General features: G+C 39.6%; 2 protein-coding genes and 1 long non-coding RNA gene across 9 annotated transcripts; 2 read left to right on the top strand and 1 right to left on the bottom strand.

Moving 5' to 3' along the window:
* The first annotated feature begins 67,951 nt into the window (after positions 1–67,951).
* On the top strand, positions 67,952–70,063 carry LOC142081331 (uncharacterized). The gene is made up of 4 exons (XR_012673308.1): positions 67,952–68,017; positions 68,514–68,680; positions 68,818–68,998; positions 69,510–70,063. It is a non-coding gene; the product is annotated as an uncharacterized LOC142081331 (long non-coding RNA).
* A 27,749-nt stretch (positions 70,064–97,812) lies between these two features.
* RIMS1 (regulating synaptic membrane exocytosis 1) lies at positions 97,813–446,726 on the bottom strand. 2 transcript variants are annotated; one of them, XM_075145319.1, is made up of 35 exons: positions 446,237–446,434; positions 326,559–326,772; positions 324,931–324,942; positions 295,239–295,292; positions 291,468–291,811; positions 288,311–289,182; positions 255,070–255,137; positions 254,217–254,327; positions 251,986–252,085; positions 247,687–247,810; positions 240,983–241,029; positions 239,721–239,833; positions 238,572–238,702; positions 238,074–238,245; positions 237,788–237,944; positions 236,477–236,548; positions 228,164–228,320; positions 226,993–227,118; positions 222,845–222,907; positions 220,391–220,468; positions 219,930–220,043; positions 219,378–219,467; positions 211,685–211,768; positions 207,215–207,292; positions 204,800–204,871; positions 199,264–199,446; positions 197,841–197,953; positions 182,774–182,886; positions 172,347–172,513; positions 143,114–143,346; positions 109,501–109,642; positions 104,522–104,634; positions 101,608–101,709; positions 100,382–100,521; positions 97,818–100,020 (listed from the first exon to the last, which is right to left on the bottom strand). In XM_075145319.1, the coding sequence occupies exons 1-35, from the start codon at positions 446,398–446,400 to the stop codon at positions 99,802–99,804; spliced, it is 5,142 nt and encodes a 1,713-aa protein (XP_075001420.1). In that variant the 5' UTR covers positions 446,401–446,434; the 3' UTR covers positions 97,818–99,801. The 2 variants fall into 2 exon arrangements, with proteins under 2 accessions (XP_075001419.1, XP_075001420.1); XM_075145318.1 differs by lacking the exons at positions 199,264–199,446; positions 207,215–207,292; positions 211,685–211,768; ... (4 more) ...; positions 295,239–295,292; positions 324,931–324,942 and having other exon boundaries at positions 97,813–100,020; positions 228,164–228,317; positions 326,555–326,772; positions 446,237–446,726.
* A 69,297-nt stretch (positions 446,727–516,023) lies between these two features.
* ASRGL1 (asparaginase and isoaspartyl peptidase 1) lies at positions 516,024–541,208 on the top strand. 6 transcript variants are annotated; one of them, XM_075145316.1, is made up of 7 exons: positions 516,024–516,215; positions 517,378–517,620; positions 522,173–522,315; positions 528,289–528,443; positions 532,606–532,724; positions 534,670–534,780; positions 537,424–541,208. In XM_075145316.1, exons 2-7 carry the CDS (start codon positions 517,434–517,436, stop codon positions 537,657–537,659), a joined length of 951 nt encoding a protein of 316 aa, XP_075001417.1. In that variant the 5' UTR covers positions 516,024–516,215; positions 517,378–517,433; the 3' UTR covers positions 537,660–541,208. The 6 variants fall into 6 exon arrangements, with proteins under 6 accessions (XP_075001417.1, XP_075001414.1, XP_075001418.1 ...); XM_075145313.1 differs by lacking the exon at positions 516,024–516,215 and adding an exon at positions 516,279–516,498; XM_075145315.1 differs by lacking the exon at positions 516,024–516,215 and adding an exon at positions 516,524–516,907.
* Positions 541,209–553,893: the final 12,685 nt, after the last annotated feature.

Raw genomic sequence — 553,893 nt, 5'->3', positions numbered from 1 at the left:
ATAGTAACACATATTCCACTGAATTTGATGGAACTATGAGAATTGCCTGCATATTTGAAGGAGAGGGATTTTAATGATTGAAGGACTTCAATGCATTTGCTCTAGCAGGCAATTATCCTTCATCAAAACTGTTTTCCAGTTAGCGTTAAAAACAACTCCCTGGTAATAGCCACCTTTTATACAGTGATTTAGAAACACAACTAATTGGCAAACTTGGCATCGCTATATTAAGTAAGTAATCTGCTTTATCTTATTAGGTCTGTTATCATACCCGATTTTCAAATTTGATTTGGAGATATGAAGGACATGAAGATCAGCTATAGGACCCACTTGCCCAATTGTGAAAATAAACAACAGAAAAAAGGTCTGTTTTCCCGTGCCATGAAACATCTCATTGAATACATGTCACCTCGCTGATGTAATTGACATTAAACAGCACATTAGGCTACTATAATTACAGGGATCTCGCTGCATCAAAACGTATCTTAATGATTAGTCTTATTATGTAGGCCTTTTTCCATATATTAATTTTCTTATCCATGAGAAACAAAATGAAAAAAATACACCAGTGCTCAAAAGCCAACTTCTGGAAATGCCTGTTAATAAGAAGGAGAGGCAGATATTAATATAATTTCTTCAGACAGTAAAAATGTACTTCAAATTGAAGCCTAGTTCATCCCATACAGTTAAACAAACAAAAAAGTGTTCAACTCTAAACCAGATATTTCTGGGAGAAAATCAAATTAGTCATCTATTGAAAGGTTAATAAAAAGCAGGAAAGACATTTAAACCTTTTTTTGCCAATTCCAGTGGTTTTTCTGCTTTTAATGGGTACTAAGTGAGCAGGTTTTAAAGGGCACAGAAGAAATATCAGCATAGTTTCTTCTATGTCATGAGTGATCTTTCATGACTATTGAATAAAAGAACATGTTCACTCTCACCTAGGTGTGAGATACAGGCAAGACTAAATTACAAGTAAAAGACTGCTCCATTAAAAATGTTCTGAGATCATCTCCAAGTTAGGCCAAAATACAAAAACTCTATCTAATTTCTTACATGAAAATCTAAGACATGGAATAACAGGCTAAGATGAGGGCAACACTATAATTTTTTTCTTAGGCTTCCCTGTTAATCTTCCTGCACATAAAATATTCATTTCCAATATTTTCTCATACTTCCACTGATCTTTTTTCTGCAGCAGTGATGGTAAACTTTGTTAGGTCTGGTGCCAAGTTTATTTTAAAAAGCAGTGCAACTTTCTGTCAGCGATTCCCATCCAAATCCCTGCTGATGCCAAATCTGGCACCAGTTCTCCACAGCTTTTCTACACTGAACAACTACTGAACTCTGAAAATATTTAGATATTAGTGAAAGACGTGTTTATCCACTGCGATGCCACTTCCACTTCTTAAATATCCGTGTCTTTCCCCAAACACACCAACTTGCTGGCGACCACCCTTTCCATCCCCCGACAGAAAAGCACCACTGCCGAGCATAGGGGACCGGAGGCTGTGGGCCGGGCTCCCTGCCTGCACCACCTCTGATTTGGTGGAAACCATAGTTACCTCTTATTTCCAAGCATGGAAGAAAGGAGAGGCTTCTAGAGAAGCCTGTCGTCCTCCTCCCTTCTCCTCCTTTTCTCCTATTTCCATCTCTAGAAAGAAGGCATCTCATTGCTGAGGAACCCGGTCACCCAACTGTGGCTCAATACGTGGATATACTCCCTGCTTTGATCGGGACAGGGGAAATGCAATGGTCTGGGCTTGTTCATGTTAGATTCTGATTGCCAGCCACATCATGCTGGAGGTGGGGGAGGACCTGGCTTGGGACCTGGCTGTGCATCAGGAGTTGGCAGCTGTGTTTTCCCTTCCCTTCTGTAGAAGCAAAGAGGGAAAGCGAAAAGATGTTGTGTCATCTGAGAGAGCCTCTGTGTCATCTCCAGCTGGGAACAGTGTCCTTTGCCTGCTGCCAACGTGCTGAAAACCAGCCCTAGGGATAAAGATTGCAGGAGAGGTAATCTGTGGGCAGCATGTCCTCAGTCAGGCCTTTGGTGAAATAGCTCAGAGGGCAAAGGCAGTTCCCCAAACTCTTCTGTCCACATGGACCGCCCCTGCTCTTTCCAGAGCTGACACTGATGGGAGGGAAGGGCAGAGCGTGAGCCTCTCAGGTCTTCTTGCAGAGAATGGCAACGATTTAGTGAAGAAGTGCAAATGGATGCACTACTGGAAAGAGGCGAGGGGCACAAGTGAGTGAATGCGCAGGTCTGTGCATGACCTGCCACCACCTTGCAGATGTAACGCAGCCTCCACATAGCAATGAGCTGGGGGAGGCTGCCCCTCTCCAGCTTCTGCTTAGAGGTTTGTGTGCCTTTTACTGTGCGCGTGAGGGAATCGGCCACCTGCCTTATGACAGTTGCATCTTGCAGGTGCCTTGCCTGGGGACAGCATCTATCTACAAAACGCATTAGAAAAATGTCAGTTTGGGATCCATCACTCACCTTTTTAAATCACTGAACAATAATCAGCAGTGATTCAAAGGCTGGTTTTGACAGTTTCCTGGAATTATGTAATGCCTTTCTTATCTTATATATATTGTAGATATATATTATAATTTAGTGCATGTACACATTATTATATATATAATGTATGCACACACACATACTAGCACTCTTGTTACAAATACGTACAGCCTTTTTATTTAAAAAGGATGGAGAGTATAATCAAACGTCAGACTCTGAAAAACCCACATGCCAATGGAATGCCGTGTAATCTGCAATCCCTGTTCTGGGGCAGGTGACTTCGAGGGGCTGCCAGGGGAATCTCATGATGTTGAATAAAGCTGATTGTGCAATTGAAGAGTTTCCTTCCTAGGGAGGAAGTTCAATTTGGATTTTGAGTTGCTGACTTGAAGTGCAGAGACTCCAACACACAGAATTTCTGTTGTTGTTCTGATTTCTTTTGCTCCCTAGTTTGCATTGCAAATCTTTTGTTTAGCGTTGATAGCGAGGCTTACTAACAGACATCCCCTGTGGACTAAGCCCACTTGCACGTCAACCCGGTGAGCTGGCTAGCAGATGAAGGCACTGTCTTCTCCAGAAATAGCAGCCAGGTTGAAGCTGACTTTTCCTCCAAGCTTTTTGTGCTTCTCTTGAATCAGCTCCAGCTGCCAGGCTAGCTCTGAATCGGGATGCACAGACTCCCAACCTGAAGACCAAGCAGAAGAGGGCCCCCTCACCTCCTCCAACCAACTCTTTTATTGGTCTCTTTTCTGTTGAGAGGCCACCACCAGTTGGATGTAGCTCCTTCTTCCAGACAGAAGCCTGTGTGAACGTCTTGGGCATCCTCCTGCCCTTGATGCAGGGACAGGACCTCTGCATTCTCACCTCTTATGGCAAAAAATTGCGTGCTGGATTTCTGTTTTCCTTTTCGACCAAGCTAGTATCTGGAATGCATTACTCTAATCCGCAATTTATATTTAAACCTTTCTTTTTAATGGATACTCAGAAAATATCAGATATCAGTTTTCAGCAGCTTAATCACACAATGCATTTTATTGCTTTCCCCTGCACTTTGAATATCTACTTGTTAGAGCTTATTTGTGCTATGACAATTTTCTATTTTTTACATCAAGAAGGTATAGCTTCAGTAATTAATGACTAGGCTGTGGTAGTCTTCATTTATGATGAGTAAGTCCTTACCTCATGGACTGTTTCAATATTTTTAGAATAAAGAAATGTTCAATATGGAAATTTTTCATTCTCCTGAAATGAGCAGCAAAATATCCATCTATTTCAAGAGGTGGGAGCAAAATATCCATCTATTTCAGCTTGACAAAAGAGTACGATATTCTGGTGCTAAGACATAAAAAGATATTTCATGCTAAAATATTTAAAGAGTATGATTACCTAAATCATATCCTGGTGACTTCTTATGAAGGAAAACTAAAATTTTACTAAAAGCAGAAAATTGGGAATCACTATAAGGTGTAGCCTGATATATATTTTTTTGAGTGGTGTGCTGGTTTTGGCTAGGATAGAGTTCATTTTCTTCACAGTAGCTAGTATGGGGCTGTGTTTTGGATTTGTGCTGAAACACTGTTGATAATACAGAGATGTTTTTGTTATTGTGTAAGCAGTGCTTACACAGAGTCAAGGCCTTTGCTGCTTCTCACCTCACCCCACCAGCGAGTAGACTGGAGGTGCACAAGAAGCTGGGAGGGGACACAGCTGGGACAGCTGACCCCAACTGACCAAAGGGATATTCCATACTATATGGCATCATGCTCAGCGTATAAAGCTGGAGTAAGAAAAAGGAAGGGGGGATGTTTGGAGTGATGGCGTTTGTCTTCCCAAGTAACCGTTAGGCGTGATGGAGCCCTGCTTTCCTGGAGATGGCTGAACACCTGCCTGCCGATGGGAAGTAGTGAATGAATTCCTTGTTTTGCTTTGCTTGTGCGCGCAGCTTTTGCTTTCCCTATTAAACTGTCTTTATCTCAACCCACGAGTTTTCTCACTTTTACTCTTCTGATTCTCTGCCCCATTGCACCAGGGGGAGTGAGCAAGCGGCTGTGTGGGGCTTAGTTGCTGGCTGGGGTTAAACCTCGACAGTGGGATGTGTCCCTTCTCTAAAGAAATTATGTCTAGTGCTTGCCAGAGATTCCCTCCAGCTCTCACGGCAGCAAAAATATCAGCTACTAAAAAGGCACCCGCATCAGCAGAAGTGGGATACATTGTAGGATCCATGACAACTCAGCTTTATAGCACGATGACTACAGTAGATTGAGGAATCTAACCTTGCAGTATTTACTGGGTACAGCATGATATAGATGACTTTTTTTTACCTCCCCTGCCCCGTTCTTTGAAGGCATTTAGAAATAAGCTGGTGTTGGGAATATGTTATGGTTTTTTGCTTATACAAAATATATTTTTACAGCTTTTCTAAGTAATAGAAAAGTAATAACATGATCTAAGTGTTTTCAAAATAAACCTATAATGCCTGCTCTGAAGGAAAAAGATTTACCTAAGGAAATTCTGTTTGTGGGTCTTTAAAGTGTCCTCTAGATATTACTACTATATGTCCTATAGCAATTTTCTGTGGGGGTAACAGAGGGTTCCCCTCTTCTGTGTTTGAGGGGAAGTTATAAGACTTTAAAGGTTTTTTTTAAATAATTTTTTGGTGGGGATGGTTTGAATCTAACTCAAAAAGAGAGGTTAATAGAAGCCTTTTAAAATGCAATTCAGTGCTGTTAAAAAAAAAAGGAGAATGATATGACAGATCTTTTAGAAGCCATAAAGAGGAGACCACAGTCTACAAAGACTTGCATTCAAGTGTTTTCACCAAAATATTCTGCTGCTAGGTAAAAAAAAAATCTAAAGGTAAAGCCGGTTCACCACAATTACTTGCTTGTTTTCCACTAAGAAACTCGCCACAAATTAAATTGATAGAAATTGATGTACATGTTTCTTCTCCCAGGAGAAAGTCTGTAGCTTAGTAATGTATTAAATTTAGAGTGTATAGAGTGTTTTTCCTGACCTAGGTGATACTACAGGTCTTTTCATAGAGTGGAATTGCAGATGAACTGGCTGGCAGTTTCATCCTAACATTTAGAAAGGGAAATCTCAGTGTTTAAAGTTATGCTGCCACTAAAAAACCTGAAGTAGGTAATCATCCCTCCTAGGATGAATCTAAAGATTACCTCTTTAGAAGGTAAATGTTGGGTTATCACTCAACACATAGTACTTGTATTGTACCCAGACCAGCAGGTACAATAAATGATCAGAATTTCTATTTATTATTGACCTTAGTTGTTTCTCCTCATACCTGTACACATAGGTACACTGTTTTCAGTAACGCTGAAGATTACTCTGAAAGACATAATTTGGTACTCTCAAGAGTACAGACAGGAGCTGACATAAAGCTGGCCTCACAATATAAATAAATTTCAACTATCCCCAAACATCAGCAACTTAAGTACCTGATTTGTCCCACCAGTAATAGTGGACTGTCCGAATTGCTTATTAAAGAAGAATCTAAAAACACTCTGAATTTGTTCTTATAATCTTGGGAGGAAACTTACTTCAGAAGTTTTTCAACAGAATGTTAATGTTTCTCTTTCGTCTTTGACTGTAACTCTCTGTTCTTGTGCCTTACTCTTCACTCACATCATCCTGTGCTTCTTTCACCTACTTCCAAATATTATCATCTGACAAAAAAAAAAAAAAAATTGAATAAAAGTGACAACACAGTCTCATATCAATGTGATTTTGGGGAAGAATGCTAGATAAATCATTGTCTTCACACTTCAGGTTGCATTGTCAGGACCTCTTGACTTCTCCAACATCAGTTGCAGGGGTGGCAGTGGGTGCTGACTGCCACGCTTTACGGGCAGCCACAGGGAAGGGACTCCAGCTCTGCCAAGGCCAGTGGTTTCGGCTATTCAGCCCACATACGTTTACATGCTCAGCACAAACAGGTCTTACCTTAGCAATGCTGTGAAGGAACCTCTTTCCTACAACTCTCTCCCTTTCCCTGTATGAAGTGCGTCTCACTCTTGGTGCTTTAAGGAAAAAAGCCATCAAAGTCTGACTCTGTGTCTTAGCTGGGATTCAATGTTAGGAGGCCATTCACACCTTTCCAGAAAATAAATGCACAGTGCAGAAAAGACAAGGCAAATGCTTTTCAGAGTTTGTTCTGCTGCATAAATTTCTGCTGAAAAACATCTTTCCATTGCTAACGTGGTGATAACTTGACATTCATGTAATGTGTTGCATATTGAGTAGATGTGGGTGATTTTTAAAAGCGGTTTTCAAGATTCCCCTGGAAAAAAATGAAGCTGTTAGAAATCATTTAGTCTGTTCACTTTCCTTAAGGCATTTGCTATGGAAATAGGAGAAGTTGTTTAGTCCTTTGGGAATGAAAATGTGTTGTTGAGACGTTATCTTTATTCTCTTAGTCATAATTATATCCTTAAAACACATATCTGAGCTCTATCTAGTCAGATAAAGGCTTTGGCTTGTAATACCTAAGATGTAGACATATTTTAGGGCCTTCAACTAGTTAATATGGTTCTGACCCTAACTATTTCCCATTTTAAGAAAGAATGCCAAAAAGTAACCAAAAAGTCCAGATGTGATGCCAACACTTTTATAATTATTTAGGTGCAGAACAGATACCTTAAATTAAAGATTTGTGGGAGCTTCACTGAGCTCTTCCATCCTCTAACAGTTTTTTAAAATTGTGCCAAAATTCAAGTTTCAGTGAAAAGTGTTATTTGAAATTTTAATCTTTGATATGTTTTGACCGGTTAACATACATATCTTGGCAGGTCTAGGTATCCCAGTCCTACAACCTCACTGCACTAGCTAGCATGATTTGTTACCCAAAAAATAATAGCAGGACAGTATTTTTGATCACAAAACTAAATTGAAAGAACATTTGTGCAGGGAGTCTGTTTTTTTTTTTTTTACTAAAGACTTAGAGAACTTTCAGCTTTACAAAAGAAGGATGGATGCTTCATGCTCCACCTATTCTCTCCAAGTTTGCTTGAGGATGTGCATGCTCTCACAGGGGTACATGTCGCAGATCAAACTCAGGCCCCTGGGTCAATCTGTGCATGTTGGTCATGGAGAGTGGGGACTCTGCTCTCGCTCGGCATCCTGAAAACGTGCCTGTGATGGGTCTGTGCACGCCCCACAATTTTTCCACCTCCTGCGCCTGGCACGTGCCCTGTGCTCAGCTCTCGACAGCCCCACGTGAACCCTGTAATTGTGCAAGGGCACTGCTGCATCCACTGCACACCAGCGCAGTCTGTTTAGCATGTGCGGCAGCAAGCACTGCCGCACTGCCCCAGCACTTCTGCCGTCATCATCACCGCATGCCTGGTGCATGCTGCTGTGCCTGCTGGTGAGGTCTCTGCCTTCCTGGAGGTGCTGATGCTTCCCCAGCTCTGCTTCCTGGGGACAGTACTGCTGGTGAGCTGCAGGAGCAGTGTGGGAACCTGTGATGGTTGGGACCAAGAGGGACATGGAGCCTGCAAGGGTCACTCTCTGCCATGGGACCTTGCATGATGGGCTGTGGGTGCAAACCTTTTGTACATCTCCGGCTGTACAGCCCACCTGCCACCCAGCGCATGCATGCCCGTGAAAATCCATTTTGTTTGAAAAGAGGGCAATTGTGCAATGCCTTTGACACACCTCTGGCTGAGGAGTGATTTCTTGTCACCCCAGCACGACATACGAGCTGCATTGCATACTCTTTATGAAAGTTAAAAATAAATGTGTAGTGACATGCGGCGTCAGATAGCATGCCTCCAGCTGCCAGTTTGAATTGAGCCCTGTTGACTATAATGCAAACTTGGCACCTAGCTCACACGTAAACACCTATATTTAGCTACCTAACTTCAGGTGTCTTAATCCCACCTCTTTGGGGTGGGAATTAGTTACCTGAACATAGACATTTAATGCCATTTCAAGGGCCATAGACTTGAAATGCCCTAGGACATTTGAGCCATCTGAGCCATCTGATATCTCAAATTACGTTAGTTGCTTATATTTAGGTATCATTCCCTGTCTCCAGCCCAAAGTCTGAGAAATGAGGGGCACAAATCCTTTCTTGTCTATCTCGCCAGTCTCAGACAAACTGCAGTCTCTTTGAGTTCATCACAAGTTTAAAATAAAGCACATGTGTAAAATCTAAGAGGGATCACAGATACTGAAAAGAATTTGAAAGATGGAGAGATTTAACACACAGTATCAAGAAAACTTTAAGTTTCATTTTTAGGGGTGAGAAAAGACAAAATTCTGATGCAGAATAATGCCTTTGGGGATAAAGAACTTTTACGACTTAAAACAAAAGTTTTGACAAGATCACAATGACAAATACACTAGGGAAGAAATTTATATTAAAGTCATAAATAAGACTCTCTAACTGCTAGAAGTGACAGAAAAGAAAAAGCTGCAACTGTAAGGCTTTATAGTCAGACTAGTTTTCTGTACTTGGGGAATCTAGAATATTTTCAGTGTAAACAAAAAAAAAAAGGATTTAAATTCTGGGAAAAAGAATTCTTGGTGAGCTACGGGACTCAAAATTATACATGAAAAAGGTACTTTAAAAATATCATAGATCTATACACGATATATTGCGTATTTAAAATCATGCTGCAGTTAATTTCTACCTCCCCATCGTTTGAGGTTAATCTTCATTTATGTATACAACTACAGTAATGGTCAAAAAAAAAAAAAAAAAAAAAGAAAGAACAGACCTTTCATAGTTACTAAGAGGGAATACAAACTTATGCCTGAATCCAGGAATGGTACCCAGGCATTACATGTAAGTTCCTACTTCCAGTGGGACAGTGAAAATTATTTTATAGACTAGTGATCAATATATTTACCTAGCTGGGGGAGAGCCTAAATACTGCTGTAGTTTTACTTCTGTATACTTAATATTCATCAAACCTGGCAGCCTTGCATCTTTTTTTCTGGTGGGATGCCCTAATTCACCAGGAACAAGGATTTCATATTCATTCTCTCTCTGAACTGCTGCATATTGACTTCTTCCAGGCAAGTGGAACAAGACCCAGAGGAAATATGAATATTCCCACCCTGCCCTGTGCAGTTGGCTGTGGTGGCCTCAGATGTGAGTCAAATTTCTCTCACAGATCTCCAATGCCAGGGGTAATCACAAAAGTGCTGAACAAGTGAGGGTGATGGCAACTAAGGGGTCTGCATCCATTATCTTTCCTCGCTGCATTTTTTGTGGAGCCCAATCCATCAAGCATTCCCCAGGCAAGCTTGCTTACCCGCAGTGCGCCTCATGCAGAGGTCTAGTGGGGTGGGTTTAAGAAGATGGCGTTCGCTGTTCGGCGCTTTGGGGCAGAGGGCTTCCAGGAACCTGTGATCTCTAATCCAGGTTAAGACAGCAGCTGAACAGCAGTTTTGAGGATCTAAATTGTAGACTCATCTGTAAACCCCTTCGTGATTGCAGTTCCTGGACTCTTTAAAGGAAAAAAATAGATTCTGCATGAAACAGTGGTTTTGTCTAAATGCAAAGTGCCAGATTCACAAGTGGTTTCAGCTGGCCCAGTTCCACTGCATGCAAGAGCATGTCACTTAACCAGCCAACATGTGCACTCAGAAATGTTGGGAGGGGAGAATGTCTCACCCTCTGGTCTTTGCAGTAATTTGTATGGCCGTAATTTTATATGTTTCCAGAGAAGACCATGCCTGTTGTAAATGAGCAAAATCGTTCCACAGAAGATGAAAATAGACAAAATAGTCAATCAAACCTCAGAAGTGCATTGTGCCAAGATGCTGCCCAAAGCTGCAATTAGAGCAAGCAGGATTTTTTTAAATAGGCAGATGTTCAAACAATAATACATCAATAGGAGGCCATGGCAGAACATAATTAGCCACTAACATTGTACCTGTAATTTAGAAGAGTGGCTGATGTATGAAACAGAAACAGTTAATTTCCCAGGGAGATGTGCAGAGAAAATCAAACCCTCTCTAACTGTGAGCAGATCCAGCGCAGGCAGCCATACCAGCGCGTAGGACACGGTGTCTGGGAGCCATCTGTGCCCGGGGCTCCCAGCTGGCACTGCCTACGGCGCAGCCCCACACACAGCCCCGGCCCTCGCGGCACCAACAGCCCCGGACATGCACGTGCCAGGAAGGGCTCTGGCCTGAGGGACCTCGGAGGGCATCGGTGGGTGCTGTAATCGCTGAACATCACTGCCAAGGAAGCTGGGAGGGTGCTTGCAGACCATGAAATTCACAGTGGTAAAGGGTGTCAGGCTGGAAAGCTCTTATTTAGTGGTTAGACTCATGGTAGGAAGGTTTTTCTCTACTAACAGGTGGTGTGGAGAGGTAGAATAGCTCCTGCTTCTCATGTTGTTCGATGCCTGTTTTTCTGCAAAAGCCAGAGGAGGATTTTGGTCCTAGTGAAGGGGTGCTGTATGGGAGCAGTATTCGTGGGTCAGCGTGGGAGAACCGACCTACAAGTGAGCACTCCTCTGAAGAAACACTCCCAGCCTGAAGAGGAAGAGTTGTTTTACTGAGGGCATGAAAAAACACCAATACAAATTAAATACGAATGTCTTTAGAGTAAGAACTGAAGCATATAGTTTGCCTAGAGAAGTTGTGGGTGCCCCATTATTGGACATGTTCAAGGTCACATTGGACGGGGTTTTGAGCAACCAGATCTAGTGAAAGATGTCCCTGCCTATGGCAGGGGGGTTGGACTAGATGATCTTTAAAGGTCCCTTCCATTCTATGACCCAAACCATTCTATGACTCCATATTTCAAATTAGCATGCTTAGCTCTCCATCAAGAAAAGCTTTATGGAGAGGCAAACTGTGTTGCTGAGTGATGGAAATTATATGACTGTCCCTCAGAAGTAGGAGCTGGTTCATATTCTCTGCTAAGACGCTAAGGCAGAGGAGTGGGTCAGAATTGGAGGAGAAAGCAGGCAACAAATATATTCTTTTCCTGTTCATACACTGGGAACATACTTCTTCAACAACATCATTTGGTAGCTCAAAATTTAATTTTATTTTCGTTTTGCTGCATTAGACAAGGAAGTTTATTGAAATATCATTTTTAAGGGACAGTACAAAGAGGCAGCAGATTCCTGTCAATGCTTAAACAGCTAAAAGACTAAAACAATTTCTACTAAAAATCAGCCCTTTCTTTATACTTTCATAGATGTCAGAGTCTGGGGGCTGAAATTACTCATGTTTTGAACTTTCTGAAAGTGATAATTTTAGGAAAGTCTGAGCAATAGTAACTGAAAAAATCAGGAAAGCTAATATTTTTTCCAGTCAGTGCAGTGTAGTACCGTGTTCATTTCACACATTGTGTTACACAAACAATAGTGTAGCTATTGATTTTGCATAATGTCACCTTAACTTTGTCCTCTGCTGTTTCTTATCTTGTCTGTGTCTCCACATGAAGGTGGAAACTTAGAAGAAACAGGTTTCAACACACTAAGAAATAAAAAGAAGTGAAAAAGATTAAACAAAGGCTGACAGCTGAAGCCTGCAGTTTAGAAGGTACGTGGCACTAACCAAATCACATATTAAATGATAAATTTGGATTTAGATGCAAGACAAAACACCTCAAGACTGTTGTGGAGTTCCCAAAAATAACCTTTGGACAAAGCCATTAGATTTTCTCAAGGAAAGGAGCCTACCTGTCCAGAATGACATGCATTAGGAGTGGACACCTAAGCCCAGGAAGACATGCAAAAAGAGTGACCCAGGACAGAAAAGTATACAAGAGCTCAAAATAAAATTCCACAAGGAAACAGCACAAAAAGCTGCGTATCCTTTGCCAAACAGCACTGCCAATGCCAAGCATATGGAAAAAGATACAAAATCTTGCAGGCACACTTCTGTGGTGCGTACACACAGGAGGAACAACGAACGCCACTGTATTGCTAGCTCAAACAAGCCTCGTAGGACAATGATGCGGCAGATGACAAATGGACAGGCAGCCTGAGAGCTAATGGGACACATCACTTGTAACACTCAGAGGAGCAGAAGCCAAAGTGGTGCCAAAAGCAAACATGTTTGCGCCGAGCAACAACCTTATGGACAGAAGAAAACAGACTGCCAAAATCCAATGCTTATAATCAGGGAAGCATCACAGAGCTCAGTGTTGGTGTCCCTCGTGTGCCTTGGGGCAAGGACCCTTGAGCCACGGAAGCCCCTGATGGGTGGCAGCCCAGCCTGATGCGCACCCCCAAGCATGGCCCTCTTGGATCTGGCTTCCCCTGTGCGGGAGGCTCTTGCCCGTGGGGCCTTTTGCTGCTGGGCATCACTGCCCTTCGCCAGGAATGGCCCATTCTGCTCCCTGCTGAGCTCACTCACCAGCCAGCCACGGGCTGCAGCTTCTTGGCTTCACTGCCCATCTCCTCTTGCCTCGGGCTGCTCTCCCCCTGCAACTCGGCAGCTCGCTGAGCAACCGCCCCTTCACCATGCCTTTGCAGCAGATTTTCTAATTCCTTCTCTGGTGTCAACTCTGTGTACATCTGTGTGAAAAAGCAAAAGGAAGGGTGTGGTAGTAATATTTTTTCATTAACTTTTTCCAGGTTTTTCCCCTGTGAGGTGATTACACTCCATTTTACAGAGTACAGAAAAGATGTTCCCTGTAACAGTACTAAGGGAAAAGACCACATTAGAAATGTGCCAAATCCCTTGGTTTCATCCAGCAGATGCATTTGCTGGAGATGGCAGGGGAACCAGCTGTGTCAAACACATTCCAAGGTTATATTCAGAGGAAAAAGAAGTTAACACCTGTGTTCTATGTACTACACTTGAAAAATCCCAGCGGTCTCACAAAACCCCCTAAGTCTGGGGCAAGAAGATAGGGAAGTAGGCTCTTTGCCTCAGAACCATACAGCAATGAGGAGAACCAACAAACGTCCAGGCACACATGATTCAGCGCAGAAAAAGGACCCTTCATTTAGATGTCAACTCCTAAGAAGCTAAATAATCACACTAAAATGGAACATTTTCTGTTACCTAGAAGGGAAAGGAATATTTAGAGAAATGGTAAATACAAGTGATTTCTTCTGTGCTTAATGAACCAGGAGACTGTAGTAAATTGGTATCCCCATAAAGACAAAACACTCATTCTGGCCCTTAAAAAAAGGAAGAGATTAAACAGGTTGATGAGATTTCAGTCATGAGTTGCTATGATGATAAATGCAAAACAAGTTTGTTCACTGATGGCTCTAAGAAAAGCATTGCACAATCCTTTACAATGGTGTGGTCAAAACTTAAAAATCCCAATAGAATAATCATCATAGGAATGAACAAAAACCAAGCTTTCAATAAACTCAAATAAAGAATGTGGCTTTGGTCTCAGTCCATGGGTGAAAAATGTTTCATGTTTTTATTTATGGGAGGCCACTATTAGCTGACACTGACCATAAACCACTTGTTGACAGTGCCAAAAGGGGCCTGGCAAACCATTCTGCTGCCGCTAAGAATAGAGCTTGTTTTTTCAGCTACAGATGTACGATTTGCAAATTGAACACCAAGTGGGGAAAGAATTAGTGGTTGCAGATGCACTCAGAGCATTTTGACAGTGCAATGGAGCTAAGTCAAGAGGTATATTATGCACTGTGAGTCTGATTAAAAGTGTGGTCTGGTCTCAGGTGAAAATGAGGACTATTATTCCTGGCACTATTGTTAGGAACAAGACCCTACAAAAACTAGTCCTGGAGAACCAGTACAGCGTATTCCTAGACCCCATTGTAAGGGAAGGCTTTAAGTACTGCTGAGATTTTATTTGAAAGCTCCAAGATAATGATTGCCAAGCTATTATAGAAAAAAATTGATTCAAAGGATAGGTATAAGGACGATTTACAGAATAAAAAACCTAAGAGTAGGACAAGACTTTAATGTTGACCTAAAAAGAACAATTGCTTTCATTAAGGCCCTTTGGCTTACAAAAATTATGAAGGATGTATGTAGCAAGTCGTCTGAAAGAGCCAATGCTTGTGGTATAGGAAGAGTTGGTCCATTAAGGAATTACAGGCAGAGATTTGTTTACATTATATATATTTGTTTATGATGAGGCTTTTTTAAGAGTTGTTCTGCTTTCCCTGAGATTACAATACTAGACAGTAACCATGCTTAAACAAATGATTATATACATTTATTTTTGTTGAGTATAGTATTCCTGGACTGACTACATCATGCTTTTCAGTAGGCATGAGTTTGCAGTGAAATTTGAATTTAAAAATATAATTAACTAGCTCCAATTACCTCTAGCCTAAGTAGTTGGAATAAGTTAGTGACAAAAATATAATACCTACCTAAAAAGATACTGAGATTGACATGCATCTGTACTTAATACTATTCAGTTAAAGTAAGAATTTCACTAAGGAAGTATAGGACTTTTTTTTTTCCCTGCAGAAAACTGAAACAAGATACCTTCACTGCTATACACTGATATCAGGCATGGAAATTTTTGGAAACAAGAAAAAAAAAAGATTTCATATGGCTTGGAATGCAATTCATTCAAATGGCATTGCAATAGCATTGGGCTAGCAAGAACTAGCTCTATCTTTTTATGAGATGGTTACTCAGGATGGGTAAATATGATAAAGAAACAGATAAAGCACCTCAATTTACCATCAAAAGAATGGCCACAAGTTATCTACTGTGGAGAAGGTGGCTGCAGGCAGGCCACAAATATTGCGGGTTGAGATAGCTGAACAAAAGCACAGCAAAGTCAGAAAGACTGAATGTACCACTGCCTAACAAAACTGGGGTATTGCTGTGGGACAGCCATAGGTCTAGCAAAATTGTAAATCACAGGTAAGTTTTAATGTAGGTGAATGTAAAACACATGGAGAAAAACAACCCTAACTAGACATACTCACTGAAAGGCTCTAAATTAGTTATTACAACTCAGGAAACGGATTGTGGAAGTGTTGTGGATCAGTCTAGGAAGATGTTTGCTTAGTACTTAAAACAAAACATTAAATTTATTAGAAAAGGGAAAGACTCAAAGAAAAGAAAAGAGAAAAGAAAAAATATGATGCTACTCTCTGTCCACATCTTGAGCATTATGTATGGTCCTGTCCTCCCAGCCCATGGACAAATCTAATAGAATAAGGACAGTGGAAGGTGGCAGAGGAAGGTGGCAAGGATGAGTAAGAGTATGAAAAAACTGCTTTATAAGTACATAGATTAGCATTCTTTGCCGCAGAAAAAGATTCCTTAGGTGAATGTTTTAAGAGTGTGTGAAATCATTAACACCATGGAGAACATGAAGAGGGAGTGATTATTCACTAGTTTTACAATACAGGAATAAAGAAATGAATGTAAGCAGCAACTTTAAAGCAAAGAGATGTAGTCAAAAACATAAGTGTTGTGGAATGATTGCTGCAGGACGTTAGGGAATCCAAAAAGATAAATTGGTTCAAATTTACTTCGATAAATGCATGGGTGAAAAGACCATTGAGAACCGTTAAAGACACAGATAAAAACGGTGCCAACTGCCAGGTTGCAGGAAGTTGGGGCAATGAAGGTACAGGAATGGAAGCATGACCTTATGATACCCTTTTCCCACCATCTGTGACAGAGAACACAGACGGGACTATGGACTGTATATACACTTACTTTGGCCTGAGCATAACTCCGCACAGGTCCTGAGTGGTGGTAGTGTCCAGGACCTACACTTTAGAAGATATGGAGAAAACTCCACAAAATCCATTAAGACCCAAAAATCCACAAGCAAGAGGTTTCTGAGAATATTTTAAGGGGGAACGGAAAGAAAGAGCTGTAATGAAAGCAAGCTCCATGCATTTTGTTGTCTGTAAAGAGTTTATTGAAATGCCAGATTCAGAGAGAAAAAAGTCACACAATCACAGAATCACAGAATCACAGACCGTTTGAGGCTGGATGGCACCTCTGGAGATCATCCAGTCCCTGCTGATAGCAAGGTCAGCTCCAGCCCATTTACCGGGTCTGTGTCCAGTTGGGTTTTGAACACCTCCACAGGTGGAGACCTCACAATCTCGCTAGGCAATCTGTACCAGTGCTCGATAACCCTCACAGTAAAGTATTTTTTTCTTATGTTTAAATGGAATTTCCTTTATTTCTTTTTGTGCCCATTGCATCTTGTCCTGTCACTGAATGGAGAACAAGTCTTATGAGGAGCGGCTGAGGGAACTGGGGTTGTTTAGCCTGGAGAAGAGGAGGCTCAGGGGAGTCCTTATCGTGCACTACAACTACTTGAAAGGAGGTTGTAGCGAGGTGGGTGTTGGTCTCTTCTCCAAAGTAACAAGCGATAGGACGAGAGGAAATGGCCTCAAGTTGCGCCAAGGGAGGTTTAGATTGGACATTAGGAAAAATTTCTTTACTGAAAGAGTGGTCAGGCCTTGGAACAGGCTGCCCAGGGAAGTGGTTGAGTCACCATCCCTGGAGGTATTTCAAAGATGAGGCACTTAGGGACATGGTTTAGTGGGCATGGTAGTGTTGGGCTGATGGTTGGACTCGATGATCTTAGAAGTCTTTTCCAACCAATTCTATGATTCTATGAATACCTCTAAGAGTCTGGCTCATCTTTACTCCCTTATATACATTGCTAAGATCCCCCTGAGCCTTCTCTTCTCCAAACTATACAGTCCCAACTCTCTCAGCCTCTCCTCATACGTGTCTCAATCCCTTCGTCGTCTGTGGCCTTTTGCTGGACTTGCTCCAGTATGTCCATGTCTCTGTTGTACAGGAAACCCAGACTTCAATCCAGCACTCTGGATGTGTCTCACCAGAGCTGAGTAGACAGGAAGGATCACATCCCTCAACCTGATGGCAATGCTCCCCACTATGCAGCCCAGGATGGTTTTGGCCTTCCTTGCTGCAAAGGCGCATGTTCAACTTGGTGTCCACCAAGACCCCCAGTGCCTTTTCTGCCAAACTGTTTTCCAACCCATTGGCCCCCAGCATGGAGGTATATCCCCACTGACACATGGGGTTATTCCTCCTCAGGGGCAGGACTTGGCATTTCCCTTTGCTGAACTTCATGATATAACCACTGGCCCTTTTTTCCAGCCTGCCAAGGTCCTTCTGAATGGTGACACTCTCATTTGATGTATCAGCCACTCCTCCCAGTTTTGTATCATCTGCAAACTTGCTGAGAATGTACTCTGCTCCATCGTCCACATCATTAATGAAGATGTTAAACAGTACTGGCCTTTGTATTGACCCCTGGGGTGCATCACTAGTGATGGGCCTCCAGCTGGTCTTTACGCCACAGACAGATCATAACCTTTTCAGCTCAGCACTTCAGCCAGTTTTTTTACTTACTTCACTATCCACCTATCTAATCTATACTTCCTCAGTTTGTCTATGAGGATGTTATGAGAGGTAGTGTCAAAAGCCTCACCAGAGGCAAGATAAACAACATCCACTGCTCTCCCTTCATCCACTGAGCCAGGCACCTCACCACAGCAGGCTGTCAGGTTGGTCAGGAATGATTTCCCCTTCGTAAATTCATGCTGACTGTTCCCAATCACTGTCTTGCCCTGGATGCTTAGATATGATTTCCAGGATTAGTTGCTTCAGGATATTCCATGGGGTCAAGCTGAGACTTGGCAGACCTGTAGTTCCTGAAATCCTCCTTCTTGCCCTTCTTGAAGACAGGAGTGGCATTTGCTTTCATCCAATCCTCAGGAACCTCCCCTGATCACCATGACCTTTCAAAGGTAATCTAGAGTGGCCTCACAATGACCCCAGCCAGCTCCTTCAGCACTCATGGGCGCATCCTATCAGGTCCCATGGACTTTTGCATGTCCAGTTTGTTTAAATACCTCCTAATGTGATCATTCTCCACCATAGGTAAGTCTCCATTGCTCCAGAATTTCCCACTCATCTTAGGAGCCTGGGATACTTGAAGGCTGTTCTTACCACTAAAGACAGAGGGCAAATGTCATTGAATACTTCAGCCTTTTCCATGTCCTCTGTCACCAGGCTACCTGCTCCATTCAGCAGTGGGCCCACATTTTCACTTGTCTTCCTTTTGATGCTGTTGTACCTGCTGAAGCCTTTTTTGTTGCCCCTTATATACCTGTCCAGATTCAAGTCCATGTGGATTTTGGCTTTCCTAACTCTACCCCTCCTCACTCAAATAGCGTATCTCTCTATATTCCTCCAGTGTGACCTGTCCCTGCTTCCCCTTATGTCTACTTCCTTTTTATGTTTCAGATTTGTCAGGAGCTCCTTGTTGATCCATGCAGACCTCCTGCCACCTTTTCTTGACTATCTACATGTGGAGAAGGACCAGTCTCAAGCTTGAAGGAGGTGGATCCTTTAGAACTGACCAGGTCTCCTGGACTCCTCTTCTCTCTAGGACTGTATCCCATGGGATTCTTTAAAGAAGATCCCTGAACAGGCCAAACTCTGCTCTCCTGAAGTCCAGGGTTTTGATCCTGCTCCTTGCCTTGCTCTTTTTTCTCAGGATCCTGAATTTCATCATCTTATGCTGTCATCTTATGGACACAGCACCCAGCCTCTCCTCTGCTACTAGGGCACTGACCCCTTTCTGGAGCTACAGATCTGCAAGTGGGGCTGGAGCCATCCTCCTGATGCCAGAAGTCACCAGCTTCCAGCCTTCACCATCACAGCAGTCTCCATTTCTCAGGCCACTCTGCCTCCTCCTCTGTCGATGCAGCTGGGTGTTCAGGCTCTGGTACCTGTAGGGTTTTGGAGAAGCTCCAGTCAATCTTGTTTGCCATCTCTGATGCTGTGTAGCCTGTGGACCCCCTCCTGCAGCTCCCTCAGTTGGCAGCATGGGCCATCCCCAGCACCCATGTGCTGCAGGCGAGGAGCACATCTAAGCTGGGCCCCTAGTGAGAGGCCTCTGGTGTCTCCACAGCCCCCGGCCGCAGAGCTGCATCCACCCTTAGGAGCTCACTCTGGTCCGAGGTTTCTGATGTGCCAGGGGTAGATGGGCCCGGGGAGCTGGGAACCATGTCCTGCCACACATCACCACCACTGCAGAGGATGCAGATGCTGTTCTGAGCAGAGATGCTGGCCCCCTCTGTGTGTTGTCCTCCAAAACCTGCTGTGTCTGGGAGCAGAAATCAGAGCCAAATCAGAAAACCACCACTTATTTTTAGTTTTGCACTGGACGTGTAAGCACAGCGTCAACTTTTGGCAGTTCTCCTTCCCAGCAGATGTATGAGCTGCACTCTGTCCTCCAAAACAGCTGGAAATGTAATTAAGTCAAGATGCTTGTCCCTGTGTAGACCCTCACAGACTATCAGAGAAGACTCAAGTCCCTTCCATTCTCTTTCTAGAGCATCATAATCTCCTTAAGGTTCACAAGTGTTCATTTCTTTATTTGGAAGAGCACAAGGGCTCAGGACTCCATAAAATTCTCTCAGCTCTCTGTTTAACCACATTCTCGGGTGTTTCAGTTTAGACATACAAAATATATGGTTGCCCTAGATCTTTCTTATTCTGTGCTTCAATTTCCTACTTGTAAAATAAGCATAATACACCTTCAGGCTACCTGGTATTTGAAATTATGAAATTGTGAAAACAAATCATGTAAGTTAACAATTACAGATTTGTTCAGTCTGAGCTATTCCACATAAATGGGTCAATTTCTAATTTAAAAATGTTTTGCAGGAACATTTTTCTTTGTTTTCTAAATCAAAAATTAAAAATACAAGACTATTGTGTGTAATTTCATGTAATGCAAATTCCAATTCCTGCACAAGTCTCACAGTCAATACTATTAGAAACCTGTGACGGAATTAATGATAATGACAAAAACCTCCTTAGGGGGTTAATTTTAAGAGTGTGCTGTAAACAAGGAATGAGATCACATGCTGAACAATTCAGAATAAAAATTTAGTAAGTTGCTACCCTTTAAGTAAGATGCCATCCATCCTTTTCAGTAAATGAGGATGAAATCTTGAGAAAGAAGTAGCATTTGTTCAGGTAATTAGAGACTCTATCATAACACATGCCATATGCATATACATGAGGAATCTAAAACAAAATTGAGGAGGAAACTTTAATTAACTTTCCTAAAGTTAATTAAGGGAAATCTTAAGGGGGTCCTACAAGCAGCCTTCTAGGACCTAAGATGAGGTCAGAATACACAGACAGGCAGGATGAGAGAGAATGAACCTAAATTGCAACAAGAAAGATTCAGATTGCATGGAAAGAGACACTTTTACACTGTGAGGACAGCCCAGCAGCGGAGCAGGTTTCCTGGGGACTGCACATTTTCAGGACCCATCTGGATAAAACCATGAGCAACTTGGTCTGACACCCTAGCTGACCCTGCTTTGAACAGAAGGTTGGACTAGTGACCTCCTGAGGTCTCTTCCTACCTGGATTATCCTATGATTCTGTGAATTTGCTTTTTTCTTCCATTAAACTTCTTGACTTTGTAACCTTATTATTCTTTATGCATCGTATTTATGCATTGTCACAGAAAGCTTGCAAAGGTAGCTATTTATGCTTTCTCCTGTAGCTAAACTGCTTTCAGTGAAAAACCTTCACAAACCAAAGGCCATCTGAAATAAATTGATCACTCTGATTTCTAAGTTCTTGTTTCAGATCCTGCAACTATGGATTGCTGGGGAATGGCTCTTTCCACTGAGGTTTCCAAAGATGTCATATAGTGCTACCAAAATTGATTATTTTATTTCCAGCTCTGCCTTTAAATCTGAATGTGCAACTAACTCTGCTAACTGTGGAGGAAATCAGGACCAGGCCAATTATTGCTTCAGTTTTTTGTTTTTATAAATGTATGTAAATTTAGGATGGTCCAGTGATCTTAAAACATGAGACATCTTATCACAACCCTCCCCTGACCCCATGGCAGGATAGCATACTCTAGCTTCACTAACAGTGAAACGGCTAAAAGAATCAGGGAAAATAAAAGAAGGATACTCCAGAGGATACTTTTGCTTACGGGAGAAGAAAATCCATCATCTCCCCTTTCCTTTTTTTATTGTGCAAGAGACTTCGGGGGCAGGGGGGAGGAGGGGTCAAGACCAGGGTGTTTGCCACTGAATATGAGCTTGGAGACATTTGTAAAGATGACATCTGGGGAGACTTTACTCCCTTTTAACACTAGGGGTAGATTTTTTTCTAGTGAATAATAATTGGTAAAACTAGAATTTCCATCAGTCTGAATTTAAATAACAAATTGAATCCAGCTGTATTGAAAGTTTTTAAGTGGGTTGGTTTGTTTGCTTTAAGAACCAGACACACAAAACCAGAATAAAAGAAAAAGGAATAATATTCCCCAGTCACACAAGGGCTCAAGAACCAGAGCTTTTCAGGATTTTTCAGGAATATGCAGGATACTAGAGATGCAAATTAAGTTCCATTTTCTGCTTGAGGGAACTGAAACCTGCCCTCTTTCCTTCCTGGTGTAAACCAAGCAAACAAGTTGCCCTCACTCACACTCTGCAATATAAAGAATATATATATCCTTTTTCTAATGGAATGTAAGAATATCAACAGGGATTAGAGAGAAAGCTCAACCTAGAGTTGTCCTACCATGCTAGAGAGTAGGGTGCTCTGCGAGGATATGGGGCATGCAGGAGAGGAGAGAATTCAGCCTGTCATAGCTTGGGTGAGAAATCTGATCCCTGAACCTATGGAGAAAAGGCATGAAATTGCCACATCACATTTTATGAAGCTAATGCTTTCTTTCTTTGGCTTTTCTTTCAAATACCTTAATGGTTTTGTTTGTGCCAAATGGGAACATTCTGTGTCAGAACATCTTTTTCTTTGTTCTTGCCAAAATAAGAACTTAAAATTTGGTTGGTGCCAATGACATTTTTATTTCTCATTTCCTGTTTTACAGCAGAACTAAAAAAAAATAAAACAGTCATTCATATAGAGCTCTGCTGCAGGTTTGCAAGGGTTATTCAGTTTAGAGCTGGAGCTAGAGAGCTCCTTCCAGCCCTGGAATAAATAGGCACAGCTCCTGTTGGCTTTAAAGTTTATCCTGGTAACCATCCAGGGCTGTGTTTGAGCCATGGAATAGAAAATAAATGTAACTGAAGAGGAGTTAATAAAAGTTTTAGACACCCATTAAATAATGCACCTTTAATGCTCCAGACACAATAATCCCAGTGTTTCTAAAATTAACGTGGGTTCTTTTTGTCCTTGCCTGACTTGCAGTGTAGTCCTATCTCATATTACTGATAAACCCTGAAAATACAGGGACTGTTCCTTCTGCATGTATCCTTCACAGCTCAGTTCTAAGGATACATGCTGTACCTTGGGCTGTGTCAGGATCTACTGTGCTTCCTTCTCATCTATTCACTCCTTTCAGTGTTTAATGTGCAAGATCCTCTCCTATTGCCATGGGGATAGCCGTTCAGTCAGAAAACTTTATTTCATTGCAGACACTTACACCGTAACATAGGCTCAGGTTCATTCCAGCTTTTACTCCTGGTGAGGATAAAAACAAATCCTTCATTTTAAAATATGCTTTGATTTCCAAGTTGCCCATTTGATTTTGCTTGCTTCCACCAGCATCTAGCGATGATTCTTGGAAAAAATGATCTTTCTTTTTCAGTACCATAAATCTGAAAAAGAAAGATATATTCTTCCTTTTCCACTTTGGTTCTTTTCAGATGTGTACTAGATTTAAACTCTTCAGACCTCCATTGCTACCAGACGTGATCCCTTGCCAGACCAGTCAGACTTACTGTGAAATAAGGTTTCCTGTCGCATTAAGGTACAGCTGTCATCTTAACTCTCAGTGCTGTAAACAAGCAGTTGCTGGCAGCAGATCATAAACAGAACTATAATCTGTGTACCTCAATTTTCCACATGTCTGGCCAGGAAAGGTATCTCTCCATGACATCATTCCATCTCATCCATTTCCCTGTCTCCTCAGTCTTACAACACTTTTATCCTCCTTTTTATTTCTTCTGCATCCACTTCCCTTGCGTCTCCTTGAATCATTTCTCTGTGCCGCTTTGGTTACTGTATGTAGCCCAGCAGTGACTCATGGAAATGCCTGTAGACTCCTCGCCTATTTATTCTACCAGCCATATCCTGTTATTTGTCTGTGTCTCAACTATTCTTGTAACTAGACACTTTCTGCTTGACTTTACAAATGTTGCTTTTCTTGCTTAGGATATTCATTCTTGAACATGCAGCCCCAGTGTTGCTTCGGTGCTTTTCTTGTCTCTAATTTTCCATGCCCTGCTGATCAAAAAAACCCTACCTCTTTGGCAGCTTAGCGGAATGCATCCATCCACCTTCTTACTTCTGCGGTGGAAGCTGAATTGGCCTCTTCTTACATCGACTATGAGTTGTTGGCCCTCTTCTCTTGCTTCAGGGAGCCCAACCCTGGCAGGGGCCAAAGGACTGCCCTTTAACTCTAGTCCCTTTAACCCTAGTCCCACGCTCACAATATGATGACTTCAGTGCACCCTGTCTGTTTGATAGCAGAATGTGTGCAGGGAATGGGGGAAACAGCCTGCAAACAAACAAATAAAAATCCTTAAGAAAAAATTGATTTCCTTGTAAACTGAGAGAACCATCCTTAGCTAAGTCCCAACACTAAGCACGCAGCAAAAAAGAAGAATGAATAAATGGTATGCTTTCTAAGTTGCAAAAAGAAAACTGTTCACTTAAAGAGGGGAAATATGAGTACCAGGATGCATAGTGCCTTTTTTTAATATCTATGTCTGACTATGGACTCCAGCTCTCCAGGCTGAATGGTCTGAAGGGATACCCCCTCCCCACTTCAGGGCCGAGCCTGAGTGTGGGCTGGTCCCCCCGCAGCAGCCTGTGCCTCGGCCTCCCTGCCGGGCAGCCATTTGCTCTCTGCAAAGTGAGCGCTAATTTACAAACACCAGGGACAATAAGGGAGTTTGGATTCAGTCCTGAATCCCAAGCTAACATATAGGTCTAGACTGAAGGTACCCGTCAAACTTAAAGCCTGAAGGCATTGATCTAAATGATTGCAGGCTCATGAGAGGCACTACTGAAAACTACCATTCCAGTAATACAAAATATTGCCACCCACCTCCATTCGTATAAGAACAAATTATTTTTTCACATGCCACCCCAAAGGATGATATACACTTTCACTGCAAATGCCTCACAGATGTACTTAAAGACCAAAAACCTGTACACCTATGTTTAGAATAATGACTATAATAAGGTGAGGAGAGACCAAAAAAAAAAAGAAAAAAGAAAAAAAAGAGCTGTTTAATAGGAATATATGCTTACACACAAAAGGACAGTTAAAAGAATTGGCAGAACTGATCTTTTTTACATGACTTCATCATGGCAACCATTAGTTTTAAGATGTATGTCTTTGACTTTGCATCAGTGGATACTTGCAAACATGCCTGAGAAATCTGGAAAATTCCTTGCAAACAGGCCTGAAAAATCTGGAAAATTACTTGCATAACTAAGGAAAAACAAGCATGCAAATATAGTAAAACTTTATTTCCTTCCAGTAATAATTGAACTGTTTAAAGCCTTAGGCTGGCCTTTTAGCACCACTGATTCAATCCTAACATTTAGACCAGAAGCAGCTTGGTGCAAACCCACGGTTGTCATCCTGTTGTGATGTTCATCATCTGCTGTCTGGCAGTGGAAGTGCGTCAAGCACACGGTTGTGCCCATCTCCCATTCTCTGAAAGCTGGCTGTCAGGGTAGACTTTAGAAAAGTGCATACAAGGGGCAGCGCTGACTGGCTGCAAGGTGTCTGGAGGGCCTTCTGTTGCTATATCCTTGGAAAGTGGAGTAAGGTGAAACATATCTTGAAGGGGACTGTATTCTGCATTTATACACAGACATGCAATACTGCTTGTGATGTCTCTTTGGTATGGGATGATTACCTGCTAGCAGGCTATTCTCTGCAGTTCTGTGGAGGTGGGGAATACTGCTTTTCAGTGAGGGTATGTTGAGACTTATGCTTAGGAACAGGATTCACTTCTTCCTTACTTTTGCATTTTATTCACATTCTGAATTTAAGTCACAGCTCTTCAAAAGATCACAATTGACTTTTCACTGTCTTTGTTATAATATTAACCATTTTTGCCATGAAAAAAAAATTTTGTGCCTAGAAAAAATGCTTCTTTCAGTTGCAGTTAAAACAGACTGCAGACCTTGAAGAGCAATCATCCACTTTCTCCATCACCAGATGCACAAGACAGGGTCCACCAGCCCTTTTTCTCTCTCTTCATTCTGGCCTTCCTGCCCCATCTTGCATTAAGAGCTGATTGCTCTCATGCTCCACTAATATCCCCGAAATACTTACAGGTGAGGTAGCAACATGATTGGTCCAACACTAGTCCACCATTGGATTTTGTTGACCTGTAAGAGATTAATCAGTGCAGAAATCTTCCTAATTGGATACCAGCTTTTTGGGCAATTTAGCCTATGACCTTCCATGTTGGACATGAAAGACACAGAGAGCTGAAACCTTCTCAAGCAGATAAGGGCACTGATTTTCTCGAGTCAAGTCTTTTCCCTCGCGAACAGCACAGTGTTCATAAAGTGAGGACCCTACCTCCATCTCTTAGCTGGAGATTTTCACCACCCCCATTCAAAACACCTCGTTTCATACATTAATTACAGGCAAGCAGTATGATAGAGAAGAAATGCTCTTGCTACTCGGTGGCACAGAGAACAGAAAACATGATTTTAACCAAGGAAAGACTACCAGTGAGGTAGTCCCTTCACTAGCACATGTGAAGAAGTGGGAATTCAATCTCAACAGACCTTCTTCTTCCCCAGAGTTTACTGTTATTCATATGACAACAGCCTGAATCATTTGTGTAGGCTCATGAAGGTTTTCCTTTCTGCATATGCTTTAATCGTTGCTAAATATTTTATTCTCCTGTGTAGTCTGCTCTAACTGCTTCTCTCCTGGGGTACAATGACACAGCTTCTCAACCTGGGAATTTGTGAGTGTCCTGCCTTTCCACTGTGTTTCAGGGATCTGGAAGAACAAAAGTGTTCCTGGTATGTAGCCCCACTAAGCAAGAAGTTGGGAATCACAACAACTAAGGGTTGTTTCACAGAATCACAGAATCACCGAATGGTTGAGGTTAGAAGGGACCTCTGGAGATCATCTTGTCCAACCCCCCTGCTTAAGCAGGCTCACCTAGAGCTGGCTGCCCAGGACCATGTCCATATGGCTTTTGAATATCTCCAAGGAGGGAGACTCCACAACCTCTCTGAGCAACCTGTGCCAGTGCTCAGTGACCCTTACAGTAAAAAGTGTTTCCTGATGTTCAGATAGAGCCTCCTGTACTTCAGTTTGTGCCCATTGCCTCTTGTCCTGTCACTGGGCACCACTCAAAAGAGCCTGGCTCTGTCTTCTTTGTACCTTTCCTTCAGGTATTTGTACACATTGATGAGAACCTGCTCTTCTCTAGGCTAAACAGGCTCAGGTCTCTCAGCCCTTCCTCATAGGAGCAATACTCCAGTCCCTTAATCATTTTAGTGGCCCTTCGGTGGCTCATGTTCTACTTGGTGTCCACCACGACCCCCAGGTCCTTTTCTGCAAAGCTGCTTTCCAGCCAGTTGATCCCCAGCATGTGCATAGGGTTGTTCCTTCACAGTCTCAGGACTTGGCACTTTCCTTTTTTCAACTGTATGAGGTTCCTGTCTGCCCATTTCTCCAGCCTGTCCAGGTCCCTCTGGGTGGCAGCATGACCTGCTGGGGTATCAACCACTCCTCCCAGTTTTGTGTCACCTGAAAACTTGCTAAGGGTACATTCTGCCCTATCATCCAGATCATTAATGAAGATGTTGAACAGGATTGCACCCAGTATTGACCCCTAGGGTACACCACTAGTAACTGGCCTCCAACTAGAATTTGTACCTCTGATCAGCACCCTTTTGGCTGTTCAGCTGATTTCAGACCATCTCACTGTCTGCTCATCTGGCCCATAATTCACCAGCTTCTTTATGAGGATGCTATGGGAGCTGGTGTTGAAAGTCTTCCTGAAGGCAAGGTAGACAATATCCACTGCTCTTCCCTTGTCTACCAAGCAAGTCATTTCATCATAGATGTTTATCAGGTTGGTCAAACGTGACTTTCCCTTTGTGAATCCATGCTGACTACTCCAATCACCCCCTTGCCCTTCATGGGCCTGGAAATGGTTCCCAGCATTAGTTGTGCAGGGGTTGAGATGAGACTGACTGGCCTGTAGTTTTCTGTGACCTCTCTTCTTGTCCTTCTTGAAGATAGGAGTGACATTTGCTTTCCTCCAGTCCTCAGGCAACTCTCCCAGTCACCACAATCATGCAAAGATTATCAGGAGTGACCTTGTAAAGACATCAGCCAGCTCTCTCAGCACTTGTGGGTGCACCCCATCAAGGCCCATAGACTTATCTATGTCCAGTTTGCTAAAGCATTCCCTGACTTGATCCCCCTCAGCCAAGGGCACATCTTCCTCACTTTCCCCTGGTCTTCAGGGCCTGGTATTTCTGAAGACTGGTCTTGCTAGTAAAGACTGAGGTGAAGGCAGCATTCAGTATACCTCAGCCTTTTCCATGACCTGTGTCACCAGGGCCCCTGCCCCTTTCAGTAGCAGGCCCACAGTTTCCCTACTCTTCCTTTTGTCACCTATGTACTTACAGAAGCCTTTCTCTTGCCTTTGACATCCCTTGCCAGATTCCACTCCAGTTGGGCTTTGGCTTTCCTAACCCCATCCCTGCATGCTCAGACAGTGTTTCTGTATTCCTCCTGGGTTACCTTTCCCGGCTTCCACCTTCTGTAGGCTTCCTTTTTGTGCTTGAGTTTTTCCAGGAGCTCCTTGTTCATCCATGCAGGCCTCCTGACATGTTTGTCTGACTTCCTGCTTGTTAGGATGGACTGCTCTTGAGCTTAGAGGTGGTGATCCTCGAATATCAACCGGTTTTCTTAGACTTCTTTTCCCTCCAGGGCCTTATCCCATGGGACTCTTTCAAGCAGATCCCTGAAGTGGCCAAAGTTTGCGCTCCTGAACTCCAAGCTTGTGATTTTGTATTTTGCCCTGTTCCCTTCTCTCAGGATCCTCAACTCCACCATCTCATGGTCACTGCAGTCAAGGCTGCCTTTGACCTTCACATCCCCAATACATCCTTCCTTGTTTGTGAGTATGAGGTCCAGCAGAGCAGCTCTCCTTGTTGGCTCCTCTATCACTTGTGTTCAGATTGATCTCAACCAGTTTTATATGCCCGCAATGGAGATACCTACACCTACGCTAAGAAACCAAGGGCCATTTTATAGTTAATGGAAATAAACAGGAACTTTTGGGATGCGATTCATCCAATCTATTTTAAACTTCTACTTTATGCTGAATTGAACCCCAGTTTAAAGTGCCTAATTATCTCCATCAACTGTAAACAATGCAGAGGGTAACTAACTCACAAGTAGACAACTGTATTTGGTCATATGGGTCCTATCCCCAAAGACTCTTTCTGTCTATGTGTTCATTTTACTTTGTTGAAGATTAAGTGAGTTTTCATTGTTCAAAATTATTTTTATTCTCTGTTGAAACCAGCAAATGCCCTTATATCCTCCCATTTGCCATTTAGATTTGCATAGAAAATAGATAAAACTAAAAAGCAGAAGAGTATCAAAGATGTGTCATAAATTCATGTCCCTCTAATGAGGAACTGGACATCAAAATAAGGACGTGCCATTAACATGAAATCACATGCATCAGATTTCACAGACTTTCACTTTATCTGTAATCAGCTGTTCTGTACACATAGCAAAATTAGCTCTAAATCTTCAACATGAAATGCCTAAGTCATATAATAATTGTATGCATATATAAAATGTATGCATATATGCACATACAAACATCAGTATGAATACGTACTAATACATATCAGTATGATACACACACATAATTATGAAAATGAAGAATTTTTAAAATTATATGTTGTGGTAAACAAAAAAAAAAGTAAAAGTGCCTTTTCTTTTTCTGTTTGGAGGTAGTATGTAGAACAAAAAAAGTTTATGCTAATTTACATTATCCTTCTAAAAATCCATGTCTAGCACTGGAAGAACATATTGACAAAAACAATAACTCACATTTTAAAAGCAAAAAACCATACACGCAAACAAACCCATAAAAAATAGATGATGTATAAAGTCTAGGCAGCACTGGCACATTTTAGTCTATTGAGAAAAGCCATGGAATGCTTTAGAATGGTCATTATGTAAAAAGAAAAAGGAGACTGATAAAGTACATCAGAATACATTAGATGCTTAGGCAAATAAGTGCATTTGGAAAAGATTTTCTAAAATAAAATTCTTCAGTTCTTCACTGAAATTCATGCTGAACACGTTGTACTCATTCACTAGCTAAAACAAGAACTAGGCACAGCAAATGGAAAGCAATGTGTCTGTAGAATGTAACTAACTCCCTCCCCTTGCTGAAAATCAACTGTTTTCTGTCTCACTGGTGCTATTACCAAATAGGTGTCAAGGAGACATACCGAATTATTCCTAAAGGTAAAGCCTAAAGGGAATCTGAATTTTAGAATAGAATCACAGAATGATTGAGACTGGAAGGGACCTCTGGAGGTCATCTGGTCCAACCCCACCTGCTCAAGCAGGGCCACCTAGAGCAGGTTGCCCAGAACAATGAGTTTTGAATATCTCCAAGAAAGGAAACTCCACAACCTGGCTGTGCTACTTCATGTTCTCAGTCTGAGATTATGAGATGAATATAAAAGGTATTTTCAATGATAATCTAATGTGATGCACTTTTAAAGTGTGTTTTTAATAAACCTGAGAAAAGGAAATTAGTAAGTAAAAAGTAGACCATATGACAAAATAAGATATTATAGTCAGCAGCAGAACTAGTATCAGAGCTGTCAGAGAATATTTCTAATAAGAAATGATTCCACGCTTATATGGAATGGTAGAGCAACTAAACAGTACACTTAGGCAGAAGGAGTCACAATGGGTGATAGACTATGAAAGCCCAATGTAACTGCAGGTATATGTCTGGTATATGTCTTTCTTGCAGTCTCTGTATGATGATGGCAGATTTTTTACATACTTCTAGTCATCATTATTGCATAGTAAAGCTGAATCTGATGAGTCTCAAGCACAATCTACGCAGTGGTGTATGCGTGGATCTGCAGAGAGCTTATATCAAAGATTAAATCCCCTAAATATTTGGATAGGTGATTTAGAGATAATTCTGGTGAGTGAGCAACAAGTCCCTGTTGCATTGCACAGTGGGTCTGCCCTCAAGCAGGGCAGGGACTTTGCTGGATCTTGGCACTGCCCACAGCTCCTGCGTTTGCCCCCAGCACAAAGATGTGAGAAGAGAGAGGACCAGTGCATGCGTAAGCCTAGCTCTGCTATGGGGATTTATATCTGGACTAGGAATCACAAAAATCCTGCTGGATCTGCCAGTTTGGATGAGTTTTGAGACCTCCACTCCAGGACAAGGTGTTCTTTTCTTCAGAAGGTTTACACTGTTCCCCACCCTTCATGACTCTGCTGGGTTATTTCAGTAACCCTCTACATCCTGATTTCCAACACTGTTCCTCTCTTGTCCCTTATATGGGTGCACTGGGCATGAGGCCAGTACTGATTTTGTGTACTGGTTTTGAAGATCAGAAACAGTGCTTGGTGGAAGAGTTGGGACTGCTTCCGGCAATTCATTGCCTGCCACTCACTCTTCAAAAAAAATTAGAGAGAGCAGGGTCCCTAAGAGCTGTTTCAGGCCCTGGGTCAAATTGCTTTAGGCTTCTTACACTTCTCAGCAGGTCTGACAGAATCTTATCAGAAGTCCTCTGGGCAGAGAATTGTTGAGATTATAGGTGGCTTTAATATAACAAAATTGAGAAAACATTTTAACATGCAGTTGTTACGTGCCACCAACCTATGCGTTCAACACTTCTCCACTTATATTATCTTCTTCTCCTTAGCTCTAATTGGCATCTGCTGTAATTTTGCTTTTCTTAAGTAACATTCCATTAAAGGAAATTCTTGGAAGCTGTGTACACCTTAATTATCCTGGTGTAATTCTACATTTGATTGTCTTCCATGAAACCAGAAGTGAGCTTGGCCCCATCTGCTTAGGCTACTCATCATTACTGTATTTCATCTCTTCTGTGCAGGTATTTTTATTGTGTTCCTGTAGAATTCATTGGTTTATTGTACTTGACTGTGCAAAGAGCAATGCAGGAACGCAAGAAGAAGATTAGGAGTTTGAAAGAGATGACTTTTCACCAGAAAAAGCGGATCCCAACTAAGAATCACAACTATACTTAACCAGCTAAATACTTTTAGTAATTTAATTCTTGCTAATTCTGGCACAACATATGCTTCTTTTCTCCAAAGTCAACAGGAGTTTTTACCTATGTCTTAAAAAATACTTGTTATGCCCACAAAGGAACAAATATTAAAGAATCCAAGAAAATACTGCTTAATCCCAGTGGGAAAAATGTTTCTCTGTGGTAACTTAGGGAGAAGAGCAAAGCTGTCTTTTTAGGACTCCTGATTCTCCGAGATGATAGGACCTGACGTGCTGCAACTCCTAGCAATGGATAAGGGTAGGCAACAGCCTGCCAGTTTACAGAGGGAAAGATTAATCAACTGCAGTAGCATCTCTCAAGCTTTCCCAGGTAGGACAGGAAACACTGAACCAAGTCAAAAAGAGAACACGGCAGATGTAGGAAACAAAGAGAAATAACAGGTCGCTACCAGGCTGTGTCTCCTTGGGGAGCCTCTGGTATCTAACAGATATTCCTTCAAAAAGCAAAGAAAAAAATGCTCTATTCTAGCTAGTCCCAGCAAAGGTGTTTCTCTCTCCTCTTAATTGCTATTTTTTTAAACTAAGATGCTGTTGCAGAAGCAGCAAGGCTGATTCAGCCCAAAATAGTTCATTAATTCTTCCTTTATCTTGATAGCATCTTGCTCTGTTTAAGGTAAGTAACACAAATGTTCATTTCAGGATCTGCATTGGGTTTCTCATTAAGCGTTCACCTTGGTTTGAAGCTTGGTAACTGATCATCATTGGTCCTTTTTCAGTCCCAGAATACAGAAAATGGCATCCTTGCCCTTCCTTCTGCCCTCCCGCAGCTGAATAACAAAACAGCTGCGGCTGTTAGTTACAGGCTCAGCGTGATGCTCTCTGCCACAAGCTACCTTTTCACTCCAGATCTTTCAAAGCTTTGTAATATTTTCTCAAGGTATTGACGTGCTTGGTATCGGGGACCATCTCTTTGTTCACTTTCTGTACAGCATCTGGCTGATGGGCCCCCCATCCAGGACCAGCTCTCACACGTTTTATAATGGTGCTGTAATAACAACAACTGTAGTTAAGACTAAATGCCACCCAGTCACTGGGTTTGCTGTAACCAAGTCTACAGAGATGTATAATTTCTGTCTTGGAGACTGTCAGGAAAACAAGTTGCTTAGCAGGAATGATTAGGAAATATGTCAGCCTTTCCTAAATAAATAGCCAAGGCTAACTTGCAGGTTCCTTAGTTGCCCAAAGTTACCTGAAACACACAGCAGACACATTTCTTTCTCTTCTTAGAACACGTGTCAGACATTAGCACGGGGAAGTCCGGATTGACAGATTCCACCGGCAATCTAACCACAAACACCTTCAACCTTCGGTACCTTCTCTCTTCTGTAGTCCTAATACCTCTTAGCATTTTCAAAATACTAAGGACCACAGAAAACTGAGAGCAATCAGAGCCTATACATCATGTCCAGTCTCTTAAAAAAATCAGAATTAATTTTCTTTCTGAATGCTATAAAAGGAAACATCAAAACTAGTGCCAAAATAATATAAATATTTCCTGCAGAAATATGTTCAAAATTCAAAGTTTTAATATTAGCATCCACATTAAATTATTTGAAATTTTATGATAGTGGAATGAAATCATAGAATAGTTTGTGTTGGAGGGGACCTTTAAAGGTCATCTAGTCCAACCCCCCTGCCATGGGCAGGGACATCTTATGTGATAGGACCCAGCCAGCACTTTCAAATGGATTTACTTTTCACTGTAGTAACTTCCCAGAAAGATCAAAAGGCTTCTAAACTCAAAAAGACAGGTCTTATTAGGATATAAATACTTCATAAATAGAGAAGCACTCAAAGTGACTGGGTGAGATGGAACAGAAGTAAAAGGGTTTATAAACAAATCTCTCTTACGCCCATTGTACCCTTGCTTTCTGGAGCAGTTTTGGCCAACTCTAAAGCTTTCTGCTTGGGATCATACTGTGCCCCACAGTATGTATCCTCTCAGCTCCCCAGGATGCCTTCCCTCCCACCTCCGTCAATGCTGGCTGCGTGCCTGCCGCCCGCTCCCCCTGCAGCCCCGGAGTGGAGGGTGTCCTGCTTGATGTGGTGCCTCTCCAGCTCCTCTGCTGGCTTCTCTGCAGTGGGCTGTGGGCAGGAGCTGGCCCCACTCCCCTGGCAGGTCACAGCAACCTTCACCCTCTCCTCTACAGGCAGCCAGCGTGCTGATGGAGAGCAAACCAACGCAATGTGCCACCAGGACCCACCCGGAGGTGTTAACGTATACAAAACACCAAGGCTACAAATCTACTTTGCACATCTCCCAGACTCCTGGTCTGATGCCAGCTGAGATCCAAAATTGTTTTTACCACATGTATGGTCATTTTGGATACTGCTTCCAAAATTATTTTTGGCAGAGGGGTGCAGAGGGTGAAGGAGCAGTGTTTGAAAGAAGAAATAATCCTTCCTTTAAGGGGTTAGTTTTGGCCATGAGGATTTATTACTATAAAACATACCTCTGTCATACCCTCTCCAAAAAACTCCACCTCAATTATTCTAGATAATTTTAGGAATAAATAACTGAAAAATTCTTCAGCAGTACCCAGCGAACAGAAAGCTTGGTTGTGTTTGCACTTTTGCTCTCTGCTTCCCTGATCTCGGCAGCTGGGTGTGAAACGTGGCAGCTGAGAGCACAGCGTGGCTCCGCGAGACCCCGGCAGGACCCCGAGAGGAGCAGGAGCACCCGTCCGTCTGCAGGGGTAATACAGGTAATGTTGGCGGGTCTCTAACAAATCAGCTGAGCAAAATTCAATATAAAGTTCAGGTTAGCACACATAGATGGTTCCCTTTGTACCCAGCAGCTATGTACTGTGAGGTGCCCGCGCAGCAGGGACACGGGCAGGCAGGACTGGCGCTGCCTCTGCCTTCTCCTCCCCTGGCCCTGTGCTTCTCTCTGCTCGGCGGCTCAGCTTTAACGCCACTGCCAGCTCCCACTCACATCGCCTGCAGTATTCAGTAGAGCCCATAGACTGAGCTTCCCGGCAGGTCAAAGGATGTGGGTTTGCTTGCTCTCAGGTTGCTAGGAGACCTACAATTTCCCAGCTATAACCTCTCAGGTAAAAGGGGATTACTACTTCAACATTTCAAAAAGAAAAGAGATTTTTTTTTGCTTTTTCCAGGGATCAGGTCTGGTCAGGGGGTGGTGAGCACTCCTACGGTGCCAGACCTTCTGGCAGATGAAATTACAGACTGACCCTGGTCTTGGACCCGGCTAGCGTTTGAGTGGGAACTACCTGCCCAGGCGTCACCTAAGTAGGCATACTCACACCTGCAAATCTGGGCATCAGGGAAAGTCTCGGGACAGAAATGGAAACAATCGTGGAGGTTAGCTACTCCCCACACAAAGCTGCTGCAGCTCAAGTATTTTTTGCACTACAAGTTGAATTTGTGGGCCTAAAGGCTAAATCTTGTTTCAAGCTCCTAGGAGAAAAAGAAAAGGAAAAAGGCATGGGTTTGGATTTCCAGTGACCCCAATGGGCAGGGCAGCAAGCCCAAAAGGACCAGGCTTGGATCCTGCTTAACCTTCTTGGGAGAACAGTCCCTCTGAAATAGAAACTACTCAAGTGTTCAAAATTGGGCATATGCTTATTTTTCTTTCTGAACTAGTGTACAGCAATAGATTAGCTGGAAGGGAAGGAAGAGATTCTTTATACCATATCTTGTTATTGCAAAATGAAGGGAAACAATTTCTGCATCCCAAATTTGATCTGCACATTTCATTTAGTATTTATCTTGAGGATATTTTTATATTAAACTGTTCACATAAATCTTTTTGCCCTGGATTTTCCAAATATTGTTCACATTTGGGATTATACCTTTTCACTGCTTGTTTGATAACCAGTACTTTATCAAATTCTGCTGCACTTATTGCCTAGGTTTTTTTATAGACAGTACACAGTAAGTTTGACACGTAGCTGAAGTTAGTTTATTGTTAATCTGGATGTCTGGTCCTGATCAAGTATCTTTTCTCTTAGAAATGAATATGTGACAGAATGGACATATTTTGATTTCATTGTAGATGTGAACTAGAGAACAAGACTAATTGCAGTTGTAAGCAAGAGTACCTCAATATTTTTTTCTTTGTTAATTAGAAATAAAACATTTGTCTTTCAAGAAAGGCCTATAATATTCATTAAGTTGGGTGTTTTGGAGCTGCAGAACTTTCTAGGTCACCATTTTTAAGATAAAAGATTTTCCATTCCCATTGGCAAAATTACCTGACGATGAACCACAAATATCTTGTTTGGACTAATATTTTTTGAGATCCTAAATCTGACTTCCAAGCTTTGTCATTTGTAAATTCTTCCATACCTACTTTACTGTATTTTGTATTCAACACTTCAAAAGGGAGTTTTGCAACAGTGATCCACTTTTGCTCTGCAAATTCACACCTCCAAGAAAGGGACAACTAGTGTGAGCTGGTTGGCTTTTTGCCCTTTTGTCTTTTCATTACCTGTCTTTTGATTTCTGATTTCCTTTCTTCACATATTCAGTTATGGAAAATTTTCTTGCAGGTTTCCTTTCTGTAAGTTTCTTTTATGAGAAAAGATCAGATTTCTCTCCTTGGGACTACGTGGTATGGTTTTGTTCTGTTTGTTACTTTATGATGACTTTAACAATGCATGCTGATAACTGTTCATGTCAACGATTCACTCCAAGAGAAACAGACCGGTATTTGAGTAATACCAGTGAAAGCCAGAATAAAAAATTAAAGTTAAGCTCTTAAACTTGTGCTTAGGTACCCAAATATGAGTTTTGGCATGATTTTCACAGGCCTGAGATGCCCTGACTGAAAAAGTTTACTCAACACTTTTGGGAGAGAAAGGGACAGAGAGCAGCTCACACCACTGAAAGCACCTACTACACTGTCATTGTCTTACATACCCATATTTGCCTTGGCATCTGGTGGAAAAAATAATAACTGCTATTAAGGACATCAATTCCTTGAAAAAAATTTGAAAAAAAAAAAAATGGAAAATCCTAAACTTTACCTGAACACTTCACCTTACTTGCCCAAAAGCCTGGGAGACAAAAATACTGAATTTTAACACTATGATTAGAAAAACCATAGGATGAAGGACACTTAGTTAACCTTCTGGACAATGTAACTGTGCCTTATTTAAAATCTTTCAGTGTTAATGGTTTGAAACATAAGGTCATAGAGTGTACTTATGGTGGAGAGAGGGAAAGAGGAATAGAAAGTCTCTTTCATATTTATTCTTGAATATGTTCGTTCTCTCCGCCAACTTTTCTGATGCATGGAGAAAACCTGAAAGAGAAGCAAGCAGCTGAAAATGTCTTACTGATCAGGGGCTGACTGTAGTACCAAGCTTTGTATCACCAAACCTAAGAAGTCTGTACCTTCACAGACTTTACAGACCTTTAAAAAGTTTAGGCCATTCCTCTGACACTGGACAAACTCTCGAAACTCTTTTGGTGCTGTCAGCACCCACATACGTAATAGAGCTCTCATTTGTTTACTTTTTCTCCTCACAGAATGAGTTAGTTTGAGAACTGGAAACAGGGTTCATTGCCTTTGTCCCAGACAGACACACATCGGAAATGTAAACTTCAAGCTCCCAAGGATCCAAATATAGATGACTTGGATCCCCCAAAACAACATATCCATGCATGTCCTTTACCTCCTTGCTTTATTATAAGCGCATCATCAGTTGAAAACTGCTATATGTCAAAGACTTTGGAAGGAAATTAACATAAGACCTTTCAGTCAGAACCCGTTATTTAAGCCTGAGATATGAGTGTGAACTGTGTCACGCGTTCCCTCCTTCCAGACAGCTTTTCAAGAACAAAATGAATTTGGATTACATAGAAATCTTTTTGGCACCATTGTTTTTTGCACAGATTAAAGATTCTTTAGAATGCATTCTTTCCATCCCTTCGTGATTATGTGTATGTTGGCCAACATTTTTACACATGGAGTCCTCAGGCTGAATATTTTTAAATATATTTAAGTACTAAACACATGCTCTGACTTTCAGATATGCTGAGCAACTGACCTCACAAATCCTATAGAATCCCAATGTCTTTTTCCCCATAAGTAACTGAATACTAGTAATTAGCTGTAAGAGTGCAGAATTCAGTACAGGCATATTTTCTTTTGAAATTTCCAACTTGGCAGTAGATGGTTACCTTGTGTGTCATCCTGTTACCGTTAAACAGCTCTTCTAGACCAGACAGTATTGAAATAGGTAAGATAAATTTTGTTGAACAGAGCTGAACATCAATCTGCTACGGAGGAGAATATACAGCCAAAACACAATTATATTCGTTTAGGGAATTGAGTGATGTGGCTCAGGTTCAGCAATACCTTGGAAAACACAGAGCAAGAAAGAGACAGTTACAGTGAATTTCATGATTCATCGAAAGAATATACGGTACAATGGTGACCTTTAAAACTGGTGAAAACCCAACAGCCTCATTTAACTTTCTTGTGCTGTTTGCAGACAGCACAAAGAGAAAGCAAAGGTCCTAAGTACTCTGGTCTTTAAATGGTTTTAAGAATATACACGGTAACATGTACGTTCATTTTTAAATGGTGGAGGAACTTTAATCTGTGAGGGAAGTAGGGTTTGGAGTTCAACAAGCTTACATCTTCTTATCATTAACACTTACCATTCCAAGTAGCTTACAGCTGAAGACCCTCGACTTTACATACTTGGCAAACAACCAAACAAAAAAGAAATCCGTATCATTTGTTTTCTCTAACTTTCTCATATCTTAGCTTAACATCTGTCCTTTCAGTCATGAGCTCCTAAGAGCAGGGACCTCTAACACAGCATCGAAGAAATTATGTTAAAAATCTAACAAATCTAAGCCAGCTGAACCTATTGGAAAGATTCTTATTATTGCAAAAAGCTTTGGACTCGTTACTCAATCTTCCAAAAAACAGTATCTTTTTGGAAGTGCCAACTGTTTTTTATAGCCATTAAATATACAAAAGTAACATTTCTCTCCCCGCCCCCCGCCCCCTTATATTCAAAGACTTATACCCTAAGTGATCAGCAGAAGTTTGGAAGCTGACTCTACCAGAGTTCTTGTTCTCTGCACATCCCCAATGCACTCCTTGTCCCTCTGTCCTTCATCCCAGCTTCATCCTCTCACACCTCCAGTTTCTCCCACATATGCTCCCCTCCTCCCAGTACTCCTATATTTATTTGCATATTCCCTCAAGCACTTTCTATCTATTTTGCAAGGACTTTCTATCTACTTTGCAAGTCACATAATTTCCAAAGGGGAAAGGGGCAACATGAACAGTGACTGGCTTGAAAGTACATGCTTTTGACTGCCAGCCAGGAGGCCAAACGCAGAGGATAAGTGTTGAGTTCATTCAGCAAACTTTACCTTAAATGGGCCAGCAATGGGGACCATTCTTCACTAACCACCGACCAGTTTCTATAAAATCTGTAGGAATTTAATATCTTCCAGATATCTAGCTTTCTGTGAGAGCTTACTGGCCAGTGAATTAAGGTCATCTGTAATCCAGAACTCCTCTGGCATCAGTATCTCCTTACTGTGGGATCCAGGCCATTGTATACAGGAGAGAAGACACCCTTTTGACCCTCCTGAGATTTGTTATTCTATTCTATGCTTTGCTTCTCCACTTTGCTGTCCCACCCTGTACTATCCCCTGCTGTATTCTAGTGCAGTGATGGGATTCTTTCTCAAGTTCACTCTATGGTATAACTCATAAATATTACCTTTTTCTGTTTCCCTTTCTATACCATGGGAGAAAATGGGATGTGGCTCAAACCCAAAAGAATATAAAACACATGCAATTAAAAATAGTGGACTACTTGGCGGGGAGGGAGTGGAGCAAAACGGAGTCTGGAGACAGGTACATAGCACCTGGAGTAGAATAAAGTTTATGCTAGATTTAGGTCCCCTAGGGAAATCCATCATTCGTGAGATGGTCTTAAAAGTATTTCATAATTGATGATCAAGCCAAATGCCACCACAGACAAATATTATCCAGAACTTCAAACTCATTCCTGCACAAGTATGTCCGCATAAGTCAAAGATGCTACTCATATGCATGCATTTGCTAGCATACAAGGTGTTAGAAGAATCAAAAGCCATATCATGGAGAATTAATGCACAATAGAGAAGTCTATTGCAATCCACATCTTGTGAGAATCTAAAATATTCAGCTTTAATTTCCCCATTAAGACTTTGTCAACTGGAATAACTTAGTCTTTTAAGATGAAGAGTGTTTAAATTGATGTCTTTAATGGATGTTGAAAAAATGTGCAAGGTTGTTCAAAAATATTAATGCCTGCACAGACATGGACACAATTTTGAAGGACTTTTAAAACATAACAAAACATGAAACAGCTAAAGCAAGAATGGGAGATGTTTTAATTAAGTCTAATCTAAGAGAAATCTGTGTGTTTTCCTTGTTTGCTCATCTTCTTCTCTAACTCTTAAGGGTGAAAAAAAACCCATTAGACTGGAGAGCATGGTGCTGACTCTGGTTTCACTGAACTGGCCTCCTCCATCTTCTCCAGTGTTGTGCTGGAGCTAGCAATTTCTAACTTTTTTTAATTAGTTCTTGTTAGTTTTGTGTTTTGTTTTTTTTTTTTTAAAGTCGCATAGAAAACTTCTAGAAATCTTTTTTTAACAAAAGTCAGGAGTTTCCTCTGGAGACCAATAGTGCAATATTCCAGCAGAAGATATTTTTCATGGAAGAGCAGAGCTCCAGCAGCCGCGAGGGGCCGTGCTGCAGGCTCTGCTAAGCGTGGGGAGACACGCTGTGTGGCCCAAAGGCAGGAAGGAAGGAAAGACGAAACGATGGTTTCTTGGGGCCCTGCCTGGTAGAAACAGGGTTTGCAGCCATCGCAGATGCGCTTGTAGGTGAGGGCAACGGAGGTCCCCCCGTATCGCCGCGTCATCACCCAGGGCAGCCCGGGATGTGGCCCCGCAGCACCAGGGGCTCCTCAAGAAGGGCCCATGGGGCACAGGGGGCCGGACCCCAAGTCCCCGGGCCGGTGGGCACCTGCGGGTGTTTCACAGAGGGCGGTCACCTCACGCACCCACTTCTGTCCAGGTGTTTCGAGACAGAGAAGCGAGGACGCCATAGATCATCTTCCCTGAGGAAGTTAGGGGCTGTGTGTTTCCATAGCGACCGCAGACCTCCGCCGCGGCCTTCCCAGTGCCGCCCACAGTTCCCCTGCAGTTGCCATAACAGCCCCGCACAACAGCATCAACGCTTTTATTGAAGTTCGTCACAGATGCTGCGAAGACATAAACCTGCAGCACTTCCATCACACGTGCTGCCTGGGGAGCACTGGAGGAGACAACGTCCCGCCGAAAAAAGGATGGTGGAGAGATCTAATTGCTCCAAAACCAAATAAAGTTTGATCCGCACGCTCACCACCACGTGCAGGAGCCAGCAAGTGCCACAACTCTTACTGGGAAACATTAATGAAGTGAGGAGGTGGGAAGAAAAGAAGGAGTATGATTAACGGGGTAACATTTCAGACACCTCTGAAACTGGGTTTCGGGACCTGCTACTGCAGCAGAAGCGACGCGTGGACCCAGCATCAAAGCTCTGAGTCAGGGAAGCAGGGAGGAGTTGTGTCTCTCCCAGCTCATGTGCCCTCGGGCAAGTCCAGGCACTTCAGCTGTACAATGAGGATAGCAACAAACAGAGCAACACAGGACACAGGTGACAACGTCTGTGGTAAGTTCAGAAAATGGCAGTCATACAGACCAGCTCATACAGTGACCCTATTTATCCTACCACCAATGCGAATGTCTCAGGAACTCTATCATTTTAGGTAGCACCATAATATTAATACAAATACGGTCAACAGCGATCTTTTACATGAAGCATATTTTACATATATGGATAGTGCATTTCCTTGGTTCTTTTTAAACAGTCCACTTGTTAACATGAACAAAACCAGTGCTTTTCTTCAAGAAGATGTCTCACGCTTGCTCACATTCATCTCAAGTGTCCTTCCCATATGCTTGATCTTTTGCCCATCTGCTGGCTAAGTGACATGGGTATGGGATATTTTCTAGCTAAAGCTTAACAATATAAGTGGGAAAATAAGTTAACTACTATGAGATGTAGCTAGTAAAATATTTGCCTTATTTCACCCTGAAAAGACAAAGACCCGAAACCATGTGCTGCATGCCTGCAGGGCCAGGCATGACGTGCTCCTGCCTCAGCCATCTCTCCCTTTCCTGACATGGGAGCTCTGCACGACCCACAGGGATGTGACTACACACTGTCACATCTGGCAAGCTGGGACAGTGCTCTCCAGCTGCCAGAGGGATACTTATGGAAGCATGACTACCACATCAGTTTTTAAACTTAAGAAGAAAAGGTTTTTCTGCATCTCTTCTCTCTTTCTTCTTTTTACAGCTGTCTCAAACTCCCATTTCTGGTCACTACTACCTCTCCTCAGCTATGACCACCATTTTCCTCTTCGCCTATGTATTTCCCTCCCTTTGACATAAACCCATATTTCATATTAATTTCATATCCAACATTGTTTGCTTCTTTGCCCTTGGTGTTTGTCTGATTCTTGCACTGACCTTCTTCTCATATACTCATCCAATCATTCACATCTGCAAAGTTAAATTATCAAGCCACCTCCTGGCCACCAATGCTCACTTTTTACATTTTCAGACAAGAATTGCTGTGCTTTCTTTCATGCTGATCTTTTTCCCCCATGCTCAGGAAATCTTCCCTAAATTCCCAAAATGCCTACAAAAATTTGAATGTGTTTAGGTTCCTGATGCTGTTTACTAATATCTGCTTGTTTTTTCTGTGGATTTCTCCTCCATTTTTCTCTGGTTTATGCTTGAGCTGCACTTTTTTAGAGGTGGGCAGTCCCTTTTGGCTCTGTATTTGAATATTGTCTGTCATGACTAGGTCCTGATAATGATACCCTGAGAGCTCCACCAATACAAACAGTAAATTAATTTTCTGTTAAAACAAAATCCATGGAACTTCAGCTTTAGCAGGAGTTGAAGGCTCTAATGTGTCTTGTGGGACACTCTAGTTTATACAGTGCATAGTGAGACAGCAAGGCCTTGAAATGGGCCTACGACCCTGCTGAAAGGAGGAACAATCAGATGGTCTTGGAGCTAGTGTAGGAAGAACTGCTACCCAGTTCATGGAAACACAGAGCAGCTGAGATCAGTCAGGACTTCTGGTGATTGTCTAGTCTACCCACCATGCTCAGAGCAGGGTCAGCTACAGCAGGTTGCTCAGAGTCTTGACCCGTCAGGTTTTGAATATCTCCAAGGTTGGAGATGCCACAACTTCTCTGGGCAACCTGCTCCAGTGTTCGGTCACCCTCACAATAAGAACTGCTCCCAAATTAATTATCGTAGAGCTCTAGGCTAACTCCTGCTCAGGCAGCATCTTGATAGTGAGCAGAAGAGCAAAGAGAGAACAAGGACAGGCATTTCACCTCTGAGCTCCTGAACCCAACTGTGCTTTTAGCTCATAACCAGATCCTTTGGGGGAGACTTCTCACACTTTCTCTAGAGAGGGTGAAATCTCAAAACCTTTTAATGCTACTGAGCTGGCCGAGTGCAACAGCCCCAACAGTCCCATATATGCAGTAATTTCCCCCTCGTAAGCTCCAGCAGCACCAGTGATGTGTATGGGCTATCTGCTACTTACGACAAGCTTGAAACAGCTCAATTACCACAGCTGATGCCAAGGCACATCAGCTGAACAGCCATGTAAGGCTCCAGCAAAAGGATCAAGACAGATTCACAATCTAGGTAAGAAAACCTATTCACGAAGGAGCTGGACGTGTAATGGAAGCTTCTCTGGCTATTGAAGAGAGCTGATTTTCTTTAGACTGTTCAGTGACATTTCTCCTCATTGAGGAGTATATTTCTGTGACAAATTTCACAAAATATTTGTCAAAATTTTGGTATAAAACATATTTTATCAGAAAAAGAAGAAAAACAGAAACATAGAGATCTTTCCTCTCCTCTTCCCAATGCCTGCCTACACACACACATTCCGCAGATAAAACATTTTGGGGTTTGAGGTTTTCCCTTTAGACAGTGATTAATTATAGAATATTTTGTCCCAACACTGGCGAGCATTTCTGAACTCTGTTTTTGTTTGAAAACCTTTTCCATTATGTGTGAAGCTGCAGTTTTAAACTCAAAAAGTCCCGTAACAGCGTAAGATACCATAAATCACAGCTTAGGACAAGTATCCCTGTGTTTAAAAATCCCTTTAAAAAAAATACTTATCTTAAATGGTTCATGGTTTTCATTATTTAACTGCTATACCCAGGTACTGTCAATGTATAAAATTAGACTTTAATAAGATGCATTTGGCACTACCTATCTGAGCACTGCTAACAGGGCACATTTTAAAGACAACTGATCATAGTTTTCAAAGAGTGTTTTACTCTTTTCTTTTGAAAAAAAGAAAATAAATTCATTGACTACACAGTCATCCTCTCTTTGTTTTGTATTCCTGTTGGGATTTCATATTGAATAGAAGTCAAGCAGTATGAATTGCATTAGCTGGTGTCAGTGTGATCATTTCACTCAAGCCTAGATATTCTTATCTCATAGAAAAAAAGATAATGAAATGAAGCATGTGTAAACTTTTTCGAGCAGTAGATGAGCTCTCTGTGGATATACTTTTATGGTTCAATTCACACAGAGGAGTGCTTATGTGATAAAGGAGAAGGTTTCTTGCTAGCCTGGGCAATCATGTTAAGTTGTTTTCCTGAGATCTCTAAAGTTTCATAAAGAAAACAGATTGCGGATTTTAGATTCTAAATCACGTCTATCAGCCGTAGGCTTGCACTTTCGCCACTAACTACTCTGCTGACTCATTGGCTGACTCATTCAATGAGTTTCATGTTGTTCAATATTAATTTAGCTTAGGGAGAAGCATGCCATCAAGCATTTGCCATCTTAACACACTCTTTCTCTCAATTTTGAATTGTAGCTAATAACAAAAAACAGAGTTGGGCCAGAATGGGGAAATCCAGCATTTGTTGCCCTGCAAACTTTGATCCTGTCAATGAAAGTCACACACTGGGGCAGGCACGTGGCCAGTCCCAAGAGTACTAGCTGTGAAATACAATGGCTCTGGGTGTTGTAGCTCAGTCTCAGTCCAAGTTGCCACTAGTTACAAAGTTCTACAATGAAGTGAGACATAAAAATGGTGCTGAAACCCTTCCAGTGGCTACACTTTAGACACTTTAAATATTTAATATAAAGTGATGTTCTGAATATTTATGAATAGAATAATAAGTAGATGCTTCCCTGGATGGAACTTGATTTTCCATTTTTTTTAATGCTAATGTATAAACAAATAAAATCTGGGATTATACCAAAGACAACAGCTCAACCCTTTGCTGTTTATATGCTTTATATTAAAGCTTTCCGAAATTCTTACTTCAGAAAGCACACCCAGTGAAAATAGACAAAAATTATTTCAACAAATAGTAGTTTGAACAGATTTGTATCACAGAAGGATGGTCATCTAATAATATTTTTTTAAGATCCCAAGTCAAGATGAAATACTGTTACGTTATTTACACTGCTGCAGCTTTAACCTTCCTTCACCCCAACCTCAGCTGTAAAAGCATCCAAAGACAACAGGAGCAGCATCCTCCCTCTAATTAAATTAGGGCTGGCCAAGACAGAGCTCAAACATTTTTCTCAAAACATAGGCAGGGTTTCAGGCTGGTTATGTTTCTGCCCCTGCTTTTTGACAGTTTCACATCCACAATTTTTTGGGAGTGGGGGAATACGAAAGTGTTTGGAGACTTGCTGTCATCTGACCTTGTTTGCTCATGTACTCAAGGGAGGAAGAAACAGCAATCCACAATGGAGGTGACTGCTCAGATGACACAAGAGGTTGGAAACTATTAAGGCTGATCCATAACCTCAGAGACATTCCTACCATCCCACATCCCAGGGACACCAAGATCCGCTACCCTGTATACAGTAGGTATGAAAAATGGTAATATTTAATTTGAAATTGCTATCACTTAGGCTGACAAGGATTTCTGGGTTCCAGTTTCTCAGATAGTTTCCCTGGCTTTGAGGTAACACATCACACATGCTCCTGAGAAGGGGGATCTACCAATTATCGAGATAAATTAGCTAAAACTGCCACAATCCCATTTCTAGATGCCAGACCATCTCAGGAATAAGCCAGGTAACAAACTGTTCCTTGTCATAGCTGAGGCATATGTAGAAGTACAACCCACAGCGACCCTGAGCCTCTAGAGTGATAAACTCCCTATGGCATTTCGGCACTGAAAGGTTGGATGATGACAAAATTAGGAGGTTTCAGAACTGTAGTTTGGGATTTGAATAGCAACACTCTGCCTAAATCCCTTGTTCAAAGATCACATCCTTCTGAATGGTTCAGATGTCCTTTATATAATATAGGCTAAAACTTTCACTCACGACCATGAATCGTGTTCCTCATTTTCTGGTTGCTTGCTTGAGACCCCAAAGGTATGACATGGAAGTAGGAGAGAGGAGATTAAGTCTATGAGAAATCAGCCTCAAATTTCTCATGATCAGGCACTAAAACCTAGTGGGGACTTCTGGGAATCTGGGTTGATCTTCCTCAGTGGTGGTGGAGCACTCTAGTGACGAAAGCGCAGCAAAGTCCACAAATAATTTAATAGTTTGTCCGCAGTGGAGAAATTCAAAGATGGGCTATAAAATTTAGAGTCAGGAGTGAATAGAAACACAGCACATTCCAGTACAACAATCACCATCTATCGTTGCAGCTTGAATAATGCTGGCTGTGGAGAAGAAGAAAGAATTTCTGTTTATGCAATTGAACTTTCATAATCATGTGCCCAGAGAAGTCAAAATAAGTTTGTACATACTTCATTCTTCTGTTTCCTCCCCTTTGATTGCTTTTACTGAAGCATCTTGTATTTTAGATAAATGTAGTTATACACATAAAAGAAGGCAACCTCCCTGCAGACGCTTAAAACTATGCATGGAGCTGCACATACAAGAAGCAAAAACAGAACTGAGGGAAGGTCCATAGATAGATTAATAGAAACTGAGCAGCTAAGGTCAGCCTCCTACAATGCCACAGACATTGTTTATCCCCTGTGCCTTTATTCTCCTTGAAAATGGCTAAAATATCACTTCCTTACCTCCTGAGAGTCTTCAGGAAGAAGAACAATATACCCAGACACTACTGTAATGAGGCCATCTAAAGGATATATAGATAAGAAAAACATCTGCTGCCTTCTATAACAGCCTTTCCTCTTTTCCCTATCTCTTAGGCAGCAAACTAGGTTGTTTCAGAGGCAGAGATTATTCAGCTTTATTCTAGTGTATGCAGAACTTTCGTCACATTTTGTCTAATCAAAGATTTTATCACTGTATCATAAGCCACACCTGGTTCCTGTATAAGAAAAGCAAAATTTCTGGCAAAGTCTGTTGTCAAGCTTGGAGAACATTTGGCTCAAAATGAGTACCCTTTCCCGCCTAGTCTGCACACACTCACAGTCTACCTGGCTTCTGCATGGCTGTAAGGTAACAGGAGAGGGAGAGAAAATCAGGTCAAGGGTTGTTTTTCCCTCTGCTCCCATTGCCAGAGGCATAGTTCAGTCTGACTTCTAGTTCACTTGCAAGGCTTTTACGTAAAGCTCCACAGAGCTGTGCTGGTAGACTCTCTCTCTTCAATTAATACAGTAGATTCCCTTTATTTATTTGTGTTCCATTTTACAGTAAAAGTCCCTGGTACAATAAAAGGCGCTGTGACACCACGTTTGGGAAAAGGTCTACCAGTCCAAGTCCAGAGGTCAGTAGGAGAATTAGGGTGCCGAACAGCTTCACAAACCTTTAGCAAAATTTTCTTGGGAATTTAGACGTTGTGCTGGGGCCCACGTGAAACAGCTTTTAAGCTTCACTACTGCCAGATACATTTGTAATGTGGTATGAGCTGTAATACTGTGCCACTGTGCTTCTTAATTTCTCAACATTTCTTAACTTTTAAGTAGCGGACTTTGCCAGCTTAATACCATTTTTAACACTGCTTTTTGCTAGTGATTGTATATTCCTATGAATATCAGTATAATGACTTGAACTGAAGAAACAGCAAATTCAAAACAGAAGCTGTCTCAAGTGGAATTGTATTGATACTTAGGAAGGTCATCACCAGGGCTGGAAATTTTTGATCCACCACACAGAGATCTGCCACTTGAGCTGCAAAGAAGGCAATGGAGTAACATCTAGCAGCATTAACTTGTTACTCAGAAAATCAGCTCTAGAAGGGACAGAGGTATACTAGTGTAGAAATCTGTTCACAGGGAATAGGAAGACTTAGGAATCACAGATTATATTCCCCTGGAAGTCAGCATGAACTAGTGAACATGATTTTCCTGACTTTTTTTCATCAGCTTCATTTTTTCTCACCTTTGGCTTCATCCCATGCTCATTCTCTTTTGCTAGCCAGTGTATAGCTTCTCATGCCCATCTCAATATTTTTCTCCAGGAATATGAAGTGGTACAATCAGCTTTATGTAATAATACATCTAATTAACAAATGCTAACAGTATCTCTAATAAAAGCAGCTGATGAATGTTTTATCTCTAATAGCATGCATTCAAATACCATAGACATAATTATGCTAGCCTTTTTATGTAGGGTAAAAAAGGCATTGTCAACTTCACCTAAAAGGTTGTAAGAGACTTTGATTTCTGTCTTCTGACATTTCAGCAGTGGTTTCTGCTTTATGCACTTTCAGGTCTAAGCCCTAAAAGAGTTTGCTCTCCTTTCTGTGTTGTTCTGTGTGATGGCAACTTTTAAAGCCCTGACTAGACAGAAGTCTTTTTCTTATAACAGACAAATTGAATGCTAATTTCTAGTTGCATGAACCTTGGTACTCTCTCTTGATTAAATCTCTTGTAGAGTACAAAACTGTTTTTTAAACATGAAAAACACGCCATTAGCAAAGCTTGTCTTGCTGATATTTTTATCTCCTATATTCTGTGTCATGCTTTGAAGTCTAATGAGGCAAGCCCCTCTGCACTCCTTAGGTAGCAGTGCAGAACAAAGGATTTGAAGCATTCGGTTGCTTCCCTTGCTTGGGAATTAACTTCTTTTTTGCTAGGAAGATGTTAGTTTTAGAATTTTGCAGACCATTGTGCTCATTTCATTCCATGGAAAAGCACATGAAAAAAGATAGGAAACACTGCTGCAACTAATAGCAAAAGTAAAGAGAATTAAACTCTAAAAATCTTAGGCAGCCCTCAATGTAAATGACTCTAAATCTGTATCTCCAGATTTGCTTTTCCAAAAATTAATCATATTCAGATTACATCATTATTCACTATGAGAAGTCAGAATTGGAAATCTTGGAAATATACTTCGGTTTACATGAGCACTATCTATAATTCTTATAAAACTACAAGATATACCATGCCACACAAGAACCACGGGGTTTTTGAGGGGACGAAGAGGAAACTGCCAGACATGTTTGGGCCAAGCAAATCTCTTGCTGGGTCTGCTATTCATGCTACTATAAATGGGTTATATGTAGCCTTTTAAAGAAACTGGGGATGTCGATGCCACTGAACAAAGTATAATTTACTGATATTGTATATCACAGAAGAACATTTTTGTAACCCCAAAAGAAGTCTCAGGAATTTAACATGAACAGACTGAGAAGGGACAATTAGTTAGTGGGCTGTCTAGGCAGCTCTGAAATACTGAAGGCACTTGGCTCCAGCTAAAGCCATCTGGAATATTTCCATTTGTACTCAAATCTTAACTAGAAAGAAATGTCAGAGGGGGTAGGTAGAGTCATATAAAACTTAGGGAGCCATCTGGAAGCTCTAGGAAATGTCTGAAGTCCCAGTTCTTGCAGCTAGGACATGCCAGAAGAATGTAGGTGACAGGTATAGAAAATAGCTAAAAAGGAATGTTTTTGCTAAGTACAAATAAAAAATACATTTTTATGTTTATCTTATTTGCAACTTTTGTCCAAAACAGTCTCTAAAAGCCTGATGTTAAGTCTTGCTAATTATGTCTTTACTTATTTTTTCCACAGAGCCAGGAACAAGATGAATCTGGATGGAATCAGCAAACATGGAGTATGGTAACAAGAGGGAGAATGAGGAAAAGATGGTGCATGCAGGGCTCAGTTGCCCTGTGTATGGCAATGGACATCCTACCCATCCTGCAGTTCAGCAGCCAGACAAGAACTCCAGGAAAGGCAGTGCTCTTCCTGCAAGGAATAAAGCAGAGGTGCAGCCCATCGCTCCTGTGCGCTAGCACTGCCACAGCCCCTTGCAGCATTCCCCTGCTGTAAAGATGTGAAGGGCCAGTTCGTAGTTGAAAGACACAGTTGATGCTGGCAGGGCTGTGCTGTACAAAATGCTGTGGCCGTCCCTAACCTGCAGAGCTGAATCTGAAGTGGAAACGCCATGAAAAATGTCTGGATTGTGGGATTTGTACTGTGTGATGGCTACACATTATCAGGTCAGGAAAGTAGATCCAGACTTTGGAGCAAAGCAAGGGCAGAAGGTTTTTTTGCTAGCTTCTCTTTTCATTCCTCCCACGCAGGCACTGCTGCACTATCATCTACAGATTTAAAGGAGTTTTAACAACTCCTGAAGAGCTGAATAGGATCAAGCTCTCTTCACTCAGATCGCCTTGAGAACTTAGTGTCTGAAGAAAACAAACAAAAAATGCAATTGCTTATCTACTATGGGAAGCTGACACAATATTTCCCTAAACTGGATCTACCTTTACTGGCTTCTGGAGGGACAACATTATAAGAGATTTCCAAAGCTTTTCAGTGGAACATGGGCATTCTGCCATTTATACACAAATGAATAAAACATACTCCAAAACTTAGCAAATACAAACTCCAGGTGGACTGGCCATATTTGCGTCTTTCCCAGCCATGGAGAACAGCCCAGACCCTTTTCAACCTAGGAAGTACAAAGCCCGGAAGGTACCACACTCTGCAACGCTTTGTCTGTACTGAAGGATGCCAAGCACGTCGGTCACACGTGCGTAGGTACAGTCACTATCCAACGCTGTGGGAACAGAACACGTGGCTGCCCCAGGACCAAGTGATGTAAACTCCCTTTGCTGTAGCAAAATTTCTTGTCTAAATTAGCACAGCAAAGGCCCTGTACTCCAGATGGCCTAAACAAGGTGTGGACTTCCCTCCATGCACCGAATTCCAAGCTTGCTAAATGTGGCATCCCGCCATGGGAAGCTCAGTCTCAAAGTGACCCAGCTTCACCTCTGGCTGGTCAGCTACCTCCCAGCCAAAGCTGATCAGGGACTGTAACAGCAGGGGAAGAGAGAAAGTAAGTGTGCATGTTTATAAAATCTCTCCCCACCTCCCTTGCTCAAAAAAGTGTCATCATCCCAATCCTTTAGAGCACAGTTTTATTGTTCAGACAGAGAGCTCACAAACAAATGCCAAAACAAAGCTATTTCCTGGGCCAAAATGACCTAGGGCTATCACCCTCAACCTCAAGCCACTGTAGCTACATTGACAGGGAAGAGATCTGATTTTGCTAAACCCACCTACCCATACTTTAATTTCACTGCCAGTCAGGTTCATGTTTCAGCTCACTGCCAGAAGTCATTGCTCTTGAACAGATATCCAAGGCAAAGAGGAAAACAGGCCTTATCCGCTTCAAGTCTTAGCTCCACAGGCTTTGAGAGCCTGGTACATCAGCCAGTGTTGAGCTTGGGCCTCGCTCAGAAAACAGTTGAACATTTGTCCTCCCCCTGGGAATGTACGTAGCAGGGTGGGTGTGCTTAGCAGCACCTTAAAGGACTGGGTTGATCTCTGGATGTAACATGATATAAAGAAAAATGAAGAACAATGATAGAAACACTCCATGCTCACAGTAGGATAGCGTGCCACACCCCAGTAGAAAAACACAGAAATGTGTGTTCAGAATATCCGTGGGAATGCAATGGGACTGACTGTGATTTTGCCGATGCTGCAGGCCTGCCAAATCTAGCAAGTTGCATCTGGAACCAGTGCCATCGGCAGCTGCCAAATATTGCCAGCCATCTCATTAGCAGCGATCTGCATCTGCCAGTGAGAGAAGCTGCTAGAGTGAGTTATAGCTGCTGAACTGTGAGCTTGCTGAGGGCTAATGGGCACTTAGGAAGGAGAGACACTGCCTTCATGTCCAGTAGAGCCTCTCCACTCCCCTCGAGGTCAGAAGCAAAGATCTGGACTTACCCCCCCCATTTCCTTCCCCTTTTCTTCTTCTCCCACATGCACTACAGATAGCTCCAGTTTGGATTCAAACAATTTTTCCCATGCAGGAAAGACATTAAAAAAATTCGTATCTCAGAATATCCCCCAAAAGAAAACAAAACAAGTGCAGTAACCAAAGCAAAGTTCTAACTCTGAGAAGGAAAACTGGCAGGAGATCTGTGAAACCTGCTAGCAGCTACTCCAGGCTGTCCCTCCTGCTGCAATTTTACACAGAAGGTGCTCAGAAAGCATGGGGGAGGCAGAAAGAAAAGACCCAAGAGTGCCAAAACAAGTAGACAGAGCAGAAACTTAGCTGTTTCAGGTAAACCAACACAGATATTGATCATTTAAACTGCTGCATTGAGATTAACGATAGACAAAATATTTACTGAGGAGTTTCTGATCACCTTTCAAAAGCAAGTGATTTTAGGTGCTGCACAAAAGACAGATCTTGGCCTGAGAAATTTTCAGTCTTGCTCGCCGGGATGTCTAAATAACAAGTATCATTTGCTATTTGTGGTGGTGCAGCACATAGCCACATAGCTCCCCTAGTCATGAACTGAAACCCCACTGTGTTAAGGACTATACAAAGAGGTGGAAATGCTGGGCTCTACTCAGACAGGTGAAGCAGATGGAAAACAGACAGGTGTAGAGAAAACAAACAACTTCTAAGTAAATACTGCTGGCAGAGGTCCCATGATCACAACTGTAGGCTTTTGTAGGCCTTCCTACAAAGATGGATTGCATCAGGAGCCTGAAAGACTCAACATTGCCTCATTGCAGGTGATTTTAAAGAGCTCCTCCAAACATGAGGGCCAGGATGGAGAAGATTACACAAGTTGGTATCTGAAAATTTTAGAAGGTGGCATCTGAAGAAGCCAGTTAGTGGTGGCAACTGGCTTTCAATGTTAGAAGACAGGGAAGGCACAGAGTAATGATAGGGTATGAAGCACATAAATCTGGGGGCAAGCCTCAAACATTGGATGCAGCAGAGAAAGGGGGAGTCTCTGAGCAACCGTGGGTTGCAATTGTAAAGATGTTGCAATAATCAAATAAGACAAAAGGCCTTGAATCAGAGAGTAAGAAAAACTAAATAATTTCATGTAAAGTAAAATATTTTTTAAATAACCCAAGGTTGTAAAGTATAACAGAAATGTCTCTGTTGTATGAATATAAACATTCCTTTTACAATTTTTCTTATATGAATGTTCCTATGGAAGGAAAATTAATCAAATCACTAGCAATTCACATAGCAAACTGCAGTCTGAGGTTCCACCATCACCCTGCTTTCAGTTTGGAAGGAGACAAATGACTTTAGGGTGCCTTTGGAGTGGAAATAGTTATTTCCCAGAGTAGTTCCCAGGTACCAGAGGAAAATCTGATACCCTGAAAAATCAACTTCAAATGTCCCACTTTAAATTAAAGGACTGCCATTCATATGCAGCACTAAAAAGACATAAAATGTGGCTTAGGGCCAGAAGTTATGTTTACTAAAGTACCCCAGGGGAACACACCACTGTGCAGAGTGGTCATGAACTGCTGATGCAACTAGTGCTCCACAAGCATCTGATTGTGAGGGAAGAACTACACTATGGCCTCAATGATGAAGCCAAGGTAGTAATTTCGTTTCTGCCTGCTAAGTAGTATTCAAAAAAGGTACAGTATAAAAAAAGAGCATCTCACTCTGTATTTTCATCCTCTATTAGAGAAGGTGAAGGTTTTTTAATGTTCCTTGGGATTCAAAGATTTTCACAATGTGGTTGTGGGCTGTGAAAATGGAACTGGAAAACAGCTTTGGGATTTCCAGTTACAGCTCTGTGATGGTTAGAGGTGTCCTGAAAGTTGGGACAAGCAGCTGCTGAGCTGGCACGTTGCTCCTGCCACCCACGGAGGCAGCATTAGCATAAGTGCTGAAAGCAGCCTTTAAGTGGCCTCGCCTGGTAGAGGATAGCTGCCAAGGGATATATATTTTGGGACCTTGGTAGTGACTCTTTCATGATGTGCCACTTGTGGATGATATACAGAGCAGTACACAGTCCATCTATTTGGTGAAAATATTAACTGTAGACCTTACTTCTTTGATTCAGTCCTCTTGTGATGTGCGAGGCAGAGCGGCGCGAGGCTGGCTGGCCTGCAAGTAGGGCTGGGTGTTGGCTGAAGAGCAGAGGACAAAGCTTTCACAGCCTCACAGTACCTGTTCAAGTCTGTGGCACCATTCCGGTACCTTCACCTGCCTCGCCAGTTGTCTACCTCCTACACAAGAGGCTGCTGTTTGGAAGGGTTGTAGATTTGCAAGGACATCTGCAAAATGAGAGCAATTCAATGGTGAAGAGGTAGATACAGCAGCCTCAGCCATTGCAACTGCAACAGTGTTTGTCGAAAAGGTTTAAAAGCTTAATCTCACTACAAAATAAGGATAACAGTGCGTATTTCTCAATGGTATTTTACCAAATGCAAGTCTGGACAGGAATGGAAAATGAAGACTAAGTATTGCATTAATAATGATTAAGCCTGATGCTAATCCTGCTTAAATTCCACATCAGCGTAACTTCTGACTTGAAGCTCCTTTGCTTCCTGGGTTTTAATCATCTGTTTTTCTTACCTCTTACTTTGACTTTTATTATGCCCTTCATTATAGAGCCTAGTTTTAATGTATGCTAAGCAGCTGTATCTTTTATTTCTCTATTTATTCAGCAAAATTTTTAGTGATTACTGTGGGGAGAAAAATCATCAGGGTCCACTGAGGATCTTCAGCCAGGGGTTGAATCTGAAGTTTTCTGGCAACATTAAGTGGCTTTCGGTATGAGGTTGAGTCTGAGAAAGAAACAGAATTAGACCTTGACATCAAACTTCCCGTAAAAGACAAATCTCTGTAGGGGAAAGAACTTAGCACTTTAAGCTGGAAAGTTTTAATAAGAATGATACTAATTGATATTCATTGAATTGCTTGCGTTGTAGGAGGGCAGGTGAATGATAGACAAGAAGTGTTGAGGTATTGTTTTCCCTCCTGCCTTACTTGGCAAGGCCTTTTTCACTATGAAGCTGCTTCTCTCCTTGCAAATACAATGATGTCTTCATCATAGATTAGTCATAAGGGAAGAAATAAAATTAGAGTAGAGTATGCCAGCACACCTGAAATAGCAAAGCAATATAAGGGGAAAAAAAACAATAAATGTCAACTGGGTGTTTGCTTTATGATCTAGGGATACTTCGAGGATCTCTGGGTAAAATATTGAGTTTGATTTCTCCACATATAACAACTGCAGCATGCAATTCGTCAATATTTTTAGCAGGGATCTTTAGTTGTATGGGAATTGGGGTATGCCCCTTTTAAAGGAGAGAACAACCTAAGCTCTGGGACTGAGCTCTCACAGGGCCCCCCAGCTCTCCTGTAGAGATTAGACGGGGATACTTCAAAGGCTTTTCCCCTCTAGCTGAGTGGCTGAGTAAGGGTGTTCACTGTGTAGCTGTGCTCGTTGTTATGAAAACAAAGATGTAAGGACTGCCTGCACCACAGTCCAGGCCCCCACGATTGTGAGCTCTTCCATGCACTGATCAGCCTACATTTTAAGAAGTAGTTGTGTTCTCTGCTACAGTCATGAGCTTTCACCATGTTTGAAACAACACTCTTATCAGAGTTAAAAACAGTCTTTCCCACATACAAATATATGGAATCAACAAAAGTATAGCACAAACCAAAGGCTTCCCAACAGCCTGGCTACCTTGCTCCCTCTGAAGGGAACCTTTCAGCCCCTAGAGAAGTTACTTCCAACCCATGATCTGCCAACACCATGTTAATATACAAGATCCTCTGAAGTTGCTCGTATTTATTTAACATTGAGGCAGGGCTTCTGCGGTTCGGGTGTGGGGTATTAGAGAGTGCTACCTGCTTGCTGCTGCCCCCCGGGGACCTAGACTGCTCTAGGGGTCTCTAGAGGATGAAGAGCATCCTGCCAGAGCATCTTGTCTGCACGGCTTTCATCTCTCCAGTGATGAGGGACAGCCTCAGCTCACCATGCTAGGAACTGTGCTCAGCTCTTCTAGAAACCCTGTCACAGCAGAAAAGAAGGGAAATGCTCATACAGTCTCCCAACAAAAAAAGAAAAGAGGTGTTACCATGGGAGAGAGAACCTGGATCAGCCTGCCTAGACCAAGGGGCTCCTGCAGTGTGACCCAGAAAATGTAAATGGACCAGGACTTTGTGATTATTTTGCATCTTCCTTAAAGGAAGAAGGTGAAATCATAATGCTGCAGATTAGGCCATTAAATCCTGTCCATAGCACCAACTGCATTTGTAGTGTGTGTGAAGGAGGTGAAATTTAGAAGTGCATCTTTTATCTGGATGAACTTCATTTGGAATGAGCCAACAAACTTTACCAGAGTTTGTTGCATGAAGCGATGTGTGAGGATTTGTGTGTTTGCGCCCTGGAGCATGGGTAATTCCATTATTTGCCCTCTCTCATTCTTCTTGCCAAAAGAATGTTTTCCTGGATCCAGCAGAGACAGATAGCTTCTATCTATCGGCCTGCTTATTTCAGTTGCTGACGATCTGTGTAACCGATGATTAACTCTTGCATTACCACAGCAGTGCGTCTAGTCTTTTAAGTGAACTGGATCTTTTGCTATCTGATAGTAATGCACCAGTTAGTTACTAATATTTTTTCAGAGGTTATGCCTAAACCAGAAATCTAAACCTGTGATTCAGCAGGAGGCTGGGTCTCAAGGAACCTGAGCATCCTCCATCTGGCCAGCCCTGTGCCTTCCTTCCCCTTCATCATCTTACTTCTCTCCAAGAAGCCCCTTGTCACTAACCTTGTCTCACAGCCTGTCCCGTGCTCCTGCTTGCCTTTCCCTCTACCTTCACTCATTATATCTTGCAGATTTACATGAGGAGACACATTATCCAAAAACTTATTTGACATATAAAGGGATGAGAGCCACAATTATGAAAATCCAATATATTAGTCTGACATATTAATGGTGAAAGACCAGCAATCATTGGCAAAACCCCAAAACTAATCCAGCTGCCCACTGAAGCATGAACAAATGCAGTCTGAATGTCTCCAAAACCACTAAGAACCATTAATTCACCCCACATAAGCTCCGATGCACTTCCTCTGAGTGGGGCAAGGGAAGGCATCTCCATCTTCCATGGAAGCGAACCAGCCCCCCTTGCTGCATCCTAAGCAGGAGCCAGACTCTTGTGCTAGCAACGCCAGCAGGAATTCTGCCATTCATTTCCCCTGCGAAGTCCTGGATTTGATCCCATTTTTCTGGCAACAGATTTTTGAAACAAATATTCAAACCTGAATCTATTTTACCCTGAGGTTCAGGATGGCAAAATCAGTTTCATATATTTGATTAACACCTTGAAAACAATTTCTCTCCTCTTTTGTGGCTTCTTGAAACACATCTACCATACTGCACTAGATTCCACAGAAATAATATTAGACTGCAGTAACACTCCCTTTCTCTTCGTCTACTTTTTACATAATATCATATGACACAAGTTACAGATGTGATGGCCAGACAGTGAGTTATGTGTGACGGGCTAGTCTGTTGCTGGCAGCAAGGAATGTTATATGTTGCATAAGCAACATATGGGGGAGTAAAACACAAATGGGGGAGTAAAGACAGCCTTGTCCAGTCCTGCCTTTTCTCATTCATTTTATATCCATTTTAGGCTTCAGCATTTTTCTTTTTAGCACTTCCCTTGCTTTCTTCATGGATGATACCTGGTTTGCATCAGTAGTTAGCTCTGTAAGACAGCAACTAATTGCCTGAATTACTCTTGAGATACCAGAGTCCAGAAGAGGCTTATAGGCTAACTCAACAGTCCAGTAGGATAATTCAAAGGGAAGGATAAGTCAAAGAGGGGAACAAATACAAGAAACTCTCTTGAGCCTCAGTAACCTGAATGGTGGTGAAGGAGATGAATCCCTGCAGGGTCTCAGACTGAACTGCAACTTTTGAGGACTTTGCGGTCCCTTCATGGGACGTTTTAGTGTTTGGGAGGCAGGGTGTGGAATGGATTAGTTAATTTACACTTTTACTGCAGCTTCAGGACAAAAGCATATGTAATCTTCATGTTGGAAGGGCATACATACCCCAACGGTGTGCCTGGTAGATCCACTGAGAAATAGTTTTAGAACTAGAAACTCCCCATTGGAGAAAGTGTTTGTCGTCCACAGAACCCAAGGCATGACACAGACTCAAAATACATTCTCATTTTATACAAGGAGAAACAGAGACAAGAGATGTTGCATGAGGGACAGTGGCAGGGAGCCTGGCACCCCAGTACGGATTCCCTCTGCCCTCGAGCAGCTGGACCCTCACCAGGAAATCCCAGCGCTGACAGTATCATGTGCTGTCCGGGCTAGATGAACCACCCTGGCCCTGGTGATGCGCATTTCATCTCCGTGAAAGCAAGCACTTGTTAACCTAAACGCATCTCAAAAAAAAAAAAAAGTCCATATAAACATACCCTTATTATCCATCTGTATGAATGACAGTAGGCATATGCTGTATGAATTAACATATTCTTTGCTCTTCTCTCCTGCAAAGTAAATTCTTTATTTCAGATGCTAGTTGTGCTGTCATTTATTATGACCTAGGGTCTTTCCTTAAAATTTTGGCAACTGAACTGTTATAGCAACTGTCTTGCTATAAATAGTTCAATTTTATTAAGACTTACCAACAGAAATGCAATTTCTCTCTCTCTCTCACTGAAGTACACAGACACCCCCTTGCAAAGCAGCACAGGCTTAATTTCCCCACTTAGGGGATTTCTTTTTTCCTTAAATTGCTTACACATTTTATTTCCCTCATATCATTAAAACTCCTTACTGCAGATTTTTTCAGCCAAGTTTATAAAAGCCCCCTTATAGTCTAGAAATATTAACTATATTTTATTCATTACATTTGCATTGTCTATGAGATTTTTCTTTTTTTTTTTTTAAATATTGAATTCATTTGGAAAACTTAACCATTTCTTTGGTTCCTTGTTTGTTTGGCTTCTATCACAAAATATGTCCTCTTATTCCTTACTTGCTTTTTTAAAGAAGATATTCCTGCGTTTCCTTCTGGTATTACTGTCTCCCTAAAATGATTTAAACCAGTACTGTGCTAGCTCAGCTCTCTTACAAATAAAGCTCAGAGCACTCTGCTTCAGGAGAGCCAGTAAGCAAGCACAGGGACTGCAGAGGGGAGCTGTGAGAATGACCAGAGGACCAGAAAACATGATCTCTGAGAAAGGCTGAATGAAGAGATGCTCAGTGTACAGAGAAGGAGTCTGAGGGAACAAGACAGTACTCAAGAAGTTTCAGAGAAATGGAAAAGAGATTTTCTCTGTATGCATACAGCAGAGAAGGCAAGAACGGGTGGGCTTAATTATAGAAAGGAAATTTAGACTGGACATAAGAAGAAAACCCTAATGAGAAACCCTAAAATGAAGCACTGGCAGACATATTACACAAGCCCTGGGAGATGCACTACTGGACACCTTCAAAAACAAATATTGTGGCAAATATCGGTGAGTCACGACTCAAAGTAGGGGCGAGTGATCTTTTGAGATCCTTCTGAGTCCCTTTTTCTATGATTCAGTCTTCTGCCACATCACTAAAAACACACCATGGAATATCACTGCTTATGGTGAAAACCAAGAAGGCAAATTAAGTATAAAAGTTGGATCCCTGCTGCAAAGAGACAGTAAAGCAAGAAAATACCAGCATCAACAGAGTATACTAACTACAAATCTTAATGAGTTGAATCAGGAGTGAATGATTTAAAAAAATAAAAACATACAGTACTATTACTGAGTTGTTAAAAGGGATTTCAAAACTAAAACATGCAGCTAAAACACATTTTATATTAAATTTAGCAAATTAAAATGGAATAATTTATTTTACTCATTGCAAGATAATGTGACATGTACCTTGCAAAGCTAGGGTCGTGCAAAAAAATGGGTCAAGCTAACAGTATCAGGAAAAATCTATCAGATGTACTTATAGAGACAGTTGTATAACGACAAGACAGTGCCCAATTTTATCCCTTTGTATATTAATTTCAATAAAGACCGTCAGTTATACGTCTGACAAGGCAAGGGGGTATTCCTTCTTAGAGGGCAGCAGGTGGGAGACACATGGTGCGCACACAGGGGCTCTGTGACCCCCGCCACCCTGCAGCAGCCCTGCCTTCATTAGTGCCACATAAGGCTTCAGGGCTCCTTTTCTGCATCATATTGGAAAAGTGAAGGCCTGGCCTAAGTTAATAAAAAGCTATGGAATTTAACTTCCCAGACTTTTAAAAACGTTTGTGTCTTAATGGAAAACTATTACCAAAATGACATTGAAGATTTCAATAGTTTGGAACTGAGCCTGCCCAGCATACAAATAAGCAGCTTGCTCTTTTTTTGCCTCTGGGCATTAAACTGATTGCAGATTCAATCTGTGATCTGAAAGCTAGTTTTTTTCTAAGTTCGTAAGCACCAAGATGACAAGTTTTGTCCATCCAGGTCTGTTGACAGCTTTCAGAGCTGTAGACAACTGAAAACTAGGACTCATGTCGTTTCCTATTTACTTGAGCAGGCTCTGGAATCACGTAAGTCTGAACAAAATAGATAGGTTTTACATAAAAACATTTCTTTTTAAGATACCGATGAAGAAACAGACTCTACTTTGTTTTTTTTCTTAGCCATGTTAATCTGGCAGCTATAGCAGGAGGAGCTTGTTTTTGTCACTAAAATGAGATCCAACCGAACCCTTACAGGGAGCACATTACAGATAAAAGCAATTTCACAGTCACTTTTCAGACTAAAATGGCAGTTGAGATGGAAAGACACACATTATGTTAATAGTAAGAGAAAGCTGGAAGAAAAGTGAGAGAGGTTTCAAAAGAATGTTAGTTAAGGAAGGAGAAAGAAACTCCCAGGCAAAGGGAAAAGCAACCATCATTCCTTTTGAAGTGATATAACATAAAGGTACAATAAAAAGGAAGGAAGGAAGGTGGAGCATTATTTTAAGTTGCAATCAAGTGACAAAATGGAGGACATAGGACAGAGGCAGGGCAGTAACTAGCTCACAAGCTCGTGGCCACGATCAGCTGAAGCAGCCCAGGACTCAGAACAGACCCGTGGCCACTGAGCTACAGCCCAAGCCACTCATGGCAGCAAGAGGCCAGGTGCATTTTCCTGCCTAAGTCCTATGTGAGCCTGCAGTATTATGAGAAAACCCACCATATTTCTTAAGACAATTATGGAAGTTCCTAACATTGCAGGCACTTTCAAAAAAATCATTTTAGCCAAATTCCCTAGCTTCGTTTCAGACTGCCTTTGGGTTTTGGGTCCACTGGGAGCTGGAAAAGGAACATGGTGCCCCTCACTAAATTACACTCACGTAACCTCTCTGCTTCTTCTCTAGCAAGGGGATGAAAGGTGCCTTTCAGCCTTGCCACAGCTGTCTCCACCCGATCCTAAACAGTCCTCCTGCAAGGCAGCAAAACGGGCACCAGTTTTCTTACACATGCAAAACTGAAACAGAGTCCAGGCAGAACTAAGCACAGTACCTCTGACCTTAAATGTCCAGTCCCACTACGGATTGTCATTTCTTCCCAATATAGTCAGGCCTTGAACTGTCAACAGAAGAAGATAACCGGGGCATATGTTGTTATGCCAAAAGGGTCAGCATATTACAAATCTTATTTTGCGTTATATAAACCATCAAAAATCAGTGAGAACTCCAGCAAAAAGGTCTCTGTCTAACTTTCCTTTCACAGGGGCATACGGCAAACAAAAGGTAATTGTGCAATGACTGTGGTGGGCTACGGGGACCACGCTGTGCTTCTCGATGGGCCGCCACGGTGGGCACTCAGTTCCTGCTAGCCCGGGAGTCCTTGCTGTACCCAATGGCTGGTAAATAACTCAGGTGAGATCTCTGGTTGGTGTTTATTGTGCAAGACCTTGAAAAACATCAGAAAGACTAATTTGTTAGCACTTTATTAGACATTCTGGTATGTCTTTTCATTAGCTTTTGGAGACTGGAAATACAGCAGAAAATTGGTAAAGGAAGAACAAGAGAAAATGCTGCTATCGACTGCTTCCCTGTAGACTTGTTAGCGAAGCAACGCATTAAAGGTGATACCTGTCTTAAAAATGAACTTTTCCATCGTGCAGCAGTTGTACAAGGTTTTATCGTTCTTCTTTCTGCTACGTCAGGCCCCAGGCTCAGAGAATCATACTCCATGGGAGTGTGCATCGAATGGACTTGGTCGGGAGTTGCCTGACTTCTCTTCCCAGGTAGGGCAGGGGTCTGGGAACAGAGCACAGCAGCACAGCTCTGGCATACAACGTCCGACAGCCTGTGGAGACCTCAAGCCGGGTATCTAAATCCCAGAAGTAGTTCAGGTAAGTAGTCATACTTCTGTGAATCAGAGCAAGAAGGGTCCACTGCAGAAGGTTACAGACCAAGCCTGGGTGAAGAAATATATCTGGATACTGTGGATTTCTACCCCACTTTTAATTATTTTATCTAACTTTATCTCTTCTTTTGCATGAAAACAGTTTATAATATTTATGAAATACCTTGTTCCCTGAAAATTTGGTTTAATTTGAATCAATCTGATTTCCAAATGTGAGTTGATTCTGTTGAGTATTTTTGGCCAAAATGAGGGAAGAAGTCCAAAGAAAAGAAAAAACTATTTTTCCCTTCCTTTAAGACTTCCATCCGGACTTGGGAAACCTGTTTCAAATCCCTCCTATCACCTCCTCCGAAACAGATTGCATGCAGGATAGTCTACAGTAGGAAGTTCATTTCAATATCAACTGATCAACGTGCTTCCAATTTGTATAAAACATTTAATATTGACCAGAGCAGGGACTGGCAGCCGGGCGTCCCCGGAGGCTGGGCCATGACCTGCTGATCAGCTCTCTGGCCAACCGCAGACACAAGTGTTTCCCATTTCCTGTAAAACGGGACCATTTTGGCAGAAGACAGACTCCATAGCATATGGATTACTGGGATGATCCTGCTGGGACACTTCAAATCTCTGTCTCTAATCAGGAAGGATAAGGGTGAAGTTATCTCCCAGGTTACCAGCATGTCCTACAGGCATCAGCCATAAAGCTACCTTATGAAGCTTCTTTGAAACTATTTGCTAAATTTCTGCTGCTCCCAAACTGTCAGTTGTTTATTTTATCAATTTTTTTTTCAAATCTTCTAGCTTAACACCCATCAGCCCCACAAGTTGACTTTGCTGCATGGGGGCTCATATATATAGTTTCCCTGGTGATTAAAAAGCATCTACTGCAGTACAGCGTGAAAGTACAGATTTCAGGTCCTGGGTTAACGCTGACTTTTATTTTCAATGTTTCTTCTCCCTCCTTAAGATCTACAGCTTTTATCTTCTGGACAGAGTAACCTCGGGAAAAAAAAATCACCATTCCCTATCATATTTGTTACTCTACTTTCTACTAAAATTTTAGGGAAAGTCACTGCATGTAAATATTGGTATATACTGTGTGTGGTTTTTCTAGGGGTATGCACAGCATCAGCCTCAAAGTAGCTTTACTGACAGAGTATAAATGAATAATAATCTCCACCTTTTCCCAATTTTCTTTTTCAGATTGTCTTAAGGTTCATCTGCTTCATCTTCTGTCGTGCGGCACCCTGTTTCTGCTCCATCTACTGATCCCTAAATATTTCTTCCTCCTGTGGCAGTCCTTCTGCCCTCTGGCATCAGGTACAAAGGTACTGGGGGGACTCAGCAGTGAAACACCCCTTTAGGCTTACTGATGTGACAGTGTGGGCTCACTGTGACACTGAATGCAGGCATGGGAAAGAGCACGGTGTCCTTGCCTGCGTGTTATTTAGAGGTGCAAAGCTGCCCCTGTAAGCCTTCTGGCATTTTTCCTGGCATCAAGCCAGCAGGCACTCCCCTGCAGCCCCCCAGGGGAGGCTACGCCGGGGCGAGCTGTGGTTGAGGAACCATAAGCGGGAGCAGCCCTTTGACTACCACCACGGGACCTGCTGGGCACGAGGTGGGATGGTAAGGATCAGAGGGACAGAAGAGGGACAGAAGTCCCAGCACTCACCCTCTCACAGTTAAACTGGCCACTGGCTTCTGCCGCTCATGCTTCGCTTTCACCGAAGGAAAAATACACAATATTAAATGAGCCAGAAAATAATGGAGCTGTTCGGTATCTCATTTCCCTATATGTGTTTGTATTTCAGAACTACAGCAGGATCTTACTAATGCCAGCATCGCTTAGGGAGCCGTGCTCAGTTCTGTTGCCTTGTGCTCATCCTTGGCTTTTTGAAAATGCTTTGTACATAAATGCTTTGTACTTAATGCACTTTATAACTTATATCTGCGCTGTGATAAATATTTCCTTCCATTTAAGCCTGGCCTGGGTCTCAGCCGTGTGGATTCTTTTATGCTGTGATCAGAACGCATCCTTTCCTGTGCTTACCTCCGAGATTTCATCAGCAGTTATCAACATCACTCATTTCCTTGGTGGCCCATGTTCCCAGTGTGACATATCATCATGGAGAAAGGCAAATGCTCTGCTAAAATCTTAAGGGTTTATGTAGCATGTTTCCTAATCTAGTTGTTCTTTATGCCATAGATACTTTGACGTACCTATTTTGTTACAATGTTCTTACCCTCATATGCCTACAAGCCACATACATTTTCATTAGTACTATTCCTAACACTGAAATGGGATGTGGCTCACGCAGCTTATTTTTTACAGACTGGAATTTGAGACTTCTGTCTTCCCCCCAAAGGGATACAGTGCTTGGTGGGTAACAGACATATGACATTTGGGTCCATGGTGTATTCAGCCAATTCCTTCAGACAGCCAGGCTGTACTCCACCTGCAATCACTGTATATCCTTTATCTAAAATTTAGGTGATCTTCTATTAATTAATATCCATAATATTGAATTTATATATATACATACCTACCTATAGACACTGTTGGCCACTTACTGCAAATCAGCAAGCTTCATCAGTCCAAATCAAGATCTTAAACACGTGCCCATAAAGGTAAAGAGGAATTTGTTTGGGGGATCCTTGATCCAAGTCCCAGCCACAACAAGAAAAAGAATAACCCAGTTAGCTAATTCACATTTTAAGATAATTGTTGAAGATTTCAAAGCTGCACGAGGAGTAAACTTCTCCTGTGCCAATGGAACTACAGGAAGGTAAGCTGCCTGCATGCTACCTACATGTTATTTGTAAGATAACGGTTTACTGCAGGTTACTATGACTCTGGCTGGCGTCACACCTGGCAAATCTGAGTGTGTTTCAGCAAGTCATCTGGAAGGAGCGGTGTCAGGGGTGAGCCAGTTCTGCAGGACAAAACGCTGCTTCATTCCCAGCCTGATGCCCGTTACCCCGTGCATAGACCCGCTCTCAGTCTCGCCTCAGTCCAGAGGATTGTCACTGAAAGGAGTCTTATGAGGCATCCTGCTGCTTGTATAAATGTTGGTTTGTTTGTTTGCCTTCTGAAATGGAATCCTACTGTCTCTAAATACATCTGATTTTTTTCCAAAGCTATAAATTCAATTATCCAGTAGCATTATCCAGCTGACAACCATCAGAAGGGAAACACTGAGTATATTTTCTGAATGAGAAGCAGAAGTAGATTTACTATTTTTTCATGCTGCAGTATTTTTTTCTCAGATATTTGATGCAGCATGGGAAGAATTTAGCTGATCCTTGCAGAGCCTGGCTTTCCTACCTCCATGTTGCTGATTTGTCATCTCGTCTTCCTCTAACAAGATGTTTAGTGGAAATGAAATGTGGGGGTTTTTAAAGATAGCGATCATTTTTTCATATTAGCCCTACCTTTTGGTCACTTTCTGTATAGGCAGTTGGAAAAAGCATACTGTCAAACATAGAAGACTGTTACTGAGGTAACAGAAGAAAGCTAAGCCATGGATTTCAGTCCTGCATCTGCGAATGACACTGATTTCAGTAGAATTGTCTCAAAGAAATACTCAGCTCTTGATAACAATATTTGCTATGAAAGCCAGATTTTGGAACAACTGAGATATAATTAATCTGTACTATAACGTAAGAACAATCATAAAACATATATTTTAGATTCAGTTTTGTTAATATTTCTTCGCACTTTTCTCTCATGATAGAGCATCTAGTCAAATGCTGTTGAAGAAGAGGAAACCTAGTGGAGAACAGATAAATGAGTGAAGGAGAAAAAAATGGTATAAACACAATAAAAATTCATAAATACAAATCCCTACCTAGCAGACTAGGTAAAAGCTATATTTTTTATGATCATCATCAGACATTCAATTTTATGCTCAGATTTCTCTTATAAGGTAATAGTAAAATCTCTGGTCTCCGTCATACGTTGGCCTTATGCTTCTTTGTGCTCTGTGTTTTTGCAGGTCCCCAGACCTTGCCCAGAGGTAGATGTAGCTGTCAAAGACATCAATCACTTCCAACCTCACAATGAGTCAGCCTCATTAAGTATTTTAAGTATCGCTTTTCTCATGGTGCAAGGCTCATTGATGGTCCTAAGAGATTTTAAAACACCCATGGCCTGTCAATGAGAACCTAGCATCTGTATCCCTTTTTATAAGGGCCTTCTAAATTATTTGGACCTTTCAGGTAGGAGCAAGGTCTAAATATCCTAAAAAATCTGTGCCATTTCTGCTTGTGTCCACATCATCTGCAATGGCAAGATGGAGAAGACCAGATACACAGTCCCATCTCTTTCCCTTTCGGGGACTGAAGCAGGCCCAAGCTGGGAGTCTTACTCTCCATTCTCATATCATGCAAAACAGTCTAGCCTGGGGCTTCTACTTTTAGGGATTTTTTTTCACTAAAAGTCAGATTAGAGAAAAAAAGCAGCTTCTTTTTGAAAAGGGGTAACTGGAAAATGTAGGCAAAAACATCTTTTATGTAATTTTCTTCCTACGCACCATTTTGGCTAAAATATAAAGCAAAAAAATTTCAGAACCTACATTCTGATAGAGGAAAAAAAACCCCACAACAACAGATCTCAGCTCACCTGTTTTTGCAACCTGTGCACAGACAGCATTTAGCATTCAGACCCTCCCAGAAACCCTCAGAGCATTTTCCTCTGGTTCAAGCTAGATCCTGCTTAATTGTTTTTGGCTTAAAACAAAAACAAATTGACAAATAACACCCCTTCACCCTCATAGACAAGCCAACTGCCAAAATAATTATTTTCCCTTCCGTAGACAAGCCTAGCAGCTTGCAGACTTAACGTGGTGGCCACCGAGCAGTGACACTGGTTGGTGAGATGATGGGAGCAGCCATAAAGGCGGCCTGGTTAGAAGGGGAAAATTACTTAACAGAAGAAAATATCTGCTGGAAAAATACTGACAGGGGAAATGCCTGCCAGCCTGGGAACCGCGAGCCTGGGAACCAGGCCTGGGAACCAGAAGCATCCTTGAGAAGCTGGCATCTTTGAAGTACAGCTGGGTACCTAGAAACTGGAGACACCCAGGGATACCATCGATAACTGCAAAAACAAGGAACTGTAACAGCAACTTATTGTCTGAAAAGGTGAAAAATAGTCTGGGAAAAAGGAAAAACATACTGAGAAAGTGTGGATCGGTAGCTGCCATTGGCTGTTCTAACTGCAAGAAGAGGAAAACAGTCTGGGAAAATAAACATTGGTCTGAAAGAACAGAAAACATCATCACGTATTGGCTGCCCCAGGTGAAAACCAGCAACTAACAGCATCTATTGGCTGCTCAAAGTGATGGTGTCCTATGCTCTCTTATGTCTCTGTGGTATAAAAATTACTTATTTTTTATCCAAAATGGAGCTGCTGTCTCTCTGAGAACTTCCTGTGCTGCACGTACTTTTCATTCCCTAAACAGGTTCAATTCTCCACACGAACTTTCCACGAGGTCCACAAGATGTTGGACCCTCACTGGGGATGCCTGGCTGACTCCAGCCTCCGTGATACAGAGCATCTCTAAAGTGAGACGCTCTCTGTTACGTTATTGGTCCCCATTTTGCCCCCTTCTGGGGACGGTTTGGTTTGTCCTCCCACTTTTGGAATGGTTTAGCCCCTTCTGAGATCTGTCGAATTTGCTTACTACTGACATTATATATTCATATAAGTAATCTATCATAAGTATATCTGCTGTTATATTGTCAATAAGTTGCTTCACTAGTGATAACTTCGTAGTAACCTGTAATAGTATACACTTGGTTGTTGCTATAATACTGATGATATTGCTATAGTTGATTGTTGCTATACTATTGATAGCTGCTATACTATTGATTGTTACTATTATTGATTGCTGCCATACTATGAATTACTGATAGTAATTTGTAATAGCTTGAGAGACATATATTCCCTTTATTAATCATAGGTATACTTGCTGTTGGTGATTTTTGTGGTATTTGTGGTAATCTGTAATAAAGCAGAGAAATTTAGAGGATAAAGCCTCCTTGTCCTTGTGCATTACAGAATCCTACAAACCCACAGTCATGATCTCTACACACCCGCAGGCTGGGTAGACCTTCAGGTCATGACATAGGAGGACAAAAGGCAATTTCCCCAAAGAGCTCTGAGCCAGATGAGTGGAAGCGCTTGCGAGGTTGGCATCGATGGTGCGGCAGCACCATGGCCAAGAGGTGAGCTGGGTGAGCTGAGAAGCCAACGTGGAAAGTGGGAGCACAGACAATGGGAGCAACTATAAACAAATTAAAATTAGTTAAAATCTGCAGTATTTCTGCATTCGTGAAATACCTAAGCTTGTTTAATTTTACAGGAAAAGCTTTGGGAAATGGCAATGTGAAGAAGCTGCAACTGGGAAAACTGGTGAGTGCTGCTGGGAAAAGATGGCTGGACTTAGTGCTCTACGCTGCTACATACGTGCATTTCATGGAAGGAAAAAACAGTGATCTCCACTTGGATTTAACTCTCCTTTTGCTTCTCTTACACCACTACAGGTAAGAAAACAATTTATTTACAATGTTGATTTGCTTGTGGTTCTCAAACCTAGTTTTACTGCTCATCTGGTAGTTGTTTATATAGATAGTTGCTAGGGAATAGAAGATGAATTGTCTTCATCTCAGCATGTGAAAAATCAAAAGTCTGCTACCTTGCTGCTGCCTTTGAAGGTCTATAGCAAAGGCAAGTGTAGGAGATGATAGGAGAGAATGAGCTTTAGGGCACCAGACAAGAGCATTGCTATGAGCTGATGGAGATAAGATGATTCTTTCACCGTCCTCCTCCTCCTAGCAAAGGTAAAAAAGTGTTTTAACTAGAGCTGCTTGGAAAGGGGCTTTGTTTTTCCTAAATACAATTTTTATCATTTTAAAGGAAAATCTGAACCTGAAACTTTGACTTTTGCCTGTACCAAAGGTGCCCATATGACTCAAAGGTGTTGCTGCAGAGGGGGTCTCGGCTGTTTGCTCCTGGGGCCAGGCTCTTCCCCCACGCGCTCTCTCTCCTTTGCAGAGACGCCAGACCAGCACACTTGCCACAGTGCATATCAGGAGATATCGTCATCCGGAGGCTTAGTGAGGAGAGCAGAGGTGCGAGACAGCCAAACAGTGACTCCCACAAGCCATTCGCAACAGTGCCAAATAAATTTTTTGCACACATCTGGCCAAAATGTTTTGGCCTTTACTGTTCAGTCTTTAGAGGGAAGAGAAAAAAATATAAATTTTCCACCAAAAGCAAGTGCTGTTTTGTGAAAAGAAAACTCGAAATTTAACTTCAAAACAGTTTTGACAGAGATTTTCTAACCAGTGGTCTGGTAGAATGGAGGGTGCAGAGGCGGATGCTCGCACGAGCAGCATCCCTTCCTGCCCTGGCAGCCAAGGGAAGGTGCATTGGAGGTCCTTGGAAATCCCCCCAGCTCCACAGCACAACTTGTGGGGGCCCGGCCCCCTTTGCTTTGGAGGCCACGCAGCTCTCACAGGGCCCTGCTCGCTGAAGGGCCTCTGCAAAGAAATGAAGGGACCCCTCTTGGTGCCTGAGATCCAGAGAGCTAACCCTAACCCTGCTGGTCAGGGTTTTCTTCCTGAAAAAATGAAATGTTGGCATTCAAACCATTTATTCTCATCTTTCCTGTGTGTTTTCTTTCTTTTTGTGGTTCCCATTCAGCAGCAATATTCTGCTCGCTGCAATTTATGGATAAACTTGCCCTCACTAAGATGGAAACCTCTGCAGCAGGGATATATGCTCATGTTGGTCGTTTTATTGCTTTTCCAGTGTGCACTGCTTGCAAAAACTGTGGCTGCTCAGCATTTTTTTTTCCACTTTAATATCTGCAAGATCTTGGTCTTGTCTTCTCTCTTTCATGTGCATTAACTTGAGAAATAAACAGGCACTGTTTCTTAAATCCAGATAAAAAGGATACATAATAATTACCAGCTGTGTGGCTTCCTGAGGTGGTCCCCCCTGCCATGCTCCCCAATCTAATAAAACTAACTGTGAGCAAGATCTGATTATGACTATCAGCTGACCACCATATTTGTTCATAATGGCCAATAAAATCTCAATATAAAAAATAAAAATGTGATTTTTTTTTTCTTTGTTTAGTATGTGGAGGTAACTTAGAAGGCGCATGTGTATACAAGGCCCCTCGGTACCTGCCTCTGTGCTCACGTAACCATCCAGGTGCCTCCCGCGCACGCACACTGCAAAATCTCAGCGTTGAATTGCCTCCAGAGACAATTTTTGGTGGCCAGACAGCCTCTTCTCATGGTCCTTCCCCAGGCAGGTTTTGAACACTCCTGGTCAAGGGAATACTTCAACTCTCCAATTTTTTTCTTAAATGTTTTTTAAAGGAAGATTGAGCTCCTTCTGTAAGTTTCCTAGGTATCATGTAAAATATAATTTCCTTGACTTTTTTTTTTTGAATTCTGAAACTTACTAAACAACAATACTTAGAACAAGAAAATAGTATCTAATGTGGTACTGCATAGTGTGCATTCAGGCTGAAAGGGAAAAAGGGAAATAATTTGTCACAAAGAAATTCTGCAAAGGAAAGTACTCCTAAAAAAATATTTTTGTGCTAGAGGGACATAAAACAACTCTAAAAAGATTAAAAACAACATATGGTATTTTTCCCCCCCTCCCCCCCAATACTAGGACAACCAAACATGTAATTCAGCTTTTTATGATCTGGCACCAGTGGGTGCCAGTTATCATTGTTCAGTTGCCATCACACAGCTCCTTAACAGATTGCAGTATAGCTACAATTAATTAGGAGGAGAGCTCACTGCTGGCACTGCCGCCCCAGGTCTCCTGGGGAGCGCGTGGTCACTCCCCAACGGGGAGCGCGTGGGTGGCAAAGACCAGCAGGCTCTCCAGGATCCTTGACCCAGATTGTTCCAGAAATTCATTGCGTTCGTTTACCACCATGTAATGACCAAATCTCAGCATCAAGAAAGGTGTGAGACGAGCCTCTGAGTACAGGAGGCAGCCACAAGTGGAGAGCTTGACAAAATACAAGAGCTCACTAAGTATGTTAGCTGTCACCTAAATGCACAGCTAAGAAAGTTCAAGTATCGTGCTGGAGCTACCACCCAGAAGCCATCCCGCTCCTCGCCGGGACAATTCAGCAGCTCTCAACATGAGATCTATAGGCCTTGAGGGAGACCCGACACAGAGCACCAGCATACCTGCGGCTTCGAGGCTGCTGAGCTTCCATCGCCTGTCTGTCCGATAAATCTCATTAAAGGAAGCTAAAAATAGAATAAGATTATTTCTCCATTTGCTTGGACCAGAGAGGGGGAGGGCTGTGCTGGGGAATGGGAGAAGCAGTCCTGTGTACGTGTCTGCAAAGCCAAGGAGGTATGTCCTCTACGATTGTTTTTTATTAAGCTGCGTCTTAGTGAAAAAACTGGTGAACCCTACTTTAATCCCAGGAAAGGCTTTTAGCTTCTGCTGACTTATATTATCAGGGAAAGTATACCTTTTACAGACTACCAATGATTTAAACATTTGTGTATGACGAAGCTAAAGAATTAAAGTCAATTGTCAGAGTATGGAGATTCCTTATAGTGCTGGTGGCAAAGGCTTACAAAATTGCCATGCCTTTTTATTTAATAAATCCCTCTGTTTATGTATTTACACAACAGGAAATGCTGAATACGTGCAATATTTCAATTAGAAAAAAGAAGTTTCCCTTCATTGTTGGTTCTTCTATTATACCTTTTTTCCACATTCATACTGAATGAAGAGTTAGATCTGCATCGCATTTTTAATACCCTGTTCCTATGCCGGTCCTCTGAAGTTTCCAGTGACAGATTTAAAAGGGAAAATACCTACAATACAGCCACAGTCCAAATGATATGCAGTGAGGTACAGTGTTTTCCCTACTCGTAAAACATTAGCTGCTACATATTATACTTCTACTAATTTGGCGTTGCACTTCCTTGTTAGTCTATTCATGTATCTCTTTCAAAAGCCCTGCAAAGCAGGAAAAGGCTATTATCCTTGCCGATCCCGAATGAAGGAGTGAAAGAGGATTATTTAACTCGACTAAAGCTATACAGGGAGTCAAACCGGAATTAGAAAGAAGATCCAAGAGCCGACACCTATAATCCACTGTTCCTACAGTCTTTTTTTCCCCTCAATTCAGGGGATCTTTTCGTTCTCATATTTTCCATTCAGAGGACTATTTTTTTTGCAGTGCTACTTTCATGTTTTTCAAGAAACTTGAGCCAAATTGCAAACAATTCCAGAAAAAAGTAATACACATGGGAGTCGAACTAGAAATTATGAAAGGGGTTCTCTTTATCCAGGTGCATAAATCTTTATGGAGCTTTTTAGCCTGATGCTACCATCTTTTACTGGGAAATGTTGGAAAGTTAAAGACAAGGAAAAAACCCACTATAAATCATAGAAGGATGTAACAGGATTATTCACTGTAATATTGGAGATGTTTCTGGCAAAACATACTTTATAATGTACTTTCTAATGGATGTTGTATTCTTAAAATTAAATAAAATAGCATAACTTAAATTACATTCATTTTGCAATGAGGAAAATGGTAGCTGAATTAAAAAACAGAAATACCATCTAAGTTCCGAGGCAATTACTTACAAATCTCCTAATTCTCATCATTTTGAAAATGCTTATGATTTTCAGATCTAGTGACAGCGGGGTTTTTTTACAAGAGACTTTGAGGCCTCCGCTGCCGTTTTTCTGGGCGCTACAGCCCAGGCTGGTACCACCGCGGGGCAGATGAAATGGCGTAGGAGAGGCTGGACAAGCACAGCCTAAGGATACAGAAGAGCATAAAGGGAAATGTAGGGTCTTTCATAAGTAGTACAGAGTTTTGAAAGTCTTACAGAATACGAACTATTTCCTTTAAAATTATTTTAAATTACTTGTTGTTTACGACATAGCTTGTCAGTCCAGCCAGCTGCCACCCAGGGTGGCCAGACGTGTGCGGCCGTGGCAGCTGAGGTCCACCTGGGGTCCACAGGTCGGGGCAGGGCAGACGTCACCCCTTTGACCTCCCTTTTCACCCACGGCTGTTCCTGCGGAAAGAGAAAAAGAGCTTCTCAATCACACAGAAGCAGGAGCTGGAGAGGGAAGGAAGCCACAAACACCACTGCAGCTGCAGCTCCCCTGGCCTCAGAGGAGACCCAGTCGGGTTTTGGGACCTGCCTCCAGCAAAACCACAGGGAGCATCCCAGGAGAGGAGGGACGTGGTCCCCGGCCTTCACCACAAAGGCTGCACCTTCACACCATGGTGCCAGCCTGACCGTCAACGGCGAGCTGCACCGGTTGGTGGTGGCACCGCACTGGGGGTGCCCATCCGCAGCACGGGGGCTGGGTGGTACCTATCCCCACTGACTCATAATTGTAGTAATCAAACATACAAGCATCACCCATGAAATGCCACTTTGGAACGACCTTTGTGCCTCTGAAGGTTTTACCTATCCCCCGTGACTTCTATGGGCACAAATAGCTATTGAGCATTGAGGCAAATGTAGTGATTAATTACTCAGAATTGCTGCTATGCAGAGTTTCTTTAATATCCTCTTTTTTTTTTTTTTTAACCTTAAGTTTATCTTTTGAACACCAAACACTGCATCCTTTCAATCAAAACACTAATAAGCCTCTTCAAGAGGCTCACTGGTTTGCAAAGCTGCTGCACGTCCCTTCCTAACCTTATTCTTTGGGAAAGGACAGCTCCTGCATTGAAGCAGAAGCCAAATATAGACAGAGCTCAAGTACTATACAGTTTTTTAATATGACTGTCAGAATAGCAACTTTTAATGTTAATGTATTTTTAACAAAATGCTATGATTCAGAAGTTAAATTCCTTGTCCTCCCTTAGAGAGGCTGAGAGTTCAGGCTGGGGTGGGCATCTGGGTAGATAATGAGAGAATTTAGGATTGTGCAAATTGGATTTTTTGAGAATAAGACAACTATATAACCCTTATTCACGGGGCTAGAAAACCCATTTCATCCCAGCTGTCCTTTGCAGGCATTGGCTGATGCAGGGTGGAGGTGACAGCACCCAGAGGAAGGCAAGGTACCACTGATGTATCGGATGTATCAGCTACTGTCAGAGAAAATTGCCATGTTAGATGGCTGGGAGGCAGCGCAGACAGCCGTGGCTATGAACCTGAGATCTACAATATTATCTAATTATTTTTTCACAGAATCTGGAGGAGGGACATTCAGTCGTTTTGCCAGGACTTTATAAACACCTCCTTTTTAAGTACAGTATGAAAGCGCTCAGCTGCACACACCTCTAAGCAACACCTGAAACTCCTCATCACAGCCCTCTGTGATATGGGATCAAAGCATAGCTGGCTCTAATGGCATTTTTAAAAACGTGGTTAAGAAAATGAATTGTGCAAATTCTTTGCCAAGTGATTAATATTAAAGAGGAGCAATCTCAATTACTAGTCAAAAGGGAAGCATGTTCTTAATAAGAGAACATTTGGACCAAAACAAAATGTCAAACATTTTCTGATCAGCTGCATCCTCAGCTTGATGTGCCTCCTACTCTCTCACAAGATCAGCCTCACCTACTGAGCTCGAGAGTGAAATCAGGCCTACAGCTTGGTGGCTTTTTCAAAGGGTGCTGGTGCCATCGGGGAGTTATGGCGCGGTGGTGGGAACAGCCAGCCCACGTGGAGAGCATAGGCACCGTGGGGAGGCGGGAGCCCGAGCTTCGGAGGGACCTGAGGGGTGATGCACCCTTTGGGGTGCATGATGAGACTAGCAACTTCGGAAGAAAAACAAAAGTTGGTGAATACAAGTGAAATGTCATAAGTAACGTACAAGTCTATTTTTCAAAAGGTTTACTCCCCAGGGCCAAAGGTGTTCATTTTCACCCCAGGGAAAAGCGTCAGGGTTCACAAGCCTACAGCAGCTCTGGGCTTCGCTTGCACCCCTCTGTGCCCAAGGTGTCTGGCTCCCTTGAAGCTGTACCGTAAGACTTTATGACCAGTAGGAAAGGTTACCCTAAAGAACAAATGTGAGGCCAAATGAGGCATCTGCATTGACCTATATATTTACAAACTACAGGTTCGACCTCTGCAACTAACATCATATACACATATGACAAGGATTTGAAAAACTATAATTAGGACATGATCAAAGAGGTTTTCTTTAAAATATAACCTTCACCTGCACAAAGTGTTATTGCTGAAGCACTGGGAAGCACGAGGAAGTAGTAGCCTGAAAAAAGATGATTTCTGATAGCTCCAAGCAACAGAAAAGTGAGGCTTATGAAAACAACTGTTTTATAATCAAAATTATAGTAAGTGATAAGGCTCTGTATTCTCTAGTGTGGAAACTAAGAAGCTGTTTTCATACACGGATACTTAGCTTATTAAGTTAACTGAGAAGGTCACAGTGAAGCAGGATGATGTTCCCAAGAAATAAAACCCCAACAGTTTTCCTCATTATTATACCTATATTCCACATAGTGAGTAGGCACCTAGATGCGATTACCACTATATATTAGATTAGCTGTAATTATTTCATTGTAACTGTGTATTCTCCCTGGCCTTTTCTCTCTCCTCTCTTCTTTTCAATTCAGATGCTAAACTGCAAGAGACAGCAGCAGTATTTTGGCCGTTTTACAGCCTGCTGCAGGAAGAGAAAAGCACCTACACCCTAGGTCTGGGACATGGGATCCGGGTCACCCTGGGTCAGATCTTCAAAGGCAAAGGTGGAAAGGTGTTTCTGCAGGACCTTATCTCCCCATGCCTTGTTGGCCTTCTTTTCTGATTTACAGCGGGCACCTCACCTGCAGCTCACCACAGGCAGAAAGAGTTCACAGAGCTGCTAAAATGAAGGAAGGGTCTTGCTAAGCCCCTGCAGCCTCTCTTACCTTCATTTCATGGATCTGAAGTGTTCAATGCTTCATCCTATGTTTCGGAAGAGAAGAGCCCAAACCACAAGCTCAGGACTATTTGGATCTCAAATTTGATTCAGACTTATCTTCTTTTACCAACATCTGTTTTAATCTTTAATGAGGCAAACTGTACCTTAGTGTGCGATTTGGAAGAGAACCAAGAAAAACAGGGTTTTGATTTTCAGTTCATTTAAACACCAGACAGTCAAGAAACATCATCCTTCCAGCTAATTGAAGTCAGACTGCAGGTTGCTGCTAATCTAGGACTAGGAGTTGCGTGCGTATTGTGGCCCTGCATCGCCAATACGCACACGTGCAGAACAGCAGCCACACTGAAATGGAGGGTCATGAGCAAAACAGATAATAAGAATACCACAGTAAAAAAAACAGGAAAAGAAAAATCGCTGAGGTACTAGTGCCAGACTACCGCTAATGGAAACTTTCTCTAGCCAAAGCCTTAAGCATCTTACAAACCACTTTTTGAAGTCAAATTCCAATATGAAGAGCCGGGAGCTTCTAGACTCTGTGTTTAACTGCAAGGGCACGTCTCCACGCTGCTGCAGGAGTGGCTTTGATTAATTCTAGCAGCACCTGAGCTACCTTTATATGAGCTGCCGTGGAGACCAGCAGCAGACCTTCCACAGCAATAAGAAATTTAATGTGAGTTTGTTTACCTATCCAAAACCTGAAGCAACTACTGTGTAAAGACATCCCAAGCTCAGTTAGGGTGACATACTCTCCTCTTTCTAACTGCCTTCAATTGTGTTAAACACATTAGGCTCTTATTTTAAAAAATCTTGGTTTTATTTTCTGCTCAGAGGTTGCCACGGTACTGTGACAATGAAAAGAAATTAGATGTTTCAGTATGATAATTAATGCAATGAGCCCAGTGAATTCATGATGATTGCTGTAAATGTCATTCCTTGGGCCCACAGCTTGTTTTCACCTTGTTTTTACCTTTCTTCTTCTTTTTTTTTTTTTTTTTGTATGCTGATATCAGCACCTTTGGTAAGGATAAATTGAAAAGTTACCATTGTTTAGAAGCACATTGGTTTGCAAGTCAAATAGCTGTTGTAGAGCTGACGAGTCCCTGGGGAACCTTTAACACCAGAAGGATAATTTTAAATTGGAATCTGAGATGACTACGGCCTGGCTGAAGATGAAACAGGGTGGAACCAATATGACCTTATTTTTAGAAAAAGAAAATATCTGAACATAACATTCAGGGCTCACTAATACATATGTGGCAGGAATCCATTAAAAAGTACGAAAGAGAATCTGGATTTGTTGGAATGGACAGGTGAAGACATTCACTGTGATTCAAGGAGAAGCAAACCAAGAGAGAGATGAAACATTAATAATATTTGTGTTGTGGTGAAACGTAAATATTCTGGAGGAGGACTTGGCAGGGGGGTCAGGGAAGGCTCCTCAGGGACTGGGGTCCTTCTAGGCTGTACCACTTTTCTTAGCTGTGCGCTTGGAAGGTACTGTTTAGCCTACAGACAAATTTATAATGCTGTGACATGTTGGTCTCAGTCTGAAAGCACAGAGGACACTGTAATTCTATAAACAGTACTCTTTGCTTCTATTTTTTCTTTCTTTCTTTCTTTCTGGCCACAGTTGCTGCTGCCTCCATTTCCTCTTTGGGTTATTGCTGGCATTAATCTCTCCAGGGAGTTCTACTGCAGAGCACAAACCTACCAACTGCTGCCTTGACGGCAATGTGACAGACATTCGAAGAAATATATAGACATGCACATGTAAAATGATAGAATTTTATAAGTATATTTTACTTACTTAAATAATTTTTAGCCCAATTTGACCTGGTATTCCTGGCCGCTAACACCAGATTAATAATTTTTCAATTCCCTGGGAAAGAAAGGCCAAGAATCGTTTAATTGTAATGGTCTCTTTAAATACAATACATATTCTATTTTACAAGAAACTGTATCTATGGTCTTCCACGGAAACAAAACCAAAACGAGAACCATGCATTGCATGAGAGTATGGCCAGAAAGACAGTTGCAGCCGTTATGATGTCCTTGGCCCAGCGAAGGGTGGCTGTCAGAGGAATGAGGTGGTGTCTCCAGCTTCAGCTGCTGCTGCTTTCCAGCCTCTGCTCTCCCCCTAAGGACGAGAAGTGGGGTGGGAGGGCGAATGCTCCTCATGCCTCGCCTGGGAGCCATGTGGAGAGTTTCTGGTGGGAAGATGGTTGGCAGCAAGGGAAGTTTATGGATCGAGTGTGTGAGCCAACAGAGGAGACGCTGGGTAAGTCTAAAAATGTCCGGGCAAAATATGCAAGCCAAAGTACATACACACAGAAGAGAGAATGCAGGGCAGCGGGTGGATAAACAGTAGAAGAATGAAGTAGCTGCATAAACATTACTGGAAAACTTCAGACTGGTACAGAAGGGCTGTGAGGCCACTTCGATACTTGAAGGCTTCTATATGTGTACTGGGGTCTCAGCTCCCATTTCTGTCACTGAGAATTAGGGGGCAGTTCAACAGGTCACTGACGGCAAACTGAAACGCCCTTGTCATCTGAGCTGACTGCTCCAGTTGCTCTTCCAGAAAGGCAAGGGTCTCATCTGCCAGCCTCTTACCAACGTCTGGGCTACCCTAAGGCTTTTCAAATGGCTTGAGATGCCTGGTACAGGCAACGGAATTAAGCTCTTAATCAGCAGAGTGGTGGAGCATAAGGCTTAGTTCAGGCTGCCTTTGGTATGCAGCTGGGGCTCAGTCAAGTTGGCTACATGTAGGCATCTATGTTATGTTGGTTTAGGCGCTATGGGATATCCCATGTGGCCTCTCATACATCCCACGTTAGATCTGCCAGCCCTGAGCAGCTCCTGGGTGTCTGCGGTGCCCCTGGTGTCTCAAACTACATAGGCATCTGGATTTCATCCCCCATGGCTGGTTAGCTTTAGGCTCCACTGACCTGCCCTCTCTGTTACGCTCAGAGCTTAAAGACCTATAGATATATAGACATTCAACTTCAGGTTTCTCCTTCTTGAGCTGAATAGCATCCCAAATGTTTACCTAACCAGATGCATATGCTGAAGACTCCTTAGAGCTACTCATATCCACCCAAGGGGGAAAAAAAAAAGTTTTATCAAATTTTATCAACAGTTTCAGGAAGATTATATTAGCTGGATTGGATAGGTTTTTGTCTTGAAACATTTCTTGCCAGCAAGCAACCTATGTTAAAAAAAAAAGCAGTAACAATTGAAACTGTAGCAGACCCTATAGCTTTCTCTGCCCCGAGATATCAGAGGGTTCATTTCAAGTATTTGTCAAAGGAGAAATATCGTTTTAAAAAAAAGTATTCGTTATTGCTTTTATTATTTGAGAGGCTGTCTGGAAAATTTCACCAAATTAAACTGGAAACTAAATAGTACAGCAATTTTCAGTGCATTTTCTCAGTTCTTGGAGTGGTTCTAATTATTCCTTCAGAGACAGCTCCTAGGGACCAAAATCTATTGCCTGTGCACAAAATCAGGCAAACACAGACCCAATCTCTAAAAATTTACAACCTGCCTAAAATCTTAATCCAGCAAACCATTTACTCACTCGCTTTACAGTAAGTGTTTAAATAGCTAAAGGCTCTTACAATCATGCTTAACAGATGAGCTGAGTGAATATAAAATATGCTTGTCGCTCTCTGATTTTTGCCAGAATTTCCATAACTTGTATAGGCACAGAGCTCGGGAACACGAGAGCTGAAATTCTAAGCAGTCTTTTTATACATACACACATACATACTCTCTCTGTGTCTCTATGTGTGTATGTGTAGTATACGTATAGATCTGTGTATAAATATGTATACATGTACGTATGTATATCTGATAACAAAGCTTGCACAAATGCTGGGAACCTTAGTCACTGCTGTGAACTGGAAAGGTCACTTGAGCTGTATGAATTCAGAGAATTTGCTCTGGGGAGAGAGTCTGGAAGTGTCAGCCCATGTAGCTGTCCAAGTATGGGAAAATAATTCCAGAATATTTTTTTTAATAGGGATGAGCCTGAACAGCAAACCTAGAGCCAAACCATCCCAAGAGCAGCGGAGCTTGAAACTGAGTTATAAATTGATTTCTTCATAGAGAAACAGTCATCCATCTTCTAGAAAGACAGTCAGGAGGGTCCAGTCATAATACTGGGTAGGAGCCGTCTCTCAGTTTTTCACCCCCAATAAGGTCATTCATTAAAATAGTTGCCAGCACTACGCTATATGCTTCTCTTTTGCATTGCTCTGACTGACTCAGAAGGCTACAGGGATCAGCTGACTGGACCAGTAGGGTTTGAACTCTCATCTGGATGACCCTTCATCCACCTTTCCCACATCAACGTGTGCATGAGTTTTCCTCCATGTTTGATGACTCTTTCAAGTCCTCAGACTTGAAAACAAATTCAGACCAGTTTCACAGGACTGCAGATCAAATCACAGATCTCTGCCTTTTCTGTCAGGGACTTCTGACCACGTTTGACCCAAGTGATGATATTTGTAGAATACGTTAGTGAACCGTGATTACGGGAGCCTCTGCTCACCCATCCTTACCCAACACCAGCTGTATGGCCCCGACGGGGAGGAGAGAGGAGGGAAATACACTGTCACCCTGGGAAGGGGATTGCAGATGTAGGAAGGCTAGGAAAATCCCCTCAATGGCCTGAGGGAGCGCAGGAGGAGGAGCAAGTGAGGGCAGTGCTCTGTGGGGGCACCCTGCCCCTTAACAGTGTCAGCTGAACCCTTTAGCACTGACTGATGTCGGAAGGGGTACTCAGTCTGCAGTTTTTTACTTGACATTTAATGCCCCAGGGCTGTTACCTGCTGAGGAATAACCAGGGTAGTTGTGACATGTGCTTACTCACAAGGCACAAATACGGTAGGCTAAACTCCTTTAAGGAATCTTTGTTCTATTTTCTTCCTGTATTTCGTTTCCAATTCCTCAAGATGCAGTGGTTGCCCCTGGCAACATTCTCGGGATTCTTCCCAAAATTTATGAAGACAAAAGGGCACATTTGAGGACAAGCCAGCTTGGTCATTAAACAAACATTCCCTTTCCATTCAGTGGCAGCATCAGAGCCACAGAGTGTCTTTTGCTTGGGTAGTTCCCTGAGATTACTGTCATTTATTACCAAAGCTACTGGGTCTTGCATCAGAAACCTAACAAGCCCCACTCCCGTAGCACAACACATCTCTTAGCATATCCTGGGACATGCACAGTCCTGCTACTCAGAGAACAAGAAATGCTTCATCAAAATACTTGATGAAATGATCCTCTTTGAAGTTCAAAGTTATCCATTTAAAGAAAAAAAAAATCCACAAAAATATTCTTAATTATTTTTTTAATTCCAGACTAGTTTGAAATCTATTACCACAGACTTCAAAAAAGATTTTAAATGGATAGCAGCTCTACAGCTGCCTTCACAGAAATTTTTATCTAACATTCTTGAGCGGATGACCCACGATTGCATAATAATTTTTGTGGCCCACAAGTAGCCTAACAAAAATAGGAAACCAAAATAGGCACAAAACTTCACAATGAGAAAAAAATAGTGAGAAAGATGAAGAAAAAAAATTCAATAATTATTATAAATAAATCCTTAACTCCATCTGCACAGTATTTAATTACAGCAAAGAGAGAAAATGAAACCCTTCAGACACCAATATTTTCAGGCAATTGACGTATCTTGGCACTAGCGCAGCCATATTACAATGAAATAGAGTACCTAAGTCTGTAAAACCTTGGCTGTAAAAGCAGATTTTCCAGAGGGTGGATGGGTATTGGAGAAGAGAAATATGATTTGCTTACAGGCTGAAGTACACATTAGGCAGGGCTATATGCAAAATATGGCACAGAGGTCAGAAAATATGTCACTGAAATGTAAGCTGCTGAAGAGAAAAATCAGTTGGAGAAAGCAATATGGTAGAGGAGAAGCAATTTGAACCAAGAATCTGTCATTTCAAGTTAACAAGGGGTTAAGTCCTGCTTTAAGTAATTTTTAAAAGAAATTTTACAAACAGTGTTGGCTTGAAAAAAGGCATATACTCACAGTGCCAGTAAACAGACATTCGTACTTGTCAAGAAGGAAATGGAAACTTTCTTAGTAAAAGATATATAGCAGTGGAGCTAATCTTCAGATTTTGACCTCGATATGTTAAGATTAAAGCATATCGTTGTGGCATGGTCATCGTTTAGTCCTTGCTGGCGGTACAATATGTCTTCACTTTCTCGATTTTGCAGTTTATTATCATTTTTATCCCTTTTATTTTAAGAGGGATCTGAGCATTTTTGCAGGACAGCAGGCAAGGGGGTATTTGCAAGATGGATCAGCTTGCCAGAGCCTTTACCAACTTGCCTGCTCAGTGCCTAACCAACCAGAGAGGGATTAATCCATAAATCATTCTGGCCCTAATTTCTTAATAGTTCAGATGGAGATTGATAATTATAATTAGTTGACTACTGAACAGCTGTCATTTAAGTAAATGTAGTTAAATGAATACCCTAAATTTTACTACAAAGAAGGACTATTTTTTCAGCCTCATATTCGAACCACTTAAATTCCATATTCCCAGTTTAGAGCTGACAAAGAAGCAAGAGGGTAAATACTATGCAAAGAAAGGCTGAACTCCAGGAAAATTTAGGGTGAGGTTTCCAAAAGCACTTCCCCATCACCTAACGGGAATGTTACCACTTCTCTGGGAAGAGTGACACTGAGTGTTTCTGAACCCTCAGAGAAGTCCTCCTCGCCCCAGGTGAGCTGTGTCCTGTGAGGTTTGACGGTGGTGCCCTCCACAGTGACGGACGTGGCAGAGCTTGGTTGCCTTCACCGGTGTCGTAAAGAGAGTTAAGCCGCCAAGCCCGGCTGTGGGTAAACCACACTGGCCCAGACTGGCGCATGGGCTGCTTTGCTCTTTGCTAACTGACTCTCCGTGCTGCTGCAGCTACGTCGTGCAGGAGTGCTTCAAACCAGGACTGTGGCTGCCTGGAGCTGGCCTCTGCCTGCTGCCAGGCCGAGGGGACGCTTGGCCTCTGCTCCCAGCGTGTCCCAGCAGAGCAGGCAGCATGGCCGCAGATCCGGCTGGAAAAGACCCGCAGTTCTTTGCTTCGGCTGGGACCCCACGGGCGCGTAGCGCAGCCTCTCGCCGCGCTTCCCGCCTGCAGAACCTGCCCTGTCTCCTCCAGCGCCTAGTATGCTCGCCTCAGCTGAAGTATCAGGTTCATGACAGCGTTTGAACTTGAGCTGCTGACCCAAGTTAAAACGGAACAACCCACTATTCACAGCTCTTTGAAATCAGGTTAGTGAACCTAGATTAAGAAGATATCTTTTTTCCTATCCTAGTAAAGCCATACTCCCAAAGATGCTCTCTCACTTTGTCAGCTTGTTTTGGTGTTGTGGTCTTGCCCAGGCTCTCATGTACTTAACACCAACCTGTTCTTTTTCCACCCAAAAGCAAATGAGCAAGGCCATTTCTGTGCAAACTAAGTACCAAGTGTACATTTGTATGAGATGTTTTAATAACAGCAGCCCTGGAATGTAAAGATAACACGCCCGGCTCTATTTACAGAAGAGGCTGAGGATGTAGCATACATTTACATATCATTATTGTAATACGGAAGAGTAACTTTCCATGCCTCCGAGTGCTTCTCTTGCTTCTAGAAGCTGTGAAGAAGGGACACAGCAAAAGGGGAGTCTGTCAGGGATGAGGATCTGGTGTAAAGGGCATACAAACAGAAGGCAGGATATTACCGAAAACCCAGGGGTGGCCATATGAAAAAGCCTATTTAAAATTACCTCTGCAATTGTAAAAGTTCCACTTGTTGGTATATTATGTTCCTAGTGGAGACGTTGTTATGAAATTAAGGCGAACATGTTACGTTATTCCTGTTGATCATCCTTATGTTTATTCATACACTGTAGGGTAATTTACTCAAATGTTAACTCCCGGAATTTCTCACCATAAGGCAATCGGATATAAGGAGAAAAAGCAATATTAGTCCAGGCCTGGCTGTAAATACCCCCTCACAATCCAAAATAATTCAAATTAAGCACGAAGCAATCTCCTCAGAAAGGCCGTTCTTGCTGGAGAGGGAGACGGGCAGTAACGTGAGCTCTGCTCCTCAGCTGGAAGCCGTTGGGAAGCAAGGGGAGCACGGAGCTGGTCTAAGGCGGGAGGGTCGGCTGGGGGAGTGGTTACTGGGTACTGCCAGCACGGGGGCGGCGGCAGGGCTCTGCGTGGTCTGAAGATACGTCCCTTGCAGTGGCCTGCGGCACCTTACTCTTGTGGAGGAGTCAAATAAAACATTTTAATTATCTCTGTGAGTATCAGGTTGCTTTAAAAGTCACTTGCTGTACACAATGTAAATCTTGTCATTTTGAGGATGCAGAGGTGTTTGCAAGAAGACAGGTGTTCAGGGAGAAGAAAAAAAAACCCACAGCAAGCCAATGGGAACACAAAAGAAGCAAAATCCCTCGCATCAAAATACAGTGAGCTGCTTTGCCTAGGGAAAGGTTAGCTCTGTGTCCTCCAGAAGGGAAGACTAATGCTTGGCTCACAATAAAATAAGGAGAACATTGCAGCCTGTTCAACTGAATAATTAACTATTCAAATTTAAAAATGGTCAAGCATTCGACGGATGCTAAAATGGGAGCCATTCTGAATGCACTTGGATTTCCAGGCATACTGTGTTTATTTGGACTATAGGTTCTTGCAGTCTGAAGCTAAGTTAATAACACTACCTGACTTTTTTCTTCATTTTAACTTCCCGGTTTAATTGGCAATTTGTGTAACACAGCTAAGTCCTTGTAAATCCCAACAGCAACAACCCGTATGTCCTGACTGACTGCTGGTTCTACAGTGACTGGTTGCTCTTTTAAAAAGATGCTGAGGAATGTATAGGCTGTGGGTAAGAGACATTTGGGTAACAAGAACTGACTTATGTCTGCAATTGATCTTACTTATTCATGCAAAGATTGGTGATGTTGCAGGAGGAAATGCCCAAAGGTCTGGCCTCAAGCGCTCGGTGTCAAAGTTAATGGTGTCGAGCTCCAAGAACACCTTAACAGCCAACCCTAATTGCAAATATGTACCTCTTCTGCCAGGTCCCAATAGCAATTACAAGGGAGGGGATTGAGTTCAGTCTTTCTGAGGGCCCTTTTCCAAGAGTTTCCTGGGCTGAAACCTCCCCAGCTCCGCTGGCAGAGGGCTCCTTCGCAGGCCCTGGGAACAAGGACACAAAAGGAGCAGACAGAAGAGGCTCACGACAGCCCTGACCATATTTATGGGCAACAAAACATGGAAAACCCGGCTGGCATGTCAGGACGGTGATCAGCAACTCAGTTCAAAGTATTAGTTATTGAGCCCGGTGAGGTCCGGGAGGCTTAGTCACGCAGCAGCTTAGTCAGCTCTGCATCGCTTCAGCCTGTCCCAGACCCAGAGGGATTAGGTCTCTACGCGGGAAAATTCAGAGCAAAGTCTGACCACCAGCCAGCCTGCGGGACGGTCTCCTCTTGCTGAAAGTTTCAGCCATATTTATTCCCTCACCTGCATGCCCCATCCAGCACCTGGGTGGTGAGGGTCACTCGGGTAAAAGACACAGCTCTAGGCCCATTTTTCCACATAGCCACCCAGTGTAAGCAGCTAAAAACAGAAAACTTCCAATTAAAACAAGAACACAGCATGTGGCATGGTAAGTGAGCCACGCTTACATTTGCCCAAGTGTTCTGTCTTGGGACTGATGAGGACCTCTATTGTATAGAAATGAGTTTCTCTATAAACAGTCTCTGTTCCTCTTGGAAAGGATACCGTAACTTTCCAAATACTGCTACACCTGCTTCCCCAAAAAGTTGATCCCTGTCCACGGGTGTGTCGGCTGTTTCAAAATGGCTGCTGTGGCATAAGCTCACATCTTTCCACAGCCATACAAATTATTAATTGAGTAGCTTATTAAGCTTAAAACAGGATCCAGGGTAATTTAGGGAGTGTGTGAGCTCACTTCGATACACGGGATGTAGCTGCACTGTCGATTGATTGACGTTTTGCGACAAGCCTTTGTTTTTCAAAGGGTACGAATGTGTTTCTGCAAATGCAGTGGAGGGGGATTAGCTCTGAATTCCACCACCGAGGCGCATTTTATCTTTCATCCCTTTCACGCAGTAACGAATGGGAGCTGTCACTATTGCGTAAATTACATTTCTCTCTCTGCTCTTACGTATGTAAATGCCTAATCCCATATGTAAAAGCAGTGGTACACAGTAGGCAAAAATCTTCTTTAGAGACGCGTTGTGGAAGGCTTGGATTACAGCCTGGTAAGAACGTTTAGTAACAGCAGCAGTGTTCCCAAATTCCTTTTTCAGAGTTTGCACAACCAGTAAAAGGAGCTTTAAACTCACACTGAAAATTGATACAATTTGTTTGTTGATATAGTTACCATCATCTGCAGTTGTATAATTTATTATCGCCTACCGCTGCTGGGGATAATAAAGGAGTGAGTGGGTTTTGTGATGTGAGTAAAACATGAGCACAAAATCTCCACTGGAAATACTGAGTCACTTAATAAACATGTAGACCACAAATTCATTGTACATTATTCATTATGCAGGTTACAGATGGGCCTGAAATAGAGGAGCCTGCTTAGGTTTGCGTGCACATCTGCCGGTACACACAGGCTCGAGTGGGGAGGGAGGGTGCCCGGCTCTGGATATCACTTCAGCCCCTCTCCAAAGACAGAGGCCAGAGAGAAAGTTTGGATGCAACAGACTGTATTGCAGCCACCTCCAGGCCTGGCAGCCTGCAGTTTTACAGGTTTTGGCTGATCTCCAACATAAATGTTGTTAAAGACGTCCTTGCAGGAATAGTGATCGGGGGTGTCTGTATTCTTATAAACAGCGGATAAAAGATACGAGATATCACAGCTTCTTTTTGACTCTGGTGCCGACCTCCGGCGCAGCAGCGGCAGCTGGCTGGACCCGTGTAGCCTGGCCTCCTGGCAGCAAAGCAGGCAGGGGCAGGGTCCAAATACGGCCACAGGATGGTTTGTCTTAGTCGTGCAGATGTGCCAGCCTGACACGAGCTGATCAAACGGCTGGTGGGACCCTCACCTGACCCTCAGCTCTGAGGGACCAGTTCTGCCCTGAAGGCAGAGCCTGGGCAGCACAGCAGGAAGGAAAAGCAAGATGCACGTCTTCTCCCTGCAGGAAGCCTGCACAGCCCCACGGTCAGGCCAGAGGTTAGGACTGGTGACTTCGGCATTTATTTTAGACCCCTGGGAGGAGAGAAGCACCTGCAGAGAGAAATGCAGGGGATGTGAGCGCTCTGGTAGTGCACAGCGGCAGGGAGCAGGGACCAGCCGGCCACAGAAGTGGCTCTGGAAGCAGGTCCTGCCCCAGAGCTTAAGCCAGAGGAATAAGGGCAGTGCTTTACCTCAGCCTTCTTCTCACCTGGGGCAAGCACCACAACCTGCCTCTTCAAGGGTGGAAACTTGCTCACCTGCTTGGGGGGGGGGAGAACCCAAACCTTTGAAAATTACATGTAGCTGTGCCAACTGGTGACACCTGTCATAACATGAATAAACTACTAAGATTTTGCATTTGTCATTTAAAGTGCATTTTGTAGGTGAAATACAAGGAAATTGGTGTTCAGTGTAAGCCCAAATGCTAATCCTGCACGTGTTTCGGGGCGGGGGAGGGAGCAGGAGGAATTGTGGGAGATCTATTCTAACCGAGTAAACCCCACCGCTTTCCTCATTTTTTTCAGCAATGGACCACTCTAAGTATTGACTCCCCTGGGGTAAGTAACCACTTGCAGATTTAGCCTCATGGCAGAACTGATAGACATCAGTATAACTCCCCCAGACTGAAGCATTTATTTGCTTTCTCACATTTTTGCTGCTGTATTAAAGAAGGCCCATTATTGACGATTTCCAGGAAAAGCTCTGCAATCACATTTTTCTTCACTGCATAAGCCCTTAGATGTATCTCAATCATTAAACATGTTTCATCAGTCTCTTTTTTTTTTTTTTTTGAACGGCCGTGCAGTGCTGCAGTTCAAATCTCTAGAAAGACTGTAATTTCCTTGGATCATCGTAACTCTGTTGTAACAAAACGGGCAAAATGCTTAACGGCAACCTTAGTACTATTCCTTGTAGACGGTCGTGGTTTGACATTTAGACGAATGCTCACCCAGCGTACAAACACAAGGGCATTCAAGCTCAGGTGGCGAGGCATGGCCATGCGCTCCATCTGCGATGCCTTTGTGCAGTTGTCAAGGTGCCTACAAAATGTCAGTCAAAAAGATAGGACCACCGTCTTACCTAGAAATCACATTACAGGCATTCATATTTTCAGTGCATTTTACACCCTTCCCCACCTCTTGAATCTACTCTTGAACTCTACTCATTTGCAGTTGACAACACATCTATCCAAATTCAATCCTACAGCAGTTTCCTAGGTAACTAGCGCTTTGGCACAGAAACCCTCTACACGGCAGAACAAGCCAAAACACCCGTTAGCATTTCCACTTCTTTTCACTCCTTTTGAAACATGCAAAGATACAAAAAACCACCACAGAAGCATTAAAAAAAAAAAAACAAAACCAAACCAACCAACAAGAAAGCCAATGGCAAGGTATGTTCAGCCGCTCTGTTTAACGTTCATCCAGGAAATTCTGCATCCGCCAAAAATTAGCTCAGATCTGGAGACAAGACCAATCTAAGGTCTGAAACTGTTTTTCAAGGGTTGGACCTCTTCGGGTTATCTTCATAGATCCCAAAGACCTCTCTAGGCTCTGAGTCACACCTGTAGTATGGACAGATATTTCTGACTCACGCCGGGAGCTAATAATTTCAGTCTCTGCTCTCCCAGCCCTCTTACCGTAGCCAGGCTCCCGTGGGGCCTTACAAGGGCTGCAGGGCAAGGACCATTATCTCCAGCCTGTTAGTGGACTTCTGAGGAGGCGCTTCCTCACATTGCCTTGTAACACCGTCCAGTAAATCCTCCCCCTTTCCTCTTCCATTTCTTGGCTGCAGAGCTGAGAGCACTACTGCGGGATCACGCCAGCCCTCATCTCCAGACCCCTGCACGTGGCTGCGGCTCACTTACCAAAGGTTCCTCTATCCATCTCAAGAGAGAGAGACTCGGCAGTCCCCACTGTGGGACTGGTGTCTAGAGGACTCTGGTGGAGGAATGTCAATGAGGGACGGGGCAGAGTGACTCCTGAGCTTGCTCTGGCTGCCTCGCTGGAGGCCAGCAAGCGCAGCTGGTTCAGCGGCACAGTTGTGGTTGCGGCAGCTGTGGTGAGGCAGAATGCATTTCTTCGTTTCACATGCAAGAAAAAAGCAAATTCTTGCCCTCGCCTAATATCCACATGCGGTGCATTCAGGCACTGGAAAAAAAGCCACAGCCTGAAGCCAGGATCATATTAGAAGAGATTGGGCTGCAAAGCTACCCTGACAGCCCTTCCTGGCATTAGCATGCACACACACACACAGAGCTGATCCCTACAAAAAGGTAATTAAGGTGCACACACACACAGAGCTGATCCCTACAAAAAGGTAATTAAGGCGAGGGGAAACCTGGGAGCGGCTGGCATAAAATGCCCTAAAGGGGAGGAGTGGGCTCAGGAATGTGCATCTGAAGGGCTTGGTCCGGTGTCAACTTCTGTGAACAAGTCCTGCTGAATCTTGCTCGCATACCCAGGTGAAGCCAACTCTGCAGGCCTTCGCCAGCCCCGTTCACGAGGAAGTGAGAGGGCTTCACAACTGGAGGCTGTAGCTTGCAGGCAAGGCCCTCCCTTTTCTGCCTGCAATTGTGCTAGGTTGCTGAAGGGCAGCATGTGCGCATCGGACTGGAGCATAGTTCAAAAGAAGTAAACGTTGCCTGCAGCTGTCCTCACTTCAGAGCATGTTATAGCAGGTTAAAGGCTGCTGTGAGCTATGCCAACCACCAATTTGAGAAGCTTTTCTGGCAACCAAGCATTGCCAGGACATAAGGATATGCTAGTCATGTCCCCTGGAACAGTCTTTTCTCCGGGAGCTTGGGGAAAATGACAGGGCACCTTCTGTTGACCTCCTGTGTCTTGCACAGCAGAGGGCCGCTTCGAAAAGCTGGAAATGCAGGGTTAAATTTAGGAATTTTTGTGCTATGACAGGGTGCAGCTGCCCTGCCATGCTAGCTAATTTGAGAACTGGTAGTTTTTACAGTTGCAGACTTTTATGCTAGCAATCTTCCAAAGCACTTTATATCAAGTGAGCACTTCCCTCCTTGCCGTCTGGCAGAACCCCGTTGCTGAAGCGCAGCTGCCACTAGCAGGGGGCAGCGAAGCATGTTGTCCCCTGCTGACCCTCGGAGCTATACCAAGGTAAGCGTCATTCTGGTTGTGCTTTTAGATTCCCAACAGCTGGGTTAGAGTCCTAAACCAGGACTGTGTGTTGTTAGCCCCCCGTGATTTGGGTAGAGAAGCTCTAGCACTGGCCTCAGGGCTCAGCCCTTGCATGGACGCGCTGTCCGACTCTCTGTAGCTGGGCTGTGAGATTCTCCATGCCAGGTCAGCCTGAGCCCAAATCCCAGCAAACTTTAGTTTTACTCTCTGAGGATGTTGGTGAGTTGAAGGCATGAAGACTTTAATCCACTCATTTGGCAATTTAAATGCCACAGTAGCTACACAAAACAGTCCTGTGCAGTTCCCTGCTTCAGTTCCATCATATCACTGAATGTTTTTTTATGGCTCGGGTATCAAATTAGACCTTGCTCCCCCAAATCCAGCCTGCTTTCTTGACTGAGCAAGACCTTTCTTTTTATGCCCTTGTCGGCTGACCTTCCTCAGATAGTGGCTAGATGAGCAGTACCTGAATTATCAAATCATTTTGGCTGTCAGCAGTAATACCTTCTTTTTCCTCCTTAAACAGGTTATCATCAAAGTTTAATAATCCTCCAGCACAAGCTTTCACTGGTCGCAAAAAATTCTCCCGATGGCTCTGACTTGCAGCTTAATATGAAAATAACAAAGGTGTAGTGAGGGTACAGCACAGGCTAAGAATAATAGTAGTACTCAGAAAACAAAATGAGGCTTGTCGCTTAACATTAATCTGTCAGAGCAGCCACTGCAAATAATGCAGGAATGGGGACAAATGTGCTTTTTTAACACTCCTGAGTGGAACTGCATTGATTTGAGTGAGTTCATAATCACTACTGAATCAGAGAAAAGGGTAGGCTGTTAAATATAAGCATTATTTCTTTTTATGCTTTATGAATTCTCCTTCAAAACTTTTGAGTTGTTTTGAGAGCTCTTTGCGACACCAGTAGTCAAGCACAGCCAGCGATCACACACCCCGTCTCACCGCACCCGCAGGTATGCTTCCAACACTTGGAAAAAACACCACAGCTTTTTTTCGTCTCATATAAAAGCGCCTCATAAAGCAGACGCCCGTTTTTCCACATTTCAGCGGAGATCTTTGCGACCCCCGCCTCCGAGGCCGGCAGCCGCGGCAAGCTCCGCTCCCGCTGACAGGCCGGGCAGGCAGCGGGGCGGCTGGGTAACCTGGCGACGGTGTGAAGGGCCAGCCAGGCGGGCCTGAAACTTAGACAGCCCGAGAGCCGGGACGAGCTCGGGAGCTGGGGCGAAGCCGAGCCCGGCCGGGCGCGAAACCGCTGAGGGGCGAGGGCCCGCCCCCGCCAACGGCCGCCCGCCCGCTGCCGGGCTGCCCGCGGCGCGCGGTGCTGAGGCGCCCTCCGGCGGCGGCAGGGGGAGCGGCGGGCGGCGGGGCGGGGCGGCGGCCGGCCGTGAGGCACCGGCGGCCCCGTGAGGCACCGGCGGCCCCGTGTGGCACCGGCGGCCCCGTGAGGTACCGGCGGCCCGGGCGGCGGCGGCCGCCCGCCCTTCCGCGGGGTGGGTCGCTCACCTGAACAACCTATTTGAAAGCTTTTTTCCCCTTTCCCGCTGTTTGCAAGCAGCCTGCAAGCAGCGGGGCGCTTTCCACTAAATAAATGTCCCTAAGCAGATTTATTTCTCTAAATAAATAACATTATTTACTAGAATTGGCTGACCAACGATCGCCCACAGCAGCAGGTCTTCCATCTCACTGCCTCTCAGCCACCCCCGGCACCGTCACGCCAGGCCAGGTGCCGTCCAGTGCCGCAGCCCAGAGCCACGCTCCGTGGCTGCTCTTCTGAAGCGGGCAGCTTTCCGGAAAATGCCAGCTTTTGGTCTTATTTGTTAGTGCGCATGCACGACAAAAATAAAAAATGAGGCTCATCTACAGGCCAGGCAATGTCCTCTTGTCAGGGATGCGGCGCCTCGGCCGGATGGCCGCTGCTGGCTGTCACCTCCGCCGTCGCTGCGCGGACCGCCGCCTCCTCACAGAGAAAACAAGGCTCTGTGCTTTGCGCAGTGGAATTGCTGGCTGGCCTCCTGCTTTGTTGTGGGTTTGTTGTCACTGAAAGAGCCTCGCTGCACTGCGTCAGTCACCTTCTGTCACAAAAGCACTTGGGTTCAGTCTCATTGAAATCGGTGGTGAAAATCCCACATTCTTCAGCGCAGATGAAGCAAATCCCGAGTCCGTAAAAAACGCACGGTGTGCATGAGATATGCAAGTATGGAGGGGCAGGGGGAAATAGCGGTCTTAAACCAGCCACGTACAAATTGAAGAGCAGCCACAGAGAGGTGAGGTATTCAGCAACCCTCGTCTGCTTTCCTCCATTCACTCTCACTCGCTGAAGAAATGTAAATGTTATCAAATCCAACAGGTATTCCCTGGAGACAGCAGATACAGCTCTGAGCTGGTGTCAGGCAAACAAGTGATGGGAGAACAAGGCTAAGATGAGTGCTGGGGGGACATACTGGCCTAAAGAACAAAGGGAGAAGAAGGTTCAGCCCTGAAGAGTGGCTCACTGCCATGGCAACGTATCTCCTTCTCCTCCTTTACATTTTGGGGTTTGTTTAGGGAATATTTGGATGGCATAACAGAAACCTAACAAAGCAGCCCGCATGTATAGCGGAGCTGAAGGATTATGTAGATAGCACAGCAGTGACTTCTGGTGCGGCTGTAATTTAATTCTATTTCAAGCTCTCCAGCAAAAGAAAATCCAGTGGGTTTCTTCCCTCTGTCTTTTCATGCACATGATGAATGAAAAAGGCCTAAGGGTTGGGGCTTTTTGTATTTTAACATGAATGGTTTAGAAATGCTGGTCTTTTCCACCAAGGTTTTTGGAATCAAGTGAGCTGCTGGCAGCACTGGAGCAGAGCAACTGAGAGCTGAGTCCAGGCACCAAACTACACTAAACTTTGCTTCACAGATTGCGAAAGCAATGACCAGGGAAAGGGCAAGAGGAGGGAATCAGCATTTCTTACATTTTCTAGGACAGCAGATACTGTACTTCAGCTGTCTCCCAAATCTTAGGGCCTCTTTCTTACCAGTTAAAAAGAAGCAAAAGAGGTCGACAAGCCACTCTTAAGCTGCTTGTGAAAAGCTTGTTGATGCTCCCTATTCCCAGCAATCACAGCCTTTATGTGCCTTTTGAGACTAGGTACAGGGCAACTCAGAGATTATTTGTGCCATCAACTTACTTTTCCTCTCCTGGTTGACTCCTGGAGAGTCTCCTGTCAGAAAGGAAAACAGTGCATCGTATCTTTTTGACAAGCCCTGCTGCCACCAGGCAGTCTGTTTCCAATACTGAAGTAATGAAGTTTGGCCAAATACTTTGACCCTTCAGGAAAAAATGCACTGCCATCTGTGAGGCTTTAAGAAGCTGGCAACTGCTCTTCTTTCCGGAGCTTTCAGTCAAAAAGACAGGAGCTAAGCAGTTGTGCCTCAAGATTTTTCCTGGGTGCCCCTCTTTTGTCCCCCCAGGTGAAATAGGTGCCATTTCCTTCCCTTCCCTCCTCCCGCTCTGTGCTCCCTGAGCTCTTGCCCTGCCCTCCATTTTTCTGACTCATTGGTTTACCCATCACAGAGCACCCGACTTCTTTACCATCCTAGCAAATGCTTTATGAAGGCTGAGGCAAGGTCCCTCTTCCATAACATAGTTTTTTGAGCTTAAAATTAAATATATCCTTTACATTCCCTTAAAGTTAAGCTCACACTAAATGCACGTGTCAGACCATCTCCGAAGAGAAAAGCGTGGGCAAGCTGTACCTACAAACTGCTCCGTTAGAAAAAGCTGACTCGTTCTCAGCAGCTCCGTAGCATTGGCTGCCAACAGACATTCAGTCCTTCTAACCTGTAGTATGAGAGGGACATCCGGGGACTCGTTCCAAATCCAGAGTCATGTTCTCCATCTGGTTCAGGGATAGCTTCACTCTCAGGCCTTCACAATCATAAGACAGTCTTCCACATGGTTTTGAAGCATTGTTTTTTTATTGTAATTGTCATTATTTTCTTTTGGGTTGCGTGTTCGTTCCTGAGCACTCAAGGGTTGCTCACTTACTCTCAGACTCTCACTCTGGAAGAAACACAGCCCTTCCTAAAACTGGAGGGTGAAGTTCTTGGGCTCTCTCTTGGTTCCTTTTGCTGCAGCTTTAACAAACAGCAGCTCAAGGATAATGCTGCTGCTGGCTTCTAACAGACTTTGCTTAGTAACTAAATATTTAGAAAACATTTCCCTCCTGGCCATCTCTCACCCTCTGCATTACTGAAAATAATAATTGACCTTTTTTGTTCTTACGTGCTAGTATAATACTGCCATGTTTGCACTGTGTGTGGATGCTGTTTCTGCAGTATACAAATACACTTACCAAAACTGGTTTCTTTTTTTTTCAGTATATACTGTAACATTTAATTGAAGTTCTGTTTTACAATATTTGCTGGATTTGCAAATCTTAATTTTTTTGGTTAAATTGTATGACAAGATTTCTTAAAATATTTAGGACTGTCTTACTGACCCTTGTATGAGCTTGTTCTAAATGGGATTATTCTATCATCTTCTATTAGTCCTGTAGCATGTACATGGGCAGTTTTATTCTGTGGAGACCTGCTGTCATGAAACAGCCTAGGCAAGTCAGTCCAGACAACAGGGACTAAAGACAAAGTGGTGGTACTGGAAATGCAGAGGTGACAATGCCGCTGTACTTCCTAGAGAGTATGAGATGGGAACATGAGACATCTTCTCTATGAAAGACTCTTTGCATGGGTGTTGGTATAAACTGAAGGAAACAGCAGTGTCCTGCTTAGGTGTGTGGCTCAGGAATTCCTATTTGGCTGTAGCTGAAATGTAGTGACAAGGTTTAGTACGGAAGATAATTGCTTCCTGATACTTGTCAGTGTAAAAAAGACTTTGGGAGCCAGGACAAGAAGATGGGATCATCTTATGTCATTTCAGTCTCTGAGGACCTCACAACTGCCTTTTCCACATTTATGTTCTGCTCTTTCCATATCTATGCAACGTCTCTGAAATGGGGAATTACACCCATTTTATTCATCAGAAAATCCAAGTGCAGAGACTGATACCTAGGTTCTCAAAGTCACCCAGAAGCATACATCCCACTGATATAAATGAGAAGGAAATGTGAAAAAAGACTCTAAATCTTCACCTAAATGAATTGTCATAGACATAATGAAAATCCATGCAGATGGTGATATTACACAGCCTTTCACTACAGACCCACTTGCTTTACAAAGTGGGCCACTACTGATTGATTGCTTTCTTTTACGTTTGCAGAATTACAGTAGGGTAACATGGGGTGAGCATTTGGGGCTTGAACGAAAAAGCCACATTGCTGTCTTCCATGACTTTCTTAAATTAAGGCAAAGGAAGAGTATGAGTCCCATAATCCTTCTTCCTAGAGTTAAATGGGCTGTGGACAGTAGAGTAGTGACTACCTGGGAGCAGCAAACACCTGACTTCATACAGGACAAGTCACAGGCTGTGAGTAAAATCTTGGAGTATGCAGAACAGCCACTGAAGATCCACTCTAAACTTTTCTTCTATGTATAGCATGTCATATCTGGGCTGAACTCGACTTCTGGGACTGTCGTTTCTTAGTGTGAACATGCAACGAAAAGTGCACCTATCATTTCGCTGGGAATTACGAAGGAAGGAGATCATGAAGCTCTGCTTTGTCCTACCCACTCACAGCGGTTCTGATCTCTCTCTAACACAAAGGTCAAGGCCAAAAGCTTTTTCTCCGCCTGCAAAGAGGGACACTAAATTTGCATTTAAATACAAAATTTAGAACATTTACTCATCATAATGAAAATAACTGTCTAATTATATGACAGGAATTATGAGTTTAGTACCTTTGCTCTTCCCCTGCCTATGACATACAAGGCAGTACTGCATTCTCAGGGGAAAATCAGGAAGGAACTAAAGCTGATTTATCTGTGTATTATAATCCCTGCACTCAGCAATGAGTTTTTAAAAGGCAACAGTCCCTGGGAAATGAGACCAGCACACAACTTATCTGTCCTAGCATCAACTACTCCTTGGTTCCTGAAGTCTTTGCATATGCGATCCAGATTCATCAGAAACACCATAAATGAAATAGTTCAGCGTGTTCTTGTGCTGCCATATTTTCTGTGCTCTAGGGGGGGATCAGAAATGCTAAACTTTATTGCTCAGGATCAGAAAGGAAAAGTAATCCTAGAACTGGACACAATATTCAAGCCATGAGATTTATGAAATTGAGGGCTTTTTGCAACAGTATGACAAATTCTATATTTAAACAGATCACTCCCACCACACAGAAGCAGAAATATAACATGCCTTTTGTTCAGAGATTTACCATGTTTAATTATTCATTTTTTCAATAGCTTAACCATGTATTCAGATAAATAAAGTAATAAACAAAAGTGTTCAAAGTGAGGCAATATTGTCTTTATGTTATCTTTAAAATGTGATCAGGTATCTGTGGGACATGGAAAACTAAAAATCAAACAAAGTACATAATCTTTGCTTCTCTAATAAAATTTAGCGCCAAATTCTGCTCTCAGGTAAATTTCTATAAATTTCTTATGTCCATAAGGGCATTACAATACAAGGGCATATTTCTGGGTTTAAAAAGTGCAAAAGATCGGGAGTTGTTCTCACATCTTAAAGGCTCAGCACACACCAGATGGAGAGCTGGCGCCTGGCTCTAACACATAGCACCCCGCTGACCTGGTGCAAGCAGCAGCACCACTCAACTCCAATAAGCTGATTTGATTTCACCAGATTGTAATTTGTAATTTGTTTTTTGACTTCAGTTTGCCTGCTTCAACGAATGAGAGCACAATTTGGCTCCTTTCTCGGTGAAAAGGAAGCCAACCAAACACGAATTTCACCAGGCCTCAGCTTTTGGCCCCAGATTTCAACATACACTATTACAGCGATCAAAAGAACCATAGAAATTACTTATCATTTTACTGTTCCTTAACACATTTCACACAGTCCTGCAGCGAGCAGAATCACAGATGAACCTCAGAACATACAGAGAGCACAACTACTACACTGGACATGAAAAGGAAATTTTATTAAACATGTTTACATAACATGAGTTGGAAGTTCATTTAAAAGCACAGGGGAGTGTTAAGACAAGTGGTCAAAATAGAAAGATACTATCGAATTATAACTAGTTGGTTTTTGGCCACTAAGACAGAACAGGATCTCGTAGTAGTGCACCAATGCTTGAGTTCTTCCTGCTCAGCAGGTCGAGCAGTAACCAATCTGCGCCCTATGGAAAGATGGGCAGAATAATTCCCACGTGTTGAGTAATAATAAATAGTTCACTTGGTGCAGGCAGTATGTCTATGAATTAAAACCTAGTGTGTACACAGTTTCTACATGTGTTACAGCCCCACAGTAGGAATCTACACCAAAATAGTTATTAGAAGGAATTTGGTCCGTACTACATCACGTTTTCCATAGGGTAAAAAATAAAGTCCATCTATAGACATTTAGCACCAGACTCACAGACCTAGCCTGGCTAAAACCTGCAAAATGTCTATAAGAAAAATGGATGGCTTAGATTTCTTGGTTACTTCAGTATAGTAATTACGAGCAAACTGTACAAGTACATGCAACATACAAGCTGGCCTATGTGGAACTAACATACATTATTAAATAACCTTTTTCATCTCTTTTTACAAAACGTGCATGCAGCTTTGAACAGTTCCAAGTCATGCTGCTCTATTTGTGTGATCACAAAATTGAATGGCCTGTAAAAGGAGGGGAAACATATCAATGCACCTGCAAGAATCTGCAGTTGTTCGCACATTTACAGAATATCACAAGGGATTTCAAGGCCGAGAAGAACTCAAATGAATAAAAAGCAAATTGAAATTTGACTTTTTTTTTCTCCAAAAAGTAAGATATCTTGCGTTAAAAAATCAAGCCTTGTGCTTGCATCAATCTCAAAGAAATGTAAACTAAAATTTGATAAAAACATTAGTAAGTGCAGAATATTTCAACTGGAATTTCCAGTGAAACACTGAACAACTCATACCATGCTCTATCCAGGGCAGACAGGTGTGTCTGAAGCGACACACATCAGAGAAGCCTGGGTACAGCTGAAAGTGTCATATGCTCAATCCATTCCTGGTCAACATTTTGGGAAGTCAAATATACATTTATACACAGAAACGTAAATATTTCCTCTCCATTTCTAGGAGGAAAACTGCATTACCAGTAACATATTCAATGTCAAAATTAAGACTAAAGCTGCTTTATACCAGTCCCCAGCAATAGTTGCAGAATTCTTCAAAATTCTTCCATGCAAAATGTTATAAACATAAAAGTTGTTATATATAATGCAAACATATCTGCTTTTTACAAAGGAAAAGTGGCACTGTGATGATTATTTATTTTTAAGAATATAACTTAGATTGGTCATTTGTTCTGGGTTCCCACATGAGAGACTTGGAAGTACCAGAACAGAGAAACGATTTGAACTCGCTGGAATCGTAACTGGCTGTTGAACGCTTTAACGATGCTTACAGAGATATGCTTCAGCCCTTTTTTGTTTGGTTTAGAGTAAGAAAGGAAGGGTCTCTGTTAGCGTTGTGAGGACTTTTACAAAACTAGCAGAATCACATGGCAAAAAAAATAGTGGAAGTGACAAGTACAGAAAAACTGCTGAAACACCAGGAAGGTAACACTGCTTGAGGGCTCTGTCAAAATGTGAAAAATACAACATTGTTAACAGAGTGAGAGCTTCCAGTTTGGCTCATCTTTGACTTAGTTTGAATCTAAAGGTCCCTCTCTCTATTTTTTTTTTTTTGGATCACTATAAACATCGGTGATAGCCGCTAATAGATTGGCTGTATGTGATATACCTTTGTTCTGTCAATTTAAGCCACCTCTCAACAAACAGACATATTTTTGGGTAACTACTACAAGCAAAAACAGAAGTGATTGTCTCTCTCCAACAGTGTGTTTTGATCATGTGAATATCTGGTTCCAATTGTTTTCCTGGGTGACGTTTTTATTAGACAGCACCTGCTATTATGATCTAATGCAGGGAGGCCCAGTTGAACTTTCCAGAGATGACTGGGAAGCCCTGCGTGTCAGGGGAGTCAAGGTTGGATCCACTAGTGATGAAGGTGGAAATAATTTATACCAGCCTATTACCACACTGGACAGATCCAGTTCCTCCAGAAGGATCTGGGCAACTCCCATGAAGCATTTGTGGTCCATTCGGCCGTAGTCTCCCCAAACTATTACCTGGGAGAAGATAAAGTACAGGTTCAGCATTGTCCCCAAACCCATGCTTGTATGTTCAGTCCTGCTGTATTTCGTTGAAAGTATGGTGTAAGGAAAATGTTATTCTTAAGGGTGAATGATTGCTCCCTCTTGTGGGAAAACCTAATGGCAGGACAGGAGCGAGTCAACAAAAGAGAAATGTTTAATACAGCCAGACATTTCGCAGGTCTGAAACCACAAGCCACAAGGACGTGTTTGCCGGTATTTATAAAATTAAATGCTTTGTGAGTTGGAGTGGGTTTACGCATATCGCTTAAACTTAAGTAAACATGCAAGTGCTTCTCCAAATGATAGCCTAAAATGGGATTAAGAAGCAACTGACCTGAAGGACTTTACCCTGTGGACTTTCATCAAAAACCAGCGTCTGTTGGTACAAAGGATCAAGGGTCTTCCGTGCAATTCTTGTCTTCTTCTTAGCTATACATGCTCCATTTTCCAATAAATACACTTTGACATATGGAGCTGCAAACAGAACATCATGAATTTTATGTTTGGACTTAAAAACTTCTACATTGCATACCTGAGCTGGAGGACAAATGCCTTAAAAGGAAGCTGAGTGGAAAGAAAATGACACACGCTATCTTCGCTGTATAATCTGAATAAAATTATATTTATAAAATAAATGACACAGCCCATAAGAAATCAAATTGATTTTTATAAACCTTGAATTTAATGATCTAAGATGTTACTAATGACAATTCCGTTTCATTCTGTCATTTTAAAAACACTTCCCTTTGCCAGGAATTAACTGTCACTGATAGCTACTCTGGAGTCTCTATGCATGTTTAGGGGTCAGAGATATTTCAAAACAAAAGACTTTGATGTTTCATTGAAAGGAATATTTAAAACTAAGTCACTCAGATAACACAGACATTAATTGCTCTTTCGTTTTCAGCTCCTAAGGAGGTTGTAAAGTACCATTTTGGCAAAATGTTATCTGAAACAACTGTTCCAGTTGTTATGGTAAGCAGTGGCTGTGGTGGAGATTACACATCTCTTCTATTAAAGATTTCTAAAAATAACCAAGACTTCAAAAATGTCCTTATAAAATGACACAATATTAAACCTCATTCATTATACAAATTATTGGCACTAGCATAACCTGCTGTCTTGAAGCACTGTTGCGTACAGAAGACCATGGCACGTGGGTCCGTTAAGCTGTTTGTTCAAAGCACTTTCATCTGTTCTCCATCTCTTGTTTTGATGTGGAATCAACACAAAGGACTTAATCTACATTGACAAACCCCCTCTGAGATATACGACTTGCCTAAGATACGCAGAAATACTTCTGCAAATGTTCCTTCCAGAACGGATGTCGAGTTGCTGAAAATCATTCTTTGAAAGGTGGCATGCAATTGGCAGATGCAAAGTGGTAAGAAGTGGACATTGGTAGCAAGGATATATCCACGCACACATTCCTTGTTGAAAAGCAAACCAAACAAATGCAAATGTAGTGACAGCTAACGAGGAGCTCAAAGAGTCTCCAATCCCCAGTTCATCAGCGTATTTCATATTCTTGTTTTCGGTTCTTTTTTTTTTTTTCCTTACCTGGGGTAGATTTGGAGCCAGGTTTCTGTGTGAGGCCACGGGCTCTAATGACTTCTACTTCTAACTGGCCCTTTTTATCCACCATTCCAATCTGGATGTCACCTGAGAGGAAGAAGAAAGAAGCCCACATTTTAGAGAAGCAGTACAGCCTGGGAGATAGGGTATAAGAGTGAGAAACAGAACAACTAGTTTGCTGCTAGTCTGCTGCATTAGTATGCTTGTCACCTCTCCTCCTGATCCCTTTAATTTCTCCATCCTTAAACCAGGGCTAGAAGATAAATACCTAGGGAGCACGGTGACCTCTCTTGGTGTATGGTTAATACCAGAGCTCAGTATTTCTGATCCATGGAGGCAGGCAAATTTACAGCAACACTATGGTATAACCACCATACCTTTAATTTTGCACTGGTGAATTATCTAGAGACTTCCCACCAAGGACTGTTGCCCCAGTGTGCCAGTCATTGACACGAGCTGCTCTGACAGTAGTCCCACACTCAGAGAGCCTAAAACCCAAACTCATGTTCAGAAATCCCCTCGGCTGGAAGCTTCTGCCTCCAAGCTGAGATGCAAGAGCTGCAGTGCGAGGGCTCCTTGTCTGATGTAGCAGGAAGAAGAACTGCTGGTAGAGGCTAACGTTGAAACCTTCTTCTGTAACCTTCTTCTGTAACCTTCTTCTTCTGTAAGAAGGGTTTAGTCCTTCTTCTGCGGACTGGATCCGCAGCGTAAGGCAGAGACACCAACCAGACGAGGCACACAGTCATAGCACAGCTTCAGAGAATGATGCCCTGCTCCCCAGGAGCTCAAAAGAGGTCTTTTTTCTGCAAAAGTCTCCAACAAGTACAGGGGTGACAATTTTCCTGTTTTTATCAATATTCCACACCCATTTTTGGTGTGAATACAATGACGCAACATGTTAAAATAAGAAGCTGCTTTCATTACTGAACAGAAAAACTGTTTTCTCTGCTTGAGTTCTGACAAATGACATTTCCTGCAGAAAAAGGAAACTGCTTAGTCTGAAACCAAGCACTGTTCTGATCTAGATCAATAAAATGCACGGGAAGTCAACTATGGGCTGATGCTCAATGTGTTAAATCTCTGTGGTTTCATATATCATGGAATCAGCTGGGTAGAAATCTAGCAGGCCACTTAGAACAAAAAATGCACAGTATGACATGGGCATACGTGACGCCTGTGCAAATAAATGAACTATACATATATCCATGAAACACATGAGTATGTATATATTTGACATGCAAACTAATTGTCTAAAAAAAACCACATTCACAAATAGATAGTCCTAAACTATAGAATTTGCGGTCCGGATTTAGAAAGACGGCACTCTGAAATTAACTGGGCATAAGATTTTCACATGCTTGTCTAACAGCATATTAAAGCAGTGTTTATACCCTGGTATTTGAGGTATGACAGAGCAGCAGAGAAGACTTTTTTATCAGTCAAAATTTGCTTGAATAAACAGAGCTCTCTGTTGCACTAAAAATAGTTCACAGGAAAATTTCAACAAGCCTTTTTAAGAGCACATCTCCGTATCGCGTATCCAAAATAAAACATGCGACAGGGAACCAGAAGGGGGAGCGGTAACACAAACATTTTCAAATCGTCACTGAAAGTGAAAGGATACCACATAGAAGGTCTTCTGAAAATTGTTAAAAAGCATGTTTGAATGTTTTTTTGGGGGCCAAAACTTGAGCCTTTAGTAAATAAAGCAGTTCTAAGAAGTGAAAATAAATGTATTACTCGAGTAATCTGCAGAAAAATATTTAGTCAGAAAACAAGATTAAAATAAAGAGACGGAAGAAATCTAGACCCTTATATTCATACCGATAGAGCCACTTAGATTTTTATCGGGCAAATAATCTCACAAATATCTTCTCTTTCAAAATAATAATAAAAAATATGAATTTAACAAGTTTGGTGCCTATTAATGCATTAGTAGCAGTCATTTGGACTTACACAACAATCCTTGCCTTAGTGGGTTCTCAAGAAAGTTTCTGTCTCCTGCTGATGAGTTGGGAGGGGAACACTCTCTTCTGCTATTTTTCTTTCTGTTTCTCTCTCCTTTTTCAGAAGTGGCTCAGTAGCCCTTCCTGAAGCTGATTCTCCCAAGACAGCTGTACTGAAGCATTGGCCATTTATAATTTCCAGCAGGAGAAGTATGGTTAAAGTAGTGGATCAAGGACTCCCCACTTAGCATCTTAAAGCATGTGTAAGAATTGCTTATATATAAGCAACAACAACAAAAAATCAAACCTTTCCGAAGATACTTACGCAGTACTGCACTGTTGCACACCTTACACACTGATACTCTATTCATAACCAAGATACAGCTAATCCTACTATAGGGAAGTACAGACTGGTCTGGAACACGGAGAACACAGATAGCCCCAGGCAGCTGCTATAGAAAAAGATTTTGCCTCTTTCATGACAAACACTGGTTTTATCAGCAACTGATTATTGAGCACTGCAAATGTGGGCAGAAGTTTCACATTCTGTGTTTAGATGAACTAAGCTTGGACAAGTGCAGAGTTTGGCCAGAAACAGTCTGTCACATCCAATATAATCTGTGGCAAGTAAATATAAACTCTGAGCAGCTGAGATTTTGCAGTGAGCTACAATTGGAGAAGCCACAATAACTTTGAGTGGGAAGTGAAGTGCAACCCCTGTCTTCAAATTGCAAATGAGATTAGCAGACACCTCACATATGGAGCAAATACTGTTTCTCACCCCGTTCTGGATGCTAGCATGCTAGGAATTCCAGTGACTGCGTATAGGACCTTCATGTTTACCGTGAAGGAAGCCACTATTTAAAAGTCTTTTTGGTGCTGTAGTGTGGCAGAGTGTGCATTAGTTAATTGGCTTATTATTTATTTAACAGAGGAGAACATAATATTCTTACCCATGGCAGGGGTTGCTAGCGTTTGTCGGCCTACTAACTGTGCAGGTCCAAGTCCATCGAGGAAATCACTAAACTGACTGTCAGCGCCCAGCCGTACTCCAGGAAATATTAAGCTGAAGCAAAATAAAAGCTGGTTAAGCATAAGAACAGGATTAATTGATTTCTATTGTCCTACAGTATTTACGTCAAAAGTACTACTGATACAAGGCAAGCAGCTCAGGATGTGCAACCACAAATTGTTCTGCAGCATCAGGAACGAGCTGTCTCCCATGGACCCCAAGGAAGTATAGTGAAATTCTGCACATGGACCCAAAGTTGTCCATAAAACAGTTCTTGCTAAGGAGTTCTCCAGGAATTCAGTGAAGAGCCTGACAGGTGAATAAACTATGAGTGACCTTGTATGAGAAAACATAAAAAGCCTCATGAAATTTAATAGCCTATCATTCTTCATTCTCGAATGCTTGATTTACCTTGTAATACTGTTTTATATCTATACATACATCCAAACTCCATCCGCATCAGTTAGACTGCAGCTGTTCAATGAAGCAGTAAACTGGCAGGTAGTACTAGTGTTGATTAGAGCTAAACCTAATGCCACTCCCTAGCCAAAATACTCTGGTAGCCACATCTGGATCTATAGTTGGTACCCACCCCTCTTTCAGGACACAAACTGAACTGTAATACGGCACAGAAAATATGGAAACATTCAAGGTCAGGTTGGACAGGGTTCTGAGCAACCTAATCTAGCTGAAGATGTCCCTGCTTATTGCAGGGGGGTTGGACTAGATGACCTTTAAAGGCTCCTTCCAACGCAAACTATTCTATGTTTCTATGATACGTGCTTTTCCAAGCACTTTCAAGCTGCTTTCTTGTATTCCAGAATCTCCACTTTCTTTTTAATAGATATACAGTCTCCAAACAACAACAAAAGAAACAAACAAAAAAAAAAAAAGAGAGAGAAAGAATGATCCATGGTGGAGAGACTCAGCTTTGACTTCCTCATCACAATTAAGAGGAACAGAAAAACAGACTTTGAACCAAGTCTAGCTAGCATCTTACCCAGCAGACCATCCACCACTCTCTATCTGCTTCTCCCTCAAAGGAAATACCCTATTAGGCTGGAGAAAATAATAACAAAACTTCCTAATAAAAACACCTAGTGTGAAAAGCTTTGATTTCCACAGATCAGGCTTATGTGCTCCAGTCATTCAATTCGCACTGAAAACTCTTTGCAAACCCCAGTTAGTTGGATAAAAAAAGCCCATTCCTCTCTTCAAAACTAACTGCTCTTACTATGCCTGCATAAACGTATAGACTGCCTGTAACTAAAGCTGGCCAGAAAATATCAGCACATTAGAAAACTCTGATTTACCAAAAGGTAAGCTTTTCACAGAAGTTTAGTTTTAAGAAATCTTTTTTCAGGGTTTCTTTAGATGGAGGTGGAAAAGAACCTCAAGGTCTCCAGTTCAACCATCAGCCCACCAGTTACAGCATTCACCTAACCTCGAGATGCAGCTTCAAGCCCACCCTTCCTGACAAGACACACAATCTGCTTCTCTCCCCAGTGGCACTGCCCGTTCACTGTTGCCCCTGCTATGAGAAGTTTCTTGCTCATTTCTTTGGCCTTTTTCCCCAAAATGTGTTACATTTTGCTATGGAATGACTAACAAGATTGAAAATGTTCACTTGAGAGCGTTCTCACTTTTCCGACACCTCTAGCCGTACACATAATAATGAAAGTTGTGAAGTACACATTCACCTTAATGTGTATTAATTCTAATTCATTAAACTCCAGTTACGGGTCAAGCAGAAGAACATAACGTGGTGCCTGGGGCACCCACCGTAGGAATCTGCATTCTCAGCTGAGCTACACATCTGACTGGTGAAATGCAGGGTGAGGCATGATACTGTCAATAAACTATGTGATCCTGGAAGTAAAGTCAGTATCATAATGTACACACACCCAAGGAAGGAAAAGTAGCCTTAACATAAACTTAACATAAGCATTTCCTAATTGTCATCATTACCCATCTACAGTAATGTCAAGAGTGAACTGCAGACAAAATACTACGCAAGCAACCAAAGTCAAGCTCTCGCTGATTTTGATGGGAATCTCACAAGAGACAGGAAAAACCTAGCAAACAGCTTTGCTATTCTGAATACAAGGTGCTATCAAAAACTGATTCATGCTCACACTAGAAATACCTTCTGAGGTTAAAGGTGACATTTCTAATGTTCAAAAAAGGTCCAGAAGAAGGAGGGAGAGAGGGAGAAGATTTTAGGATCAGCTGGCACAGTGCATGTACCCCTGATGATGTGATGCGGCCTCCCCTCCACCTCACAGTTGTGTCCAACTCATGTTCTACAAATAAGCCAGTGATGCACATGGGGGAAGTGATTAAACAGTAGAAAATTGTTTTATTGGTCATCTTTCTTACAAGAATCTCTGCATTTAACATTCTTCATTCACTGTGATCTAAACCCAGAGCTGCTGTAAACTAACATTATTCTAGCAAACTCAAGCAAGTTTGCAGAGCACCTGAGGATTTGATCTATAGCTAAATCGCAGAATCATAGAAACACAGAAGACTTCAGAGAAGTTTTCTAAGCCACAAAGTAGAGCACCACACTGAACAGAGCCCTCTGGTATCCCTTTTGCCTATGGCATTGTGTCCTATTTAAGGAATGTTTCTCTTCCTTCATTGCAGCAAGATATATTTAACTGTTTCACCTGAGTTTTGTTATCTGCTTCCTTTGGCCCATTCTCCTGGGCTTCCCTTCAGGGTCACTGTTAGATATCAGGGGTGTTCTCACTTCACTGGCCTCACTGTTTCTCTTGCCAGGGATTGGAATAGGGATGTGGAGATCAGGGGCAGTGTTTAAGGCTAAGGTCAAGAGCGAAGTGGGTTTGGAGTCAGGAAATGAAGTTGAGGTATACTGAGGATCAGAAATCAACCAGAAGAGCTGGTAACTCTATCAAACCAGAAGTCTGTGACAGAAACGTAGTGAAAAGTTAGGGAGCTGGTGCCAAAAGTATGGATCAGAAAAGCAGGACAAATGTGGTCAGATATGAAGAAATTTATTGTATGAGAGTGCTGAGAGAGGTAATGAGACTTGTCAGAGGCAGAACTGGTGCTGGAGCAGCAAGAGATGGGGAACAGGCACAGGAGCTAAGGAGGCAGAAACAAGACGTAAGATGCAGATAGTGTGACTACCAGCTTAAAATAGCTCACTTTACCTTAAAGATGGACCTAGTTCTAAAGGATAATTTTCAAACTAAGTCCCATTATGCACACGCAGCCTGCAATATGGCCCAATAAGAAGCATGCACTCCGTTTACCTCCCAGGCTTGCTCTCTTCACTGCTTTACTCAGAGGCTGATTCTCAAGTTAACAATTTAAAGTTCTACCTTGCAGTTTCTGTCCTCCAGATGCCTGCCGTGACCTCCAGATCCAGACCTTGGCTGCCCCAGCCTTGCCAAATCTGTTTACACACTCTGAGGGTGGAGCAGAGGATTAGGCTGTTCCCCTGAAAAGGTCCTCACTGTCAGTGCTGGGCTCCCACCTCTCCCATACTGCTAACCAGGGAAACAGGCTCCCCCAGCTCCTCCTTAGCAGGGTCCAGTTTATTGGGCCCTTTGTCACCATGGTGAGTGACTGGTGCCTTACAGACTGACACTCCAGCCTACACAGAGGAAGGAGGATGGCAGGATGGCGTGTTGAAAGGGTAAAGGTAATGCTCTATCATAGAATCATACTGGGAAAAATACTGGGATATTTTACTCTTGTCCCTCATTCTTCATCTGATGCTTATCTACTTCGTTTTTGAGTTATTCATGATGGAGCCTGTTTTTCTCACATGGCTCTTGCAATTCTTAGCATTATCATAGAATCATAGAATGGTTTGGGTTGGAAGGGAGCTTAAAGATCATCTAGTCCAAGCCCCCTGCCATGGGCAGGGACATCTTTCACTGGATTAGGTTGCTCAAAGCCCCATCCAACCTGACACTGAACAGTTCCAATGATGGGGCATCCACAACTACTCTGGGCAACCTGTTCTAGTGTCTCACCACCCTCATTGTAAAAAAAAGAGGTGGTGATATCATCTGATGATGGAGAAACTGTACCTTTACACAGCTCCTTGCCACCACCATGGCTGCCCCTGGCTCTTCGTGCCTTATACAATGTGCAGTAGCAATTGTGGTAACATGGTAAGCACATAAAAAGATGAAGCCAAAGAAGTCCCAGTCTCTCATTTTTTCCAGGTCTATAGGGTGGATTTGCCCACCCCCGGTTTCCCCTTTTGTGGGGAGGCATCTTCTAAGAATTCCCTAGTGACCACTGTGCCTTGGCACACATGGTGGAGTCCCACTGAGAGCTGTGAGAAGGCTGGAGTATTCATGCACACTTTTGTGTCAGATCTACCTTTGTTCTCCTTTCCTACATACTGGGTCATTCAGCAGTGAATGAAAACAGCTGCCCCATTCCCCACAGTTGTCTGCCTGATTTCAGCTGATGGGGCAGCTGGACTGGGTTTACAATTCTCAATAAGAGACTTGGACCAACTCCAAACTAAACTTTCTTTGTATATAGTATTACTGAACAGAGTTTCATATCAGAGGGATTTACATACACGATCTGAAGTTTAACTCTGAGTTAATCCAAACATAACTCAAAGAAAAAGCACCTCTATGTTTTGTTTTGAATAACGTAGTCTGAATTTAGTTGTCTTCTGATGAACAAAATGCCTCACTGGATGACAGGGAAAATGTGAATCCCTCAGAAGTCCTCTCTCAGTTTCAATTTTCAAGAAATTTGTGTTATGTGCCTAAAATAGTTCAGTTTTGCAAACGTTTCAAGAGGAAGAATCTGTACACAGAGCTATCCTCTTCAGCCAGAGCTGGGACCTCTGTCCACATCCCAAGTTTTCTTACAAAGACAGGAGACTTCTACATTACTGACGTTTTTAATGCCACTTACTTGCCCTCGGAGCTATAACTATTTATGCTGCCATCAGTGGATTCCCGACTTGGCTGTCGAACCATACGACTTCTCATCTCTGCTGCCATTCCTGTCTCTGTGCTTCTCTGTATCGTGCTCTTTAGCTTCTTGTTGCCAGCCTCTGAAAGCAGAGAAAAAGAAGCAATAGTTAGAAAAACAACTTAGAGCAAAGCCTTTCCTTGCAGTTTTCCCCCAAGTGATCTGACTTGAGCATTACTATTTAATAATACAAAAAGACGATTCTGATCGAAGAAGGAATCTATCTTCTTCAGTTGCAAACTGGTGAAGATTTCTCTTTAAAAGGGCTGCAGCCTAAGGCAAACTTTTAGAAATCAGGTGTTTTATTAATAACCTTTATACAGTCAGAATGTAGACAGGATGACTGTGACAGTGTCTGCTAACCATACACTCGGTCAGGTGTCTCTAGCCACCTTGTTAGTTAGGTTGGGTGACTACAAAAGAAGTTTTCCTCTCACAGGAAAAAGGACGGAAAAAACTCCTTCATGCATTCAAAAGAAAAATGTTAAGTACTAAAATACTTAGTATCAAAAATACAATAATGTGTTTTGACCCAGCAAAATCTTACTTTTCATCACAGAAATTCTTCAGAGTAAACAATGAGCTTTACATAACTTCTCATCTTAGCACTTCCTACGTAGAATTAACTCTTTGGAGAATCCATGTGGAAGATGATGGACTTCACAGAGTCTAGGCTTGCAACTGAACACTAGAGAGTAATGTAAATCTTGTGAAATTGTTTAAAGACTTGATTCATTTGGAAAAGTTTCCATCACACATTCTTTAAAATGCAATTTGAATTCCACCTGGAAGGTTTCGTGTTACCCTTGAGCAAGGAGAGCTTCCAGTCCTTTACAGGGGTGGTTATGGGCTCAAGGCGCAACGGCCGACCTACAATGAATTCTGCTGTCGACTGGCAGAAATTATGCTTCTAAATGATGATACTTGTTCTCAAAGACCTTTAACTGAAATACTTCCACCAAAGTCTCTATGTGATGTAATAGCGTGTGTTGACTTCAAACTCAATGCGCTGTTCGTTTTCATTTAGTTCAGCCTATCATTCAATGGGTAAGTTACTTTCTCTCAGGAAGTAATAGATTTGATAAAGTTTCACATAAGTGCATGCAAAAACATTCTCCTGCATTTTCCCCTTCATTTCAGTACTCCTTCATTTGCTCCCTGCAAAGTCTCTGCTTCCTTTTCACAGTCTGCTCAGGGGAGCGTCTGAAAAAATAAATGTTTCTTCCACCTTCACCTACTGTGGAGACTGAATTGCTCGGAAAAATTTTTCACCTTCCTGTTTCACATAGACACACTTGATGTTTGAAGCTGACAGATCTTGAGCTCTCTTCACATAAAAGCCATGGATTTGGTATCCCCCACACGGCCTGCCTGTTGTTCAGGGTGATTAAACGTGCTGGTGAGAATAGCTGGCCCTTGCTTTTCGGTCTGCAGAGCTGGGGGCGGGCAGGGAGAAATCACACAGGAGAGAGCAGCTCCCCTTCTCCCGGGGTTATCACAGTAACCTCTTTGGAGCTAGCAGACAGACAGAAAACATGGCCAAAGCGAAAAAGAAATAATTCATATATTGGGCTAAGACCGCCAAAGCAAAAGGGGTTGTGGTTTTCCTTTTAAGCCTTCTGGACCAGGGGTTGTTTATTGATGGCCACCCAGAAGCAGAGAAACAAATGCCTCTGAGTGGAAGAAATCAGCTACTTCCACAGATCCTTTACTCTCTTCTGAGACCAACAGCTCTGAGGTTTTGCTGTGGGCCACTGCAACTCATCCAAATTCCCGGTCCTTGGTCAGCTGAAAATGCATTATTCAGTGCTGCTAAATGTGAAGTAGACTAGGCTAGACAAGGTACACCAGGCAGACCAGGCTCCACTCTTAGACAGTACAGGTGGCTGTGGAAAGTATTTGCTGGAACTTCAGTGGCTCTGTATGTAGAAAATACAATGCTACATTTTGGACCTGAGCTTTATCTTTAAAAATAGATGGTGTGTCCAGCATATCAATGCTGAAAAGTAAACTGAGCATCAAAAATGAATCAAGAAGCAGCCCAGGAAGTATAACCCACGCGCAGAGCCCTGTGCCAAAGCAGGATTCTCACATTTTCAGTACCTATGCATTTGCCACCCATGTTGTTTTGTGCCTCTCTCTCTTGCTGGGACCTGCCTCAAAGTGCCTCTGTTTCCATCTCCTCCTACAAAGTGGGTGATATTATGGGGTTTATCCCCTGCCTTCTTTTCTGGAGCTGGCCAGATCAGGCAGCATGACTGGAACGATACAATATGGTAGAGACTGAAATGTGGGCAGCTGAATAGGGTTGCCTGTAAGTAGTCACGGCTCAGAAAATGGGACTGATGAGACACTAAAGGTAGCTACAAGATCATCATGACCTTGGCACAAATTGGGAAAGAGATATTGCTCTGGACCACCTGGACAACACGGTGGGTGCTGCAACAGGGATTACAGCCGGGCTGTTGGGAAAGCATAATGAAGAACATATTCAGAGAAATAATCACTGTAAAAAATATCCATTGACTAAATTACACAAATGAATATTTTAGCTTTGAGCCACAGCAGAGATTGAAAATAGCAAGTGGGTTTTTTTGAAAGAGTAATTTTATATTATCACGGATAACATCCATATTGCTGCTTGAACATACTACTTTGCTCCATAGATTTTAAATGCACAGACCATGAAGAAGGAATCTTCGTGAATAGCCATAAGCAAGTCCACAACCTTGTCTCACTGTGCTGCAAATACCAGATTGTCTTTTTCTGAATACTTTTCAAGTCACTGCTCTCTGTATTATTGTGCTGGATTCCACTTCTTTTTTTTCTCGTCAACATTTTTTTTCAGGTTGAAGATTAAAAAAAATTCTTTTGCCTTCTCTTGTAACTGCTACTAATATCCACAATGTTTCCTGGGAAAACTAGAGTCCTCCTGCATATTTCATTTTATAACCTTAGTCTTAATATTCTGCAGTACAATCAGAAATATAACATAAAAGTAACCCAAGGCAGAAAGGTAAAATACATCAAGAGTTTTAGGGCATAAAGGGAATTGCTTTTGCCCACGACTAAGAACCAAAACACACTTTGCACAGGTTTTAGAAGTTTTAACCTTGGTCAGTTATGCATATCATATTTTTTTCATCCACTTATAGCACAAAACGTAATGAGAACATTTTATCTTGTTGGTGTACTCCTGTAAACTTCTCAGCAAAACCCTGTTCTGCAAGGGAGGGAGGCGGTTAGCATACAGCTGAGTTGGGAACTGCTGTTATTTCTAGAGGTGCCCCGGTAATGTGAAGTCACTCTGGGGTACAACTTCCAGTCCTGCCTTGAGTGCACAATGAAATACAGGATCCAAATAACTACCAGTGTTTCTCCCGCTCTTGATAATGTTTTTTTCAAAATTTCATTTTCATCTTGTATGACTTTTAATCTAGCAGTTCTGCATATATCTTTGGAACCCTGTCTTTATACAAAGAGTACAAGTTCATAAAATATTTAAGTTCAATATCTATGCTATCATTTATCGAGAAGATTTTCTACTCTTGTCTGGGTATCTATTGGAGAATGCTTGGTCCTGCTCCTGATTGTTATTAGTTTGATATATACAATTAAATTTTATAACATGTTACAGTTATTTGCCTGCACTGTGTAAATTACACTATATTCATCGTGCAGACGGAATATAAACTGGCTCTATACTGAATACCATTTAGGGGCAAAATTTACTCCAAAATGGTCTGTACGCTTCTGTCTGCTGTGTCAATTGTGTAAGGCTTTTGTGCAGAAATGCAGATTGATGTGCATAAATTGCATTTAAACACATAGTTTAACAGGTACAAGCTAGAGAAAAAAACTATTACAGAGCAATTGTGATGAACTTTTTTGCAGATTTAATAACTGATGCAAAAGGATCATAAAGCAGCCATCTGCAGCTACAAAAGATACACAGCTTGTAAGCATTTAGCAATTCATCAACAGCCTTGTTGTAGCACCCCTGCTACAACACACTGATGAGTGTGTGCAATGTGCTAGGTCAGTCTACCTGTTATAAATATAGCCTATAGTGATTCCTTTTTAGTCTGACAAGAAACTGGTCACTGATTTTGGTTTTCTCAGACAATAGTAAATTAATGGGGGTCCTGATCTAGGTAATGATGAAGAGCAAAAAGCAAGCTTGTTAGTGTATATACTATCTTACATTTGCACAAAATATCAGTGCAATTATGTGTCCTCAATTTCTGTACTTCCTAATCACCTTCAAGTATAGCAGCCAGGAACAAAACGTTATTGACAAGAGAATTATATTTGTGAGAAAGGGTCAGTGATAGTATCTATAGAATTAAGATGGCCTACTACAGATACCTTAAGGCTAGCTTTACGTTTCTAAAGGCATCCAATTCAGAGAGGACAATGCCAGGAACAAGGCCCAGAATGACGTGTATCCATGACTGCCCTTAGCAAAGTCATGACTGCACATGGCATCACCATCAGCCTGGCTTTTCCTCTGGGCTCCATGTGCTGCCTGGAGGCAATTACTACATTTTGCTCTTGGTTCAGTATAGTAAGTCTGAAATAATGGTAAGAGCTGTGCCATGGCCTGCTGGAGTAAAGCTTTCATCCTGTGATGCCAAGGTGTGTATTACGTGCCACGGGACAAGGCTAGGGGACATACAAGAATATGCAAGGACAGAAGCTTGACGACTTAGTCAATAGGACAGCGTTAGAGACCTCTGTAGGGCAGAAGACAATCCTGACATGGTCTTCTATGAACTGCCTATAGCGAGAGGTGCCTTGAGAGAGTATTGCCCAGAATCACACCTGAGGGCAACTAGTTGATTAGCACCAAAAAAAAGAATCAAATTTACACACTTGCAGCACCTGGGTATGTGGCATGGAAAATTCGTGACTGGTTCAAAAGAATGCTCCAGAGAACACAGCATACACCACTGCTAAATCCACTAATGAAAGGGATTAATAAGAACGGTACAAATACTCAATGTCATCGCATGACTCAAGGGCAAATTATTCACGATATCAAGCATGCTCATGCATCCAAAGAAAGCCTAAAAGGACTACAGCTCCAAGCCAGCTCTGACTGAAACCTGGCAGGACTGTGACCATATTGTCGGTTTGCACACTGACTGTGCGAGACACCAACAAGATTATGCCAGCTGGAATAGTATGGGTCATCCTCGATTCAAAGGACTATAAAAAGAAAAGCCAAAGGGCACATTTCCTTCTGGTCCTTTCTGATGTGTTACTGATATTACAACCTCGAATTTGGCTGCTTGGAGACCTGCTGAGTTACAAGTGCTGCAGCATCCCACTCTCTCTGCATGTAGCACTTTTAAACAACAACAAAATATATTTACACATGAATTGACAAAGTGCCCCTTGGATTATAGTCCTCAAACAGAGAAAGGAAAGAAGAAATAATTCAAACAGCATTTGTTCTTTCACGTGTGTACATCTCTCAGATGAACTCAGCAGTAGATTGATCTCAAGGATTGAAAGCGCACGGTGACTATGGACAGAAGATAAATAGTAAAAAATATGACATCTAAATACAATTTTTCCCTAAACTTTATATCCTGCAACACTCCACTATATTTTCCATTTTGTGTATTCTGCTATACTCTCCTGAATATATAATGCTGTTTATAAAAAGACATCTGAAATATTGCAGTAATGGTCATTTAAATGTTTCCTCCAACCATCACACAATATATTCATAGAAAGGAGAATGCTGTTTATATTCTGTAGTGTTAGATCCCCAGGTTTAAAATCTGAATATGAAACATCATGTACTTTTTCCCATTTCTATTTATTAAAATAATCCACAAACAACATTTATACTATTATAAATAACAAAACCTTCTAGAAAGAATACTCACCTTTTGAGGTGGGATAATTTACCAAGATGTATTTTTTTTTTCAGGAGTTTGGAAAAAACGGTATCTCATAACTATACTTATAAATTCACACATTCAGCTGGTAAACCAATTTCATTCCCAATTGTGCTGGTTTTGGCTGGGAGAGAGTTAATTTTCTTCATAGTAGCTAGTACGGGGCTATGCTTTGGATTTGTGCTGAAAACAGGGTTGATAATATAGAGGTGTTTTTGTTACTGCTGAGCAGTGCTTACACAGAGGCAAGGCCTTTGCTGCTTCTCACCCCACCCCACCAGCGAGTAGGCTGGGGGTGCACAAGAAGTTGGGAGGGGACACAGCTGGGACAGCTGACCCCATCTGACCAAAGGGATATTCCATACCATATGGCATCATGCTCAGCATATAAAGCTGGAGGAAGAAGAAGGAAGGGGGGGACATTCGGAGTGATGGTGTTTGTCTTCCCAAGTAACCATTAGGTGTGATGGAGCCCTGCTTTCCTGGAGATGGCTGAACACCTGCCTGCCGATGGGAAGTAGTGAATGAATTCCTTGTTTTGCTTTGCTTGCGCGTGTAGCTTTTGCTTTCCCTATTAAACTGTCTTTATCTCAGTCCACGAGTTTTCTCACTTTTACTCTTCCGATTCTCTCCCCCATCCTACTGAGGGGGGAGTAAGCAAGCGGCTGGGTGGGGCTTAGTTGCCGGCTGGGCTTAAATCATGACATCAATAAATATTTTCAGATAATACAAAACAGATAGTGCAATTAGTCCATTAACACACATGGTATTTTTTATCTTACATATTTAGAGACAAAGGAACAAAAAGCACCAATCCTAACAAAAGGAGACTTCACTGAAATGCTGTTAACGGTTACATTAATGCTTTGATGACATTTTAGTCAGTGTACTGCAGAATTTCAGCTTTTGACTCTGTTATTCATTGAAAAGCAAACTTGCAAACTCTGACTTTTAACAGTTTGCACTTAGATTTCAAAGGAAAGTAACTTTACTTATCCAACAGCTCCTACTGACTTCTGCGAAGCTGAAGAAGTACTTTGAGAACAAATGACAAAAACTGCTTAAGGTCCATGCTTAAAACAAAAGTAAGCAAGAACTTGAAAATCAGGCCATTATTTACTACCTGACAATGGCCTCAAAACTTTAAGCAACTGCTTTTACAAACGTTGCTTCCTTAAGAAAAGATGGTCTTAGGCATATTTACTGAAAAAAAGTTTAAACAAGCATGTGGTTTTGTACGATTATCCTGATGGATATGATTTTCCCATGTCAGGGAAGAAAACCTGTGTCTAACCAGAACACATGTATCTTAAGGAAAAGCAAGGGTATCTGGTCAGAAGAAGTTCAGTTATGGCTTCTTAAATTACTCTTAAATTACCAAAGATTTTTAAATTAATAGTTTTGTCCACATACTTGCAATGAAGTGAAATGAGCCACTGTCTGTCAGCCAAAATGAGGCAATCAGCGATGATATATGGTAACGAGTTTTTACTGCTGGGATTGCACTAAACACTCTTTATAAACATATGAAATAACAGCATCTTAATTACTCTGTTCACATATATGCAAAGAGCTATATAAAAGCAGAATATTTAAATGAAACTGATAATAGGTATACACGCCTAGTTTTTCAACTCTTAAAGCCTATTTCAGTGAAATTCAATTAGTAACACACCAAAGTCATGTTTCCAACAAATTATTTACTATATAAACAGTTTATAAAATTTCAAGCACTCATTTTCTCATATACTCTTGGCTTTGTTAGACTGGAGGAGAAACTGAGACGGAATGAAATAAGAAGCTCAGAAGAGCTGTTTGCACTTCAACAGTAACATTTTTACAGCAAAACACAGCATTATATTACAACGTTGTTTATAAGAGACAACCCTTATAAGAGCCAACCCTTATAAAAGAACTGACATATGGTATAGAGAGAACATTTGTCCACTGAAAGGGTGCTGGGACACAGCTGCCAGTTAATACAGGAGGGGAAACCAAAATTGTAATGCAGAAGAAAGTAGAAGAGATTCTTCAGAGAAACTAAACCAACATTTTGTTTCTTTAAGAATTTAAACACATTTAAGTAACTGCATGAACTCTTCTTTGGTTATAGGCAGCCATTACAATTTTAGTAAATTTGAGACTGTTTTTTAAACAAGAGACTTCACTTATTACAAATACTTCAGTATTTATTATTAAAACATAAAAGGACAGTATGATTATTAAAAGACAATGTTTTACAAGATGATATCACGAATAAGACAATTTATAAGACATCACTAAAAAACCCCTTACTATGCATCTTCAAAAAATTTCCTGAGAACTATGTGATGTACATAATGGCAACCCAAAGTCTAATTATTTTAATAATTTCCATAAAAACTGTAAATTGAAACACTGTCAAAACCACTGGTGCCAAAGCATCTTCTAGGAAAAAGATATTACATGCCTTTTTGTACAGTTGAAAAGTTTCTGAATAATAACTCTGCCCTAATTTAACAGCACAGCATACTAATCAGGAGACATTACAGCTTCAGAAAGAGTCCTCTCATTTTTCTCACAACAATTAGCATCCTGTTAATTGATCTGAATATTCCGTACCTTTCTGTAGTTTGATTTGTTTGGACTGCAACTTTCAAGCCCTTCAAGTTTTATTTTACCACTACCAGCACCTCCAGGTGAGTATTACATTTCCCTTTAAAAATGTTACTAACCTGCCTTTAGAGATAATTTCTAGTGTATCAGATCAAGGGAGTATCACACTGACACAGGTTTTTCCTTAGTGACTGTAGCATTGCAAAGTTATAACCGCAGACTAACACACACTGCTAAATCAGACTAATACGTAGGCTCATCACACTAACACACAGAAAATACAGGCTTACCTCCGGTTTAAGCAAAATTAAACATGGGCTATGATATAATCCTTAGCAAGCAGCGGCACCTAAAGCAGCTTCACCTTTGTTTAAATATCTCGTGCTGTTTCCGGGTAGAATAAATCTTTAGGGTCCTGGCGTTGCCTCTCCCTCGTTCTCCTGTAACCACTTGGCACCGCAGCACTGTGAGGAATGATCAAGTTGCTTCCCTCACAAGTTCCTTTTACAACTGTGATTACATTACAGGGCCTTGCAGTGAAAACGTACTGAACTACCTGCCAGCTAGCACTTCATAATATATTGCCGAAAGGTTAAAAATTCAGTCAGCAGTGTATTTTCTAGTGATGTGCAAATAGAGAAGAGCACAAAATATTCTTGGCAACCTTGTTCGATGCATTTTTTTTAACGCTGCTGTTCAGAACTGGATGAGGAGAGTCAGATAAACCCAGAAACACATTTCTCTATCCTGGTGATTTTGACTTATTCTGCATGAATTTTGGTACAAAACCACCCGAAAGACGGCAAAGCTGAGAAAGCATCAAATTAGGATGAAATACCAAGTTACAGTTATGCTACAGAAAACTCTTAATGATGTTACTGTCTTAGAGGGACTTGAGCACACCAGAGTTAAAATTTGATTGCCTCCTAAGTGCCCATGTGCATTTTGAGAACAGAACTTCATTCTTGAATTACTCCTTTCATCTCTAAACTTCATTTTGAGGAAACAGACTTTGCCATATGGTTGTCTCCAAGTCAAATTGTTCAGTTTTTCTGATACTCTATTCTGAAAATGTAATATGCTTTCCTCTTGCAATTAGTTAAAAATCAATTAATTTAACACACTTTTTAACAACTTGGCATTCAAGCATTGTAGGGACTGATATGCTTTTTCTCGCTCCCTTTTACAAAGAAAGGAGGTATCCAACCTGACGTACACAGTGAATTAGGATATCAGGTTGATTAAAGATAGAAAGGAGAAAGGAAATTACTCTGCATTTGTCAAGCAAAAAGAAGAAAACTATTTCAAAAAGAGTTATAATGGGAAAAAAATGAAAAACATGCATGCAGTAAATTTCTCTCCAGTGGATCTTCAAGTTATGGTGAAGTTCTGATTATTTAAAGTATTGTAAAATGATTAATGAGAAAAAATGCCACAAATAATATTGTGCATTTCAGCTAATAAACATGTAACAGGACTTACGATTGCAAATACTATATAGGTGACTAACAGATTCAAAATACCATGCAGCAGGGATGCAGTATATCTCATGTCACACCTATGCAGAAATGTCCACCTATTTTCATTGCATAGACACAGATTTCCTACATAGTGCAATGGTTAAAGTAATTTGTATCTTCTTGCTCTGCAGTACGCATTTAGAAATGATGTTCAGAACACCACAGAGAGGGTGGCTTACCGCCTTTTTGAAAAATACGTAGTCGTATGGTATGCAAGTCTCTCGTGATGTATGTTAAAAAAATTTAAAAATCAAAATACAATTAAATGGAAAGAGTTATCTTCCAAAGATCAGTACAATGCCATGGTAGGAATGAAATGCTAATGTCCCTAGCTGTTAATGTGTGCGTATTGCCTTCCTAAGACATGCCTTTAGCATGTGCATGGGAAAGGCCCTGAGACCAGGCTGCCGCCTGCGGTGTCCCTTGTTGAGCAAGCTTCACTTATGTCAAGAGTGCTGAAGTTCCCTCCCACTCAGACTCTTGCTCGAATCCAGCAAACCCAGGGCGAACTCTGCAGAGGTTTAAATAAAAAACCCACAGAGGGAAGGCTTTCACGCCATAGGCTCCCAGAAAGCCTCCACTTCGGTCACAGCCTTTCCTTTTAACGTTCCTCCTCCTAGTCCCAGGAAAAATCATTCCTTATATTTTTTATTTGTATGATCAAAACCCCTTTCCAGGATTATAACTGTTTGACCTGCTCTTCTGGATCTGTAACAGAAAGGCTGACCAAAGGCTTCGCTTGTTCCTCCATCACGGCAGGAAGAACGAATCCGAGCTCATCTGCCTCCTGAAATACTAGCTTCAGACTTTCCACAGAGTAAATTTTTCAGGGCAGCCTCCAAAGTACCACACCCTAAAACAAACTTTCATTTAAACTTTCTATACTCACAAACACAAGTTTACATGTTATTTTTGCAACCTTGTTTGCACTGCTGTACATTGTACCACCATCAATGACCCCACCAAAGTTTCAGCTACAGTAAAATACAGCCATGCTCTTCTTCAGCCAAAGTACCTATGCTAAGGTTTACTTTGCTTTTGAATTTCTTTTTAAATGTGACTATACAAAGTCCCAAGCCAGCTATGTTGCGATGACATACAGACCTGCCTCTCACATTTGAGGTCAGCCCAGGTAACAGCTGCCAGAAGGGAGGCTAAAAACTCAGGAGAGGCTCCTTCTTCTCGTCAGCTAGAGGTCAGATCTGCTTAATGACGGTCCTGGTGCAAAATTTATCTTTTTAATCAGCGTTTTATTCACAGTAGTAGTAAAGACCGGTAAGTAGTGAGTGAGACAGGCGCTGAATGTTTCCGTTTTCAAACAGCCGTTTGTGGCATTGTGTTCGAACTGGTTTACATTAGTTACAGCAGTCAGTATGTAAAAGCACCTACGGACTTGGGTGGTGGATCTGTGCTAGATAAACACTGCATAACTGTAAGATATAATTGTTCCCTTTGTGTTTATATTATTGAAAGTGGACAATTGTACACGAAGACTCAGTTTAGAGACAGATCGTTCAGCCAAACTTCCCAAATGAATAACTCCGCTATGAAATCATAAGGTTTGCATCCAATATCGCTGGTTTATGTCCATTATCATATATGCACTAAGGAAAACTCTACTGACAAGATGTAAAGGTTCAACTGTGCCTCCTACAGACACCAGTACAAAAAATTGCCACAGCATCAGTATTGCTTTGATTACTGGGCAAAGTAGGGAGAGATGTGAGAGCGCAGGATTTTCTGTAACACCTTGCCTTTTGCCATTAGAAATGAATCCAGGTTATTTTTACAGGTTTGTATGGCTGCTCATTTCTCATTCTCCTCAACTCCCCTTTCTGGGTTGCGAACCTTGCTTAGAAAGGCTTTGCCTTTCTCAGAGGCAAAGGAGATGAGACAACAGTCAACAGACACCAGGCAGAAAGGGTACTAATGCAGGAAGAGTTGTTCTGTGTTTTCTCTGGTAAATTATGCTAACTTTTCATTACAAAGCAAGATTTCTTTATTGCGACTGTTCGCTTGAGTAATAAGAGATTTCTTGTATAATTAATCTGTTACAAACATGATAAAAAGGTATAAAAAATATAAGCACAAGGGAGAATTAGCCATATATTATAAATGAATATTTGAGAGCATCTGAATTACAGCCAATATATTTAAGGAGATGGCAAGTGTTTACCAAACTTTAAAGCCCTTTCAAACACAAGGCAGGATGAGATGGAAAAAGAAAATCGAATGGTGCTAATGCTGCCTATCTCCATAGAAAAAAACCAACTCCCCCCCAAACTTCTAGCTATTTCTGAAGTGAAAACGCTTCCAAACTGCTATGCCAACTAAAACACAGGGTTACCCGAATACAGTTTTTACTGCAATGGTGCAGGCGTATTAGTAAGTTCAATGATCGAATGCACTTTTCTTGAAATAATACAATACTTGCAAATGTTGCTCCATGTATGCTAGTAATGGACATTACAGTACAATATGAACCTAATTCCAATACTTCCAAACTATTTAACAGGCCATTTTCCTCTTTCTGCATTATCCAAAAGCAGAGGCTAAGATTTAGCATTAAGTTTTCTTGCTGTTTTGATATAGAGGGCACTGACAAACCTATCACAGATGAAGAGATGACAATCATTTTAAAATAAACTGGAAAACAAAAATTGCATATGAACATCAGCACTGAAGAAAATGAGAAAGGGTAGAAGAAAATCAGACAGCTCAGTATGAAGGCAAACTTTCAAATCCATATCGTAAAAACAAACATAAAAATCTACAATAATCAATCAGCCGGTCTGAACCACAGATTTCAAAATCCAAATTTACTTGCAGATAGCATATAGAAAGATGGTTCCCCAGAGTACACAGTACAAAATTGAAATATAATAAACAAACCTTATTTTCACGTTCCTAGGTTTACTGTTGGTTAAACAGAAACTTGCCTTTTACAGTAATTTTTGTCTCTATCTTAGCATAGAATAACTCAAGCCAAGCAGTACTACATCTTTCCAGGGATTTCAATACATATTGAAATGGATGAAGATCATAAAATACAAAAGTAAAACAAACTTGCCTTTCATAGCAGGATTACACTGTGGTGTTTGAATCTTGCAGAGCTAATGGTTTGAAGGTCAGGTTCTTTGGAACAGATGCACTAATCTCTTATTATCTGTATATTACACAAATTATTTCAGATAGTATTTTTTCTTGGAACTGACAGATAAAGCTCTATTTGCTGCTCAGGATTACTATGATCATTAATGAGAGTGCTGCTTTTAGGGTGTGTTCACACTGTGAGAGGTTAGCTGTTATTGAGTACAGACTGCTATAAAAATAGCAATGGACAGTTAAACAGTAGTCAAAAATAAGACAGGTCAATTCTACGCAGGTAAGACATCGTCAAAATAGGGATTAAACACAATATATGCACAGAAAAGAAGATTGCCATACACAATATGAATCAAAATCACAAAAGGTAAAAACTTAAGATCAAAACACGATCTTGCTCTGTCATTATGAAATACTCTCTAAGGAAACATGCAATTTTGTTATTTTAGCCTCTATAATATATCAGATTTTAAAACTCCATGAGTACAACAGAATCTAACATGATGGAATATTGGAGATAAGCCAAAAAACAATAAAATGTGCATAAACCCTGGCTCATTTATATAAAAATGATATTACTACCCTCCTGAATAAGTAAAGATTGGATGGACATAATAAAACTGCCAAATTGGCAGGTAACTTCTAATAAAATCATAATGAAAAATGACATCAAGAGCATGCAAATATCACAAAAGAAAAAGTTCGGGAAGCTCCTTGATAAATTATATGATATAGCTACTGCCAGAATAAGAACCAATATAGAAGTGACTTTCAATAAGTTTAAGTAACATACATAGTATAAGAACTATTTCAGAGCCTTTAAATAATAGTGATTATATGTTATTAAATACACCATCTTTAGACTACAAAAAATATAAAAATTAGCATGTCAGGTATTAGAAAGAGGAGACTGCAATCACAGACTCCTTTTCAAAAGGAGACTGCAATCACAGGATTTACCCTATCCATCAGTGATGCAGCACTGAAGATATGTAGTGAAGAAATCTCCAGTTTCTTTTGAAGTGAGTTTTGATGTGCATTTCAATGGCAACAGGAGTCAATGTCACCGAAAGATGAATCAAATATAAAAATTATTTTGCTTTGTAATTCCTTCATACAATGTGCCTGATTGCATACAGTTTCCAAAAGAATATATATTCACAATATCTCCTTTTTTCCTTAGCATTAATTACATGTATTTAATTTTCAACAAAAAGAACATATTCCAGAGGAAAATTGAAGGCATTTCTCTCACGTCAAGAACTTCCAATATATAAGCAGAAAAGTTCTTAGAATAATTTATGTTTTCTTCCATTTTTAAGTAAAAGCAATCTTTCTAACCTTGATTGGACCCCATTGTACAGTGGTGGTCTTTCTCTGAAGACTGCATTATGTGTATGCCAAGTTGGGAAAGAGGAAGATGCACAATGAAGAACAAAACTTTTCCAAAGGCCTTAACGTTTCTATACATCTTTCTGTCATGTCCAGAGGAACTTTGGGCTACACAGGCTCATTGACTATATCAAACTAAACATAAAAGCATAGGTAATCTAAAATGAATCCAAAGTGCATGGCCCTATTGAATATTTCCTTTTCCTCTATATCTAGAAGAAGTGTTTTTTGTGTCTTACATACTCATTCACATTTATGTCTTACATACTTATTCACAAAAGCATGCAGAATTTTCACCGAGGTCCAGGTTCATCGTGTAGATCTCCATGGGACTATTCCCTGTGAAACATAGATAGGACCGGACCTCACCCTCATCTGGATACTTAATGCACCATATTTAAATAAAACTTCCAATATGTTTGTAGCGTAACAATATGATATTTCACAGTGAGGAAAATAATGCACTTTAGAAACCAAAGTCAACTTTCCCATAAAATCCTGTTCCAGCACAATGGTGCCCGAAAATCTGAAATAATTACAATTACCTAGGTACTAGGATATGATTTATATAAAATAATATTATGTTTTTAATATAACTCACAGTCCATGAGTTTATAATATGTTCTGTTCTATTCATCCCAACGACAAAATAATAAATAAAGCACCAACCCAGAATCAGGGTGAAATTCTCGTCTGCTTTTCTTCAGAATTACAAAGGGAAAGGAGAACATCTGGTGTACACTTAAGTGATCTCTTATCATGCCATCTTCCTATTCAGCAAGGCAAGTAACCACAGTATTTTCAGGTATTTTGTAAAGATAACTTATGACAGTGATAAGCTATTATTTTGATAGAAAAACCAGCAATCTGAATAAAAAGATCTTGTTACAGAGAGTTCAGCCCTGTGCCATCAAGTAAGATAACAAATGTCACCATGCTATATTCCGAAGTACAAAACATGAGCTGAAAGAATGGTCAACAGGACGTGAGTATAAACACACACATTTTCAAGCCTGTCCACTGATGGATGAATCTATTTGTAATTATTTTAGTTTAGTTAATGAGCTGTTCACATATCTTATGCATTTCTTCACAGTTCAACTGAGTTCACCAGATTAAAAGATTTTAGAGGTCTTCTTACATAAAGTCCTGACTCAGCTTGTGGTCAACGTATCTTTTATAATAGTATCACTAAAATATGTCAAGTAATCAGGTACCACTACTTGCTCATTTAGCTAATTTTATACTGCAGAGAATAATCTATTGTATTAACCTTTAAAGCAAGTCCTTGCTGGTAGAGTATTTAATTGAAATCCCCCAAATAGAAACATTCTTACTAGGACACAAGAAATGAAGCCAAGGATGATCATATGCACGACCGACATTATATCCCAGCAGCACAGAGGTGAGTCCTACTATAACATCATGTAGGAGTCAAACATTATACTGCTTTCAGCCATAGATTCCCATTTCAAGAAAGCTAACACTGTCCTAGTTTGTATTGTAAACATTATTCAACATATCACACATAAGTGATATTTAGACACGCTTTAATGTATGGACATTTAAAGTCCCATGGAATCTTTGCTTAAAACAATACCCCTAACTAAAAATTACACACACGTGCTCACACACATACACGCACACTCTGTGGGCACTCTGGGTTGTTTCTTTTCCAGCACCATTTCAATGAGATTACTATATCTCTTATAATGTGCTCCTAGGTACTTTAAACAGTCGCAAATATTTTTTAATCCGGTAATTATAGCCGTAAGTTTTTAGGAAGTCTTGGCTCTTCTGAAGACTGTGAGATTTTCAGTAGGTCACTTCCAGTCCTGGAGTTTGCTCCTCAATAAAATGGGACAATGGCACTTACCGTTCCTTTGTAAAATGCTTTAAGGTCTATGCCTGCCAACAATGCAAAGAACAAAGAACCATCGCTACTATTAAAGAGGTCTGACATGAACTATAAAAGTCAGAACATAAATTAAGAGCGCATAAAAAATTGCACTACAAAGCGAAGTTCAACAGTACATGTTTACATAGTAGCCATAGCAGTTCTTGCTCCAGTTGGGATTGCAAAATGATTGCTATACTGCTACTGCAACTCTGAACAGGATAGAAAACTTTGGACAACAAACAAACAGAAAAAAACAATCTGTAAAAGATCATCCATTTATTCTACCGAACAGTCTTACCGGGTTACCAAATTCTTAAGCCTTGAAATCAATGGGATTTTTCAGCACCAAGCTCTCAAGAGCAATTGATTTCTTAAAAATAAGCATATCCCACCAACAAAGAGAACTTTTTATGCATAAAGAGAAACGTGTGTTTGTAACGTTGTATGTAACATGCTGACTGGCATGCCTGTGGGAAGAAGGAAGGTCTTTAAGTGAAAAAGGAATGCTGCGATGCAAAGCATCAAGGTTCACTTCTCAAATTTGCGACTTCATTTCATTCACAGTTCTTTTACAAAACACTGATAATCCTACTTCTCTATGGCACATGGCTTCTGTCGTAAGTACTGCCAATATTGTAGTGATGGGTACCACATGAACACAGATAAGGTGAGAAGAAAGTCAGGAGATGTCATATAAGTCACCCTAAACTGACATCATTCAGCCCTCCTTTTGGGACCAATCATTGATCTAACTGGACATCTGATTTGCCTCACTGTTTCTCTTCCTCACTTTTAACTCAACTGAAGTTCATGTTGTCCAAATATTGTTGCTCTTTCAGCAACAGACTATTTGCAATTATATGTGAAAAGTAATATTATACAATAGTAAAAAAGCATAGTATGAGTAAAAGCATTAACATGTAAAAATTATCCCCCCCCGCCCTGAGTAAAACTAAGATAGCATATTTTCTGCTCATTACACTAGCACCAAACACATGGCAGCACTAGATGAATAACAGCACATTGCGGCTTGCTGTGCTCTCCGATTGCCCTTTGAAGACTAAAAACATTATCATATTCCCAGCTTGTAGAAACTGGCAGTGTCACATAACAGAAAAAAGTCAATGTTAATGGCACACTAAAAAGAAGAATATTATTGTGAAAGTACTTACTTTTTCATCACAAACACGGATTATCACAGGACAATGCTATTATTTCGTATTCTGCTTGATTGATGACCATGTATGAAAGGCTAAGATCATGACAGTTGTGCTGAGAGCGCAACTAATTAGAGTTACAATAAAATTACAATTCACTGTGTCATTTCCATCTACACGGTTATTCAATTTTTCATTTGACTGGAAAGATTTATACCAATTAAATAGTGTTAGTTTTGATGATGACATTTGCTTATCAGAAAAGGTAAGATATTTAAGATCATCAGACACAAAACTGCCTTCCTTTATTTCTTCTGATTTGATCGCATTTAAAACAATTAACCAGTGGGCTTCTTAAAGGCTTGTCATGGCAGTACTTTTCTTCTGAGGCTGACAATCTCACTATCCTTTATATAAATATATTAATGGCTCCCTTCATGCAAACAATTAATACAAAAATATAAAACTGACACACACATATATGTAACTCTTGATTAGCATTCACACAGAGACTTAGAAAACTCTGACTTTACATCTGCAAACAAATCCTGCTGCTCTTATGGATGCTGAGCAATCAGCAGAGCAAATGAGAGAAACTGCTTATGAGGTAGAGAATTACTCCATCTCAGTAAGGTCATTATCTGATCTCCTACAAAAATAGCATCAGGAAACTTAAGACAGTCGTTATCAATGAAAAAGCACGCCCTATTTAAAAAGTGGTAATTTCATTCTAAGTGTGCCAAAGGCACTCTTGAGTTTGTAATTTGAACTTTGCTATCATGCACCAAGACGAGGATCAGACCAGGTGCTGTGACACAGTTTGCTTATTGCATGCCAAGCTGCAAGAACAAGAAAGTGTCTGTTTTGCGTAGCTCAGCAGTTGGGTCATTTCTTAAGTAAGACCTCTTCTACCCAGGCAACTCTTGCCCCTCTATGCAAGAGGGGCAACAGGAAACCTTGCAGGATTCAGCTACAGGAGATGAAGGATTGGGGCAGCTGAAGCCCTTGCTACTGCCAGCCTTTGAGGGGGAACCAAGGAAGGGGCTGGGAGCAGAAAGAAAGGGGGCTGCGCACAGGCTAAGTAGGAGTCAGCTGACTGGACTTTACGTGTCTGCAGATGCTGTACCGGAGCTAGTCGTGCCAGACTCCTTTTAGAGCATATAGAGGGAAACAGACATTTTAGGGTGCAGTTCATTTTTACTATCTCAGATATTTACTTGAGGATGGATAAGCCATGCACAGAAGTGTACACTTCTCTCTGCTGGCTAGAAAGAAAGCCTGAAGTGATGAACCGACAGCTACTTTGTGGACACCTACGCTTGCTCAGACTAATCCCACTCTTTGTGATTATGGCTCCTGGTCTGCTTCTTTGAAGAACGGTGCCTCCCTAGTTGTCATTGGCAGGTTCCTGCTCTCTATCCCACAATCCGTCTCCAGCTTCTGAAGTACAGCTCGTACCATACAGGTGTATTGAAAAAGCGTGAGTGAGAGACATGGACACATGGGATTCCTTGAAGAGATAAGTGGGATAAGTGGGAATTAGTGGCTGGAAAATTTGTGCTCAAGTCTTTCTAGATGCAGTCTCAGCTGTTTTTTTTTTTTTTGATCCAGAGCAAGTAAAGCAATGAAAGCAGCTGCCACATGCAACAGAATGGCGCCACGTAAATGAAACAATCCATGACGTCAAATATTAAGTCACCAGCAGTTGCATAGCAAGATTTGTTTCTGGGCCACATGACTAGGACTGGAGAGGGGCTTTTTGCCCTCTTCAGAGTATCCTCCTGCCCAAGTCAGTAAGCTTTAAGTGGTATTGCAGTAGCCTGTTACAATATGGAGGTTGGTTACTGGGAAAAGTCATTCTTCTGAATATTTGGGGAACATGGTCAGATGTTCAAAAACACATGATCCAAAACAAATGCAAGACAATTTAATGGACCTGGGATTTTGGCCACAGGGAAACTTTGGACCAGAAACTACTATGAGGCAGACTGGGAGAGTCTGAACCTTGGAAAAAGTGGAACTTTAGGATGCCATCAAATTTTTTGCCGTTGTTTCCAAGTTGGCCATAAACATGTCTATCCTCTTGAAGCAGAGTATAGGGTAAAGGCCTGTACCCAGGCATGGAGCATAAAAATGTTGCCTGAACAAAAATAAATAAAACTGTATTTGCAACTATGTAAATGCTGTTAAAGTAAAACTGTGAACTGCTACTCAAACCCACCACAGTTTCTACGTCACCTTCTCAGTCACTTTTTCTCCTGGATTCCCCAGGCAATGAGAATAGTTCATCTGTTAAAAGCTAAGTCCTGACCTGGCTCTATAATCCCTGCATAAATATATCAAAGTTGCCTGTTCCAACACATGCTAGAGATGATAGCTCTCTTCTTGCTGATATGAGCCTGTTGCCACAGCTGTAATTTTTTCCACATCAGAGGAGAAATAAATGCAATACAAATGCAACGCAGTTCTGTCACACCCAGCTCTTGGAGTGGTTGTGCCTCACAAGAGAAAGAGTTTGGTTACTAGATTAATTGGATCCTGTGTGTGACCTTTCTTAAGTAACCACTTCACAGTGCTGCAGAGTACCGCTACCTAGGCAGAAGAACCTTCTTAACATGGTATGCTTCTAAGGTAAAGACAACTGACTCCCTCAAAATGTTTTTCTGGTAAATTACTCTTTTCCTATCAATAAATACTAAACTTCAACAGAGTACTTTTAGTATGCAAAAAAACAAGCCAACCCTACTGTGCATATATCCTGGAGTTTGTTTTCAATGTCCCTTGAACATCTTTGGACTCCGGACTGAAGAAAGTAAATGAGTCTTGTCAAAGAAATCCCCCCACCTTGCCCTGACCATGAACTCTAGAAAAGAGCTGCTCAGGCAGGAGAAAAGATGGTTAGTAGGATAATTTTCAAAGGGAGAGTAATGGGTAAAACTGATTTACTTTTATACATAAATCCTAGGTCACATCTATACCTAATTCAGTGTTTCAGTCTGGCCACGTTCTGAGACAGAACACTTTGCACCATCAAATCTAATCAAACGGCAGAGCTATAAATAAAGCCATCAACAGCCATGTGAAAGCAAAACTAATCAAAACAGCAGCCCTGAGATTCCTCCCTGGAAGAACTTTTCAGATATTTTAACCTGCTTTATAAACAGAAAATCCATTTGCATGGACCTGCATTAAGATAACTTGTCAATCTGTCAAGTTCTGTTCTGAGAACAGAGAAATCATTACAAATAAATGGATTCCCAAGACAGTGATTTTTATGCCAAAGACACAAAAGCCACCATTAAAAAAACCCCAATTTTCAATACTGTTTCACACTGATATTTTACAAGCACCATTTAAAATCGAAATAAGTTACCCAGTTAACCCAACCTCCAAAAACAGAAGCTGGGTGTCTGTTTTGGGCAGCCACCTATCTTATCTAGCCACGAAACTTCTGTGCTTCACAAATCACAGAAGCAAAGTAAAGCAGAAAGACAACTGCTTCCTCTAGGCTTGGCATTAACCCCCTTGGATGATTATTGTCTGACTGCACTCAGGAGCTGTAAGCCATGAGGAAACTGGAGAGGAGGCAGCAAGAGTGCTCAAAGGAGAGTAAAGCAGGTTTCTCCTCTGTACCGACAGTGCGAAGAGGCAGTATCTCACATTGCCTTCTCGTACAGACTCCTCTGCCTTGGTTTCTTTCTTCAGTAATATCAAATCTTGCGTTTTTCAGAATCTAGCAGGAATTGGTGGGCAATTCTGACTGGTCAAACTTCCATCACACAGGGAATTTTTGCTGGGATTGTCAGAAATTTAGAGCTTCCCAAAAGAAAAACAGCTCATGTCTAAGATTTCTTGTAAAGCAATGCTTTTGAAGCTATCAGGCACCAGAAGCTGAATTTTTGCAATGAGAAAAATGACTATATGGTAAATGAAATAAACTATATATGAGTGTCTCTCTGTGAGCATCAAAGACTTTTATAAATACTAAGTAATTTCAAAGCAATTCTCAGTTAACTTATGAGGATGAACACACAACAGATCATAAAAAAAAAATATTGTAGTTTACTCTTTCGGTTCTTTGAATGTCTTAAGTCTATTAAATATTTGTAGAATTCAGTCTGAAAATCTAAACAGATTGTCAAATTTTAGTAAATTCCAGCAAGTTTAGGGATGAACCTTCCAACGGAGAACTGAGGATATAGAGGCAACATGAACTGTTTACTGAGGTCTAAGTAAGTAACTACATTGAGGTCTGTACAACAGGAAACGGTAATTCAACTTCAATATTGCACAGTATTTTCATGTCTGTCTTAGAGTAAGTTATACCAAATAACTGATATATATAGCAGCTAATACTGCAACAGAGATCAATACAGATGTAAACAAAGTTAACATTTTACACTATTGGTCCCTTTTGGAAATTATATGACCATCATATTCTAAAATTCGCATGCTTATCAAACTAAAGAAAAGCTGGCACAACATTCAAAATGCTGATGAAACTGTAAACATGTGCCACAGTTGATAAAAATATTTGCACTTTGACAACATGCCAATGACTTAGAGATACAAACATCTCAAACTGCCTGGGCTATTTTCTTTCTTTTGTCTTTCCTTGGCAATTTGAAGAAAATTTTGCAGATGCAACAAACTGGCTAGTAAAATAGAGTGGCTAAAAATCAATGAAGGTTTAATTTAAGCACTTGAAATACCAGTACATGTACAAAGAAAAAGAAAAAGATAGTGTAAAAATAAAAAAAAAACATATTCAAAAATAAACCTATGCTAAATTTTCTGATAATTTCCTTAAAAAGAAATCACACCTAGTATGTTATGATGAAAGTCATTCACATGCATAGAGAGCAGTCATTTCCATGGGATAAACTCATGAGCAGCGTTTATACATCAAGTGCAAGCGGATGCCACTGAAGAGCTGAGCTTTGTTCTGAAAAAGCACAATTCCATTGGGTTCCTCAATCCCTTTTTTCCCTTTTCTTTGTGTATCAGATTGGTTGGCAGGGAGCAAGTTTAGACTAGCAAGTAATATGATGTGCTCATTTTCATCTCTTCTATCTTTGTTCTATTTTAAGACTCGCCAAAGTGGTTATTACTTATGTTAATTTAATTTATATGCCATCTAAAGTATGGAGAGGACTCTGGACAATGAATGTTATACAATCAGAGATCAAATTCTTCTGTCACACAGTTTATATTCGACTGCTGCTCGTTCGCTTCTTGGAAACAAAGTCAACATTGGACTGGCCAATAGCCCTGGTTAGCAGATATGCTGCCAGATTGATGCATGTGGGAACAAGGCCAGTGACCGTCCCCATTTATCATCTGTCCTCTCCTGTCCTGCAATGCTGCTGTTATCTGGGTCTCAGACAGCTGAACCCAGCCTCCCTTCATGATCTGCAAAAAGTACTGGAGGAGGGAGTTGCTTTAGGACTGTACCTCAGGTGTGCTCAGAGAGAAGGTATGCTGTGCAGGGTGGCTGTTGCCCAGACTCTTTCCTATTCATGTACGGAGCTCCTACATGGGGAAACAATGTACCAACATGGCTCTGCAAAGCTGGGTGAAATTTTTCAGCTGAATATTTTTTTCAGAAAAAAAAAAAAGAAAAAAAAAAAAAGGAGATTCAGCAACACCAAAATATTTTGTGAACCACGACCTGCTCTATCTGATGCTGTCAGCATTTTGTTTTAAAATGTCATTCATATTTATTCATATTTAAGGAAATACTCAAGCTGAATTGTGTCCTTTCAAGATGGACATCCTAAGCTGTTAGATTTGAAATCATTTTTCATCCAACTTAATGACTTGTCAAAAAATTTGAAAATTATTTTTTAAAAAATCATATGAACATTTTTTTCAGAATTTTGCTGAGTTCTGCATATTTCATTACTTATGATACGCATTTCAGAGTATCTAAGGGCCATTATCTGTATTGCAGACTTTATTAGTTACATTACAGATACGTATACAGATTTTTATAAATACATTAACATCATCAGCTGCAATAAAAGCATCAATCTTTGTTATTATTATCATCATCATCATCATCATCATTATCATTATTATCCTTATTATCATTGAAAATTCCTTAAAAACACCTGTTGAGCCTCTTTTTTGTCTTAGATTTCGTTTATTGCTTTTCATTTGGATTCTGTTGCTAACAGTACTATTCCTAGCCAAAATAATTACTGAAAAATCCCTCGAAGTTCATCTTCACATTCACATGTAAAAGTGCTAAATAAGATTAAAGTAGTGTCTCTGAATCTAATACTTGTTTGCATTCAGCTAAATGAACTTTTTTTATACTCAGCCAAACAATATCTTATCATCAAATGTATGATTACCACACATTTTATATAAAAAAAACTTTAAGATTTTAAAAAGCCTGTTTTATTTTCTAAAAGATCCAGAATTAAATAATTTTTTGCCCCTAATGGATTTAGAGATATGACACTCATATTTGAAATACCATGCTGGAATCAAAGAAGAATCTCTGCCCATACTTAGATGCAAAGACCCACTTTGTCCTTTACTGTAGCTACACTGAAGCTACAAGCAAACAAGCAAAATATTAAAGGGTGATCTGTAAAAGAAAAGACAGTAAAGAAAATTTCAGTTGTGTGTTTGCGGGGAAGAATTAAAAATAGTTTTAAAACATTTTTGAATTATTGCAAATTCTTCAGTTACATGAGAAAAATAATACCATAAATGGTTTGTAAGAAATACTATAATGTACTGGCCAGAAAATTTCTCCTTCTATGAAATATTTTGAACTGCTCTCTGGAACATTTACTAAAAGTATCTGGAAAAAGGCCATAGTATGAGAATCTGCAAAATTCAACAAAAAATGGTGACATTAACAGAGTCTTGACCAGCCATTTGAGTAGACGATTGACAAGTCAGTTCTGCCCCAAACTTCATCTAGACACTTGGAACAACCCTGTGAAGGAAATACTGCAGATCCAGCTATTTCCATTCTTCCCAGTTTTAAACTAAATAGCCTGAGCTCCCAAATCAGTACTTAAAAATTGAATTAGTTGTTTCATGCTGAACAGGCTATCTCATTCAAACAAAAATCAAAGTTTATGTCAGTTAAGAAAAGGACTGCTTTTGAAAGGAAAAAAAAAGATTTCAGGTCTATCAAAATTAAGCTAGAACATCTGACTCTAAACAAAAGGGCCTTCATTCTTCTGTGAGACAGGAATTCATTCCTGTGCCACAGAATGAGAGTATTTTTACTCTGGATGACTGCAGGTACTCTAAAACTTTCTACAAAATCCCACAAGTTCCAGAAAGCCACAAACTGTGGACCTGAGCAGGCAAGAAGTATACGAAGAGTAATAAAATTCAAATTTAAGGCTGACATTCTCTTACAGATAGGCATTTATGCAGAAAAGTTTAATGTGAAGATAGTAGACTTTTTTCCCCTCTTGATAGTACTTTGGCATTGCTCTGTTTCCTTTTTCTGTCATAATTCTGATATTATTTCAACTCCGTGTTTATACTTGCACAAAGTAAAACTTGTGAAGGCAGTGTGAATCAGATGAAAAAGCAAATAAAAATCCTCTTTAAACAAAGCTCAGTTAAATACAGTCAGAATTATCAGTAGGTCTTTCTATAAAACATTTCATAAAAAAATACAATAGAAACATAACAGTGAAACTACACTTATTACATTTGACATATTTTGAAATTATAGTTCTACAACACATGTATGTCACAGCGTAGCTAAAATCAAGATTATACTTTTGGAAAGGAATAAATTCTCCTAAACCCCAGGCTACTTATGTATTTGAAACAGCCCAAAGTACAGTTATTACTGCAGTAATATCTCTGTTAAAAAATCTAGAGAGAAAGCGCAAATAGAATATTTTTTCTAGAGAGAAAAGCAAATGAATACTTTTGAGTAAAAGTCAACCAACTATGTAACAGGAGACAAAGTCAAAAGTTATATTTCAGGAAAAAGGAAAAGAGCCACATGTAACACTAACTCAACAGAGCGGCAGGACTTTGAAAATACTAGCCCTTATTAGGGAATCTTTTGGAAGATGAGTAACTGGAACTGAATTATGTTTCTATTAAGGGTAGTGAATTCCTCAGTGAGACGGCAACAATAAATAAAAGAGAACACGCTTACATTCACTCAATAGTTTAAAAGAATTAAGTATTACTATAACAAAGAGTTCCTCTTACAAAAATCATCAGATTTTTTTCTTTGTTTTTAATATTCTTCTTCATCCATTTGTTTATTTCTCCCCTCCTGCTGCAGAAACATGTGGCTGCGTGCGGGATCGGTATGAAGCTTTTCCTGGGTTCAGGGGGGTGCTCTTTGCTGCCAGGGTGTCAGGTTTAGAGCCCAGATCCTGTCACCATCCCTAAGGCACCAATACCATCCCTGCTGCTGCACTACAGATGTTTTTTTAGATTGGCTGAAAAGAGAAATCCATCTTAATGTCAGTCTCCCTCCATTCTTCTTTTTGTGCAACCGAGCCATTGTCCTCATAGATCACCACAACTATGCAAAACAAGCTCTAATGGCCTGCTCCGAGAAAAGTAACAACCCGGATAGGAAAGGCTCTCACAGAGGTAATACTGAACAGCCAAACAAGGCTAATGAGTGAGCTGCAGGATGGACCACCACACTTCTGCTAGGCTGCAGAAAGTTACTTTTCAAGTACATGCAGTCTAACGTTAAGGAAAAGATTTGCAAAGTGTGCAGACTTAAGGTAACAAAACGGAGGTATCTGTAGGTAAGGAAGCTCATGTGTAAATGCTAAGCGTTCTTGCAGAGATAAATGCCCAATGCAAGAAAATACTTGGAAATGCTCCTCTACAACACGGTGAACAACAGGTGAATTAGAGTCTTCTGACTTCTTCTGACTTGCAAGATAATTTTCTGAATCTACCATTAGAAAATTTGAGATCTTGTAGCATTTCATCTGGATGAACAGGAGATGGCAATACAAAAGAACAACAGCAGAAAAGAAATCCTATGAAAAGAGCAATGGGATATTATGCTAGATAAGAAACAAAAAAAGAACTGTTTCATCCCTTGCAGGCTAAATGCTTTGAGCGGTTTGAGATATCTCTCTCTCTGTTCTGGCTGTTAGAAACTTTATTGTAATTTCAAGACAAATACAAAATTTATTCATAACTAATTTATATCCGTTTGTCCTTATACCACAGTTTCCGATGGTGTTGCCCTTTAGCTTCAAAAACTCTTCTGCCTTTTTGATGTTTACTCTCATTGCATTCTTACAGAACAATCACATCCCTTTTCAACCTTCATTTTTATAGGCTGAACAAATCAGGCAATAAATCATCAAGACCTTCAAGGTCTTGATTCCAACAACCATCCAGCATTCATTTTCTTGAATGCTGAGTGACCAGTATTCCAGATGAGCTGTCAGCTGTGCCTCATTCAATGATGTTAACATTTTCTTAGCTCTCCAAGGAAACACCTTGCCTGATGCACCCAGGGTAAGCATTTGCCTTTTCCCTGGCCAGATCTTATAGCTTACATTCATCCTGTGATTTTTATTATACCCATGTCTTCCTACTCCTCCTGTTTTTCCTAGATGACAGCTCCTAGATTGCATCTGGAAATCTTCATTAGTCATTCTGAAAAGAATGATCTTGCAATCTGCATTATCACATTTTATCCAAGTTCTATTACTGGTCCTCAAGTTCATCAGTCCTTCCTCTACATCACCTGGAAGTGACATAGTTTCCAAATCAGTATCATCAGCATATTCTAGGAGCATACACACTACATCTCATTAAAATACTAACGAGATCTGCCTGTGGTTTTTGTCTTAGAAACTCAACAAGCAAGCACTCTCTGGCTCTTGTTTTAAGAAAACCAGCTGATGCCTCCCTTCTAACCTGTTTCTTCCTGACATCCAGTATTCCTTACTGTTCTCCATGCTTTCCATCCAGTCTAATAATAATAGATGATTTATTGAAGTCTAGATAAGTCTTTCGAACTTTTGTCTAGCACTCAGCTTTCTTATCAAATAAATGTAATTTTTTAAATAAGCACAATTTCTTTCACTACATTAACAAGAAAACTCTCAGAGGTTATGAGGTAAAAGAAATGTGTTCAAAAATGCATCCTTGTCATTGTTTATAATTGAGACTCACTCAATCAAAATGAAATGGGGGGGGGGGGGGGGGAAAGCCTGACCACTGCAAGAAAAGGTTGTCATGACCCTTGTAAAAAAGTAACAAAATTATGGAAAGAAGCAATGACTTTCTCAAGAAAGACAACAAACAACCTCTCCTTATCCCAAAGGCCTCCACCTTCCAGGATATTTTATTTCTGATTTATTATCTGCTTTATCTGTCCATACTATCTAGACCTGTATGAAATCTCTTGTTGTATCATAAAATTACTACAAGGATGGACAGAAAATTATCCCTGCTAGCATTACCAAACAGTCTGTGAAAATGAAAAACTGAGATTTTTTTTTTCTAGCAGTGTCTACTCTGAAATGATGTAGCTCCAAGCCTGCAAGATTGCTTTACTCTGCTTAATTTCCATGTTTCCCAGGCAGCGTTATTTTTACCACAGCATAGTGGTGCTTGCTAACAGTCACAGTGAACCATCCAGTGAACCACCATATTCTCCAGCACTAGAGGACATTTTGTGTAATGGATGGGGTTGTCTTTTCTAAACGTTTACCTAAACTTCGGTCTTCCAACAAAATCATGAGAGAAAGCCTTCTTAAGATCAGTCTTAGACGATGAAATGTGGGGCAGTCAACCAGATGAAGTAGTGTTCTTAAAGCTAGAGTGAGCACACAAAAGGAGCACAGCTATACTGTGGAGTACAAGATTATCAGGACTTCACTGCTCAGTGACAATTTCCTCACTTAGATGACAGTATCTTTTCTGAAATCGGGAATTTGGAATTTAATTCAAAAGAACATATAGAAAGAAAATTCTTTAATGGGAAAATTACAGGAAATTACAGAAAATATACTGTAGCAGGGAATTCCATGTGAGGACATGTACAATTTTTACATAGGGAAATATGTTATAAGATTCTCACATGGTTTTGCTCAGGTTGCCAGTTACTTCCTGAGTGAAGAAGTCAGACACTGAAAGATTCCTTCCAAGTATCCAGTTCACAGATGCACATAAGTGAACGGAGTCTTTTTTCACTGTTTTCACCTTGTGACAGTACTTGATTTCAGCTTCGCTTCACAGTACATAGCCTCTCTCTGAAATGTTGATGCCTATGGCTTCATTTCAGGTTGTTGATGTCGATTTAGAAAAATGACCTGATACCAGCGTAACGTGAGACGGGACAAGCTTCCCATTCTTCCAGGCTCCTTGGCTCTCCTTCTCTGCATCTCCTCCTCTCTCATCTGTTTTGAGCCAGTAATGGGAACAATATACAATATTCTAGGCAAAGTCCCACCTTTATCTTATATGAGATCACTAATGTTTCTCAAGCAATGCCAATGGAAAACTAGTCAGAATATTGACGTTAATGGTGTTGAGCACCTTGGAAAATAGTAGTCTCAGAGAACTCACATTTGAAAAAAATAAAGCCCGTGTCTCAAAAGGCTCACCAGTCACATCTCTGGTAGTTTTGTTCATGTTTATCTCAAAGCTGATATTTTCAGTCTTTCTATCTGTACTGGTTATGTTTTGGATATCTTAATTAAGTAAACGCTCCCAAATTATTTTGTAATTCCTTTTAAACTCTTATTCTCGATGTTTTTGACAGAAAAGTTGGCCTCCATTAGAAGTGGCTAAAGAATGAAAATCCTCTAAGTCCTTCAACAAAACAAACAAAACCACAACCATCCATCCTATCCATTTGCCTTAAAGAGAAAAATCTGTCTTGCTGACCCAGCAGGCAATTGCCTCAGGCTGAATACATCATAGAGATGTGACACTACCAAATCTCTGATAGCAAGATGGTGAAAATATAGTGTCAGAATGGTTGCAAAGCACTGTTAGCACTTAAAAAGAACAAGAATAATGTGCTCCTACTAGCAGATGATCTTTCTGAACACCTGTCTGCTGACCAGGGCTTAGAAAGCAAAAAGGATAAATCATTTTGCCTTCTTAAGGTACGCCTATGCATGTCCCAGGAGAACTGAGAGGGATCCAGGGATGGGAATACTTCTATTTATCTGAGATTGAGCTTTTCCTTTTCTCCAGAGCTCATCTCACTGGTGATACCCCTACCATTACCTCCATCCACTTTGAAATGCATTATTATGTCTTTATTTATGGTATAAATTCTGTAATAAAATTCTTTTCTCCTACAGCAGCAGGTTTTATCTCTTTCAAAACAAACGCAGAGCCCCAAATCAAAATGCAGTATGATCAATACTGCCCTCAGTCACTCATTGGTCAGAAAACTATCATATAAGAATATCTGTAGGGGAATAGAGTGTTGTATCACAAAATCAAGACAATATATGATGATTTCCTATCATAATCTATTTTCCTATCATTTTCCTATGATTTAAAGTTTACTTAGAAAATCTGTAGTTATATATTTATTTTGTATATATGTATATATTTATTTACAAATATTAGGCTGGCAATGAAAGCTAGAAAAGTTAGATTATAAATAAAATTGTACAGAATATGCCTGGAGCTATTTTCATTCTTCTGTGGTCTTTCTGGGGGTTTTGCTTCTTTTTTTTCCTTTTTCTTTTCTTTTCTTCTTTTTAACCGTGATAGCATAAGCAGAGCTGGATTTTCATTAGGAATACTGCCAGAAGATTACAAGCTTTTTCTGATGAACTATAAAATCTATTCAATTTGTGGCCACAATGAACAAACCATAGTAAGTAAGGATTTTGTTATTTCAATATTAAAAGTATTATGAAATCTTAAACATAATGGAAAGGAAGGTGCAGCAGAAATATATACTTTTCCTTGCAGATTTACATAAAAATGAAAACCGATTCTTTCACTGACAATCTTATAAGGCACATATTCAGAATAAATATTTTCCAACAGCATTGAACAAGGGTGCACAAAATAATGTGATTTCTGGTCCTTCTAAATCTAACATGCAAGTGGATCTGCCCCATATATGCAAAGAGGTCCATGTGTGTATATATAAACATACATGCATGCACAGGCTTACGCACACACACTCCTTTTTCAACTGAAAAGAAAATAAACTCTTAGAAATAATAGCTACCTAGTAGCAGTTTCATACACGCCACTTTTATTTTTATATGATTAAACCTGTGCAGTATGCTAAAAGCAAGAATTACCTACAAAAAGTAGAATTCAGCCCTTATTGACCATTTCTTTAAATGAAAAAAGCAAGATTGAAGTTAATTTTAGTGGTTTTGAGGACAGCAGTAAACTAGAATTTCAGATCTACATGTTCCACGTAGAACGGCAAAGTACGGAACCTCCGATTTTCAAAAAATATCTGACCTTTTGTTTTATTTCTGATCTTCTATTTTGAGTTTTCAGGAACAAATAACTATGTATGTCATGTGTACCTGACTTAAAATCATGCAAATCATAGGAAAAAAAAATTCCACTGACCAATTCAGGAAAAACTATGGAGGTTACATATACATTTCTGTACTTTTTATCCTTCCTTTAAAATACATGCTCTGTGTCATCAGCACACCTTCAGTTACTGAAGATCTGTAGCAGAAGTTCATACCTGGCACCACTTTTTGGAGGCCCATACACCTCCACACAGTTTTAAAAGTTCAGAATGTGGCTATTAGAATGGATTTTCACATAATCAATTTTAAGGACTTAGTTTATATTATATTGTCAAAACAGATTTTTTTTTTAAATTCTCAGTAGTGGAGACATTATGAAGTTACTTAGGCACAACACTTCAAAATGAATTAGACCTTTTTAGATTTCTCCTCCCCTCTTGTACACTACAGGAAGGAAGGAAAGTGAGTCCCTGATTTAGGGCATGAGTATTTAGTTTCCAACAATGGATTTTCTTTGGAAAACCTATCAAGTCTCATGTGTATATTGTTCTAAAAAATGCATTAATTCAACTCATTGATTTCTGACATAATTTAACTAAAAAAAGTAGTGACTGGCAAAACATGACACATTTTATTTGCTCTGCTTATACCACAGATAGTACTGTTTGCCTGAGCCACAGTAAGGCAAAGTAAATATCATTCTCAACTCTGTTTCACAATCATGAATAACACATAATCATACTTTCCATATTTGATTTACTGTTTGAGTTTTATTATAACTTTAGGTGCTCCGCTCCTTGCTAAATTCCTACTGTTTTGAAATTTACACCAAGCAAACTTTGGAGAGCTATAGTATCTTTCTATGAAGAATGGGAATATCTGAGCTTCAAGTAGATAATGCTGAGAAGTGTTTGGAATTCACAGTTTAGATTTTAAGCTATTTACTAACTTCACTGAGAAGAGTGAGTTAGGGCTCATGCAAGGCAAATCATCCTATGTTTGGTAGCACCCTGTGCCTTCCTCTTAGGCATACAGCCCTGGTTCCTGGTCAGAGCGGGACTACTGAGGAAGATAGAGCAAAGATTTGCTCTGTCACAGCAATTCCTATTTCAATGAGATTTAGGAGCTAGAAAGGAATGCCAGATCAAACCACAAAAACATTTTGTAAAATACTTAAAATATTTTGTTCTTTATAGTAAGTGGAGTAAAACAGCAACCTATAATCCTTTCTATAATACAATACCACTTTTTATTACTTTAAGAGCATGTCATTGATTCTGATGCATCTAAAATAACATCTTACTATATACAACTCTCTATATTCTAGTCTAATATTCAGGCAGAGTGCATTTTTGAGCAACACAATATTAATTACAATTCTGGGCTTCAAATACACCTACTACATCTATCATTTTGTCCAACTGCATGATTATATGCTTTCTGGCTTAAAATTCATAAACGAGTAGTGTAGAAAAGTATTACAATCTTTTTGTTAAGGCTGACCAAGCTTTACATTTTGAAAGGATCACTTCTACTGCTCATCTGGCAATAAAAGAAAACCAAGGGAAAAGGGTGAGATATTTGGTGATGTAAATAAACAATATCGTTACTTACCTTAGTTTAGATTACCCTGACTATGTGAGAGGAGTGCTGCAATATGCGTGCATTCTATGCTAGGCTGAAGCTTTTCCTCTTTCTTTTCCTTCTTCTAGTAAGAAATAACCCTTAGGGTCAGGTCCTGCTCCCACTGAAGACAAGAGCAAAAGTCTTCACTGGGGTTCAATACGAGCAGGACAGGGACTTTAAAACATTTTTTTTCCTTTTGTATCTTTCTGTATGAGCTTTTGTTCCTTCAGGCTATGCAGATATGAAGCTTTTAAGATTTCTGAAGTCGCAAGAAAGAGTTGGAAGTCTTATGTTCCTAAAGAAGCATCATGCTGTCGTCTAATTTATCTGAAATCACTGACCCCAATTTGCCAGTGTTGTTTTTAAAGAAAAAATACTGGATTTACTCTTGACTAAGAAATCAGAGGTAGTTTTAAAAAACATATTTTTTCCACTACAGGTACAACCTTTTATCCAAGTTACATAATTGCCATTCATTTGCTCAGATTTCAATTCCCCCATTCGTACTCAACTCTTCTGCTAGAAGAAATTTCCTATACATAAAAAGCTGCTCTTAGCCAAACCATTATCCACTGTTGATACCCACATATGTCTGTTTGCATTTCCTTGCCTACCTGTAAACAAGGCTTCTAAGAGATAAAAACACCTTTCATTGATCAGAACGGAAGGCTGGTAGATATACTAAAAGGCATTTGTATATTGTTTCTTGCAGATGCCTAATGATCAAAGAAAATTAGTATTTCAGAAATTTATTCACATCTGGAAAATCTTCTCTCCTGAGTGGTCTATATCCATATACATGTAACACAGATGCCACAGATGATGAAATAATGGTAAACCATGTTTGGTGAGAGTCCTGCTTCCGAAGAGTGTGTGTCTCACTCACCTGTTTGGCTAAGTTGAGATGTGCTTCTGCTCCTTCGAGACACTATGGCAACCACTTTGGCACTAAGGCTGGAACGCCTTTTCTTCCCACCTGTTCCAACCGTGCCGACAGCCGTGTCAGACTGACTCCCGTCATTGTGCTCCAGCTTATACATCTCTCCGCTCACACTTGTGCTCTTAGTGATTCTCCCTGAAGTCCCCATCCGTCTGCCTTGCATTTTAGGAGTAAATGTACTACAGTTACAAAGTAAAAACAAACATGTTAATTTGTCTGTGTAACAGCATTTCCAAAAGCCTTTTCTTTTAAATTAGTAAATTAATTTTAAGTCTTGATACATTTTCATTTATTTGGCTCACAAATAAAAGGTTAATTTGATGCTCCTCAGAGTATATATTTGCAGTATTATAATTTGTTCTTCACTTCTTCAAGGGAAATAAATAAATAAAATGAACACTTTCCCATGTTTTTCAGGGTGACAGAGAGACACGCAACATTTAAAAGTCATGTGGATCCTTCCTGTCTATATCCCCAGAATACAGAAAGCAATAAAACAGCAATTTTACTACCAAAGAAAATTAATATGGGCCAAGAGAATATACGTAGGTTAATACATGTATCTTATCGGGCACTGTTCACCAAAGCCTTAAGACCTAATAGATATGAAGATATCATCATCTGTATTGTCATACTTTACAGAAAAAGATAATATAATAGGTAGTATTTTTTAGGCCTTCACTCTCACTTCTTTAAAGGTAAATGCAATAAGCACACTATGAAGTCAAGATAATTTTGAGGTAAAACCCCCTAATAACTCACTAGAACTGTCACTGATTGACAGAAAGATGAATCGCTCTGTCAGTTCTGTTTGATTTTCTTTAGCTATTGTATTGCATTTGAATGTTTCTATACGAATCCTTTTTGTGCTCCTGCACACAGAGGCTGGATAAACTATTCAGAAACACGCTCTAGAGAACAATCTCAAATACACAGAGGACATACTAATACACAGTCCTAACACTGCTATGACCAAGCGATGCCTGAGCTCTAATGGCAATACAAAGTGAGCTATCACTCTGAAGAGACCCAGAAATTTAAGCTGTAGCCTGACTCACTTCAGATATAGCTGTTAAATCAGCCTAGTATGTGGGAAATTGCTTGATCTTGTATTGCTGATTAGTAAACCTACTGGCAACATACTAATTTTAGTGATTTTTTTCAGTAATTCTGCATTTTGAAGTAAAATTTTGAATTTATTTGTTGAGGTACAGTCCCTGCTGTCCCTCCCAGCAGGTTCCCTTCCCAGCAGATGTGATGGACTGCTCCTCCCCCCACCACCCTAAAATAAGAAAGAGAGGGGTCAGAGGCGCAGGCTTCTTTATCTCATGGCAAATTTCAGACAGATAGGAAATCTTGCCAGGGAGAAATGAAGGGGTCTGTGGGAGAAGAACTGACATCCTGTGACTTCTATGGATCTGGGCCCTGCTAAAGCTTAAATCAGTCCTTGTCCAAAGACAAATCCAGGAAAGTATAAAATGCTGTATACCTAAATTATGTTTTACTCACAGTTACCAAGATTTACTAATGTGTGACTGTCCTGGTTTCAGCTGGGATAAGTTAATTTTCTTCCTAGTAATTGGTATAGTGTGTGTTTTGGATTTAGTATGAGAATAATGTTGATAACACGCTGATGTTTTAGTTGTTGCTAAGTAGTGTTTACATAAATCAAGGACTTTTCAGCTTCTCATGCTCTACCGACTGAGAAGGCTGGAGATGCACAAGAAGCTCAGAGGGGGTGCAGCCAGGACAGCTGACCCAAACTGGCCAAAGGGATATTCCATACCATATAATGTCATGCTCAGTATATAAACTAGGGGAAGCTGGCTGGGGGGCTGCTGCTCGGGCACTGGCTGGGCATCGGTCTGCAGGTGGTGAGCAATCGCATTGTGCATCACTTGCTTTGTTTATTCTATTATTATTATTGTGGTTGTTGTTGTTATTATTATTATTATTACTATTTTATTTTATTTCAATTATTAAACTGTTCTTATCTAACCCACAAGTTTTCTCACTTTTAGTCTTTCGATTCTAAGGGGGAGTGAGCGAATGGCTGTGTGGTGGTCAGTCACCGGCTGGGGTCAAACCATGACAGTGACCATATGTAAGAGCAGATAAAAATAGACTATTTTTTGAAGAAGAAGCTGGAAAAGTAAAGCTCTTGAACAGACAACACTTAATAGAAAGGTCATTATCAATCTCTGCATAGGCATTTAAGTGTGTTCAGCACTTATGATCTGCTCCTGTTAAGTTCAGATAAAAAACCAGCTACCACCTTCACACAGAACAAGGTGCTGTGATGCACTGAAGTATTCAAGAGCACATTTTAGTGGACCACCTGAGGCACAATGAGCTTAAAATAGGTTCCCTCTTGTTCCCTCCTATCCCACTGTGACTTTCGTGACTGACTTTCAGGTTTGCATTGCAAAAATGGAAGGACATACATGTTTTGATGTTTCTATGTAAAATTCCTTTATATTTTATTGTAGATCTCCCCCAGCACACACTCCCTCACATGTACGTGAGCACACACACATACACAGAGACACATATATATTCAGTCATTCTAGGAAGAATTTTAACTGCACTTCTTGGTCATTTAAAAAAAATCTCACAAAAAGACCATCTCCATAAATGTGCAAGAATCAAGGAAAAGGTTTTGTGTAAGGCAAACTAGTTCTGTTCACTTAAAATAAATATAAAATTGAGAAAAAATGCCCTAAAATATTTCCCATTTTCAAAATAGAGATCCATTTCTTGAGGGAGATAAATATTAATTTCTTGGCTTTAATATAAATCATGTCCCTAATATAGTACAGGTGTTTGCTTCATAGGCTATATATACTGCTGCTTTTTAAAGTTGCAATGATCACTTAATAACAATATTTTTATTGTTGTTCACAGAATGCAATAATCTCAACTTTACAAAATCTCTAACCTAGTAGATTTTGTTTCAAGTAACACAGATTTCTTTCTTTACCTCTCCACAAATACTGTAACATGAAAAAAAATGAATTGGGATTGCCACATAGGAGTCATTATTCTTCAAATAGCAAATTAATTTTAAAAAGCAATGATGAACATCACAAAATTCATGCTGAAACTTCTGCTAAAAATATTTTTCTACAATTTGAGAACATTTAGTGAAGTTTATCTTTCTTAATTGTGGGGCTGGATATTGGTCCATAGCTCTAGCACAGAATTCTGGTTATGGCCAGAGAATCTTGGGAAATATTTTCTCTTTAAGAAGAAGTGATGTTACTAACTTGCACGCTTATCAAGAAAACCTTAAAACTAGAGATCAAATGTACAGAGTGATAATACTGTCTGAATATGCAACCAACCTGCATCATTAGCTCAGAGTGCTGTCACACAATCCCCGTATTCAAACAGAAACTTCGATCCCTAATTCAGTATATCAGGGCTTGCCAACATCATTCCTACATCAGCCCGTTCCCGATGCCGAGTCCCTTCTTCTCCTCTGCTGAGGAAACAAGGCCCCACACTCGTGCCCATAGGGTGCTAGAAGGCACGAGTTGTCTGGTTTGCTTCTCTGGAGGAGGAGACATTTTGCCATTTCAGGCAGAGGGCAGACCAGAAGTACAGTCTGATACTTGGAGGGGGAAGAATCACACAGGCCTCATTTTCAGGGGTTCTACTTTCTACTTTGATTAGACATGGATAATTCCTTTCCACATGGATAATTCCTTTCCACCAGCACTTGGAATTGGATTTCAGTGACTATTTCTGTGATGCTGACGGTGCCCCCTACTTAAAGCTTTCTGCAGTCATTTTGTTCCCATTTCGAGCCATGAAGTTGTCAATTCTGGAACTCTTGAGTTTATGCATCAATACTTTAGTAAGAGAGAGGGAAGAAACTGAAAATACTTCTTTTGAGAGCAACTGTTGACATTTGAGCTATATTGACATGTACTTTGCTGACATACTAATCTATAAATGTATCATTTGCAGCAATAAAGTTTAATGGACTATAAAATCTGCCATGCAATTAAAGAAATAATTGTTTATCCTACTACTGACTTTGCTTTACTTAATTTCAAGTGTTTATGAATATAATAAATACTAATCTTAAAATGTTTTTATGCCAGTCTTCACTTTTTTGTACAACGGAGCTGAAGTACTCTCTCTCACATTATTTAATAAGCGTTTAGGAGACAATGATGTCCATCAACTGAGAAATAAGAATTGATAGTATTGTAACTTTAGGAAAATCCCATTTTTGATTTATTAATTCCCTAATTCAAGGACTACAAATACTTTCTGAATAATAGATAAATTGCTTTTTCAAAGACCCACATAAATTTCAATTTTCATTCTTTGTGACAAGTAGAGGGACCTAGAATATTCACCTTAATAAAAAAAAGACTGAGATATTTGGAATTCAGATTAATCTTGTACTTGTTTTTACCTTGCAAATATCAAGCCCTACTTTCCTAGGAAATATGTTCTAGTGTACTTCTAGTACAAAATAGCTATTAGTTTGCTAGAAACAGGCTTAATGGGATAGGACCAAGGATCAAATCCTACAGTTGTCCAATATTTCCCCTTGTCATAACTAAGCAAACAGATTAAGATTCCTTTGCGTTCATCTAATCCCTGGGCTAGTTTATTATTTGACATTAATTGGAACAGTATCAAAAGAACAGGCATTTAAAATTCAATCTTCTTATACCATCTAATTGAGTACCCTTAGAACACAGTATCTTTCCATTCCATTACTGGCTATCACTTGGAGAAATAGCTCCTAGCTCACACTGTTACTTTCTTCAGTATGGTTAGAGTTTAATTTATGAAGCACATAGAAGCAAAAGACCTGCATGGATTTACATATATCCTTTTGCACTTAACCCTTCTGATAATAACATACCTAAAGTTTTATTTTCCTTTACTGGACTTTCCGGGATTATTGACACATTCATTCAAATGCAGACACAAGTTTTTGCAGGCCTGTGGCTAAAATTGGTAAATTATTAAGTTGTATTGTTGATTCAAATGTAAGTATCATAACACAGTAAATAAATACAGTTTTCAGTAGCAGGATAACTAAGAGTAACATATTTATCAGTATACTCCATTTATTTCTAAATGAACTAGTTAACTACATTTTTATTTAAAATTATGTTACCATCTTTAGCAATTCTTTCAACAACTAGTTCACTAAAAATCTTATGCTATTTCTAATTATTGGCATAACAATATCATCACTGTGTATATTAAGAATAGTTACAGACAATCCATCTGTGCCAATGTTCTACTTCACAGCTATTTAGCATGGAAAAAGAGTCACTTGACTTTTTTTTTTTTTTTTTTTTAATTGAAGTAAACCACTAAAGCCAAAAGCCCTTTGGCCCCAGCAGGAGCACAGCCGCCCCCCGGCCTGGCTCCCCGGCGCTGTCCTTCAGCACCGGGGTCACCCACTACTCCCTTTACCAAGGCAAAACTGTTTACATTTTCCTGCCAAAACTTATGCAGTTGAGATGGATCCTATCTAAAGTGGTATCTGTGCTACACAAGGCAAAATCAAGACTGTATTTACATGTCAGATGTCAGAGTTGTGAAAAAAAGCAGCACTTTCAGTTTTGCAAGCTGCTGCTACCTGGAAGTTGTACTTATATCTGTGGGAACAAAGAATGAACTATTAAGATAAAAAACTTATTCAATGAGTAGTTTGAGTTACAAGCTGCCATAAAAATTAACTCTGAGGTAAATTCTATAAAATGAACACACTACAAGGACATTGTGGATTATACTTGCTTATATTAAACTGTAACATACACAACTATATAGAACGGAAACAAAGCCAATTACATGTATTAAATCATTGTATATCTTTCTACCTACAGATAACTAATACATATATTCAAGATGCATAAAATTATACTGGACAAATTATTTGGATTGAGAAAATTAGTATATAGGTATACACTCAGTATTTCTCAGTAACTACATAAAATACCTGCCAATTGTACATATCACCTGAAAAAGAAAGATAGTAAGATCCAGCAAGCTAGAACAAACTTCGCCCATTAACTCACCTATATAATATGTGGAAGTATATCCTTTTAGGGAAAAAATCTTAAGTGATTAGCCATTGCTAAAATTACAGTATTTCCTTCATTCTCTTAGACTTACTGATGATTTATAAAAAAATACTTTAGGTGTTTATTTTCATGACCGCTCATTTTTACTCCATCCATTTTTCCAATAATGCAAGCCATGAGTAAATAAATAATCCCCTGTATTATTCCTTGCTGTATAGATGATATTTTCATATGAGTTCTTTCCACACAGTTGCAGTAACTTGAATCTTTTGACAGAATCCCTGGCCTTCACCAGCACAAGATAGTAAGGTTCCTTTCTCTTCTGCTGAATGCAGAATCACATACTAATGCATAGCCCCTATGGCACCCTTTTGCAATGAGGTAGCTCATGAATACTAATAACCTCCTAAACATGTAATAGTTGTGGACCAAAGGGAAGATGAGCACTCCTTTATAATGAGGAACATTACATTTCTAAAAATAAACTAAGTCTTATTATTAGTATTATATAATTAATAAATCCAAACTCTGAATTACCTGTCCACAAATTGCTCCGCCAGTCTATATTTACATATGATATATATCATTTTCTGCAAGATTAATTACTGTACAATTTATGGTATTTCATAAATTGATTAAAACATAGTGCTTTACAAACCAAAGGACAAACACATATGCCATATTAAAATTCTCTTTAGTAAGTCAAGAGACATTATTAGACCATAAAGAAGTTAGCTGATTCAATGAAATAATCATTTTGTACAGTCTTTACCAACTGGAAATACATATTGATCTAACATGCACATTGATCATGTATTAAATCCATGAAATGGCTATTAGAATCAGAAAAAAATGTGCTTCTCATGTAAAGTCACCATATTAGAGTCCTATTAGTGTATTAAGATAGTTGAAATACAGTAACTCTTGTAAATTATATCTGTTCTTGACAATATTCCTATATTGTAAAAAAGTGCTACTCAGTGACACAGATACTGCCTCTGGAATGACAAAGCACCAGCCTCATTTGTGTTCAATGTGTAAATTCTCACTGAGGTAAGGGTTGGGGAAGATTTCATTACAGAAGTCTCCTCGGGGAGCTTAATGGGTTAACATCCTATTTTGGAAGATCAGGAAATTTCCATGTTGGAATATAATATCAGAATCTGTATTGTGAAAATGCCTTTCTCAGTAACACACTGACCAGTGAATTGTGCAAGTTTCACAGCTCTGACATTTCTCTATTTTTTAAACTTGTAAAACTAGCATTTCTCCATGAAATGAAAGAATAATAGTTCAGAATCTAAGTCTGAATATTACAAAAGGTGAGCAGATTTTAACTATTGTCGAAGAACATTTCAGCAAGTTAATTTATCTTCTCTGAAACAAGCAGAGCAATCGTCTCTGTATGCAGAAGCCCGTGCGCCTGCCTGTGCATACCCATGGCACTATCAGCCTGACACCAACTAATCACATGAATCATAAAATGAAACCAAAGCGAAAGCAGTTAGGTTACTGCAGGGACGCTGCTCGGGGTTAAGTATTGCTATTAATGCTGATATGGACAGGCTAATGGGAATCAAAGGGCAAACAGCTCAGTTGACCCAAACTTGACTACAAATAGTCATGCATATATTAAGTTCTAGTGTACCAAACATAGCAAGCACGTAAATGTTTTATCTCTTTCAAGAAAATAGGTATTGGGGGGGTGCGTATGACAAACACAAAAATGTGGAGCTTTTTATGCTCACCACTGAATGGAGGAAACTTTCTTCAGTAGCAAGAAAGCTGAATTCACCAGTTTTTCTTTCTTTGTAGAACATTCAGCAATAACATATTATTCTCCCTGTCACAACATGCTGTATTGCTTTTTCCCTTTCAAAGCACGGGGTACTGAAGTACCTGTGATCTGACTGCTCTTCGTGTAAAAAGGCTACATGGTTGATATGAAATAGATTGCTCACTGCTCCTTTACAAAAGTAAATAATAGCAACAGGCAATAGCCACAAAATAGGGAATGAAAGAGGAAAATCTGAAAGGCTAAATGGAACAGTGGAAGGACAAGACTACCAAAGAAAATACAGAAAACGTTCTAAAAAAGATAAACTGAGGTGAAGATAAAGCAAGTGAGAACTACTCTGAGGTCTGAGCCATGGGTAAAACTATTTTCCTACATTTCTTCATTCTAAAAATAACATGTACTGCCTGTTAAAAATGTTACTATAATGTTCTTAAACTAAAAGTTTATGAATGATATTTCATCTTAATCAACTGCAGTAATTAAATGAAAAACCAATCAAAATTACTTTCCAGTCTTTTTCAAATCATTAAGAAAGGCTGCTGGTAACGTGACAGTTTCTTTGAAAGAGGAAGCATAATTAGATAATTAAAAATGCACAAGCAATGCTCCATAGTACATTTTTCATGTACAGATGTTCTGAAGGGATTAAAGACTCCACCTCCCTCCCTCTCTGACAGACATATAAAGCAGTTTATTATGACGGATTTAAAAAAATCATTATCTTTAGATAATGAATAATTAGAACATTAATTACTCTGGCTTCACCTTGGTTTTATACATAAATGACCTCAGAACCAGAAGTTTCCATCTGTAATACACTGTTTGGGGGTAAAAAGGATACATTATATTTTTTAAGCAGCTTAGCTTAACTGTTTTCATATATCTTGCCTCCATGATAATAATTTGGAGTCTATTGCCCTCTATTTCCCCCCCAAAAAGCAAAAGCTGTGACTCAGGTTACATCAGTGTGTTTGTCCTTGACCCAAGAGAGATCACCTAAGAAGCAATACTAATTAATCCGCCATACATGTTCAAAATATTTCTCTCTTCAATGAAACTGAGAAGAGCATTAGTTCATGAAACAGTTTTGGTGTTCGGTTTTGAGCTGCAGTGATTTGGATAATCAGAAACAAAGAAGGATTGCCAATTTAGTTCAAGTATTCCAGTGGATGTTTACACTGTGGAGATTTTAGATGCAAAATGCCAGTCAATTATAATGTTACTGGCTTGCCTGTTAGTTACATCTATTCTTCAAATTTGTCAAACATTAAAAATTTAGGTAGGAATTTTCCATGCCTGGTTTCTGCCCAAGGTTGAATTTCTTCTTTTATTTATTCTAAGTTCCAGCTGAAATACCATGACAGATTGTCCGATCCTTTTGGAGGAATTACAAGGAAAAAAAAATCCATATTGTACTGTTGCATAATAAACAAATAAATAAATTCACTTCGCTTTGCGAAGTGCTTACGTCTGGTGCCTGACTGAAAGATGCCAATGAGGTGATCCTTCTATTCGGCACAAACTGTTTTCTGCTCCCTTGAATATCTGTCAACTCGGTAGAACAATATCTTTAAGTCATAACTCTCATGTTAAGAGACTTCGAAGAGATCAACAGTTAAAATACCCGGAGACTTTCTATTACAAAGTGGCATTGCACTCACTCACAGCTCCTATTGCTAAATGGATTGTACATTTCCTGAAAATTACTATTTCACCTCAAGGCTAGAGGCAGAAAGTCAGTATTTCCCAGGAATTACTTCTCTTGCCTACTCTGGATCTGGGAAAGTTAGCTGGACTGTCCAGGATGCAGGGAGGCTGCATCTTCTCTGTTGGCCATGAGGCCTGGCCCAAGACAAAGTCATCTGACTGGAGTGCAGAAGAGAAGTGAGATGGACAATTATCCCTGGAAGGAAAGATACTGGTTCATGGTGATACTGAAGTAGGAAGAGAAAAAGAAAACTTGGGGAATAAATTCTTTTCATCACTCTTTCTGAAGACAAAATGGTTCCTAAAAATTCCTGAGACCGAACGCAAGCCTTTCCAACATACCATCACCAGTATTTATTATATTATAACCCTCCCATGAGATGGTCAGTTTATCCTTTACAGCACGCACTATCCCCTCGCTTTTGCAGAGAAAGCACACTGCTTTTTCATGTGCCATTCACCCTGTTTTGCATGGTGAACCCAGCAATCATATAAACTGTGCAATCTTTTACTATGTAGCTGGGTTAAACAAACCAGAATGTTAAAGAATCATGTATGGTTTTTGCTCCAAACTTTCCACATGATGAGGGTATTGAATCCACAGCATCAAGCCAGAATAAACTCAACAACAGGCAGCATATGATCACCAATGAAGACACGTTTGAAGTGACTTGTCAATCATGACATAAAAGCTATGGGGCAGAGATTCATTTCCCAGAGCAGTAATTAACTAGCTGAGCCAGAAGACCATCCTTTCTCTTCCTACAATTCTCCCCTCATTCTCTAAACAAGTTCTAGCTTCTGTAACAAAAAGAATTTGAGTTTTAAAGATGACTGACTCTTTGTGTGTACTGTCTTCATTTATCCCCGGAACAGGCCCGTATCATGCACTGATTGAGGCGATTTCCATGGAGAGAAATGTGAGAATAATTAAAACAAAAAGGCCAGGCTTACAGAGGCAGGCTCGGTTCTTGTATTTCCCACCTTTCAGCACTTAGCTTCACACTCTTCATATTCTTTTCATATACATTTTGTGGAAATTTTCTTCAGTAAGTATTCTTTATATTACATAAATTTCAATTTAGTGCTTTATGTCATTAAAAACCTTCACATGTAAGCAGTAGAACTGATTTTAGTAGTATTTTATTCATATATGCAAGCAATAATCCTGCTATTTTTCAGTCACCTTCTCCTGATTTTTAAAAAACATATACATTAATCTAAGACCCATAAAATGTTTTTTTGCTTTCCATTTTAGGCTACATTTTTAATCAGGTGAATTTTTATAAAAAACACATTTTATTCTAATATATCAAGAACTGAGGTGTGAACAGCCATTCCTGGTCATTATCAATTTCAGTGAGTGAAATCCAGTGAATTGCTTAGCCAGCCAAATTCAGCCAATTCAGTGAATTGCTTAGCCAGCCAAACTTTGTTAAAATTGTAGTTTTCTGACTGTCTACATTTGAGTAATTTTTACTAATGAACTTAAACACACCTTCACTATTCTGGCTGAGCTCTTATACTTCAATGTGCTTGAATTTCTCTCCCAACTACTTGTAAGTTATGTTATTTGGAGGCACGGAGACTAACCATAAAATCACAGACTAATGCAAAAGATCACTCTCAAACCAAATTACTATATCTGTCTGCAGCGCTTGTTCAAAAGGAAACAGTCCATATGGTTACTATTCGGTTACTATTCATATCTTCTCTTGATACGAAGACATGAAGCAACACAGGGACCAAAAGCTTCCTGTAAACAAACTAGCTGTGGAGTGAGAAGCCACAGAGCTGCACTTAGTGGCGCTGTGCCCAACCTCACGAGCCCCGAAAGGCAGGGCTCCTGGTCTGGGCATAGCAAGTTGCTGACGTGAGATAATATGCTGGGATAAAGCTGTGGTATATGAATAGCTGTGCATGCACTATGTGATTATATCAATTGAAAAAGGGAATTAAACTGCAAAATATAAACAAATACTTTCAGATATTACGGCAGGGATTATCCAGAAGCAGGGATATGTCCAGCATAGGCAGCATGATGGTACTCCAGTGCCCGAGCTGGCGGAAAAATCCCTTCCTTTTCTTCCCACTGTCTATTTCTATGTGTGTCTCTTATGCTGTGTTATGGTTTGGGTAACCTGTCCTCAGCTATATTCTTTTAGCTTTCTTAAATTCTGACCAGCTCACAATGTGATTGTTTATTGCCAACGTAAGGTCATTTAGATCAGGAAGAATTTTACAAAATTTTACCTAAATGTACACCTAGCAAAAACATATATCTTTTTAACTTAACAGCATTATACTAACAGCCAGAAATAAGAAGAGAGGCTGTTATTGCATATAAATCTATCTACGCATACATACAAACACATACGGAGTATGTCAACCATGCCCCTATACACAAACTGAGAAAGAAGCAGACACACTCCCTACTTCTCAGACAGCTGGGAATACAGATGAGACAACCAAGTCTTAAAGCTGCCCAATGCTGAAAAGGTTTGTAGAGAGGTTTTATCCCTACGGCTTTGCCTAAAAGTCTTGATCAGGCTTTTTGCTGCATAAATACTGCAAGAATGAACACTATTACCAACCTGAAGTTTTAAAAAGATGCTTCTTCATTTCTCAGATCTGATGACAGCTAGAACACAATTGTCCACATCTGTGAAGCTCTTAGTCTTTGCTAACCCTGCTAGGAAATTTGCATTAGCCACAAGTTGCATTTTGCACTGTATTAAAATTGTATTATCTTTCAAGACAATTTGGCTTGACTGTTTGGTCTTACATCCATATTTCTCCATTTTAAATTGTTGTATTTTAAGCAAAGTAGCAGTCAGACCACTGCTACTCCACACAGTTACACTGAAGACTGACAAGTTTTCCATCAGCTTGAACTTCTGGTGTGTGTAAAAATTGAAGAGTAGTATAATCATTTAAAAGACCTTTCTGTTTTGACAAGTATCAGTCACCCCTCTAGGGGGAAGCTGAATAAAGGTATCAGTTTGTTAAGCACACAATATAATCAAACGTCCAGCTTGTAAATAAAAAGATGAACTAGTGTGCTTTTCAAACACAGATTTAAAATGTTACCATTATGTTAATGTTTTCCAGAGCATAATGTTCTAACTAATCATAAAAAATTTACTAATGTTTGTAAAAACACATCACTATCTTGAGTACAGACTTGTTAAAGAGTTTCAAGTGCTATTTATCACGTTCTCCTCTGAAAGTCAAATTATTTTTTGGCTTATAAACTTCCAATTCAGAAAAAAGACAAAAACTAGTGAACCTCATTTTTTAACTCAGATATGAAATTTCTGAGCTTTTAGTTTTGTTTCCTGTGTTCCTTATGCAATCCTTAAAGCTTCCATCACTCGTTCCCCTACTGGCTCACGGTGGTGAATTTCAATCAGAACTGATCCATTGGGAAGGAGTTGAAGATACCAAGGTTTTACAAGTTTTGTGAAGTCTGATAACTAGGCAGATAAGAGCTACATTAAACAAGGTGCCCTGCTGAAGAAAGGCTGTTGTATGATCTCAGTACTTATCTATTCTCTTTCGTCTGCCAGATGGACATTCTGGGTAGGGGAAGATCATGGAGATACAGTGGAGGAGGGAGGTGACTGAAGAGTGGGCTGCTAGGTTGTGACTCTCACTAACCGAGTTGTTCCAAAATGTCTTGTATGCATGATCTTTTCACCGCAATAAATATTAAAGTTGAATTGAGTTTGATTAATTTACTTCTATCAACCCTCCATGTTTTAGTTATTACTTACATATCTTTTGTGAGCACAGCAAACATGTACCAGGGACACACACACATGTACTTACAGATGCAACACACAGTGCAAATGAGCATACTAAATGTGGAAAGCCTACATCAAAAAACCCATTGAATCTAGTACCCACTGTCGATGATCTTGATTTCACCTCATTTTATTCTTGCAGTAGGAGTTTGATTAGCAACTATGGAGAGGGTAAGTTTCATTGATGATTTTAAAGCATCCTGTGCTTTGAAAAATACTGTTTCTTATAGTGCTACCCCATATGCCATTCTCTGCATTATTAATAGTGAGAGGCTCTTTGGATTGAACAAATGCTAACACCAGTCACATAGTAAAATGTTAATTTAAACATCCTATTTTTAAATAAAGACTTTGCACTGGAAAATCCCAAGATGAAAAGGAATCTTCTGAAAACATAGCAGACATATGGCTATGAATCCAATGAAGGCTTTCATTGTTTATTTTTAATAGTAAGACCCATGGAAAGTCTTCAGTCTGTCAGCAACCCTGGCTACATTATGGATGCTCCCATTCTAGCTATGGGAGGGAATTCTCCATTGCAATATCAACTAATTAATCTCACTCAGTATTTAAACACAGACTATAAACCACTGAAGCAACTGCACAATAAATGTTGCTTATTACATTATATAATGTCTCTACTTAGTGACCCTAAATGTCTTGTTTACAGCAGAAACCTTGACTACGAAGAAACAGTCATACACGGGCAAATTATCAGCAATATAATTAGTGTCATAAATATAGAAGTTGTCTTCTGGTTTATAACAGTCTTTTTTTATACCAAACTGGAATTCCATTACTGTTTTAGTCATGCTGTACAAAAGCTAAAGCAGTATAATATCATAGTTCTAATACTGACTTCAACAGCTTGTATTTATAAATTACAAATAAATAATTATTAAAAAATACCAGGGAAATCAAAGCAGATGGTCACCATTGACATGTGCTCAATTAGCTTGTTAATACAAATGCTGAAAGAGTCTAATTCCTGAAGCTAATGGGAATGGAAAAGTGCTTGACAATTCCATGCAAGTGCTCAACACAATGCAGAAGTCCAGCCAGCCAGAATAAAACATACAAACAACTGTTAACATCCTGATTCAGCACAAGTGCTGCCGTGGCCTTGAACCTCTCTTTCCAGCAAAGCATGTGTGGTGCAGCACAAGCTATGTTCTTCACTGAACCTGTGTACAAATCACTAATTACAGCCCTTCACTGGTTGTGGGGAGTGCTCATTCATACTTCATTGAAACCATTTGGTTCTTCTTGCACACGTAGTCTGTATCTCACTATCCTTCCCTTCCCTTTACTGCTGATGGTCACTCATTAATGCTTGTTACTATTGTGCGATAGAAAAAGCTATTAATCATCTCCCCATTTATTCTCCCCTCCCCACGCACATCTAAGCTTGCTGATATAAAGATACGCTTCAAATGCTCAATTCCCTGCAAATTCCCCCCAAATATCCTTCTTAGTACAAACATCAACACAACAAAAGCAAACAGCATGAAAAGAGACCTTCCGACAAAGAATCAGACCACTGCGCTCTGCTGGCTATCCATTGGTGATGTTCACTCTCAATATACAGAGTGACTATTTAAATATTTTGAGATCCCAGTTCACTAGGGAATCCCAGCAATTTGAGCTCTGTAATAGTGCTTCAAACCAAAAGTCCTTTGTTTCCATGAAGAGGAAACTGGCCTCAACACTAGGTCAAACTGGGCTGTTAACTCATAGTGTTTCTGTTTTGATGACTCTCAGAGCCAGATGTCTGGTCTGCCTCTGCAAAACTCTCACCTTCCATACTCTAAATTCTAAGGGCCTGTGAAGTTAAACCAGAAAAAGTGTGTTTTTCTTCTCTATTAGAATCTCTGGGTCACACACAGAGTATGACCCTGGATTTCTGTGGAAGTTAGCTGGGTAAAAGAGAAGACTCAAATTACAGTGAAGTCTCTCTTTTATTGCATTATTTTATTTTTTTGGGCATGAAAAAAATGGTGGAGAGACTGGCCCAATGTTTCCAGGGAAGAATGAAAATCAGCAAAAGATTTCTCTTTAAGGTGAAGCAGTTTAAGGTAATTCTCTCTTCTGTTTAGAAGCAAACAAAATCCCCCCCACCAGTTTAAACTGAAAAAACGGACCACAGGAGGTTCTAGAAACAGAAAGTCATTTAATAAATTTCATCCTGGTGAAACTGTGCATTGTCCCCACTAGCAGGAGACACGTTTAAAGAAGGACCAACAAAAGGAACAAGTAAATTTTTATCTATCTAACTTTAAAGAATTCAGTTCCACTCAATATATTATTAAGTGAGAAACTACATAGGTTAAAAAACTTCGGCCTTTGGAAACCATCTGGTACTAGAGGACTATAATGCAACAGACAATAGTATAATAAAATGCAGTTGCTACACATTGAAGTTAGAAAACAGATATTTAGTTCCTAGGAAGTTGAGAGACTTTATATGCTTACAAACGTTACACAGTTTTTCAGTTACAGCTTACTGAACTGTAACTCAAAACCTAAAAGTTAATCTTGTAGGTTAAAGTGTGAGGCCTGAAATTTGATTCTGACCTATAATAGCTATTAAAATCAGTATGATTTAATTATACAAATTAGAAGGAAGAACCACTTATTTCTGATAATCTTTCTGTTATTTGTATATTTAAGCGCAAAAGAAATACATTATTGCATTATAAATAAATGAATTGCTTTAATCAGTGTAGCTCAGTTCTAGTATCTCATATTTCTTTCTTAGAAAGGAGGGATTCCTGTTTATATAGAAGATAAAGGAGTTCATACTTATGTGAAGTACAGCCTAGTCACCTTAAAAAAAATTTGTACCTGAAAATTACAGGATCTACAAGTTGTCACGAGGAAGAAATACTCAGGTCAAGAAATACTCTTCAGTCCAGCTTAATTTTCAGAGTCATAATTTAAAAAATAAATTGGGAAGTCTTTCATCTTTTTGAACATTAAAAATCATGAAAATGAAAAGAAAGCTTCAGAAAAGAGGACAACTTCAGTATTATCTCATGAAAGCCATGCCAGTTAATATTATGAACAGAAATGAGTATTGTTTCAATGAGCGCCTTTGCACTGGGGCTTTGACAGTTGATTAAAAAAACCATATTGAAGTATGGATTTTGATGATCCACAGTCCAGCTGATAAATTACAACTGTAGCCATCTATAAATTTGCAAGTGCTTAGCTATGCAGGCTTTGAAGCAGACATAATATGGAAAATGAATAGCAAATGAGAACTTAGTCCAAGATTCTTTAGAAATGTGACAACCTGTAATAATCTGGAGTTAAAATTTCCAAAAAGAAAGGCTGATCTGATTCATATGTGAATATATGTGCAGCAGAATTCATAATTTCTGGTACTGCTACAGGTATGTAATTGACTGTGCGGTGCTTTAGGCCTCAGAAATGTGGAACAGACCTTCCACAGTGATGTTTTGAAATGCTGCACGTAACAGAATTTAACCACAAAAGCAAGAAACACCCTTTTGAAAATGCCAATTAAGGACTATATTTTCAACGTGTTGCAGACTGATATTGCCACACTGCTGTTTGTGGAGATCCGTACTCACTGGGATCTAGCCTTTCATATATCGCTAACATCTACTGAGAAAGACACCCAGACGAGCACACTGCTAGAATGCTGTGATCATTAACATCTGATGGCATACAGCTAGGCATGCAGGAGGTATGCAAGTAATAAGATTTTTTTTTTTTAATCTGTTTGGTAGTGCTGCAGCATATATAGTATACAAGATGAATCCACTATGTCTTGTAGTATGACACCCTGAATGTCCTCAAAATCCTAGAATGAGGAACCACCACGCTTCCAAGTGCATGACAATGTCTCCTTTGCCAGACAAGGATCTGAGTTGATAGCATCTTGCACAATTAGAATAATATTTATTTTTATACAGAATACCAGTAGTGAGAGCTATAAAAATCCAGAACATCCAATTTGGCCTAGTATACCCAAACAGATCCCTTTCATGCTAAGCTACAGCACTGCATATTTCACTGCAAATTTATATAGCTCAATCCTTTCTTTATATAACGTGAACTTGCCCTTACACGTTTGTATAATGAAGATGGGATCAAACATATCCAAGGTACAAAAAAATCTGCAATATTCAACACATTTTCAGGATCCTCTCCAGGTTTAGATCATGAGTGTGGCATAGTGAATATCCCACACAAACCCAGCTTGAAACTACCTGTGAATTTGTTTCCATTTTCCAGATGATTTGCTTTTATTGATGAATAAACTGCAGTGTTCTCTATCTGCAATATCTATAATAATAATTAAAAGATTTTACATTTTGTTGTTTTCTATGAGTGAATAATCTTAACTACACCCTGTACACTGTAGCACAAATTCAATATACAGATTTTAATTAATTTTGTAACTAACATGAAATGACTGGGTTTCTTTATTTTAACACAGACCTCAGTCTCATCAACTGAAATGCATGAAAAGCCTTGGTGTATTATGTTTTCCTTGATTGTCATGACGTGAAGTTAAACTTCGCTCATCTGGCTCCGTGGTGTAGTACTGCTGCGTTTCAAGTGAATTAGTGAGCTGACAAGGATGGATGCAGCCCTAGTCTAAACAAAGGGTGGGGGAAGGACTGAACAACTTTATTGCACAGGTCACATCACATACATACATTTATGACGGTAACAGGCAGCACTATTGGGAAGGCTGAGAAGAGGTCAGAAAACCCTTTGGACTCTCTCTACTCCATTCTCCCTCGTCACCATAAACTGTATTAAACTAGCTCCAATGTACTATGTGGGAGGATGGAAAACCAATGGGAGAAAATCTATTATTTCCAATCCAGAGAGTGCTCTCTGGCTACATCTCCTCCTTGAGAGATCTTCTGCAGATCAACGCTGCTGTTTGTCCTCAATGAGATGGCAAACCTCCAGTTACTTCATCTGGCTCCATACTAAAGACATTGAGCGTTTTATGTAAGAGAATAGCATAATAAGCAGCATGAAATGAAACTCTGAAAAGAAAGAGGGATCTATGTGTACAAATATTACTAAATAAGAGGGAGCTAGAAGCACAGAAGAGCAGTCAGTCAGCACTCACCATTTCCCAATGAACTCCAAGCAGAATGTCTCTGGGCAAGTCTAGAAGTGGGGAAGGGAGAGGTCTTATTTGAATCACTGGGAGCCTTTGCCTGGCTTAGAGTTTGCAAGCTCATCACCTTAAGAGCTTGAAGAAGCTAGCTCCACAGTAACTAACAGGACAAAAAAGTACAACAGCATAAGGACAGTGACCCTATCCTGTGCTAGGGAGTCTCCTACATTTACATAAAGCCAGCAGACTCCCCCTCCAGAAGTGTGAGTTTCCAGAACTGTCACAGTAACTAGGAAAGTCCCCAAATGCTTTGAAAATAAAATATTTAAATGGCCTCATTTCTAGCTCCTTAGCTCCTTGCATGAGAGTACCATCAGCAGAAGGAACATTAGGTTATTTTCTCAGAGACTGGCATAGACATAGCAGTGGGTACTTCTAATCCCTGCTGACAAACTGGAAGAATTGTTGGAGTTGGGCAAAAACTGTGGATCCGAAAAGTTAACGTTGCACGATACTCTAGCTGTGTCATCTTCAGTTTCACAGTGACATTCAGACTTTTAGTGCGAATCTTCAGTCATGGTCAAACACAACTTTAATAAGTTCATTCCTTTTAAAAGAAAGAAATGAAGAGCAGATTCATTAATTAGCAGACAGTTCCTTTTCAGTACAAAAAATTAAGGATATTTGGAAACTACAGTTATATCTGAAAGCTAATTTGGATTCATTGGATCTTCCCTCTCAGCAAGTATGGCTAATCAAAACTGCAAGGGGACAGAAGAAAGACCTAAGTTTCTTAGATTTCCTCCTGGTTGAAGTGGCAAGGAGAGCCTGCAGAGGAAAGGCCAGAAGCAAGGTGCTGAAGAGAACACTGTGCCGTGGTCCACACTGGTATCAGCTAGCTCTTCATGCATGCTCAATATCCAAGGAGAAAGGACTCTGAAGGAGATGCAGGGAACTGAGGAAACCATGCAGCTGTAACTATGCCTCCAAGGGCACAGCTCCTGACATGGTTACAGTTTTTGACCATTTTGGCCAACTGCTATTCAACCAGCACAACCAAGTACTGTGGTTATGAAAAAAGCAAATGGACTCTTCCATGTGTTGGTTAGGGCAGAATTAATGACACTGTGGAAGAGACCTCATCTACACTACTGGTCACATGAATTCAAGATTTCATTCAAACTGGAAACTGGCAGAGAAGGGCTGCTAGAATGACCAACAAAATAGAAAGGGTGTAATATGTAACTGAGTAAAACAACAGCTAGTTAAACCATTGAGCTACGATTGCTTGCTATGATACCCCAGGGTACACTGGCACAAGGACAAATGTGAACAATGTGTTTAAACTCCCTCTGAATAAATCTACCCTGTAACTCAAAGAAATTTTCAGAGCATCAAAGAAATTAGATTTGGAAAACATTCTAAAATAAGTGGGTGAGAGCAAAAACAACCAATTAAGTTGAAGAGGGATCCTGAAAATACATTAATGTGATTCAGTTCTTTGTGATAGCAGAGGCTACATTCAGTGACTCCAGAGAGGTCCCTTCCAGTCCCATGTTCTTATATATAGAACAGATGTAGGGATGGCTTACAGACAGCACCTACTACAAAATAGGACTGAATTATGATCAAATGCTTCCATATGTGTCACCTAATAAAGCTGAAGTTTAATCAAACAACATTCCTGAAGATCTGCTTATGTCCAGTCTGTTTAGGTATCTGTTAAAGATAAGCCTGAGGATTGGTCACCACAAGCTCATTTATCAGCTCAAAGTGGTTGATTACTATCTTACCAGGTTGTCACAACAAGCCAGAAGTAAGTTGTATGTTTTAATCCTACTCACATGACACCAAGTAGCATGGCCTATTTTAGAGCTTGATATAAAAAGGATGATTTTAGCACAGGGAGAAGCTTCCTAGTAATATTTACATGTTGCCTCAACAGATAGGAAAACCGATATTCCTTCTCTAAGTGTGATAATGATTTGATAGCAGCAGAGTGGAAGGCAGGAGATAACCTAATCTACCAATGGGTCATTTGCATTTCTGAAGTACATGCATATTAAAGTGTGTGCATGCACACTCAGAGAAGTAAACCAAAAATCGCAGGGTTGAGGAGCAGCCTCCTAAATTGATTAAGAATCAATAGTGTTGTGCATGCATGTGTGTACATGTGTGGAATAAGATCCGAACCTGAAAGAAACTGTAAGAAAACCCTGAGGAAAGGATGGACAATAAAATCTAGTGTGAAAGGATGGACAATAAACTCTAGTGTGCTATGATTACAGAGGATTGCATGAACACAACTTTAGTTGTAAAGTATGCATATGAGTGAGGTAAAGGGTCAGCATCTACAACAGGTCATATGAAAATGGGAGAAAGAATTTGGGAGTTACAGATGAAAAAATTTTTCATTCCTGTCACCTATGTTGTTTCACACTTCTTAACTGTAATCTACTTTGCATTCTATAACAATAAGTATTTTACTTTCATTTAGCTTCAACCCTAATCTGACTTGAATTAGAAGTCATTTCCAGATACAGCATACTCCCCTACCCAATACATTATTCACAAAATCACATAATAGCTGAGGTTGGAGGACACCTTTGGAGACTGTTTAGTCCAACCCTGCTGCTCACTGCAGGGTCAATGAAAGCAGGTTGCTCAGGGCCATATCCAGTTGGGTTTTGGATATCCCCAAGTATTGAGACTGCACTGCACATCCCTGAGCCACCTGTCCTAGTGTTCAATAAATTGTGCAGAAAAAAGGTTTTTCTTATGGTTAAGTGGGATTTCCCTTATTTCAGTTTGTGCCCATTGCCTCTCATCCTTTCACTGAGAAAAATATGGCTCTGTCTTCTTTACTCTGTCTCATCAGGCATTTATGCACATTGATAAGATCACCCTGAGCCTTCTCTTCTCCAGGCTGAACAGTCCCAGCGCTCTCGGCCTCTTCTTGTATGACAGATGCTCCAATCCCTTCATCATCTTCATGGTCCTTTGCTGGACTTGCTCCAGTAACTCCACGTCTCTTGTACTGGGGAGCCCAGAAATGGACTCAACACTCCAGATGTGTCTCACTAGAGTTGTAGAGGGGAAGGATCACGTTCCTCAGCCTGCTGGCAACACTTTTCCTAATGCAGCCCAGGATGGTGTTGGCCTTCTTTGCTGCAAGGGGGCATTGCTGGCTCACGTTCAACTTAGTGTCCACCAGGATCCTAGGGTCTTTCCTGCAAAGCTGCTTTTCTGTTGTGAGCCCTGGCGTGTAATGGTACATGGGGTTATTCCTCCCCAGATGCAGGATTTTGCATTTCCCTTGTTGAACTTCATGATGTTCCTATTGGCCCATTTCTCCATCCTGTCGAGGTCCCTCTGAATAGTGTCACACTTGCCTAGCCTATCAACCATTCATATCAGTTTTTTGTTGCCTGCAAACCTGCTGAGGGCGCACTCTGTCCCATCATCCCAGTCACTAATGAAGACGTTAAAAAGTACTGCCATAATATTGACCCGAGGCGTATAACACTAATGACTTGCGTCCAGCTGGACTTTGTGTCACAGATCACAACCCTCTGAGCCTGGCGTTCAGGGGTTTTCAATCTGCTTCACTGTTCGCTTACCTAGGCTGTACTTCCTCAGTTTGTCTACGAGGATGTTTTGGAAGAGAGTGTTGAAAGCCTTACTAAAGACAAGACAAAGAACGTCTGCTGTTCTCCTCATTCACCAAGTCAGTCAACTAATGAAAGAAGGCTGTCAGGCTGGTCAGGCATGATTTCCCCTTTGTAAATTCATGCTGACTATTCACAACCACCCTCTTGTTCTGTATGTTTGTAAATCGTTTCCAGGATTATTTCTTCCATCACCTTCCCAGGGTTTGAGCTGAGGCTAACAGGCCTATAGTTCCCCAGATTCCCCTTGCTCTTCTTGAAGATAATAGTGACAATTTCTTTCTTCCAGTCTTCAAGAACATCGCCTTGTTGCCATGACATTCCAAAGATTATTGAGTGACCTTGCAATGACATTGGTCAGCACCAGCTCATTTAGTACTCATGGGTGCATCTTGTCAGGTGCCAACGACTTGTATATTTCCAGGTTGTTTAAAAGTTCCCTGATCTGATCATCCTCTGCTGAGTCCTTGCTCCAGACTTTCCCTCTGGTCATCAATGCACTCCAGAAACCTCCTGGATTGCTTGTGCCGGCTCATCCAGCAGATACTAGGATGGCTCAAGCTCCCCATACAAACCAGACCCTGTGAAAGTGAATCTTCTTCCAGTTGTTGAAAGAAGGTTTCATCTACTACTTCTTCCTGATCAGGAAGTCCATAGCAGACACCCACAACGACATGACATTGGTTGGCCCTCTAATCCTGACCCATAAACTCTCCTCTCAGCTGGTTCATCACTCATCTCTAGGCAGAGCTCCCTGCTCTCTCACATAAAGGGCAACACCTCTTCCTTGCCACGCTTTCATGGATCGCAGTACTCCAGACACGTGAGCTATCCCACCATACCTCTGTGATCCTGATGAGATCATAGCTTGCAGCTGCACAACATACCTCTAATTCCTCATCTGTTCCCCATGCACTAGTGCACAGGCCATTCAGAGAGCCACCCAGTTGTATTGATCTCCCAGAAAACGTATAAGACCTTCCCCAAATGCTCTCCTCTCAAGCACCTCCTTATTCATGTGCATACACTCGGGGTGGGCTCCTTCCTGCCCTGTTTTATTGATTATGAGGTCCTGCCTATCTACATCACCCCGCGCCCTTTGCTTGCCAACTCATCAACCACTTCCTCACTTGATCATGTGTTGTCATTTTGCTGCCCCATTCAAAGCTCAAGTGTTCTAGCGCTAAAGTTCTAGTGTACTGAAAGAATAACAGCTACATGCAAATTGTATGTGCTGTTCTGGAAATTGGGAATGAACAGGTTTGTCAGAGAGAACCAAAGAAGTTCTTTTCCTTCAGTACTGAGAACATACCTGAATCCCAAGAAGCATATATAAGTTTGAGATACAAGTAATTCAGTGGCATGGTATAATATGTGAAAGAAATTGGGACTGGTTTAAGTCCACTGTTACAACCTATTATATTATCTCCTTTCTTTGATAGGCCTATTTAAAATATTTTAATTAAACTTAAGCATTCAATTAAGCAATGCATGTAAACAGATGAAAATATGGCACATACATAATTATATTACTGTATAACACACATTTATTAAGATACTAAATATAATTCGTACTAAAGATGTGATGATACTAAATATAGTTCTTACTAGAGATGTGATTTTCAAATTTAAAATGAGGAATAACTGTGATATTCCTAATGCAGGGACAATTTGTTTAAAATCCAGATACATGGAGAGAAATTCACCTTAATAGTTGTTATCTAGTCTCTCATATACTTGGCAGATTTTATTCAATCAGATTTAAGTGAAACTTCTTATGGTAGCCAACCTGCTAAATCCTCCAGAACAGAAACCTCCAGCTCAACTCCATCACGCATGACAGTTCACTCCTTGACTTCACCAAGAAGTTCAGGTATCTTTGATATCTTTGCATAAACAGGCCTCTAATGAAAAATGATGCAATGCCATCAGTAGGCATAATTTTTAATGAAGTGAGCAAACGTCCTTCTTGGTCTGATCAAGGCCATATGGTGCTGGTTAATCACCATGTATTTAACATAGATTCTTATTCATCAATCATTTGCATTAAACCATGAAGAACTTCATTCTGCTTCATTTAGGATGTGAGAAATGTTCCTAAGTCATATACAGTAACATCTGTAGCATACACAGGCACAAAGTATTGCTTGACTGTATTATGAATGCATAAAGACCATGACTAATGAAAGCAAACCTCCATAAAGAATGACTGGTAATCTGACTTCAGTCATGAAATACACACCAACTCCAAATGCTATGGGGCAAGTCAAATTCACAAGTCTGATTCTGATTCAAGCCAAAAGTCCTGGAACACTTTGTTCCCGAAATTCAGGGACCATTTTGTTCCCAGAAAAAAAATTCCTGATATTTGCCTGCACTTCCACTAGAGAGCGTGGCAGTCAACCAGACTTCCCAGTAACGTGAAAGATGTTTGGAATAATTTCATATGCAGGCTAGTTTATTCACGCATAGCTATTTGTTATAACATCCACCTTAAAATGCTAAACAAATTAGAAATGAAGAAGCTATTATATATATTTATATTTAGAACTTGCATCAATCATAATTCCCTCTTGCAGCCTATTGGAAGCATTAATCAACAAAATCTCCAGATTGAAGATTAACTAATGCTATTTTCCATGCATGCTATCTCACAGCTTTCTGACAGGTAATTCAATTACAAATATACTGTAGGAATGAAGTTAGTCTTCTGCCTTAAAAGCTTTAGAAACAGTTTTGTCATTGATTAAAGGAAAGGGAAGATTTGCTTTCATTCTCCCTATGTTACTAACTTCTTCAGCATGCTCAAGTTTCCTATTACTACCAAACTTTAAATTTGGGAGTTTTGACCCAAATAACAGCTAAAGTGTTATCTAGCTATTCAAATAAGATTCACGGTATTTCTGTGTTGTTCTGCATCAACTGGTTTTATCCTTGCTACTCGGATAGTGTTTTATTCTATAAAAGTACATTATGAAAAGCACAATGTAATTCGAATATAATGTAACCGAAGGAGTTACTCATTAAAGTTAAAAATTGCTGAAAAAAACACGAATTGTTACACATTTATAGCTAATACCCATACACTTTAGACCCACAAGACAGAGATGTTCTTCCAGGTTTTAAAATCTTTACTGCTTGAATAAAGAAGTAACTATTTATAAACATAGGATAATATAGAATGCATTGCCTGAAATGATAGAATCTCAAACCTTCAAAATTGACAGAGAAGAGAGATTGATTGATTGATTCTGCCTGGATTTGATGGGAAAAAGACATTAGCTAGCTTTTTTAAGGATCCTTGCTCTATTAGGATTTGGGAGAAAAGGTCAGGAAGCTATTTGTGCTGGTAGAACTGGTGGTGAAGTTGGTGGATATAAACTACACTCACTATGACCTGAAACCTCTGTCCTTCTGACATTTAAAAGTAATGATATTTTCTACAAATTTACAACAAAAGTTTGCTTTCTTAATGACAGCCCTAAAGAAGGCAGTATCTTGTATTTTCATATGTCTAGGAGCTTAATTTATATCCCTTTTCACAGATGCATTAATATGAAGGATGATAGGGTGATATTGACTAACAACATTAACTAAAACTACTGCTGTCTTAAGGTGGCATACTTCATATTCAGAAATTTGACACCACAACTCTTAATATGAATAACTAACCAGTGTTTTTTAGCTCATGTGGAAATGTTAAAGGAGCACAGTTTCACTTCAGGTTACTAATTTGAACCCTGGAGTACTCTCCAGTCACATTTCTCCATTTAATTTAATTAACTCAGCTTGCTGGTAAATAGCCCTAGGATTTGTTTTCCTCTACTCAATAGAATAAGAGACAGAGACACCCTTTCCAGGTGATGCAGACTATGAATCTTGCTTCTGTATTCTGAATTTGTGTATTTTTCTTCTGGATACAAAAAGCACCTAAAGATACTAGTTGAATAACTTAGTTTAGTGAATGGCTAAAACTGGGCCACCTCCTTTGAGTTTCTATATGCTTACTAGGTTCTTCATAGCTCTAATCTCCAGAAGGTATCCGGAGAATAAAAGTAGGTGCATAAAAAAGGCAGTTCAATGAACTTTCTGTCTTTAAACTTAACATTACACTCACACACTTGCCATCACCAGTGGGCTGACACACTTCCAAATGAAGATGATGGTGGATATGTGGTTTCAGTAAGACAGAAGACAGGAAGTTAAAAAATGCTTTTTTCCTTGCCTCTTCTGCTCGACCATCCCATCCCATCCCTTCCTGCTTGATATAAGTTAACATCAGGCTCCTTGGAGGCAAAAGTAAAACCTGAACTTCAAATTACTAATCAAACTTGAACTTCAATTTTCTAATTCCTTGAACTTAAAGAAACATTAGTAATTAAGAGAAAGAATCCGTTTCACTTAATTTTAGATGTCTAAAATTAAAACAACCAATCTAAACAAGTCATGTAGGGTTCCTTCAACAATTAATGCTAGAAAAGGACAATTCACCTGTCTTTGACATCTAACTGAAGATGAGGTGAACCATCCGAGATAACAGGTGTTTCCTTCTTTTTAACGATGACTTAGGGAAGTTAGACAAATAATTTAGCAAAAAACTAATTTTTATGTGAATTCCACTATAGATAGGTAGTTTTTAAGGCTGAAGTTAAACAGCATGACTCTCACTCTGAAAAAAATGTTTATAATACAATCAACCCTTTCCCCAAATTAACTCTTCATTTCCATCTAATAAGTAAGCTGCACAAAGAAATGACTAAAGACTATGTGACAGAGACTACCAGTACAGACACAGGAGGGTAGGAAGCTGACTTCGGCTCAGATCATCAGCAAAATGCCTTCTCCTTTTCTTTTCTCCAACACCCAACTTCCTTTCATTCTGACCTTTCTTGATACCTAATTCCCATGATACAACATTTTTGCAGGTCTCTAAAGACTTTGACCTTTTAAAAGTGATGATAGGCAATCATCCAAAAATAAGTGTGGACAACTAAAAGAAAATTTTGAACAGTGGATGTTAATCTGCTGGATACAATATTTTCCAACATCACATAAAAACTATTTTAAATTTCACTCCACTGCACTTAATGGTTGAAATAGGCTAATTGCAAAGATAGTAAATTAGGCATCTCCCACTTACTTTAACAGGTCTTTCAGGGGAGCAAAACCACTGCCAGCTTAGAAGAAAAATATTGGAAATTATGAGTAATTTACGAATCTATTATTTTGTTCCTCATACTTCTACTGAATGAGCTGCACTGTATATTATTACTATACATTTTGTTCACTATGAAAGTACTACCTGAATTTAGAGAAAATTAAAGCAAGCAAGTATAAAGAGAGCTAAAACCTCTCAAACTATCACTGCATTTATTTTGGCTCAAATAGTAATTCATATCTAGTTTCAAAGGGCTGAAAGTGAGCTCCTCCTCCACATCCCTTAGCAAGTGTACCTGTAATCTGTCTGGGTTTTATCCTGTCTTTGAAACTGCGAATCTACCTTCATCCAAGTTGCTTTCTTTGGTTTAAGTTATTACTAAAAAGGTTTTGTTGGGTAGTGGGAGGAGTCAGCAGATAAGTGGCTTGGAAGAAATACAACAATCATTGAGGAACTATGGAGTAACGCTGAATATTGCATTTTCATCTTCAATACGTGATCGAGAAATTAGATTCAACATCAACATCTCCGAGTCTGAACTCGGAGGTATGGATTCTGTGGACAGTATCAGAAAGGGAAGGCACTTGAATTCTACTTACATCTCACTTTAGGGGTCTAAAGTGAAGCTGAACTGGAGCTCCCATTGCAGACACTTGGTTTTGTACACTACATCAGCTAATCCTGTACCCAAGGTGCTCTGCTACTCATTAGAATGGAAGAGGTTGAACGAGAGCAAGGATTTGACCCTAGGTTTCCGCCTTTCCAGCCTCACATGAGGTTAGTGGTTCTCCCGATTCTGATATCTGTGATCAGACATTCTGAACCCAAGGAACATTTCTGATAAAATCTGTTCAACACAGAGATTTTTATAGGAAAAAAATCCTATTTTGTTCCACCTGTCAAAGATACTGTGACAGGGCCTAGTTGAGAAAATTCAATCTCTAGAAAATACAGGTATTTTGGTATGACTAAAATCCTCTGTAAGAGACAAGCACTGAAAAGCTAGGACATAATGAAATGCAGCATTAAAACACATTAATTGAAATAACTTTAAACACTTGAATAACTTCTGCCATCCAGACTTTTATCAGACTGATTTCCTCCATAGGGATAATTTTTTTTATAGTTCCTAATTCTTCTCGTGTCTTGTAACACTTAAAGTCAAATTTCTGAGAGTTCAGACGTTGTTAGATGTAATCATAGACTACCACGCCAATCCTACAGCCATTATAGCTGGTGGGAGTTTTGTCATCAAGTTAAATGAAGCCAGGAATCAATCTGTGTATCTAGAAAAGCACTAAACCAAGAATAGCTTATTACCAAGGATGAAAGAGATATTCGATTATTGATAATGCAAATGAATTAAACTACTTTTGAACCAGAGATATCAAAAGTACTATACAAATACTTGTTTCAAAGCTAGTAATACATCATATGCATGAAAACAGCAAAATAAAGGCAGGTAGGTAGGGAAATAAATACATAACTTGAAAGAAAGAAAAACAGAGCTTTTATGACAAAAAAATTCTTTAGATGAAAAATCTAGTAGTATTTCTGCTGTAATACCTTATTGGCATATAGATTATACTGATGCATAGCCAGCAATGAGATGATAGTGTGTGTTCAAGTTCCACTTGCCACATGTACATTAATCTGTCATCTCCTCATGGGAAGTTTGCTTTCTGTTTTAGATGCACAATTGCAAAAATATTGTCATATTAGGCTAGCAAAGGAAGACAGTTTATATGTGCATAGACATTTTTCATAAATTTGTATGTTGTGGTAATATAAATTCAATGATTTCTGGTTGTATTTTGGCACTAAATGAAAGAGGGGGTGTGATACAATTGAAGCTGCACTGAGAACTCACCTGATTCTGCCCCGAGGGCGTTCAGATTGCTCTGACATAAAACTTGTGCTGCTGAGGCGTGAGGCACTGCTGGTTCGGGAAATGGCTGACACATCACTGACATCACTATCTGATGATTTGGCAGAGACGTTATCACAACTTCTGTACTGATCTGTTTGTATATTATACTAGAGATCAAGAAAAGAAAGGGTGAGGAGTCTCATCAAAACATAACGCATATATTGAGACAACAAATGACCTAAATATGACAATTCTCTCTGCTTTTAGATCTAACAAAATTGTATGAAATTCAGAGAAACACCTATATTAAATAATGTCTTTATGTCTAGTGAAGAAATCAAACATGGTATTTATGGCCTAAATAAGACACTTGAAAAAAATTATAACATTGGAATTGAAATAGGCTGCTGATTCGAAATAGGTTGCTGGTTCTTTAGTACACTAGAACTATAATAATGAAATATTTATGCAATGGACAGACATCTTCTCAAGCACATGCATACCATCTATTTGGCTACAGACCTTTTTTCAATTTTTCAGACGTTAAAAAATATGCTATGAAATACTTGTACAGAGTTAGTTTGGAACAGGAGAACTGCGTATGAGTCTGAATGAAATGTAATGCTACGTGAAGCTGACATTGGGGATTGATTTCAATACCTAAGTTTTACCAGAAAAGGAAAAAAAGTACATTTTCTACCACAAAGTATCTCTTTGTATCGTGATACTAGAGGACTAGTCAGGCAGAAAGCGAACTCAGCAAAAATAGTATTGTTTTCAAGCAGATCAGTGCCCTAATCTAGTTGCTTTTACATATGCACACGCGTGAGAACTAGCAGAAGATCCAGCAGGAGGAGTATGTGGATGTGGGCAGAAATTATTACCCTTTTGCTAACAGCAGCAGCTTTGATTAAAAGCAACTGTGACACCACACCGCCTATTACATAACGCTTGTATTACTCACATCATCAGTCAGACATATATAAAGGGAACAGGGCTTGTTTAGCCTGGAGAAAAGGAGGCTGAGGGGAGACCTCATCACTCTCTACAACTACCCGAAAGGAGGTTGTAGCGAGGTGGGTGTTGGTCTCTTCTCCCAAGTAAGAAGTGATAGGATGAGAGGAAATGGCCTCAAGTTGCACGGGGGGAGGTTTAGATTGGGTATTAGGAAAAATTTCTTCACCGAAAGGGTTTTCAAGCATTGGAACAGGCTGCCTAGGGCAGTGGTTGAGTCACCATCCCTGGAGGTATTTCAAAGATGTGTTGGTGTGGTGCTTAGGGACATGGTTTAGTGGTGGTCTTGGTAGTGTTAGATTTACAGCTGGACTCGATAATCTTAAAGGTCTTTTCCAACCTAAATCATTCTATGATTCTATGAAAAGGAAGCTTCAATCCTAGCAATGTCACACTTACCTAAATCTTCAGTCACACAGATATGAGGATCAAATCATTGTCAGGTTCACAAAACTAAAACCCACTATCATTAGAGAGCAAAGTACCCTTGGCTGGAAAGCGACTATACCAGCGGTATACTTCCCAGGGCGTATTATGGGAAAACTATTAACGTGGGAACGCTAGGCAGTTTTTGACAAGACACTCTAGGGAGTTCATATTCCAGATCTGTGCTCTACAAAATTGCAAGTCATAAAAGTTTATTTATGAATTACACACAAAGCTGTGACAGTCTGTGAATATCCCCAGCTCAACTAGGCACTGGGTTGCAGGCTGAGTCAGTTGGCAAATGTCATGACTTAACTTTAAAAGCGTGGCAAACATAAGCTTGGGCTTGTACAGATGAATGTATCAGACCTCCTGTCTTCAAGCCAGGTTTATCTTCTATTGCTCCGGTGCCTTTCAGTAACTGTTTGAGGTCTACACAGCACACTTGGAAACCTCTTTGTAAAACATGTAAGATAAGATGAGGAAGTTAACGGGACTAGAGAAGAGGAGGGAATAAAGAGGATACTAAGCACTGACTGTAAATATAGAATCTGTAGGAGAAATGGAGGTTATACAAATCTAGTGTCTCAGGGTGTGCTTCAGGGTTACTCACGGTTCTTGGACGGCGTACGCCAAGATTAAAAACACAAACCAATTTATGAATAAAAACCTGGGGGTTTGACCTGAGGAGGAAACTCTTAGCAATACCCTGTGAGAGGCTTGCACTGGCTGACTGAATGAAAACATCTGTGGGAGAGAAAGCTCTGGTTTACTAAAGGTAAATTTTCAGCTTCAAATACTAAATGAAACTCTGCAGATGATTTCAGAATAGATTGGAGCATGATGACTTTGAGCTCAAATAACATGCCTAAGAGGCATTGACATGGAAGCAGATGCAGCAGAACTCTGATTTAATAAAGCAGGTATCACAGAGGACTCAAGAACTCCAATATTTAAAAATATTTTCAACTACAGCAAGGATTTATTTGGAGATTCTCTTTCCAAGTGTGACTTATCTGAATTTAAATGACCAATGAAGTTAAGGTGAGACTATGCTCATATGTTTATTCAGACCACCTTTTGGCTCGTAGAGTCTTTTTAATAGTTTTTCTGCTTGCCCTCTTTGAGACTGCACAATAAATCTCTCTGAAACACAAATACAAAGCACACTAATTCTTACCAGCTCTGTTTCATAATAATGCAAGATTTACATTTCTTTAGATGACACATTTTTCTTCTAAAGTCTAAAAAAAATTCAAAGCAAGAATAAAAGCCATGAAACCTTTTTACTTACGCTAAACATAAATGTTCAGAGTCTGGAAAACTGAATGGTTAATTTTTTCCAGTTTAAGTCAAACTGTCCCACTTCTGAGCCAGCCTTGATATTTATGCAAAATTCCCACAGAATTCTTAATGAATCCTTTAAGCTTTCCTAAAATGAGGCATCTAAAAATACGAAAAGCATCTGAACACATGGAATGTTCTGGTTTTCCACTGAGCCAAATCGAATTGCAATCTGCAAAAGAAATCATGATCCTATTAAATAATAAAATTTCTATTGATTTCAGTGAAATAGGGATTTTGTCCATATATTTAAACTATATCTAGAAATGATTCCTCTGCAGGTGAGATTTTAAAAATACTTTGTTTAAAATATAACCATGCAGTCTCTCTCAAATACATGGTTTTTTATGCATGGTAACAGAGTGTTTCAAGAAATATCTCCATGTTTTACTTGTATTTGCTGAAGATGATCTGACTTCCCCCCTCTGTTAATATGATGTCTATTTACTTTTCTTCCTCACCAAAAAATCCACATTCTCTTTGTGGCCCTTGGTTTGAGAGTGCATACAGTGAATCTGGAATGGTAGAGGAAGATCCATGTGGTCCCTGACCAAGCATGACGTGCTGCTGGAGAAGGCTGACGCCATCTGAGCTCCCCCATCAAGGGAACCATCAAGGCCAGATGCAGTGAATTCCTTCCTCTTGCTGGAAGCTTTTCTTAAGTGTTAAGGGAACTATAGGCTGCTGGCCTTTGTCCCAAGCCACACCTGAATCTGGCTGTTTGTTTCACACTCAATTAATTATTCAACTGCAGAATAACAAAGTTGAACACAGCGGACTATACATGCCATGTGGGGCAGTGGAAGACCCTCTATTTCACTCGTACTGAATTTGCTCCACCTTTCATGGGCTACCTACATGGGCTGGTAAAGATGGAGAGGAGAGAGAGAGAAAGCATCAAGCATGGTTGTCCAGCTTACTGGTTAGGATACTGGGAGAGAAGTCAGAAGTCCCAGCTTGTGTATCAGTCACTGTTTAGGGACTCAGCGTCATCAAATGGTTGTTTGGTATCAATATGAAACCATTTACTGCCGCAGGGTCTTCAGCCCAGGTATCATCCCCCATAAGTGGGGGCTATGCAGATATCCTCACTCTGTCTTGCTCCCTATAGTCCAGCAGTCTGTACCAAATGAAACTGCTTTGTAAATATCAGACTGGCTTAACAGCCAGTCTTTCATATGTTGGTAAACAGAGAATTGTATGGTGAGATGGGAGATAAAGAAAAAACTGAATTCATCACTTCCACTTGCCTTGGTATTCTAATCACAGAGCTACTGCATAAAACATGCAGTTTCCGTTCCTAAATGAGATTTTCATGGCATGATTGCTTTTACTACCCCTTTATACTGTATGCCAGGGCTGTGATTCCCAAGAAACTGAAAACCCTTCCCTTCACAGAAACAGAAAATAGCACAAAAAGTGGTGACACTGAAAGTTAATGCCGAGTACTGCAGCATTTACATTTTACTCCTTCTTCTTCCGGATTTAGCTCTTCCTTCCTATAGCTGCTGCTTCACCTGAATTCACTGTCCTCTACAGGAGGCATACAACTTTTCCTGCTTATTCCCCACCTGCCCCTTTTCAGTAAAATCTTATAATCAAACAGTCATCTTAGCTAACAGATGAACAAAATGAAAGCAATTTTGAAGTTAACATTTTTCCCCTCAAATATAGACAGAAGTAAATAGTACTCTTCCACAAATCAGTGATCATTAGAAGAAGAACATTTTACTGTTGCAATATACCTGAACTTATCATTCAGAAGAAAAATGTCCTGGGCTAAGTTCCCCTTATTTGGTATCCGCATTAAAGTAATGCCTGCAGGTTTCCAACTGGGCTCAAAGGTAATATGATACAGTCCTGCTCATCCAGAAAACTGTTGTTCTTCGTAACTCTGCATATATTTGTAATAAATTTCCCTGTCATGTTATATTTAAATATTATATAAAAATAATTTTGAAGCTTCAAAATAAAGTGAATTTTCAGTGCAATCACTTCTTTTTCAACTCTACGTCTTACAGAGTTAAAGCTGACGTAACATTTCTATTCTGAGGTGCACTGTTTATCACATTAGGAGAGTTGCTGAAGTTTGCAGCAACTCTGATAGCCATTACTAAACAGCAGGTCTGGTTTCTCAAACATTAATAGCAGCTAGCTTCAAATGCCCAAACTATCTGCACTGTCTGCTTCTGCATTACAAAGATAGAATTTTTTCAATATAACTATCTGAAATATAAACAGCTGAAATGTAGTTCTTCCATTCACTTTACCACCTGTGGAGTTGCTGCTTCTTCTATGCCAGCAAAAGGAGAAAAAAGGGGTATGATGAACTGCAGATGTGTTAACGTCAATGGAAGGAGCATAGACGTAAACCAGAAGAGTATTCTTCATGAATACTTCTACAGTTCCTCAATAACTAACAATGTTAGCAATTTTACTGATTATAAGGCACATTTTAGAAGTAATTTAATAGTCCATTGTAATTATATTATCTTCCATATTAATAAGTATTTATATTTCTAGATTTATCTCCCAAAAGCCTGGAGAATACAATCGTTCAGAGCTTTGAAAATCGAAGAAGTGTCCCCTCCATTCACTACAAAAAAAACCTCAGGTGACTAACTTCTGAAAATATGTGCCTCATTAAGTGCTTAAAACGAGGAAAATAAATGAGAAAATTAAATGGGGATTAAATGAGAAATTAAAATGAGGAAAGAGAAATCCAGAGCAGAAACATTGAGGGCTAGATTCATCCAGGGGCTTATGCAAGTCTTGAAATCACAGCTATCTTTTGAGGCATCTTACTCTAATAAGGAATTTTGTCAGGAAACACTGAATCATGCACAAAATACCTTGAGTTTTATGACTGCTCACACATGGTTCATCCAAATGCTGCTGGGGTTCATGGCCCGGCAGTCAGCACCTTCATGCATCCAGGACCCACCTCTGACTCCCACCAGCATCTAGGTCTATGTCTTAGGAGCAGCTCACATGATGGTCCAGAGCCCAGTAAGCAGCAGCAATTCTATGTAACTCTTCCCATAATTGCATCCAACTCAACTATTGTGAACATCACTCAACTTCCTAACAGGCAACAGTAAAAATGAGCAAGTCAAGCCATGGGAAAACTACAGGGAAGCCCACAAGTCGAATGAATGGACTTCACCGAATTTTATGAAATCCTACCAGTACTGGAGTGACTGTCATATCAATATGATATATAATAAATATTTTTTTCTTGAAGGTGGATGAAGGGGGATCAAAAGAAGACACTCATCACATCAATGTCCAAGAGCATTTTCTATACATAGCCCTAAGTGCCTTGCCCAGCATCACATAAAACTTAACATAATCAGTCCCCTATCATCCTGAGTCTCCTTCCTTTTAGACATTAACTACCAAGTTAAATCCACAGAGTGCCACTGAACTAATGCCATGATTACACTTTTATGCTAAATGCTTTCCAATCACATACAGTGTTAACTGAGTTGGTAGTGCATCTAAATATAGAGTCATGTCCTTTTAAGTACGTACTACAGTGCTCTGATCAGTAACTCTCTTGAATAAACAGACCTTCCAAAAAAATGTGTTGCACATTCTCTGGAAAGCCGGAGCAGCTGCAGCATGGTGTTTGTGTTCTGTGTGTGGCATCTGGAATAAAAAACTTAGTGTATTTTGAATTAAGAGCCTAATTAAGATATACTGTCATTTATATCTATGCAAATCCAGAATTATGCTGCCAAAGTGTTTTGATTCTCTCAAACACTGAAACAGCACAAATATGTGCATACTAGTCATTACAGCCTTAGCAATATACAAGAAAGAAGGAAGACAGATGTTTAAAGCTCTTCTTCGAACACTTTTGCCAAATTCACAGAGGGTTTGTTGGGTTTTTTTTTTATTATTTAGCTTTTTAGAATTTAACTGTTTCACATAAATTATGGAGTCTTTCCATTGGAACTGAAGGAAATAAGGATGTGAGCTCTGTGAGGGTCTCAAAACAATTAGAGTGGTACAGCCATCAAGACCTATACAAATGTTGTAGAGCTGACAGTTACCTATTCAAAATCCATTAATGGATATTTAAAACACAGATGTTTAAAAATGTTTACAGAATAACTTGCATGATGCATGCTTGAAAAACTAGTGCTTGCTTACTGAGACTAGAAGATTGAGAAACTGAGTGGGAGAAATTACAAAAATGGGAGAAATTACAAAAATGGAAGAAATACAGCAGAAATGGATTGGAAATTGCAAAGGCCATGTTATGATACCTCTGAAAAAAAGGCTTGTCTCAATATAAGATAAAACATATTTAAATTTAAGGAATTAATTTTGCATACACATAATTAACTGTTGCAAAGGAGATCCAGGCCATACTGAAAGAAAATTTTTGAAAGGTTTAGAGAATTTTATGTGTAATAAAACAAGCATATTTGCAAATGCTAAAATAGTGGAAGAATCAAATCCATGTAAGCTGATTGCTCTGAAAAGCAGAAGGGAATATTTTCTCAATGTGCAGCACAGCATAATTTCTCTAAAAAGTATAAATACTTATTTTCTGAAGCAGTGTGCAAACACTGCTACTTGGGAAAGAAAGAAGCATTTCTGTTAAAGAGGGACAAACTCTGCTTGCAACTGCCATTTCTTTAATAGCTATTTAATATTTCTTTCTCACTATTCCAAAATGTCTATTAGACCACTGAATATTTTTTCTTTTTTATTTAAAGTAAGTCTTGCTCCTGCAGCTTTTAAAGACCTTTCACAGATTTTGGCAGCAGAAATTAGGTATAGTCTGAAGTCCTTACAAGTCTCAGTCATCAGCTTTACTGCACCACCTGATATGACTTACTACATTTTCATTAGAACTGTCTAAATCTTCATCATTTTCTTGACTCTTTCAGCATCTTCTGAGGTTAAAGAAAGACAGTAGCACAAGGTTTGCTTTAGTAACATTTTTAAAGTGATGACTGTCACCATAGTGATATGAAGCAAACAGCTACATCACTGAATATAGTACAGAGTGTTAGAATGTGCCAATATAATTTGTTCTCAGCACTTAAAAATTTATTATAGGTTGGACCATCCTACCTAGGACTACATCAATATCCTGCAGAAAATACAGAAAAAGTCAAAGATTTTTTGATTTAAAGTCCAGTACAAGTCATTAATTCTCCTTACTACTGTTTTAGCGTGGAAAGGAGTCAATGTCTTCCAGAACACCAGGTACCTCAAAAATATTTTTCTAGTAACAATGGACAGAGAATTTGCTTCCTTAAAGTTGTGGTCAAACCTTTTTAAAAAATTCTGAATAAACAATATTTCAACAGAGTTCTTTCTATCCAGCACTCATCAAGCTGTGATTTCAATTTTGATTTCATTTCTACATGTATTTGAAAACTAAAGATGATACTAGAAAACTCTAATTACTAGAGGATAAGGGAAATTGGTAACATTGCAGATTGATGTTTTCCAACAACTATTTCACCATTCATGGGATTTACATTAGCACAATAAGAAAAATATATTGAGGAGCAAAAATAATGCTTATGATAAATATTAAAGAGAGTCAGGATAAAAAAATATGTTTCATAATGAAAAAATAGGAACATTTGAATCCATCTGTAAGCACAGTTAATCCAAATCAGAAAAATGGCCTTTGACTAGGAACAAAGGTTTATGTTTGGTCATCCTGGCCAGATCGCACATTACCTTTCTCTCCTGCAAACTTTGTCAAACGCATTTTTACTATTTTTTTAACACATTAACAGGTTGGGAAGTACCACAGAGACACACTGCATCTCACGCCCGTGTCCTGAGTTGACTTGTTGTAAAGGTAATGGCAAACCCAGTATCAAATGAGCTGTTCTAATTACTATACAAATTCTGGCTTCTGACAGATGCTCTCATTGGAAATTTCCATCCCGATTTTTTTTTTTTTTTAAATAGCACTGATATCCCACAATTTGGCAATTGAGGACCTAAAGCCTTGTTTGTCTTAGTTCTCTTCCCTTTGAGAACTATTTCATCTAAGTTTGTGTTCACAGTGGGGTGGTCTCAAAAAAGAAACATCCTTATTAAAGTTGTCTCCATATTTAACTGTAACAAGATCTTAAACAAATCTTTCAAATCTATTAGATACTACAAGTTAGATGCCCAATTGCCTATTTACCCATTCCTAAGAAAATTTCTAATTTTTTTTCTGCTGAGTACCTCACTTATCTGTTATTTTAACCTGTGCCTCCAGGAACATGCATCAATTCTGTGAAACACAGGGAAGTGACCCTGGAGGGGCAGGGACAGAAAGTCCGGTGCCTGTGCAACGTCAAAAAACTAGGAGCGTTCTGATGTCCACAGCTGTTGAGAGCTTGACAGTGTTTGTTGTTTTCTGTACGGCACTCGTTCACAAATGGAAAGTTCATCTCTTTTAAAACATAGAAATAAAAATACAAGTGTCTAGTTCTTACTGATGTGAAGAAAGTCTCTGAAATGTGGCTCTTGAAGCACGAAAGTCTAAATTAATAAAAGCTGTGATTTGCTTCCAACTACTGTTATTCTGAGACCTTATTTTTAACGCGCACACAGTTGCTATGCGTATGTTTGAATTTTTTACAGAGGACTTCTACATTCATACTGCCATCCTGTGGTCACTCGTTGAAAGCACGTAACTCTCAATGGCCCCGGGAGAAGAGCGTTGCAGGAATGCTTCCCACAAAACTGAGTTTACCGCTGGTTTTGTCCCTGCCCTTTACTTTGCCTACACCAACAGAGTGCTGTATCTCTAAAAGGAAACACAGAATCTAACTAAAATTTTTCCCTCCTGACTTCTGCAAATGTTTCCCCTCCGTTAGATGTCACAAGGCAAAACATCTTTAGCAGAAAGTTCAGCTCCAGCCCCTCACAGCTTGATTTGTAAGTGGCAGTGCAGATGTTGTGAGACGTTTTCAGCAGTTTGCTTAGAAGCCTATACAGTTTTAAACTTACAAGGTTGCGGGATATCATTTTAGCATTATCAAGAAAAAGAAAAAGGTCCCTTATAAAACTTCATTAATGTAACTTCACGTACATGTAATCATCAGAGGAAATCTTTACACTTTTATTAGAAAAAGAGATCAAAGTAATCAGTATGTATTTCAAGAAAGGAAATACTTTATATATCTGTGACATTATTAGGATGCAAAAAAATTATACAAATATGAAAACAGCTGCATCGGACTGGATTTAATTCTGCCTAGCTCTCTACATGTCAGACAACAGCAAGGGCCTAGAGAAGAACAAGAGAGTAGGGCCAACATACAATGATCCTTCCACGCACCACTTTTCCAGCCTCCAGGGAATTGCAGGCCAGGGACTTCCTAAGCTAGAGGTGACATGGCTTTGTTTAACAGCTGTTGAAGGATCTTTCTTCCCTGAATTAGTTTTGAAGTGTTCTGCTTTTTACAGGTTCATTTTAGGTGACATCAAAGACTAAGTCTAATGCACATCAGATGGGGGTAAAAACGATGTTAAAAAGCTATTACTCGAAGACATTTCTGTCAGGCTTTCTAGTACAGTGTTCTTGAGGATTAGATAATATTTTAAATAAACAGGTTTATGCCTTCAATTTTCAAGCCAAAGTATCATTTCAATACTACTGACTTTACCTTGGTATATTGCTCACGCTCATGTTCTTGGCTAGAACCAGACCCTGATGTCTGATTATAACGGTGCACTTTCATTTTCATCTGTCTCGTTCGCTCCTCCACTACTAAGCTTGCTGCAAAAACACACAATGAAAATCAATTAAAAATAGTGGAAACCTTTTGGAAAACCAAACGGTTTAGCAACAATTTTAACTTATTTGCATTTCAACAAAACAAAGAAATGTACAAACATGTAGAACAAGCAGGGTGTAAACACAGAACAAAGGAACACTAATGTCAAGAAATCAACCACTTCTATTGTGAGAGTCTTTACCTGAAAATGGGCAGACATCCCAATTTCCTATACATAACCAAGCTGGTGCAACAGATATGAAAAGAGTGAAAGAATGTAGGTGATAGGCTGAATTATAAACCTGTTAAGTATTCTGGATGCAGGGGACATAAAACCATGATCTTCTAACCATGTATTTGCTTAAATGTAGAAAATATTACAGTGGCATTTCAAGAATTAATGCATTAAACAGGTATTAAAATTTATTTTTAAAGTAATTAACTCCTACTACTATCTTAAAACATAACTGCTTACCATAGCTAAAGATTATTTGAGAGGAATGATTTCTCCATTCAACCAGTCACAGTAAAAAATACAGTAATTTTCTACTAATTTTTTTTTTTTTACAAAAAGTCCTTTAAAAGCACTACTTTGCTCTCTAGTGTTCAATTCTATTTCAAAGAAATTATTTGTTCTTGTATTTTCAATTTCCCTATGACAATGTTTATTTAAATAAAGAAATCTAATCTTAAACTTTCAAGAAGTTGTGGTGCTATAAAAAGCATCTTCTTCAATTTGAACAAGTTATGGCTATTAATATTGGCTGTGACTGCCACAGGAAGATGACCTTGCACTAACGGAAAGAGTGGTGTGAAAGCCTCTGGGCTAAGGCTTCCTTAAAATAAGTTAACCTTTGTGGTAGTGGGTAATTTTCAGAGGGAACTATATATTCTACCATTCTTAAACTTGGTAGCACTGTAAATGCAAAGAAATACCAATAAAACCAATATCTTGAAAACTGGCACTTTTTAACAGTTCTAGAACTAGACCCAAATATTCACCAGTCATTATTCTAAATCACAGGAGTACTCACTATGTTCATTGTGTTTTAACAGGTTATAACATCCCAGAACAACTTCTTTTAGTTGGAATTTTTTGTGTGGTCACAAATTCAAGACTGGCATTTTATTTGGGAAAAACTCCGCAAAATCTTCTGCTTTTGGGTCAACCATGACTTTATATGACTCTCTCCAAAACGATTTGTTTTAAAAGTCAAGATTTTTGTAAACAGCCCCTCCCCAGACGAGTGACAGGAGAGAGACATCAATTTAAAAGCTGCATGAAATCAATCACAAAACACAGAGAATTTTAAATTAGGGGAAAATAAGTAGTCTATCATATTGTTTACAGATCTGTATTGTGAATTAAGAGGTACCAATGTTATCATATCTGGGTTTTACGCTGCTAGTTAACTGTGGGATTCTCTACACATCTACTTTTCGTCTGTGCTTTGCAAGCACAAAGATACAAAAAGAAAGCAGTACACTCCGGGTTGGATATTTTAAACTTGTGCTATTGCACAAATCACGATTGTGCATGCTTGTACTATCCATAACGTGTTTGTGGAAATCATGGAACGTCTGTGTGCTGGTTGCATATGAATAACTATACAAAGACATCACTGTGAAAAAGATGTTGTTTTCATGTCCTCCTTCCACATTCCTTATTTAAAATAGGAAAATTAAATACAGCAAGTATGATTAAAGTTCTGCTATAGCTACAAATTTAAGGCAAGAAATAAAGTTATCGTAATCTTCAATCTCCCACACGCAGAGGGTCTGATCTAGGAAATTCTGCACGTGCAGAATGTCACACTGGGCCCAGCGATTATGCCAGATGACTCGTTATGTCGGTAAATGTGTACCTTAATTGCAATGAGTCCAGTTCCACCATCAGATATGCAGGCACAGCTCCAATTACTTCAATGGAAGTTGTATGGAGGTATCTGAAGGCAAAATTGAGCACTTTAGGTGAAATTTTTAAAGATGGCCTCTTATTTTATGGACAGATATGAAAGGATTAAGATATATCAATTAGTGACTGAAGTCAAAAACTCAGATATCTTAATTCTATCATACATGCATGAAATAGACTGAGGATATAAAATCAGAGGGAAAATTGAGACCCCTTTAAAAATTTAGCCCTGTATGTGTATGGTGCACATATTACAGTTACTCTAAAAAATAACCCTTTCATTGTGTGACTTTCAGGTGCTTCACCCTGTCAACTGTATGTTAAACTAAATAATTTATATGAAAGAATGTTACTCTGTATTACTTACGATACCTGAGAAAGAATATTCTATTATGTAATGAGATGTTATTTCAGTGACTATACGTGAAAACTACTGCAGTTAAGGTTGGGAAATATTCAACCTCAACTCAGTAATGCTTGATTTTTGTTATGTTTAAATCCTTAACCCCATGTTTATGTTCTGTTTTGCATCATTAGATATCATTATAATCCTCTAATGGAGAAATTTAGTTTTGTGCATGGAGTAAAATGTATTTAGCTCACCAATTAGCTGGTAATGTATTTCTAAGCAAGCAACTGTGTGAAACGTAAGTCTGCTCTACTGTGTTCCTTTCAGTTTGTTTACCATGCACATCTGAACATACGTTGTATCTAGCTCAATGCTATGATGGAAAATTTTTTCTGCCTGATAAGTAGCCTGGTATACTCTTTACGTGTTAATCACAAGAAGCAGAAAAAAAATCTAACACAGGAGCAAAAGCACATTAGCAGAAGCTGTAACAACCATAGGTAACACCACCATACGATCTCATTACTTTCTTGGAACACAGCTGGTTACCACAGGTAACGAAAATTTGACGTAAACAATACTTCAAGAACTTAATCTGTCTCTCAGAAAAATATGGTTCTACTTTCTTTTAGGACATCAGTATTTACAGAGTGCTCTTCCTGGAGCTCTTGAGAGGTAGGACTACACAGTAATTTACATACTGAAGCACTGTAATCCCAAGACCTCTAAATTCTACGGAGGCCCTAGAATTCAGAATATGGAGATTTACCACAAGCATCTGAAATTAGTGGTAGAACTACCATCAATATCAGTTGTGCCAACATGTTACTCTCTTTGGTGTCACAAGTCACACCTGAAAGAGCGATCACTCTCATCTCTTCAAGAGCTGCTGATTCAGATGTGAGATCAATCAGTATAAGAAGTAACTGAAAGAAGAGAACTCATTAAGCAGATTGCTTAGATAAAGAGTGCAATTTTAGAGCTAAAGCTTTTACTACAACGCGTTTTCATATGTAAATCATGTGAAGGTTGTACAACAATGATGTACATAAACAATCAAGCCATGCAGGAGAAAAAAGACAGACATACGAATGGAATCAAAATGTTATACTTCAACTCCATTAATATATTTATTATCTGGTCTGACTCTGTAATCCCAAGTGTACTGGGTCTGGCTGGGATGGAGGTAATTTTCTTCACAGCAGCCTGTATGGTGCTGAGTTTTGGACTTGTGACTAAAACAGTGTTGATAACACACCAATGTTTTAGCAACTGCTGAGCAGTGCCTGCATAGCGCCAAGGCCTTCTCTGTTTCTCATGCTGCCCGCCCCCCAGCAAGTAGGCTGGACGTTGGGAGAGGAAACAGCCAGGACAGCTGACCCCAAATGACCAAAGGGATGTTCCGTACCATCTAGCATCATCCTCAGCAATAATATAGGGTGTAGTCTTTCCAAGGTAGCTGTTGCTCAGAGTACTGGGAATGGCATTGGTCATTGGCTGGGCATTGGTCTGCTAGTGGGACATGGTGAGTGATTGCTTTTGTATCACTTGGTGGCGAGTTTGTTTGTTGGTTGGGTTTTTTTCATTTTTTCTCTTCACTTATTAAACTGTTTTTATCTCGGCCCAAGAGATTTACTCACTTTTGCTCTTCCAGTTCTCTCCCCCATCTCACTGTGGAGGGTGGAGTGAGTGAGTGGATGGTCGGTGCTTAATTGCTGGCTTGGGTCAATGCACCATACCAAGCTACCAAGAATTAACTGCCCAATGTGGTCTTCCATCAAACAAACAAAAGTTCCCTTAGCTATTACTCAGTTTATTACTCAACTCACTACTAAGTCCCACCTGGCTCCCACTGTGAATGATATTCAAAGGAAGAATACTTAGTCTACAAAGATTAAGACCACCTCCTATCCCATAGGCTAGCAGGTCCATCAGCTCCCCTGGGTCTCTTCCTCACATGTCATTCAAGAAACATCCTTGTGAAGACTGTGCACCTTGTACTGTAATTCATAACAGATCTTACAGGATTCTAAATGTGCTATATGCTGGAAGTACACCTAACATCTGGATTTCCAATCTTTGCAGAGGTGATCATGGTATTAGTAAACGAACATATGCACATAATGGAATAGTTGTTTTTTTACTCATAAAGTAATTAAAAAACTCACTTGTATTTCTTGTGATAAAAGAAGTTTTGACTAATTTAAAGGCAGTTCTTGGTAGATGTTTCCATTATAAGGAATGTGGTTTTCTTATTTTATTGACAGCCTATAAAATACATGCTCTCCTTCGATTGTCTAAAATTTGCAAATCCGTCATATGTTACTTAAAGGAGGTAGGGAATAAACTAAAGAAAGTAGCTACAGCTCTCTCATTTTCAGCCTGCAACTTACCCTCAGAAGAGGCTAGAATCCAGAATGTGAATCTAGCAATGCACAAAATCTGACTCTAAAATAAATTCAACCTGCACTGGTATCAACAACAGACCAATCCTATGAAAATCAGTGAGAGCTACAAAGTAATTTTGAGGTTTTAAGTCCCCTATTTAAGTTTGAAAGACGTTCTAAACTATATATTATTTGCAAAATTTCTTGAATGGCATGATACTATAAACACCTATCTATTAAGCTCATAGGATAATGTATGAAACATATGTGGGCTCATTTAAATAAGGATTGTACCACATGCAGCAATACTGAACTACCAAGGAACAGTGAAAATGCTGTAGCTGCCTTTCTAGCTCCAGTTTTTAATTCCTGAGCTTACCTGTTTAGATATCCACGTCCTTCACATTACAACAATCAAAGAGACTCTACATTCTGTAGACTTTGGAAAGCTTTGAATCTTGACAATAAATAACATCTAAAAAGAACCCACTCATACTTTTGGAAAAAATGATTAGAATTTTTTTAGCACTGAAACTACCTCCTGTGTAGCAATGTGACCATCTTGGATTCTTGACCATCACCAAATTCCAAGAAAAACCACCTTCACCCAAAATTGAACTGCTGTACATGCTACATATGTATCTCCAGGAAAATGTCACTCTCTCTGAAGTGGAGACTTGTTGCTATCTAACAAATAATAAAGCAAGAAAGGAGAAGCGAAATTTTGGCAAGGTACATGAAAATAAGCCTTTACGCTTACAAAAAGAACAACAAATGCTTAAATGCCATACAAAGATAGGGAGTTTTAGAACATTAAAAAAACCCATGGAAACTGGAAGATACTCAATTCATCTAAGGAAGACTATCATTCAAGGCATACTGTTGGTAAAAAAGATTTAGGGAGAAGTCATGGGAATTATACATAGTTCAGGACATGGTCTTGCAGAAACAGATTTAAGAAATTATTAAAAAGAAGGCAAATATGGCTTGATTGTGGGAAGATTTCTAACAGTAGAAGGCTCTTCAAGTTAGCTTGATACAGGTATAATAATGCCCTGTAGCTATGAAGAAGTTAGATAAAGTCAGATAAATATGTAAACACTAAGACGTATGCTTAGAAGTCAGGTGGTTAAACACAGCAACAATTTTCCATCACTTGCAGTCATTAAGTGAAAATACCTTTCTAAAAGACATTCTTGCTCAAACCCAAGTATGGGCTTAATGCCAAGAACAATTGGTGCCATTACCTGGTCTGTGATCAAAACTGATAACCATATTGGTCTTTTCCAGACTACAGAAAACCTATGGATGCCTTAGCACTGGCTATACCATTTTCTGTGATGTCTGCAACAAACACAGAATTTGCTCTTTAGGCAGTTCATATTTCTGTTCAAGATGGTCAAGACAGAAAGGAGGTGTAGGCAAACAGTACAATTTGGAAATCCTCCAAGTCTTACCTGCACTATTAATTGCTGAAGTAAGCTACAGAACAAGAAGAAATCAGCATAAAAATTTCAGATGGCTGTAATCCTTACCAGCAGATATCACACACCCTTTATGATGCAACCTTTAAGGAAAAAAGTCTAAAAGTCTAAAATGATAGAAAGATCTACTTACACAAGGAAGCTACTGAAAATTAAGTTGAAATCAAAATTTATCTCATAAAAACTATTTTATGGTAACAGTGTTTCTGGGGCACAAACAGCAGGTTCTGGCAGGGCAACAGGGAACTGCACTTATCCCAGAAGCCAACAGAGATATGACCTATTCTTCACTCTCAGTCTTCATACTAAGAAGAAAATTTGAACAATGAGAAACAGCTACAGCTACAATGCAGTCTAGAGGTATGTACACTTAAGCCTTTCTACACTGCAAAAGCCAGGAGCGTCATCTCTCTGTGCTGCTTAGATGCTCTCTGGATAGGAATCAGGGGAAAAAAAAACAGTATCAGGTTTGAGGAAGTGAAACGTGGAAGCTGGAGAAGAAACTACGCAGAACCAATGTCCAGCACAAAGGCAGGGGAATAAAGCAGCGATGTGATTTGGATGGGAGAATCCCCCAGTGCAATGGACAAGGGAAATGAGAGGGCAGGGGAGGGAACTTACACTGGTGTTGGACCAGGATGAAGCGTTTCAGAAATAATACAGAGAGTCTCCAGGTTATTTCTGTTCAGCTTTCAGGATGAGTTTTACAATATGCACACACAAAGTATCCCTGTGGTAGGTTTCATGACTTTAAAAATCCACAGCAAACTTAACTGTGAAATTTGAAAATCACACAAAATTTTGCAATCATGAGCAGATGAATGTTTTGAAATATAAAGTCAGTAACACTGACAAATCAATTTGTTGCTAAGATAAAAAACTTGTTACCACTTCTCTGCATATACGACTTCAAAAAGTACTTATCGGCAACACACAGATAGTGAGGGACATGGGCTCTGAAGCCTGCTCTGCAGCCCTGGTCCCTGTACCTGACTAGAATGTGCTGAGGCTCCTTTAAGCTTGTGTGCATGGGTTTCCTTTCTATAGGAGCTCATACCGCTCTGGGCCTCCTCCCAAATCAGAATTGAGGCACGACCAAAGCACATACTCAGACTGTCAAGCTGGGAAATGAGCTTGGATCCCCCATTACACACAGAAGCATGATGGCCACCTTGAGCTTAATAACTCACTCCAGAAGGAAGATAAGCCAATATAAAAATCTGAACTGGCTGATGCAACACTCGGTTCTTCCTCAAAGAGTTTCAAGGATGATCCAAACAGAAGCTTCTATTTAAAAGAAAACAACAAGAAAACAAACATATACTTCTTAAAATATGAAAAAAGTAAACCATTGGTTTTGGCAGCAATACGCGTCAGCATTTTAGTAACCTGCTGAAGAAGACCTTATCGCAACCCTTCCCATTGATTAAGTGGAACAGATGCTTGATTTCTTTGTTGTAGATTTAACTGGTCAGTGTTGTTCATATCTGCAGTATATGCTTTCCTTCATACCTATGTGTCTTGTTACACAACACCTTGTAACCTGCCCATCCCCATCTTCCATACACCTACTGTCTATTCTTTTTATCTCTTATTCTGCACTGGGGAAAGTCAGAGGTGACAGTGGGCTACTAGTGCAAGTCAGCTCAACTTAAGTTACTCATGGTCCTGCAGAACTGCCCGCACTCCACTTCTCACTCTTCTTTTGCCCAACTCTTTTTTCTGCTCTGGGCTACATCTGCTTTCAGCTCCCTTGAGCTAGAGGAATCTATGTGCATAGAGATCCCACCACCTTCTACACACTCCCAAATCTTGGGCCAGATCCAGTCAAATCTTGTGGAAACAAGCTCTTTTACAAACCTGTTACAAGCATGGTCTAGTTTGTCTGCGTAAAGTCAATTGTTTTAAACAAAGAAACATCCACTGCAGTCCAAATCACAGGGCAAGGTTTGTGAACTTGAAAGAGGCATGAACAACAAACTGGCATGATTGATTTGTATTGTTCTGTTTCAGAGAAATATAAATACTGAAGAAAGCAAAAATGACAGAAATAATTTGTAAAATCAATCATTCAATAGTTAAATACTATTTCTTTTTCGCCTTTTTTTTTTACATTATCATGAAAACATACTCCTGAGTATTGACATGGGTGTTGGAGTTCGTAGCTGGTGGAACAGCTGCTCTATTTTTACCTAAGCAAGTATGAATGCATCAGTGGGATTCACCCTTTCAGAAAGTAAAGAAGTTGTAGGAGATATTCTGATTCTAGTTCAACTCACAACTTGGCTTTGACCCACCAAAGCCTGTATTCAGATCAGAATTTCCCAAGATCTGCAGGACTCAGGACTAAAGGTCAGAAAAGTTTAATATATGCTATTAATGTTTATGCGGCATTGTATTTTGCTGTTAACATTAAAAGGGATTTTTTTTTTTTATTTTTTCTCTCCAAGCTTCATTCTGATTTTGATAACGCCTACTTTCAGCAAAAATTAAAAAAAAAAAAAAAGGACTTCTCTGCAATGTTGCCTCAATAGGGACATGACAGACTACACTTTTCACTTTGTGGAACAGCCTTAGATACCTGTTGTTTGAGCTCACTGATTCACTGGCACGGAGAATTCATAGGAGGTCAAATTCATAGGAGGTGAGCACTGTACGTCTGCCCCCAGACTACAACATGACTAATTTTCTGATTGTCAAGGCCTTGTCATGCAAATAAAACACAGCTCATTCTTCAGAATCTCTCTGTATACGAAGGATAGTTTCTGGCCATCATCGCCTTCAACTATTCCTAAGCCTAGACCTATGAAACATCCTTCACAGATGCCAAGAGCCATGGCTGTATCATTAGAAGCAGACGTCGTGCACAGCTCAAGAAGAGCTTAGGTAAAACCTTAGTCTTTGAGTGAACTTTAACTCAATCGAGCAGCTTCTGAGCCATGTAAAATACCATGATTACTGCTGTTAAATCCAGTATATTGAATTTCAACAGGAAAATTAGAAATCACAAGAGAAACCATTTTCAGATTCTAACGAGGGGCATCAGATAGCATGTAGATATTTGAGAAACAACCTTCTTGCCTGTTAAACACTGTTAACTAAATACTATATACTGACATGGAATATATTGAGGGAAAAGCCGGTATTTACAGTTGCCAAACATTTGTAAAAAATTACATAAATATTTACCTTTTGTGGAAGAGTTAAAAGTCTCTTGCTCTTCAATGAATTAAATGCACGGAATGATGGAAACAGAAAAAGAAATCAGCAAATTTAAAGTTAGATAAAGAAATGTGTTACACGTGACAATGGCATGTACAGTAGGCAGTACTCCAGCATATGTAAAAGTAATGTAGAAAATTAAAATGATAAACCATGACAAATAATAAAGCCTATGACTTTTTCTTTAAAATTAACAGGAACCATGAAGTTACTGAGATCCAGATTGTGGACTCTTTAAATATTCCGCTTGAGCAGTATTGTCATATCCAAATTTATAAATGACATAAAAATCTTAAAATTGCTTTAAGTATCACTCTCACTCCTGAACCACATAGCCCTGTTTTAGATTCTGAAGCCTTTTCTGCAATAATGAGTGTTACAAATTTATTGTCTATTAAGTGAAATCTGTAATACTCAATAACCATTGGACTATTGAAAATCGGTCTTTAAGGAAGACATAAAAGATTATGAGGCTTAAACTCATTTGCAAGAGTTAGCAATGCTGAGAAAAAATACTCTCCAGCGCGAGTAAAGATTCCACAAGCTGCCTCAAAATATGCAGTGCTACCTAATAATTTCAAAATAAAACCAGAAATATGAAGACAAAACAAACAACGCTAAAAGACTAAAATCTAAAATTGAAATGACTTATTCTTTTTCTTTTGCCACTCAACTTTTATACTGATGGATCTGGAAAAAGGTTTTAACTGAAAGGGTTTGATCTTTTACCACTACTCAAGCTATTCCCTCACTGCAATGACATTTCAATGATCAAGTACATATACACAGAATGGTTTTCACTAGCTATTCATTTTTTTTAGGATCTTAAGTTGGTTAAACATAAAAAGATATTTGCAACTCAAATGTATTATTTGACAACACACTGTGTTTCTGTACAACATTCTGATTCTTATTTGTTAAAAGGAAACACTGGACATCAAAACACTTCATTCCTCTATGATTCGACTACCATTAAAGACTTGTACATATATTATAGACATGAACTTTATACAAGTAATCCCCATTCAGTACCAGTAGAGTCTTCAACGTAGCTTTTCCTCATAAAACAGCAGCACACACGCACGCATGCATTTCACCCTGCATACAAGCTATGTACAAAGCTTATGCAGCTTTTTCTAATATGAGCTAAGATACAGCAATACTTAATGCTGGTTGCGCTTTTGCTTTTCTAAAGGTCACATAAGGCCTATTGCCATAAACAGATGCCACTGGAAACACATACAACCACACTAGTTCAGTTATGTTTACAGATGCTCTTTACATGTAATTAGGCTGCTGATCATCACAAACCTTACTCTCATTATAGGACTTCTGAAACATGAAATCACATTGTCGAGGGTATGAAAAAGAAATCATGCTGTGAAGAGCCAAATAGAAGCAGATACAGGGAGAAAGACCTGTTTTGTGTGAATTAGCTCTTAAAGATCATTTCTATACTACAATCATTGCACATTTATCTTGCCGGTTCATAAATTTCAATAGTACATAATATGTTTTTTCTTATTCACTTGCTAGATTTCCTAATATTATCCCTAATATTATCTACTGCAGCTAAAAAGGAGTATAGAAAAATGCTACAGATCTTCAGGCTGTATTCATTTCCTTGATCAATACAATGATTAACCATTATACAAAAGTGTAGAGACCCACCCTCAAATCCTATTCAAGCAATAATTCCTGTGACGTTTGATAGTTGCAATGACAGAGGACGGACTGAGTAAAGATCGCAGAAATATGCTTTATATAAAAGTATCATTTAAAAACCATATAACTACATAACAAAGCTGTTATATAAACAGTTGAAAAACAAAGTCAATGCAGAATCCCCACCCTTCTTAACAATTTGCACAGTTCCACTCAAACATGATGCAAACAAAAAAACCACTGATGCAAATCTCTTACAGCTCGGCACAGGATGATGTGTTGAGAACACAGCATTGTCCTTACCATGGCTTAGAATTTCACTGCTTTAGTCACTGAGCCAAAACATCTTCATATTATTAGGTTCTTTTATAAAATTATCAGTTAAAACAAAGAAATAAAAAACGCTTCTTAAGTAGCGTAAGTTAGGGTAATGACTACTAAATCGTGACTTTTTGAAAACACACACAGACACACCTATACCAGAGTAACTTTCAATATTCAAGCATCTCAAGACTTTTAGTTGCAATAACATCCCAGTGTGTCTTGCACTCTAGGAAATACTGCTGACAAGGTTGCAAAGGAAAGAAATACAACCATGTCTTCCTTCAGTATGACTGGGATGAAAATAAAAATCACATTGCCTAAAAATTACAGACACCTACAATCTTAACTGTAACCACTTTAAAATGTCTGCATGTACTGGAGTTGCTAAAAATATTATTTAGTTAGAACTGTTCCAAGTGAAAATAACTACCTCCCTCCCCCACTCCAAAACTAGGCAAAGCAGCTATCCCCTTTAGAACATAATCACCAAGAAGCCTTTTTTTTTTTTGCTACTGTGCATAATTATGCTGTTCTGAGGTTTTAGTCCTTAAATTGGGCTTTTTCCTCTACAGTTAAGATTTTTTTTCTCTGTTCCTGATCAGTAGTACAAACCCCATTTCTGTAATGGAATAGGGATCACTACTTTGGTCTTCTCTGTAAGAATTACTTCTGTGAGATTTTTATTTAGCAAAATGTGTCTACTAATAAGGACCTTTTAAAACTATCTTATTTTCTCACAAGTTGACTTTTTATGATTCTCAAACTACCGACCAGAACAGTAACTAAGACAACGTCATCTGGCAGAGGCAAGGAAACAACCATTTTTTTAGTTCTAAACTTGACAATGACAAAATGGAATATCCAAGATGCAATGTCAGTCCTAGAAGAAGCCTTATTAGCATGGGTATGATCATTTATACTTGAAAGCTAAAGATTAAAGATTGAGAGTAAAAATCTCACCTAAGATTAAAAGTTAAAATATCACACTGTTTCTTGAGATGAAAGCCACTACCAGTCTCTTGCTCCTTCATTAACTCTCATGTGTTCCATAATGAGAGCTTGAAAGAGTAACAAAATTACTTTACTGGATTCTTCTATGCCTCCTGAATATGCAAACAGCAAATAAAACCCCCACTTTTGATATACAGACATTCAATCTTCTTACAGCAATTACTGTGATTTGTAAAACAGACATAGATTCATTGATGCATATATTTAGATGTGTATTCAACCCTCCTGACACAACAGAATTTATATAGAGTGTAAAGAATTACTTTACCATAAAAATGATACCTTATGGTATATCATACAGAATTTCCTTGAAACACAAGATGTCAATACTGACCACTAAGAAGTAGTTTTATTTATAAATGAAGAAAATGCAAAGAATTTTGAAATGCTCCCTATAACATTTGTATATTGCACTAGATTTTGACATTTTCTCTATCCATGGTGACTGTGAATTTAAATCGTTAAGGACACAATTCAGTTCCAAGTACACTTAATGGAAATCTTTTACAGACCTAAATATGCTTTGGATTCAATCCTACATTAGGGTCAGATCAATTCTAGTCACTCCATCTGACCCTGATACTCATTTGAAAAGGATTGAAGAGGTGAAACTCTTAAAATTTGATACTGTAAATCAGAGCAAACACTATGGTCTTACAGCCTCACTGAATTTAATTTCTTACAGAAGTATAAAGTTTATACATACTATGATATTTATTTCAGAAGATACTGGCAAAACCATTTAAAAATGTTTTATAAAATCTATTCAATTTAATACTTCTCTGCAAATATATTCTCAGCTTGAACAAAAGGAAAATCGGAAAAACTCCCCTTCAAAAGGTCAGGACAGTCACTTAGACAAAACAAAAGTACTATATAGAGAAGGAAATCGCTTTAGCCTTCATTTCCACGTGCTGTAATACAGCCGTATTGACATAGGCGGTATGATATATAACAACAAAGTAAACGATATGTCACATCCTACTTGTACATTTTATAAATAAGACGCAAGCATATCAACCATAAGTGTAAATAAGAGTTCAGTGAAACAGCATTACTTTAAAGATGTTCACGGTATCAACAACTTCCTAAACCTAAAGTAGCTTTAGCCTTCTGCTCAACTTTCATTTTTTCTTTCCTTTTCTGTATACATCCCATCTCTACTCATTTTCATGGAAAGTTCTACATTCATTTCTAATGTCTTTAACAAATGATAAATTATTATTTTATTGTCAACACACCAGTCATCAAGAACAGCAGAAAGATGATAGATGAATATCCAAAGGAAAGTCAACTTAAAATTAAAATAAAAGCTGATCCATTATTATATATTGTACCAAGTTCTGAAATTGCTGAAGAAACATGAAAGAAATTTGAAATTCATTACTTATTACATTTCCAACTTACTAATATGCAGAAATAGAAGATGTAAATGTAGTTTGTAACTAGTTTATAATCCAGACAGTCCTAGATTCACTACAAAACAAAACGAGAGGACTCAAATGTAAATTTTAAAATTAATAAAACTCACTTGTGTTAGTATATTAATCATTCAGAATAAACACATGTATAAAACAAGAATACATTTTTATATGTGTTAATTGAAGGTGTAATATGCCATCACAGCTCAAAGCTATAACATTACTGTAAGCTGATTGCATGTTAATGTAAGCCATCACACAAAAAAAACCCTATGACAATCTATCATGATAAGAAGGTAACGGTCAGCAACATTATCTATTAAAGAAAGCGGTCTGCCAACAGTTCTATAAAATACTACAATATTTCACCATTAGAAGCATTTCTTTAATTTCCATGTAGAAAAAAACCTTGCGGCACATGGCAATCTCAGTTGTTGCTTGTAGTCAATGAGAAAACAGGCTTTTTAAACACAGAAGAAAACCTGAATGTGCAAATAGTATTCATTGTGCCATTTCATTTTACCATAATAATTCATACTCTGTGTGCAGTATGTTGCTAGAAAAGGAAACAGCAATATTCATACTTATTTGATATTAGTATGTAAAAAACATCTTCCACAACCACTAGGTCTACATTGTCTTTTTCAGAAAAGAGCAGCACTCTTTGCCTGATAAGTTTATTCTTAAGAAAGACCTATTGACCTGTGCTTTCACATTTCCCATGATGATTATTTTCATTCTTTAATCACTGAACTATGAACTCCAGAAGAAAAACAGATTTGTGATATTTATTATTAATCTATGTCAACAATGCACAACAATTAATATAAACCACAAAATAAGAAATGAGTAAGACTGTCAGAATGTTGTCAAAATCTTTGCCCCTGATTTATTTAGCTGCATACACACTAGATATGTGTTGGAAACTACCACGACTCTAATAGAAATTTTAAAGTAGACAAACATAAAAGGGTACTAGAAAATTAAGACAATTAAACCATGTGTAATAATCCACCGGTCAATACTGGATTTCCCAGACTACAAATATGCTTTCATTCTTTTCTGTTGATTTATTGGTAGAATTATAGCATTGAACACGTAGTTATGAAAGTAGACTTTAAGTAAAAAAAGGTAAGAAATCAAAGAGTTTGAGCTACCATAAGCTCATTATTTGATACCTTGCTCTATACTGCCACTTCTTACTGGAACTTGTGGTAGCTGTCTTCCCCTGCGACTGCTGAAGGACGTGTCTGCAGGAGGAGACTGTGTGGGACTTCCTTGTTGATGTATTCTGCAAATGAAATGAAGATAAAAGTAAAATAACCCAAATGAAGAGAATTTTTATATTCTGAACTTTAAACACATACTAAGTTGCATATACTAACGATGGGTTTGAATAAGTTTGCATTTGGCGTATGCCATATGCACATACTCAGGTCTGGATACCTAGTAAACTTACAAGGCCTCACATTTAATTTCTCTAACTACCTTCAACTAAGGAGAAATATTTTTCTTTGTTTTGTTGTTTGTTTTTTTTTTAATAAAGTACTAGTCAAAACCCACTGAACGAAAAGCAGTTTTCTAAGAACTATTTATGATTATGACGCACAATTTATGTATTTCTCCTGCACTGGTACAGTGCCACCTCTATATTTTATTAACTTTTGTATTCCCTTTGTGCTGATGCAATAATTGCACAAGGCCACAGAGAACTGGACAGCAAGTATCTATTCCCATGGGATAACGTGTTGTTTTTCCCTGAACTCAAAGAAGTTGAACTTTAACCTTGTTATTGAGGGGGGGAGGGAGTGTGTGTGCGCACGAAGAATGTACAAGATTTTTAATATTCTTACCTAAGTAAATATCCTAAACCCCTCTGGCAGAATTCTAGCTAGCACTATTTCAGAGTACCTTGGCTACTTGATTTCTTATACATAGATACAGCATCTGAGTGTAACACATCAAACACCTTTGGAACGCTGGTAAGTTTGCCTTTAAAGTAAGTAGGGCCACCTCTAATAACTCGGGAAGAAGTTTAAGAAAGTAAAACAAAGATGAGAAGAAGCAGACCGCTGAGAGGGAGAACTTACTATTAAATGCCCTTGCCAGTTACAGTATAGTGGATAAGCACTGTTTATCTACTACACTAAGGTTGCAAGTAGGTAATCTGCAGTTTTAAGTAACACATTTGAGAAAATTCAAAATACTGTTGGCTTTCACACTACATAGATCAACTGACTTTCTCTTAGTCCATAAGATCAGTTAGCTGCATGAACTGCAAGTGATTTCCTGCACAGTGTTTAAGCAAAATACTTTGATAATTTTCATATGGATACAGAACAAAACACAACAATGGAAGGACGAAACACAGTCAATTTTTTACTCTTACATTGCATAACTATTTAAGTTCAACAGCAAGAAGTACCATCTGGATGGTGAAGATAGGCGGCGTAAAGGATATGGAAGTGTAAATACCATGAAGAGAGGATAATCTACAGTGCCAGAATGAGTGAACGCGCCATGTATGCTCAGGAAAGTACAACACCACACTGACACCTGGGAGGCAGAACATGAAAGCTGTGCTGTACACGTAATAGCAACCTTGTCAGAAGTGGAGAAGGTGGCGCCGACCCTCCGGGCGCTAGGTGATGTACAGAGCATAAGGGTCTGATACTAGAGTGCTCACTCGACCTTGAGCGAGCGTGATGTTTTCCCCTAATGACTGGCTGTTCAGTCGTTCGTGGGGTTGGAAGTCCCCTTCTAGAAAGACATGGTAGCAGACCCCTAAAACATCAGGGCCAAAAAGAAACTGTTCAGTTGTTAGCTCCAAACACACCTTCCCATGCCCCCCTCCACCGAAGAACATTGCAAATCCTTGCTGCAGGACCAGGGTTGACATTTCAGATCGAAGTTATTAATTCTGAATGCAAATCCATTTTCAAAATGACGAACTGCAGAACACTCACGACTCCAGATACACATGACCCTAATTGTGTAACTGTTGAACTGCACTGCATATAGCGGACAGTTGGCCAAAAACTCTAGCTGCATCTTAAACACAGCACACAAGCTAACAACACGTATGACATAAGTACTAGCACAGAGTAGACTATGAATACCTAGTCTTACCACAAAGCACTTTTGTTTCTAAAACATACCTTTTATCTTTATTAAAAATATCAACTAGATTTCAATTAATGTCCTAAAAAAGGACAATATGTAAGCACATATATGTAATTCCCTTGGTTTCCTTAGGAGTTTGAAATAAGGAATCTATTTAAGTATCTTCTGCTGTAAGCCCTAAAACAGAAATACAGTTCTGAAGGAACTCTAATGAAAATATATTTAAAATATGCAGTAAAACGATTAATTGTGTTAGCATAATAAAGCGTAATTATTAGTAGTTTAATAATTGCATACACTGCAAGTATAAGATAACCTGAAGCATTTCAAGTTTGGAGAGTGACAAAGTATTCTAACTGTGCCTTTTTACTCTTCCTTGGTTTCCCAACAGTGCAGCATTTTGTAAATGGTACTACTGTATTTGCTGTTATTTCAGAAATTTCAATTTCCTGTGACATCATTTCATTGTGGGTTTTTTGGTTTGGTTTTTGGGTTTGGCTTTTTTTTAAATTTCTGCAGACTTATGAAGTCTCCCTTCACACACCCAGCACAACTTTGCCACAAGATACAGTCAAAATAACCAAGGGACTGTCTAGTTCATATGATTATCATACACTGGAAAGTCATCCTAAAAAAAAAGTATATATGAGGTAACATGCAGATACCTACCAAGGATAACAAACAGCTTTGATTTCAAAGCCATTTCATCAGTAACAGTTTATGTGGAAGTCCAATGCAACAGTCACAATGCAACAAAACCAGGATTCTGTTGCCCTTGCTATATTCTCTCTCTTAAACCCTAATGCTTCTTTAGCTTAACTCCTGGCTTGCCCTGGTGATAACCGTAACATTTTTGCAGAGACCGATTTCCCTGATTCTAAGAGATGCTTACGATAATGAAGATGAGCTGAGTTCTGAAAATGCCTGTTTCTCCATGCTGACTGTAAAAGTAATCCATGCCAACTATGGCATGCAATCACCTTTTAAGTATCTGGTTTATCAGATGTTTAAACATCATAATATCCATAAGGTAAATATGAATCCCATTTTATGCCAGAAGGTGCTTGCTTGCTTTTATTATGAATGAATGCTCCAATCTAACAAAGTCATCATGTTCTCAGTTCTGATTTTTCTCATTTTAGAGGCTAAATATCCTGGAATTTATCTGAGAGCCCAGTGAAGCACTAGGAGAGTCTGTCCTGCCGTTACAGAACAGACACTTTACCTGAGACTCAGAAACTTACCTCGTGCTCTTTCAGTAATACCCTTTTTACAGACCTGTCCCCTTCCACTAGAGAAAGATAGAGGATCTGCTTAACTAAACTGATTAGGCTTAAGATTTGCATTAGCTGGGGTATTACATTGAGATGAATATGTTACTTGGGGTGCAAATGAAGAATAGAGCTAAGAGGGAACTGGAGGAAAACTAGAATGGAGTTAAGGACTTGCTGGCCTAGAAGAAAGATCAGTTGCTGAAAGGAAGTAGTCTGTAAATGGCTGATCAGGAGAATGAGACAAAAAGGAACGAGCATGGGAGATAAAAGCTAGTATATGACTGAGGAAACGAGACAGAAGTGAGGTTAGTATGGAGAGGAGAGGAATTTGGGAGAGAAATGATACCTGGTAAGCAATGAGACTGCAACAAGCATCTACGTGTGTATCTGACTTCCTGATTCCTCACAGAGGAAGGTAATGCTGCAAGCAGTAAACTTATTAATTCAATTGGTGATGGTTTACAGGGGAATCCTACAGGTTCTAGCTCTGCCTGCACACAAAGAAAACCAAATTCCTTTCTCTTCAGACTGATGTCTCAGTGGCATGTACTAAATAAACCATGCTGCCACTTATGGAACTGTAAAGAGAAACTAAGAATAAGAGAACATCGCCAATCCAGCGCACCCCTGGCACAGGGTCCGATGTAAAATATAGCAAGTACAGTTAAAGACTATATATATCATAACATATATGACAGGTAACCTCAAATCTGGCATTTCTGGGGTGAGCAGTTAGGGCTGAAAGAAAACATTTTAGGATTGGGATGAACCAATTTTTACCAGAGTTTTGCTCATTCATACAAGCACAGCAAATGTTTGATTTTCATGTAATCAGTTTTACTCCTTCAGAAGAGTTTACTGAATCCCATTTTGAAGGCTTATCTCATCAAATTATTAAGAGAACTATTAGGCTCTGTAAACTATCCTGAAAAGGTTTGCTTTTTCCCTTTTATGTACATTCCCTAAGCTATCACAATACATAGAGAACTTAATCTTACATAGCATGTTGAAGGGCTTTATAGAGAAGCTGATAGCATGCTGATATCTTATTCCAGTAATCTGCTTAGCTAATAGTAGACAAGATCCGCAAATTGCAAAATGAAGACCAAATCTAAGACAGAAATGGATATTTGAGGAAGAAACAGTCTTGAGTTGTATTTGCCATTTGACAAAACTTTCTGGCACAAGTGCAACATTATAGCTATGATGAAATACTAAACTACAGCACTCAGACTTATTTAGACATTTGTGTTTCACATCTAATAGCAGTGAATCATTGTATGGAAACAGAAACCTACACCATGTGCCACGGAGATGTAAAAAGAAGCAGCACAATTCATGTTTCCCTATGCTCTTGTTGCACTGGGTTCATCACTCTTAAGATCATTAGAAATCAGAGCTGGCTTTTCTCTTCTGGAAAGTAAAAATGTAGCTATGGGGACTTATACTTTTGGTAACTTTGCTTAAGTTCGGGGAAAAAAAAAACCCAGATTTTTAATTTTTTTTTTTTTTTAGTTTTCCTAATCACCTGTGAAAAGTAATTTGACATTGCTTTAAAAAAAAAACAACAAAAAAACCCAACCCCCCCAAAAACACCAAAAAACCCCAACCAAAACCACCCTTCCCTCCCCCCCCCAAACACTATCACTAGGTAGTGACTACAATCATTACTGTAACAATACCAAATTTATCTCAGCACAGCAATGACTGAAGTATCAACTTCCAATCCATTAAATCCCATACAAATTCTGTATCTAGACATTGTAGCAATATTCCACAGTAGCCTCCAGACTCACGCTTTCTCATATACATGAATAAATCCTCAGTCATATGTTATATATATAAAAAAAAAAAAGCAGCTTTGAAATATCCAGGAAAAAAAAAATCTCAAAATTTCAGACCTGGACTGGTCATTTCAAGCAGAGAAACACATTGCCCAAGCCTCAAAAAGGTCTCTCCTTTATAAATTACATGCTTATCCTTAGAGATGGAGCCCATGTGCTACTGATGTATTCAGCATAACACCTCATAATCACAGTCCCTGCCAATCAGTCCCTATATCACCTGCAATATCTGAAATTCTAAGTATTTCAAGATTATGATTTACACCTTCCATATATTGAGATTAGTGTAAAACACTAATTAGTGCAAACAGGATTTATTGAGTTATATGTTTTTGATCCATGCACTGATCTTAACATCTGTAGAAGAAAGATGCCCCCAGTTCACACACTGAAACATCAGGTTTGAAATGTAAATGCATATACAGATACATTGATTTGTCCAACTGCAAGTGTTGTGGGATTTCCTATTTTACTCTGCCAGTGTGTCTCACTCTCTTTGCTCTGCCCTTTTGCCATCAGAATGTCTTATATTTTCTTTTCCTTCCTTTCCTTTCTGTTGCCATACTTTCTAGTTATGTTTTTGTTCCCATTTTTTCCCCTCCCATTTACTTCATATCTCTTTCCCACCTTATCTTCCTTCTCAGTTTCGTGCCAAGCTTTCTAACCATATAGTCTGAATGGTGATCAAGAACTGTGAGCCCCTTGGACCTCCATCTCAGTGGCTCCTCTTACTCTTCAGAAGTTAGAAAAAAACAGGGGAAAAAATAGCTTTAGTGATCTCAATAGCAAAACTGTCCCTGGTTTAAACACAGCAAGGACCTCAGCCATCATTTAGATAATTTCTCTGGTCTAAACTGAAAAAGCAACTGGGCTGTTGTGACAACAGGATCATCAAAACCAAGAAAAATGTAACCATTGCTTTTGGATCAGGAATGATAATCTGGGATTTGAAGCAGTAAAATAAAATAAAAGCTCTGAAGTTTTGCTACATAATGTGCATTTTCATAGAAAATAAAAATGTGCCTGTGTTGTTCATGGAAGTTTTTCAACCCTCACAATGTAAACAGATGTACATTGCTCCTCTGCTAATCAAGATAACATAAATCTGTTTCTGACAAAGGCAGCACCTCACCCCTCCTCACTGCTCTTATTTCAGCTAATACACAGGGTTTAAAACTTAACTAAATGTACTTATGATTTAGTATATACCTTTTTTTTTTCCACTTTTTCTTAAGAATTTGAATATATAACCCTATACTACTGTAGCATGAAAGCTAAAAGTTACAATGATAATACAAGTACAGGAAAATTCATTGAATACAAAGGTTAAAGTTTATATTAACTTTATGTAGTGACAGATTATAAAATTTTCTATACATATTTAAATGTGTAACTTAACATTTTTATATTATAAAGTGAAATTAATTTGATCAGAGACATCTTGCATTATTCATCTGTTAATATATTTTTCTCATCCTCAAAGTTATTGTAAAATAGATGAGATTTTTTGAAAAAAGATCACTGGTAAAGCACAGAAAAGGTTTAGTCCCATACCAAGGAAATATGCAAAGCATTTTTAAATTTCATCCTACAGAGATCAAGATAGTGGCAATGGGTCTCAGATTTTGGCTCATAAAATGTATGGACTGCTAGTCTTTACCATTGAGTTTATCTGCAATGATGGAGAATGCCAGAAAAATTCCATATGTGTGCAACACAGCAAGCAGCGCTAACATAGTAGATACAAAGTAAAAAATACTGTAATTACTTAAATACCAACATAACTTTTGGTACTGTCACAGATTTTCTACTTTAAAAGTTGTATTAGAGGTATATTCCAAACACTGGAATCAGATTGATTATAAGAGATGTTTACTCATCGATCAGCAATCCTACCTTTCTGTTTCAGTTGCGGAGCCTTTCCTAGTTTGTTTTTGGCTGCTATATCTTTCCACTTTTCTGGACTGCCTGTGAAATGACATGTCAGAAAAGAAATAAACAAAGAAGAAAAAGAATACAAAAATATGAAGATTATATATTTATTAATGTATTGTAAAGCTAATAACAGAAATGGTTGACAGATGAAAAAGTGACAACTATCTTCATGAACAGGCTGGTGACTCGAGGTTTAAGACACATGGCCCTGGTTAGGTTTGATTGAGGCTGATAGTCTGAAAGTTATGAGGTACCAAAACAGGGGAGATAACATTAATCCTGACTGAACGGTGCGGCTAGTTCCCACTTCACAGTCCGTATGTGATTAGAAACAATGCCTCCTCAGAGGCCTTTTAGTCCTCTCTTGACAGCATGAAAAACAAATGCAGAGCAGACAGCAGGAAAAAAAATGTTGCAGAAAGGATCAGAAAATACTATTCAAATGTAAACTTTAAAAATTGCTTTTAAATCTAAATTTCAAAAGCAAAACAAATACTGCATCATATCAGATTTAAATAATGCTGTCACTATATTAATAAAAACTTGGCTTCTCAAAAATCTCATTGTATTAAAACTTGTTAAAGTTTTTGAGAAAGTTTAAAACAATTCTATTTTTTTCTAGTCACTATAAACAAGTTAGAAGTTTATTTCATTCCTTCACTCCTTTCCCACATAAATCTTTTATAGAATTCATCTGACATTTGGATAGTGAGGCACTAGTTAACTCTGACAGTCTAAGCATTTACTTTGATAGTAAATAAGAACAATGAACAGTAATACGAGGCAATAAATGTAAGAAGAAAGGTAAAGCATGTTTCACCATTATGACCCAGAACTATAAATATACTATGAAAATCTCTGCAAGTCTTGTGTGTTCCAAAATTTCCATTACTATCCATAGTAATGTAAGCATTTACAAATTAGGATTTACAATTTTTAACCCCTGATAATCATCAATATATATTAGTTTTTTAGAATAAAAAGTACATACAGTATTTCAGAAGAGGTCAAAACCAGAGTGTGATGATTATTCATTGATAGACCAGAAATGTTGACAAACCCTAACTTGCATCTTACACCAGTGCAAGAAACATGTATAGGAACTTGTAATGATATAATCAATGTCATATATTAAGCTATAAAAGAATTACTGTGGGCAAAACAAATAGATAAAAATAATATTTTAAAAAATATATTTTCCCTTTAAACCTTTGTGGTTATAAAGAATAATCCGGTGTCTGAACTGGAAGATACCTAAACAACTGTAACACCAAATTATACCCAAAGAATATAATCACATTGGATTTTCATGATTTGTACCCACTGCAATATTTGATGAGCATTATATTGTGATGCAGTATGCTCCACAACAAAGAAAATACTGCAGCAAAATACAAAATGTTTCTTCCATGAGCAGAGCTTATTACCTGATGCTCTTTGGGTTTTAAAAGAATATACTTTCTTACAAAAAAATAGTATCTCAGATTAAAAATTAAAATCCCCTTTGTCCTCAAACTATTTTCTCCAGATTTATTTTTTGTATATTCTCATTACTTTTAAATTTTTTTCTTTACCAGGACAAATACAAGGTGGATACACAGGGAAACACATATTAAATGGCTGCAGTTTTACTTAAAACCTAAGGTAAGCAAAGTATTTCAAGTTATGGTTATATCCACTGAACGTAGCAGCATTATCACTTGAATTATGTCACCCTCTTCATTTTCTGTTTGGTTGATTATGGGGCTTATTTTCTTCTTACTCCTTATGTCACTTGCTTAGATTGTGACATTACATGCAATGGAGAAAAAGAGCACATAGCGACTATTCTTTGTAGGATGGAAAAGCTGAGAGTAAGACATGCTTTCCTGTGAAAAGTGGCAAAGTAATATATAGCACTAGTGAGCTGAATGTGCTTATTTCTCTGCTCTCTGTGCTGTCCTTGTGAGCAGCACGCATTAGAAATATGTTTAAAATCACAATTTCCTTTCTGTTTCCTTCCTCTTGCTAAGACAATGCTGTATACAATTCCATATAGCTCAACAGCCTACTACAGCACTCGCAGTCCTGGCTCAGCCTGAGCCCACCGTGGGCATTGGCAGGTACATATTTATAGGTAGGCATCCTTTCATGCCCATATACAATGTACAAAGAGTGCACTGGAGATAAGAACACTCATGTCACACTCAAATTTACCTCTTAAATGTATTTTACAGGAGATTAAATATTATCTATGAACAATATATGCATGTATGTACTTCGACATAAAAAGAGAAAAAACCTAAATATGTGAAAGTATTATGCAGAGCATATGAAGAATATACTATAACCAATACCTCATTTACTTGGAACTATGATGTAAGTAAATAAGGATACCTCTGTGCTGCTCCAGGTTTAGCACTTAGGTGGTCTACACTGTCCTGTTTTGGAATGCAAGACTCCAGCGTCCTTGTTCTTCACAAAATTTGGAAACATGGATGTGAATTTGGACAGAATGAGCAGAAACAGAGAGATGGTCACATGCGGTGAAGGTGGAGACATGCAGTCAAATATATAAACCAAAAGCATTAAGGCATTATCTGCTGAGAAAGGCTGTATTTCTCATTTCCCCTTCCGTGGATTTAATCCATACATTTTAAGGAAATGTTAAAATTTTTAGACATAATATCAACAATCTAAGATGCAATAAAGTAAAGAATGAAAGCCACAACAGTATTTTTAAAAACCTTTATACTCTACATGCTGAACAGCAGCACTGTGACTTAGTAGTTGCCATTATCCTTCCTGAGATCTAATCTACAGTATTGTTCATTGGATTAATATATAAACCTTTACACAACATCTTCCCTTAGGAATTTGAAAAATGCATATTTTGTCATTATATTGTGAAATTCTCCTGAAAATGCAAGTAAATTTCATAATTTCATACATTTTGATGAAAACTTCATATTCTCTTGCCAACCTGTCTGCTACAGTAATAATTAACAGTAATTCAATAGCAAAATAGAATAACTGACTCAGGTTTTTTTTTTTAATTCAAATAAAGTTCAGAATATTTCTTAATTTCTGTATTATTTTCATGTCTGCTGAAGCTGTTTAATAACCTCAGAATTTGTTCACAGCTTTCAATTTGGCATAAATATTATTAGCTTGTTGGTTTATTATTAGGTTTTTATGGACTATATGGTAAAAAAACATTTCTTGATAAGGTGTATGAATGTAAGATTTTTTTTCAAATATCAAATTTGGCTTTTAATGAGAAAACTCAGCAGAATTTGCAGTCCACTGATAATCTAGGGTATGTAATAAATTTGCATCTATACTTCCATTATGGCGAGGAAATCCTAAAATTTCTCTTTAAGGTCATAAATCTACCAAATAGCACACCAAATCACTGATCAATAAGGCCTTGTTATGTATATAGACAAGCACTATATATTATTTTATATAGAGACAAGCTATTCACAGTTCATCTTCCAAAGACCCATGTGCCTCAAAATATTTATCACTGTTGAGTGTAAACAAAATCTACACAGAGAAATAGGATAATATTCCTATCAAAATTAAAAATTACTATTCCTAAAGTGACAAAATAACATTTTAATAAAATTCAGTTATAACATTTAAAATTATTTATTACTGGCTTGTACAAGAGACCTCAGTGGTTTGCAGTGAGTCTGTTCGTTTATGTAGCCTTAAAGCCATCAAGAATGTCATGTTCAACACTTCCTGATTTTTCCTGAAGATTTCTGAAAAGCTGGGTCTACATGGTATGTGAGCTGGGAGGTCACAACTACTCTGAAGGCTTGACAGCTCCTCACACTCATTCCTAGCACTTCAATTCATGTCTTGCAAAACTGCCTCCCTGATCAAGTCACATAGTGTTGCCGGAAAGACAGGAAAGGATCATCCAGGCCAAATCAGTCTGCCACTGGCAGTGCACAGCACACCTCAAGTTCTCTTCCTGAAAGTACCAGAAGGGTACTTGCTCTACGGCTGGCTTCAGGATGACTCTTGGACAAGCAGTCTTACAGATGCATGCATGACTGCCAAAAGCTACTTCTCGTAACTGAAAGTATATGGAAATTAATTTTTTAAAAGACTTATTTTATCCAGTCTTGGTTATATGCTGAGATTATATGCAGACCTCTCAAAAAGAACAGTCTGAATAAAATTCCCACCTACCATTAAATGCTCAACGTTCATTCTCCTTTTATCATCACTTACAATTTCACAATTTCGCAGTTCTCCAGTTACCATAGTGTCTTTCACTTTAAACAGACTTTCTAATTCTCACTTCTAATATAAAAACCAAAAAAACTCCCAGCAATGATGCTATCAAATCAAACCCAAAAACTATTCTTCAAAATGTCTTAAAGAAATACATGATACTAAATCTACAGTGTTAATTCTTAACACTGAAATAACATATAACCCATGTCTTCATCTTGTCAAGGTACATCAAGAAGTCACTCTTTCTGATATGGCAAGTAAACGAGTTCCAGAATAACAACAATCTTGTCAAGACCTTTACTATAATTTATGTTATGAATCATTATGAATAAATACAACGTTGCAAAAATGGAATTTAAATGATCAAAATTAGAAATAATGCGTAAGTCATATATTTAAGAAATGTATTCAGGAATAGATCTTCTTGATTGCACCCTATATGCAAATTGGTCCACTTTGTAAGATAAATCTGGAATGTACTCAAATGAAGAGTAAAATGACATCTGTCGAAGTCAATTAATCTGTGAAAATACGATTTGAAAGCGGTGATAAGCAGTTAGTTAGTTACCCCTGCTGATCCACCAGACACTTATTCCCCGACACCCACTGCATCAGTTGTCAAATTGATACAAGCACATCTTAAAAACCCATAAATTATAGAACTGAGTGGTGTTGGCCAACTGCCAAAGCTATCAGAAATAATCAGAATGAATGTAAACTTAAAGAGTATAAAACAAAGGTAAAGCACCTGTGATTCCCTCACTGATACTCTCTCTACACGCAAGATGGGCTATTATTTTGTATTGGGTATGCAATGCAAAGAGCCCAACATTCTCTGAACTTCTCTTAATCTGGGAGAAAGATCCTGGAGCTGGGAGGTTGCAACCAGTCATCAGGATTGGGGTTAGCCTAAACTCCTTCTAGGTTCATCACTGACAGCATCACTGGGATTTGGTGACCAGATTACCTGCAAGACTTCCAAGCACAAGAAAGCACTGATTTCAGTACAAAAATTAGACTGCTGTTTCTCCAACTCAAAATCTTTCCCATAATAGATTCTATATCCTACAGATGCTTTAAGTAATATGTTTGCTAACAAGTATTAGATGATTGCAGTCTTTCTCCGCAAAACTTTGGCTGACATCAAAAGGCTTACAATTCTGCATTGAGGAATGCAGTATTTAGATGAAAACCTCATTTCACTGATATGTGATATGACTATGATTTAATTCTAATCACTTCAATGACAACAAGATTTTATCAAGTCTGATCCACTGAAGTCAAAGACAGTATTTCCATTGACTTGAAAAATGGGAAGCAAAATTACTTAAAAATGCCTAAAAGATACAAAGTACATCTGTAAACTATTAATAGCTGTCCCATCAAAGGGATGTATCAGCAAAATTTCTAGAAATGCAGTATATGTAAGGAGGGATAATTTTAAAATAACGTTTCACAAATTTAATTTTATAATTTATAATGTTGCTTTACTCAAATAAAAAAAGAAATGCTATCCAAACACAATTACACTCTTCCTACCTTGTATTAGTGGAATACATCCAGTATCAAGCAAACATGACAAATTACAGTACTAATGTAAGTAGTGTGGATAGACTTCAGCAGAAGGTAAGCACTAGCACTACAGTAACCGAGTTTTATCCATATACCAGTCTTACAGTTTTAAGTGTAACTTCCTAAGAGTTTACACATGTATGGATTGTTTACATGAACCATCCATATCCTGTCATTTACTGTAACACAAAAAAATCGAAGGGGAAATTTTGAATTTGCATCTCAATAGAAATTATAATGTCTGCTTAAAAAAAACCCAGAACTATCTGGAAACACTCCCCCCCTGCCTCCCGTCCCCATCCCCCCCCCTCCAAAAAAAAAAAAATTACTACTGTCAAAGCCATGGAATACCAAAACTGATTTAAGGAGAAAGTTTATGAGAAGAAAAAACACGAAGGTGCTTCTATTAATCATAGGTGGTATTCAGCATAAAAATTTATTTAAAGCACTGGTGTTTTTAACCAAAACCTACCTTGTTAGGAAAACCTGCTCCATGGAGACCATCCTGATTTAGGACAGAATTTATGAACAGTGCCAATTTTTATATACATCAACTAGCAAGTGTTACCAAGACTTCCAACATATCAGTTTGTGGGGTTTTTTCCCCCTTAGGACAGTTTGTAGAAAAAAGGAAAAAAACCCAATAAAAATAAAAATAAACACCTAGACAAGAACAAGCTCTACAACAAATATTTACCATATTATAAAGCACCACAGTGAAAACACCACCAACATTTACAGAAGCAGGTAAAAACAGACTAAAGAACATTAACACAGATGATGTTCTGTTGCATTAGACATCTTATTTCATGGCTTGTGACCATTTAGGCAAACAGAAAACTTGAAAAGACATTAATTCCCAGGTGCTTTATAACAGTTCAACAAAATGCAGAGATGATATCTAAGCTGCTATTTTATTTTGGGCTTCTGGAGGTTGTAAGTCTCTCTCTACATATATGCATACTTTTAAATTTCAGTATACTCCTCTGAGAGTGCAAGATGCAGTAAGCCACTGTTCAACTGGGAGGAGTTGACTAGTACCTGTCATCCTCCGGAGATGCATGCTGGATATGAATCCTGGGACTAGTAGGTCGTCTCCTCTCTAGGGAGGGGGACCATCTACCCCTGTTTGCCCGTTCAATGAAACAGGAAAAAAATAGGATATTTAGTTTGTGATAAAATTAAATATATGGGATTTGGGACTGGAAAAATACCCCAAAAAGTAATGAAAGTGTGTCATTTAATTATTTTTTCTAGCAGTTTTCTAATTCCCAAGTATACTATTCTTATGGCTGCTTACTGCAGAAACATTACAACTGAAACAAAGAGAATGTATGCCCAAAGATGCAGAATTTATACTAATTCTTTTACATAGTGTACCATTACTTTTTCAAATATTCTCAAATGCTAGACTATCTAAAAGTCTGTCATTCGCATAGAAATCCGTAATTCCAAACTAGAAGAGCTTTTCAAAGACCATATGACGGTCATTTTCTGTCAACTACTGGCTGGTATATTGTTAAGTCCATCTCTCCTAGGTCTTTGCACAAAACATGCATTCTCAGTAAAAATGTAGGACTATGAATTATAAGAAAAATTCTAAGGCATAAGGTGACCCTTTTCTGGAACACAATGAGAGAGTAAAGGTAAATTAATTAGCTACAACAAAGCTACACACATTTGTGTACAAGTACTGAGGTAATTTTTTTTTCATTTAAAAATATATATTGAAAGTGTGTGCAGCCAGCTTCCTTTTCTGTTCATTTCTCTGTATCCCTGCAGCACATGCCAGCAGATTATCTTATATATTAAATTTAACAAAAATGACCCGAATTGTGAAGGCAAACTGGTGTCTTACCTGAGTTTTTTCTTGAAAAAGCTCATTTAATTTAGAATTATATATACTATACTACAGACTGGTGTTGCTTATTTTGTTGGGATGTTATGTGGTTGTAATTGTACAAGTGTATGTATAACAATTTACAAAATCAAAATATACTGATTAATTTACAAACAGCAAAATGTTTAAATAAACTCTGCATGACTATCTAATATTTCACTTTCTGAGGCATCCTTCCAGTCCATGTAATAAGGAAAAGGGTTTGATCTATGGAACATGCAAATAACAAAGGTTTCAAGGAGATTAGCATCATTTGAATAGTTAGGTAGATCTTTCAGAAGTTTCAAGAAGAAATAGGTTGTTAGTAGTTAGTTTCTTTTTCTCTCCAAAGCAAGAGTTAAAGAAAATGTTAATGCATCAATGCACTCAGTCAAAGCCCTTAATATGCTGATATCCACTATAAATATTAAACAGCATTTGATAGAATTAACTAGGTCATGCAGTATGAACTTTGAGAACATGCTCTCTTTCACTGAATTTTGAATGACCGTGAGCCACAGTATAACGCAGACAAACATGCAATAACGTATTCCTCTACATGGTGGAAAAGAACTGGAAACACAATACGTTGCATACCTAATGCAAACAGTTATTTTACTGTACATTATTTTAAATGTAAATGGTGATATTCACATAACTGTTAAAGGCATGCAACATAAACACCTAATACTTCAGACTTACTAAAAAAAAACAGAAAAATCAACATGAAATCAGGACAGGTCTTAATTGGATCAAGAGACAGCTCCAACTTCTCTGTTATCTGTTTATGAGTAGGTAACAGGTAACTGTTCAGCTTTTTATCTTGTTTAGGTGGTAGTGATCAGCTGACAGCAAACATCCTGAAGATCCTTGGAATGTTTTGATTCCTATTCCAGCGAAGCACCTCTGAGCAAATCTAACACAACTGCTGGGCTGGATTTTGCAAATACGCTGACCCTGTTGTACATGAACTAATCGTTGGGCTGTGCTCCTCGATTTACTTGCTCAGATCTCCACTGACTAATCTCTCAGGACCAAAGCATGCAAGCAGTACCAATCCATACAACTGCTCTTATGCTAACTGCTAATACACACAACAATTGCTTGCAACACAAGAAACTTAGAAAGTGAATAAAAACCACACTAAGTATTATTAACATGCTTTCCTGACTTGAGGCTGGAGGTTGCACACAGATTTCTCTGTTCTAAGGAAATGGTAGTCAACTTACAAGGAAAAAGAATCAGAAATTTTGAGTCACAGTGAAGAGGACACTCAAAAAAATCATACTGAAGGAAGTAGTGACAGAAAAAAACATTTTCAATGGCATTAGAGGGTATTTATGGCTATATTATAAACTAACATGTCTTACAGATCATCACAGAAACTTTAACAAGATAATAATTTTCAACAGCTAGGAATAAATAAGAGGGGGGGAAAAAAGGGGGGAAAAAAGAGGGGAAAAAAAAGGCAGGCATGGTGCAACTGTATAGATATATTAGTAGGGGCTGGATCTTTCTGAGTGTCCTAGTGTATACTGTGCCAAAAAGAAATATATAGAATCAAAGAATCGTAGAATTGTATAGGTTGGAAAAGATGCTTAAGATCATCGAGTCCAACCGTTAACCTAGCACTGCCAAGTCCACCACTAAACCATGTCCCTAAGCACCACATCTACACGTCTTTTAAATACCTCCAGGCCCTGGGCAGCCTGTTCCAATGCTTGACAACCCTTCCGGTGAAGAAAGTTTTCCTAATATCCAATCTAAATCTCCCCTGGCACAAATTGAGGCCATTTCCTCTTGTCCTATCGCTTGTTACTTGGCAGAAGAGACCAACACCCACCTCACTACAACCTCCTTTCAGGTAGTTGTAGAGAGCGATAAGGTCTCCCCTGAGCCTCCTCTTCTCCAGACTGAACAGCCCCAGTTCCCTCAGCCGCTCCTCAGAGGACTTGTGCTCTAGACCCTTCACCAGCTTCGTTGCTCTTCTTTGGACACATTCCAGCATCTCAATGTCTTTCCTGTAGTGAGGGGCCCAAAACTGAACACAGTATTCGAGGTGTGGACTCATCAGTGCCAAGTACAGGGGACAATCACTTCCCTAGTGCTGCTGGCCATACTGTTTCTGATACAAGCCAGGATGCTATTGGCCTTCCTGGCCACCTGGGGACACTGCTGGCTCATATTCAGCTGGCTGTCAACCAATACCCCCAGGTCCTTTTCCGCCGGGCAGCTTTCCAGCCACTCTTCCCCAAGCCTGTAGCGTTGCATGGGGTTGTTGTGACCCAAGTGCAGGACCTGGCACTTGGCCTTGTTGAACCTCATACAATTGGCCTCGGCCCATTGATCCAGCCTGTCCAGATCCCTCTGTAGAGCCTTCCTGCCCTCAAGCAGATCAACTCTCCCGCCCAACTTGGTGTCGTCTGCAAACTTACTGAGGATGCACTCGATCCCCTCATCCAGATCATTGATAAAGATATTAAACAGAACTGGTCCCAAAACTGAGCCCTGGGGAACATCACTTGTGACCGGCCACCAACTGGATTTAACTCCATTCACCCCAACTCATTGGGCCCAGCCATCCAGCCAGTTTTTTACCCAGTGAAGAGTACACCCATCCAAGCCATGAGCAGCCAGTTTCTCCAGGAGAATGCTGTGGAAAATGGTGTCAAAGGCTTTACTAAAGTCCAGATAGACAACATCCGTAGCCTTTCCCTTATCCAGTATGTGGGTCACCAGGTCATAGAAGGAGATCAAATTAGTCAAGCAGGACCGGCCTTTCATAAACCCATGCTGACTAGGCCTGATCACCTGCTTGTCCTGTACGTGCCGTGTGATGGCACCCAAAGTGATCTGCTCCACAACCTTCCCCAGCACCGAGGTCAGACTGACAGGCCTGTAGTTCCCTGGATCCTCCTTCCAGTCCTTCTTGTAGATGGGCGTCACATTTGCTAACCTCCAGTCAACTGGGACTTCCCTGGTTAGCCAGGACTGCTGATAAAGGATTGAAAGTGGCTTGGTGAGCACTTCCGCCAGCTCCGTCAGTACCCTCGGGTGGATCCCATCCGGCCCCATAGACTTGTGTGTGTCTAAGGGGTGTAGCGGGTCACTAACCATTTCCCCTTGGATTATGGGGGCTTCTTTCTGCTCCCTGACCCTGTCTTCCAGCTCAGGGGGCTGGGTACTCCGAGAACAATTGGGTTTACTATTAAAGATTGAGGCAAAGAAGGCATTAAGTACCTCAGCCTTTTCCTCATCCTTTGTCACTATGTTTCCCCCTGCATCCAATAAAGGATGGAGATTCTTCTTAGCCCTCCTTTTGTTGCTAATGTATTTATAGAAACAATTTTTATTGTCTTTTATGGCAGTAGCCAGATTAAATTCTAGTTGGGCTTTGGCCCTTCTAATTTTCTCCCTGCATAACCTCACGACATCTTTGTAGTCCTCCTGAGTTGCCTGCCCCTTCTTCCAAAGGTGATAAACTCTCCTTTTTTTCTTGAGTTCCAGCCAAAGCTCTCTGTTCAGCCAGGCCGGTCTTCTTCCCCGCAGACTTGTCTTTTGGTACATGGCAACAGCCCGCTCCTGCACCTTTAAGATTTCTTTCTTGAAGAATGTCCAGCCTTCCTGGACTCCTTTGCCCTTCAGGACTGCCTCCCAAGGGACTCTGCCAGGCTCCTAAACAGGTCAAAGTCTGCCCTCCAGAAGTCCAAGGCAGCAGTTCTGCTGATGCCCCTTTCCTTACCTGAAGGATTACGTTCTGTACCAAACTAGTCCATTTACCAAAAAACTTTGGCAGGCCTCGGTCAGGGCATGGTCGGTTTGCCAGTCAAGTTATTCAGACTTTCCTTGCTCAAATGATGTAGCTTATAGCAGGAGAAAAGAAATGTCTTTTTTTTGTTGTTTTGTTTTAGTGCAACTAACAAGGCATATATCCCAAAATCATATATACTGCTGAAAGTATTTTTCTGCTGGTATATGTGGGTCAAAACAATGACTTTTACTGGCAAAGCAGCATCTTAAAAAACAATAATCACTCCAAATGTTCCAAATGACAAGAATGATGTTATACAGAGTATAAGGATCAAAACCATTTCCGATAAATTGGAAGAGAAATAGGACTCTACTGTCTATCAGTTACACATGGCCAATATCATTTTGTTAAAAAAGGTCAAGTGGACCATTTTAACTCTTGATCCCAAAGGCAATCTAATTTATACCCTCTGAGACAAAAGGTTGGAAGGAATGAGTAGAAAGAATTTTCCATAGATAAGTATACTTACAGTTTTGTTGAAGAAAATATGTAATGCCACATTTAGAAGTCTATCTTTATACTTTTATACTACAAGCCTAAATTTGTAAATAAAATATACAATTCCATTCTGGCAAAGGAAAAAAAAAAAGGAAACATCTTGAAAACAACTAACAATGCCTTCAACATATGTCCCTCAAATATAACGATCATAAAGTGGTGCTGTACAGATTGGATTTCACAAAACCATATAGTGTTTCTCTTCGCTACAAGCAGGACCAACTATACCTTACAGATATTTGTTTAATCTCTTCTTAGGCAGTCTCCCGTAATGAAGTCTAGACAACCTTTTTCATATCTTCTATTACAGTGTTTCACTATACTCACCTTCAAAAAATCTTTCCTACTATTTAAGATGAACCTATCTTACTTTATTTTAAGTCACTTATTCTCACCTTGTCCCCACATATACAAAATGCTTTCTACATAGCTTGAACTTAATTATGTGTTCTTCAAACTAAAGACTCCTCTATCATTACACACAACTGATCACTAACCTCACGCTAAAGTGTAAGCAGATACATTCAAAAGTGGAGAATGAAATCTTCTAAAATTAGCTCCCCCCAAACCAAAAGTTTAATTTGGTATTTCTTATACATTAAATGCAACATCTTCCTCCAAAAAATGGGCTGTATTGGAAAAAAATCTGTGTCTGAAGAAAAAAAAAGTGTGTTGTTAATCCTCTGACAGAGGCACACAGATCTTCTAATTTGCAACAAAACCATCACGGAAATTTTGAACAATAATTTAATAAAAAAGAGCTTTTCTACACCCCCTTGAAGGACCCCAAATCAAAAGCACCTATTAGTCACTATTTAGGACTTCTAAAAGCAACGACATAAAAGTTTCAAGTGATGGACAATTTTTCTGGATCAGGCCCACAGATGATTTGGGGAAACCTTGTGTTTAGCAGAGGGCATTAACACAGACTAAACACTTCTCTTTATGAGGAGGCTCATGAAAAATACTGCCAATTCTGTTCAGTGCCTATTGACAGAGGTTGCTGAAGATGATTTATAAAGACATAATAGACCTAGTTAACATCGGTGACAGGTTTAGTTTTGAGTATAATATTCTAAGTAGGTAGTTTACAATTGCCAGCTTTCGTTTCATTGAATATTTAACTTGATGGGTGGCATCTTGAAATAAAGTACAAAACATATACTGCTTATGTTCATATGTTATTGTATTAAATAGCTGCTTATAGATGAATACAGCTGTATATATATGTACACACTTAGTTATTAATATGATGCTACACTAATTTTTTTAACCATCTAGAATGGTATCCTGTATTTCGTTCTGAGTGGTCTTATTTCTGTCATACTTTTTTTGGATAACCATATATGTTTTATTTATGATATCTTGAGCTCGACCTGAAATATTGTAGATCTATCTGAGATATCTCAGCAAAACATTAGTCACTCCTCTGCATCAAGGGCACAATTTGAGAAGCGAGGTCCAGTCAAGGAGCAGCCAGAAGTGGGGAGAAGGGCAAGGGAAATTACACAAAAGAACCCCCAAGAGAAACCTTATCTCAAAGAGAAAAGTATGTTCTTATTGCCTTTCCTCACAGGTCCTCTCCCATGATAATGAAAGTGATACAACTGTTTTAATAACCGGCTTGACTGACAAAGCAATTTTGCATTATTAACTGCCACACTAGTTAAATATGTATTGCACAGATTAAATTGTAATTCCACCATACTCCCACTCAATGGGAGCCTATTATTGCTTTTAGTGAAGCTAAAATCTAGTCTAAACCGGTATAATTCTTAGCCAGAAACACAGGTGGTGACGAAAAATTCCCTTGTGGAACAATCCCATTTCTCAAACACACCAATAGTATTTGGTTCACCTAAGTTTTTTAACCAAGATATTGTAATATTAAAAATTCAGAAAGCATCCATAAAATGCCTGCACAACGTATGTGACACAACAGTATTTCATTTAAATTGCAAACATGTCTTCTTAAGACTTATGTGAGCCTTAATATAATGTCACAGAGTGAAAAAAAGCTTAATGCAGTGATTTGCCTTGTAATTGCGAAAGCAGATGCAGCAGATTAGATTAAGGAAGCAATGAACTTTGGCTGTTTTGTAGAAAATACGTCACAATACAAACGACAGTTCTGGTTTGAAATACGAGAGTTTTGTCACATAATTTATAAATTTTGTCACCGCCTCATTAGCAGTCCACAGAACAGGCAAGAAATAAACGTAGTACTTTTTAGCAAATGATGATGAAGATTAACAACCAAGTGGTACTTTGTCAAAATACTTAACACTGCAATGCTATTATCAGCATACTGAGGACTTTTGTAAACAATGACATCAGCTTGAACTAAAACAAGGAAAGAAGCCAGAAGTGGTTATAAACTCCAACACACAATTTACATGACATACATGAATATAGGAGCAAAAAATCTACAAATACCAAAGCAGACATGAATGCACAAGAATGTAGAGTACTCATATGAAGAAAAACAAAACTGATAAAGATCACCAGCACAAATGACAAGAAATTCATAAGTTTTTATTTTATACCTTTCTCGTTCTGGTGAATGAAAACTAGTATCTGGTCTCAAGCAGTTGGTACTAGCACTCCTAGCCCTGTCAAGGGAGGGCTGTAGTTCACTAGTGCCAGTGCATTGCATCCAATGGTAGAAGAGAAAGAAAAAGAAAACAAAGAAAGGAATACAATGTTAGATATTAACTCATAAAATAATGCTCTCTTTACAGAAAATGTAGAATCACAATGATTTAATTAAGGAAAACTTAAAAGAGCTGGCTGGATGACAGTGCCAAGATTTGTTTAGAAAATAAAAGCAAACAAAAGACTGCTAGAAATTTTTTGCTACGATAGTTGAAATGTTTAAAACTGAATGAGACAGAACAACATCCACTTGTAAGAAAGTGGAATGAGAAATACCAAACAATAAATTTAAACTCTTATTAACAGCAGTAAATCTTAGGCCAACATAAAAGGATGTGATACACTACATATTATGTGAAATGACTTTACAGTGAAGCTCATTTATTTTGCAAATCCATATGAGATACCAATCAGGAGGGGGGAATTAATCCTCAATTTCTTACCTAACCAGTAGATCATCTTCAAATTTCGGTATTTGTGAATTAAGGCAATCACGAAGGAGTGAAATATCCTGTCTAATCACTGATTTGGTCTTAGCACATGCAGGAAGAGTTGAACTTTGTAAATTAAAATTATTTAAACAAAATGAAAATAAATTTGACATGTAACCAAAATCATATACATAAACAAAAGAATGTAACAAAGAAAAACAAGCAACATATAATTTTAACAGTGAAGAAAACTCTACCTAATACAAAGTGTTTGTTTTTTCTTTCTTTTTTTTTTTTTTTGTAATGTAGGGGTTAATTTAGACAGTTATATGAAGTTATTTTAGGATTATATCCTTTATCTCTCAGTTATAAAAACTGTATGAAGCTTTATTTTTTTTTAATTTGACAAGGCAAGACTATTTATTTTTTTAAAATGAACTAACTACTTAAAGCAGACTCTAAACACTTCTTACCTGTATAGGTTCCAATGAGTACCATTTTCTAGTAAAGGCATCCTGGGTGGTAATGTTTTATAGTGCCTAACAGAATTTCTTGAATGTGGTGGAACAGAAAAGAAAACAGAACAACACAAAAACATGCCAGAAATAAAAAGACAGGTAAAAGTAAGGCAAGACTGACCAGAACGTAAAATAAATGCATAATATTCTACTACCTTTAGTAGCTGTATAATTAGATTTCTCAATATACGTTTTTCTCAACTCAACTACTGTGACAGCTATCTGGGGGACAAATTTTTGTATTTACACTTTTGCTAATACAGCCCATGAACACATGACAGTACTAGTAAAGCTCAGATTTTTTTCCTTGTAATGAAAATAATCTAAATTCCATTTTTAGAGATTTTTAATTAAAATATACAAGCTGTTGTAAAGGATTAGGTTGTTATTAAACTTGCTGTTTATTTCTCTCAGTAATGCCTTATTTAGACCTACAGAGACTTTAACCTCTTCAGTAGCTAAGCATGAAAAGCTTGCTAAAACAGTGATATATAGTATCACAAACTCAATTATAGATGTATTAACATCTGGTATTTTTGAATGTGGAAGTATTTTTGAAGTGATGTATCAACTTCAAAATCTAACAGTAATTAAATGCTATTAATAATAAGCTAATTAAAAAAATTAGGAGATCTACTACATCAGCCAGCACAGCAGCACTCTGAGATGCTATATGACAACTGCCTAATATCATCACTTACAGTACATAAGATTTTAGAACCAGAAATATTTGCTTTATTATCCAGCTCTACCCAATGAACAAGGGAGAAATTTAAAGGCAGACAGTGGCTGCCAAATGGGAATCATGGCCATTTAATGGTTAAGAGTTAATAATCAAGTTCTACCAATTTCCACATACTCTACCAGGATACAGCTGTGGTGCTATTACCAGAAGGACTGGCAGCCTTGTGGATTTTACAGCTTCAAGAACAGTCTGTCCCAATAGGACATTTTGATTCCTATTAAGGCTTGGACCTAGGCACAGCAGATCAACATTACAAACCTGGCTGTGTCACAGATAGATGAAACAACTGTCTGGAAACCCTAGTGTTTGTAAAACCCTGAGGGATTTAACAGAGGAACTTTGACCGTTCTCGTACAGGTTTAGAAATCATCACTGCTGCCATCTCTACCAGAGGTCACTGTGACATTGCAAAGTTGGTATAAAGGAATGGTTGTCCATCAGGTCAATCCTGGCATACTAGCGGATATTACCAATCAAAGTGGGTGTGACCTAAGACATGGACTGTGACCACCCATAGTCTATGGCATAGGTACACATCCTTCCACTGATGCACGGATTTTTTTTTGAAAGGTTTTGTATTTATTATTTTACCTTTATACTATTGTGCCTTGTAACAGAACCCTATCACAGCATCTTCGATGCTGTTTCAAATTCGATGAAAAGAATGAAAGAAACCCAAGGCATATTAAAAAATACCTCCTCTGTAGGGAAAAATCCTACACCAAGTAAATTAATTAGACAACATGGTTTTAGAAGTTTGACAGTTTTAAACATATAGCACTGACATAAAACTCTTAGCAACACCCAGATCCCAAACAGAAAAATGGTTAACAACTTGGTTGAAGTAGTTGAATGGTTAACCACTTCAACTTCAACCTACATTTTTACTGATTCTAACTGGAAGATTTTCTATACAATCTGACATGTATTTTTAACAAGGTTAACAGACGTGGTGAAAAAAAAAAGGGGGGGCGAGGCAGAGTTAGATTTGTTAGATAAAGATATTTCAGTCCCGTTTAGTTTCACAACATTGGGAAGAAGTTGAGACAGGAAGCTCCAAGCTTTGGAACGAGAGATTGATGAAGACTGAAGATGAGCCCAAACTACAAAGTTTATACGTGGATCTAATTTATAGCACAATTTGTAGATGAAAAAACAAGTAATACAAGACTCCTCAAATCTGAGGTTCCCAGGGAGCCCTCATTAATTATTGTTCTTTCCTCTACAAGTGACCAAAATCAGCAAGAGATGAGGTGTCACAACACCTAATTGTTGGCTTGTGCATGGTTGTAATATAAACATAAAAATGCCAATAAAAGAAAACATAAAAATAACTAAAAAGGAATGTTTGAAATTATAACACCACTGTCATGCATTGGGAGATCAGGACTTCTGTAACTAGACAGAAAATCTACCACGAAATACAACTGCAAAATCAGAATATCTTCAGCTGCATTAATCCTTACTACTGAAGTTCACAAACATATATACACATCTCGATCTGAATTAAAATGAACAAAAAAAGAACAACTGACACCTGGATCACAATGTACTAGGAGGTTCTTTACTTACTGGGACTAAATACCGCTATGGAAGAAAGTCGGGCACACAAAGTATAGACAACTAATCAGACGTGTTCATGATTACCGAATTCCTGTATTTACCTGATGGTATGTAGGCACTCTGCACTTCTTCCTCGTTTTGCTCTGGGCAGCATAAGAAGCTCACTGCACAGACAGGATGGGCGGTGAGTGAAACAGATATAATTATGAAGCATTAGATGACATGGGTTATGCCAATGATACGCAAATGAAAACATAAAAAGAAACAAGAAGCTTCCACCCAGATAGATAGTCTGATAACGTTCAAACCCAGACTGCACTTCTCAAAGAATGAGCCAAAAAATCCCTGTGATAACTACATTTTCAACAAATTCCTTTCAGCGTGGCACCTAATTTTGAAGGATTTTCTCCTTTTAAAATTCGGAAGTACTGTTTCAGAGCTCTTCATGACAAAAGCAATCCATAAACCAGCTCCCTTCTCATGAACTAATTAATGAAGAAATACTTTAGAAAAAAAAGAATGATGCTTGTTGTTTGGTTTTTTTTTTCTTCCTAAGCCACAAAAAGACACATGAAAAAACAGAGAGGGTTTGCTACTAATTTACTGAAAATTGGTTTATGGGAAGAGTAACCAGTCACCCTTTCAGGAAAAACAAAAATATATGTTCACTGGAAATATTACGTTTGGAAAAATATAAATTCTGACTCATAGCTCTTGGCAGTATTTTGTAATGCAATCCTAAAGAAACAAAAGAATTGCTAATCAGCCATTAGACTTTTTGTTTCTTATTTTTTCCAATTGAGAAAATCAGCCGTCTATTCTATTTTTCATTTACTGTAACCAAACATATGCTATAGCCGGCAAGATGATAAAATTAATACATATTTATGCCTATGGTAAATATGACTATGATATCAAATATCCCTTGAATTAAACTTGCAGTTTTATGCACTTCAACACAATCAGAAAGACCAAGCTCCAAATCTCCTACTTATCGTAAATATGAAATTAAATCCAAACTTCATGGAAACATGCTATTTTAAAAGAAGCAGGGAATCATATGAAGTACTATGGCGACAAAGAGAGAAAAGATTACAAAATAGATAAAGCAGCAGTTGTTCGATGTGTTTTGTGCTTCATGCCATTATAAAATGACCCATTTAATTGATGCAGTATAGGTAATATTTGTCTAAAATTCTAAACTGGGCAGCTTGAAATAATAGCTTGTGAGTCACGGGTGAGATTTAACTTTGCATCTGGAACAACTAGCCTCATTTTGATGCAACAAAATGTATTAAAGGTGAACTGAATTGTTTTGTTGGTTTTTTTTTTTTAAAGCAAATTTCAATTCATAAATTCAGACAACTGACAGAATTTATATGCAGGTTTCCAAATTACATATGAATATGCATTTTAGGAAAAAAGTTACCATTTTCTTAAAAGTTGCGAGGTAGATGCAAAGTCTGTATTACATCATAGGGTACTTCATTAATATTTTCTCTACCTTTGCTAAGCCAAAGAGTATCTATTTGGCCCATGGCAAACAGTAATATAAAATTCATCCAGAAAAGGGATATAAAATAACAAATCCACCATGAAATCTTCAAGTTAAAAAAACAAAGCAAAAGAATCCATCACAGCAGATTACCGATAATATAAGAAGATACCACAGTTCTATAGTCAATTAAGACTGGTTTGGAGACATTTAAAATAAAGATGATTATTCTAAAACAAGTGTTTTCTAATGTGAGTCTTTTAGTACTCACATTAACAGATTTTATTTAGGAATAAAAGAAACACTAAAAAGAATTATAAGGGGCATGTCCTTGAAAATTGGATGATGATCCTAAATTCAGAGCAAAGTATACTGCTTAGCCACATTTCCTAATAAAAAGCTTTTCCTAACAGATTTATATATATACACACACATACACGTGTGTATATACGTATATAAATATATATAAAAAAGGTAAAGTGGAAAAATCAGTTCAACTGGAAATTTATCACACCAGATGCTTTAGTAAGAGACTATAATAACTATTTTTACAAAGATCTATTCAGAATATTCAATATTAATTTGGGACCAATAACAGATCATTGAGAAAATGATCAAAGATAATCACCAACTGCAATTTCTGCCATGTAACTATCGGGGAATACCTTTCAAACCAATTTTATGTTAGGTATCTACATGAATGTACTTGTTTAGATGAAGAGTTCAGTAAATGAACCTCACATACTACTTATACTACTATTGATACTAATACATAATACTGAATAAAGATTTTTTTAAATCCTTGGATGTGACAGAGAATCTTCCTCAACAAGAGCTGGTTTTGATCTTCCCTATGATGCTGCTCTTACGTACTGAAAGACAGTGAAACCTGCAAGAGTTAAACAGTCTCCACAACTGTAGAAATGTGGGGAAAAGACAAAAAGGAAAACGGGAAAAAGGAGACCACTGCAGACAAGATTATTACTCAAGGAGATTAAGTACATGGACTCATCTTTAAATCCTGCAGATAAGCCACGTACATCCTTCATGTCTGATCTTTAAACTTCTGAAAAGCGTTTTCTGATAATTGAAAAGAACTAAGAATGTGTCTTACTCCTCTGAACAAATCCAGCAGCCCATTCCTGCTGTGGCTCTGGTCTGACGGCTCATCTCCAAGCAAGCCTCAATGGAAGGCCCTGCTCTCCAAGCATAATCTATGCATATATAATCATTTATATCATGGTTTGAAGCTTTACTGGCAGAAAATGTTTTAGACAGTTAACTGTCTATATTTGTTTCTACTAACAAAAGCTACTCTTTAATTGCTCTTTCTCTTCAGATCTGCTGAATAAGTCATCTATTCAATAAATATTTTCAGGAATCTTTTGAATATATTACTACTTATAATAAATAATAAAATGAAACATTTGCAACAAGTGCAAATTACTTGAAATAGCTTAACGATAAATCTGACTACGACATTTAAAAAGCATTTCAATTCACCTCTGAAATTCAGTGCAACAATCCAACTTAGACAATTCTGTACATACTTCTTGCCTAAAATTTTAAAATTTTAAAATGTTTCAAATAAATCATTAATTCCCATATGTATGTTATCACATTAAAAAAGCAAACTAGGCAAGATCATATACAAAACTGAACTAGATTAACTGCAAAAGCCATCCGTTATTCAATTGCTATGTTGCTTCAAAAGTGGACAGAGTTCCAGAGATTTTTATGGTTTATTCCTTACATGTTTTCACATCACTATGAAATGTATGTTTTGTATTGAATTTACTGGACCATTTGGAAAGGTTTTGTCATCCTTACTCATAAAAAAAAGTAACTTACTGCAAAAAAAAAAAAAATCCAAAGACGTTACTATGACAATTGATTGGATATGAATGGTAAAAGTTTGCCATTATAGTTCGGCTATATGATTTTTTTTCAAAGTAAACAAACAACCCATAAACATTGATAATCTATGTGACTGTAATCATTATGTTTCCCAAATACTGAACTGAAATACCTTATTAAAATTTTTTCAGCTATAAACTAAACAGATATTCTTGTTTTCTTCCATTTTATTAGAAGACATTCCTAGGCAGCTGAAAACAATGCCTACTAGGAGAGATCAAGCATTCCCTGAGGAGTGTAGCCACTGCATGTATTCCAGGGAGAGATGTGTATGTGTCATGGATCTAAGATTGGAGATTTTTGCTAATTACAAGCACCGCAACTACCCTTGCTATGCTTGGGTACTGTACCAAGTTCACCAGAATGTTACATAAGATGCTGTGACACTGCATATATAGATGTCCAAAATCTACAAGCACAGGAATGCAAATCATAGCATATGCAACTCCCAACCAGTAGGAAGGCATGCCTGGTATTTCGCTGGCTACCAAAAAAACAGAAAAATTCTGAGTTACAAGAATAGTTAAAGCATACATGTAGATTTATGGTTTTCTAGCAAAAAATCTCTGGACTTCATTCATGAAACGAACAGCAGAATACTCTAGGACAAACACCCAAGAACCATTAATTTAGACACCTGCTATTACTGTCAACCCAGAGCACAGTTTTACCAAAAAAGAGGCATAGATAATTTAACCATGACACTAGATTTGTCAGTTAGGACAATTTCTCTCCCTTCCCCATTACTATCATCATGTTTCTACTGAATACCTGAAAATTAGGCAAACCAACAAAGACATTTCTAAACTTGTTTCCAAGTTCAGGCTGATGATGTACCTTTCTTGATCAGACAAATACTGACTATCCATGTCTCTGGATCTGTAATCAACTGGAGTTCTGGAGGCATCATGGTGTCTAGTTGGAGAACGTGATCTTCTCATTTGATGAATTTCATCTAAACTCCTGAAAGGCAGAAATATGTATGATAATCTTGTTTTCTCAAAAATAACACAGCTTAATGGATTACAGTACAAGTTGATTAAAGGAAGTCTTTAATCATTAAATTGTTAACATATGACTTCTAAAAAAATATCGGTTCCTAAGATTAAAAAAAAACACCTCTAAGTATAGAAAGCAGCCATTCCTACCATATTTTTCTGTGTACACTGATGGATTCAGTAATGGCATTTTCAAAGTCTGTACTTAAAGAATACCTGAGATAACTCAAGAACTGATAATACCTCACATGAAATTAAGTTTTATACATTTGTAGATTCATAGCCAGATTTCTAAAGGGCTGATTTTGGGCTGTCAACTTTTTGCAGGTATCTCCAAGTATTCTTTAAAAAATTCTTTAAAAAATAGGATATGGGAACTTGCAGCAGATTTTATCAATCTCAGACTAAGTGTTATACAAAAGGGGTATGATTTTGTATAAAGGCAGGTAGGCTCTGACCTCCATGACAGTAATTTAAAGCTCTCCTCACATGGAAAAGAATAAGAAGGGCAGATTCTTCCTTTAGTTTAGTAACTGCCATTTACTTCTGTAACGTATTTTTTACTTCTTCCATTAAAAATGTCACATTATAAATACAATTGGTAATTTCAGCTTGCTGTTAATTCAAAATTAGCTCAATTCATAGTTATTATACAATTTGTACATGCCACTATTTATTATCCTACAAATATAATTAAGTGGCTTTATACAAGATTCAGCCACGGACTGAAAAAACATTTCCAAACCTATGTATTAGTTACAGTACACAGATGATGAATCACAGAGAAAATATCAGTAAGAAAAGGTAAGTCTTACAAAGTTATGATTCATCTCATGAGTGCTCTTGAATGATTAATAAAAGCATACATCAAGTTCAAATACTACACTATTAAATTAAGATACAAAAAAAGTTTTTAAATTGTGAAAAATTGCTGAACAAGAGAAAAGTTTATAGTGACAGATTATACAAACTTGAAACTACCCAGTGTTTCACTAACTTGTGGTGCCTACCTCTGTAATGGCACATTTGGTAAACGTGAACGGGTCCTGCCCTGATCGTCGCCACGGTGAGGAGATACAGATCGTGAACGATGATGTGTTGTTCTTTGCTGTTCTGGCACAGTTAGCGTTGTAGATTTACCTTCTCTAGTACTAGACCTATAACCTACTGGCAAGAGGGCAACAAAAAGAAATTAGAGAATAAAAGTCTGGGTTTGGAAAGAATTCAGATGGTTAGTCCTTCCAGGAACACACATATAAACTTACACAACTTTCAAGTTGTCATTCAGCTGTTGTACATCCTGATGTATCATGCATCCAGGATAAATTACAAGCATTACTTTTAAATGTCTACATGTACAGAGACAGAGAAACTGAGATGATTTTCATACCAGAATATGTGGAGGAGAGGACTGAAATAGTTTTCTGACTTGGGGAAGAGTACCCAGAGTAACTTATACTTCAAAATTGTCATACAGGAGCAAATATTTGAAAGCAATCCAAGCAACGTAGGTTTACCTCATCTAACAAATGGAGAAGGCACGCTTGTGTACAGCAACACAGACTCATCCAGGACTGCTCATGTATAAAGCATCCTTCTAACCCTTGTTTCAGTTAAATACAAAGATATTCTCTATTGAACTTGGCCAAAGCCACCTACTTTCAAAAATTACAAGCATTCAGAGTATATTGTATAGAATATTGGTGTTGCATACTCTGCAGAACACTTTTTCTGAATACTATGAATGAGCTGCAAAGTTTCTCGTAGTTCATTTTTACATATGGTTTAAAAAAAAAATCAGCAGAATGTTAGTACATTTTAAAGCGTTGATATTCCTGTGCCTTTTTCCATGTAGCACACTGTTTGCCTTGATACACACTGAATCCCATCCTAAAACAGACAATGAAGCTCAATAAGACAGCTTTCAAAAGGTGCCTGTTATCTTTCCAAAAGAGCCTAAGGAGATTTGGTCAGACTTCAGTTGCTCACTTCTAGACATTTAAATTAGATTACAAGAATCCCTTGACAGGAAAACCCTTAATGAAAGAAAGGGTCATCCCTTGAGTCATCCCTTAATGACTTCACAAATTATTGTTTAGATTCCAAAATAATCATTTTGCTGCTTCTCTGAATTTGTTTAGCACTAAGTTCCTGTAATGTGTTATTTCGTTCAGCTAAAAAAACAGCCTATATCAGAAATCTTCTTTCCATGCAGGAAAAGACTATGCTTTAGTCACTCAATCATCAAGCGGATAAATTAAATAAGTTGCACTTTTTAAGGATCTTGTTATAGAGTTTCAAGTTTGGGGTTTTTTCATATTTGGTATAATTTGTATAATTCTTGTAGTTCTTCTCTGATCTTCTACCAAATTGTTATAGCCCTTTTAAAAGTGTGGCCCATATACAGGGTCTGTATTAGGCTTGGTCATGTATTTAATGACACTTAATAACCTGTTTAGCTGCAAGTCTGAACCCTGATCACAAACATCAAGAAAGCGTTCATGCTTTTTCTCCCAAATTGTGCATCGGTTTACTAACCTATTCTAATGGACATCTAAGTTATCTGAATGCATTATCTGATTATCAGACCCACGAAAAAAACTTTGTTGAAAAAGTGGTAAGTAATCCTAAAATAGTAACGTCTTCCACCATAGAACAGATTATTTTAGTAATACAAAACTGAGAACAGGGACCTACTAGATTATGCATTTTATCATACAAGACTGTTTTCCCTGATTATACAGCTTATAATATCACAGCCTCCAGAACTGTCTCCACACTTCTTTTTATGTAGTACTGAGAAAACTAGCAGAAGTTATCTGAAGATAACAGATGAGCACCAAGGTGCTGTAGTATCCTGCAGTAGCTTCCAGCCTTGCACCAGCAGCAACTTTAGTAAATAAAAAAAGATTGGCTTCAATAATTTCCTGTTGTCTTTAATATTTACCACTACAAATACAATAGGGAAGGCAGGTGTGAAGGACACGAGGTTAACAAAAAGATGATTAGACAGTTTTACTATGGACTTTCTGGTATTGTCAGCTAGAAAACATATGCAGAAAGACCTTTGCAAGTTCTGCTACCATCTTGTCCAACTTTCGTGTTTTATACTTCCTAGTACAGCGGCTGGTGTGAGAACATGGGAAATAACTGTTTTCTTCCATTTGTTGAAGCAGAGAGGTGAGATGAGGTTAATAGATCAGGGAAATGGGAAGCACTATGAGTATTGCTAACTCTTAGAGGGTAGGATTGGGCCCAAAGAAAAGCACTTGTAATAAGAACATATGTAGCTCAGAAACAAACATCAGTGACCATAATGTTGTGTGCATGTGTGCACTCTTCCCAAACATTGAGTTAGACATGTCAAATAAAAATAATGAATATAGTTTCATATTTAAAATGTGACGTTACTCAAGTTTGGGGAGGTTGGGGGCTATCGTTTGAAAAGCAAGAGAAAGACAAGGAGAAAAAACTTTATGTAGGAGCCACATAAACAGCGAATGCTTGCCACTTAATGGGCATTTTTAATAGCAAAGCTGTACTGAGTATTGATTGCAAAATAGACCTGTAAAAGTTGATGTCATGCATGAAAGTATCTACCGAGGTTTATCAACCTTTTAACAAAGAAGGACTCCAATGTTTTGCAGGTTTTGATGCACTGTGATGCTGGAGTACCTTTTCCACTGTAAAAGAAATACGAGGATCTCCCTGATATCAGGACAAGGACTGGGTGCAAATTTTGAGGCAAAAAAGGGACTCCCTCAAACTTCAGTGGAGATTCCCTCATCTCATGTACTAAGGTTGCTGCAGAAAATGTCTGTTTTTTTGTCAGAGGAAGAAAAAAGACTACACATGACAAAAGCTGGATGTGTTCCCTTTCCCAGGATAATTAAATCTAAGCTGTATGTGCTAAAAGAGACTTCATTTTCCAAAAAGCTCATTTTAGATAAAATCCTGTCATCTCTATCAGAAGGAACACTAGTTTACATTTATTCAGCACTAAAATAAAAAAAATCCAAAACGTCTTTGCAAGCTTTAGGCAACTGTACTAAAATACATATACATTAAATATACGTTTCACTTTAAAATATATTTCTAGAGTATCTCTAGTCTGCCTAAAAAAAATACACCTAGGATTATTCTGTACGCTTAAAAATCTGGTATAGAAAGATGATTTTATCCTATATATTCTTCCTAGCCAAGCTATACAGGGAACAATATCTGAAGCTTGTGCATCATGTGTACGCAAAGCTCACAGAACAGACACAGCAGTAACAATTCACATTTATCCTAAGTAATAGCTCAAGTATTGTCAAGTTGGTCAAACCACATCCGTACTTCCATAGTGACCATGACAGTGACAGCAACAGTAACATTTCCTCGTATCCTCAAATACAAAGGCTCTGTGCTCTCCAGAGTGAGCAGAGAAATTTTTTGCATGGACCAGCATGACAGCAGCAATCAAGCTTATGGTAGTTTACGCAAAAGAAGTTTCTCAGTTGCTCATGGGAAACTGTCAGGTGTGACACGAAATGGAAGCTGGATGAATGATGAAAATGGTTCTAGCAAATGTTTGATACCAGAACTTTTTTTTTTTTTAAAAGACAATACAGGCAACGACAAGGTGTTGTGTTGGTGTCACCCTGCTGCTACAGGAGGAAGGTAAGTACAATGCAACCATTTATACAGATTACATATGATAGAAAAATAAATTGTTCTGAAGAGTTACCCATAGCATAAGCAATACAGCTCATTAAAAATACTCTTTGGGATATTGCCAACTATATATCAGCTTTTTTTCTTTTTAATTAAGAAAGTTACTGAAGTTTTGGTTAAAAAGATAGGCCTCAAAACATGTTCGGTTTTTATTAAATCCTTTACTGATCCTTTACTGACACTTCCCATATACTTAGCATTGGTGAGGCCACATCTGGAGTACTGGGCTCCCCAGTACAAGACAGACATGGAGCTACTGGTTTGATACCAGCTTAGGATCACAAAGATAATTAAGAGACTGGAGCATCTCTCATATGAGGAGAGGCCAAGAGATTTAAAATAATATTTTCTTCATGTAAATACATGTGGGCATACCACAAAAACCTGTCAAAAATCAATTCTGTTAAAGCTGAGCTTCAAATTAAAGTTACTTTCAGCTGTTGATATAAACTCCTTTTATGAACAGTTCTATGAGCTAATTTAAAAAAAATATATATATCACTGCAAGATACTAATAATAAATGAGGACAGTACAATTATATGAAAGTTAAGACACATTTGTGATATAACAAGGGGAAAATACTTTTCTTAAAATATTCTTGAAGTTATCAAAGTGCCATTATTTTTGATGTAGCAGTCTACTTCCACCGACAAGCAGTGATTCTTTGCAGCTGCTGAAACATCTAGGAAAATAATTTTCTCTGTTATTACTAAATACTAATACTGCATTTGCCTTAGCAATTGGTAAAACCTCTGAAATTATAGTTTTAACAATTTCCAATTTTAGTTAAATTAGCCAAACTATTTTCATCATTCCTTTTTTAGCTTATGGTGGTGAACAAGTGAACTTTTGTGCTTCTACATTTTGCAGTTATCTGTCTGTATTTTAGAAAATGAGCAATAATCTTTATGAAAATCTCGAGATATTAAGAAGGCAAAATAACTTCCTTCTCTTCTGAATATTTCAAGAAAAAGAATAAATTAACAACTGTAACAATATACCTTTAATAAAGACAGAGCTTATTTATCATATATAAGCACCGCGGTGGGTAACATTGGCAAGTAAGTGGTAAAGGAAGGAAAAGGAGCTTTAAAGGGAAACATTCTCTTTTGCGTCACATGTAAACTCTATTTTGATATTCTTACTTCTGTTGAGAAGAAATATCTTAATCCTAGACTAATGTGGTTGAAGCCAATAGAGGCTATGCCAAAATGGTCTAAGAGTGCACCTGAACTGCATCATCATCCTACATCATGGGGAAATATGGATATTCATCGTTCCCTCCCACACGCATACTTTGCAGGAGAATGTGTGGGAAATGTGGGCTAGAAAAGAGCTGCAGTGCACTCTGGTGAGGTCCATGGTATTGTGGGGCAGGAGAAGGGAAGGGGTAAAGACCCGGCAGCACAACAAGGAACTTGCATGCAACTTAGTTTTAACAGAGGAGACTGTTAGATGGAGAAGATACTGTACTATTCATTCAGCGCAAATGAAGGTAGCAGTCCAAAGTCTTAGAAGATTTAGCAATGTGATAAGTAAGGAAGGATGGACAGGAGGGTAGAAATGCATATCTGAACTTGGGGCCCAGCACATTTGTGAATCTGTGCCTAAGATTCTCGAGCAAGTCAGTAGGCGGTGGGACTGGCAACCTTTTCCAGCTCTCACTGCAAAACACGTTTTCATATGCTGTCTAGGCTGTCACACATTCGTGGCTGACAACTGAAATTTTCTTTGCCCTGTATGCCTAAAGTCTAACCCCCGTTTAAGAATTCAGGTTGCACCTGCAAACAAAACCCCCACACTTATATGTATATCCACTTCACATAGGAATCACAAACAGATTAACTCCACTTACGATTCCCAAACATGTATCCATTAAACTCAAAATAGACAAATTTGTGCTTGGTCAGGTCAGCTGCCAGATTGTTTCTTATTAGGTGGACATCAGAAGGAGTATCCTCACCAGGCCCTTCGAGTTTCAGTTTAGAAACTCTCAGCTCATTGTAAATCCTATTGCTACAGATTAAATCTTGCAATTTTCTACAGTGATCTCTGAGAAAGTTTGGACCCATGCATTCTTCAAAGGCACACCTGAGCATGCACAGTCTCAAGAAATTTCCATAAGAATCAGTTACTCAAGTGCTGACGCAGTGAATAGAGTCCAATGCATTCAGCTTAACGTTTTTTAACGTTTCCTGTCAGATGGAAAATGGTTTTGTATTGGGTTTGCATGGCAAGGTTTTGGTAGCGGGGGGGCTACCAGGGTGGCTTCTGTGGCAAGCTGCTAGAAGCTTCCCCTATGTCCGATAGAGCCAATGCCAGCCAGCTCCAAGACAGAGCTGCTGCTGGCCAAGGCAAGCCCATCAGCAACGGTGGCAGCGCCTCTGGGATAATGTATTTAAGAAGGGGAAAAAAACCTGCTGCACAACAACAGCAGCCAGAGAAGAAAGGAGTGAGAATATGTGAGAGAAACAGCTCTGCAGACACCAAGGTCAGTGAAGAAGGAGGGAGAGGAGGTGCTCCAGGCACCAGAACACAGATTCCCCTGCCACCCATGGTGAAGACCACGGTGAGGCAGGCTGTCCCCCTGCAGCCCATGGAAGTCCACGGTGGAGCAGATATCCACCTGCAGCCTGTGGAGGACCCCATGCCGGAGCAGGTAGATGCCCGAAGGAGGCTGTGACCCTGTGGGAAGCTCATGCTGGAGCAGGCTCCTGGGAGGACCTGTGGACCCATGGAGAGAGAGGAGCCCACGCTGGAGCAGGTTTGCTGGCAGGACTTGTCACCCCATGGGGGACCATGCTGGAGCAGTTTGTTCCTGAGGGACTGTACCCTGTGGAAGGCACCCATGCTTCATGAAAAACTGCAGCCCGTGGGAAGGATTCACGTTGGAGAAGTTCATGGAGAACTGTCTCCTGTGGGAGGGACCACATGCTGGAGCAGGGGAAGAGTGTGAGGAGTCCTCCCTCCGAGGAGGAGGAAGAAGCAGAGACAACGTGTGATGAACTGTCCAAAGCCCGCATTCCTCGTCCCTCTGTGCCTCTCAGGGGGAGGAGGTAGAGAAAATCGGGAGTGAAGTTGAGCCCGGGAAGAAGGGAGGGGTGGGGGGAAAGTGTTTTTAAGATTTGGTTTTATTTCTCATTATCCTACTCTGATTTGATTGGTAATAAATTTAACTAATTTTTCCCCAGGTCGAGTCTGTTTTGCCTGTGACAGTAATTGGTGAGTGATCTCCCTGTTCTTATCTCGACCCACGAGCCTTTCGTTATATTTTCTCTCCCCTGTCCAGCTGATTGATAGAGTGGCTTCGGTGGGCACCTGGCGTCCCACCAAGGTCAACCCAGCACAGGTTTATTTCAAATGGCAAATGGATGCCTTGAAGAACTGGCAGCTGAAAAAAGGCCCCAATTCTTAATATAGTATACTGAAATCTTAAACTTAAGTAAGTCTACACAGATATGCCAAGTATCTACATTGCCAACTAAAAAAATGAAATAATAAACAGGAAAAAAAAAATAGAACCTATGATTTATTTTAATTTTAAATGTTCACTCTCTCAGCTGATGTAAAAATATCAAGCTTAATCACTTCATTAAAGCAAATATCATTACTAGACATACCTGAACACATTTCCCTCTTAGTAACTCAGGTGGTAAGTGTATTAAAGTAAGGAAAGAACCCAACCAACATCAAAGGAAGGACAATTTGGCTCAGTAAACATCAAAATGATATTGCGTTAATAAAATACATGATTTATTTGTATGGTTATATAATGAATAAATAAATTGTCAGATTATTTTAAACACAGATCAAGAAGATAGAGAGCTTTCCAAATCCCACCATGATTTAATTCAGCGATTTTCATCAGGAAGATCCACAGAAAAACTGATTTAGTGCTGGCAATGACATAGTGACTTCAGTTAGTTTGGGACAATTGGGAAACATATTCATTTGACTTGTGGCAACAGTCAAATAGAAGTAGAAAAATGTGGTATCCAAAATGATCCTCAAGATTTTCAGTATGTAAGGAATGTCGAACTAAAAGTCAAAGCACGATAGTCTCTACAAGCATATATTTATGAACATTTACGTAATGATAGTTCATGAAGGCTTATGAAAACTATAAAAGATATAGCCATGCTACATGCATCTTAATCTACAGCCATGCATTCTTAATAAAGTCCATGGGAGACTGCATCATATCTAAGTTTCAAGCAACAAGCAAAATAAAAAAAATGCTTGCAATAAACACTGAAATCTTAATTACTTTTTTAAAATGATTTTTAAAATTTAATTTATATTTTAAATAATGCTCGGAACATTACGCAGTAAACAATTAAACAACTTGAACCATCCAGTGGTTCACATATGAAGAATGATATGTAAAAGAAATATCAATGAATGAATAGTAGAATCTTTTAATTCACCATGATTTATGACAGGTACCATGGAATAATCAGGAAAACTGTTTTTTTCACAATGCACTCTCCGAAACCAGTATCCTCAATATTCCGAAATGTTATAAAGAAAAAAAAGAAACAAACAAGCAAAAAAGAAGAAGAAGAAGAAGAAGAAGAAAGCAGGACCATGCTGTTCACCCACGCACCTGGAGGAACAACTCCAATACCATCATCAACATCATAATCTGAGATGTCACTATCACTGATTGGCCGAGATCCTGCACAACAGTAAGGTAAACAAATACCTGAACATCTGGTCGTGTTATAAAATGTAAAAATATGTTCATTTAACGTACTACTGAAATTAAAAAGATGACTTTAAGTCTAAACAATAGAGGAGGAGAACTAAACTGCAGTGACTGACAGTGACACAAGACAGCTGAGCCAATTTAACATCTTACAGCTGCTGCAGCCTCCTTTCCCCTTCTCCTTCCCTCAAGTCCTCAGTAATCCTCTACTAGGACAGTTTATCTCACTAAATCAGCAAAAAGTTAACACAAATTAAAAAAAAAAAACCAACTTTTGTGCTATTTCAGTGAGTAAGCTGAATCAGCTTGCTGACAGGAAAGGAGAGGTGGCAGCATATGGTGAGAGAGGGGAAGAGGAAACAGCACTGCCAGCTTTTAGAAAAGTTCAAATATCTCATGAAAACTAACCTTTAATTTGCTCACTCTATACATATCCTCGTGCAGCAATTACAGCAGTATCAGATTTTTATAATTAATTCCTGAATGTGCACCAATTTCCTATGTAATGGCTGGAATGAATGACTTCCATGTTTAAGAAAAAACAGAAAAATAGCTTGGAAACGTATTTTAAAATAATCCCCTACGTCCTTCTTATTTCTAAATAAATCTTAAATTAATTTAAATGAACAGAGCAGCTACAATATTAAAATATTTCAATACATTCATTATTTTAATATGCTTCATACAAACCTGAAATCAGACTGATGAAAACAACTGTACCTCCCAAATACACGCATACAATTTCTCTTTGCTGCAAAAGTACAATTCTCATCTGATTGTATAATGAGCATATTGGAGGTTGAGACTAACTTTATGATGAAAAATGTTTTTAAGTCATAAGTCTTTAAGGACTTTCTTTTTTAAAATAAAAAGCTTTTAATTATTAAAAAAAAGTATCCAATAATGATGAACGTCATCTTTCTATTTAAAAGGGAATTTATGCAAACAAATGTTTGAACAATTTTCTTTTGCTAGTGAAAACCAAACCATTTCCAACAGGTTTCACATACTTAAAAGTTATGCGTCACAGGTGGAAGGCTGCCATGTCACAATGTCATAATTTGCATCTCTCTTCTGCCACACATTTTCATTATGTTTAACGACTATTAGATAGTATTTTTATCTTGTATATGGAAGTTAAATACCATTACACGATATCCAGCATTTCTAATTTAAAATTTAAAAGACATGAATGGAATTTGGACCTACTTTGTAATTTTTTGCTAGTACTTTCTGCACCATGAACATGTCTTCTTGGCATGAAAGGTGATGGCTGAGGCAGAGGTAGTGAAGATTCATCATGTGTCTGTAGCTTATACCAATGTGGTTCATCATCTAAAAGTGCTGTCTCCAGCTCTATAAGAATCTAGTAGAAAAATTATCACGTTTTAATTTTAGTTTCAAGGCACACACACACAAACATATATAAAATATATATGCATATGTATTCAAAACCAAACAACGAACTCAGGAGAAATGTGATTGTATGTATCACCTCTCCAAGAAATTCACTCTCTTCTTCTTGTACTCTTGGCTGATCCCATACGGTTATTTCAAGCATTCGTTCTCTAAAATCTCTACGATGTACATGTGAGTAGAGAAAAGTTTGGTTCCATTTTGGCTCTAGACTTTTCTTTACTGTTTTGGTCCTCCTTTTACTCTTATCACTGAAACATAAATATTTGTTGTAAATTGTTTGTAGAGATAAATCACAAAATGCCATCTACTCATCAGCATTCACTGTTTTCATTCTTTCTGATCTGATACTGCCTAAAAGAGAAAAGTATTTGCTGTACAGTGGATCACATTCATCCAAAAGTCCACAAAGTTAGTTTGATACTGACTTGCATGATTCAAGCACAATTTTTTGTTATAATTAATCTAACTATAACAAATTATTAAAAGGAAGTCTTTACTTCACAAGCATTCATTTAAAAGTTGATTCAATACATGGTAAATAATAACATAATTTTCTAAACTGAAAAACTACTACCTTCTGTCTGGAAGAAAATACATTTTTACATAGGGATTCCTGGGGCGTCCATCTACTCTTGGTGGCAAATCTGTTGCTTGCAGAACATTTACTATTAACTGATGTCCCACTTTGTCGTACCACAGTTTAACCTACAAGAATCAAGTTAACAGAAAACATTACTGAAAATGGAGAAAAAACAGAATTTTCAGACTACATCACATTAACCACAATGTAAAAGTAACCATTGTTTTTTCCAAGAGACAATGGATATCTTTTATTTCAAATCCCTTGATATTTAATCGTTAGATGGAAAATATGATGGTATATACCAAAGACTTTTGTATTTACCACAGCTGAATAAAATGGTGGTGCCTGATTATACTCACTGCCTAATCTTGTATCTGTGAGTGCATTTAAACCAGCATATGACTTAGCTCCTCACCTTAAAAGCTACATTCAAATAGGAAACCCTGACTGCAGCTAAACTCGAGGCATAGTTGAAATCTACCTACTCTGATTTGTCACCTTGCAAATGTCCATATGAAAAGTATAATACACAGTTAAATCATTTCTTAAGAGAGTCATAACATCATGAAATTTTTGAGCCTGATGTATACTTAGAAATTAATATGATCAATACAAAAAAAAATGAATGTACCAAAGTCTAAGTACTCTCAGTATATTTAATAAGCACAACTTCAATTAGTATTACAGACAGTTCCAGGATGTAGGTGTATCTAAATTAAAATGCATTACTGAACAGTGTAACTCTTCAGAAATACACAGCTCTTTAAATGCGCCCATAAAGAAGATAAAGTGGTACTATGCTTGTTATCTGCGGATTACTGGGCATGTACAGAAGAGTGACAATTTTCAATGCAGACAGTACAGGATGACAAGTTACAAGGCACTTTTGTGGGCTCCTCTCAACATAAATTCCTGCGCTCCTTGGTGTATTAAGACAACAATTCTTTACCTCTGCTGTGATTACAGTGATGGTTTGTCAGTGTGCACAGGGGGTCTTACAAAACATTTGAAAGATGTTAGTCTTTACCAACAGCAGACATTTCTCTTGACCTCCCAATAGACCTTGGGAATGTGGAGGGCTGAGGGACCAGCACTTGATAGATTTTCATTAACAATTCCAGAAAAACAAAATATGCTCACAGAAAGCTGCCCTGGTAGGACTTGTGGTGCATCCCGTAGGGCTCCAGGGCTGGTTGGAGATATAACAGAAATAGAAGGCCTTTCCATCTTCTGAGATTCAAAAGAACTTGAACCTAAAAATACATGAGAAACAGATGAACTTTTCATCCAAAATTTTGAAGTGAATTTGGATAACTTATGAACTGCTTTTTCTCTGAATTGTATAAAGCTTGTATTTATACACAGTATAACTGGATTAATATACAGAAAGATTTTAAACTGATGTAGATAGCATGGTGAAAAAGACTGTCTGGATACCCTTACCCCAGATTAAACCTGCCATGTTTTGTTTTATTTGAAATAACATATAAAAAAGTGCTCCTCATATAACAGTGACAAACCATACCAAGAACTTTAAATAAAATATTGTCCTCTGACAGAATTACACATCTCCCTTCCAACCCAAACTATTCTATGATTCTACAATCTCAAATCTTTGATGAATAAACCCACATCTGTTGTATGGATTATACTCCTGGTAGCCTCTGAAATTTTAACTCCCAAGGAACTGGCACAGAGGAAGGTATGCAGGACATGCGTCTGGCATGGAGGATGCTCCGGTGCCTGCTGGACACCAGCAGTTCTCCACCAGTAATGAGATGAGCTCGTGACAGGTGTAACAGCACTCGGTGGCCCCACAGAACCCTGCCCCAGGGAAGGTTTCCGGTTGCATCTCAGACAATGCTCAGATGAGAAAGGACTGGGAGCCGTGGCCCTCACACACTCTAGCTGACACTGTTCAAATGGGATAGTTAAAAAGAAAACCATTCTTTTGAAGCATGATACACAAAAAGTTCACCTAACCAACATTTTCTTGTTAAGAGAAAGAAACAAGAACTCTGGACTTACGCTGGGTGGTGCAGGAGATGAAATCCTGACACCACTTGTACCTTTGGCAATCCCTTGTACCTGTTCTCTCTCTTGTGTTAGGGCAAGTAAATGACTGTTTTGGGCCACAGCATGTATACCAGTATGGTACTAACAACACAAGATATAGAAGAAAACAATAAAATCCTGCTAACATTTGAAATCTGTATAGCTTTTAATCAAATCTATATTGTTTTGAATTTAACACGCAAGACCAAAACCCACTGAATTTTGTCATACAAAAACCTCAGACCCAATGCAGTCTCTCAGTGCTCATCTTTCAGAAAATTCATAGCTGAAACGATTGTGCTGGGTATAAGACCATGCTTACTGAAAGGAACGAGGTGTGTACTCACTAGACTCTAACGGGGGGTGAGAAGTCTCGGGAATCCGTGGAATATCACTAAAATGTGAATATACACATAGTAATTAGAAACAACAGAGACAACCTTCTGCTGTAACAAATACGTTTCTGGGACACTTAGAAATATGGATCTGTTTCTGTTCTAATGGGTTACAAGGAAAGAAAGGGGAATTATTTAAAGACATATTTTTCACTAGCATTCATGAAAATTGTACTAATGGAACTACTTTTTTCAAGTTAAGGAACTAGCAGACATAACAATATGAGCACTACAGTGTTAATATTGTGGATGGATTCCACCATATCTTTACAACCAGACAATAAAGTTAGAGAGCTTTTAGGAAGAGAAAGGTGGCAAAAGGTAGTATAGCTACGGATGTTCAACTATTTTTTGGAGGAAAAAAAATCCAAAAAATAAGACATAGATTAACTCACTAGTAATTTTTATACAAACGCCTCAAGGAGTTCACGGAATGAAACTGATGAAAATGTCTTATAATAAAAAGAAAAAGCAAATAAGATTAGCGATGTTAAACAAAAAAATGAATAATGCATTTCTTCACAGGCCAAAAAAAAAAAAAAATCAAACCGTATTACGATCGTGTATGGACATTTTTCGACATACACATACCCAGCACATATACAGGTATAAGCAAAATCAAACTGGTGAAGTCCACACACATCTATCAAAATTTTGCCATCAAAAAATTTAGTCTTCCATCAAAATCTGAATGATGCTAGCTCCTGACTCTCTTCTGTTCTCAGCAATCATTGAAAATACATTGTGAGAGCAAGGAACGACTATTATTGTACAAACGTTAGCAAAGCAGCAGAGCAGGAAAATGGAAACAAAGCTCTACGGTGAATTACATGAAAGTATTTTTGTCTACACAAAATAATCCAAAATTGGAACTACAATAACATTTCTGAAGAACATTTACAAGATTTTAAGTCTAAAGCTGAGCATTTTAAAGGTATTCAGGCCTTTCTCTGTTCAGTGAAACATTATCTTGCTGACTTGAAAGTCAATAAAACTAAGACTTCTGGGTGTATAAAAGTCACTTATATAAAAGAGACACTTAAGTCAGAAAAGCAATATAACAGTGCCCAATCAATTAGTCTTAAATTTGCTTTTCATGTCCTGCAATTTGAACTTCTGGTGCATGTGTTTTAAAAAAGCCTATTTCAGCTCCCAGTTAATGTCTCACATCAGCTTACATCTCATATCACTCCACAAGAATGTGCTTCTCTTTGCTTTGACTTTGTCATTCAAGAGTAATGTGGTTTCCTCAAACTCATGGAAATATAACTGCATTGCTTATTCTTGACATGGCATAGTACTACTTCACAAAAATATAAACAGATTAATGACATGTTGCACAGCAGGGCTGCTGTGCAGACTTCTTCCTCTTAATATTTTCTCCCTTCAATTTCCAAGGCAATTCTCATCAGTCTGAAATATTTACTTAGCATATTCAAACTGATTTTTCTCTTTAATACAACATCAAGCATGCAATGTTTTCTTGTGCTAGAATATGAACACTTTCATCTGCAGTATAGCATTGTTTGTAATAATATCGCATTTAGGATATCTAAACGAGGGCTCATATGTGCAAGGAGTATTTCAACATGGAAAGTGCAACCTGAAGTGTCAAGTTTCATAATTCCTGGGTGGGTGAAAAAATGTTAAAGTTGATAGTATTTTCCTCACTTAGAGCTGTCGATACAGTAGTCCTTGCCAGGTAAAGGTAAATGACAAAAATAATCAGATCTTTAAGATTTTACTTGTCAGACAGGAAAGAACTGAAAGTATAATTTTTTTATGTATTTTTCTAAACTCCTTGTAATTCTTACAAAAAACTGACAGGAACAGTGGAAGCTAGAGCATAAATTTCAACTCCCGACAAAATGCATGGTTTGCAATAGAAATGTTATTTGGCAGCTTTCCCACCCACCCCGTTCATCCCCACTATATTAGAGCTCGTTCACCCTCAGGAAATCTCTAAAATTTTATAGTATAATGGACAGCTTATATTTATATATAAAGTGTATGTACGTGTGTGTGTATTTTTATACATATATATAAAAAATTATTGCTAGGAAATCTTCTCTTCCCTAATATATTTATCTTATTTAAGCACAGCTCCACACAGAACTGCAAGACACAAAAAGCAAAGAAACCAATAAATTAAGTATGCAATACAGTATTGATCACCAAAATCATGGCAGAGTATCCTAACAAGCTCTGTAAAAGTTCTGCTTTCTGCTATTGATTTCAAAATAGACATGAAATAATTCAAAGCTATGCTTCTGTCCATATTTAAACTTCTTACAAATTCAATAATCCACTTTACACAATCATTTCTTAAATATTACATGCCCACAAGAAAATAACTGGTGTTATATATCTAATGACTTTATCAAATGTATGAGTGGTATTTTTTAAAAAACATTGGCATTTTAGTTGAAGAATGAAAATTCTAAAAAGAATCTATAATCTAAAGCTTGTTAGGTAAGAAAATGAGTCTTATCCAGCCTGCTCTTACGGATTGCAGGAAATATTCTAACACTATGATTTAAAAAAAAAGCTCTTCAGAAGAAATAGTAGAAACCTCATGACTTACAATATTCAAAACTAGACTAGTCAAAGCAAATAGTAAAAACAAAGTAAGAAGTAGCACAACCAGTTACTGAAAATAAGAACATTTTGCTCTGCTTTCAGAGCAATGTGAACGTCAGAAAAGTAATGTCAGACACAGAGCTGCTGACATCAAGCTTTGTCTTTCTATCTCTACCCTGAAAGCCAAACGTTTTGTGTGATCTTATGTGATGTTACATATGACTATCTTATGTCTGATCCTTCCACACCTCAATAAATAAATAAATTAAACTAAACTATACCTTAGGGTGAGACTACTCTGTGCAGGTATATGGTTTGTGAGGATCACTATTTTATAAAACACAGGAACAGCTATAATATCTCTGAGGGCTATAGTCAAGAGCTTGATCACTGAAGACAAACCAAATTCAAATGTCGTTGTAACCCACACTTCTTTAGGTTGCTTCTAGGGACAGAAGCATCATCCTCTACAAACACCCTACAGAATTTTCAGAGTTTCTGACTACCTGTCCCCAGTGCTCATCCTCCTATTTCCAAAACCGTTCCTTCCCATCAGAACCTGTAGATCAATCTGCACTTTGCACTATTTACATTACTTGAGCAACTCTCTGGAATTCATTACTGCCTGTTTTATGATGGAGGTTCAACCTCCTTGCAAAGACCTAGTGCACAGTAGCAGTCCCTGCACAGAGGAGCTGAATCACACCAGAGAAACAACAATTTTGGCAATATTATCTGTGGAAATCCAAGCAAAGATAGCTAGCATCTGACAAAGAAAACAGAGACAAATGAAAAAACATTTGTTTTACCTGCACTATCCCATAGAGCTCACCCAAGCACACAAAAGACGGTGAGGTAGTTACCATGCCAGGTTTCTTCTCCAAAAAGCATACTGCCAGAGGATTTTCTATGCTGTCCTATGTTAACTGCCTCTCGCGTTGTATGCATATTCATAGGTAATTCTTCCCCTCGTATTTAGATAGTCAACTCATTAATTCTACTTTTTATAGGTTACTTATCTACCTTTTATTGCAATCATTAGCATCAATTAGTTTCTATGGAGTTTTTAAGGTACTATTGTGGTTATACTGTTTATTGTCCTTACGCCTTCATCTGCTAATAGTGTTACACGTTTCACATTTTTCTCTAATAAACATCCTACAATTATCCATTACTCAAAATTACATTTGCTGGTAGACACAGAAATCCAAATTTACAAGACTGAGCAAATTGTTTAGACATCAATTTTGTAACTGGTAGTCATCTAATTTGTGGGCTTATAGTCTTCCCATTATTCACTTAAAGCCAAACTGTGTCATGTTTGGGCTTTTTAGACCTAATATGCTAGGACTTTTTAAATAGAGACCATTCAAAGTGCTGGTACATTATTTGCATTATTAATACCGAGAGATGAAAACACTTAAATTATGCAGACGAAATATCATTTTTCAGTCTTTCGGGAACCTATTTCCTCACAGGAATTTTAGGTGTAATGGATTACCACTTATTGCTATATCAAGCAGCTTCGATTTTGCTGAGTCAGCACCTAAAGTAGACACAAAACTTTGCTATACTATATTTGTTGGATTAAATAAAATTCCCTGTCATGAATTTGAAACAATCACATAGTCTGGATAACAAGACAAGGAGAAGTTGGGAGGGGGGAAAGTAATCTGTTAATGCAAGCAAACCATTTCCCATTATGTAACACAATTTACATAGATTATACTTATTTAAAAAAAAAAACAAAAAGAAAATCCTGTGCAGTATGTTCTTTTTTGTTAACTAATATCAGGATTTCCTTCACTGTACAGTCTGATATTTTTTGTTCTTTGAAGATGACAGACAGGTAAATCCCACTCTGATACAAAACAACAGGACTTTGACTCGTACTGCTGGAGAAAGGAAGTATCTTTAAATTTCAAAGTTATGTGCTCTAGTCGCTTTGGGATATTTATTTGCTCTTCTCAAAAAAAAAAAAATCAATCAAGACACAACTCTGCAAGTACAGTAGTGTTATAGTATGTAAAAACCTACATGCCAAGACTCCATTTATCTCAAATTAAAAGCACAATCTGATGTGTTCTATTTTTGCTTATGTCTGGAAAAACATATGTAAGGGTCATCCAAAGCAAAACTTTATATTTTATTGGTACTATTTCTGGGTGCACTTTTTTAGTGTAAAATTCACTGCTCAGATTCAGAAACATTCTTTGATTTTGAATGCACTTCACATTCTATGTTTCAGTTCAACAGTTGTGGTATTTTCTCTCGATTTTTCTTCAAGAACATGTCACTGGAATGTGGTCACCTCGTACTTCATTTTTTGAAGCTATTAGATTTATCAAATTCATAAACTAAAAGAATTCATCTCGTTTAATAATGAAGTTATCTTAAAAGCTTAAGGACACAACATTTGCGAATATACTGATAGCAATAAATATATCGAAAGCTCATTATTTAAAATACTAATCTAGCACTTTCCTTTTACATCAGTTGTACAAATCAATTTTCAGGATTTCTTCAATTGACACATGAAGTTCAAGGCAGGTACAGTATCAACATTTTTTTTTCTGCCTATTTAAACATAAAAACTAGACTTTCAAAAATCTCCTTATGGCATTTTATTTTTAATTACAAAGACGTAGGACTGAATTTGCAATTTTCAGTCAGGAACATCTCCTAATTTATACGACTAAAGAATGTAAAATAAGGTTTCTACTCCCCCACAGTCTCCATCTGGATGATAATTTTAGCTTTTAACAACCACTATTACTGCATCAAGCTTTCGTTTTCCATTAGAAGGTCAAACTGATAACTGGAATTAGCAACAAATGTTAATTTTATTTAAGTACTTTTAATAGTGATTGCCATTAAAAAGGCAGAACCCATTTGCAAAATATAGCTACGCTTGCACAGTACAGGCAAAACCAAACATCAAAAGTCGGTGTGAAATAAATGTAGAAGAAGAATGTTTTAGTCAGAAAGAAAATTAATACTGTTTTTTGTTTCTAAAGGGGAAAACTTATATTTGAGACAGATAAAATTTATAATTAGGATGAAATCTAGCAAATTCAAAATGAAATAATCATGCATTTATAAGGGGGAAACCTACAGGATAGAGACTTATAATGGGTGCACATGAACTCTGTCTGGGAAGGTGACAAACTAAAGAGAGATTTAAATCCTTTTAATTTTTTTTTTTTAAACTAGCCAAGAGTCACTTTTTATTGTTAATCATGTGACTCTGTTCTGCAATATAAATGTGAATTTACAACATATGATTCACATTCAATCCTGTAAGACTTAGCTCAAAATGGTCCCAATAGAGTTGTGTTCAGGGAAGGAGTGTAGTATATCACTAAAACAACTGTGACAAATGCAAGGTCAACCCCACTAATCTTATCAATTCGAACAGATTTTATGGTCTTTCTAAGGCTTAACACAAAACCCCAAACTTGGATTTATAATAAGTAAAAATTAAGATTATAAACATAACACGTTAATGCCACTTTTTGACAAAACAAATTACCTTTATAAATATGAAGGCGTTTTTATTTCCACTTTTGATTTTGATGACAGTATCTTTTAAGGCTAAATACAGTCTTTTCAATTAAGAGTTTTGGTTTTCTTTTTTTAGCTCTTTAAAGAAGGCCTGTTTAAAATCCTACTAGCATTGACTTATTAAAATCCTGCAATGCTCAATGTTTGCTGATGCTTCCTCCTACTCGTTAATATTTGTATAAGTTATTCTGATTTAAGGACGCTAAAAGCCTGAAAAACAGATTTTTTTCATGCACAGGTCCACTTGATCCACCAATTTTCCTTTGCCACTTGGCAAAAACCTTGTTAGTACTTAGACCATACAGAAAACATTTATGCTTATGTACATCACTGCAAAGACCCGAGATTGTAAATGGCAGTGAAGAAAATGGAATATACAGAATGTCAATAGAAGAAAGTGAATCATATTCTATTATTAAGAGACAAAAAATAATGAACTCACAAATAGTCCCTTTAAAAGTCCCATTAGTAGATGTAAAAACTGTGCTTAAGAAGCAAGTCTTTAGCCTTACCCAATAGGCCTTGAAACAATAATTTCAACTTGAGGTTCTGATTTTGATTCTAAAATAATGTTGTAAACTTCTTCATTTGTAGCTCCAGGCAAGGGTTTACCATTCCATTCTAGAACTTCATCCCCTTGAATTTAAAGAGAAGTTTATCTCATTTCCATATTCTTTTAGAAAGAAGTGCAACACATTTATGAAATCTCTATAACCAAGTAACATTGCTCGAAATTAATTAAAAAGCCGTGCTGAAACCCAAAAAAGGTTTTTGAGACACTATCAAGGCTCCTTTCTCAGAACACAGGTACAATTTGTACACACAAAACATATTAAAGAAACCACTTGTGTATTTCCAAAATAATGCAGAACCTGTTATTGTGCTATGAAATGAAAGTCTTTTTAAAAGATCCTTTATTCACTAGCAGCAATAAAGTCTGAAAACAGGTTAATCTTCAAAAGTGAAAAATATAAATACCTACTATTAAGCCTTTAAAAATCATGACAATTTATATACTGTACGTTTCGATTTCTCTACAAAAAGGGCAGTCTTCACTGTCTGTGTCAAACGAACCCAAAATAAAAGCAAGGAATGAGTCACTATCTCCTGAGGATGTTAGCGGGGACAGAAAGAAAAACACGATGTGAAAGTTATTTAGATAACTTTCTTTTTTCAGCTTGCCATTTCTGGAATTTAAATAGTATGTACATTGCATTGTACTTTGGCATTATTATAAAAATGTGAAAATTTTGAAGTACAGTTTCTAAAGAAAGATCATTATATACAATTAAACTGCAGGAACCATAAAGTAAGTTTACACTCTCATACTCCATAATATGCAGCAGTCAAAACTTCACAACCACTACCTGATGCCACAAATAACTTTATTGACAATGATTTTATCTTTCTTTATTGACACTGATTTCTTGTTAATCAGATTAAGTCAGGAACAACCCTTCAGCTGCTGTCTTTGCTCCTTTCTGAGGAGATCTAAGCCAAATGATCAAACTTGTGCTTGTTAATAAGCCAAGGAAAACTATCCTAACTGAAGTCCTATCTACCAAAACACATGGCTTCAATTTCTCTTCATGTTCAGCGATTGTCAGTCCTATTTCCCAAACAGCCTATATTTTGGTATTTTAAGAAAGGACTCCACAGAGTATTCCACTGGCTTTCAAAGCAGTTTGGCATTCTTTAAAACATAAGGGCTTGCTAGTGACAGACTTAATAAATAAGTTTAATTTTCTACCATGTTGTTAGCTGAAACAGTTTTAAATATTTCATATATTTATTACATAATCTTATGTCGGGGGGAACAGGAATTAGATATTGCCTAGGAACTTCATTTAAAATTTACACAACTCAGTGAAAACACACTAAGTTTATTCTGTAATTCTGACTGTATTTTAAAGCTAACAACTGTTATAAACTAACATGTTGTTTTTCCCTAAAAAAAAAAAAATAGGTGCAACATGGTTGAGAATCCTGAAGAGGAATGTGCAAGGTGTCTGTATTGCTATTTTAGAGGACTTAAGTAGCTTTTTAAGAGTCACTAGGAAATCAAACAATTAAAAAAAAAGAACTGCCAAGATGATTAAACGTAAGATTATGGTAGTCAGAATGCTAAATTAACAGAAGTGGGTCTAATTATTCTTACTGAAAACCAGATCCAAATGGAGATTTGAGTGAAATGGCACTTCTGCTAGTTCTAACCAGATCACCACCATCCATCTTCTGCTCAGTTTGTCCAGTTCTTGATCTTTTTGACCAGCCAAGCCCTTTTACATTGTCTTTTTCATCTAAGATGCTGTCTGTAAGGCTTACATTCTGATTTCCGCTCTCAGTAACAGGCACGGAAACAGGAAAGCACCATCCAGATACTCAAAACTTGGATATATGCAAAGCCCAACTGAACACGATCCTGTACAACCTGCTCTAGCTGACCCTGCTTAAGCAGTGGGGTTGGACCAGGGATCTCAAGAGGTCCCTACCCACCCCAACCATTCTATGATCCTGTGATACACTGCTACAAATTGAGGTGAGATGAACTCCCTGGTCTTAAGTCCAGAGTTGCCCAGAGTAGTAGCCCAGAGTGGCAAGTTAGTCAGTCAAGAAGCTGTTAGACACCTTACGCTGTAGATATTTAGGATAACCAGAATATCTGCACAAAGCTGGTTGGTAGAACCTACAGGATACCTGCACTCTGATGGAGCCATTTCTGCTGGGGAGGCATATATCCCAGGATATCTAAGATGCCTCTGGAAAGGAATATTAATGCATCTTAATATTCCCCCACTTACTGATGCATAATCAGCAGAGAGAGAAAGTTTTCAGACTTATGCTACAAATCTCTGATTTTTTTTATATTGATTTCTAAAATAGTAATTTGGATTGGGAGATACGTCTGGGAGTCAGCTAGTCCCAACCCCTGCTCAAAGTAGGGCCAACATCAAAGGGTAGACCGGGTTGCTCAAGGATTTAACCAGATGAGATTTGGGTATTTCAAAAGAAGGATACGCAACATCTCCTCTGGGCAATCTTTTCCAAGCCTTAACTATCCTCTCTAGATACAAGAAAAAAGATTTTCACAAACAGGATCTTCCTCATTCCAGCTTGTGTGCTTCTTGTGTGATCAGTGTGCACCTCTGAGAACAGTCCGTCTCTGGATTCTCTACAGCCTCCGATTAGCCAGGTAAAAACAAGAATTAGACCTTCCCATAATCTTTTCTTTGCCAGTCTGAACAAACCCAGTATGCCACCTGCTCTAGACTCCTAATCAACTTTCTGTCCCTCTGCCCAACCTAGTCCAGTTTGTCAGTATCTCTCTTGTACTAGAGGAACCCAAACTGGACACAGTACTCCAGATACAGCCTCATGAGCACTGAATAGAGAGCAACAACCACCTCCCTCAACCTGCTGGTGACAATCCTGCTAATACAGCCCTGTACATGCACGGGTGCTTTGCTGATTCATGTTCAGCTTACTGTCCTCCAGCACCTCCAGACACTCTTCTGCCAAGCTGCTTTCTAGCTGATTGGCTTCTAGTGCTTACTGTTGCACTGCATTATTTTGTTAGTGATGTAAGACTTCATATTTGCCTTTGTTAAAATTTATGAGGTTTGTACAATTACTCAAAGATTTATCAACTAGCCGAATTTTAGAGGTTTTTCATAAAGACGAAAAAGTGTGTTTTCCTAACAGCAAGGACTCATCCATGCCTTTTTTTGTGTTTTAGTGCCATACAATAGGATGAATAGACTTTCATTCACTGAAAACGTGCGCAAAACAATGTATTTTTTCTGTGAAATTATTCTGGCTCTAAAAATATTTTTAGAAATTAAAAATAGCTTTGACTTAAAAAACAACCTAGACCAGACATTAGAAATGTAATATTTCAGCCCAAATAGTTCAAGATTAGGGGAGAGAAACTTATTTTCTGTAATTGTAATCTGCAGGTAAGATCTATAAACAACGATAATAATTGGTGCTACCAACCCCATGTATATTGACTTGGTAAAAAAAAAATTAACAAATGCCAAAACAAAGTAGGATATTTTTAGAGACTCATCATCTTTTCTACTTCTTTATTATTATTTTCTTCATGCAATTATCTTAAATTCATACAAGTTGTCATCGGAGTTTCTGGATTCCTAAGAAGGCTTTGCATAGACTTTGGTTTGCTAAGACAAGACTTGGAAAGTAGTTGCTTAGAGCCATGGTAAAAACATAAATCACTAAGAAGTAATTTTGAAAACCAACTGCTGTGCATAGTTCTCGCTTCATTTAAAAGCTTGAAAAGTGCCAACAGCACTGACACTTATTTGTAAGTGCAGAATATACATCTTACATAAATGAAATATTTTAAGATCATTTTCTCTCCATTTTTATTTGTAACAATTCACATTGAAAGAAGCACTAATAAAGTCCATTGTGTACACAGTGCATCATACCTTAGGTGACACTATAGTGCAAGTAAAGTAACTGTAGTGAGTTTTGTTTGCCACAATGAAACAGTTTTAAAAAATGTTTGCATTGCTTCTATAAAGTGTAACAAGCAGCTCTTGAGCTTGCAAGCAAAAATTTACCAGTGACACTCAGTCCTGACACCAGCACTGATCAGGAGTGTCTTGTATTTTGCTCATACAGCCAAGCAATTGGAGTTAATAATAAATTAGAAATGCAGGCAACTGTGGCATTCCATAATAACTTTACAGTATTGTTCTGGACCAATGTTAATATAAATTACCAGCTGCATTACAAAAAGCCATAATTAAAAGACAATATATTTTATATGCAACTGATTGATTTACCTGCTCTGAGATGCCCCACCACATCAGCCAAGCTACCTTTCTTCACTTTGGTAATGAAGGCACCGAGTCGTCCTAATTCTGTCATTTTTCCTCCAACAACCTGGTTAATCATAAATTTGTGAGCTTCCAAGCCACACACCAGACACCACATCAAGTATAAATATATAGACAGATCAGTTTTCACATTATTTTTAAAATTAAACTTAAAATATGCATAAGCAAATCTATTTTCAATTTGGGCTTTACAGAGGCTTAAAGACAAAGTTAAAGATACAAAAAGGCCAGATCTACTCGAAAAGAAGTAAAGCTGACATAGAACGAATAAAATTGATATTCCTTTTAATGTGTTTGACTAATCAATCTTATGCAGTTTGCTATGTATCTAAATTTGTTGCAGAAAGAACGTTTCTTAATAACCAAGAAAATGTACTTTTTGCAAGTAGATGTCTGTTATGTTCTTAAGTTTACATTGCAAGTGCACATCAAACCAAACATATGAAAATCCCAAAGTGCAATTGGTACAACAATTAAAAACTTAGCAAATACACTATGAAACATGGGCAAACAGTTCACAAGAACATTGCTACTGCTAAACCCCAGGCCCTCTCATCCAAGTACATGACGGGACAAAACAGCTTCTGGCTTTTGTTAAACAGAACTGAAGAAAGCTATTTTTGAAGACGACTGCATGATACAGAGATCAGGAAAATCAGAAAAAAAAGGTGCCCTCAAGAGATTAGATTTTTAATAAAATATAAAACAAGAAAATGAAGTCTTGCTGACTTTCTACTATTCTCTATCTTACTCTCTCCAGTCAGGTTTTTTTGTCAGGAATATCCTGGGAGGAGTTTTATAATAAAATGAAACAGCTGGTTCATTAGGTATTATTTCCCCATGTTGCAATCACAGTAACTAGTAGGAGCTTTAATACAGATATATATCCAAGAAGATGCAGAAGCCTACCTGCCAACAAGGTTGTCACAAGATAATGTGTTAAATTTATCAGCGGGGGCCTTAGTTCACTTCATACAAAAATGAAACTTGAAAAATCAAAGAGAAGCTGTCCAATCTACATTTCCTACTAGGACCAACCTTTTTTCTCACATACTAAAAAAAGATTGCTTGCTGCCAGCAAAAATCAGCCTTGTGCTACAGGCTACTAGACATTTAGTAGAGTGAAGCTGTTCTCATCTTCTGTATTCCCACACCACACTATCCCACTTCAAGGTGGATAAATGGCTCTTACCCAGGACATGCCATTACCAAGTTTACAAGGTTCTTTCCTGATTTAATTCCCACCATGATAAGAAGAACCAACAACCCACATCTCCGTCACATGCGAGGGATTGAACTATCAGACAACTATATGCAAGGACTGGTTTAGTGTCAGTGCCCTTTGAAGTAGACTCAGTCCTAAGTGGATGGGAATGTTTCATATTTTGCATTGTTTCCGTTGTTCTCAGTGGGGAGAGGAAGACACCCACATTAAATTCTCTCACTCAAGTCATCTTTGGAGCTCCATATAGTTAAAAATATACACGGAGAGAGAAATTCTTGAACTGGCACACTGTACTCCCCACCAGCTTCAGAGATAGTGCTCTCTCTCTTTTAAGTGTTCCAGCAATTTAGGGACACGAACCTAAAAGTCCACTACCAATGACTAATTTAGGGATTTAAATCACCTGCACAGTGTTGCCAATATCTTAATTTTGGGGCACCACATTAACTGGAATTACATTTAATATAATTTCTACTATGCCTTACGAATTTTTTTGCAAATTTTTGTGTAAAATGTTTCGTTTCGTTATACAAAATTTCTGTTTCCGAATGGCTGTGTGCATTTTAAACACTGACCTTGTAAACATTTGCATTCGGATGACATTTATGTATGTGGATTATGAGATTAATTACTTCACTGAAAAACAGTAGAACTAGAAAAGGCAGGACTCCATTAACTCATTGTAATGTGCAGTATATGTCTTTCAGACACGAAGCTGAATAAACATAAGCTTTTTAATCAAAATGGTTCAGCTCCTTTGCCACGGATGAGTGGAAGACTGCATAGAAGGATAATTTATCTGTATAAATTTCAAAACTTACTAAAAATGAGGAATATACTTTTGTCAAATGACCATATAACTGACGAGTCCTCTGATTTAATGTGTTAGACCTCTAGGTCTGAGGTCAGTGGACGTTTCTTTCATTTACCACATAAACCACGTAATACTTACTTTTAGCCCCAATAATGCACCCGATTCTTTTGGCATGGTTGTTCTCTTGTTAAGAATAACACGCCCAATTAAGCGATCTCCCTCTTTAGAAGGCTGCCACGTTACTGGATGCTGTTAAAAAAACAAGCAGTGGAATTAAAGAAATGTAACCATCTTCCTGTATTTAGATGTACATTTACAAACCAATAAAATTTCTGGATCATTATGTCATGGTAGACACAAACATCCTTCAGATGTGTTACATATTGGACCTGAGCTTTCTATTATTATATCTGTTGGACTCTGGCTTCATTAAATATTTATGCCCACTGTAAAAAAATCTCAGCACTAAGTCTGCAGGTAGAATTATAAAACAATTCAAAGTTCAATACAATTAAGCATTTAAAACAAACCTTAGGTAATAAAATTAAACCTTTACTTTTAAATTCCATGACCCTGAACAGTGCATTCATAAATTCTGTTCTTTAGAATAATATACATGTTATACAGCTCTACCATATGGGTTCACTATATAATAAAAATCCAAATGATCCTTTCCCACTCCAAGTCAATAGAAAAAGTCACTAATCTCTCCCAGAGCAGTATCACACTCACAGCTGCACAGCTGTGGTGTGCAGTGAAATCCAGTATCATGTCTATAAAAGAATTAAATTGAAGTTAAAATTCAGGCAATTTTACTAGTATACATTTTGATGAAGATTTCTTTCTGATTTCAGTTTCCATGATCCACTAAACCAAATTTTCCTATAATTTGAATAGACTAATTTTTTACAACAAAGCATCTATGCTGAACTGAAATAATCAGCAAACATTTTAATTCATACTTATGAATCTCTTTTTTCCTATTTCTTACCGAACTAATAGGGGATGTCTCCCTGCTGTGCCACGTGGCAGGATCCAGCCAGTAATAATCCAAGTCACCTGGAAAAATATGAATAGAAAGAAATGGGTAATCTTTCAAGCAGAGAAAAATGTATGAATTATTACCTCTGCATGCATGAATTTTAATGTGCTATAGTTTGATGAAGCAAATACAAAACCTGTATTATGATTCAAATTAACTTATATCAACTTGAAAACAATATAGCCTAATAATATAAACCCAAAACCACATAATAATGCAATTATTTGGATCTCTGCTTTTTCACGAATTGCACCTCAGAATCTGTTGTGCACTCCGGCTGTTTTTGACTTTGCCCAGTCATCTTCCAAGAATGGACCCCAATGCATCACATTCACAGCCCTCCTCCTCCCCCCGTCTCCATAACAAACACACAGGACTACAGCTAACGATGACATGAGAGAGAATACTCTACAAAATAGGCACTTAGCTATAATTAAGGACAGAACAGTCAACCACACTCAAGAATCTGCCAAGTAGCTGATCAATACTGTGACAACGGGTACCGTACAGACAGAGAGGCACAGGAGCTGGTAAAGTGTAATACAGCACCAGGCAAAACAGCCACACAAATAGAGCAAACAGTGCCAACAGCAGATATGAGGTTGCAATCTTTCATTTCACTTGGGACAAACTTATATATTATGTACATCAAGAATAAACCCATGAATTACAGTGGTCTGGAAGCCATGAGTCTGGTGGATAGGGTAGGGGTAGGGTTTGGGAGAAAAAGCAGCAGAGTGTAACACCACAGAGGGTATATATGAATTTATGGAAAGCTAAGGAAACCACAGTTTGACTTAATATATTACAGCTGTACAAGGCTGAGTTGGTAGCAAAAAACTACCAATTTCACTGGCAGTTGTCTGTGATAGAGGACTGATGTAACTGTGCACTCCAAGAAGGAAAAGGACGAGGCAGGAATTGCAAGAGGAAGAATATCAGGCAGTGCAATTCAGAGTGCAATTTCCTTTTATAAAGAGGAAGGGTGCAGGTGATATTGGGAAGGACACAGGAGAATGATGCAGGCTAGAACAGATCCAAGAGAAGGATAAATGTGAGACTGATATAGCAGGAACAAGTTTGAAGTATTTCTGTGCTAGCCTAGTTTTAAACAGAGTATACCTGTGAGCTCTGAACCTTGTCATTATGTCACCCCTTTGGGCACTGCCAAGTGTATTAAAAATGCAATAGTGTCGTTAGAAATGAGAACGTCAACTCCTTCTAATGCTCTCTTGCAATAACAGTAGTATATAAAAGCTTGATCTGAAATAACCAAGAGGTATTTTTGAATGTTATCTGAGAAAAAGTAGATGATTCTGTCATTTAGCTTACAATGCCTTTAAACACGAATAAATGCGAACAAATAAAACCCCCACCAAACCAAAATCTAAACTATCACTTCAGAGGTTAGTTTTAGACCCTGAAGGAAATACAGTCACCTCTCACTGAGGTTTATATCCATACCTGCACTCCAGGTATTTTTCACCCTCACTTAGGCAGAGAACCTTAGCTATTTGAAATATGTTAGTGGAACAGTTTAATAATACTGCTTTTTGAATTTACAAGTGATTTTTTTTCAAGTCTTCAAATTACTATGTCCCAGAGTTAGTTTTCATTATCGAACAACTCTTCACATGCTTTTCTAACAACATTCATACAAACTCTTTACCAATCATTTAAAAGCCACCAGGTAAAAAGCCTACTTTATCATTAAAGTCAGATATTTATCACCAATACCCTCTGCACTCTTGACATGCTCTATGTCTTCAGAAAACGTATTTTAATTATTATGCACACTTTAGGCAATACATCTTCACTATCTTATTTTAGAAAACACATCTCTCTAATACTGCTGTTAGGTAACTACTCTTGCTAGCACATGGTCCTCCAATAGAAGCCCAAACAAAGCATGCTTCTAGCAAGAAAATACATTCATTTACATTAAGAGTTTATTATTTTTGACTCTTTTTCTATGAATATTTAGACGCCGATTATGAAATACAAGTTGTACCACTCTTTATAATCCATAAAATCTTTAACAGCCTACCATCTACGTGATCATATGCACAAGCCTATTTTTAAACAGGTTATTATTATCATATGCATAAACACACAAGGCAGTTTGCGGTTGCATTAGCTACTGCAGTTCTTCAATTTTGGAGAGCTTAACTTCACCTTAAAGATCTTTCAGTTTTATTTTTACCATCATTCCTTGCACCTTTATAGACTTCAAAATTGCAGCAAGAACAACAAATTCACGAACTAGACTGCCACCCCAAGCACTGGCAGTAAGATGGGACCTGTGGCACAGAGCTCTTCAGTTTCCAGCAATGGACTCAACAGTAACACCAAAAAGCAGCTCTCTTCTGTGTGAGCTGGCCTGCCACAGGCAAAACACAGCACACTTTGCCTTCACATTTCACAGCTATTTGCTCAGCAACAGAGAAACGTTCAGGCAGGAATAACTATCAGCTCCAGCATGCAGAGGTGTGTGTCCAAGCACTCGAAGACATTTCTGCTCTTGTCCCCATTGCTCCCTGCTCTCCTTTCTTCCTTCCCCAGCTTCAGCTTCTGGGTCCAAGTTTCCTTACGACTCTTCCTCCTGGTTATTGCATACCTGTGACCACCTGATTCATGCATCTAGCAAACTTCCCCACCAAGTTCCTGCTGTAGCAAGATCCTCTCATATGTCTTCTGCCTTGGCTCCTACCTGCTAATCTTCCCTCCTCACCAACTACCTACCCTTTGCCGCCTTTCTTCCCTGTCCATTTTGTTGTCATCCTCCTTCTTCTGTCTCCTTCTGCTTCTGGCTTTGGTGTCCTCTCTTTAGGTTGTGTATTTTAATCCCTCCTTCCCCTCACACCTCTCGATACTAAGCTACATCCTCACAACCCCCTCCTCCCCACACATAAACATTTAGCTTTCTGTCCCTTTCACCCCTCCGGTCTATTCTCCACTTTGATAAATTCCAAGCCACCAGCTACATCCATCACAGCTGGCCACAGCCATGGTCCTTTTGCCCTCTGTTCTCAGAAGCTGAGAGCAGGAACTGCACTGTAAACACAGCTGTACTGATCTGGAGCATAGATGATACGCCGGGAATGCATAAAGGTAACTTTCAAATAACAATTCTTGACTGAAAGCAATAGGTCTACAATTTAGTGAATATTGTAAAAGCTGCAAAAAATGCATGAATTGGGGAGAAAAAAGAAAAGAGTCCACGTTCTTGAAAAATTACTGAATTTTAAAATTCCCATTAAAATTCAGTATGAAATAGACCACTGGCATGCAAACTTTTGGTTGAACTACAACTGTAAAAAGGGTTTTACAATGGAAAGTGCTAGTTAATCCACATTCATAAACACTCATAGAATAGAACATACAAATTAAAACGTAAAGGAACAAAATCCCCAAATGAGCTTAAAAAGTATTTTATGCCAGCAACACTGACACTAGGGTCTTGACATCTGCAGTTAAGTACTCTGTTACAGCTATACTTTTAAAAATAATTTCTCCTTGATCATCCTACGTCATTGTTGCTTCTTTACTTAATACCTACTTATGCCATTCTTGCACTGCCATACCCCAGAACTGACTATTTTTTTAATTACACAAAATAATTTCACTGAACTAGTATTATAGAGAATCAGGAATAGGTAAATAATGTGCAAAAACTTACAGTCTAAGAGCATAGTTTCAGAATTTAAGATTTTCTCAAAAAAACCCTACCAAAATTAAAAACAAAAAAACCCTATACACAGAGTACTCTCTCCGCTGGTAAAAGTCACTAAAAATAACTAGTAAAATAAGACAAATTTAAGACATTATGGAGAGGAAAAAACAACTTTTTTAAGGAGTAAATAATTGATTTACAGGCTTAAACTGCTTTTAAACACTTCTAAACAATGCTTTAAATTTAAAAATAATAAGACCCTATGAAAATATGCATATACTGTACCATTATTTTTGTACATTACTGATATATTTCTAAAACTTAAAAAACATATTTCAACTTAAAGCATATTATTAAAAATGCATTTGCAGTTATAATGCATGCTTTACTTAAGACCAATGGAGTGAAACAAGTATACATGTATAAAACCTTTTTTCCTGAGGGAATAATTCAAATGTTGTATCCTGCCAGCAATGAAATACTTTTCCTATTAACATGCCACTGCTCGATTACTTTACTCTTGGACACGGATATAATCATAAATCTACTTTACAAGACACAAATGTGTTGAGTTTTTTTCCGTGAGAAGTCTTTTGCAGTCTTCGATCAAATTTCAAGATGGGGAGTAAAACTCTAAAAAATTACCGTTGTTTTTATATCCGCAACATGAGTGCCTTCAAATAAAGAGACAGCAAAATTCACACCCCCAAAAAAACATTTTCTCTAAAATACTTCATCTTCAGCAGCACTACCCATACTAAAAGCTAATGCTGGGATACTGCGATTTCGAGTGAAATCCTGCAAAGCTGAGAAGTGCTGGAAATGACGGCCTTGTCTCTCTTGCAAAGTCAAAACAAGAACAAAATATGAGAAAGTCCGTTATCATGTATGATCGGTTGTCCTGATTTCCAAGGAGTCTTGAATACCGGAGATAAAATACCCCAAGATGTTTTCCCAAATCCATCCAGACTGTATTCGGAGACTACTGATATTCAGCAAAGAACGCGGTTCTGGTGTTTTGCTCAAATCCAGATGCACTAGATTTGCAGCAGTTTACTTAAGACAAGAAGCAGACAGTCTAATGATAAGAGTCAGTCAGCCCATGTTAGGCACTTAATTGAGCCTAACATGTAGCTGCTAATTAATAAAGCAGTTCTATCACGTAACTAGGAAACTCAGACAATTATTTTCAGAGGCTGCATCTAAAATTAAGGTGCAAACTGGCTTCCTATATAGTAAGACACATGCAACAGCTTAATTAACACATGCAATAGTCATTTATGTGTTTACCTTTGTAATTTTTAGAGTCAAATACAGCCTGCATTAAACAGACAATAAAGCTCATAAAAGACCAGGAACATCCTCTGTTAGGTCTTCCACAGTTCCCATGGAACTGGATCAGTATCTCATGGAAATGATCAATTGTTTCCCAAGGTAAAAATCAATAGAAGCCACATATCAACCTACAGAAAGTTACAACAACTGTAAACAAACTCCATGTATCAACTTGATTGCCTTCCTCCTTCATATTCTGAGTTTTCATGAGTTAGAAGATCATTCTACATGCTATTGGTAAATGTCTTCAGCACACTGTTATTGCCATCAAAAACATCTGGCTGCTGTTACAGATGTGATAAGTCATATTGTTAAACAAGAAAGTACTTCTATGCCCAGGAAAAAAAAAAGATGCTAATCATTTCATCATGTCTGATAAACAATGTATGTTTAAATCATTATAGTCAAGCTGCTAAGTAACCACATAAAGAGAAAACACGAGTACCCTGGCCTGACAGGCAGCCCTCACATCTAAATGGCAAGCAGAGAATTCAAAAGCTACCTATTGCCAATTTATATAGAAAACTTCACAAAAATGCTCATTATCTCCTTGCTCTCAAATCAACTCACTTCACATGCCTGCAGTTAAGAACTTAAATCCTTGCAGAACGAGGTCTGTGTTTTACCATTTATGCAGTTCAAGGGCAGGCTGGCTCATGCTGTATGTGGGAAGAATGCACCACATGACTGTGAAGTTTAGGTTTTATTTTGTACCGAAAACATATAATCACATTGGATTTGAATTCCCTGCTGGCACATGTCCTAAACACTGAATGCTAAAATACTGTAAGACTCCAAAGTTCAAATAAAGACTAGTACTCCATACAAGTGACAATTTACATATATATAATACTGCTATTTGGAGTACAGACCTGGCATACCTGCCTGTGACCCAAAGCTCCCAAAGCTAGAGCCAGCATCTCAGATCATTCCCTCAATTCAATATTTATTTAAGCATTTTAGCGTAATGATGAGATACAAAATTGCTTTTCCATATCTTAATTAAATTTCTGAGTAACAGAAAATCATTGAAAACGGGTCTGTGGAGCTTTACCAAGCGCTAGGCTTTCAGATCTAGATAACTGACAACCTGGGCTTATCCAGCATACACTGAAAATAAATGTTTATTCCTTACTTTTGTGTTTAGAAGATAAGGACTTTTCATACTCTTTCTCACACAAAATGAACACTTCAGCATTTTATTTTGAAAAAAACCCTTAGTTTAAAAATCTTTTTAAAAGGGGTAGTTACATTGTGAGCACATGCAGGTTGCAATGCTAATTAGTATTTGCAAATCAGAAATGCAGAAATAATTAGGCAAGGAAGTAGTGAACTCATGAAATACTATTTTGATTGTTAAGGACATTAATATTAGACAAATATAGTGAAAAGAAAAATCCGTTTGACTTCTCCCTTAGTTACTATTGCAAAGTGTTTTCTTTACAAGAGTGCAAATTCACAATTATTTTTGATTTTGCAAAGGAATGATTTGTCAGTGGCTGATTACTAAAAATTCTTTCAATATATTCTTTTTATCTGGATGCAAGGTGAATTTTCTGTGGACTGTTTAAAATATAACATTGGTTTCTTATCCAGATATTTATTTAGCAAAGACTTTTTATTTTATTTTATGGATTGTGATTTTTTTTTTTAATGAGGAGTACAGTTTACACATACACTCTTTTATAAGAAAGTATTGCAATTGTGTTAAAGAAGGTTTCTCAAAAGGTATACTTGCAAAAGACCTTTCAACACAAAAACAACTGGACCCATTTGTATATTCACAAGGTGGACTTCCTACCTGAATTCTCTCAGTGTTGTTAGAAGGCTTTATAAATTACTGAAAGCAAAGATTACTAATCTTGCCCATGGAAGCTTGAAGCCAAAAATCACAACATATCCAGTCAAGTAACAAACTGAGGATTTGTGAATGTTTCTAAAACTTTTAATATGGGCACAAGGAACGTAACAAGGAAGCTGTTCTAAGTTTCCTGAATCTCTAGGGAGTCTGCTCATGACACTCCCTGAGCCAACATTATTTAGTTCCTTCACTCAAACACTGAGTGTTGAAGAGTTCATCAACCCTTTCCAGCTAGATGCTTATTTTTGTCTCAGAGACTGTCTCAAATGTTATTCTGAGGATGTGTAAGTCTTATTGTAAGTATGTGAGTCCAAGAATATATATGATCCACAAAGCTCACAAAGGGATGGCCCTCAGAAGTATGTTCTGTAAGGTCTTCAGAAAGTGTGTTTTGAGTGCTAAAGAACCTGGAGAGACTTAGAGATGTAAAATACTAAGTAAGATGCATGAACTTCCATTAATTTGAAAAGTTCCTTTAAAAGTTTTATTAAAAATATTTTGTTGAGGATACCAGAAAAAGCAGTTAGCACTACCAAGAACTTCAAATCAGCAGGCAAACATTTCAATTGGTTTTTGATACTGTGGTATCTAAAGATTTAAGAAAAATTTTGTTGTCTCAGGGCTAGCTCCGAGTGTTGATTTTGCTGACTTTGATTACTCTCTTGAGTAGAAGCTAATTCTGTAGGTGGATGGATGGAGATCTCCTCTTTGAAATTTAGAGCTTCTTTGAAAAAATTTGTTATTGTTATTTAATTCCAACTCAATATTGACACTAACTTGTTTTAACAGTTTTATTTGAGTTCCTGTTTCATATAATTAACACTATTTTAGCTTTGGCATGATCTCTTGAAAATATTTTACACACGGATACATAACTATCTTGTACACTAAAAGCCTGACCAGCTCTTAATAACTTTTCTGCTGTTCCGAAGGAATTCCCAGCACTTCAAGTATGCCATACTGTTCTCCAGCCTAACACAGTTTTTCTTTCCTGTGGTTTTTTTTGGTTTGGTTTGATTGCCTTTTACGGAGAGTGGAAGAAGGTATTTTAAAAAGCCTATGTAGACAAAATAGCTTTCAGCTGTTGTGTGTGTTGGGGTTTTTTTGGTGGTGGTGTTTTGGTTTTTTTTTCCTTCCCTGTGGACATTTAAACCTACTGAGTAGCTGTTAATTGCAAAAGAAGGTAATATTTTCATTTTAGTCTCTTTTGGTATTTTTCCCCTGACAATTCTAAAAAAAGATTCCGTTGAATATTTTTTATCTTAGTATTTGTTGAAGACTGATTTATGAACAAATTATAATTCAAAATCAAAGCTCAAAATAAATTCTCCTCAAACCTCAGGGTGTTTCTACACTGGCAGTAAATAGGAATTTTAACAAGGATAAGCATACCACAAAAAAATGTAAGGCTGTGAAACAGCAGCCCATGCCTTAGAAGTCCCATGGATACAATGTCCAGTAAGATGTTGATTGTCCAACATACACACACAGAGTCAATCATGCAGACCTGCACAATTCACTTGAGAAATAACAAGAAAATCATATTTCATAATCAAAGTTATGAGTTCATTTTCATGAAAACTGGAGGAGATAATTTCAAATATTACAATGAAAAGGAAAGTCTGAGGAGGAAACAAAAAGCTCTTGGTTGTCCTGAGCTTCAGGTCTGTAGAAGGAAATACAGCAGATGAAATTCTCTGGATCGTGATTAAAGAGAAAAGCACTTCAGCAGTACCATGATGGGGACCTACTCCAGAGCACCAAATTAGGAAGATGAGCCTGGTGAGTTTTGGTTTTTTTTGTAAGCATTCATCAGAATGCTCCATTATGCTGCATTTGAAGATAATAAGAGGTTTTAAAGGCTTTCGTTTCTCCAATTCAGAGGGGAATACGGCAGGAAGCACACAGTGAAAGATCACTGACACTAGGAAAGCAACCAGCAAAGGACCTTTGGAGCTCTGCTTCCCACCGGTAGAGAGGAAATAATTAAGAATGTGAAAGTGAATAAACTTTGTGATCTTTAAAAAGGGAAGGAAGCTGAGCAGAAGAAAAACCCAAAACCTTTATATAAAAAACCAAACCAAACCAAAAAACAACAACAACAACAAAACAAACCAAAACACCCTAACCTTAGAGAAAATAAGGAAGCAGCCATGACAGCAAAAGGAGTCCAGTAATCATGGGAGCATCTGAAGAAATAATACCAACATCAGAAGCACAACCAGCCCAATACAGAGGAAGGAGAAATGCAGTCAAAGACTGACCAGCTAAGTCATAAATGATTCATTTTCTAGAAGAAGGTGAACAATCAATGGAAAGTTGCCTATGAGTGAGTAACTTACAGTGATAGAGTACCAGGAAGCATACAAGACAAAATCAGAAACACACAAAATTTAATGCAAACAGCAAAGTATGCAAAAACAATTGAGATCATTCTGCAAATATTTAGTCCCTAGTACTTAGTATCTAGTACCAAGTACTTGCCATTCTAGAATACTATGGAAAGAGTCTTCTATCATTTGGCTCTATCAGCAAGTGATACCAAGGCAGCTAAGTTTTTTTTTTAAAAAAATAAGTTATCCTAAAAATAAACTCAAGTAAAACTCATAGCAACAAGTTAACAATGTCTGTAGCATAAAAATTAGATGTTATGCCAAAGCAGGAAGAGGTCAGACTGTCTAGACTGTATATTATACATGAGGCTAATTCACTTCATCCTGGAGTACTTATAGATCTGTCTGAAGCTATCTCATTGCCAGGAACAATTATTTCTTGAGAATTAGAGGAGTGTGGATGAAGTTTCACAAAACTGGGAAAGGGCAAACACAGCACATATTTTTAAAGGAGAGAGGAGGGGAAGAGGGGCTAAAAATTATAGACCAGTCAGCTTAATTCCTGAAAAAAATGCTAAAACGAAACAAATCACCTTCAAGATAGTAAGTAGAAAAGAGATGAAACCTAAAAATCAAAGTGTCAATAATAAATTAATCCAATTTCGTTGCCTATCACTGCAGTATGATAGGTAACAAACAGCAGATGTCAAATATCTTCAGCTGAGCAGGAGTTTTGTTTATGAGCATGCCATGTTGGAGTCGTATCAGAAAAAGTGTCTAAATAAAACTAGTATAAGGTGAAAAGTTATTTAGGAAAGTATATTCTAAACAGCTAAAATTGGTAACAAAAAACCCCAAAGTATTCATTAAGCAGGGTCTGTCATGTTTGTCTGGGATATAGTAATAGTCAACACTCACATTACTGTTCTAGATAATAAAACAGAAACATTTTAGATTTGTAGGTGACTTGACCCCAAGGAGAAAGGAATGGCCAGTTATAGGAGACTAGGACTGGACTTCAAAGCTGTCCTGACAAACTGGAAAAATGAACTGGAAAAAAGAGGACCCAGTTCAGAGTGGACAAGGAAATGGCTCCACACTCAGGCCAGGACAAACAAGTGTAGAAACAGGGAAAGGAAGTTAACCAGTTAAGGACTAGCTGCGCAGAAAGTGATAAGGTAGATATACTCTATCACAGTAGTAACAGGAGAAGATAGCATGCAAGCCTGGCTGCTGTTCGAAAACCATTACCCTTGCACTTGAGGAGTTAGCAGAGTTGGCTAGAGGCCAGGCTCAGGTGCCTTGCCTACTACTTGCCACCAAATACCTCCACAGGTCAAACTGGTGGAGAACTTAAGGTTTTGTTGTTGTTGTTGTTTGATTTTGCTTTACTCTGCATCATGGTTTGTCTTCTGGGCACCTTTGCATCTAACCAACACCCTGACATGACAGTGACCTTGACGACAGCTCAGTCTCTCAGGTTCTCTCCTTGCAGCATACAGCTAAATTTTCAGAGTGGAATATTTAGCTTAACTGAAGTGTAGTTACGGGAGAGAGATGAGTTAAATTTAATGGCCAGAGAGATATAGATGGTCTGGTTTAATAGTCCTTTAAAACTCTACAGTCTAGTCCACAAAAAAGTCAAACGGTCTCAAGAGAGACCAAAATTGGACGGGGAATGTGGGTCTAGTGTGATTTCAAAATATCTTTTAGTTCTCCCAATTCCATGCTATTCCAAAAGCTGGAGACGTGCTGCCGTATGCCATTGCCCACAGCACAGCCTTGAATCTCCACAAAACAGCTCTGTACTTCTCAATCCCAGCCCTACTTCACCTTCTTTATCTACTTATGCCAAGATGTGCAAGAGGTCTTTGGAAGGCAGTTTACAGCTGTCTACCACAGTGAGTACCCTGAAGAAGTAACAGGGGGTTTACCTTCTTTATGTAGCTATAAACAACTTATTAAGTATGAGAGAGAGTGCAAGGCTTTGATCTCAACCAAAGGTTTTCTCCAGTCTTATCCTTTAAACTCTATGCAGAGCTAAGGTTGACCGTTATTTCTTCCCAACCTTAGCAGCATCTTGTTTTCCTGATATTCCTGCTGCTGTTTCAGTTCCATCTCTGTTCTGATTGCTGCTCAACCCCATTTTCTCCAACGCACCTCTGCAGATTCTGCCCTCAGTATACTCTTATTTTCCTCTAAACTCTGCTAAAACAAATGAATTTCACACATAGATTTCTTACTACATGTTAACAGCTGTAATATTTGAGAGAATAAAACCTCTTTCATGACTTATTCTATCATACAATCTTTAGGATTAATTCTTCTAGTGAAAAAACTCCTTTTCAAAAACGACTTTTACAGACAGTGTTATCAACTACTTAGATATAAGATTTTAAAGATCTTTGTTATTCTCAACACACTGCATAATCCCCAAGGAACTTGTAATTGTCAATCCTTCCTCTCACTTTCCCCTGTGATCCTTTAGCAATTTAGCTGAGGACCTTATTCCAAATACAGATTTCCCCCCCCAAGAGGAGGGCTGATGTCCTTCCCTGATTCAGAAAGTGCAATGCATCAGTATGAGGATGCAGAGATAACACACAAAATAACCCCAACTGTACGTTTATTGTAACCCATAACTGTATATTATGCTAAACAAACATATTCTTATTCTATATACATGGGTTTGATGATTTTTTCCCAAAATAATATGCAAAAATAAAAGTAACAGAATCATATTCCATTCTGAACTTGTTAAAGCCACTAACAATAGCACAATTCAGGGGATCGAGGACACATCAATTGTCTTCTGCCAAAGAGAAATAATACACAGGAATGATCATTTGTTTCCTGAAGTAAATTTCTAAATTCTTTATCCATGACATCTCCAAAATGCAAAATAATCATAAAGCAATCGGAATATTATTACTTTTCAGAAATACATTTACGTTTTGATGTGTGCTTTCAAACTAAAGATTTTTGTTTAAAAACTCATACCACATAGCATCACTAATGCCAGATTATATTTGACACATGAGCTTTCAAAGTATAACTGAAACACAGACTTACAAGCAAAATGATTTCTTATTCCCTGCTTAAGCTGAATATTTGCTACAATTAATTCTTTATATTCAGAGGACACGTCTCCACTCAAACGTACAGTTAAAGAGATCTGTTTAGAAAAAGATATATTTTTAAAAGATATAAAATATAAAAATATATCTAAAACCTCAGCACTATATAGCCACTTGTTTACCTGTCCCTGAATGCAATGTATGGAGCAGAAACTGAAGAAACCCAGCAAACATAGCAGCATCAGCAAGAGAACGGTTAAAAAAGCACAACTGGCATCTAGTAGGTTGCTGAATTCCAGGCTGCAACTGTAGCAAAACCGTAATGCAAGCAAAAATCCACTTCAGTGTGAAGGAGATGATATAAAAGAAGTCCCTAAGGTCCTTGCGTCCTGATTCTAAGCCAAATTATTCTGCAGCGTCAAACATTCAACACCGGTGACACCAAACAGGGCTACAAGAGCTCTTGTCATCAAAACAAATCTCTGCAGTGTAGTGCAAGCATCGATTACTGCATTAGTTCATACACGCTTGCTGCAATGACAAGGAGTTTCAGTCTCCAGAAGGAGTTAATGATTTTAGGAATCCAGAATTAACAATCCTCAGGAAACAAGATGGGGAAAAAAACCTCCTTCCTCTCTGGATAGAACAGGAAAGAAGTTTCTTAGTGTTTAAAGCCAACAGTAGACACAAGCTTAGGTACCTAAGTAATCAATACCACTGCTGCAGTTATTATTTATATTCAGCAGTGCTGCGCTAAACAAGTTTTAATGAACTGCATAAATGAAGCAATTGTGTAGAGCAAATGTGGCTGTTTTAAGTTATGTAAAACTTCCCAAGCTGTAGATTTACTTCTAGCACACTGAAAACACAAAAATTTTACCATTTTTTACAAGTTAATGGGATGATTTAATAATTTTCTTACATAATAGATGTGCGCATGGAAATGTAATTTTATATAAGAAAAATATATTCTAAATAAAAACCCGGAAGTTAACATTTTGTATTCCAAATTACATATTCAAGATAAAAGAGAAAAGCAGAACCTGTATACCAGCATATTTGGGAAAGCCAGATGATTAGAGAATTACAGCTAATAAAAATTGCTAAAGAATTTAATCTAATTTAATCGTATCCAAACTGTACAATAAAACTATTTCTTCGGCAGAGGGAGTCTTCCTCTGTAAAAATATATGTTTCTCTGTAGCATATCTAGATACTGCAGGACTTCAGAAATACAAAAAACCTGCCTGTTTAGAAACTAAAATGCGAGAAAACAAAGCACTATGAACTAACCTATTTAAATTTCCATTCAAAGAGAAGCTTATAAGAGATAAAATATAAATAATTAAGCTAATGAGAGCTTACAGTTCTTTCATCTTTAATAATATATAGATCTATTAGTAATAATGAAAATACAATTTTAATCAAGTTGTTTCCCTGTAATTCTGGATCACATGATTAGAACCAAGGTACTGTACACTGCCTTTCACACGCTATCTCACCTGTCAGTCAACAGCAAAAGCAACGGCTGACAGCCCAGGTCACTGCTGACTTTCAGTATCCCCAGTAGCACAGTATCAGCAGAAAGACAACACAGCTGTCTACATCTGCTTTTCTCACTGACATGTCCTCATTAGAGGAGGACAATGTCCAGGCTTCATATACTCCAAGAAACAGTGATCATCTGGACATCTACTGACCAGGGAACACACACCCAGCTTTCTCCTAAAGCTGGAGAACATTTCTTGCAAAAGGGACTGTCCTGGTTTTGGCTGGGATGGAGTTGATTTTCTTCCTATTAACTGGTATAGTGCTGTGTTTTGGATGTAGTGTGAGAATAATGTTGATGACACGCTGATGTTTTGGTTGTTGCTAGGTATTGTTTACGCTAGTCAAGGACTTTTCATCTTCCCATGCCCTGCCAGATGTGCAGAGGGCTGGGAGGGAGTGTGGCCAGGGCGGCTGGCCCAGCTGGCCAATAGGCTATTCCATACCATATGACGTCATGCTCAGCATATAAGGCTGGGTGAAGAAAAAGGAGGGGGGGACGTTCGGAGTGATGGCGTTTGTCTTCCCAAGTAACCGTTACGCATGATGGAGCCCTGCTTTCCTGGGGACGGCTGAACACCTGCCTGCCGATGGGAAGTGGTGAATGAATTCCTTGTTTTGCTTTGCTTGCGTGCGCGGCTTTTGCTTTCCCTATTAAACTGTCTTTATCTCAACCCACGAGTTTTTCTCACTTTTACCCTTCTGATTCTCTCCCCCATCCCACCCGGCAGGGGGGGTGAGCGAGCGGCTGCATGGTATTTGGCTGCTGCCAGGTTAAACCACGACAGGGACAAAAGACAGACTGTGCCAAGTGCCCAGCACTTCCACAGCACATCCACTCTCCCACTGATGCTTCTGCACTTCTTGAAGGACCTCCTCCTGTTCTGCCAGGGCTGGCATCGAGGGCTTTGCTTCATTTTCAGAACACACCTCACCTGGATCCTGAATGCCCTCCTCCCCTTGCAGCACACACTAAACAAGGCAGGGGATTTTGCCACAACCCAACTCAACATATAAAAAAAATTTACTCCCTACAACCTCAGAACTTTTAAATGAGACTGCACTCTATGGGCCTTGTTTTCGGACTTTTTAAAAATGTTCCTCTCATTCCCATAGCATGCATGTGTTTGTGAAAAATCTAATAAACCGTTCTCCCAAATTTACTTAGAAAGGTTGTTTGTGCCCACAGTGTTGCTGAAGCTCTCACTGTCACTCATTCCCCTACGTGCCAGATATGCATAACCTCTCTCTGCTCCTCCATCGCCGCATCAGGCAGTCCTCAACACCAATTTTAGCCACTGCTCTCCCTAGCCATGAGCCCAAGCCCTGCCTAAGCAGCCCTGTCTAACAGCTTCAGCTTTAGATGGTAGAGGTGTATGCAAGTATTTGACGAAAAGTAAGGGAAGAGAGGAGCAACAGAAGAGTGTTCTGAGGTCAGAAAGGGCACTTTGCAGAAAGGACAGTGCCAGCAATTCCAGTGTGCACTGCACACCCCAAAGGGTGGGTTTCATTCCTCCCAGCCCAAATCAGAGCCTTTCTGGCTGCCCCAAAGGCCCATCTGACAGTTTGAGGATCAAACACTGATAGTTGGTTTATTTACTTTTATATCCATTAGTAGTAGCAAGGCTACTGGAAACTTACTGGAAATCTGGTTACCATTCCGTTGTCCTAGTAAAAATACATAATTAAGTTATAGCAGACTTTCAACCTTTGCTTTGGATAACATTGCCTATGTAATCTCAGGAGGTTTTACCCTTGCAAATTATTTTACTGCCACTATCCTCTGAGGCACACTACGCTGTGTATCTGATTTAGATTTTGACCATCAAATTTTAGCTCCTTCATAATCTTCCTGCTAATAATTGCTCTAGATCTTAATCCATGTATTATACTTTATAAAGTATCAAAGTATCAAAGTTTTTAAAACTTTCTAAGATCATTAGAGAAGAATGAGATTGAACAATCTCACACAGATATCCAACCCTACCAGCTGTCAAGTCTTAAGAGGTCAAATTCCAAGCAATGAACGTACTATTCAGTTTTATACCTGGGTGAAAATGCAGCTTTCCTCTAAACCAAAAGTTTTACACACTTTTTTTGAAAGAAGAAAGCCAGAGAATGGTCCCAAGCTTAATTGAGTAGCACAGAAAGAGCAATTCAAGGAAAAAAACCTATGCTTTAAGGTGGAATTTAATTCAGGAAATGAGAGAAACAACAGAAAAGATCCATGTTACGGTCTCCAGACCTCAAAGCCAAGATACAATGGAGAAGAGATTCTAATATAATTGCAGGAGTCTTAAATACAATATTAGGTATTATGTGACATTTTGTACTGTAGCCCTGTCTGATCCACTTCGAAGGATCCTGGCTACTGTGGGAGATTCACAGTGACTGGGCAAGGCAAACGTCACACCTCTCTTCAAGGAGGACAGGAAGAAGGACCTGGGAAACTACAGACTGGGAAGGCTAACCTGGGTCCCTGAGAAGGTTAAGGAGCAAATCCTTCTGGAAGGCAGTCCTGAGCACATAAAGGCCAAGAAAGTGACTAGGAACCATCAGCATAGCTTTACCAAAGGCAAATAATTCCTGACCAAATCTGCAGCAGATGTTGTTTAACATAACTGTAGCAAGGCTTTCAACGAAGTCTCCCACAATATCCTTCTAGCTGAATTGGAGAGATATGGATTGACAAGGTGGGTGGAAAACTGACATAACCACTTGACTCAAGTGATGGTCAAAGGACTGAAGTTCAACTGGTGGTGAAATGTTAGATATGTAAAAAAGTATCAGAACAAAGATTTATGGGGAAGAATCAAGGCTTTCCTTTGCTCAGCTAGCAGCACTCCAGACCACAAAATGCTCTCCTGGGATCATAGATAAATTGGATGTAGCCTTTGGCTATGCATCCAGAATTAAACTCAATAGATAAAACATACTTGCTTCTGATAGGCTTAAGTGCAGAGTTTGGCTGACACTGAGCTAATAAAAAAACACTTCTGTTTTCTGTGCACTCGTGCAACATAAGTGTGTCTTCTCTTCAGTAAAGTATTGCCCCGTGAAAGGACTGAGTATTTTTCAGATTCCTTGGCAAAATAGTTACACTTTGCAAAGACAATTGTTGACCATTTACCATTTACAATAGAAAGACTTCTATATATAAATATACAAATACATATATCCACAGATACAGAAGTGGTTTTCTTTTCAACAGACTGACATAGCTCGGCCTGTCATTTCTCATAACTACTGAGAAAAATCAGAGGTTAAGAATGGGATGACTGTGGTGAAAAAGACACATAGCTCCTAAAAGGAATGTCTGCCCTCAAACATCCACAAACTTGTTAGAGCTCATCAATGTTCCTTTCCATTCAGGCATGAGCATATTCTTGGCCAGCTGGCAAAAAACAAAAGCACCAAAGCAGAAATGATGTAGTCACATCAACAGAGGGACATGTTGGAGCTAATGAGTTTGGCCTTTTATTTAGCTTGGGCTAAATCAATGTCATGCTGTCGTTACTCCTCAGCTTTTAATTCAAACCTCGATCTGAGCCAATCAATTCAAAGTGGAAGTGAAGTAACTTGGCATCTGTCTGAAAAACACAATGTAAACACACACATAGGGAGCACGCTATGATGTGCCTCCCACTGGCATCCCAGACAAGTGGCTTTACTACGTTGTTCCTAAAGGTCATTTAAGGGAGTTTTACAGAACATCACCCTCCATTTTGCAGCAGACTGGAAGACTGCTGGAAGACAGAAGAGCATTGCTGCATGACCAAATGATAGGAACCCCTTCAAGCACACAGGTATGCAAGAGCCAGTAAAGAAATACCCCGCTACCTATTGCTGCTGTATCCGTTGTTTCCAAGTTCCACTGCCAATTGTTTAGTACTGTGCTGCCACCAATATTCTGTTTCCCCATCCTCCACCCCTGATTGACTTGATTGTTCTTGACTCATCTGAGGAAGATGATAATGACAGCAAAATTGCAAAGAGACAAAAAGAATGCTTACACTAGAAAACCTTCATTGGGCCTTCAATCCCATAGATTTAGTGGCTGAGATCTTTGCTATCCAACCTTCATGATCCAGTAATTTTGCAATGCGTTTATCTTAGTTACTTCATCTATTAAAAAAGCCAGCATCTCCTCAGGTTGATCATTTTGATAATTGGCCTTGACTGAAGAGGAACTACTGACATCAAGAAAGAAAACATCAGTGCTGTACTGTCAAATTTACAGATGACTTCTGGGCTTTCTCTGACATTACAAGATGATGAATTGACCTTTGTATGGAAAGAGATTTTGTCGAGTATTTTTCTTTGTGACAAGGGCAGCACTTAACAAATTAACTTACAATATCTACAAAAGATCTGCTGGATAGCCTTTTTTAGAGCCAAAGGTGGTCTTAACCAAACCCTAATCCAAATAATTTGCTCAGCCATTCGATTGCTAACCAAAGCCAGATGCTTTCAGTGAAATGGTAACTGATATGCAGACACTGACTTTTCAACTTACTGACCAACAGTATCAAAATATTCTTTTTGTTCCCAACTTTAACTATTATTTCTAGTTGTTGTGTTAATGTCTCCATAGAGACAGATTTCTCCCAACTCTCATGCCCTACAGCATGGTGGATGTGGAAGACCCATATTCAAAGTCTCTTCCCTGCCTGACACAAGGTAAACTGGGATGAAGTGGTGGTGTGACAGCACTACCTTTGATAGCCGTGCTCAGGTACAAGCCTGAACTCATAGAAGTAAATTGCTCGAATCTATTCAATGTTACTGGCTGTAGGAAGAGACCTACAGGCATCTAACCTGCACCTGAGTTTTCCTGCCAAAAGAGAAGCCAAGCAAAAAGTATCGTCTGCAAACCTGGGCTACAGCAAAAACAGAAGATTCAACCTACAATGACAGTGTCATTACAGCTTCTTATTTGTCAGCCACATCACATTACCAGAATTCCGTAAAACAATTCTTTTTTTTTCCTTCCAAAACTTCCCCCCCATTACAAAACAAAAGACAATGCATGTTCTGAACTGATTCATGTACGGGCTGTGGTTGAAAGGTTACACAGCCAAGGGTGATAGACATCTACAGGTCACTAGTTCATTCCATTTCTCTAGTTCAGGACACCTTTAACAACTTAATTCACATTCCCTCCTTTTCTTTTCCTTACCGCCTAAATCTGCGTAGACATGATTTAATTTCCAGTTCCTCCTACAAGTCAGATTTCTCCCAGATCCTTTAATTCTAAAAATTTCAGATTTAAATCTAGAAATTAGATCAGCAGTACCATATGTACTGACCATTTCAAAAAGTCAACCTTTATTAAATTGCATTTTCTATTACTTTAAAAATGTTATATACCATCCAAACAAAAAAAATAAAACCACACATTTAAATGCAGGGTTTAATGGTGACCATGTTGTTTGTTTAAGCATTGCCAGAAAATTCCTAATCCTTATAATAATTTTCTAGGTCAAAGTAAGATTAGGTCCACCATAGAACAGAAAACTGATGTCTGACAACACGCCTTAAGTTAACATCATTATTTGTTGTCATAGCTTTTTTTTTTTAAAGGAAAAGAATGCTTATAGATTAGAATTTTAAACGAAACATTTGAAAATAAGTCAAAATGTAAATGGTACATTTGTTTGTTTAAAAAAAAAATAATCTGCTCACTGGCAAAAATTAACATCTTCCTAAGTGTCTCCTTTCAGTGGCTTGTAGGAATAGCCATTCCCTAAGACCTCCTTGGCAGTGAGATTTAAAACTGGGTAACAGGAACAGATTAATCAACTTTTTGTATAACTGATTTCAGAGCAACTTGTCTGTGGGAAAGAGTCTGCAGCAGCACAACTGGATTTATTCCTAAGCGTTCAGTTCATTTCCCATTCCCAGGGGGCTGTTTTGCCCTCCCACTGACAGTCTCTGCTTAAAGACGATGACAAGTCCACTACTGGCAAATCCGTAACACCTGCCCCACAGGAGATAACTGAACCTACCTGGGTATGCTGACAAGGTTCAGTGTGTTACATAAAAATTGGCAGAAACAGCACACACCAGAAAGGTTTGAGAATCTACATCTATTTAAACTTGTATTTGTGAGTTGCTTTTGTGAGGTTCATTTTATCTGTAAGTGCAAGTCACTTTTATACAATATTTTAAGTAAAATCTGAGCCTGTACAGAATACCAAATTACCTGGCATCCCATGTGCTTTGATGTAAACTTACACCAATTTGCTGTGGTAGCTCCAGAACACGACAGGCAAGAACCGGCTTTATATCTCTGAGTGACCCAGGACTTTGGGGAGTTGGAAAAGACTGGCTGTTGACTAGTCCTCAGCTCACGGCATTGATTAGTACCCACTGCCTGAGGAGAGGTTTTTGCTTATCTCACAATTCAGGTGAGAACTGTATAATAAACTGCACACGGGTTAAAGCAAGTCAGCTGCGGAGCGCAGCTTTGGACAGCATGAGCTCCCCGCTCTGCAAAGCCACCTGTCACTCCTACCCACAGGAACCTACACTCACGGGAACCCGGTGCCAAGATTTGCAATTCCCACCTGAGGTGTGGGAGCAGGGCTGAGGCACTCCAAGGACTGTATCCAGCTGCTTCAGAATGGCATTTCTTCTCTTGCGACACCTGCTGATAATCTTTAATGCAGAACAGTCTGACTTTCAAATACTTTACAAAGGCAAAGAAATAAAACAAAAATCTGAAGAATTTTATATCCACGCATAGCTCTATTCTCCTCCGCTAACACCACTCTGGGCTGGTGCCCTACAAGTATACACCATGACACCTGTAGTATTTAAATGCAACAGATGTACTGGAATGCACACATGCCTTCTAATAGCACACACGCATTCTAATTCATATAAACATCTATGTATATATTCACAAGCATGTACAATCCCCAAAAAAATCTTGTCTTACTAATGTTGTGAAACTACAATAAAACAAAGAATATGAAAGCATTCACATACATTAGTGTATCTTTTCTTTCTGCTTCTGAACCTACTTTACTGCAGCATTCCTGAAGCAGATAACACAGTGTGCTCACATTAAACAGGTGTTTCTTATGCATTAGGTCACAGAAAAAATTAGGTTGGAAGGAAATGTGCTTTGGGTAAGTAGGAAGAAAATACGTGACTTCACCAGAAGTATCAGTAAGATTTCTTAAGCACAAACATACAGAGTCATCTGTAAATGTGTATCTCTAAGCTTCCTAAAATTCTTGAAAATCTGGCTCATGATCCTCAAAAAAGAGTACCATTTTCTTGCTACGTTTATTTTTTTCTGAGGATAGGACTCAACTCCTGTAATGAATAACTGCTTCCATAGAGCTATACTTGTCAGTGTAATTTCCATAGTCAGAATATCTTCAGAATACACTGTCTCCGACACCGAACCTACAAGACAATGTAAATCTGCCACGGAAAAATGCACATCGAGATAAGATCTGAAAAAAGTTTTTAAATTCAATTAGGAAGGTGTGCCTGCATTTCCAGACTCTCTCTTTGCTAAGAGAGAAATTGTCTTGCATAAACAAAGTGTGATAGACAAAAATGAGATTTGACTGCTCCATCTAGCGGCTCATTGAGCACAATTTTAATGGTTAAGAACATGTGGCCTAACGGGTTAAAAAGAGCCACGTGTGGTGCTTGCTGCTTCTCTCAGCAACACAGCAAAATAAATTCATAGCACCAAGCTCTTTTAATAGCATAACATAAAAATAATCTTCAAAAATGAAATAAAATTTCATGAAAATTTAATATAGTTAGGTCCATAAAAGTAGGTAAATATTTTTACATTTTTAATTATTAACTTATTTATTCTATTTAGTTAATAAACTTTAATACGAACAGCAAAGTTTTAGAAATTGTTCATTTGAATTTACAGTTGAAGTTACATTCATATTTGAGTTTACATTTCCAGTGAAAAGATATCCTACATTTTTAGCAAAAGAACCAAATTAATAAAGAGCCAACCATTAAAACATATACACTGACTCTTACCTATAAGAAGTAAGTAAGAAGCTCAGGTGTGACTCAGAAAGCCACTTCTAAAACAATCTAGAGCACCACTGATTTTTAGAGGGAAAAAGAAGTGTGTGCCCTCAAGTCTGCCCAAGGCTGTCCCATGGCAATTTTAAAAAATACCGAGAACTTATACCCTTTAGAAAACTGGTATAATAACATGAGCGAGTTGCTTTAAATAGAACATTTTTCCAACCACCATTTTGAGAATAACTAATTAGGATTGAAGTTCATATTGCAGAGGAAAGAATTACCAAATTGAGGACTAGGTTTCAAAAACTGGAACTTTAATTTCTAGAAATTAATATATACAATTAAATCATAAAATACTTGTGAGTTAAAATCAGATAAACATGTGATGTGCTTCATTTCTCCTTGCTACATGACTGAAAACATTTTGACTGAAATTACACGTATGACTGAGAGGTAGTCAAGGAATATAACCATTTTACTTCTTCCTCCACACACATAACTCCCACAACTAACACCAAAGATATATTAAGTTAGGACCCTATGTGCAATCAAAACCTCTATGTAATGAAAATTAAACATATGCTTAAATTCTTTACAGACCTGCGTTTAGAGTTGCAAAATAATCCCACGCTAGCTGTGGCCCAAGTGAAGCATATAATACACATTAAGTTAAACACCCTTTCAGTCAATACCAGCCCACTTTCCCTTCAAAGGCCATATTTGGATTTGGGAAGTTTAGATGAGCCACGCTGCTCCTGCACATTTCTCAGCTTCCTCCATGGACCAAGTTAGACTTGGTCCAATTTGCATACACGGTACAGCAAAGCCACAGGTCACAAAGTAAAGAATGCTGATATTTGCTTTTCTAAAATAGAAAAGGTTGTGTTTACAGACAGGAAGCAAATGTGAAAAGAAAATATTCTAAATAAAATGTATTATTAGAAGTTGCTTCACGGCTGGAAAGAAAGTGTAATAAAATATTCGATACTGAGGGTCTAAAAATATTGCTGTAGGTAGGCATTTACTGCGTAGCATCACAGCATTTCTGAGACTTACGCTCTCTTACAAAATACCTCTAAGGTTGAAAGTGTTTAACAATTAGAAAGCTCTTCATTATACTATTTTTTCAGTCAGTCAAGGGAATGAGCTGAGGGACTCATGTACGAGAGAGCGTCTGACCTTGGTGCTGGGGAATGTTATCGAGCACATCATGAGTGCCATCACATAGCATGTACAGGACAAGCAGGTGAGCAGGCCCAGTCAGCATGGGTTTATGAAAGGCAGGTCCTGCTTGACTAACCTGATCTCCTTCTATGACAAGCTGACCTGCTTAGTGGATGAGGGAAAGGCTGTGGAAGTTGTCTACCTGGACTTTAGTAAAGCCTTTGACACCGTTTCCCACAGCATCTCCTGGAGAAACTGGCTGCTCATGGCTTGGACGGGTGTACTCTTTGCTGGGTAAAAAACTGGCTGGATGGCTGGGCCCAAAGACTTGTGGTGAATGGAGTTAAATCCAGTTGGCGGCCGGTCACAAGCGGTGTTCCCCAGGGCTCAGTTTTGGGATCAGTTCTGTTTAGTATCTTTATCAATGATCTGGATGAGGGGATCGAGTGCATCCTCAGTAAGTTTGCAGATGACACCAGGTTGGGCGGGAGAGTTGATCTGCTTGAGGAAGGCTCTGCAGAGGGATCTGGACAGGCTGGATCGGTAGGCCGAGGCCAATTGTATGAGGTTCAACAAGGCCAAGTGCCAGGTCCTGCACTTGGGTCACAACAACCCCATGCAACGCTACAGGCTTGGGGAAGAGTGGCTGGAAAGCTGCCCAGAGGAAAAGAACCTGGGGGTGCTGGTTGACAGTTGGCTGAACATGAGCCGGCAGTGTGCCCAGGTGGCCAAGAAGGCAATAGCATCCTGGCTTGTATCAGAAACAGTATGGCCAGCAGCACTAGGGAAGTGATTGTCCCTCTGTACTTGGCACTGATGAGTGCACACCTCAAATACTGTGTTCAGTTTTGGGCCCCTCACTACAGGAAAGACATTGAGATGCTGGAATGTGTTCAAAGAAGAGCAACAAAGCTGGTGAAGGGTCTAGAGAACAAGTCCTATGAGGAGCGGCTGAGGGAACTGGGGCTGTTTAGCCTGGAGAAGAGGAGGCTGAGGGGAGACCTTATTGCTCTCTACAACTACCTGAAAGGAGGTTGTAGTGAGGTGGGTGTTGGTCTCTTCTCCCAAGTAACAAGCAATAGGACAAGAGGAAATGGCCTCAAGTTGCTCCAGGGAAGGTTTAATTTGGATATTGGGAAAAATTTCTTCACCGAAAGGGTTGTCAAGCATTGGAACAGGCTGCCCAGGGAAGTGGTTGAGCCACCATCCCTGAAGGTATTTAAAAGACGTGTAGATGTGGTGCTTAGGGACATGGTTTAGTGGTGGACTTTGCAGTGCTAGGTTAACGGTTGGACTTAATGATCTTAAGCATCTTTTCCAACCTAAACGATTCTATAATTCTATGAATCTATATTTTTAAGAAGCTAAACATGTACAAATGCAGAGATTGCAAGTCTTGGAGCACCTCAAAAGTAACTAATTCAACTCTCTTTCTTAACATTTAGAGCAGTTGGGTGTCTGCAGAGGGAGTGAACTTATTAACAGTTAGGCTAGCAGCATGTAGTTCCTAGCTGTCTACTATATGCATTAGCCAACAGATAATGACTGTTGCCTTACATTTTGCATATCCTGCTTGCAGACTTCCTATTCTCACAGCAAACTTATGCAGAAAAGACAAAAACAACTATCAAACTGAAAATAAAACTGTAAAACTCTGCCTTGTCCTTATGTGTTTTCAAGCGGAGGGGCAAGCCAAAACAAAACCCCTGTCTCTACTTGGACCAGAAGAGCAATGTGATCAGTTATCAGAACCGTTATATTAAGGTCTTAAAAACTGGGGGGGGGCAGTAACTAATGAAAAATTGATAGACCAGCAAGGTCCCATGCACACAACCATCAAGCTGTCATATCCTTTAGCGGTGGCTCCATCAGTCAAAAAAAAAAACCCATAAACAAAATTCAAACTGAAAAAATCCCAACCCAAAGGCTGAAAAAGGCTGTAAGATCTGGAAATCTGATCTTTTTATATGAAAGAAATAGCTGCACAAGGTCTTCATAAGCAGTAGCAGTATACATACATGAATCACTTTGTTACCTGATAGGAAAAGCAAGCAGGCAAACAAAAGGGTAATTTAGCTGATTAACAGCAAATTAATATGTAGAGAGAACAGGAATCTAGGCTCAACTGAAACCCTCATGGTAGGCAACTTGCAGTTAGCCACAAGAGAATGCAAGTGTGCCAAGTACTCTTGACAGTAATCTGGAATTCTGCTGGATAACAATAAAGGGAAGAAAAAGGTACCTAATAATAATACGTCCTTGCATTAAATAAGCATACTATTTTATTATCGTCAAGGCAAGTTGGAGTCTCAGTCATGGACCGAAATCTCACCAAGTCAGGCACTGTACAAACACAAAAAGAAACCCCAGACCCCACTGAACTTGCAATTTAAATGCAAGGCAAGAAAACAGGCAGACAAACAAATAAGAAACAATGACTACATTTATACCAGTGTATTAGTGCCAAGTCTTGGATTGTCTTTCTTGCTTTATCGTTAGAGTAATCCCTGGAACAGTTGTGCCCTGGGTCAGTTAGCACTCTCCCATTTATTTCTAGGCAGGAGACAGGCCAAGAATAAATCCTAATAGACAGCTTCCATGCAGCCTTTCCCTTGAGGAATGCAAGAGCTTCATCATATGGAAATGCGCCGTGTTTTGTTACTTGGCCAAAGATGTCAAAGAATGGCTCTTTAATTCACTAGTACAGCAAATATAGTCATGAGACCATATGAGATGTGCACATTTGAAAATATAACTCTTGTCCTTGGTATCGCAGGTGAAATGGAGACAAGAATCAACTTCAGTGATTCCAAAGTGTAGGTGGGGAGTTCTTGATTGTGAAGTTCATATATTGTACAGAAGGAGAAAGAAGAGAGGAAGAAAGCGCTAGAGCAATGCAAAAACACATGAGCAAAGACGGGAAAACAGTTTTCAGGAAGACGTTCGGAATGGACAGGAACAGAATGAAACGATGCGTATTTAGTCAAAGGAAACACAGACATTTCATAATTATTAACCTTCCTTCTGACACAATCAAGTTTTTCCTAGAGGCCATTTATCAGCACACTGATTTTAGAAAGCTCAAATAGGCCAGTCTATCTACTCAAAGTTGTGCTGAAAGAAAGAAACTGGAATAGTTCCGGTGTATTACAGTAATTAAGTGCATTATTATAAGCAAAAAAAGGTATCAAAGGTATCAGAGAAATATTAACACAAAATACTAACCAATAATACTCAGTACCATACGATATAACCCCTGTTTGGACTCAATATGATTTAGGATGATGAGAATGAATACACTGAATCCCTGTAACTAAGAAAAGGAAACAGAATGAACTTTTTCAGAAAATAACAGAATCAGATCCTTGTTTGTTCTTAGTTAACTCTATAATTAACTAAAATTAACTCTGAAACTAATAAAAGTGTATGTATTATTCTATAATAAGCCAATAATTAATTTACCTTTTTCTTTCACAGGCTTTCATTTTTCACCCAAAGGGAGGCAGCTTCCCCATACAGGTGGAAAAAAGCAAAAGGTTTGGATTTCAGTCCCAAGACCTAAACTCATCCTTCAGTACAGTGCACAGACCATCCACAGTTATGTAACTTTACCAAACACAGTTTGGTTCGTCCTTCACAGCTCACCTTTTCCTCTAAGCTCTCAGATCAAAAGAATAACAGTAAATCCTGAGTAGCAGTTCACATAACTTTTATGGTATACCAAAAATATATGCATATACAGAACACTCAACAGTAGGACAGAGTCTGGGGAAAGGGTCATCCTCTGGCTATAACGTGATGCCATGCCATGCTTCAGGCTGGCTGAGTTTTAACTCCAGTTCACTGCACAGCTGCATTTTAAAAAGTGCTCAGCAGCTAAAATTAGGGCAAGTTTTTCAAAAGCTCTCAGCTCCCACTTAGACCCTTAAAAAGTGTTCCATGACCCACAGCTCCCACTGCTCTTCCCGCACCTGCCACCTCCAGTGGTTTCTGTATGGAAAAAAAAATGAATGCTGAATGTTCTTGAGAATTGGTCTTTCATGGAGAAACCTAGAGAAGTCCTGGGTTTCTCTACAGGTTCAAACACTGCACAGCTCCTGAAATTAAAGCTACGCAGTTTGTCAGGTGTTAAGTCTCTTTGAACATATAATCCTAATTCCTCCATGCTTTAGTATCCCCCGTTTTGTAATGACAACGCTTATCTTACTACTGGACAAATTACTATTAGGACAAATTCGTTGCTATTTTATGAATTAGATGTGCAGGGGAAAGGTAAGGGACAAAAAACAATTAATAAAATAATGAACGTGAAAAATCAAGCAACACAGAAGACAGAGCACATTAATAGTAATGAAACATAATGCCTTGCAAACTGCCAGAGATGTAAGAAAGAACTCGATTTAACAGTTTGTGACTTCCTTTTCTTCCATGTCTCTTGATAAGTCAAAATGTACATTTGTTGTTTCCTTTTCAAAAACCAGATTGTTATTACATAAATTTGCACTGGAAATGGCTATCAAATATCATTACTTAAAGGGTGACAAAAAAAGATAAGCTACAGTCAGAAGTACTGTGGATTTAGCCCCAGATTTCCCCACCTTGGCCCAGAGCCTGCCAGAGGAACAGCAGCAGTATTTCTAACACAGAGCAATTTCAATGCAGGCTATGAAGAAATTGATTTTTATTTCCAGGAATCCTCTATTTCAACTGAGTAAGAAATTATGATTACAATTATCCTTAATTTTGCTTATCTGTCCTCAGAGTTGACACGGTTTCTGGCACCGAGCTTCAACAGTATGACTTTTTTCCTACTCATGCTCAGCTTTTTTCATTTGCATATGCATGTATGCACTTTACATAATACCATACACACAAAACAGATTTCTTACTGCCCAACACTAATTTAACAAGCACTTATTTACAACTCCATAAGCACTGTAAATAATTTCAGCTACTCAAAAGCATTGAATATTGACAGCATTGAATAATGTTAGCACTGATCAAAATTCTGAAACTAGAGCCATTTTAGATTCTATTTTCATTAAAATTTGAATCAGATGTAGATCTAAATTGCACAAGGACTAGAAGATAAATTGGAACTAATTTCTAAGAACTAACAATCTTCCTAGCAAAGGTATTTTATTTTACACTAAATTAAATCTCAGTCACGTTTCTAAACAAATTTAGCTCTTTTTAAAACTCTGTGCCCAACTCTCCATGCAAACAGATGTTAAAATATGCTAGCAGATGTTACAGTATAACTTGACTTGCCTACACTCCAGATTTAAAATACCTCAGTGAAAAAGCTTAGCTAAAAACATTTAAAACCAGCCTCCTCTTCTCTATAGCCTTTTCCTGATGTTTTCTTTTGGTCCATTTATACACCCTGCCACACATGTGTGGTTTCTCTCTTAGCCCACAAGCTACCTTCCTTGCCAACAGCGCTACAGCACTTGGAAGAAATCACTGGGGCCGGGATTTAATTTATGCTTTCCTTCCCCTGGGAGCACCCCTAAGCACAAGCGCCCAAAGTGGCACTCGAAACACCAGAGGAAGACAGAGGAAGGGGTCAGATCCTCTCCTCCTGGAGCCGAGCCAGCACCAACACATTCGTCTGCAAACCATAGCGTCCTTTTCTCCTTCTGACCTCCAGGTCCTCTCCTCCTGGTCGCAATCCCCCTGCCTCACACCTGCGCATACACCAAAATCCCAGCAAGATAGGGGCAGGGCCCCCTAACACTTTCTAACCAGAAGGGTAATGTCATAAGAATGAAATGAAATTGGGTCGCTCTGTTCCTCCTGGTACTGTAAGAAAGGCATTATGAATGAAACAATCACATCTTCACTGAAAGTAGCTGGAATGTCATCTCAGGAGGTTTTTTTCGAACAAGACTCCAACTCTATCATGCTCTCCTCACTCCCGATTAAATCCACTAGCAAGTATACAAAGTGAGTTTTACTTAGCTTTTTACCATTTTGCTGACAATATGCGAGTGTTAGGCATATTTTCAAGCCTAAATGGTGTGAACAAAATACACATTTAGGCAAATACGAACAATGCAAAATGTAAAACCATTAGCACATCTATTTACATAAAAGTACATGAGCAGTTTTCAGTACCTCCTCACATTGTTCCAATTTCCAACACTATTTTATCTTCCAGTTTCAAAGACTGAATGACAGAAGTCTAGAATATCTCTTGTATCTATCACGGGATAAAAGAAGTTACATACAACCTCATCTGGACACAAATCTACTAGTTCTACATAAATCATTGATTTTAAATTTTAAAGAAAATTTTTTTTCTCAAACTTACTCCAAATCTAATTTGCATTCTTTATTGGATGGCAGTAGGTAGAAGCTGTTCTCAGTTTTAAAATGAGGTCTGGATTTCATTTGTAATAGTCTGGTTTATGTTATTCCAGCAAGTCTTTGAAGCGAGTATGAATGAAATTTATGCCTTCTTATAGGACTCCTTTTGCCTTGCCAGGACAGTGTTATCACTGGAAACTCAATCCACCTAATGTTCAACTATTACGGATTTCAGAATAAGGAGTCTCCTACAGCCTGTATTAATAATAGGATGAAAATATTATCAGCAATCAGTAATAGCGTCCTGTAAAGAGTGCAGATTTTTTTAAAAAAGACATTTGAGATGACCTTTTTGGACACCTAAACAGTTCTTTCTCTAGATTTACTCCAACATGGAAACAACTCAACATAAATCTTTGGGTCCTCTGCCGAAGGGACAAAATCCCACTGGATTGCAAAAGACATTTATTTTTTGGAAAGAAAATATATCCAGGGCTTGTGAATTATTTTGTTAATAATTTTGAAGAAATACATATTAAATGGTTACAGTACATAGCAGGGGATGTCCTAGCTAAATTAGCTTTCTTTGTATTTAAGAACATCACTTTTAGAAGGTTTTTTGTGCTCAGAAGACAAGGTAATGCAATCCTAAACAGCGTTTCTAGGAAATGCAAATGTTAAAAACTAACTTTTACACAGTATCTACTTTATAAGTCGTTTTTGGCTATTGATTTTCGATACAGTCTTACTCATTCTACCCATACCTTACATTTCTATAGGGTATCATTTTCTTTTAAACATCTCTGTAAGCTGTTTTCCATAGAAAATTTCTATTTTAGCTGTTCAATATAGAATTGGAAATAGTACATCTTTATTACTCAGTTGCTGATTGCTTTATATTGGCACTCACCAAATGTGAACATTAACTTTAAGATCTTGGTGTTTCTTGGTAAGGCTGTTCAAAGTTAAAAATTTTATTTGCTATAATTCTATCTTTCTAGCTCCATTTTTATTACTTTGGCACCAGATTTCTGACTGAGCTGATATTTAGATAAGAGAGGATGGATTCCAGACCCTCCTGGGCTTATAAACTAAAGCACTATAACTAGGGACCTGTGCAGTATCTCTCCCAAATTACAAGCAAAGCACTGAAGGAATGGTGGGTGAAATTCTGTTTGTAATGATGCTGCTAAATTGCAAAGAATGGGATTCTGACCTTGGTTACAATAGGGGCATTTTTAAATTATTTGTATTAATTTTTTAACACTAAACCCTTTTACTGTGGCATTTTTTCTTTTAAAATATTGAGGGATTTCTAAAAGATTTTCTTAGGTAATAAAATTTCCTGCCTTTCTATCTATTCTTATGAAACATAGCAGATTTTTTCAGGTACTGATGAAAATTTAATTCTAGAAGTAATTGGATACTTTACTACCAAAAATGTTTCTGCTTTCTCATTTGTATTCACATTTCCCAGCTCTTTTTCTGTACTATACCCCCAGCTTCAAAGGCTTTCCACTTCTTTTCCCATGACAAGGATTGTAAAAGTCATATCAAGATCGGGCAAAAATAACATTAACAGCTAGATCTCACAGCTATTAAATTAATAAATTTATTTCTGTAATTAATGTGTTGCATACCCATACACACACATATATATACATATATACACATATATATGTGTGTGTCTATAAATTCTGATTAATAACACGGTGCTAGCTTACTGACAAGTAGAGATAAGGTCTCAAGGAATGCTCAACAATGTTAACCAAGTACTGAGTTGGCAGTGGTCAGACAGGTCCCTAACATACTCCTATTTATAATTTTTATTCAAATACAGTGAGGTAGCACTGTGATGCGATACAGACCAAGGCCTCCACTGTCTAAAGGGGGAGCCTAAATATCTGTCTTGGAGGTAACCAAGAACTTGATTCAGTTATCGAGAACATAAGCATTTAGCGACATTTTAAATCCTCTGGGATTCGTAACACTGAAGGTAAAAAATCCAACCCTTAATGGTTAACAACACAACGGGAAATTGGTCAAAAGCTGAGATCAGTGCCATGAGCCTGGAAGCAACCATCGAAAAGTTTTATTTACAAAGGACCATTATAGAGCAAACTATATCAACATATTGATATCAGTATCAATGACTTTCAGCCTGGACTTGACTTTCACATCAATGACCTTCCAGTTTATAATGATACCCCTCACTGAATAAGGGAAATCCTTTCTACTTCATAAGCAACCTCAAATTGATGCACATAAATGAAAGCTAATAACAAAGATGGAAAGGATATGCTGTATTACAGACTGCTACTACCAACAGAGGAAGTCAAGGAAAATTACACAAATCCAAATGTCAGCATAAAACATTGTCACAAAATAAGGGAAAGAGATGTGTTCTCTTAGAAAGACAGAATAGTTGAGACTGGAAGGGACCTCTGTAGGTCCCTAGTTCAAACCCCCTTGCTCAAAAGCAGGGTCAGCTAGAGCGGATTGCTCAGGGCCTTCTCCATTTGGGTTTTTAGCATCTCCAAGCAAGGATGGAGACTGTACAATGTCTCTGTGTGGTATGTTCCAGTGTTTGACAACCCCCACAGTCAAAAAAGTGAGGGGTTTTTTATGTCTAAGTGGAATCTGGATTAAGATTTCAGGGGCATGATCATCATCCCTCCTTAAAAATGAGCAGAAAAGCAAACTTCCATATTTTGAATGGAGAAGTTAGGGCTTAGAAAGTTAAAACAAGCAGCTATTCAGAGGGGATAAGAGAGAAATGTTGTCTCTTTTTATATGTGTACCTGGAGCTTTAGGGGATGTCAGGAGACCACAACATCAGATAAAGACAGACAGACAGGTTAGCATATATGAATCAAAGACATGTCAGGAAACAGTGCCAGGAACTAAAAGGCAATGCAGACAAGCCGTTGGCATTTTGAGTACGAACACCAGCAGAAAACTTTCAAGTTTCACACATAGATAATTAAACTAAAGAGCTAAAAGCTAATTCCAAAGACACAAAAAGCCTTGAGCTCACTGTAGTGTCACTTAAAGACAAATTGGGGTTATAAGACAGTTGGTAGGTTCTACCATAGACTTTTCTGATGATGTTTATTTTATCTGTTCACCATTCATGAATTTGATTAACTTCTTCAGCCAGAAGAAAGGCTTTGTTTAAAAGCACAGAGAGTACTACACTTATTCCTTACTGCTGAGTGTTACCATCAGCAGATGAAGGCAAACTGAAATAACAGATTTTAAACATACTTGTAAGCTTGGGAGCAAATTCATCTAGACAACAAGTTAGGCAATTCTCATTTCTTTCCCATATATCACTCCCCTTGCCCCATATCCTGTCCTTGTTAACAATGAACTCTGGCAGATCCTCGGTATTTTATTAAATGTAGTAAAATTTTGCATATCTTAAGTCTGAGGAGTCAGTAAGATTAGGATGCTTTATAATGGTCTTCTCAGATTGTTACAGAACTCACTTTCCATTTCAATTCATTTACAGAAAATTATTCTGCATACAGACAAAAGGATGAAGCAATGACCAAAGGAGTACAGATACTATCAAGAGAATAAACTGGAACCCTTAAATTCTGTCAGTTCTAGGTGAAAGAGGAAAGAGAATGAGAAAGAAACCCATCAGTTGATGCTACCTGTAACCACCTCATCTAAGAATGCAAAAGGAAACATTGCAAACCAAATGTAAACAGGTATAAGACACTTCTCAGCTGGAAAAAAAAGAAAGGTAAGGGGAAAAACAAAGGTGTATGTTTAAAAAAGAGGCAAAAGATAGAGAAAAATACAGATTTTTTTTTCCCCAAACCATGGCCATGTGCATAATAGACATAAAGGTCCTTACCTTTTTCACTGACACTTTCACTTTCTATCTCCACATCTTCACAGCTAGTATATTCTGGTGTTGATGCCCCTTCTTCCTCTGAGCTACTAACTGACATCTGCCTTTTCTTTCCGCCTCTTTTTGCTCTATGAGGCTTTGGAGGGGATGGCCGCACTGATTCCGACTGGTCAGAGCTAAGGGAATCATTCCTTAGCATGGTCTCCATTTTTTCCCGCTTTGCTTTTCGCATGAGAATAGCAGAGCTAGGATCAAGGCGGCTCTGTTTTTTAAAGGAATCGTGGTTCTTGTATTCTACGTGTTCTATAGGAACTGGACTATGCCTGGGAGTTGGTGGGCTATGATTAGTTAATTGTTTAGAAACAGAAATTCTTACATCACCTGTTCTGTCTATAGAGTACGACCTCTGAGTTTCCACAAGAGATTTTCTGTCCTGAGTTCCCTGTAATTGTGAGCGTTTTCCTAATTTATTCTCAGGTACCTCCGCTTCCTCCATTTCTGTATGTGGCAAAGCTACATCACTGTGTCTTCTCTCGTGCCGTGCTTTAGAAACTTTTGCATGCATGCGCATCTGCTGTTCCTCAGGATGTGGTTTTACAGGATATCTTGCCAGATTGGGGTCACTCCTGTAACGGGTATGATACTCATCTTCCTTCCTTTGTTTTTCATCATCAGGCACTTTGCCTTCCTCAACTTTCTCTGGCAAGTCAGGGTAGTCCTGTGACTTGCCTTTCTCCAGTCTTCTACCTTCATGCCGTTCTTTACGCTCCCTGTCATCTGCTGGTCCTTCTTTTTGAAGTGAGGATTTTGGCACACGCTTACGTTCACTCTTTAAACCTTTGCCATTCTGGTCTGAAACCAATATTGTCTTCTTCCTACAATGAAAAGGAGTACAATAATTTGAGGAATTGAATGCAAAATAAAAAAAATTGTGTACATTGTTATGGTAAATAATTATAAACCAGAATAAGCTATGGCAAAACATATAGAAAGGTACTGGATCCATTAATATGAATTAAATCATATATTAATCCTTCCAGCTACTTTCCAATAGCAAACAACTTCCAGAGTCCACAAAAACATAAATTACGGCTGGTCCAATTAATGTGTAAAATCACAAAGAATATTAACATGGATAAATGCAGATAAGAATAATTTACCCCTGTAAGTAGGAAGACTCAAAGTCGTCTTGGTAGTAACTGCAGCACTATGACAGAGTATTGAAGTATGTTCTCCATTTTTCTGCAGCAGTCATGAGGGTTACAGACTAACCACATATACACAATTCACTTCAAGCACCCTGACAGTATAAATATAAACACCACCAAATGGAGTATCTCCCACAATGACATTACAGAAAGAATTAATATGGATATAAAAAAAATGCAAAAGAGACTATATCCAAAAACAATAATACTTGACCTAGTTTGCTTTATCTTATTAAAACTCTAAAAAGAAGTGCCCATTTCATAAGCACATAAAGAAAAGCAAATTGACTCTTTGAGATAAATTAATGGCATTCCTTTCTCTGGTAATAAAAGAGGATGAAAAATGTAATTTATTTCTCTATACAGCCAAAGCACAAAACAATGAATAATGAAGCCGGCCGGAAAATTATGGTGTCTCCTCTTTCATCTTCTGCTTTGGGAGAATAAGCAAGCCGAAGAATCATAAAATCCCCTTTTACTAGATATTTTTATTTCTCTCATCATTCCAATTGTCCTTTTGTTTACCAGTTCACATATGAATCCATCGATTTTGAAGAAGACTGAACACAGTTATACACCTGCACCAGGACAGTCACTAGGAATTTGTTTTGAATCTTCCCTTCCACAACTGATATGTCTTCAGATTGCATATCACAGATTTTCACAGATGCATCTGACAGGCCAGGCAAAATTAGATATGACCCAAGTTAAGCTCCTGTCTCCTTTTTCTCCATCTCCTGAGTTTTTGGCAATAAATGGGACCTGAGCTTACCACAGATGCTCTCCATTCAGAACCCTTGGACTTCATTTGAAAGTCTCAGTGACAAGTAGAGAACGTTATTATTGTATAATTAATATAACCATCTCACTTTTGGACAGCAAAGCAGAAATAGAAAGCATATTGCTGCCCTAAAATTGTCCTTCAGCTGAGTGATGACTGCTCTGGGGGCCTTTCCAGTGCTGGGGCAAAAAAGTCAGCAGAATCAGGGGAGGGCACCATGTGTTCATGTACATCACACATATACATAACACTAACCTGAGTTTTGGTACAGTTAAACCCAGACAGACCTCACCAACACAGTAAGTTACCGGCCACTGCTCATCATCCATTTTCAACTTCAACAGCTATGAAAAAAAAAATCATCAACCATTCTGGCCAAGGCAGAATCGTCTACGGCAGACTCTTGATTTGTTGCCACAGGCTCCCTCCTCAACTGCTCTGCCATCTAGCAGCCAAAACAACAGCAACTGCTTCATCACATCAGCCTCTCTGGATTTGCTACTCCTCAACCCGTTCATCACAGTGAATTTCAGCTCAGGAATTTACTCATTTACTCACTTAAAATACAAAAGTTTGCTTCCGTTTGGCTTTAATCTTGCATACAACTTGCTCTGAATTCAAGATGATACTATTGCTGATCTTCATGAATGTTTACTTTGCAGGTGTAAATGAGCTTTTTTAACAGTTCCTGTTTTATTATCAAAAATAATACAATAATTGATAAAAGATAACACATAAGGATATCTGACAGAACTCCAGAGGGTGGGGTTTTTGTTCATTTGGACAGGGGTCGGGGGGTGTTGTTTTTTTAAATACTAAATTATTTCATCAAGTTAAAGGTTTGCTCTTTGTTTAATAACTTTAAAACACCTGCCAAATTTAAAGTTTAGAAGTAACCTACAATGCTATATTAAAAGTGTACACCAAAATGCATTGAAGTACATGGAAATATCCCTAAAATTCAATTTTCTTTTTTCCTCATTTCTGCTGCACAGATCAAATCAGACAATGTATTTGCTAGCTAACATTTATCCTTCCCTGGTCAGTAAATCAACTTATTCTTTGTTTTTACACAGTTATAGACACACACAAGGGCCAACTGACAGCCTTGTATAATATTATTGAACTAGCATTTATAATTGTGAGGCTCTATCAAGACAGAAAGCATTACCTTTCTCTTGGAGGTTCACTTCTAGACCTTGATGAAACTTGCTTTTGGTCCAGGCCCATAGCTGGCTGCGACACTTCTGCTCCTTTCCTACGGTCGGACTGCACACTGGAAGAAGAGATTTCCTGTGATGAGGCAGTTGCTGTACTTAAAGGAGTCTGTGATCTCGATCGCTCTTGAAGTCTTGCTTTCTTTTCTCTTGGTGCATCCGAGCTTCCACCAGTTGCCGTATCACTCAGTGCTCCGTCCTGGCTGGGTGAGGGCTGTGGTCCACTTCCAAAAAACCATGCTCCGGATTTCGTTAGGATTTCTTGTTGCTTTCGACATAAATTGCATACCCACATAACCTAGTTGAAGACAACAAGAAGAGTCAGTGCAGCTACCCCTCAGACCCTGAAATGCATGCTCACTATCACAGAGCAGGTATGATCTCTCGCTCTCCTCTAAACTGGTAAGGTTGGTGCTCGTGACAGGACCCAGAACATGCTTCTCCAAGCAGTGACTGCACTGGCTAGAGCCAAGCATCCTACAGGCACATGCTATGCGAGCTTCTCCAAAATGTGCTGTCAATATATGTCAGTTCTACCTGTAGCAATCCCCCCTCAGCCCAGCCCTAGGCTCTCTTCTGAATAAACACCAACAACACGACCAACGCTTGTTGCTGGGGTTGATGCAGTTGTGGGGGTGGGTTGGGTTGTTTTTGCTGGTGTGGACTGCTGCCAGGACAAGCCTACCAGACTGTAAACGGGACTTGTACCTCGGGTGGTTGAGTCCTGCCCAGCTAACTCCCAACCTCCGCCGCCACAGAAAACTGACACGGTATTTCCCTTTAATTAATTTTTCTCATGTAACATAACTCAACATTATCCTGCAAATAAATTCAGCACTTACTGTGCATGGTTTTAGCTACATCCACAAGAACTACTTACCAGAGATGTAAGGTAAGACCTAAAGAAACCTACTAATAGAGAACTAAATGCACCAATGAAAAAAATGCAAAAGTACCGTATTTTGTACTACTTGGAAATGATCATTTACCATCTCTTTGAGTTATGGCTGTAAATAATAAATAAATAAATTAAACATGTGTCCCTGGCAATCACAATTAAGCTATGTACATAAACGGTGCTTCTTAAGATTTTTTTAATTTTTTTTTTTTTTATTTCAGATACACAGATAAATAGGAGCACACACAGTAAAGCGAGACTCTATGTTTCAAGTCTATATATAGTACAAGACAGTCTTATGTACAGGAGTAAATCACCAGAGAAAAATAAAAGGACTCTGAAGTGTGTGAATATTTAAGAAAAATTGAGACAAAGACAAAAGGAGTTTTGAGGCAGAAGAACAAAAAAGGCAAAATGCATGAAGAATATACAAGAGGTAGGAATTTTGTCAGAAATAAAAATAGAGATGAGAGGAAACAAAGCTGACAGCTAATAAGGAAAATGGTACAGAAAATTTTTTAGTTTAATGTGGAAAGAAGTAAAAGAATGGGTAAAATTGTAAAGAGGGTAAGAAGGATGACAAAAGTTGAATGAAAAATATGCTTAAATTATTTTGTGTAAAACCAGGAATGATGCGACAGTCACAAAATTATACAACACTTTTAAAATTAAAAGGAACAGAAAAAACAATCACTTCAGGGAAGAAATTGCAACAGGAGAAAGCTCTGGTACTGAGCTCTCTTATTGTCTGGCCTGGGGAGGAAGTACATTGCTTACATGGTATGATGAAAATTTTAGGCATTTTACATACTTAACATAAATAAACACCCTAGAATAGACTATCTGTTTAGGTCTGAAGACTACATCAGAACTTCCAATATCATTTCTGCACTGTTTGACCAAACCATACCGAGAAGACATCCAACTCTTTTCCCTGCATCTGGATTGTGCCTTTATCAAAACATGACTGTTATATTCCTTCTATTTAAGAAGGATAATAAAATACCTATTAAAATTTTAATTAATTAAAAAAAAACTTAATCAAAAGCTACAGTTATTGCAACAGTGGCACAAACATGTATTATGATAAAAATAGATAACCCTCAGTAGGATAATAGGAACAGCGACTTTGACAAAATAAATGCTAGTCCTTTAACAAAAAAATCCCTTGATTCCAAAATGTCTTTTTTCCTTCATCTAGTATACCTCACAAAACAGAGATTCAGTTTATCAGACTATCTGTTCTAACAGAATAGTTTTTTAGTCTATCTGGTATTATTATTACAGGTATTTAAAAAACCAGCGAGACTAAAAGGAAAAAACCCCACATTTTATAGACTCTGACACAATTGTTAGCTCATTAGACAGCAAGAGTGTCCACACACGTGTCTGTATATAAAATCTATGTCAATGCTATAAACCAAAGTCATTAATGAAAAATATGTCATTGCCTGTATTTTATCAGTGTACAGGGAAAGTTGAAAAACATGTTAATAAAAAAATAAATCAACTAGAGTTTGTTTAAAGGAAGGATAAGGAATACTAAAGTAAAATTTAAATATTCTAATTAAATTACATATGTGTGTATGTATGCAAGCACATTTAAATGCATAAAGATGATAACAGATTCATTTACAATTTAACGTATTTGATCATTTAAAATATATATAAAGTATGTAATAAACTTCAAGAAATTACCATTAATTTACATAATCACCTTTGATATTGTAATTCATTTTATGTAAAACATTATGAGAACCAAACAAATAGGAATAGCTAATGCACAAATAGACACAGAAAAATACAGAATACAGAAAGAAGAAATACTATACATGTAAATACAAAACCATTTTCTTACAGCTGTCTTTAAACGGTGCAATTTGGACACAACACATACCAATCACCACAGATTACACATGTAGGAAATCTGCATTATACTCACATGGAAGCTACACTACCATCCCTGTTTAGGAATCTCTTCAGGACTTAATAAATACTATGTTTGCCTTGAGATATATTCAGTCCAAAAGGAAAAATAATAAAAGCTTTTCTTTAAGAGGGAAAAAAAACCCAAAACTTGAGGTGACAGAACAGTTTCAGTGACAAAACTGTATATTGAAAAACATTTTTAGAGAAGTATGTGGAGCAAGCAATTCAGCAGCATGCAGGAATTATATCCTGATTGAATATACTGGGATGTGGTCCAAACTGATCTAAACTAAAGCAGGTCTGTGTAATAACTTATCTTAACAATCCACAGATGTTAGGCAACCAAACAAATGCTCTGATGAAGGATTACAGTTCTCTAATGTGGCTTCTGGACCTCCACGTGATGCATCAGTAAAATAAAGAGTGTTAGACAATTTTACTCTGGCCTGTCACTTCAAAAATAGTTTCTGTTTACTCTTTTCTGGATGGTGAGCTCTGATGCAGTGCTACAGTAAGTCACCTAAGACATCCAGAGTCTGGTTTTTGTTGTTGGGTTTGTTTCTGGTTTATTGCATCCTTGCATAGGTCAATGCATATCTGCACATGAAGCTATTAAAGAGAACCAGTAAAAGGGTGCTCCTCATTCAAAGGGTTCATATGCATGGCTCTGGAAAGATGTGCATTTTCACAGCATAGCAAAGGGTTCTGGGCTTTACTGCTACGTAACAAAAACAAAGTGGCACATAACAGGACTCAGCGGAGGTGCATCAACAGTTCCCACACAGATTCACGTGGAAACTTTACAGGCTGCGTGAAAACATGCTAGAAGGATACCGTGCTTGCCTTCATGTGGAATATGGGGTATTTCATTCAGAGAAAAAATATTCCTCAAACTTACTCTTACAGGTACTGTTGAATGCGATCCACAATGAGTAGGAACAGTATTCCTGTACTAACACAACATGAAATTCCAACTTGAAAGAGCCCATAGTAAACAATATATACAACTATATACACAGAGAAAAAGAGCATTTTCATTACAAAAATAAGAACACTTCTTCATGATTACATATTTCAAAACTGCATTTTAGAATGCAGAAAAAGGCTTTTTTCAAATTCAAATTTGGAGACTTTCAAACATGCACTGGGAGGCTAAAGTCACATTAGGGGGGACACAAGCTTTATACCAAATTTGTGTGACACATGCTAGGCAAAACTCAGGCTAAGGTTAGAGCAAGTTCCCCAAATCCTTCACCCAAGCCCGGATTCTGAGGAGACTCCATAAGGAGCACACTCCTTCACGCTTCATGAATTTAGAAATGGCAAACCCACAGTTACACTGACTCCCATGCATGCCGCTTCATCTCTGTACAACAAATTAGGTAACAAGTGTGCTAATATAACAGGCCACGAGCTACTCCTTACTTAATCTTCATGCTATCCTAATTACTTCCCTTCTGAAGGGTGTATACACAACATCTTTTCAGTTTATTCCTTTTGTTAATGTTCCTTTAGCCACCTTCATCTACGCACTTCTAGAAGACACTAGTTATTTCAGACAGATCTAATTAGGCAGATCCTCTTCTCTGCCTGAGACACCATTCACTTCAGCAGAGCTCTGCCACCATCCTACAAGTTATCTCTTGAAGTCAGAGGGAAGAAATGTTACCAATTTGCTCTTAGGAAACTATTCATTCACAGAATTAAGTTAGACTATGTATCACTTAATGATTCTGGAATAATATAAAACATGCAGCAAACCATGAAATTAGTATACAGCATTGCATTTTTCTCTTTTGCTATATCCAAATGAATTCTGTAATAAAACCCAAGCTTAAGTGTCATGACGGCTTCACTCCATTAAAATATAAATAAATGAAGCTGAAAATCTACTTGAATCCTTACATTAGTCCAAAATCTAAATAAGTAAACAACTCTACCCTCCCAATGAAAATGTGCTTGTGAATCCAAGCTTTAATTAAACATATTTTTCAAAATTTTACAGACAGCTGAGTTCATCCAATGGCTCCTGGTCACCAAAAGGGAAGATCTTCTCCCCACCTCCCTCCTCTCTTGCTCTTCTTTCTCCCTGTTCGGGTTTGTCCTCTCCCTTCTTTGTTCCCAGCTTCACCATACTGCATGTTCCCTTGTATCCCCTCCCTCGACTGTCAGGTCCTCCCAACAGCCACTTGCATTTAAAAACATATTAGAAATTTATCTGTATTTTTAAGTTGGTTTCTTTTTTTCTCACATCTATTTTTCTCATGGTGGGGTATGATGAGTAGTGAAATCATGTGGCTAGGAACAGAGGCAAATGTGGGGAACAGGATGTTTTCTCTACGGCAGTGGCTCGTTGGCTCCTGTTAAACTACATCTTGAAATGACACCCATACTAGTACATTAAACTTGCACAGAAACATTTTTGAGCACTCATGCCGAATGACATGAAATAACTTGCATCTCTACTAGGATCTCTGCTCGACTTCAAAGCAAGGTGGCTGCATACAAACTGCCTCCCGGAGATAAGCCTCGGAGCACCCCAACTCCCAAACCACCAGGATAAACTGATGAGAAAGTGCTGGTGGGCAGAAGACCAAGAGCGTGCCAAGCAGCCTTCTGCTGTTTTATTACTTAGATACTCTAATGCCTAGGAACAGTCCAGATTAGGTTTAATTTGTTATTAAAAAAAGCAGCCTAGGAGCCTAGGTTCTGCTTTTGCTGTAGCCTCTCCTCTAGACTGAAGGGTTCAAAAGGACAGTACTCTGTCTGTTCTCTACTGTTCTGTCTCCAAGCAGAAAGAGGACCGCTTTGCCCACACTGATGTTCATATGACGTATGGGGCTCAGCCATTTCAGGACTGTGATATAAAGCCATTTTAGCACTCTGTGTTCTTCCATTGCTGTTCAGAGCAGTTTTTCTTCATAACTTAGGTTTTCAGCTTGATATTTTTATCCTGGTTTGGCAAGAAAATGAGGTTTATGCTGACAGCTGATGCGTTTCTTCCCCCTTTTCTCCCCACACCCTCCAATAATGTTTTAACCCACTGGACAAATGCAATAATATTCTGCACAGGCATGGAATTTTTCAAGGGATTATATTCTTAAAAGTTTCATGAAATAGGCAGTTCTATAAAATCCATATAAATATTTCATTAAGTGCAATCTTTTATTGGCATCACAGAATCTACACAGCAATTCAATCACAAGACATGTTCATAGGGAACAAGGCCCCACTGCTCACAGAACTACATGTCACCTTAAAGTCTGTGGTGCCATTTAAATGTTTGACTGAGAGCATCCAGGAGGGATGTTTAAAAGCCCACCTTATCAGAAGTTTCCACTTGCACTAGAGAGCGCACTTCATACTCTTCCTGCTTGCCTTTCATAGTTAACTGAGATGTTAACTTTCCAAATCAGATCATATGTGTACGAATAAGGATGAGAGTAAAATGCTTAAGGTATTTCTGTCTACACAGAAATGCCTATAGGCATGGCAGGTATTTAAGTTTCCATGCAAAGAGAATCCATTCACTCTCGAGGAGACACAACAAAATAAAATTAAATCCTAAGGATAGGCTAGTGCCATTTGAGATAAGTCACCTGGCTGCCACGTGCCACTTAAGAGGGCATAAGCCTGCCACAAGAGTTAGGACACATCTGCCAGCCATATGTATATGTCTTATGTACTGTAGGGCATCAAAAATGGCATCAGATGCCCACTTTTAGGCAACTGAACACACAGTTCACACATTGATCCTAATCTTATTCCTGGTCTAAGTTTCTAAACCCACAATTACAAACTGCCAATAGAAAAATGCAGAAAAGGTGCAGTGGAGCAATGATTCAAGGAGTTAACATCAAAAGGGTTTTTATGCCAGTTTTGTCGACACTGCTGCTAGCAACAGTGTTACTAGTCTTCTTAAGATAAAAATAAAACAAAAAACAACTGACCTTCTTCACATGCCCTTCTGCCAAAATCTCTCACCTACAGCTGCCAATCTTTCAGAAAGCTCCCAACAACTTCCACAAAAATGAAACATTCTCTAGAATAAACCTGCAGCAAACTGAGTGTTGGAAGTGATACATTCAGGCAACTATAAAGTTATCATATGACATAATATCTCTAAAACAGCACACACCCAGGTTCCAGTCACCAATGTACTTCTCTGAGAATGCCTTTGGAGTTCAAGGAAGAAACCAAAATCGCTAGCAGAGAAGTCTTTGTTCTTGTGTAAAAATTCACACTGGCACATTTACAAACAGTAATTTGAAATATGCTCCCCCTGCAAGTTTTTTTTTCTAAATCTACTACACAAGTAAATTAATTAATACACACTACTAAAAACATACTACAAAAATTGTATTGCTTGTCTCAGTTACAGTTGTGACCTCCTAAAACAGGACTATAGCTTGGACAAATCTGTGAAACTTTGCACCTGAACTTCCTTGCAGCTCTGGTTTTAGGTCTACTTCTAACTAAAACGAACCAAATTTACAAACTTACAATTTGGAGGGAGACAGAAGAGACAATCACACCAAGAGAAAGGAGGGGTTAAAAAAATTAAAGAGACTCAGGAAGTATTAATTGTTTGGGCCGATTTGTCTGGGCTTGAGAATTTCATTTTTGGAAAAAAAGCAAACCCTCAAGAAAAGTTTATGGAGCATCAGACAGTACAGGCTTTATTTATCCACAGTTCATCGTGATGAGGCTTAAACCACTTTTTTTGAAACTCAACGATCCCAAATACCCCAATGGTTTGATTCCTCCACAGGCCCTGTATTTAAGCTTACCCCATTTAAATCCATTTTCCATATTGCTACGCTCACTCCCTCCTCACTCATCTTGTCCACTCTACCCAGTGTCACCCTCAGTATTTTCACTTCCTCGGCAGTGGGAGAATTCTAAGCCCCAGCAACAATCACAGCTTCAGAAAGCTCTGCTTTCGTCTCACTCTTTTCTCACAGATCAGTTTCTTTTTCAACTTTATTTCTCTTGCCTGAATTTTCTTCAATTTCTTAATATATTTCTAATAATATAGTAGCCATGAATTGCTAGTCACATTTTCTGTAACATCAATCTCCATTTTTCATAGACTATTAAGCTACACAAGAAATCATTATCTCATAGATCATTTTTGTATATTCTTCTAACCTTCTTAAAAACAAGAAGTTTTGTCTAACTATTTGAACATTTGGCTGTCTTGATGAGCACAGAAGCATCAACTGTACTCCTCTTAATCACTTCATGGTTTCCATAGTTACAGATATACATGGAACATAGAAATAATTTTTTTAAAATGACAGAAGTCTAACAAAATAAGGTAAATGGCATGAAACAGCTTACAGTCAGAACTGATAAAAACAGAGAGAACTCACCAGAAGCTTTCCACTCCATTTATCAACTTATATATTTACAAACTGTAGTAAAAATATACAAATGCTCAGAACAAGACTGTCTTTAATAGTGCATGCATGTGTACATCATCTCAGTGTGAGCTTGCACTATAACACCATTATTTATGTTTCTATACTATTTTCTTACATAAATATTCTTTCATACAAACTGTGTCAAAAAAAATGCAGTAGGAGAGGCAAGAGAGTTTTTTTTAGTATAGAATGGAAAATAATTTATGACAAAAGAAATTGGAAATGTGTAGCTGTAGAGAAGTTGTAAAGAAGATTAGTCAAAATGGAAACACAGTTAAACTGCAGTCGAATTCTTGAAGTAGAAAAAAAAGCTCATAGAAGGAAAAGTGAGTGGGTGAACAGATGGAGGTCATAGGGGACTTGATGGGCACGAACTAAATTCTGATTTTATATTCTCAAACACAAAAAAATTAAAAATAGTGTTATGGACTCTCCATCCTTGGAGACATTCAAAACGCAACGAGACACGGGCCTGGCAACCTGATATACTTGGGCCTGCTCTGAGTAGGGATTCAGACTAGAGGAACTCCAGAGGCCCCTTCAAACCTCAACCATTCTGTGACTCTGTACAGAACAAAGCACTGAGAGATTTAAATATCTTGGCCTTATGGTTCTTCAACTATGTTAAGTATTACTACGCTTGCAATGCTTTACTGCTAGAAGGTCTGCCTGTCTTTTGTCTCACTATCTACATAGGTTTCTGCCCTAAAGCAAAAAGTACATAAAATTTTAAAAGTTCTGAGTTGGAGAGGCACTGTACTGACACAAGGGACTACAGAAAGCCCACAGCATATTGACCTATTTTCTTCCAGGAGCATACAACAATGTATAAACATAGCTACTTCCCTCAGCTATCTGAGAGTTTAAGATTACTGCCACCAATGCTGGTGGAGTGACTGCGTGCTTGAAATCTTCCACTATGAGTAAGTGAGAACCAAGTTGTCTTATATTTATCATATATAAATGATTTCAGAGATTAAGTCTCTCTATACTGTGTTGAAGTAAGGTGTTAACAGCTGATGGTGTTCCCTCTAGATTCGAAAGAGATTGCTTGCCTAAAACCTGTATTTGGGGTTCCCAACCTGTGAAATGCATGTTACTGCTGAGTTACTCAGGAGAACATACTGGCCTTGACAGACACTAGGAGCATGGGATGACCAGGAGGTCTGTTCTGGACGCTTCTGTCTGTAGAGACAATTCAGGGAAAAGAACAACAGGCACAGGAGATGAGCAAAGCTTACAGAGATGGCTTGGATCCATAGGAAGAGACAGTGGAGCTGAGCCTAACAGAGCGCTATGCAGACACGATGCGGAAATCCAGGGGCTGAGGAAGAAGAGGATGATTACTGGCTCTGTAAATAGGGATGGAAGGCAACAGGGGATGGCTGGCAGTTCAGGAGTATTCCCAGTGGGAATGAGCTGAATATAGAGCAGAGTGACAATCACGTTAGGATGAAGATTTTTATAGATGACATAACTACCTGCCCAGGGAATGTAAGGGAGCGTGTGCAGCACACTCGGATCTGTCAGTTCAAACAAATGCCCAAAAACACTCTGGTTGAGAGGAAAGAAAGCGTATTTTTGACATATTGCAGGATAATCTCATTGCAGTGATCTCTGCTGTGCAGCTTGACAGAGGCCTTCTCTGACCACTTTGCTTGATCATCTTTCCACTTGTAGGGAATCGCGCTGGATGACTATCAGCTCTGCCTACCCAGAATTTCCCCCTGTTCCCCACCAACTCCTATGCTAGGAAGTTCTGGCTGATGAGTTTTGCTTAGAGCTCCCACATCCCCAAGTCCACACAACGCCTAGAATAAGGCTGTCAGAGCCTTACAACCAGACTGTGAAATTAAGCATCTAATTTGCAAGTGATTCAGTGAGGGAGAGTGTGGCACCAAAAGTATGCTTCCTCCTGCACCTGGGCAGCCCCGCACACAGGCCGGGCTCACCACCACTGCCAGGGACAGCCAGTGCCCTTGCCACTGTCCTTCTGAGGATGAGAGCAACGATGTGAAATGGTCTCTGATTGATCTGTTACAGATACTTTTTTTATATCACATACAGATACAATACTAAACACAATCTGGATAAATGGAAATGTAAGCTTAAATAAATCTTCCACAATCTGGAAATGTAAGCTTAAATAAATGCAATCATGACAAACCTCTACCAGTATGATCCTTCATGTTTCAACTTTTCTTAAGCAAGCAAGAGCAAACATTCTCAGTGAAAAGAGTAAAATTTATATTATATGATTGCACATTATTTTCATATTATTAATATTTAGTTTTCAGTTTAAAAAAAAAAATCACCATGGTGGAAATACAGCTAGACAGAACTTTTCACGCTTGGGGGATGTTAAGTATCATATGGTACCTACTTATAAATGAGTATTTTGCAACAGTTAGTACTGCCCAGTAAGGGTTTTGACAAAGCACCAAGTAGGATTATGCCCTATACATGTTATACATACTCATGATTCACAATCTATCCCAGACTCACCCTTAAGTTTGTAGCTTTCTTCACACAATTAAAAATACTTAAGCTTGATTTTCTGTTATGCATGTAAATACATGGAATGCTTATAATTACAGAAGGCATATTCTTCCCACTTTGATATCATCACGGCAACTTCTTAACTGTTTATAACAGCTATTTTTAAAACAAACACATGCTTTCTTTGTGCAACATTCTGCCTTACACAGAGCAGCAACCTGCCCTCCATTTCTGAAAAAGCTACCAGACTATCCTGAGAAACCACAACATACCATACAAGTTGGCTCAACATCTTATCTGCAGTTACTCCCTTAGCGAAAGGATGACAAAGTTTTTTGACTTTTTGGGTTTTTTTACATTTCATCTTTGTTGATCCTACCTTCTGAGATGTCCATGGTCCTTTCTCTTAATTCTCCCACCTCTCGCTCCAGGTGCAGAGTCTGAGGCTAAGTTGGTTAAGTCTGTGCTATCTGTGCTATCAAGCTCGAGCACAAAGGAATCTCAGTAAATCTGGGATGGAAGATTTGAGGAAGGGGAAGAGAGAATATCAGTGTTCTACAACAAAGTTGAGTGGACATCTAAGATTTAAAAAAAAAAAAACCAAAACTGGGGAAAACAATGTATTTCTGGTCAGGAAAAGTGTAGATTTTTCGGAGAGGGTGACTGAGAAAGGGATAAACAACTGTGAGTTTGAATATGGAAGATTTAAAAGATAAGGAAAAGGAAAATGGGGCAGGAAAATGCAGTAGGAGTTTCGTGCCAGCATAAGAATATTATACATTTTTTAACTGATCTAAACAGTGCGCTGTTGACAGCCAATTCACAGACCATCCCTGGTATCAGTTTCAGAAGTCTACTGTCCTGAATTTACAATACTGCTGGCAGACCACACAGGGAAAGACGAGAGTTTCAATAAGGTAAGAAGATGTAAAGCAGATGTAATGCAGAATATTACAGTTGGGCAATTCAAACAGTAATGATATTTCATTATCCGATGAAGCTACTGTTACAAAAACAGGTTCAAAAATTGAGATCAGAACTTTGCTAGATGATGAGACAATCATTCTGATCTTCTGCACTTACCTGTATATTCACAGATATCTAATGAGGCTTTGTATTTCCTAAACAAATAAAAGGTATATAGCGCAGTGATGACTTAAGGGTATGGGGAAAGAGGCAACAGTTAAGGATATCCTGCCTCTTTATTATCAGAAATAGAGGGATGCATACTCCATAGTGGTACAAATATAGGGATCATGAGCCCTCAGTCCACATTTATACATTGGTGAAGACTTTTTGTGTTCACATGTACAGTCTGTTGAACAGAAGCAAGCAATCTTTTTAGCCAGGTAACTTATTTGTATGTCACAGGTTTCTGTGTGTATCAGGAGCTAGAAGAAATGTAATGGTCAGCTAGATCCCTCTTAAATGCTCGCTCCCCGGGCACTTGCACCTTATATAGAGGAAAGAGACCCATGTCAGAACTAAGGAGAGAACTTCCTTATTTCCTGCTTGGTAGAAGGTAGCCTTCCATAGCAACAGCTTCCAGAGCTGGTGGGGTCCATCTACTGTTGCCTAAACTTGGATCATCTTTCCTGTATACAGATGTTAGCTGTATTTAATGTTCAGTATTCAGGCGTATTTGAAGTAGCTGAACACTAAATACAACCACAGGGTTTGCAGGAAGCAGGAGCATTTTTGATCATGTGGTACCTCTGGAAAAAAATAACTTTCAGATGCATCAGTCTTTTGCCAGGTCCAAAAAGCTTGACCATCTTTTGAACTGAAAAGATCATTTTGACCAGCCCATCTGATAATCCTTCTATACACACTACCGTTCCTCTCAGTTTTTATTTGATCTCGTGAATCCATCTTTGAACTTCTTTCTTTTTTTAATTCAGATTATGTAATATAGTCACCAGAATCATCCCAGCCAAAGAAATCAACTTTGGTTATTTAAATCCAAAACAGACATAATAGACAAATCAGACAATTCCACCCTCATCCATAGGGGTTTTAAGAAAGGTTTTCTAGAAGGTTTTATTTCAGTAATATCTGTTGTTTCTAGAATGAGGGTTTAATCATTCATTTGTATTTCTCTCTAGTTTATAATTAATTTTAACTCTATACTGAAATAATTTAATCAGGTCAGTAGACTACATATTAATAAGGTTAGCACTGTGCTACTCTGGTTGTCTCTGTAAGTTTTAGATGATTATACTAAAACCAGCGGTTTATCCCAGCTTAAATACGACTGGTTTACTGGAGGTCAGACTCTTCTGGCCCTGTTGTCTTTAATAACTTTCTCTTAACCATTTCAGCTCTATTGTCTCTAGGCAAAAGAATACAGGGTAAGAGGGAAGACTTGTGGGATGAGGTGGCCAAGAAGAAAGAATGTCCAAGAGGACATGGACAAACAGGTAGAAAGGTTCAAAGTAGGGTGAAGAGAAAAGTTAAAGAGGCGACAACAAGTGGAGGAGAAAATCTCAGAGAGAGGCAATAGGGAGAAAGTAGGACAAATACCAGGAATTAAGAGGAAACAAGTGTGCTGGAAAAGCAACAAAATTGGGTTGTCTTGTTGTCACATATCAAAGGTTATTGCATTTGGAACAGAGATGAGGCACGGACAAATAAAACTTACTTCAGAGGAAACTCTACTTCCTTTCCTCAGTTTGGGTTTTTTTCTTTGGGTTTGGGATTTTTTCTTCAGGTTTGGGATTTTTTTTTCAGAAAAGAAAGCAGGCATTTGGGGATTCAGGGTTATCTTTCTCTTTTAAGAAAAATGCTTTTTGGCAACCTTTACATCTCTTCAGGCAAAATCAGCATCAGACATTAACAAGCCTACACACACGTGCACTACGACAAACCACCTAAGAAATGAGCTTACTAGGACTCTCAGTGCACAGCAGAAAACCGTGGCAGATTGAATGCGAGACACTAAAGCTCTAAATGGAAACAAAGCACATCCAGCAGCTTTTGTGATAATCATGCAGCATTGCAATCTTTTATTTGCAAATCCTTTACTTTTTTTTTTTGTCCTGCCTATTTTAAGGAAACAAGTGCCGTTCTGAAGTTTAACGTTCAACCACTAGAAGACACTTTTTTTTTCCCCTGAGCACCAGTGATAAGAGTATTGCTAACGTTATAAGCATTTGCTGCTTGCAGAACTGAAAGGTTTAAGATCTGCACTGAAGGTCATGCTTTGCATAAGTCAGACTATAGTACCAAGTTTTTTGTATGATTTTAATGGCTGTCTTTCAAATTAAATCAAAGCAGAAGTGACTCTTCAGTTTCTAAATCTACATATGTTTACTTATCTTCCATAAGAAATATTACTATATATAGGGATTTAAGCATTTTATTTGAAAGAGTTGCTTAGACTATGACATGTCACTTGGTATGCAAGCACAAGGAGCTTTTCTTTTTGAAACATTTACGGTATTTGCTATACTTAGTCACCCCAAAGAGTTTACAAGACAGAAGCCTAAAAGTTGCTGTATACCACATTAGTCTTGAACACTGCTCTCTTTCCTTGCTCTTTGAAGCACAGGAATCATAAGTTCTTTGCACTTGTTTAATACAATACTGTGTGACATTTAAATTGGAAAAGGAAATTACTGGGCAGCTAAAGTTAGCCATCCAGAAAGCTATTGGACATAAAGAAGGCAAAAAGATTAAGAGAGTACATACCTTTCAGCTATTCAGTAAGATAAACTGCTAAGAAATAGTAATTATGGTTCAAATATATGCTGGGCAGGTTATATACTTAAAAGGACAGAAAAATTAAACCAAGAATAGAAGCAAGGAGGAAACGGTCATTTCTCAGCCAATAAACATTGTAGTAGTTACATTTGTAACATAGATATGGCCAAAAAATAGAGTTCTTAGTTGGCTATGAACAGCTCTAAAATAAAACACTAAAACGCAGATTGCTATCAAACAAATTGAAGGCCTTAACCAAGTGAAAGGGTAGACAGTACAATATGTGAGACAAGTTTTGAGAAAACGGCCAACTTACAAGCAATACAAGGTGCTGTACATGAGGAAGCTCTTCTTGCCGTAATTCAGCACTTCCAAAAAAGTGGCTTTTAAAAGCAAATGTTAAAGCAGTTAAAACCCAAATCCGATCCCTTTGGGGCTAAAATAGAAAGACAGTCATTTTATGTTCATGATAGTTTAGAATTAGCTCTGTGATCATCATTTAACTCATTTTCATCTTTGTATACTTGGTGTATACAAAGTTGCTTTTGCATGATTCTAATTTATTATCAAGGTATAATGTAACAGTGGGATGCTAAATGCAGCATTATCTATTGAATTATTTTTTAATTATGAATTAGCTTATAATGGAAATAAAGCCTGTAAGCAACACTGCCTCAAAACTTGCTATAATATAGTTCCAAAATTTGCAGGTAATCAGAAAAATAATCAAAAGTTGAGAACAAAATGAAAAATGAAAGCAACCTAATAAGGATGTTGACAACCTGTGTGCCACTGACTGTATAAAGGATCTTCTACCTTTAAAAAAGGAGAGAAAATAAAAGAAGGAAAACCTTCCAAAGTAAAGTTTCAAAAATCTACATGCTTTACACTGAAAACAAGCTATTGTTTCATGCATCAAATTGAACTATTAAATCCAGTCAGTTCACTGAAGAGAGCAGTAACTACAGATATTTACGGTTAAAGAAAAGAAAGTAATTAAGCAGAACACGGTGACCTAATCCCATGACAGTCGGAGTGACAAAAAGAAGTGGCTAAGAAAGAAAGAAAGAGAAAATAGTACGAGGACTAACAAGGACAGACCGCGCAAGCCAGCCTCCCTCAGGCTGCATTAGCACCACCAGGGAGATGGTTGAAGATGTGCTGGGTGCAGGTGCCCAGGCGCTGGCAGGGGGCTGCAGGGCGGCCTCTGTGAGGAGAGGCCGGGGCTGCCCCGTGCCGGACACGGCCGGTTCCAGCCGGCTCCAACCGACCCCCCGCAGGGCACGGCTGAGCCCCCCAGCCAAGGTGGTGGTGATTCTGGGACAGCGTGTATAAGAAAGGGCAAAAGCATGACGCAGGCAGTGAGGAGTGAGGAAAAAAGTGTGAGAAACAGCACTGCGAGCACTGAGGTGAGAGAAGGAGGAGGGAAGGAGGTGCTCCAGTCACCCGAGCAGAGAATACCCTGCAGTCTGGGGAGAAGACTGTGCTGGAGCAGGTTTTCCTGACAGGAACTGCGGCCCCTGGAGAATCCACATGGGAACAAATTCTTTTCCTGAAGGACTGCAGCCCACGGAGGACCCCAAGCTGGAGCAGAGGAACAGCATGAGGAAGGAAGGAGCAGCCGAGAGGAGCTGTTATGGACTCACCTCAACCCCCACTCCCCATTCCCCTGCGCCACTTGGCGGGAGGAGGCAGAGCCTGGGATGAAGGGGAGGAGCGGGGAGGTGGTTTAGGTTTTGTCTTTTTTTCTCACCATCTAACTCTATTTTAGTTGGCAATAAATTAAATTAATCTTCCCCAAGTTGAGTCTGTTCTGCCCTTGATGGAAATTGGTGAACCAACTCCCTGGTTTTACGTCAACGCATGAGCTTTTCCATCTTATTTTCTCCCCCTGTCCTGTTGAGGCATCTAGCAGCCAGCCAAGGTCAACCCACCACAGAAGCTTCTCTAAAAAGACCTTCAAAATGAAGAAATGCAGCTGACTGGCATAAATCTTGTCTTTGTGAAACAAACTGCGTAACAATTTTACAAATGACTGGAAGCCCAGCTACAGTCTTTGGAGTCTCTCCCCGTAGTCTTCAGTGGGAGGAAAAAAAAAACCTGGATGCATTTCAGATGCAGCTTGGATGGATTCAACAGCCTCCTTAATCAAACTTAACTCAGTCATTAACTTCCATATCAAGGGACTTATGAAACAAGTTACTTTTCATGTAATTACAGTCGCTGAAGTATTAATTTCTATTTATCATTGGGTCTTGCTAACAGAGCCCCAGATCTGTCAAGCTTTCAGCTCTCTTCCCAATGGGTAACTTGGGAATTTAGGCCAGGGGTCTGGAGAGAACTGTACCTTACAGTTTGCAACAGATGTTGAGATGCCACAAAACTTTTCCTACAGTAACTTTTGATAGTATGTATCTCTGGCATTACAGAAAGAGCATGGTTTCTGAGAAACACATAATATATTAGCTAAGCCTGCCTGAATCTTCTGTAGCTTGAAGCATTAGGCTTGCTCCTTAGTTTTGACTTGGGAGAGATAGCCTGCATGGCTTACAGCACCTCTCTTTTGTATCCCAAATCTGTCAGTCAGCTTCTTTTTACGAAAACAAGCAGTTTCTCCTAAATCAACCAGACCACCTTAGGTTTTCTCAAATCACCACTGTAGCCTCAAGAAGGCTAAAACATTCTAGCCTAAATTAATCTAGTGAAGCTTCCCTTAGCTGACTACTGATCTTTATGAAGCTGAATACTCATAGTCAGTTGAACTATGCCATTCTCATTTCCTGAAGATTGCGTATAGCAAATTTTCAAGAAGAGTTTTTGAGTGTCTAATTGTACGGCCATAGAGTTGAAAAAAGATTTTGGTTTTCATAGGTCTATGAATTATACTCAAGAAATGGAAAAAGAATTTTCTAACACTAATAATTTATATCCTAACTAAAATATTGAAAATTCAACTGTGGGTTAGTACAATTTTCAGTAACATACAACATTTTCTTGTCAATGTTTGTCTTTCTTTAACGTGGGAAAAAAAACAAATTGAACTCTCCATAGCAGAATATATTCACAACTTTCCACTCAACACAGACTGCATAAGACCATAAATACCCGCTTTGAAGAAGGTCAATTTATGTAGGAGACAAAAGGCTAAGAAAAAAATCTGCTGGTGTACGAATTGTCAGATTGCCTGTAGGAGATAGAAGGCGTAGGTTTGCACAGAAGATTCAGATCAAGCGTGTAGACATTAATTTGTGATAAGACTAAATATAGGTTTCTAAATGTGTCTACAGGCCATCACTGGTGTTTCATTTCCTACTGTAACTAATGAAAATCTATAGTAGAATTCAACTGCCTCAACACTGGCATTCAATTCTACCTGCAATACCCTAACATATCCAAAATATGAGTGTGGAGCCGTCATGTATGACATGGGAACCACCTGAGAGCCACCCTGATCTGTGGTAGCTGCTGGAAACTACAGTAAAAGTCTGCAGTATCTTATATGACACTAGGTGCCTGTTTTGGCAAGCAGAGCCCCTAGTCAGTACAGCTGACAAAGACTGAGAGCAGATTCAGCCTAGTTCAGGGCAAGGTGAATCACCCTGAGGCACACTAATCTCCTCCAGTAAGTATCAGGAAAGCATAAACACAGTTCATATACAATGTAGGGGTTTTCATCTGGAACCGATTCCTACTAAGGTAAACGTATTGACTTAATCTCTCTTGGACATCTCATCAGCCTCCTCTTTTATAGTCTATAGAAGTGACCAAGAGGGCAGCTCCTCTAACATGAACAACAGGCTCTCCTAAACACTCACCTGCTGGCTGATCATAAAAACGTATACTTAGGTGTATACAGCAAAGGAGTATAACCTGCAACATAGGATATTTACAGATATGCAAGAGTAAGGTTATATCTATGCTGAAAGCATAGGGGCAAAACCCAGAATAATACAGCAAGTGAATGAAATCTTCCTCCGTTTAATTCCCTACTCCACCTTGTTGCTTTTCCTGCTGCATTGCACTTACATGGTCAAGAAGTTGTCACTGTGGTCTCTTTAACCTACCCACAAAGACAGTCAGGTCAGTCCCTTGAACAGGCAAGAAAGGCAGGTTTCTCTACAGCTAAAAGGACTGATCCAAATGATCCTAAAGGATAAAGCTGTCAGGCTGACAAAGGTCTTGAGAGCAGTTTGCTGGATGGACCTTCAACTGCCCTCTTTCCATTTGTGGAAGCTATTTGGCCAGAGAAAAAGTTATAGAAGAGAAAAATTAACTTCGCCGATGCATGCATAGGTAAGTAATAGAATACATGAATTTTGATCACTTACCACACGTTGCAGAGATGCAAGTTACACTACCATGAATAACATCCCAGCAACGTATAAAGAATTCCTCCAGTCATGACAACACAACCATCATGTACATGCTTATCTATTTAGAGAGTCCCAGCAACATCTGGCCATCTCTACAATTAATCTGTGTTTCTCAGTAATACTCAACTTTTTACAATGTAATATCCCCAATCATTTTCACAAAATTCACCAATACAAAGGTTGGGAGTCTGCTTTTTATGAGCAAGTTAATTACAAATCTAATAAATTATTGAGAAAATAACATTTAATTCCAAAATTGTCTGTTAATCTGTTGCACATAAGTTAGTTGATGGGTGTTTTAGCTGTGTGCTGGTTTCAGCTGGGATAGAGTTAATTTTCTTCATAGTAGCTAGTATGGAGTTATGTTTTGGATTTGTGCTGAAAACAGTGTTGATAATACAGAGAAGTTTTCGTTATTGCTGAGCAGTGCTCACACAGAGTCAAGGCCTTTGCTGCTTCTCACCCCACCCCACCAGCGAGTGGGCTGGGGGTGCACAAGAAGTAGGAAGGGGACATACCTGGTACAGCTGACCCCAACTGACCAAAAGGATATTCTATACCATATGACGTCATGCTCAGCACGTAAAGCTGGGGGAAGAAGAAGGAAGGGGAGGACATTCGGAGTGATGGCGCTTTGTCTTCCCAAGTAACCATTAGGCGTGATGGAGCCCTGCTTTCCTGGAGATGGCTGAACACCTGCCTGCCGATGGGAAGTAGTGAATGAATTCCTTGTTTTGCTTTGCTTGTGCACGCGGCTTTTGCTTTCCCTATTAAACTGTCTTTATCTCAACCCACAAGTTTTCTCACTTTTACTCTTCCAATTCTCTCCCCCATCCCACCGGGGGGGAGTGAGCAAATGGCTGTGTGGTCCTTAGTTGCTGGCTGGCGTTAAACCACGACAAGCTGGAATAATGAAATTGCCCAGTAAGTGATAAACTTCAGCCTAAATAAATTGCAGCTCTTTGGAAATCTCAGTCCGGATTTAAAAAATTATTAGGTTTTATCTGCTCCTTAAGGAAATGCAGATTACATTTTGTGCAGATTTTCACTTCATCTCTTACCAGTCATTAAACAACCAGTAACAGATATTTTATACCATTTTATAATCAGTTTTGGGGAGGGGGTTAATTTATCTCCACAGGAAGGCTGAGTTGCAACTGGGTCCCTATATTAATGGAATTCAAAAAAACCCCATAAAATATTACAGAAACTTTGTCTATAGATTTGCTTACTTGACATACATTGTTCTATCCTGAAACTCACGTATCATATTTAATAAAATCGTGTATCTCAGGTATAGCTATGACAAACTATCCTAAACCCTCACCAATTGCAGCACTGGAGAGATATAGATGGAAGTATCCATCTGTTAAGTAAAATCACAAAATGCTCCAGAATGCAAAAGATATAAAAGAGAGAAAAACATAGATGGAAGTATCTTTTATCTAGGACATCTCATTGCTAAAAATACACTGAATTTTAATCCTGGATGAGGATTAAGGTTATTTATAATAAAAAGAGAAAGAGAGAGCAAAAGAGAGCACAGCTCTAGTCCTCATAATTGCTTTGTTCTCTGGAAATTTTTTCTGCTATTTGTCAGTTTCTCTTAATACTTAATAGGTCATAAATCTTATCAAATCTCTCTTTGCAGAAAGATGTCTTTTTAGTTAAAATCTCTCTGGTTTTGGGGTAACAAAATAGCCCCAGAATTCAGTTTGCTAAATTTAGTTCTATTTAGCATCTCCACATTGTTTTGTAACTACTAAAAACAAAGAATTGTGCCTCAGCGGTGTACATAACCATGGAAATTTTAAATTAATATTATAAGTCATATTTAGTCCAAAACCCTACATATCACGTTAAAAATCCCATCACATGAAAGGATCTTGCATGAATGAGGGCCATAATGACTCAAGCTGAAAGATACAAATAAGAAGAAGAAATAAATTGATCAAGAGAAGAATTTGTTGGGGGCACACTCTGGAGTGTCGAATCCGCCTGTGTTTAAGTGAGTGCACTCTCATGTGCCCGGGAGCTGGCAGCACACAACTGGTTTTGTTGTGACCACAAGGAACAGAGGTAGCCAGAGGCTGAACAAGGAGGTTCAGTTCAGTTACCAAAACCTAAAGTCTTTTACAGAAAGATGGTGCGTGACAAGAAGAAATCTTCCACTTTATTGAATACTTTTAAAGAACTGTTCACAGATACTGCAGTTGGGCACAATTTGAACTGAGGGACAGGCTAGATTGTCTCATAGCAATAAAACCCAAGTATTTCTAGAAAACAGACTACTGCTGGAAAAACTGAAGGTGCATTGCTCAGATAAAAATCACTTCCATCCTGTGCTGCCAACAGGATTAATAGCTCTGACTGAGCTCTTTGTTTGGACATCAGCAGTCAGCTCTGCTGGTGTGCCATATCCCCTCAGGCGTCCCCCTGAGTAACACACTCCTTCAAGCCTCCTGAGCCTGAAGAAAGAGTAGGCATTTCCCTGGAGGTCTCCTGCATGTTTGCTATTCAGTTCTCCCTCAACAACGTTGAGGGAGAAAAAAAAGGACCGAAAGTGTCTCCAGTCTGTAGGGCTAAGCTTTCATTAGAATATCAGCCAGAAGAGATATCAAGGTTCATATCTTCTGGGTGAATTAGATTAAAATTTAGAAGGTTTGAAAGGTATGGTTGCCCAGTATGTCTTTGCAAAGTAATCCCTTCCCTTCAGCTGTGTTCTACGTGCAGCAGTTTTCCATGGCTTCCATGAAACCACTTCTGCACAGTCCCCCACTGGAGTTTTTTCCCATCCCTGTGGCTTTTTCCCATCCCTGTGGCACCTCCACACTTTCTCATTATGCTGAGGCCTCCCTGGGGAATCCTGCCAGCTCCACCCTATGCTCCTGAAGAGCCCCCACCTGGGTGCACTCAGTCTCCTCTTCGATTTACTTAGATTTATTTTTTTTGCATCCCAACTGAAGCTGTGGAGGACAGAACACAAAAACAATCTCCCTTGGTTTGCCAAGAGAGGGCATATTGCATATGTGGCCTTCTATTCATAAATATGTGTGTGAATTTTGGATACATTTATGTGAAGAAATCAAGAAATAGCTCAAACCGATGAATATCTAGGATTCTGACTGCCAGGCGTCTCCTTGATTGACAGGCTACCTCTGACATGAACAAATGCTGGGTAAGTATCCTAGCAATCTGACACAACACAAGTATATACATAACATGCTTGTCAACAGTAATAATGGCACTTTTACTTCATTTCTATTTTCAAAGCATTGCACAACATGAATTCATTTCCAGTGAACAGACTCACCGTACAGAGGCACAGTGGGAAAGTGGGTTATATCCAGACTCGCCCCACTCTCACGCTGGTAGAGCACAATGGCTTCCACATTGTCCTCCACCTAACCTTGTAGATCAATAATTTCAAAAAGCTGTAAATCCATCTAATTAAATTAACTTATTCCCTAACGTTTTGATACAATAAATATGTACAAGCCAGATTTCAGAGAAGCTAGGCGTGGACAAATTAAAGTCACCTATACCATTCAGGATCTCTGGATTAGCCACCTCTTTATTCCAAACTCCTGGTTTTTATACTCCAAGATGACTTCTTTACAAACTGAGATTCAGACTGGAAAGATTAGATGCAGCGCAACTGACACAGCTAAATGTTATATGAAAACACGTTTTAAACTTCCCAATTTTAAAGCTAATATTATGAATATATGTCTTCTACATCTTTTTTATTAACATAGTGTATTTGCTCATTAGTTCTATATTCTACAGCAGAGAGAAAAATAATAGTATGTTTATTATATATGGTACATAGTGGTTTAGAAATCTCTAATGATACCAATCGTTTCTGTACTGCTGACAACTAACACATTATTCCATTACAGAAATGAAGATAATAGAAACATAGTAAATACACAATACCTTGCAAAGAAAATTGTTGGCTTAGTTTGAAATGCAATAGGGCAAACGGTATTCAGAAATAATAATAACTGCAAATTTGATATGGCAATGCAAATGCCAGTGCAGTTTGGGATTTTAAGATAGCGTAAAGGTAATGAACTGTTATTAATAGTAGTGAGATTGGACTTGCCTTGTTATCAAAAGTTAATGATAAATTCAAAGCAATTCATACAATGAATTAAAGGACTTGAAAAAGTAGTACATTGGGGAAAAATAAGACAATTAAATGTGCATAACGTACTGAAAGGACGCAAGAACAGTTCCAAATAAGTATGGTGACCTCGCAGCTGAAAATGCAGCTTGCTATATACTGGTTTGCATGCATTTAAGGTTGATTTTTGCTTCCAGTAAGATTACTGGAAAGATGTGAATGAAGAACTGGAGGAGCCAGAAACAGATTCCTGGGGTGACCATGCTTTGAAAATGATCATCTATACAGACCAATGGTTCAAAACCATCTACACAGATACCCTAACAGCAGCTAACCAACCCTACTCCCCAAAACACTAGGAAGAGATATAAGCCCGAAGTATTTACTGCATAAAACTAAATTATTTATTATAAGTATACACCTTAGTATTTACTGAGACTGTTGATAATGAGTCAGCAATAATAATTCTCAGTATAGGAAAGTCATGGACCTGTTGGAACAGGTCCAGAGGAGGGCCACAAAAATGATCAGAGGGCTGGAACACCTCTCCAATGAGGAAAGGCTCGAGAAGAGAAGACTCCAGGGAGACCTTATTGCAGCCTATCAGTACTTAAAGGAGGCGTATAAGAAAGATGGGGATAAACTTTTTTGTAGGGCTTGTAGCGATAGGACAAGGGATAACAGTTTTAAACTAAAAGAAGGTAGATTTAGACTAGATAGAAGGGAGAAATTTTTTACCATGAGGATGATGAAACACTGGGACAGATTGCCCAGAGAGGTGGTAGATGCCCCATCCCTGGAAACATTCAAGGTCAGGTTGGATGGGGCTCTGAGCAACCTGATCTAGTTGCAGATGTCCCTGCCCACAGCAGGGGGGTTGGACTAGATGACCTTTGAAGGTCCCTTCCAACCCAAACTATACTATGATTCTATGATTTGTTTCTAAAAGGTTCCTGTAACTGAAGAAATCCCCCATTAAAGAAAAAATGCTCTATTTAAAATTAGGATTTTAATCATATGTATCACTGTTATTATAGCTACTTGCAAATCTTTTTGATGGCACATTCACAAGCAAAAGGGTGATCAAATACTATTAATGTATTTCCAATCTATCATAATACATATAAGCAATGAGATGTAGAAAGAAAATTTGATTTCATGCATATGAACACATCATTGTAGCAATTTTTTAAATTGGTTGACTGTTTTGTTGTAATTTTATAAAATTATATACATATTTTGACTAATCAAGAATGATCAGAAATGTGTGTGATTCAAACTGCCTATGCTGTTTCCTTTTACCTTACACGAGATATGCGTACATTATCATATTAAATCTATAAGGTCATACTTGTTCATTTTCAGAACTGCAGTGCACTGAATAGACAGGGATCAGAACCTACTATAAAGTTACAGTTCATAGGATAATGTTGATTATATTAAGGTACATGACACATGAAACAGAAAACAGGCCCTTCTCATGACTTCTTAATATTATGTTTCCTGCTAATACTTACTTTCTTTATCCTCTTGCTTTGTAAAGTGCAATGCATAGAAGAAATCTCAGATTTCAATTGTTAGAACTTATTTCCTTTACTCTTCTTTTCAATATGTATCTGCAGTTGAAACTAATTGACTAAAAATATTTTCCTTTACACAAGATCCTCATCCCACTTCTTTACTTATAGAGATTTAGGGAATAGAGTAACAAATTTTTTACATAAAAGCCAACAAAAATATTGCTATATTGTTGCATTTTCTGAAACTAGAATTTTTTCTCAAATCCCTAATATCATATTTCCCTAGAATTTTCAAATTTTCACGGATCAACAGATGCAAGAGCCCAGTCAACAGTGTTTATTACTCAATAACGTAATAAAAGGATAAAAAGGGCAATACCTGCTGACACACAAGCAATTAGAAATTTAAGAAATAAAAAAATCAAGAAGCTACAAAATTTTATTTTACTCCCAGGATGAGGAATCAAAAATTAAGAATAGACTAAAAAATGCGTTCTCTTAACCCTTTATTACTATGAAATAACACACACTGGGGACAATAGCATCAGCCTGGAAAAAAGTGTTCTTTTGTTCAATTGAAAACACCATATAAAACAGACATTGAAAAATTAAGATAAACTGAAAGTCTTCTCCCAGGAGACATAGTAAATAATATCAGTGTTGTAGAAGAGTTCATACAGAACATAATTATAAGACAACTACCATGCAACACAGTGGAGCAGCCACTATGATCAGGTATTTGTAGCATTTCTGTTTAATGCAATAAAAATGCCGGTAGCTGGTTTTGTGGGGGGTTTCTCTTCTTTAACTGATTAAACTTTTCTTATGTATTCAGCATATGTGATTTTGTTTTAAACAACAATTAAAAAAATCACACAGTCTTGACTCACTGGAAAAAAAAAATTAGTTCTTTCCCATTACTTTTAAAGTAGCCATTTAAGCAGATCTAGCTTATAAGGTGTGGAATGTCAGAACTAAATTTGCTAGTATCTTTTACTGTGAAAGCACACCTTTAAAAGTAAAATAGAGTAACTTATTTTAAAAAGTGCAATAAATACATTTTTAGCAAAGTCAAATCTAAATACTAACGCAATGTGTACTTTTGGACAAAAAGAAAACCAGAAAATTCATTTGGAAAATTCATTTTCCATTCTAACTTTTTAGTGAGACTGACCCAAGTCAGGCAGGAAGATGTTCCTCTCTACATCAGGACTGACAGCACTGTATTCCCACCTGGGAAAGCAAGCTTTAATCACTGTGCAGTTCAACACTGATCTCCCATCTCAGACAATGTCTGAGCCCCTAAGATACACAGCATTGCTGGGAGAATCACTCGAAGGCTCTCCTGTTCCTGCTCTTCAGCTTTATACCACCAGCTTAATTGGACCAAACAGAATGTGACGTTGTTAGTGTTAAAATGATAAAAATACTACACTGAAGGAAACAAAAAGATTAAAGTTAATCTGGTAGCTTTATTTTTTTTCTTCTTTCTCTCTGTTTGAACACTGAGCTGAAGGATTCTGTGAAATTCTGGAATTCATTTGTCCGAAGTTGTAAGTCACAGAATCATTCCCTAGCAGAACTTAAGGAGCTTATAATGTGTGTAGTTACAATGAGGAAACAAGTAACAAAAATGGCATGAAACATCCTTGACTCTTTCATTGTTCACCATGCAAGTCAAAAGATACATGGATATGCCAAGCTGTGAGGAGCAAGTTCCTCTTGGTGGCCCTGCTTGAGCGGGGCGGTTGGATCAGGTGACCTCCAGAGGTTCCCTCCAACCTCAACCATTCTGGGATTCTGTGACTGCTATGGCATACCATATTTTTTTGTCATGATAAATGGGCCATATAAATAATAATTCCTCAACTGATTGAAATACCTTGAATGATTTATAGATTTCAAAGGTCAAAAAGGTGTGTGTGTGTGTGTATATATATATATCTCTATCTCCAATACATGAGATTAGGCAAGAGGAGGTGGAATAAAGCTGTTTTTGAAAAGCCTTATTGACCTTTGAGATCTTATCAATATTCAATTTTTTTTAAACACAAGTTTTTGCAATGGAAAGAATTATTACACTCAAAGGTATTGCTGACATCAACTAAAAAAAAAAAATTCAAAATCATTCCCACATTTTTGAATCAGTTAAATTGAAACAAAGGTACTGAAAATACAGGACTAAAAATAGGATAACATGTCCAGTAGTAACACTGCAGAGGATTAAAAGCTTGGTGGGTTTTTTTATTTAGGCTCCATTATACTACATAGAGTTTCCAATATTGTTTATGTAGGGTCTCCACAGATCACTGTTACTCAGCTTGCATGCTAACAGCAAAAACAGCCATGAAAGATTCAGTAGCCCTGTATCAGAGGTTAAGAAAGGAGGCTGCAGTAGCAATATTTTCTTGGTCATCAACTGTAGAATTGCACGACAAGTAGACAGTTTCGGTGTTTGGCTAACAGGTAAACTAAACCTGGATAAACCAAGGAGCATAACTGAGTAGTTACTGATTTAATGCTGATCTAAAGCTAGAGGGGAAAAAAAAAAACAGCTGTCTACTGAGTCTTCTACAGTCCTACCATTAAAGCTCTGATCTGGTTAACTTCAGAGCATGAGCATCAGCTGCCTGCTTTTTTTCTGTGTGTACAAGAAGTAACCGATCATTTTTGCTAGCTGGACACTGTAAAACAGGTGTTAAAGTCAAACACGTTGTTTCAACAAACTTGGTGAAGATCAAGCTAATTTTAAGGATTTAATCAAAAAATTTTAACACTCTGATTTGTTTGACAGTGAACTAACTTCCCAAAAAGCAGAGGAAAGTGCTCTACATCTCACTTGAGATAGAATTCCTCAGTTTCTTGCTAAACTTCTTGGGTTTTTTTCTTTCTTTTTCTTCTTTTATCTGCTGGAAGCAGCAGTTCTAGGGAGCTATTACTGAAAAGCAGTGCTTCTTTCCTGATGCGTACAAACCCCAAATCTTTTAGGAAACAAATTATGTTGAATGCTACAGAGAGAGAGAGAATTTATATGCTATCACTTTGCAATTTGCTATGTAATTTTACATCCTTCTGATGATTTTTTCTGGTTCTACAGCTGTATTAGTCAGAACTTACATAAATTAGCCTTTTAATGGACAATTTGACATAAGAGTTCTATGAAAAGCATGTAGAAACACTCCTGACAATCCAGACACTTTGTTCTGACAATATTAACAACTTCTGTTAAAACCATTAGTACACAGCTGAATTGCACAGCATATGTGCTCAAGTTGTCAAGGCTTAAATTAGCAAGCCATTATGTAAGCAAATTTTAAGCATAATTTAAAGGAACTACATGACAAACACCCTATAAAAACACCTGACATACAATTAGGGAAATGTTTCCAAGTTTTCTTTCTCTCAGGGTATAAATCACTGACATTATACTAAAATGAAAGTAATTTCAGTGAAAGCCAGAGCAGAAATGTGAATCTCTAGTATTTCAGCACTGATAACCAACATTACTTTCTGCAATCACATATTACTAAGTTCAGTGAGATCAATTCTCCTATATCTATCATGTATTTTACATCCTGATTTCCTCCCTGGCGTTCTTTACGTATGTAAACAAAAAAATGAGTAAGCAAACCGCTCTGTTCTACACAACTGACATTTCTGGAAACCACGGGAAAATGGTGACAAAACTATTTTTCATTATTTGCTCTCAATGCTTTTCACTTGAAATTTGATCAAAACTTGTAATCCTAATGAAATCTGTAGAATGGTAAACCAATTACTAGGATAAATATATGGCTTAATCTGGAACATGGATCTTGCACCTAATTCTGTCATACAAATGTCATACAAATTTCACTTAGTTCAATACACCTACAGCACCTCACAAAATACTTTAATTTTGATTCAAAGAAACTGCATTCGCTCATTCAAGACTACTTTTGTACCCTAAAATGTACCTTCTTTTCTATAAGGAGAAAGAAACAGCCATAAGACTTCATGTATCAGGTGTTTACACAGGAAATGCATCTTTTTTCCTTACCTAACCAAATATTAGAAAGAAGTTTTACAGGAATGATGCAAGGAAAAAAGTAATATTTTCAGGTGTTTTTGCTCTACAAGGCTTTGGTACCACTGGAGGGAAGAACAGAGCAAACAGTGGCAGCCAGGCCGCTGGGAGGACTGAGCCAGGGCTCTGCCTGCTCCTTGCCAAACCATGGAGAAGCGCCAGCCGGACATTTTGCTGGCCTCTCCACTGCCCCAACAACCCCAATAGTTCACATCAGGGGGAAGAGTGAATGGAATGGAGAGAAGTAACTTAAATCCGTTACCATTTTGGCAATTAAAATGCTGGTGCACGGAACAGTGCTAGAAGGATCCAGAGCGAAAGTGTGGACACTCTATAAGGAACTGGTAGCATCTAGAAAACATTGTGCCTATTTAAAAGCAAGTGGTCACTCCCACCAGCTTTTCTCTAAGCACCTACATGACTTCCTTCTGAAATGCTGTCTCATGTAAAATCCTGTACTAATAATATCCTGCTTTCTTTAAAAGTACATACAAATGCTCAGTGAATAGGTTGCCACATTCACATAACATTGTTTCTGAATACCAAGGTAATATGAAGGAAGAAAAAATGTGTACTTTTTCTGTACGTCATACAACTGCCAACTGTTTTCAAATTCAATGATACTATTACTAACATTATTAACACTGAACACTCTCACTGCACAACTACATTTAAGCCTGATTTGAATAACCAAACTAGCTAACAGTCCTCTGACAACACTCCCATTAAATGTGGTCTGCCTGCAACCATATGAAAGAAGAGCAGGCTCAGGTGAGAAGTATGAAGAGCTAACTAATACTCAGAGAACATGGAAGAAGTTAAGGCACATATTTAGGTATGTGTTTTGACATATTAGAATAAGAAACACTGAAAGTTATGTGCCTCATTAGCCACTAGGATGTACCAGTTATTGCCAATTAATTTTTTAAGTGTACTGGAATCATCTCTTGATCCAACCTAGGATGCCTACTGACTCGCACTACAAGGAATCAGTGTTTTGGGATGCCCTTTATTATTTTAAATGAGGAAAGAACATATTAAGGTCTCCTCTATATTTTTGAAAAAGTCCTTAAAATATATTTGGTATTTACTTGGAAAGGTCCAGAACAGCTTCAAAGTATTACATTATCTATACCCCATTTTAAAAATACTTAGCTAGAAGCAACAGTTGCAAGGGATCTGTTAAGGACCTAGGCTACAGCCACAAGCAACCACATCACATAAATCCTTTCCTCAACTTACCAAATTTAACCTTTAAAATATTTCCTTATTATTAGGGTTATTTTTCCTTCCAATAAGTCACATTAAAAAAATTTCCCAAGGCTTTACTCTACTGACTGCAAAAATCTTTTTCCAAGCCAAGAGCATTTATGGCCAAGTTACACCCATTCAGTCTTACGTATTCACCGTCCTCTAGTTTGAAAGTTATCCTTATTGTTTAAAATTATTATAGTTCTAGATATCAATTATATTTGCTCTAGCTTTTGTCCCCTTAATGTCTCTAGTCTCTCATATGAGCAGCTCTCCATTTCTTTGATCATCCTCTGTATGACTTTGTTTGTGCCTATCACCGTTTGTATTTGTCAAAGATGGGTAACACACGGTACACAACATCCCAGGTGAGGTCTCATTAATACTAATTCTCCAACTCTACAGGAAATACCTTGAATCTAGGATAATGCTTGACTTTTCCTGGGCTTGGCACTTTGGTAACTCACACTTCATCATCCTTTCCAACTGATGCACCCCTAACTTGTAGGAACTTGGTGCATGTGCTTTAATATTAATATAATTTATTGTGGTAAAAATTCACGTGGAGAGGACAAGGCTCATATAAACATGTTTAAAAAGTCTTTACTAACATTAAACTCACCAGATAAAGAAGAGTTTGTCCCTATATGTAGATTAATCAGGAATGTTGAGCCACTGAAAATAATTAACAAATAATGTTTTTCTCATGCTGCTCTCTATAAATTATACCAATTGTTCTGCTTATAAAAGATGTTATTTGCTAAGTATGTATTAATATTTTGGAATTAATTCATTCTATATATTCCATTAGCTTTCAGACACAGGCACTGCTAAGGCAATTGTACTTTATAAAAAAGTTTCCCATGTTCTTCACACAATCAGGACTAATTTTTGGATATAAGCAGGTCAAGTGAGGTTCACCTGGATTGCTCTCCAAAACCTAGGTGGTAAATTGTACCTAGGTGGCACTTTCGGCACTTAAGAGTTTTGCTGTTTCTGGCCCTAAAGAAGACTCTGTTGCAAGCGCACTAGCCTTTTAATACACCCCAGTGGATGCATCAATGATGCACTGCTTTAGTAAGAAATCAGTATCAAGCTGGAACTTCTCTCACTGTATCCTAAGTGATTTAGATGAATAGAATAGAAAAGATCTGGAAGCCCTGGATTATTTCAGCACTTTGTTCAAAGTACCACACAGAAAACTGTGGAATGAAGCTGTAGCAAGTTATATTTCATAGCCATTAGAAAAACAACCATGCTGTCAGAACACTCCTGCCTTAGAAAAAAAAACTACTGCAATATGCAGGTGTGATAGAAATCATTTTCTCTGGGTGTTGCACAGTACTAAATTGCAGGTTACAGCTATGCTATGATGTAAGTTGGGGCATACCACCACCCCATGATACAAGTGTAACACCATCACCCACACGTCAAAAACTACATTGGATTGTCATGACTTTCCACTCGTTTCAGCTGAAGTGCCAGTGAAGCTGGCTAATTCCCACTACCTAAGACTCCCAGTTAAAATGTGGAATACCACCTTTTGCAGACCTTCCTGAGAACAGGCGGTAAGTGGACATGCACTGTTCTGCTCAAGTAGTGCCACCCCCTGCTCTGTGCACCGGGCGCAGAGAACAGGGAACTACCCTCACCTATTTCAGATGAGGCACAGGCACCAGGGGTGAATACGCCAGTAGCTGATCCTAAAAGTTTTCAGATTTTTGAAATGGTAACTACGCATTCACAAAGGATTCACTCCATATTGCTCACTATGCTTATGTCCAGTTTTAAGAGGTTACACTTTGCCTATGCATATTATCCCAAATGTAAATCAAAAGCTGATTTCACAAGAATTCCCCGAATTTCTGCTGCAGCCAGAAGTGAAACACAGCAAACCATGTAAATCAATGTAAAATTACAATTAAAATACTAAATTAGATTTCCTGAAGCTGATGGAAGGACCTTGCATGCAAAAAGTTGTGGTGGTGCATTCCTCCCCCCTCTTTTCCTCTGGGCTGCGATACGATCTCAGAACCTTCTGTTAAGCCTTAGCCATTGTGTATGAGTTGGGCAGTTAAGTGTCCCTTGGCCGTACCAAGCGCTCTTGCATGGTTAAGGTGGGGAATGACACTGATCGTACCAGGGACACGAGCTACATGATCAAGGTAGGGAACAGAAACAAGAGATAATTCGTCATCTCTGATAGCTCTGAAGCATTCCCTACCTGGATCATAGCTCAAGTGGAACAATACCACTGTTACCGTGAAACAATACCATAATTACTACCCTGGACCACCTTGGATAGTAGCCAAAATGGAAATTTACTGATGACTAAAGCCAATCATCTTGCAAACCTATAAACAGCAGTACCAAGTGAGACCCTTTGAGCTCTCCTGGAACGCAGCGGGCTGCATCCAGAATCTCCCTCTGAGTGGGACACCTCTCAGAGTTCGCAAACTCGAATTTGCGATACTCGGAAGAACACCGAGACTTGGGCTGAAACACTCCTCGGGGCTCAACCCTTTGCCCGTTGAGAAATGCCAAAGCATTTTACCTGAGTATTTCACAGGACTCGAGGGGAATTTTTAACAGGTATACCTTTATAAATTAGCTACCTCTAGGCCTTTCATTTAGCTTTGGTACCGTATTCATATGCATATATACACATTGATTGATCTAGATCTTTTTGCGCGCTTACCTGTACAGTTACTAACAAGTATAATCTGTAGTTAAGCTGTTTTAGTATTTGTAGTAACTTGACTAATTCTTTGTATAGCTGTCAAATTGATTAATGCTTAAGTATTGTTGGACTCTAAGTTGCTGCTAAACACCCTTAACCCTTTAGTCATAAACCGTTGCCCAGGTCTGAGACTAAGGGTAGATCCAGCCGCACCTAGGCTCCTCTCTGAGAAGGAGTTTAGAAAGCAAGGGGGGTCTACTCTGAACCTCGTGACTCAACGGGAGGGTTTTCTTATCCCTTTTTGTATTAGACACAAACCATTGTCCAAGTCTGAGACTAAGATTGGGTCCAGTCGGATCTTCTCTGAACCTCGTGACTCAACGGGAGGGTCCCCCTTACCCTTTTATCCTCAATCTCTGTACAAATCATTCCAACACAATCCTGATACGATTTTCCCCTGTGTATACTTAATCCATGTAATAAGTAATAGAGTGAACCTTGCCATCAAATTCTGTTAAGTCACGTTTCTATAAATTTCTATTAAAATCACCCTTTGCCAATAGCTTTGCCAGTGATTCTTTACGCGGCCTTAAAACCATTCATTCGTGACAAAAGTCAAATTGTTAACTAAAGACATTTTTATGAAATAAAGCTTTATTGTACTTTATTACCTCCTCTACTTTTTAGCCTATTAATAATTCTCAGTTCTTAATTAATTTCTTTAATTGTCTTAATTTTGTCAATAGTCTTGGGTTTCCTTGCTGGGCTATCTTTGAAGCGTATGTTCAACTAAGGGATGGGCAGGGCCTGGGTGTTAGGATTCCTGTTCTTCCCCCCTCCCCTTTGGATGATTTTAAAATTTCAGTTCAGTTTTTTACATTAATATGTTTCCCAGTTAACTAACAACATTATAATAATAAATGATAAAAAGCATGGATTCTAACCACTTTGTCCTCCTTTGGGAAAGCATCCAAGGAAGCAGAATAAAAAGAGAAAAGAAAAAAAGAAGAGAAAAAGAATAAAATAGGCAAGTATTAATAGACAGATTTCAAAGAAATACACTTCTAATAACTCTCTACAAAGAGATAAAAACATAAAATTTCAAAAAAAAGAAAAAGAGCTTTAAATAAAAAGATGACATTACTGCATATGTAGAAAACATGTTTTCCCACCTTAACCCACAGAAGCATAAACAATATAACAAACAAAAGTCAAGTTATAAATGAATGGACACTTTTCCATTTCTGTGATTTGAAATATATTTCTGTGATTTAAAATATATTCAATTTTCTTCTGAGTAAAGATAAGCTGTATCATATGCACTTTAATTAATAGTATAACGTAACATATCAAAGTAAACTATATTTTCATAGACTTGCTTTAATGACACCACCTGCAGGTGATGCAATGTAATGCATCTATTTATATTAAAATATGAATACATGAAAAATTTTGTCCAATACACCTACATAATTTTTTCAGAATGTGAATTTAATTTAATGGACTCACAAGTACTTCAGAACTACGGAAAAATAAAGATGAAATGCATTTTTTTCTGAGGTTTTTTTTTGGTTTACATGAAATTTCAGAAGCTCTGTTCAGTTGATGTTTAGCTCAAAGAAAGTGAAAAGGCCATACGCTAGTTCTGTTGTGAACATGATTATCTGCTATAAAATTCGTGACCACTTTTAACTGCATTTGTATTGATACAAGGAGCATTGATGCATTTCCCCTACAAATGACTGGCACCTTAAAGCCATATGAGAAAGTTATCTCATCTCATGATAGATAACAAAACCATTCATGCAATAAAAGGATATTTGTAAAATGTTTTATAACACACCACAGTCCTAGATGATCAGCCAAAAATAATCACTGGGTAATGGTCTTCCAAATATAGATCCTACTGCTCATGTACAAGTGAGTAGCCAGTTCCTTGTACGGGACTGACTGAACAGAGGGTATATTCGGATACCCTTCAGTTTTGTTGACAGCTACTGTAGCTAACTGCATGCGGATCAGAGGGAGAAAGACTTATCTGACCTGTCTGAAAGTAGGATACCTCATCCAGATTAAACTATAGTTTTACTTTTTAAAATAAATTTAAAATAAATTGACATAACACTCACTGTGGTAAGAAAAGTGGTTGTTTTTTTTTTAACCAAAAAAATGACTGATTTTATGTAAGAGAAATCTATAAATGTATATGAAGATGTCTATAAAAAAAGAAATCTAAAATGAAATAAGAGTTCAATAAAAATGTATCAATGTGGAGTTGTACCTGAGCAAAAGGGCTTCTTCTTTTATTCTATGAAAAACAAGTATGTTTTCTTCAAGCCATCCTTCAGTAGAACTATACACTATGTATTCTACTTTTTTAATTAACTCTGTGAATCCTAAGTATCTCCACAATCATTAAATACATTATTCATCTTTATAAACACCTCATAACAAAGTGATGAATGAAACACTTAAGTAAAATAAGCATGAAATGCCAAACTTAAGGTGAACAATCTGCAGCGTGACAATGTCAAGGAGGCTTTTTCTTAAGAGTACACATCAGAAAACTTACATTGTTTGATCGCAGAGAGACACGACCTCCACATCGAGCACAAAACTTGGTCCGGCAATAAGAGCATAAATGGCCACAACCATCTGCAAACTTTGTTTTATGACAGATTCCACATGTTGGAGCATCATCCTTGTGCTCTCCCTGGTAACGGCGGGCTTCTTCCCCTATCTTTCTTACTTGCTCTTTATAGCTTTCAAATTGTTGATGCAACCTCCTGCATAGATGAGAAAAAAGTTTATATAGCAAGAATAGGAGGAAATACTACTACTGTGTATTTCTTTCTTTCAGTTTATAACTCTATCTAATATTCTTGGCATGTTGACAATAATAAATGTACCTTATATCAAATACACACTGCCCATGGAAGACTGTATAGGAGAATGTAAAGGAAAAAATAACAGACATATGTACCCCTATTAGGTTTACTTCAAAGCTCAAGAGCAAATCATTTGACTTCACCAGAAATTGATCCAAATACAAAAAGATGGCAAAAAATGCATAGTCTTAAACAGAAGTATCTACAGAATAAAAGCAGAAATATAATTGCCTCAGCAAATTTGCATTGCTTTTTAATCATTATTTATACAGCAGGTGTAATAAAAAAAAATAAATCAATCTTCAGTTACAGTGTCACACTTCTGTTTTCAAAATCTAAATTACTAACGCATGTAACTTAAAGATTTCAACAGGCGCTCTATGATCACACTGGCCCTACAAGAATCTGTGAACAATTTTCTATGTCAAATCTATATATTAACAATCTGTAGTGTTCTCTCTTGGTGGGTGTGAGAGACTACGTAAGGTTTGCTGTCCCTCATTACAGACATTTCTTCCAGCTTAGCTGTAGGGGTATATAGGAGTATTAGCAGGTATACAGACTCCTAAGGTAAAGACAGGTGTTCAAAGAAGTAACACTTCTTCTCCAGCTGCCCCAAATAACGAACAGCCTGCCACTATGCCCACCAGCTGGCTAAGCGTCCTGCTACCCAAAAGACCCAGCTTCTGATCACGAGCACAGGGAAGAGCACTAAGCCCTCTAGCCTTCACTTCTCCTTCAATAAATCAGGAATAATAATAATTATTTAGTGATAAAATCTTTCTTATCATTATGATATTATCTCTGAGGAAAAAGATGTTCTCCTATTGGTCTCTATGAGATTTTGTTGGCAAGGATGAAGTTTCAGAGGGGAGCCAGCTAAAGGTCCAGGCACTTCCAAAAAGGGCAATCCAGCTCCTCTCCTGCTCCTGGCTGCAAGCTCTTACTGCTCCTTAGGCACTGATTTTGACATTCACCAGATCCCTGTCAGTGAGCTAACCCATGGACCTGAACCAACAGAAAATTAATTCTCTTACCAAAAAAAAAAAAAATCGTTTTCCCATCATTTTGCTTCCTGAATCACTCCATTCTGAGCAGGGCACTGGAGACCTGGGAAGAAGGTAGGACATGAGCTCCTGAAGCCAGAAGTGAAAAGGACCAGTGGACAGCAGGATCATCCTTTTTGCAGCAATGAGCAACGAGCTCAGCTCTCATGTGAAACTCACTCTGAAGCTTAATTAAAAGGATGATATTTCAATTCTTTTAACTATCTTCCTATTCATCAAATCATACAAGAAAGAAAAATTTCTGCAGGTGCACCAGGACAGCACTGCAACTTCTGACCTTTATTTTCACGAGCTTGAGCAAAGACCTCAGACGGCCTCAGTGGGAGAGTCCAGTAGGGCACATTTAACAACTCAGTCTTTTCACCATGCTATGTGGAAACTACAGGCTCCTCACCCACATTTTCAGATGTTGCTTCAAATCTACATCTCCATCAATAACATTAAAAAAATCATGAACAGATAAATAGATCATTAATAGAAACAGGGAATCTTGAGTTTAATAAATTATAACGGTAGGTGTGTTGTCTATCGAGGTCTTGATATCATAGAATCATAGAATCATTAAGGTTGGAAAAGACCTCTAAAATCATCCAGTCCAACTGTCAACCCAACACCACCATGCCCTCTAAACCATATCCCTAAGGGCCTCATCTACACGTTTTTTAAATACCTCCAGGGATGGTGACTCAACCACTGCTGTGGGCAGCCTGTTCCAAGGCCTGACCACTCTTTCAGTAAAGAAATTTTTCCTAATGTCCAATCTAAACCTCCCTTGGTGCAACTTGAGGCCATTTCCTCTCATCCTATCGCTTGTTACTTGGCAGAAGAGACCAACACCCACCTCACTACAACCTCCTTTCAGGTAGTTGTAGAGCGCGATGAGGTCTCCCCTCAGCCTCCTCTTCTCCAGACTAAACAACCCCAGTTCCCTCAGCCGCTCCTCATAAGACTTGTGCTCCAGGCCCTTCACCAGCTTCGTTGCCCTCCTCTGGACACGCTCCAGCACCTCCATGTCCTTCTTGTAGTGAGGGGCCCAAAACTGAACACAGGATTCGAGGTGCGGCCTCACCAGTGCTGAGTACAGGGGCACGATCACCTCCCTGCTCCTGCTGGCCACACTATTCCTGATACAGGCCAGGATGCCATCGGCCTTCTTGGCCACCTGGTCATCCTTCATCTCCACCTGCTTTGAGCTACCTAATCGCTTAGCATTGAGACTCACACCATTTAACTAATGTATTTCTAGTGAGACAATTCTGTGTTTCTGTGGGATTTTTTTTTTTTGTGTATGTCTGTGGTGAACTTGTTTTGACTTTTAGGATATAAGTAATCAGTGTTATTTGTATGAAATGCTGTTTTGGTGAAGTGGATATTTTTCCTTTAAGATGATATTCAAGCCTAGAAAATGATCATTCAACCTAACTAAGAGGATTCATGGTAAAATACACATATTCCATTTGGACAGGAATGTCACTGCTCGTAACTACATAAATCAACCAACTCCCACAGTGACCACACAGGCATATTCTAGTGAGGATGCAGTAACAGCAAAAGCTAAGAAGCCAAATAATCTATTCTCCCTCGCTGCAAACATGATACATTATATTTAATGCTTTATGCTAATGAAAAACTTGGCAGAAGTAGCAAACGGGTTTTTTTGTTTTGTTTTTATTTTTTACTAACCTGCTTAAAAAAACTTTGCAGTATTGAATAAGATGAGAAAAGTGGGTCAAAAGAATTAGGCAAAATACTCGAAAACCATAATACTTTTTGCCACATTATTGCATTACACATATGATTTAACTTATCTTACACAGCTGCTCACTTATAATGCATAAAAACAACTGAAGACATTCAGGAATTTGTATAAGAACCAGCTTAAAGAACACAATTAAAAAATTGAGAGGTCTATAGGTAAATTTCTTATTACGTCATATATACTACTAAAAAATGGAACCATGGAAACTAAATTCAGTTCTCCTCCACTACAGCAAGACTTAAAGCTCTGGATCTTTACTAATGGGGAAAGGGAAGATAACAGCAAGCTCTGCACCTCTTCCTGTTCTTTTCCAATTAGACAGTCTACATCCGAATTTTTTTGATCTCGTATGAAGCTTATGAAGTGTATTAACACAATGATGTTTTGCCCTTCTGCGTGCACCAAGAGGCAGATGAACGTACTAGCAACTAAGCAAAACTTAAGTGAGAGGAAATTTCATTTATTTATAAATATGTAGCACTTATTTATAGACTTCTTGTTTTCTGCATCAGTGTAAGACCAGCCTTTTTACCACAAGGGGTTCAAAACCTAGCGCTTATCTTGCATGTCATACTCCGCATTACTGGAGAAATCGTCACATTTTATCTACAGCAGGAATGGAATTGAAGAAAAGGGTTGCAGAATTCACAGAGCAGAAAGAATCTTACCCGGCCCATGGCAGGTCTGGTTCAATTATTTCTTTTGCAAGGTTTGAACCATCTTTCCCACCTTTTTGAGGAATGACAGGATCTCTGTATCTCTGGCTATTCTACAACAGCGGCAGCAAATCCCTCTCAACAGTTTTGCCTTATACAGAAGTATTATTTGCCTTATACAGAAGTATATTAAGTAAATTACTGACGGGCAATTCTGCAAAGCTTTATTCATGTCTTCATGTACTTTTTAATAAGTGTAAGCCTTGGAGGACACTCATGTCATAAGTATCTTACACACCTCAAACTTTTCAGACAGCTCATTGATATCATTAGTAGGTCAGACAAGGGACATTGAGGTAATCTGTAATATTGACTGACCAGAAAGTGGCATATCAAACCACACAGAAGTTATCATTTATGTTGTTGGGTTTTTTTAAGCTGGCTCAAGATGTATATTTATACTGCTACAATCATCTCCACTAAGGAGATATTACAATTACAATCCAAGAATGTAATTTTTGATTAACAGACTATGTTATGGCTTTGTTGCTGATTTACTTTTAAATTCCTATAGTGTATACCTATCTGAAATATCTGCATATATACTGAAGATTAAAAAGTGACAAAATGATGCACTTGCATATGTATGCTCTGTACAGATTTTCAAAAAATGCCAAAGATTTGAGTCACCTTTATGCACAGTTACATTTTAAATGATTTTTAAATGTAGGATGAAACTATTTTTTTTTACTTACTCAAAAATCCAGCAGATGGCACTACAGATTGCCTTTTCACTCTCCCAGTTCAACTCAGATTATTCAAATCTCAGAATCTTTAACATCTGATTTAACATTATAAAAATATTACGCCCTGTCATGAGTTCAAGTTGGTAGAAAAATTGCCACCTTCTAAGAGACACAGCCGTAAGTAACTATCCACCAATGGCTACCGCATATATGAAAAAAGCTCTTAGTAAAATGCAGTACTTTGCCCTGTTCACCGATGCCACGCAAACACATAATCACACAGAGCATAGACTTTTTTTTTCTTTTTTTCATAAAATCAGTGGGACTTTAACCAAGTTCTGTTCTTCAAAAAAAATAGTTCAAGAATGCAAACTCAGATTTGTTTCCACACATTTTCTTCTGCTGTAGGAGATGTACAAAAGAGTAGTAATTCATTGACATGATGGTAGGGTAATGTGTTTGCACAAAACAGCAAGACTTCTAGCACTTCTGGATATTTAATACGCCTAGATCTAAAAACCTGCAGACAAACTTCAAGCGGCTACGTTGAAGCTGTGATCTGAAAACCACTGTTCAGCAGCTCCGTAAAGCTGGAAGTACCTCAGCCTCGCCGGGTGCCCCACTGCCCTGCCAGACTTGGGGGTACCCATCTCACGCAGATGTTCCCAGAGGGAGCAGCACGGCACCTCGCTTTTGCCTCAGCCCCACTAGCACCTTAGCTGGGAAAAGCTGTCAACTTGTCATGGGTTTGGGGAATACACGCTTTAAACAACAAAGTCAAGACAGGCAACCTTAGAAAGATGCTATGGATTGTTTTGCCTGAGTAAAGGGAAACGAGGAGCTTAGGGGGAATCTAGCACGTGTTGACTGGAAGAACAGCTCAAGTTCAGTGAAGAAGTCTAGATACATCTGCTGGTTACTTCATGCATCATCACATCACATATAAATCTGTTATAAAAATTTATACCCTCTGCACAAGTAGGACAAATTAAGGTTGAATAATAAATAACATATCTAACTCTTCCAGCTCCCAAGTGCTTGACGTAGCAATGTTAATGTGTTAGCATATTTGAAGTCCAGGGTATTTTTGAATGTTTGGGGTGTGTTGCTTTTTAGCACGGGTGATACCTGGTTTGGTTGTTTTATAAAGATCAAATAACTGCTAAATGTACTCATATTGCAAAATATTGTACTTCTGAGTGAATTTGGATGTTAGTTAATATTCCTTTGCTCTTGCTATTGCTGTACTTTTTTATTCAGTGTGAATTGTCATTTTAAGAGCAGGGTATAGTATTTGTCTGTAAAAAATGCTCACCGAAGGCAAGCAAGACATAGATCTGTGTAAGTTGTGAAACAGGTAGGAACCCGATTGATCAACTAATCTTTAGAGCAAAAAAAGGCCATGTTTGTGTAAGTGGAAGCATTAATCAAAGGACTGCAAATGGAAGAGTTAACGGCTTCCATATCTTGAGGGTGTTGGGTTTTCTCCTCCACAAACTGGCAGCTTCTAGCCCCTTTGCTGTCACCTACTGTCCGACCTCTTACTTTTCTGTGACTTTACTTACCACCCATTTGACCTTTCTCTATTCACATTTCCTGTAGGTCTCGTCTCTCCTTCCTACACATTTTTAAAATAAATATATCACAATAATTATTATATACGACATCTATTATAGCACGTTCTATATCCTATAATAAAAACAACAAATATTCCTCAAAATCTCAGATTTTACCTGGCCTGAAGGTTTCTTCTTTCTCCCGTGTTCATTCAACGCACAACTATGGATCAACTCTATTATTCTCTCACTTGGTCTTCACCTGCCGCCCATGACATTTTTCACCTCACCAGCAATCACCTGAATCCTGCTGGGCATCAGCCCTTTCTCCTCCACATGCCAAGATCTCTCCTTCCTCCCTGGTTTATTGGTGCAAACTCAAATTTGACCATGCTTGTAACTCATAGGTCTGTTTCTCTACCTAACGTTTGTTGTCTTCTTTATAAACCAAAGTGTTTGGCTTAGATTATCGACTCCCATCATGGGTGACCTGTACATCAAACTCCATAAACTGAAATAGAGATCTCCTTGTATCTCCAGCAAACCTTAACCACCACCTCCGTTCTGCTTGCCACTCAGGACCAATAACTACTCTGCTACACTGGACTCACACCTATTTAGACCTTCACCTCAAAATGCTATACAAGCCTCAGAGATTAATTTTGCAACTAAAAAAAACCCAAACACCAAAGTTTAGCTAATTTCATATCCGTCCAGCTTAAACATTCAGCTATCATCAGCTCATCCCTCAATTCCTTTTCTCACCATCGCAAGCCTGTCCTGCTGATAGTCTAATCACAATCCTGCAACAAATATAATTTTATTTTACCTCCCTTTGTATTCCTCCAATGAGCCCCCTTTTCTACTGCCTAAAACACAAATGGTTTATCTTCACCTTCAAAGACTTTCACAGGCTATTTCCACCTTGCCTATCATTTCTCATTCAGTACTGAGACGATTCTGTTGGAGTTAAACTTTCAAGCAAGAATCTTTATGATTTTCCTCTTGTTGGCCCTGATGTGGGATAATTAGCAACAACACCATCCCATTATCCTCCTTCAAACACTCCTTTGCCTTGATGCCTACAAAGATCCGGACAAAAATTAGGTTACTGGTATGTTAAAACTTTTACTTACCAGGCCAGACAATACAGACTCCCCTGTCTGCTCCTATTATTTTATTATTTGCTTCATACTTACAATGCAGGCTGCCCCTGTGGCAAAGACTGCCTTTTTTTCTTCGTCCGTAAAAACCCTCACTCAGAAGGGTTATAGTCCCTGACAAGTGCTTCCAGGCAATACGGTAATACAAATCCCCAACATGATTCAGAAACTCATGAAGCCGCTTCTTTTATTTCTTTTAATAATTTTATGATTCTAGTCATTTACTTTTTGGTTTCTGACTCTCAGGCAATATACTCATACCTTCCCCACATCCATGAGGGACAAAGTGTTTTTAATGAATGTTGCTATTTTCCTATACACCCATGACGCTAGGAACCAGGAGCAGCATAACCATAAAGCATTTCATTATGAGACTCATGATAAAATTCAGACTTGGCCAAGACAAAGGCTTCACTTATAAACCTCACACAGTAGTTTAGACCCGGCCACCACCACTGGAATTAGAAGTTGTTCACATGTAACAGATACTTTTGCCCTCTATTCAAGTTATCTTAATTCCAGTTCCCTCATATAATCTCTTACCGAGCGCATACTACCTGGCAGCATCCTAACAAGACTGTACAGGCTGAGGCAAAAAAGTCCCACACCTTGCTCAGACAGTCCGCCTCCTCACCACCTCGGAGCAGAGGCACACCAGCAAAGTGGCGTGGACTGCGGCTTTACTCCCGGGGCTCTTACCTGGTGCCTTTTCACCAGCAGCAACAGTCATTGTCAAGCTAACATTTTACTAAGGGCAGGTTTTCTGCAAGCATATAAACGAGCTCATTAAATAACTTGCATAAAATGTCATTTTTCAACTTCCTGGAAGTTTCCTAATGTAGGTTACTGGAAAACTTTATTATCGTATACTTCTACTTGTTTTTTAAAAATAACCACAGCCCACAAGCAGACTTCTCCTTACACAAGTGAAGAACTGTGAGTCAGAAATGTGCAATATCCACAACAAGGAATTTACATTCCAGCTTCCCACAGTTCCTCCGAAATGACCGTTACCCTTTCTGAGGTATAAAAGAGAAACCAGATAACTAAGCAAACAACAGATAACAGTACTAAAAAAGGCATAGCTGAGGAATTCAGAAAGAAACCGTGTATATCTTGTATTAAAAAGCACTTACACGCTGAGATATATTTAGTACTGAAGGAATCAATGCCTTCTGCGGAAAAAATAATTCATGATTATCCATTCTTTGTTTAAAAACATACATTCTTATGTCACGGCTTTTATGAAAAATGCAAATAATTTAAATCAACTGTTTTTTTCTTTTTTTTTTAATTCTGAGTTCATGAAAATATGAAAACCGATACCATTGCTAAAAAGATGTTCCATTCTCCTCACGTGACTATTTCCACTACCTTAAGTAAGAGTACAGCTCCTATGCTTTAAGGTAACTGTGTGCAGAAAAGCTTATGTTCCAAAAGTTAAAGTCTTATTTTTCATTAAAAGTGTCAGTAGCAGGAGGGGTTTCGCGGTTTTTTTGGAGTGAAAATTGTTACATTTCAACAGTGAAGAATTATTTGGAATTTGAAGGTTTTAACATGCCAAAAAAATTGAAATAAGACTGAGAGGGGAGGGAGACAACACCTTTCCACCCAGTACTGCTCCGTCCCAAGTACACCTCAGGACCTAGAGCCCTTGCACTTTTGGGAACCTCTGTGCCCCCTTACTCGGCCTTTTTAAGGAGGTATAAGCCCTTCCACCCAATTGCTGTTATGAGCTGGGATCTGGAAACACATCCTTCTAGGGCAGGGCATGAGCCTTATTCATGATGCCCCAGCTGGCTTGCACAAAAACAAGGAGGAAGACCTCCAGGTCACAACACAAGCATAGAAAACACTGAAAGGGCAACACAAATCCAGAGTATAAGAAAAACAGATGAAAGATATGATCCATCCCTCCCAGGTGGAGAGGGAACTGTAAGTGATGGAGATTAGAGCAGGATGGAAGAGTCTCCAGCTGACTGTCTTAGAGAACGAGAGCCTTGTCAGAAGAGGTCACAGCAACAGAAGTCCAGCATTTTAGACCAGCCATGATAACAGGTTTCACATAAAGCCCCTCGAGTAAGCTTGTGATGTAAGCACAAGCAAAAGAGTTAGTATTAATGACTTTGAAAATGTTAATGAGTTAAAAGAATAGAAATAGGATGGTGAGTGGGAAATAGTGGCAAGGAGCTATCCACTCCCCTATCTTCCACAGACAGGAAAAGGATATAGCTCCACTAATCTAACAGGTTTTTAGTATTATCCAAGTAAAATTTGTAATTACATTGACCACAAATAATTACACTGACCACAAATAATTGCACTGCCCAAATTCAGTAACACAAGGTTTAATAAAATATGAAGTCTCATCAGGTGAGTGAGCTTGCACAATAGTTCCACACCAAAATAATATTCATAAACATTTGTCCCTAAGCCCATTGGAAACAGCTGTTTTAAAAACTGCAAGCCACAACCATAATCCTCAATGGTTTCTCCACTCACATCTGAACATCAAATTCAACAAAACTTTCTTTTTCGAAAACAAGGAAATGACAAGTTGTGGTAACACACGCATTATCTTTGGTCTCCTGGAACAGAGTCCAGCATGCTTCTAACATGCAGACTGCCTCTGTGCTGTAGGGCAGCAACTGACTCGGTACCCCACTGCAGAAACCACACTGTATTTGCTAAATGTGCAACCTTCTAACTTCTTTTAGCATCCTATTTTAACTATAGCATCTGCCCTTCCAGCTGTTGCTTGAACTTCACTTACTCATCATCAGTCCCACGGGTTAGACTCCTCTCTCATCCCACCACTGCCAGCTTCCCAGGCGAGCGGACTCCTGTGCCCTAATACAGTCAATTCAGTGTTTTGCTAGAATATAAAGGTACATGAAGTGGTATCATGCAGTGAGGAGACATGTCTACCCACTTGCCTTATACTTTTACACTTCCCTGAGCAGCCCCAATAGGCCACTGTTGGTTCTCCAGCCTTAATGAGACCTAAGGAAGAGGGATGGAGCTGAACACTTTCAACACCACCAGAAAACTGGGAAAACAATCATGGGAGTCAAAGAATTTTAAAAAAAAGATTAAAAAGAGAGGGAGCTAGAGGGGGGTAAGAGAAAAAGCATCAACTGTAAGAACAGTTAATCGCAGAGGACACCAAGCAGAGCACCTTGAAGACCTCCACAGAGTCAGCAGACTACTCAAATAGTATTCTGTCCGGAGACATGTAGGATGTTGGAGGCCCCAAAGTCACCAGGATCCTCTCTGTCAGGCTTCCTCTTCCCAATGCTGTACACGGACAGTTTGGCCACAGCCAGTAGAAGAGTGATGAGAACACCCCACAATGTGTCAATGCCTTGTCCGTTGGTCTTAACCAGTATGGGCATTTTTATACACCTGTTACCTCTGTGGACAACCTCCCCAATATCAGTCATCTCACATAACCATCACAGCTCTGCTGCACTTTCACGTTTAATTTCTTCACCACTCAGCTCTCCTAACACAGAGGGCGCAGCAGGAGAGCAGCTGGTTTGCTCTGAAGAGTTGTCACCAGCTCCAAGTGACAGAGTTCAAAAAGTTTCATGAGTTCATACACATAGTGTTGTTAGCAGCCTGAATTTACCAAATGCAACCACTTAAAAAGTTATGGAAATATCACTATGTTACAGCCCCTCTCTTACTGAATCGTTAAAACAAGCATTCAGGGTCAAGCATTATCTACCTAATAAACACAGGACCTATAAACATATTCAGCTTTTTAGAGATTGCTCTAACTACTCATGCATCAAAACTGCAGAAGTAAATGAATGTATTATTTTACTTGCAGCATTCACGCAACAGCAGTTGCAGGAAAACCAGCCATAATGACCGAGCAACAGCAACACCCATGCAACCACGCAGTGAACCAGTCCAGGAAACCGAATGGGGTTAGACACGAACGAAGGAAAAAAATATCTGAGCCTACACAGTTGCATGAATGCTTATGGATTAAAAAAAAAAAAAGGCAGCAGAATCAGAAGCTGAGAAAGAGGGTGATAAAACCATTTACTGCAGCAGAAGTGCTAGCTTGAGCTGCAAGAGCAACTGCACTGTCAAAACCAAGCATTTTAAGAAATAAAGTCTGAGCATTTTTCAAGGTGCAAACTTAATATTGTTTGTATGTGACTTTAACTGGGATATGTGGCTCTTGGAAAAAAAGGCTTTTCTTACTGAAAATCAAAATAACAAGATTTGCCACAGTTTGTTTTAAAAGTGAATTTCAGTTCTCTAAAATTTGTCAGATCAACAGTTTCCATAAGATCCACTGTAAAAAGAGACCTGAGAAATTTTCTCCTACCTGCTGCCTGCCTGCATTATCAAACCACAACAGGGAGACCATCTTCCAGCATCTCTGCAATTCACAACACCCTTACAATTTATCCCTTGCTAAACTGGGAAGTGAGATTAAGAGTCCCCCCTTCTTCCCCCAGCTATTTTAGAGACAAACATCTATTCAACCAATAAATGAGATACATAAAAAAAATATTAAATAAGTTTTATGCAAGGCTTACTTAAAACTATGAAACCAGGTCTTACTCGGACATCAAGAGAAGAATGATAAAAATATTAAAGGCAATTAACTAAGGTTAATTTGCCTTTTTTCTTTCAGTGAAATGTTTTCATTCTCTGTGTTTTCTTTATATAGCGTAACAGATGAACTGTTTTAGTACAGGTGTATGGCAGAAAGCAAAGATCCCAGAGACACCCAGCCATGCTAGTACCATTTGCGAGATTACAGGGCATGTCCTTTTACATTACTGCATTTGCACTACAAGTAATTTTCATACATGGTTCCTCATTTAAAAAACAAGCCATAAATATGTTAGGCACAAGCTCCTTTTATAAAACCTTCTTAAAAAGACTGCTGGAAAGTTACTTAAAGAAAGTTTCATCAAGATGCAGAAGGAACTAATTACTGTCTTCCCCAGCCAAATCAACAGCTCTGGATTTTCTCAGAGCAACATGAAACAACACCGTTCGTAAAGTGTGCTTCAACATGCTTGAGAAGCTCGAGCACTGATTAGCAGGTGAGGAGGCAACGACCTCTAATGCAGAGAACGAGTACCAAATCACTCCGCGAATTTTTTGTTGCTGATACTGAGTCCCACTGAACCAACAACTGTAAAAAAGTGGGGAAAGAATAACTGGAAGTACCAATGCAATATAACCAGTTTAAAAATAGGTATTAAAACTATGCTATCTAATCCTGGGTGTGTTTTAGCTTTTTTTCTTTATTGTTGCTTTCCTAGCTAATAAGCAAGAAGTTTCCATCTCTAGTTTTATAACAGGCCAAAAAAAGTGGGATATTTCAGGTACTGGATCATGTTTTTTCCTTATCAACTGATTAAGTAATGTCTTTATTTTCCTCATTTACTTAAATATTACTGAATCTAACCCAGCACCACACTCTGTTCCACATGTTGTATAAAAGACACACAAAACGTGTCTCCTGAATGAGCTGACCTGTGTCAGCTCGTGATGGCATAACAATGCTTTAATGCCACTACTTCACTGAAAGAACCACAAAATGATCCTTGGAGCAGCAGTCTCTGAGCCCCATAGGAAATTTCTCCAGTAAAATACTATTTTGTGAAGTGGCTCTGCCAGCAAATGTCCCTTAAAATACGTTAAATCAATGAGTAAAGAATAACTTGATTTATTTTCTCTTCAAAAACATCAGCTTCATTTCATTATGGAATACAAATATCATTTATTTAAGCTAAACTTCAACAAAATCATATTTTTGTGAACAAGCAAAACCTAATCTGTTTTCAGAGTGAAGCGAAAGAGAATTAAATGGTGTTCTCTTCAATTTATTGAATTAATTTATCGAATCACATAATACGCTGCCATGGGCATGTTTTTTCCTAAGAATGGTCATCACATCGTAACCAACCAGCCATAACATGGAGAATAACTGAAAGCCATGTAAAACAAAGTGCAAAAAGCCTGAAAGGGGCAGGGAGTGGGGGAGTGTTACAGTAGAAAAGCTCAATTCAAGGATTGGAGAGGAGAAAAAGAAGATTAATGAAAATCTTGAGGAAGAGTTTTTAAAAGTAAGGCACAAATTTGCACCTACACAAAACCACAAACACAGGCACCAGTATTTAGCACTCTTATTCTGAATACAGAACCACTAACCACTAGACATATTAATGATGCAGTGCATGAGAGAAAAAATAAGAGAGAAGCCCATTTATCCAACTGAACAATATTAATTAGTAGCATCGCTAAGTTCAGCTGGATGAACCACATAACCCAGGCAGAATTTGTCCTGATCAACCAAGCTACCTACAACAGAGACAATCCAAGCCAGCGGAGAGCAGACAACCGCCCATCAGATGGGACCACCCAAAGCCTTAAGAGATCGGCTACCGTTTACAGGCAGTTGGTCCTGTATGGACTTGCACTTTTAAGCTGTTAAGTCAGTTTGGAAACCCCATGCACAGCAATACCCTGGGAAGCTGGCAGAAGATGACCACAGAATTATATGGCTTCGCTATGGGTACACAATTGTGAATTGCTATTCTTTGTCCCCATCAAGAAGCCATAGGAAACGGCGGCTTATGAGCATCTCTTCTAAAATTTAAGCTTATGAACACCTGGCAAGTCAAGATTTTTGCATCTTAAAATACTACCGAATGAAAAATTCATCATGTCTAATACCTCAAATGCTGCCGCAGTCTCCTCTACCTCTAATTCAGTGATACAATCATTCTTCATACTACCTGTTCCCCTGCCCCCCAAATTTAATTACGTTGTGACAGTTGGTGAAGTTATTTTTTTGGTGTCAATACGTCGAGAGATTGAAATGCTGGATTAAAATGGCAGCAGCCATCACTAATGCCAACACTTGCAAATCATAATCTATTTTATCTGTCAAACCAGTTTCAAAAACAGTTACTTAGTGCAACCCTAGTAAAGTTGCAATTAGCAACCAGGGCAAGAACAGACCCTGCTATACTCTGAGAATATTGTTTTTGTTACAATCACGCAGTGGGAAAAGATGCGTAAAGACATTATGGTCTGCTACTAACAGTGCAATGCACACAAGCCAAAAAAAAAAAGAAAAAATCCCCAGTGCTGCAGTATATCCCTTCAGTCAGCTGGCACCTGTTAAAAAGTTTGGAAAGTTGAGAGGTGTGGGTACTGGTTCAACAAAACAGGAAATTACTTTGGAGCAATGTTTATTAAAACAGCTTTCTGAAACAGTCTTTCTCACACATGCATTTGAAAAAAAAAAATCTGAGTATTTTTGGCATCCAATGTGTTAAACAGATGATAGGTATCAGATGGCAATAGAGGGTGAGCAGCAAAAATATGACAAAGCACAGTGGTCTGTAAACAGAGCAAAGCTACCGAAATTCTAACTACCATATGGTGGTAACAAACAGGACACGTGCAAAACAGGAAAAGATCTCACAGCGAGGGGTGTGATAGGAGCCAGCAAGATGCAGAGCTGAAAAAAATTACAATAGGACTGCAAGCACAACAGTGATAACATTTCAAATTAATTATATTCAGCTGAGGCTTAGTGTGTACAGTATGTCTTCTACCTAAAAATAATTTAACAGCCTCGCTGAGAGCATCTCTAATTTATCATCCTGTTCACCTTCCTTTATAATTTCCATATTACAAGGAACAAAAAAGGCTCACACATCTATTTTAAATATACCATCAAAGTGCATGATTAAGCTTGTCTCCAGCATTATTTAATTCTCTTCATTCTTCTGGATGCCAAACTAAACACAAATTAAAAGCATATGGCATTTTAGTGAATTAGAAAATTAGAAAAGGAGAACATTAACTGGTTTTATTTTATGCTCTAAGCACGGCACATGGTAAAATTAAAAATTTCAAGGCTTTTTATATTTGTGATTTATTTTATTTCCTTCTTTTAATGTACTCTGTACTGAAGTTAAATGTTCTCAAGAATACTGTTGGTGAAAGAAAACCCATAGCATGCTCTCTACATTTTTATTACCTATTTTTTCCCCAAAATATCATTGTTCATAACTGTTTTAAGAAAATTGTCTTGAGCTTGAAATTATTCTCAGTAGAAGAATGAAGCCTCTTCTGTGGTAAGCATCCGTGCTTCTTGATGCTCACTGAAATTGTACAAGCTAAGAATTAAATCAGTGTTAACAAAGAATTTTTCTGCAAAACTCTCTTATCTGATGAAGTTCTTGAGTAGAAAGTATGAGCCCACAATCAGTATATATTATTTTTCCTTTGATCTAAACCTCCACAAGGCCTATAGAAAACCATGACATCCAATTTCAGGTTCTCTTCTCCTTTCCTTCCTGTTTTCTATCAACAGTTTGATTAATTCCCAAGCTTACTATTTATGCCCAAACTCTTCCAAAAAGACATTCCCATACAGAAATTTAGTCCACACAGTTCAGTACTGCTAATATATCAAAATACGGATTTTATTCCTGTAATAACGCATACTGGAAAATTGTCACACGGACAACACAGCAGAAGGACACAAGAGGGATGCTTCAGTAACCACGTGCTCACCAGTTAATCACATCTAGCAGACCCACTGGGGTTCTCTCCTGAGGAGCCATACTAGTCATAGGTATGACTTTAAGAGAAGGAAAGCTTCTGCCAACACATTTCCCATTTAGGTCCTGACAGAAAACCCCTAGGGCTCGTTTTAAACCAATAATACCTTAAACAACAGGAGTGAGTGTCCTTTGGGAAACACTGCACAAAGTCTACTAACCTGTTTTATGATTCTGCCTGCTACTCTGAAACACCCATAAATTTGGCAGAGAGACGTTTCTCCAAAGATTCTCCTTCGTTAATATTTTTCTACTATTCTACAGTGGTTCTCACAACAGCTCATTAAACAACGTGCACTCACAGAGCTTCAGGCTCCCTGATCATTTTTGACCGCCAGAGGAGTCCACAGGCTGGTGAACCATCACGTGCAATAAGGTCAGCCCTCCCGAAAATTTGGTCCAGTGCCACAAAAGGCTCCAGGTACAAATCTGACACTCCAGTGTAGCTGTGTCCATATAAAAAGCACTGATAATTTTTCAAATCAGTATTTGTTCCAGAATACTTGGATCTAACCATAGCATTAGTCTCCAACCTATTATTCTCTAGCAGAAAAAGGTATTTCATTCCCCTTGGCTAGCCCTTTAGAGACCCAAAAGCTGTAAGCATTTAGTTCCTGTCATAGTTCAGTATTTGCTTAACCCAAAAATGGATTTCCAGATGGAGCTAGATGTAAAGGAAGAATATCATTCTTCTACATCAGGATTTCTTATTGCTTGAGCCTGCAGCCTCTGCTCATCTCAGTAGAGTTGTTGTGTTTTTCATGATCACTGACTTGTGCTTCTGCCAAATTCACAGATTTTTCACAACCACACGGAACAGTCGTAGAACAGGACCACTATTTTGTAGTCTTGTTCTGCGCTATGTTTTTTAAAAGGCACTCCCTCCCTTTACTTGGGGTACATGATGTAAAATCCAAAGCTGTGTGTCAAGAGTGCTTAAGTGACATTTTTATCCAGCACATCGTACAATATTCTCTAAAAGCTGAACAGAAAGACGAAGAGTGAAGCTGTATGGGTACCTAGAGTGCGATCCTTCAAAACAGAAGATGACCGTTTCTTATCAGCTCTCTCCACCCAAGTGGAACAACTAAAAATTTCTTTCCTTCAGCTATAATCCGAACAGCCACCAGTGCATTTCTGAAGTAGAAGTGAAAATCTGGAGGCTTCAAGAAAATTTCTGGAGCTGGCTAACAGTACAAATACTGACACTTTTTCTATGTTTCAAAGAAAATCACCTACCAAGCCATCTGTGCATTGCACCACGCCTTGGTCTAAAGCCAGAACAGCAAAGAGGTGAGCTGGGCCCAGAACACTGACATCATCCAACCGTGTCACTGATGTGGCCTCATATCTGCCAGCTTCCCAAAAAGGAGGAAGCTAGGTACAATTTGCCAGACAAATTTGTCATGTTGAATGATGGCGCACAACAAATCTGGCTTGCTTGGTGAAAGGTAGTACTTTTCCTACCTGAAAACAGACACGGAATAAGTATCTCTGGGTAGCAGCAACTCTCACCTTTTCTTCCTCTCAATAAATTGCCAAGATTATCAAAATAATATCCTGGTATGTCCAATATGATGTGTACATTCAAAAAACAGGAGAGAGAAAACATCCTGCTAGGATTGCACTAGTGTGAAATGCTGTCTCTAACTCCACTTCAGGAGGACTTGACTTAGGATGTGGTACATTGAAGGACAGACAGGATTTTTTTACTTCTGTGATGAGGATTGAGATGTAGGAGATTTTTTTTGGGTGCTAGATTAGCTACCTGTGCTCACTGCCGTTGCTACTGTAGTTTATTTATGTCACAGGTCATTAGAAGACCAAAATATATGTGAGGAAGATTGGAAGGAAGCAGAGTGTTAGGAACTCAAACGATGGTGTCCCTAGATGAGAAATTTGAACCAAAATCCACTAGATATCCTATTTTATGTCATTTTGTTAGGTCAAGTCACCTAGGGGATAATTTGGTGTTTCATATAGATTCTTCAGCAAAACTATTACACTGTTTGAAGACTGGAAAGATTACTATTTTAGCTTGGAAGAGTGTGGAAGCATGGCTTTACACACTTTGTATCAGTACCTAGTTGATTACCAGGGAGTTATGATTGGTGGTATGTACGACTAATGAGTGAGAAAGAGTGGACTGATTGCAACCATTATATTGAAAATATTATCAGCACATACAATGAAATATATTAAAGGAGTAAGTCTAGCTAAGTTGTCTTTACTACACCATAAAAATGTCAATCAGTTCCTTCAGGAAACCTGCTCCTGACTTACGAAGATGTACAATATAAGCCCGTTAACATCCTTGCAACATGTTGAGATCAAAAACTTCAGTTCTAGGTTTGAAAATGGCCCCTTCTGTCTTTCCTTGGGGGAGGGAGGAGGGGGAAGACAATAAAAAGAAAAGAAAAAGCAAATTATCTAAGTCCTGGAGTTCAGGAAGTGTGTAACATTGTGTTGATGGGATCTGAAGCTGTATAATGTATTAACTTTAAGATAAGAAGCAAGTCTTGTTTGGAAACTACTGAGAGAAGATCAGCACCTCCTAGGTGAACCACCCGCACCATTAAAAATGCATGCCCTGCTCCCAAGGACAGTCACTTCAACTCCCATCCCTCAGTGCTTATTCTGCCTTTCAACACTAGATTAAAAAGCTTTTAGTGGTGGATACTGTGTGTGTATGAAAGTGTCTACATGCTATAACCAAGTCACCTCTTGATCTCCTGTGTGATAAACTAAGCAGATTGAGATCTCTAAATCCTCCAGTGCAAAGTAGTTTCTCCAGCATCTGAAACATTATTGTAGCTCTTAACTGAACCTTTTGCGACCTTTCAACAAGCTTTAAAAACATAATGTCCTAAGAATTGTGTCCTTCCTTTACTCATTTTCCAAATGCTGTATTACAAATGCCAAGGATGAACATCAGGCTTAATGGCCCAACAGCTTCTTTGGTCACCTGAGTGCCTCTTTTGAATACTGGCTCTACGTCAGGAGTCTCCTAAATTCACAGAATTTTCCTGATTTCCCAAATCTAACAAAGAAAAAAAAAAGCATCAGTCAACCAGAGACTTCTGCAGCCAAGTCTTTCAGTCTTCTTCTGCACAAGTAACTAACGCCTACTTCTTTTTAAATATTTATCCAAAGCAGGTGTTGTCTCAAGTTTTCTTTGGTTACTATCAAAGTGGGAAATGACTTCTTGTCCTCATAGGATGCAAATACACTTCTCCATTTTTTCCCATGTGCAAACAGAAATACTTAGCTAATGCTCTTTGTACATATTAGCAGTGCTAGTATGTCCATCAGAAAATGGGCCAGCATCTTCCTTAGGGTATCTTCTGTCTAAAATTCATTTCCTGAACAACCTCTTACTGCCTGCAGATCTGGATTTTTTCCTCATTTCTTTGGTATCCCTTACCAACTCTCTGTACTTCATAGCTTATCATTTTAAACAGTTTGTATCTGGGTTTATAAGGAGTAAAGACAGATGAGTAAAGGCAACTGGAGCTGTATCATTCCCATGTTACTCAGGTAGATTAGCCAGTTAAAATATCACCTTCCCTGGAAGATTTTCCATATTAAACTTGACAGGATACTGTTGAATGTAAGCAAATGAAAGTTTCAAAGTATTATATTAGTCTTTTCATCTCTGAAAAATACTAAAAATATCGCCCTGTTTTCTTCTTCGTAGGGTCTACAAAGAATTACTTAAAATCTTTCCTGCAGTTCTTAGTAAGCATGTTTGAAATTTTTTAGAGTACAAAAATTAACTTGCATTTTTATGACACCCGGGATTTACAGATGAAGAGTCCTACATGAGTATTTAATATTAAACACAATGAAAAATGGCAATCAATTTCTTAAGGAAAAAAAATAATTAATTCTCATGGCCATTCAGATGTATGCTTTTCATTTGATCATTTGTACTACTGAAAACTTTTCAAATTCATAGAAAATAGCTTCCTGTCATGAAAAAAAAAAATCAGCTGTCCCTCCTTTAAGAAAGAAGGCTCTCACTATTCTAACATAACTATTCTTCACCCCTCCTGTCAAAAACTGTAGCTAATGTGAATCAGAGTAGAATTTAAAAAACTAAGCCTTATCTTGCTTTCACAAAAAAAAAAAAAAGGTCAATTAATTGCAGCAAAATGCATCTGAGTGTTGTATCCTTATTTTCTTCTACTAATGTCCCTTAGCTAAATCCCAAAGTCTTCAGTCAGGGGAAATTCCTTAGAAACAATTCTGAATTCCCTTCTTCACTCTGCTTCCTATTTTTAGCTTTCAGATGTTGGCAGGTAGGAAAGTTGACTGCTTGCAAATCCTGAATTTCAGCAGAGCTCCTTTGATTTCCTTCTTCGAGGATGCAACAGACAATTAGTATGTCCCCGCTGTCAGAAAAGTTTCTTAATTAAGTTCATGAAAAGGCTTTTGAATTCTTGACTGAAGTGGAACACTCTTGTTTATTGTTCGTGGTGTCATCGCTGCCAACGCTATGAATAGCTCTCCCACTTCTCCTTGTGCGTGCTCTTCAGCAGCAGTGAGGCATCGTGGCTGCCGTCCTCTTGTCGACACTGCTATCGCGACTGGCATCACCGACAAACTCTCCACACGCCTTGCAGAGCTCACCCTGCCTCTGTTGGCATTCTCCACTGGTTCTGACCCTTCATCTTAAATCACAAATATTCAACTCCTACAAATTCCAACATGTTAGCATAAAAAAAAAAAAAATCCTGAGTAACTGCTGTTCCATTCGTCTCGTCATCTTCTGTGACCTGAAACGACCATTACAAAAAGCATCTAAAAAGCCTAATTCAGAAAATGGATATTTCTTTGAGCTGAAATTCTGACCTTTTTTTATACATTTTTAGAGCCAAAAAGTAATGTAGCATTCTGTGATTTTTTCAAATAGAAAGTGAATCTCAGTTTTAACCTTCAAGTATTTATTCTGATTTCACTTAGATAGGTGTTTAGCTCTGGCAAGGATATGATTTGCATTTTATTTGTAAGGAGAGCAAAGACGGATTCACACAACAAGAGACATTTAGAGCGACAAGAGTTGAGAGACAAAAGATAAAATTTCCAGCTTAAATCTTTGCAGGTGCTGAAAACAAAAAGGGAATAGGAGATGACAATACAAATGTCGCTCTAGGAAAAAAGCAAAAAATTTAAAGTACAATTTCGGACAACTTTTGTCACGTATTCATTTTTAGTACTTGCAGAATCTTGCAAATATACTGATCTACTGTTTAATTTTCTTCTTCTCTATTTGAAAAATATTAAATGCATTAGCAGGCTTCCACTATGGCAAGCCAATATTGCTCTAGTTTACTTCCTTCCTTATTCATTAGCTGAAATGATTAAGTCAAGAGGATTAATAAGTAAGAAATTTTCTATTTCTAGATCTGACAGTGCAGCAGTCTATAATGAATTACATCCTTCAGAGACACAGTCATTTAAAACGTTTTTTTTGAGAGTGGCGGCTGTATAAACAAACAAAATAATACCTGCTTAATTCTGCACCTTAAAACCGTGAGCCCCATACGCACAGATGTTCCCAAATAAGATGTCCCAAAGAGCATCTCAAATAGGTGCACTAGATGCCCACAGTCAGGCAACTGAATCCTGGCCCTAGTTACAGTCAATGGAGTCTATAGTGTGATTACCTCATACTAAAGGTGAAATCTGCTTTTGATTGCCTGAATTAGCTCCCTATTTGCTCTACATTTCCGTCTTTTTTTTTTATTTGAGAGAATAAACAGTTGTTCATTCTGTAAATAGAATTGCAAAATTATAAAATAATATTAATTCATTTGGTAATCGGGTTTCTCAATTAGACCCAGATACTCTAGAATAAAATTTCTTTAAGGGGTGCCTCTAACACATTAATCCACTTCTAATAATTAGCCTTTTGGGCCCAGTTACTTTCAATTGAAGCCAATGGAAATTTTGCTATTGACTTAAGAAGAAACAGGTATTTCATTGGTGGTCTCACCTAATGGAGGTTTGGCTCCTAGGCAACTGTAAAGTATTACTTCTTCCTTAATGGCGCATCATTTAAAAAGGGCAGCATAAGTAAGCTTTTAAATTGCGTGGACTCTCATTTTCACTTGCAGAGCAGGAGTAGGACCATATCTGTTGATACTTCCTCTACAATACTTAACACATAAATAGGTAACTAAATTTTGAATACTTTTGCAGTAGAATGACACAACTTAGAAAATTCTAATGAAGAGTCTAAGAAAGAGCTCAGGTGCCTAGATGATTCAAGATAATCTCTGTCTCCATCTCTACTGCCCCCAGTTCGGACTGGTGCTTTCTTGGGTTCCTTTGAACTTCAGAGCATGCAGAGGTTGCTGAACAGTTTGTAGGGCTAGGAGAAGAGATGCTCCAAAAGTTGGCTCAATCACACCATGTGTTTAATTACTTCAACATGGTATCGCATAAAGGGGAAGAAACTGGCGGGCTGCTTGTTTGTAAGATAAAAGATAAGCTTTTATAATATGTGGAGTAGATAATCGTCTGACTGGAACTGAGAAAGATTTCCAGAGCTCATTTCAGTAATGACCTTAACTGGACTCCACTGACAAAGCAACTTCTTTGGTGTTATTACCCAAAACTTAGAAACCTATTTTAAAAACACCAAGGGAAGTCCTACCCAATATGAAGTTACTTCTGTTCTGCAAATGAAAATAAGAGTCTAGGCAATAAAACTGATCTTCTCTTGTTGAATTCAAATGAAAGGATGTGGGGAATGAAAGAAACGTTGATGTTTTCAAGAAACCCAAATTCCATGGCCCAAAGCCACTGATAAAGTGCTCAACTCCCCATGTTAATAGCAGAACTCCCATCCTCACTTTGGAAAATACGAGGATGAAAAAGCTGATTTACTAAAACTCGCTTTTGTAAGCTAGAAAAAATACTATACTATATTAAAGGTAAGCCAAGTCTCCATATAAAACCAGGACAGGTATAGAATAGTTCATTCTACGTGTCAGTTACATATAAAGGGAAGTCCAGTAAGCATGTATTTAGGCCTTTTCACATGGAATGAAAGCAATCAAGATACCGATTACTTCAAAGACCTTAAAACGGTTAAAAAAGAAGCTAAATATTTAGCTGAAAAGAATGCTCTGCAGACATGATAATGTTTAAATATTTAATTTATTAATTTGGACTTGGGTTTGTCTTGGCTCTGCCTGAGCTGATTTAGTTTTTGCTCTGAAAGCAGTTGTCTAGCAGGCAAAGTAACTATTGTTGTTTTGTTCAGCTTTAATTTATAGTAGTAAGAAGCAGCTATCCTGTGTGGATTAAACTGCCTATGTGGTGTGGGAGAGTGCAGACCCGGGATGATACCAGAGGTCCCAGACTGTACACAGGAGCGACAGTTGTCAATCAGCGGTCTCTGCAGGAGTGCAACCTGATGATTCAGGAAAAAACAGCAATAAAGACAACAAAGAGGATGGAAAAACAGAGTAATTGGGGACCAATGAAAAAACAATTGAGCAAGACTGAGTTAAAAAAAAAAAACATACAAAAATAACCCATGCTGACCAAAACACCTAGGATGAGAGAGCATCAGCAGCATGCTTCCACCCAGCAAACAGGGGGGAGAAACCCCCCTCAGGAGCATCAGCTCCTCCTAGGGTAGACCTCAAGGTGCTGACAGTTTGTCATAACCTCCCTGCACCCATTCTGCTCAGGAAAAACCAAAGCTGCCAAGGGTAGGACCCTGCGGAACACTGGAAGGGCAAGCATAGCATCAGAGAAAAGAAGCATGTTTTTGTGGGGTTTTTTCTGTGTAACAATATTACCTTGTGTATTAATTTGGACTATACCTACGTATTATTATAACAGGATTAGTGATTTGAAGTATTAGGTTATTAAAACATTAATTGGACTAACAATACATTCTTAGTTCCATATATATGGTGTGTTCCTTTTCACCTGTAAGATTTGGAGTATAGCATTACATATGCTTCCTACATATCCTTCCTCAAATACAGAACTGATGGCAATTCTAGCATTTTAACTGGTATGAGAGAGACAAGGCAGAAGCCCATTATGCCATTTTAGAAAGTCACAGGAGGAAGAAAACAAATACCCCTCTCATGCACATACACACACACAAAGAAGAAAAAAAGGAAAACCCACACAACTAGAGGATGTCTCCAGTTTCAGCCCTGATGGACAATATTATGGAAGTGCCTTCAGGGAGAGATCTCCTCTTTTGAAAGGGAAAAGCATGGCAAGATGTTTAGACACTTAAATTGTGTCAGCACTTTTTAAAAAATCTTTTCTACACTTCAGAAAAGAAGAACCACAGTAATAACATTCGTGCAACTGTAACCCGATCACAGTCTCTGTTATCAAATTTGTACTATTTTTCTGAAATAACCTGAATTCACATTTATAAGCCACAAAACCACACTCAATCTAAATATGATCTTTCTGGTTATGCTTTAATAACAATCATATGTCATGTCATCCTTTAAATTGAAAGGAATAAACCTTTTGATAGTAACTTTTAATAATAAAGGAGTGTCCTTTATCCATGTTGAAATAATTCTTCAGTCTAATGTGTTTAATACATTGAGTTAACAAAATGAAAAGATCTCTGCCGCTTTCAACTTTATGAATTCCGTGTGCTTACACTGTCTTTTAGGATGTTGCATGTGAAAATTTTATGCAACGTATGTACAGAACACATTCCACGCACTTAATCATATAAATGAGTAAAACCATTCTGATCAGATATGGCTATATTTGTACGAACCAGACAATTACACAGTCCCCTCTTGGTATAAATGCTTTACTGTTCCCTCATTTGAGGTCTCACATATATGTACATCCTCAATAACAGAAATGCTTTGCAGATGAGCAAATTCTCTTTTTGGGATACCAGAAAAGTAGCAATAAGTCAAGATGTAAAAACTAACAAAATACCTGATTCAGATGAGAAGGAAGACAGGGATCTCACGAATTCCTGACCTACAAAACCCAAGTATTTTCTTCTTCAAGATCTTTTGTCCTATTAATTTTCACTATGGTAGCGTGTGCTGAGGATTTAAAATTACAATAGTTTCCTCACGTTCACATAGGATCTAGAGCCAAGACCAAGAATGCCACTTGGCATTGGTCTTACCAATACTCTTAACTATTGCTCCAGCACAACTAGATCAAGCCATCCACAGCCTAGCAAACAGCTACCATATTTGTTCTGAACAATACAGCTAAGCATATTAAAAGCTGGAGGTGAAGAGGTGGCAGGTCTGTTCACAGTCAAGGGGAGGATGGTAAGAACAGCAGGTTTTTACCTTGCTGCTGAGTCACACACAACACTCGTTGTGTCTTGTAGATACAAGAAGAACAAGAAGTACCTACAAGACTAACTGTTGCACTGGATGGAGGAGGAGGGCAAAAGGTGGACACAAGAGAGTTGATGAGTGAGATTTTATTCCCTAAAACTTAGTTTGCAGTGAAAATGTTTTACTAATTTAAAGGCAAAAAAGACTGACCCAAATAGAAATGTATGTAGGAGACTCTTCTAGGATGAGGCAAGAAGCTGCACGTGATCGGCTAGATGGAGTTTAAAGGCAGGTAACTCTTGCAGCAGAGTGGAACAGAATTATGCAATGAGGCAAGGTGCCAAGACTTAGAAATGTAAGGAGGGACAAAAAAAAAAGACATTGGTATAGAAATTGCTTTTCTTGCCTCCAGTATTACGCACAGTATTAATGCCCCATAGAAAAAAAGCCAAGTAACTTCTTCCTTGTTTAATAAAACAACATTGGTAACAGTCTTTGAAAAGTTTTGATTTTTCTCTTCCATCTGCATATCACTATTACCACAATCTACATGATTATTTTAGATAATCATATATCACACTACACAGAGTTCATAACCATACTAGCAGAAATGTGTAACAAATCTAAATTAAAAATCAAAGTAAGCTGTGGACATCATCTTCAGGGTTTCCTACTTAGCTATCCTTTCTTTTTATATGCTGCATTAATCAATTAAAGGCAATTCTATCTGCCATTTCTATGAAGTCACTAATTTTCTTTTGATTTTTTAGATAATGTGTTACTTCTTTCTACTTGGAGACTTTCTACTTGGAGACTGACTGACGTGTCTTAGATTTTTTCAACTAAATATGATGGGATTGCATTTCTTCTATTATACAAGAATATACAAACCTAAAAATGCCTACCTTCCTTTAAAGTTAATTAAAAGAGGAAAGTATCAGACAGACTGGATCATCTTCTGAAATTCTCTTCTCCATTCATTACATGAGGAATTAGGTGGAAAGATATATATATATATGGACATAGGTGGAATTCCAAGAATAGGTGCCTAAAATTTTGGTGAAGCAATGGCTACTTAGTAAAAGCTGAACTAAGGAATCTGAACACCTTATTGCTCCTGACTGCATGTTTCTTACGCATGCATTCATTTTCTCTTTTTGAGGGTCTTGCTGTTTTCCTCAGTCTTTTATTTCTCATCTTCATACTGCCCAGAATCATACAGACGTACAGGATCAGATCTACAGGATCAGGCAAATCCTCTCCCTCTGCCACTCTCTACCTCCTTTTAATATGGAACTTAAAATTAACAAAACTTTAAAAGAGCAACATTTGGATTTTGTTCATCCTCTAACAGTGCTTTTTAACATATTCTTCGTTAATTTAGCTCTCCTTAATATTATTGCCTAAAATTGTAACTTCAAAACAGATCTTTGATACTTTTTCTTGCTCCTCTTCATTGTAAATATTCACAGAGGACCTTTTCGCCTATTTAATACTGTCTAGTGTCTGGTGTGTAATATTTTTAAAGCAACTGAAATTCAGTTTTGAACACACTGCAGGATTGCAATGTTACAAGTTACTACCAAGTAACATAAGATCAGGAACCAAGAAGATGCCATCACCCTCACAAAGTCCATATCCTGAGAGAACCTGTAGTTGACAACTTATGATTTACTACAGTACAGAAAATCACTGTGGCAAGTGTCTCTGAGGAAGAGGATAAGAACATTAAAAGGAAGGAAGATGAGACTAGGTTGCTTGAACATAACAGGTGGAATGAGGGACATGCATTTTATTCAAATCCTTTCTTCAAATTCTGTTGTGCCACAATGCCTGTAAGTTATCTGACAAAGTTGATGGCGTAAATTTTGAGATCAGCATCTATTATGCTAACCAGGAGATTCACACTCTTTCCTTGCATGCCACTGTCTGTCTGTTTAGACTACAAACTCTGTCAGACAATGTCTCTTCTGTGGCATTCTTTGTGTACAGTTCCAATGAGGATGCCACCCCAGGCCTACAGCTCCTAGATGCTAGAGGAATCCAAGTGACAATAAGAACAGAAATGTTCTCACAGACATTCCTCACAGAGGAAAATATAATCTTCAGCCAAGCACAACTCACCAGGAAATCTCAGTTTCCCAGTTCTATTCTTCTGTTCATGAAGGTAAAATACTAGAGGTTGTCCACAAGTCTCTTTTGCTGCAGAATCTTCCAAAGAAGTACAAAATAAAGACATTTCTATGATTGCTAAAGAATATCACAATTACTCCCTTATTTAAGATTTTCTTTCATTCTTATTACACCACAATAGAGTCCGCAATGGCTTCCCACCACGAGTTAATATTGGGAAAGGTATGAGGGAACAAACCCACACCTTCTACCATGAAAACTTAGCATGTCACCTCTAACATGTTCCCTCAGTTCCACTCTGGGATTTGAAATGTACTCCCATGCACTTCTCTTTGACAGATTAATGCACTGAATATAGCAGCTCATTAAAACATTTTTAAATAAAGTGCAGTTTGGGGATTTCTAATGTGAACATGATTTCTAGAATTACCTCAACACAGAATTTCTCCGTTGCAGTATTTCCCCAGACATCATTGCAACTACAGAAAAGCAAAGCACCAAAGCACACTTTCCATTTTAATTTGTAACTGCTCAGCACCATAAAGTTGCTTTGGGAGGGTTGGGGGTGAATAATGTGTTTGATGCACGTATTCAAAGAAATCCTGACTATAAGCAAATTAAACCAACAGTCTGTATTAATGGACAGAATAGCAGCAGTAAATGATGAGTTGAATGCCCCTGTCGCTGCACAACACAGAACGAAGAAATGGAAGATGCAGGGAAGATGGCTCAGCAGTGATGTGCAGAGCCATTCCCCATGTTATCGGCTGCCGCCTCTACCCTTTTGCACAACCACAGTTATCAGTGCTAAGCCTTCCTGACCAAAAGGCCAAAAAGATACAGTTTTAAACAGAGAAAGGACAGTCTGTGAACAACCACCCGTCATCTCTCATCCATCGGTGGGAGAAACACTGATTTCCTTCAACTTTTCCATACCAGAGAAAGGGATAGTGTGGGAGACACTCGCAAAGAGAAGGGAAAGGTGGACTACGTGAGAGTGTGGAGGAGCAGGGAAGTCACGTTCCTGGCTATTCTGTGCCTGCCACAAAGCTTGCTTCCAGCAGGCAATGATTTAGAGAGTCTGCAGAAGTTAAATCCCACCTAATAAGAGCAGATATATAGTTAGGTAACTACAATGCAACCACTCTTTTAGATTCATTTTGCCAAAACTGAATCTTTATATCCAAAAAATTCCCCATACATGAACAGGAAAAGTAAAAGTCCCTGGAGGTACTTCCCCACGCTCACCAGCGGGCAGGCTTGCTTGACACATTTAATAACTACAGGTTATTCATACATCTGTAGGTAAGAATAAAATAAAGGTGATGCATTCATGGCTTTGGAAAATTAACTGCCTGGCAGAAGAGGTCCAGGACCAACATTTGCTCTAATTATTCCTCCTGTCAGCAGGAAAAAAATGACTGCAGTATCTCCAGTTGAAAGTCTAGGGCCTCTCCCCCTCTCATGCCCTCCTTATTTAAACTCCCCTTCCACTCACCTGCTCCCCCTCCTTCTTTGTTCTATTTTCCACCTTCATTACCACCTCCTCCTCACCTCTCACATTCTCCCTTTTGTCTCCCTCTCACTTTCTCCCCCCCTTTTCTACTCCTCATCCCACACACCCTCCTCTCTTAGCTTCACTATGTGAGAAGTTAAGAGGAAAAAAAGAAAGAGAAAAGGCAGAAGGATTTACGGAGGTGGAGAACTACAAATAAAGAGGCTGAGACAAAAAAAGAAAGATGTGCTAAGCCATCCTATTTGTGTCAGTGAAAGCGAGGATATGAACCCAGAGCCCCCGATCCAGCAGACAGATGCTAACTGGTAGGAAGCAATTCTGCCAGCAGGGACACCATTTAAGAATTCAATCAATAGCAAATCTCTGGTGAAAACAAATAAGCATGCAATATTCAAACGCAGATTAAAAACCATTAAAATCACACTGGGTTTTAGTGGCAGAGTCGGAATTAGAAACTGTAGTACAAATGGAGCAACTCCTTACTCAGAACAGTTTCAAATACAAAAATGGCTGCACAAACAGACATCTTCCCCCCAAAACTACCTACAGCTGCCTATTTCTGTGCAGACCTCCACATGCACAACATCTACTTATTCAGACAAATTATCTGGGAAGCATATTTTTTAATATTGAGATTTTTACTGACGATATCCGTAATTACCAACCCCATTTATTCACAGACATTCTCCCCCCAGTATTGACAAAGTATGTGTCGGAGTTTGCGGCAGGGATCCTCCTGAGTTGCTAAGCCTGCCCAGCTTTCTCTGTTTCATGGCTACAGAATCAATCAGGCAGTATAGAGAGTGGTTTTTAATTAGATCATATCAGGATTATAATTAGCGCTGTGTAGGAGCAGAGTTAAGGTAACAGCAAAATGCAGAACAATTCTATCCTGCCTGGCACGGCTAGTGCCAGCAGTAAAATAGCGAGTAAGTGTCTGATTATTTTCTGCTTGCCACACGTGCTTTCATTTCCCGCACAAGCCAGTGGAAGTGGCTCCAGGAGGAAGAAGCGGAGAGTGTCACCTCAGTCCCACAGCCCCAGAGCTAACAGGGTGCAAAGGTGGCCCGGTCACTCCCACTCGGGGTCTGAGCACGCCTGGCGGTACGGACTTCCAGGAGCAACAGCGGACCTGCTGCGCGGTGCACAAGCAACATACCGATCCGACATCGGGGAAAACACCTACTTGGCTGCAGGCACCTTTCCTCTGAGCTCCTGGAAGGGAGTCCAAGCTGTTGGAAGCAGGTTAGGCAGCACACCCTCTGCCTCCCTCTCCCGCTGTGAGCATAGCCAACAGCCGAACAGAAACACGCTGAGCCTCCCCCTGTTTGTAGCTATTCCCTCGGGACAGCCGCAGAGTCAGCCTGAACACTGGGCCTGCACAACCATCACCACATCACGAGGTGTAAGAACATGTACGGCAAACGTCACTTGTTCCTCTGCCACAGCAGAAGACGGGTGTTGTGGAAACGAAGCTGTGCTGAGACAAGCGGCAATCATGACAGAGGTACCAGCTTAGCATAGTCTGCAGACTTTCGTCCTTGCAGCTCTGGAAGAGTGGGAGGTTGTCCCTTCTGCAGTCCTCTTGAGACATTTCCCTTGAAATCTGCTGCAGAGCCTCAGCCATCTGCCCCCTCTCTTTGTATACATGTCATGACGAGAGAAAGTAGAATGAAGTTCACCGTTATCACATTTATCTCAACAAATGGCTGTCTGAGCTTCCATATCTATTTTAACAAAAATAACTAAATACCAACAACTAAGGGCTCACAAGGCAGTCGGTATGATTTAAAGCTCCATGAGTGCTGTAAGCAAGGTGAGCTGGAGTACAGCCACATTTCACAGAGTAACAAAACCACATAGGCTGGAACGGATCTCCGGACTTCATCTAGTCCAACACCCTGCTCAGAGCAGCATGGTTTTCGAAGATGCTGCCCAGGAGCAGCAGGAGCACCTCTGCAAAGCAAGGGGAGCAGCCACTGAGCATGATAACCAGGCAGGCAGAGGCAGCAGCCTCACTGACAAGCCAGTCAGTCCCAGAGTACCAAACGTGGAGAGCAGAACAGGTATGGTGATGGTAGCCAAGCTCAGCCAAGAGTCCAGTGACTGACAAGCATGTCTGTAGTAATGAGGGAAGTCCCATCAAACAGCATTGTCCCCCACCATCAATTCCTGAGGGAGACCACTAGTAGCCAGTTGCCAATTCCATTTTGGATGCTGATCACCAACCTTGGAATGCAGCAATCCAACCAACACTTATCAATCCCCAATTTGTCTACCAGGATACTACTGAAGAATTTTTTTGGTGAACTTGCTGAAGTCCATTTCAAGCAACATTCACTGCACTTCTCTTGTTTACAGAGCCAGTCATTTGTAGAAGACAATTAGGTTGGTGAGGCATGATTTGTCATTGGTAATGCCACGCTAGCTGTTCTCAATCACCTTCTTGCCTTTCATGTGCTCAGAAATGGATTCCAGAAGAATTTGCTCCATCATCTTCCCAGGTGCTGTGGAGAGACCAACAACCCTGTAGGTGTTTCTCTTCTTCAAGATGGGTGGAACATTTGTATGTTTCCAGTCATCAGGGATCTCTCCTGATTGCCATGACCTTTCAAAAATGATAAAAGCAGTCTTTTTACATCTTCAGGCTTCCTCCACAACCTTAGATGCATCTCTACCAAGATTTCTAGGAACCATTGCAAAAATTTCCTTAGATGCTTTCTAAAATATGTTCTATATCTAACAAAATTTCAGATCAAGCCCATATGTTGCACAGATTGTATTTGACCTGGGGTCCTGCAACTGACATTTTCACATGCCATTAGAGTCTTTAAAATACTACTGATAAAACTGGCATATAGATTAACATTTGATCTACCAACAGCGTTTGAAAAGCCCACTTGGACCAAGGAAAAGGATTCTTCCTCATCTAAACAAGACCCCGTTCAGTTTGATAAATTACATTTGTTGTCAAACAAGTTTTCCCCAATGCCAAAGCTATCCCTGCGAAGTTGGTTAAGCTGGCTTCAAAAATATTTTCTGTTACTGCATAGCAGAAAGTCATGTTCCGGTGGCTCAGGTCTGTGTGTGCAGAATGTTCTTCACCCATACATGCACCTTCTGGCTTACTTAGCCGCTTGCAGTGAACATCTTTTGCATATTCAGGGAAAATGCTCCATGCCTGGTCTCTCCACTGTGATCAAGTTCCTGTGTACTTTCACATAATGGAATTTCAGTAAGATACGGTAACTTTGTCAGATAATCAGTTAATTCCATTCTCTGCCATAATTTTTTTCCATTTTAATGCAGCTAGGATATAGGCATTCTCTCTGTCCTGTGGGGAATTGGCTGCAGTTTTCTGCTTCTGCTCTGCCTTCACTACAAAGGGAATTACATCAGACTGGCAGCAACAGTCTCATGGCTTATTAGTACTTCCTTTGCTGATCTTTGAAAGGTTGTACCCTGAGAGGAAGCATTTAGCAGCTAGGATATGAGCCAAAGAAACACAATACTTGAAGAGAGCTCTCTCTTTCCCAAACTATGAAATATTTTTACTAGACTGACTAAAGGCATTATACACCCTATAACATAATTTTTAAGAAATCAAAAGTTGTCAAAAAGCTCAGAGAATAATCAGGAGATTGCTCCCCAAAATCCATTTCCTGAAGATACCTCTAAAATCTCTGTCATTTCCCTACATCCCATTTTCCCCCACATCTCCCTCCTGAATCTGAACCGTGGACTGAATCTTAAAAATGAATAACCAAGAAACATACAACATCCATGTTTTGTGCCAAGCTTCCCACTTAGTTTTCTTTTCAGCAGATATTCATGTTTTACATAAACGAACCAAAACACAGCTCCGGTAACGTGACTGTGATTATTATGCACGGCATCTTTTCTTCCCTTATCCACTATTGTCAAAATACTTAGCAAAAAATTAAATCATACTACCTGATTTTTACAATTTCAATCAACTGTATAATTACACACATTATTTGATAATCATATTACTTTTATTTAGGTTAAAACTCAGATGGAATTGATTCTTTATTGTCTTCTGATCCCACTTCCTGAGACTTGTCAGGAGGGAGAAATGAAAAGGAAGAGGCAGAAACCTTGCAGCTGTCTTCTGGACAGAAGTCCTGGAGAAATGGGGCTGGGGGGACAGTTCTCCTGCTATTTCTTTCACACCTCCTTGCCTGAGCACCAGGCACCATCACTGCACCAGGAGAGCTGGGGTTTGGGTCGCTGCAACAGCTCCTCCTGCACTAGGACTTGGTTGATTCGTAATCAGTTGCTGAGACACACTTAAGGGGCTTCTTCAGAGTGACATTTCCTCTTCACTACAGCATGCAAGAATTTCAAGGAAAGCATCTTTCCCTGAGGTGTTTTGGGAAGACACAAACTGAGTACCCTTGGACATCTGGCAGATGCAGATGTTCAACTAAAAAGAAACGTCAGACAGGTACGGATCAACCAAAGAGCCAAAAGGTTTTAAGTTGGGACTGCTGAAAACACCTGACTTGATCACCCATAGTGAAAAAGGCTGGAGAATCATCTGGGCAGTGCCTGCACCGTCGCTGGGACAGCAGTAGTAAAAAATCCAAGCTAACACAGAAATGCCATGATATGTGTTACAGATAACAAATATAAGGCTTAAAGCCTATGTTTTTTCACTAGGCTAAGTAGCTGCTACCCAAATAAAAGGAGTAGATATCAGATACACCCTGAAGATATTCCTTCAGATTATTCACTGATACTATCATGTCATATAAAAGCCAGTGTCAAAAAACACTGATTTAAAGCGGTAGTTGATCAAAACCATCCTGCTAACTTTGAACCGTCTCTGTACGCTGTCATGTGTGCAGTCATATTGAAAAGCTGAAAGACTGAAGTCCTGTGATGTAAACTTTATACCTATTTTGGTTAATACAGAAACCTTTAAGCATTTAATTAGAAAATAAACTTAGCAGGATGTTTCACAACTTGGAAATGTTCTGACTTCCAATGTTCTCTAACAAACAACTTCTCAGCACTCTGCTGTAAATTGGGCCCTCTGCTAAATAGCATCAGTAAAATGGCAGCTCCTGTGGAGGGAATTAAAAGTAAAGAAACAATCCCTTTTCAGTTTTAAAAACCTTATCCAGAAAATTCACACTTTAATTTTACAAATACATCCTAGAAAGATCAGAACTTTAGTGGTGCTTTAAGTGACACTGCTAATGCAAAGCTCTGTGATCCTTAGTCTTATATTTAGACCATTCTCTGGGACTGGTCTTAAACACAGAAACCAAAGAAAAGGGAAACCATTTTCGGATTCATGTGAGAGAAACCCACAGTAACACTGACTTTGCGATTTTTTGACTGAAACTGTAAGTGTGATTTGAGTTCTGCCATGAGGAGAAAAAATTAAAAAAAAAAAAAGGCAGCAGCTGAGATTTTACCAAAATGAGCATTCAGCCTCCAGAGCTCAGCTCTGATGACAACGGATACGCTCCACAGCAGTATCAGCAAGATGGATCATTTAGACGACAAGCACAATCCTTATTTATACAGCCCATTAACTAGCTATATATACACACACACACGCAGAGAAACACATGGAAACTTTCTGTCGGCTAAGGAAGTATTATACAATGAACTTGGGGAGCGAAAGTGTCTCACATGAAGTTGCAGGAAGAGTCCTTAAAAAGCATTTTGAAATGAATGTCAGCACATCTTATATTACAGATCATTTTTTATAGCTAATGATTTTTACTTCCTCCAAAATCTAGTTTAAAGAAATTTGCCTAATAGAAGCTACTTTTAAATCACAACACACAATTCTATTTTCACAGGCACAGGGCATTTCAGAAGTCACCGCGAAGGAAGAGTCAGCAGCTTCGCTCGCTGCAGGCTAGCGGGAGAACACCTCCTCGTAGTCAACCTGGAGAAATCCCAGCACCGGCCACGTCAGGGCTGCCTGCGCCCCAGCCCCAGGAGAGCCCCCGGGCTGCAGCACAGCAGGAGATGCCCTCCTTACGCCTCCGGCTGACCATCCGCTCCGAGGAGATGCGGGCTCCGTGCCCCAGCCCTGGGCTACGCTGCCCTTACGTCGTGCCACCGGCTCAGAGCTGCCTCGCGACAACGCTCTCCCTTACCGTCGCAGAGACAACACCCGCTGCCACCAGCTAATCAAACAGCTTTATATTAATCCATAATTGATTAATTTCTTAAAAAGAAACTTTCAAAACATCAAACCGTCTTTCCCAGTCATTAATTCAACCTTCTGAATATTTAATATCTCCAGACACTTCTACTTGTGCATACTCATTTTAAGAGCACTTCATCACAGCACTGATGCTACTTGTACACATCCACCACTTCTCAATTTCATTGTGTGTGTAAACAGAACTGGATCTACAAAAGTATGCATAGGTTTAGTGGGCATGGTGGTGTTGGGTTGATGGTTGGACTCGATGATCTTAGAGGTCTTTCTAACCTTAATGATTCTATGATTCTATGATAGAGCAAAAATACATAAATAGAAATGCCTAGAGTTTTATGTTACAACACTACACAAACTGTACTGGAAAGACGTGCAGTCACATTTATTAATAATGGTGAAACTTAAAAAACAAAAATATATCTGATTCTATACACAGAATAGCTACGCCTACTTACATAAGTTTGCCACTTACTTCTGGCAAACAGAACCTTTTATTATTTATAAAACACAAGTAACTCCTCTTTTGTCTGAAAAGAAACAAAAATTTCCCTTGTGTGAACATCTTATTTTGACAAAACTACCTCAAGATTTTTTAACTCACAGCATTATCTCCTGCTTTCAAACACCAAACATCTACATTATTAATTCTATCCAGAATTATTTATGTGGGATGATAGGTCAAAAAGCAGGCTGGAAAACAACAGCTTCTTTTGGATTTTATTTTCCAAGTATTATACAATTCATAACTTTCTGAAGACTGACTAGTCAATACCGTAGACACAGCCAAACTACCAACATCACCTCCTGCATCACCTTCCTCGTTTGTAAACCAAATTCCTGAGGAGCACAGCATCATCCATCCACTTCCACTCCCCATCCACTTACAGCTCTAGACTTATTATTTGTTGATGGGCTAGAGATGGGGATCGTGCTACTACCTGGATCAACGACCTGCAGAAATGTGATGCACTGTTTTCTTGGTAATCAAGGAATGACATAGTAAAAAGGACACCCCGCTGAATTCACCTGCTAGCTTTTCTTCCAAGTCATCAGTTCAATTGCTTGCAACTGCTGTCCCAACTTCAATCATCTAACTTAAGGCTCAATGAGTAAGAAGAAGAGCAGATCTAATGAACGTGTCCCACAGTGGCTGCTTTTTAAAATACTTCTTAGAAGTCTAATTTTAAAAGCAGGATGGGAAGAGATGAAAAAATGACAGAGAAGCAGTGGCAAGAAGTGGGGAACTAATTTATGTATTTTTCCCCTGTAAAATGAGTGCTATGAGACCTGCAGTGCTTCCAAAAATACAAGTGATGCTAGTGGAAATAAATATTACACCACTTATGTTCTGCTTTTCTCAAGCATCTTCTCTCTGAAGGCATCAAAATATTTTCAGCAATAATACCGGCTAAAAGCGAAGTGTTCCACTCATTTTTCACTTTTCTCAACTCTGTCCAGAAGAATTTAGCGCCCTACTATAGGTGGCAAAGTGCATCAACTGCACTGATGATGAGAAAATATATGATGATGAGATAAACTGGCGATGAGAAAATACAAGTGGATGCCAACATGGCACTAGATCACACAAGACTTACACATTTTTTTTAAGAGACTAACTCTCCTCAAGGATTTAAATATTTTCCTGTTAACAAAGATCTACATCGGCTCACTAACAAAACCCTGTGGAACCTAGAAAAATATTCATAACATCAGTACACTCATGATAACACAGTTTGGCAATCTGTCACATCTAAAAGCAAGAAAAATAAAAGGAAAAATCTAATTTGAAGATAACATCAATACACAGCTCTTCACATATGCATATGTATGATCAATTATTAAGAGCATTTTTAAAGAAAAAGTGCACTGAACTTAAATGTGGTTTCTCTGGGAAAAGCAACATTACTCTTTACTCTTTATCCAGGTAACTTCATGTATTAAAGAGTTAAACACCAGCTTCTTACTATTGAGATTGTTACAAACAGAAAACTGTAAAAAGAGACAGGCTTACAGACTTAATTTTTTTTTTTTTTTTTAAATATAAAAGGCCAATTTTCTCACCTCATTAGGGCAGTCTCTCCCCAGGGAAGATCAGCATGTTCCAGCACCCAAGTGGAAGGGAACACTGTAGTGCAAATGAACGTCTAAAAAATAACTTGTTGTGAATGACTCTATTATTTTTGCAGGTATTAAGTACACCTAGATCACACATTCAAAGCTGACTAATCTTTGTCAACTGAGATAAATCAGGCAACTTTGCCACTATTTTTTTAATTCTTTTTTCAAAACATAACAGCCTTCCATAACACTTTCTAAACGTTTGGAGTGGCAAAATTTTTTCAGAAAGTGTCTCCAGTGAGGAACAGCAATCACATAACTGGCACATAGTTGAGCAGTTTTCAACATGATTCCCTCACAGACAGAGATGCCAGATGCATGTTTCTAGTTCTTTCCCACATTTTATACAACTACTGCCATGGAATTCCTCCATTAATTCTCTCTTTGATTTTCAGTTGTGCTATTTCTTCCCTATCACGTCTTCTGCTACGCTTTTCCACTTTCTATTTAATTTTTCCACTTTCCTTCCCACCTATTTTTTTTAAACCATGATTTTCTTAAGATTCCCTGCCTATTCTTAGTAGAGCTGCAGGATATACCTACTCCTAGAAAAGCATTGCAAAGTCTGAGAGGAACCTTGCATAAAATTACATACACCGATGTTATGCAAATACAAACATCCCACAGCTCTAACTTGCTACATCTCCCCTAAGCCTACTAACTAGCCTAACGTATCCGTCTCCCTCGTGTATTCTGCTAATAAATTCCACTAATTTCATTTCCCCTTCTTCTAAGTCCATTTGTCTTTCAAGTCACTGTGTCCCAGGCTCACTTTCTTCGCTTTTCCCTCCATCACCCCAAAGATACCTTCCTTCACTCCTGCCAGGCCTCCCGTCACAGAGTGGGAAAAGAGTCAAGACCAGGAAGGCAAAAGGCACTGAGCAAGAAGGGCAGGAGAGAGCCACAACTGGCCCAAGCAGTTTATTACAGTAATTTTGTTTACCTGTTTAGAATCAAAAAGCATGTTAAAACAATAAATGAATAAAACCTAGAAACTCCAGTCAAAACCCAAAAGCCAAGCAAGTCTGATTCCATAAGAAGAGAAGAAATTGTCTGTCAAAGGCAAGTTGATGCTTAGGTCCAGAGAAAGGGGGGCTGCACCGGCAGTTGCAAGAAACCCCAGGACAGAGAAAATGCAAGCAAGAACAGGTAAAAGACTTCAGGAGTGGGTGGGAAGAAAGAAAGTCAGCTTCAAAGCTTCCATTTTACCAAATGGGAAATCTTTAATTGCTTACAGAGATAAAATCTCCAATATTTCCCTTTCATTCTCTGTTACTTCCCGACCTCTTGAACGTATAGCTTCAATAGTATGTGTAATAAGTCTGGTTCACAGAATGATAGAATTATTTAGGGGCATCTTGAGATTATCTTGTGCAACCTTGCTGCTCAAGCAGAGTCAGCTAAAGCAGGTTTCCCAGGACCATGTTGACTCTGGTTTTGAAGACCTCCAAGGATGAAGACTCTACCATCTCCCTGGGCAACCTGTTTCAGTTTGACCACCCTCACAGTAAAAAAGTGTTTTCTCGTGTTCAGATGGAGTTTCACTGTTTTTAATTTGTGTCCATTGCCTCTTGTCCTGTGACTGGGCACCACTGAGAAGAGACTGGCTCCATCAACTTCAATCCCCATCATCAGGTACTTATACACATTGATAAGATCCCCTCTAAGCCTTCACTTCTCCAACCTGAACAGTCTACGCTCTTTTCATTACAGATGCCCCAGTCCCTTCACCATCTTTATGGTTTTTCACTGGACTCTCTCCAGTGTGTCCATATGTCTCTTGTACTGGGGAGCCCAGAAACTAGACACAGGACTCCAAATGTGGCCTCACCAGTGCTGAGTAGAGGCAAAGGATCGCATCCCTCAACCTACTGATGCTTCATCCTAATGCTCGAGGATGCTGTTGGCCTTCTTTGCTTTCACAGTGCATTGCTAGCTCATGTCCAACTTGTTGTCCACAGGACCTCCAGGCCCTCTTCTGCAAAGCTGCTTTCTATATGCTCTGTCCCTAGCCTGTACCGGTGCCTGTTAGTTATTCCTCCCCACATGCAGGACTTGCATATCCCTTTGTTGAACTTCATGAAATTTCTGTCTTCCCAGTTCTCCAGCCTGTCCAGGTCCTTCTGAATGGGAGCACACCCATGTCATTTATCAGCCGTTCCTCTCAGTTTTGTGTCATCTGTGAACTTGCTGAGGGTTCACTCTGTCCCACAGTCCAACTCATTAATGAAGAGGTTAAACAGTACTGGACCCAGTATTGACCCTTGGGGTACACCACTAGTAACTTGCCTCCAACTGGACTTTGTGCCACTGATCACCATCCTCTGGGCCCCATCATTCAGCCTGTTTTTAATCCACCTCACTGTCCATTTATCTAACCCACACCTTGTCAGCTTGCCTATGAGGATGTTATGGGAGACAGTGTCAAAAGCCTTACTGAAATCAAGGTAAACAATACCCACTGCTCTCCCCTTATCCACCAAGCTAGTCACCCCATCGTAGAAAGCTATGAAATTGGTTAAGTGTTTGTAAATTCTTGGTGACTATTCACGATCACCTTCCTGTCCTTCATGTGTTTGGAAATCATTTCCAGGATTAATTGCTCCATAACCTTTGGAGGTGAGGCTGACTGGCCTGTAGTTCCCTGGATCTTCCTTCTTGCCATTCTCAAATACAGGAGTGGCATTTGCTTTCTTCCAGTCTTCAGGAGCCTCTCCCAACTGCCAAAATCTTTCAAGGATAATTGATAGTAGTCTTGCAATGAAATCAACCAGCTCCCTCAGCACTTGTGAGTGCATCCCATCAGGTCCCACGGACTTATGTATGTCCAATTCTGAGAAATATATTTATTTGGAGCTTTTTATTTTGTTTTTAAGTCATTTCAACACTACAATTCCTCCTGACAGGATCTTTGAATTTGTTGGTTAAGGAGAATCGGAAGCATCCAGAAAGGAAATTAGAAATTACCATTCACCTCCAACTCTGAAGAATTCATGGAGCATTAAAGTCGCATGCAGCAACTACGTTATGTGGCTAGATGTGTATCACAGTATGAAGTTCATTTCAGTGCACTAAAAGACAGCACTGAACACAACATGCAACAGTAACTACCTGGGATGGACTTACAAAAAATACCATAAGGTTAACTGCTCGCTAGCTTTGCTGAATAAGTTATCCAAAAATAATCCAAATATCATTCACATTGAGTGCCCGTCTACTAGAAAATTGACAATACTGGACTGCCGAGGCTGACAGGCAACACTTACTAACACTGACACTCAGTTTTCCATACTGCACTTTGCAATGCAACTGCATAATAGGCTGGCATTTTCTTTATAAAACAGCCCAAAAGACTGAACTCCGCACTACGCTGCAGCAGGAAGTACGCTGATGTACAACAAAAAACAAAGGAGGGCTGCGCACAGCTATAATGCTCTTGCCATGTGTCCCTGAATGCATAAACTTTGAGTTCGTCCTTCCAGTCGACTGCTGAAATTGGTAGAACTGAGGGCCAGCTTTGGCACGTCTGTAACCACCACTATCCAGGACAAACCACCTATGCAGGACAAACCACCTCCATCCAGGACAAAAAATTAATTCCTTCAGTTTGGGTAGACTAAAAAAGCCTCTCCTTGAAATCACGAGAAAGGGCATCATTCTGGGCTTTTCCAATTAAACTCTTAATTCTTTATTACCAGACAGTTAACAAGCGAGAAACAGTTTATGCTTTATAAGAGACACATGCCATTGTTTGAAGATCTGATGGGTGATTTGAACAGCACAGAGCAGATTGGGTCAACAACTTCCACCGAGAGCACACTGTGTTACTTATCACCACTTCCCTCATTTGCAAGGATGATGCCTCTTGACTCAGTCCCAACTTTAGCACCACCTGTTTTTCTCAAAATGGTTTTTAATTCATTAAAAAGATGTGCTTCATTATCATAATGAAATAAATAGCCCATCTGATGTATTGTATGAATAATTTTTTCCACATTCATATTCTTAATTTTAGGTTAGCAGTTTGGGATATTACTTCAAATTTTTTTGCACATATATATATTTCTAAATACAAATGTTATCAATAAGAAAGAAATCCTCAAAGGGTGTTACATCCTTCTCAGTGAAGCACAATTAAATCTACTCAACTAGACAGACATGATTTAGTAAGTACATTCCATAAGCTACTGATTTTGAAATTATGCTGTAATACAAAGGAACCAATTTCCACATTAATTTGTATTAATGCAACGCCTTAAGATCAAGAATTCTCCTCATCCTGTTCTTGCCTACTGTGAAACTATGGCCTGAATTCCAGAAAAATCTCACACTTGAAAGGCAAAGCCCACAGAAAACTCCTATAATGTTGCAAAGAACAGCTTTCACTCCAGAAGAACAGATGTTTTCTGCCATTCTCTCTGGATCCACGCTATTTATCTGAACACTTTAGCTCAGGAAACCTTCTAGAAGTTGTCCGTTGCTAAAATTTGTGTTTTGTTCAGAAGCAATTCAAAGAACTTCAGAGTTCTGTAACATGCCTTTCTACAGAAAAAAAAAAATGTAAAGAAAAATAAAAATCATTGTCCCATAAAAAAAGGAATTTAGACGAGTTTGGTGAACAGCCAGCACTTTGGTTACTACATTGCTCACAAGTATCTTTCGTCTCTTTGAAACCTTCTAAAAGATAACCAAGCCTATCATAAGTACACACTTGACTGAAAACCCAAGAGGTATATTCCCCCACCACTGTAGATCACATGCTTGATCCTCATCTCAGAGGTGACCCTGTACTAAGTCCTATTACAAAAATCTTTGTCCCACGGCCATTTTATTTGCATATCCTGTATAATACAAAAACAATCCTCTGAATAAATTATGCCTGTTCGTGATTCATCAAGCTCTTTATCATAGACACGGTTTTCTGCACCACCGGACAGAATGGCTCCTACAGGGGGTGAAGCCAGCCAAAAGAGAAGCAACTCGACCATAAACAACAAGATTAATTAAAACCACTAACCTATGAAAGAAAAGAAGGCAGCAATAACTATATGCTGCAAATTACCTAAGCTGTATTTGTCCATCTATTCAGGAAGGAAGGCACCTACAGAGTCTTACCTAGCTCTGTGATGACAGTGACTCTTTGAAATGGTATCTGGATAAATTTCACCAATTATATTTAAGAAGCTTTAAAATCATTAACACATCAAAAATGTATGACTTCTCAGCTTTTCCATGGCAAGCTGTGTTACATAAACATTCACCTGCTTTCTCTCCAAATCGCACTATATTTTTAAAGCTATTATGAATTCTTATTTTATCCTACTTCTGTTTTTGATGGCTCGCAACAGATGGTAGAATTATTTAGTTTGTTTTCAGTTTACTGTGTACACCTACCTTATACATGTTTAACCCAGAAAGGATGCAAGTGAAGAACAGGAGGCCACCCCACTGCAGCGCCCTGACTCCTTCCCTGGGGCAGGAGGAGAGACTGCTTCGCTCCCCAGAGCTCCTCGGCACCTGCAACTCCTGCCATGGACCGGCAGAAAGGGAGGGCCTTTGGGAAGAAACCTCAACTTGAAAAGCTGCCAGGGTGACTGAAAAGGCAAGCTACTGCCGGACTGGAAGGAAGAGCACTGCTCTGGAGACCAGAGGAAACTGCATGGAGTTTGCGTGACTCAGGAAAACTCTGAAGTTGGACCAATTCCTCCTTTTCAAGAGGTTCATTAATGAAATTCGCCTAGCAGACCAGATTTTCCCCTAGTTAAACAGCTGTCTTGTTTTAGATTATCTGAGTGTGCTACTGGGAGGTTTCTGCTATCACCTAGTTTGTTCAGCTTGAAGAAGGAAGTAGGGTGCCTCCACCTAAAGACTCAGCTCTGAGTTGAGTCGACTGGTGGAGGTTCTCTACTTCTAAAGATCTTTTCAATAGCTCTTGAGACGAGAGAGAAAGAAGCAGGTGAAAGAGCTACATAAATACAGGAGCTATCAATGCTAATATCCAGGAGTAAGTCTCTTAAAGCTCTATGGTTTGGGGGATTAAGTTCTTCTGAAATAAATTTGTTTTCTAAAAACAAGGAAATACTCACCTACAGTCTCTCAACAGTTAATGGTGAAAAAAAGAAGATACAAAGGATTATCGTTCAACTTACTACAGACGTTTTTCTCGGTATACATGCCTTCCAAAATACCTTTTGACAGCACTAACTAGAAAAAAGTTCAGATGACAAGGAAAGGTAGATGAGAAGAATCTCACCCCAAACCACCTGCAGAGTTAAGATTTAGATGCTGAGTTTTCCTTGCATTGCCTGTCATGTTATGCTAGAAGCAGAAACAGAGATCTATCTATACATGTGGTTTCAGAAGTGCTAAGTGCTTTATTCACTGTAACATCAAAAAGATGAAAGCTCCTAAGGGCAGTTAAGGTCCCCCTAAAATATGCTTGGTTCATCTAATAAAAACTATGACAGTAACAGTGAAAGCAAAAAAATTTTGCATTATTAAAGCATTTATCTTAAAAAGAAACTAACATCTGAAGCCAAAACTTATCTTTGTACTATGTTCCAAGTTCTGCCAGTCAGGAGGTCTGGTAGGAGGCCTGGAATTACAGCAATAGGACTTACCATAATGCAGACCCTAAGAAAAGGCCATTAAAGTAGCCGCTCTGAGTACAAGTACCATTAATGACTTCAGACTGGCAAGCAGCCCGACACAGAGACGATCACTTCCCATGCCAACGGTATTACTTGCTGTCAACGCCACTGGTAATGGTGGTGTCTGTCATTTTTGCCACTGTTGACTGTGACATCCAGTCAACAGTAAAGTAGTTTACGAACTTCTGGCCGAGTGTGAAGCTGGTTGAGTAAAATGATTATGCAGTATGTGAATTCAAAGTATAATACTTATTTAACATGGTTGTAAGAGATACTAATGGAAGTTCCCAAGAAACAAAGCATTCATTATACATTATAATGAAGCATTACAATTATGAGGATGTCAAAACATCTACACAGAACTATAACATCTTAAATACCATTATCCTGATGATATAAAAACTGAAAACTGAATCAAAATAAAAATCCAGGAAATTATTTTGATAAATTCATGACGAATTCCTCGTTTAAGAGGACAGAAACCTATGAAATGTAACACATACAGACATGCCCTGATTTGGATTTCATTTTTCTGCTGAATTAAATTTCAGAGAATTACAGGATAATCGAGCTTAGGGTCCCTAGTTCAACCCCACCCCGCTCAAGCAGGGTCAGCTACAGCAAGTTGCCTGGGGCCATGTCCAGTCAGGACTTGAATATCTCCAAGGTTGGAGACTCCACGAACTCCACGTGGCATGAACTTAACAGGCATTTAGTCTGACTGGCTGTATTCATCTGAGAGGCTTTTTCATTCTTCGGTAGCTGAGCCATCAAACTGTCCTCAAAAAAACATGCCGCATACACCATGCGGTTACCAACAAGGGAGAGAAACGCTGCTCAGCGCTGCGCAGCCCGCAGCGCGCTGGAAAGCTGGCACGTCCTCACTTCGCACAGACAGGGAGGTGGGAAAGCGGCCCAGGAAAAAATTATCTTTCACCGCTTTTCTATTTTGTCATTACTGCTGCATTGAAAATAGGTTTTGCATTCAGCATCTTTTTCATGTTTTTAACTTAAACAGCAACAAAAAAATCCTGCTCTAACCACAATCTTCTGCCACCAGAATCAACCCATGAGGTTCAAAATGACCTACATCAAAAAAAAGCTACCAAAGCTTGTCGTTTGTATTGCCACACGCTATGCTTAAGGCTTAAAAAAAAATCCTTTGACTTACGGCAGTGCAAAATAAATCCAAATTATTTTACGATAATTTCTCAAGATGCACATAGCTTAAAAAGGCAATTAAATTTACCTGAAATATATATTCTAATGGGAGAGAGAAGTATATTATCAGACCAAGTAATTTTATTAAAAATTTCAGCAGCTGTAAAGAGCTTAAATTACTCCTTTCAAGATTTATCAAGGTGTTCAAAGGCAAGACAAAGACTCAGGTAGACCATATACTACAAGATAATTATAGATAATTTAACGTACTGAGAAATCCAAAAGAAAGGATGGAAGGAAGGAAGGAAGGACTGACTATTCAAATGGTCATTGCTATTGCATTTCTACTGCTATTCACTATTGCAAATAGCTCTTATTTCAGTCAACAGAACTCAATATGGTTTATTTAAATGAAAAAAAAGAACAATCTCCATTTTATTGATAAGGGTGCTACAGTCCACAGGAATAAAAATAACTCTGTGTGTATGGCTGGCCAATTAAAGAATGAAGACCAGGCCAAAAGCCTGATACCGTATCAGGAAATGGGAGAGTGCCCTATGTACAGACACCATTAATGGGAGTTCTCTTCCTCTCTTCTGAGATGCTGCGGCTTGCTTCACTGGAAGACCACAGCAGACAAAAGCAAGCACAACATAAAATCAGATAGCATGTACAGCGCAGTTATGTGAAGTTGTGTGGATTTCTGAAGAACACGACAATTAGTTTAAACTTCATATGGCATTGGTAGCCAAAGCACTAAGCTGATCTTGAATGCCACATGACCTGATAAATTGTCAGATAAAATAACTGGCTTAGGGTAGGTTGCTGGTTTTTGCTGCTGAAACACTCCCCACTTCTTGCAAAAAGCTATGCCAATGACTTAAGAGGAATATTACTTTCAGATTAAATTTTAATTATGTAATTTTAAATACTTTACTTTTCTGAATATTTATATGGTATGGTATTATGAAATATGTCTATTACAGTATACCACTCTGAAGTGCATAAGCAAAAGAGTGAGGTACAGATCAATAGGCTGCTACTGCAACTTACCTTTTCTTAAAGTGATAACAGGCAAAAGCCAGAAATTCTCAAAGCATTTATTCCAAACACTGACAGTCTCTAACAAAATAGATTAATTAACAGCTCAAAAGGTATACTTTTTAACAATGCATGATTGGAAATAGCTTTGGCTTAAGGCTATGCCAAATTCAAAACCAACAGAAACTACTCTGTTCTGTGTAGCAGTGTTTATCATCTAGTGAAGAAGCTAGCATGAAAATAAAAAGTTTACAGGATCAGAGTATAAGAGAGTAAAATAAAGGAAAATCTTGCTTCTTGCTTTCCTATGCCTTAGAGTACCTACAGAACCCCACTCTCTAGGACATCATTAAAATCTGCTGGTTGAGATCTCGGATTGATTTGATTATGAGTATGGAGTGTACCTCTCTAAAAGAAAAATGGATGGTGTAATTTCTCACTCTGTAATCTCTAAAAAGGACATTGTTCTCTACTTCTTTTTAGCCAACCCCCCACATGCTGGATGCCATTGCTGCACATCTCCCCATCTGGGCAGAAGCCCCAAAGCAGCTGCAGAGTTATTTCTAGCAACTCCTGTTGAGAAACATCAGTATAAGGAAAAGGGTGACAAAACGACTGCTCCCCCTCAACTCCAGAATACCCGGTTCCCAAATCAAAGAGGTGAATGGCACGCTCCCATACGCTTTGAATTGCAGCCTATGCTAGGAAACAGCATTAAAGAAAGGAAAGGGCTGCCGATATTTAATCTACATCACCTTCCTCTACTAGCTTGTGGTAACACAGGCAAATGCCGACAGGAGTTCCACCTGGTTCCTCTTAGCTGGAAGACAGGAATCAATCCAGGATTACCGAAGTAGGAAAAATCACAGACATGCCAGAACGAAACCTCCAGAATCCAAACCGAAAACTTCCATACAAAGAGAAAGCAGAAATCTCCCACTTTAAATCACAATATGTAATGTAATGTAATCATTCATCCTCAAGAGGTAGTCAAGCAATATTTTGATTCTTGCCTTTCAGCTGTTCTGAACAACTTAATTATCATCCTTTGCTAAAATGGATGCAGGAATGATGCAGGTTTTATTCTCCAGCCATGTTTTATGGTGCGTTTGGTTGTTGGAGTGAATACTCCAATTCAATAAAGCAAGCTGAACTAAACATAGCTTGAGCTTTTTGCTTGTACAATGATTTTATGAGATTTCTCAACAACAACATAGAAATGCAGGAGGACATATTGCAAAGACATGTTGGAAGCAAAATTACTGACATTTGCAAGCCTTATATAGCAAACACCTCCTTCATCTTACTTCTTTTTCAGATCGGCTTTCTTGCTTCTGCACTAGTCCTATGCTTGTACGGTACACGTATGGGGAACACACTAAGAGGAAATACTTTGAAAGCACAGAATTTGATTTAATAACTAATGAAATTTATTAAATGATTACTTCATTACAGAGCATTTCCCCTTCCTATACGAAGGCTGGATTTACTTATAATTTAAAGCACAGATTCAGATCTTGTTTCCAAAACAGTATTTATACATTAATGGGCATATTTAGTTTCACTGATTTATTTTACTGATTCATTTTCACTTTTGCTTTATTTTATCATGTGATTCAAAGTAACAGCGTGTTACAGCCTTCATCTTTCCTGTCTGACTTTTCCAAAGTTTAGATTAATAAATGTATTTATAATAACTATTTACACTGCCACATTGGAATTACATTTAACATCCTCCATGCAACAGTACATATGACATATCCACTTTGCCTCTGTAAAATACTGATTTCCTAGTACCTCCATGCGCAAAGACAGAATTTTAGGAAATTAATTTTTCAACCACCTACTGTTTACTCAGGATGCTCATAAAAGGCATACCAAGTTACAAAACCAATGGGGTAAAAATAGACATAATTGTTTAAATTATTATTTGCCCTTCCAATGCTTTATACTCATGATAGATGATAAATCACTTATACTTTGTGACTGAATTCAATTAACACATCTATAAATAAACTAGAATTACTAATTAGTTTTTTGGTTTAAATGCTAGCAATATGGAGGCAGGGGTCTAAACTAAAACTATATTTTAAAGTTGCATGTGCATTTAACACTGAGATGCAAAATTTTAAAGTGTGCTTACTTACCCAGAACAGTTAATCAATGAGTCGTTTCTGTGATACTGGTCACACGCTGATAAAATATTGCCTGATGTTTTTAATGCAATACAAATGCTAATCTTCTACAGATTTTTATATTTTTTTCTTAAACATCGGCTCCTTTCTTTACCACAGGGTGGTGGTAAAGTGGTTTAACGCTTTTGAACTGCTTTCTCCCCCAAATAATGTAAACCTTCAAATCAAATAATAGTTATCTTGCGCTCCAAAGAGATAATTGTGGCTTATAAAAATACTTTTGTACATATTTTAGCTCTTTTGTCCACAGAGGACCGGAATATTTTGTTGATTGATTGCATCAGTATTTTGATGAAGTAATATATGTTTCCAGCATAGATGTATAACAGGCTGTGATTTTTATCAGAACCAAAGAAATTCTCCATCAGATTAATATCTGTAGGTTTTGATATAAAAGATCTTGTTAAATAGGCTCCCAGAACGGTCAATTTGCTCATTTAATTGACTCAGTATTCTTTCCTACTTTTTTTAATTGGGTGAGTAGTTAGAATATAGATAATGAAGTATAAGGATAAAATTACATGCTGTGTAAATTCTGCTACAAAAATTATGTTAAAACAGTTCAGAACGAAGCACATTTCAATTATATAATAAAAAAAAATACATTTCAGTGACATTGCAAGTCTCCCTTTAACTGTGCCTACCATGAAAAAACAATGGAATAATGGTTAAATTTACAAGTAACTTATTACGTTATGGATTGAAATGCACAGTCAGGGCACCCAGAATAGCATTAACTCTGCCCATTGAAGACAACAGGTGACAATCATATGATTAAGTCATGTTTTGTATTCGTAGTCTAAGAAAAAAATTAACTGGATTTTTTTTTTTAAAAAAAGCATTTCTCCTGGCTTCTATCACAACATGGCAAACTCATTGAAATATCGCCCTGAAACCTCAAGGTCCAAGTTAAAAAAACAATTTAAAAATATCAAATTACATCAAGACATGGCAGAAAGGTGGTGATAAAGGCAACCTAAAAAAATCCCCAAGAAACTAAGAAGAGCAATTACTGAAGCATTCTCTCCCATTCTACTACCTAGGCAGATCTCTTGACCTTCTCAGATAATAGGAAGAAAATATTGTGGTCCTAGGAAACATTATCAGATGCAGACACTATCAAACACACAGAACACCATCTAATCTACTTTACTGCCCTGGAAATTAAGAAGGAGAGGTCATCTTTCCTCCGCTGGAGAAGCAGTAAAGTCACACCTGAGTGAATTTTTCTGTACTACAAATCACTCCATCAAGCCAGGCTGCCTCTGCTCGTTCACTGAAGGCAACACCTCCTCCTGCAGGAAAGATTCATGGAGGAATCTTCTCGAACAGCCTTCCTGACAGAAGTACATGTACTGGGAGTATTTTAGCATTCCTCTGAGCTCGAGCTCTGTTACTGTATGATGTTTTCCAACGTCACCTTTCTAAAGGACGTGTACTCCTGGCCATGGTAAGTCCTGTCAGATGTACCTCCCTAGACAGCTTACTTCATCAAGGACCTGGGGGTACACAAATGTAAAACCAAAATGTGGTCTAAGGCTTCATAGCTAACCTCAATCATTTCTTCTGCCTGACTTCGAAATAGTTTGGATTGTGAGCATTCCATTTCTTCTTTGGTTGAAATTTAAAAACAAAAAAAATCCCTGAAGATCAGATCATATTCACAAACAGATTTGCTTGGCAGAAAAATCCAAAATTCTTTCATAAAAAATTTAAGGAAAGATTTGAGAGTAGCCCTACCCAGCATACCATTTTTTTTTCTCTTTCTCTCTTGTATATAACTCCCCTATGAACTAAGCAACTTGTTTCTCCCAAAAATAAGAATTAAAAAAACCACAAATTGCTATCACTATTTCTATTTTTAAATCTAAGCAAAATGCCATGATAATAAGTGCCTTGTAAGCACACAGAGAGAAGATTACAGAAGAACACCATAGCATATCCCAACACAGCTTCGATCCCAGATAACCCCAAACAAATGGTCTGCTTATCTGTTTAGGTCCTCACTTTGTGCAGATCTCTCTGGCATCTGAAGGCTGTTGCTAATCCATCAGCTCTAAAACCTTCACAGTAACAGACCTGACCACCAGCGAGATGTTTTCACTCAAGAGAGTTCACTCCTAGACCCAAGGTACATTTAAGAGTGCTTTCTAGTTCAGAATTCAAATGAGTTCTGTCTGAACATATGTGTGATGTGAAAACATGGTTGCTACTAAAATTAAAAGATTGAGAAGTCCTCTACACATCATGGCTCAAATACCACAAAACTTCATTTGAATACTCCTACAATTAAAAAAAAAGATATATTTCCCAACCTTCTGGTGTTAACTATTTCTTCTGGTAAAATTTTGTATTTTAAGTTGTTTTCCCTTTCTGCGAACAAGTGTTGGCAGACTGTTCCAAGCCTGTCACTTCACTGTAGCTTATCTTTTTGTTTCATTGATCTTCTAAATCAGCAAATTCCTGCACTTTAAATACTAACAGAAATGTAGTTTTGGGTGCTAGCGTACTAAGACTTAAAAATATTCACAATAGCATGAGTATTTTATGTGAAATGTTTTCTCTCATTTGTGCCTCCCCAGCTACTCCAACTGATGGACGGGAATTTTCTGTGCGCTTACTGAGTGCTGCTGTCCCCCTGGTCTTGAAGGTCTGCTTCATGTACATGGACAACTTGCATACATTTAAAAAGCAACAGTTACCTCAGAAGATCATCACCATCACCTGCAGCAAAGTTTCAACGTCTTAAAAAGCAAAACAATTTAAACCCCAGTAACAAGACATTTTAACATATCACCATTGTTTTAAGACAGAACTGTCTGACCAACTGCAAGCAGTTTTCTCCCTTGAAGCAGTTTTGAAATCATGTCTAGAAGGGTCACTAATTCCACAGGTATCCAAGCTGAAAAAACAAGAGAAAAATAAATTGCTTATAAGCCAGTTCCTCTTCTTTTAGACCATAGCATAAGGTTAGTATTGTTCCTATTTGATTTTCTTTCAGCATGACAAACTTTTAATCAGACAACTGCGTCCTGGCTTTTTTTTTTTTGCTAATCGTCAAGATAAACTATCTTTTCCCGCTGTCATATGGCCAAAAAAATTACTCCAGGAAATAAATTATTTTCTGAATCTGGGAGGTGCAGAAGCACTTCCACCATAAGCAATGTTCACAGAGCTTCACAAAAGTCTACCGTGAAAGACAATCAAGCTGCTTAGAGAGGGAGGCTTCTAGTGCATGAAGGATGTAAATAAGAAGCCAGGCTTTAATTTCTGATGGCAACCCTGAAGAAACTACACCTGATGCGTGGTCTGTTCCTTTCTGCAGAAATTTCCAACTTCATACTTTTATGAAGCAAATATTACAGAAAGTATAGGAGATTTGCTAGCTGCCCCTACATCGCACTGTAGATGCCATACACCAGATCAGGGATGGAAAATATTAAATCCCTGTAGGGAAGTCCACAGAAGGGCTTCCTCAGAATTACGATCCTTCATCCTCAACACAGGAGGAAGCTCTCCAGAAAGCTTGGAAGCAGCTTTCCATTCTCCTGTCTAGATTCCTCACAATCACAGAGCGTTTGACTGTACAGTTCCCAAAATCATGGTGTTTTTGCAGTAGGGTCTTTCTTCAGGCTTTTTGCTATACTGTAAATCAACAGATATATCTACTTAGTACAGAGAAATAACGCATGTGTGGATCAGTGCATCTCAGACACAGCCTGGGTGTCCAGACTGGTCCCTAGTCTGTTCTCTAGAATCCAGCGAGTCCAAACATGGCAGATTTGAGAGCACTCTTACTCTGGAAAACAAAGATCAAAGTTAGCCTGGCATCTGCCAGTTGGACACATGTGACCCTCTCAAGGGTACGGTTGTCTATAGCAAGAGAAAACGCAAACCTACAGTTCAGAGATGCTTGACTGCTCTTTCCACCTTCCAGTGCCACAGCCAAGACCTTCACACGCCACTCTCTCCACACAACCCAGACTCAAAGAGTCATTAGCTACCACGAAGGAACTTGGAAGTTACCCTCCACTGAGGCATGGCCAGGAGCATTCCTCCTGAGGCTCCCACCAAAGCATGACCTAGTCTGTCCTCCAGAGGAACGTTACAATGGGCAAGAAGAGGAACGCAAACCACTCCCTCTACCCTGGCCTGATTGAAAAAGAAAAAAATACCAGCTAGAATTAACAAAGATGGAAACTGGGAAGAAAAAAGAGCAGTTGAGGACATTTTCCCAGTCATCTTGGTGGAATACGATCTTCCCCATCCATGTCTCTGTTTTGCTCTGGCAGAGCAGCAGCCCTCTGGACTCCTCCGCCTTGGAGCCATCTATCAACTCCAGCTCCTGATGGGGCCGAGAGCCCTAAGTGTATCATTGGCAGTGCCCTCCCTTCGTTTGCCTGGAGGACTTCTTAGGTCATCTGCTCATTTCCCACCAGCTGATGCAACATACGAGGCTAGGCTTTGGGCTGCCTTTGGGACAGGTCTTGAGCACTAGAGCCTGAGCAAAAAGAATAAAAAAAGAAGCATGGGGGACTGAAGCATGAGTGATGGAAATGGCTGCCAGACCATGGAAAGCAGAGCAGCTGATATCCCAACTGGAATGATGCAGAAGCCTGATTCCCACCAACCTTAACTGTGGAGTATTAATTCATTATTATTTGTCCTTTTTGAACCTTTATTCTTCCTTTTTTTGTTGTTGTTTGTACTAGTAACGTAATACTCTTCCTTTTGATTTTTTTGTACCAATGACTTAATACTGAATAAATTTATCCTGGGAAAAAAGTGAAGTAAAATAAAAGAGGAAAGCAACAAGGTATAGAAATGGGGATACCCTCAAACCTAGAAAGAGGAATTGGATTGAAAAGGTATGCAGGATACAGCAAGTAGTGTTCTTCCTTAAGGTCTTGCATACTCCAAACATTTACCTTCAATCAGGAAAAAAAAAATTAAAAGTTTATTATATAGGAGAACTAAAAACCAAATCTCTCCTTCACCCCACAGGCAGCGAGATGGAGATAAACGTGACAGGAGAAGAAGTGATTTGGGCATAGACTCCATGGATAAACTTAATAATTTAAGAGCAAGAGAAAACCACCATTGTTTGTTGCAATACCATATTTTGGTGCATTTAGAAGAGATACATTTAGAAATCTGTCTGGATGGAAGATGCTCTTATTGTCCCAAGAAAGAGCTAGAACAAAAGGTTTGTTTTAAAAATGTGCTAACAAGCTACCGAATTCTGAGTGGGTCGGTAACTGGCTGTTCAGGAAAATGTCTTTGGTTGTGAGGTATCACGTTTTATCTGAACTCCAGGGTAACCTCAACTGTTCAAAATTTATCCTGGCCTTAAGTTTTACATCTCAGTATAGTCAGGTTCATTTTCTTAGAAGCCATTAGAAATAAAAGGCTCTAGGATATGGGCCCTTTTCTAAGAGGATTTGTTGTATGAATTGGTGACTGAGATCTCCAAAGTTGAAGAGCTGTCAAAAACAAGAGGATACTGCAATCACTTTACTTTCATTTAACTCATTAAATCAACAATCATAGGGAGCAAAAACACATTAAGGACTCTTTTTTATTATTTATTTTTATTATTTTATATGCATTATATTTTATAGAAATACATATCTAATATATATATTTGTATAAATTATATATATAAAATTTATAAATATTATATATATTTATACACACACACACACACACACGTATATAAAACGATATTTTATGTCCCAGAGGCTGGGATCAAAGCTACACTAGGTTTTTACCCAGCAGCAGTTTGCCATTGCAGACATCACTGAAGCAACATCATTAATGCTAAAGTAACAAGTCCCATGTTTGTTACTTGGATGTTTTTGTTCTCAGTGATGATAGCCATAAATGTTTTGGGCAACCCTACCTATAACTAAAGCAGAGGTTTTCCCCTCCTCATCTCCCTGTGGAGGAGCAATGGCTTCGCTTTTCTATCTACAAAATCCCATGCAGAAATACGGATGCTTGCCGCAAACAACACGCGAGGTATGACCACCAAGCCCAAGTGCCTCAGATGGCCAGAGCAGGCACGGCAAGTCGCATCAGGTAATTTCATTGCATACGTACGGTGCTCACGTGCGCACTCTGCTGCAGACTCTCCACTGACTTCACAGTAAGTGTGAAACGTCCCTACCCTGTAAGTGGACATCTGGCTGATTACTAACACGCAGGGTCATTTGTCCGGGATTTCCAGGCGTCTAACAAAAGAATACCAAGGCATCCAGCAGTCCAGCCAGAAGAGCAGCAACCCCACGGACATCCCAGTGAAAAATGCCAATCTCTTCCTTCCCCATCTCACCCCCAACCTGGATGAAGCTTTTTAATATTACACCTAAGCAGTCGACTGAAAAAAATGATGGTTTCTGTTCAGTAGGAAGGCTACAACGAGGGGGGAAAAAAGGTGGATTTTGGTTTAAACCTTTTCACATCAAAGAAGGTTGTGCCAACAGAGCACACAGCTGCCATAAGGAAACTTCTGGTAATGCAGGATTTAAACCAATGGGTTACATTTAAAATTCTTCAGATCTGGAAGAGTATAAGTATTTTCAGAAGCACAAGGTCCCATATTTATAGATGATTTATGCTGCTAGGAATCTAAAGCAAACATGATTTTCTCCAAAACTTGAAAATATTTCATCTATAAATTGTTAGAAAAATTATATAATAAATGCATTTAAACTGATTACTCCTTTCCCCTTCCCTAACACACACACAGTTTAGAATTAAAATGTGGCCATTTCTAATCATGACACTGAATTGAACATTGTTTTTGCAGATTTTTCACAGACTGTTAGAGTCACACTTCCTAATCAAGAACCGTAGCTCCATGTTTCCTATGGTTCAAGGAGTTAAAAAACACACGCACTTCCACTCACACAGTATCTGGCTTCATTCTTCCTACCCCCTTTCCTTTACATTCTCTTTCCATTTTCTCATATGTCCCCCTGGGCCTTTCAAATACATTTTTTCCTGCATCTAAATCAGCTTTTCTTTTGGTTATTCATTTTTTTTCTGTCGTGAAGAACTATTGAGACTGCAATATTTGCCACAACAAGCCTAGTCTTCAACATCGACTTACAGGGCAGAACAGACATTTTTGTACTTGATGTTTATCAAAGTTCTCTCGGATCAGACAGTATTATCATCTTCCCTTCCATCACCCAACAGGACTGTGGCTTACGCTTATGTCACTCACACTAAGAAGAAAGCCAGGCTGCCACTCTCCAGCCCTGTACATTGGCAGAAAAACAGATACAGTTTTCCCAAAACCCACACACTACTGAAAGAATAAGCTCTAAGCTCATCAGAACTTACTAGAATAGTAAATCTAAACAGAAGGAACTTCAAAAGAATGCAAGATTTAGTCTGCCTGACACTACTTCATACGAACTCAAAATGGAGAAGGTGCTTATGGGGTGCATGCAGGGTCAGGCTCTAATTTCTGTATATCAAGGAGGGCAACATCTGCCCTTTCCTTCCTCTGAACCATCGGAGAGGGCTGGGTGCTAGAAGCAGGCTAGGGAACGCTGCCGTGGCACAGACAGTGCTGCTCTCCACCAGCAAATTCAGGCACTGTCTTGCCTCTGTGTCAGAAATTCCTTCCCATCTCCAGTTCTGCTGAGACCAGGCGCTCTTATGGCCTCTGTGCTTGAATTACGTCTTCAAAACATGGGAGTACAACAATTCTGCGGTATCTTCCAGGATCAACCAGATGATCCTTTCAGGCTCTCCAAATGAAAAAGAAGCAGCTAGTTAGCTTACTGCAAAAGGCTCCAATACCCTTCCTCATAAAACCACGCAGGGAGATACTAGTTGTCTCAAACTCTACCTGCCCTACTGCAACACAAGCAGAAGGGGTCAGTTTTCCAGGAATAATGGATCCTGAGCCAGACTCCACAGCAGCTCAACAGAATAGGCTAAGAGCCCTTACTGTGGAGGGCTTCCTTATGGTTCTCCTGAAGGCATCTCGACACACTTTTCCTGGAAGTCCCCATTACACCCATACAAGACAGAACTACAAGGAGAAGTGTGCTTAAATATGTACTGTCTTCACACTAAAACAGGTCCTTTGGGAATGATTTTCAAAAGTGTTCAGGCTTGAAGGGAAATTTTTGAGTGGGCTGATAAAGTCTCATTAGGCACATGAGAGATTTCAGTAAAGAGTCTTCCTGCATTTTTAAGTCGTTAAACAATGTCCAGCCTGTTGTCGTTGTATCTAGGCTACAAGCAAAGACGGAACACACAGCTACCTAAAAAGATGGAAAAGATAAATAATTTGGATTAGAAAATAAACTTCACTACTCTGTGTCTTTTCCTTACAGAGAGAGACTTGACTCCTGTAACTTTACTTATCCACATCTGAGCCAGTCACCCTAGGTTTCTTTCACAGCCAGGAGAAACAGGTACATCTAGGAACACCTCATTTGTTTTATATATACACTTTAGACTAAGTCATAGGCACTGTAGATACAGATGTGCCTGTTTCTTTCAATTAACTAGTAATTTTGTCATAATCAACTATGCTAGAAGAAGCTAGTGATGCCGCAGATGTTTATATGTAGCCTGATGCATCCTATTTTAGTTGTCTGGATGGCAGAGGAGTACTCGTCAGTCAGCCAGTACTACCAGCTCTTTTCCATTTTCTTTTGCTGTCACAGAAGCAAGCAGAAAACCAGAGGAGGGAGGAGCAACAGGTGTAAGAAGCAGCACTGGGAGAAGACATTGGCTAGAACGTGAATTGCCAGTAAAGATAAAACTGGAGAAATGTTTCTGCAGGTACATCACTCATTCATGCAACCGCCGTGGCACTTATGTCACAGAGGTATTTGTATGTTGTTTGGTTTTTTAAATGCTCCAAGACAAAGAATCAAATATGGGACTATGATTTTTCTGATCAATTAAACTATTTCTGTATATAGTTGTTAACACCGGAGTGTAAAAAACAACATACAAACACAAGAAATACTCTACCAGGTCGGACCAATGGTCCATCCAGTCCTATATTTTGGCTCTCATAAAAGATGGTAGAAGAGGCTACACAGGGAGAGCACACGAGCTGGACCGCTTTGTGTAGCCCTTTCCCCTCATTCTCCACAAGCATCCACTGCTGTTGTTTGCAACATAAGATGGGCCCCCAACAAAATTGAGAGGATATTAGGTATATCTGAAATGTCACTGAAAGCTGTAGCCTGTTACATGGGGAAGCTGCCAAGTTAAAAATAGAAACTGCCATTCTGACTACAGCTGTGAGATGCATTTCACTGATGGACTGGCTTTTATCTGTTTTATATTTTATTTAAAAGGATTAATCCCCTAAAAAAAACCCTAACATTGTAAAATGTTACCTATTTCAGAACACCAAAACCTGCAGTGCTGACTGCAGAGAGAAATTAAAAGCAACCCAGTATATTGCAATACATGTTCTCATCAGTAGTAGGTCAGCAGAAAGCACTGTGATGAATCTGCTGCTGCTGCTTTTCTAGTTTCTGACTGTGGTAGTAAAAGGGATAGTTAAAAACCTGAAAAGGTATATTTAACAGCTGCTCTTCATGGATGCTCTGTTACTAAAGTGGAACTAGTCTGCATGGGTTTGAGTCTGCTTTCAAGGCATCATATTCCCCTATATAATGTTTAGAGCTGTATATAGATAGCTGTGTATACAGTGTAACCAAATAAATCATACCACTCATCTCTAATCTCAGCTGCTCTCCAGTAATAGACAAGGACTTCAAGCCAGCCTCCAAAAATCACTCAGCTGAATGGCCTTAAAATAAACAGATAATACATTACTTGAAACTTCTGAAAGATGAAATATCACTAAGGTAGAAAGCAAGTTCAATACATTTGATTTCTTCCTTCTGTTGTGAAATGTGTCTTCAAAAGGAAGAGAGATGGTATTTGTACAGCACTTGATTTTTCAAAATGCAAGGAACCAAGTACACTCATTCAACACCCACGTAACTTATGAACAGATATTTTTTAGGCACCTGTAAATCAGTTCACTTGCATACAGTCAATTAACTGCATATGTACGTATGGATAAGACAGGCTTCAAACCTCATACATGCTGCTGCACTTGAGCACCTGGTCATTTGTCCATCTCAAAAGAGAAATCAGTCTTCAGCAGGAAAGGGTATTTATTGGTACACGAGACTCTGCTGGTCCAACTCCAGAAGAAAAAGCAACACACCTGGGAAAGTTGTACCTCCAGACCAATCTCGCGTGCACTAATCTCTCAGCAGGTCACACACAATATTCTTTCTTTAAGTACGTATTTTTCTTTGATATACATATATTACACTTGTTAATACTAATGAGAGCACTGAGAAACTCTTGAGAACAAAGGGAAACCAGCGCCCCAAGGGGTACGTGCTCGCTCCTGGTGAAAGCAGTGACTGCAATAGTTTGAGCTGCCTGAACTACAACATGAAACCTCCTGAAAAGGAGATGAAGCATACGTGCACTTTCATTGGAACATTGCCACAGTGAAGTGCTTATATATATTTTAATCAGAGCTTCTGAAAAAGCTTCAAAGAGCCTACAGTGTACAATTTTAATTAGCTATTTGTTAGAGAGAGACCAGGGTCGCTTTGAAATTCTGCCATCTGATAAGGAACAAGCACATTCAGTCCGAGGTGGTATGTAAACCATACACACACAGTGCTCCAGACCTTCATTTAAAATGAGATCTTCTAGCCCAGCATTACTTTCTTCCAGGCTGGGCTTAGAGCGGGATCAGACCCAGGAGTCCACCTGCAAACAGGTCAAACACAGGGAAGTCAAGGTTGATTATTCCACTTCTCAATGGACAGTTCTGGTTCTGTAAGGGGATAGTGTTTTGTATTTAACATCCTAAGCCCTGACTTAACAACAAAGAACCTGACATTTTCAAGTGAAGTCCTTCAATTTAAATGCAGTGGACATAAACCCGGCCTTAAAAACATGTCCCAGCCAGTACTAGACCAGCCTGCAGTGACAGCTCTGTAGCTTTCGGAGAAGCAGTAAACTGCATAGGCTAAACTAGAAGAGATGGAACAGCTGATGCAATGGCATTTACTCACACACAGTTTCGAATAAATCAGATTTGCAGATTAAAAATTGAAGTCTTTCAACCTGCTGTAACTTCCTCACTTTGGACACAAAGATGAAATAAAATCTTGTCGAGACCATCTATTAGATTGGCAGTCATTGCAATGAGGGGAAAAAATATAGATGCAACAATTTTAAGAGCGAGAACACACAGGGTGGTTTGCTGCTTCTGACACTCTCTCTTCTTGAAACTGAACTTTCACCGTCATTTATGCCTTAAAAGTATGCAGTCCAAGAATATATTCCCTACTCACCTCAAAATTTCCCTTTTATCAGTGGATCAAGACCCATTAATTTCCTAAAACTGCTTGTTTTAAAGGCAAAAGACATACTTCAGATGGTATCACAAACTAGAGGGCACTCCTTGAAAGTGATTTATTGCCTTTAACTGAACACAGAACTGTTAGATCTCCACGTTCACAAACTGTGGTGGGCTTGAGGAGAAAAGAATTAAAACATTTTACTTTATTCTAAGCAACTCCTTTTAATTAGATGCATTTAGCACACATCTCATTACATTCATCACGCCATATTTGAGCAGCTTCTCGAATCACTTGTGATTGCACAAATGTGTCTTCTGCAAGAGCCTGAAAGGCGGCTGCTGCTGCTGCTGCTGCTGCTGGCTCCACCTCTCAGCTCTGCAGTTTTTATGAATGACTAGCAATCACTGACAATGAATGACTGCCAACTGCCCACTCAACCCTTTCTACTCTTCCCTGCACGTACATACTAGAGAAGCAAACAAGCTCCGTGACTGCAAATGAGCCTTCAGTACACTTTCCAATGTATGGCATTCATCTTTCAAAACAGGAACTAAATGTTCTTCCGGATACTTAGAGTATAGAAATTAAATATTAAAAGCTTATGCAACATCCTTTTTCTTTTTTTTCACCCAGATAACTTTTTAGGCATTTAATCAAAGTGAAATTGTCTTTTTCTGAATGCTTCACCGCTTCAGCAACAAACAGGAAAACTGGAATTAAAGAGCCCTCACCTACTTCCAGCAAACTGAGATTTATCTGGAGCCAAAACATAAAATCTGTCAGTTGTTTTGCATTACTATATTGGTAATGTTTCAACAGAAAAGATACTTTCTATCCAGAAGGCAGTTACTTCTATACCACTAATTTCTTAATTTAATGGATACATGAAAACAATCAGTACTATTTTGCTTGTTTATTACAATGAGAATGGCCTATAAAGAACATTAAATGCCACAGTAGTTACCATCATAGCCCGATCAATCTAAATTTGTGACTGTAAGCAGAGGGTAAAAAACCCACGTAGGAGAAACATTTGTGTTACAGATTAGCTACTAAGGCCAAATGTAAATCAAGAAGCAGCTCGCTGCATGCTCTGACATTACTCTGTTTTAACAGAAAATAAAATAAAAAGCAAGGTATGCTCTATTGCATACTGCTTAAGATGCCTTTTCAGTTCTGGCAACCCTGCAGCCCAGTATTGCCACCGCCAGGAACAAGCCACAGGCTTTGCACCGAGTTTGCAAGGCGTCAGGAGCAAGGCTTGTGAGCCCTGCTTTGTCTGAACTTCCCTCCGCCTGCCTTCAGCTTTGTTTCACTTGGTTTAGCTGGAACAGCAAATAACAGAGCTTTGTATCTCCTGTTATCTAGAAGGGAAAACGGAGAATGAACCTGAACAGCTTGCCATTAGGACATTCAGAAATATGAAAATGGCACGAATACAGGAGTGCCTCCACTGAGCATTATTCAATCCGGAAAAATATACAGGATCTAGAATAGAAGCACAGAAAAAGTTGTCAGATGAGGCAGTGTCCAATGTCTTCTGCATGCCTTAAGCTCGATTCAGCTAAAACAATGAGTGATTGAATCTGAGCACAATAAATTACCATCTAGAATACAACTCATCGTTTTGAGTATATGTAAACAATGGAAAACGAGATACTTTCAGAAGCAGCTGATACTGAAGCTTAATCTCATGTCCTAATGCCTAACAAGTTTCAAGAATAGACTTGAAGATGTAATATAACACACTGGAAACTTACACACCATGTTTCAGCTAAATTTTTACAATTTTATAATATTTATTGCTAAATAATGATCATGAATAACACAGGTAAAGGCTGGGGAGGGGAGGGGGAGGGACAGGCGACCTCAAGGGATCTTGTCAGTATCTTTAAAATATCAGCAAATTTAAGTCATTTAGTGCACTAATAAGTATTTTTTATGTAAATGTGTTGATAACCAGACAATCATACATGGGTTGCAAATCCCATTCTCCATACACTTTCTCTAATTGAACGGGGCTAAATGAAGCTCCTATTCATGCTCTGCTCATCTGAACATGAATTAAAAAAAGTAAGTAGCAACGTATATAGTGACAGTATTTCAACATCTTTATCTTCATGTCAAGGGCTTGACTTCAGCTGAGACCCATGAAATCATCACAAAATGTATCAAAAGGTCTTAGTGAACTCCTCCTCAGGTGCTATGGCCTAAAGCAAACTGTTTCCCCTTCTCCAATTCCCAGCAAATACCGATACGCACAGGACATGTAAAGTGGTGTGAAATGGGTGATGGAGCCAACATTTCCTTTGCGTCCTGAGAAACAGTACTAAAACAAACCCTTAGCAGCAATTTATTTTGTTGTGGGTTTGGTTTTTTATTTTGGGGTTTTTTTTTTTAAGCCTTCTTGCAAAACAAGTAAAAATACAGGGACAAAGAAACAGAATAATTGTCTCTCTACTTAAGGAAGATCAAAAGGCTTAAGGAATAGCAGTTATGGAGGCCTGAAGATGAGCACATTCATACCCAATCAGCTTGTTTTCCATCTCCAGCAGTATTAGATAGTCTTACAAAAGATGATCACCTCTTACTATGAATTTTGCCATCATTTTTGCTTCTGACACAACAAAACCCAACATTTTCAACACAAGAACAGTATTACTCAGTTTTGCAGCTCTCATGGTCATCCTCCAGCCTGAGGCAAGTCTGATGATCCCCAGCTGACACAGGTTTTTCACTCACTAACCCACAGAAAGGAGCAAACAAAAGGACAGGGGATGAAACCAGCCCAAGCTGCTATCTGAAACAGCCAACGTGTCCCCAGATTTGTTTACATTTGTAGTTGCTCCCCTGGATGTTTTGCATTTTCAGTACAGTCAACATGATTGCTTAATACATTCACACTAGTGCTATTCATAGCAAGAAAATCTCAGTAATTCCACTTTTTCTTTTGATCTATTTTTGCAGGTGTTCTGATGCTGACATGATTAGGCTAAGAGCATACTTCTTTGTCTGAAAGTAATTCTGAGGCAAGAACAAAAAACCTTTATCGCTGCAAGATCTGAAATACCATCAGTCTTAGGGACGTAATTATGGATTTTTTCTAAGCTATTTAAGATTCTTATGACAGATCATGACTAAACAGTACTAACCATTCTTTCACATCCAATTCAAACAACTTTTGTTGTATCATCATGGAGAAAGCCAACACGTTAGACATCGTAACATATTCAGAAAGACAGACAGTTATGTTCACATAGCACAAAATCAGCTCTTCAATTATTCTTGATTACATCTATGCTGCCCAGCTGGAAATAGCTGAGAGCTGCATTTAGACTTCAGTAGGGGACATTTATTGTATAAATTATTTGCAAACTGTCAAATACCAGCATTATGTTTACCTAGAATACATGTATCACCCTTACTCCATGTCTTCTCTTAATAGACGTGTAATAATTCAGCTGTTTGAAGGGTTGTCTCCAAATAGGACAGCTACATTGATATTTTGAAAGCTGTTTTTTCCACTTCTCATGCCCTATTCTCTACATAAATGACGTAAATGGAAGTCACTTATTAAATCCTTGAGAGAGATGCGTTCAACATGAATTGAAGGAAGGGATATGGTCATGAATATGGTGACAATTAACATTTCAGACCTTGCTGGTTCTGGACTAAAATAGGATCTGAAGCATTGGGGAGGCGGAGAAAAGCAGATACACTGGGTGGGTTGGGTTTTTTTTTTTTCCTTTTTCTCCATTGAAATCCAAGTATTGCTTGTTTAAAAAACCCTATATATTAGTTGTCAATAGTGAACCACTTTTGTGGCCTCTATATCTGTCTGTGAAGACATACTCATTCTGTACTTAATCCATACTTGCATACTCCTACACACACACAGGATCACAGGATCTTTGAAGTTGGAAGGGATCTCTGGAGACGATCTAGTCCAACGTACTGCTCAAAGCTGGATCAGCTCTGACGTCAGATCAGGTTGCTCGGGGCTTTATCCAGTCGGTCTTGAAACCTCTAAGGATGAAGACTACACAACCTCTCCGGGTAACTGCTTACTGCTTGACTGTCCTTATGGTGAAAAAGCTTTTCCTTATATCCACTATGAATTTCTCATTTCAGTTTATGTCCAGTATCTCTCATCCTCCTACCAACACAATGCTTGGAATAGCCTGGCTCCATCTTCTAAATAAACTCCTCATAGGTACTAGAAGGCCGCTAATAGGTCCCCCCAAAGCCATCTCTTCTCCAGGCTGAACAAGCCCAGGTCCCTCAGCCTCTCCCACGGCAAGTGCTCCAGATGCCTGACCACGTTGGTGGCTTCTGCTGAACTTGCTCCAGTTCACCAGTATCTTTCCTGTACTGTGGGGTCCAAAACCAGATGCAATATTCTAGATGATGCCTAATGAGTGCTTGAGTAGAGGAGGATAATCTCTTCCCTTGATCTCCCAGCTGCTGGGTGCTGTTGGCCTTCTTTCCTGACAAGGCACTCTGCTGGCTTATATTCAGCTTGCTGTCTACTAGGATGCCCAAGTCCTCTTCTGCTGAACTGCCCCCAGTTAGTCAGTTCCCAGCCCACACTGTTACATTCCTTCCCAGATGCTGGAGTTTGCAGTTGCCCTACTGAATTTCATAGGGTTCTTGTCAACCCATTCCTCCAGTTTATCGGGGTCACTCTGGATGGCAGCCCTGTCCTCAAGCCTATCTGCTCTCCCAGTATGGCATCATCTGCAAACTTGACCAGAGTGCATTCTGTTGCCTTTTCCAGGTCACTGATAAAAACGTTAAATGGTAGAGGTCCCTGTGGCACTCCACTGGGTGCCACTGGCACCCAGGCAGAGCATGAACAATTAGTCGCTACCCTCTGAGCCTAAATATCCAACCACATTTTTACCCACCTTGTTGCTAACCCATCCAGACAGTAAGGTCCTAATTTGGACATGAGAGTACAGTGGGAGACGTATAGCAATTCCTGTTAAAGCCAAGGTCAATGACACACACTGCTCTCTCATCCACAACGCTAGTCATTTCATCATAGCAAGCAACCAGGTTGGTCAGGCATGATTTACCCTCAATAAATTCATGCTGACTGTTTCAATCACCAGTTTGCCCAGAAACATATTCCAAAAGGACTCACTCCATGATTTTCCCAGGGACTGAAGTAAGGCTTCCTGGCTTGTAGTTCTCCAAGTTTAAATTTTGGGCTTTTTTGAAGATGGGTACAACATTTGCCTTTCTCCAGTCAACAAAGAACCCACCTGATCTCCAGACCTTTTGAAGATGATAAGAGAGCAACCTTGCAAGGACATCTGTTGACAGAAGTCATAAGCCTCCAGCCTTCATCAACACAGGAGTCTCCACTTACTTATATCACAACCATCCACAGACTCTGGCTGCCCCATTTAGCACAGTCAAGGGATTCAGACTCTCATCTCTGCAGGGTCTCTGTGAAAACTGCATCAATCCCTTTTCCATCTTCCTCAGCAGACTGATACCATATAGTCTGCTCGTCTCCTCCCGCAGCTGCATAACTTGGCCCATCCAGCACACACCTCCAGCAGGCATGGCCACCACCTCCAACTGCCCCAGCCTCAACAAGGCACTGGGCACTGTCTGCAGTCTGGCACCTGGAAAGCAGCATTCCTCCCAGACCTCTGCCGCGCCAGGGGTAGCTGCTCCAGCTGCAGCTGGGGACCAGGCTCTGTGGTGCATTACTGTAACTGATGAGTCCCACACTGCTTTCAGCGGGTTTATGGTCCCCTTTTTGCAAACTGTAGCTTCTAAGAAGTGCACCCTGGTTCCCACACTCTGGCAGTTACACAGCTGTATCCCCAGCACTAGCTGAACATGTGCTTGATCCACCCTAACCAGGGGTTGACCTTTCCCAGCAGCAACCTGGATCTGACTGTGCCATAAAAAGTCCCCAAAGATCCAGAAACCAAACCACAAACTGCAAATGCCATCCGCAAGCAGCAGCCAGAGCCGAGACCCTGGCACATGCCAAGCTGTGGTCCTCAGGGACCACCCGATGGGCAGACAGAGGCCTGGCACACACACCAGCATGCTCCCGGGGGACACTCGCCTGCTCCCTGCACCACCACCTTGACTTGAGGTGCCACCGAAACTCCCCAGCTCCTCTGCCCTCCCCTCTGCGGGACCACCATCCCACCCAAACGCCTCCAGCCCGCAGAGCTCCTGCACGGCGACACCTGCCAGCGATGGGTGCCTGGGCTGACCCAGCCGACCCGCAGGAAGCCGTCGGTCATAGGCTGTGGGCTGACATTGCCTTTACTAACAAGGAAAACTCATGAGACCATCCTTCTTCCCAGAGATGAGGAGGAGACGTAAATCCCCGCTGCCCCAGAGTGCGACTTTTGGCCACGTGCTGCACGAGGAAGAGCTCCTTCACCGCAGCAGCAGCCATGGAGGAACAGTGGTTCACAGACAACACATTTCAAGCGGTACATTTTTTTAAACTAGCTGACAAGACTCCTCATCTGAGAGATTTTATGAACATTACAGGGTTTCCTTTTCATTTTTCAGCAATATTTCAATTTAGAGCCCAAATCAGACTGCAATATATTGAAGAACAAGAAACCAGAGTGGCCATTCTGTCCAGTTCCCCAAAGTTCATGGATACTCATTTCTTTGCTTTTAGCAGATCAGAATGGGCCTCCAGGTGCAGAACCAGTATTGAAGGTCTGGGACGAGAAATAAGACTGCCATGAAATGAAAGGGCATTAACTAAGGCCAGACATAAACTTCTGACGTCATATAGTTACGAACAGGTATGACGCTGGGTAAGGAAGGAAGCAGAGGAAAACTTGCTCTCATGCAAGTCTTTGGGCAGAATATTTAGGCCCATCATTCATGTTAACAGCATGTCAGATATGGTGGTGACAGACACACAGTAATACCAGGGTACAAGTGCTACAACATGCAATGTTTGTACCGTGTAACCATGGGTATAAATGTTTTATGAGCTCCAGCAGGGCCTAAAGAACATATTGCAGATTGGGTGGAAAAGAAAATAACGCTTAAGGAAGGGGAAAGCGGGTCTTGAGCACTAAGGTCCTTAATCACCCAGCATGTGGAAAACACCACCAAAACAATTCCCGATCATACGCTCATGACTGATTAACCAGGAGCCAGGGAGGGGGAAACACAAAGACTCACCCCTAAGTATTCCTTACACCTGTCTTTATGCAAAGTCAGCAGCAGGGGCATTTTAGATATGTAACTGAAACTAGCTCTAAAAAGAAGACAATTACACAGAAATGGAGCTCATACAGAGACCTCCTAAACACACCCCAGCCCCTTGCCCAGCATCCACCCAAGGCCAAGAGATTTCCCAAGAAATGCACACAACTCTGCCAGCTCTTGAGGTTGCTTTCGTTGACGTTTGCAGGCTCTCGTTCCCAGAATGACAGTCTCTCTCCAGTAGTTTACTAGCACACATTGCTCGTTTCACTGAGGCCATATTTTGCCCCTGAAAAATTTAATACAAGCTAGCTGACTTCTCCGAAAATTTAATTTCTCTCTATTGAAACCAGCCACACAATACTAGACCACGTAAGCTTCACATCGGCAGCCAACACCATCCTGACCTGCGTGAGGTGGGGTCACTGCCAGCAGGTCAAGGGAGGTGACCCTTCCTCTCTGCTCAGCACTGGTGAGACACACCCGGAGTGCTAGGTCCAGCTCTGGGCGCCCCAGTACAAGAGAGACATGGCTGTCTCTGGAGCAGGTTCAGCGAAGGACCACAAAGACAACGGAGGGTCTGGAGTGTCTGTTACACAAGGGATGCCAAGAGAGCTGGGACTGTTCAGCCTGCAGAAGAGAAGGCTCAGGAGGGACCTCGTCAATGTGTATAAATACCTGATGGAAGGGTGCAAAGAAGACGGAGCCAGGCTCATCTCTGTGGTATCCAGTGAATGGACAAGAGCCAATTGTCACAAACTGAAATACAGGAAATTCCTTTTAAACACAAGAAAAAGCTTTTCTTTTATTGTGAGGCTGATTGAACATAGGTTCCCCACAGAGGTTGTGGAGTCTCCATCCTTGAAGGTACTCAAAATCTGGCTGCACATGGCCGTGCGCAACCTGCTTTAACTGACCCTGCTTGAGCAGGGGAGTTAGATTAGACGATCTCCAGAGGTTCCTTCCCATCTTAACTATGCTGTGAGTCTGTGTGCACCGTGGTGCCTTGTAGGTATGCATTCCGCAATAGTTTGCACTGCACTAAGATTTTTCTTTTTATTTTTAATGTATATGCTTCATTATTGCTTATAGAATCAGGCTAGAACTACAGCAGTATAGTACAATAAGTTCAAAACTGTGTTCATTCAGGAACTGTTCCAGAAGTTGAACATGGCTGTACCTTTAGATAGTGCAGAAAACTCATGTTTCACTAGTACTTCTTCAGTGGGCATGCCCCAATTGCTTATACTTATGAAAATATAACTAGGAAGTCCCAGAACACCACCACCAAAGTTTCCTCCTCGTTTGGCAATGTACTTACTGTAACACTCATCATAGCCTCTACACTGAGCTCCTATGGGGAAAGGCGGGAAAAGGGGTCAAATCCCTCACTACCAGCTAATTGCACACTTACACCAGTTCTGCATCCATGAGCTTGGTGTGTCCCAGGGGAACAGGTCAGGAGACTAGCTTGCTGCCACGGTTGATAAAAGCACATGTTGCACCCAAACAATAAACTGTCCCGTACATTATTTTCTAGTAAATGGTGGGATAACTCGTCTGTGCTTTCTTGGTGGCAACAGAAACTGGAGAAAGCAGAGTACGGTCCAGTAGCATCTGAGCTGAGCTAGCCTGCATCCAGAAGATTGGTTACGGTAGCAGCTGCTAACCTGCATTAATTCAAACTTTTGCCTATACTACCTGAAAATTCAATCAAGAGGGAGTTAAAAGCACTATCATTTTAAAGACAAAAGGGCTGTGTATTGTTAGGACCCAAATTATGGCAACATAATGGACTTAACTCCACAGTGATGAGTCCTGTTGAAGACCCTCTCCTCCACATGTAGTGGGTGCTCAATAGCATCTCAACCTAAACAAGGTCTAAGCGTGCCCAACTAAGCGTGTCTGAAAATGGGTAATAAATCAAAGCTTCTACATGACTGACAAATAGGTTTTCAGGTCTATCAAAAATACCAGTGTCCTCCTTGCTGCTGACAGCAACTTCATGCATTGGTAGCAGAAGGCGGAAACAAATACATATAATTGATGGTTTTCAATAAATATCATTGTGACAAATTGTCAAAGGTAGAACCAACTTAGTTTTTGAAAGCTATTTGACAAATAAAAAAGACTAACAACTTCCTTTTAATGAAATCCAAATTTAGCTTTAATAATTAGAATTTTTATAAAAAGGAAATTGTCTTCCAAAGCGAAGATTGGCACTAGTTCATGTTGTCAAATTTGACAGCATGAAATCACAGAACAAATGACGGGATTCTGCAGCTGCTAAATACTGTCAAATACACTTTACAAGTTTTATTCTTATAAATTCATTAATACGAGGCCCTGTTTTTGCAAGGAAGTGCCTCTCTTCCCAACGTACAATTTGGACAAAAATAGTTCTAAAAGATTCCTCACTGCTGTTAAGATGGCTTGCTCTTCTTTCAACATTTAAAAGCCCTGGTCTGCACACAATGCCGTACCAGAGCCCTACGGAGTTGGCAAGAGTTTGAAAACAGCTAGAACAGTGTAGGAGCAAGTTCCTACAGCTGTTCTCCGTGAGGGACTGTACAACCGCATGCACCGACAGCCAAGGTACAAGCTAACCCAGCTGAGTTTTGTCGTGGTTTAATCTGGCAGGCAGCCAAATACCACGCAGCCGCTCGCTCACTCCCCCCGCCCCCCCAGTGGGACGGGGAGAGAATCGGAAGGGTGAGAGTGAGAAAAACTCATGGGTTGAGATAAAGACAGTTTAATAGAACAAAAGAGGGAAAATAATAATAATAATAATAATGATAGAATATACAAAATGAGTGATGCACAATGCAATTGCTCACCACCCGCGCTGACCGAACCAAGTAGCGATCGGTACTTCCTGGATCACGCCTACCCTTCATATACTGAGCATGACGTCACATGGTATGGAATACCCCATTAGCCAGCTGGGCTGGCTGTCCTGATTATGTTCCCTCCCATCTTGTGTACCTAGCTCAGTCAGTAGGCACGGGAGCTGTCCTTGGACTAGAAGGGCACTTAGCAACAACTGAAAACATCAGTGTGTTATCAACATTCTCCTCGTATTAAATCCAAAACACAGCACTAGGAAGAAATTTAACCCTATCCCAGCCGAAAGTAGGACAAGTTTGTAGCGAAGCAGATGAGTGCAACCACAATCCACTAAGGCAGCTCAGCAGCCGACTGTGACCTTCTGCCGGCAGTGAGCAGCTAGGGAGAAGTAATGTTTTAAACTACTACTCCAGCTACATGTATTGGATTTCATTTTTCTATGTATAAAGGAAAAATATAAAGTAAATTTTTGTAACAAATATTGTTTGTGTGGAGTCACATAAGTCTGATGCAGGTTGTCTTCCCTTGGGAGACAGTCCTGAAGGGCAAAGGGGTCCAGGAAGGCTGGACGTTCTTCAAGAAGGAAGTGTCAAAGGCGCAGGAGCGGGCTGTCCCCATGTGCCGCAAGAAGAACGGGCGGGGAAGGCGACCGGCCTGGCTGAACGGGGAGCTCTGGCTGGGACTCAGGAGAAAAAGGAGAGTTTATCACTTGTGGAAGAAGGGGCAGGCAACTCAAGAAGAGTACAGGGATCTCGTCAGGTCGTGCAGAGAGGAAATTAGAAAGGCAAAAGCCCGGCTAGAACTCAACCTGGCCACTGTCGTGAGAGACAACAAAAAATGCTTTTACAAGTATATTAATGACAAAAGGAGAGCCAAGGAGAATCTCCATCCTCTATTGGATGCGGGGGGGAACATTGCCACCAAGGATGAGGATAAGGCTGAGGTACTCAATGCCTTCTTTGCCTCAGTCTTTAGTAGTCAGAGTGGTTATCCTCAGGGTACTCAGCCCCCTGAGCAGGAAGACAAGGACGATGAGCAGGATAAACCCCCCATAATTCAAGAGGAAGAAGTTAATGACCTGCTACGCCACCTGGACATTCACAAGTCTATGGGGCCGGATGGGATCCACCCGAGGGTACTGAGGGAGCTGGCGGAGGAGCTTCCCAAGCCGCTCTCCATCATTTACCAGCAGTCCTGGTTAAATGGGGAGGTCCCGGACGACTGGAGGCTCGCCAATGTGACGCCGATCTATAAGAAGGGCCAGAAGGAGGATCCGGGGAACTACAGGCCGGTCAGCCTGACCTCGGTGCCGGGGAAGATCATGGAGCGGTTGGTTTTGAGGGTGCTCACGAGCCATGTCCGGGACAACCAGGGGATCAGGCCCAGCCAGCACGGGTTCATGGAAGGCAGGTCCTGCTTGACCAACCTGATCTCCTTCTATGACCAGGTGACCCGCCTAGTGGATGAGGGAAAGGCTGTGGATGTGGTCTACCTGGACTTCAGTAAAGCTTTTGACACTGTCTCCCACAGCATTCTCCTAGAGAAGCTGGCGGCTCACGGCCTAGACAGGTACACTCTTCGCTGGGTAAAAAACTGGCTGGACGGCCAAGCCCAGAGAGTTGTGGTGAAGGGAGTTAAATCCAGTTGGCGGCCGGTCACGAGCGGTGTTCCCCAGGGCTCAGTACTGGGGCCGGTCCTGTTCAATATCTTTATCAACGATCTGGACGAGGGGATCGAGTGCTCCCTCAGTAAGTTTGCAGACGACACCAAGTTGGGTGGGAGTGTTGGTCTGCTGGAGGGTGGGAAGGCTCTGCAGAGGGACCTGGACAGGCTGGATCGATGGGCCGAGGCCAACTGTATGAGGTTCAACAAGGCCAAGTGCCGGGTCCTGCACTTGGGTCACAACAACCCCAGGCAACGCTACAGGCTTGGGGAAGAGTGGCTGGAAAGCTGCCCGGAGGTAAAGGACCTGGGGGTGCTGGTTGACAGCCGGCTGAACATGAGCCGGCAGTATGCCCAGGTGGCCAAGAAGGCCAACGGCATCCTGGCCTGTATCAGAAATAGTGTGGCCAGCAGGAGCAGGGAGGTGATCGTGCCCCTGTACTCGGCACTGGTGAGGCCGCACCTCGAATCCTGTGTTCAGTTTTGGGCCCCTCACTACAAGAAGGACATTCAGGTGCTGGAGCGTGTCCAGAGAAGGGCAACGAAGCTGGTGAAGGGCCTGGAGCACAAGTCTTATGAGGAGCGGCTGAGGGAACTGGGGTTGTTTAGCCTGGAGAAGAGGAGGCTGAGGGGAGACCTCATCGCGCTCTACAACTACCTGAAAGGAGGTTGTAGCGAGGTGGGTGTTGGTCTCTTCTGCCAAGTAACAAGCGATAGGATGAGAGGAAACGGTCTCAAGTTGCGCCAGGGGAGGTTTAGATTGGACATTAGGAAAAATTTCTTTACTGAAAGAGTGATCAGGCCTTGGAACAGGCTGCCCAGGGAAGTGGTTGAGTCCCCATCCCTGGAAGTATTTAAAAGACGTGTAGATGAGGCGCTTAGGGACATGGTGTAGTGGGCATGGTGTGTTGGGTTGATGGTTGGACTCGATGATCTTAGAGGTCTTTTCCAACCTTAATGATTCTATGATTCTATGATTCTATGAAAAAAGTGCTGTAGCTAGGCTAGCTTGGCTAGACACCCAAGTTAGCACATATTTTCAAAAACGTAATGAAAACCCAAAATATTATTAATATATAAATTAGGTACAAATCCTTTGACTAATTATACTACACATAAATTATATTTAATATTAGAATGGCAAAAAAGTGTTATATGAATTAAAGAAAACCTTAAAGTTCCTTTTCATTGTTGTTAGAGAACTGAAATCAATCTGACAATAAAAATAAAACCACTCTGAGAAAAGCATATGCTAACAAAACTTATTATTGAACTATTGAACTATTTTTTTGCTGCATGTTCCATCTGGTCTGTTGAAAACCATTTACAACTGAATGTTTGAAAAGTCAAAAATGTAATCACATTCAAGGCAGCTATGGTGAACTTGAGTGGTGTTCTTGCCATTTTTTATAACAACCCATGTCAGTTGGACACAGTAAAGAAACAAGTCCTGCTCCTTACAGTCATTCTGTTCAAAACTGTCTTAGATAATTCACTTGCCTTGATGAGGACTGCAGACACAACACACTTTTTTGCAGACCTCATCACAGCAGTTTACTTCAGCATTTACTGACTATATTCATTTCTGCCTCCAGACATCATTGTGGATAATATGACTGCTCCTAGTTTCTTTCAAGGAAAAAACACCGATGTTGCTTTAGGTCAGTTAACATTGGAAATGACTGCAATCACCCAGGTCCTACCAGTGCTCCTCTGCTCCCAAGCTCTAGCAGGATTCTCACAGCAGACGTGCCTCCCTCTATCTCACTGGCAAGGCAACGCAATCTGGTGTCCTGAAAACACCTTGGACAAGTCACGCTTACACGCTGTAAAACTGTGGTCACAGCAACAGAGCGGGTAAAACGCTATTTCCATATAGCTTAGACATTGAGAATTCATCTGTGACACTAATACAGAATGCATGACATTCTTGTGGAGATAAAAAAAATGAGAAAACATAAAATGTAGATGAACAAGCGTTTAAATTAAAAACTCGAGTTTAATGCTTTAAACAGAATTCAGAGATAGCGAATAGAAGAAATCTTACTTAAAAATCACTTAAAATCAAGGAAGGTTTCTTGGTCTCTGCCAGGTAAGAACCTGAGCAGGAACACAGATTCAGTTCCAAAGGAAGGTGGTTTTTTTTATTATTTTATCACTAATAGAAAACTACTTTCTTCTTTAGAAAGCACTTGCGTATCATTATCACTGTGTTGTATTTATTTTTATCTGGATCAAGATATCTGTTACTTTTATAAAATCATCTTTTCCTATGAAAGATGAGCATGTCTGTTTTCTGTTTGTGATCATGCTTGCTTTCTGACTTCTGCATATTGAAAGCATGGATTATTTATTACTACTTCAAGTCATCTCCTCTCCTAGAAGCACAATTAAAGTTATGTTGGGCATATACTATCTATACACTTTTTACTTGTATTTGGTTAAGTTGCTGCATCTATTCTTATAATATTTCTAATGCTGTCTTATATTAAGACCTATTAATTAAAATTAAATGGCAGCTCTACAGTACTTTTTGGAGCTCCAAAATACTCCAGTTACTGGAGAAAACACTTCATTAGCACTTTATCATTCAGCCTCACAAAGAGCTTTGCAGGAAATCAATGCTTTGTCTACACTACACTTACTGGGAACTAGAGCTATAGAGACAAGAAAAATATTTTCAAGGTCACCCAGTAGGATACTGGAGAGTCTTCTGAATTCCTGTCACAGACTCGTTAGTAGGAGGCACTGGTTACTTTGAGTATTTATTGATAGTTCATGTGTCTCTTCATTGTAACATCACATCCAACTCTAGGCAGTCTTTGCCAGCTCTGTATCCATGGTCCTGACTGAAAATGCAAATGTTCTCCTAAGGGTTATTTTTATTTTTTCCTTAAGTGTTCATCAACACAGATTTTGGAGCAAGATCTCCTCCTGTGCTATAGCTCTCTACTCCACAGGAGAGGCATCCAGGAACTGGTCCCAGGTTCTTGATCCTGAGAAAGGAGACTTTGCTCTGACACGTAACTGCTGCTGAGCAGCTCCGTGTTGCATCACTGACACAAGGAGGGGGATTCACCTTGCCTCCCTCCACACACCTACAAAAAAGAAAATGATACCTCTATCTGAGCTACTCACTCTATGCTCCTTTTGTAGTCAGTGTAGAGAAACAGGGACCTTAGGATGAGAAGAATAGCACCCCACAAGTACCCATTCCTCTCCAATGATTATCAAGGAGAATTTAGGATGACTAACTCATATGAAGATTTCAGATACAGACATACACTTGTATTTGTTAAGCTGAATCCCATCGATGGTTTCTAAGTGATCACATACTAGCACAGGTTTGGATTTGGATCTGGCGTACATTACATACCTGGAATATTTGCAGCCAGAATTGCTTTTTTTATGGTGTCTGAACAGCCAGAGGAATGTTGTGTACACACCAGAGAGCCTGATCTTTAACGTTACATGCGGTAACAGTGATCAGCTACTCCTCTCAGCTCCATGAGGTTTAAGTAAGAGAACCAGCATTGCGCCAGCCTGAAAGACAGTCCCCCTTTGACACTTCACATCAAGTGAAGTTCAAGGATCAAGTTTCAAACATGTCACTTGGCTTTTACAGCCCTTGATCAGGATTTGAACCTCCTCTCAATCTCTCTGGGAATTACATATCCCTGGATTAAATCATCTCTTAGACAGAAAGTTTTAGACCTTCCCTCCAACACTGTGAGAGGAAGCCTGATCAACAAACAGCTCCCAGGGTGACCATCAGTAGTTCTGCTATGGATTCAGGTGGGAGAAAGACTGAGAAAAGCAAAAACTCTCATTTCAGTGGTTTTTCACTGGTATCGTAGATGCTCAATGGTTCCCCCCTTCCATGCTGCCTAAAGCGAACCAAATCTGCATTTTTCCAAACTGGCACCTTCTGCCTTGGGGCAGTGAAGACACATACTTGTCATGTCTCCCCAGCCACCAGGCTCACAGGCTGACCACCTTGGATGGAGGTGAGGAAGAAGGTGCCCATTAACAGGACACCCCAGCACAGCAGCGAGGAACTGAAAGCCCATCGGTTAGAAACGCCCAGAGATGGTGTGGAAGCAGAGCTGGCACCCCTGGGGAAGGGAGCACCTTTCCCACCTTCCAGCAGGGACTGTGGAGGATGCGGTCCCGTACCCCACTCGGGGAACACGCCCGTGTGTAAGAGAGGGGAGGAGAAGTACAACCGTATTTTCTCCCCTGCTTACTTGCTCCTAACCCTCTCAACGCACACACCGAGTCCTCTTTGACCTCTGCCGCTCCTCCTGTTCCTGTCAGACAGAAGCACAAGTTGCCTTTAGCTTCCGCAGCCTATTTTTAAAATCAGTACTGCTTTCTGATTTTTTCAGGTCAAGCCAAGCTGCCCACGAGTCTGTTGATGCTCCATATGCTGCTGAAAGCTGGCGAGGAAGAAGGGCAAGTGAACACTGGCAGAGATCAAGCAGGAGGAGTTGGTATTTCAGTGCCATCCCGTGTGGCTAAAGATGGAAGTCATTCCCAGTCAGCTCTTCCCTGGAGGAAAGTTTCTTCTTTTAAAGATCTTTACACGTACATCCCTAGTGAATACATCGCATACTAAATGTAAATGCTGGACACTGGAGGACTATGCCATGTTTTCCACATACAAAATACACAACTCCATTCAGTGAAAATGATAAATACGTAGAACACTGGAGTCCACCTCCATTTTATTCTTCATGTGTACGTGGCGTGAGGGAGGGGATGTATGGATTCCTAATGTTGTGAACTGAAGTCACTGCTGCTGTCACTAGTTGGTTAGATCTGAAAAGGAAAAGGCTGTTTTTTCAGTTGGCTGCAATTGAAATCTCATGAGAACAGCTGCTGTCATTTGAGTTGAGGCCAAGATGGCAAAATTTGAGAAAAACAACTGATCTTGTGAATTTCCCACCACTTGGAATTGAAATGTAGAGACGCCAGCATTAGACATTTTGTAAGTATAGAGTCCTGATTCAGGCAGGAAAATGAACCTACTGAAGCACCTATCCAGTCATCACCTGTGTCATCCTCTCACCCACACCTCATCTCCAGGGTCTTTAAAGGTCCAGGATCTCCAGAAAGCGCCATGATTCAAAATGGTGGCCAACAACCAGGTCCAAGATCTCCAGAAAGCTCCATGATTCAAAACGATGGCCAACAACCAGGTCCAGGACCTCCAGAAAGCTCCATGGTTGCAAACGGTGGCCAACAACCACCATTGATTGTTGGCCACCATTTCCAACCATGGAGCTTTCTAGAGATCACGAGGAATCTTGCACTTAAAAAAGAAAACCTCACTTGGCAGGAGCTAGCTTCTCATAGATCAGCTGAAAAAAGGACTTTAAATCTCACAAGATATATACACCATCACTGCCTTCTGCTTCAAGTACACATCTTCAGGCCTGCCTTTTCTAATACAAGCATACAGAAATACACTTAAAATTAACTCTAGTAAAATAAATTACTGTCCTACGTACCCACCTTTCTAAGGCTGACGATAAAGCGCACAGGACAGATGTTAATTGTGCCACTTAATGCATGACTGGGTGGATGCTGTGGTAATGTAGGTGGTTTAAAATTGAATATAATACCAACCTACAGCTGCAGAAGTAACTGAACTCTGCCATTGCTTTAACAGCAGATTTGTTATTTGTGGGGACTTACTCATATAACAGAAAGATCCTTTTAAAATGACCTCATACCTAAAAAGTATTAACCAAGCATTCAAAGCACTACTGAAGAATCATAAGACCAAGTTTTAAGACCTAATACTTGGTAATGCTAAAAAACAAAGATTATATTTGACACATCTGAAGAACTCTGCATACTGGCTTGAATGTATTCCTCTATTTTTGCTCTTTGCAAACTCTCACCAAAATATCAAAACTCTCTTTTAAAACCTTTCGTTATTGAAAATTATTCACATTGAAAGGTCTGCAAGTAATTTTCACTTCAAACAAAGCTTTCAAAATACTAATTATCTCAAATTTGAGTTATGTGGATGATTAGCATGCATGATATACTTCTGCTCCCTCACTGAATGAATGTAAATCTGTAAGGCAGGGCTGCAGTGTGAACAATTGTGATAAATTCATGTTAAATGTTTGTATCAAATATTTGTAGCTATTTCTTTAAATATGCGGTCTGCCCAAAGAATCCTGTTAGTAAAGGTACATGGAAAGCAAAAATGAAACATTTATAAATACAGTGAAAATTTAATTTGGTTTTAAATGACAATAAAAACGTGTTGAAGATGTTTCTGTCTTCTTCTAGTTCTCAGGGCACTCAGCAGATGTTCAGTGAAGAAATGCATTTGAAATAGGAAGGAATGTAACACTTTTTCAGTATTCCAAGTGGAAAACTGCAAAAGAGTTATGAGCCACATAGATATTCCTTCTCCTGTAAATGCTATCCTACATTCTGCACCTACAGATGCTAACATTGACTTTAAAGGAATATTTACCTTAGAAGTTAAAAGCAGCCATAAGATTCTGCATTTGGAATACAGGCAGCATTCTGTGGGCAATACTGTGCCCACATCAAAATTTAAGTGATTTAAACGATGACTTCAAGTTCTTTCTTCATTATAACTTTGTGCACTTGCAGAAAATGCCAAAAGACCATGATTTGAACACAACCTGTCAAGAAACTTAGTTTTACATCCTATGGACTAGATGGCAATAGCAGACTATAACTAAATTTTAAATTTGAAATCATATTATACCATGAAAACTTACTTCAGAACTGTCCAACTGTGTCTGAAACCCAATAATTTCTGACACAGTGGTAGGTAAAACCTTATTTCCTTTCATTAGAGTTAAGTCATTAATATTTCTGTGATAACTACAGTACATCAAAACTGAGCACATTAATCTGATCAGTCTCCTGACATGCTTTTAACTTTTCAATTGCTTTCTTAAAAAACTGGCTCATGTAAATTGCATTATAAGAGTGTATGTGTATTTTGGTTTTATTGTTTATATCACTGAATTCAAAATAACAAGAGGATATCTAGGTTTAAAGTATCAATATAAGAAAGTATTTTCAAAATCAGCAGCAATTAATGAGATTAATTAGGCGTGAAAATCACCCTGAAATATTTTCTTAAAGGAGACTATTTTTAGTAAAAAGTTATGATATTTGACGCTATGATTGGTTTGGTGGGGTTTTTTGCATTTGTTGTCCAAATGTCAAGTGACTTTCTGTCAAGTAATTTTACACACAGTTCTGCAGTGAGCACTGCTGTGAATAACAGTCTGTCTTTCAGACAAAGTATCCTCAAGTAAGAGCTGAAACTTAAGAGATTTAGATAGTGTCTAAAATTTGAGGGAGGCTCTGTCTTCAATTTGTGTGGTCAAAGTTCCACTGAAATCAGCTGGAGCTTTTGGTAGACATGGCAAGCAGGACAGATCATGTAACATGTACTTGAGGTTTAAATACTCTTTTGCTCATTTTATCACAATTGCAGCTGTGGAGAAAAAGTGGAGAAAAATCCACAGAAAACTGTATCAATTTCTTTTTTTCTAGACTGATTAGAAATACGTCATTTACATGGTTTGGTTCAGTGGCCTGTATCATAACCCATCAATACTAACTGCATTGGTAATGAATAACATTCACAATCTTTTCATTTAACTCAATGTTCTGTAGAAATAGATTCTTCAAATGAATACATGAAACTGCTTTAAAAATATTTAGAAATAATTTTGAATTCAATATTATTCATTACCACATAAACTAAGCTGATACTCCCCTTTTTCTCCTGATGGTACTGACATACTCATAGCCATTAGCCTATCATCTTACAAAGTCTCTGCAGAATGATGGTTTCGTAAGTTTTATGAAATATGCAGCCAGGAAAAGATATGTCAATCCAATTATATATTTTTATTGTTGCTAACAAAGTCAGTAAGTTTACTATTTTAGGGTTTTTGTTTTCTTTTTTAATTGGACTGAAATAAAGTGAGGGCAAAGCAAGGAGGTTCACTGAAGAACTAAGTTACTACATCTTAACACATATTTACGTTATTTATTTGTAAATAACCTGGTGGCCACAGGGTTTTCTATTCATTATTTAAGAAGCCAAAAGCATGTTGCCTCTGCACTGCACATGAAAACAAAGGCTGGAATTTCATTGCAGTCACTGGCTTTTAACACTTGCCAAGCACAGGTCAGTGCACAGAAACTGGCCCTTATCAAGCAGTTCAATGGTTGCTACCAGTAGGAAATCCAAAGCTCTACCTTCAGACAGTTTGCTCAAGGCTTTGGACCCACACCCAGACCAACATCACAACCGCGAAGCTCACCAGAAGCACTTCGCTTATGCTTCTTACAAAGCGAGGAAGGCCTCATGTACAGCACCATCCTTCGTTCAGGACACCGAAATGAAGAACAGAGGACTGAAAAGTGAACAGGGAAGCAGCTGGAGTTCAATGTAATTGAGCTGATTCTTTCTTTCATATTGACTCCTGTAAGTCACTTCACAACTTCAGAGTTTTAAAACTCAGGATTACTGACAGCAGCGAGGGCCAGCATGCATGACATGCTGAGATATCAGTCTACATGCAGTTGAGGTTGGCTTGCAGGGTTTACGTGACCTAATGGATGGGGTATGCTCTTGTAAATACAAAAGCAAAACAGAAAGGCAGACTGATTTTTCCCTCCTTACTTGATTATGAAAAAAAAAACCTAGTAATATTTTTAATGCACAAAAGTAAATGAAATAGGAGCTTCCCAACCACTTAAAAAGAACTCCCCAGCTATACTTTCGACTCAATAAGTGCATACTAATTAGCAGGTAAAATAACAGCAAATTTGTTATTTCAGTGTTAGTAAATATTTGGATTTTATTGTCATTTGAATCACAGGTCAAAATTATTATCTATTTAATCCTATTTCCCAGCAGTGAAGCAAAATGGATAGGCTTATTTATAAAATTTTCTTTTAATGTAACTAAGGAATCAGGGTACCCGATTATAGTCTTTTTAAAAGGAACAGGTTTTCAAACAGTGCCAACCTTGAAAATCCTCTAAGGTGTTTCATCTAACAACTGTCATATTTCAATGGTAGTTTTTAAAATCAAGGCCACCATGCTTAATAGGCACAATTTTTTCAATATTGATGAACAACTATAATATTCTGGTCTGGAAAGTGCTGAAGGAATGCGAGGAAATATTAAAACCAATTATCTTGAACAGATATTGCAAGTTCGTGGTGAAGTGAACCACATGAAAATTAAACCTGCCATGCTAAAAACAGGCATGTTTCAACGGAGAACAAACACAGTAACATCATATTTAAAATAGCTAATGGTAAACAGCAAAATCAGGTAACATACAATGTTACCATGCTATTGAACTGCATTTACAGTAGGTAAATGACAGTTACACTTAAAAAGATCAGCAAAGGATGATTCATCCTAACTTATGTCCTGCTTCAACTCATTTTAAATTCTAAACCAGTGTTTTTCAACTCACTGATTAATGACATACTAGTATGGCAAGGGAGTTTCAAACACTTAGCTGATAAAGAGATGCACAGTTAGGTTAAGACGCTACAAAACTTTTTAACACTATGCGTCTTCTAATTTTAAGTAAACACACATTTTGTCCTTACACCTAACTCCCACTTACCAGATTTTCTATACTGAGAGGGGTGCTATTGGCTGCACAGAATTCAGCAAAAACCAGCATCTAAAAAACAGTCACAGTCGGCAGAAACTGGCATATTCTTAAGTACGGGTTTGCAAAACGACAACGGGAACTTCCCGGCTAGTGAAGCTGTATGACTATGGGACAAACCTCCTTGCTGACTCTGCACTTGCAAAAGCATTCAGATTTTGTACAAGTCTCATTTGCTGTGCAGAGAACATTTGTGTTTCAGAGAATATGGAAAAAAACTTCTTCCGCACAGTTTATTCGTGCTGACGTACCTTTTATTACCACCCCTCCTCTGTTTGTGGAGCTCAAAGACAATGAGCGCTTGAAAGGAGAAAGAACACAACTCCATACAACTCGTTCTCCTAAGATAGATGACATCAAACACACAGGACAAACTTCTGCCAGCTTTAGGAGCTACTAAAGGAAGCAAAAGCTTCTCCAAACAGAAGCCAAAAAACCCCAAAAAGGTCAAAATGTGACAAATCTTATTGGTCATACAACTTTAGCCAGAGCCATGGATACCCGGGATGCGGGGTGCTCTAGGTGTCATACAGTCACGAAAGCACAGCCCCTGAAAGCCAATTATCCAGGCACAGGGCACGCCACAACACACAGACACTGACAGATGGGAGAGCAGAAGGAAAGAATGAGTCAATATTGGTCCGAGTGTCAAAAGAGCTGGCACATGAAGTCCCGGGTATAGCTGCAGGCCCATCGGAGGACAGTCGCATACATGAGAAAGAGCAAAATTGTAATCATTTTTAGAAGGGTGATTAAAGCACTCATTCATCTGGGCATACAATGTTTTATTCTGATCTACACGGTACATATGGCTTTAGCCAGGCCTCGGTAGTATGCTTTTGAAGGAAACAACTATCAAAGATGGAGGTAAATTTAAGAAAATTGAGAAGAAAGAAGACTTTAAGAAAATATAGGTCACATCAGACCAGTGGCAAAAGCCTCCTTTGATGAATTAACTGATTTTTCTGAACAAAGGGAAACGTAGTTGATCTAAATTTCAATAAAGCATTTGATACAGAGTCAAATGGGAAATCATTGGTAAAACTGGAGAAAGTTTCTTCAGCAACCACGCTGAAGAAAAGGCAGGAAAACATATATCTGAGAGGGGTACTACCAGCCGAAAGGAGGATGACTAATCAAGTTTCACAGAACTGGGATTAGGATTGCCTGTATTTATCATTTATCTCAATAGTCTTTGCACAAGAAATGTAATTGTGATGAAGTTTTCTTGTGATACAAATTCGGGAGGCAAGGTCAATTAAGAGAAAGATTGAACTGTACACAAAGTCAAATGATCTGGAGTAACGCAGTAAGATTACATTCAGTAGTACAAAATGTAATGTCAGGCAGCTACAGATCAATAACATCTATTACAAGCTAAGAGTTCATTACCTGGAAATGAGTGAGGAAAGAGAGAGAGACCAACCAGCCCAAGTCTGCTCGTTCATCACAGCATGGCTGTGAGCAACGAATGCAATTCCAAAATATGGTAAATATAGTGCATTTCTGATAGAGATGGGAGAACTCTACCATTGTACAAACTTCTCCCAAAACCTCACCTGTACTGAGAAAAGCTGTGGATAACCCAGTGAAAGTCTCATGATGTTCATTTTTTGTAATACTGTTACAGAAACAGGCAGCCAAGGATGGCCTACAAAACCATACTGGACCTCTTGTTAAAGCATTTTGGCAATGTTGTATTCATATGTTATATACGTATTAAATAATTCATATGTTATATACGTATTAAAGTTCCACCTAAAGGCCTTCTAAACCCTCATTAATGCAAGGTGTACTAAACAAAGACAGGAAATTAATTAATGAGAGAGCAGGTAACAGTGGCCTGTGATGTTTTACTGTATAAGTGGTACAGGAAGGTTCCCCTCACTTTATTAGGTCCACATGCCAATACCAAGTAACAATTAGTAATTAGCAACAATTACTTTTGGTCAGTCCTTAAGAATTCAAGGATTTATGGACTTTAAAAATGTTATGAAAAAATATATCAGGTAAATGTGTAAGGGCAGAATATAAAACTGGAATGAAGAGAAATGAAAGGCACCACTGGAATGACCAGAAGAAAAGAGGAGTGAACTTCCCCACCTCCCAGAGAGCCTCCTCAACTGCAGCGACTATTTCAGTCTAGCTCAGATGATGAATCTGTCTGTAAGTTGCGTATCTTGGTAGCCACCCACTGACAATTCTTGAATTTTAAGAATAAATTATGGCTCTGGCCAACCTCCTTCTCCCTCTATTTGTAGGAAGAAGGGAGAGAGAAAAATCTCCTGGAACATTCTGCTGGAGAAAAAGGCCACCAGGATGAGCTGGGAATGGAGCCCACCTGAGCAAAGGAGACCCAAAGGGCTCATTCAGTCATCCAAACAAATCTTGGAAGAATGTAACACTGTCTTCTTTAACAACAAATGCACAGAGGAAAAGAGCTGAACAATAAGCAATGCATATACACTAGCTAGAAAATAAATTCAGCCTGGAATTTATAATATCTAATTATCAGGCTAGATCTGAGGATTGATCTTTTCTAGCTGGCATCTGGAGGCCTTGTGACAGAGGAATCCTTCTGCAGAGATTTGAATAGATACATGTATGCGTACAAAAAGCATCACTCCTCCTAACACATCTGAAAATACCAAGTCCTCCTCTGCAGCTGAATACTGGAAAATGTAATTTTTAACCAGTTTCTAAAAGCATCCTGTGAATATCGAAAATAAAAGTTACGGAGCTACAGAATGGGCAGCCTTTTACATTTGACTCTTCCGTAAGTACATAAGCAGCCATAAGTACACTGGGAACATCACTGAACTCACCAAATATTTAGATTGAGCTTTTCAAGTCAGGTAATAAACACTGCACAGAAGATCTGAATCAGGCCATTGCATGCAAGAGGAGGAGGACAGACAGAGCATGGGAAACACCCAGAGAATTACATGGTTACTCAATATAGATATAAATATTATCCTTCTGATTCAGATGTGTGATCATCTTTTCATTGCTGGTCCTCTGAAGTGCAAACACACATAAAATCATGAGGAGATATTTTTATCAGTTATCTGAATTATTTGGTACCATCATGATACCTGAATTATAAGGGAAGCTGCTACCAAGAGCCATTTTATCACATAAAAGCAGTATTCTGAAGTAGCTATAATCCAAATTATGACCCATCAATATATAAAAGTAGGAATTCTACCCAGGAATCATTATTTGACAAGTATCTTTAAACACAAAAATGAAATTTATTTGTGTATGTGTGCGTGTATACACGCGTATATGGTTTTCCTTCAAATAAAGATTTGAAAGACCAGCAAGTAATCCAACTGCTATACAGGGGGAGCTAATCTAGGAAGATATTGCCACATAAAAAAGTCTTTCCTCAAAGTAGCACAGACAGAAGCAGGCAGCATCCACATTAACCACCTGATGTTTAGCACACCGGTTCTCACCTGGAAGAGCCACACCAGCTTTCCAGGCACCGGAGGAACTCCAGCCCTGCTTTTGTAGGCAGTTGTTGGCACATCGGTTTGAGCCACTTGACTCTGCAAGCTAGCACACGGCTTCCCAAGGCAGCTGCTCTAGATCTGCCTGCCGTTGTCTGAAAGGTAAGGTAGAAAGCCAAAAAGAGCCTGCTGCTCACTGGTGATGATTCTGCCGAAATCACTTGCGCACAAAGCACTGACCAGTGCTGAGAAAACACTACCAGCTGGGAGAAATTCAGCGCTGTAGCCGGTTCTCAGCTACCTCCACTGTTTCACTAATGTAACCTAGAGCATGGTGTCGAACTGATCTCGCCAGATCAAAAGCCAGTGGAGGCACCACTTTAACTGAACTCCACCGCTTCACTCAGAAAGGTATGTTAGGTACCTCAAACTTACATTTCATAATGGTTTCATGACACAGCCACTGCTTTTTTCTGAGGGCTTTTTTCTTCTTCTTCTTTTTTGCCAGGGAGAAGATGGCAATGTTGGTTTTGTCTGGAAGTAGGAGGCTGTTGAATCCAGTGGTTGTCCAACATTCTGTGTCGCTGTCAGGCTACAGTCAGGCCACATCTTATTTTCCATTGACTTGAACCTTCCACATCTGGCTTCAGAACTGCCCAGTTTCAAAAGGACCAACAGAGCCATGTGCCTCCTACATCTAGTGTGACCGGGCAGGAAAAGACCTTCTGGGAATTAGGGTCTGTGATCTGTGAATTTGAGAGAGAAGAATCTAGATGCATTGCTTCTGATACACCACGGTTTCATTTGTGCATAAAAATGATTCACACAGCTACCCAGAATACATCTCCAGGGTCTGGATCTTGAGTAGGTTCTAGCTCTGAGCAGAAGGAGCTGTGACCCTCATGTCATGTTACCCCATTTCAGGGTGTCTACGTACACTGATTCCGTAAGAAACTGGTGTGCTGGAATTTACTTGCTGGATCATGCTCCTCAGGCCAGGTGACTAGAGTTAGGGGCTGCAAAAGCTCCATTTCTACCAAAAGCCATCTTTCTGGACATACTCCAGCTACAAATCTAAGCCAAACAAGTTTATTCCTCCTTTTTAAGCTCAGACAGAAATTCCCCAGTTTCATTTGTTTCAATGAACCATGCATATCTGTGCACATACAAAACAGAAGACGAAAAGAAACTGTAAATGCTATGTTATTTGTCTTGATTCATTGGCCACTTCGTTTTAATATTGTTCACCTCTTCGTGGGAAGATGGTATATATCTCACTGGCATTTTCAGCTGAGGGGACCCCGCACAGATGTTTAGTAGCACCAGCACCACTGCGAACATAACGTACTGAAGAAGCAAACACGGGAAGACAGATTTCCTTTCTGCAAGTAGTGATGCAAGGTCTTCATATATTCACTTACTGCAGACTCCTCAGGCTGATTTGAGACACGGAGAATTTGAGGGAGACATATTATTTGGTTTACACACAGAGTGAAGAAGACTACCTCTGATGTAGCACGAAGAGCTCGTAGCTCCCTAGACTATGCAGTCATCACATCTATTTTTCAGGGTGCAGAATGCTGCCATCGCATCGCAGTTGTTACCCCAGCCTCCTTTACTAGCCAAACGGGCACCTTCAGGCTATGAGTCATTTCATCTTAGCATAAAGGTAAAAAAAAAAAGGTTCTTCAAGGGTGTGATTCATCTGTCCTGTTTCTCTCCATTCCCCACACAGGGAGCCTTGGGTGACTAACTCAGATGTAGACGTCTACATTTTGCCATATGAATCCCACTCACAGTCTGTAATTTCCCCAGCATATCATGCAAGAGCATGAGATTTCAAAACTGAAGAAGGGAGGTAACGGAGACAATTTCCCTATCCTCCCCCTACCTGTGCCAAGTTAATTATATATGTTGCTTTTATATTGTATGTGGTCGCTACAGAGATCTGACAACATACCTTGAGTTGTAAGACTATCAAAATATTTTCCAAGTACTACTTTTTTCTGATACTCAAGTTGAAAGTTATTACAAAGCCAAGAAGAAGCTCACAATGAATATCACACTTTCAGAGAAGGAAGGAGTTAGATGAAACGATAATTCAATTGACTAGATGAAAATTGGTTCAAGGGGAAGAAATCAGCATGTCACAAGGCCTGGGCATCTCAGAGGACAAGCTAGATTCAGGCAACCTGAAAAGAAAAAGGGGGTTGATTTGTATTCTCACAAACAACCAGAGCTGATCAAATTTTCCTAAATTGATTAATAAAAACAAACGAAGAAGCAGGGGTCCCTGTAACTGCTCTGAATATTAATTTGAAAACTGTAGTGTCCAGATGACCCTCAGGATTGGTAAGGCTGAATTTTCAGTAGTTCTGGAAAGCATTGGGTGGGATTTTTAATCTTCCCTGGAGGCGGCAGCAAAGGGGAAAGAAAAAGCAGAACGACTCTTTCCTTCACCGAGAGAGACCCAGAGATGGGAGGAAGAAATAGCACGAGGTGATGTGTGAGGAAAAGAAGGAGCATGAAGCAGTCCAGTGGAAGTTGGGAATCAGCAGATTTTTTATTTACAGTGGGGAAAAGAAATTTCTAATCCTGCTACCCAGAACGTGGTCACTCTGGAAGTAGAGGCAGGGGCCACTCAAACAGCTTCAGCTACGAGAAATTAAATTTCACTCCTCCTCATTTGCCTCTTCCGACTTTGATGCTTTTCTCTTGTAACTTCCACTTTTCTGAGCATAAGCACAACTACTTGCTTTTCTGAAATATGTACTGTTGTTGCTCAGTCTAGTGTACAAAGTCAACCCAGCTGACGGACACTGAACATACTACTTTCACAGAGGGAGAAAATCCAAATAAAGCAGTGCTGCGCACAGAAATCTTTGAAGTACTTAAAAGCAAAGACAAATCTCAGGATCCCAAGCAATGGGATGTCTTCCTCAATAACCTGCAAGCTTCTATTTGAGGAAAGGTGTCAGATGAAAGGAGAGATGCCTGTTAATGAGTATTTTCAGTGTTCTCCTGAGAAGAGGCAGACAATGAAATTACAGTTTATGACTTTGCGAAAACTGCTGTCACAAAGAGTTAATGATATTACCACACTGTATTAGATATTAGTACATTACCTACAAATACACTTTACAGAAGTACTGGACCACCACTACAGTCCACTTACACAAATCCTGCCTGGAATCTCCAGAAGATAATACACCTCCGCTTTTCTTTCAAGACATTGATTTGAGCTGCTATAGATTTTTTTTTAAGTTTTGTCATTAATCTTACAAGAATTTCCAGAGACATTTCCATACTTGTTAACATACTTGTCTTTTAAAAGTGAAGCACGAGGAAATTTCCATCTTTAGAGGATTTTCTTTCTTCACAACCAAGAGCAACGTATTCCTTCTATTAAAATACTTTGCAGACTCATTTTCTTCCAGTACGCATCTAATGCATTTAGGTCCCAAACCTGTAATGAGCACAGATGCAGGGGTCTGCCCACACACAGCAGGAAAAGGGCCATAATTCTGACTCATCTGGTAATTTATGCTTCTATACTGGTGTTACAATAATGTTAATATTGCATGAAAATATTTCTATAACACTTATAATATTTGTCAAAAAATAGTGTTCAGAGATTGTCAAATTGCCACCATGATTCTTACATGATCAGAACATCTCATCCTCCAGTAGGCTGCACTGGTGAGGGCACATCAGAACTCAGCACATGAGCTTTGGTATTTCCACTGTTCGCAGTGACCTGAGCCACCGAGAGAGCTTGGGGGGGCAAGGAGAGAATATGCTGGCAAATGAAAATATCCAACTCAGTTGTTGTGAAAGCCTCCAAATTCTGTGGTGTAAAACGTCTCGCCTGCTGCCAACCATATACTTACCAGCAGATCTTTATTAAGGGCTAACACTGCTGTCTCTCGTTAAAGCCTATGTTCATCTCATGTTCCTGTCTCTCTTCAACAAATGAAGATAACCAAGTGTAAAACAAGTAAAAAAAGTGTAAAACAAGTAAAAAAATTTAAATTTACACTGGCTTATGTGTAGTAATCACTGTACAGGACAGGTCTAATGTAGATGCAGGATACGTCACATCTACAATAAACATATGGGAGTTTTATATTTTTATATATATATACTTCATCTCAGCTAGGGCAGATTCAAAATTTGAGACCAGAATTGAAACTTTTTGGATAGTATTCCTAAAATCTTATTTAATCAATGAATTTGGTTAAAGAAAAAAATGCTCCCCCCTTTTTTTTCTTTTTAAAAATTGTCGCATACATCCTTGACGAAATATAAAATATAGATAGATTTAAAATTTTGACTTGGATGCACAGAGCCAATTTTATGCATGTTTTGCCACAGTTTGACTTCCTTTTGTTCAGAAAAAGCTATTTTGCCCTTCCATGCTTGTATTTCAAGTATCTTTATTCTTTTGTCATTAACTATACCAGGGGTTACATTACAGAAATGTAGCTCCTAAACTTTCAGTAAGCAGTGATGGAATTTGCTAGGATGCATTTTGTTTTCTTCAATGCCAAGAAGACATGAAAAGAAGATTCTCAGATTTAAAAAAAAACGCAGGATGGTTTGAAATAAAACTGTTGCTCTGAATGACTGAGATGAGTTTTTTAAAAGAAACTCTAACATACTCAAATGACTACATAAAAAGTTTAAACAGAGGTAAGTATGAAAGACATGATTGTGTGTGTGAATGCATGCACGTGGCACAGTGGGAAATTGTGTACTTATGTACATATGTAGGCTACTGCATGAAACAAGCTTATGTTTGGAAACAGAGTAACCTACACAGATGCAATTTCTAAGTTCTTGAGATCTCTTCTTGGAAAGGTCAGATCATTCAACTCTTTGAGTTCCTTTCCAAGTTTTGCTATTATGGATTAATGCCACTCAAGCCCTCATCCAAACAAAAACATCTGGTGCTTGTTGTATTTCTTATTAAATGATTAAAAATCTGCTCTGATTCATTCCTTCCTGCATGAATTAAAAAAAAAAACACTACACCACTTCCTATCTCTACCTGACTTGTGGCCTTTGGATGTGTGAACATAAGCATTGTGATTACACTTCCAGAGTCCGTATTCCTGCGGAGCTGTGGTGCGAGGAGGGACGGGGGGAAAGGTACCTACAGGCTCATCATTCTTAAGCTAGAGGATGAGAAGTGGCGGCTGGAGTTGATTAGTTCTTCAATCATTCAAAGTCATTACTGCATTAAATTAAGATTGCCTGAAGGCACATGGAGCAATTTACCTTGCACAAAATAAAGGAATTAACAAAATTGCACGTGAAGAAACCATTACCTGATCCCTAGTTTCAATACTTCACACTTCCTTAGCACCTTTCATGCAAAGATCTCAAAGCATTCGGGGGCCAAAATCTTCTAAAGATGAGTCCCAACTTTGCCTGCTCAGAGGTTACCACTTGCACAGATTTGTGTCTACCTCACACTGAAGGTATCTGCGATGCTTTTTGAGGTCCAGTCCAAGGCTGCATTCACGACAAACATCTGAAGTCTGAAAAGAGCAGACCTGCAGGCACAGGTTCATGCACAGCTGGAAGGCACACTTGGAGGCACACTGGACCCAAAATGTACAAGCAGGTCATTCAGGTCACCACATCTCCTGGTACACTTGCATAGGTCTTATGGCACTGGACAGGAAAAGCACTTGAGAGCACATTCTCTGCAGATGGCTGCGTTTGAGACCACTCTTTTGGAAAGGGCAGATACACCCACCCATTATGCTTCTTTCATCCACAAACACACACCTTTGGATTATTCTATCGCTTCTCATTTCCTGCAAAGAAGTTTGTCCTTTCCCTTTCACAGAATACTGTAAGAAGATCCAGTTTAAAATTAAGAAAATAAATAAATAAGAAAGACAAAGCACATTTGCTAGGATGGTATGCCCACTAGAGAATCAAAACAGCAGTCTCCACCACTACGTGACACATTATGGGGCTGCAGAAATGTAAAGGGATTGTAAAAGCCATGGTCCCATGAAGAGAAGCATTCCTCCAAGGAGTGAAGGCAGGGAACTGCGGGCAGAGGATTTAATTTTGCACACATTTACCTACTGATGTTTCATTTCCAACACACAGCTCCCTTGCTAAGAGGTGAAATCCTCAGGGCATGGCACTGCAGAAGACTCAGGGTGGTGGCTGAGGACAAATCTCTGTAGGTCTGCCTGTCCACACCATATCTGTAGGGTTGATTGCAATGTCTGAAGCTGCCCAGAACTGCACAGGTACAATGTTGATGTAGTTTTATTAATTCTCTTCTCTTGTATATGCAAACTCTCTTCTGTGCATCACGGAATCTCATCCAATGCCCTAATTTCACACACATTTCTGAACAGGTTTATAACACATACACTGGTGTATACACATGCAAATACACGTACATATACACATTATATAAAACACATTTAAACATAAATTGCCAGTAAGGAGTGGTCAAGTCCCTCGCCTGTGATGTGATATATCTTGCCTCAAAAACCTTTTTTTGGATTCAAATTTGCATTCTTCATGAAAGAGTCTTAGCCGTCAGGATCCAGAGTATTTGGATATATCTCTCCCACAGCTGATACAGCTGATATAAAAATACTGAACTACTTACTAACTCAGTGTATTTGAAATTACCAAATTGTCTTCACAGCTCACTAGTTAAGACATAATGCTTAGGAATCTCACTGGATAGGAGCCACTTCCTAATCCAATGAATATTTTTGAAAACGCAGAATTATTTTGAGGTTTTGTTCTTTGGCTTTTGTTGTGGGTTTGTTTTGGGTTTTTTTCCAGAGGGGAAAATGAGGGAGAATTTTCTGATTAAGCACAATTTTAAAAGATACCATTTTTGGTCACTGTACAACCCAATATTTGTTTTTTACTTTGGGGCTACATCTCAAAAATAGTAATCAGCACACTCACAGCAGTACTGACCAGAGAGTGTGTCTTACTCCTTTTAGTCTACATGGACTACATAACACAGTAGGGCAAACGTTCAGAAGCGTTCAGCTTTCTTTCAGGCACCAACACAAATTTCCTGATTTCACAAGGATCTGGCCTGCTGGATGACCACTACTGGATGGCACTAAGTTCTTGAAAAAATGAAGTCAAGAAAAGGATAGCCATACCTATGTGTTTGCAAAGCACCGCAGTCTTTATGCTTTTTAGCTCTCACCTGCAATTTAGCACAATGATAGCTGCATCAAAGCTAAAGCAAATGGTTAGATACCAGAATACCATACCAGTAGCAGCAGAGGCATTCAATACATTCAACATTCCAAATCTTACAGAAACATTGCATATGCACAGAAGTCAAAGGGAATAGTGCCTATTGATTTCAGTGGGGCAAGGATTTCACCATGAGTCTCCACAGAGAGTATCACACTAAACACACCACACTCTTCATATTTGTCGTGATATATTACAAGGTAAACTTCCACCATTTATTCAAGATTAGATTTTTCAGAGAAAGGAAATACAGTTAATAAATGAAATCCAACCGAACGTCCTTTAAAGCAAGCCTAAACAAATATCACCTCTTATTAATGTGCTGTGTTTCTTTCCTTCCACAACACCATGTTCCATGAGCTCTTGAGTAATTTTAGTCTCCACCAATTTTCATTGAAGTGGAAGACTCAAGGATCTCCATATAGCTTGCTAAGCACATCAGAAGGATAAGCTTAACCTTTCAGCTCTGTCTGCAGTCCATTCCTACATCACTGCAAACTTAGCTGCAGTACGGTGATATTTTAACTTAAGATAAAACTCTATGAAACATCTTGATTTGAAAATAACTGACATTTAATTGTAGGTATTTTTAGTCATTTGTGAATTCCCAAAGTTACACTAATACAGTTGACCACTCACAATGTTTGAGTGGATTCCTTTGGAAAGTTTTAGTGAAAACTCTTCTCTTGCTTGGTTGAATACATAGTGCATAAGAACTGACCACTTCTTAGCAGCTACTGACGGGGGCGATATGTCGTTATATGTACACCAGAGCATACAGGTATTGCGGAGATGGCTTAAATCATTACTATTTACATCATCTTCACTTGTGAAGAGAACACTTCCTTCCTAAGGAAAGAGAGCTAGGTTCTGATGAACCAAATCGTAAATAAATGATCCTACAGAAAACTTACTTGCCTAAATGATTCCAATGACTCACTTGTACGCAGGGAACGTGGGGACATCACTGCTTCCATCTTGTAAGCAAGACACTCATCAACAACACCACCAGAGACAGTGCCCTCCTCAAAATTTGCTGCCTCAAATTCCTTCCTCATGCAATACCTTTGCAGTGGTTACTCCCTAATTCTTGCAGCTTACTATAAATAAGATTGCATTCCCTACTGTTATATTGACTTACTAGCTATGGAGAAGCAGTACACCCTATGCTGACAAGTTTCACCTTAGGTTCCCCCTTCGCCTTAACATAAGACACAGTCTTCAGTTTAAATAACAAAAAGTAAAAAGTAAAAAAGCAAGGATTTAGTTGAGAAGATCAAAAACTACACAATTCACAACAGTTTTTGTTTTCTCTGTAACTTCTAACTAACTTGAATATAACTATGCAGGTGTTTGCCTAGGTGTTTAGCCCTCCTTAGAACTCCAACATGTATCCTGGCTGCTAAAGCAATAGCACAGGAGTTCACAGCAACATGTCATTAAGTGTCTTCAGCGCAATCGGCATTTTGAAAGACACAACTCTCCGTATCCTAACTATATTCCTTGGGAGGTAGGTCTGGGAACTGAATGCAGTCACTTCCGATCACCCAGTCTGGGACCGTCTACCTTAGAGACTTCAAGGATCTTTCCTTCCCAGGTCATGCCTAATCGATCATTGTATGTAAGGTCTACATAAATACACAACATTATTTCTAGAACTGTGTATTGGGGCACTCTTCATCTACTTCCCCCCTCAGTCAATGTCAACAGACATTGTTGGGACTAATTCCACTAAACTATTAAAAAACACATTATTTACAGGCATACTGTGTTCATTTTGTGTAAAATTCAGGATTGAAAAACACAGTCCAACTTCAAAGTTATAAGAGCAGATTTTAAAAAGCTCAGACCACCCTAGAGAATGGGAATATTCAGCTATATCCAACCTCTCCTTTATGGCAAGGAATATAAAGTGATTGAGAGAAACTGCAGCCGTTGAGCCTTAACTGTCAATTCCCCAGCAGTGAAAAAGTTCATGAGTCTGTTACCAGCCATAGGTTACTCTAAGATACGTTCCCAAAGAAAAAAAGGCATTTTGGGTCCTGTTCTGAGCACAGCTTGATCTAAACAAATCTGACATGTTACCCTGGCATGACTTTTCAAAACTATTTCTAAGTTTTTTGGTTCTTATCTTCATTAAAGATTGGCCTACAAATTCCACGTTTGTTTCACTAGAAAGGGTCTATTTTGGGGAATAAAAGACACAGCTGTTTCATTTGCACGCAGTTAAACAGAAGGATGCATGCTATTAAAATGGGTACGGTGTTACATGAGCAGCTACTTGCCTTGGCCAAAGGTGGGGTGTGAATGGAGTAAGGATGGGAGTCTCACGAACAACAGTTTTCTCGGTCTCTAACGGACTGTTCCTCAGAGGACCTGGGACTACATGAACAAAAGCAGAAATTGTCAGGACCTGAGGTGTGCTGAGGTCTTGGAGAAGAGAGGACATGAAGTTGGAAGTGAAGAGAAGTGAATGGGGAGGAACGAGAGCACAGAGCCGACGTGGAACAGAAGATGAGGTTAGAGGACAGACGGGAAGCAGGAATGTGGCATGGCTTATATCTGTGCCAGAAACCACTAACAATACGATGCTGCTAGCTATAAAATCATACATATGTATATTTTATATATGATACATTATATATACACACACATACACTCAGAAAAAAGCTTTATAAGACAGTTAAACAATTCATAGATAAAGTTTTCCCCATCTCTCTGTTCCCTCAGCCGTGTGTTACCAAGATATATTACTGAAGCCAACTTCCACCTCAAACATGTTCACCTGAAACCAGCGGCAGCAAGTGCCCTCCTTGCTGTGCCTTTGGGACTTAAAGAAACCAGACACTCCTATGCATATTTGGTATGCCAGCCTATAGGAAAATTTGGTGCTGAATTAGAAAGCAGGGGGAATTTCTGAAAAAGCAGCACACTAAAATATAGAGCAAATTGTGAAGGACTTTCAGAAGACTCCATCTAGCACTTCTTCAAATGCTATATTTTTATATAAATCTTCAACTTAAAATAGCCCAATGTAAGGAAAAAAAAAAAATCTGGACAGGAGCTATTAAAAGGCCTAAACTGTTCCCATTCCCATTCCTCATCCCCTCATTACCATATCAACCAGTCTTATCTCTGCTTCTTACGCTTGTAAAAATGTATGCAAACAGTAATGGAACAAGTGACTAGGAGATTACAAAATCCAATTTTCCTGCTCCTAGTACAAATTTCCAATTCGCCAAAACACCCACCTATGCTAGCTTACTTACTGCAGGAAACCCCACGTTAGCTGCTACAAAACATATTTAAAATTACAAACTTGCACCTCCAAACACACTTAGACAAACATACACCACCATATACCATTTCAAGACTAAGATATCAATAATTACAATCAGACGGTTCTGCTCTATCACCACACTGTGATTTAAAAGAAATAAATAAAGTGAAATAAATTTCTAGTATTATCTAATATTTCGGATATTATATTTCTACTGAAATCTCTGCACTTACTAAGCCATCAACACATCAACGTATACCCAATGCTTCATTTTCACTGCAGAATAAAACGAGGGAAAAGGAAAGTGTGCGTGGCATAAATCGACACTGGAGGCAATAATGAAGGACTAAAGGCAATGAGAACTCACTGGGTCCTGTGAAAGTCCATTGCCAGAGTCGCAAACTGGTATCTTTCTCACAGCTGAAATATTTCGCCTAAGAAACGCTTCTCTTACTCTTTCATGCATTTTTCTCTTCTTCTGGGCATTAATTTCTCTGGGCATTGCCAAATAACCCCTTCCAAAAGATGACACAGTTCCGGGGCTCATTACAGGAGCTCTGAGCTCAAGTTTTTTAACGTTTGAAATGAGACAGTCACAAGCTGCCGTTATTGTCAAAACACCATCAGTATAAATATATACATCAGTATATATATACACACACAGACATTCTCAGCAGAGTGCAACTTCATCTAAGTTTGTTAATCAGCAGCATGCCCTTCCCCCTTCAGGTTAAACAGGAAAATAAATGAAGAAAATCCCTTGGTATGTGCAGACCATGCACGTGGTATATTAAGATTATCACTGGCTAAGAGGAAAGAATTTTTGCAGGAGCCACTTGTTAAACTACTGAAAGCATATTACTCATTTGGGCCTGTGGCCTCTTAAAACAGCCACTGATTTTCCAGTAGCATCCTGTACTTCAGGGCACAGAAGAGTGGCACTGCTGCACTTGGAAAGAAAATTCTATTTTGGAGTTTGTACTTTATTATACACTAAACCAAGGTTTATGGTGTCTAATTAAGGGCCAAATAAGGTCTAGAAAGCAGTGAAACTTTTCATTCTAATATAATTTGAATTCTACATTAGCAAGAATATAATTTAAATACATCTTTACATTAAGTAGCAAGGCCCACAGAAAAAGAACGTTAAAAAAATCAGAAGAACCCTTTGAAGAACTATTTTAGTTTTCCTTTATAAGCAGACAAGAAAGATTTTCATATTAAATGCCTCATGAAGAAGTATGGCCTTGGTTTCAAGCTTTTAATGAACTAAAACAATAGAGAAAATTAACAGAAGATGTACATAGAATTTTTTAAATCTCTTTTGTTAAAGTTGGAGCTGCATTTATTCTTAGTGTTATCTGCAGATCCTATTCTGGCTAAAAAGAAGAGATTAAAATCTCTGTATATTGATTACATTTGTTTATATAAAAGTCTGACGAAAAGGGTTTGTAATAACTCCCTTCGACATTTTTTCAATGTTTTAAAAATTAAATGATATCCAAAAAAATATAAAAACACGTGCTTAGAGAGAGAATTTTGGAAGGGAGACTGGAATAAAGGACTCCTGTATCAGAAGAACTATACTATGTATTGCTAGCCTGGGCTGCTATGTGTTAGCAAACGCTATTTCAATGTTATTTGCATATGTGCTTTAAGGTCCTCAATACATTTTCCTAGCTGCAGGGTTTTTTTATCTTTTTTTCACTGAGGTTAGCAGTACAGCCATTTATTAGAGAACGGCCACCTTGACCAGCATGGAGAACAGCTTTTCTGACGTGGTTTTTCTGAAGGCAGAACCCCCAAAGGCAAATTCATGATCATTCAACCAGCACAAGAGGGATTTCCATTCAAAAAATCAGCGGGTATTTCCACTTTTTCTTAACAATTGGGACTTGAGTGACATTATAAATATGACTTAGTGGAAAATAAAACATTGTGGCATACAGTACTAAGCTTGCATAATTATTTAAGAAACAAAAACTTACCTTTAGAGCAATACATAGTCTGAGCCTGCCTTGTTTAAACAATGCAAAGATGGCCAAAGAGTAATACATGGGTTAACAGTTCTGATATTAGGTCATTGTTTGCCTCCATCTTTTGTAATAAAATAAGACCAATGATGTTTGAACATCCTATTCACTCCCATTTTCTCATGGAGTGCATTTTTATGCAAATAGAGTTTTGTAAAACATGCTCCCTGCTCATGCAGTGAACAATGTTCCCTGTCATCAAACACCAAAGCATGAAATTTCAACACACGAAGAAATGCTGGTCATTAAGTGTTTCAAATCCGTACGCAGTCACGAATAACTTCACAACGTGCAGGGAGCACACACATCAAATCCACACAACTGGATCTGTGCCTCTTTATCAAAACAGCATTTGGATACGCCACCGAGCTGCATGGCCAGCTTTGGACAGACAAAGCAAGGGGAGCGATTCAAGGGTGTTCTCAGCAATACGTTTTGGTAAATGACAAAGTTGTGCCTATGTAGAAGATGCATTACCTAACTGAGTTAACGGCATGAAATGTCCAAGTTTAAAAGCAGCAAACACGAACCTTTCTCATGAGCACAGGGTTGAACTTGCTGTCAAACTACCGTTGTAGAAGAGTAATTCCTTGTACTGTGTACCCTATATAATAAATTTATACCTTCCTTTGCCAAAATTATTTGTATTCATATCTGATTCTTGGGAAATTATCACCTGGAACAAAGGATGAGGCTTCGTTACCCAGGAGGCAGCAGTCCTTATAAAAGAACTCCAAACATAGTTCCAATTTTGGTACAGAGAGTGAAGTCAGACCCAACTGCAGACATCAACAAAGCCAAATCCTGTCCCAAACAGGCAGCATAACGTTGCTTATTTGGATCTATAATTATTGCTTTGCCTTGCGGCACTGCGCCCTGAGACATCCACTGAGACCACGGATTCTCGGGGGCAATGCCTGGAGACTATCCGAACACACAGGAAAGGAGTGTCACCAAGATGAGAAACTATCTGAAGAAAGAAGATGGACAACTGAAGGGAAGAGAAAAGCATTATCTCAATTTAACAAATGCAGACCTTGAGGCAGACTCCAACTCCTCCAGAGTGGCAGCTCACAAAGGTTAATTGTATCTCAAGCCTCTGTCCAATAACTTAACATCCAGACTGATTCTTTCTTAAAGTGAAATCAAGAAGTACGAATCTCAGAGTAGCACTAGCAGAACAATGACAAATTTTCTGGATGACAATGACTGATAATTGCTCCTGACACTTGTTACAGGCTACCAGAAGCTACAGTTATACTCAGCATCGCGGCAGCGCAGTGCACCTTTGAAAAAAATCAGATACTCTGATTGTGCTTTCTGGCAAACAAGCAGCTGAATTAGCAAATTTCCATCACAGTTAGCACTTCTGGCAAATCCCTACCTTCAAAGTTCAACCAAAAGCACCAAAGACTTGGGAAATGAATCATTAAATCGTCTTAAAGTGACCCCTCCAGAACTTCTAGATCCCAGCACACGCTCTGGGTATTGCTTATCAGTTGTGGTTAGACAACTCAATATCAAGGGCTGGTACCTTCCAGGTATTTCACATTAATTTAAAAGAAGGGGAAAAAAATTATGTTTTGGAAGAACAGTATCATTAATCACCCTGCTTTTGCGATGGATGACCACTAAGATATGTGGGTGTGTATCACAGCATCACTCTCATACCCTGACTTCTTGAAACTCCGAATTTCAAAATTAGCAGACACACGTTGGTACAGAAGCAAGATATCACTGATAAACCAAGTAGCTGATGTCAAAATTTTGCTTCTACCAGAGTGCTTATTCTGTAATTTTGGGGAAGAAATACAAAACTGTCAGTCCCAAGCTACAACATATCTCAGATATGAAATACCCATCTCTATCCTTAGTACAACCCCCAGGATATCCTAGCTCCCTCAAACTTCTTCCCCAGCAGATCTACTTACTCGTGTCTCTTTCTCCCCCACACCTTCTCTTTTTTTTTTTTTTTTTGGCTAATGAATATCACACATTCAAGAGGCGGGATTTTTTTTTGGGGAGGGAGGGGCAGGCTGCTGCCTCTTCGTATGCACACTTGTAGCCAGCATCAGTCTGTGAACAATAACATTTGCTTGTGTAGCTATTAAGGCATGAATACATGTATTGCAGTTTCAGATTTCATTGTGCATTCCTGATCAAGCACACTGGGGCAGACACAAGTTCCATATTAAAGCCCACATCCTTCTATCCTTAAGGCCATCCAAAACAGCCAAAAACTTAGGTTTAGTGCAAGATTGTCTGCTGCAGTCACCCCTCCCAAATGTAGCACTGGTACACTCCTTTGCCTCTTTTATATCCATCTCCTGGCTGCCAGGATACAGGATGACACTACTGCTTATCTGTTTCTCATCACAGTTTGGAAAACTCATTTACTTTCTCCAACATCTAGAAAAGAAAGAGCTCGACCAGCCCAGGAGAGTCAAGGTTTAGTTCTGTGTTAACCACAGTATTATATTGTGTGACAATCTCTAATTGTGAAAATAAGGTTCATACTGTAGCCAAATGGAGTCTTCTACATTGAGAAAAAAGGGCAAGAAAGGAAATGTTCCTCCTTCCCTTTCTAGCTGTTTCAGAGGACGTAGAATCAGATGGTGCAGGATCAAGGCAGAGACTTCTATGTCACCTCTGTAGGATTTAGATGATGTTTCCTCTCTCCCCTCCTTTTCCATTGTGGCTCTGAGGAAAATGCAGAGGAACAGCCAAATGTTCCAGGTGGTGGGATCAGCGCTAGAAGCGGCCAAGCAGGCCCTTGGTACCAAAGAGCACAGGGAGTAAAATAAGACTTCCTACCACCATGTTTGCTCATCGCAAATGACACTATGCAGCCTATGAGATTATGCACCTCTGTGGCTTATCTGAAGTACTGGAGCAAACGTTTCTAATGCTGTCTCCCCTACTACTATATATAATATGCATATGCACAGCCACACACACACCCCTACCAGGGAGATCTCCACACTCTGCCTGGGGACTGAAAAGTTATCCCTACCCACCAGAGTGTGGTACTGGGGAAAAACTACAGAAAAGTACCAGGAAAATTTCCCAGCCAAGAGCAGCTGCTGATTCAGCAAAGCAGGGACCTTTACCCATTCAGCGCACTTTCTACAGTTTTCATTAAGGTCTCTGCTGTACAGCCATCTCTTTGCCCCAGTTGTTCTCCTTTCTTCTCGCCTGCTCAGTCTTTTAGCTGTACTTGCACCCTTGCCTCAGTCTTCAACATCCTTTGCTCCTTTTTCTTTCCATTCAGCTGATTCCTTTTAGCGCCATTCTTCACCCACCCAAAAAGCAGAGATGCCACCTTTAATTAAAAACAAAAACACACAAACACACACCATTCCCTCAGGCACCGAGCCTGCACAGATTAATATGTACATGCACAGAACTTCCAATATGTCAGGCTGGAGATGACAAGGCTGGACAGACGCAGGGGACGTGGCACCCTGCCTATAAACCTTGAGACTAACACAACATTTAGTGCTGCCTTACAGCTGATCTACTTGTGCTCTTTACACCTCTTTTGCCTGCTTACGCTGTTAAGAAGGTAAACTCCTGGTGCGGGGCCTTTCCACAACCCTCTATCATACAGCTCCTGTGACAGCTTCCTAACCAGACGAAGCACTCTTCTTATGAGTAATAAGATTAAAGCAAATTCCAAATATTCAAAACTACAAAGGCCCCAAAATTCTGAGACTGAGTTAACACGGCAAATTGTTTTGAAAAATAATAATGTGGATTACTACTATCAGGTTTAGGTACTCTAAGATGCGGCTGGGCTGGGTTTTCAAGTCCTCTGCTACAAACAAGGAGGAGACCTAACCACCCTCTTGTTAAACCAGACCAGACCTCTTACATGGATCTATGTTTCAATAAGAACGTTAGGGGCAGCCAAAGAGTAGTCAGGTAATACTATAAAATGCTGATTTTCTGGGAACGTTGATTTCAAATGCACCAAGGTGTCCAGTTCCTTCTTCAGTCAAGCTACCCTGTGTTTCCGGATGCTCTCGCTGCACCATCCGAGCCACAACCATTGCTGGGATCCGGGCAAGCAGCTCTGCCAAGCCCCAAGCATCTGAACTAATGACTCAGACCCCTCTCTTCACAGTCATGAGGCTGGCTCACACGCTGAGCATTTCTGAACCTTTGTATTTTCTACTTGCCTTCTAATTTATTTCTTTTCACACTGAAAATAAATGTTCACCTCCTCCTGATTTGTGTGCTTAACCATCTCCAGTTCAAACCCAAAGTGAAACAGACACATAAATACACAAGTCCCAGGTCTGCAACCAAAGGATCCATCACTTCTCATTACCAATTCTCAGTGTGCCAAAGTGCTATTTTACGCTTGTTCTGTACTAGACGAATAGGCAGCTGCATCACTCACAGCCTACTTCCAGGCTCCCATCCCAGCTAATTCCAGCCTTCCCCTCACATCTCCCTCCTGTCATATATTCCTCCTCTGTCTGATCCCCACAGACCCGCCTATATGCCCCCCGAGTCCAACTTTTTGTGCCTTAAGGGACGCATTTTTCTTACAGTTTCCCACTCACTTGCCGTGTACTTTCCCCTTTCCTGCTGTCCCTCACAAGGCCATAGCCTGCACTCTCATCTTCTCTCCTCATTTTTCCTCTCCCACAGCAACTAAGCAACCATAGTTTTTCTAGTGAATAGCCTTGCCAGCACAATGCAAAATGCCTACTATTTTGCAGTCTTTTCTCATTAATCTGTGGTTACCTTGTGAGGACATTTAAAACACCTTAGCTAGCACAAGACTCAGAACTAACACACTAAAATAAAATAAGGATTGTATCAAACAAAGTATCTCAGTTTCACTGATGGCAGTTTAATGATAGTTCACATACAAAAGGTACTGCTTCTCACGTGGAGGGAAACATGCTCTTACCTCAAGAGCCATAATATCATTTGAGAAATGAGAGATCCCCGAAGGAAAGATAGCGATCTCCAAAATCCCGCAGGAGGAACCTGGAGAAAGTGGCAGGCTGTTGCACAAGTCTGAAAACGCAATCAGACCTGTCAACTGAGCTGAAGCTTTTGCCATTGCTTCTGTGTCCAGCAATGAAACCCGGACGGTCCAGGGACTGCTTCCAGCTGAGGAAATACCCACCCATGATGGGGGGACCCGAGAGAGGTCCATGCCAGTCAGCTACAGAAACCACCGCCTGCTCCTGAGCCCCCTCCTGCCCTGCTGCCCACTGCTGCAAAACCTGGTTTAAAATAGGAACCAGCTTCCCACCCTTTCCTCCCCCTTCCTTGAAGACAAGGAGGGGTACCACTGGCCATCTAAACACTTGTCTTTAGACAACGAAATCCCCTCCTGGGAGACACACGCACGGCTTCTGTGCTGTCACCACACCTCTGGGGACGGCGCAGACATACCCTCAGCCACAACCGGACAGTGCTTCCTACCTCCGAACGCCGACCGTAGTTCGTCCTCTTAGCAACGTTTTATGAAGGGAGCATGACATTTGCACTGAACAACACTGCAATTTCTTTACAGTTTTGCAGGAAGCACACCTTAAACAGAAATGCAATTTAGTATTTATCGAATGGCTCTTTAACTCAGCTTGATTTGTCTAGGATTTTATTTTATCAAGAGCATAATTATAATGCCTGGAATGAGGAAAAAGAAAAAAACTGCACATGTTCCTAAAATATTACAGATTGAACTCTGATGTACTAGATATACTACATATACTAGGTAAGATATATAGGTAATATACATCGGTGTAGCCATGATGATTTAAACATCTGGAAGGTAAGTAAAGTTGAAAGCCTTAATGAAAAATATATTATGAGATAAAGACACATGCACCTTTATAACTTGGTTTAGAATTCAACTGGGAAGGACTACAGTATTACAGGGCATAATTTGAACTGTCTTCCAGTGAACAGACAGTAGTAGTACTTTTCAGGTTTACAAAATGTAACAAAACATATTTTGGGAACTAATAAAAAACGGGAGGCTGACAGCCCTGGGATGCAGCTCTCTGAAGGACAAACATCTTGGTATCAAATAAGAAGGGCACAACTTCACAGTACAAAAAACTGCAGACTGCTAGATTCAGACAAACTATGGTAGCACAGCAAAAAAAGCTTTCCCGTACTCCCACTGGCCACAGCTTTAGCCTGGAGGAAAAACTACTTTTCCTTTTCCTTCAGGGAAAACGCTTTTAATTTTCTTGTTCATTCAGTTCTTGGCCTCTGACAAAGGAGTCAAAAGGGTGGCAGTTGCCAAAGTCACTTATTGATTTTCTTGGTTTATTTATGAATGCCAGACATGCAAGGGCCTGTCTTCAAAATTTAACACCTGGTATTTTACACCATTAAGTAAATTGCCAGGAAGATCAGTTCCTTTCCACCTCTGCAATTTTCACATAACGAGCCAGAAAGTTCATCAAACTTTGGTTCTCATAGAAAGCTCTCAAATTTAGGGGCCCTCCGCTAAAGCTGTACGTGGAAGTCCCCTGTCCTCTCTACTTCAAGGCAGCTTTCTTCTGTGGTCTCAGTTGACCTCCATTCTTCTACCAGTACATGGGAAGGAAAGCTCTGCTTTAAGCTGAAATACATGCAATAGGAAGCAGAGGGAAAAGTGAAAAGGCACAGCATGAGATCAACAGGACAGTCTTCAAGGGTAATCCCATGTGCCACATGTTGCAGTAATCCAACGGAACGTGACAGAAATCATGAATCACTCTGACAAGGGCTTGATTTCAGAAAAATACGGCAAACACTTAAATGCAGGCAGGGAAAAAAGCATACTTGACCATAAATTCTGCAAGGAGAGAGCTGAAAGCTTTGCCAAACTGCAAACCCTGTAAAAAGTAAGAGGACAAACCCCCTTAATAGCAGGAAGCACTACTGTTGCTGCTGTTCTCCTCAAGATTCTTCCCTCATATTGTTAACTTCATTAATTTTACTTTACCTCAAGGTAGCCTCGGCTTTTTTACTTTTGATCGCATATCGGATAAATACCAGGAAAGAAAGAATCAGATCACCTTGGCTGGATGAAAGAGAAAGCATTGTCTCATCTGCCGCGTAACTAGAACTCCCCAGCCCCTTTTCCACATGGACCATTTAAACCTGTTCAGACAGGGACAAGCTTAGAACTTGAAACATCCCCACTAGAAAAAGGGATGTTACAGGTGAACAAAACTGTAAATTCACTGCTGATTCCCTGAACTGGTCAGTCCAGTCCAAACAGTTCCTGGTGAAAGTTATTTTACGGTGAGTGCCATAATTGTTTGAAAGAGACTTTTTAAGAGAGGATGTTTTGCTTTAAGTTAATGTAGTTTTATAAAAAAAATTGCAAAATAAATTATGAAGAGATTTTGCTTATAAATGTGAGAGCTTTTAAATTTAAAAACTACAATCAATATCGAATCATCTAAAAACACAAAATACAAAAATCATAATATGTTAGTGAGGTTCTATATTCTTAGAATAGATTTCTCATTAAAAAATCAATATCTAATTTTGCTCTGAAATATAAGAAAAATGTACTCATTTTTCATTTAATCTCAAAGGAATTTACACACTTTTTACATATACACTATCAGAATCAATTCACATAATGTCACAGTCTCCACCTCTGAGTGAATACAGTTCCTATCTATGAGTATATTGGAAAACAGCTTTTTGGAGAAAACAAAGGAAAACAAAATACACAATTAAGACTGCAGGAAATTAGACTGCAGGTATACACAACACAAAGTAATTTAAAAAAATACAGATACACTTTTAAGCAGTGATAAATGGGGGGTTTTTTTCCCAGAAATGTAGGTAGCTATGTCCTGGTTTCATTTTTACTTACAGGGACGAATCCCATCTAAACAGACTCAACAACAGTTAAGTCTTGCTACAGTTAACAGATGTGCTTCCACTGACACTTGTTCCAAGGCAGAGATTCACCGAAGTTAATCAAACTCAGCACAGGCACAGCACCACAGCAATGCAATGGTTTGCTGGGCCATGGCAGCAACTTGTTCAGCTGTGTCACCTGTCCCCATGACATGACTGCAGGCAAAGTTGTTCCCAATTTTCAGCTCCTGATCAAATTTCACCAATGCACTCTGCATATTTCAGGCGATGCTAAGCAACATAATGTTGCAATTGAAGTCCGTAAAACAACTTGTACATTTTTCCGTACAGCCTGGTTCCATATTCTTAGGCACGAGCACACATACACATACAAAATCTCTTCTAATTCTCATCCATAAAGTGCAAACCCATTACCCTGATACTTTGCAGGTGGTATCCAGGGCCAAAATCAATAAAGTTAAACTAGGATGATATAGAGTTCTCATAAATTCTGTCCTTTCTTCTCAACTACCTAGCCTCACGCACCATGCACTCCATCAACCAGCTGCCTTCCTGTTCTACATCTATAGGTAAAAACACATAGCTGGCAGAACATTAAACGGTATAGCTGAAGTTTCTCATGCAATGTCAAAATTTTTGCAGTAAAGAACAGTACCAAGGAGACTTATCACTTAAAGTAACTAAAATACTCGTAGATTGTTCATGTCCTTTTACCACTCAAGCTTTCACATTATGTTTTCATCTACATCTGTGCAATTTCATTTAATCAGTACAAAATTTAGCCTCCTGATGTCAAATGTCAAAATGATTCTAAAGTTAATACTGCAAATATGCAAAAGTGCAATGACTTTATTTTGAAATAACTTCATGTGAAAGGCTAATTAAAAACCTAGAAAATAATGAATATAAATGAGAAACGACTGCTTTCTTAGTATATGCAAGTGCTAAAGAAATTGTGCAAAGAAAAGCTGCTATGTCTGGTTTTGCGTAGGTCTTGACGCTTTTTTCAAGACCAATGGAATCATCAAAAGAAAACAGCTATACTAACAAATAATCACTCAAAACACAACTAAACATATTCAATCATCCGGTTCCAAAATGGCCTTTTGTTACATAAACTGCTTTATTGTCATTTCTCTCAAAAGTCTTATTACTAATCATTTGATCTGTAGGATACTTCCACATGAATACTTCCACATCTGTAGAATACTTCCACATACTGATGCAAATAGCCCCTAGTTAAATCTTTGGATTGTTTGTATAGTATAGGACTGTAGGTTTGCTAAATATCTGGAAAGAGAATGATGTATCAATATAAATATTACAAAATCCTAGTTTATTGATATGATTTTGAAGCCTTCAAAGCCTTTGAAGCTATTCAAAGACTTTAGAATTAATATATATTTTACAAAAATGTAGACAAAATCTTCATGAGCAGTGGCTACGAAATTTGTAATGCTTGCTAGGCTCATAGGCCAAACTAGGTTTGTAAGAAAATGTAGTATCTTTTATTAGACCTGCTAGTATAAGATGTAGACAGACTTTTGAGTACATAATTTCTTTGTTTGATCAATTCAGAGTATTGGTAACCAAGAGAAATACTTGAGAAGACGCTTCACACTTAGGTCATCCAAGCATGTGAAGACTTCCATTAGCCATTCTCAGAACAAACAGAGCGCTCTGTTTCTTGCTAGAAGAGTAGTAGACTTTTTCTCTGCAATATACTAGTACTTACACTAAAATAGCATAGTTGGGCTGTGTTGTATTCATGAGCAATGTCCTAATAAATTTCACATAATGAAGTTTAAAAAAATAACTCTCAGTTAAGGACCTTAAAGTAAATAACTGTATTTTGATGCAAGGCATTTAAACTACTGTTCTAACTAGAACTTGGTGTTTATCTAAAGCCCAAAATATAGAGAAAATTATTTATTCCTCAAAATTTGAAACAGTTAATTTGCTAGATCCACCACTGTCATCATCTAGGTTCACCCCAATCAAAAAGCAACTCTCAGGGCATACACTGATCCTCAGTGATTCCAAGAGGGCTTAACATAGGAAAGACAGACCAAAAAATTAGGAGATTTCAAACATTACCCATTTTTATTACAGATGCGTGAAAAAAACCAAACACAGACAGGCACGCTCCCCTATCTTCAATAGTATTAACAATGCTTATCATAAGCAAAGTGCACAAAGTCCTGACACTGAAAATAAGACACACCTGATGTGTACAAACTCAGAAATGAGTGCCAAAATAGATGTTCAATCTAGAACTGTCTGGAAATAGCTATTCATCGTGCCGTGTCTCTTCATGCCTCTGAAGTGGCAAGTGTGTGAATGCTTTTGTGTCTTTATTCTGCAAATTGCAATGAGCTTTTCTTGCCTCCGTAACAGTGCCAGAAAATACATTTGGAATATGGCTTTCTTGTTTAAAAGTCTCTCTGGACATAAGTATCTGATATGCAAACAAATTTTGAGGATGATTACTTCAGTTATAAATACAAAAAATTACAATGCTATCCTATTGCGTTGTGCAAATTGTCTTACCTAAGTAACTATTAAAGCAAATTGAGAGTAGTATTCTTTTCCGCTGTTTGTTGTGAAAACCAAAAATAACTCTGACTAACATTTACTGCCCAGATTTCAAAACTAGGCAACACCATAAACATTGCAAAATATTTTACCATATCTGTGAAGTATAAAAGAAGGGATAAAACAATTGTAACTCTTGACAGATGCAGAGATCTGATAAGCTATCTGCATCCTTACAGATCCAATATATGGATCTGACTGGGGTAAATCACACAGCCCTGATCAGGTGTAAATCATTCCAGTAATTGTAAATTATATGCAAGTATTTCCAAAAAGCAGATTGAAACCACTCTGTGTTTGTAACTGATTACATAAGATTTTCTTATATGTTTTATCATCATTGGGAATTAGAGTCAAACTGTAGGCACTCAAGCTTTTTCCCCCAAAACGTAATTGCATGCCAGCGTCTATTAATTAGAACTGGTAGGCCCAGGGGAGAAGAAAAATGCAGCGGGCACCAGTGGGTAGAGTGAAGGAGAAGGTAAAATTGGCTGGAAATTATAACTGGCGCTAACTATTGGCAACCAAAAATAAAATTTCAATTTTGACATTTTCCACCTTCAATAACACCTGCATCCCAACAAGCCTGAATACAAGGGCAGCAGTATTTTTAAATAGCCTTTTCTTAAGGTATTAAGTTCGAGTCTTAAAATGCTTAGTAACCGCCTGATGAAGGAAGCACGCTACATCTTTGTTAGTTGCTTTCCTGTATCCAAGGATGCAAAAAAATCTTCACGAGTCTTCAGAAATAAAAGGGCATTGACAAGACTGAAAATTTCAAATCTCTCTTAATGTTGTTCTCCCGCTGCTATTTTCCAGAAAAACAACCAACGGGAGGGTTCCCTCCCCCTCTAGAGAAGAGGTCTCTTCTGCATAATTCCTTTTAAGATCTGGGCTTATAACAACTCTGTACTCTGAGAAGTTCCTGCCCAGAGATCATGTTCTTTCACCCACTCTTTGTCTTCAGCCTTCTGCAGGGCACAGATCATGCCCATGAATTTGTAGACACACAGACTTCTGAGTCAGAAAGTGTTAGTGCAGTGATGTCATACAAAGCCTGGCATGAAGCTTTGGAGGCTTCTTGTATCAAGTGGAGAACCACGTAGGAAGACGCACGCACAAAAATAACGCCCTGTGCATTTCAGTAAAACCACTGAAACTGGGGCCAGAAAAGAACTCTGGACAAAAGTCTGCACTTCAGACCTTCTGAAATTTCAACATATGCTGATCTGAAGCCCATGTCTAGAACATGGTAGGGATGTTTATTCCTGCCTGTCATCCCCTATCACCTCCCGCTCTTCTATAGCTTTTGAGGAAATTCCTACAAATCTGCTATTGTCTGCTGACAGTCTCCTGCTCCTGCCTTGGTGGTGAGATGGCCCCCCAATAGAACAGTCAATGACTGCCTCATAATTCCCTTACCGCATGACTGTGTGCAGTTGTGAATACATTTTGGCTGTATATAGTAGTCAAACTACATACTATATACTATATACAGAATACTCAGTCCACCTTCCTGCTTAAAAATCACTATAAATTCTCTGAAATTCCCTGAAAGTCATGAAAACCCTCCTTGCAATTCTGAGGTCACCACGGTTGTCTCCTTTGATCAGGGCATCTTTCTGGCCACATCTGCCCTCTGAGAGTGGTGAAAACTTGAAGCCTCAAATGCCTTTAAATTCTTTCTGATGTTTCCATTGGCCAAAAGGCAACAATAGTTTCTGCACTGTTCAATTCTGTCTCTCCCTCCCTGAGTGAGGGCCTTGGACAGTAAAGAGAAAGGGGCTGGAAGCAGCGACCACAAGCAATCCTCCCGCTGAATGATTCAGACTGATCTGAGAACATATTAGATACTGGTCTCCCCCTTCAGCTTTAAAGCAAAGGGACATGCCAAGTCCTGCATGAGGAGAGGAATAATCCCATGCACCGGCACATGCTGGGTGCCAACCAGCTGGAAAGAAGCTCTGCAGAAAAGCAACTGAGGATTCCTGGTCAACACCAAGTTGAGCTTGAGCCAGCAATGTGCCCTTGCAGCATTCTGGGCTGCACTGGAAAAGCATTGCTACCAGATCAAGAGACGTGATCTTTCCTCTCTGCCTCAGCACTGGTGAAGCCACATCCGGATGCTATGTCCAGTTCTGGGCTCCTCAGTACTGGAAAGACAAGGACATACTGGAGCAAGTGCAGCAAAAAGCCACAAAGTCTGTTAAGGGACTGGAGCACATCACACAAGGAAAGTCTGAGAGAATGGGCACTGTTCAGCCTGGAGAAGAGAAGGCTCAGGGGGATCTTAACAATGTGTATAGATCTTCAGTGGGGAGGAGTAAAGAAGACAGAGCCAAACTCTTCTCAGAGGTGCCCAGTGACAGGATCAGAGGCAATCGACACAAACCGAAACACAGGAGGTGCCACCAGGAAACACTTTTTACTGTGAGGATGGCTGAACACTAGAAAAGGTTGTCCAGAGAGGTTGTAGAGTCTTTATCCTTGGAGATATTCAAAAGCCATCTGCACATGGTCCTGGGCCAGTTCTAGGTGGCCCTGCTCTGAGTAGGGGCTTGGACTAGACAACCTCCAGGCTCCTGCCCACAACCGCAACCTGAACCACAACCATTATGTGATTCTGTGAAAATGCAGTCCTCCAGGAATAAAACTGTTTCACCACAGATTTGTAAACTCAAGTGTCAGGATCAGAGTTGGCACTGCCAGGAAGAGGCACAAGGCAATATTCGAACAGTCTGTCTGGGTGATTCTAGGCGCTTAAACTACCCATGCACACAGTAAGCAACCTGCGCTCTGCTCCCTGCTCCATCACAGAGCCTGAAACATGGTGGTTCCAAACCCCTTCAAATAAAAAGGAAGAAATAAACCTTTCAAGCAGCATAGGTGAGGGCATCCTCCATTCCTCCTGGTCCACTGCACAGAAAGTGAGATTCATGGGACCACAGAAAGAATAAGCAAGAGGGAGTCTGACTCAGAGGAGGAGAGTCTTGGTATTGTTTATCCATTTTATCCTTCAATTCCTTAGTGCCAAATGCAAACCATTTCTCAGAACTCTTGATTCCTCTTTTGTCTTCTCAGTGGGATTAAAGATAGGCTTAAATCCTTCATCCTAAAGATAGGATGACATCCTCATGGTGGCCCCTTGACTCTTGCTTTTATTTCTGCAAAGTGGCCCAGTTTCAACAGAAGGGATGAAGAATGATCCTACCTCTCCCTTCCCTACTGTTTATGGAAGGGCAATTATCGTCAGGGGATTTATAGCATTCAGGCTAAGAAGGTCTTAGAATCCTACTTCCTTATTTTGCCCATAAGTAGTATACAAAATAAGAGTGGCAGCAGCTGCCACTGTGTTTTGAGCAGTATTCAATGTTTTCTGACAATGTTAGGTGTGGTCCCAGTGTTAGAAATGGAAAGGGAAACAAATTTTCTCCAGGAAACTGGTTAAGAGCACATGCCTCCTGGCCAATCTGTTAATCTTCAGAGTTGAGCAGCTAGCTGGAAGCTTCCAGGTGCACACAGGAAACTAAATAGGGGTTATCTTGCGATCTCTGAAACAGAGATTCTCACCAAATGCAAGTGACTTCAGGATTTGGCAGCCTTGAAAAGTGAGCAGCTCCAATACCCCTGTTGATTCTGGAGATCTGAATTCTACTAAAATCAAGTGTGTGCACCACACTATGTGGTCAAAATAGGGTGTTAGGATCAATTTCTCCGTAATTATTAACTGCCAGTCCCATGGCAAATTTTGATATAACTTTCTTAAATTCTGGGAAGGTTTCAAGTACCTGCTAGCCTCTCTACTGAACCTACTCAGTTAGAGTTACAAAACTACAAAGAACCTCCTATGTCTCTGAGTTTTCTACTATTGCCACTCTACTATTGCCACTATCTTAGCAAACAATCTCTTTCACAGTCTTGTTAAATCCCATCAGAAGGGTAGTAAGAGCTTTTGTCCCCACTTAAATTTGCTCCAGAAAATGACTGCCATGGTAACTAGGAACCTTATTCTAATTTCTGGCCAAAATTTGTCTAAGGCTGATTTATAGCTGTTCACCCTTTGATAAGCTACTGTTCCACCAGGGGTGGAGAAAAGTGCTTTGGCTGTCCCAATGCATGGTCCTGTGAGAGCTGGGCTGTGAGAGTCTTCCACAGAACAGAACTGGAACTCAACTAGCTGTGTTCATAGCTGCCGTGGTTTGCATTTAGTACTTAACTAATCCAATGAGCTAAGGCACACAATTGCACATAAGCAAACTTCAGCTTAAGTACATACATATATATAGTTCTGTGATTTCTCTGATTGAAATTCGCTGTATATTAACTGGGGTTGTTTCACTTCAAGGCATCTTATACCCACAAACAATATAGTTGTCTCAGGGTATCTAGTGTTTGAATGTACACTTCAAACCTTTAAACTATTTTTCCTTTAAAATGGTGTCTGTCTCCCCCGTTTTTGCAAATGATGGTTTGTTTCTCTCTTCAGCCTCCTTGAAAACTTTCCCTCTCACACTTCCTCACAATTTGTTAGTCACATCAAAGTCACCTGAGGGCAACATCTGGACTTCAGGCTAGACACACCAGCCGCTCAACACGAACCTCTTCCCTTTCAGCTACAGGAGTATCTACCATGCAAAACAGGAAAAATGCCTCCAATCTGAATTAGTCTGCAGAGCAGGCCATGGCACATTCTACTACCGTCCTACGCAAACATTTATTCAGACAGGAGCAGCAGAAGCTTGGGTCTGTAAGGCCAAGCTCCAATTAAAAGAGTTGCTAGAGACTACAGTCTTCAGAGATACCCGCAAAATCTGGCACAGTCCGTGTGAAACGGGGAAACAAGAGTGGATGAGAGTTGAGTCTACCACGGTGTGCTGGTTTTGGCTGGGATAGAGTTAATTTTCTAGCTAGTTTGGGGCTATGTTTTGGATTTGCAGCGTGGATAATACAGAGATGTTTTCGTTATTGCTGAGCAGTGCTTACACAGAGTCAAGGCCTTTGCTGCTTCTCACACCACCCCACCAGCGAGTAGGCTGGGGGTGCACAAGAAGTAGGGAGGCGACGCAGCTGGGACAGCTGACCCCAACTGATCAAAGGGATATCCCATACCATATGACGTCGTGCTCAGCATATAAAGCTGGGGGAAGAAGAAAGAAGGGGGGGGACTTTTGGGGCGATGGCGTTTGTCTTCCCAAGTAACCGTTAGGTGTGATGGAGCCCCGCTTTCCTGGAGATGGCTGAACACCTGCCTGCCGATGGGAAGTAGGGAATGAATTCCTAGTTTTGCTTTGCTTGTGCGCGCGGCTTTTTCTTTACCTATTAAACTGTCTTTATCTCAACCCACGAGTTTTCTCACTTTTACTCTTCCGATTCTCTCCCTCATCCCACCAGGTGGGAGTGAGCCAGCAGCTGTGTGGGGCTTAGTAGCCGGCTGGGCTTAAACCACGACACTCCTTTTTGGCACCCAATATGGGGTTCGAGATAACGACAGGTTTGATTGGAATGTGCTAGATCAAATTTATAGCTGTTATTGCTGTTTAGCTATTAATCAGCAGGCTTCTGTGCTTGCCATGGGGCTTGCTTGCCTTCCTGTAGTGCTCGTTAGTGGCTGCTTTTTGCTTTCGCTGCTTGCTGTACTGCTGTACTGCTGATCATCTTACTGTGCTGTGCCCGGGAACATTTTGATAACAGCAATGGCGATGCGCCTGGGCTGGCGGATGGCCAGGGCATCGCTGCTGTTTCTGTGCTGCTGTGCTGGACAGGCTGGAACTCCAGTGTGAACTCAAGTCGAAGGGACTGTGACCTGTGGATGAGTCCACGCGGGAGCAGGACACCCCGAAGCATCTGTGGCCATGAATAAGCCCATGCCAGAGCAGGTACATCTCGAAGCATATGTGGCTGTGGTTAGGCCTACGCCTCTGAAGGGATTGTGGCCCAAGGATAAGTCCATGCTGGAGAAGGTACACTTCAAAGCATCTGTGGCTGTGGGTAAGTCCATGCTGCAGCAGGTACACCTTGAAGCATCAGTGGCTGTGCATGAGGTCATGCTGGAGTACCTCAAAGCATGTGGCCATGGATAAGCCTACGACAGAGCAAGTACACCCCTGAAGGGACTGCAGCCATGGGTAAGGCCATGTTGGAGCAGGTTTACTTCTGAAGGGACTGTGGCTGTGGGTAAGGCCACGCCGGAGCAGGTATATCTCTGGAGGCATTGTGGCCCATGGAGAAGGCCACCCTGGAACAGGTGCACCTCAAAGCGACTGTGGCTGTGGATAAGTCTATGCCGCAGCAGCTATACCCCTGGAGAGACTGTGGCTCATAGATAAGGCTCCACCTGGAGCAGGTACAACCCTAAGTGACAGCAGTCTGTGGATAAGTCCAAGCCAGAGCAGGGGCAAGGGAGGAGTTCATTGCAATGTTCAACCCGATGGTCTGGTCCAAAGGGACCAGGGGTGGAGACTGTAATGGAAATACCTTTAAATTGTTGTAACCCATGATTTGAGTTGCATGTTATGGGAATTACTATAGCAGGAACCACCTGAACCAATGGAGGACAAGCCTTACGAGAAGCAGTGCAAGTGCAGCAGTGACCCAACGAGAGCTGGCTTTGGTGCCCAGTAACTCCACACAACACACCACTTCTGTCCTGAGTGACCACCATAACAGATGGAGCCCAAAGTCATGGACTAAATGAACTCAATGGACATTTTGTGGACATTTTAAAGACATTTTATAGGGGTGGTCCATAGACTAAGGGAATGATATCTGTGTATTGTATCAAAGGATGGGAAGGGGGGTGGCGGTTAATGAGAATGTATAGGATAGTGTAGGACCTGAGCATGATGTAAACGGTATGGAATAAGGGGTGGAGAATGTGCTGGTTTTGGCTGGGATAGAGTTGATTTTCTTCACAGTAGCTAGTATGGGGCTACGTTTTGGATTTGTGCTGCAAACAGTGTTGATAATGCAGACATGTTTTTGTTACTGCTGAGCAGTGCTTACACAGAGTCAAGGCCTTTGCTGCTTCCCACACCACCCCACCAGCGAGTAGGCTGGGGGTGCACAAGAAGTTGGGAGGGGACACAGCCAGGACAGCTGACCCCAACTGACCAAAGGGATATTCCATGCCATATGATGTCATGCTCAGCATATAAAGCTGGGGGAAGAAGAAGGAAGGGGAGGACGTTCGGAGTGATGGCGCTTTGTCTTCCCAAGTAACTGTTATACGTGATGGAGCCCTGCTTTCCTGGAGATGGCTGAACACCTGCCTGCCAATGGGAAATAGTGAGTGAATTCCTCATTTTGCTTTGCTTGCGTGCACGGCTTTTGCTTTACCTATTAAACTGTCTTTATCTCAACCCACGAGTTTTCTCACTTTTGCTCTTCCAATTCCCTCCCCCATCCTACTGAGGGGGGAGTGAGCGAGTGGCTGGGTAGTGCTTAGTAGCCGGCTGGGGTTAAACCACAACACATGGTGAAGCTCCACCTACTCAACAGACTGCTCTCCATGCTTCTGTCAAAGGTGTGGCAGGCAGGAAGGTGAAGCCCTCCCAACCACAGATGAACAAAAAGGCAAAGCTCTGAAGCCCCGACACAAGATCATTCAGCTTGGAGGGAGGAGGACCTGCTTCCTACTCCCAGACCTCTCAGTATTTTAAACTTCTCTGACTCATTTAAAAAAGGCTACATTAACAGCCCTGGGTAACCAGAAGCATGCAGCATGAGAGCAAGACAGCTCCTCTGCAAGGAGAGCTCTTCCTATTGCGCTTGACATTGAGTTAGGCTCCTGGGCTCCTTCTCTGTACAGGGAGCCAAACTGTTTCCACTAAGTTATAATATAATGGCACTTGTCTAGGACACAATTTCTTCAAGCTGGTAAGTGTACTGGGCTTAGGTAACCACTTCCTAACCACCAGGCTATTACACCTAGGGTAGCTGGAAGCAGTAACACTTGCCTGTCCCCTACATGTTAGGAAAGCGGCCATCGCTGTGCCAATAGCACTTTGAGTTCAACACTGAGTATCAATACGCATTATAGAGATACTGTATTAGCGTCAGGTCTTTCAGAGGACTTAAGCATATGACTACGTAGTTTGTGACTCCCAAACAGGCTTAGGTATAAGGCAGACAGCAAGCAATTCAGCAGCCAAGGCACTCATGCTCTGGTCCTGTATGGGCTGGACACACAGGAACACCCAGCTTCTCAGGTGCACCATTATGGAAAAATTTCGTGAACTGCACTCAAAGTGCCTCAGTTTCTACTTAGTGCCAGGTAAGCATGAAAATGCTTATGTGGATTTGAGTCTTCAGTGCCATACACCAGAGTGGGACTGCACTTCGTCACACAAAGGCATGGATATGCTTTCAGGAGTACCTAGTGACACTGTCCATATTACAGCAGGAATGCAAAACCCATCTTTGGATGTAAAGGCAATTTCAAGGCAATCAGCTAACGTTAAAGTGTTCCTCATGCCTGTTCATAAAAAAAGCAAAAGGAGGAACCTTCACAAAAGCCCTAACTCCTCAACACATTGCTCCAAGGTATTCAACAGGTCATAGGATAGCAGAACGTTCCACAAACACCACACACAGCGGTTTGAAATCTGATATTGGAAGGGTGAGGGGAGGACGAGGTCTCTGCCACTGACCAGGTATACCTAGAAAAAGAAAGTCATACTGGCCAGTACAAGCTGCATGCCTTTATCCTAAGAGTGTGACAAGCTCCGTAAGCCCCAGACTGCTGAAGGAAACTCAGTGGGCCAACGAACTAACAGATAGGGCGAGTTCCTGGAAAGAGACAAGCAGGTGGTTTCAAACCGAAGCATGCATTTCTGCTTTTCTCCGGAGCAAGCAGAGGAAGCATTACATTGTCCATAGTCCCGCTCCCAGTAACAGCGCCCTGCTCCCAGGCTGGCACGCTGCAGTACGTGCTGATGTCAGCATGGACTGGCAGAGAGGTTTTAGACGAAGGCTTTTAGCTCAGAATCAGAAACAGGGCTCAGGAAGACAGAGAGGTACAGACCCGGAGGAGAGAGACACAGCCTCTTTACCGATGACCCTAATCTCTTTCACTTCTCCTGAAACCCATATAGTCTACTCACAGAAACACCTCAAATTCCCTTGGATCCACAATTTTATGATCATCATGTGAAGAATACAGTAGTATAACCAATAATTCTTCCTTGAGTTTTCTGCCATGAGGAATGCTGGAAAGGAAAATTACAAGTAGTGTTTTAAAAATTCTTATTGCTATCGGGACATCCAGAACAGGAGAGAAATGCTGCACCCTTTTTATCCCTTACGATTCATGAGACAGCATGCATCCAGCCTCTGATCGGCCCAGGATTGAAGGTAGCCTAGTTTGCAACACAGATCAGCTTCACTTCCAGGGGACGTTACAGATTTGCACGTGGGTGTTACAGACAGAAACACTTCTCCGCCGGGTGGTTTTAAGTGAAAACTGGTGGCTGTTTTGCTGAGACATTTGGATAATCAGAAAAACTTTTACTGAAGATAATAGGAAGGGATGGTGACGATATATGACTTTTATAATATAGCTGTGCCATCTGGATAACACCATTGTATATTTGTAACAAACCTCTACAAAATTATGGAAGTAAATTCTTGACTCAAAATCCAATCTTACTCTCTTGAAAGATGTGTCTAACTCTTGACCCTAAAAGGAAGTAAGTGCTCAGCATACAGAAAAGGCAAACGATCTCAGAAAATCTAGTGGCTCGCTGTAAGAGTCGAATCATAATCCATATGACAACTATTTACTGTGACTTAATTTTTGAAAACCAGCGATATAGCTAAAGTAAGTATACAGGTTTGTAAGTTTCCCAATGTATTTTCTAATAGAAAATAGGCTCTTTATTTAAAGAAAAAAATGTATTTAAAATCACAATTTCTCAGACCAATGGAGAGCCTAGACTGTTATTTTCATTATTTGAAGAACTGTTGTAAGGAAATACTAACTTTGGGTATCACAAACCTTTGAAGATAATACAAAGTAATTTCAAGTTGAATTCACAAAGCACAATTTTTGACCTCTTCTAAAAATTGTACAGTGTCCAAAATTCACTTAGTAAAACTGCTGAAAATTCCCATAATCTCACAGAAAAGGAAGTATCAATCTAGAATTCAGAAATGCCAATCCAAAAGAAGAGCAGAAGAAAAAAAATGGGGGAAAAAAAAGGAGGAAGATTTATCCTCTACCCCATGTTAACAAGAACAGGGCTGAGAAATTACCATCTCTACCAACAAAAGTTCATTCTTGCAGTGACTGTAAGATTTATAGTATTGCTCTACAACATCACCACAGAACCAGTAATCTTCTTCACGGAATAAAAGCTAAATATTTATAGGGAAGTAGCTGTGCTGGAGGACAAGGAATGGGAGAAGGATAAATGTAGTTCAGAGCCTTTGAGCTACTCCTTTTTTAATTTTCTTCTGCTAAATAGAAACTGAAGAGGGATCCTTCACTTACGTTTCCCCACATTGACTAATACGATTCATTTTCACAAAACATTTCTCGTTTCAACCAGCCCACCTCCAAGACTAGCCACACCCCAAGCATAATAACGAACAGCAACAGCAAACTGAACTCTTCGTCTTGGACCGAGATCCAAACACCACGCTCCCAACGTGAGACCCTCTCCTCGGCAATACGCAACGCTAGCAGCTGGGCCTCAGTACTCGCCGTTGCAATCACCTCCAGCAGCCCCTGTAAAAATTCAGAGCCAGGCACCAATGGGAAGGGACAGAGACGGCAATATATGAAATGCTGTGCTAGCTTCACCACGCACAGCGCGCGGGGCCAAAGTCGGGAGCCTGCGGGGGTTTGGTCTCTCCATCGGTCAGAGAAAGCCACGGGGAAGAGCTGGCAGCCGCATTGTTCAAGTGGGTATTTCCACTGCTGCCAAAAGAAATACCCAGCTCACGTCACACCTTCAGAGCATCCCTTCCAAGCACAGGTGTGTGCAACCAGAAGGCAGTGAGGTAAGGATACACCTCCCGTAGCAGGGAGGGTCCGGGTAACGTCAGAGGTTTGCACGTATTCCAGTCACCTCTCCTACCGTTTCCCCCCCAGAGCGAACAGGCCTGACGGGTAGTCAGAAGAGGAGAAACCCTGATTCTCCTCCACAGGCCACAGCTTCAATCTGTTTATTCTCATCACTTGCAGCAGGCAATTTGGTAACGTTACGTTTGAAGCCTCCTATTGACGGAGGAGGCTAGAAAATGTGGTCACATGCGCCGTTTGGCAAGGATGTGGGGAGGATGAGAGAGAAAAGGTTCACAAGAGGCTGTGGGGACCCGGTTTCCAAACATGGCACCTACCCACACCCCGCGCTCCCCGCAACCCTCCCCGTGCCGCCGGCAGCGGGATAAACCCGCTCCCCCTCCGTCCCGCCAGCACGCACGCACGCTTCCCCTCTGTAACGAGCAGTGCGACTAATTGCATTTATTTCCTAATTACGGACGTCTTGCTGTCCCCACAGCGAGCCGCCTCCCAGCCGCTGCCCTCCCGGGAGCAGGCGACGAGCGGGCCGGGGGCGGCGGTTGGGGGCGCGGCGCGCGGGGCGGCGGTTGGGGCGGGGAGGGGAGGACAGGGCGGCGGTTGGGGGCAGCCGCCTCAGCCCCGCGGCGAGCGGCAGCGGAGGCCGAGCCAGGCGGGGGCAGCACGGCGGCCGCGGAGGCTCCCGCAGGCAGGGAAACCCCACCCAGCGGCCCCTCCTGAGAGAGGCGGGGTTTTGGGGACCCCAAAGGAATCCCACCTCACCCCTCACCCCCATGTCGGGGTTTCCGCCCGCCCCTTCGCCCGCCCTCTGCCGCTGGCTCCCTCGGGGCGGGGAGGGCCGCCGTCCCGCTCCGTCCCGCCGTGCCGGGCTCCCCCGGCAGCTCTGCCTCAGGAGGAGCTGCCCAGGGTGGGGGAGGACGGCCGGGGAGGAGGAAGTTATGGGTCGGGAGCGGGACCGGAGCTCCGCAGCGCCAGCCCCGGTGAGGGGTCCCTGCGGGGCGGCCCGCCGAGCAGGGCGAAGCCGGCTGGCCCCGGGCACCGGCCGGCTCCCGCTGTGGCAGCGCCCGCTCCCGCCCGCCGGCGATCAGAGCGTGAATGAGTGCCTGAATGAATGAATGACTGCCGTCTGCTTACTTGAGCATGGCCTCTTCTTTCTCCTCCTCTTCTTTCTGCCGGTCCATCACTGCCATGATAATGTTCCTCTCCTCCTCTGTCAGGTGGCTCAGGTCGGGCAGCTCCTGCATCGGGGGGGGCACCGTGGGCGGGCGAGGGCCGCGGGGCCCCACCGAAGAAGACATTTTCTTTCCGCCTCTCCCTTACACCTTCTACCTTTGCACGGCAAACCAAGCCAGCCTCTCCTCCGCCCCCTTCACAGTGTAGTCCTCCGAGCAGCAGCAGCCGGCAGCTCTCTGGCAGCAGCGGAGGAGGCGGAGACCCAGCCTTTCATGGTTGCTTGCATCCACCCCGGCCCGGCTGCTGCTGCTTGCTCCCTTTGTTTCCGCGGCTTCAGGGAGCTCGGGGGCTGCCGTGCCGCCGCCCGCAGCCCATCCTCCCGGCGGTGGGCGTGCGGGGCGGGGGTGCCGTGGCGCGGAGGGCTCCTGATCGCCGCTGGCGGGCTGCGTGCGGGGGGGGGGGGGGGGGGCGGTGCGCGCCGCGGGCCGGCCGGGAAGGGCGGGTGCTGCCGCCGCCGCCGAAATGCTCCGCCGCTGCGAGCCTGGCGCTGTGAGGAGGGAGGGGGAGTTGGGTGCCGGTGAGGCGGAGTCCGAGGCGCGCCGCCGCTGCCTCACGGGCGGCCGCGCTGCCTGCCCCTGCCCATGCCCATGCCCATGCCGGGGACCCGGGCCGGCCGCGCCTCTCCCCGCCGCTCCCCTCGCTCGTCCCGCGGCCGCACAGTCACGGCGTTGGTTCCGGCACTGCCGTCCTCCTAACGTCCTCCTCGAGGTTTCCGCACCGCAGGTCGGGGCCAGGAGCTCGCCCGAGTCCCCGCCAGGTCTGCCGTCTCGCCCTAGGCAGGGGCCACCGGTGGGAAGCGGGCAGCGGCTGGGGAGCCGTGCGGCGGGCTTGCTGCGGGCTGGCTTGAGGCGCCGGGGAAGCCCTGGGCTCCCGGTGCTGTCGCCGCTCCCTCGGGCGTGAGCCGTGCTCGGCCCTCGGCCCTGGGGCTTCAGGTCCAGCTGCAGCCCCCTTGCCTTAAGCCAGCACTGTCACCGCTCGACCGTCCCTCCTTTGGGGTCCCATGCTTCAGCACTTTCTTCATATGCCTCTTACACCCAGTAAGCGGTACCCATGCCATGGTATCCCCACAATTCCCACGAGGGTGGTGAGTGCTCTTAACTCTCCTCACCTATCAGACCCATTCTTTTCACTGCTGTGACCCACCAAAACTGGCCACGAAATATGCCACGGTGCTGACTGTTCAACTGAGGGGGTATTGCACAATGAAACAAAACCACTTCCAGAGATAGCTTCCCTATCAATTTCTGATCTACCAGCTCTGAGCAACTTGATTTTGGGGAGCTGGTAATGAACACAACAGCCTTTTTCTACAGGAGATCATCTGCATGTAATCCACTGGCCAGAAACTCATGCCTACAGCTCTGAAAGGTCCCTTGCCCAAACGCGTGCCTATCAGTGAATGAAATCATTCAGGCTACTTAAAAATGCAAAGCTGAAATATAGAGAAAACTGCACTTTCAAATAAAATGTGAACTACCGCTAACACACGCTGACACTTAAGACCTCTCAGTCACGCTTCTGCCGAGGTCACAGCATGGAAACAGCTCTGGTTTCTAGAGAGATCGTCTGATGGGCACGAACCAAAGGAAAAAAATCTATGCTGGCAGTGTTCAATGCTTCTTGCTGCCAAACTTGCCGGGTTTGGAATAGGGAGAGGGACCAGCTTTCAGCCAGCCACACTAATACCTCTCACGCAAATTCTGAGAGCTATGAACCTTCATGACCCTTTGAATTTGAGAGGAATTACTGTGGCCATCTGCTTGTGTCCCCCCAAGAGATTTTCTGCAGGACACAATCTGATAACACAAATTAAAGAGAAAAAAATAATAAGCACTACTGTGACCACCAGAACTTTCGAGTGGTAATGTCCAAGTTCAGCTCAGAAAGTGAAGTCTCTCAACTCTTCCAGCACATGAAGGAAACTGAAACTTGAATGACCGACAGATGGCTCAGAAGAGATTAAAGTGGTGTTAATAAGCAAAGCACTATGAAGGGCTGGTAAATATCATGTCACACTCAGTTAAAGACACAGACCCTCCACTAACTCGTGTGGTGATTTGTCCCAGGCCCTGGCCACGTTATTACTGCTAGATGTAATCCTCCTAGCTAAGTACTAACAAATCAGTAAAATCACTTCCCGCCATCTGCGACCAGCAGGGAAGAGAGCCTTCATGTTACAGGCTGATGCTAAAGAATTTATCCATTCATTACCAACAGGCAAAAGTATGGCAACCACCTCAAAACTGAAGAAAGCATGATTGAAAAGAATAAGACAATGAGAAGAAGGTGAGATACTACCAACTAAAACATGACATGACATTACTGGAATGGTAACACAAGACACGACGATTATGTTGTTATAGGTATCCGTAGATAGTCCACACTCCTTCAGATAATTTAGGCCTGCACATGCCATATAAAAGATGTAGCGCAAGTAACTGCAACAACGAATTCACTGGAGCAGTGGCCCTAGTGTTGAAGAGTCACTGCTTTAAGGCCAACCTAAACAAAATATTAAAGGTCTAAGATCACAAGACCCAAGAATCTCCATGATAATTTTATGAAGAAAATATTATATTAATTACTGATATATACACAGTCATATATGTCTGTTCTGTATTATTTTGTTAATTACTGTATGCTAGATCAAGCACATGAATTCTTACCGCTGTGTGTGAAATACAAAATGAATACAAAGAGTATGAGGGGACTTTATATAGTTTCTTATAACTTAAAAGGGAAAGCTGAAAGCCTTTGCAGAGTAATGGTTAAAAAAAATGATGGAAGTTGGAGTGTGGACTTGCACCAAGCCAATATTGTGAATAAAACTGTGTTACTGGAAAGCCCAGAATCATAGAATCATTTAGATTGGAAGGGACCTCTGGAGGTCATCAAGTCCAGCCTCCCTGTTCAAGCAGGGTCAGCTAGAGCAGGTTGCCCAGGTCCATGTCCAGATGGCTTTTGAGTATCTCCAAGGATAGAGACTCCACACCCCCTCTGGGCAACCGGTGCCGGTGCTCAGTCACCCTCACAGTAAAACTGTTTCCTCATGTTCAGATGAGTGCCTCTGGGTTTTAGCTCTTTGCCTCTGGTCCCCTCACTGGGCACCACTGAAAAGAGCCTGACTCAGTCTTCCTTACACCTTTGCATCAGATATTTATCTGAGCCTTCTCTTTCTAGGCTAAACAGTCCCAGCTCTCAGCCTTTCAGAATTTCATTGCCTGGTTAGTAAGAATGCCCCCTGCTTAGTAACATCCAAAGTCTTGTCACTGACAGGCATCCTATTAACTCCATTTCTCGGAAGTCCTATCTAGGGAAGACTGCTGTGAAATCTAGACATGGAATATCAATATAGCTATTGTAACGTATGAGGTAAATTACTTTCTTAAACTTGAGAAGCCAATCACTATAATGGTGTCTGTGATCTTTTCTTCTCAGTTCATAATTACAAGTATCCACATATGCCCCACGCATGACAGATGCTTATTTCCTTATGGTTCTAGACCTTCCTTCAATCTTAGGAACTTTCCTTCTCCCCAATATCTTCCTTTCAGATTATCCAAAGGGCATGGTCTAAATTTCTCAATTCCACTAATACTCCCTAGGCTCTTTTCGTTAGCCTAGCTGGGAGCAGTCATGATTGTCTGTTTTCTTGCTTGAGGCAAACTGAAAGAAGAAACTGGAAATAAACAATTCAGAGGGTTTTCCTGTAGGTCCCTTCCCTAGAAGAGTGGTGCTCTTCCTCAGACTCATGGGAGACTGGGGATAGTGAAAGCTGTGGAGGAGTTTTCAGTCTGCGGAGGTTTGCTGTTTGAGGGACAGCCATGAAGGATGAAATACCATGTAGCATAAAGGGCTCGAAGTAATTTCTCGCAATAGGTTAGTAAAAGTAGGACACTGTGACTTCCCTCTCACTCAAAAAGAAGTTGAAGGAATTTAAAAACTTCAAAGACAAACCAAATTCACAGTAAAATCTCTTGTATTAACATATCGTGATTTTCAAGAGCAGTTTTTGTTTGGGCGTCTGACTCACGATTTTCATTTCTTTAAGTTTGGTGGTACTGCAGTATTTAAGAGAGAGAGAAGAAGGTCACAGCTAGCTCTAGCATGAGAAGAAATGGAGAGAGTCTTTTTCAAGGCAGATAAAAAACACTGGCACAAAGGGAGTTTGTTTCAGGTAGGGATTTCAGGGCCTGTTCTGAACAAGATTTGTTATTATGTATAATTTTATAATGACTGCCTACATCCTGCAGTGATTAGTGTCTTTAAAATGCTCTCAGAGAGAACTCTTGGTCTTCTTTTAAATATATTTAAAAAAAAAGAAAGAAAAAAACAAACAAACAACAAAGTAGCAGTTCCATCGGCAGCAAACCTTATGGAGCCTCGGTTTGGATGACAGCTTTGGATTCGCTTGTGTCAAATAGTGCAGCTGAGTTCACACTTCCACCTGTTCTTCAGTGGGTGCACAAATCTGAGTCTCCTCTGTATGGCTGCTGATTTTCATAAAACCTGCAGGAGCTCAATGTTTTTAGACCTCTCCCGTTTTGTCAGGCTTATGTGAAATTGGTCAAGAGATTCAAATGTTATTGCTGGAGAACTGACAGAAAAACAGGGTGATTGCATAGATTGGTTTCCTTAAAAAAATAGACTAGAAACCCTGCCCCACCCCCATATGTCTCTAATTATTCCCTTTGCTCTTCTCAGTTCCCTCCTGTTTAGCTGTGTATTTCTGGCATGGCAGTTTCCAGAAAATCATCCCATCCTTCAGGTGCAGCTTGCCAAAAATGCATAAACAGGAACTGTCACCTTCCTCCTCCATGACATGATGCTTCTGTACGTGCAGCTCCAAATCATACACCCTTTTAGGTGCAATAGTGCATTTGCAAACTCCTATCTGATTTGAATCTGTTATGAGCTCATTCTTATTTCAGTCTGACTACTTTCCAAATGTGTTCATTAATAATTATTTTTTAACCAGAAATACTAACAAGGTTTTAAGTACAAGATAATTTTCCAAAGTACTGAGATCAGTTTCCATTTTTTCTCCTTTAACTAGAAAAAAGTGCAAAAATGATGGAACTGACACCACCCCCCACCCCAAAAAGTCATCATCTACTTTTTGTTTATCTTCTGGACCTATTGTCTAAAGCTGATAGTGCAGGCAGATTCAACCCCATTCAGTTCAGGGGAACCCTGCATAAGGGTTCCCACTGCACAGAAATACCCTAAGTTTGTAATATCTTTTTACATCTGTCAGAAAGGCTGAGAAGTGTTATGGCTCAGACAGAAGAAACTGAAGCCCAATACTCTTAGTCAGCAATCTGGCAGTTGGAAAAGCAATGATTCAGTTCAAGCATTGGAGTTACAACATTTTCTATAATTATGGACCATATCTTTTTGGAATAAGAATTTTATTGTTGCTCCAGTGGTTTTGCTGAACGGTTCTAATATAATTAGTAAAGTAGCCTATAGATATAATGAATATATACTTTGCATTATAACATATAAAGCTTTTTTTAAAATCTATTTGCTGCCAATTGAAGTATCTTACCATTATTTTTGCTCCAGAAGAAAATCTTCAATAAAGTCTTGAATGTTTTACACTATGACTGCAGCAGAGAGTGCAGTAAAGGTAAGACCTAAATGATCTAAATCACCAAATGAACAAAGTGCTTAGTACACTGAGGTCTAATGCTGTCCATGTAGCCAGAAGCCCTCCAACAGCTGCCAGCAGCCCAGAAATACTCTTGTCAAGAGAATGCAAGAAACTCCTGCTGTTTTATCAAGCCTAATTGGCAGTAAACACCTGATTCCCCAGACAGGCTGTAAAGAAGCAGCAGGTAAGAGGACTGCAGTGAGGGGGGGAAGGTGTCATTCTCCAGAACTGTTCCTGCGATGGAGGATGTGCTGTGGCAAGTTCTGTCTTACGATCTGTTGCAACCTATATAATCTTATGCATCTCTATTCATAAATTGCAAGATGATACTTTCAAAGTCAGTATCATTACTAAAACAGGCACAAGAGTTTTGTGTTGGACTTAATAAGTAGCGAGGCAAGTGTGTAGGAGAAAATACCTTTAATTCTCAAATGGATATAATCAGAAAAGATGAACAAACTTTCAGGCACACAAGCTCTTTTAGGTTCAAAAAGAAACAGCAAAATTCAAGCTAAGCACCGCCTGGGAACAGTTGCTTTGAACTTAACTTTATTATTCGAATCGGCTAGACAACCTGAGAGAAAAGGGTGCTTGAAAGATGTGGAATAGAGAGGATATTTGTAAAAGGAGTGATACGTTTGTGGAAAAGAAGGAAACAGAAGGAAAGACAGACAGAAAGATAATTATTACCTATGAAAGAGGAAGATGTCAGATGAGATGTGAGAACAACCAGATGTCATAAAACCAATATGTGTACTGAGTTAATGACTTTAAACAAAATGTAGTTTCATCAAAATGAAAGCATTCGTCAGAAATGTGTCAGCATCTACTGCATTGTTTAACTGAAGAAAAATTAAAACATTTTGTTTCTGTGGTGTAGAATTTCTTCATTTTGATGTTTTGATTCATTTTGTTTGAGCTTCATATTATACTAAATTACTGAAAGAGCAACCACTGATGAAAAAATGTGACATATATATTGTATTTAAGAAGTTAAATACTTCAGTATAGGAGGCACAATTGTATTAAAGAGAAGGCATGAAAAATGAAGCTGTGATAATCCCAAACCAGCATTTTGGGGAATATTTGTTTTGCGAATAATTTGGATTTTTGCTGTTCAAATTTAATACCCTGAAATAAAGAAAAAATAATCACATAGGAGATAATTCAGTTCTCAGCCAGCTGTATCATTTTTATAATTGGGGAAGCTGAGGCACAGATTGAGTAAGTGACATTACCCAAGTCATCAAGTAAGTCACTGGAGAAAATAGTAAAGGGTCACATCCAGTTCCTGTGGTCTGACTATTCATCTGCCTCCCACATCTTAGGGTGCTCTTACAATCAAGCTGAATAATCTAAGTGGTTACTTTCCTTAGTCTTCCCTTAGTTGCTGTACTCTGAGTCACAACAAAGATTCAATGCTTGTAGTCCACCACAATACAGACTAAAACAGGTGAGCTTAAACAGGTGATTTAAAGTACTTGTTTCAATATGGATCTAGAAACCAGCTGTTTCTTTTTCTCTTTCACAATGTTATTTTTGTTACCAAAAAGATGCAACATAATATTCTTATTTATGCATTAAATATCTCTCTTTTATATATACAATCTTCTCTATTTGTTCTGAGTCTTTAGGTACACATATACTTTTTATATGCATAAGGAAGTACCAAACTGTAAAGAGGGAGAAAATTCAGAACTGTGGCACCTAAATCAGTGTGTTCCAGTCAAAAGCTGTACCCTGAATAATCTTGTTTGAATGTTCTAACAATACAACTGTTTATATGAAGTTCCATGTTTCTTAAATGGAAAAAACTTATGAAGAAGTTTGAAGTAAATAACTCACGAATGCCTGGAGATTATGTTCCTAAAATTACTTCCCAGTGACCTCCAGGAGTCGTTCTTACTTTGTTGCCAAAGAATTATATTCTCAGATTATTTTGCAAATCACCTTTAAAAGCTGAAATGCTGAAAGGAAAGATGAAATTCTACCGAGGTTTTTTACCCTTCTCAGGATGTATGAGATTATGAACTGAACTCCTAAAGGAGAGGTCTGTGGTCTCAGGTCAATACCTGAGATTCAACTTGAAAAGGGATATCTATGTAAGTGTTGTTTTGTGTTAAAAATAGAATCAGAATTATATCTGTTGAAACACTTTTTGTGGTCAAGGCATAATTAGAGAGGAGAAGATTTTTACAAGTACAAGAATGTCTTCAGTTACAGTCAATATTGTTGCCCTCTGGGCTAAAGACAAAATCAAAGAGCCAGAATAGAAGATTATCAGGATGAGGAAAATGGAGTAGAATTAATGAATTTGCAATGAAGGTGGAAGCATTTGGGCTCAGCAGAGTAGTAGAGAAACAGAAGATGGAGCTCAGATGTCGATATTAGTGGAGTGAGAGTAGCAGGCTTCAGGGTCAAAACACGACAGCATAAGCTCTGCTGCAGTCCTGAAAGCAAAGGAATTGGATCAAAACTACTGATGACATGATTGAACAACTATCAATTACAGCTGTTTTTCTTCCTTCTTTTTTCCTGATGGAAGAAAGATAGCCAGTGGGATGCTCTAATACTAGTGTACAAAATAGAAAGGGATGAAAAAAGTATACCGTGTTACTGCTACAATAGAATTACATATTTAGTTAGAGCTTGGGATCAAACTGAATTAACAAACTAACCACCTTAACAAGTAGCACAGGAGCTGGATTGAAATGCCAGACCCAAAGAGGAAGACTATAGAATGGGGTCAATACTACCAGCCTCCCAACCAGGAGCTGAGACAGGCTGAGTTAAGCTGTAAGAAGTCAGAGGGTTGGTAAGGACAGAAAGTATTGGGTCACTTCAGTTACCTCCATGAAGAGGGAAACTTCATAAGGGTCATAAACCGTAGACGAAATTGTCAATGATTCTTTCATGGATCAGCTGGCTAGCAACCCCACAAAAGGAAACGCAGCCCTTGACAAGATAATGACAAAAATCTGTTTCAAAATTTCCTCTGGAAGCACAACTCTGTAACAATAATCGTTACTCAGATCCAGCATCCATGACACAAAAAAAGCAAAAGGCCAAAAACTTCACCAGTTATGCCATCAATTGGGGAACAGAGAATTGTTACAGGTGGTGTAGAGTCTGAAAGACACCAGAGTGGAAGCACAACAATGTTGTGTACTGTGTATTAGGAGAGACTTGGAAACTGGCAAAAGGAAGATGGAATGGCTAATCCGGGTTTTTAAAATTAAGAAAACATAATTTAAAAATCTGAAATTGTATTCAAACAAAATTTAAAGGATAATAAAATTGGGTAGATGAAATATGAAAATATAATCAAGCAGACCAAAAAAGAATCAGAGGAGTAGCTTCCTAAAGGAACTAAAATTAGTTCTAAGTTCTTCTCTTAGGACATTAGGAGCAAAGTATCTGGCAAACATTTTGTAGCACTTCCTTAACTGGAGCAGAAAAGGAGCAGTCCGAGAGGACAAGACCATTGCAGAGAAGCTAAATAGATTATTGGCTTACAGGTTCATTATAGAAAAGATGGGAGATTACAACACAAGCATCCTTTTTTAAGGGTAACTCAATAAACCATCTGTCTGAAAATTGAAGCAACTTTGGAAAGGATTATGATTCAAAGAAATAGAATGAAAAGTAACAAATACAAATCACCAGGGCCAAGTGGTATTCACCGAAAAACTTAAAGAGGAAACAGGTGAATTACTCATGGTAATGTGTATTCACACCTGATGATGACTATGATCTTGGAAAGAGAAAATATGGTTCTGCCTTGTAAACCTCTTGGAGTTCTCTAAAGTGTGGTTCTGTGTGATCCTGTTGATATAGTTTACTGGGATTTCCAAAAGACGTTGACAATATCCTTCAAGAAAGGATACTGAACAGCCATGGGAGAAGAGGGAAAATCCTGTCTTAAATGCATAGAATGTGATAATTTAGGTTTGAATGGACTTCCGGAGGTCATATAGTCCAACCTCTTGCTCAAAGTAATGCCAGCTTACACCTTAGATAAGGTGGCTCGGGGTCGTGAACAGTCAAGCTTTGAATATCCTGAAGGATAGAAATCCCACAAGCTCTTTGGTTGTCTTGATGCAGTGTGAAGACAGTCTTTCTTATTTCTAATCACAATTTCCCTTGCAGCAACTCACATCCGTTGCCTCTTCTCCCTTCATTGTGAACCTATGAGAAAAGTTTACCTCTGTGTTCTTTATAATCTCATCTTAAAAAGCCAAACAAAGCAATTAGATTTGCTTTTAGCCTTTTCTTTAAGCTGAACAAACAAAGCTAGAAGTAAAACACAATAGGAACTAATAGTTAAAATTCTCAGTAAAGGAAGAGGAGTTTGACAGAATTCTGTGCTGGGACCCCCATGCTTTAGCATAGTCACAAATGACCTGGAAAAGGGGATAAGCGGTGAGATTTCAAAGTTTTCTGATGATACAGTTATCAATGTAATAAGGACAAGGGTTGAGTGTACAATTGCTGGAAGATCTTATGAGGCTTCATGACAAAGCAATAAAATGGCTTCCTGACAGAGCAATAAAACATTTTGTGAAATGCTGTGGTGAAAAACAATCTTAGCTTCATATATCAAATATGGACTCAAATATCACAGGACTGTGACCTGACCGTTACCGCTCAGAAGTGAGAGAGACTTTGGGGTTAAGATAAATAGTTCCAAGAAAGCACCATTTCAGTGCTCAGCAGCAGTCAAAAAATAAATCAAATGCTAGTAACTATCAGGAAAGGAGTAAAGAACAAGACAGAAAACACAGTTATATCTCTGGATAAATGCACGTTTCTTATACGTTTAATACTATCTGCAGTTCTGGTCTCATTTAAGAAAGGATGTATTAGAGCTTAAAAGAGATTCAGAGAAGGACACATTTGATGATCAAATAGTACAGAATGGCTTCTGTACAATGAATGATTCGGTGGGCTTGGATTCTGCAAAAAAAGGATGATCTGTGGGGATGTAATGAAGATCTACAAAATCATAAGTAGTGTGACTGAAGTGGATAGAGATCAACTATTCACTGTCCCTTCCAGGGACATTACGAGTCATCAAATAAAGCTTGTGATGATGGTTCCTCACACGTCGGGTACCAGACCTGTGGAAATCCTTGCAAAAGACACTGTGAATGGAAGAAATTTATATAAGCTCAGGAGGAGAAGTACTTGGAAGAATGATTCATGAAGATTATTGCTAAATAAACAAAATATAAAAGACTCAGGAAATCCTGTAAGCTTAAACAGTATGAAGCTGGAAGAGTATTAGAGGAAACAACCATATATACTTACATGGGTCTTATTCTTCCCTAAATGTCAACTTATAATCACTGTTAGATACAGAACATTGGCTAGAGGGACCTTTGTTTGGAATCAGTATGGCAGTTCTTATGTTCTTACTACTTGGCTTTTTTCTTTTTTTTTTTTTTTAAATAATCATCCTCAAAATTAGCCCCACATTTCAGAGGCTACGCAGTTGCCCAGCCTGTCTTGCTCCATTCCAATATTAGCTGAGATGCAGCCTAGAGTCTAGCCCATTTTATTGCTGTCCAAAATGAAGAAATACATATTTTATCACAACAAAACAACTTTTACTCCGACCACAGAGTAAAACAAAACCAATTGATGTGTTTTCTAAGCACAGCCTGCTCCTGTATACGCTAGGAACAAAGTGATGTTCAATATCTCATTAAATGCAATGCTTAATATGTCTTCTGCATTGACAGAACAGAAACAAAACCTTTTTTAGATTGGAGATAGATGAGATTTCCTTATTTAAAAAAGCTCAAGCCAGTCCTGTAAAGGATGTTTGTTAAATTTTTGATAGTGACCTGACTCAAGCCAGATGCTCTGAAGAAAACCCCAGAGAAATCTACCAGCTGCTGCTGGTAGAAACTAACAAAATGGATGTCAGACTAAATAGCTCCTTATACTTTGCAATGGAAGAGGGTTAAAAGGCATATATAGATCTTTGTCCTTTAACTGGTGGTGCTATAGCACATAGGTAGGCTGATGAGAGACTTACATTAGAGAAAAGCTTTGGTCAGCAAGGAGGCAGACTATACAAGTTTCATTTCTTTGGAAAGGATTGTTGCCGGCCTTCTCACCTTGTGTTAAGGAATCTATATTTTTTCCACTTTGATTTAAAAACCCACATTGTTTTCAATCTAGTGGCTGTACCACAAAGGAAAAATCAAGAAACCAGAAGTCAAAGCTATTAGACTTCAAAATAAAACAACTTCTTTCTGAGGGCCAGAGATAGTTGTCAAAACAAAGGTAAATCCATTTGTGTTGTGAGAGTTGACAGGATCAGCTGTCCTCGGAGAATTCTTCCGAGACTCAGAGGCATCGCAAACCAGAAAAGCGTTGGTGATAATGGAGAGAGGCCCAAGGAAATCACAGAGATTATACTAAATCTATCTCAGTATTAATAACCACCCACCACCATAGCTTAATTTATGTAGCTGTTCTGGAGCAAACCTGTAGAAGAGATGTAATGTATGGGTGTGGTGCATTGTAGCTTACAGCCTTATGGATGTACACTATCCTGGCTTAGGTTATAATTCACATTATTAAATGTATTTGCCTTTCAGGGAAGGGCAGGCATGGTATCTGCTGCAACTTTATCAGTTTAACTATAAGGGTTTCTTTGAAACAAGTTTTTCATTCTATAGTACTGCATCCTAGCAAGGGGAGTTCTCTGCTTAGGAGTCTCTGTAGAGGCAACAGCTCCTATAGAGGTGCTGCTGCTGAAAAGAGCATCCCCAGAGACGCAGCACATCAGCTGAATGTCTTCAGGCACAGTAATGATTTAGCTCACATGGTTCTTGCACAGCCTTGTGTCCTCAGAGCACCCTGCTAAGTCTTCTGATCTCCTGCAGGGTGATGATGGCCAAATCCTGGAAGCACAGGTTCAACCTGAAGTTCTGCGAGAGCTCTTACCCAAGGAGTTGCAAGTGGCAATTTGCAGATCAGTAGCTTGGTGGATTTCTGGCATAGTTTCCTCAGAGCCATGGTGCTGGAATTGCAGGGATAGAGTCCCTTCATGTCACCCTTGGAAGAAGCATGCTGGCAGGCAGCCATGGTAGCAAGCTGCTTTCTGGGCACTCTGTCTCCAGCTGATGCACTGGCTTGCAGCTGGTGGGCCAAGTCATTCTTGGCCTAGATAGGTCTGCTTTGTTAGGGATAGTGGCACAAACCCTGGAGAGTTCAACATTAATGGCAGTCCCTGCCCTGCAACAGCTGCACTAGAAGCCAAAGAAAGGATGAATACTATATTGCTGAACTAAGGTATAGTAAAGACCTCTGTCTAGACTTCCTAGTGCTTTTTCCTCAGAGGTCAGAAACATGCTTCATTCTGACTCTTCTCTCTGTTGGCACTCTTTGAAGTGAAATACCCCTGGCATGCATCCCATCAGGCTCAGAGATCCTATTATTTTGTTTAGACCCTTACTTATGTCTTGTGTCCTTTTTTTCAGACCTCAGAAGCTTACTTTACCTGAAGCTTAAGACTGACTTTGAGCACTGAGCATTGCCATTGAACCAAGGCTGGTGCCACATCTCCCATGAACCATTCAGAAGTTAATTGCTTCCCTGAAGAGTGTGCCATTTTAAGCATGAAGCCAGAGGGAACAGCTGGGTACCAGCAGAGGGAACATATCAAGAAACAGTGCTCAGTATCTGTCAGCTTGAGCTGTGATAGTCTCAGCCAAGGGCTGCTGCCAGGCAAAGGAGAGTGTAAGGAGACACTTAAAAGGAGTTAATGAGGTAGCTTTGTGGCTATTTACAGAGTTTTCCCTTGGTGTGAAGGGCAGGAGGGAAGAGAGACCAAAGGTAGTGTTTTGTTTTGTTAGGTTTTTTTAAATTTAACAGATAGAAAGTGGAAACTGGCAAATTGATTGAATAGAAAAAATGAAAGGCTGAGTCCTAACACTGCTATTTGGAAGACGTAGCCTGGTATCTTTTGATGGAAGGCCAAGTGAAATGAGACATTACTGTTATGCCCCAAAATATTAAAAGGATCAATTTGCAATATTTTGTTTCCCAGGAAATCTTCCTGTATCTGAAAATTTCACGTAAGATAGGATATCAAGACAGCAGCTAAGAAGCCTCAGAGCTTGCTTTTAGCCCTTATTCTGTCAGATGGCATTCACAGAGCCTATGACCAGTGAACTGAGTGACCTAATGCAAAGATTTCCTCCCTTCCAAATATATCTGTTAGTAATAAGATATAAGTAGGGCTTATATACCTAAAAGTACCTATCTGTGAATCTGTTCATTGGACGTTCTTAAACAAAGATGTCTTCCAAACTGTGAGTAAACAGATTGGAGGTACCAAAGATGAGGTCCTTCATCAGTCTGGATATTTTAAACTAGTTGAATAATCAGCCTCCATGTTTTCAAAACACAGCTCCTATCTTATAAAATGTTTAAAATGCAGAAGTGTTGCTATTTTGGTTTTGCAGGCTTACACTTACCTGGAGATTGGGTAGAATCAGAGTGGAGGAGAGAGAAAATCACTGGATTGGGATGCGTGTAAAAGATCAGAACCGCACTCATGCACAGTCTGTCAGTCAAACATGATACTCAGTGAGGAGAAGCAGAGCTTCCTTTGCCAAGCCTCTTGTCTTTCATTGAAGTATTGGAGTATCAGACTTGCAAGTGTATGAGAAGAGGAGAAAAGATTGTAAGTCAGTATAAGGGGACAAAGTGTCTAGTGTGACTGAACAGAAGGATGAGAAAGAGGTAGGGATGGAACAAAATACCTAAAGAGAGTAATTAACATGTAACCATTTCTCATAGGTTTTCTGTCTTGCCTATTTTAAGTGGTTTTGACAAGTGTTAAGGGTGATAATTATCAGTCCCTTTAGTATCTTAAGTACAGAGAATCACAGAAAAACAGGTGAGAAGAGGCTTCAGGAGGTCACCTGGTCCATCCTCCCACCCAAAGTAGGATCAATTATTCATTTATGATCAATCATCATTGCTAGTAGACATTTTCCTATCTTGTTCCTCAGGACAGCTAAACTATTCCAGAGACTGGCTATCTTTACTCTCAGAAAGCTACTTCTAATGTCAAAATTAAGTCTGCTGCAATTTTAGCCCATTTTTTCCTGATTTGTACACAGGGGATGTTCTTATCCTCTTTGCAGCAGCCTTTAACGCATTTGAAGGTTGCTATCACATCTTTTCTCAGCATTCTTTTCTGCAGTGTTCCCATCCTGGCAATTTCAGACTTCCAAACGATAATCAAACTTTCAGAATGAAAATAGCTTTCTCGACTCCTTTCTTCTTTACTTCCTAAAAGTGTGTAAATTTTATTCTTAATGCTATCAAGAGAGAATTGGCTACACAATTCTTTAGAGTCACCTGAAAGAAAGGAACACAAAAGTCATGGGCAAATGAAACACCCTACAACAACTGTACCTGTCCAGTTTCTCCACATTACTTAGAACATAGCTTCAGTATCCTAATGTCATGATGGCATTTAAGCATACTTTGGTTTTGAGAAGTGGGTTCAGATTATGATTTTAGGTCCTTTGTATTACAGTCTGATCTGTATTGGTGGAACTAAGATGAATCTAATAGGATCTTATGGAGATGTAATGATTTATCTGTATGGTCCATTTCAGAGGCTTTAGGTGTGCTGATTTGCAACTGAAGTGGCTCCACTGAATTAAGTATCATTTAAACATAATGTTACAAGAATTATTATTATAACAAATTGTTATAACTTATTGTTTAACTGTTAACTACAAAAATAATGCATAAATAATTTCTTATACATAAAACAAGGAATTCTTTACAAAACAAGTGGTAGAATCATGCCTTAGAGTAACACATAAGCAAAAAACTAGACAGTTATGAATTTCACTCAAAACTAGGAAAGACTAGCATTCTGATGAAAGGTTTATTTCTTATTATGATTACAAATGCAGCTTATTAGACCAGGAGCCTGTCCTGCTGCTGAAGGTTACTGCTGTGCTGTAGCACTATAAATGCAAGGGTCAGCAATTGCTAGGCCATTCAATCTCTCTCCTCCATTTATACCCTTGAAAGGGAAAAAGAAAAAAGGTAGACAGAGATTCTGTTTCTATTCTTGTTAAAGTTAACGCAACAGGATCCGACAGGCTGTAGGTGTTGCTAGGAAAGTACTGCACAAGCTGGTCTGCCTCTTTTACTGTACTAGCTCTCTGCCTTCTACCAGCTGAGAATGCCATGGAAACAGAGGTTGGGAAGCAAAAGCTGGTCAGGTTGGGGATCGGGGATTTAATGTTTTTTAGTACCTGTATCAAAGGAGACTTTCTTTGGAATGGCAGTGTGAAACATCCTGCCCCATTTCTAGTGATCTCTACGGCAGTGACAGCATTCCCACTGGACAAAGACAAAACAGCGTGACAAGGTCGGCGCAGGAGCTGTTTGACTTGGTATCTCCTAAGCGGTATGTAAAAACTTAAAGTAATTAGAAAGGTGAGGCATGTGAATGCAAAAATATCTTTAAATGTAAGCAAATAAACTCAGTTTACCTTACTCAAAAGTGGAAGTTAATGAATAGTGTGAATTAGCAAGGGTGAACAGAGACAATGAAAAAAGATGAAAAAAAATCTGGTTTTAATAGTGTTAGTTATATTTTAATAACGATTTTTCTAATATGTTAGCAAATATCTTGAAAATAGCATTTGTCTTTCTAGTTGTCATGCTGTTATCATTTATTGTCTATGTCAATAAAAGCCTGATCTTAACTGTTGCAAATAAAGGAACTTATCACAGCAGTATCTCAGTCCAGTTCAAAGGCCTATCATCTGTAGGTCTGTAGCTCACAGTGGAGTTACCATGATTCAAGCATTTCTCCTTATCAGGTACTACCAATATGCACAGTTTTAACCTTCAGTGAATGTGGGGCAACACATCTTGTTTTAGTTTGCAGGGAAGAATAATCAAAGTAAATGGAAATGCTTTTGAAATTGCTGGCATGGGCTCCAAAGAACTTAGTCAGTGATTTCAATGGAATTAACCTCCCATTGGCCTATAAATCCAGATCTTCAAACATGTACACAGTTGCTGTAGAGTTGCTACAGCTCAGCTGACATCCACTAACCCGTTAAGTGTTAGGAACTGCATGTGTGAGCTTACATTATATGTCAAACAGCTCTGTAACTTGCTACTATGGAGCCCTCCAAACATTAACCAGATCCTAGTAACATCTTATTTAGAAGCAAAACAAAACAAAAAAACCAGGAAGACCTAACAACATGAGAAGAATTAAAACTAAACCCCTGCATTACAACAAACTGCTGTCAGGGCAGATTGCATGCCTGATTTTGTACCAATTTAAACTTGCACAGATTGGCAAGGTTTTGTTGTGCCTGACATTATCTTGACCTAGCAAAACTACTGTCATTCATGCTTCAATATTAAATGAAAGTGTAAAGATAGCCATTATCACTGAAATTGTTCAGTAGTATTTATACATAAACATGCCATTAGTGACCAAGCAGAATACATTTAATTACAATAGTTGTGACAAAAATAATTATCCAAAACTACTTAGCTGGTCTTGTGTTTTAAGGATTTATCCATTTCCAGCCAATGAATAGTTTGTTTTAAGCATCTATCAGTGTCCTGAAATAGGCTGTTGATAAACAAGAAGACTTTCACCAGGTGATCCTTGGAGTTGCTTGCAGAGATCCAAGAACATAGATCTGAGACGTGTGAACAGTCCCATTTATAGCATAAGAATTATTTTAGATGATCAACAGTGCTAATCCAATTAGAACAGATTAGCTGCCTAAACTGAGGCACGTAGTGCCATTTGCAGACTGTGTAGATGCTGCAGACACTTGCATGGGCTTGACAGGACCCCAAGCAGAATATCCTGTGACATCTAATTGACATTAGATTAATTTGTTTATATATCTGAATTCTGCTCTAACTGTTATATTGTCAACCTTCCCACTGCTTGTGAAAGATAGAAGATGGAAGTTCACATCACTAGTCTCAGCACAAGCTCATGACTGGCACCTCTGTTTGGTATTGTAAGATCGTACCTGGAAGAGAACGCCTGTTTAGTTTGCCCAACGTATTTTTGTTCATTCTGACCTACTAAGCCAAAAGATCCAAAGAGTATAACTAAGTGTGAAGTGTATCTGACCAGCATCATAAGCTTTGTCTGCATCAATAAGTTAGAGTACCATAGAATGGACATAGTCATTGGAGGTCAATCATCTCTGCTTTTTAGTTTGCAGCAAGGTTTTCTCCTACACCAGCTATCACTTCTGCCAAACAATTCCCTTTCTTGGTGCAAGACAGCACAAGCCAGCCAGTTCCTACAAAGAACTTAAATAAGCTCATACTGTTTTGGAGGCTAAAAGTGTTTAAGAAGTATGGACTGGGCCAAACTGCTCTGGCTGGCCTCAGGCTCCCAATACCTTTCCCTGTTTAGCCTATTGGTACGGAGTAGGCATAGCTAAAGAGACCCTTACGACATCTTGTCTTCCCAATATACAGCTCCTAACTGCACAAGCCAGTTTGATCTGAAAAGACCCAAGAGGCTTTTTCCAGTCTTGAAATGGCACCATTTCTTTCTCTGCTGGAGGATATGTCCTGGTTCAGGAAGACCTTCCGTGTTTCCAGTTTCATATTTTTCACTGTGAAAGCAAGAAGTAAGAGCAAAATTAAGACTCAGATACCTTCTCTACCCAGTCTTAACTTGGTCTTCAGCACTTAGAGATACAGCTATTGTGCCTGCTCTTTAATTTGGACAACACGTTGAATGTTCGCCAAAGGGGACCTGAAAAAGGAGTGCAACCTGCTTTGTGCAGTCTCTTGCTTTGGCATTTCAGGTGGGAAAAATTTGGCTTGTGGATAGGATTTGACAGACTACCAGTATCTTTCTTCTGTGTATCTCAGTGTGAATGCTGAGTCATTTTGAGAGTATGCTGCATACTGAAGAATTAAACCTCAACCACTTAAAGGTTGGATTAAGACATTTTGGTGGTTTAGATCTCTAACTCAGAAGAAAATTAAAGCTTCCTGAACTGCAACCTCCCTTGAAAAGAAAAGAAGTTAAAGATGTCAATAGCTAACTATAACACCTGTTTATACAGCCAAAGACTAGAAAGCTCAGAGATTAAGTGATTGCCGTGAAAATTGGGACCCCACGGCAAAATTGTGAACAGACTAAAAATCTTGATTCCCAGACCTCTGCTTTAGTTAGTAAACTATATGCTATGTCAAGGAGCACCAAGAATAGGGCCACTTTGTGAGAGAAGATGAGGAGCTGACTACAATGCAGGTAGGTAGGAGGAATGACCACACTGACAAGGGCACAGTCCCACAGTATCCAAGCAAGACAAACACAGCAAGGTTGGCGAGAGTAACAGGCTCAGCCAACAGTCCAGTGATCAGACATATGCAAAGTGACATGTTAGGTTCGAAGTCAATCCAGAAGTCCAGTCAGCGAGTCAGGATCATCAACAAATAGAGCTGGATACAGACCTACCTACAGTGTAGCTCAGGCAAGGACTAGGGCTGGGCCTGAGCTTAAATGGTGCTCTTGGGCCAGAGGTGGAGGATGCATAGGCAGAGGTCCTGGAAGTTCTCAAGGCAATCAAAGCCAATTGGGGCACTCAGGGCATACTCACTATACACTATATTTCCTCTTCCTAATGTCTATCAAGAGGAATCTTAAGCACTGCTATTGTTACTTTTCTTGAGGCGGTATCATCTTTCATTAAATGTATGGACTGCTTTGTTTTTACAACATTTCAAGAGCTTCCTTAATAGTTTTTTGTAATTATTTGCAATTTTAATTAATGTGATGCTATAGTTATCCTTCTTACAATATAAGTAGCAGCAAAACAAATCTTTTGACAAGGTCACCCCCCAGACCAAAAGCACGTGCATTCCCTGAAAGACAAAGTGCATTGGGAGAAACAATAGAAGAAACCTATGAATGCTGGTGGCTCCTGAAAGAGATCTTCACTACAAAATTTTCTAACATTAGTGTTGGACAATTCTGTGACAGTGCCTGCACATTGCAATGAGGTTTTTAGAAAAGCAAGAGCTGTAGGTTATCTTGCTTGTGATCATAACTGGTGCTGGATTTGAATAAGTGCATCTGAATAACCAAACACCAGCAGCTGTGTTAGAAAAAAGAAAAGCTAATCTGATAGGTTCTGTCAGAGAGTGAGAGTCAGGGACAACGTAGCATTTTGCCTCTTCACGTGAGACCATTTCACACAGACTGCTCTTTTTTCGGTCTTCTGATGTGCCAGCTGAAAGGGGTGAGGTTGTGACCTCTTCATTTTACTAGCAGAGCTGATTGACAGCAAAGGGCACACGAACACCTACAAAGGCCCACCCTGTACTGTCTTCTGACATTCAGAGCCTTTTGTTAGATTTTCAAATCTTTTCTATGATTCCCACTTGTTCTTAGAGATTAGTCTGTAAAGCACATTTACAGTGAGGTAATGAAAATTACTAGGGGGGCACATGCTTCTTTAAAAGTGAAAATAACTGAAATTGCTTACAGTGAAGACAACTGCCATAGCAAGTATTGGGTTAAGAAGTAGTAGCGTTAGCCTTTAAAGACTTCCTCATCTAAATTATCAAAAGCGACTGTTGATGTAGGTGTTTTACCATAAAGTATTCAAACAGAGATGCCTCAAAAGGGTTTAAATTTCACAGTGATTGAAAACTTGCTATTTGGAAATCAGATTCCACAAGTTATTTTGAGTTAAGCATACAAAGCAAATGACTTCCTGAAATTTTAGGCCAAGTTTTAAATGTACAGTGCATCACAAAAAATACAGTTCATTGTTGCAAAGGATTATTTAGAGATCTGATGGAACTCGGAGCTATATGAACATGTGAATTTCTAAGCATACAATACCAAGTTATTTCTGGTCAGGAAAATATTCCTTACCATATTATCACAACTTTATGGGTATTGCAGATAAGTTCTATGCCTTTCTATGAAGTTTATGAGACAAAATATCAGAGCCTCCATATTGTTTGCTTTATTAGTCACTCTTTTTTGATCTTTGTTCCAGTAAAGTATAATTGTTGTCCTAATGAGTTTCAGATAAGCAAATGTATAGCAAGATAATAATCCACTTTGAAAGTTTTGTTTTATTTAGGTAAACCATCCCTCCTCATATTTTCTCCTGACAGCTAAAACGCATTCTTTTAGCCCACTAAGAATGCAATTAAATATAGATGAAATAATAAGATGCTGATATCGATTAAGAAGAGCTAGGTAATTTTAGAGTTTAGTCTTTGGTTATAGTATTACCAGAAACCAAATCATTCTTTGGTATAGCAGCACATATGGCACATAATATCACCCACTGTTCTGAGGCGCCCTGTTAGACAACCATATGTGCTGACAAAAGTCTCTGGTTTTTCAGGGGCTTATTCAAGATTGACTGGCTGCTTTTTCTCAAAATGTCCTTGATTTACTGCTTTACATCTAAATTAGAACTTTTAAACTGTAAATATTCATGCTCAGTTTCAAAATGCTACAGCATGTATAATTTTGGCCTGAAATACCGAGCTTCATTTCTACCAGACAAAAACATGCAACTCCATGACACTCAGGAGCTATGAAGAAAGGTTTATACTCTGATATTGACATCTAAGCATTATTAACTTTCTTGCCTAAACCTTTTTCCCACTTTACTCCCTACCAGTACACACCTCCAGATGTGACTTTCTTCATGGTTGTAGCACTACAGTCCTCATTTCACCTCTTATCTTTTAGTATCCAGTTTATGTACACACTCTGTGAGTTCTCTGTGGTTTGAAGAGTGGGAACATCCCATAGGAAATGTATGTAAATAGCAGCAGTTATGGGACAACAAACAATGAATCTTTTGTGAGTCAGCTTTGGCTGCTCTGAATAATACAGCGTAGAAGATAGCTCATCACAATAAAAAGGATATTGTAGGATATTTGCTTAAATGAGAAGTTAAAGCATGGGAATACATACTGAAAATAAGACTGGAAAAGTATTTTACAATGGCAATTTAGAGTGAGAGCAGCGCAGAATAAAATCACAGAATATTTGCAATGAAATCTTTGATATGCTGTCTTTAATGGGAATTAAAAGGCAGGAAGATACAAATTTCAGTTAACCAAAAGTAGGTCATTTTACTTCTTTGACATAAGAATTCCTTTGCTAAAGAAACAGAGATGATTTAATGTAGGCTTTAGTAAAGAGTATGACTTAGCACCTCAATACATTATGTTAAACAATTAAGACCACACAACACCTGTGAAGGGCATAATAAGTGGACTCAGAAATTATGGTCTGCAACATTGTCTGTCAGTATGGAATCATCCCTGGGTAGTGTGTCTCTGATGGATTTCCTTATGACTAAATTTTACAGTATTCAACATTCTCCTCAGTGACCTAAAAGTAAATATAAAATCAGCATTAATAAAAGCTGCAGATGACATGAGAGTTGGCAGAGTGGTAACTAACAGTGAATATAGATAAGTCAGTGTGATTTGGGTCAGCTGGTAGACTTGTCTATTCAAACAAACTGTAATTTAATACAGCAAGATACAGCTATCCCTACAGAATACTGAATTTTAAACTGGAAAATACTGACTTTAGAATAAATTGTGGAGTCACAGTGGACAAGAATCTGAGTTCTCATTGTGATGCTGTGGCACAAAGAGGTAGCACAAACTGTGAATGTACAAACAGAAGTAGTGAACAGAAACAGGGAAATGGTTTTTATTCTGCATGTGGCATTGGTGACACCGGTGTGCCACCTCCAGGTGTGGTACATACATCTTAAAACCAGTGCTGAAAAATTAGAGGAAAGGGCAGGAAAGAACTGCAAATACATCATGAAAGACTTAAAAGAGCTCAGTGCTTATTTTTAGCAAGGAGGACATTAAGAAGTGACTTGGATATGTTGTTTTGCATAAAGAAAATACCAAGTTCTCCTCTCTAATAGAGAAAGCAATAATACTGGGGGAAGGGAAAAAAATTATTTTTAATTTCTTTAATTCAAGCCTACCTTCCTTTCAGAAGGAAGTTTTAACCACACAAATGTCTGAGTTCAAGACAGGGGTAAGTGCATTAAATGTGATGATTTATGAAAGGCAGGGTGTCAGGCTGGGTAATCTAGCACCCCTTCTGATCCTAAACACAATGAATCTGTGATACACAGATGAATTTGTTTTCTCCCAGCTCCATTTGGTTGTTCCACAAATAGATTTAATTGTGGTAAGTGTTAATCCCATTTCTTTCCAAAAAACACTGGCACTTTCAAATGGAAAAATATTAGTTAATATGGAAAATTTGCAAATATTAAGTGTAAATGTTGATATTTACATCACCCTGAGCTGAGTGGGCAGATGCTGATATGCATGTGTAATGGCATTAGTACGGATTGTTAGTATAAATAGTGAAAAAATTGCATTTATTCCTAGATGATAATAGTAGGGTTCTTGCACCACTGTTCATCTAAGTATACGTTACACTTTTAAAGTTTTATGTAAAGTGTTTGTTTTTTCAACTACTGGTTATTCCCGTCGAAGTTGTTACCCTTTCTACAAGGCCGCGCTACCCGCGTTGAGGAGCTCGCCACGGAGCCCCTTCAGCACCACGGCCAGCACCCGCCTTCTCCTCGGCTTCTTGGGTTCTCCATGATAAATAGCCCAATCCTTCTACAGGCCTTATACTTTTCAGGACAAAAACCTTTTATTTGTAAGATTCGGTGGGTTAGTTTGGTTATCTTCCATAGAGAATCCAGAATAATCATGGGCAAAGTGAGCGACTTGGTTTTTGAAGTCATTAAAAATGCATTGATGCACAGTAAATGCAATCAAACTGCAAACAACAAGGTGCAAGTGAAAACCTTGTTCTGCTGGTAGCCACCACTGACAGGATGCATTGCCAAGTCTAATGTGTGGTGGGATGGCCCCGGCCGGCAGCCAAGCACCCACAGAGCCATTTGCTCACTCTTTCCTCCCTTCCCCTCCTGCAGTGGGAATGGGAAGAAAAGAAGAAGAACAAGAAGAAGAAAACTCATGGATCAAAACAAAGACAAGGAAATCACTCACCAGTTACTGCAGTTGACAAAACAGATTCAGTTTGGGGAATTTAATTTAAAATGTTTAATTACTGATTTGGGTATTTGGAAACAAAAATGACAAATATTTAAACACCTGGGGAAGACACCTTTTCTCTCCCACTCCCAGGTTTGACTTCACTCCAGACACTCTCCTCCCCACTTCCCAATCTCCGCTCCCCTTCCTATCACTGCAGGTTACGCTTGGTCCCATCAGTGAGGCAACAGATGGTGCAGGAGGTTGGAGTCAGTGCGTAGCTATTTCTTTCTGCTGCTTTGTTCCTTTTCTCCTCCACTGCCCCTTCCTTCTTACTGTTTCCTCTGCTCCAGTGTGGGCTCCTTCATGGGCCACAGTCCCTACAGGGGGGTACCCGTGGCAATGCGTGCTAATCCATGAGCAGCGGTCCCTTCATGGAGGTATCTATCTGCTCCAGTGTGGGTCCTCCACAGGCTGCAGTCCTTTCCAGAAATACTTGCTTTTCCGTGAGCTTACCCACAGGCCACAGTCTCTTCAGGGAAGTACCTGCTCCAGTGTGGGTCCTCCATAGACCACATTTCCTTCACGGGTGTAACCAGCTCCACCGTGGAGTGCCTCCTAATGCCTTGTTGTTCCCTCTGTTGTTCACTTGTTCCATTGCCCTTGGTGTTCTCTGCCTTCTCTTAAATATGTCCTCGCAGAGGCACCACAAATTCCTCTGATTTGCTTAGCTTTGGGATGCAGTGGATCCATTGCTGAGCTGGCTTGAACCGGCAGTGTCCGGCACAAGGCAGTCCCTGATCTCCTCCTACAGAGGCCACCCCTGCAGGTGCCCCACTACCAAAACCTTACCATTTATATCCTACAGAGAATATCATACCTGAGCTAAACAAACTAGCTTGGGAAGGGGTCAATATGTTGGGCAGGGGCTCAGTAGTCTTTTTAGATGGCAGGAAATGCCCCCTAAGGACTAGAGAAAGGAGTATTTGTCTCACTGTGTCTGAGACCAAAACAAATCCATTCTTTTCATTTGCCTTGGTTCCACAAGGTCTCATAGACTCATTCCAGATTTAAAGCACCCAAAGTTAAAGGAGAATGGGGCTGAATTTCATTTGTTGTCCTCTTTGATTGAATTACCCCTGCTTTGTACATTGGATAATTACTTGCAGATATGCAAAGAAAATGTAGAATGCTACTTCACTAACTTTCAAACACGTAAAAAACTATAAAGACTCAAAGCATTTGGAAATGAGGTCTCTTTCACCACTGATAATGTAGACCTCTTAAGGAGTATGGGTATTCTTGATAACAGATGTGAGTAGAGCATGTGGCAGCAAATCTCTGTTAGATCGATCTAACTAACTGTTGCAAGGAACATGCAGCACCACAAACTTTCAAATGTGCACCCAAGATCTGGAGGGATTTTGTGTTGTAGGCACTCGAGTGCGTGGAAGACCATGCCATTCTATGTTCAGTTATTGCTTGTGCTAGCTAGGTTAAGCTAGCATTGGCACAGCTGCAAATGCCAGATCCATAATTCCACTTTGGTTTTAGACTCTTTTCATGTATCAGAGACTGGCTTGGTGCAGTTCTGTTTACCATTTTGGATTCCTTTGACCTAATTTGCCTGGGATTGATATAGGTGCAGCTCCATTAATTTCAGAGGCATAAATCCAGACTTACACCAATATAAATGTCAGACCCATATTTATAATGACATCCATATATTCTTCATTATATTCATGGACAATAGTCTACTAACAAGTCAATCAACTTCCTTCCAAACAAGCAGACTAATGAAAATAACTTATCAATACCCAGCTATTATTTTTTTACAGACAAGATGAAATCACATCAAGCAAACTACAAAGCCTCAATGTTTCTAGTGTTTTTAAAACAGAGGGGAAAGAAAAAACCAACTACTCTTTTTTATTATGGATCCAAAATTCTGCTTCTGGTCGATTTTATTATTTTAACAGGGTTTTTTAGTATCAGTCGCTGAATTAAACAGTAATTAACTATCATTTTAATATTCATAAATAGAATTTGTGTTATAAAGAGACCAAACTAATATGTCATTACAATGAGAGAGAATCCATCCTTGTAGACTAGCTTTATTCTACCAAAAACCTATTACATGTTATATATAGACAGATATAGGTTCTATTATAAGATTGAGATTGCATGGAATTTGGCCACTACGCAGAAGATGTAGGAGTCAAATCACATGGCATCTCTTCATGGGGCATTATCATCAGATTTCCATCACTGCTGCCATTAACCAACACTTTTAAACATCTTTATCTCTGGGTGAGTCTGTTGAGCCCAAACCAGGAGAACTTAATTTTAATAGGACCAAATGTTTTTATATAACAGCAATTTCTGTCACTTTTCCATTCAGAGTACAAGGAATAAGCATGTAACAAGTCATCTGTGCCTAGACACTCATCTGTCAGACATTCCTACAGAGTATTCTATACAGTGCAGTTGTTTTTTCTTATTTTCATAGTAGCAATTTGTTTCAGTGCAAAGATTGTTGGGGAGTGGACAGGTTGAGAAAAAAAAAATAAAATAATGGCAGAACATTGAGTACCTCCATTAACACAAGAAGTTCTAAAGCTCCGGAGCAGCTTTTCAAAAATATGCAGGGTTCAGTGTTTCTCAGTGTTCCCTCTAAGAGACAAGATATGAATAGGCTGTGAGAAAGCAAACTCAGCCCAGGTTCTTGAAATGTTCAAGTATAAAAATACACTGGTATCATCCCTGAAACTGATGAAATTACATTCTCATCCCTCAGCTCCACTTTCATTCTCCTTTCCCATTCTCCAAAAAAAGATGATTTTTAAATGGACCTAGCAAAGCTTTGATTTTCCTGTCATGACTTTAATGAGTAAACAGTTAAATTGTCAATAGTTAAAGATAGAGACACAGCAGGGAAAATTTGATGATTGGCATAGCTCTTGTGGAAACATACCTCTATGCAAGAGTCAAAGGGTTTCATTCAAAGGGAGTGCATTGTTTCTTTAGAAAGTGAAGGCTTTGGCAAAAAAACATTATAAATGAGAAATTAACACTTTTATGATTTTAGTAACTTTAGTATGTAATCCTAGTTGATGACCAGACTTCCTAGCTGAGAAGTTCAAATCTCCACTAACTGTTTCAGCACTATAGGCAGGTAAGCAGACATCACCTTCTCTTTCACTCAGAGTGCCTATTTGAGTGCCTGTTCACTCAAAGTGCCTACATTTTTAATGAGACTGTGCTTAAATTAGGTTCCTAATACAGAAAGTAACTGGATTCTACAAAAAATATTTCTTTACTTTTTGTTGTTTTGACACTTGTCAGAAGTTTTGTTGCTTTGACACTTGTGAGCCTTTGGATTTACTCAATTTCAGTCAATAAGCTGAATCTTGTGATAAACAAGTCTGCATTCTTATACTGGTAGGGCTTTTCAGCTATCATAGGTCTTCAAATAGCATAGTCTTAGAAAATTGTCTGTGCTTCCTCCTCCAGCAAGAGGAAGTTCACCTTTTAGCAAGGAAGTCTTCATTTTTTCTTTCCTGCCACTTTGCTGATACACAGAAATGCAAGGCCTCTGTTTTCGATCTGGGCCTTACAGGGTAATCTTTATGGCGTTTCACACCACCTCCTGTTGATGTCTTTGAGTAAAATCGACATGAAGTGGCTTCAACAGAGCATCAAACTGAGGGGACACAACAATAATGAAAGGTGGGAAACTGGCAGCTAGAAGCTGATCAAATAAAACTTTGCAGTTCCTGACTTGCCCAGTGTAAAAAGGCTCATTACAGCCTCAATAGATTTTTTTTTTGTCTGAATCTTAATCTACGTCTAAAATTAAGATAGCAGATTTACACCTACTCTGTTTCTCACCTACACTGTTTCTCTTAACATTGCATTATTATCATGTTGTAAGCAAAGGGAAAAAAATAGGAACAGCAGGAGTGAAGAGAGTCAAGAGGAGGTTTCTGAAAAGAGCCTTGTCCTTAACAAACCCTTGTCAGGTCAGCAGGTATCTTGGGAGGTTCTGTGGGTAGTGGAATAGACAAAATGGGTGCACAGAGATTATTATTTTTGCTCACCTGAAAAGGATGGACTTGAGCTGATGAAAAAAATACCCAAAGTAAAATTACAAATTCTAGAATGTTCAAAAATTTCTGACGTAATGTCTAGCATTTTAGAAAATTTTCAAGTCTGGAACTGGAAAAATAGATTCCTCTGACATTTTTCTATGAATTAGCATAAGCAAGTGTTTTATAAAAATGCAAGCATTGCTCAAAACCGCAAGCACTGCTCAAAACCGCAAGCGCTAGCGCTAACCATGTTCTCCCAGCTGCCCCATGTGCACATCAGGCATAGAGGTCTGATCTAAAACCAGATAACCTGAGCACTTTCCTGTTCACTCAGTTTTGTCTCACAATTTTCCGTGAAATGTTATTGACTATTAGAATGCAAAATTTGGTACAGGATTGTCTGTACTGCAACATAAAGTGTGTGTTCCTGTTGCTTTCTTAACTTTCTCATTAGTCATTCCTCTTTATTCCACGTTAGCTTATTGTACAGTTTTTAAGTTTTTTTCTAATGGTTTATTCCAACTTTTCCATTATTTATCTTGTTTCACAGCTCCCATCCTCCTCCATTGTGTCCTTTCTCAAAAGCTTATGTTTTTTCTATCTCACTCAAACTGCCTTTGTCTGTTACTCATATACTTACTTCTTTACTCATGGGATATTTTCTGTTGGGAGAGGAAGAGAAATTTCTTCTCTTCACTCTCCTTGGAGCTAGCAGGAGGGGAATGCTCTTCTCCGTTGCTGCTCCTGAAGGAGCAGAGCTCTGACTGAAAAGAGACAATGGATAGAAATTTCTGATGCTGATTTCCACCAAAATATGAAAAGTCTGTTCTTCCCTAGAACCAGACCTTTTACTTGCTCATCATCTAATTTTAGCTGTTAGCTGATTTTGACCTTTCCATAGTAATAACCATGCCTTAGATCTCATAAAGGAAAAGTTTAGTCAAAATTTCTAAGTTGAGTATCTAATACTGTATGCTTAAATCTGTATTTCTTTGCCTAATTTCCAGCTGAACAGGATACTGCATGACTCCTATGGATTCCTGTCAGCTCTGGAGTAAGTAAGGTGGAAAAAGAATCAAAGAAGATAGCATGAATTATAGTGCTACAAATCCCCCTTTCCTGTTAGATTGTCTACAGAGAAATTCAGTAATAGCTCGCAGTCCATGACCCCTGACAAATCATCTCATTGTTTTCTTGGGCTTTTCCATCTTCTTTTCTGAAACTCTGCCAGTAACCTCTTGGAGGCAGCTACTGCATTTCAATATTTTTGTGCCAGACCTAGCAACTTGGAAGGTTCATTGTTCCTTGATTTTGAGTTTGTCAAAAATGTTTTTATCTGAAAAGATTCCTGCCAAAATCTACTATAGTTTTAATAACTCTTATGAGTATGACTTCTTCTATATAATCCAGCCTATTATTAAAGTTTGTATGTGTATATTTGCTTTGTATTTGTCTGTCTACAAAACTTTGAGGATAGAGGAGAACTATAGTTATTCTGCTATCCTTAGTGGAATGACTTGCTGTTTTCTGATTGTTTCTTGGGTTTTATCAATAACAAGAGGAACAAGATGGCTGAAATCTCCTTGGCGCAACTTAAGGCCATTTCCTCCCGTCCTATCCCTAGTTACTTGGCAGAAGAGACCAACACCCACCTCGCTACAACCTCCTTTCAGGTAGTTGTAGAGCGCGATGAGGTCTCCCCTCAGCCTCCTCTTCTCCAGACTAAACAGTCCCAGTTCCCTCAGCCGCTCCTCATAAGACTTGTGCTCCAGGCCCTTCACCAGCTTCGTTGCCCTCCTCTGGACACGCTCCAGCACCTCAATGTCCTTCTTGTAGTGAGAGGCCCAAAACTGAACACAGGATTCGAGGTGCGGCCTCACTAGTGCTGAGTACAGGGGCACGATCACCTCCCTACTCCTGCTGGCCACACTATTTCTAATACAGGCCAGGATGCCGTTGGCCTTCTTGGCCACCTGGGCAAGGCTCATGTTCAGCCGGCTGTCAACCAGCACCTCCAGGTCCTTTTCCTCCGGGCAGCTTTCCAGCCACTCTTCCCCAAGCCTGTAGCGTTGCATGGGGTTGTTGTGGCCGAAGTGCAGGACCCGGCACTTGGCCTTGTTGAATCTCATACAGTTGGCCTCAGCCCATCGATCCAGCCTGTCCAGGTCCCTCTGCAGACCCTCCTGCATGCTTGGGCACTGTCTACATTTCTCCTAGGAAGCCCATTCCTCCTCCTTCATTTCATGTTCTTCTTTTTTGTGTTTGAGCTCACTCAGGAGTTCCCTGTTCATCCATGATGACCTTCTGCCACACTTGCTCACATTCCCGCACATCAGAATGGACTGATATTATTCTCTGAGGAAGTTCAACCACTTCTCCCGCACCCTGCAGGATCCCGTTGGATCCTGCCAAGAAGATCCCAGAATAAGCCAAAATCTGTTCTCCAAAAGCCCAGAGTTATGATTCTACTATTTGTCTTCCTCGCTTCTCTCAGGATTTTAAACTCCACAATCTCATGGTCACTGTAACCAAGACTGTCCCCAACCTGTAACAATCTACTTATTAGAATAATCTTCCACTGAGTGGCATATTTTAGGTTTTAGGTTCTTTCAATCCTCCCAGTCCCTCAGTCTTGTAGGGATTGAATCCACCTCATTGACTGATACTATATTTTCTCCCAGTTTAATAAAGACATTGAACAACATTAGCCCAAGAGCCGAATCTTTGCAGGACCTGCTAAAAACAACCCAATGGATGATTTGCAATTTACATATACAATTACATTTTGCAATCTATTACTTGGCTAGTTTTTAATTTGCTTGAAGTAGGTTATATTGATTTTGTATATTCTTAATTTTTATCAGAATGTCATGAATCTAAATATATTACACTAATTACTTGTATTAACCATGCTTTTAATCCAACTATAAACAATATCAGATTTGTTTGATAAGACACAGTCAACAAAGCCATGTTGATTGCCATTAATTAAACACCTTCATTTAATTCCTTGCGGATTGCATTCTATATCAGCCTTTCTTGTGATTCTGCCCAAAAGCACTGTACAGCTGATGGGCCTATTGTTTCAAGGTGATGGCACTTAGAAAGAAAAAACATGGAAAGGAAAGAAGAAAAAAATGTAGCAAACAAGTATTTCACATCCGAATGTCTGTTTTCCTGCTCCCCTGGGCACTGGCCGTGTTGAAAGGCGGTCCAGCATACATGTTTAGGGCAAGACCTGTCCCAGTCAGGAAGCCTCAGCAGACAGAGAAGGCAAACAGTATTTTTTATAGTATTTCACTGCAAAAAATTTACTTCAATTTTTCAAAGCTAGAGGAATGTTGTGACAAAATGCATCCCCCACACTAGGAGAACAGAAATGGCAAGGATGATGATCTGTGCCCTGCTGCTCTAAGGGGTTATCACAGAGAGACAACTCTGTCTCTGTGAGCAGAGCTGGCTGCTTCAGAAAGCACCCTGCTCTGCTAAAGCTGAATGAGACAGAACTCAACTTAAATACAGAGGATAGAAGCTAGCAATTTGAATATAGGTCAAGTAGTCTTATTGCTTATTCATTAGGTTTTGTGTTTTAAAGTGTAGGTTATTCAGCTATGTAATTGTTTAAATCAGGAAATGAGGCCCAGCTGACACTTGTTTGATTTAAGATCTTCCTCACCGCACCTCTGTGTCTACTATCTTTGTAATTTAGATTGAGCTAGATAATACTGTATACAAACACAGCTACTGCAGTCTGGCTTACTCATACATGGCCACACCAAGTTTTTTCCATTAATAAGCATATTGAATGCAACACCCCCCTGGATAAGGTGGCCTTTTTGTTCATTAGAAAATTGAGCCTGAGACAGATTCTTGAAAGCTGCCAGGTGTTTAACATCAATTTTCATTGTTAAGGGACAAATATGGCAAAACCCCTAGTAACTAGCTATATAAGTGAGCAAAAAGTGTATTTTTAAAGGTATCTTAACATTCAAATTTTTGAAAAGTATTTGGCTGGGACTTTGTGGAAAGTCAGTGTGGACCAGGATTTTAAGGAGACACTTTTTTTTTTTCTTTCCAGGTGAGCTTCATTGCTGATTACAGATATCCTTAGAGTAATTATTATCATCCTTACAGTTTATCAGGAGAATTTCATAAGGCGCTTTCTGAGGACCAAAAGTCCCTCACAAAAGTTATGACATGTTAACTGGGTGGGACTGCATACTTGTGTGGCTCCATCCACTTTCTCATGTGATGTGGCCATACACATAAAACACAGGCTGGTACTAATAGTCTTGCATGTACTACATACTAATTACCAACACTACATCCCCAGAACTCATCTCCTCATCCTCTTTCCTTGGTGAATCAGTGCTCACCATGTCTATCATAATACTGGAGGCATCCTGATAGAAAACCCATGGGGATGTGGAAATGTTCTCTCAGAAGCCAGTACGCCAGTCCTGAATCTCTTCATTTGGTGGGTTCCTGTGTTCTTGGACTCTCTGAAGTTACTAATGATTTTCCACAGACCTCAAAAGGAACAGGATCAGGGTAGTAATGTGTACTGCATGCTGCTCACTGTCCAAAAGAATCATAAATATTCATACCACTAGTGGTACTTCTGGCAGATACCTTGTCTGATTAGCTAGTGAAGAAAATGGCGTGCAAAGAACTGTTTTGGTTGTCTTTTTCTCTGTTCATCAGTAGACACTGTCTTTTGCCTTTGGCAAGTTTCATAGGCAAGTCCTGCAGGCCACATGTCCAAGATTTAAGACTTTCTTTGCCCAACAGTACTGCTATCAAAATCTCCTCTCTCCTTGCAAACAGCCTTCCTTCTCCCCCTGTTAAAAATCCACATTTTTGCTCTGTCTTTTATCTCTTCTGCTAGAAAAACTAAATTATAAAAATCCATCTGAGATTGCCAAAATACAAGAGGTAAGAATTCCTGTAGAAACAAGCTATGCAGGTGTTCTGCTGTAGACCAGAACCTTTTTTGATCTGCAGGTCAAAAAGGGGACAAGACTTCATCCTGTATTATTAGCTTAACTGACTTTAAAACAATACTTCACTCCACTGGCATCTCATGATGTGAACATAACATGCGTGGTTTTAGCTCTGCCTGCCTAAGAAAAGCTCAAACTTAAAAAAAAAAAAAAAGTGGTTTATTTGGCTCTCAGTGGTAGTTATTTTCAGCTCATCTTGCTTTTTTTTACAGACTGAAGTCACCCTTGATAACTTGGCAACCACAATTTCCAATTCTAAATTCTTGGGGCGTTACAAGAAAGTTCCTGCGTAAATACCTTTAGAGAAGCTAAACTTTCCAGAATGCTGTCCACGTAAAGCATAGCAACTCTGCATGAGTATGTATTTTAATTGTTTTATTTGTTTCTTAGTGGCAATAACATTACTAGTTCTTTTATCTCTTGCTGTCTACTCCATTGTTTCAAGCAGGTTGAAAAATAATCTAACTAAAAAGGAATTCTAAACCACTCAGTTAAGGTCCTTTCCAATTTCTGATGCTTGGAATAGTGCCATTTGAAAAAAAAAGGCCACAGAATTAGGGGGTGTACTGTGCCTTGATGCTTTTTGGGTTTTGGCTTACATATAATAAATATTTATTTCCTCTACTGCTCACAAAGAGGGAGCTCAGGGTGATTAGCCCAGTGGTAAATGCCTGCATTGTATACATCTAACGTTAGATGAGATGAGACGAGACCTACCTTTCTTCACAGTGGAATGCTTCAACTCTGGTAGTTGAAATCTCTTACACTTGCTGGGACTCCTTCAGCAGGTCCAAATGAGATTGACTGTCTTTTGGAGACCTAACGTCTTGACAGCTGTATGGTCAGTGAATGTCTGCAGCAAAGCAGTAACCTCTTTTCAAAGTGAGATGTTACCTATTACTCAACACGGATTTAGTGTTTGGAAATATTGACTTAAATTTGTTTCCTTGTTTGGTGAAGAGCATCCCTTTTTGTACTGGCAAAGATAACAAATTACGTGCATGTCCGTGATAAGTCTCTCTAGCTCTGTCCAACAGGCCATGGATTGGATTATTCTCCCCGCAGGAGAACAAGATTCATATAAAAACTCCTTACTATCAATGGTTTTGTTCATGTTGCAGTCACACAGCTGTCATGGGCACTGCTTTCTCACACTTTGAATCTGTTAAGGGAGGGGGCCTGGATTGATAGATCATATACCATACAAGAAAAATAGGAGGTAAAATTGAAAAGAACTTCCTGGGTAACAAATCCATCTGCAACTGCTTCAAGCAATCGTATAACACAATCTCTTTCATAATTCGATTGAGCACCAAGCTATCGCCTTTTTGCTTTGTTACTGTTAGAAGATTATTCCAGAACCTGAACATTTTGAGTACAAAAATCCTTCTCCAAATTTCAAGGCTAGAATTAATTCATGCCAAATTCTCTTCATCTATGCTGTACTGCTGCCCCTTAGTTTAAAAAGCTCTCCTCCTACATTGATCTTTATATTTATAGGCAGTGATCATATCTCCTTCCAGCTCTTGATTTAATGTACTGAGAGCCAATCTCCCATAGGCTTTCCATTCTCCTAATTGTTCTGTTAACCATTTAAAAAATGCATTCCAGCTTGAGGTCACCTTTTTTGAACACCAGTGAACAGGACTGCATAAAGTATTCTGCATGAAAACTCACCAAACTATTCTAAACTTGCATTAATATTTGTAGAACAGAAAAAGCAAGGTTGGTAGAGATTTTTCCAGAAAGGTAGGCAAGAAGGATATATTCCTTTTATCTAGGATATATACAATAGCCACATCTGCTGTCAAAACTAAATGGGGCTTTTACAGACGGTGTCCAGTACACATTGGCCTGATCAGGAGTTAGAAACGCATCCAATTGCATATACTTTGGATCCCAAGTGATTGCTGCTGGTGCCCTCCTCAGGGGTTTTTGATATTGCACTGTGTGTACTAAATGCAAATAATAAAGGATAATAATGGCAACTGAATAAAACTTTCTTGTGTGTGGAATAGAGATTTGATTAACCACCAGAAAAGAGCTCCCCTTCACAGAAACTCCAATGCTGAGGTGGTCAAACGCTTCAACATTTTTGACAGGAGGAAATGCCGAGTCTAAAGCAAGCCAACTCCATGACCATGACATGCGTCAGAAGACTCTAAAAATTAGTAGTTATGAGCAGGATGTGTCACGAAAAGGAAATTAACTTTCACTTGTTTTACTGAAATACTTTGAACTGAAATCCCTGGCATCACATCTGCCTGTTCATACTTGTTGATGATATTTTTGCCAGACACTGCAAAGGCTGCCAGAAAGGAAGGCTGTAAGGGTCTTCAAGGTACAGGACCTATCTCTACAAATCAACATATCTGTAGAAGGAGATCTGTGGTGTTCAGTGTTCAGAAGGTGTGGGAAAGGATAGTGGGACATCTAAATGAAATATTTTAATGTCTGTCAATCATTTAAAAAGGTAGGGGTCCAGTTGTCGGTCTCCACTGTATCATCACAATAGCTCTAGTTACCTGCTGCTGATTCATGATACACCATTTATATCACAGCTGACATTTCTACTTGAACCACATCCAATCCATTTTATGCTTATTCCATCTTTTCCAGTACATGTCTCTGTAAGAAGTTAGCCTTTTGAGACAGAGTAGGCAGCAATACAAAAATCAATGCATAAATAATACAGAAATACCTAAGTATATGTACCTCATTTATGCCATGCAAAATGTATTTTAATTAATTTTTCAAAAAGGCAGGGATGAATTAGATAAGTGGAAATAAATATTATGCACCAAATGACATAAAATTTAGCCTATTTTATAGTCGTCAGTTTAAAATGGGTGATGGCCTTACATTTTAAAAAGCTATGATATAAATATTCCCTCTTAGCTTTGGAGAGATTTGATTCAGCTGCAAAAAATGCAAAGATAAAATCACCTTGCTGGGTTGGAACAGTGGCTTAACAAGTCACTAGTTACAGGCAAATCTTCAGAGGCTGATGAAAAAGTCCCTAGGACGGCCAAATATAAAGAAAAAAAAACATCTGCTCCCCTTGGGATTTCTTCTTAACAGCAGTCAGATGGTTTTCTCACTGGAATGTGAAGATTTCTAGACTTTATAGTCTAACTATTTCTGTTCAGTTATCAAGAGTTTTTGAATTCTGGTGAGACCTTGAAGCCATTGTTTTGAAGCAGTAACTTCTGTGGTCTAATTATGTATATGTGAAAGTGCATTAAGGGGTTCCCCTTCTAGTCATCCCTAACAAATATCAAATTGTAGCAAGTTATAATTTCACAGACTGTAGTAAGATATTTTGCTGAAGCAATAAGAACATTTTATTGATAGAATAAGAGAAGAATGAAAAATATGGAACAAGAAAAGAAAAGAAAACTAAGTAGAAGAAAAACAATTTGTCTTAAAATAATTTGTAAAGAAATTATCATTTTGGTGACTTTGGTCTTCATGTGAACAAAAATCTATTTATATGGAAATTTGATATTCGGTTACAGGAAAAGCAAATATTTTTCAAAATTATTACACAAGAAATCAGATAGGGATGAAAGTAATAACATTATGTATGAAAAAAAAGCTTGAAGATAGACCCTGTATTAAGGAAGACATTTTTTACCTGATGAAGAGCAGGCTAATTAGAAAATGATAATACAGAGAGTGAAGACAAGTATCAAAAGCCTGTTTTAAGAAACAGCTCCTATTATGTTTATGTAACTCAGACAAGAAAAGACAGGAATCTTCAATGTAGATGGAATTAAGGCAATGAAGCACTAAAGGAGTTGAAATGGAAGAAAATTAGTCTGGCTAAAGACAGGAAAAGTATTTAGTGTTAAGATTAAAAAAAACAGAGGTGGATTAGATGAAATACTATAGAAACAGAAATAGAAAAAATGAATGAAGAAGACATTCTTACACGGAGGATGCTGAGAATTAGGTAAAAGAGAAAGAAAAGATGAAATATTTGTAATTACTGAAATTTAAGACTGCAGAACTTCTTGGAAATAAATGTCTTGAATAAAGTCTTCTCATGACTGAGGAGAAAAAAAGCAGACTTACAGGCAAATGAAATGTTGCTGGTTTAGCCACATCTCTTAGGCAAAAAGATCCACAGCTTTCATAAAAGTCACACTTATTGTCATGGAAACAAAACTGGAAGTTGTTGCTTTAGTGAAGGGTATTTCGGGCTCAACAAAAGCAAAGACGCATATTTGCTTGTTTCAGTTATGCTAAACAGAGGAGGTCTGTTGTCAAGTTATCTTTGGATAACTTTGTTATGAAGACCACTTTACCTAGTGCTTTTAACTTGTCATTAAATCCAGAAGAAAGAAAGGATAAATATTAAAACACTTGATGTAAACAAATATGACTTCATTTTCATGATTTCCATATTATTTTCCTGTTGGACATATTCAAACAAGTTTACTTTCTGGATTATTAGATTTATTTTATCATCTTACATGGAAAGAAGAGTTTAGATGTTCTTGGACTGCTGTTCAAAACTGACTATGTTGTCTTTTAGATAAAGCACATAGAAAGGGGAAATGCAGCTTTGGTTTCTCCCTGGCACTGTCCAGTTCACTGATGGAAAATATTAGGGATGGCATCTGAGGTTTCTGGACATTCTGAAATGTCAATTGATTAATGCATTGCTTGAAACCCAAATGGTGCTGCATAATAACAGTGTTACCTAAGAAAGAGTTATTTTGTTTGTCTAAACCAGACTCTCATTTAAAAGAAAGAGAAAGAGGAAGAGGAAAGGGAAAAAAAAGGTAAAATAAGGTGGAAGTGATTGAGAAAACTCTTGTTTGCCATGGATGCTTAGGATTTATCCAGGCTGGAGTAAGGAGTGCTAACAACTGTGTCCTCTTTCTGAAATGCTGAGTAATGAGATACTTTTCAAAGCAGAACAACGACTGACATTCAAAGCATGGAAATGGCCAAACATTTAAAACTTACTGTCCAAACTGCTTACAAATTTGGCTTTTCAGTGAACACTGTTCAGAAAGCAATCTTATCTCATTAAACAATCAATCAAACATGTCTACAGTCATTCATTTCATCTCTGATGGACTGTTCAATATCTCTTCCAAGACAAGAATAGAACTTTAAATGAAGACAGTAAGAACCTGGTTCAAAACAAAAAGTGGGGTTTTTTTTTGGTGCAAGACAGCCCCAGGTAGGGAATGCTTTGCCAAAAGGGTCTGAATGTTTCCATTAATTCCAAGGGCCACTATACAAGTTACTTGAAGATAAATCGTCTGAAGGTTACAATAAGCAGAAACCATATGGACCATAGGAAGTCCCCAAGACGAAGATGGTTAGAGGCTGGTAGAGTATCAGGTGTAAGTACTTGCCTTGTTCTTATATTTTTCCCTATTTGCATATGGCCACTGTTGGATACATGAAATGTATCCAGGGTGAGCCAATCGTACTGTGCCTGGTTTTATGTTCTTTTAGTCTAAGCACTTCTTCCTCGGTTGAGAAACTTGCTTCTCATTGGCATGCTACCATATATTTTCATCATTTAAACCTTCTAGTCACAGGTCTTGAAAAACATAATCCAGTTTGTACAGTTCTTTCTAATACCATGTTTTTGCTTACTCCATCAGATTAATTTCTTGTCCCACCTGGTTCTCTATGTCAGCTATTCAGCATTTTTGGTGTTAATTCAGTAGTTTCCATTTGTTTGAGTTACTTACTCATTAACACTGCTGTTTCTAACACAGTTGTGCCACAGAGGTTTCTGCTATGTTGCCCCCTCATTGCTTTTGCATTACAGTTGCCAAAACATGAACCTATTCCCTCGCATTTTCAAAATACACAAGGTCTTTATTATCTTCACTGTACAATCTTCACCTGCTGGAAGTCACGCCTCTCTGAAATCTCAGTTGTACTTGGTGTGACTGATTCACACTGAGCATCAAGAGCGTGCCTGAAACTCCGTCCCCTTCTGGAAGCCAAAGGGGTACGGTTAAGGCCAGGACCTAGTTTCTACCTACCGGCATGCCGCTCTTCCCAAACTCGCATACGCATTAGCATCCAGTGCTCATCTAATCTCTTCGTCCAGACTTTCCAGGCATCTCTGATGTCATTTCAGTGGAAAGCTGTTTTGAACATCCGAGGGAGATGAGAGCTTGTCCTACCCCGGGCTTGTGAGGGCTCTTCTTTTGCCACTTCAGGTGAAAATACTCAGTCTGTGCACTTGTTCTGAAAGAGAAGACCAGCCCTTGCTTGTACAAACCGCCTACAGGTATCGATGGTGAGCAGTGATTAGCAATGTTTTAGCCGCTCGGAGGACACTGAAAAAGACGACACGCTGGGGAGCAGCGAGGGGCTGGCTGCTCCCTCAGGGAAGGAGCTGAGGGCGGGCGACCCCAGCGCAGCGCAGGCTGTGCCCTCGCCCGTGGGTGCCATCCCGCAGGGGCTGAGCGTGTCGGGCAGAGCCGGGGCTGGCAGCGGGGTCCGTCAACAGCCCCAGGCATGGCAAGCAATGCGCCCAGTCCAGGGTCCAGCCAGGGGATCCAGCCAGGAGCTAAAGTAGACAGGGCCAGAGACAGGACTGGAGACACCCCGAGACGTAGCTGGGGCAGGGACTGGCGGCCCCGAGACGGGCTGAAATGGGGGGGCTGGGCCCCAGGAGAGGGCTGGGGGAGGCCCCAGGGCAGGCCGGGCTGGGACGTCCTGCCCTGTCGGTGCACTCAGGGCCCTGGCACTAGAGATCAACACAGGCGTTGAGTTAACCTCGTATCCCCCAAATATCGCAGTACTATACACGGGAAATGGAGATGCCATAGGGGAAGAATGATATGGTATTATGCTAGGAACTATAAGCTGAAATATTTTTTATTTAATTAGTATGTCCTTGTTAACTCAATTTGTTTTTATCCTGCCAAAAAGTTAATAGACCTTCCAAGCAGATAACATTTTTTTCTTCTTCTGGTTGGTCTAGATGTGTAGCAGTCAGATTCTTCCTAACTAGATATTGTGGTTTAACCCCAGCCGGCCACTGAGCACCACGCAGCCGCTCGCTCACCCCCTCGCCGGGTGGGATGGGGGAGAGAATCAGAAGGGTAAAAGTGAGAAAAACTCATGGGCTGAGATAAGACAGTTTAACAGGTAAAGCAAAAGCCGCGCACGCAAGCAAAGCAAAACAAGGAATTCATTCACTACTTCCCATCGGCAGGCAGGTGTTCAGCCATCGCCAGGAAAGCAGGGCTCCATCACGCCTAACGGTTACTTGGGAAGACACACGCCATCACTCCGAACGCCCCCCCTCCTTCTTCTTCACCCAGCCTTATATGCTGAGCATGACATCATATAGTATGGAATAGCCTATTGGCCAGCTGGGCCAGCCGGGCCAGCTGTCCTGGCCACGCTCCCTCCCAGCCCCCTGCACATCTGGCAGGGCATGGGAAGATGAAAAGTCCTTGACTAGCATAAACATTACCTAGCAAGAACCAAAACATCAGCGTGTCATCAACATTATTCTCACACTACATCCAAAACACAGCACTATACCAGTTAATAGGAAGAAAATCAACTTCATCCCAGCCAAAACCAGGACACTAGAATATCACGTATATATTTCAGCTTTCATTACTCCCTCAAACAGTTAGCTAATTAGTCTATAGAAAACATCTGGCACTCAGTTAAATCCAAGTGGCTGATGAAAAAAATCAATATAATAAAAATGGAAAATTAATTATAAAATATTCTGTAGGCAGTGGTTTAGTTTATCAAATCCTGAGACAGCACTGAAGATTTGTGATAGGTCCATCGTAAGCACTGGCATCTAAGCCAGTTACCCTAGACTTCCTTTTTAATCTGGCGAGACAAATAAATGCTTCTTAGATGCTTCATCCTAAAGCATCTATCTAAAATGTGCCCTACAAATATTTACTTCTCCCATTGACTATAAAGTGTGCTTGCTACTCTCCAGTGCAAATGCTGCGTAGTAGACAGTTCACCAGTCGGTGAGGGGAATCCCACATTGTACGTCTGAACAAAGTCTAAGATATCACTCAGATTTTCCTAAAAATTTTTCTTCTCTCTTCCTGGTGTGTAAATCATTCTCTCAGCAAGATATTTACTGAAGTGTGTTCAGTTCTGTCTAGCTCCATTTAACATCTGTCCCTCAGCATCACTAGAACATGCCTTGGAGAAGGAAGCAAGTTAGCTAGAAAGTCATTTGTCAACTTTGATATCTTCCTTCCAGACACCCGGTTCTGTGAAACTTTCCCTTACTCAGTTAGACTGTCACAGCTCGTTATCGTCATACTGTAGCTCAATGTATTAGCTTCACAGTCTCAGATAGCTTGATATCCATCATTCATTTATAATACAAAATTCAAATCCCTGGCTAATTTTTTATGGGGAGACCAACACAAATTCTCCTTATTACATTATTCTGTTTATTTTCTTTGTTCGCACTTGGTCACATGAAAGTAGGGACTATATGATACTTCAGTCTATTGGTCATTCTTTCAAGAAAATTGTGACAACAAATTAGCACAAAGTAATCTTATAAGCCTAATTATTTTACTTTTATTAGAAGCTTGCCTTTATAAGACATATCTCAAAACTATGCCACAGTTAGCCCTTTCTTAAGTGAGAGCTACTTGTTAGCCTACGGAAAGTTAAAATAACTTTGTTAATTGAAAGCAGACTGTTTTTATAAGAGGGTCTGGAGATTAAAAAAAGTTAATTTTACACAGGTCTGTCCACTCATACAGAAATTCTACAGCTGGTTGAAAAAATTCTGTTGTCACATTTTTCTATAAAAATGGCATTCCATGGAAATCAAAACTTTCTGTAGGAATGGGCCAATTTTGCTGACCTTTCATGAGACAAAACCAATCCAAGTTGAAGCATCCCAGTGAAATAAAAATATTCCAGTTTGATGTCATCATGTTTCAGTTTTTCTTATTAAAACCTCTTTTCATCTCCAAATGTAATTTTTTCCATTATAAATTATAAAACATAAAATAAGAAGAAAAGATCAGAAAAAACCGCTTCATTTTACTGAGCAAGAGTGAATTTTTAAATATGTAATTTTCCTGAAATTCTGAAAGTTTTTTTTTTCATTCTAGTATTGAAGAAAACAAGTTTTTAAAATCCATTTCCCACAGAATATGAATACCATTTTCTGTACAACTCTAATAATTCTTGCAGCATATATTTCAGAAAGCAATCCTTCTCCACTTAACATCTCTTCTAAGACAGACAGATGAATCATGCCCTGGAGGTGCCTGTTTCTTTTCAGGGACTGGCTATAAAGGGAATCTAGGTTGATGAGTCTAGACATCGACAACCAACTTTCAGATATTTACCCTTAGGCAAGATGACTCCTTTCTATTGAAAAGGTGAAAATACTATACAATTACTTTTCAGTAAGCATGATTTTTCATTCATGCTTGAGGGAATGTTTATCAGTAGTCTGTCTTCTAATTATAAGCCTTAAAAGAGGTTAGCCGGGGAGGTGGTGGAATCCCCGCCACCCCAGTGCGAGACCATATTAAGCACATACATACCCCTCAGCGATGGGCTGTGCCAGCGTGGTCCCCTTTGTTCAACTCTTTGGCTCGAATTATAGTCTGGGGTAGCTGTGTAGGTCACAAACAGAACTATAACGCTCCTCTCCCCACAGTGACCGGAGAGCAGTGCCCTCCTCCCCGGTAAGCACGTCAGCAGATTGCAAGGCATATAGAGATGACCAGGACCATTCCAGCCGCTCCAGACCTTCACGTCTGGCCAGGAACAGCTGTCTTCCTCGCTCACCCTTCCACACAAGGTCACAGCAGTAGATGCTGGGCTGGATGGGATCACTCAGTGGTACTGAGCCTTTTTGCTGGTGCTATGGACCATGATGGCCTGTGTATATTTAGCCTTGCCTCTTAATAGAAAAATGAACTGCATGATCTCCGGAGGCGTCTCCTACCCCTTACATTTCAGGGTCATAGATTTGGCTCCAACGTTTAAGGCAATTCACTTCCACTGATTACAGCTGGAATTTCACATTGTGGGAAAGCCACCTCATATCACTAAGGGTGTTGAGAAGCCAAACTTACTACAGAGTGTAAGATGAACAACCAACAGTCACTTGAGCTATGGAAGTGAGATATTTTGATGAACAGTGCAAAAGACGAAAACTGAGGTTTTATGCCTTCTTCTGCCACTGAGTCACTTTGTATATGCTGACAAGTAATTTAATATGTGTTTACTTAAAAATTTACTGAGGATAATTACGGCCTCCTGACGGCACCCTTGTATAATTTCAAATTCAGCAGAACCCAAACTTGTAAGAAAGCTTAGGAAATACAGACAAGTTGAATTCTGTCCTGTCTCCTCTCCCCTTGAGGACGGTAGCCCTGGGAAGGCTGGGAAAAGTCCCAGTGTCCTGTTCTCAATGGGAGTAACTACAGCGCGTGATGAGAGCCGCATGGGTGAGCTGTGGGTCCAAGAGAAGGCACCAGGGGATGCTCGGCACAGGAGGAACAGGAACCCCTCTATCAGACCTTGCCATGTGATCAAAGAAAAAAAGAGATGTGCTAGTGCCTTAAGAGATACAATATACTACATTTTAGCACTTTCATGGAGAAGGGTGCGTATAATCACCTTACAGGTCCTTTTGTTGTAAAGCTTGTCAGTGCTGAAGCTGGAGATTAATACAATTTGTGTAGAGACTAATGGAAAAATGAAAAAAAAATAATGTTACATTGCACATTTGCATCAGGATAAAGGGGTGGGAAGAGAGGGGTGAGGTAGCTGTAAAATTTAGTAGGTGGGGTGTACTTTTTTGGACTAGGACAAGTCTGAGCACAGAGAAAACATAAGCAGCTTCTCTTTCAGTACAGTTTTCAAGACAGAAAGAGAGAAGTTGTGTGTTTATTGGGTCATTGTTCAAATAAGGTAGAATTAAGGTTATTTGAGAACTTAAAATAACTCTTCATTTCATGGTTTTCTAGAGGCCTAATATTTGTTGACTTTCCCATTCTGAAAGGGCACAAGATATGCCTGGGATGCGTTTACTGCCTTAGCAGAGTTTTTCGCAGTGAATTAGTTTCTTTCTTGAAGAGAATGCATTTACATTTGGTTTTGTACATGCAAATGGACTTTTAAGCAGTTGCAGATATCCATTTGAGATGTGGCTCTAGTGAGGCAATTCAGGTACGCAAAACCAGACAATGTTTTTCCTTGGCACTTACTGGAGAGGAAACACGACTGTCAATATTGCACAGAGAAGGAAAGGGTCAGCTCACAGGGCATGGTCACAAGCGTCCCCCCAAGGCCACTGAGTGGCTCTAGGGATCCCATATCACTCTTCTCTCCACTAGCTGCAGGGGTGCTGGAAATGCCCATTCCCATCCCTAAGCTTTGTTATAGCACAATGGAGATTATGATTGTGTCTGAAATACTGTATTTGAAAAGAGAAAATAAACTTGGCTCTATAGCTCAAGATGTCAATGACCTTTCATGACATGACAGTTACAGTAATAGTAAGCATTTAAAAGCAAATTGATGTCTATCTCTGTCATTATCTCCTTCCCTGTTTGACAGTGTACAAGTTACTCCCTCCATCCTGCCCATCCAGATTCTGTTCCTTTTTTTCATCCCATTACAGCAATCATATTTAAGAAGCAAAAAACATGCATGGAGTCTGACAGTTGTAAGAAAAGCTTGCTCTTGCTTCCTCCAAAGGCTGCCTCTGGAGAACCCCAGGTCACAAATTCCCCAAAGCATATCTCTGGACCTCCATCACTACAATGCACTCAAAATTGAGTAAACATGCAGATTTTAGAGCACTTAAACCAGCTATCCTTTGCACATGAAAAGGTTCTCTGGGTCATTCATCCAAATGCTGCCAAATGACTGTAGGTATTCCTGGAGCAGAAACAACCTGAAAAAAACAGCTCTGGCCATGTCCCCAGGGTGGGTGGAGGAGCTCACAGATAGCCCCTTTCCATGAGCTGTGGGAGAAAGGTGAAATGCTTAGAGCTGCCTAAGAGATATCCTTCATTCACACACATGGGAAGAAAATGGAAAACTGGGAAAGACCCCACACCTACTATCCCTCTTCCTGCTCTATCCTTTCATTCCTCTCTGACCTGAACTTCACTATACTCTCTTTCCTCTCCCAGGATGATGTCCTTTCCTTCCTGCTCTTGCGTCACCCCTTACTTCACTCCTGTAACCCTTATCTTTCCTTTGTAAAACATGGAGATTATAATGTGAGTGGCCTTATATATTGGATTCTGTTAAATTTATCTGAGAGATCTCCATGGGCTTCTATGGGTTGTTGCTTGGGATCAAACTCTGTTAGAAGGTTTAATCTTAAAACCCTCTTTTCCACCCTGAGAAGATGTGCTCAGACATCTGTTTTTGTTGCTTGGTAGTGTTTTCATCTCAGAGGAAAATTAACAGCAGGTGAAAGCTTATCAGGATTCTATAGTGAATCTATTCAATTTAAGATATGCATATTTTTTCTCTAAATTTCGTTTATGCATAATATCTATGAAAAAATAATTTGCCATGTATGTACCTCTGAAATACTTGCTTCTTTGAAAAAAAATTATAAAATTAACACTCTTTCTCTATACCAAATTATATTCTGTTAAAATGCTGAAAATAACTAGACTTCTTCATTATATGTGATGCAAACAGCTGAGATTTATTGTGGGAATCTTTTATCACACCTTCAGCTATGTTAATTATAATTAGAATTAAATGAAAATGTTCCTATTTATTTGATTCATTTTACCTTTTTGCTGGTCCTAAATTGTCTGCAAATAGACCAAGCCTTTCTGGAACTCACTCTTGCATTAAATAGCTGTCCTGGTTTCAGCGGGGATAGAGTTAAATTTCTTCCTAGTGCTGTGTTTTGGGTTTAGTATGAGAATAATGTTGATAACACACTGATGTTTTAGTTGTTGCTAAGTAGTGTTTATGCTAGTCAAGGACTTTTCAGTTTCCTGTGCTCTGCCAGCTGCCCAAGATCCTGGGAGGGAGCACAGCCAGGACAGCTAACCCAACTGGCCACCGTGGTATTCCATACCATATGACGTCATGCTCAGTACATAAATAGGAGGTGTGGTCCAGGAAGTAGCGATCACTGTTTTGGGGATGGGCTGGGCAGCGGTCGGTGGGTGGTGAGCAACTGCATTGTACATCACTCATTTTGTATATTCTATCATCATTATTATTATCATTATTATTACCCTTCCTTTTCTGTTCTATTAAACTGTCTTTATCTCAATCCATGAATTTTATCTTTTTTTTTTTTTATTCTCTCCCCCATCCCACTGGGGAGGGGGGGAGTGAGTGAGCGGCTGTGTGGTGTTTGGCTGCCTGCCAGGTTAAACCACAACAATAGCAAAACCAGTTTGAAAGCTTGGCATTCTGAATTCACAGGTGAGGAAATGTAACCCACTGGGGTTTACGTACAGCTCCTGATGGGTACCAGGAGGCTCGTCCAGTGACAGGACTTGCCAAACACAAACCATCCTTTTTCCTCTGACCCTCCCGGACTGAAGGGTGAAGCGGGGCAGGATGCTCTCTCTGAGCCACCAGGCTTTTGCTTCCTGTTTTTCCAGGTGATTGCTCTCCCTCAGAGATACCATCTCACATGCAAGGTTGAAAGGTGTAAGAGTAATCCACTAATATTTATATACTTGGTTATTTTTAATAATAATTTAGAATAGAAAGGAAATCGAGGGAAGGAAGTTTGGGGAAGGAGGGAAATCCATTTTGACATCAATCCTTTTGAAGAGAAGTTACTGCAATTCCTCACCAGTGTTTGATAAAATATTAGGGAATCTTTAGGGAAGTCCAAGCCCTTTTGTAATATCAACTACCTGAAGGTTAAAAAAAACCTCAAAACAACAAGAACAAAAAAATTTTAATAAGTCCCTAGCTTTGGTTAACATTGCCTACGAGATGTAAATTCTTTCCTTAAGGTTGAAAAGTTTTAGAAGGCATTCCTTTTCCTTGCTTCTTACATCATGGTAACTTCATTTAGAATGGGTGTGCACCAAGCTTCAGTCCATGCCTGGAAAGCCACCAGCTCCAAAGGTTTCTAAAGATAAGGTGGAACAAACTTCTGTAAGGAATGGCTTAGGTGTAGCTGACCCTGCCTCACGCGCAGAGGGGTGGACTAGATCGGTATTCTTCAACTCATGGTCTGTAAACACTAGCTGCTCGTATGAGCACACCACTTTCTGTGAAATGACTTTCTTAGAGTGCACAAACATATTTCAAAACAAGCACGCAAACAAAATGAGGTAAATAATTTTTTCCAACTTAAACTTCATTTTTATTTGGTTTTTAATTAAAACTTGGGCACACTTACAGAGGCTTGTATGTGGGTATTTTCATAATGATTCTTGCACTGAAAACAGCGGAGACACACTGGACCAGACATTCTCCAAAAGGCTCTCCCAACTCCCTCCTCCGCGAGTCGAAGTTATAAAGACGGTGGGGCCCTGACATGACTGTTTACCCCTCCCCTTGTGTTTTTAAGGTTTAAATTGTCTGCCCAGTGCTTTACTTGTACACTGCTGTTAGCCAGAGATCAGCACCTCACCACGTACAGCTCTGCCCAGGAGCGAGTGTTGTTTGCTTCGCTTATCTCCACCGAGGGCTCAGCGCTGGCTGATCTATCCACCATCAGCAACCTTCGGAAGTTCTAGCACTGCTGTTAGATGATGCTGTATTAGTGAAATCTCATCACTGTGAGAGCACTTTATTTTATTAAAAGTGCAATTAAAACAAAATCAAATACTTTCATTAACTGCAACAACTAAAAATTATACTCCCAGTTGCTTTCTTCTCATTAAGAAAATTTGCATTTGAATAACTTTTCAACTGTGTGTATTTGTAATTAATGCAATTACAAGCCAGAGATCTGTTCCCAAAAGTAGAGAAAACTTCTTTATCGGTTCTACAATTTTAATTGAAATAAGACTTTGTATAGTGAATTATTTAATGTCTGTTATCTGAAAAGTACATATAGAGATAACAAGTCAGCCTCAGTATTTGGGACTGTGCCCATTTATTTTAGAGCTGGTGTAAGTCCTGGGAGCCACAGAGGATGAATTGTTGGATTCAATCCTGGAATACTGAGTATTATAGCGTTGTTGGTTTAAAACTAGGGCTTATTGTTTATTTAACTCTTTAAAATTATCTTTTTATTTTTCGAATTATTATATGATAGGTAGGAAGATACATATTCATAGAAGGGGAAAAAACTTTAGCTAGGTTGAGGGAGGATTAAAAATGTTCATGGCAAGAAAGGGAAAAGTCATATAGTTTATAAATAAAATAATACAACCTGGGGTTGTCATGTACAATAACAGGACTCAAGAGCTCTGGGCATAATCCAGGCAATCTCGTACTGGATGCTGCGCAAACCCATGGCGCTTGGAGCCTTTGCTTCAAATAATTTATTATCTCCATTTTCAATCCTGAAATCTTTTTTTGCAAATTTCTCCTGGGACTTCAGCCTCTAAGACAGGCCTCGGCTTTCACACAGTCTATGGGTAAGCATTACTGCAGGGCTCTGCATCTTCTTGTGTGTAAAATTCAATGATGGAGCCTAGTTTGAAACTAGGAGCCACAGGTGTGTGTGTGATCAGTAAATTGACATGGGGCGAAAATGGCTAGAAAGATCTACGTACATAAAGTGGACAGTTTGTGAACAGCTTGAAAAGTTTTTAAAAACGTGCATCTATTGTTACACAACTTAGCTATTATCACTTGGATAATTCTTCATAGGTGCTGCAGCGATGTTCTTCAGAGGCCTCTTTAAAAGAGGGAAAGATGCAGGCTGGGTTCAAGAAAATGTATGTATCGCAAATACAGTGGAATCGAGCACCAAGGTCTAGGCAAATGCAGCTCCAGATTAGGTCTACTGAGACATGGAAGTGAATTACAATTAGGATGGGGAGAACATATTTTGGGAAAAAATAACATATTAATCTGTTCGTGAGTTCACACTTAAAAAATTCACATCATAGACGAAATTTGAGTTCTACATCACAGAGGGTCTGCTCTGCTTTTGCTTCTCATTCAGCTGCTGCCATGGCCAGCTCTGTAGGATAGGGCCGTCAGAGAGGGTAGGGGAATGTTCTTGACTATGAACGCACCTCTTCTCCATACCAAACAATGGTCTAATAATCCTACAGAAGGGACACTTCTGCACCTCCTATTTGCCAGACTCTGAGATTCATGTATTCTTCAAATGTGTACCAGAAACAGACTGACCAGAAGGAGGCACTTACTGTCCAGTGCTCCATCCTCACCACTCGCTAGCATTAGGTGGGTGCCCAGGACCACAAGGCCAGAAAGCTCACTGCACTTTCCAGGTAATTCTACTAGGGAATTCACCTTGTTGACTTATTGGGCTAAGCACTTATCAACAGGGAATTCTCATTAAATTCTTTCTTTTCTTTGACTACATGGAAATTAGAAATCTTTCCTTAATTTTCATTTTTCATTCTGAAAATGTATACATCAAGATGTATAGAATTCCTTTACATTCTCTCTCCAGCAGTGAGAGAATACCCATCTTCCACTAGTCATAAGATACAAACACATATAGATTTTGCTTATATGAATGTGTTCAGTGGCAAAACAAACCGTACAGAGAGAACAAACAATCAGAAAGAAAAGATATGCCGAACACATCATTTTCCACATGCTCCTGCTCCCCCTCCCTTTCCTCCCTCACAAGCCCAGGGCTCACATCCATGCTCTCAAACTGTCTACTTCTAGCTTTGGTTCACTGCTTAAAGAATATTTCAGGTGAAGAACTGGAAAAAAGAAATTGCATAATGACCTGGACATCAAGGGTGCAACCATATGTAATGGACAAGAAGGAAATCTAATCCAATCAGAACTGCTTCAAGAATTTCCCGTCCACTACAGAGTAGGTCAAAGAATATGGTCACATTAGTTCCTTCAGGGTTATATGCTATTAAACTAGGAATTTGTTATGAGTTACACCTTACATCTGTATAGGATTGTTCACTAATGGCCATTCACTGGTGTTTTTCCATAAAATAAGTCTTCCGCCTCTTCCCTTGAGGGGGACTATTGCAGGGAGGAAATTTAACATCACAGGAACTGAGTCCTAGAACTGATCAATTTAATTTTTCTTCACTTCACCTCCAATTCTATATCCTGTTCATTGAACTAGATAATTCTCCTCTTTTTCTGTACAGCATTTAAGTATTTATAATTTGTTATCATGCCTTTGTAGAGTTTTGGCTGTCATGCAGCCAAGCTGTACAAATTCAGTCTTCCACTTTCTCTCTTCCACTTCCAAGCCATTTTATTGCACTTTTTCTGTACTCTCCAACTTGTCAAGACCTTCAGGACACTGACTTGCCCAGACCTAAACACACTATATTATGTCCAGTTATAGGAAGAAATTTAACTAGGAAGAAATTTAACCCTATTCCAGCCGAAACCAGGACAATCACCAATCCTATGGAACTCTTCTGCTGCTCTGTGTTGTTTCCTCATATACATCAGGTAATTTCCAGGCCCCTGCAACAATTCAATTTCACTGAATTTGGCCGTATGTCACAAGGATTTCCATCTTGGATCAATACTCCCATCCTCATAAATCAAGAGCAAAAATACTTACATTAAATTTTGTGGCTCCAGGCCATGGATAAGGAGCTCCTAAAATCTGGCATTTAAAAGTGCTCTGCAGGTGAACACATTTAGAATAACTACATATTTTTTCTTACCCATTAAATGAATTAATGAGAATGATGTAATATCTCTTTCAAAACTCACCAGATCCACTTAAAATTTGAGAGAACGATAGGATCCCATATTCCACCAATGCAAATTTTAACTATGACTCAGCACTTCACACTTCCATTAAATTTCCACCTCTGTAAGCCACTGATGGCATTATCCCTATTTATTTCTACTGTCCTTTTAGTATTAATACACTAGTTCAATATACTACATAAATGATAGAGGACTTACAAGTCATATCACAATCTTTGCTAGAGACTTTTCCATAGTTTCATGTTATTTCACACTGTTCTCACTTGCATATTAGTTGGAGTTTTGACTTTCAAACATTTTTGACTTTCAAACATTTGAATAATTCCACTGAAATAAATAACCATACCATTAAATTTATTGGAATCCATGAAGTCCAGTACCCTACAGATACGTCTCTCAGGTTTGAGCTCCAATATGGCTTCTGTGATGGCTTTTCAATAAAGAATGCTCTTATACACAGCCCTTCCTTTCATTCATGAAACTTGTAGAAAATTACCTCGAAGTTTTCTCCCTTCTCAAATTTCGTTGAAATGGGGCACTAGATTCAAAAGTTTCTGAAGAAGTAGGCATGAGACAGAGAACAGGAAAAGAAAGTTGAGAGAAGGACACAGAGAAAACATAAATCTCATTTTCCTTTGGAAAACCTGAGTAGAGGTTTATAAAGCTATGCGCAATCAAAGTCTAATTTTGTCAGTTAACAAATCACAGATTATAAGTAGATCCTCTACAGTTTCCCTTACTTGGTCTCTCAAGTATTAACAAGCCTTCTGTACAAAATAAGTTGTTTTAAACCAGATCCTAGTGAGATTGCATGATATCCCTTCACCAATAGTTAATCATACTAAGCTTTCCAGCTAATTTTAAAATTTGAATTCAGATAATGGACTGTAATAGATACTTGACACATTCATGCTCTTTATGTTCTTTTAAACATAGCCATTGATGGACCATAAAATAAAAAGGAATAAACTCCAGAAACCAGATTTATAAATTTATCTGCAGAATGTTTTGTTTTATCTTCATGTTGTGGTTTAACCGCAGTCAGCAACTAAACACCACGCAGACGCTCGCTCACACCCGCCCCCCTCCAGTGGGATGGGGGAGAGAATCGGGAGGGCACAAGTAGGAAAAATCGTGGGTTGAGATAAAAACAGTTTAATAATTGAAATAAAACGAAGTAGAACAGTAATAATAACAAAGATAACAACAACAATAATAGAATATACAAAGCAGGCAATGCACAATGCAACTGCTCACCACCCACCGACAGACGCCCAGCCTGTCCTGAACTGCAAGAGCCCTGCCTTCCCAGACCACACCTCCCAATTGTATACTGAGCATGATGTCACATGGTATGGAATACCCCACTGGCCAGCCGGGTCAGCTGCCCCGGCTATGCTCCCCCTGCCCTCAGCTTCCCGTGCACCTGGCAGAGCATGGGAAGCCAAAAAGTCCCCGGTGCAAGCACCACTCAGCAACAACCAAAGCATCAATGGGCCGTCAATGTTGCTCTCATATCAAACCCAAAACACAGCACACCCCCCAGCTATTGGGAAGAAAGTTAATTCTGTCCCAGCCAGAACCAGGACACTTCAGATATCAGACAACAGTTACTTAAAGTTAACAAGAAGAGTGATTTTTTTTTTTTTATTCTGAAATTAAAAGCCAGATGAAATTGAGAGTGAGAAGAAGAATGGAAAGATGCTTCTTGATAGATTAGGTAAGAAAGATGCAAATATGTTCTAGCAGAATGTAATTATTTCAAGGAATCTACTGCTCAATAGAAGATAAATGATATTTTAGAAGAATTCTATAAAAATCCAGGTAAGAACTTCTAATGAGGAAATTGATGATTATTTTAACAGATGAGTCTGCTATCACTTACACATAATGGGAAAAATCTCTCAGATTTTTCTTTTTGTCTCACAGGAAATTGAGAAAAGCAATTAAATTTCTCAAATTTGAAAACTTTTTACTAATGACAGGTTTCCAATACTGTTTCACAGACATTACTGACTGCACATACTTCAGCCTTTAACTCAAATATTTATTCCTTGTACAAAAGAGTTACTTGGGATACTGCTGCGCAAACAGAAACAATCTCTGCACTGCTTAAAATAGACAGGGGTCACTTAAATGGTAACAGTTTGTAAGTCAAAGTCTTTTCTTAATAAGGCTGCAAATTCATTTTCAACCCTTTTAATAGCCTATATAACATATATGCTGGCAAAATGAACTTAAAAAAAAAAGAAATAGAAGGTGTTAGGAAATACAGCTTATTTATCAGGAAAAAAACGCACAAAAAGGAAGCCTCAAAACCTGCTCCCCAAACTATATAATGCTAATTACCTAAAACTTCCTTTCTGCAGTGGTTTTCAATGCTCTTACAAGTCCTTTGATTGCACTGAATAGCTGTGCAAAATCCTGAGTCATTTCAGTCTGGAAAGATCTTTAGCCAGTGGGTTAAGGTAGTGTTAGTGGTGTGAGGTATCTGAAAACATTACATCCGAGAGCCATCACATGAGATCAGTTCTATTCCCTTTTTGTTTGGAGACATCTTCTATACTGTGACACCTCTGTATTTCTGTAGGTGTATAACATGAAGTAGGCATTTCTCAGTGTCTTTCATTTTAGCAAATGGCATTATCATCAGATAAGTAGAGGTTAGAGTCAGACAAACTCAAGCACTTTGAGGTGGAAATGAAGACTCATGTGCTTGTATGACACCCAGCAAAATGCAGCCTATCCTGATCGAAGATTCAGCAATATAAAATAAAACACATTTGATCTTCCTTAAACAATCCCTTTTTAAATTGTCTCTCAGGTTCTTTTTCATCTAGACTGTGGATTGGTAAAAGTATTTTGGATCAGTGAGCTAGTGTAAAAGTACATATTTTATGCATATTCTCATTTTGCAGTCTCACCACAGGCACGTTGGGGCCATAAATAAAAGAATGCGAAGTACGAACTGCCTTATGAAACCTCCTGGTCTGTGCGTAGCAGGGGCAACCACCCTTCACCAAGTACCCCGTGAAGACAACACTGCAAGTGTCCAACCAGACCTAATCATACCAGCATATGGTGTTCTGTCAGGAAAACTCTTGCACAAAACCAGTCTGTGTGGTACTCTGCTACGTTTCCTGATAGCAATCAAGTACAAGAGCACTACATAGCAGTGTTAGCACTGACCTTCTGGAGGCTTCTCTTCCACTGCCTTAGATATTCTGGACAGTGACAGAATGAAAATGGGGAAAAAACGTGGATTACAAATACCAAGAGCAAACCCTATTAAATAATAGAAATCGCAGAAATTTAGGTTTGGAAATATCCCAAAATGGGGATAGACCTTTTGAGAACAAAATTCAGCATATCAAGACCAGCCCTGAAAGATATTTGGGTAACCTATTTCTAAAATTTTCCCACAGGAATGTTAAAGAAGCAGCAACATAATAGAGCTTGTCTCGCTTTAGACAGAAGCCCTTCTTGAATATAAGTTTTGATAAAAAATGAAATTGCTATCTTCTTGCTCAAGTGACAGCTCCTGCCTTTGTAACAACCTTTTACAGACTGGAAGACTTAATGTGCTTTCCTCAAGAGCGTTCTTTATATGCATAGATATATACACGTACATCCCATTAAACACTGAATACTCTTTACTAAATACATATAGCTAAAGTGTGATTCAGACACCTAAATAATGCGTGTCCCCACTCCCCATTTCTACACTGCATTCTGCTGCCTCTTATAGGTCCTATTTTGTAAAATGTTTGTATTTGTTGTTGTCCTCTGGATTCTCTCTAATGTGTGTTGCCCTGTAGTAGCCCAGCTGATGCCAAGTGGGGTAGATCAACTACCTCCATGCTTTACATATGATGTGTATTTGATACACCACAGAATAAGCTTTGCCTTTTCAACAGCAGCATCATATTGTCAACTTGAATTAAGTTTGCTGTCCACGGCGGTTTCTGTTTCCTTGTCTGTGTTGTCCCAACCTACTGAGGAGGAGGAAGGTGGCAAAGGTATTATTCTGATACAGCGATCTGTGGATTGGATGAGATATTGTGAAGAAGTAGTGACACTGAGATGACAATATGAAATCAAAGCTAAATTAGAAGCTTGACTACTTACTTCACCGAAAACAGAAGTTATGTTGGAGGAAAATTGCGTATCTCATGCAGTGCTTAGTGTCAAAGGCTTTATACTCCCTTTGAATTGTATCCTTATGCATATTTGCATGAAACTACTTGGGAAGTTTTATCACCATATTGAATAATAGAGTCCAGAGCTGGTAGGAACCAAAAGACGTATCTAGTCCCAAGGCAGTATCTATTACATCTAACAGATATTTGCCTGACCAGCTCATAAACAAGCAGGCAGAGAAGCCTCCACAATCCCAGTGCTCTCAATACGCCTAGCGAAAATAATGAAATGGTAATATTTAGCCCGAAATTTTCCTATGATTTAAGTCCATTGTATATTTTCCTACTCCCATTAGCCCACAGGACAGGTTATTCTCTTTCTACTTACAAGTCCTTTAAATATTTTCTATTTGTCATGTCTCCCCAGCATGTTTACTTTTTAATAGTAACACAACACTCATGCTTAACCTAAGTACCACTATCCATTCCTCATACTACATTTTAGATAAGAAATACCATCTAAATAGAGCAGTACTTTGAATTTGTCCCTGAACTGCATCCTGATCTTCTCAGACTATTTCTCCACATCAATATTAAACCTCTATTGGGTGTATTTCAGTCCTCCCAGCTTTGAATCGTCTGTAAACATAAAATACCTGTAATCAATATTGAGAAACATGGCTTATGAATATTATACATCTGCAAGCCATTGCTTACAGGATATTTTCTGCTGTTTGATATCACTGTGAGACAAGAGTAGTCACACCAAGCACATTTATTCATAAATGAAAAACAGTGGAGAAGCGATTCATGTGAGCAACACTATCCCTAAGCAGTTCTAATTTATGTATCTTACTTTTACAGAACATGGCAGAAATCCACACTTCCCCAGCTTTAATGGTATGCACATCCATAGCTAGCCTTAACTATGTTCTTAAATCTCTTTTGTACAGGTATTTTAGGAATATTGAATATTTTGTCCTTTACTGATGTTTAAATTTAATAATTTAATAATATTAATTTAATAATTTTGTCCTTTACTGATGTTTAAATTTAATAATTTAATAAAATGTAGTAATAACTACACTGGTGTAGTTTCCAAATACGATCCAGCTAATTATCATTTCTTGTTGCTTTAACCAAATTGGTAGGTACATGTCAAAAGATACACTAATAAATCACTAAGGCCTGTTCTGTATCTTCCCCAAACCAAGGTCCATCCCATGCTGCACAGTTTAAGGCTTCTATTCATCTTTCCAACCCTACACACACAGAGACTCAGGCATCTGAAAATGCGCTGTTTAGTCCTCAAACACTGTTTTTTAGTTTGCACTTACCCTTTACAAGTTTTTATATAATCATCCCAGAATGCTTTTACTTTTCATTCTGAGAGATAACCATGGAGACCTGAAAGGGTTGACGTTTCGCAGCAAGGAGGAGTACGGCACTGCTGCAGAGTCTTTGTAGAGAAAGTAATCCAAAACTAATCCTGTTTATTGCAGCAATAGTTGTTCTACAGCCTCCACCAGTCAACATTGTTCAGAATTTTTAGCACAGCTTTTTTTTTCTTAATCTGGAAGCGGTTCTAAGGAAAAAAAAAACAGAAAAATAGCATTTAATTGTTGTGAACAGCGAGCAACATGATCAGCTATGTCAGAAAAACTGCAACAGCAGCTTCATGTGTTGTTCCCAGGCGTGTTAAAGCAAGCTAATTTTAGCAATCCTTATGTATTCTCAGAACATGTGTTCATTCTTTATGAAATTGTGGGATATCTTAGTAGAGGTACTTCATGTAAATTATTTATGATTAATCCTGTGGCTTGGTTTGGCTTATGTCCAGTCTCGGTGAAAAAACTTTAAACTTCTTAAGTGGAAGCACGATGTGAAATATTAAAGAGAAATATTTATATATACATTCTCTTTCTATCTATGAATTTCAGACATGAGATAAAAGGTTTCTATTGTTGATTATTTCAGCTCTCTTGGTACTACTGCAGAACACTCACTGCCGAACTCGAAGCTACAGCTTGGGGATTTCAAACTGACAGAGAAATGCTCCAAACTAGCAGTCTCCTTTTGATTTGCCAAAAAGTCTTCTGAGCTAGCGACAGCAGTATTTTTCTGGTACGAAAAAGATCAAATATAATGAATCACATTCATCACCCTCTGGAGAAACAACTACATTTCTCTATTAAATAACAGCAGTTTGTATGAGGTAATGATTTCAGGAGTCCACAACGGAGTCCTACTTGTATTATGCATCACTTAAAGTTTTGCCCTAGGTAAGGGAGATGTTAGCTGACAGCACAGTCAGGTTTATATTCAAAACCAGTAAACTTCTTGCAGTCCTTTTTTAACAGATGCACTCAGATACAAAACTTGCCATGCTGTCCAGCCAGTTGTTATCTTTAAGTAAAAGTATGTTTAAAATGAAAATTAATTCAGTAGCTGCTCAAGTAACTTCCATTACCCTGTTTAATGCTCCCTATTATAGACAAATCTTCTTTATGAAACCATACAGTGACAGATTGGACTTCCTTGTTATCAGGTATCTAGCAAGTGAGCCTCATCAAACAACTCTGGCGACTATAAATTATGTTCTTGTTCCCCTGGATACACCCTTGTGTCCTTTGCAATTTTACCTTCCTTTGTCTGTAAAACAAGAATTACCAAAGAGCAGAATTTGAACTTATCCAATAGATTCAAGGTTGTTTATTGTCTCTGATGAATGCATTCTCTGTTTCTTATGGTTACCATATTAAAGTAATTTTGTCATCTAAACTCCTTCACTGTAAGTGAAGTGCCCAGTGTACAGCACTTATAATTGCCATTTGTCTTTTGTAACATGCCTCCTTTTCTCCCTGAAAGACTGGAAACTCCTCCTCCCCCAGGCGATAACGTAATATCCTATATCATGCTGTTTTCTCTCTGTGTGCAATGAAGATTAATCAAGGCTGGTCTTTGTTCTGTGACTTCTCTTCACCCTTCCCTGATTTTGTGCTTTACCTATAAACTTGGACTTCCGTCTTAAAGGAAAGGAAAATCCACGGATCTCAACTTACCATGTCAATGACATTCCTAAACTCTGTGGATGATTTTTCAAACCGCAGCAAATCGGTTCAACTACCTGAATTTCTAAGCTCTGTACAATCTACATAAAGCAATATATAACCAGTCATTGTACTTTCAAAGCTCTATTAGGAGTGCAGCGCTTTAGGTAAAGCAGCTATTGAACAACAGAAGAATATAAAAATTCATTGGGCTGTTTGATCCAGAGCATTGCATTCTGACACTCTGAATGCAACGGTAAATCAAGAGGGCCTTACGGTGTCTGTGCCAGCCAGCAGCTCGGTACTCAAGGCCTTGAAGACACAGGAGAGATTAGAATTGTGTATGATTCAACTAGAGAGCACACAAAATGAAGGCAAACTTTCTGAGAGAGCCAAATGGATTTTGCTGACTATCCTGGGCATGTGGGGGGTGCTCAGTCAATTAAATGACAAGAGAAAAAAAGTTTAAAACGGAGCATACTACATATATTACATTATATACATACTACTATTACTACTACTACGTTACATACTATTACATTAACATTACTGAGCATACTACATACATTAACCATGCAGCAGCCACTTTTAATGCAAGCTAAGCCTGACATTCAGAAATACATTCTAAATATATTCAGAAAAATATTCCGCTCTGAGTTGACAACGTATTACTGACGTAAAAATTACAATAGGAAACAATAAGGGAAGTATTCATCTTGCCCACTTGAACAGCCTACAAAACCAGTCTAGGCTTCCTCCACAGTAAGTAGAGAGGGCTAAGTATCTCAGAGGTTATTTCAGAGGATTCAAGCTAGGCAACAGTGTAAGTCCTCTGGAGGGCAACCAGAGCACTACCTTCCTGCTTACCTTAGCAGCTCTGAATTGTTCCCTGGAGGTGCCAACTCTTCTCCGCTGATTACAGAAAGTACCTAGACTCCTTGTTTAGAAGCCTAGTTTGGTATCTAAAATCATATGTTGTGAACACTTCCTGAATATTCACTGAGACCTCATGATTTTCAAATTGGCCAAGTGATGGACTTTAATTAAATATTAATGAGTTTAAAGCTTAATTTTTGTAAGTTCCTCAAAAAAGTGTACCTGAAGCAGTAACCAGTGGGCAGTGAAGTTAATGTCATGTACATTCCCCTGCATACTGCAGATCTTCAACGTCCATGCTGTACTTAAGCAGATACATGCTAACAAACTTTTAGAATATAAACACCAAGCGTAATGGATTTTACATCCAGTTCGACTGGTATAAATACAAAGCAATTTCAATACAAAGCAATTCCAATAATGGAAACTGATGCTGAATAAATATCATGCCCATTGCTTCATACGTCTGTGTAATGTAAATAACACTTTTCCCTTTCCAGTGGGATTTTTAAGGTGAAGAAACATGTTATTTTCCCTCACCTTGATAGAGATTAAATTAGCAAAAAATAAAATCAACATATTTATGAAAGATGCAGGTCCACCTCTTTTTCAGCGTATACTGCATGACCAATGGTCTTACAGACTTTTTCATAATGACTGCATACTTGAGCCTCTTTTCATTAAAAGAGAAAGACATTGGTGCTGAGCTCTCTCTTATATTACCTACCAGTCTGGAATTTAGCTATCTAGGGTAAGTTAGTCATCTAGGTCTCCCTCTGTCGTCAGTAGAGTGGCAGGTACTTCCAGAGGATGAGTCATCCCATCTATTTCAGACACATATCTTAGAACAGCATGAATCACTCTGAAAATCCCTCTCCCCACGGCTTGCAGAGGAAGCCTAGACAACTAGCTTAGCCAGGACACCTAACTTTTTGCTATCTAAGGCAGGTTTCTGCTACTCAGTGTTCTTGCAAAAAGGATGTCAGTTAGAAAAGAGTGTTTCTTCGAATGTAGACACGTGTCAACTGATGGCAATATAGACACATTCATGCCGAACTATCAGACCATAACAGCATTAAATCATTATCAGCCTGCCTCGTTTCTGACCTTGAGTTGAAAAATTCCCTATTCCTCTGCCAACTTTTTGTGCTAACTAATTCACATTCGAACACGTTGATAAGGCAGGTGCAGCTGGGCAAATATCCTGGCAAGCGCCAAGCCTATAAATTAGTGACTAGGGAGTAAATTTTTTCTAGCCAGTTCAGGTAGTCTTTAACCCCCGTTGGTTAATACCGCTTATTGTTTTTATATTCTTCTGACTTAAATTCATACAAGAATCTTTTAATATAAATCGCATTCAAAATATGCAATTAGACTCAGAAAAGAATAAAGGGTTGCGGTGGTCTATGCCTACTCTTTCTTCCCCTTCAAAATGGGCTGGATAGGGAAAAAGAAATCTGCTAATTAAATTACAAAATTTTGAAGAGGTCAAAATAGTGTAGCACACACCAAGCTCTAATTCAAAGAACACAGGAAGCGGTGCAATTAGGATTTGTCATCCTTTGACAGAGATTGTAACAATATAGTCAGGAGTTTTAGAGAAACACGCATCTTTTTCATTCTTTCTTCCCCTCTGGGGTCACCGCACTGTGATCTATTTTTACACAGGAAAAAAAAAGAGTTTTCATTGTTAAAACAAGTTGGATGCTCCCGTATCTCATATTCAATCAGAGAGCATTTCAGAAAGCCAAGCGTTCTCCATTCAACCTGCTTTGAAGCATTTCTACTGGTTATAGACATTATTCATCTACAATATTGTAACCATAAAAAACTTTATTTTTTAAAAAGTGGGGAAAAAATGGAACTTCCAACGACTTATGAATAAATGGCATTGAAATATTTTCTTTAAAAATGCAAAAGCTAGAGAAGGAACAAAAGCAGCAGAAAGATAATGAATCTAACTACATGCCCCCAAAATTTTAGGGATACTGATGTCCAGATGTTAACTACTTTTCCTTCAAATTCTATCTTCAGTAGGGTTTGTCTAAGGAATTCCTCTGCAGAAATAGCTCATCAAATATGATGAAACTCGTACTATCTTATGTTCTTGAATTTTCCACCAGCTTGAAATACTAATTCTGCGTTGCCAGTTTCTTCATGGAGCCCACTGTACGAAAAAGGAAATTCGGAGGGGGAGGGAAGGGAGGTGAGACAAAGATGAAAAACGTGGAAGAAAGAAAGAAAAGAAAAAGGGCGAAGATGGCAGTTGTCTTGGAATTGCCAATTACAGCAGGAGACAACTTTGCATTACCAAACAAAAAGTTTAGTTACAAGAATCATAGAATAGTTTGGGTTGGAAAGGACCTAGTCCAAGCCCCCTGCTGTGGGCAGGGACATCTGCAACTAGATCAGGTTGCTCAGAGCCCCGTCCAACCTGACCTTGAATGTTTCCAGGGATGGGGCATCTACCACCTCTCTGGGCAACCTGGTCCAGTGTTTCACCACCCTCATCATAAAATATACCCTTATATCTAGTCTGAATCTACTCTCTTTAAGTTTAAAACCATTCCCCCTTGTCCTGTCGCAACAGGCCCTGCTAAAAAGTTTGTCCCCATCTTTCTTATAAGCCCCCTTTAAGTACTGAAAGGCCGCAATAAGGTCTCCCCAAAGCCTTCTCTTCTCCAGGCTGAACAACCCCAACTCTCTCAGCCTTTCTCTCAGTGTTCCACCTCCCTGATCATTTTCGTGGTCCTCTTCTGGACCCGCTCCATGTCTTTCTTGTGCTGAGGGCTCCAGAGCTGGACGCAGTACTCCAGGTGGGGTCTCACCAGAGCAGAGTAGAGGGGCAGAATCACCTCCCTTGACCTGCTGGCCACGCTTCTTGTGATGCAGCCCAGGATACGGTTGACATCTGGGCTGCGAGCGCACATTGTGGCTCTTGTCCAGCTTTTCGTCCACCAGTACCCCCAAGTCCTTCTCGGCAGGGCTGCTCTCAATCCCTTCATCCCCCAGCCTGTATTGATACTGGGGGTTGCCCCGACCCATGTGCAGGACCCTGCACTTGGCCTTGTTGAACCTCCTGAGGTTCACACGGGCCCACTTCTCGAGCTTGTCCAAGTCTCTCTGGATGGCATCCCATCAGATGACGTTTTACCCATGGCATCTTAAAGACAGAAGACAACCTCCATCAACATTACAGAAATTCCCATGCACTCTCAAGGCTCACCGGTGTGCTACCTTAGGCCCATGCCACAAACCTCATCCTTTCCATGGACTGGTCTGAGTTCAGCTCCCCTGTATGAAACATCCAGTGGTTGTAGAAGACCGTATTTCACAAGAGTCTCCTCTCCTTACCCGTACCACTAGAAACTATCCGATATTCAAAATCAGAGCTGTTTTGTTTGGCCTTGCCTCGGCACATCGATCACAAAGCCTGTTCCCATCCTCTGGACAAATGCGACACTCAGAACTAAGTTTTTAGTTTCATGTTGAAACCTTGCCCTTGAAAAAATATCATCCGATAATCTCCAAAGTTTTGCTGTTTGCACAAACATACATGCCAGGTAAGTTGTTTATTAGATGTGCAAACATTTGGATGAAGAAATAAATCTTTCTTCCCTGCATAGCCCAGCAAAACCCTCAATATAACTTCAACATGTGAATGTCCTTAACAGATCTGTTTCATAGAGTGCCGATTAATACCCAACTGAAGGTGGCTACTGAATGTAAAGATACACATAAGGATTTATTTCAAAGTTTCCTTAATAACATTTAAAATTGAGACTATATTATGAAATAATATTAAAATAGGGACTTATCAGATAATATCAGATGCTGTTCACAAGTGTATGAAGTAAAGAAAAAGGAGAATTTGTGGTTCATAAAAGAATTGATTTGTAGTTTACAACTCCACCCAAATCCAGCAAAGAAAGCTTTAATACAAGGTATGATATTTGTGTTCGCCTCATTTCTTAACATATATTTCAGTTCTGAAAATAGTAGAATGCTACCAACATTTTTATCCTTAGCAATGCTCTTTTCTACACTCGATACTCATCTTAAACCAGTCCTAATTACATTTGTTCATTCGTTTGTTCGTGTGTTGTTAGTACTGCAATAGCTTTAGTCTCTTCAGTAAAATACACTGTGAATCCACTCCCATTCATTTATCTTTCCTTAAAGATCAGTTGACAAATTGCCTCCTTCTGTAACTTCAGAACAGCACTTAATCCTCAGTTTTCTTTTCATATGAGCTTATTTAGAAATTTCCTAGCACCAGCAACATGATCAAATCTTCAGGACGACATCTATTTTTGAAGGTATCTAGCAGTCCAGCGTGCATGTAAGCTGCATTTTTGCTAACTAGAAGGCAAATGAAGTCTGCTGCTTTCAGCAACTTTGGGAAGCTTCCCAGATAACGGTACCAAAACAAACAATATTCCCCACCTATGATCAGCACAAGTGACACTACAGAATTCTCTGTACCTCTGGTCTTGAATTCTTCTGCAAGCTCTCGTGAAATGATCACTTTCTGTACTGCAGTTGGGAGCAGTTGGGAGTTGATTGAGGAGAAAGCCGCCACACTGCTCCCACTATCAACCAATTCCATTGGTTCCCCATTCATATCACAATCAATTTAAAAGTGTTTTTCATTTCCAGAATCCTTGCATGGCTTACCCCAAGATCTCCCACAAATCTCATCATCTGTTACACTGCATTTACAGCATCGTCTTTGAGCAATCTGATATCAATTCTCTCTATAATAGATCTACTATAGAGGCAGACATTAATTAGCTATCTCATTTAGCATTCTCATTTTTAAATACACCTTTTCTCTTTTCCCCGCTTGATTTGTTTTCCCTGCCACCAGCCTTATGACTGACTTCTTTGATTTATACTGGAGAATTTTTTGTTAGCATACTACTACTATACGCTACAGGCTTGGGGAAGAGTGGCTGGAAAGCTGCCCGGAGGAAAAGGACCTGGGGGTGCTGATTGACAGCCGGCTGAACATGAGCCGGCAGTGTGCCCAGGTGGCCAAGAAGGCCAACAGCATCCTGGCCTGATTCAGAAATAGTGTGGCCAGCAGGAGCAGGAAGGAGATCGTGCCCCTGTACTCGGCACTGGTGAGGCCACACCTCGAATACTGTGTTCAGTTTTGGGCCCCTCACTACAAGAAGGACATGGAGGTGCTGGAGCGTGTCCAGAGGAGGGCAACGAAGCTGGTGAAGGGCCTGGAGCACAAGTCTTATGAGGAGCGGCTGAGGGAACTGGGGTTGTTTAGTCTGGAGAAGAGGAGGCTGAGGGGAGACCTCATCACGCTCTACAACTACCTAAAAGGAGGTTGTAGTGAGGTGGGTGTTGGTCTCTTCTGCCAAGTAACTAGTGATAGGACAAGAGGAAATGGCCTCAAGTTGCACCAAGGGAGGTTTAGATTGGACATTAGGAGAAATTTCTTTACTGAAAGAGTGATCAGGCCTTGGAACAGGCTGCCCAGGGAAGTGGTGGAGTCACCATCCCTGGAAGTATTTAAAAGATATGTAGATGAGGCCCTTAGGGACATGGTGTAGTGGGCATGGTGTGTTGGGTTGACGGTTGGACACGATGATCTTAGAGGTCTTTTCCAACCTTAATGATTCTATGATTCTATGATTCTACTCATGGCCTACTTTGTGTAGTATTCTTGCATTTTATAAATAATTCAGTCAACATCTTAAAAAATTCAACCTTAAATCAAAATTTGATATGCAACAACATGGTCTTTAGTTACTTCACTAGAATTGGGGTTCTGACTCAGGGATAGAAGAAAAATAAAAGGTCAAGTTTTCAAAATAAAACCCTTTAGTTCCTCACATTTCCCTTGCAGTTATTTTCCACATTAAAAACTACAATCACAATGATGTCTTTACTGTTTTTCCAGGTTAATTTTTGATCAGTTATTATTACAGTATTACAGATACTGTGTTGGTTTATATTTAGGTGGAAATGAACAGTGAGAAATGTAATTCCTTATTATTAAAAAACAAAACCAGATGTTTGCTCAAAAACAGCCTGGCAGCAGCAAAGACATATGGAAAAAAGTGAAATTTTCTTAAGAAATAAATTGAGGAAAAACTCTGGAGAATCACCTTTCTAAACATGCCTTTTGAATCTTGTTTTATGTACATTGCATACATTTTTTCTAAGCATTTCTTAACGTTAATTATTACACTAGGATATACTTTTATTGGCTACATAAATCATTTTCCTCAAACAAACTTCGTCACTTAAATTTTCATGGTTCTGCTGCTGTTACATCTCAGCTTTGTACTTCATTACACTTCAGTCAAAAATAATTCTAACAAATACACCAAACATTTGAACTAAGCAAAACTATCATACCTTTAGTTTCCTTTCTAACGGCCACACAGGATCATTACAAACCTCCTGGTAACAAAGTAACTGCTATATATAAGCATACCTGCAACATAACGCACTTACGCCCAGCAAACTTCAAAAGTTTAATTTTTCCCTGCCCACCTTTCTGCAAAATTAAACCACCTCCACAGGGTCAACTGCAGCTAATGATGATGACCCCCTGGAGCTCCATTTACTAAGTTTTTATGATTTGAACCCCATTTCAAATCATAAGAGGGAATCTTTGATCCGATACAGGAGCCCCATGATTCTCTCCAATGCCTGGCAACTTGGTTAATACTTTAAGTTACTAAAAATTAATTATTTTAATTCCATGACTGTGCCGCAACTTAGTTTCATTTTATTCCTATTTCATCTCTCAAGTATGAAGAGCATCTCAAGTATCTCTCAAGTACCATGCGTACACTTCGTATGTATCTGCCATGCTGATGCTCTTCTATTTCCTGCATTCTGTGATACACTGCATTTAGGGTCACTACACATCCATACATTTGAGTGACAAGAAGTCGCAGAGAAAGAAAGAACTTTGACAGATTTTCATTTGTCATTTTATTAATTTTCATTCTGCTCCAACTGGGACACAGGAAAATCCTCTATGAATTATTTTGAACTATTTTGTGCTAACTTTTCTCCCCAAAGTGTTTTATATATTGACAAGGCCCCCTAAAATCTTTACCGTGGAAACTTCTATCACCACCCTCAGTAAAATTACACACATGACAAAATACTTAAAACTGAGCCTTAGTTACTGCTAAGGTGTATTATAAATTTCCCTAGAAATTCCTGGAGTGTTTGTATAAGTGTAAGGCCTTAAGGAGTGTAAGTTTGAGGCCTTATCTCAAGCAATATTTAAGCAAACATGTTCTAATGTATTTTAAAAAGCAATGGTTCTGCCTATAACATAGGCTAAGCTAAAATCTCTGTTTTAATTATAGCCTTTAGCATGTTAATTGTGTATCATTAAGAACAAAGAGAACTGCGTTTTTCCTCATGTAAACAAAATCTAAAGACAAAATAAATGTGAGAGGCATGTAAGAGAAATACTTCCTAAATCTTGGGGTTTTAAGTGCCTGCAATTGTCGTGATAGCTCTGGAGTTTGCAAGTGTTTTTGGCTAGGGGGGTGGGGCTGAACCAAAGCAAGTACGGCTCTTGCCAGCTCTGAGGGTGCCATCTTCTCTGAACGGGTCAATCCAGAAGTCCCCTGCACTTGCCGGGAAGCTGTAAGCTTCTGTTAGAGATACAGACAGGTTTTCCAACATGCTGCATACATGTACTGTGCAGATTAGCCAAAACATGAACGCCTAAAAGAGTTTTACAGAGGGAATGTAAAGCTTGGAATCAACAGAGAATTGAAAATAATCTCCAAAAATTGAACTTGATATGTCTTCTTTGAAGTGAAAGTGATTAGAATGGAGCAGGCTGGGATTTATAGACTTCACAGGCTGTGGGAGGGACTTCAAAAGCACAGAGGTGATAGATGAACACGTTTTTTCAGACGTGCAGTGACAAAAATGCAACATGGTTTCAGGGCTCTTATAACAACAGGAAGAAAAGAAAAGGAAAACAAAAAGTTCTAATTTTAGTCTCTGCCAGTCATCCATGTTGCAGTTTGATTGCCTGGTGCTTAGGACACTCACCTCGAATGCACCTTCAGCAGAGCACAAGGCTGATAAATACTGACAAATTCTCAGTACTTACACATGACACACAGACAGGAATGACCAGGACCATTTTTAAACTTTAGCTTTGAAAACTGGTCAAACCCACTCTGTGCTCGATTCGAAATTAGGATCCGAACTGGGATTTCCCATGACCAGTACTGCATCATACGCCACTCTGCCTTCTCCCCCAGCACACAGTCTCAGAGAGCCGCCTACTTCTGTCTCTCTGGCAGGACCATCCCACTGTGTACGAAATATTTAAATGCTGGGAGCAATAAGATGCTGTTAACTTCTTGTTTGGGACAATCTGCTACATGAAGGACACCTGAATTCTAGTGTTAAAATCTCCTCAAAGCAGGAAAATGAACCCATCCCCAATTTAATCTCACTTCTGGGCAGAAAGGGAGAAAACATCATTGCCATTGGTGATTTTAGCCCCCCCACCCAGGAAAGTATTTCCAGCTAAACTATTCAACATACAACTCATTAATGAATTTGAGTTGATCAAATTTGTATCTTAGTGAATACCACATCCACCATTTTCTGTCCTACTGCTGCACATTTTACTGCTGATCTTACCTGAAAGTAAGTTTCAGAAATATTGCAATTTACATAAAAAAATTAAACTGATTCTCAGAGGAACTGTTTTTTCCAGCTTCTCTAAATGGTAGCATACTCTTTGCAGTAAGAATATGGTAAGAAGTGGTTTACAGAGTTAATCGAATTGTGCACGTCAACAAAGTTATTCAACATGCACAAGTTTTTGCAGAGCATGACCTGAGCATCCTAATGCTGCAGTGATCTCCACATGACAGTTCTGCCTAATATAAAAAGATCCAAGCCTGCAGACTTTTTGAATTAGTATTGTGTTTCTGCATGCTTATGACACTTGCTCACACTAGCTGTGATCAACTCTGCAGGCTCCTACAATCCAAGTAATAAAATACAGAATACTGCTTTCTGTTCTACACCATATTTTGACGATTTTAAAATAGTTTATGGATAACAGACAAGTTGTTACATAAACATTTACTCAAAAAAAAAATATTTAGTATGCATATGTGTTAAAAGAGTTACTTTTACAATATATTTTACTTTCTTTGCTGGTTCCTAAACTTAAATTTTCAAGAAGATTCTAGGGGAATTCTTTCTCTAGAAGCAGGAGGGCATGCCCTTAATTATATAGGTTCTGCAGGAAAATAGAAGGCACAATTATAGTTGTATTTTAAACATCTGAGATGCAGAGTAGACCCTATGATATCAGGCTATTCTCGCACACACACGTTCCCTATCCACATGTGGCAAAATCGCTTACTTCCCCGCTTCAGCTCTCTAGCCTTTACTCACCTGTGGTAACAGATTCCCACCTCTTTCAAGTATAGCATATTCAGCTTACAAGCAGGAAAGCTAATCTCCATGAGGCTGCACATGCAAAAGAACTAATTTATTCTGTATATTTTTAAATTTGCTTCTCTGGCAATTATAATATGCATCGCTCTCTTAAGAAAATTAGCAAGAATGATATCAATAGGTTCCTACAGTAATTATTTAAAACTTATCCTAACAGTTAACATAGCTTTAGGACAGATTCCTGATATGCAATTCAGTATGTTGATTTTAAAAAACTACATAATAGTTATAAAACTAAAAATAATACTTTCCAGTAAGTTCTGAGAAGCTTTACAGCATTTTTAAAAAGAACATAAAATGATTTGACCACAATGGCAAAGGCGGCGGCCAAACAGGGCTTAAGGAGAAAACTGATGTAGAAACAGATTATTCCAGTTCTATCGAGTGACATGCTTGTTTTGTTGAATCGTAACAATGTTAGACTAATATTAAAATTTCAGCTTAAGGTTACTATATAAATCTAGTGTTCAGCTGTCCACGCAAACAATGAAAATAATTCTTCCAAGCTATTTAATCTAACTAGTATCAGTTTCCTATTTTGACACTACTCTGAAAGCAAGATAAGTATTCTATAAAAACAAAGGGTACTCTCAAACAATTCACATACAAAATTTAAATTGCTCTTTGTTAATTCTATCAGTGACAATGAAAAACCATCCAGAGTAGTTCCTTTTAATTAAACCACACTAATTAATTTTAAACCCACCTTCAGGATCAAACCAGATCTTAAATTGAGTGACTGCAGATTGCCATAAATCCTTGTCCTTTTGCACAGCCATGTCACCTTGACTCCTTGCGTGGCCACAGCAGACTGCATTCACTGGTCTCCCTACAGCCTAGCCTATACCAGCAAAATGGAGAGAAAGGCAGCAAAGCAGTGGTAAGCTAAGCAGGAATGGTCAAGGAAGAAGGCCAGCTCCTTGCCAGGTAGAGTTCGTATAAATTTTGAGAACTTTTTGTTTATATTTTTTACTACAAAGGCAAGGAACTTTGGAATTTTTTTTTTTAAATTAACTCTTTTTTACAAATATTCTTCCTTTTCAGGACGAACTTTTTTTAGTAGCTCTTTTTATAGCAAACAACCGTTTGTTCCACCAGCAGCCGATAATGACAAAAATATTAATAATAAATAGTACGCTTATTCCTTGCCTTTGCTGTCTATTTGGGATCAGCGTGGCCACATACCGCTTACCCTCACCTGGTCTGTGCCAACCTCACGGCACTGGGACGCCTGGTGCCTCCCACAGGCCCAGCCGCCGCGGGGCCGACAGCCCCTTTCAACGTACACCCCGCGGCCCCATCTTTGGGAACGGGACTAACCCGGCCTGCTCAGGGGAGAAGGGAAGGGCGGGCACACGGGACAAGTGGGGGAGAGGTGCCATTTTTCTAATTTAACTCGAGGTGAAATCAAGCGGTGGTGGGTGATGAGGTGGTGTCACATCGCAGCCATCGCCCTCCACAGCGCGGCAGCAGCTGCACTGCCCCGGCCCCGCCACGGAAGCGTGTTGCCGGAGAACTCGCTCCCCGCCTGCCTGCGGCGGAAGGGGAAACGAAGCCGAGAAAAGGACGATGCGACGGCACCCCCTGTCCGGCAGCCCGGAGCCAGACCGCTCTCGCCGGCCCTAAGCCAGCGGCGCCCGGCCCCCTGCCACGGTGGGGTGTGAACGCCCGGGTGAGAAATGCAGCAGGCCGCCATCTTAACTGCGGGCATCCCTCAGCGCGGGTGGGGGGCGCCATGTCTGCTGAGGGCGGCTGCCTGCAGCGGCACCGCCGGGCAAAGGGCTGCCCGCCCGCTGCTGCCGTGCGCGTCCCCTACGGCTGGGCGGCCGGGCCCGCCCCGTACCGCCGCCGGCACCCGGCCGGGAGTGCGTCCAGGGCGCCGGTTGGCGCTGCGCTCGGCTGCCGCGGGTTGCTGTGGGGACGGGGCGCTGCAGGCGCCAGCTTCCCGAGGGCGGGTGAGGCTGATCGAGCGCGGGGGCACCGGGAGCGGGCGGGCGGGCGGGCAGGCAGCCCGGCGCGGCCCCGAGAGCAGTGCCGCTCCTGAGGCTGCGGGAGTGCAAGGGAGCGGGCCGTCAGTAGTCCACGACTACGGGGAGACTCTGTCTAAAGCGTCTGCGTATAGGATGAGAGAAAGCCTGTTGGATTTTGTTCTTCACAGCCTCCAAAAATAGGTGGCCCTGAGAAACTGTTTTCATGTGGAGAGTTTCCTCTGTGAGGTGCCCTAGATTTCGGTGGGAGATGAGGCTGCTTCTCCTTTGCCTTTTCTGGAAACAAAAACGTGAATGCTATCACCAAGGATGTGTAGCAACGCTCTTTTTGCTCACGGGAGGCCGCGAGCAGTAACAACAAACTGTTGACTACAAGGTTTGAACGCCTTGTTTTCCTCCCTGGAGTACAAAGTTTTGCAAGAGGTCAGAGGTTTGAAGTGTAGGCAGTAGAGTTGGTTAAGCTGTTAACTCGGGTCAGGCGCTTTTCTTTATTGCTGGTTACATTATTGTATTTAAACAATGAGGCTACCTATCTAACGTGGAGAGCAGTTAGCAGGATCAAAAGTCACTCAGATGCTTTTTGTCTTTCTAACTTGTAGTATCACCAGACAGGCTTCAGGCTAAATCATAAGATCATAGAGTAATGTAGGCTGGAAGGGGCCTTCAAAGCAGGTTGCTTGGGGCCTCCTCCAGTCCAGACTTGAATTAGGGGCTGCTTTGTCTGAGTACTCAGCTTCCTGAAAGGTAAAACAGTTGCAGTCAAACTGACCCTGTCTGTTAACTAACCTGCAGGGCTTTCTCTATGTAGAAGGGAGTACATGCTAAAGACTCTTTTTTCCAAAATAGGCTAATTACTGGTAACCTGTGTGCACAGCTGAAAGCCTTGGGAGGAATTTGGCAGGATGAAGCCTGTCATTGTGGTGCATGGTGGAGCTGGCAGGATCTTTAAAGAACGAGAAGAGGGAAGTCGTGCTGGTGTTGTCAGAGCTGCACTGCGAGGTTATGGTATCCTGAAACAGGGAGGCAGTGCCTTAGATGCAGTTGAGGAGGCAGTACAATCAATGGAAGATGATCCTCATTTTAATGCAGGTAATTTTCAAGAATTAAGTGAGTTTAGAATCATCATGTATTTCAAGTGTTTTGCCCTGATGCTTCTTAAAATGCTGGTTTGCGTTTTCTTTGAATTATGCACATTGCAGCGGAGTAAATACTGGTGTCACAAAATAGTTTATTTCTACATATAATAAAATAGCACGGTATGTACCATAGTTTCCTGTGAGCACACTTAGGCAGGTGAGTTACTTTTTTCTCATTTGTCAGTGTTTCATACCTGCTGTTTCATTCTTGTGCTGCAGTATTGCTATTCCGTGTATCTCCTCCTGTGACTGCTGTGTCTTCTGTTTTAAGACATGGACTCCTTAATGCAGTATATGTTTAGTTAACGTTCGTGTTTAAGGCACTTGAACATAGCTTGCAGCAATGTTTAAGCCTTAACACTTGTCCTGTCCCTGTCGCCAGAGGAATACTGTTCTTGAGGATTGTAGGTGTTTTTCTCTTTATTAATGATTGCAATTAGTGCTTTTGTAAATGATATTACAGAAGTAATGCAGTAATGGTATGAGTCATGAATTTATACGGTAAGGGTTCATAACTGGATTTCCTAACAATTAATGTTAATTAATGTTAATGTCAATAGTTGAATATTTTTGTCCTCTTCGTATGACCTCACATTTATTATTTTGATGAATTTCAGTGAAAATATTTCCCTGCCCCCACCAAGGTATGTCAGGAATGAACATGGAAAGAAAGACCTGTCAGTGTTCAGTGTTTTAGATAACGTAGCTATTAGTTATGTGCAGACTTAGTTTGCGGAGATTATTTGCTCCTTCTCACCTTGTAATTGAGAGTGAGGGAGAGCTTTTACTTCAGATGAAACTTTCAGTGTTTTGTTACTGACTTGGGCTGAACATCTTGATGTTTAGAGGATTCAAGCTGAAATCATGAAGTGGACTTCGAGGTGTGGTGTGTACTGTTATATAATTAACATCAGGATGGCATTCTCTCATTTAACTTCTACTTTTCTTCACCTGTTCTCTAAATCAGTCACTAGCCTTTAGGACTTTGTTTTGCTTACATCAGTAGATCAGGATTTATTTGGCCTTTGGCTCTCTTTATGCTTCTGGGTTATGTCTCAAAATATCTCTCTAGTGAGAGAATTTAGATTTACTATTTTAAAAACACCAGCTACTTCAGGAAAAAATCCTAATTCTTGAGAAACATCTCTTCAGTGATGTTCTGCCTGACACTATGTGTGGAAGCAACTTCAATATAAATTTAAGCTTAAAGATTGTTTACACCTCTTTTTTTTTAATTGTTCCACATATGCAATTGCATACTTTCTTGGTTTCTTATACACTAGTTTTGGTGGTTCTGTAAATCAAAATTATTTAGTTGGGAAATATATTTTAGCTCAGTGTGACTCTCAGTGATGAAAGCTTACTTTCTAATGATCTGTTTGGGCTTATTTATTTAAATTGTACACAACAGTCTGAAGCATTTGGGCACTTATCCTAAGTAGGATCACAATAACTAGCAATATTCTGTGTTTTGCATACAAGCTTCTTTTTTAACCTTTATGTGGGATCTTGTCACTAATACTGCTTTTTCTGAGCCATGCTGTCTCGTAGCATGCCGTCATTGAACTGACACCTGTGAGCAGTGTATTCTCCTCTAAAAATGATCATACCATTTGAGGATAGGACCTTAGACTCTACCATATCCAATGACTGATACACCGTTACAACTTAACGTTTTGCTTAACATACAAAGTGTAATATGTGGTTGTGACACACTTTTTCCATGGTCTGAGGTCACATTTATCCTTAATTAAATAGATGTTGAATTATTTTTTTTGTCTAAAGGTGTTTATTTAAATTCGCTCTGACAATATTTATACCTTGTTTATAGTATATTAAATGAGCAATTTTTAGCAAAATTGGCTTAAACTGGAACAAGGGCTTAAGGCTCAAGTCAAGTTCAACTATGCTGATCTAAATGGCAAGTAGTGTGGTAATCACTTGCAGATACATTTAATTGTGTTAACACCCATTAGATACAGCTGCTCTCGGTAGCTGGCAAAAATGAGCTGAAAGCTATGTGAAGAGGGCCTTGATTGGAGTGGCTGTTTAAAACTCACCGTGTGGTATTTATCTTTGTAAAAGAAAAATCAGTTTTACTGTAATATTTTCTAGGAAAACACAGACATTGCTAAGAGACAACAATAAAGATTGGGAAGAATGGGCATAATGATCAAGTTGTGTCCCTGATGGGGTTTAGCCATGCTGTGTAGATGCATCTTGATGTAGGCTTCGTGGAGGGGCTCAGAAGCTATACTGTTGTCTAAAATGACCATTTGAGTGACTTGTGCAGCATAATGAAGTCATCGAGTTCTGCTTGTGATGAGGAAGTGGTCTTGGTTATATTTCCCTCTTGTGATCTCTTTGACTAGCAGTATTACCTAGCTTGGTGTGAATACTCCAGATATAAGAACTGTCATAGTGATCCTTGCACACTCTGTCCTCCTCAGCCTTTGCAGGACAGAGGACAGATCTATCTGCAGATAGAGGCAATTGGGAGTACTCCTCTCAGTACCCCTGCTGTGATTTGGCTAATGTCAGACACATTTGTTATTTGTGTCTCCTTAGATTTTCTGTCTTTTGTTGTCTCTGTTTTCTTCCCTGCCTTGACTTCACAAGCGAGTCAAACTTTTTTTTTTCAGTGCTGCTGTCAGTGGGTACTGTGGCCTCAGGGGCAGGTAGTCCCTACCTGTTGTACTGGAAGGCAGGTGAAAAGACAGTCTGTAACCACAGAAGAAAGGATTCGTCCTACCTTGGATAACCTGAAGTTTAATATCTAGCCTTGCCATGGTGTACAGGCTTTCATGGTGGTCAGTGGAATGAGAAAGGTTGGCTGTACAGTTCTCTAAGGCAAGTAGGATGAATTGTTCTTAGAGGGCACCTCTATCTCTTCACCAACTGTAAAAGGAGGCTTTTGTAGGAAGCTGCCTTTGACTACAGGATCTGTCTGCAACTGCGTTCTGCTCAGGAAATTTTAGGAAATACTAAGATGTATCCCATGAGAGATGTCCAGTAGACACAGGATACTATTAATGCAGTGATGAAGGGGGCTGGTAGAGCTTCCCCTGGAACCATGGTTCTGGTCACCGATCCTTGAGAAGGGGGTACCCTAGTTCTAGCGGGAATTTGGTGATCATGAGCTAGAGAGCCTACCTTGTCAAAGGAAGCTAAAAAAGTATGGCAGGGCTTATCTAAGAAAACAAAGAAGACTTATTCCTTACACTAGCATGAAGGAGAAGCTGGAAGAATGATGTTAACACGGGTGGCACAAGGGAATTACCTATAAGGTCTCCACAGATCAGTGTATTCTAGAAATTAGCACATTGTGAATGATGCAGGACTGAACTCTGGAATAGCTTATGCAGTCAGAGAGGGGCAAAAAATAACTGTTTGGGGGCAGAGTTCAGGCATCTCTGTGTGTGGCAGGGGGAGTTTTGGAGATTACAGGAGGAAGATAACAGGATTTTGTTGCCTCCTGTAACAGGGGATTTAACTTCATATATTCAGGTCTCAAGTACATTGCTATATAATTCTTACGCCAACAATTATTAACAGTGGTTTCTGACCTGCTTTAATGTTGGTTTAACAGAAATAAAAAAGACTGGTTTAGCTCTGTACAATGTTCAAGTCTTTCTACCTGAGCTACTGTGTAAGTCTGCCGTGTTTTGTTTCAGGGTTCTTTTTACTTCTTTTTAGTTTAGTCTTCTCTATCCTTATTAGCAAGGCTTGTGCACTTGATGACTTACAACTGATTATTCCCCTGTGATCCAGTTATTGGCATTATTAAAAAAAAAAAAAACAACAAACCTATTTGCATTGTCTCATTTTGTATCTCATTAATTTTCAATTAGGTTAGTGATAGCACCGATAATTATAGAAGAAAATAACTACCCAACATTTATTACTTTCTTTTTTTTAATTCCTTCATCTACTGTTTTTATTTGGTAATGAGGAACTGGTTATTTCAAGTTTTTGTCACACTAGTGAGTGGACACTTTTATTCTGCTCCATCAATTTTGGCAGTTTCTTGGAATGCTATGTGATGTTAATCTGTTGATAAGATTGAACACTACACTATTTTCTTGAGTTATGTTGTATCCTCCTTTGGAAGAACTGTAAAGGTAAAATAGTTTTATGTGTACTTGAAGTGATCTGGGGGATAAAGAATTCTGTTCATGATTGATTGTCGTTTTAACTTTTGTACCTAGTATATCATTTTGGATGGGATTGGAATTGTGTTTTTCATCTTATAAAAATAAAACTCAGTTTTAAAGTCGACATTGTACCCTGTGAGACTTCTGTTAATGGTTGGATTTTGTGGTTATACTCAGCAGTGTTTCTGCTGTTCTGTTTGTATTCAGGGGATACTTTCAGTAAGTCAGACAACAAACTGGGAAAGAGAAAGTTTGCTTGATGAGATCTAATAAATGAATCACCTGATAGTTAGCTCTTAATGACTTTCTTTTTCCCTTCCTCTCTGATTTTTTTTTTTTTTGTGTCTTTAGGCTGTGGATCTGTTCTAAATGAAAAAGGTGAAGTAGAAATGGATGCTATTATCATGGATGGAAAAAATTTAGACTCTGGAGCAGTATCTGCAGTTAAATGTATAGCAAACCCAGTAAAACTCGCTCGACTTGTCATGGAAAAGGTATGCTAAAAATGTACTTGAATAGGAAACATTTTTTCCCTTAGAACTTCATCCGGTATATTGACACACCTCAATGTTGATGTTTGTGTAGTGCTTTAAAGCAGGAAAGAAGGGAGAATGGATGGTAGTGTTTGGAAACTATGGTCATGACCACGAAGAACTTTTATTTTAAGGGTTTTTGAGAGGTATTTATTAAAAATAGCATTCTAAGGAAACATAAGTTCTGCCATGCAATTGGAAGCTCAAGGAGAAATTGATCTATACGTGTCGATCTTCTGATGCTCCATAGCTGGTGTTCAAGATTTTAGGGTTTTTTTGTTCACTTGTTTTTTGAAGAGGTTTTATGCTTCACTGGGTCTTCTGCTTGATCTTGCAAATTAAAGTTGGATAATTTACTGTTGACTTTGCAATGACATGGAACTGAATTAAAGGACCCAATAACATATTTGGCCATGTAGTGCAGTCTTATGTTGTTCTAGGTGGCCTTCTTCATTGTGACCTAATCAGATGGTAGCCTTAGTACAAAGTAGTGGTCTTCCAGCAGCAGAACAGAATAGACTACTTCAGTTGCAAGGGGCCTACAACAATTATCTAGTCCAACAGCCTGAGCAATTCAGGGCTGACCAAGATAAAGCATGTTATTAAGGGCATTGTCTAAATGCTTCTTAAACACTGACAGGCTTGGGACATCGACCATCTCTCTAGGAAGCCTGGTCCAGTATTTGACCACCCTCTCAGTAAAGAAATGCTTCCTAATGTCCAGTCTAAACCTCCCCTGACGGGGCTTTAAACCACTCCCATGTGTCCTATCACTGGATACCAGGGAGAAGAGATCAGCACGGTCCCTCTCCACTTCCCCTCATCAGGAAGCTGTAGAGAGCAGTGAGGTCGCCCCTCAGCCTCCTTTTCTCCAAACTAGACAAACCCAAAGCACCAGCTTTGTTGCCCTCCTCTGGATGCATTCACATGCTTCTTAAATTGTGGGGCCCAGAACTGCACACCGTACTCAAGGTGGGGCCACACCAACGCTGAATACAGTGGGATAATCACCTCTTTTGACTGGCTGGCTATGCTGTGTTTTGATGCACCCCAGGCTGCGGTTTGCCCTCTTGTCTGCCAGGACACACTGGTGACTCCTACTGAGCCTGCTGCTGACCAGCGCCCCCAGTTCCCTTTCTGCAGGGCTGCTGTCCAGCCACTCCTCTCCCAATTTATACTTGTGCCCTGCATTACTCCGTCCTATGTGCAGAATCTGGCATTTGGACTTGTTAAATTTCATCCCACTAATCATAGCCCAATGCTCCAATCTATCTAGATCCCTCTACAAGGCCTCTTGTCCCTCAAGAGAGTCAACAGCACCTCCCAGTTTGGTATCATCAGCAAACTTGCTAATGGTGCATTCAACTCCTGCATCCAGATAATTGAAAAATACATTGAACAGGACTGGCTCTAGAATTGAACCCTGAGGAACACTGCTGGTGACCGGTTGCCAGCCAGATGTAGCCCCCTTCACTTACAACCCTTTGAGCTCTGCCCTTCAGCCAGTTCTTCACCCAGAGTACTGTGAACCTGCTCATCCCACAAGTTGGACAACTTGTCCAGAAGGATGCTGTGAGGGACAGTATCAAAAGCCTTACTAAAATCCAGAAAAACTACATCCACCGCCTTCCCTTCATCCACTAGGCAGGTGACCTCATCATAGAAGGATATCAAATCGGTTAAACAGGACTTTCCCTTTGTGAACCCATGTTGACTGTGCCTGATGATTGCATTATTCTTTAAATGCCTTTCAGTATTACCCAGTATAATCTTCTCCATAACTTTTCCAGGAAAGGCGGTTAGACTAACAGGTCTATAGTTCTCCATGCCCTTTTTGTAGATTGGAATAACATTGGCTAGCTTGAATAACGTTGGCTAGAAGATAACATTAGCACTATGTGACGGTGACAGATTTTCCAAGACGATGAAACTTACCAGGGCAGAAAAATTATTATTACTTGACCTTCTACATAAAATCGGTCCCACCTTACTCCACTAAGAAGTCCCTCTAATATCTGCCACAGCAGACATCTGTCATTTTTCAGAAATGATGCAACTGGTGTGGTTCAAAATAGAGTAGGAAATTTGTGTGATACGTGCATCTGTTTTACCATTACTAGACTGTGATAGTGAGCAAAAAGTTTGTGCAATCTTTGGAGTTTACATTTTTCATCCTGCTAGGGCAGCTGCCCTGTTGTTGAAAAGGGTTCATATTTGCAAAACCACTTATTAACAAAGAGGATTTATGGTTTTTTAACCTTTTGAAGTGACTTTTGAGGAAACAAAACCTCCTTTGGTGATCTAGATGATTGAAATGCAATTTGTCCTCAACAGCCTCCAAAGAAAATAGGAATTATTTTTGCCCTTAATTGGAGGATAGTTCTGCTTCTAAAATCAGAACTTTTCACTCAAGTATTTAATATAAATACTTCTAAAAATGTATTTCTACTAGAAAACAGTGTTAAAACTTGTGATGAATAAGCTTTTTGTTCCTTCACATGGAATTTATTCTGTCATTTAGCTAGAACAAATAAGTAAGTATAGCTGTTAGACAGCTTCACAAGACCAAATTTTTTCAAACTTTGAGAATGTAGATGGCGGGTTGGGGGAGAGGTGTCTTCTAGCATGGTGGGGGAAATGTGTTTAATTTTTTTTACTGTAGATAACTTCTTTTAATGCCCATTGTTCAGTTCAGATGAATTGAATGCCCATTCCAGAATTGCTGATTTTTTTTTGTTTTCTTCTGCATGACAAAATCCCAATTTAAGTCAACAAGAATAAAGTCAAAACAACACTGTTGTTTTTTGAGAACATAACTTTCCAAAGTGTTTTTTAAAAAACAAAACACACCCCTACCCCCACCCCCCCAAAAAAAAAAAAGTCTCCTTTGTCTTTCTCATCTATTATAAAGTCTTTTTTGTCATTGTGTAGTGCTTCTGGTGCTCAAAAATGTTGAGGCTAAATTCAAAAGGAAATCATAAAATTAAACTGTACAGGACCAAGTATAATGGTATAGCCCTAAAAGCATGGAATTTTGTGGTAAAGTGTATTACTCTTTGCCCAGATGCAAAAAATTCTGTGTAGATGACAAAGTTCAAATGTAAATGTTGGCCTAAATTGCTTGATATATCTTGAGGTGAGTTTCTGCTGGTTCTCCGTCAGGTATTGTAAATGGGAATACCAACTGATGTTACTCTTCTGTTCATCTTGGACAAGAATTTTGGGATACCAAGGCTATTTCGTAGTTCTTTTCAGAGTGTATTTTGTTTTGTTTTACTGTGCATAATTAAAAATATTTTTAACTTTGTGATCCATGGGTAAAAAGACTGTAGTTTCCTTGGGTCCTAAGCATGTTAGGATGCTTATTTCCCAGTGGTTTTGACATGCCTCACTGCCTTAAGGAATTTTGAAGCATGCAGCTCTCAAAAACAAACACACACACCAAAAAAATCCTCCTCACTTGCTTGTAATTTTCTGTATTTCCATTACTATTATGGAACAATATGGGCTCCATCTGGCGGCCAGAGTAGCTCTTCTAGATGGTTGTTGCGCACATTTATCCTGTGTGCTGTCACATTCTCACTGGGCTCAAACTTGTCCAAATTCATGGGGTAGAAGAAAGGAGAATGCCAGAATAATTTCCATTCATGATTTGCTATGCTATTGAACACGGCAGCCTCTAGAGGTGGAAGGCTTTTAGTACGTTAACTAATTCAACAAATCCTTGAGAAAGCAGTTAAAACCTGTTGAATTATTCCTGTTTGTAGTGAACAAAAATAGAATGATACATTGAAATGGCTTTTTTTTTTTAAATGGGGCATGTAATCCCTCTCAGTTCCAACACTTTGTTAGATGAGGATCTCGTGAACGTTAGAGCACTGATTCAATGGTATACATAAACTGTGTATATGTTTTCCCCTACTATATCACCCAGCCCTTTACATTAGACAAAGGAGAATTTAGCTTAGAACATAGACTTCTCAAGGCAAAGGTGCAAATTTTTGCTGTGCTCTGCGCAGTGCCAGGATTGTTAAATAAAGAACAGTGATGGTCTGAATTTCAGGCCAGCTGCAGAAATTTGGGGGATTTTCCCTTCCCTGCTTCCCATGAAATTATCTAAACTTGCCAACATTTGTTTTTTGTTAGTAAGATCTCTGGACCCCTCCCACCCCCCTCCTTTTTTTTTTTTTTTTTTTTTGTCCTTTTGGATTACTTTGTATAAATGTGTCCCAGAAACATTAGGCACTTAAGAAAGTTAGGAAACGTATTCATGAGAATATGTATAAGAAAGATGAGACAGAAAAACATGCTTTTGGGTTGTTTGGCAATGTTCTACCAGCTCCTTTGATCGACAAGATATATTGAAGAGAAAACCAAATCAAATTCTCCTTCAGATACCTTCTTTTCAGTGAGGACTGAAAAAAAACCCAAAACCCAAAACAAACAAAAAAAGAAAACAAAAACTCCTATCACAGAAGCTTATTCCTCTATATGCAAGTATTTCTTGTTTGTGCAGCTTAGGAAGGTGTGTATGTTATCAGAATCTGCATAGGAGAGGGAACCCTTTGAAAAAGTTTTAAGAAATAACTTTCATTTTTTACAATAAAACTTTACCTTTTTTTAAACTTATTCAAAGGATGATATAGAGTCTTAATTGCTGAAGAAAGCAAGTGATGGAGGACACAGCTTTCTGATACAGATAAAGTAAAAAGAAAAGTTCAATATATTGCCACCCCACCCCCCCCTCAAAAAAAAACCAAAAAACAAACCAATACCACCAACCCAAAAATCACCAAAAAAAAACCCAAACCAATTTGAATTATTGGATCGTGTGCTTCTGGTGGTTTAGTGGCAGTGGGGGGCAGTATTGCACAAAGAAGTTGGCTTTCAAGTCGAGAACACTAGCTTTGTTAGAAACAGGTAGGTCTTTTATTGCCTGGTAACATCACTCGGCATGTAAGCCTGTTGTCCACTCTTTCGCATGTACAGAAGACTTCTTCCTTGAAACGCTTTTTCTTGTTCCCTAAAGCAATACGCTCAGGAATTGAGGACTTAATTTGTCAATAAAAAGACATTTAAATTTTCAAAAATGCTTGATGTCAGGGCCACCACATATGGAATGTTTCTAAGTGTAGTCACATTTCCCGCTTCTGTAACTATCTGAAGGGGTTAGTGCAGAAGCTGTAATAGGTAGAGATTAATTAAGCAGAGATCGGTGTCCATGGTTTGGGAAGAGGTTCAGCTGGAATCCTTTAAAACAATGCAGTGCTATGGGTTGGTCATGGTAGTGATTGCTTGTCATTGCTTTAGAAATCAACAGAAGTTGATGGTCTGCAACATCTTAAAAGTCTGAACCTTTGAGACTGTAAGTGTCCTGCGGAATGCAGCTCGACACAGAAATACCCAACCTCTGGCGTCCTTCTGTCAGGCTGAGAGCTGAGTATGTGCCACTTCTGTGCTCAGCAGGCCTGCTGCCTCCAGCATCACGTGGTTCTACTTTTTGGATGTCAGCTGGTACCTGCGTGCTGTGCTGCTGCATGGACATAAAAGCTTGCTCTTAGTTAACTGGACAAAACAGTTAGATAAGTAGTGATTTGGTGATTGACTGGAAACAGTACAAAGAAGTTGCATGCAAATTAACAAAAGAGCAAGTTTACCAATTTTTCTTCTCCCATTATAATAAGTATTAAATAGATGAATGCAGTTCTTTTCTAATGATGAAAGTTTGTATCTGTATTTTGGAGAGCTGAAAATTTTTTCTTTTCAGCTAGTGGAAGAGGATGTAGGCATAGAAATTTAGAAAGTGTAAAAATAAAACAAAATTTGGAATTTTCTTTGTGTGGGTACCTCTAAAAATAAAGAGAGATTACACAAAACTGCTCAGTACAAGGCAAAACAAGAATTGTCAATGAATCTCTTGTCTGTCTTCTGCAGACGAAGCACATGCTGCTGACTGACAGTGGTGCACACCTCTTTGCTCAGGCCATGGGTATTCCTGAGACTCCAGGGGAGAAACTCATAACCGAGAGATCCCGGGAGAGATGGAAGAAGAACCTTGAGCCAGATTCGAACCCTGAAGAGTTTCAGAAGTAGGGGTTTTGTAAAATATTTTTTCTTTTTAAATTCAGGTAATTTAATTTGTGCTATCAATTAAAAAAAATAAAAACAAAGCTCGAAGGCCTGCATTCAGACTTGAGAATACTTCAGTTCCGAGTATTAAATGTTTTGATACAGTCTTCACAGTACGTCCTCAGTGAAAGTAATGAAAAATCATGGTTGCAATGAATTTGCTCAAGTGTAAGTGACTGGAACAAACTTGAACAAACTTGTTGATGCTTAAGAAGATTGTCGGTCACTTTGACATAGCATAGGTTTTGTGGCATTAATGGAGGACAAAGTTAGAACTTGTTATTGCTCTTAAAATCACCAGTTATAGAAGTGCATAAAGCAGCTTTAACAAACAGCAGGCATCATTTTGTGTAGTTCTTTCCCATGGAGGAAGTGTGATTTTAAAAAATCTCCAGTCCACATTTTAAAACAAGTCTATGAAAAAAAAAAATAATAAAGCTGATCTTGGTTAAGTAGATGATCAGATTTGTCTTTAAACTGGATTAGGTCGTTAAACGACATCAGATTTTGACCAGTAACTCCTTCTGAGTGCTGATTGTGGCTGTTGGTTATTGTAGATAGGAATGAAAAAATTGACCAAGAAGTTCAGTGTAGTGGTGGGTGTGAAAAGAGATGCTACTGGATGGTATTGCACAACACCAAAATGAAAGTCACTTGAAAAATAAGCAAGTCTCGTATAAATTAGAGAGGAAAGTGAGGTGGATGGGAAAGGAAGGAAAATCATCAGGTGTCAAAAATGTTTTTTATGCCTCTGAGGTATGCATGAATACTAAATTGTTTTGAGCTTCCATTTGTTCGTCAGTGGTTGTGACACAGGAAAATTCTGTATTACATTACATAAATGCTGTATTGCATGCTATTCATCTGTTTGCTGAGAGAAGCAGAGCTGAAGAATTTGTAGATCAAAAGGACGAAATTCCTTCTGTGGGCACGTTAATTAAAAGTCCATGAAATGAGGCTATAAACTACAAGCTGTATGTTACTTTCAGTAAATTGCTAGAAGGAAAAAGAAATTAATGAGGCAAGTGTAAATATGGTCTTGTAAACAAAATTAAGTTGTTCCTTGACCGTAAGGTCTCAGTCGTAGTTCAGCTTGTATCCAACAGAAGTTTTCTTTTGATCTGTTCTCTATCCAAGGACTGTGTGGTATTATAAGTCATTACGAAGAATTTTGAGGATGGCGTAACCCCTACTGCTACTTGGTCTCCTGAATATATAAGTTGGAATGGCATGGCATCTGAATCTCCATTCATTCTTTGTAACTGCTTAATTATTTTTTTTTCTTGTAACAGTGTTAGGCATCTTCAATTTCAGCATTGTCTTGTTCTGGAATATCTGATAATAGAAGGCTTGTGTGTTTCTGAAGGGCTCAAGACTTTTTCTTGTCTTAGCCACGCTGTTCTTTTTCTGATAACCAGTGCCCAAAACATCAGCACAAATAGACAAAGTTGAAAACAGGTCTTTTTTTATGCAAGCCCATTCGTTCCTGTATCACACGTGGAATGTTCTTTTTCCCTGTTATGTCCACAGTGATTATGCAGAAACTTGCCCGAGGTGAACAGACAGAAGGTGAAGTAGTATTAGTCAGAGGCAACATAATACCAGATCATACTGGGAATTTGAAGGTTGCTGTGTACTTCGCTTTCAGTCCTCTGGTCCTAACAGTGTTGGAAACCTTGGGGATTCACAGCTTTCCAAGCAAAGTTTGGTGTCTCCAGAAGAGAGACCTTTCCCTTCTGCTGGTTAGACACCTGCATTCATTTATACTAAAAGCTTATGATTTCATTGTACGTACAACATGGCATCTTGTACACCTTTTGCTGAGAATAAGGTGTGGTTTGTTTTATCTTCGGTTTCTCACTTCAAAGATTCTGACCATACCTTTGTCAAGAATTGCTGGAGATTGCCTAAGAACCCCACAGAAAGGGAGTTGAGTCCAGCCATAAGGTGGTAGATGGGCTACTAGCCCAGCTGTGAATCACACTGCAAGAGTAACTTGAGGAGGTATTAATTAACAGCAATTGACAGAAAACCCTAGTACTGATGCAGGGCTAAGAGATGAAATAGCAGATGCGTTGTTAGTTGAATGGGGATAGAATAAGTACTTGTAACTTCATGGCTACTGGCTAACGAAAGATTTAGACAAAAGGGAATGAATAAATCCAAATGATCCGTTGTGTATCACAGTATATGCAGTACATAGGAATAATTCTTGATTGAACAAAATCATGAGTACTAATAGCATCCTCGGGTATACTACAGGTACTTGTTGAGGTTCTTGCTACTGTCAGTAACAATAGAGATGATTGTAATATGATATCTCTACTTAGACAGTTTTGCCTGCCTTTGTAAAGTTTCTGAGTCAACTAGCTATGTAACATATTGTTTATATCTTCTTTGCCTTTGTTCTGAAAATGAACAAAGAAAACTTGTGACGCTGAAGCAATGAAAAAGTTTAAAGGGACAGTAAGAAATAGAGTGTAGTTGTCTATTTGTTCCACTGCAGATAAGGTATGTCGGACACATTCACTTTGTTATTTATCGCCAGTTGAGCTCTTGTACCAAAACAGCTGCTGCGTATGTGATCTGTGTACTTTCATTATTCTCACAATTGCTTAAGGTAAATACATACATAGGAAAATGTACATCTGGATGCACCTTTCTTAATTTCTCAGGAGGATCTAACTTTAGTTGGTTGAAGGGTGCCACATGAGCGTGTACTGAATTTACTAATATTCATTTCAGCAAATCATTTGTAACAGATGGATGGGTGGGAAGCCCATCTGCACCATCATATCAGATGAGGTCCTTCTCTACATAAATGTCAGAGTAGTTTGTAAGGCCTGTGATTCATCAGTCAACTTTGAATTGCTGTGAATGAAGTGTAGGGACTGACAGTATCATATTTTACATAAGCAGGAGGGAACAGGAAGTTGGTTCTCTGAGAAATTAACTGTGGGTTTCATGGTACACAAAGACTTTGTCTGCCTTAATTAGCTTAGATTTTGTGGGGCTATAGAGAGACCTTCACCAGTGCCTAGGTAACTTCCAAAGGTATTCCTGTTCCAGTCGCCTGTTGGGCAGTTCCTTGAAGGATTGTTTCAAGTCCTTTTCCTGTGTGGAGGGATTTAGATTTTTTTGGTATACCTCTCCTAGCCAGGTACTGTTTTATATTCCTACATTAATTGTCAAGATTGGAATACGTGGACTCTCAACACTGTTGCTTCTCAGTAATGTCTTGCTTCTCAGTGCAGCAACTGTTACTGTAAGTTACAATACCCTTTTTTTCTCTGAGTATGAAGACACATGTATATTTTAAGCAGCCTATTATACATGACTTTTCTGTGCTGAAGAAATAAAGCAATAGTTGAGACTTGTATTTTCTTCAGTGCATGAAGATTTTTAAGCTGATGTGCGGTTTCAACAGATTCTACTGGCCAAGTGATTTAAACCTCAAGATTGCGTAGCTGCAGAGTACAAAGACAAAAACATGTATTAATGATGCGTTGTGAACAATACTAGTTGAAAAGCACATAAATAACTTTTTTTTTTTGGTGGCATTCAAACATTCAGGGGAATAAGGAAAAGGAAAGAGGAGGAACAGGAAGGAAATGATTCAGTGCATGCATAACATTACTGTCCTTTTCTGTATTCACTCGTTTATGTGCATTGTCATTAATAATTCCGGTTAACATCGCATTGAGACAGTGGAGACAATTCTTGCGTCTTTGAGTTGCTATTTAGGGGAAAGTTGTGTGTCAGGTTTGTCACAGCCAAAAAAGTACTCCAGAATTATGATGGCTAGAAATATTTCTGCCCTGTGTGCTTTTGTTCTGCGTTTTTTTTCCTCCACAAGTTGAAGTTTCCATGCTATGAAGGTAAACAAGTTGGGGGGGAGATAAAAAAATTGAGTGTTTTCTGCTCTATTAAATATAAAGCTATGAGAATTGTTGTATATTACTTGTTATTTTTGTAATGAGAAGCATGATAAAAAATAGCTTTATGATAAGCAGTAATTTTTTTGCAGTAATCTGTTTTAAAGTTACCTGGAAAATAAATGCAACATGCTTTGGCAGGTATGCTTTAATTCTACCTAATTTTGTGAACTGTTTTTCTTGGCAGAGACCTTGGAACAGTCGGTGCTGTTGCTATAGACAGTGAAGGAAATGTAGCTTGTGCAACATCCACTGGAGGACTCTCTAATAAACTGATTGGCCGTGTTGGTGACACAGCATGCATAGGTATGGAGTGTGGGGTCTTGCCTCTCATTTTTTGAAGGTACCTAATTTAAAGAAAGAAAAAAAGAAAAAAAAAAGTATTACACATTCTCCTTTTCATTAGTGAAATGAAACATAAATACTGGTACATCTGAAATGGAGGTCTGACATTCAAATGTATCAAAGCTCAAGCTCCTTGACACAACATGGAGATCGCAAGTAAGGAATGGGAGTAGGGGTGTAGTGCTGTCATTATCATCATCCAACACTTTTCTGTCTGGAAAATGGGGATGGGAATTTCTTTTTTCTGTCCTTTCCTGAATGCTAACATTTTTTTTTTTCTGTGATTCCTTTCTGTTCATTCTGATAAAGCTCTCCATGCTTACAGCTAAGTCAAAAAATGTAGCCTGTTCCATACTAACATGCTGTTTTCGTGATACTTAAGGAAGTAGGTGTAATTGTAATTACTGTTCATTATATCAGTGAGCCAGAACTGTAAAATCACTGGCAACTTTGAGTAAATTCCTGTTCTTAGAGAGCCCTGATAAGACTGCCTCAGAGCCTAATAGATGCATTGTGGAATAAAGGAAATATTTTAAGAGATCTCTTATCCAAGTATAAAGAGACACTTGAAATCCTTTCCCCAGACTTCTTCCTCTCGTGGGACAGACTTGCCATTTGGTTGCTTCAGGGTTCTACCATACAGTTGCGATTTGGAAAATAATTATTTTTAGTAAAACATGTTCCAAACTCAAATAGCACTGCCGTTGGCAGTACATGATTATTATAAAACTAATATTAACTTTCTCTCGCACCCTAAGTTGCTAATATTTTGGTACCCTCTGCATTTTCACTATGATTTTCAGTGTCATTTCTGACTGCAGCCTTCTGACTGCAAATACCCTTCTCATATGTAAATCATGTTCAGGACTGCTATAGTATGGGACGTAGGTCTGTGAAGGACAAATGAAACGGGGCACTGTTGAGCGTATTGCTTGCAGCTTTTGCTCTTACTAGACACCTGCAGAATGGGATACAGAAATGCTAGCTGTCCTTTTAAATATTAGAGCCTTTTGAAAGGGGGCTTTGACAGACTGATTGTGGCAGTGGTTTTCCACGTGTAAATTGGGGTCCATTGAAAGGATCTGATCTGATAAAGAAAGTACAGAAGGGAAGAAACTTTCATTGCTCTTCTATGCCTCTTTCCCCTCCCCCAGTACCTTGTTTATAATGCTATGGTATGTTCCTCCCCAGCTCCTGGGAAATATTTTTCTTAGGAGATGTGCTAGAAACATGGGTGTTGAGCAAGCGGAAGCTTGGTGGAGAACAGGGTGTGGAATGTGCCAGCAAAACAAGGATGAGAGGGGAAAAAAAAGGGGGGGGGCGGGGGGAATTCAGCAGAAGAAATACTTTGCTTGTGGTAAGGACTTGCAAGATTCTTCAGGGGAGCTTTGTGATGCTTCACTAGAGCCCAGGCTCTTCAAATCTCTTACCTGCTTTTGCTCTTGCGGATAAGTTCCCCTCAAACTTTGGTCAATTCACCAATGTCCTCACAAGATCTTCCTTCATATCTTAACTGGTAATGTTGTGTGACCTGGCATTCTGCATCCCATCGCTATCTTGCTGATCCTCAATATACCGTCCCTTGCTGTTCTGAAAAATATTTTTGCCCATCCCTGTGAAGTGTTGGCCTGCTTCTGCTTCTTCTACCACAAGCAGATCACTAGTCTTCCAGCTCTCTCAACTTGGAAACGGACTTCATCCAGCTGTTGCTGATGTCTTTCATATATTTTACTTTTCAGACTGAGGCAGGAATGAGAAAGAAGTTTGTTACTGACACTTTGCTCCCAGAAAGGCACAGAACTGCTGGACCTTTAGGAAGAAGTGTTCGGTACCTATTTTAAACAACGCAGAGCTTGTAAATTGTGTTACAGAATATTGCCTTCTTGATTTTTTTCCCTCTGAAAAGGAAGTGGAGGTTATGCTGATAACCGTTCTGGTGCCACTTCAACCACAGGACATGGGGAGAGCATTATGAAAGTGGTCTTAGCCCGACTGATCCTCTATCACATGGAGCAAGGTATATTCCAAACTTCCTGTAAGCTGAAATAATGAGGATAGGAAACACTGCGTAATGACAGGTTTCAGTTTATGTACTATTGTCCTAGAACAGTTGTCAGAAGAGTTGCTCCCAGGGGTATGTGGATGGGTCACTTCTCTTTAAAAACAAAACAAAGTACTGAAGTATTAATAAAGCTAAAATAGCCTTAAGTGGACAGAAATATCTGTGCTGCTTGATGTTTAAACATGCTTTAGATCAATGTACATTGAAAGACATTATTGTTTACTTTGTTTAACTGAAGTTCTCTTTAATAATTTTTTCCCAATTTTAAATTAAAATTTTATGAACAAAGAAATAGAAAACAAGTAAAAGCAAGATATATTTAAGGAAGCAGTAGAGGCCGGGCTAGAGAGAGATAATCAGAGCTGAAATAAGAAAGCGTAGGATATCACCTTTCTAATAAACTGTAAAGGTCTTTATTTTTATCTCTGATTATAGCAACAGAAATGCTTTTAAGACGTTTTAACTATGATTTAAATTTTCATTTTGTTTTGGAAAATATAGCAAACTGACTGGGTGGGTATGTGGGAAACAGCTGACACAGTGTGTCTTATGTGACTGTAATATAATCTGACTGTGGGATGACCCTTTGGAGCTTTACCTTCATGAGTTAGTCTGTCATCTAAACCCTTGATTATATTACAGCCTGTAAACATAGCCAGACAACATACTTGTATTGCATGCAGTTGAAGAATGATTAATATAGATATCACCATTATTTTTAGAAAGCCATAGCTTTTGGGCAGTACAGTGTTACTTGCTTTGAGGAAGTAGTTGGAAAACTTTCAATTTACATTTTCACTGGAGAAGCAGTAAGTAGAGAGACAAGTAACAGCTGAGAATATTTTTGTATGCTTTATAGAGCTGTTTGCATATAATGGGTGCGTTTCTCTGTAAATCTCTTGGCTAATGTGATAGTTTCAGCATAAAATACATCCTACAGATTATTTCCCAAAGCTCTAACACATTATGATCTCCTCTTACTCTCTGTATTATGTGCCTAGCTATTCAATTTGCAAATGGCCTTCTAAGCTCTATTTAGTCTAAACTGTGTAAACCAGTTTCTTCTCTGGCTTGAAGTTAACTGCATTGCAAAACCTATGCATTGATAGCAGTTGTCTGGCTTGTGATAAATCAGTATGAAAGGCAAATGAGGCTCAAATTAAAAAGTTTTTTAAAAAAAGAAAAACGAAAAAAGAAAATGAACCCACATGTGTGCATGTTTAATTGGTTTGCACTTGTTCACCCTGCCCGTGCTTGCTTTACCTTCATTCATCCTGCCCAGAAGTATAACTCAGCTGCCAGGAAAATACGTCAGCAATAGACCTCCCCCCCCCGCCACATTTCCATGAAGGTGCTGAAAACAAACCCTCAAGTTGTTATAACTTTTTGAGTCCTTGAACAGTCAACTGAAGTTGCATATTTAAGAACAACTATAGAGCTCTTTGATAATTCTGTTCAGCTATTCAGTAAATCACATAGTAAGTATCTTCTTTTGGACCAATGCTGCAAAATTTACTTTCATATTTCAGGAGGGAATTGCTTTGCCAGTCTTAACAGCTGTTGGAATCTCTGTCTTATGGTGGCAGCTGTTGTCTTGATGAAAAAATCAAACAGTGAAATACTGACCCTTTGAAGTCAGTGCCACTGACTTGAATAGTCACAGTGTCACCCGTAACGTCAGAGAAAGGAGCTTTATCCTGTCAGTCACCAGTGCTGTGAATAATTCTGACTCTGCTGGTTTTGTCTGGTTTTAACTCAAAATTTGCAGGGAAGGCATGAAGGTCAGTTTTTGTTCTGCAACCTAAGCTGCATAACATTACCGGTGGTATGTATCTTAGAACAAGAAGGCTGAGCCAACCATATTCCTGAATATATATTCAAACTGTAGTGAACAAATATTCTGCAGCTATTACAGGCTTGTTTGTATGATGTACACATTAACAGGAATATTTTCTAAATAAATCAAACTTAATATGAATAAGTGTAATGAAAAGATAAAGTTGCTTTGCTGGTCCTTTCTCTGATGTCTAGTACATTGAGTCCTCATCTTGCCTGATACTTTCAGAAGTTTCAGGAAGAGTAACACTGATGTCTGCTTTTGATAAATCATGACAATGTGAAGTACGTGCTTTGAGCTCCATTGTGGCCAGTGGACTTGGAACATAGATGATGACTGAAATTTTTGGTTGTTTTAATGTGTTTTGTTTTTTCAAATTGTAAATGCTTTAGACCTAGCTTGTGACAAACCTTTAATGGAAAGTTTGCAGATTGGCATTTTTCCCTTCAAATGATGGCATAAGAAATGTTGTGTCTTGAACATAGAGTTGATGAGTTAGTCTATATCAAACACTGAAACTGAATTACAATCTGAAGCTATTTAAATCCTGTCTTTGTAGCAGCACCATACTATAGCAGCTATTAGCAACTGTCCAGAGCCTTCCTATAAACAGTTCCTTTGCTACACTGGAAATTTCTTGCCGATTTAGTTGAAGGAGGAATTAGATTTGGTTGGCTCCATGGGGAGGGGTGAAACTTGAAGGGAATTTTAAAACTTATTTCAAGACAGATACCATGAAGTTATCTTGTTCTTCTTTTCAGGAATGTCACCAGAGATGGCTGCTGACAGTGCATTAGACTACATGAAGACACGAGTTGGGGGCTTAGGCGGTGTCATTGTTGTTAACAATTCAGGAGAGTGGGCAGCAAGGTTCTCCACCAAGCAGATGTCCTGGGCTACTGTAAAGGATGACCAGCTGCATTATGGGATTTATGCTGGGGAGAGGCATACAAAATCTGTTGATGAAGCACTTGCATCTGAAAGTGAGGGATTCTGAGAATGAAGAAACATCAGCTGAGGAAGAATGAAGATCTCCAATTTTTGCTGAAGGACAATGACAGTTGATTTCATCTTTCTGAAAGATCTTTTGTACTCTTTTGATTGGTTCACAGGCATTGCTACATTTACAGTCAAAATGAAATCTGGTCATAGTTCTTCAGTGGTCATGGATATATGTATAGTGTTTATTAATACCTTCGGAAAGTCAGGAGATCCTCCTTTTTCTAGATAAGAAAGAGAATGGTCACTAGGTTTCTTGGTTAGCATGCCTTAATCCTACATTAAAGGGAGCCTGAGTTTCAGTGGTAGAGGAACTCCTTTCCACGCCCATTCTCAGAGACTGCTGCCAGGGTGATTTGAGAGATGAATACCTATTAACTAAAAACTGAATTTTGAAAATTGTGTCACTCTCCAGAGTCGTTTGAGCAGTTATCCCATGATAACAAAGTGCTAGCTGTCAGTGAAGTATCACCAAAGAGCTGTGAAGAGTTAAGACTACGTCATTTTCACAGGCTTGAGGTAACTGTCAGGGGAAATAATAATGAAGTAAAGAAAATAACTTTTCTCCCAAGATGGGAAACGTGATGCTTTCTGAGGAGTCCTATTTTATTCCATTCATTGGCATCAGACCTACAATTAAAAAACAGAGACCACAACAAAGTAGGCTAGAATATTTTGAAGTATATGTGGATAGTTAACAGGAAAGATAATATTGATAATATCTGGGGTAGTAATAAAGCAGGGCATGATTTCAATAAATATGAATAAAACAGCAATCTTTACTACTCAAATACAAAGGTGATAGGCACCTTTTAAGTCTAAACATGAGACAGAGATGATGATTAACTGGAAAAATAGTTATCTAAAATCAAGTGATAAAAGCAAGCTGTACTAAAACAAAACTGCCTCTTAACAAGCTGCTTGTGTGAAATCTGAAAGGTTTTCTGGAGAGGTTTTCTTTTTTAAAAAGAATTGATGTTCTGAATTACCTCTTCAGATTTTGTATGTTTAAAAGAAAGAACAAAATTTCTTTTTCCTGTTTTCTGACTTAACTACATAATTTTTTGTGTTAAAACTGTGTAATAATTTTAGGGATTTTAGATGGTGACTAGGTTTCCTCTGTGGACAGATTTGTGTGTTATAATTGCATGCCATCATACTGTGGAATGTTCCCTTTACAGGATAACCCAAATAAACATAGCAAAAATCTTAAATCATAGTTTGAAACTACTCATACCTGTGTCCCAACTACAATAAGGCAAGTTATTGAGTTGGCTCATACGGAATGGTAAGGTTGCCAAGGCTGTCTAACTTGGTCTCTACTTTGATCCATGGTTTATTAGATGTTGCAGATAACTGGATGAGGACAGCGATGGTTCAAGAGTAGATGGCTCATGCATAACACAACCATGCAGTACTTCGTTCCACAGGAGATCATGTAGAAAATGGCTACTGTCTGATCATCAGAAGTTCATAAAACAATAACAGTATTTAAGATGTGCTCATCTATAGAGAGAAGTGGTCTTCTTCCAAGTAAAAATTAACTCATTTCCCCTTCTGTACATGAGATACCAATCTTACAGGGCCAGACTGTTCTCTGGGCAAAAAAAGCAGTATTGTCTTAGCTTCATTTCCAGAATAGCAAGGCAATCCAGATTTTTGTGGTCAAGGATCTGCTTTGTTTACCTCACCTGTCCCTAGTGTAAGATCAAATTCAGGACAGGCAATAGAAAATACAATCTCCACAAGTTCTGCCAAATTTTACTTTGCAACATTGTTTTCATGAAATTGCTCAAGGATTTTTTTAATGAAAAAGAATCAAACTTGAAGGATGCTTTTTAGAGCTAAATGGTGATACATAGGCATGGATGTAGGCTGTACACAAGAGAAGAAGAATACAAACGTCTTAGACCTGCTTTATCAGATTAGTAACCATTCCTTTGCTTGAAGTAGCTGGAGGGCGGAGCATTTAACCCCCTACCACTGCAACACCTAGTGTATCATCTTTGTCAAGCTCTGTTTTTGTTATGTTTTCTGAGTGGATGCAGGCCTGTTCTGGGCACACTCCAAGTTGAGCAAAACCCAAGTGATGGTTAGCGTGGCAGCAAGCATAAGCTAATATACCCGCTGGGTGTTTTTTTGGGTAGAGTTTGGCACGATGCTAACCTGGACAGTTGGCTTTTGGTTAGCTTTGAACAAGTTCACATCTGCCCAGAAGGTACCATCAACCACAGCAGCAGTGCAGATACGATCTCAGGGCTGTCAGAAGGAATAGTAAATGGTTACTGTGGTTAATTCACCTCAGCTGTTCTCAGGAATATAATGTAATAAATTGCTGGCACTTAACAAAGAGCATTATCCTATATAGGTTCTTATATCGCTCATCACTAGACTAGCTGGGCACCTTCCAACAGTGCATTAAGCAGTGTGACTACCATCTGGTCTGTATGATTTGTTCTGTCGCACCCGCTCCTTGGTAGCGTGCTCTATATTCCTGTCTCGTGAAAAAGTATCTGGTTTTCAGAAACATGCATGTGCTGTTATGCCTTTCCAGTTGAAGCAGGGCTGGCCCTGAGGAACTGTGCCTTGCATATGGATTGATGACACTTGGATTGATGGCATTTAATAATCCTGAGGCTGTATGGAGTTCAAATGATGGCAGCTCAGGCAAAGCACTGGTACCAGCGGTCAGGGCTACGTGCTTTTCTTCCAGCTAGCTGGCCGAGTCAACACTCCTCAAAAACATGCGATTTTCCACAGCAGGTAGACCTCTTCTAGGACACCGTTTCCTTTTCTCATAAGAAGGTGGGATGACAGGTTAGGGATGGGGTAGACCTAACTTCCGATGAAACTGGAGAGCTGGGGATGAAACAGTTGTTTTCCTTCTCTCTCTCTTTACCCTTTCAGTCATGTTCTTTAGCTGGAACAGGACAAGACACTGTTGCTGCTGATGTGAGAAGTTGCTGGAGTTACACAGAGCTACCTAAGTTTTTAATATGCTTACGTGTCCCCTGACCTTTGTGAATATTGAGAAACTACCCTTTATAAGGGCTTTAACATTTAACAGATTTTATAATTATAAATATAGTTGAAAGGTGCTGAACTCCAGGGGGATACTGACAGCAGGACGGGAAGTTGCGTGCCACTGCCCTGCACTGCTGCTGGAGCAGAGCCTCTCATCCAAATGGCTGTGACCTGGATATCAAGGAAGAAAAATTAAAGGTCTGTTGCCAAGCAACTGAGTGTCCTGGGCATGTAGCAAAGCAGCAACAGAGTTTTAATTATCTAATTAAAGTGTGGCATCCCGTTATTTTATATCTTTTAGAAAGCCAGTTGTGGATGTTGTCCTGTTGCTTTCTTACTACTCTGTAGAAAGGGTCCCTGACCCGAGCAGGTAGCCGCGATGGGCAAACATATCAAAGCCAAGATGTTAACAAAAGCAGCAGAAAGGTGATTGTTGACTTTGCTCATATATTGTTAGTTCTGCACGGGTTTTCCTTCTTAATCTTTTCCAGTTATAAGTAATTGAAAATTGTTGTGTAGCACATCAGTGTTTGGAAATTTGTGTTTATTTTTTTCAGTGTTCTACTTTGTCCTTCATTTTAGCTCTGTGTCTCTGGGGTGGTTTTCATTGACTTTGAAATCTGTCTTGGCAAAGTTTAATGGCACTCGCTGTTTTGCTTGTTTCTCTTCTGGTCTGCTTTTCCTTTGATATGCTCTGATAAATATTTGCTGTGGGACAGATGTCAATCTTGGTTACATCAGTATAAATGAAAAGCACAGTCACTGAAGTCCATGATTATGCTAGAGGAAGTGAAATCAGACATGGGCTCGCCTGTCCGAAGCCGGTAGCTGTGTGAGTATTAGGTCAGCCTTTGCTGACGAGGGAGAGAAAAGAGAGAGGACAGCGAGCCTGCTGCTGAGAGCCACCACGTGAGACAGGACTCTGGCCTCCAGCAGTGTCAGGGTGAAGACGATGCCAGGGAAATAGTTAAATATGCACACTGGGAAATAAGTAAGTGTCAAATGATTCACACAGAAGAATCTTAAGATCACACAGATAGGGTGAGCAAAGAGTTGTTTTGTTTTAGACATGTAAACCATGAAGTAGGGGAATCTCATTTTCCTTTCACTGCACTCCTTACGGTTGGTTTATTGGGGGCACGTAGATACCCTGCAGCCTCTGTGTGAACGAGCTTTGCCAGACCTGGTCACATGTGCTTTAACTTTAATTATTTTTAACATTCCTGCCTTTTGGTCTTTAAAATTCTTCTTGGTGGAGTGAGACTCGTTTTCTCGCGGTTCCTCCCTAAGTCCTTTCTGCTGAGGACAGGGTGGGTTACGGTGCAGTCTGCGTGGGCTTCAGCCCTCAAGCCCTGCACTTTTGACCCTTTACTGCTAGGGGCTTTGCTACAACTTAAGCTATGTAAATGCATGGTAGCATGCAGCTTATTAAATACTCAGCTGCTTCCAGACTTAATGGCTCTGCCTGGTCCTGCCTGCTTAGCGGCATAGCAGGCTGCGTGCTTAGCAACCCAGGCTGCTGTGAGTGCATCACCCCCGTGCACCGCTTTCCCTGCTGCCTCCTTGCTGAATATAGTGAACCTTTCCAGCTTTTTCCGATGGTACCCAAAACCTTGTGTAGGTCTGGGCATAGCTACCACCTGCCAGCCACAGCCTGAGATATCAACTGTATTATAACAGCACCACGAGGGCTGACTAATATAGGAGACAAAACCCAGGGCTGTTGGAGGTGCTGCACTCATTTCTGCAAGTACTAATGACTGTGAAATATACATACCAATAAATGTAGACCCTGTTGTTTTAGCACTTGCTTTTTCTTAGCAATTTCCAAATGTCCACTCATAAGCAGTTTCTAGAATAATTAACAAACTGCTTCTCTTTTGGGCTGGAAAAGTGCACAATTTGCTGGGATGTAGGTACTTGCATCCTCTGTACATGGAACTCATTTGCTGCACGGAAGGGAGATACAGCCAGTACTTCCCTCCTTTTCTACATTATAGAAGATAATTGGTTGTTGGTTGATTTTTTTTATTGTTTCATTGGTTTTGTTTTTTAAAAGCTGAAAAAGGTTATTGTGGCTTTGCTCAGGCGTTTTTACCTATCTTTTGTGTCACCTCAGGTAACCCTTCTGAGATCCTTGGGAATGAGCGCAGCTCAGCTAAGACTCTGGTGAGATAATCAGTCAGAAATGATGGTATTAGGGAAAATGAGTGGAACATGAAACCCAGCACGTTTTCAAGTATTTTAAGCCAGAAGGAATCACGATTATTATCTAGTCTTGCTTCCTAAATAAACAGGCCATAGGTCCTTCTCTCTGTTATTTCTGCATTAAGCAAATAACTTCTGTTGAAGTATGGTCTATTCCTGCCACGGACAGAATGAAAGTGAGGACGCTCTCTGAGAGAAAACACCTGAACCATTTTTTACATAATTCTGTTTTAACACATTTAAGAAAAAAAAAGAAGGAAAAAAAAATTACTGTCATGGCAGATACCCTGGTGGCTTCTGTGCTGCCACCAGGCTGTGCTTGAAGTGTCCATCGGGTGAGGGCGTCTGCTAGAAAACAGACCTGAAATTTCAGATCCAAAGATACATGGTATGTATGACAAACCTCCAGAAGTCCTGCATGTAATGGTAATATTTATATAACAATTCAAGTCTTCAGAGAAGCACACAGAAGCTGTGAACTGATCTGCGCAGCTCTTCAGTGGAGTTTATTATATTTGAACTGTTTTATCTCTGGTGAGCACACAGGGAGATTAAACAACTTCTCTGGGGCCACCAAATGCATCTGAGGCACGGCCAAGATTAGAATATTGATTTCTGGCCTCCGCAGTCCCAGGCTCAGTTCACTACATTATGTTGTTTTTACAGATAACGTTTAGACAAATAGATCTTGACATATCAAAAGCTCAGTAGCCTCTCGGTAAATTGAGCAGGGCTTTAGCTGTTCAATTCCTGTGATTTGTGCGTGCCTCACGCTTGGTCCCAGTAATCTCAGTAGCTATCGTATATTTACAGTGAAACCCACCTCTAGCCTGAAGCATCCTAGACTTTTTTTTTCTCTTAGAGTATAAATAAGCCTAATTATGATATATTTCCTTCTTGTCAGATTGAGATTTGCAAATATGTTACTTCAAAGAAATTCTGCTTCAATCCTCTTTAAAAAAAAACGCATTGGTGGAGATTCTCAGTCCTAACCAACAGTAGCTTGTCGCTCTTTCTAGTTCCTTGTTTGAGTAAGAAGTCAGAAAAATGGGAAAAGTTCTATGGACCCGAAGTTCAAATCCAAGCGCTTTTAATGAAATCACCACATACCACCTGAGGATACTTGGTTTCTGATATCTGAATGCCAAAGAAAAGGCAAGTATGTACTTGAAAGCCAAAATAAATTCTACACAAGGAATAATTCAGGTATATTTGTAGTAGAAAACTGGTCTCCTAATATCTACAGTGGTGTAAGAATATTGCCATTGCTACAACCCAGGAAACCTCTGAACTACCCGAGCTTGCTGAAATGTAGACCAGAACCTTTCTTCCACATTTCTGAACTCCAGGTATCTCATCTGCAGCTAACAAAGGACCCTGCTTACTCTTACGGAGCCTCCTTGAAGTTTGGCAGACCTACAAAAGCTGTACTGGCGTTTCAAACACGTCAAGTTATCTAACAGCATTCTCCACCCTTCTTTGTTACTCGATGCAGTAGCACGATGTCATTTGTCAGAGCGCCAAAACTGGAGACATGCTGAATATGTGAATACCAAGGAAGTGGTTTCCTTAGCAATAACAGGCATGTGAAAGTCAAAACTTCCTTTCCTCCTCATGTGACCTTTTTCAAAGCAATTCAGCCCGGGGACAATAGGAGTGAATTCCAGGCACCCGCAGCGTTCCTGCGCCGCCGGGCAAGGATCTGCCAAACGGCTAACTTATCTTACCTTTTTGTTAAGGTAAAGTTGTATTTCTCCTTAGATGTTCTCCACTAGGGATTTGGTGTGTTTATGTGTACAGCATAGTGTTTCCTGAAAGCAAAATTGCCTAACACTGTAGAACCACATATATAGAAGATTGCTAAGTAATTTTCTTGCCATTGTGGACCAAAACTTTTGTTATGCATAAAATCCAAAGTCCTTTCTGTCGGGAGGAAGTAAGGGCATGAAAACTCTTACCAGCTTGTTTTAATAGCTGGGTCTCTCTGATGATACTTGGCCCATTTTATATAAGGTGAAAATCACCGCTCTTTATGAAAACGCCTAAGGGAAAAAAAGAGAGGGAGACGACTTACTAAGGCAAATAAGAGGAAGATGATGTTCATCTCATCCATCCTGCACACAAGTGCAGTATCAGTCCTCTGTTGCTATTCTCATCCTGAATATTTGGTATTTGAGCCTTTCCTCATCCCTAAGGAGACAGAAGTGATAGCCAGCAGTACTTACACAGAGCCGCCTGTCCAAGAATCCTGAGGTACTTTCTAAAAGCAGCTACTAAATTTAAACCGGCGCTTCCTACCGAGCTAGGGAACTATTCTCCCCGTTTTTCCAGCTGGGGAGGCGATACAGCAAATAGTTATCGAAAGGGCAGAGAAAATTCCTGTTGGAGCTGGAAATGGTCATTCAGCATCCTTTCTGTATTGCAACGAGTGAGAGACAGGCTTGGATTTCAGAAACTCAAGGAAAACTCTGGTGTTACAGTTCTCCCCGGCGTTCGGTGTTTCTGGGCCGCCCATACACAGCCCCTTGCTAGCTGCCTCGCTCACCACTGATGGGGCCTGCATTCAAGTCCCTGGTAATTAACAGAGAAGGGATTCTCCAGTTCTCAGGGACCACTGATTGTCATCTTGCTTTTAGTCACACGTGCTGTGGTTCAGGGTTTTTCCCCAATTTCAGCATTTAGTCTTAAACTTTAGAGGACCAGAAATTTTTAGAAATAAACTATGCAATGTGAATAGCTGAATTTGGAGCTGGTCCCGCCAGGCAGGAGAAGAAATTTGACAAGAGACGGTTTCTTTGCAGCTTTCTGTGAATCTGGGGAAGGGATGTGGCATGGATTCGGAGCCTTAATGGCTGAAGGAAAATAGGCAAGCCACCTGCTCCTGCAGGCACTGGCGCATCGGTGCTTTGTGCCAGTTACACCAAGGTACAACTTATTGTCTAGCCAAGCATTCATGTCCAACAGAGTGTATAAGCACCTGTGGTGAGTTGCCGTATGAAATCCCAGTCCACTCTTGGCAGAATGTCATCCCAAGCATGTCCACGTTTAATGCCAGGAGTCTTTCTGGACACAAGACATCTGCCCCGCACAGGGAATGAGGAGCAGGAGAAATGATTGTGCTTCCCGTGGGGGAGCGAGCGAGCAGCAGCCGGGTCATGGCACCACTACAGCGCAGTGCAACGTGGAGGTGGGCTTTCTGCCATCAGGAGGCTTAGCAAGCGATGCCATAAGCCCAAAGTCCCACGTTACACAGGCTGTGTGAAGTAGGTACAGACTTGGGACAGCGGTGGAGCTGAAACCAAAGACAACCAAGAGCTCCTAGCCCGTGCCTTGGCGTAAGAAATAAGGACTCAGAAAAAGGCCTCTGCCTTTTTTTTCCAGTGTGGCAGAAAAGGGTGAGAGAAAAGGTGTAGGAGCAGCCCAGAAAATGCTCTCCAGCAGAAGAAAGTCGGCAGCGGGCTGCCCACACGTCCCCCTCCAATTGTAATCATACAGACTGGATCAAATTCGAGCTAGGCTGTACCCTGGCACCCCAGTAACACCCCGTAAACTATTGCAGTACCAAACAGTGCTGATATTATTAGATGCCAGTGCCTGAATGAGTATTTCAAGGTTTATTCAGCTACCTCCACGTTGCTGCTCTGTGTGCAGCACTTTCCAATCCCCCTGTCAAGCGTGGGGCCTGTGGGAGGCCAGGGGGCAAGGGCTGCCGCTGGCTCTGTGGGACTGGAAAGGCACTGGGAGATGCTGAGATGGAAGTGGGCAAGGTGAGGTTGTGTTGGGGACGGGGTTCCCGGGAGCCATGGGAGAACATGGGCGCTCCCCTCCCAGCAGGGTCGGAGCAGAGCAGAGGTCCCCCCAGCCCACAGCCTGTGCCACGCTGGGGGATATCTCCATAGCCAGGCTGGGGATTTCAGGAGGTACAGATCAGCGAGGGGAAAAAGCAGCTTTGGCCAACACTTCAGCTCCTTCAGACACCACTTGCCCACCACCATCCATGTGTCTTGATGTCAGTACGTGAAACATTCAAATGCATTTCAAAGGCTGGGGGGGTCTGCGGTGGGCTGGCCGTGAGGCCCAATCCGTTGGGGAGGCAGCGCTGCACACTGACGACCCCGCGCTGCCGCGGGAAGCACAGACTGGTGCAAAAACACAACAGCAGCAAAAAAAAGTGAACGGCAAGAGAGGGGCATGCCTGGGGCTTGGAGTCTTGGAGGAGCAGAGTTGGCAAGGGAGACCGGCACCAAGCTGCCTACGTCTGGCTACAGTGTTAACTGCTGGGGCTCAGGGAATCGTTTTCCTATTAAGGACTAATTTGAACATACAGGCTCAGTGCATTGTAATTACCCAACACAGAGCAGACTGCAGGATGTGTGTCACATGCGGTGGGACTAGGCACTATTTCCAGCGACCCCATGGAAGTGTCTGATACTCTCAGCTACGTGTTACTAATAGTTTCTCTCATTCCATTTTCCTTCGTTCATGTTGAGATAGGCTTTATTTCTCTTTATGTGTCTTTTAGCTCGATACATCTAGTTGAAAAATTACTTGATGAATGTTTAAGCAAAGATTTTTTCTAAGTATGTGTTCCTTTTGGAGAAAATCTGGCCAAATATCTTCCGATCTGTTCCTTCATAGGAAAGAAAACACAGCCAGGATATGCCAGCTCCTCCTGCTAGTCCAGTTGTTTTTTTCCCTTCGCTCTTGCATGTTTCGGTTTTACAATTGCTCCCACGGGTCATAATAAACCAAGATATAAAGAAAATGTATTCAGCATATTTTGAAAAATAACAAGCTGTATCCTTTACAGGAAATGTGGGTTGAGGCATACTATACAAACTTTTGTCATGTCCTTTAATCTCACTTAACAGGGACATAGTTCAGCCATGCTGGTTTCTTCAGAGCATGTGCTGATAGGATTTAATTAATAAATCAGATTTCAGATTCTATTACTGCTAGAAAATGTTCAACAGCAAAGTCTTTTTGACCGAGCTGCTTTTCAACATATTATCCTTCTGCTGAAAGATCCCCCAATGAATCCAATATTTGTCTCAAGCACTGAGGAAAGCAATGACCTACTATAAACAGCACTGCCTGGCAGGCAGAGCTTGTCGTCGTTAAGTTACTGCCACAGCAGCTCATTCCCAGCCTTGCCGAATAAACACAGGTACTAAATCATTCGGCTGATGGAGAAAAAGCTGATTCCATTCAAATCCGTGTATTATGATGTTTCTAGACTTCACTTTTTGAGTAGTATGTTTTAACAAAACTCTGGCTTCTAGGTGATGGGAGTGCGAGCTAAGGCAGGGCTATATGCCTTAGCACAGAAATTTTCCAGCTATTCCAGCACAACAGTGTGTCAGTTTAGTGCACTTTTGAAATCTGCTGTGAAATGACTGAAAGTCATGAGGACCATGCAGATTGTTCTGGATCTGGAAGAGCTGCTCCAGGTGAAACCCCCAGCGAAAGGAAACCTTCAGTGACCAAGAATGAGGGCGGGATGCAGAGACGAGGGTGGGATGCAGAGTCGAGGGTGGGATGTGGAGACGAGGATGGGATGTGGAGATGAGGGTGGGATGCAATGATGAGGGTGGGTAAGGGTCTGAGCAGACATGCAGCTCAGGTGAAAGAAGTCTTTCACCAAACACGGGTTGCATCCTTCCTCCCAGCAGACACACAACCTTGCCTCTTCAACAGTGGATCTCTAGGCCCTTCAGAGTCTGAGAGCCATCAGATACCTACCATGTTGACTAAATTAAAAAGCATCTCCGCAGGAAAGCAACAATGTGCTCTAGAAATTTTCTGATGATTAACTTGAAAACATGCAATTGCCCATAAAGCATATTTTCTGTTGTGGACAGCTGAAGGACACACAGAAATACAGCATCTCTGCTATTGCAATACTGAGACCTGAAAAACAGGTTCATTACCAGTTCTACAGGTGTAATGGGAGGATTTGGATCTCGTATCTTTGGTTTCACTTGTTCCTGGTGCTTGTCACTCTATGAGGCAGATTTGTTCCTGTTTCTGGTTCATTCTTCCTTGCTCCGATCTGTCTCACAGGCAGTGTTTGGGAAGAACACCTGCCTCTCCAGTACCATTTTGCATTGGCAGATCTCCAAGAACTTTACAAAAAGAAGAGAAACAGAAGGAATGAGGCAGATTTGGGCAGTTGGCAGGGGCGGGCGGCTAGGGAAGTGCTATGGATCAATGGATCATCCTCGAGAGGAGCAGGTGGAAGAGTCGTCATGTGAAAACACAGTGTGGCAGGTCCTGGAGTGATACCGAAGCTCCCTAAATCCTCTGTGGCTGCCGCTACCACTGAAGCCCACCAAGCAGACCAGTTCTTGTGCTGGTCCACCTACAGAGAATAAACTACTGCTACAGGCAAACACACGCTGCTTCAAGTGGCTGTGACTTCTATTGGGAACCTAAAGATTTCAGCCCCGATGTGCCAATGTCACACAGGTATCTATGATGCATACTATGATGCTTTGGTGTTTTTCTCCTCCAATTTTTAAAGAAAATTACTTATAAAAGCTACATTAAAAGAAAGCCATAAAATCAAGCACTCACATGTTAGGAAATGTAAGAATTACAGTTAGGCTCTTTATTTCAACTCTTTTTTTTCCCTGCATGATACAATCTTTAATTACATTCCACCAGCTCAACTGTAAGAAAAATGCTACTGCTTACTTTTACTGGTAATTTACTATAGCAAATAATATGCCACACATGAATGACATGTTCAGTGATTTAATATTACCAAAGTAATAATGCGATAATATATTGTGGTGTTACCTGTTTGCTCCTCATGCTGTACTTACTGTGTGAACAGCATGGAAAGCCTGGAGCTTGAAAGTATCTTTTGGCAAAAAAAAGACTTTTAATCGATGAGAAAAGTTATCTCAGAAAAAAGCATGGGGACTAATTACTTTGCTTTCTTGTCCCAGACGTTCAGCTAGAGAAGAGAAGCTTTACGAAACTCGTAAGTGTGAACTGAGCAGCTTGTATTGCAAAACTGAATTGTTCCTTCATGCTGTTTGGTGGCACCTCCCCAATGTACACAGGGCCTCGATCCTTAAAAGCTCAGGCACAGCACGTCTGTTAAAGTTACATACATTTACCATCACAAGACTGTACAAAAATGAGTAAATGCCGGTTCTTGCAATACAGTATTTCATGTTCTCCCCTCTTTTGTTTCTGTATTCACCTCTACTCCAAATTTTATTTTGTTAGGAAATTATACTTTTAATATTTTCTGGTCTATTCCTGGTAGAAGGTGCAAAGAGCTATAGACACTTACTGTCCTCTTACAGTATTACAAATATAAGTGGGTTTGAATTTAAATAAATATGTAAGAACTTGTACCAGGAGAACTACTGTCTGTGTCCTCAAGGACATTTATTAGAAATATTTCTAGTTATAACCTCATTGTCCTCCGAGTGTTAGATTTTTTTGCTTTTTACTAATATCAAGTGGTACTAACTAAATTGCCCTGTTGTAAGACGACTTAAGGAAAAAATTACTCTGACACCAGAATGGCAAAACTGGCCCCTTCGTTCTTTAAACAACAATTCAAAGTCACATTGCCCTTATTGTTGGCCTTCAGTACTAAAGATTTTCCTCATGCCTGGCTTCACTTTGACTTCATGGCTAAGGTTTCAGCTAATGATGCTATCAGACAATAGCGGAACGCAATTCAAAACAACTACTGGAAAAATCCCTACCCTCTTCCAAAGCTGCCAGGCTAGGACAAAAGAAGAGCTGTAATACCGTGAAGCAAACACAAGCATTGAAGCTATCAGGCCTATGTCGGTACATAGATTTGCTCACTACTCATTTAGGGTTTTGTTGTTTCAAACATAAGTTGCAAATGGTTTGATAACATGGCCTGAAAACAGACAAAGCTTCTGCATCTTTTGAGAATTGGATATGGTATTTTTTTTTTTAAGTTTTTTCAACCACAGCATTTCTTTGGAATTGCAAGTGATCTCTTAGTACATAGCACACCAGCTATACCAGGACATGTTTTTCCTCCTTGTTCTGAGTAAACTCAGCTCATATAAAAAATACAAACACATAAGTCACCAAACATGCATCCAGACTAAGCAATGAACACACGCTGCGGTGCACCCCGAGGTATCCACCATCCTAGTTCGGAGGCCTTCCATCTGCTTTGCAAGCCTGGATTTTCTTCTTGTAAAAAAAAATGAGCAGGAAGATGTATGAAAAGATGTCTGAGAAGATCCAATTCTTTTAGACATAAACACTTAAAGTTGGGGAGGGAAGCATAAAATTACCATTTTACAATTGAACTTTTATTTGGATGGGACATCCCTCTGATATAACGTGTTGGCATAATTCTTATTAAGGCTTAGAAAAAGAACAATTGCTTTAATCGTGTTCTTTCCTCAAATGGGAAAATTTAATATTATCATTGTTCAGCAGTGAGATTCAGGAGGTGGGTAGACTTGACTGATTTCTCTTTCAGGCACTGGATGATTAGTCCTGTCTGCATATCTGTTGATGGTATTTATTATGGCAGGTATATAAAGTAACCCTGACCACGGGCAGAGGGGTCCTCTCAACTTTACCACCAAGCACAGCAACCTTCAATACCTAAGGACAGTGATTTTGTGTTTGGCACCAGTGGGATGGCAGTCTCCCCTCCTTACATCCCCAGGCTAAGTGATACGCCAGGCACAACAACATGTGATCTAAAGTGAACTATTTGTGAAAACCCATTAAAAAAGAGCAATGAACAAGTCCATAACTTGCTAATGTGAGATCTGTTGAAGAAGTGTGGCTCAGGGCAGACCTGAAGTTTGGTTCTACACCTTGAGAAGACTGTTGCACTGTACAACCAAGCTCACCGGTGGTAGCAAGCATATGCCATCATGGTCAATACATCATATCCAGTCATTTTGTTAGGGAACTTTGGCCTTTTTTGTTAGCATATACTTGTTTTACTAGGCTGTATGGAATTAAACCATGGTATTCATAATTATGGAGAGAGAAGAGGGTAACTGGTAATATTGGGGATATTATGGGCATCCCTGTGAGGCACTAAATTGAACCATATCAATCAAGAAGAATATTTTGTTATAGTTGAGATGTGAAGTCTAAAAGTCACTTTTGATTAAATTGTAAAATGATATTTTCTAAGCTGTGTTAATTTTACTTTGAGGTCCAGAGCAGCAAAAATGCAAGACAATATTCCAGTTACTCTGATCATCTTTTATGAAGGTTAAACACTACATACCGCAAGATGAGGAACCATCTTTTAAATGAAGAAAAAAACAGATTTTGGAACAGGGTATTTTTCTGAATTATACTTTCAATCAGAAATGAAGTGGCAGAACTGCCCAATCTTACTATTATTTGGTAAGCAGGTTCATTATGGTTGCATCTATCAGCCAACCCACATCAGATCCTCTTGTGCTAGACATTATAAAACCAAGAGCTGTACTGAAAGTTGGACTATACAGAAAATCATTTTGTACCACTGAAATGTGTTGCTTGGAGGCGTGCCTAACTTTGTAACTTTTTTAGTACAAACATTTTTGGAGTAAGAAAAATGGCGTAATATTAATTTCACTCAAAAGCTCAGACTATATAGGCCATGCTACTCAGAAATGGAACATCAGCCAGAACATGTTGCTTGTTTGTGACTGGAAACAGCCAGAGAAGAGGCAGAGACAAGCAGTCACAGCTGCAAGGGAAGGGTGGAAAATGCCAGCCTGGGAGAAACTTGAGGACTCTTTCTAGTAGAAAACAGACTGGAAGAAAGCTAGGAGTACTGAATAAATATCGAAGAAGGTATGTTCTTCTACAAGAAAGCAGAACTTTGTCAGTGCCGCTCCCAACTCTACCCTTGACTTGGTTTTCTGGTGGAAACAATCTGTGAGGCCATGAGTATTGGCTCAAAAGGGATTTGAGACACATTTCATGAGTTTGGATCAGAAGAGGCAAGAAGATATCACTGGTTTTGCCCTTAATGTTGCAGTGTGTTTGTCCTTCATTAAAAACTAAAATAAAATGACTGTGCTTTTTCTTCCTCCTAGCCTCCCACACAGCAGCTCTGCTGCAAATCAGATGCCATGTAGGGTAGGTGCCTCTTCTTTCCAAATGTCTTGTTTAATCTCCTCCTTCCCTTCTGTTCAGCTTCTCTTACAGTACAATAAACCCCAGGCTTTGTCCACCAGTCTGTGTGTATACATTAGGTCCACAGCCTTGTTTGTAGTTCTAATGACCTCTGGGGAGAATATATCAACACTTTTTCATCTCACTACAGCAGTGAAAGTGAGTAAAACACAGTAGTTTTGTCTTTGAGCAATGCATTTGATGAGGAAGTTATCTTGGTAATTAAAAAAAAAAAACACACACCCCCCAAGGACTCTGAATGGCTTCTCTATTAATCACTACAAGGACACCATTGACTTACTGCGTTTGTGAGAAACATGGCCGTAACAAAGTAGGCACAATTTTTTTTCTAACTCGAAGAGTTAGAAAACTCCATTTCACAGAGTCTAGTAGCTTTCCCTCACAGATATTACAGTAATAAACTGTGACTGAAAAAAGTTAGCAAATATAACCCCGCACATCTTAAATATATGATTGAACTTCATATGTTTACCAAGCTATTTTAAGTGTAAAACAGTAATGTTCAGCTCTTCCAGGAAGATTGGGCTAACCCAGCCTTCTGACGGATCCATCTGGGTGTTAAAGCCTGCTGAGAGCTCACCAGTGACGGAGTTACCAGACCTCAGCTGAGCAGCAGTGCCCATCCCTGCTCTTAGCCCATGGCAAAAGTGAGATGCGATGCTAACATAAACCTCTTCCCCTATGAAAGCAGCTTAGGAAATGTTTTTCTCACATTTGAAACAGTTTATGAGCAGGAACAAGGCCAATTACCACAGCTCAATCAGTGGCAGCTCATAAAGGCGTTGCAAATCACCTATGTATCTACTGTGATCAACGGACATCTTATTTTACCC

Source organism: Calonectris borealis, chromosome 3, assembly GCF_964195595.1.
Source record: "Calonectris borealis chromosome 3, bCalBor7.hap1.2, whole genome shotgun sequence".
Classification (NCBI taxonomy): Eukaryota; Metazoa; Chordata; class Aves; order Procellariiformes; family Procellariidae; genus Calonectris; species Calonectris borealis.
Note: the sequence above shows the minus strand (reverse complement) of the source record. Positions and strands in the feature narration are given on the sequence as shown.

Excerpts from the sequence above, each read along its gene's own strand:
- ASRGL1 (XM_075145316.1), top strand. The coding sequence starts at position 517,434 with ATGAAGCCTGTCATTGTGGTGCATGGTGGAGCTGGCAGGATCTTTAAA. Across the intron at positions 517,621-522,172 it reads TGATCCTCATTTTAATGCAG|GCTGTGGATCTGTTCTAAAT; the intron begins GTAATTTTCAAG and ends TTGTGTCTTTAG. Across the intron at positions 534,781-537,423 it reads CCTCTATCACATGGAGCAAG|GAATGTCACCAGAGATGGCT; the intron begins GTATATTCCAAA and ends TCTTCTTTTCAG.
- RIMS1 (XM_075145319.1), bottom strand. The coding sequence starts at position 446,400 with ATGTCTTCTTCGGTGGGGCCCCGCGGCCCTCGCCCGCCCACGGTGCCC. Across the intron at positions 220,044-220,390 it reads ACTCATTGGAACCTATACAG|TTCAACTCTTCCTGCATGTG; the intron begins GTAAGAAGTGTT and ends TAATTTACAAAG. Across the intron at positions 172,514-182,773 it reads AGCGTGAGCAATATACCAAG|TATAATATACAAACAGATCA; the intron begins GTAAAGTCAGTA and ends CTTGATCTCTAG.